The 575,180-nt window shown below is 51.1% G+C and overlaps 5 protein-coding genes across 6 annotated transcripts; 1 reads left to right on the top strand and 4 right to left on the bottom strand.

Annotated features, from left to right (window-relative positions):
- The first annotated feature begins 35,102 nt into the window (after positions 1-35,102).
- On the top strand, positions 35,103-113,431 carry EFR3A (EFR3 homolog A). The gene is made up of 23 exons (XM_075549250.1): positions 35,103-35,295; positions 60,685-60,761; positions 61,891-62,018; positions 62,979-63,129; positions 64,108-64,229; positions 68,978-69,127; positions 70,131-70,268; positions 71,811-71,889; positions 73,908-74,043; positions 76,006-76,173; positions 80,540-80,654; positions 81,762-81,813; positions 82,676-82,848; positions 85,213-85,288; positions 87,101-87,262; positions 88,271-88,402; positions 91,040-91,107; positions 91,962-92,089; positions 100,801-100,892; positions 106,629-106,677; positions 108,022-108,125; positions 108,962-109,011; positions 111,147-113,431. Exons 1-23 carry the CDS (start codon positions 35,286-35,288, stop codon positions 111,250-111,252), a joined length of 2,466 nt encoding a protein of 821 aa, XP_075405365.1. The 5' UTR covers positions 35,103-35,285; the 3' UTR covers positions 111,253-113,431.
- A 1,354-nt stretch (positions 113,432-114,785) lies between these two features.
- OC90 (otoconin 90) lies at positions 114,786-137,718 on the bottom strand. The gene is made up of 14 exons (XM_075550532.1): positions 137,667-137,718; positions 134,492-134,557; positions 132,469-132,525; positions 131,029-131,203; positions 129,845-129,957; positions 125,400-125,528; positions 125,218-125,259; positions 123,611-123,661; positions 123,213-123,260; positions 121,104-121,157; positions 118,628-118,747; positions 117,447-117,618; positions 116,584-116,690; positions 114,786-115,084 (listed from the first exon to the last, which is right to left on the bottom strand). The coding sequence occupies exons 1-14, from the start codon at positions 137,716-137,718 to the stop codon at positions 114,786-114,788; spliced, it is 1,485 nt and encodes a 494-aa protein (XP_075406647.1).
- A 6,603-nt stretch (positions 137,719-144,321) lies between these two features.
- HHLA1 (HHLA1 neighbor of OC90) lies at positions 144,322-167,549 on the bottom strand. The gene is made up of 14 exons (XM_075550531.1): positions 167,447-167,549; positions 167,306-167,362; positions 165,860-165,940; positions 164,045-164,128; positions 163,857-163,940; positions 163,006-163,089; positions 160,373-160,429; positions 160,173-160,265; positions 156,448-156,615; positions 151,686-151,754; positions 151,097-151,171; positions 147,156-147,312; positions 144,763-144,845; positions 144,322-144,365 (listed from the first exon to the last, which is right to left on the bottom strand). Exons 1-14 carry the CDS (start codon positions 167,547-167,549, stop codon positions 144,322-144,324), a joined length of 1,239 nt encoding a protein of 412 aa, XP_075406646.1.
- A 24,899-nt stretch (positions 167,550-192,448) lies between these two features.
- KCNQ3 (potassium voltage-gated channel subfamily Q member 3) lies at positions 192,449-441,962 on the bottom strand. The gene is made up of 15 exons (XM_075550576.1): positions 441,459-441,962; positions 226,257-226,347; positions 225,130-225,256; positions 224,334-224,506; positions 218,004-218,159; positions 216,529-216,639; positions 215,361-215,456; positions 214,010-214,108; positions 209,327-209,349; positions 205,960-206,162; positions 205,009-205,111; positions 201,938-202,069; positions 198,948-199,046; positions 197,027-197,111; positions 192,449-193,165 (listed from the first exon to the last, which is right to left on the bottom strand). Exons 1-15 carry the CDS (start codon positions 441,842-441,844, stop codon positions 192,449-192,451), a joined length of 2,601 nt encoding a protein of 866 aa, XP_075406691.1. The 5' UTR covers positions 441,845-441,962.
- Positions 441,963-505,446: 63,484 nt separating this feature from the next.
- On the bottom strand, positions 505,447-550,733 carry DNAAF11 (dynein axonemal assembly factor 11). Of its 2 annotated transcripts, XM_075550573.1 has the most exons (9): positions 550,596-550,733; positions 546,462-546,688; positions 541,493-541,684; positions 538,064-538,141; positions 535,227-535,292; positions 532,011-532,080; positions 530,961-531,056; positions 508,085-508,170; positions 505,447-506,299 (listed from the first exon to the last, which is right to left on the bottom strand). In XM_075550573.1, the coding sequence occupies exons 1-9, from the start codon at positions 550,662-550,664 to the stop codon at positions 506,116-506,118; spliced, it is 1,068 nt and encodes a 355-aa protein (XP_075406688.1). In that variant the 5' UTR covers positions 550,665-550,733; the 3' UTR covers positions 505,447-506,115. The 2 variants fall into 2 exon arrangements, with proteins under 2 accessions (XP_075406688.1, XP_075406689.1); XM_075550574.1 differs by lacking the exon at positions 535,227-535,292.
- Between the last annotated feature and the right edge of the window lie 24,447 nt (positions 550,734-575,180).

Here is a 575,180-nt window from a genome sequence, read left to right as displayed (position 1 = left end):
AAGTCCCAGCTCCGCAGTACCTCTCGTTCTGACTCCCAGCGGCCCTAAGGGGTGGATCTGGATCGGGCAGAACTGCCCCACAAGGCGCTCCTCGGCTGGGGTCTCTGCAGAAGCAGTTTGCCCAGTCTTCGCTTCCCCAGAGCCCACCTTCCCAGGGCAGCCACCAGGATTCCTCTGGAGAACATGAGACTTATTCTAATTGGAAGATAGCTATTCTCAGAAACATCTGTGCTTTCTGGACTAGTGGGCAATGTGGATTTAAATATTTCTCAGCTCTCCCACTGAAATTTTCAGATTCTCTCTGAGCCCTGAACAACAATCGCAGCAACACTGCAGGTGAAAAGAAATAGCTAACTGCTGTTAACAATTAGAAGGCCTCATTCCCTGCCATAAAGGGGCTGCCTGCCTCGATGCCTCGCCTACACCCCCACCTAGTGTTCGCTGGGAGCTTTGCAATGCAGACGACGTCGTTATTTCTTTGGAACCTTAGGCAATCAATGAAATCGGCAGTCAGGTCTCAAACCCACTGCCATTGAGTCAGTTCCTCCTCATAGGGACCTTATAGGACAGAGCTGCTCTGCGGAAGAAACGCCAGGCTTTCCACTCCCATAAGGAGTGACGGTCTTGGAAACCGGGGACAGTCCTCCTCTGAGTCAGCATTGACTCGATGGCACTGAGGTGGTTTTTACGCAGTCGTTATTCCGCATACTGCTTGCGAGACCACAAAACCCCAGCAGACACCAATCTGATTATGGCCGTGCCATTGTTGCTTAATGCACAGTATTGGTTTTTGTTGTTACCAGCCCCAAGTGGGTCCTGGCTCATACAGACCCTCTGTATCACAGAACACAACACTTCATAGACACACTTAATGACAATTTCATTTCACTCAAGAAACCCCGGGGAAGTAGCAGGCTGCTAACCACAAGGTTGGCGGTTCAGGCTCAACAGCGGTTGTGCAGGAGAAAGGTGAAACTCTGCTCCGGTGAGGATTCACAGCCTGTCAGGGTCACTATGAGTCAGAACAGACTTGATGACAGTGGGGTTTTTGAGGTTTGAGGTCACTGTTGTGTTCATTTGTTCGTGTGTGTGGGGGGGGGGTGCTTTTTCTCCTTCATTTGAAGTTTTTTTCTCTGGAGCTTGCTTATTCCCACTCCCTGATGCCCAAGATAAACCAAATCAGTGGCCTCAGCAGGGTCTCTGTGGCTCACTCTTCTCTAAATCCTGTCATCTTTTATTACCTAAATTGTATGATCATGCTCCAGCTGCAAGACCCCTAAGAGGAGGATAGTTAAGTCGAGTACAGGAAGATCACAGGCCCGTGGGTGGACAGTCTTGCGGATCCAGTAGTGGTGGAAGCATCTCAGCACTGGCAGGGGCTCCATGTGGCTCCTCCAGCTCCAGGGCTCTGCCTGCATCAGCATAGCTCCATGTGGCGTCTCAACAGGAATGTCTCACAGAACGAGTGTATGCCTGTGTCCCGCCTTCAGTGACACCATAGCATCTCCAAATGAGGTCATCAAGCTGCCACCTGATTGACAGGTTAAACTCCACCCCTTCACTCTTAATATTCCCAAATTGACACCAGATGATGTAACTACCACACCAGACAAGGGATTCCGAGAGCCTCCAATATGAACTACCATGCAAGCCAAGAGCAGAAGAGAAATTCAGCTGCTGTTATGTGGTCTTTGAGATGCTGCCCTGTGAGTACATGTGAACTTGGTGAGGGAGGGCGGGGAAGAGGTTCAATGGCTGCTAGAGAGCCAGTCATCGTGGGGAGACCCCTGAAGCTGTTTTGTTCTCCCTGATTCACTCCCTCACCCGCAGTTGCTTTTAGCTCAGTGGTTCTCAACCTTCCTAAAGCCGCGACCCTTTCATACAGTTCCTCATGTTGTGGTGACCACCCCCCCAACCATAGTTATTTTCATTGTTACTTCATCACTGTCATTTTTCTACTGTTGTGAATCAGGTGACCCTGTGAAAAGGTCGTTCAGCCCCCAAAGGGGTCACGACCTGGAGGTTGAGAATGGCTGTTTTAGATGACAGCTGGGCAACTGGGGTTTCCAGTCACCCTCAAAGCAACTTCAAATCAGGATGACCCTAGGCACCCTGGAAGGGTGTGCCCGGGGGATTCTCAGGTAAGGCAACACCTGCACATGCTGCTTCAGCAACCTTGCATGGTCACCCTGACACAGGCCCCTCGATGCCGGGACTCAAAAGAGGAAAGAAAAGGACTTCATGGAGTCGACGCCGACTCATAGCCACCCCATGGAACAGGGCAGGACTGCCCCCTGGGGCTTTCCAAGACTATTGACGGGAGCAGAACGCCTCAACTTCCTCCCTCCTGCACCCCCACCTCAGAGTGGCTGGTTGGGAACTGCTAATCTTGCCAATAGCAGCCCGATGCATAACCCAGGACCCCGCTGCTCTTAGCAACTAAGACAAAGCTAAAACGTAACACCCTCACTGCCACGGAGTCGATGCTGGCCCACAGGGACCCCCTGGGACAGGGCAGAACTGCCCCTGTGAGTTTCTGAGACTGCAACTCTTTAAGAGAGTAGAGTCTTCCTTCAGCGACTTTGAAAATACAGGTCAGCAGAAGGCGTAGCCATCAGTTGGCATTGCTGGTTTGTGAAAATATGGTTTACCCTCGTGGGCATCAGACTAACAGGCACACATTTTTGTGCCCTGACCCATCAGTAAAATCTAAGAAAGAGATCAGCCGTTCCCATTTATCTTCCCTTCAAAGGCTTGAGTTACTGAATCCACCCGACTTCCTTCAGCTCCAGGTGACCCATCTTCAACAGGACAAAGGCCGAGCAAATCAGAGGGAGATCAGACCCAAGAAGTGCTGTGAGATCACACCTGGACTGGGCCAGCTGCGGCTCATCGAGAAAGCAGCTGGTGTCACTTCGCTCCAAGCATTGAATCCTTAACACGAGCACACGTCTGCCCTACCAAGGTGTTCAGTTGCCCAGAACCTCTCACACCACTCGACAGCTGCTGTTACACATCTGCTCACATGAACGCACACACACTAGACACATCCTGTATTTAAGAGATGGGTTTATAAATGTGTCTATAAATCAGTGGGGGGAAGAAACAAACTCCCCCCCCCCAAAGAAACATGTGTAAGTCAAGGCAATGTGCCGTCCGAGGCTGCATGCGGAGATGGGAAGGTGGGGTATACTGATCAGCCTCATAAAGAACCAATAAATGTAAATCAAAAGAACTACCCGTAAGTCTTCTCGGGGCCAACCAAAGCAGCAGAATGAAAGGAAAGGAAATATTGCTGGTGACAATTGGTGTTGTAGGCGTGATTGAGTCAGCTTCAACTCAGAGCAACCCTACCCCTGAACCCCATTCTCACAATTGTTCTGTTTAAGCCCAGCGTTGCAGCCATTGGGTCAGTGCATCCCCTTGATGGTCTTTCTCTTTTTGCTGGGCCTCCACTTGACAAAGCACGATGTCTGGGGAGAAGTACAGCCAGAATCCTCCATAGATGCTAGGATGGTGGGTCTTCATCTCATGCACTTTGCAGATGTTATCAGGAGCAACCAGTCCCTGGGAAAGGACATCATGCTTGATGTGAATTAATGTTGCTGTGTGTTAGTCCAGGTTGACCAGAGAAACAAATTCAGAGATAATCATATATGTGCAAGAGAGAGCTTTATATCAAAGAGCCCAGTCTAACTCAAGTCCATAAGCCTGACACTAGTCTATAAGTCCGATACTAGTCCATAAATCCCTCTTCAGACTCACACAATCACAGGCAATGATGCAGAATGTGGGAAGATCACAGGTCAGTGGATGCGAACTCATGGGGATCCAATGGCAGCGGGTGCATCACAGGGCTCACAGAAATCAGGGTCAGTATCAGGAAGGTGAAGGCGGTGGGGGTGGGGGTGGCGGCAGCTATGAGACGGATGATAGGAGTAGAAAGTCTCGTCTTTCTCCCAAGGAGCAGCTGGAGGCTTCGAACTGTTGACCTTGCATTAAGCCCAGTGTGTAACCACTTACCACCAGGGTTCCTCTGAACATACATGCGCACACACTTTTTGTAACATTGAAATTTCCTTACTTGAGATTGAAGAAAAGCAGGCACAAAGTATAAAACTTGTGCGAGGTAATGTTTATTCATTTGTGTGTGTGTGTGTGTGTGTGTGTGTGTGTGATTGTTTTTCAAGCTACAGATAGCTGAGATTCTGTGATGGAAGCATCAATGGCCACTACCTCAGGAGCACGCATCTTCATCACATGCATCCTCACCCAGAGGGGACTGGAAATCTGGTCCTGCTGGCGCCCCTGTCTGTCCTCACTGGTCACGATCACACGCTGATGGACAGCCCTTCCACTAGTCCCTGTAGGAGCCCCCTGGGGGAGGAAGCAATCCTCTCCATTTGCAGATGAGGCTCCAAGGAGGGAAGCAAATTGCTTGAGGCTGCACAGCTAGTGGTCAGCAGGTTTGGGCCTGGTGGAGTTTGGGAATTATTCATGCATCGGATTAATAACTGCATGATCAGCAGTTCAAAACCACCAGTGGCTCCTCATGAACAAGACAAGCCTTTGTACTTCCATGAAGCATTATGGCCTCTCAGAAACCCACAGGGACCCTGTCCCATTGGGTCTCTATGAGTCGGCATCGACTGGATGGCAGTTAGTGAGGGTGGTAGTTACTTCACTGCATCTCACATATATTTTATAGATAGATAGATAGATATAGATAGATAGATAAAAGTTCAGGGTGGAGTCGAGCCTGTCACTCAGGTCATAGTCCTATGGGAACTTATGGGTGTGGCCTTATCAACAGGAGAGTCCCCTGGGAACCCCCCACCCCCATATTAGTCAGCGTCAACCTGATGCCAGTGAATTGTTGATTGAGCTGTTCTACTCCTGTAAAGAGTCGCCGTCTCGAAAACCCACAAGAGCAGTGCTACCCTGAGCTATAGGGTCGCTATGAGTCGGAATTGACTCGATGGCTAGGAGTTTGCTTTTGCAGTATCTATATTTCTAAAGGAGTTTTGGGGGGGGTAGTGGGCCACACACTGGGCTGCTAACTACAAGGTGTGTCAGTCTGGGTGAACTAGAGAAACAAATTCATAGACACTCATATGTGTATAAGAAAGAGCTTTATATACAAGAGCAATTGAATATTAAGAAAACATCACAGCCCAGTCCAAATCAAGACCATAAGTCCGACCTATCTATAAAGTCCTCTTCAGACTCACAAAACACATTCAATGACACTGAATGCAGGAAGATCACAGGCCAGTGGGTGGGAAGTCTTGTGGATCCAGTGGCATTGTAAGCATCTCAGTGCTGGCAGGACTCTCCACATGGCTTCTCTGCCTCCAGAAGTCTGGCTCCATCAGCCTCTCTCCATTTGTCTTCTTCACAGGGATGTCTCCCAGGGAGTGAGCAGAGAGTGTGTGTGTCTCCCACCTCCAAGGAGGAAATACAGGTGATCCCAGAATCCTCAGGAGAAGGCCATGCCCACACAGAGGCCTCATTGACTATACAATGATTGACACGCTAGACTCCACCCCTACATTCTTAATCCTCAAATGGACACCAGATTATGTAACTACCACACAAGGTCAGCAGTTTGAAACCACCAGCTGCTCCTCCGGATAAAGATGAGGCTGTCTACTCCCATAAAAAGTTACAGCTGAGAAACCCACAACGGCAGTTGCAACGTGTCCTATGGGGTCCCTGTGAGTTGGAAACGACTCCATTGGAGTGAGTTTTTGATTTTGGTTTAGACCATTATTTTAAGATGCTTGCACGCAGTATCCCACTTAACTGAGTAGTGTATACCTGGCTTACACATGAAGGTGTATTACAGAGGAGATTCTTACTTTCCTTCTACAACACATGCCAGTTTCTGCTATTATCTGACTTACTGATCATTGAATTATTTATTATCTTCTTAGGCCATAGCTCTGTGGAGGCAGAGCATATCTATTTCTCTCTACTCTGCCATCCCCAGCACCTAGCACACTCGCTGGCTGGTGCTCAGTACATGTCTGGCAGGAGAGAACATATCAAAGGGGAAAACATTTTTCTGAATGAGATTGACCAGCCTGAGCCAGAAGGAGCCACTCATTAGACAGAGAGAACAGGCTTTCCTGGAAATGTATGCGCTTGGTAGGAATATATTAAAGGCCTAGACACAGGCTTTTTGGATGATTGAGTATCTGTTAACACCCTAACTTATACTGTAAGCACTTGCTACACTCGGGGTGACGTGGGCACCCCTTCTCATCAATCTCCTCTCCATCACCAATTCTTCCACTCCCTTAAAGCCTCAGCACACAACATTGATACCCCAGCAAATGAGCACTGCACCTGCTCTTGATTCTGTGAGGCCGGGTTGACTAGAGAAAAAAATCCAGGGACACTCATATATGGGTAAGAAAGAGCTCTTATATATTTAGAAAACATCGCAGCCCAGCCCAACTCATGCCCATAAGTTCCATACGCGTCCATAAGTCCCTCTTCAGACTCAGGAAGCCACATGCAATGCAGAATATCACAGGTGGGGGGATGTACAGTCCTGTGGATCCAATGGTGGTGGACACATCACCAGAGTCTGGCAGTAACCCGGGCCAGTCATCAGGAAGGTGAGGGCAGAGAGAGAGTGGGCGGTTTCCAGGGCTCTCCTTACGAGAAGGCCGCACCCACACAGAGTTACCAGCAGGCTGTGATCTGATTGACAGGCTGAATACCCGCCCCCCTACCCTTTTATATATCCTCAAGTTAACATGAACTACCACATTCTCTCGCATAATTCTTGGAGGTTTCCAGTTTTACCACGGACACATTTCATCGTGGGTGTCTATAACATGGGAGTAAGATGGATAGACATTTGCTGCCGGTCAGCAGCATGGAGTCAGTTTTAATTTATAGCAGCAGCTTTATGTATAACAGAAAAAAAAAAACACTGCCTGGACCTGTGCCACGCTCAGAGCCATCGTGTTCAGAGCCATTATGTGTCAGTGACTGTGCCAATCCAGCTCCCTGAGGGCCCCCCTCTTTTTCAATAACCTTCTAATTTACCGTGCGCGATGTCCTTTTCCAGAAACTGGTCTCTCCTGGTGACGTGTCCAAGCTAGGTGACATGCCATCCTTGCATCTGAGGAACATTCCTGCTGTCCTTCTTCCAAGATAGGTTTGTTCATTGGTCCAGCAGCCCCCGGTGGCCTTGACAGTCCTTGCCAACACTGTGTTTCAAAAACTTCACTAATTCTCCAGGCTTCCCGGTGCATGGTCCACCTTGCCATTATTCACTGTCTCTAAACTAAAACTCACTGTCATCTAGTTGATTCTAACCCACAGCCACCCTGGAGGGCCGAGTAGAAGAACTGCCCCTGTGGGTGTCTGAGGCCATAAATCTTTAAGAAAGCAGACAACCTCGTCTTTGTCCCGAAGAGCAGCCGGTGGTTTCAAACTGCTGACTTTGTAGCTAGCAGCCCAATGTGTAGCCCACTATACTACCAGAACTCCTTTAGACATATAGATATCTACTCATTGCCATCGAGTCAATTCCAATTCATAGCAACCCTAAAGTACAGAGTAGAACTATAGTTATACAGACTCTTAGTGACCCTATAGTACAGGGTAGAACTATAGTTATTCCGACTCTTAGTGACCCTATAGTACAGGGTAGAACTATAGTTATTCCGACTCTTAGTGACCCTATAGTACAGGGTAGAACTATAGTTATTCCAACTCTTAGTGACCCCATAGTACAGGGCAGAACTATAGTTATTCTGACTCTTAGTGACCCTATAGTACAGGGTAGAACTATAGTTATTCCGACTCTTAGTGACCCTATAGTACAGGGTAGAACTATAGTTATTCCAACTGTTAGTGACCCCATAGTACAGGGTAGAACTATAGCTATACTGACTCTTAGTGACCCTGTAGGAGAGGTTAGAACCATAGCTATTCCGACTCTTAGTGACCCTGTAGTACAGGGTAGAACTATTCCTGTGGGCTTTTGATACGGTGGCTCTTTCTTTGTGAAACTAGAAAGCCTGGATTTTCTCCTGAGGAGCAGCTGGTGGTTTCAAACTGCTGACCTTTGGATAGTAGCCTGTATCCAATACACCACCGAAGCTCCTTGTAGACAGACAGTCTAAAAATATCTGTGCATTACCTGTACTGTGCATCCTTTGAGGTCGCCTTATGAGCAATGCTGCTGGAGGGCTGTGTGTTCAACCTGCAGACTCGCTTCTTCACAGACGTCAGATGAGAAAATATTGATGACCAAGATGCCCTGAGGCTCTGTGCTTCTACCCCCAAAGCGCCCCCCGAGGTCAGCCACTTCCTGGGAAGGAGTAAAAGGCGGTGCTGTTCACATTCCTGCCACACACCAGGGCGGTACACGACTTTCAGCACCTTGTTAACCATTCCAAGCCTTACCCTTTGCATGAGCAAGCCGTCTTTTACGGATTTCAGAAAGCGGGGCAGGAAAGAAGAGCACTCTGTGTACACACACACAAAAATGTTTACGGCGGGGGTCGGGGAGGGGGGGTAGGGAGACCAAAAGCAGGAAGATAAATTTTGCTTTTGCTTAAGGCTTCCTCTCTTGCCTATAAACTTTTAATCAGACTCAATTTTGTGGAGCCTGGAATGGGATGAGAATAATGAGCTGCTATGTTGGCAGCTTATGGTAATCAGAAATTCTGACAATATGGATTTACTGCCAGGCACAGAGAAGATTTGGCTTCTGCTGGCAGGTTGAAGGGCATCCCATCCCAGCCTCTAGGCAAACATGATTACAGGCTGGATGAATGCAGAGACTTTATGCAAGCAAACACTCCTGGAGCCTATGCAGATGACAGAACACAGGGCTCCAGTTTGTTCATAGTCAGTTTTTCACAGTCTTCTTGGGTGTTTCCCCCAAATTCTGCTTATTGATATGTTGGGAAGGAAGCTCGGAGGACAAATAGTCCATTTCCTTCTGGCCACCTTGAGGCACAGAGTAGGCCTCTGTCCAGGTCTAACATAGAAGGTAAGAGTCAAATGGAATGCCCCCCCCTGCCCCCCGATGCCCAGGAGCCTGTATTTATTTGCAGTGGTTAAAACACTTGACTAGCTCAGAGGTCAGTGAACGGTGGTTCCTGTGGCCATGTGTGGCTCTTTCAGGATGCGCATGTGGCTCTGAAATAACATTGACGATGAAAATAAAACCATCATAGTTTCGTTTTTAAGACTTTTAGAAGATATTATTCTGATGATAGTGATTTCACTTGTTTTAAAAATCTATTTATGGCTCTTGAATAATTTTTAAATTAGTTTGAGGGAAGGATTGACTTTTATGTCTCAAAAGTTTGCCAACCCCTGGACTAGATTAGCAAAATATTTTCTTAAATACAAAAGAAAATTCTGGGATTCTAACCAAGTATTTTCAATATTCTCATATGCATGTGAAAGCTGTACATTGAATAAGGAAGACGGAAGAAGAGTCAATGCATTTGAATTATGGTGCCAACAAAGAATATTGAAAGTAACATTAAAAACACCAACAAATATGTCTTGGAAGAAGTACAGCCAGAATGCTCCTTAGAGGCAAAGATGGTGAGACTTTGTCGCACGTACCTTGGACAGGTTCTCATGAGAGACCAGTCCCTGGAGAAGGTCATCATGCTTGCTACAGTAGGGGGGCAGCAGAAAAGAGGAGGACCTTCGAAGGGATGGATTGACACCATGGCTTTAGCAATTGACTCAAGCAAAAGAACAATCATGAAGCTGGCATAGGACCAGGAGGTGTTTCCTGCTCCTGTACGCAGGCTTGTTATGAGTCAGAATCAACTTTATGTAGTTGGTGTTGTCATAATTGTTAGGTGCCATTGAGTCAGCTCCAGCACATAGCAATCCTATGCACAACAGAATGAAACATTACACAATCCTATGCCATCCTTACAATTGTTCCTATTCCTGAACCCCATTGATGCGACTGCTGTGCTGATCCATCTCCTCGAGGACCTTCCTCTTTTTCACGGCCCCTCCACGACACCAAACTTGATGTCCTTCTCCAGGGACTGCTCTCTCCTGATAACATGTCCAAAGTATATAAGACAAAGTCTTTCCTCTAAGGAGATCTAAGGCCCTGCTTCTAATACAGATCAGTTTTGTCCGTTTAGCAGGTCGTGGTCCTCTCAATAGTCTTCTCCAACACCACAATTCAAATGCATCAATTCTTCTACAATCTTCCTTATTCAACGTCCAACTGTCACATGCCTATGAGGCAATGGAGAATACCATGACTTGGGTCAGCTACACCTTAGTCCTCAAAGTAACATTCTTGCTCTTCAATACTCTAAGGGGTCTTGGGCAGCAGATTTACTGACTGCAGCATGTCTTCTCATCTCATGACTGCTGCTTCCATGAGCATTGATTGTGGATCCAAGTAAAACAAAATCCTTGACAACTTCAAACTTTTCTCCATTGCTCATGATGTTACCCATTGGTCTAGTTGTGAGCATGCGGGTCTTCCTGGCATTGAGTTCTAATCCATACCGAAGGCAGCAATCCCTGGTCTTCATCAGCAAGTGCTTCAAGTCCTCCTCACTTGGTAATAAGCCTTCCTCCTATCCTGATGCCACACTCGTCTTCATATAATCCAGTTTCTCCGATGATTTGCTCAGCATATAGATTGAACAAGTACGGTGAGAGGATACAACCCTGACACTCACCCTTCCTGATTTTAAAGTATTTGGTATTCCTTTATTCAGTTCACACAAATGTTTCTTGATCCATGTAAAAATCCTGAATGAGCACAATAAAGTGTTCCGGATTCCCATTCTTCTCAACATTATCCACAGTTTATTGTGGTCCACACAGTTGAATGCCTTTGCACGGTCAATGGAGCTCAGACAAGCATCTTTCTGGTGTTCTCTGCTTTGAGCCAAGAGCCATCTGACATCGTAATGATATCTGTTGTTACACACCTTCTGAATCCAGCCTGAACCTCTGGCCGTTCCCTGTCGATGTGCTGCTGCCACCACTGTTGGATGATCTTAAGCAAAATTTTGCTTGTGTGCGATATCAATGATATTATTCTATAGTTTGAGCATTCTGTTGGGTCCGCTTTCTTTGGAATGGGCACACATGTGGGTCTTTTCCAGTCACCTGGCCAGGTAGCTATCTTCCATATTTCCTGACAGACGAGAGAGTGCTTCCAGTGCTTCCTCAGCTTTCAGAAACATTTCAGTGGGTATTCCTTCAATTCCCGGAGTCTTGTTTTCAACTAATGCACTCAGTGTAGTTGGAACGTCTCCCTTCCTTCCATTGGTTCTTGCTCATATACTCCCTCCTGAAATGGTGGAGTGTCAACTCGCTCTTTTTTGGTACAGTGACTCTGTGTATTCTTTTGAGAACATCTCGGGAACAGATTTGACACACCGAGCACTAATGAGAGAAGACCTGATGAGCTGTGAGGACCTCAAGACCATAATTAATTTAAAAAAGTAAAAAAAATCATTTGAAAGACAGGAAAGAAAGACAAGGTCAAAGTGAATGTCAGCAGAGACCCTGAAGCTTGCTCTTGATCACAGAGTAGCTAAAGCAAATGGAAGAAAGGACGAAGCCAAGGAACGGAATAGAAAATTTCAAAGGTCAGCTCAAGAAGACAAAGCCCAATATGATAATGAAATGTACAAGGACCCAGAATTAGAAAACGAAACAGGAAGAACACGCTTGGCATGTCTGAAATTAAAAGAAGTCAACCAACCCGACAGCCCCCTTCAACAACAATCCAGTAACCAGTGTCATCCATGCAGACATTGAGACCGTGGCCATTGGCCTGAGAAGGACCTATGGCTCTCAGAGACCTTCATTTCTAGGACGAGAAACTTGACTAGGTCAGCAGTGTTAGTGCAGGGACAGAGGACAGAGTTGGAACACTTCCAGCAATCTGACTTGGGCTAGTAGACAAAGACCTTGTGGTTTCTGCCTGCGCATAGAAAAAGCCAGGATCACATTTTCCCAGACTACTTTTTAACCAGGATCCAACTATGTAACCTCTTCTCCACCAACATGATGCACCAGTTCCAGACAGCAGCACTTGGGAGGTGTTTCCCCTGTGACGATGGGAGTGGAGGTGGCTGGCTTTCAAGGGTAGCAGCAGCAGTAGCAGAAGCCTGTGCACACAGCTAGCATCTTGTGTCTATGCCCTTGAGGTGTCTGGTTGGTAACCCTTGCATCATGGTAATGGCACGACTATCCTGGATTGTATCGTCCCCAACTCTGACTCTTTCTGCTTTCCTTGAGTGTTTTTAAGCGACCTGATACTTTAACACATTCCTTTTCTGGCTACAACAGCTACGGTGGCATGGTGGGTCTACAGAGATGGTTTCTCTTCTCCTTTCCTCTCCTCCCCTCCTTCCTTTTCTGTTTTTAGTATGCAACCTAATCTTTGACTGAGTCAAGGCCAGCTGTTCTAAAAGGGATGGAGGGAGGAGGGGCAAATCACCTTGCCTACCAGGCACTGCCTGCCACATCCTGCTTCCAGCATGGAGGTAGGAAGGGAGATAGTCTATATTGGGGCCACCAGGCATCTCCCCAGTTTGCAGAGGTGCTGATTTAGAATCATAAACATCCACAGTATTGTGAAAAAGGAAACTGAGGCATGTTGAACCCTCTGGGCCTCCATGTACTGGCCCACAGTTAAAAATAGCCTTCCTCGTCCTCCTCACTACCAGCAGGATAAGTAATGGGGCCAACACTGGCTCTCCCTGGGTACTGCCCCAGTTAATATCCACCTGTCTCATCCTGCTGAATCCAGGCTGACTCTGTAACTGGCTCACAACAGAATGGGGTGGCATGTGGCTTCCGTGACTAGGTCATAAGATGCCTGCTGTCTCTGCCGGGCCCTCTTGGAACACTTGTTCTTGGGAAGTTCCTTTTTGGAGCCCAGCTGCCATGCTGTGAGATGCCTAAGTCACATGGAGAGGCTCAGCTCCAGCTTGGGAGGTCTGTCAACAGCCAGCACCCACTACAGGCCTCCCAAGGGGGTCACTCTGGATGTCCACCCACCCCCCCACCCCTTCAGGGGACTCGCATCCTCAAGTGAAACTAGTTGCCATTGAGTTGCTCTGACTCCTGGCGACCCCCAAGGGGGTCAGACTTAATCCGCGCGTCATAGCTTTTTAACGGACGGGTTCTCAGAAGTGTGTCACCAGACATTGCTTTGGGGAAGGGGACGAACATTAAAAAAAAAAAAATCTTTCTGTTAACTGTCGAGTGTGTTCACTGTTGGCACCTCCCGGGGACTCCCAGATGAGCACCGGCCAGGCCACTCAGCCTCCTGAGGCAGTCTAAGCCAGAGCCAGCAGCTGAGCCCAGTACATCTGTCAACTCATGAGCCAAGAAACCCACTGCCATTTAGTCAATTCCGACTCACAGCCCCCTACAGGACAGAGCTGAACTGCCCCTGTGGGTTTCCCAGGCTGCAAAGCTTTACAGCAGAAGAGAACCGCATCTCTCCCCCACAGGAGCCCGGCGAGGAGCCCACTATGCCAACAGAGCTCCTTGGAACCAAGACAGAGGACCATACCTGGTCGTCTTCAGCCTGAGGTTTTGGCGTGGCTCATTAAACAGCATCCGATAACCAAGGGACATCGTTTTATGCTTGCAAGTAAAGAATGCTGTTAGCAAACAGATTAGCCTTTTCTCTCCTCTGAGCTGGGGAGGGTCTTGAGAGCTGGTGCTTACAACTGGTGCCGGGGCGGGTTTTTTGGCAGACTAGTTGCCAATACACTTTCCTTCCTAAAGATCTTGTTTGACAGATTGGGGTTAAAACCAAATCAAAACAACAAGTTGGGTGCAATACGTGTCAGTCTAAAGGAATTGAGTATTTTTTTATCTAGCAACTGCTTCTAGATAGCGGTGCTTCTGTTTGTTTACCAACTCCACCGATCATTTGCCTACAGCTTAAAATCAAAACACAGGATGTTATGTTTACGGCATATGTTTTATCCCGAAGCCCCTGGGGTCATGGGCTGGCGTGATTCCATTGGGATCTCTGTGGGGACCCTTTGCTCATATTACTGGTGCCGTGAAAAGCTCTGAGGTGCTTGACCTTAGGAACCTGTTGCATATGCATCTGAGGGGCACTGTGAGGACTGACAGCCAAGGACTGGGCACAGAGACTGCTATCTAGGGGACCCATTGTTCAATGTCTGCAGAGCACCAGTTTGTGTGGGGTGCAATGATCTGATTATGTTTCTGCGAACAGAGCATTACCTCGGAGGCCTGACAGTCCCAGCCCCTCTGGCAGATCACTGACTTGCAGATCTGAAGATAAAGCAATTCCCTCGCTCTCTTCCCGTGTGGCCCGGGATTGGCAAATGCTTTCCAAATTGCAATTTCACTTGAACTTGGAGATCCAAAGCTGCTTGCCGCCCGGGTGGATCTGGCCTCTTCCTGGGGTGATTAATCTTCCACAAGATGCTTTCAGCATCCATTTTCCATCTGTTCGCTCACGCATTCTTTTTACATTTCCTTGTGGTTGTTTGGAGATGCACGCAGACGCCAATTCAGCAGCATCTGTGGTCTCAGTTCACTGACACTGTTGACATTTCCTGTGTCCTTTCCGGATTGTTCCTCCTCCGTTAACATAAATGCACGACCCCCTAAGGTTCCCATCCAATTTTGCCATTTGCTGTTGTCCCCTGATTTCACCGAGATATCCCCAGGTGTGTCCGGAAGTCCCAGGTCACCGCCATCAGCAGACTGCGTGTTCACACAGAGAGAGTTGTTCTCAAGGAGATTGGTTGTGGCTCTCGAGCCTCCCATTGGCTCGTCGTGCAGCCATCCCCCGCCACGTGCAGAGGAGAACGTCACCACCGGGCGTGCCAGGCTGCGACCCTTCACAAGCAGTCTTCTGAGTGACCCTTGGGGGAATTTTAACCACTTACATTTGAGCAAGTAGTTAAGCATGTAACCATTTGTACCTCCCAAAGACTGTAGTACTTTTGTAGGACCGGGCAGTGTTTCACTCTGTTGTACACACAGGGTGACAAGTCTGAACTGACTTGATGGCACCTACTAACAACCACAAAAGACTGTCTAGGGGGCAGATTAGAAACAGTATCTGTTTAGAACACTCATGTAAGGTAACAATGATTTAGTCTGGGTAGACTAGAGAAACACATGCATAGACACTCCTGTGCATAAGGAAAGAGCTTTATATAAAGAGAATGGTACATTAAGAAAACATCCCAGCCCAGTCCAGATCAAGTCCACAAGTCTGATATCAGCCCCTGTGTCCAGTGTCAGTCTATAAATTGCTCTTCAGACTCATGTAACGCATGCAATGATGCCAAATGCAGGAAGATCACAGGCCAGTGGGTGGAAAGTCTTGTGGATCCAGTGATGGTGGATGCATCTCAGCACTGGCATGGGTCTCCACATGGGTCCTCCAGCTCCAGGGCTCTGGCTGCCAACGGCATAACTCCATGTGGCTCGTCAACAGGAATGTTTCACAGGGAGTGAGGGAGTGTCCCATCTCCAACAAGCTATTGATCTCCTTAGCACCTCCAAATAAGGTCATCAAGCTGAGATCTGATTGACAGGCTAAATTCCACCACTTCACTCTGAATAGTCTCAAGTTGACAACAGATTATGTAACTACCACAAATGGGTAGGTGGTGTAATGGTTACACATTGGTCTGTGATCAGTATGGTCACCAGTTCAAAACCATCACCAGCTCCTCAGGACAAAGATTTGGCTTTCTATTCCCATAAACAGAAGGTTGCTATGTGTCAGCATTGACTCCATGGCTGTGAGTTTTGTTTTTTGTTTGTTTGTTTTGTAGGGTAAGGTGTTTGGAAGCCCTTTACTGTTAACCAAGAGATCAGCAGTTGAAACTCCAGGAGAAAAGATGTGGCAATTTGTTTCTATAAAGATTACAGCCTAAGAAGTCTATGGGGCAGTATCATCTACCCTGTGTGTACAATCACTGTGGGGTCGCCTGGAGTCAGATTGAATCGCCAGCAACAGCAGGGCTCTAAGACTCCGTGTTACTTCTGTACCCTACGGCCCTCTGATGCATCCTGGTAAAACAAGCAAGGAATGTTTTAAGACTTCTATGACTTCTGGGACCTTCTCTCCAGAGAAAGAGAGATCGTTGATGGAGTTTGCACTGTGAGGCCACACGGGGAGCTGTGAGAACCGCTGGTGGTGATGGCTACCTCTACTGAGGACAATAATTAAAATATCTGCCAGCCACTTCATGAGATGAATCCTGTGACTTACGAACCAGGAACCGCTGGGCTGGACCGAGTACTCTGCTCAGCTCCGAGGCAGAGCCTGCACAGAGCCACTACATTGGACTGGGGAGGAAATCGGTCACGGACTCTCAGATCTAGACCCAGGAGGAACTGATGTTGAATGTCAGCAGTCAAAATGCTAGATAACTTCCTGTGGCCAGCAAGCAGGTGGGGCAATTAAAAATCAGTGATCAGGCATTTGGTCTCTCCCTGGACCCATTTCAAAGTTGCTTCAGCTTGAGAGGGCAGGGATATGGACCTGCATGTGGTGAATTCCCTCTGACCTAGAGCAGGGGTGTGAGGAGCCTTGCTATTGTGCAGAATGCATGGGCAGGTAGATTATGACCAATGCAGTTAGGTTAAAATGTTTGATCTCCCTTTTGGCCCATTTAAAATTTGTTCCAGTTTTCAATATTTTCTGCTGTCTTTTTGATTGAGGTTTTTCTCTGTTTTACTTTGTTGTTGTTGTTGGGTTTTGGGGGGGGCGGTATGTTTTTCTGTGTATGAAATCCAGGATGGGCAAATCTATAGAGACAGTCACTGAATTAGTGATGTCTTGGGGACAAGGCAGAGAAGGTTGAGGGTAAGTGGGGGAACTAATAACAATATGAACATAAGAGGGAAGAAAATGTCCTGAAATTGTTTATGGCAATGATTGTACAACTCTTCTTAATGTGATTGAAGCATTGTATTGTTTGATGAGTGAATTATATGCCAATAAAACTGTTTTAAAAAATGAATGATTCAAGATGGCATAAAGTATGGAGCTTCAAAAACTAGGAGTTTTCACAGGAAACATGTTTCCAGTTTCACCTGAAAATTGCAAGAGATCTGGCTGCGTTTCTCTCTCTCTCTCTCTTTCTGAGTTTTTTTATGGCAAAATCTGGCTGGAACAGAACAGCAGCTGTCCTGGGAGGGTGATGTTTCTGCCCCTCGGTTGGCCACAGGCCCCAACAACCTGCTGCTCTCGTATTTTTTGCCTGCTTCTCTACTGTTTTGTAACTGCTTTTAAATTCACCACTCTGGGGCTATGGAGTAAAGATTACATTTTTGTTACTTTAGCTTTACCCTCTCTCCACAACTCAGCAATACTGACGAGCTTATAACACCAACATCTCTGTGCTTCTGTGAGGTTTGTTATTGGTTGGTTGGTTGGTTGGTTGGTTGGTTGGTTGGTTGGTTGGTTGGTTGGTTGGTTAGCTGATTGTTGACTGGTTGGTTGGCTGGCTAGCTGGCTGGCTGACTGGTTGGTTGTTTAGTTGGTTAGTTGATCGGTTGATTAGTTTTCCTACTATTCTGTCTGGAGGAAGCAAAATAAATTCACTCCTGCTGAGGTGAATCAGGAAAGACTAGAGATGGGCTTTTCCAGTGGGGAAGGACTTGCCACAGGTACTCATTCAGGTGAGGGAAAGTGGGCTGCTTTTGTTTGATGGGATCTGGGGGCACAGTGGATAAAGTGCTCAGCTGCTAACAGAAAGGCTCCAGAGGCTCAGAGGTCCAAGGCCCTCAGCCTGCTCTCTAGGGATAAAGAGCAGGTAAGAGAGACATCCTGGAGCTCTGCTGTGTGCAGGGACAGCTGGAGAGGCAGCAGCCCCTCCTGCAGTTGCCAGAGGCAGCAGTGGCAAGGTCTGGAGTCACAGAGCAGTGTCTGGGATGGAGGTGGGGGGAGGGGGAAGAAGTAGTGAGTGTTGCACACTGCAGCCAAGGTGATGCTGATGTGATCTGAGACATGGCTCTTAGCTGAAGCCTTTCAGTGGAAACCTCTGAGTCTCATAGCTAGTCTGTGAGTGACCCAGTCACCTTTTCATAAATGTGCTCTCTCAGTAAATCAGCCAGAGTTGGCTTCTGTCGATAGCAACGGAGCCCCCCTGACGGTTATGTATCCTTCATTCAGAGTCTGTCAGTTGAACTTGTACTGTGTACCAGGCCCTGTACAAGGAACTATTAGATAGCACAGATAAAACTGTGGGCAAAGACATCTATGGTTCCTGCCTGTGTGGAGCTTGCAGTCTAGAAAGGGAGGAATTAACCAAAACTAAGGAAAGACAGCAAATGATATTGAGTCCCTTGTCTTTGTCACATTGTCATGAGCTGCAATTGATTCAGTGGCCAAAAAAGAGACAAAAAGAATTGATTTTAGTTTTACCATCCCTTGAAATCCATGGCGTTGATTTCCCCTGAGACTTCAGCGAATGCATCTAGAGTAGAAGGAACTGAGTAAAAGTGAAATGGATTAGGTGTGAGTAGTATTTTCTTCTTGGGATATTTTTGCAATTTCTAGGTCCTCTCTCATCGGCATGCATGCCTTTTACAAAAATATCTTGTCCGTGTGGCAGATTGTACTTTATCCCCCCACCGGCATCCTTGGCACCTGTGAAGATATTTGGTTATTGCAATCAAAAACTCTTTTCCATCACCCTGCGTCGTTATAACAGCAGTTGGGAAATGTAGTGGGTTTATTGGAGATTATACTAACCTTATTAATGTAATAGAGCCTAATCTGATTTGGACGAGGTACTTTATTGTTAGTACTGTTATCAAACAAGGAAAGCCAGTCACATGACAGGAAGAATACTTTTATTGAATGTTAGAATAAAGAGCCACGAAAGAAAAACTATTCTTAACAATTCACAATTAAAATAAGCAACTGTAAAACGAACTTATTAAATCTATATTTGGGCACCTGCTTCCTTCTGGGACAATGTGCTCCTTTGGCCCCGTGGTGGATGAGCAGGCTCATCAACAAAGCAGACGGCAGTTTCCTCTCCCCCGTCCGCCTCCCCTGGCGCATTCTTCATGCTGGGTTTGTTTATCTGAGTCATCCTTGTCCCTCTGTTCAGACGCCTGCATTTGGTGGAGCCATTGAAACGTGTACAAGCTTCACGGTGGGGCAGGGCATTGCGGACACTTACAGTGAAGTACAAAATGGGAAATTCCATTGGCCCAATTTCCTGAATCATTTGGGTAAACTCTGGCCAACCAACCATTTCTTTGGAAGAGTGGGTTCCCATGCATTTTGCTGCGAGCCATAGGTCCCTCTAGCTTCCTTTCCTCTCCACTCGCCCCTTACTTCTTTTACTGGTAAACTGCTCAACTCCAAGCGGACTGCTGTGAGGTGGCCGACTCAACTCGCAGTGACCTGAAGTGTGTCATCACAGTCCTGGGAGGGCTCCCTGGTCTTCGGAATCTTGAAGAACCTGTCTTAGTGCTTGTGTCGACCCATGCTATTGAATGTGCCCATGGTTTCTTATGGGGCCAACCCACAACTGAGTGGGTCCTATGGAGCAATTGTGCAATTGAAAGAAAACCGAGAGACAGACAAAGAGTTTAAGGTGCTCACCTCTTCCATGAAGACACAAACAAGAGGAGAGAGAGAGAGAGAGAGAATTTTTTAACAGGTATATATAGTCTTGGGGGGCCCTCAAGCCTCATCAATCACAGTCATTCAGATGCATAACAAGGTGGGCAGTGCCTTAACCCGAGATGTCCCTGGGCTCATTGGGGGAGATATCTAACACTAGGACTGGGGGCAGACAGAGGGGAGTTCACCACCTCTGGAGCAAGGAGAACAATAGGAACACAACTGCTCCTATAGATAGGGACCTTAGGCCACAGTGACCACCCATAAGCTCGTAAGAAATACCTTTATAGTATCACTATTATGGGGTTGGGGGGGGATATTGTGGGGAATGATTTTTAATCAGGAGAATGTGACTGGGACTCTTCTCCAACTCACAAACGTAAAGAGACCTCCCTTCACCAGATTCCTGGCCTTCTAGGCTTCTTCATGATGAACATAGAGAAACTGCCCACATACATGCTCTTCCAGGTCCTCAGTTTCCCACATTTCTTTTGTCCCTCTATTGTTTCTAACCCCTAATTACCAAACCCATTGCCCTTGAATTACCTCTGCCTCATAGTGATCCAACCGCGTGGAATTTTCCATGGCGTTTCCACGGCTGTCCATCTCGGCAGAAGCAGACTGCCATGTCTTTCTCCGGCAAAGCTGCTGGTGGGTTCACACCATCCCACTGCGCCACCGGGGATCCCACTCTATCGTTCCCAGCAATTATGTAAATGTAGTCATCCAACCCGAGTACCTATGAACCCCAATCCCCTACAAATCAACTACAGCTTACACCTGCAGTGACAATGGTGCAGGCTAATGGAAAACATCGGTTTTGGTTGCACAAACCCAATATTTTTGCAGGTTCCAAGGTGCCAGTGGGAGAATACAGCACAATTTGTCTAAAGGAAATGATGTATTTTCAAAACACATACACACCAATTATAGAGAACCTAGAGAATGCGAAATTAAACCCAGAAGAAAACACCCACTCGTGATCCAACTGTGCGCTGTTTACAGGGACACACATAACACCTAAAAACATGGAAGTGAAAGAATTCCACAATTCTAAGAGAAGAGCAGTCTCCACCTAAATAATCCCAAAAGAGAGATGGAGTGGCGATCTTAATACCTCATCAAAAACACTGTAAGCCAAAATCTGTCTGAAAAGATAGAGATGGACCTTCTATAATGATAAATGAGTCAATTAATGAAGAACGGTTAGCAATCATAAGAATACATGCACCTAGGACATGCAGTCTCACCCCCCTTGCCTCTGAGGAGCGCTCTGGCCACATTTCTTCCAAGACAGATGGGTTTGTCCTTTGAGCGCTCCAGGGCACGTTCAATACTTTTCTGCAGCACCAAAGGCATTGATTCTTTGTGAAACCCTTTTACACTTGACCCTGTCCTTCGCTGCCCACACCACACCAGTTACCCTCGGTTCCTATAACTAGCATTTGGCTTTCTCTTGAATCTCCAGCTCAGCTGGACGGAGAGGTGGACTGGTCTAGCCTGTAGTGTCCAGTGTCTGTCTCAGGACGGAGTTACTGGATGGTATTGAGGAAATATAATTAAACACAAAATCTACCCCAACCCAGAAAACTGCTCCACAAAAATAGAAGAGAAAGGAAACTTTTCTTGTTGCATAAAATAAACCAAAATATGATGCATCACGGACAATCTGCTCAAGAGATTCTAAAAACAAAATGAATTCTTATCCTTTATAAAGCTGAGCCAAGACAGCCCCTTATAGTCATGCATTTAAGGGGCAAAAAAGCTAATTTTCTAGTATCTTTATCACAGGATATCTAATGGCAAGCTCATCTCCTTCCAGGAAATGAATTAACACCATTGATTTACATATTTCTCAAAGAGACAGAAAAGGAATGTGGAATGGACAAATCATGGAAAGTGAATCTGGAAAAATACAATCACACAGAATGGGGGAACAAGGACCTTTTTCCTTATTTTCAACAGAAAGAATGAAAACGTCTTATTTTCAGTGACTAGTTATCTGACCAATGCCTATAAAACAAAGGAAAACAAAAAGCACTGCCATTGAGTTGTCTTCCGAAGTCGAAGAAAAACAATTTTATAGCGATTATAATTCAACTTGCAATCTAAAGTGTGTGTGTGTGTGTGCGTGTGCGTGCGTGTGTGTGTAGGTGGGGCATGTGGAAATCAATACAAAACCTAGTGACATTCTTTGAGGGATTCAAAGCAGATGGAAAACATGGTTCTTCCTCCGGAGGCCTGGGTTTTCTGCTAGCAAAGCGGGAGAAGATGCAGTAATGCCCTCTAATGCTACCTAGCTTTCAGGAGCTCTACCGGCTTAGTGGTTCTGAACTTAACTATGAACCACCAGGTCTTTGGAAGACAGAGGTGGCAGTCTACTCCCATAGTCTGGTGATACAGACTCGGTCCTGGAAGTACAGTGAGACAGAGCTCGGTGGTCAGCCTGCTCCAAGCTCCAGCTGTCCACTCTTCAAACAGCAAATCAGAAAGTAATCGCCTCGGTATTCATAACTTCGCTCAATAGTCAGACTGAAAATCCGACTTGAAGAAAACCTGCCCAGGCTAAGCGGAAGTCACGTGTTGTCTCCGTGTGGACAGACAGGGTGTCGCTTCAGCTAAGCACTGCACCCAACAGTCTGTGGAGCTTGTGTTAGTGCCCTGAGACATTCGTCACTGTCCTTTACCCCCGCGTTATATGTGCAAAATATCCATGAATCCATGTAACCATGGCCCAAAGAAAGTTAGCAATAACAGCAGTAAAAGCAGAGGAAGCCTGGGCGAACCGTGCTTGTCTGATGTGGCGGTGAGTACAACACGGCTGAGTCGACGTCATCAACATTTGGAGGGAACAAATGTAATTAAAGCAGCTCGTGGCGGAGGAAAAGCCGTGAACTCGTTACCCACCCAACAAAGGACCAGCCACCGGCGAGGTTGAGAAGTTACTGTTCATTTAGATTTCGAAATATTTCGATGGTGATAGCGTATCTGAGACAGTGGTGTGCTAGGAGGGCTAAACGCTTCCATAATGATTGAAGGAAAAATGTTGTAGGAACCAATGCTGAGCAGCCCCAAATATTCAAAACCAGACACGACTGGTTTGAACAATTCAGAGGACAGGCATACAGAGTGTGGTGAGCAATGGGCAGGGGGAGTGTAAGGAAAGCCGATTTGCTGGATACTTGGAGGCTGAGGGTTCAATCCCCAACAGGTACCTGTACAAAATGATTTTGCATTTTATTCACTGCACTGTGTACTGCTACTTAATGCACTGTATTTATTATGGCTAGATGTTTTAAGGAATATTTCCACAACCCAGGGCCGTTAACTTTGTGTTAAAATCTTGGGAAAATGAATTTGTAAGTGTAACTTTTGGGCCTCAGAACCAATTATTTGGGTTTTCCATTCTTTCTTATGGGAAAAATATGTTCAATTCTTGAACTTTCCGGTGTTCAAACATGAATTTGGAATGAATTGAGTTCGACAGCCAAGGTATCACTGGATACATCTTTGTAGTCTGAGTAGGAACCTTGGGATGATCTTGTTGGATAAGGTTGGACGGCTAACCGCAAGGCCCGTGGTTCAAAGCCATCAGCCTCTCCACAGGAGAATGATGAGGCTGCATGATCCAGTCAAGATTTATAGCCTCAGAAATGTATATAGAGTTTGCTATGAATGGGAATTAATTCACAGGCCGTGGGTTTTTTACATAATCCACCTTATTCGTCATTTGCTTTCACCCACTAGTAAAGAGCTTGGGTCTGGGCCAGACTGGCCTTAGTTCCAATTCTAGGGTCACTATTTCCCTGTGCACTTTTGGGAATAGATTGACTCTCTCTAAGCATTCATGTCGTCATCTTAAATTAATGAGGACACCTACACAGATCCACTCGAAGGGGTGTTGTGAGGGTTATGTGGCGGCAGAAGCAGGACCAGGCAAATGACTTAGCATTAAGTTTGGCACCAACCAGCATGGTGCTGCATCTTATACGGCCGTCATTGGTCGGTCACAGTCAGAATGGTAACTCGTAAGGATGCTTCCAAGAGGGTGCATGACTACCCACCCTCAAGCTTAGTGGTTAAAAGAACAACACCTAGATAGCTTGCTGTAAGGCAGACTTGGCGATGGAAATAAAGAAGGCAAGGGCCAAAAAGAGCGTCAAAGGTTTATTTCAGAGCTCCCAGGCGAGGCTCACGGGTCCCTAATTGGGGCCAGAGAAGTTGCACAGTTCAGGAGGGAGATGAGTTTTCTCGCCTGGGTCTAGGGAAAGGAGTAGCTGGGGGATTTTCCACTGCAACTTTGTTGTCTGCAGATCTGGGCTAAGCAACAATGTTCAAAGTCATCTGTAACAGTCAGCCTTCTGCATGTGGCTGGAAGGCCACCGAAGGGGAGGGGGAGGCCCGGCCTCATGTAGAGTCTTTGAAGTGTTTTCATCAGCTCAGGGTGTCTTTCCACGTGCCAGCACTGCCAACTCCCGCTTCTGCCTGACACTTGTATTTCTGTGTGCTCACAATTCGGGCCGGTCTCAGCTGGGCAGTTCTTGTGCTATTCTTGACCTGACTCTCTTATTCTTGACTCTTTGCTGAGTTAGCAGGGCAGCTGGGGTTCTGGTTCATGGGGGTGTAGTTTGGGGTGGTTGGGACCAATGTGCCTCTTTATTCCCACAGGTTAGTCCAAATTCCTTCACAAAAGCTTTCCATGTCTCTGGCTGTAAAAAAGTCTGGTACTGTCCCACTGGACAATGCATGTCCCTGGGCCAGCCCATATTATTGTTTTTTAATAAATCATTTTATTGGGAGCTCTTATAGCTCGTATAACAATCCATACATCAATTGTATCAAGCACACTTGTAATATGTTGCCATCATCATTTTTAAAACATTTTCTTTCTACTTGGATCCTTGGTATCAGCTCCTATTTTTTCCTTCCCTCCCCTCCCTCCCACCCTCGCAACACCTTGATAAATTATAAATTATTAGTTGTCATATCTTATACCATCCACTGTCTTCCTTCCTCCACATTTCTGTTGTTCATCCCCTCCAGGGAGGGGGGTTATGTGTCTATCCTTTCGATCGGTTCTCCCTTTCTCCCCCTTCTCCACCTACCTTCCCCCTACCCTCATGGTATCACTGCTCTCATTTCTGCTCCTGCGGGATTTATCTGTCCTGGATTCCATGCGTCAAGAGCTCTTATCTGTACGAGTGTACATGAATGAGGTCATCATAGTGGGGGGAAAGAACCATTAAAGAACTAGAGGAATGTTGTGTTTCATCAATGCTATACTGCACTCTAGCTGACTGGTTCCTTCCTCGTGACCCTTCTGTGAGGGGATTTCCATTTGTCTGCAGATGGGGTTCGGGTCTCCACTCTGACCTCACTCATTCACATCAGTATGATTGTTTGGGTCTCCTGATGCCTGATCCTGTGGACACTTCGTGATAGCATGGTTGGTGTGCTTCTTCCATTGTTGCTTCCCTGCTAGATGGCCACTTGTTTAACTTCAAGCCTTTAAGACCCCAGATGTTGTATCTTTTAATAGCTGGGCACCATCAGCTTTCTTCATCACATTTGCTTATGCACCCATTTTGTCTTCAGCAATTGTGTCGGGAAGATGAGCATCACAGAATGCCAGGTGATTAGGGAAAAAGTGTTCTTACATTGAGCGAAGGCTTGAGCAGAAGCCCAATGTCCATCTGTTTCCTTAACACTTAACATATAAATATATATACATAGGCCTTTATCCCTATCATTATATATTAATATATTTACATATGAACTTGCCTATATTTATACATCTATAAATGTCTTTTGCTTTCTAGTTCTTTCCTCTAGTTAGTTCCTTTTACTTTCCTCCTGTCCCATTATCATGTTCAATCTTCATTGGGTTCTCTGCACTTCCTCTTGGATACACAGCACTTGATCAAACCCCACCAGGCATTCTATGGCCTTCTAACCATCAATTTTAGATCTCTTGTCATTCCCTTGTCCCTGGGTTTGTTGGTTCCTACTTCCCCTCCCCCCTCTCCCCTGTCTCCCCCCAGAACCATTGATCCTGTTGTTTTCTCCTCGGGATTGTTTATTTTTCCTATCTTATATAGAAAGATAAGAAAGAAAGAAAAAATAGAAGAACAAGAAGTGGGGAAAAGGGCCTATAAATAGTTCCAGGTCTGTCTGCTGACCCTTATGTATGTTTTCTGATCAAGTCTGATGAGGTGCCAACCCTGCCCTCTGAGTCTGAAGTCTATTTTTTGATTGCTCAGGGACTCTTGCTTTGCTCCCTTTGCTGCTCTGTTGTGCTGCCTTTGTGTTTCGCCCTGGTGTATGTGTGTGTGTGTGGGGGGGGTCAGACTGCACACAATTCACACTGTGTCTCCAGTGCTGTCCTCTGCAGAGCTGTGGGTCAGTGAGGGAACATCATGTCATGTGGTCCTCTCTTTGCCTTCTTGGTTGCTCTGAGCAGGAGTGTTGTCCTTGAGGCTTGATGCTCCAAGATGCGGTTTTCTCTCTCTCTCTCTCTCTCTCTCTCTCTCTCTCTCTCTCTCTCTCTCTCTCTCTCTCTCTCTCTCTCTCACACACACACACACACACACACACACACACACGGGATATAGAATTTACTTCTTTGGGGAAGACTCGCAAAGTCAAATGAGAGTGTTGCAGTCACCTAGGGGAAGAAACTGAGGACTCCCCCACCCCACCCCCATTCACCCAAAGAGAATCTTTTACTACTTTAATTTATCCACCTTGGCTTCTGAAATGGATGCCCTTTGTGTTTAATTAGCATTTCTCTTCCTCCCTTCACGCCTCAAATACAAGAAGTTCATGAAAAATGTCCTTTCTGTTTTTATTCAATTTCCCCAGGAACTCCTTGAAGCCCCTCACATGTACAAGCATCTAATTCCCCTCTATTACACATTCAGAAGCTAGTGTAAGGAGTAAGACTTGACTCCAGTTTTCATAACGTCTGGTACAGGCTCTCCCTGCCAAAAGTGCACAGGATTTGAACGAGCATCTCCTCCCCTTCCAGCAGTTCACCCACACCCTGTGTTAAATGCCTCTGACAGCTAGCATTTTCACAAATAACCGGAGAGAGTGCTTTCCTCTAATTGTTCAAAATGATAGTGCTTCTAAGGAAGGGTTTCCAGCTGTTTTGTCTGCCTTAATCAAGATCTCTTAACTTCATTATCTCAGTATTTTACTCCCCATCTTTGTCCTTCTCTTTACAAATGAGGCACAAACAATAGTGACTTTGGGCTGGAGGGTGAGAAGGTCCATGTAGCCAGCACTGGGTCCTAGTGGACACGGGCGCGTTGGTGGTTCATCCTTGTCATTTGTTCTCATGAATATTTCCAGCTCCTTTGGCTTCCACATGAAGGTGAAGATGGCTCTAGCAATCTCAGTGCCAAACCATCAAACCAAAGCGTCACTGTGTGTGGATCTCAGCTCCTGGCAAGTGGGACTGCCTCCCGTGACTTTTCCGTGCCTGTGCCCTTTCCTTCAAGGCACCTCTAAGAGAGCTTGAACGACCAACTTTTGGGTTACTAGTGGATTACTTAACCATCCAAGATTCCCATGGACTCCTATGTGGGTGCGATTGGAAAAACCAACCAACCACTCCCATCCATTTAATTCTGACTCATAGCGATGGCAGCACAGAGCCATCCCAAAGGGTTTTTGCTTTATTTTGTGAAATATTTATTTCTAATTACAAATAAATGAAATTTTGCCTTGAAGCATGGTTTAGCATGGGTAACAGTCTTAATATAACAACAGTAAACTACATTGCTACATTTTGGGACAGTATGTGTAAAAAGTCAATATCAGTGAGAAGACTGATATAGCTTCTTTCTCACCAGATCAGAAATTCTCGGGGAAGTCTTTGCAAGAGCACAACGAAGATCATCTTCCACAACAAGCCTGCTTCTGTATTTAGACTAGATAGCAAAAACTGATAAACCCTGTTTCACAAAGAAATGTTGTTGGAAATGGAAGAAGAAGGTGCAACACAGTCTCAGACAGAACAGGATGTGACTTCAAACACCTGATCCAGAATTTTGGAACTGGCACTGTAGAGAAATCAGTTCTTGCTGCATCGCTGTTAATAAGTTCAATGAGCTCCTCTTGTGCTCTCTCAGGAACATATTCCACTTTGACTGTGAATGGGTTTCTGGCAAGTGACAAAAGGGTATCGGGTAGATTTTGAAAGTACGATGAAATTTCACCTGCAAGCACGTGCAAGTGTTCTTTCACAGAAATTTTCTTCGGAATCCTTTGTCTGGTCCAATATCATGCTCCTCAAAGTAAGCAGATAAAGTAGGCAACATGCAAATTTTATTTTCATCCAATTTTTTCCCCAAAGCTGAAGTTTCATTTGAAATGGTCAGATCTTTTCAGACAAATCGAGACATGTTGCATTTGGTCCTTGCAGTGATCAATTTAACTCATTCGAGATGGCAAAGATGGCAGCCAAGTAAGCTATTTTCTGCAGTTCACTTTTACCACTGAAAAGTGCTTTGAACCGCAGTCTTACTTTCTGATTAAAACACATTTTGAGTTCATCACAAAACTCAAAAACGTTTTAAAACTTTTCCTCCCAACAATCATCTCATTCAGTGTGAAATAGCAGAGCATTATTCAGCGCATCCTACTTGTTGCACAGTTGCAAAAACAGTATCCTGTTTAAAGTGCTCGCCTTAACAAAATTTACAGAACTTATGACGCTTTTCATTACTTTTCGTAACTCTGTGGCAGCGTCTTCATTGCTAATATTTGCCAATGAGTCATACAGCGAGTTCCGATGACTTTTGGGGACTCATTCAGTGCCAAACATTGAAATCCTGATCAACATCCTAGCATAGTTGGAGCACCATCTGTACAAACACCACAAATCTTTTCCCAAGAGATCTTATGCTCTTTCAGAAATGAACCAACTGTATCAAATACATCACGTGCAGTAGTTGTCGTTTCAAGAGGTTTGCAAAAAAGAAACTCTTCTTTAAAGTCACCATCATTAATATACCTCATGTAAACTAGTAACTGTGAACAGTTTGCAACGTCTGTAGATTCATCAAGCTGGATGAAATATAGGAAGCAGAGGAGATTTAATTTCCTGGATTACCTGATCAGTAATATCAGCAGACATTTGATCTTATCTTCTGCGGACAGTGTTGTTAAATAAGGAAATTGCACTCAATTTTGTAACAAATTCATCTCTGATCATAACTCAAGCAATGTCTTAGGCTGCTGGCACCAGTAAATCCTCAGCAATGGTGTGAGTTTTCATAGCTCTGGCTATTCTGAGTGCCACCAAATATGAACTCTCAATGGCTGCTACATTTTGTTCGTGGTACTTGACACCTGTGTCAAGTCTAGCTTTCTTGTGTCCATCAACTTTGCTTCTAAAATAATCGCTATCTGCCAGCAAAGCTTGGATGCTTGCTGTCAAAAGGGCATTTTAGTTTATTTGACTTCATAGATTCGGCTGATAGAAATTCACAACAAATAACACATTATGGTTTCTCAATTCCTGTTTAATCAGTTAGGTAAAACCATATTGTAAAAAAAAAACTCCTCACTATATTTTCTTTTCTTAATGTTATTCTCTACACGATCCTTTGCCATGGTCTGGTCTGCTAATGAAAATAATATGACAATAGCTTTAATAATACAAAAGATGATCCATGGCATAGGTCAGTCAATACAGTTCATTAAAGTTTCCAATGACTTACCATTATCTGTGTTGTTTTTTACATACCTGTTGCTATCACAAGGGGACAGTATTCACATCAACCACAGCTGAATATAAAAAGACCGATCAGCATCCAGGTTAAGCTCCCATGGTACAGATATATATCTGTGCCACCCAGGTTCTTTTAGTCTGGGTGCAGTGGTTTCCAAATCGAGGAGTTTAATCATCAACAGAAATGGCCTAGAGAAGTATCTTAGGGTCTACATTAGAGCTGCATTCTGCTTTAACTCTTCCCTGGAGGATTTTTTTCCTCCAATTGCCTTAGAGTCAGCTTTGCCTGATGGTGACTTTGTGTGGTCATGTGTAATACAGTAGAGCTGCTACATAGAGTCTTCTTCGCTGTAATCTTTATGGAAGCAGATCAGCAGACCTTTCTCTCATTGTGCTGTTGAGTGGGTTTGACATCTCAACCTTTTGCATAGTAGCCAAGAGCAAACCATTAGTATGACCAAATACCACTTTCCCTTCCCTAGAGCAGTGAAGGCTAACCTTGGCTGCACAGTAGAATCATGTGGGAGGGGAAGGGGAGAGACAAAACTATGCTGATGCCCAGGTTGTATTGCAGGTCCACTTCATCAGACTCTTAGGAAGTGGGATGCAGGTTTCAGAGTACTTAAAGCCCTGTGGTGATGCCAAAGTCCAGGCAGGGTTGAGAGCTACTCTCCTTGAATACATTCCAACACACGGGAATATCTCTTCATTCTAAAGATGGTCAGAGGCCAGCTACAGCTTGAGGCAAAATCCGAACCAAGGATTCTTATCAAGTGGCTTCCAATCAAGTGGTACCAAGTAAAATCAAAGGGGACTTTTATTGGGAAAATAAAATAGCAATAAACTAAGCAATGTGAGCATCAAATTGCATCTTAATGGTCTTTGGGGAATACGCTTTGGGGAGAAGCAACTATCTTTGCAGTTATTTCCCTGTAAGTGCAAATTTGTTGGTGATTTCCTACGAACTATCAACATGTATGCCAACGATAAGCAAATCATCTCCTTGCTTGATGTAGAAATGGGGACAAATCCTGGAATAAACCAGAAGTGGAGATGGCTTGGGCAGAAGCAGATGATGTGGCCTGAATGTTAATGCTCTAATAGGTTGTCGACGGTGACCTACCTAATGTTGTTTTGATTTGTAATGAATTTCTGGGAAGCAATATAACACTGAGGAACAAAGCGCCTCTATTTTTAATAACTTTCCTTCTCAGAATAGAAGTGCTTTGTTCCTTGGTGTTTTATTGCTCCCCAGAAAATAATGACATGTCAAAATCCTCTATTCACAGAGACCTATAACCTCAAAATTGGACCAATAAGCCACATCATAATACTTGGAGAATAGAGTGAAGTTGTCAGGATTTCATTGGACTTGGATTCACAAGTAATGCTCAGGGAAGTGAAGAAAGCAAACCGTATTTAGCATTGGCCAAATCTGTTGGGAAAGGAACAACAAACAAAAAACCTCTTGATACAGCAAACAAACAAGTAAATACCGATATACTTGAGTAGAAGCTGAGTCTTCCAGCACAGTTTTTAATACACTTTTGTGGTAAAATTAGGTGCCTCGGCAGATATTTGGGTTGGCTTATACTCGAATATATACGGTACATAAATACATAAAAGTGTTAAAAAGCAAAAATGTCACTTTGAGCACTAAGAAGCACCTGACACCAGCCCTGGTATTTTCCATCAGCTCATGTGCATTTGAAAGCATATGGGTAAGACAGGCTGAAGACGACTGATGTATTTGAATTGCGGTGCCGTTGAAAGCTACTGACTGTGTCATAGACTGCAGAAGAAAGGAACACATTTGTGTCGGAAGAGGCTCAGCCAAAATGCCCCTTAGAAGCAAGGACTGGGAGACTTCAGACATGTTATCAGGAGACCAGTCCCTGGAAAGGGGGCATCATGCTTGCTGAAGCAGAGTCTGTAAAATGGAGGAAGGCCCTCCAGGAGATGGATGGCACCAGGGGGGGCTCAAATGACAAGCACTGGCCCAACAGAGGGGAGAGGGAAGGGCCTTGGAAAGAGTGGTTCAAGTAGGGCAGACAGTCTCAGATGAAATCCCAGAGCTGGCGGGGGACCAATCAGTGCTGATCCAAAAGAGACACCTCACTTCCTCAGTTGTTTCGGCAGCTGACTTCATTTCTGGCAAGAATACAAAATCAAAAGATTAAGATTGAAATAACAACAACTATTTCCGGGTCTTCGATAGACATTTCTTTGCGTGTGACGAATGTCAGCAGAGATGTCTGCTGTCGGGTGTGGGATCCTCCCCTGGCTTCAGGGACATGGCGCCCTTTGGGTTTCCTGTATCTCTCCCTGTCCCTCCCCTGGCTCCTCTGCTCTGTTCTGTGTAAATGGTGCTGCCCTGGATGCCATGCTTTGCTTTGCAGCATGATACAGTTCCCTGGAGGTTCCTCCCCGCCTGCCGATTCTGCCTTCACCTATCCTGAGATCTCTCCGCAGGCCACCCCGGGCAGCCTTCCCAACTAGTCACTAGTGCGCCTCTCAGATGCCACCTCAAGCTCCATCCGTCAATGGGAAACTCACATCCTGTCTTCCTACTCTCGCCCTGAAACAGCACCCCTTTTTCACTGGCCTCCTGCTGTCCTCAGTCCCACTGGCTGCCTTGTTCCAACCTCGGCTTTCCATTACCAACAGATGCCTCTAATCCAGCCAGGAGCCAACAAGTCCCAGGGATTTTTTTTTGTTCTGCTGGAAGGTTAATGAAGCTCTTTCCTTTTCCACAGACCCGACCTTGATGAGGGCTTGAACAATCCATAGTCCTCTCAGTGGCTGAGTGTTGAGAAGCAGATCGCCAGGCCTTTCTGCTGAGGCACTGCTGGGTGAACTGGAACACCCAATCTGTTTCTCTTTTTAACAGTTTTATGGACACTTAATCCACAATTCAATAGTTCAGTCATATCAGGAAGAATGGTACAGTCATGACCACAATAAATTTCAGAACAAGTCACCTTTAAAATGAGTTGTGTAATCACCTTCAGTTCTAGTGCTCACTCCCCCTCCCACCTTCATTGTTTGAACGCCTCATCTTTAGTCCAGTCGCTGAGCACTGAGGGAATCCAACTAGCTGCTTTTTGTCTCTGGTTTCTGCACCATGCTCTCCACCCTGCTGATTCTTGCTTTCAATAATATAATGGTGCTGTCCTCGGGAAGACCCAGAGTGGGTTCTGAAGGACAATATCAAGCCTGCAGGCACAGCTGTATGAGGACTAGTTCTATGTCCTTGTTTTGTGCTCGTCCTCGCTGGCTAGAGAGGTCCCTTCACTTACACAGGGGATCAGATGTGGCTGCAGAGCAGGCTAAGTGTTGAGCTGCTACCAGTGATCCAAAGCTAAAACCCTTTGCTCCCCTAAATATTTGTAGTCTCAGAAGGCCAAAAGGGTAGTTCTACTCTGCCTCATAGGATCACTATGAGTCAGAATCGACTTGTGGCAGCTTGGGGTTATTTACATAATTATCATATGCATTCTGTGTGTCCCAACAACACCTAAACCCAATTCATAACACCCTTAGAGGCTCGAGTAGAACTGTCCCCAAGGTTTCCAAGGCTGTAAATCTTTACAGAAACCAACAGCCTTATCTTTCTGCCTCTGAGTGGCGGCCGCTTGGTCTGATGGGCAGTCTTTCAGGTAGCAGTCAAGCACTCACCCACTGTGCCGCCATGCTATGCCTAGCTGGGCCAGACCAAAGAATAAAAAGAAAAAACTAAACTCAGTGTCATAGAGTCATTTCTGACTCATAGATACCTTATAGGACAGAGTGGAACTGCTCCTGGTGGTATACTGGGTTCTGTGCTGGATGACTAACCGCAAGGTTAGTCGTTCTAAACCACCAGCAGCTCCACAGAGAAAGATGAGACGTTCTGGGCCCATCAAGATTATAGCGCCCAGACAAGGGAGATGGGAATGTAAATGGAATGGGGGTGGGGCCATGTTCTTGAAAGCTCATCGCCCAGCAGTGGAAGGAATGCATGCATTTATTACAGTTGATGGAGGCTCCAACCTGGGAAATGGCACAGTAGACACAAGCCAAGGCCCGTGAAAGAGTTGGGGGAGACACTGTGGGTAGAGAAGATTTCGTCGACAAGGACAGTATTCACCAGCTCCTTCAAGAATCAAGTATTGGCTCAGTACCGGGCCGTTTGGCCTTTGCGTTAGAGCAAGGGGCAGTCTCTTACCGCTGAGCTCTCAGTAGCATATGACTCAGTCTGACTCACCCTCCAGTCGCCTCCCAGCCTCCTCACAGGCTCCACAGTCCTTGCTAATTCAAATTCTGCTTCCTTCCAAGTCCACTTAGAGACCAATTTCCCTCAAGCCTTCCTGGCACATTGGCTTTTTAAATCTTCTCTCTTTGGGTCCTCATAAACTTGCAAGGGCAGTCCTACCTTGTCCTCGGTGTTGACTCGATGGTGGTGAGTTTGAGATATATGTGATACAAATATATAGTTTCTTAAGCAGAGCCTTGGCAAGACTCCGGACGGCCTCAGACCAGCCAACCCCACTGTCGTGGCACGGATTCCAACTGATAGTTACCCTATATATAAAAGCCCTGGTGGGGTAGTGAGGATGCCTATGACTGCAATGAAAAAGGTCAGCAGTGGAGACAGGCCAGGATTTCTACTCTCATACAGTTAGTCTCACCTGACACTCGGATGGGCAGTTCTACTCTGTCCTATAGGGTCACTATGAGTTGGCTTCAACTAGGTGGCAGTCAGTTAGAGCAACTCTACACAGGGTTTCTAACTCCCCCAAACTCAAATTCGCTGCCACTCAGCCGACATTGACTCACAGTGTCCCCCAAAAGTTAGGGTAGAACTGCTCCTGTGGATTTCTGAGACTTTACAGGAGTAGAAAGCCTCACTTTCCTTCCTCCGAGCAGGTCGTGGTTTTGAACTGCTAACCTTGCTAATAGCAACCCAACCCGCATCCACGACGCAGCGGAAGAGGCCTTCAACTATGAACAGGATCATGATGTGATTTATTAGGTGCAGCACAGGCCCTAGAATTCAGTGTTTCAAACCCCACCCAACGCTTCCTGCAAGTCAACTAAGGCACAAAAGGAGGCTGATGCACTGGGAGAAGCCCATAGCAAAAGGGCCCAGCAGGGTGTCTGTGACTTGCTGAGAGCCCTGGGGGACCAAGGGGTAGTTCATTATTCATGAAGCCCCAGTGCCAAGGGCAGTCGCTCAGCCAAATAGGCAGCACCGCCCTCTCAGGGGAGGCAAACTCCGGAGGCTTAAGATCTCTCTGAAAGTCGCTAGGAGGACACGAGAAAATGACATTCTCTGTCCTCACGAAAAAGAAGGAAAAGGCGCAGGTGTCATTGCAAATGACCTTAGTGTGGCCTACTGTCCCGCCAGCAAAAAATAGCTACGCCGCCGAGTTAAACGGGTGCAGAAGAAGAGCCGCAGGCACGCAATGCACCGAGAGCAACGAGGCGGGCAGTCACAACCATGCCACCATGATGGCGCTAAAGCGCCCCCGCGAAGGCTACTCCGGCCAGCGGAGTCTTAAAGAACAGCAAAAGCAGGAGAGGCCCCCGGCGGCTGGCCCCATTGCCCCCTTCCGTCCCCAGTGCCCCCTTCCCTCCCCGCCCCGCGGGATCCGCTCCCTGCCCGCTCGCCCCGCCCGCAGTGGGCGGGACCCGGGCAGCGGCGCGATGACGTCACGTGCGTCGGGACGCCCGGCGCGTCGTCCGGCGCGGACCCGGGCCGGCCGAGGCGGCTTGGCTTCGCTACGTGAGGCGCGCTGTCTGTGTTCGCTCTTCGCCCTTCGACCCGTCGGGTGTCCGCGGCCCGCTATGGTGCTGCCGGCCCGCCCCGCGAGGCCCCGCTGAGTGCTGGTGCGGCGGCGATCGCGCCTCGGGGTCACCATGCCCACCCGTGAGTGGCCGCCGAGGCTCGGGCCGGCGGGGGTCGTTGGGAGGCGGCGGCCGGCCGGCTGGGCGCGCCCTCGGAGGGTCGTCCGCGGGAGGGCGGCCGGGGGAGCCGGGGCGGGCGGGGAACCGCCAGGAAGTGGCCGCCGTCTGCCCGGCTGCTTTCGTTTCGGCTTCGCTTTCTCTGGGCGGGCGGCGTGCGCCCCATTTCACGGAAGGGGAAACTGAGGCCCCAGCTCTGGCCGCCTGGCTGTTAAGGGGCAGAGCCGGTGGCTACGTGGCCCCGTGGTCGGACTTTAAAAGGGCAGGCCCTGGCGCAGGGGCTCGCCGCTGCTCAGCTTTCCGGGGCTTCGGGGGAAATGCCTGGCGGCGCGGTGGGTCCCAGTGCCGCCCCCGGGCCCATGTCGAAGAGCGTCCGCTGGAGTCTCAGTGCAGCTCGGGGGGGGGGGGGCGGGGGGAGGGAGGGCGGTGCCGAGTGAGCCAGTGCTCCCCAGTGGGGGCAGTGGTGGTCTCTGTCCCGAGTGCATCCGCAGAGGTCCCAGTGCTGTTCCTGAGGGGGTGCGCCCCCCCACCTCCGTGGTCCTACTGCCGCTGGAGGTGGTTGTGAGCGGTGTCCCAATGTGTCCTCGGGGATCCCAGGGTGATCCCAGAGGGTGGGGTTGGGGAGGTGGGGGACCAGTGAGTCTCCAGAAGTCCCAGTTCTTCCTTCCTCAGGTGGCCCCAGTGCTGCCCTGGGGCGGCTCCCCAAACTCTCCTGTAGGCTTGACCCTCTGGTTCCTGGTGGTTGAAGAATGTGCCCTTTGGGGATCTAATGAGGCACGCTGAGTGGGACTCCAGGGCCACCTGTGTAGATTCACGCGGGCAGGTGGGTTCCTCCCCAGACCTGTGGACTGATTCTCTGGAGCTTGTCTAACAAGCGCTCCAAGGGTTAGAGACGGACCCCAAAGTTTAGAAGGTACTGGGCCAGGGTACCCACTCTTGCTGGATCATGGGCAAAGGAGGTGCAACAGTTCCACTAGTGACCCGTTTTCAGATGACCCAGATAGACAGCAGTGTGACTTTGAACCAGCGTACCAAGTGGATGTGTGCAAGCTAGGCAAACTCCGCGTGACCTGACCCGGAAGCGCCTTGGTGATCCCAGAGCCTCTTCTTGATTTGAAGTGGAATTAGGAGTCCCTTGTGGAAGCTTTCAGCCCTAGTAAGTAGGTTCCCAGTCAGCCTGATTTGTGGTGAACTCCTTTATCTCATTGCCCTTATTTTTGTAGACATACAGCCTTGGACTTATTTGGGGATATTAGGAAGAGTGTGTAATGCTCTGGAGATCAAGATTGCTTTGAACTCCTCCTCCTTGTGTGGGCAGGGTGAACTTGTATCCTCATAGTTACCATCTAGTAAATGGGTCAAGCGTTTCTATTTTCATGTCATTTATCGAAAGTGGAAATTCAGATGTCATCACCATCGTCAAGATGGCTCTAAATTCATGTTTGCATTCTCCATTGCAAAGTTGAGGAGGTCAACAACGGTACAAATTAATCTTTTCCTTTCTGATAAAGCAGAGCAGATGGGGAGTTGAGGTGTCAGATGAAATGTAAGGATACAAAGGCAATCTAAGCATCCTAGAAGACTTTTATTTTTAATGAACTATGTTCCAGGGCCATCTGATTTTACGGAGTGACTATAGGAAGGGAGGTTTCTCTGTAAATGTGTCTTTTCCTCTGCACAGTAGTTGATCTGGTGCCAAATGTGGGTTTCATGCCTGAACTGGACAGGCCAGGTCCCTGTTAGGTTTGTCTGACTGTCGCCATCATTGCTGGTCTCGGTCAGGTACGTGTTCTGTGGCTGAATGACAGTCTGCTTTGGATGGATGCCAGCAGTGTTCATGTTGCCTTTTCCCTCCCGTGGAGGCCGGCGTTGCCAACATGGCTGGGGCAGTGCAGTGGCGAGGCGCTTACCTGTCAGAAATTTGGCACACCAAATGGCACGCCAAATATATTTCCAGTATATCCCAAGAAGCAGGAATTACAGAATTATTACTTACTTCAGGACTGTTTATGGAGAAAGATAGAGCTTTCTACTCCAGTATATAGTTGCTGTCCCAGAAAGTTGGGGGGCACTTCTACCTCATCCTATAGGGCAACGCTTCTCAACCTGTGGGTTGTGACCTCTTTGGGGGTGTCAAATGAACCTTTCACAGGGGTCGCCTTAAGACCATATTTCTGATGGTCTTAGGAACAGAGACACTGCTCCTCTATCTGTCCAGGCGCGTCCTCTCACCTGTAGATATGCCCACATATAGGGTCACCAGAACATGAGGAACTGTATGAAAGATTGAGAACCACTGCTATCACTATGAGTCGGCATTGAGTGAGTTAAGATTATTTTAAAGAAGAAACTGCTCTTTAAGCAGAGGCTTTGCTTTGTTGTGGTGTTTCAAGGTCAGCTGAGGTACTAGTCTCATTTATGAGCTCGGCCAGTTAATCCATCAGGATTTAAGCTATATAGAAGCAGTGCTTTGCTGCAAAGTGAACCACCTGGAAATTATCTCTAGGGTCTTTCAGTATCTAAATTTCAGAAGGCCTGTATCTGACTATTGTGGTTTTGAACATTATTTGCTAATTTACAGTTTGGCTCCTCAGTCCTTGAAACTGTTGGTGTAAGTAGAACCCAGGCAAGTCAAACACTGCCCACCTGCAGAAGCATCCTTCTCCTGCCAGCTTCCTTGGAGTTCACTTGGACATCATGGACTCTTTCTGGGAAAATGACTCCCTAGCAGGAAGCTGGGGCCCAGGTTTGTGACCCTGTCATTCTGTATTTGGTCTGTGGTCTGCAGCTATCTGAAGGCTCTGATTTTAAAGCTGTGGTCGGTCTGGTTTTTCAAACCTAGAATTCACTACCTTGTTCCTCAAAAGGCCTATTTCATCCTCTCTTGAGGTGACCAAAAGAAAGACACCTTTTGATCTGGAAGATTTTCAAGCCCTGTGCCAGAATTCACATTGCACTGACGGTTGAAGCAGTTGTTGTATCAAGATAGTAGAAGGCTGAGACCAGAGGAGTTTCAGTGATCTGACTGAAATCACGCATGGAGCAGCGAGGACTTGAACAGCAAAGCGATCAGGCCCCTGTAGTAAGCAGTAAGCACAGTGAGCATAGGAGATGTATATTTTTCTATAGCACTAAGTTCATAATAGTTTAGCTTCTCTCCCCCTGGAGTTAAACTATGATGAATGTAAGCTTGGCCCAAACTTAATCATACTGTGAGCGTACCAGAAAGAGGAGCATTTTGTTTCTCCTTCTGTACTGTTCTGGATGCTAACTAGCTAACTGGATGTTAAATAGATGCTAACTAGCTAACTGGATGTTAAATAGATGCTAACTAGCTAACTGGATGTTAAATAGATGCTAACTAGCTAACTGGATAACTGGATGTTAAATAGATGCTAACTAGCTAACTGGATGTTAAATAGATGCTAACTAGCTAACTGGATAACTGAATGCTAAATAGATGCTGACTAGCTGACTGGATAACTGGATGTTAAATAGATGCTAACTAGCTAACTGGATAACTGGATGTTAAATAGATGCTAACTAGCTAACTGGATGTTAAATAGATGCTAACTTGCTAACTGGATAACTGGATATTAAATAGATGCTAACAAGCTAACTGGATAACTGGATGTTAAATAGAGACAGGCTAAACTTTGCTGTAGCCTGTGTTTATGCTCTTTAGTTTACAAGCAACTTGCCTCCAAGCAGATCCAGTCAAACGTACTCCCGTTTTGTTATGTGAAAAGTTGCTTCACGACTGTGAGGCCTAGAAACTGAGGCACCACTACTGTGTTTGAAACCAACTTGTACGTGACGGAAGAATTCCGCTCGCCATGTCAGGTTAATTTTCCTGTTTGTAGGTACTCAGACCACCCTTTAGATCTGGAGGTGTTCCCGCTCGCTTTCAGCGTTTCTCTTGGTTTGTATCTGTGGTTCCTACTGTCTTCACATTTAGATGTTGCCATTGCGATCTTGGCCGATTTGTTCTGCTGTGGCAACATGGCCCTTCTGTGTTTGTTTGCTTTGCCTGTGATCAGGAGGGGGTGATGCGGAATTTGTTTTCAGTCCCATCTTTTGAAAGCAAGGCAGAATGTGAATGGATGGTGAAGACGTGCTGGTTGAGATGCGTTCGGTTAGCAATCCATTGTCAGACCATTTAGGAACATGGGCCCTGGGCACTCTGATGGATGAGCTAGAAGCAGACTGTGTTGATGCAGACTTGTGTTTTCTGGGACTCTCTATCCCCCAGCCAGTGCTTGTGTAGCAGGTCAAGTGGCAGCAGAAGAGCCTTCTCTCCACAGTCTCCTTTTGGCTCTGTTGCTGCCCAGGTCTCCCTTTCCGTCGAACCCACGAAGGCTCCTGGGAACGTAACCACCAGTTACAGTTGAATGAATTCCAACCCTGAGAAACCCGTGTGGGTCAGAGTAGAACTGTGCTCCATTGGGTTTTCACTGGCTGATTTTATTTCTGAAGTAGATTACCAGCCCTTTATTCTGAGGGACCTCTGGGTGTATTTGAACCACCAGATTAACCTATTAGGTATTGAATGTATTAATTGTTGGTACCACCAGGGCCTTGTCTAAGGGACTTAGTCCTTAGACTAAGGAAGGGTTTGCTGTGTCATACGACGAAGCATTTAACTTAGCATTCTATTAACCCATAGATCACACGCACACTTGCAGCAGCTTTCTATTTTTAGCCATATTGACAGCTTCCAGTTTACCGAGTATTTTAAACAAATGATAAAGATATATTGTCGTTGTTATATGAATTCACCGAGTATTGGTTTTATGCCAGGCAGTGTGCTTTGTGCATTGCAGGCGGCATCTTATTTAAATCTCCCATTTTGAGGGAGGTACTCTTTGACTTATTTTATCAATTGAGAGAAAACTTCGAGGAAGAAGTTAAGTAACATACCTCAAGACAGGAAGTGGTATTTTCTCCTCTTTTTTTTTTCTCCCCTGATTGTGGGATTTATTAGGGAAGTGAAGAGGTTCCAGGTAAGGATTTGAAATGATAAGGATGCAGTTCTTTTGTAGGCAGAGCCTTTTCTCAGCCATACCAACAGGGTCCTCAGTCGCTCAGCCTTCTGATCCTCTGGTCTCTGCCTTAACTTGAGCAAGTGTTTCATAGTTCCTTTAGAGTTACTAAGTGACTCTGAAAGCCAGTCTCCTACCCAAAGGCACCCAGCCTTCTTGGTTCCATGAGCTGAGAAGCTGTCACCATCTCTTGCTCTCAGTACAGCTACATCTGGTGTTCCTGCTTTTGTTACCACTTCTCTACAAACAGATCTCAGGCGCACTCTGCTTCTGGCTCCTCGTTCTTGGTTCCTCTTTTAAAAAAAAACACTTTTCCTCCTCTTTTTAAGCTTCCAGTTACCCCCTTCCCCCCAAAAAAAAATTAGACAGCAGGAAGTGGGAGTGTGGGATTGGAGCTACACTGGTGGGACTTAGAAGTCCCAGTTCTTTCTTCAGTACTCCAGTTCACAGTCATCAGATCCTGTCAGTTTCCTTTACCACTTGTCACCTGTGATTAGCACTGTGCCCAAGTCATGGCAGGTGCTTGATCAGTGCGGGGCATCTCAACAGCAGGAGGTCATGCATTCCACACTATCAGGAAGGGCAGGGTCTGGGAAGTCATTTGTTGGTCAGCACTCTAGTGATGCTTCTACTTGCTGATTCAGTACTTTCCCTTCTGGGACAACATCCTTTGGACAAAGTTTTTCTGTACAAACATTAACTGCCAGTAATGTTTAGAATCATGAAAACCTAGAAAGGATGGTATCCCAAATGGGGAAGTGGTGGGAGTTCAGCATGGAAGAGCCTTCCAGTGGGGTTTTCAGCAGCCGTTAAGCATGCTCCTTCCAAACGTTTTCCATGGTCGGAGCACATGGACAAGACACGGTAGGTGAAAAGGAAGCTGCCTGACCTCGGGTCAGATGTGGAATCGTGAACTGTCACCATCCAACTCTGTTGGATTATAAATTCTTTTAACACCTTCTCTGTAATTTATGATTTCCAGGTATTCATAATATCATGATCAGTCAGTTTCTGTAGTTATCATATACTAATTATGTAACCATAAAAATGTTTTAAAATATCTTTATAGCTTTTAGCATGACTTTTCCAATTTTTTCAACAACATGAACTAGATTGTACCAAACTGGTTCTTCCTTCAGCCCATAAAAAGAATTTGAGTCATTGGTCAAATAGGGCTGATTGTACTCGTATGCAGTGGTTGCTATGAGTCAGGGCACGTAGTGGTGAAGGAGGCTTGGTGTCACAGTGGTTAGAAGCTCAGCTGCCTGCTGAAATTTCAGTGGTTTGAACCCACCCAGAGCTCCCTGGGAGGATGCTGTGACAGTTGACTTCCAAAGATGGCAGCCTTGGAAACCCTAGGGGGCAGTGGTGCTCTGTACGGTAGGGGTCCGCAGCTGCCCTACAGCAGTGGCTTGAGTTTCAGGTTTGCTTGAGAGCTAGGAGGCAGAACATTAGCTCTCTGATCTGCTAGGAAATGGTAGCACTGTCAGTGACTTGGAGCCAGAGTGGGTGGACTTAGCTGTTCCTTAACAGGAATGCAAATAATACGTACGACATTCTACATATCAATCGTAGGTTTTGTGAGTTTTTTGGGGGGTGGGGTGGGGGTGGGGGAGAATGAAATAATTATGGCATTATTAAGCAGTAGTTTCCATCATGAAAATGCAGGCTAAGATGAATCATCCTGTGTGGGTTTGGTTTATTGAATTTTGTAGGATTTTTTTTAATGAGTGTGCACTGCAGAGTGAGCACAATTCTAAGGGCGTAGGATCACAACATGAGTGTTTTCCTGTGATGAATATGTCAGAGCTGTCACAGAGCTCTCATCCGTTGTGCTTGCCAGATTCGTTCAGTTCTTGAGATGAGCCAGCTCGTGCATATGCTCTAAAGCAAGCAGGAGCTAATATGATTTTCCTCTCTCCGTGTATGCGGCTACATTCCCCCTCTGCTGTCCGTCTGTCTGCAGCTGTTATGAGATAGTGCGGCTCTCATTCTTCTTAAAGAAGGACCCACTGCGCTGGGTGGTGATTTATTTATTTGTTTATTTTAACAATATTCCTCTGAATCCTGAGCTTGTTTTGTTCTAAAGGGAAGCCTTAAGCCTTTTGGTCTGCAGTCTTATGCAGTGCTCTGTCTGCGGAATGCCATTGTTCCTGCTGCCTTCTGTTCCCAGTTGGTAAGTTCTTCAACAGCACCTTTGTCTTCTGTCACTTGAACTTGGTGGGGGGGGGGGGGTGCTGCTACAGTGGTTTTCTGGATGATGTCAAGCATTCTTCACACTAGCGGCTATTTAATTGGCTCCTTTGGTTGGCTGTCTTGGCAGTTTGCTGCAGAGTTTTCTGTGCTATGGCTGCACTTACCTGTAAGTGGTTCTCACCTCCTGCCTGGCAGAGAAAATGAAAGGTGAGGTGTCTACTTTGATATTGTCAATTCCTGAGGCCTTGGAAATATGGCAAAAAACATGGCCATCGGAAGAGTAGTCCCTTTGTGACATCTGACAGTCAAGGGATTTATTTAATGGATGTTAAAAGTATTGTTACTAGTCTAGGGCTGTTTGGGTAAACGCAGTCTGTGATTGTGCTTTAGAGGAGAACATTTCATGAGAATCAGCAAGTTGTCAGGATCAAAATGTTGGAGAAGAGATTAAGAGACACTGGAATTTCTGGTCTCCAACTTTTGGAAACCCTCTTATGCTTGGCTCTTAGGTCATTATTCTACCATTGACCACACTAAGCTGCAGATGGACGTTTGCAGAAGGGCGGGCACTACAGACGAATGCACAACAGCTAGGATTGGGGTTTGTTCGGTTTTTTAAAATCCCAAAATGCTCTGTAATTTACTCTTGCAAGAGATTGATTATTTTCATAGGAGTAAGATGGTTTTCTACTGATCATAATTTTCAAGATTAAATGAAGTCCTTTTTTTTTTTTTTTTTTACTGTTTTTAGCAATAAAATATACTACATGTGTATAGATTCCAGGGTGCCCTCCCTTAGAGTACCGTACCACAGAACGTTTTTTTCATTTTATCACTAATAGGCTTTACCTTTAACTTGAGGAAAATTTAGGAATACATTGAAGTTGTCCGATGTCTTCAGAGTTGGTTTATGAGCCATGTAAGACTACTGATTTCAAAATATCAGTTTGCCTTCTTAGGTAAATGTAGGATTAAATGTAAGGTTAACGATTAATGTAAGATTATAGTATGTATTTATAGCAGATTAAAATAGTACATGAACAATTCAGGTGTCTGGGGTGATTTTACTGTTCCTAAAATCTCATATGCACACTAAGTCCATGCAAACCGTGTAGAATGTTAGGTTTTAGTTGGAAGTTGGGCGAGTGTTATGCTAAGCACTGATGGGTTGCATTAGTAGAGCAGCTTTTTTCTGCTTCCCTGGAGCTTTCACTCAGCTAGACCTCGTAGGCAAGTCCTTTTTTTGGCTCTCTTCAAGATGGATAGCGAGAGACATAAAATAGACTGCCTATTTAGACGTTGTTGCTGTTAGGTACCAGCACATTGGTTCTGACTCACAGGGACTGTGGACAGAGCTAAGCACTGCACGGTCCTGCGCCATCCTCACAGTTGTTTCATGCTTGAGCTCATGGCTGCAGCCGCTGTGTCCATCCATCTCCCGAGGGCCTTCTTTCTCACCGACCACCTTCGTTACCACGCACGGTGCCTGTCTCTGGGGGCTGGTCTCGTCTGACACATATGCAGAGGAAGTGAGAGTTTGTCTAGCTGTCCTTGGCTGAGTGAGTATTCTGCTGTTCCTCTTTCAAGACAGATTGTTTATCCTTCTAGCATTCCATGGAATAGTGGGTATTCTTTGCCAGCACCTTAATTCAAAGGCATCCGTTCTTTTTGTGTCTTCCTTATTCGTGGTCCAGCTTCTACATCCATATGAGGCAATTGAAAATCCCCGTGCTTGAGTTAGGTTCCCCTTTGCTCTCAGGTGAGGTCTTTGCACCTTACCATTTGCAAGAGGTCTCGGCATCCGATTTGCCCAGTGCAGTAGGTCATTTTATCTCAACTGCTGTCTCCGTGTACATGATTGCAGGTTCAAGTCAAACGAAACCCTGACAGCTTTCACTTTTCTGCATTCATCATGATGGTGCTAACTGGTCCACTTGTGAGTAGTTTTGTCTTCTTTGTGTTAAGGAACAACCCATACTGAACAGGGAAGTGTATAATCTTTACTATGTGCCTTGAGCCCTCCTTACTTTCAGCGGTCAAAGTTGTATCACAGGTTGTTACTGAGTCTCCAATCCTGATGCCATATTTTTCTGAGCCTGACTTTCACAGTCACCGCCATCTTCCCTTTTGGTTTTGTAACTTGGTCTTCTCACATTTCATTTAATGTTTTACTTTCTCTTCGGTGCTGCCCTTTGAAATCTTTCCATTTAGCTTTTTTGCTTTATTTTTTCCTTTTGTTTTAGCTCTACTGTACAAAAGTAAGTTTTAGAATCTCGTCTGACATCCTTTGTTGTCCTTTTTTCTTTTCCTTTCTTTTTAAATCCCCTTTTGCTTTCTCCACGTTTGATGTCCGTGATGTCATCCTATAATTTGTCTAGTCTTGGTCATTAGTGCGCAGTGTGACAAATCTCTTCTTGAGATGGTCTCTAAATTCAGATATGGGGTATAATCAAGGTCATACTTTGGCTCTGGTCCCTTGCTTTAATCGTCCTCAGCTTCAACTTAAACTTGCGTATGAGCAATTGATGTTTTCCTCAGTTGGCCCCTGGCTTAGTTTTGATCAGTGATATTGAGCCCCTCAATCTTCGCTTTTCATAGGTACAGTAATCGGACTCCTGTATATTCCATCTGGTGATGTCTGCTTGTATAGTTGCTCTCTGTTGAAGAAAACATTTGCAATAAGCAGGTCATTGGTCTTGTCCATTTTTATCTCTCCTGTCAGTTTTGTCAAGGTCATATTTTTTACTGCTGAACAATCTTTGTTTCCAACTTTCACTTTTCAGTCACTGTACTTACCATTGCAGTGTGACAGTCTTGTTACTGGGTTTGATTGCGGCCTACCTTTTTGGGTGCTATTGAATCAAGAAATGCAGTTGTCTTAATTCAAATTAAAACCTTTAACATATGGCGTAGATGCTGTGGGTGTTGTGAAATCTATAAGAAGAATCAATGCTGTCAGTATATTAAATTTATTCTTAAAATAATTTGCGGTGTTGCAAACACTCCCACAGATTTAACACTTTTGTTACTCTATGAGTAATAAGGACATTTTTTTTTAATTGTTGAAAATTTAGGTACTTTAGAGCTGTTTGGAGCTGTGCCTGAAATAACTCTTACCCTCCTTGTGAATATGAAGAAGATTTGTAATTAAAAGCAACCAAACCATCCTAATTAGTCTTTCATTGTCTGCTGGTCATTATTTATGCTTATGAAGGTATTAGATCAATAAATTGGCAGAAATTATATTTACTACAATTATCTTTTAAACTGAGCTCTCCTCTCGCCAACCCTTTTAATTTCCTACCCAGGTTTTCATTGTGGACTGTACAGTTGCTCAGAATACTCAATTGTAACCTTAGTATTTCCAATAAATATTAAGGTCACAATTGGTATACAGGAGGAAAGTAAGGATCTTTAGGAAGCAACTTCAGGAATATAAGGAGCCCCTGTGGTGGTATGGGTTAAGTATTGGGCTGCTAACCGCAAGGTCAGTATTTCAAGTCTTTATCAGTCAGTTCATGGGAGAACGATGAGGCTGTCTTGCGCCTGTAAAGATTGACAGCTTGGAATGTGTAAGGAACATTCTTTACTGTCCTGTAGGAGTGCTGTGAGTTGGGATCAGTGTGATGGCAGTGTGTTTGTTTTGGGTTTTTGTGGTTATGTTTGTTTTAATTAATACGGAAGGAATTGGTTTGTATGTTCATTGGCCACTCCCAAGAGTTGCCTGGACAAACTCCAAATGTGAGTTCCCAGATGTCCTCTCTTTCCTTCTCCCTGCATAGTATATATGTCCAGAAGTTTACAGTATGAGCATTTGTGATGTGCAGAGGTCAGTAACATTAAGTAAGCACATGTATCATGCGGTGTCCCCACCACCACTGCATTTCTGAAGGTTCTGTATGACTCCAAACAAACCCAGAGTCTCCTGGGAGCTGGCCCTATGTCTGTGCCACTGCACCCCCTGGTAAGCACACACAGTGCCCACTGGTAGGTATTTCATCAAAGTGAGATTGTACAGTATTTGGTCCTTTTGTGTCTTGACTTTTTTTCACTCAGTAGAATGCTTGCAAGGAAGATGCACCCATATTGGAATTTCACTTCTCTTTTTGGCTGGATAATTGTGCATTGTGTGCCTGCACCACAGCTGTGTACCCATCCAACTTTCAGTGCATACCTGGGTGACTCCCCCTGGAGCTGGTGTGAGTGGGGACGGTAGTGTACCCAGGTGCCCTTGTCTGTGTCTCTCAGAGTCCCTGATGCCACGCCTCCTGGCTATCTGCTTCCTAGCGGAATTGATTCCCCCAGATTTTGACTCAGTGGGATTCATACTTTGCTAAATATGAGGAGACTTGCTAAAATTAAAAGTAGTGAGTGCAATGATTCTGCAATTCCGGTTCTTGGTCACCTTGTAATTGTAAAGATATTTTTATCTGGATTTTTAAGCTTAGCCCAGCCCAACTGCCATTGAGTCAACTCTGACTCATAGTCACCCTTAGGACAGCGCGTAGGTGCTTCATGAGTTCCCAAGGCTGCAGACGTTTAACCGCAGTTGGCGGCCATGTTGTTCTCCTGGGTTGGACCCACCCATCTTTCCATTAGCAGTTGAGCACTTTATCTACGTGTTACCTAGACTCCTTGAATTTGGAAATATGCACAATATATTTATAGGTGTAAACATTTGGTAAGTGTCCAGTATCTTCCAAATTCTGATTATGGGCATTTTAATATGTAGCAGGGAAAGTTAACCCAACCGGTCCACTCACTCAAATTGTAATAAAGCAAAAACTTCCCACCTATTGTTACTGAGCAAAAATGGGCCAGGAGTCAAAGCTGACCATTTTCAAAATACATTTTTAAAATACAGGTCTGGGAGCAGCCTTTTCCTTGATCTCCGGGGGAGACTCGCAGACAGAAACCCTAAGTGCACAGTTCTGTGCTGTTGCAAGCTGGTGCCCAGGGCAGCCACCAGTCCTTTTGCTTTTGTGAAGGCACCAAACTCTACCCCCCTATACATGGTGACGCAGCAGGTTGTGTGTTAACCAAAGGGTTGGTGGTTCAAATATAGCTACCCCTAGGAAAAAAGATGAAGCCCGCTGCTTCTCCAAAGATTGACTGCTTTGGAAACTGACGCAGTTCTGCCCTGCCCTGTAGGGTCGCTGTGAGTCGGAATGGATGGATAACACTGGAGTTTGGCGGGGGGTGGGGTGAGGGGGGGGGTTGGAGGTAGCAATACGGAGCCCTGGAGGTGGTGCTGTGGGTTAGACATCAGCCTGAAAACCACAAGGCCAGCAGTTCAAATCCACCAGCAACTCCATGGGATGAAGATGAGGCTACCTGTTGTGCAAAGATTGACAGCCTCAGAAACTTCACGGAGCGGCTCCTCTGTGGCCTGTAGGGTCGAGATGAGTGGGAGCTGGCTCTGATGGTAGCGGAGTTTGGGGTTACCCGAGGCAGCTGCATTGGCGAGCACTATGTGCTAGTGACTTTCTCTAGAGGTTTTTACCAGCCTGGCAGAGGCTCTTCTGTGGCTCTCCAATGCATGCTCTGAATTCTTTGGGCCTTCGTAGTGTCAAGGAGCCAGGGTAGAAAGGAAGAGAATTTCCTGAAGTGGAGCATTTTGTTACGTGACATGTTCTTGAGGAGGGTGTCACTTCTCCCTTCTTCACCATCTGACTTGTACCTCTTTTTCTGTACGTTTAGAGAACTAGAAGTGACCATTGTAGACTTTTGGCAGCTGTGAAATATCTTGATTATGTTGCTTGATTCTCCAATTCAAATTATGTTTTAAAAATTTTTTAAAGGAGACAGATTTAAAAAGGCAGTGTGCGATATAAGCAGGCTCCATCACTTTTGGCTATGCGACCCTTGACCCATGACTTTCACCTATGTGTCTAAGTGTGTTGAATGTAGGTTAAATGCATCAAAATGGCTGGCAACTGACTGGTGGGAGTAGGATTTTTGGAGGGTAGAGCAAGCCCTGTAGCCATTTTATCAAGTCTCTTGATTTTTTATTGTGAGCATGCATACACACACACACACACACGCACATACACATGCTAGGGTAAGTCAAAAGGTGTTGTTACAACATCATCAAAACTTATTAAGTAGACATGGGATGCTATTGCATGTCCACATGCCCTCTGCCTGGGTGTATATCCTTCCAAAGTCGATGCTCCCGTCTCCCGGAGCATTCCCCTGAGCGTTTAGTGCTGTCAAAATGGCAGTGTGGGCATCCTCAGAGGCGCACATCACGCTGCTTTCATATGTTCTCTGAGTCCACGGAGCAGAAAAGAGTTTGCAGGGGCAAGATCAGGACAGCGGGGATGCATGCGGTCAGGTGTCCCAATGAAGTTCTCAGAGGATGGCTTTTCCTACCCTGAGGAGTGAGCTGGCGCGTTGTCACGGGGAAAGTAGGTCCTCAGCAAGACACTCCTAACTTTTTCTCACCAATGCACTTTTCAGTCTTCATAACATGACTCCTAATAAGCCCATGTGACCGCCCCGGGTGCCGTATCTATTTAGAAAATCTAGAGAGCATGCCCTCAGAATCATAACCTCTGAGCTGACGTCTCTGCCTTTTGTTGAACTGGCCCAGCAGTTCCCCTCGGAAACCACTGTTTGGATTGGACCTTTTTCAGGAAGGCGCCCTCAGGAGACCGAGCCATGCGTGACCGAGGGAGCTTGTCTGCAGCCACCCCTTGACCACAGAGACAGCTTTCACCACATTTTGTTTGGAATCAACCAGCGCACGTACTGGAAGCCCAGTAGCAATACTTTTTTACTTAATATATAAATGCATTTCTATCTCATACAAGCACAAATACAGAAATAGCTGCTCAACCTATATTGTTCATTTTGTCTTACGTAAACTTCTCAGGTCTTTCCAAGGCATCTGGGAAAATGTCAAGCTTTTTCCTTTTTCCACTTCTGCAAATTGGAACCACCACGTTCAGGTGTATTCCAAAGACGAATAAAAGGCTATTATTGTCAGCCACGGTTTGAACTTGGAGCATTCATCTGGTGTTAGTATTAAGTGTTTTCTTTTCCAAGAGCTTCAGTAGACTTGCTTGTCACCTGCATGACAAGTTAATTCTTCTGGGGGAGGGACCAGGGGTATCAAAGCCTAGAAATGAGTAAAAACCAAACCCACAAAAATATTGAGGTAACAACCACCTGCTTAGTGTCTTTGCCCCAGTGCAGTGTGGGAAGGACGCTGCTGACAATCACCAGGGCTTCCCGTGGGCTCCGGTTACTAAGCAGGTCCTCTGATTTACAAAGGACTCAGTAGTTAGGTAGACCCCCTGCGGAGAGGCCATTCCCACTCCTGTGACCCCACGACTGCATTCTGCATTGGAGGGTGGCTGAGGCTGGGAATCCTTCTAAAAGCAGACTGCTTCATCGTTCTCCAGTGGAGCAACTGCTGGGTTCCATCAGCCAGTCTTCCTGTTGGCAACCCAGTCACGCTTCACACACGTGCCATGCCACCAGGGCCCTTTCGGTTTAACTGTAGCCAGTGAAAGGGGTTTTTAAAGAGTCAGCGCCGATGGCACGGCAGTGAGCGCGAGGGTGGTGGTTGCTGTTTGAGACTGACTTAGCAAGTCGTCCCTCCACCCCCCGCCCCCGCTTTTATTATTATTTTTAATCTGAGTGACTAACACATTCAGCCGCTAACTGAAAGGTTAGAGACTGGAGTCTATTGCGAGGTGTCTCAGAAGATCTGAAGGCCATCATTGAAGACCCTGTGAGCACAGCCTTCTCTGATACATGTAGGGCCACCATCAGTTGAGCCCACATGAGATGGCATTTGGAGGGTGGGGATCTTTCTCTGAGTAATTAAAAGTTCAAATTCTGCAGAACAGCAATTTCACATTTTTGACATTTAACTTGTTGAAGTCTTTGTTGATCTGCTTTACTGTAATTGGCATATTTTCTAATGCCAGCAGTTACAGTCTCGTCTGCTTTGTAGGCCATTCACATGATTTTTATTTGCGCATTTCACACTCAAGACAATTAAGGACCAGCAATGAGAGGGTTTTGCCAAAATATGATCATTTGCTTTACATGCCACGGAAGCCTTTCTCTGAAGCCCCCTGCACAGTGTTATGCGCTCACAAATAACTGCATAGTTTGGCCCCTCTCTCCTGAGTGCGTCTGCACACCTCGGCCCGGCAGTTCTTGTCGCCCCATTCACATGGTGTCCCATATGGTGCTCTGCGGAATTCATTGATTGTAATGCCCAAGATCATCCTGTGGATTCTCGTTCGGGGCATTGATTCTGCTCTGCCTCTTGTAATCCTCAGGGCCCAGGGTGAAGTTCTGCCCAGTCCGGCACCGCCCTCACAACTGTTATGCCCATTGTGCTTGTGCCCATCTGTCTTATGGCGCGGGGCGGCGGGGGGGGGGGGGGTGCCTCTGCGCTCACTTTTCTCCCTTGCATACGCTCGAGAAAACATCTTCCCAAATACCCAAAGTACACAAATTAAAATATATTCTCTAAGCTCTGTAAGTCCTTACCCTGGAGGGGGGTTCTCCAGAGCTGTGGACCCCCAACCTTGGGTGCCTGCAAGCTGTGATGAGGGACTCAGAATTCCAACCCCAGAACTGGTTCACACGGTTCTGGGGAGCCCAGGGAAGACTCAGTTTTGAAAGTACTCCTGGAGATTCTTCTTCAGATAGCTACAAATACACACTGTCAGTCAACACCACACCTATAGCCTGGAAATCCATCCCGGAAGATCCTGGTCTTGAAAACTATTTGTGGCACACACCCTTGCCAGGCTCCTTTGGAGAGGCTTGTGGCCTGGCAGGACTCAGGGCGGGTCCTGCCTTATGGAGGACAGAGGCGAGCACCTGCCTGAGGCAGCCTTGCCTTCAGGCTCTACCATTGCATCACTGTAGACTGAACAGGGAGAGAGGAGCAGGGAACTCCATTTACTGCTTTTACCATGAATTTTTTTTCCCCAACCAGATGATGATTCCAGAAGCTTTCAAAGAGTCAGTCCAATGCTGTTTTCTAAAAACCAGAATTATGTATTCTGTATTTTATTGCTCTTGTCCTTGTGTAACTCAGCTGTCCTAATTTTTTTATTTCCAGATGAGGTTGAGTCTAAATAGAAATCTGTAAATTAACTACTTGTAAAGAGGGGAAACAGATAGATACAGTGGCTGCAGCCGTGGGCTGACGCAGAACCCGGCAGTGTCTCGGCTGGGTGCGTAGGGCTGCTGAGTCAGAGCATGCTCACCCATATAGCACCTAGCGACAAGTAGGAGAATGGGTGGCAGCCAGCCCCTCCACGGAGGAGGGTATGGTCATTACGCAGCCTCAGAAGCTCTGGGCGCAGCCGCCTCTGTCCTGTAGGGTTGTTGTGAGTCACAATTGATGTGGCAGAATGTAAGAAAAGGGGGAGTAAGTTCTCTTAATACCTTTTTCTCTTAAGCACTGCAGTAATGGAGGTGAGAAGATTGAATGTCAACTATAGGTTAATCAGTAGTTGACTAAGAAGGAAAGCTGTCACTCTGTTTCTAAGCATATCTTACTTAGGTCTCAGACCCCTGCTGTAAAGCGGAGAGGGCTTTAAAGCACGCCCAGAGAATAGTCTGCTTTCTCTGTTCATGTGCAAGTTAGGTTGACACTGTTGGCAGGGTGTCACTGCGTTGTGAAAAACGTTGGAATATTGTGAGACTGGCACAGTAAGCCTGAGCTGTTGGAGAGATGGCTCCGAGAGACAGTCCTTGCGGACTGCCAGCCACCTCCCATTTGTGAACAAAGGCAGCATCTGAGAAGAGCAGGGGGCGGAGATGTGCCCGTAGTGTGGACAGGGTGCTCAGGTGTGGCCGCAGAGGGCACCTTGCCTAGCCAGGGGTGGCACAGAAGAGAGAAGCCCGTCTGCTAAGAGAAATTGGAGCTCGGATCCCGTTTCTTTCCTTTATTGCCCTTTCCTTTTCCATAAGGTGAAGTTGAGAATGGAAGAGGAGAAGGTATAGAATTACACGTGGAAAGAAGTGTGCAATGAAATACTCCTCTAATGGATTAGAATCCTTTTAGGAGGGCTACTTTCCTCAAGATAAAACTCCCCTTCGTTCCTTTTCTTTTGACCTTGTAACTAATTAGTCACCAAACCTACTTGATGCTCCCTTAAGATGCCTGCTCACCCCTCTACCCGTATCCCCCCCTACACTGGCATCTCTCCAGCCCCTTGCAGTAGATGGCTTGGCTTCTCCTGGGCAAGTGCCATCTGAGCACAGCATCCTCCCTCTGGGCCCCATTGCATCCGTCCTGTCTGCCCTCTTGGGTCAGCCTTCACTTCTCGGAGCACACCTCCCCCCCCCCCCCCCACGGGGAGGGCTTCCAGCTCAAGTGCATGCCTTTTAAACAAGTTTTTCATGTGCCCTCTGAGTACTCTTTCTATCCTCCAACTTCTGTCACCCTTACGGCCAAGTGGCCCATTTGACCTCGGATATATCTTGTCCTCAAGTGTTTTCAAGATTAGTAGTTCAAGTGGAATCCCCTTGGAATTGCTAAAACTCTAAGCTCAGTGCTCTGTATCGGTGATGTGCAAGGTCAGCACTCATTACAGGTGCTGTCTACACCTGACAAGGGCGTGTGTGCGACTATAAGAGCTCTCAATTATTTCAGTTGTGTGAAGCTAACTGAATAAACAGCATGACTTGTAATGTTAACCACGAAGGAAACCTGTGTGAGACAGACTCATTGAAAGGAATTTGGATACCACAGAGCTAAGGTTCTAGAAGTGATCAATTTTTTTGAGTAGAAAAATAGCCTGTCTCCTTTCACCTTGGTTATCCGTGGCTTCCTCTAGACCTGAAAATAAAGCAGGAGTTGATTCCGATGCCATCTGTTTGTTAGCAGTGTCGTCCCGTCCTGGCCTCTATTTAGTTTGGGCCATATACAGTGTACTTTCCTCACTGCTCCTGGGCTCCTGGGGTCCCTAACTTTTATAGCGCACATCAGAGCAGGTCTGAATACCACTTTATTTCCTGTACCAGTGAGCTCTGACTCATGAAGGAAACTTTTTGTCCTGCCTGCTCTTGGGCAGCGTGGACCAGAAGGAGTAAGCCCCGCGGGCCCTGTGGATGAGGGTCTCCAACTCTAGCAGGACAGACGGGCCCGCACATGGAGAAGCACAGTGGACTCATGACGGGTGCCAGGATGGAGAGACAGAGGCAGTGAGTTTGGTTAACCTGAGAGGTAAGCTGCAGCTTTTCCCCATTTCAGGACAAGGGTGCAGGGAAGCCGCAGCGAAGGGATTGCTCCCTGAGGCCTGTCTGCCCACTGCCACCATTTGCAGCCTGGAACTGGCCTTGGTCTTATTTCTCTCCCAGTCCCATTTGTTGTGGTCTTTCCTTTCTGGCTTCTGTTTTCTCATGAATTGGTGATCTCCCTGGGACATCCTGTTTTCCTCCTCCTGGTGCCTCACAATCAGTGCTCACTGCAAAGCCATTAGTTCAACCCTCCAGCTGCTGTGCAGGAGAAAAAGGATGCTGTTGTCAGCCCCTGTAAAGATTTATGGTGTGGGAAAGGGTTGCTAAGTTGAATTGACTAGCTGGCAGTGGGTGGTGGTGGTTGGGAGAGAATGAGGGCTTGCATTCTCCTTTGTGTCCTTGAAGTCATTAAGGGGGAAGGAAGAACTCATGTTGCTCAGGCGGGCCAGTTAGTTGAGGGTTTTTGTGATATCTGAGAGTATCAAAATATTTATGGGGAAAATGGAGCTGAAAAGTAATGGAATTTTTCCATGAACTTTCGGAAGCCCTGTTCCTACTTAACCCCTTCCTTTGAAACGAAGAAGATTGGGAAGAGGTCAAAACTAGATGGTACAGAAGCTCAAGGGAGGAATTTGGTGGAAGAGATCAGAAGTTAAGGGTGCAGTGTAATAACAATGAATCATACAGCTTTCCTCTAGTTCTTAAATGCTTCGCCCCCCTCACCCCCACCCTACTATCATGATCCCAATTCTACCTTACAAATACAGCTAGACCAGAGAATGTGTGCACTGGTACAGGTAGGAACTGGAAGCACAGGAAATCCAGGACAGATGATCCCTCCTTCAGGACCAGTGGTGAGAGTGGCGATACTGGGAGGGTGGAGGGAAGGTGGGGTATAAAGGGGGAACCGATTACAAGGATCTACATATAACCTCCTTCTGGGGATGGACAACCGAAAAATGGGTGAAGGGAGACATAGGACAGTGTAAGACATAACAATAATAAATTATAAATTAACAAGGGTTCATGAGGGAGCGGGGTGACGGGGTGGGAGGGGAAAAATGAGCTGATACCAAGGGCTCAAGTGGAAAGCAAATGTTTTGAGAATGATGGCAACAAATGTACAAATGTGCTTGACACATTTGTATGGATATGTGGATTGTGATAAGAGTTGTATGAGCCCCTAATAAAATGATTAAAAAAAAGAAAAAGAAAATAAATAAAAGTCTGGTTAAAAAAACTGATAGATGTATGGATTGTTATAAGAGCTGTAAAAGCCCCCAATAAAATTATTTTATAAATAAATGTAATTTGAAAAAAAGTTGTATGATCCCCCAATAAAATGATTTTTTAAAATAAATAAAAATAAAAAAGATACCAAATGTCCAAAGTCACTGCCACTGAGTCAGTTCTGACTCACAGTGACCTTATAGTTCTACCCCCATGGCGTAGAACTACCTCCTGTGGGTTTCAGAGTCTGTCAGTCTGTCCAAGAGCAGGAAGCTTGATCTCATGGAGTGGCTGGTAGGTTCAGATGTTGGCCTTGCAGTTAAGAGTCCCAGCGCATAACTAACTGTGCCTCCAGGGCTCCTGAGATAATGAAGAATTAAAACAAATGTTCTAAGGGAAAGGGGAGGCCATAGATTTATTTTCTTAAACTATGAAAGTCTGCTTTTCTAAACTCCCAGTCTAGGGACTTCAGTTGTCCCTTATTTAAGTTACTTGGCCTTGCTAGTAGAATTTGATATGGATATTGTCAAGAGCTTGATAGCTTTATATTTGATGTCAGGGACAAGTGAGATAAGCAACAGTACTTTAGAACCCTCTGCTAATTAATTACAAGTAAAGTGAACTAGGTGCTTCCTGAACCAGTAGGTAGACGGACCTAGACACAGGAAGATCGACTGGGAAATAGTCTCAGACAACATGAAAGACTATGTTCAAGTACCTGCTGCTGACCTTGAAAAGCCTTATGAGTTTACTTCACCCAGGGAGTCCACTGCGTTTCTGTGTCTGAGTAAGTCCAATGCTTTTCTGTCACCTGTTCTTGTGCTTGCTTGTTCGTATGCTACTCTCTGACTTACCGTGGTCCACAGTGCCCTTTCCTGATGACTGCCACAGTCATTTCAACTGCACATCGTCTGTAGTTCCTGATGCATGTATTGAAACCAAAGTCATCGAAAAAATGTCAAGCTAGTTTCATTGATCTACTCAAGAGTTGTAACTTCTCATTTTCTAGTAAGCGGCCAAGGAGGCACATTTGGTTTGGTTTGGTCTGGTCTCCCCCCTTCTGAGCAGCTTGCTGTTACTTCCTTTCACAGTAATGTGGGGCCTCTTCTGGTCTTCAGACATATTCTTGCCGCCTTGTCTATGGGTCCTAGTTCATAGAAAGTGGTCCTGTTTTCAAGTATCCTTGGAATTGTCTAGTATTTGAGTGTTGTGTGCCTTTAGCCCGTGCTGTCATCGAGTCTGGGGTGGTCTCCAGCAGTGTGTTGGTGGGCTGGGGTGCCTCTTGCAGCCTCTGCTTCCTCATTGATCCAGCAGAGGGGTGAGAACAAGGTCTCCAGAGTACTCAGTAGAGGAGGGCCACGTACACCAGGCTCAGAAGGTCTCAGTCAACACTCCTGCTATTGTTTCTGATGTAAACAGCCCTAGAACAATGTAGAAAAGGTGCAGCGAGATGCAAATAGTCCACTGTAGAGGCTCTAGCCCCAATGAGAGGGTGATCTCCAGGATTTTTTGCACCTTTTGCTTCTGCATAGTAATACTGAAGCCTTCTGCAGTACTAAGGATAGCTATTCTTTTATAGAAATCTTTACTGAGTGAATACAGTAGACCCTTGGTAAAAATTCTACATACAAGTACTACTGAATTATCACCACCTGTATGAGGGAACATATTACATCTGTTTTTCTGATGAAGAAACAAAGCTGTAGCAAGAGACAGCCCGCTCCTTCCCCAACTGGGCCATGGGAGACCTGGGGACTCGACCCCTCCTGCTCTCGGGCTCCAGAATGCTGACTGGCATCCATCCCTGCCTGGGTGACCCCCAGCCTCCTGGCTTAGCTTCTTTTTTTCCCCTTGTGCTCTCATTCCTTATGAATTTTTAAAAATCATTTTATTGGGGGCTCAAACAACTTATCACAATCCATACATACATCAGTTGTGAAAGCACATTTGAACATCTGTTACCCTCATCATTCTCAAAACATTTGCTCTCCACATAAGCCCCTGGCATCAGCTCCTCATTTCCCCCCCTCCCTGCCTGCTTCCCCCTTCCTCATGAACCCTTGATAATTTATAAATTATTATTATTTTGTCATGTCTTACACTGTCCTACGTCTCCCTTCACCTACTTTTCTGTTGTCTTTCCCCCAGGGAGGAGGTTATATGTAGATCCCTGTAATTGGTTCCCTCTTTCTACCCCACCCTCCCTCCACCCTCCTGGTATCTTTCCACTCTCACCACTGGTCCTGAAGAGATCATCTGTCCTGGATTCCCTGTATTTCCAGTTCCTATCTGTACCAGTGAACATCCTCTGGTCTAGCCAGATTTGTAAGGTAGAATTGGGTTCATGATAGTGGGTGGGGAGGAAGCATTTAGGAACTAGAGGAAAGTTGTTTGTTTCATTGTTGCTACACTGCACCCTGACTGGCTCGTCTCCTGCCTGCGACCCTTCCATAAGGGGATGTCCAATTGCCTACAGATGGGCTTTGGGTCCCCACTCTGCACTCTCCCTCATTCACAATGATAATGATTTTTTGTTCTTTGATGCCTGATACCTCATCTCTTCGATACCTCGTGGTCACACAGGCTGGTGTACTTCTTCCATGTGGGTTTTGTTGCTTCCAAGCTAGATGGCTGCTTGTTTACTTTCAAGCCTCTAAGACCCCAGGCACTGTTATCTTTTGATAGCCTGATAGCCGGCACCATCAACTTTCTTCACCACATTTGCTTATCCTGGCTTAGTTTAGTGAAAGTGGGAGCTGGTGCTATCTGTCTGTGCTAAGGTCACTTTTTCTGAAAAAGCCTTTTAGACACAAAAGCAATGTATCATATCAGAGTCAAGACTGTGAGTCTTCCTAGTGTATTAAGCAAGTTTTGGAAATAGCAGAATTTCCCTTGCCTACTGGATACACTAAGACTTGTTTATCAGCCCATTTGCAGCCTCTTTGTCATGATAGCACTTTTAATGTACAGTGTTGGCTTTGCTTTAATGCTAGTAAAATTCTCCCTGTAATCTCCTTATCAAGTTACAAGCCTCTTTCATCTAGCTCCATGTCCTATCTACATCTATGGTTTTAATTTATCTCATTATAAATTCTAATATGTATGGGAAGTCTTTTTAGGGATAGCCGACACATACAGAAAAACACTTGGCACCCCCCACAGTGGTCAGACCTTTATTTTGTGTTGGTCATTAAAAAGAGTTACCGACTTCTGGTGTGAGTTAATCTGAAAAAAAAAAAACAAACCCAGTGGAATCTTTGGAATCCTTTTCTTTTATCAGGAAGAAAACACCCTGAAAAGTGGGTGGCAGTTTATCAGCTTATGGTTGCCAGCTTTTATAGAGTACTGAATGAGTGACTATTTTTTTAATAGAAGCTCAAAAGCTTAAAGCAGACCTCTCATCTTTTTTTATGTTCCTGTCTCAGTTAGCCACACCTGTGCTGTCACTGGGTTGGCCCCAGCTTGTGGTGGCCCCACGGGGCTGAGCACACCCGCCTCACGGGGTCCAAGCTGTGGTCTTTACCGCAGGGGCTATCTCGTTTCATCCACCAGCCTTCAGTTCACTGAATCCCTTAACCCCCTATGACTAGCGTTCCTGCCGTCGCTGAACATCCTTGCCTTTGAGTCGATTCTGACTCACACTGACTCTCTGGGACGGAGTAGAGCAGCCCCATAGAGCCCTCAAGGCAAAGGCTGGTGGGTTTGCATCTCTGACCTTTTGGTTAGGGGCCAAAAGCTTGAACCAGTGCACCACTGAGAACCTTTCTGATACCTCGATGTGGGAAGAGCAGAGTGTGGGTTGTAGGGATTTAGAAGGTGGTTTCCCCTGTGCAGCCGTTGCAAGTAGAGGAAGCGCTGTGGACCCTGCAGGGAACTGCCCCTTGCTGCGCTCTGTGGGGGCGGGTTTCCAGTGGGGGTCTGCACCAAGCATCACTGCTGCTGCGCACACCCTTTTGCTGTGGCTCTTTGGCCTCTCTGTTTCCGGACCCTTGATGGAAATTGCTAAATGTGAAATGACGGGACATCATAGGACGCTTGGTGAATATTGTAAGCTATCCAGTTAGAGAGCCATTGCAGTGTGCTTTGCTCTTTAAGGCTTCCTAATCAGGCTTGGCATTATTAACTGCACAACGGCCTTTTAACTACTCTTTTCATTAAGTAGGTATTCGCTATGTCTCCTTAATAAATTGTCCTTCCTGGCATTTTTGAAGTGTGCGCTCGCTTTGTTTTCATAAGCGCAAACCGCACTGGTGTCAGGCTGATTCTCAGTGTAAAGCGTGGTCGGTGAGGCGCTGGCTGCTTTGCTCTCTGCTGCAGAGCCTGGCGTTTTGCTCTCACTTTCCTTCTCGTTTAACAGTGATTATTTTATTCTGCGGTGGTTTCTCAGGCTAGAATATGCTCACTTAAAAAGTTAGCTGTTTTCCAGTATTCTAATTTTGTGGAGTATAAGAGAGATGAACACAGAAAAATGGTGGGTTTGAGAGGCTTTGGACATGTATGTAAGTATCAGCGTGTCAGAGGCGCTCCCTGCCATCGAGTCATTCTGAACCACAGCGGCTGCAGGACAGAGTAGAGGTGCCCCTCGGGGTTTCTTTAAGGGAACAGAAAGCTAGGAGGAAGCTGTGGGGAAAATATAGGCACAAGTCCCAAGGACTGAGCGAGACCAGTAAACGTGGGCAGAAGGGGCAGCACGGTAGAACTTGCGATGGAAATGAGATTCTGCTCATGCATTCACTCTGCACATGCTTTGTGCCTGCTCTGAGCTGGGGCAATGCCAGTTGCCTGGGCATGAACAAGAGCCCCGCCTTCATCTGAGCCTTTGTCCGAGTGAGAGGGGACGGCTGATAAACGATAGGCAGGATAGGTCAGTCCTGCAATATGTTGGGTGACGGGTGCTGTGGGTAAAGCAGAAGGCAGTGCAGACGAGGGTGGCCAGAGTCGGAAGGGGAGCGAGCGGTCAGTGGAGTCTTGTTATTCCAGTGGCTGCCCGAGCCTGCTGCAGTGAGGGAACAGCGATCCTACAGCAAGCGGCCTGACGCGTCCGAGGACTCCCACACAGGACCCTGGGGCCGGCTGGAGTGCACTGGCCAGGGCCAGCAAGGAGGTGTAATAGTATGTGTGATGGACAGGTAGTGTGCATATATAGGCGTTGGCATACGATTGGGTATAATGGTTATGGATTGTGATAATACACATATAATAGGATGTAGAGTATGAATTTGGCAGAGGAAGTCCTGGAAGAAGGGCATCCTGCGTGGTAAAGTAGAGGGCTGGGGAAAAGAAGCCCCTTAATGAGAGAGATGGGGACTCGCACAGTGGGATTCGTATGGTGGTGAGGCTGGCACAGGAACTGGTCATGTTCCCATCTGCTGTACCCAGAGTTCCTGTGAGCCGGCTTCAGTGGCGCCCAACAACAGCATAGGCAGAGGATGGGGGCGTGACCATGCGCCAGCACAGGGTGGAACTGTGGGGACGCCATCGATGTATCTGTGGTGAGAGGCGGATATATTGTGTGTTCTCATTTCTCAACGATTGAATTTGCCGTGCTTTTCCCTCTTTAAGCCAGTTTGGGTTTTCCCTTTGCCTGGGGTAGCCCATTAGTGAGAAGCCCGAGCTTACAGGTGCGCTGAGTAATCGCTGTGCTTTTTCTCCTTTTCACACAGGAGTGTGCTGCTGCTGTTCTGCTTTGCGCCCTCGTTACAAGCGCCTGGTGGACAACATATTCCCTGAAGACCCCAAAGTAATTGATCCCCACCTCCTGACCCTTCTCTTTGCTGACCCACCTCCCCTGCCCACCTCCCTAAGCTTGCCCCATTTCATTTCTCTCCACTCACCCAGAGGCCCATCCCAAGCACTACCACTTCTATGTTTCTTTGACAACTTTTCGAGGACCCTTGGTAGCTAGGTGGTTGAGCTTTCAGAGTCTTTGCAGCTGAAGCAGAAATCCGAAATGAATTCCAGTAGCCAGTTGGATCTGGTTCTTTCTTAGTACCTGACTGTAAGTAGTGCTGTGGGTGCAAACATTGAGCCAGCGCAGATTACTCTGCTCTCACACGCACACAGACCAGGAAAGGGCTGGTGCTCGGCCAGGTGAAACTGGGCTCGCAGGAGCTACTGGAGCGCGGTCTGTCTCCCCGGGCTTGGGAGGGGAACTGAAGTCTGAGCTTAGAGCCTGGGAACAGACGTGGACGAGAAGGGAGAAGTAAAGGAAGCAGGTTCCAGGGCAAGGGTGCTCTTTTTATTTAAATGCCTTTTGCAAAAAGTGCCATTTGATTTTCATAATAACCTTGTATTATGAAATGCCACTTGTTTCAAATTTTGAATAATATTATTTAAACTAAACTTTCTGAAGACTTGGAGTCTAATGTTAAATTGATTTAGAAAAAAATGCCGTGTTTTTAGTCAAGTCTGATGAAAACTTTCAGAAACATACAAGAGATGAGTATATCACACGCAATAGGCTGCTAACTGTGTGTGGATAAACCAAGGCACATATTAAGCAACTCTTGAGATGTGGTACATCTGTTGCCTGGCATAAAGCACAAGCATCCTTCACACTATACTGTAATGCACCCACCAGCCAGTCACATGCTAAGAAAAGTAGACACTGAAGCTTTCGCCTTTGCCTGAGGTGCCCTTCAGGTGTGCTGAGCTGCGATGGGTGTGTCCAGTCTGGAGGCAGAGGAAACGAGTCTGTCATCACAAGTGAGGATGGGCTGCAAAAGAAAGGGCCTGGCATGGTTGCCAGTCTGTACACCGAAGGAGAGAGAAAGAGAAGCAACATTTCCAAATGCCCCAAAAGTAATGAACAAGAGAGAGCATGAAAACTTTAGTAACCTGTTTACCTTGTCCTTATAATTATTTTTCAGGATGGCCTCGTTAAAGCTGACATGGAGAAGCTGACATTTTATGCAGTATCAGCCCCAGAGAAACTGGATCGGATTGGTTCTTACTTGGCGGAAAGATTGAGCAGGGATGTTGTGAGGCACCGGTCCGGGTAAGGAAGCAAATCGCTAAGAAAGCGCGTGCAGGAGCGCCGGTCTGCTTTTCCTGTGCTGCTCCCTGTCATTTAAGGACTTCACCTTTGTTTATTTTCAGTGTTGTGTCTTAGACCATGACCAGAGTGGGTCAAAAATGTGAAGTTGTGGGAGCCAGTGTGACCTGCGAACATGCAGTGGGCTAGCCCTACCACCTCTAGAGACGGCTGGTGGGCCTTTTCTTCTGACTACATCAAGTACAATTGCTTTTCACCATTTCATCTTCCTAACAGAGGGATGATTATATTTGGATTCTTCTTTTTACTACTTTTTCTTTTGTTTTTAAGAAATTTTCAAGTACTAACTTTTAAGCTTTAGAATTTAAACTTAATCATGTCTCAACTCTTTGTCCTAAGAAAATCTAATTCTGTGTAGGAGGGTCACTATGACTCAGGAGTGGATTCGGTGTAATGGGGTTTCCGGTGGTTGAGTGTTTTCAGTAGTTAGATAGTCAGAGTTGATCAAGATGCAAATCTGTGAAGGATCAAATCCATTTAAGATCCGCCCATTGTTAACAGTCTAGTTTGTTGTTTCAGTGGGGGCACAGGCACTCAACAGCAGTCGCTTGGTTCATTGGTGGTGCTTTCAGCTTGCAGTGTACCGTGGCACGGTGAAGTCTTCACTTGGAATTCACTCACTGCCATTGAGGCGATTCTGACTCACAGCCATCCATAGGACAGGAGAGCCGGCCCTGTGGGTTTCCAAGTCCATTAGTTCTTTACGGGAACAGACAGCCTTACCTTCCTCCTCAGAGTTACTTGTGTAGCCGCACCATCAGGCTCCTTCATTGTGAAGTCATGCCTGCGGTCCAGCATCCTTCTCGGATTTAACTGCCTTTCTGTGTTCCTGGTGTGTAAGAAACCTTCTGGAGAATTAGGGGGCTAGACATGCTCTGACATGGACTTTTCTTTGGCCCACAGGTATGTCTTGATTGCTATGGAGGCGCTGGACCAGCTGCTCATGGCTTGTCATTCTCAGAGCATCAAGCCATTTGTAGAAAGCTTTCTCCACATGGTGGCAAAACTGCTGGAGTCGGGGGAACCAAAGCTTCAAGTGCTTGGAACGAATTCTGTGAGTAAGACCCCTCTCTTGTGAATTAAAAGTGTAAAAGGATGATTCTCCTCTTAAAATGGCTGGACATTTTCCAGGAAGTTGCCTAAAAGTCTCATGGTCACAGGTAATTCTGTATAATGTTACTTTGTATATATTAGAAAATTGGAAATGTCTTGTGTCTAGGGTGTTTTGGGGTGGTTCAGACAAAATGGGGTCACAGCTGGCACATTCCTTCCTGGCTTGTTGGCATCGGAACTCAGGAGCCACAGCTAGCCCAGAGGGCGGGACCAATTAGGCCAGTGGTTCTCAGCCTTCCGAATGCCGCTACCCTCCCTTTCATGCAGTTCCGCCTGTGGTGGTGACCCCCACGTATAAAATTATCTTTGTTGCTACTGCATCACTGTCATTGTGCCACTGTTAAGAATCAGGCAACCCCTGTGAAAGGGTCGTTTGACCCCCAAAGGGGTCACAGCCCACAGCTTGAGAACCGCTGGACTAGGTAGATTAACAGTTTCGTCTGAGCCAGCGCTGGTGCTTGTGACCCTTTGCTCGATAATCATGAATCACTTTAAACCAGAGCCCCAATAAAGTTTGTTACGTAATTCCTTTAGATGTACACCTTTACAGCCACCAGTCTTCTGTACCCCGGCAGATCCTCATATTTACATATTTCAAATCTGCAAGTAACAGTTTGTAGTTTATGTTAGGCTACTTCATTTATCAAATGAATTAAGAAATGAGACAACTAATGAGAAGCAAAATTGTGCACCAAAGCTTGGAGGGGCCTGCTCTGTAACACACGGAGACTGCTTACAGTTTCCGTCATTGGAAAGGAGACGCTCAATCTGACCATCTCACTGCATTTTTCCTGGGCTGACATCAGGTTTCCTTCACTCGATGTGCCCATTTCGCTTGTGCAGGAACGTACGGAAATGTGTGTGTGCCATGTTTTTGGAAAAGTGATCAAACATGTATGCTCTTATCTTTGCTTTTCAGTTTGTCAAATTTGCAAATATTGAAGAAGACACCCCCTCCTATCACAGGCGCTATGACTTCTTTGTGTCTCGATTCAGTGCCATGTGTCATTCCTGCCACAGCGATCCAGAAATACGAACAGAGTAGGTATCGTCTTACGGCATGAGTGACAGCCCTCTCTCCTCTCCTCTGCTCACCTGGAGCACCCAGGTGCCCCCCTCTTGCCTGCCTCTGACTCCTGTCCTCCACTCCCAACACCTCCAGATGGCCACATGGCTGCCCACCCCACTGGGGTCAGATGTCACCTTTCCAGGAGAGTCCTCCTCTGCTCACACTTTATTTGTCAAATATTATCAAAACTCTACCCACCCAGCCTCCACATACTCCGCCTGTCCCAGCATATCTGTGAGCAGCACAGCCCTGACCCAGGCATGGGGGGTCTGGTTCTGTGCTCTGTGATGAGGGCCTGGCCTTGGCTTCCATGACCGGGCTAAGTGCAGCCGCCTGTTGAGGAGTGCATAGTCCTCAGTAAGTACTTTTAGAATGAGCACACATAGAGTAATTGAATAACTGGAGGTATTATTGACTCACTGTCAGTCTTCGGAGCCCTGGAGCCTCAGGGCATGTAGCATAGACAGGCTAAAAGGGGAGCAGTTCAACCCAGCAGCTTCCCTGGGGGCAGAAAGCATGACTGTCTGCTTCTGTAAAGACTCACAGCCTCAGAAACCCTGTGCAGTAGCTGACTCTGGCCTGTTGAATTGGCTCAGCAGTGCATGAGCCAATTTGAAGGTGTTGGGACAAATGATTTGGGCATTTTAAAACAGTTTTTCTAGACTAGCCGAGTAACAACCATAGCTTCAGATTGAGACCTACTGTAAAAATGAAAAACTTTACCGAAGTACAGCCGAAATGACTGGTAAGTCTAGAAAGTTGTTTGAGACCCCAAACCAAAGCCGGCTGTCTGACTGCGTGCGGACTCATAGCACTCCAGACAGGGTAGATCTTCCTAGGAGCACCCAGCCTGCTTGTTCTTTCCTTTCAGAAAGCTTGAGAGTTCGAACCACACACGCTGAGGTCAGGAGCCTGATGCCTGACCCACTGTGCTACTCGGACTCCTGTGAGTCACTGCCATACAGTCGATGCCGACTCATAGTGACCTGAGAGGAAAGGGCAGAACTTCCTCTGGGTTTCTGACCCTAACTTAACAGTGGACAATTTCAGCTTTCTCGTTTTGGGCAGCTGGTGGATTTGAACCACTGATCATGTGGCTAGTAAGTAGCTCAGTGTGTAGCCTGCTGCGCCACCAGGGCATGGCTGAGATGAGTATATCTGAAGAGGACACACACCTGAGGCACTTTAATAATATGGTCATTTGACAGTCACGATTGAGCATGTGTGTCACTTCAGTTTTCATATCAAATAGGGAATGTGTAGAACTGTTACATGGATTTCAGTGGGAGCACAATTGATTTACACTGGAGCAGAGGTTCTCAACGGCTGGGTCACAACCTTTCACGGGGCCACCCAATTCAAAATGTAGCAAAATTACAGTTATGAAGTAGCAACAAAAATAATTTTATAGATGGGGGAGCAACACAGCATGAGGAACTGTATGAAAGGGTCATGGTATTAGGACGGTTGAGAACCTGCACTAGAGGAAACTAACTTAAAAGAAGTTACTGTACCTGGGAGAAAACAGAGAGAAAATGTCATTTTCAGAACTATACTGAACTTCTGTAACTTGCTGCTAGTGTAGTAGTTTCTGTAGTAGATGGCAGAAGAGCATGGGCTTCCATTAGAAATCAAGGAAGTGTAATTACCCTATTAGTATTGAGGTCCTGTCTCCTAAAGACCATTAGAACTCTTCTTCCAGTCTACCCTAAACCAAACTCACTGCCATTGAGCAATGCAGTCAGAGAGACCCCTCTGGTTTCTGGCACTGTTTCAAACTTGACCTTGAGGAATGCAGCCCAAGGTACAACCCCTAGCCCACCAGGACTCCTTCAAGGACACTTTAGAAATGTTTTATAAAATGTATTTCCGTTCTCAAAGGCTGTTAAGTTGGCACAGAGGCCAGCATGTCGGAATAGAGATTCTCTTAGTGGCATGGCGACCGTCTGGGACAGATCAGCAGCGCCCCTGTGGGTTGCTGAGAGCTCGGATCGGTCCAGGAGCCACAGCCGCATCTTTCTCCCGTGGCGATGGGTGCGTGCGAGCAAGGTGAGGCTAGCAGCCTCACTCGGAGCCCGTACCACCAGAGCGCCTTAAATTAGCGAAAGGAAGTAAGTATATAAAAGATGTTAGCATCTGTGTTCTTCTAGAATTTACAAGCTCATCCAGAATGGTGTATGCTTTGTTTAATAATATAATGGGTAACAGATTAAACAAGAATTTCTCAAGTTCCCATTAAAGTAAATTTCACATATAAACTAAAGTAATTGAAAAGTGTGTATAATATCCATAGGGTCTATGAAAGGGTGCATTTTTTACCTTAATGTTTTGTTTCAGAATTGTAAATTTATTTTTTATTTTAGGTATTTAGCACCCCCTAGTGAAGTACATTGTCATTTGAACATATCTTCACTTAAAATTTTTTATTATTTAAAAACAGAAGAATTTGGAATGGTCCTCACCAAATCAAGGGGTTTTAGTTCCCTTACCTAGATTCAAGACTTTTCCACATTCCCTTTGAAATCTCAAAATGCCAACTTTCCTTAGTCGAAATAATGCAAATCAATTGAGCAAATGAAAATCTTTAGGGTGCTTAGTGGGTTTGAATGGAATCTTTTTTCTGATAACGCGTAAAACAACATATTTATATTCCTTTTAGGTTCTAACTTTGAAACTTACAATCAGCCCCTTTACTTTTAGCAAAACATTACCAAATAGAAATCACAGAGCAGGTGAGGACAAGAAAGATAACTAGAGATTTTTGTAAAATGTCTGTTGTTGGCCTTGCAGAACATGGCCCTCATTTGTAAAATCATACACCTCAGCCTGCAGCTCGCACACTAAGAGCCTTCTGCTGGGGTGGGAATCATGGTCAGCATGGTTTGCAACCAATCACCAGGACCCACTGCCCTCGTGTCCATTCTGACTCGGAGTGACCCTGGAGAACAGGGTACAACTACTCCGTGGGGTTTACGACATAGGAGCAGACAACCTCATTTTTCTCCTCCAGAGGTGCTGGTGGGTTCGAGCTGCCGACCTGGAGATTGGCCTCAACATTTAGCCCGCTAAAGCCCTTCCGCAGCCCAAGGAGCAGCAGCCAGCACTTGGGGAGTGCTTCTGGAGTGCCACTGGCTGTGGAAGCCCTTGGCATGAACTGACTCAGTGAAGTCCTTGCTTATCCGGTACTGTAGATACCGGGGTGATTCTGCCTCCCTGGTGGGGACAGACCACCAGAGATGATGGCCGGAACATGCTGCTTCAGCCAGATGTCACATCAGGATTGGATGCTGGGAGCCGTTTGTAGTCCCCACCTCCAGACTGCTGCGACTTCATTTCCACTCCTGGACCATCATCTGCCCTGTCCTCTTGCTGGCTAATTCTGTACCACCCTGAGCAGACTCCTGGGGGATAACAGAGTCCCAGGTCCATCCTTGCCCCCCCCCCCCCCCGCCAGGGAGTAGCAGCAGGTTCACAGCAGACATCTTTGGTTGCAGTGCTAGATCTGCCTGCGTGTGACAGCTGCACAAGAGCAGGATGTGTACGTAGTTCTGGAACTGGAGAAACATGTCTTTATGGTTCTCACTTGCCTTTTCTACCTTGGCCAGTGTCATTACCACCATATCTTACTCCCTTCCCCATCTCTGCTCCTAAACACTGGCAGTATTTCCCCATGGTTGTGTGAAACAAGCCTTTATATCATCCGTGCCCCTGTATCTTCCAGTCTTTCAACCTGTTTACAGCTTTTGGAAGACAGTGCTTTGGTCAAACATCCACTCAGTTAACATTTCACAGCTACAAAAAGAGAAGTAGGAAACAACCACCATTGGTTAAAGGGCCAACGGCCCACCTGGTCACCTCAGCTGGAAAGATGCTCCGCCGCAGCTTTCATAGGCCGTTTCACCTCTTCCTTCCTGCTCATGAGCCTGTAGCTTATTTATTTTAAACAACGGTGAGAAGTCACTTGAGGACGTTGGGAGCTATGGATTAATGGGATGGACAGATCAGGCAGCGTTCTCTCTGAGACCTGTGCAGTTGCTGCCAGGCTTGCACCTTGGTGGGCTGAGGAAAGACTGGGGGGGTGTTCGTGTGTTCAGTTTCACCGAGCTCCTGGGTGTCTCAGCAAGAAGTGGGGGAGATTCACTGCCCTTAACTGAGTTCTTAACTGGGAAAAGCTAAGGGACGCAAAGGCAGTGTTCATGATTTTACTGACGGTGCACATACCAGATAGTTTGATGTCGCCAGACTTTGCAATCCTTTTAAACTTTAAATGCCGGATTTTCAAAGATGACTTTTAAAGTAGCTTCTTTTAGAACAGTGGTTTCTTTCTTTTTTTTTAATTCATCATTTTATTGGGGACTCTTTAAGCTTTTATAACATTCCATATTTCAGTCCATACAAAATTGAACTCATTTTTACATATGTTGCCGTCATCATTTTCAATGCATTTTCTTTCTACTTGAGCCCTTGGTATTAGCTTTTCTTTTTTCCCCTCCCTCCCCCACTTTCCCACCTTCCTGGACCCCTGATAAATTATAAATTATTATTTTTATATCTTACACGTCTTTATGGTCCTTTGAGTTCTGATCTTAGACTGGCTGTATTCTGTCTTTGTTGTAATCACTCATGCTAACAGTAGTCATTTAGTATCCATCCTTTAACTATCCAGAGGCACTTGTTAAGTAACCTTTCTTTTATGACTAACATTATTTTTCTCTTACAGCATCCGGATTGCTGGAATAAGGGGCATTCAGGGAGTGGTTCGAAAAACAGTTAATGATGAACTTCGGGCTACCATTTGGGAACCCCAGCACATGGATAAAATTGTGCCATCCCTGCTGTTTAACATGCAGAAGATCGAAGAGGTGGACAGGTATGGCATGCAAGCTGGTAGGACTGAGGCTATGTTACTTGTGTGTATACTTCATTATAAAATAAGTAATTTTGTTGAAAGAGTATAAAATTTATTAGTGCTCACATTAGGCTTTATTTTAAAAAACTTGTAGGTTTTATTCATCTGTTTTATAATGTATACTTTATTTGCTGCTTATTATGGAGTATACAGATTGCTATTGAATGACTACGTAAAGTCATTCATCTGAGAACTGCAGATTACAGCTAGACATTTGTTATTCATTAGAGCTCCAGCATGCTTTCTTGTCGGGAGGTGAAAAATCAAAAGCCAAACCGACTGCCATTGAGTCCATTCTGACTCCTAGTAACTCATGGTAACAAGGTAGGACTGCCCTGTGGTATTCTGAGGTGGGACGTTTTTATGGAGCAGCGAGTACCCTTCGTCGGAGCAGCTGCTGTGTTTGAACTAATGACCTTGTGGGTAGCAGCCTGACCTGTACCCCACTGCTCACTTAGGGCACCTAGTGGGGAGGTAAAAGTAACCAAGATAGTAATGATGACGACAGGAACCAACTCCAGACCAGGTTCACTGTCATCAAGTTGGTGCCAGCTCAGCAACAAAAATAACAGCTAGTCAGTATATATTCAGGGTTTTTTTTCTCCTCCCAAATCTTTAGGCTCTTTCTGGATTGTTCTTTTAAGAAAGCTTGGGATGTAGATGGTGGTTCTTACTAAAGTTGTGCTTTTAATACAAAGAAGTTGGGTGAAACTGAGCGAAGGAATGAGCTGCTGCTGAAGCACTGTGCCTACCTAAGGGGCATTCTCGTAGTTACACGTACGTGCCGCAGCGGAGTGGGAGAGATTGAGGACAGGCTGTGATGGTGGGCAACTCTTGAGGGGAGGAGTAAGGTTGAAAGTTGCTTTGGATGTAAAAGCATATCATTTTAATAGTCTGAAAAAAAAGCCTCGTCTTGAACTAGTATTAGAATTTTTACATTTCTTTTGCTTTGCTTTTTCCCTAGTCGACTGGGCCCCCCTTCTTCTCCGTCCACAGCTGACAGGGAAGAGAACCCCTCTGTGCTGGCAGAAAACTGCCTCCGGGAGCTGCTCGGCCGAGCGACCTTTGGCAATATGAACAACGCTGTCCGGCCCGTCTTTGCGTACGTACTTGGGTTTCTCTGGTGGCTCAGGCTTTGCAGTGTGAACGTCTTTCACCTGCCTGGGTGGTCGAGAAGGGTGCTGGGGTGGCGTGGGCAAGCTGCCAGGACTGAGTCGGACATCACGCGTCTGAACACAGGCTCAAGCCCTCACTTCACTTTTTCTCCCTGAGTATGAGATATCGTGATGTGCACATGTCATAGGCGTCATCTAACTCGAGTTCCCGCCTCCTGGCTTTGAATTTCATGAAATATTAACAGCTCAGTGGAATGCAGAGCCTCCAAGGTGGATGCTTCCTCCTGTTGGATGGACTGACTACTGTTTCCTGCCTTCTCTCCCCGGGGCTTCACCGTCTGCTCTTTCCCATGGCCTCTTCCAAGTTAATTCCAGATTATGGCTAGTGACTGATCAGGGCAGGGTTATTAGGGATCTCACTCCTCCATCCTATAGGTAAAATATATCTGTGAGTTATCTGTTTTCTCTACACAGACACAAAATCTCAACTGTCGGGTCAAGCTTGTGGTCTCACTTTGTCCTCAGATGGGCACTCTAAAGTTTGAACAGTCGACCTTCTATTAAACATCCGAGTGTGGTTTCTTCTTGACTGCACAGGGTGCTGACCGTCATCCAAGTGTGACATCTGGAAGTGCTATTTAGGGTAGATGTTTTTACCCTGCAGTTCAAGGTTGAGAGCTTTGAGCCTCTAACCCTTAAAATTGTGTGTGAAACGAGAGAACTCCTTGATTTTCAGCAGGTTCTGTGACTGAAAGAAACCAGTTGAGCTCAATGGCTTACAGATTGGGCTATGGGAATTCTGTAAAAGAAAAAGAAATAGGTCACATCTAACTAAAACAATTTTTACGGTGATGGCCAAACAGACCATCTAATACCAGTTGTTAGTGCAGTGCGATTACTAACTGGAGCAGTCTCTAAAGGTCTTTACAAATCCAGAGAGCCAGACTTCTGGTGGCATTTGACTGATTGGGGGCGGGGGATTTTTCTTCTTGCTCTAGCTCTTACTGGTATGGCAGACCCTACCTCTTTGTGACCCCAAAGCCAGGGCTCGCGGCACTCCATTTCCAGCTGCGGCCACCATGGCAACGCCCCCGGCTCATTTCAGCACGCAGGTCTGTCGAGGGGCAAGCTGTCCGTGCTGTTGGGCCTGCTGGTGATGCCGCTGTTCCAAGGAGGCCCCGTGTGCTTTACAGAGAGAGTACTCTCCGTGTGCTAGCTCGGTGCTGGTCAGCACGAGCCGCAGGGCTGCGGCCACGAGACAGAGCTGCCTCGTAAGCAAGTTCTGGTCACTTGCTAAAAATGTGGCCATGTCCCTGGGGTGATGGGCAGGCAGTGTCAGGACTCACTGATTCAGTATTTGTGAACATGATGACCTCAGACCGCAAAAGCAGCTGCAGGTACCATGTACTTGGAAATAAATAACCTCTTTCTTTTAGTTACTATGCATTACAGATTGTTGAGTGTTCTTGAGGAAAAGCATGTAATAAAAATCGATAACTGTCAAAGTAACTTGTGATTGTTATTTACAGGCACTTAGATCATCACAAGCTGTGGGATCCCAATGAATTTGCGGTTCACTGCTTTAAAGTCATAATGTATTCCATTCAGGTATGACCGTGTTCACTGTTGGCTGCATTCCGAAAAGTCATTTTGGTTCTGTGTGGATGGATGTCAGGTTATCAACTAGATAGAGAACATGGTAGCATATAAAATATGTTTCTGTTTTAAATTACATCTTGTAACCTGCTGCTCATTTTCTCTTATGCCAAGAAGAAAAGATAGCAAATGACCTGCATTCATGGTGCTACTCTGTATGGTGAGCTCGATTTCACTAATAAACCGGTACTGGAGGAATGCGTACGTAGTTACAGAGGCATACAGCGGGAGCCCCTGGCTGCTTCCTGTGCAACCAGAACTAACGCTCTCCACCCTCAAGTCAGTCTCACTCAGAGAGACCTGTTTGTACATCTTCAGGCGAGCAAGCCGCCTCCCAAAGAGGCTGGTGGGTGTGAACTGCCGACCTCTTGGTTAGCAGCCCAGCACTTCCCTGGCCGCTCCGCCGGGGCGTGTCTGCGTTTCAGTAGTACCTGTGGTAAAGATACTTTCATCTACTGCAGGGGACCAACTCGGCTTTTGTCCAAACCGGAGCAAACCCAGTTAGCTTTTATGTGAATGGAATTTAAGGTCTCTTTTTTTATACCAACTATATATCGAATGCCCTGAAACGTCCTCGTTGTTTCAATAGCCAGCTGACGGAGGCAGGAGGAAGCAACACAGCCTTCAATGTGGGTTGTGGCAGAATTTACATCTTGGACGTACTTTGTTCACTCATGTTACATTGAGGTGTTAAAATTTTTGTATTGAAATACCATTGTCTGTAATACTGTGTGTTTATGGACCTTTCTCTCTATAAAACTTACCACTTGTCTGTCAGTTTGTCTGACTGGTGTCTTGCATGTTGCTGTGATGCTGGAATGGAAGCTATGGCCCTAGTATTTTCAGATACCAGCAGTCACCCAGGTGAACGGGTTTCACCTGAGCTGCAGACTGACAGGAAGGGATCGGCCGTCCACGGCTGAAGGGTCAGCCACTGTGAGCCTTCTGAAAAACAGTGGACCAGTCAGGTGTGGGGTCCCCAGGTGGAAGCCGCTCTGTCCTTTCTGAGGGACGCAAGCATCAGAAGACTGTGAGGACAGCCCCGGACTCGATCGTGTGTGTTCTGTTGTGCACAGGTCACTATGAGTCGAACCCACTCGACATCACCTAGCAACAACATACATAAAATGTGTTGTGAGTCTGTACTGTGCAGATATAATAGCACTGTTAAATACTAATTCTAAATTAAAGTGGCATTACACTGCATCCATCAAGAAAGAGCTGTGTCTTCGGGCTGTGCCGTGACAGTATATGCTTTGTTTGTGACTCGTCCTAACGGTGGGAAGTGGAGTCGGTCGTGAGCTCCATCCCCGGCTGGAAAGCGGGCCTGTAGAGAGATGGAGGAGCTTGCTCAAGAGCGCCCTCTCGGAACCAGCCCGGCCACAGGTCGAGGGGCTTTGCATGTCCGGGACACGGGCGCTTTTCGTTGTGAAAGCCGTTCTCTCGTAGATGAGAGTTTTCACTCTTTAGCATTGGTAGGTGTCCACAGTGAAAATTTTTGTTTTATTGGGTAATGAAGACGTTTGTTATGTAAATGTGATAATACTTATTTTTGACATTTTGTCCTATTAAACGACAAGCGTAGCTTGTATCAGTGTTTGTTGTGAAGAATTAGAAATGATAGTACATAAGAGAGAATGGCAGCTACTCATAGATCCCTTCAGAGATAGACAAGATTAGTCTTTAGGTCTATAAAATTCTAGTACTCCATGCTTTTTAAAAAACACTTTGAGTTCTGTTGAACATGATACTTTGCACTCTTCACTTAAGAAATTACAAGTATTTTCTAGTATCCCTGTTTATCTCCCAGCAGTTTTATTGGCTAGACATCATCTCATAGAACCATAATATTGTTAACGATTTCCCTAGGGGACATGTGTCAACTTTTTTTTTTAACTCCAGTGAAAGCCACCAGTTTTTAACTACTGACTACTTGTTCCCACGATTTTGTACCCTTCTTTGGCCTCTAGGCTCAGTATTCTCACCACGTGATCCAGGAGATTCTAGGGCACCTTGATGCTTGTAAAAAAGATCCGCCCCGGGTTCGAGCCGGTATTATCCAGGTTCTGCTAGAAGCTGTCGCCATTGCTGCCAAAGGTTCCATAGGTGAGTGCCTGCCTGTAACAGGCCATTGCAGTGCACAGAGCAGTCGCGTGGCCCTCTGCTCTCAGGCACGTTCCATTTACTTTCCCTTGGAATTCTGCTGACGTGGATTGGTCTGATACGTCTATAATGTGTGACTCCGCAGTTTCCTATAAATCTGCCCCCTTCAAATCAGCTTCCTCTTCGTGCTTCCTTTTCTGTGGATGCAGTTTTTGTGTGCCGGCTGCATTACACTTTGGGGAATGTAGATAGAAGCAACGTAAGCCTTTACTTGGGGTTACATCAACTCCATCTAGTACTAGAATGCAAGGCAGATTGTAATCACCTAAGGAAACCCAGGTTCACAGCGGGTAGGGGAAATGGGTTCATCTGCGCCTATAACTCTCTAGTCCATTTGTATGGGAACGTGGTGGTCGAGTGGAAGGTGGAGCAGGGACTGTAAGTTACATCAGGCAATGACCGTCTTTGGCAGTCTTTGAGGTTTCATTCTTCCTCAAGGGAGCCCGAGTGGTGCAGCGGTTAAGCTTTTGGCTGCTCACCGAAAGGTTGGTGGTTCGAACCCACTGCAGCTCCATGGGGTAAGACCTGATGACCTGCTCCCCGGGAGGCTACAGCCCAGGAAGCCCTGTGCGGGCTCTGTCACATGGGGTCCGCTATGGATGGAAAATGACCTCAGAGGTGCACTACAACAAGGACAAACCTTTGTCAGAGGTAACACAATGGGAAAATCCACCTGGAAGCAAGATGTAGACACATTACAGACAAGAGGCTCATACGACAACCATCTGAGCCTGAGAGAATGAACTTGGTCTCAGCTGGCAGCAGTGGAGCTGGGTCTGGGAACCCAGCAGGAGTTCTGGACTGACCAACCAACCAACCGACGGCTTCACCTCCCTGTCAGTAAGATACAGAAGGGTCTGTTACAGAAGTGTGCATGCAAGGGAGCGAGCTGTCTGTCCTTCAAAGTCAACGTGGAGGAAGACAGCAGCACCAGCATCAGGTGTATCCGTAACTCAGTGTCAAATCCGAGGTGCTCTTTTGTACATGGCTTTTTCATATTCATAACAGAGAGGGAAGGAACTGCATTGTGTAATGGGGGAATAGTTTGAAGTGTGAAAGGAAGTGCAGGTGATCCAGTGCATCCTCACATTCATTCAGCACAGGCTTACATCAGGGGTCTGGCAGGTTCTGTTCCAGCATAAAGCGATTATCACGGTTAAGTGCGTCACACGGATTGGGTTGGCTTCCCAGCGCATAGAAGAGTTAGGTTGGCTCATGGTGTTCATCGTCCCGATGAAAACTCTGAGAGATGGTAGACTTCCCAGCGTGTGACAGAGGTAGAAAGTGAGCACAGGCTGTCGTGACAGTGGCGTTGGTAGGCTGGCCTCAGTTGGTTGGCAGGGTTGCCACAACCTTCATAAAAAATGCAGCATCTTTGAGGTGCAGGTGTGCCTGACTCTGAGTTAGGTTCTCTGCTAACCTGTGCAATTGAAGGGCCATGTGCACTTGGAGACCTGTCCTGGAGGAGCTCACAGTTCAGAGGTGCTACCAAGATAAGAGCCACTCGTGAAAATCCAGTCTGATAGGCCGCTGGGAACATGGGCAGAGCAGTCCGGCGCTCAGAGCATCAAGTATCAAGCAAGCAAGCCCAGTGCACCTGAAAGATAATCGGGAATTGAGGCAAAGTCTCCCTTTTCCAATCTTCGAAGATGCACAATAAGTCTGCCAGATACAGTGAACCTATAATAACTTTATGGATCCCACCTAGCAGTCAGGTTGCACGTGGAACCAGTACACAGTTTTTAGAGTAGGCAAGGTTAGGTAGTTAAAGAGTCTTTGATAATCCTTCTCTGTGTACACGCATGTTGTGTGGCTTCTACCTGGGCTGCAGCAGTGATATGTGATGATTTCTTGAAGACCTAGAAGGTTCCCAAGTCACAGTGTCCCTGCCATGGTTTCTTGTAGGCCCCACAGTCCTGGAAGTCTTCAACACCTTGCTGAAGCACCTGCGTCTCAGTGTGGAGTTTGAAGCCGGTGACTTACAAGGGGGCTCTACGGGCAGTACCACCTTGACCACATGTTCCAAAGACAGCGATGAGAAGATCGTGCAGAACGCTATCATCCAAACCATAGGTGAGTCGATATCCCTTTGGAACCCTGCAGGCAGAACAGTGATTTACAAACCAGTAAGGTTTACAAACCAGAAGATACCTCGCTAAGGAACTTGACCTCCTACAGACCACTTGTCCAAGATGATGAGGGACGGTGTAGACTTTCAAAGAACTTATTATTTGGAAAATAAGCCACATGTCTGTGTACATTGGTATAAAGACTTGAAGGCAAGTGTGTTGTATTTCTACTGTAAACACCTTAGTTAGCACCTGCTCTTTTCTGTAGAAGAGTCCAATTGTAGTTTTGTGGAACTGCATGAGTGCTTTGAGAATTTCCAAATCGGGCTGTGGTCCTGTTATTTCCTGGTTACCCGTGGTTTCTTTGATTGTCAAGTCATGAACAAATGCCCCCTAGAGCTTGGCCTGTGCCTCTTAGGTGGGTAGTTTCCCCCCTAGTGGGTTACTACATTTACCCAGGTGCAGGCCTTGTCCCTGGGGGAGTCTTGGCTGCTCCACTGGATGCAGGGTCTACTGACCCGGCATGGGGTCTTTGTCCCCAGGAGGACAAAGGCCAAGTATCTTGGAAACACTGCCTAGCACACTGTAGGTTGCTCAGAAAGGCTTTGTTTCCATGGATCGCAAACCAGCCAGGGACGTTCTCATTCTTAAAACAATCCGTGTCAGCCTGTAGCGACCCTAACTTCTGTTGGCTGTGGCTCCTGTTAATTGGGTCATAGACAGGCCTACAGCTAATGGGGAAATACAGCCGGCCACATGCAATTGTTTGGTTTCCCAGAGCACAGGAAAGAATTGTTGCACTGTGCTGAAGCCCGTCAAGTGTGCAGTAGCACCAAGAGAAGGCTTTGTATTTGTGGGTTTCCCAGGCTCTTCTCAGATCAGTTAATTTCATTTTCACAGAATTAAGTTGCTTTGGTGGCTTCTGGTTAGTTCACTGCTACTGTTTAATGCATAATTGATTGGGTCTCAAGTATTCTGTTATAAAATGAACCTACCGCAGACTCGGACAGTGTTCCGGTGAGACAGTCCTTCCTGAATAACATGAGTGTGAGAGGAGAAAGGTTCGGGGAGGCTGGTCCGAGGAAGGTTGTTGAGATCAGACTGGATTTTCTTTGAAAAGTCCCTGGTGACCTGGTAGGAGATGGATCGTGTGGGCGTTCCACGGGCTGCCAGCAGGCTGTCGCAACTTTTGCATTTTACCTTAGGAAGCGCTCTGCCAAGCCCTCTTTTCTCTTAAGAACATGTAGGTCCCTGCCTGTTCTTTTGGTTCTAGGTCATTGTGCGTCATTTCAGAAATCCCAAGTGGCCAAAGGTGTAGAGTAAGCTGGACCCTCACTGCAGATCCCGCCCGACACTCTGGTTTTACATGTATACACACACCCCACCTCCCCCGGTGAATGAGTTGCCTTTCTGTTGTTCTACAGTGATTATTTGTGAGATTTTAGCAATCTTAGCATTAATTGGTGTCTGCTACTGAGCTGGCTTCAGCTGACTATATATGTGGGCGAGAGAAAGAACAGTTTCCTTAGCACTGATTGCCAAACTTTGCAGCACATTGAAGTTACCTTACTACCATCCAGTGGATTCCGACTCAGGGAGCTAGTAGGCTAGGGTGGAGTTACCCTGCCTGTAGGTTTTCTGAGACTATAACTTTGTCTGGGAGTAGAAGGCCTCATCTTTTTCCCAGCGGTTCGGCTGGTGCTTTCACACCACTGACCTTGTGGTTAGTAGTCCAGCTCAGTACTCACTATGCCACCAGGGATGAAATGACCCGATACCAAACTCACTGTCATGGAGCGGTTGCTGACTCACAGTGACCTTATAAAACGGTAGAGCTGGCCCTGTGTAGGTTTCTGAGACAGAAACTCTTTACGGGAGTAGGAAACCCATCTTTCTCCCAAGGAGCCGCTGGTGGTTTTGCATCACTGACCGCACAGGTCGCACGCTGCCCCCCATGCAGCCACAGTGCCCCAGGGCTCCTCTGAAATCACTAGGAGTCTAAAATACTGGAGTTTCTGCCTCCGGAAGACTGCTGAATTGGTTTGGAATGAAACCTGAGCCTCCGGAGGGTAACGTCTCCCCAGGTGACTCAATATGCAGTCACCTTTGGAAATCTTTGTCAGCGTTGTTGAATGTAGGTGGTGCCCTGGTTATGCCTGTGATCTGTTCCTGAGTGTGTCTTGAAGTTGATTTGGTAGTTATGTTGGCATGGGGGCTGCTTAGGGGTCTTACTTAGCTGTACGTGAGAGCACGGCATGGCTCCAGTCCTTATCATTGACTTAAAAGTGGATGTGAGGAAGAATTTGCTGAGGAGCATTAGTCATTGCAAAGTGAGGGCAAATTAACACAAAACTCACGGGCAGGTAGAGCCCAAGTCTACGTTCCTATCCCAGGGACTCGCTCTGTAGGGCTGAGTGGTGGTGCTTGTTGATGCTTTAAGCGGCTTCCACTACAGTTGGTCAGTCTGGAATGGAATCTGTGTTCAGCAGAAGTCCATGCTACTCTATGATGTCTTTGTGGTAATGATTGACTTACTTAGAACAGAAAATTGGGGTCTGATTTTTGTGAGTGGTTAAGGACATTCCTAATTGGGTCATTAGAAAGTTCAAAATCCCTTATGGAAGAAGTTAAAAAGGAAAAATAGCAGAGGTTTTGCAAGTATATAGTCCTTACTTCAAACCATAGCGTTCATGTTAGTTGCACGCTCTCTTACTGTCCATAGAGGAACTGGAGGGTCGTGGTCATTCCTAAGCTCACAAGATTGCTGTGAGGAGCCCAGGAGCTAATGCATCAAGTGACTTCCTAGACCCACAGCCAAGGGCACCTTGGGTGTTACTTCAAACTATGCCGCTTGATGAGTGTTGGTAATGCTGTGATGGGGAGGTCTTTGAGTGAAGGGGGAGAAGCATGTGATAACGGGAAGGGAAAGACCCCTGTCCCTAGGCTCAGTCAAAATACCCCGTCGGCCACTTTGGGTTTGTGTAAGTAGATACTTGATACCAGTAATAAAAACTGCCACGTTCGGTTGGAAACCCAACTGGTCGTTCAGAAATAATGCAAATGCAAGGGGTTTCTGAGCTGACTGCGCTGCATCTCAAAGACCTATGTGGATCCAGCCACAACCTGATAGCCTGGTGACCTTTCCATAGAAACGGGCCAGGAGTAAATCGCCACCAGTCCCAGCAGGCGCAGTGTACATCTCTTCCCAACCCACCACGCCTGGGAAATTGGCAAGGGGACCAGGGCCGTCTGGTTTTTACATCATTTCAATTGCGTTTCAACCATGATGCTGAACTCTAGACCTGGCTTGTTATAATGACATTTGAAACCATTTGAGCAGTCTAGAGAAGCCAAGGCGGTGGGCTGATTACCAACTTCTTTAGCAGGCAGAGTTGGCCCAGTTACGGATTTCTTCAGGGCCTGTAGGCTTTCTCTGAACAAACGAGCCCCAGTAGCAGAATGGGTTGTGTGTTGGGACTACTAACTTCAAAGGCCGCAGTTGGAACCTGCCACCTGCTGCTCAGGAGCAAGACTGGGCTGGCCGTCTCCTGTGGAAAGATGGACTGTCTCAGCAACCCTCCTAAGAGTGTGATTCCGGCCTGGGGGGTGCTGAGGAGTGGATTACCAGTTGGCTTGCTAGCCACACGGTTGACAGTTTGAAACCACCAGCAGCTCTGCAGGAGACAGATGAGGGTTCTACGCCCTTAAAGATTGATAGTCTTGAAAACCCCTGGGGCAGTTCTACTCTGTCCATTGGGGTGTCTATGAGTCAGAATAGACATCAGTGAGCTTTGGAGATAAAGCTGCAAGAATTAGAATCGACTCAATAGCGGTGGGTTTGGAATTTTTTTTTCTCCAAGCCATTTTATTAGGAGCTAGTCCAGATGTCATGCCATTCCATAATTCACGCACATCAAGCAATGTTCTACAATTACTATCGAAATCAATTTCAGAACATTTTCTTCCTTCTTGAACTACTTGATATCAGTTCCCCCTTATCCCTCCACCTCCCCCAGAATTTGTTCTTGTAGTTTACATATGAGAGCATCTGTTTTTGTCAGAAGTACTACTGAAAGTCACCTCCTTTTTGATGTTCCGAAAATGCTGATGCATCAAACGGATCCAGGTTGACCACTGTGGACTCCCCAGCAGAAGGCAGTTTCAGGCACTGATTTTCCTCTCCACAAACAAGTCCCCTACCTGCATCTTCTACAGTGTGTGATTCCGTGATTTTAGCTAATGAAAGGATTATGTCTTTAGAATTATAGATAATCTTTCTGTGAACAAACACTGAGCATCTTGATTAAAAAAATATTACATGGATTAGTCCACTCGTCCATGTTTAAAATGTATCTGTATATTTCTTACAGGGTTTTTTGGAAGCAACCTACCGGATTACCAGCGGTCGGAAATCATGATGTTCATTATGGGCAAAGTGCCCGTCTTTGGAACCTCCACGCATACTCTGGACGTCAGCCAGCTCGGGTACGCCGCTTCCTCGGGGCCACTGCTTCCCAGGACAGCCGGCCTACATCTCAGTTGAGCTTCACGTAAAAGAAATACGGAAAGTGGTTATTTTGTCTTTTAACTGGGGCAGAGACGTGTTCTCAGTTACAATGCCTGGTGGCATAGTGGGCTGCTAGCTGCAAGGTCAGCAGTTTGAAACCACCAGCCTCCCGGCGGGAGAAACTAGGCTTTCTACTCCTATGAAGAGTAAAAGTCTCAGGAACCAACAGGGCAATGCCACCCTCTTCTATAGGGGCTATATAAATTGGCATTGGCTCAATGGCAGTGAGTTTGGTTTTTGGTTTGAGGTTACTAAGCAGTTGAGTCTGTGTGTGTGCTTTTAGAACAGTTTCTGGTGCACAAAAGTGCATAGGTTTTCCGGATCTGCTGCCTGACTGTTCTTACTGCCCTGGCGGAAGGCTGGCTTGGCACAGGCATGTCGTGCACGTCTGCACATCTAGGGGAGCTTCCGGTGTACGTGTAAAGTGAGAGGAACGTGGCATTTGAGGCCTGGGGGACCTTACAGATCAACTGTTCCTGACTCTGTTTTACAAAGTTGATTTCCTTTTACATGTTACTAAGGCTTTAATTTGTAGATGTTTCTGAGTGTTTGCTAAGTTAATCAGGAGTTTAATTCTTTGATTTATAGCTGACCCCTAATTAATGAAAAGCCCCTTTCCACTTAATTTTTTAATAGTCTGTCCTTTGTGTGTTTATGTTTTGGCTATATTTTAAATTTGTCAGCTATATTTGCACTAAATATTTTATCCATTTCATATTTTCTTTTAGGTTAGATTGCTTAGATATGCAGCCATATGATTTAAAATCATTAACCAAGGCCTTGGTATTTTTCCTTTGAGAATCTACTGTTTCATTGTTTTGTTTTTAATTTTGGTTTGAATGTGACTTTTTTCTTCCTAGTTTAGTTCCTTAATGAACATGAATTTACTCAGTGCAAAGTGACCCACAGCTTTCCCTGTTCAAATCAAAGTAGCTCATAGGAACAGAGCTGAGTTATCACGTACGTGAATGACGTACCATTTGTGTGAATTAGTGTTGCTGTGGTAACAGTTTTGTGTGTTTCAGGGATATGGGGACCAGGCGGATTCAGATCATGCTGCTGAGATCGCTACTTATGGTAAGGCTTTGAAGGCAAATGACGGACACAGCATTTTAATTTTTTGAAAGACTAAACTATCCTCTAATTGCCAGCTGCATTTTCTTACAGTGTTTATGGTTATTCTGTGGTTTACATTTTGATATGTTGAGATAATCCATTTTGACTCCCGATGCTCTATTTCTGGCAGTTTCGTCCTCACTCCTGCTGTCCCGCTGGGCCTGTGAGAAGAGTAAGGATCAGAGACAGGGTTGGAGGGGATCATCCGGGGCCTGGGACGGGCAGAGTTGCCTCTCAACAAGGTCACAGAGCTAAAATGTAGAACGTGGATTTGAAGGCCAGTGTTTTTCCTACAGGTCACACTGTTTCTATCACATACTCGCCAAATTTGCTTCTCACTTGGAAAATCACCCTGCCCTCCCAAAAGGCAGTCGTGTCGTTCCCAGTGCGGGATGGCGCCGTCAAGAGCTGACAGAGACACGCGCCCGAATGCGGGGCTTGTGTTTGGTGGGACATAACTGCTCCTGCTTGCTTCCACCACACTGAGTAAAAGGCCAAAGGATTTCCCCTCACAATGACACCGCGGCCCACATTCTCTGGACCAGCTGCCCTGTGCCCCACCCCTCACAGAGTGTGCTCTGGGCAGCATTCATTCAGTCCCTAAGACCTCTTGCCAAGTGTATTTTCCTTATGACGGATGCTTTTGTAAATTCAGTAAAATTCTTCTACCCCTTCTCTTTGGTTTTTCCTGCAGGTTTTATATTCATGCCTTCTGATTTCTTATGTGGTACCTACAAAAACTTTTCAGGGTTATCCTAATGAAGCTCTCTTGCCAAAAGAGGTTTTTTAAATTTTTATTTTATTTTTTCCTTTCTGTCACCAGGTAACCTGTGGCTACAAAGCCAAGACCATTGTCACTGCACTGCCTACGTCTTTTCTGGACCCTTTGCTCTCTTCCTCGCTCATGGAAGACTATGAGCTAAGGCAGTTGGTCTTGGAAGTCTTGCACAATCTCATGGACCGCCATGACAACAGGGCGAAGCTTCGAGGGATCAGGTAAGCTGGCCTTCTGAAATGGGTGAATCATTTTGGAAAATTTCTAAATGATTGTACTTAATAGTGTTATTTTTAAAATCTGGGGCTTTCTGCTTCTGGTCATTGAGTGCCTGATTTCTTTGGTGTTGAAATAATAGACTTCATAATCTATTATAAGAAAGCAAGCAAATGGTTGAAAAGTTAGAATTTTTCTCATAAAGAAACTGGGAGTCACCCCCAATTTCTGAAGCATGTAACATAAATTATCCATTGATTTCTATATATTGAAATGTAAATTTCTTTAATCATTTTATTGTTGGCTCATACAAATCTTATCTCACTCCATACATACATCAATTGTGTAAAGCACACTTGTACATTCGTTGCCCTCATCATTCTCAAAACATTTCTTTCCACTTGGCCTCTTGGAATCAGCTCATTTTTCCCCTGCCTTCCCGCTTCCCCCCTCCCTCATGAACCTTTGATAATTTATAAATTATTATTATTTTCTCATATCTTACACTGCCAGATGTCTCCTTTCACCCACTTTTCTGTTGTCCATCCCCCAGGGAAGAGGTTATATGTAGATCCTTGTAATCGGTTTCCCCTTTCTACCTGCCCCCCTTCTCCACCCTCCCGGTATCCCCATTCTCACCACTGGTCCTGAGAGGTTCCTCTGTCCTGGATTCCCTGTGTTTCCAGTTCCTATCTGTGCCACTGTACATCCTCTGGTCTAACCAGGTTTGGAAGGTAGAATTGGTATGATAGTGGGGTGGTGGAAGCATTTAAGAACTAGAGGAAAGTTGTGTGTTTCATCGGTGCTACACCGCACCGAGTGTCTTGTCATCTGCCCAATACGCCTCTGAAAGGGATGTTCAGTTGTCTACAGATGGACATTGGGTCCCTATCTCGTACTTCCCCTCATTCGTGATGATATGATTTTTTTTGTTCTTTGGTGCTTGATACCTGGTTCCTTTGACCCCTAGAGATCACGTAGACTGGTGTGCTTCTTCCATGTGGGCGGCCATCTAGCTGAGAAGCAACAAAGCCTACAGGGAAAAGGCACACAAGCCTGTGTGATCACGAGGTGTTGAAGGGATCGGGTAGCAGACACCAAAGAACAAAAACCATCATTGTGTGCTCACCTTCCCCATATGAACACTGAAGATGAATGTGTGCATAAGTAAGCGTGGTGAAGAAGGCTGATGGTGCCCGGCTATCGAGAGATATAGCGTCTGGGGTCTTAAAGACTTGAAGGTACACAGCGGCCATCTAGCTGAGAAGCAATAATAAAATGTAAATTTTAAAATGTAAATGTGTTCTGAAATATTTCACTGTATAATTTGAAGAGAAATTTTAATCTCCAAAATCAGAAAATTGCTATGGATTCTTACATTCTCCACACTTTAAATTGCTCTCACACCTTCCACATAAGCACTTTTTCAATTCCCCTTTTTCATTTTCCATTCCTCTCAAGCTGTGCTCTAGTTTTGCAGTATCCAGTTTGTGGTCTCTCGGTCTCGACTGCCCAGCTCCCACACCAAAACGGAAACCCTGCTGCTGTCTAATCAGGTCCAACTCAACAATGACTCTCTAGGACAAAGAAACGCTGCCCCTTTGAGTTTCCAAACCTTACATGCTTTATGGGCTACAGAGTTGTGGGTTCGAACCACTGACCTCATGTTATGATTGGCTTCCCTTAGAATTCCCTGAATACTCAATCCTTTTTCAAATAGTTCTTACCTTTTTTGTCTTATCTTGTAGTTTGTGGGCCTGAATTCTTCTCATATTTAAAACTAAAATGATGAGATAATAAAGTAGTATAAGTTAATAGCTGGAAATAGAGTGAAACACCATATCTAAGGAACTACAGCTGATGCAGTCTGTCCAATGCCAGTTTCCAAATCTGCCTCAGCAACACACCCTAAAAACCAAGACACTAGGAAAAGCAGAAAGAAAAAAGATGCTGTTGGGGAATCTGATTTGAGCATTCTGTTGGGTCTCTTCCTTTGGATTGGGTACAAATATGGATCTCTTCCAGTCAGTTGGCCTGTCTTTGAAATTTCCTGGAATAAACGAGTAAATGCTTCTAGTGCTTCATCAGCTTGAAACATTTCAAATAGTATGTCATCAATTGTTGGAGCCTGGTTTTTGGCTAATGCGTTCAGTGCAGCTAGACTCTCTGTCTTGGGTAGCAGTGGTTCTCGCATCTGTGCGACTTGTTGAACTGGGTGAACGTGGCTCAGCCTTTGTGGCACAGCTTCTTCTGATGCTTCCTGTGTCCTTTGGTACTTTGCTCCATGGATCTTCCAGTCGTGCACCTTGATGCTTGAAAATGGTTTCCATGTGGCTACTCGTGAAAAATGATGTTTTTATTGCTTCTAGAATAATACCAGATGTGGCCGACCTGAAGATAAAAAGAGAAAAAATTTGCAGACAAGACACAAGTTTTATGAAAAAGGTAAGCTCGTCTTCCAACAAATAACACATGCTGCAGGTTGTAACCGTGTCAGCCCTGAGGTGCTGGGGTACTGCTCTCTAACCGTGAAACCCACCCATGCTGTTTCGATGGGGCTCAGGACTCCAGTGCCTCCACCTCAGCGTAGCATCCTGCTGGCTGTGCCTGCAGGTCTCAGGTCGCAGCTTTTCTTTGGGTGAAGACGTCCCCTCTAGCCTCTGCACCATTCCCCCCCTCCCCCACCTCCACCCCCCCACCCCACACACCTGTCCCAAGGCATTCTTGTCTATGTGCCACATTCTCTGACACCCATTTGTCTCAGGAAGGACATGCAAGACTGTAGGGTATGGATTCTTCACCTCCAGGCAATGCCGGGCCACTTTCAGAGTGTTCACCTGTTACAATACATGTGAGGTCCCAGTCTTCCCTCTGTGGGCATGTAGTACGTTCTTAAGGTACTTCAAAACAAACAAACACAACACTTGAACGTATTAAGGAAGGAGCACTGTGGTGTACTGGGTCACATGTTGAGCTTTTAACCGCCAAGTCAGCACTGGTAACCCCTAGCCCTCTCGGCGAATGATGAGCTTTCTGCTCGTACACAGCTTTACGTCTCGTCTCAGAAACCCACAGGGTGCTTCCACTCTGTGCTAGGAGACGGAATCAACTCAGCGGCAGTGAGTTTGTTGGTTTCTTTTGTGTCTTAAGGCACTGAAGGAAGGGAACATGAGTATCCTTTGGTGTTTGTTGGGAACATCCGAACAACAGAGGCATCACTGAAACACTCAGGGCTTGGGAGGGCCTGATACCCAAGACCAAGTACAGGGCCTTTTGAGAAGGAGGCATTTAAATTCTGGATTCAGAAAGGTAGAAACCAGCATTCCATCCTCAGAGATACAGGACTTAGGTTCAAGGGCATAGCCTCGTACTTGTAGCAGCAACAGGAAAGTTCTCCGATAGCATCCTGATGGCCCTGTCCTGTCCGCGGCACAGCTGCCTTCGTTCCTTACAGGTGAGGCACAGAGCGGAGGCATCCTTGTCCTCAAGAGTCTGAGCTGCTCCCCGCAGTTCACTGTCCTGGATCAGTCCTTCTGGAGGGGGAGACCCCTTCCTGTGAGAACTATTGCTCCCTTCTTGAGGGTTCTGAACCCGGCTTGCCCCTGACCGAGACTCAGCAGCCTTCCTCACTGCACCAGCTGTGTGTGAAGAGGGGTGGGGTGGGGTTGGGGGGTGGGGGGGAATCTCCGGCAGCAGTGATGGGCAGGGGGGCAGGCAAGACTGGTAGGCATGCCAGTCTTACAACTAAGCTTGAGGACAGGCCAATCCCTGCCTTGTGGTTTGTGTTGGGAAACACCCTGTATCTCTCTTCTTTCTCACCTGACAGTTGATCCCAGACTCCGGAAGCCTTCTGAGGGGAAGGGGCTGACTCCTTAGATCAGCCTGGCTTAGACAAGACATCAAGGCCATTCCTGAGTGTCTCCCTAACTGCTCCCCAAGGAAGGCTCGGGGCTTGCCTGTGGGGGCTCCACAGCAGTGCTCGTAGGCCTGCAGGTGTGCCTTCCCACCTCACAGGAGGCCTTCCCTAGCCGACAGGAGGGCCCAGGCATGTGCTGTAAGCACGCCTGCTAATTCAGTGGTCTCCTCACAGACAGCCCTGTTGAAAAGGCTCCCAGAACAGAAGTTTCCCGTAGCTCTGCCACACGGCCTCACTGTTGCACGAGTCAGTGTGCAGTCCCCTGCCCAAGTTTGCATTGTGACATTCAGACATGTAAAGTGAAAGGCGTGAGTGTTCTCCTTCTGCCACTCCTGTTTCAGAACGGACAGCAGCTGTACCGGCATATATATTTGGGCTGCAAAGAGGAAGACAACGTCCAGAAGAACTATGAGCTACTCTATACATCTCTTGCTCTTATGACTATTGAATTGGCCAATGAAGAAGTGGTTATTGACCTCATTCGATTAGCCATTGCTTTACAGGTATGCTTTTTTAACCTTCCTGTTGAAGAAAACTTTTTTGGAAGTACACACCATTGTTAATATGTTGTTGCCTTTTTGAAAAGACATGACTGCTTTTTAATTTTTGTAACCCTTCATTGTGAATTAGATGAAGGTTTACAGAGACGAGCATCAGTTCTCACTCGGTTCTGCAATTCATGCACGTTCTGATGCACCTCATCCATGGCGATCCTTGATGCACCAGCCATCGTCCCACATCCTGTTTCCATCTGCCTCCTCTCCCAACCCTCCGAACATGTGTCCTGGAGGAAAAACTGTCCTTTTGATCTTAAACGGTTGCTGAGTCAAACACAAGGGTGGGCTCCATTCCTGGTGGGAAGGATGACTGAGGGCTGTCGTCCTGGGTGACCCGCAGTCTCTCTCCAACCTCTCCACTCGACCCAGGACCTTCCCACGTGACCTGGGCAGAGCAGTTGGGAGGGGTAACCAGGCTTTCTCTCGTCCTGGTCTCGGGGGTGTGAAGACTGATGTGTGTGTGGCCAAAGGACATGAATTTTAAAAGGAAGGCATCGAGTTGTCACTCAGATCACATTCATTTATTCTTTGAACAAATACTAAATGATCACTGACTCTGTGCCAAACATTGCTCGTGGCCTTTGAAACACTGATGGGAAAGCCAGGCCTGCTCCCTGCGCCCATGTGACTCTCAGGCTAGGAATGAAGGTGGTCGGTCCTTAGGAATGATGATTTGTCTGCTTGGTTGGCTACAAGGACAGGATGCGGTGGAGTGCGCATATAAGGGAGATCGGACTGGACTTTCCGAAGAAAAAGACACTCACGTGGACGGACTCACTCCCTCTGTCCTACAAATGGCCCTTTAGTCTCCTTTCCATAGACTTCAAAACCATCACTGTTTACAGGTGGCATTTGGTTAGCATTCCAAGCCCCTGCGGTGTCCATCGTAACCCCAGAAAGCACTGATGCCGCGGGAGACCGCGAGCCGTCACGCGTGTTTGTCTTTCCCCCCAGGACAGTGTGATTGTCAATGAGGACAACCTGCCCATGTTCCATCGCTGTGGGACCATGGCTCTGGTGGCGGCATACCTCAACTTCCTCAGCCAGATGATCGCTGTCCCTGCCTTTTGTCAGCATGTTAGCAAGGTAATCTGGTCTATCAAAGCCCTTAACGTGATTTGCACCCCAAAAGGCTGTTTTTCTTGAGCATAATACTTTTAATTGTGATGATAATACATCAAGTGATTAAAATAATTTCTTAATAATAAATCATGACTAAGTCAACTACAGCTAGTATTGTCGTATTCTCCTTCATGTTTTTATTTTTTTAGCGTAGTTGAATAGAATTAATGTTTGGTTTATAAGTATTTGTTGTTATTGAAAGTGCACAGCAGAAGATCCACCTGTGAAACCATTTCACCTGAATTTTCAGATTTGTTCCTTCCCCATTAATATAGCTCCCTGCCCATAAACTTCCCATTTAACCTTTGAGTTGCAGTTGTCAGTATCATTCCATATTGATTTAAAATAAACAACGGAAAAGCCATTGAGTGGGTTCTGACTCCTAGTGACCCTGTGGGAGAAAGTAGAACTCCCAATTCTTCCCTGGATGTGACCCGTCCCGAATTAGACGCTTCTTTTCTTTCCTGCAGCGTGACTTTGGGGCTAGTGGCCCGCGCTGACCCTGTGCACCTCTCTACTCCCCACTCGGTAGTGCTGCGCAGGAGCACAAACAAGCTCAGGTCCACGGCCTCTACTGATGGTACTCAACTGTGCTTTCAATGAAAGATCATCTTTGGGGTTTGTGGGTTATAGGTTATCTGAGCAGTAGTTTTGGGGTTCATCCAGCCTCAGTGACTGAAGAAGTCTGGAGTCCATGAGAATATGAAATTTTATTCTGCATGTTTCCCTTTTGGAATTCTGGATTTTCATAATTTCTAGAATTCCATGTGATTTCCATTTATGTTTTCTTAAGAGCCATTATGAATCCAAATTTTCTTAAATTACATAGGGGAGTTTAAAAAACTGTGGAACAAGAGTTAAAAGATTTTTTTTTTGAATGAGAGTGAGTGAGTGAGAGAGAGTGAGCGAGAGTGAGAGTGAGTGAGGAAGTGAGTGAGTGAGATTGAGGGAGTGAGTGAGGGAGTGAGTGACAATGAGTGAGAGAGAGTGAGTGAGTGAGTGAGAGTGAGTGAGAATGAGGGAGTGAGAGTGAGTGAGAATGAGTGAGAGTGAATGAGAGTGAGGGAGTGAGGGAGAGAGTGAGGGAGTGAGAGTGAGTGAGGGAGTGAGAGTGAGGGAGTGAGTGAGTGAGAGTGAGTGAGAATGAGTGAGAAAGTGAGTAAGAGTGAGTGAGAAAGTGAGAGTGAGTGAGAGAGAGTGAGTGAGGGAGTCAGTGAGAGTCAAAAGATTTTTTTTTTTTGCTTTGCTTTTGAATCCGTTTGCTTGATACAAATATCACAAATATTTTCCTAATAAGTGATGTGCCTGACAGAGAATTGTCTTATGTTCTCTAACCATATTGGGCTTTCTTCCGCAATCGCCCCTTAAATAAGCACCTGTATGACATTGTGTGAGGTAAACGGATGTCTCCACAGCTGGGACAATCAGCTCTATTGTAACAGGGACTGTGGGATTTGTCAGGGATCTTATTTTACTTGGATCCATTATCTGTGCCCATGGGAACGGCAGTCGAGAAATCAAATGACATGTTATTTTGGAAAAGTCTGCTGCACAAGATTTCTTAAAACTGTTAAAAACAAAAGATGTTGCTTCTAAGACTATGGTACACCTGATTTGAACCACACTATCTTCAGTCGCCTCATCTGCATGTGAAAGCTGGACCATTCCTAAGGACGACCGAAGAAGAAGTGGTGGTGTGTTGGTGGGGGTGTTGGCTAAGAATACTGAGTGCACCATGGACCAGAAGGACAACCAGACCTGTCTTGGGAGAAGTACACCCAGAATGCTCCTTAGAAGTGAAGGTGGCCAGACTTCATCTCACGTACGATGGACATGTAATGAGGAGACTGGTCCCTGGAAAGGGCCATCCGTAGTAGGGCAGAAGAGCACCCTTTACACGCTGGCTGGACACGGTGGCTGCAAATATGGGCTCAACTGGGAGGACTGTTGGGAGGGTGGCCCACGAGCAGGCAGTTGTACGTGGAGCTGGAACTGACTCGACGGCACCTAACAACGTCAAGAGTTCATGTGCATGTCAGAGCCCCATACATGTCTGCAAAAGAGTCCACTGAAATGTTTATGCCTTAAAGTCATTTGTCCTGGAGAATCTCATGTTGATTAAGTTGACAGTGCCTGCTTTGAAGTAAGTTTAGTACATTCTGAGAATCCTCATTCGTGAAGTAAACGTTTCAGTGCATCTTTCAGGCCAGCCATTCCGAGATGCAGATCATAGTACAAAAGCAGAGTCCCCGGGCGAGGCCAGACCTGGCCCCCACACTGCTGCCCAAGGGAGGGCCTCACGCTCTGTGGAAGGCCTCCACAGAGGGCGTCTGAGCCAGTTCCCGCCCGTCCCTGCCTCTTCCCGGTCTCATGAGCCACCTATCTGCAGGGTGCTAGGGTCATTCTGTTTATTTAAATAAATAACTATGATTTTGTTGGTGTGAAAGCCATGTAAACCGTGTTCTAACTTAGCCTAAATTCAAGGTAATCCATGTCTTAAAATGCATAGAGGTTTTGTTTTTATTTTGATTTTGTTGTTTTACTTATTTTCTAAACTTTCATCACCAGGTGCTGAGGTAGATTTTTATTTTTGTTTGTCAGGTTATTGAAATTCGAACTATGGAGGCCCCCTACTTCCTCCCGGAGCATATTTTCAGAGATAAGTGCACGTAAGTGACCTCTTTGCATTCCTGTGCCCGGGTGGCAGCTCCCTCTGCATTTTAAGGAAGGTACAGCCACCCGGATCCAGCCAGCGCCAGTCCTCTCAGGGTGCCCTGGGGGTGGTGATGGTGGTGATGGTGGCAGTCATCACCGTCCTGGTCTCAGTCATTTAATAACCCACAGGCTGTTGCTGGTCCTTGATTAAAGCAGCGAGGCCCGGGTGACTTTTTTAAATAATGGAGCCGGGTGGCAATCTTTTAGGACATTACAGGATCCTGCCGAAGATGTTCAATAGTAATTGTAATATGCTTGTAACTTGGAGAAAGAATTTAAAAAAGAAAAACAACTATGGATTTTACTTTATTCAAACTGGGAGGTTCTGCAAGCAGCTTAGCAGTGACAGGATCAGCATGGCATTTGGCGTTCTGTAAGAAATTCTTAGGGACTGGAACGAGTGCCTGCGGCCATGTGGCTGGTCAAGACACTTACAAGTAGCTGCCCGTGAGTCCTCCTTACTCTCTTCTCCCAGTGACCTGTAATTAGACAGAGGCCTAACGGTCGGTGGTGCCCCCCTGCCAGCCATGTGACCCACCGCTGAGGTCACCACTGGCTCAGCACCCTGGGGAGATGAATGAAAGCTGACAGCAGATTCTTCAGTTGTGGGAAAACGTCATGACCTTTTCATTTTCCAATGAACTTCTTGAAGCGCCAAATATACCAAGTATTTTCCTATAAGTTAAATTAGTCACCCCCAAATTAGCTGTCTGCATGGTGTTTACATTTCGAATAGGCGTTTTTCCGCTAGAGTGCTTTGTTTAGTAACAAGTAATACCAACTAGTGATTGTTCTGATGCCCTGACAGGCTCCCGAAATCCTTAGAGAAGCTCGACAAAAGTCTGTACTTTCTGAGCAATCAGATTGCGGAGTCTCTCGGTGGCAGCGGGTACAGTGTTGAGAGGTTGTCGGTCCCATACGTGCCACAAGCTAAAGGTAAGGAAGGGGGGGTCACTGGGGCTGATTCTGCTTTTGTCACATTTTGTCACCGAACGAGCAGTAAAGATGACTTCTGCTATGTGGGTGTGTGAGTCTGGGTACTTTAGAGAAACAAAGCCACAGAAACTCGTGTATAAGAGAGAGTTGTATATAAAGGTTAAGTGCACATCAAGAAAACATCCCAACCCAGTGCTGCCCAAGCCCACAAGTCCAACATTAACCCATATGTCCAACACCAATCCACAAAGTCGTCCTCCATCTCACAAAACACATGCAATGATGCTGACTGCAGGAGGAAAGCCGAATCTGTGAGTGTGTAAGCATTTCATCCCTGGCAGGGGCCTCCACGTAGCTGCTCCAGCACCCAGGGCTGCATCGGGGTAGGTCCTTGTGGCTTCTCCTCAGGAATGTCTTGCAGGAAGTGAGCCCTGCCAGCTGAAACAGGGAACTGGCTAAGGGAGCTGCACTCTGGTCCCAACCATCATAAAGCAAGAGACCCAGGACTAGAAAGGCGAGGCCTGTGGAGACATTTATCTTTCCTCCCTTCAATTAACCCCACCTGTGTTCATCAGCTAGGTTGGCACAATACACTTTCACTCTCTCAGTGGGCTTGATCCATCACCGCCTTTGTCCAGTCAGTGCTTTCAGACTGTGCTCGCTCTGTCTCCAGAATCAGCCCCCTGAGCCAGTCGTACTTGCTAAAGATGTGTGTGACTGACAGCTTGAGTAGTGGAGTGTTCATTACGTTCATTATGCTTAGTAGGTTCTTACACTTAATGAGAGGCCGAGTTGACATAAAGCAGAGAGTGGCTTATTATTGAGCTTCGTCAATCCAGGGAGTTTTGTTATTTGGGAGAATTCATTCTGTCGTGCATAGAACCCTACACACTTAAGCTAGCAGTATCTTTTCCCTCTGTAACGTAGATTCCTTTTTATATAGCTAGTCCCTGATTATACTTCTGTCCCCAAGGCAAAACCATGTGTGTCTTGCATTCAGGTTTTACTTAAAAACCTGAAGTCAAAGAATTTCCATCCTGGCCCTCATTTTATTTGATGAGTATATAAATATTTAGAGAGAATATTATGTTTGTGTATTGTACTTTTTAATACACTTACACGTCATCAGGTGTGGCAATTGCAGAACTTAAAGTGGATGCATTGTCGGTAGGCACCACCAGGTTTGCTCAGACTCGGAGCACCCTGATGTGCAGCAGAAGGAAGCGCTGCTGGCCCGGCACCAGCCTCACGGCGCTTGCTGTGAGGGAGCCCGTCGTGGAGCAGCTGTGCCGGCCTATCCTATTGGGGGTCCTCTGCCCCACTGGCCTTGCGTTTGTTCCAGTCCTGGTCCTGCCCGTGAAAGGCCCAAGGTCCCAGAGACTGAGTCTGTGCTTCTTCCAAGGCAGATGTCTTTGTTTTGGATAGCTCGAGGTATATTCCATATGCGTGGCCAATACCGTAATTCAGAGGGCTTGCATCTTCGTGGGCCTTCCTTAGGCATTGCGCCGGCCTCGAATGCAGGGGAGGCGATTCCAGATACTGTGGCTTGCATCGGGAGTCCTTAGACCTCAAGGGGATAGCTTTGCTTTTTTATTTTTAAGACTTTAGAGAGGTATTATGCAACAGATTCACCCAAAGCCATATGTTAATTGATCTCTTGACTGCTGCTTCCATGAATGTTAATTGTGAATTCCAGTAAAATGAAATCCTTGACAACTTCAGTCTTCACTTCATTTATCCTAATGGTTATTGGTCCAGCTCAGCTGTGAGGAGTTGGTCAGACGCAAGGGGACTGCAAAAGTTCCTCGGAAAATTCTGTTACTTTTTCATTCCATTTTTCCACAAACCTTTTGATGCTGCTTCATACAATCCATACTAACAGCTTCATACAATCCATACTAACAGCTTCATACAATCCATACTAACAGCTTCATACAATCCATACTAACAGCTTCATACAATCCATACTAACAGCTTCTTCATACAATCCATACTAACAGTTATGATCCTCAGTTAGTGCTTAATGTCAACTTACCTTTTAGCAGTCATGGGTATCAGATATAAATTAGATATATGGTCATCAAAGAAAATGGAAGTATAAGAAATTCTATGATCTAACTTCTTTAAGTAAAAACTGAATGCAAACCATCAGGCAGTTTTGCCTTGGGTATAAGAAAATGACATCGGGCAATGACAATATGTAAGTACACAGAAGGAGATAGACAGTACATGGAGAAAACATATTCCTTTCTCGGGGTTGCTTACATCAAAAATAATCTGCCCTATATCAAAGGGCACAGTGGATCAGTGAACAGCTGCTCACTCAAAAGCTGATGGTTCAAATCTGACTAGCTGCTTCCCGGAATAAGAGCAGGAAACTCGGGAGCCACGGGCTCTGTCCCACGGGCTCACTCTCATTGGGAAAGCAGCTCCGTGCCATCCAGCAGCAGCAGAAGGTGCCTGAGGGCAGAGCCAGTGCCCAGGGCCTGCTGTGCACAGAGCTGCCTGTGAGGGCCCTACGCAGATAGGAAGGGCTCGGCCGCGAAATGTTTTGCTTTGCTCTTTGAGAAAGTATTTATTTTTGTTGTAGTCTTTGTACATCTTCAGTTATACAGAAAAATCAATGTCCGATGTGTTGCCTTTGATTTTCCTGAACCTGCTTGGTGTGGCAACACGCTCAGTGCTACCCAGTTCCCGTCTTCACCGCTACTCAGCTTTTTGGCTTTAGTTTCTGCTATAAAGTTTTAAATGTTTTAAAATTTAATGCTCTTTGTAATGTCCCTTACAACGGTTTAGTGACTAGACATTTCAGCTTAGCTAATATTTCCATAAGAGCGCAACTTAGTATATGGTTTCAGTTAGATAATTTTCAGCCTTAATCACTTAAAGTTGGACAATCTTTGTACTTTATATTTTTCACCTTGGGGCTCTAAAATATAGAATGATAGTTACTTGTAATTATCTGAGGTGCTATGAATGTCTTTACATTCTAAGTTAAATTCTATATCAGGAAAAGCTCTGTTTATGAATTTCTTAGCTGAATAAATTGAAGTGCTAAGAACAAAACAGCAGTAGAGAACTTTATAATTTTAAGAGGATCTTTTTAAAACACTTTTTAAAGTATTTCGTTCTCTCCATTTGGATTTAGCATTCTTTCCTTCAGGCACAAAACCTCGGAAGCGCAGGCACAAGCACACAGGTAAATCCAAGGGCGCCGAGCCGCCCTTGGCCTCCCCTCCCTCTAGGAAAGTAGCTCGCAGAGGCCTGTAGGCCCCGCAGAGTCCAGATGTACTTGTGTTTTCATTTCTTCTCCCTCCCCCGCAGCCCTAGTTTCTTTCCTTTTCCTGCTTGTCCCTTTAACCCTTAGCACATTGTAGCACACGTTCTCCTCGTTTGTTTTCATTTTTAAAAAAACCTTAGGTTGTTTGCACTTACTTTTTTGCGCCTGCCCTTGAAAAAGACATATGAGGGAACATCAAAATGCTCATGGGAAAAATTGAGTTTTTATGTATGTGTGAGGGGGAATCCTGCATTGTTTTAAATCTTTGTATTTTGAATTGGGTAAAGGATTACAAAGCAAACCTTGCATTTGCATTCAAAAATTCATACACACTTTATGGATGGCAGGCCTCTCCGTATCCCACCACTTAGCTCACTTCCTTTTCTCCCTGCCTTTTCCTTTCCCGGCTTCCTGGGTGAATGATCTCACTGATCTGTTCACCTTATTTAAGGGGTGTGTCCCTCACTGGTATTACGATTCCCCTTATAGACCTGTCTCGTTTCCTTGGCTGGAAATTTTGCCCCAAGACTTTGAGTTCAGGCCATAGTTTGGGGGTTCCACCAGTCTCTGTCTGACCAGGAAGCCTGGTCTCTTAGGACTGTGAGTTCTGTTCCCCACTTCATTCCGACTCTGTCCAGTACCTTCTAGTGTTACCCCAATTTTTTGGCGCTCCCTCGGTTTTTCTCTTTCATAATCCCTGTCTGTCAGGGGAAGAATTCTGGGCATCTCCACATGAACATTTTTCTCTAGCTTTCCATCTAGAGATCTAGGTCTGATTTGCCATGACCTTGATCATCCAGAGTCACTGCCACTGACTCAGTGGCAGGGGGTGGGCAGTTTAGAAGCCGCCTGGGGCGTGCGTGCCCTGACTCACCTCAGGACCCAGGAGAAGCAGTGATGCTTCATGGGACGACAGTCACTTTTCACGGTGCCTTGTACTGCAAGCATCAGATGCTTACTGTACGAATTCAGGCATTTAAGAGGAGTGTGTCAGGACATCTCTTTGGAAACCCCATAAGCGCTACAAGAAGAGCATGCCACGCTGGAGAAGGACCCGTGCCGGGTAAGGTGGGGTCACGCGAGAGAGGAAGGCCCTGGACCCCGTGGCTGCAGCAGTGGGAACGGCCGCGAGGGCTGTGCAGGACCGGGCCGTGTTTCTTTCTCGGTGCCGCGGGCTGCTGTGTCTCAGAGCCGCCTCGCTGGCACTGACAAGTCAGAGCAAACGCAGCATCTATTCCGTTTTTGTGTATGGCGTGTGCACGCTTCCTTCTAACAGTGCCAGCCTGCCATGGACAGTGCACTAGCTGTGAGCCAGGCACTGCGCAGCATGTCGTGTTCATGTGTTCATTTCATTTTTCTCATACTTGGGTATGGAAAGGGATGCACATGAGGGTAGTAAGGTTGGCTAGGTGACACACCAGGAAGAACTGCTTTTCATGTTTGGTCAAGTGCGTAATGAATGATTTGATCTTGCTATTATTTATCATGGGTTATTTATTTAGACTGAAAAGAGTGTCCATATTCAGATGAATCATGTCCCCCTCATTGATCCCCATGGGAATTCAGAGAACTGGGTAGATCTAGGGACATGTACACGAGGACTGGTGCGGGAGATGGGGGCGGAGAACATCCACAGTCAGTGGGGCTTCGAGCCTGGCTCTGGGCTGCATGGTGCAGCACTAGTGTAAGAGCGGGGTGACAGTGGGACTGTGTGGAAGTCCAGAGCAAAGGGAGTATACATTTCCGGGGTGACTAGTGACAGTTGCTTTCAGCTCTGGACTCGAGCTGTAGAAGGATGGTGCTTTCATTACTAGAAATGAATCCAGAGGGGCTCCTTTTGGGAGCTTGCCTCGTGCTGAGTATCACTGACTGGGCCTCACAAAGCCTTGCTGTAAGAGTTGCATTTTTTGTGAGCGCTTGCAGGTGATCCTGGAAACTCTGATGCTAGCAGCAAAGATAGACTTCATGGAGGACGCCTTCTCAGCGTGAGGCGTTACAGCGGGAATTCCCTTATCCTGTGGAAGGTGGTGCTAGGGCTTGAGCGAGTGGGGGCCATAGATCGCATAGAGGGAAAGCTGAGGCTCAAGGAGGTGGAGAACTGTAGGGTGACAGCTGAGCTCGGAGACAACAGCTTCCATGGAAAGGAATTGTCGCGTTGTAGTGACAGTGCCCTTGAGGGTGAATTGCAGCAGTGACCGTGGCCTGTCTTTGAGAAGATTGCCACCAGGGCACGGCAGGTGTGTACTTTTCCACAGCGGGCAAACCTTGGGAATGGTACAGTGGTTGGCCCCCAGCCATGGAGGTTTGCAGTTCTCCAGAAGACCCGCCATCGCAAGCCGGACCCAGTATGAGGCGCCTCTTTGACTTTCCAGAAGACAGTCACAGGACAATTGTTGATTTCCCCCTGAGCGAGGAAACAAGCTGTGTCTGAGTCCACTTGGGGGCTGGAGTGTGTTATGATCTTGACTCTGCTCGACCTTTGTGACCTTGGGTTGGGTATGGACTATCTCAGGGACTCCCAGCCCCCGATAGAAATAAAACAAGAACCCTCTTCCAAGCCCTTGTGCTCAAGCAGCGCAGATATATACCGTATGTACCCGAGTGTAAGCCGAGGCACCTAATTTTTACCTGGGAAACCAGAAAAACTGATTGACTCAAGTATAAGCCTAGGGTGGAAAATGCAGAAGCCATTGGTGAGTTTCAATAATCAAAACAAATGAAAATAAAATTACTAAAAATTGAGACCAGTGGGGTAATGTATTTAAATATTTATTTTAAATTTAAAAATATAAAAAGGACAAGTCATTTAACATTAGTAAACCAGCACAGTAAGTGGAAAATAGGTTCAACAAAAACAATAAGGTATCAATAATGATACCTTAAGAGTACTATTCCCTGAGCTCAATCAGCAACCAAGCTAAAATGTAAAGAGTTAAAATCCTTCAAAACTGGATTCCTCATCATCATCATCCGTTTCCCAGTGCAGAGCTTCAGCTGGTGTGAGGTCATCACAGACGCTGTCCTCACTGAGATCACCATCACTGCTGTCATTTTCATACAAAGCGCAGTCTTCACTGCCATCCATAGCATGACTAATACTACATTTCTGGAAGGCACGCCGCTCCATGTCTTCTGGAATGTCTTCTCATGCTTCTGGAACCCACTTTGCTATTAACTCTATGTCAGGCTTCATGAGCTTAACTCCTTTTGTTAGTCCGGCTTGACCAGATGACATCCATTCATGCCACTGACCCGAGTATAAACCAAACCCAACTTGGCTTATACACGAGTATATACAGTAGGTAAACATTTTGGCAACACTTGGAAATACCATAGAAAATTAGAGTGGTGCTTCTTAGAATGCCTTGGCTTTCAAGTTGTCTTCTTGAAGTGTGTGGATCTGCCCCAGTGGGTACTCTCACCTGGCTGTACCCTTTCTCTGCTGGGTCGCAGCAGCTGATGTTCCCCGGATGCCTGGTGAGCTCCATCCAGCCCTCCTTTCTTGAAGAGAATGGTTGCAGAAGGTCCTCTGGGTTTAGAACGATGTCTTAAACATGATCCTTCCCAACTTTTTGCTTCAGGCACCAGTGCAAATTTCTGGTTTGTTTTCAATCTGTAATACTCATTCAATCCCAGATAGAATTTTTTTGTTGTTGTTTTTAATAGGACCAAAAAAGTATGCCCGTGTGAGTGGTATAAGGATTAAATGTTGACATTTTGAGTTTTGCATGGAGATAATTTCCCTGTAAAGTTTCACTGAGTCTCAGCTTGTTTACTGTCCAGAACTCATTTACGATTTCTTATATACAGTTGGGCCAGTTCCAATATAATTTCTCTACGCAGTCGCCTGTCATTACGGTGGGAGTCCTCACATTCCGGTTGCTCTCCTCCTTTAGCCATGCGCGCGCGGTGGGCTGTGTACATGCAGTTACGCCAGGGGGCAGCAAGTCTCACTGAAAGTCAAGTTAAAATAGCGCTGTCCCACCAGCTTCTGAAAATTCAAGTCTTCAGGAGTAGTTAAACACAGAGAAGAAATGATCATTACGGTTGGGAAACAGGCACGTGAGCAGCAGAGAGACACGAGGGGTGAGACAAGGAAGGGTGAGATAGACTGGGACTCCCCAGGGAAGGGCACCAGAGGCCTCCCCAGACAGGTTGACACAGTGCTATGGCGGCCTTCAGAGCCTGGCCTCAGCAAGGCCAAACATTCCAGTGGCCTTGGGCCCAGCAGGTCAGGAGCAGAACTGGCCAGCTAGGCTAGGGGCAGTCTGTCTTCGAACTCCCCCGTCCTCACTCCTCTGTAGATACCCAAGACAGACGTCTGTGTGTAGCGGTAGCTGCCCCTCTGTCATCACCTGTAGGCACGCGATTCTGGGGCTCTGAAGAAAGCAAAACCGCCCCACTTGCCAACAGGCTTTATTTTCTCACTGTTCGGAATGCCTAGTTTTTCTTCTTAAATCCCAGCCTTCTTCTCTACCCACTCTGGCTGCTGTCTGTCCTCTCTTGATCCTGCCCCTCAGCAGTCAGTCCTTCCCCACTCCCCCACTCTCTGTCCATCTCAGGCTTCTGCTGGGCTCTGCTCTGCAGCTCTTTGCATATTACCCCAGAAATTCTCTGAGAAGCTGCTTGTAACTTATTCCTCACGTGAGTTCTTATGAATCCTGGAAATTCCCCCAGCCCGGAGGCAAAGAGGTACATTGACTCCCAGTTTGTGCTGGGTAATTCACACCAAAGCATGATTGTGATGGAAAAGCAAAAAGCAGGGTCTACTTTAGCTCACAGGTGGCTGCGGTTAAGCACCTGGCTGCTGACTGAGAGGCAGTGCAAACTCACCAGCCACCTAATGGGGGTTGGGAGGGAAAACCTGCTGGGGGTGGGCTTCTGCCCCGCCCCATAGGGTCACCAGGAGTCAGACTTGACCCCACAGACTTGTGACGCACCCACAACAGAGAAACAGGAGACCGCACCAGACCGTATATGTGGGTGAAGCCTAACGAACAGTTTGGATGAGGGCTCCCTGGACGCTGACTCGGACTGGGTGGAGAGCAAATGAGCCGAGCGCCGTGGAGGACGGAGAAGGGCACGGAGAAGGCCCTGGCGCCAGTGATTGGGGGTTGGGATTAAACGGCAGCTACTGCGGGACTTCTGGTGATCGTTTATGGGTTTGTGAAAGATAAAATAGTTAATGTTGCCATTCTCAGTAATGTCCCCCTTTTTTGTGGGGGTGGGGGTGGTGGGGACTTGGAGAAAGGACTGTCAACCATATCTGGGTCTCGCCATCAGTCTTATTTTGCAGTCTGCATCCTGAAATTTTAATGTCTAAGGACACATTGCTTTATGCATTCAGAGAAAAAGACAAACTGCCTTAATTTTCAGAAAGTTTTTGAAAGCTGAATTGATATTGATAAGAAGTGAAAAACTTTTATTTTAGATGAAGATCGACTTTCTAGAAGAAAAAGTATCGTGGACACGGTCTCCATTCAAGTTGACATTCTGCCCAACAGCAACCATTCTGATGACGTGGTAAGCTGGGGCTGGGGCGGGGCATCACGGAGGAAAGGTTCCGCCCTTCCCCACTGACCCCAGGGAAGGCACTGGCCTGTGAGTCCCACACTAATGAGACTGTCCACTGACTGCCACAAATTTAGCACTCACTGAGTGTTTATTGTTCATTATGCTGAACTCATTTTGGCTAGCAACAAAGATTCATAATGTTGATATTGCATGTAAGAATGGTATTCGACTTGTTTTATAAGCAAAAATGTTACAAAAGGCATGTTAAGTTTGTTCACTTCTACGGATTTATGCAACATAAGTTATGGGAATACGTGGAATTCTAGTTACCTGCACTTGAAGCCCAAAGCTCATTGCTGCTTTGAGGGTGTTGTCCAGACTTCCCCTGTGAGGGGTAATGTAGTGCTGTGGGTAGTAAATATAATGGGACAACGTGGCTTAGGCTGTCGCAGCAAAGCATGTTCGTTGGAAGGACTATGACTTAGTTGAAGCTTCTGAGATTTCTGGCACTCCACCTCTTTCCATGGTGCACTTGACTGCTGTCCTCCTGAGTTTAGGAAGGAAACGCAGCCAGTATTCTCTAAGGCTTATTTCACACTGTAGGCAGGCACAGATGCCCACATGCCTTCTCTGTACTTTCTCCACTGTTTGCCCTCTTCGGCCCCAGCACTTCTCACCAGCACAACAGAAACGACCCCAGTGGCGTGTGAGACAGACAGAAGGACGTTGTCTGAGTCCATGCTTTCTCGGCCTGCCTTCTCCCTCCCATCTGCCATTCACTTGTCTGCAGGAGCCATTCCATCTGGTGGCCATGAGTGGTTTTCGATGGTGACAGCTGCCCCTGATGTGAAGTCAGTCGGTTTGTTGGGTGATTAGCAGCAGGGCAGCGGCAGTGCTTGGGCAGGCAGCGTTCAGTCTGAAGCTCAAGGCTGCCTTTCACGTTACACCTGGTGCGCTATTGCATACCATCTTAAGGGTCGGACAGAGCATCCTCACTACATTCACCACTTTCTTCAAAGCCATTTTAATCCACGCATGCCCCAGTAGTAAGAATGCCTGTCTTTTAATGACTCGGTGTAATATTTGAGGGAAGAGATTCGTCCAAAGCTATGTTTATAGATTGTGATTTGTTTGTTTCATCAAGAGGGCAATATATGTTTTTTTTTTGACTCTGACAACTTCATGTAGGGAGATGACAGACAGACAGAAAGGTGTTAGATGGGGACCAGACTCAGCTTCCGTTTTCTCCAGCTGTACCTTGGACTCCTCGTCGTGTGTGAAGTCCCTGCTGCACTTGAGATTTGTCAGTTCTAACATTTACAGACTCAAACCTTACCCTCCCGTGAATCGTTTAATAAACGTTTTGTAAGCATTGCTATATATGAACGTACATAGACAAAGTTGTCTTACTTAAGTGAAGGTATAAAAGTTAGGTAAAATAACTAAAATAGAATCCTTCTGTTTGCCTCCTGAGTTGAAGTGACCACCGTGACTGACAGTCACGGCATGTTGTGCATGCGTCTGTGATCTCGTATACCAGTAGTCCCCAACTTAGGACGGCAGTTTGTTCTGACGACTCCATCGTAAGTCAGTTCTGACGTAAGTCAAATACCTCTTTTTTGTTGTTCATAGTCAGTAGCTATAAATCCAATCTCTTAATTGTTGTATTAGTATCGTAACAGTGAAGTCAAATCACAGTGGCTGTCGGGCCCCCCCCACAGGTCAGTGGTCTGACAGCACCCAGGACAGGTGAGCATTTCCCAGCTCTCTCTGTTACAACTCCTGACTCCAGTGTAGACCAGCCCTCCCCCGCCCCCACCCCCACCCCCGGCTGCCCTACCACAGTGTTCATCACATTGAGCATCTGCTAGTGAGCGTCTGAGAGTGATGAGACATCAGCCCCTCAGGTGCTGCAACATTATATGTGGTAAGCAGCAGATTGCGTGCTTCAACATGTCTGCAGGACATATTACTGTTTGTGTTAGGCTGGGTTCTTTAGAGAATCAAAACCAGTAATGCTTTTTATGTATATAGAAAGCAATTTCTATCAAGAAGTAACTTAAACAGTTGCAGCAGTCCAGTCTGGTTCAAGTCCACAAGTCAGATGTTAAGCTGGAGGCTTCTGGTTTACGTAGCTCTGGGGGGCTGAGGAAGCAGGGAGATGAAGCAAAAGTACCGCAGGCTGGTGGATGCAGTGTCACTTAGGGCTCCTAGGATCATCAGACAGTATGGCACCAGGTCATCAGTGAATCAGATGCAGGATTCTGATCCAGCAGAAGTGACAAGCTGGCCCACAGAAGCTGCTTCAGAAGGAGTAGGCACCCTTGACGAGTCTGTCTTCCGTTGCATCAAGGGGCTGTATCCCACCACCAGTGCTGGGTGTTCACAGAGTTGATTTATATTCTGTGAGACCCCTGTTGACACAAAACCAAACTATCACTGTCACGATAAAATGTACTCATACAAACAACACGGCTAGGGAGGAGCACCGTTTGTTGGAAGGTAGGGAGACTGGCTGCAAAATGGAAACGATTGGAGCTTTGCTCAGCAATCCTCTCTCAAAGTGCATAGTGTTTGATTATTTAAGGGGAATTAATGGACGATTATAGGTATTACATTTTTAGTACCAAATTATTTTAATATTTATAATTCATTGATGTCTATTAAATTTAAGCTACCAGTTAGCTGAAAAGAATTATTGTTAATTCCAGGACAAATAACAAACCTTTGTGGGAAACATAGTTTTCCTCTTTCCTAAAGAAAATTATACGTGTGCTAACAAAGCAAAGAATTGAACAGCAAATCTGTAGGAGCCGAGCCTGCCATGCTAGATGCTGTCATCCACTAATTTAGCAGGAAAAGGGACAGCTCCCCTGGTTGGAAAAGAGGAGTGGAGGTGTGTTAGGCCTCCTCGACTTGGCTGCATACCGTAGCAACCTTAAGCACGACAGAATGAAACATGGGATGGTCCTGTGTCCTCCTCACAGTTGTTCCTGTGCTTGAGTCCACTGATGGAGCCGCCCCTCCACTTTACCAACATGATGTCCTTCCACAGGGACTGTTCTCTCCTGACGTGTCCAAAGTACGTTACAACCAGATCTTGCCAGGCTTGCCGCTAAGGAGCATCGTGGTCTTACTTCTTCCAATACAGATGGGTTTGCCCTTTCAGCAGTCCATGGTACTTTCAGTATTCTTCGCCAGCACCACAGTCAAATGCATCGATTCTTCTACGGTCTTCTTATTCAGCGCCCAACTGCCCCATCCATATAAGGCATTTGAGAACACCCTGGCTTGGGTCAGCGCACCTTAGTCCTCAAAGTAACATCCTTGCTCTTCTGTACTATAAAGCGGTCTTGTGCTTGCACATTTCACTAAATGTTGGACTTGGTCTTCTCGAGCTGCCCTGTGAAATTTGTGTTCAGCAATTTGAATTCATTCTTTCTTCCATTTCCTTTAAGTACTCTTACCATTTTCCCAGATTCATACTTCGCTCCTTCTAAGTTTCTAGTCATTAGAAGAGTTTGGCAGCTGTTTGTGCCTCATCAACAAATGAAGGCTCCCAAGGTTCACTCCCCCAGGCTTTCCCTGACTGTGTCAACCTGTCGGCTCCCCTCCCCGAACTCCTCTTCAGGCACAGTTGGAGACCCCGAGCCTGAGGGTCCCTCCTCCTGTGAGGTCTCTGACAAGGGGCTGCTTCCTTGCTTTAGGCTCTCAGTCTTTGACAGGACTGCAAAGCTCCACATTAGGTTTCCAACGGCTCCTTCCTCCAAAGTGGGGAGCGGAGGCCTCCTCCATCGTCTGTTGTGAGTCTGGAAGCTCCGCCGAAAACTGCTCACTGTGGGTGACCCTGCCAGTGACGTAGCTTCCAGCATCACACAAGCCACCACAGTGTGACAGAATGACAGACAGGTGGTGGAAAATGATGAGTTATCGGTCATACAAAAGTCCCAAATAATAAAGTGAGCTTTGAAGTTTCTGTAGAAAGCACCTCGTTAGAGACTAGAGCACTGTTTTCCGTTTATCTAGCACATCCGATTTGCTCCTTGGAGTCAGAACCAGTTGCAATGTGGCTGGGCACCAAATGCACATAAGTGGCTTTGTCTTGAGTGTGGGAGAAAGAGTGAGAGTCTCAGAAGCCCACAGCTTCTCTCCTGGCCTATAGGGTTGCTAATCGTCTGGATGGTAGTGCATTTGTCTCTTGGTTTGTATTTAGCAGCTGTGGTGTATGAGAAATACGAACCATTTAACGTTAGTCTAAAAGTTTTGTTTGCCTTAAAAAGATTTACAGAAGGGAAGCAGACAGGCCCAGGTGGCCAGCCAATGGGAACCTAATAAATGGAGAAAGGGGTTGGTCAGGAGATGTACCCAAGAGACTGCACTTGACATGGCAAAGGCCTGATCGAGAGGATCCAGGCTGGAATGGAGGAGGAGAAAATGGGTATTATAGATGCAGAGTGGGTTGAACCGACAAGAAACTCCATGGAGGTAGAGTAAACGGGGGGAGGGGGGTGGAGGCAAACAGAGAACTTGGTGGAAGAATACATCACGGTTAATGAATTGTTGGGATCCGAGAGTAAGGGAGTGTCTGCAGTGACGGCCTTCTGACTTCTTCCATGCTTTTCTCCCACGTTCTAGCTGCCTCCCCAAGGTCTATGGGCCTTACCAGTTCTAAGAACACTGATAGGTTTGCTTGTCTCTGGAATATTAATTTATCCCAGGTATAAGTAGTTGATAGCTAGAACCCAGTCTGGCGTGTCCACTCCAAATATCTAGCACGCAGCAACTCAAGATTGCAACGTGTCATCTGACTGCCCCGAGCTCCTGAGTCCTCCATGCGGAGGTCGCGGAGCTCCTGCTGCTGGGTTCCAGCAATGGCCTTGTGTTGCACGCTGTGCTTTTCGTTCATTGGTCTTGCCGCCTCAGGTTTAGCAAACAGAATCTGTGAGCTAAAATTTGGGGTGACCAGAGCCCCAGGCAAGTACGCATGTATCATTTCTTCACTTATTTCAGAGCTACTGTAGTGAATGGGTAGTTAGTTACTCCTTCTGAAAGGGTGCTGGTGATCCAACATGAATGGCAGGCTTATAACTTGCACACAGTTGATTTCATACCATTTATATACCGACCAGCAAGAGACAGGTTGGCCAAGCCCAGATAAGGGAATAGTTCTAGAAGACTAAAACTTGGTGGTGAGCCTCAGAAGGTCCAAAGTACGCTTATTTTAAGCTGTTGATTACATCACACCTGTTGAACACATCCTAAAGTATTACTTCTTTTAAATTATTTAAAGTCTCAGATTGTGTGTTTGTAAATTGCACGTGGTACCAAAGTGATAGAGACTATGCAATACCTTGTTCTCATTTACCAGAACTGAAAACTGAAACTGATTTCATACGTACTTTCTGCCCTGAAGAACTCACAGCAGTCTTCCCTTAGGACGAGTCATGCCCTCTGGGGCACTTCCGAACCCGGAAGGTGTGGTGTGCCCACGGGGCTGGGGCTGCCCGGCAGTTGTTCACCTAGCCAGCCCACTACCAAGCTGCAGACCAGTCCCCAAAGCCAGTGTCAGAACCAGTGAGTCAGAGGCTGTTTGGGTGCGATACTCAGAGTAAAATCACAAACCAAGATAACACAAAGAAGAAAAGTATGCTTGTGAAATTCTCAGATACTTGTAACTAGCTGAAGGTTTTCTTTTATATTGACCTTTTTAAACTTTGTATTTTACTTAAAACCTCTTCTCTCTAGGTTAGTAACACCGAAGAAATCACCTTTGAAGCACTGAAGAAAGCAATCGGTGAGGAATTCTGTACTTACGAGTTCTCCTCGTGACCCCCTCTCTCCTTTTCTTGTGCGCGCCTGGATCCCAGGCAACAGAGAGGCAGCGAGGCAAACTAAACACGTGCGGTTGGTTTCTCTGTAAACCTGGCATTGACATAACCTCTGTCCCATCTCCCTTGTCCTGTTCCCGGGCGCAGACGGGGTACTCGAGCCAGGAAGCCCCAACTGCAGTTTTCATCTGGTGGCCAGGATTCTGGAATTCTTGAGTGTCTAAGCTGTGTGAATCTGGAAGTAAATTTTTAAAAAAACTGGTGAGGAACTTGGTAGGAGAACTGTTGGGGAACACTGAGAGAAAAGCTCACAAAGGGAAAAGTAGTGTCCGCAGAAAAGCCGTGAGCAATGCAGACGTGACTGGGCTTGTATGGCAGCCATTCACGAGTCCACACTTGTCCCCTCTATCCGTCTGCCACCGTGTCAAAGAAACTCCTCCTCAGCGTCCATTTCCTTTCCCCGCCGTCTGTGTGGTCACAGAACCTTGAACATCAGGCACCTCATTCATCTTGTGAGAGTCACAGCTGAGGGGCGGGGCTTGGTGGGGAGCGTCCCTGTGTGGTTACAGGAGCCACTGCCAGATAAGCCGTGGGTCCGCCTCCTGATGATGCTCCTCGGCAGCCAGGAGCATTCGGTGGTTGTGTCTTTGGGCCATTTGTTATTATATTGTCTCATAGACTGTTGCCAGACCTCACATCGTCTTCATATGGAAGATGGCTTTTCAAATCACAGCCAGTAAGTTGAAAAGACAAAGACACGGAGCCCTGGTGGCTTAGTGCTCATGCATTGGGCTGTTAGACGTAAGGTTAGCAGTTCAAAACCACCAGCTGCTCCTTGGGAAGAAAGATGCAGCTTTCCTCTCCTGGAATGGAGGACGGTCTCAGAAACCCACAGGGGCAGATCTGCTCTGTCCTGCAGGGCTGCTGAGAGTGCAGACAACGGCGGGATTCCAAATGGCCCTGTTGGTATGCCTGTTACTTCGTTACATATCAAAGGGCAGTCTTGCAAATCCTTCATTAGTGCCTGGTGTATAAGGGACCACATTTAATGAGACTCGCCCCTCAGGAAGGAAAGTGAGGTTCGTTAAGCTGTAGGAAGTTAGGTATGCACTTTTGGGATATGAGATACAAGATCTTGCATGATGTCATTTCCAACCCTGTTAGAATGGGGTGTGTGTGTGCGTGCGTGCGTGCGTGCGTGCGTGCGTGTGTGTGTGAGAGAGAGAAGGTGAGAGTGAGTTCATGGTTTGCTCTTAGGGTCTTGGTAGAGTTGTGCTTCTTTCAATGTGTCTTGGTAAACACTTCCACAGATACCAGTGGAATGGAAGAACAGGAAAAGGAAAAGAGGCGTCTTGTAATAGAGAAATTCCAGAAAGCTCCATTTGAAGAAATAGCAGCACAGTGTGAATCCAAAGTAAGTGAGCACCTGGGGGTGGGGGTGGAGGCAGGGCTTGATATCAGTAAATAACTTTTTGGGGGCGGGTAACTGGTTGATAAGTTCTAAGTTTGGCCACTAAGAAATGTGTCAGATGGGGATCGAAATCTCTGGCGGTAGACCCCAGTGTTTTCCCTGTGTAATGTAAGCAGGTACAAATGGCAGGTCACAACCAACAGCATGCTGTGGTCACTTTGGTGTTTTCATTTCCTTTTGTTGTGTCTGGTGAGCGCTGGTCGTTTTGTTCTGTGTGCACAGTGACTCTCAGGGGAGGGAAGGAGAGGCACTGCATGAAGTGGCGCGGAGGAAGCCCAGCAGCCGACCAGTTCCTCTTCTGTAGTCTTGGCGTCTGAGTGTGTGGAACGGGGACAGTTCTTCCCTAGCCCCTGGGCTACTGCCACAGGAAACCACCAGTGGGCGACTTTAACAGGCATCTAAGGCTCCCCTTGCCTTCAAGTCCCGTGGCCTGGAGCCCAGAGTCAACAGGTGTCTGCCCCACACAGTGGCCGGGTAACAGCACGATGCTGACCCTGCCGCGCCAGCGGGCCTGCAAGGCCAGGTTCAGCGTGGCTACTTCAGGGGCAGCTGTTTTCTCTCTGCCCCAGGAAGGAGGCAGGTCCGGGCAGCTCCTAGGGGATCTTCACATGACCTGTGTGTAATCTGCCTCTTAGCTCAAACGAGAGTGACTCCACACAGCCAACGTGAATCCTGTCTCATGAACCTAGGAAAGACAGCCCGTGTCCCGGGGCTTCTAACCACAGACACGGAGGACACCACCGTTCAGTTCATAACGACGTGTGCTTTCTCCTTCGCAGGCACATTTGCTTCATGACAGACTTGCTCAGATCCTGGAACTCACCGTACGGTACGTGGGTTGTTCCTCCCGCAGCACAGGCGAAAGCACTAGGGTCCATGTAGGGAAGGTGATGCGCTGCTTCTCATGGGAGCAACCGGCGGGTCAAACACAAGTCCTAGCAGTGCGTCTGTGTCCCAGTCTGTCTGTCCACTTGATGGATGGCTGCTTCTCTCTGTCCAGCTCCTCGCTCTAGTTCATTCCTTCACCATGGTCCTATAAGGAAATCCAGTTCTCCTGAAGATCTGGATTCTGACATTCTGCCGAACCAGGGAATTGCCCTTAGTTGACTCTTCTCAAACTACAGCTGGCTGTGGCTTGGCCTCCTGACCCTGTCTGCCTCCAATCAGGAGCGAAACAGGCATATACACTGTCACAGTGGGGTTCAGCAGGGTGTATTGGAAACTAACCTGTACAGTTGGGCCAGGGAATGAAGTAGAAAGTAAAGAGGGGGAAGGAGGAAACACAACCGTCACTCGACCATGATATGATGTGTGTGTGTGAGACTCCTAAGGGGCCAACCGTGTTCCCCAAGGAGAGCTACCTCCCCAGCCAAGGGAACTTAGCGAGGTCCCCGGATCAGGGCCAGTACCGAGGAATGAGTTGTTCCTGTGAGCAGCGAAGTATGCTGGAGAATGAAACTTGGAAATAGACAGTATCCATAAATTTAACAGTGTATATTGCCTCTATTAAAAATACAAAACATTACAAAGCGAAAGCTCTAAATAAATATTCCATGTTTATGGATTGAAATATTAAATATTGTTTGCATGCTGTTTCTCCAAAGTGAGATATAGCTTTAATAGCATCTTAATCAAAATCCCTCTGAACTGATTCTGTGGAAAGGGAAGAATCGATCCTATAAGGAACGCGGAAGTGCAGAGGGCCTGACGGACAGAGCGCAGTTTGAAGGAGACTGACCTCTGGCAAAGAGTTTCGGAGCAGTAAGATTCCACCCAGTGTTTCTAAGTGAAAGGCTGAAGACATGAATCGCAAGCCCTCGGGCACTGTGTCCCCACATGATGATGACGCAGAACTGCTGTTTGTAAAACTGTAAACCAAGGAGGCAGCCTGTCAGGACAGAAGTATGCGTGCACAAGGCTAGATTCAGAAACATCGTTGACGGTGATGAAAAATGGGGAGGAACTGGAATTTGTCTACCAGATCATCCATTTCGTCCATCACTAGGGAATCAGTGATGCCCGTCCGTAAGGTCCAATACCATGCTGACATCAAAAAGGTGACATGGAGGGGCTTCAGAACGTTCACGGAAAAATGTCATTATCCTTTTGTGCCTTCTGTCCGTGAACTTTTTGAAGCCTCCTGTCAATATATATTGAAGATATGTGTGTTATACAGGGTTCTCTAGAGAGACAAAAACAGATTGCTAGTAATTTTATATAAATATAGATAGATAACACAAGAAATGAACTTAAATTATATACAGATAGATATAGAATACAAGAAATGAACAGTTAAATTATAAAGCAGTACAAATGGCTCACTGCAACTCACCCCCCTGAGAGAGTTGTGAGACACTGGCAGTCCTTTAAGGCTTGAGGGCCACCAGGTAGACCTCTGTAGAGAGAGAGCTCGGCTATGTCAGCACAGGCAACAAACAGCAAGGCAGGTCACCAACCGTCAGCCCCCAGCTCCAGAGATGTACATTCCAATCGTGTGGTCTTAAAAGGACCTCAACTTACAGTGACACAGTCCACAGGCTAGGCGTCCCACAGGTAGTGTAGCCTGTAAATTGAGGCACAGAACAAGCAAGGTAGCCGCACACTGGTCTGATGATGAAAGAGCGAGAGACAAGAAAGGCGAGGCTCACCGAGCCATTTATCTCTCCGCCCTTCAATTAATCCCACTTGTGTTTATCGGCTAGGCTTGCTCAATAAACTATCTCAATATGTTTTACTGGTGAAACGCAGGGTGTATGAATGGAATTGCACACAATAGAGATGAGCATTTACATCCCTGCACTAGGTGTACCCATGTGTAATGCTGTGCGCCACTGCCTGCTCAGCTTCAGCGTGGTTTGTGGCGGCAGGTAGAGGGCTCGGGGGGGGGGGGGGCGCAGGTGGCAGGCCACGTGCTCGGAGGAGCAGCGCCACTGAACTCTCCCTCTCCGGTGTCTTCTCTTACAGCCCTCCACCAAGTCCATCAGGAACTCTGACCTTGACTTCTGGGCATACCCAGTACCAGTCTGTCCCTGTCTACGAGATGAAGTTCCCAGACCTGTGTGTGTACTGAGGGAGCACAAAGGACCTCAGCGTCAAGTCTGGCAGCCTGACAGGGATGGCCACGCTGAGCTCAGGCTCGACGCACCGCGGACTGACAGCCTCATGGACAACCACGACGGACGCCCCCACCAGTGCTCCGCCACCACCCTGCACGTGTGGGAAGGACAGGTCCCTCGGAGTGCTTCTGAAGACAGGTCTATGCCAGGTTCCAGTCGGTTTTTAAGTGAGCACATATATTACTCTTACCATTATTCCATTGTTAAACAGTATATTTTGTTAAACTTTTCAGAAACGTTTTTTAAAATAAGCCTTCAGAGGATTAAAAATGTATGACGTGACTACTGTATTCCTTCCCTGTCTGCACAACTGCTTAGACATAGCGTTGCTTTGTGGCCCTGTCGGGAAGGAGCTGGGGTACATGTCAAGCACACTCTTGGCGCTGTGCTGCGTTATGGCACGCGGCTTCCGCCCCACACCGAGAGCATTTCTGCTACTGATGATGGGCATTCTTTCTGGACATCTCTGGGCTGCTGTCCCTAACTATACCCCTTAGGAATCGCCCTGCTCGAAGGCCGCAGCTTCTTGTCATCCTGGTTCCTGTCCAGCCTTTTCCTCGTGGCTCGAGAGACTTAGTACTTCCTCTCAGAGCACCGGCCGTGCAATATGTTTACATCCTAAGATGTATTAGTTTACAGGCTGCGCTGTGAAATGATAGTCATGTTTTGCTGTGGCTCCACTAATAAAAGGAGAGATAGATTTAGTATAGAAACTAGGCATTTTAAAGCAGCTACTCGTTCACCTGTGAAGAGCCTGCACATTTCTCTTCAATTAAGCACATTGATTTACATTTTGGCACCGGCAGTTTTAAATCCTTGGTCAGGTTTCCCCAGTAGGCTTTTCATTTGTTGAGATGGGAACGGTGACTAGCCCGAGTCTGACAGGCTTAGTGATGTGGCGTTTGGAACGGCCTGTGGTTTTCCAGACCTTGTCCGCCCTCCCCAGGGAGCATGGCTGCTGTCAGCTGCAGCTTCCAGAGCACGCTCCCCCCATCCCCCCCGCACTGGTCGACCCGGGCATCCTGTACGACCCCGAAAGTTCCCTCGAGGAATTATTATAAAGTCACGAGTTCATCATTCGATCTTGCCCAATAAGATGTCTTTCTGCATCAAATCAATTTAAGCATATAACAAAGTCCAGCTTGGAAAAAAGCAAAACTGAAGTTGCGTTTGGGCTCTGGCGTTTGGGAAACCGCGTTGACAAGATGTTTTAGCTCTGGGTGATGATTCCTTGCCATGTTTCCTGGAAGCAGGAATGGAAGGAAATGCTCACAGAGCATGCCTGCTCTGAGTCTTTTACTTTCACCCAAAGCACCCGACTCCCTAGAAGCATCTTAGAAGGGCGTTTCATCCCCTGAACCTGTGAAGGGATCCGGTGGCGGCCTGCTCGGTAGTTGTCGATGGAGGAGACCCTGTCCTGAGTGGCAGTGCAGTCCCCGCCAGAGGGAGTTACAGCCCAGGGCACTGTCACGTCGGGTCACATCCGGGTCAGGTACAGTGTGTCACCAGCTCACAGGACAAGTTCTGGTTTTGTTTCTCTGTGTCTCTGTGGTGTGTTTAAAGGAGGATATTGATTTTCTTTACTGTTAGTTTTTTAATCTAAGCAGGGGGACATGCAAAACCAATCATCATCCAGTTGGATGTCGTTTTACAGATGAACACTGTGTGCTTTTGTATGACAAATATACCTAACTTAGTAACAAGAAGACCTATACTCATTTGCACTCATGCAAAACCCCAAATTGTCTCTTAGAAAATGCCGTTTCTCTGCGGTTTGACAATGCATGTGCCGCGTGCGCGCCAGGGAACCCATTTGTCCTCGCCGTTGCTCCCACCGCCCGTGATTGGGTGTGAGCTGTGGGCTTCAGCTGTGTGGGCTGTTCCTCGGTGACTTGATTGGTGGGTTGAAGTCACAGTAGACTTCTGTGTGTCCTGGGTTCCCGCCCTGGTCATGTTGGCAGGGGTCCTGAGAAACGAGCGTGAGCACAGGCGAGTCTGCAGGAGATTGCTATGCATACTGTATTGTATCCGGTTTGGGGTTGAAAAGTTTTAGATTTGTTAAAGTTCACTGTACCGCTTTATTTTCATAGCTATGTAAAATCTTAATAAACTGTTCTTCATTCTTACGCCGCATACAGCTGCTTGTAATGTCTATTTATTTCATGGTCTCGTATGAGTGACACCAGGATGTTCTCCTATGTGTGTTGTATGCTCCTGCTTATGTCGTTATCTGAACACACACAGGTATGTGTACAGACACAAACAGACACATACCACACACCCCACGAACCGTATCTTTCAGCCACAGTGCTACTTAGGGGTGAGGACGGCAAGACTCGAGACATGTCAGGGGAGAGCAGACCCTGGGGAAAGGCCATCGTGCTTGGTGAAACAAGGGGTGCTGGAAAAGGAAGGCCTTGGCGAGCCGGGCTGACGGGTGGGTTCTGTGCCCACTGGGTCGCTGTGAGCTGGAGCCCACTCGATGGCACTTAGAATACCCAACCTCTCCGCAAGGGGGCCTGGTGGTGCTGTTGTGACGCACTGGCTGTCAACTCCAGGGTGGGTGCTTCAGACGCACAGAGCCTTTTAAACTCTGGGAGAAACACGTCATGATCCACGCCCCATGGGCGCTCCCTGCCACACGGGTCACTGTGTCCAAGTCAGCTCGGCCGCCTCCCACACCACACCATTCTGAGCCCGTTTCTGTGAACATCAAGTCCTATCCCCAGGACCTGCTGGTGAGTGGCTCTTAGCAGGGGTGGCCGTGGCAGGTGGCCCTGTGCTTAAATCCAAGTGAGGGGACAGGTCTGTCCTTCGGGAGCGTGCTAGACGAGCCGTCATCTTAGTCCTTGGAAGGAGGCTTTTGTCACTGGATAGTTGGTGGCCCTCCGCGAGGGCATTAAAACTCCCTACTACTGAATCAATTCCGGCTCTTAGCAACCCCGCAGGACAGCATAGAGCTGCCCCCGTGGGTTTCTGAGACTTATGCTTTATGGGAGTAGAAAGCCTCGTCTTTCAAGGAGCAGCTGGTGGTTTAGAACTACTGACCTGGCAGTTAGCATCCCAACAAGTAACCACTACGCCACCGGGGCCCTTCCTTAGTGACCTCAAAGCATGAATTAGGCATACTCCACCTTTTTTGTGTAGAAGGAAAACTGTTTCCGGTGATGAAGTTGAGAGTTTTTTTCCCACCATTTCTGTGTCATCTCACCTCAGGGTGTATTCTTGGTTTCAGTGCGTACAATGAAACACCTCTTAAAACAGACAGACATGCATGCAGAATCGACTGGAGTATTTATTAAGTTTCCATGACGCACTACAGGGAAGGGAGAGGTACCCACATCTGCCTGCTCCACACACATTCCAGTGAGTTCCTCTGTTCCCTCCCGAGGGAGTCTAACGGGGGAGGGTGTGTGGAGGTTTGTGGCGGGGGGGGAGGTTGGGGGGGGTGGCGGATCTGCCTGCAGAGGAGATGGGAGAGAAGAGACTACTGGGCACTCCCGTGGCGTGGCCTGGTCCCCAAGGGGTCCAGTGACTTCCACACAGATCTGGCTCTTCTTGGCCGCTTCGTGAGGGGCGTATCCTCAGAGCTGTTCTCCTCGGAGCTGGAGCCTATGGAAGATGCTGAGGGCCCTCCAGGTGAGTCCTCACAGCTCACCTGGTGGCCCTGGCACTCCTGTTGGCCTGGGGACTTGAGGCTCTGGTTAAAGAAGGCAGAGGCCATGCACTCAGCTGCTGTCTGGTCACAGGCGCACCGGAGCTTCTCACAGAGGCGCTGACCCCCACCTGAGGACCAGAGCATGACACGGGCTAGGATGGAAGCCTGGTGGTCCCCCCACCCAGTCCCACGCCCCCTGCCGTCTTGAAACCTCTGGGCAGCCCATAGACACTGATGCGTCCTCTGGGACCAGTCTCAACTTTCCATTAGCTCTGACTTGTCTCTCAAGCCTTGGATTGGTATCCCTCCACAGAAAGCCTTTCATGGGCCCCAGTCAAGTCATCGTGTGTGTGGCTCCCCTTGCAGCCTGGCATCGGGGTGCTTCCTGTCCCCAGGAGTGCTGTACTGTAGCCATCGCTGGGCCTGCACCTTGCCCTAGCCGGGTGGAGAGCCTTGATGCAGAGTCTGTGTGGCGAAGCCCTCGACTTGGCCCTTGGCAAATGCTCCCCCAGCCAGGAGGCCTGGACCCCAGGGGTCCTGTTCCTCTCACGGAAGTATTCCCACCTGTCTGCCTGCACCAGCAGTACCCCCGTCAGCATTGTCTCCTCGGTGCTGACTGGAGTATGGGTACAGCCCTAGCTCAAGGTTAAGCCAGCGGTTCTCAACCTGTGAGCTGTGACCCGTTTGGGGTTGAACGGCCCTTTCACAGGGATCGCCCGATTCATAGCAGTAGCAAAATGACCGTGAGGAAGTAGCAACGAAAATAATGTTATGGTTGGGGAGGTCACCACCACCTGAGGAGCTGTGTTTAAGGGTCGAGGCATGAGGAAGGTTGAGAACCAGTGGGTTACGCTCTGGGACCCCTGTTTAAAACGGAAGGGGCCCCAGTGAAGCAGCCAGTTAGGTGCTGGCCGCTAACGGCAAAGTCAGGTTCCACCACACAGCCTGTCCGAGAGAGAGGAGGCCGTCGGCATCCTCTAAGATCGACAGCCTGGGGACCCCTGCGGGGTGCTTCTCCGTCCTGTAGGGCCACCGTCAGTCAGTCGGGATCCACTCCGTGCCGGCGGGTTCGGAGACATTTTAATTCCGGACAGCGGTGAATGGTTTGGGGTAAACTGTATCCTAAATGTGATAGGAGTCATACAATTCTATTTGTTCTTCAGAAACTGAAATTCCAGTCACCGTGTATTTGTATTTGGGAAATCTGGCAGCTCTACTTCCTGAACACTTAAAAGGTGCAGAGGTAGAATCGGGCGCTGTGCCCATGACTGGAGACGTCAGACAGTCACAGGCGGGTGCCCGCATCCCAGGGGTCTTTCAGAAAGAAGGGAGACCCTTCCTGATGTTACTGCGTGGTTTCCTACCCATCCCACCCGGAGGGCTCCTCAGCTGGGTTCTTCCCACCACCCACCACGCAGCCCCTCCCTCCTCCACCCAGACTCACTGGATGCACCAACGGGGCTCCCTTGAGGGGGACACGCTACAATCGCATGTGCCGCCCAGTTCGGACGCAGATGATACCTCAGGGGAGAGAGGAGTGTGGGGGAAGGTCTACCTAACACGGGCTCCCCTCCCAGCGCTGACCGGACTGAGATGGCCAGCCCCTGGCTTAGCCCCCGGCACTTACACTTGGCTGCCCCATCCACGCAGGCCACGTGTGCTCGAGGAGGCCTCCCGAGCAGACAGCCCAGCTTCTTCGCCTGCTCCAGGCAGCAGTGGTGAGACAAACAGCACCTAAGACCGAAGGACCCTTGACTGCCCAGTGCCCCCAGCTCCCTGGGAGGCCCCTGGAGGCCTGCATCTCCCACTTGCCCTCCCACAGTGGGGAGAGACCCGGCACCCACAGCACCGACTTAGGCATGGTGAGGGCCACTGTGTATGGTGGTACAGGTTGTGCACTGCAGAACGACACCCATCCAACTGGGCATCGACCCCACAGGGCAGGACCGGTTGACTTTGCATAGTCATGACAACAGTTTCCCAACTGAATGGTCCTCCGACCACCTCTAAGGAGACCTCCCACTCCTTCCCCGTCTGGGGGCGGTCCTGCCCCTTCCATCACATCAACCCGTGAGTGTTGGATGTTTTTGTCCGAAGGCACCCCGCAATTTCCCGACGTGAGCGGGCGCCTCCCGGCGGTGAGGTCCGTTTGGGCTGACGTGTCTCATCTTCAGCACTCTCTGGGGGAGCCCTGCTGGTGGCGTGGTGACACGTTGAGCTGCCAACTGCAAGGTCGGCTGTTGGAAACCCGCCAGCCACTCCTCAGGAGAAAGACCAGCTTCCTGCCCTTGTAAGCAGTTGCCTTCTCGGAAACTCACAGGGCAGCCCTAGCCTGTCCTACAGGGTCGCTGGGTGTTGGGATCCAGTAGATGGCAATGAGTCTGGTATTGTAGTTTGGTAACATGGATGAGATCATGGCCCCCTCCCCTCCCAATAAGCTCTCAGAGGCAGAGGAGGCAGCCTGGGAACCCCCTGCCCCTTCCCACCTACCTGTCCAGGGCATCCCTGGGTTCGCCTCTGCCCTCTTGCCCACAGTAGCAACCGTAAGATTCAAACTCCTCCGGGCACCGGGACGTCAGGCAAAAGAGCATCTGTCCCAGCTCGGGCATCTCCTGCATGTGGTGGCCGCTTCCCAGGTGCAGGAAGGTGAGCCTGTCGCAGGCTGAGGAGAAACAAGGACTCTCAGGGGCAGGTGACATGGGCATGGCGTCCTGGGAAGGGGTGGAGCTCCAGATGACAGGGCTGAGCGAGGAAGCCCACACCTGGCACTCTGGGAATCAAAAACTGTGTGACAAGTCCTTTCTCACCAGGCTGTGGCCCCTCTGCCCAGACGCCATGCTAAGCCTCCCAAGGCTGGGGCCGTGGGTCACAGACTGAGTGTCTTCCTGCCCGGGGGTGCTGGCAGGTGGAACTTGGGGGAGTCCTGACTCTCCCAAGGGTTACCCCGAGTTTGGCCTCCTGGCTCAATTCCATCGGGTCAGCACCCAGGGACCGCTGACCCTAGAGTAGATCTTGCCCCTGGTGGCCTAGTGGTTTCACATTGGGCTGCTAACCACAAAGCCTGTGGTTCAAAACCACCAGCCCCTCCATGGAAGAAAGGGCTTTCTACTCCCATAAAGAGTTACAGTCTCAGAAACTCAGAGGGGGCAATTCTACCCCGCCCTATAGTTCATGGTCTTAATTCTTCTCTGCTTGCGTTTCCTCCTCTGCCCACTACAGAGGTGAGTTCACCTGCAGTCTTTAGTGCAAACACGTCACAAAGGACTGTGGGGGTGCTGGCTTGGCCACTGTATGCAACCCTGCTTCCTTGGCTGCTGGGTGCCGAGTGGGTACAATGCTGACCCAGGTGATGACAAAGCCCCCACCTGTCTCCAAACCAGGGGGCTGCCTCAGGGGTGAGGCTCTTGTCTCAGTACCAAGGGGGAGAGATGGCAGGAGGATCCGGAGCACCCCAATGTGTCATATCCACCCCCCAAAAAAGCAAAGTGCTAGTTCTAGGCCAGGATCAAGTCAGACACCTGTCCTTCCCAGGCTCAGCCTCACCACCCTCCATTGGCTACAGGGGAGTCACGTGCTCTCCCAGGAAAGGGGTGGGGCAGCTGATGGCCACACCCCACTCAAGACAGCCGCCCAGAAGACTTTAATCAAGAGCAGCTGACTGCTCTGCCCACCTTGTGCCCGAGTGTCCTCAGGACCACTTTTGAGGGACGATGGCAGCTCCAGCCCCAGAGATTTGACACCAGCAGGAGCCATGGTGACATCTTCCCCGGTGGCAACCACCTCCGCAGAGCCTGCAAACAAGGCAGTGTCCGCAGGCGGTCCGGGTCGGGCTCCCCCTGCACCCGTGGGAGCGGCGGAGCAGGGTCAACAGCAGCGCTCGCGGCCCCGGCCTGAGTCCTACGAGGGCATTTTCAGTGAGGACCTGGACCAGGTGCCTGTCTTAGGCCATGCGGGTGACACTACGTGGACCTGAGCCATCACAACCATTGCGATGTGTTTCCTATCATGAACCTGCCTGGTGAAGGCCAAAGGTGCCGGGTGCTCCGAGCATGTGCTCAGCGGAAAGGAATGGCAGAGAGACCGGGCCAGTGATAACGGCACGCCCTCTCCTCCATCTGTCATCACCCTCGGGTGAGGGACCAAGTCTTCTCCCCACCTGCCTCCCTTGCCAGCCCCATCAGGGACTCTCCCCTCTGATCTTCCACCCTGCCTACCTGCAGGCAGTGGGTCCCAGACAGGCCTGGCTAGTCCAGAAAGCACCTGCAGGCTCCTGCCCCAGCCAGAATGCGGGGTCTTCCTGACCCCTGACTTTAAGCCTATCCCTATCCCCTAACCCCCACTTTCCCCACCACTGCCTTGCCCCAAACAGCTGGGTTTCTTTGTACCGCTGCCTCTCGATCATTGCTCTGGTTCCCATGAGACAACGCCCTGCTGCAGCCCCAGGGGCCTGGGTTAAACTTCTGATTGTGAGCTCTCAGGCCTCACAATGAGAAGCTATCTCTTAGGAGTCCTGGTGCCCTAGTGGGTTATGTGTTGGGCAGCGAACTACAAGGTAAGCAGTTCAAAACCACCTGGTGCTCTCTGTTAGAAATCAAGGCTTTCTGCTACCATAGTTACAGTCTCCGGGACCTGGAGGGGGCAGCTCTATCCTGCCCTGTAGGGTCACTGTGAGTAAGAATTCACTGTGTGGTTTGTAGGTTCTTTCCTGCCTGCCTTGCTCCCAGGTCAGGGCAGCTGAGGAGAAGGAGCCTAGTTTTGGAGTGAATGGCCCTCTGAGCCCCTGAGGGAGCATAGACACACCATGGGTGCTACAGATTATCCCCCCTGGGGCAATCACATAGCTCTCTAAATCACAATGGCCATTTTGCAAAATGCCATTGATGACACTACTTTGGGGGGTGTGGAATGGTCTTTCTAGCTGCCTGCTGAGCACAGGAAGGCTCGCTCAGAAAATAAAAAAACAGCATTCGAAACTGCAGGTGAAGGAGTCTATAGAAATGAAGGTTCCAGAACCTACTGTCTGCTTTCCGCTGAGTCTGAGGCTCCTGCTGGAAGCCCTTGCCCCATGGAAGAAAGTTCTAGATGATTAACGAAACCAAAGTCCCTGCCCCTGTGTCGATGCTGACTCATGTTGACCTTGCAGGACAGGGTAGAACTAGTTTCTGAGTCTAACTCTTGCTGAGAGTTGAAAGCCTTGTCACCCTCCCATGGAGCGGCTGGTGGTTTTGAACTGCTGACCTTGCCGATTGCAGCCCAAAGCGTAACCACTACACCACTAGCAGCTATAGAGATGAGTTTATGGGGGGCTGAGTCGGTTCCATTTCTCTCTGGGGCAATTTACCACATACCAAGAGCCTTAAAAGGATGATACCAATAATTGAACTTCTAGACATTTATCGTGAAAGATTCATCAGACGTAGATGGGCATAAAGAGATTCCCTATCTATTATTCATAATAACAAAATGTTAGAATTCATTGGCTAAATGAATTATGTGGCTCCCAATGAGGAATCCTCCAGCCCCACTGAAAGCTACGCTGGTGCAGGGACACCATGCAGACTGCAGCTGCTGGCCATCGGTGACCCCAAGTCCTGGGCATGTATGTTCACAGAAGCACCCTGAGGGGAAGGAAGGACCACTCGGAAGCGTTTGTGGTTAGTGGCGATTAGAACAGTCTGCTCAGTGCAACTCTCTGGATTTTTCTAAATGGATCTCTGTGTCCATGTGCTTTCGTTCTTTCTCAAGAGGGTCTACCTTTACATTTCATCGATCTTTCGCTCTCTCTTTTTTCCTTTTTTGGTTAAAAGAAACTTATTAGCTCCAGCTATTTTTACCATGTCTGAATGTGGCATATTTCCCCCAACACTACTTTGGAACACACTCAATCTCTCTCCCTTTCTCCTCTTAACTCGTTCTCCCAGAGTGTATTCCGACTCATGGTGACCTCGTGTGGGTCAGAGGAGGACTGGTCTTTCCAGGGGCCTCAGGACGGATTTTCTGGAAGCAGATTGCCAGGCCTTTCTTGCGAGCTGCCTCCAGGTGGATTTGAACCCCCAACCTCCCCATTGACCACGGCCACACTGCAAGGCCTCTCATAAGCGGATGAGAAACGGTATGGAGAGGGCACAACAGCCACTGGACACTCACCCACAGGGGCTGTGGTCCTGGCCGCTTCCGTGACGTCCTGGTCCAGGCCAGGGTCTGCCCAGAAAGAAGAGAAACAGTGAGCAGTGGGTCAGCACTGGCTACCTGATTTTTTCCAGGCAGCTGCCTTGGGTGGCCCAGGCCCCACCTCCCAGGTGAGGTTCCCAGGACAGCTGGTGCTGGCAGGGAGCCATGCTGTGCCCAAGGAAACCCCAGACCCAAGCTGGCCAGCAAGTGCAGCGGCAGCAGGCCAAGCTGGGCCAGGGGTGCCAGCTCACCAGCATGCTTCAGGAAGCTCAGCTTCTGCTCCCCCCAGCTAGCCCCAGAACTGAAAACACCCCATTCTGCAGGACAGCCTCTTAAGTCCTCCGATGGGGGTGGAAACCAGGACTGGCCTCTGCCTGACACCACCTCCTTTCACCGAGGGTCAAGTTGTCAGCAGCTAAAGATGCCCTTGTTGGAGAACAGAGTTACAAGTAAACCAGCTTCTGCAGCCTTTTCATGAGACCCAAAGAGCACTTTCTTTGAAAATATTAGGTATTGAACACAACAGTTCACTTTTATAAGAGATCTATCAACTCAGTGTCTGGCCAGACACGTTGGTAGCGGACGTTCCAGGGTGGGAGTGAGGGTGAAGGGCAGTCCTGTCGCCACTGACGCAGAGCAGACTTGATTCAGCTCCTGCCCTACTTTCACTCACTGGGATGAACTGGCTTGAGACCCCTGAGACAGACAACAGGGGGCCGCGGGGGGATCGGGGCAGGGGGCCGTGCGGATGGGACATGACCCAAGCTGCGCTGCTCTGTTTCTGCGAACACACTGCCCCTCTGTTTCTCTGTGCAGGGAGTGAGCCTTGCTACAGATATTGTTCAACCATTAGGAAGCTGCTACCAGGGGCCAGAAAGGAGCTGCTAATCACAAGGCCCGCGGTTCGAACCCACCAACAACTGTGGAAGAAGGATGCAGCTGTGTGCTCCTGTAACCACGCACAAGCTCCCAAACCCGAAGGGTCCACCCTGCTCTGCCTACCAGGCCGTGATGTGGCAGAATGGATTCAGTGACTGCGAGTTGGGTTTGCTTTTTTTTTAATGTAGCAGAAAGGAGCCCTGCTGACACCGTGGGTTAAACATGGCGCTACTATCGGCAAGATCAACGGTTTGAGCCTCCCAGCCTGCGTCTCTGACAGCTACAGTCTGAGAAACCCTATGGGCTGGCTCTACTGTGAGGTCCCTGTGGGTTGGAATGGCTTCCAGGATAGTGAGCTTTTATGGACCAGAGATGGAGCCCCTGGGGGTGGGGTACAGATGGGCCACACACTCAGATGCTCACCAAAAGGTCTGAGGTTTGAGTCCACCCAGAGGCACTCGGAAGAAAGACCTGGCGGTCTACTTCTGAAAAACCAGCCACTGAAAACCCAGTGGAGCGCAGTTCTACTGGGACACACAGGGGGCGCCGTGAGACGGAGTCCCCTCAGCAGTCACGGATCTGGTTCTTTATTGATACTGACTGATCAATATTTTATGTTATTAATCACCCTAATCCTAGTGCATGATTAGGCTACACCTGATGGAATCCTGACCAAAATAATTCTAGAGAAGAGATCTCTCTCTCAACTCAACAGCCACTGGTTTGGTTCTTTATTGATCCGTATTGATTAAGGATATATGGTTCTTAATCATCCCAGTGCACAGTTAGGTTAAACCTTCTGGAATCCTGCCCTGGGTGTTGTTACAGATTGCTGTCTGCACATTGCTCTTCAGAATGGCAGCCTCGAGGGTGGGGCCAGAGACCCACCCCAGACTGCTCTGCAGTTTGGCTCCCGACTCACACGCACTGCCATCGAGTCAATGCCGCCCCTCAGCAACCCTGTGGGTTTCCAAGCCTGCCAGCCTTCCCACGAGAAGCAACGCTGTCTTTCTCCCAAGGTTTGGCCCGGGTCTCCTCAGTCCCCCAAGCCTCTGATCCTGCGTCCCCTGTAAAGGGGCTCTCGTAGTATTTCTTCTAGGCTCGAACCAAAAGTCACCAGAAACTGAGCACTACGATTTAGGTGGCATTTGTCCTAAGTGCCTGCATGACTGGAGGCCGCCCTGCCCCAGAAGCCCCTCTACTTACTTGTCCTGGCGAGTGTGGTCACTCGGTGGGCTCTGGGCTCCGCCGCCACTGGGGAAAGAAAGCGGCCAGTGTCAATAATGGTGCCAGTGGGGGACCCCACCGGGCAGCGGGCAGCACCAGACGTGGGCATCTCCAGACTCAAGCAAGAGAGCAGAGCAATGACAACAGGGGCAGGTTGGGGCGCAACACAGTCCCACTTGTTGGAAAAGAAGGGGCCCTGGAGACAGCATGGCGCTGCTAGCCCACAGGCCGGCAGCTCGGACCCAGAAGAACGATGTGGCAGTCTGCTTCTGGCAAGGTGACAGCCCAAGCGACCACGGGGCTTTTCTATGTGGCCCGTGGGAGTGGGGATATGGAGTCCAGCGAGTGCAGGTGACTCTGCAGCCCCTGGTGCTCACCTTCTCCTGAGAGCGCTGTCAGGCTGGGGTCCGGGGACTCCTCAGGGACCACTGTAAAGAGAGCGCCCCGCAGCAGTGAGCGAGGCCATGGGTGTCACAGCCCATGGAGGTGCTCCCAGGAGACGGGCGGGGCATGGACAGTGGAGGAAGAGCCCTGGAAACTGCTGGCCTCCTGCCCCCTGGGATCTCAGCAGTGCCCCCGCTGGGGTGGGGGTGAGGGGGCCAGTGCCAGTGTCTCAGGTGTCTCACATGCTGACAGAGAAGGTTGACACCTGGGACAGAGCCCAAGACCCTGAGAGGGCTGCTAACCCCCATCTACAGCCACAAGAGCAGGGGCCCTGGGAGAAGACCTGTCACTTGGGGCAGGGGGAGGGCTCAGGAGGACAGAACACTGGACTCAGGTACATGTGGGCATGCGCATATACCCCCAACATGTGCACCCACTCACACACATGTGCAGACACCATGCATAGGCACACACACATACATGTCCCACATCACACAAATGCATGCCTATGGACACCCCCCACACATGTGTCCAGGCACACATATTCACACACTTGGACATCCACAGGTCAAACTCAGGCACACAGTCATCATGTCCATGCATGCACACACATAGAGCAATGCACTACACACTTACACTTGCTAAAAAACACACGCACATGTTTCACACATGTGTACAGACATACTCAAACACACTCATGCATGTGCATACAAGGCACTGCACACAGAGATGCATGCATGTACATGCTGCACAACCTGCCTATGTGAACATCTCACAAATGTGCAGACATACAATTCACACACAAGTGCACAAAATACATCTCACGTGTACATGCTCGACAATGCTCATGCACACATACACACATACATACCCCACCATGCATAGATACACACCCACAACTGCCCACACACCTAGGAGCATGCTCACACAGGTGTATACATGAACACTGTATACATGCACATTTGGACATACACATATGCACAACATCCATACATGAGCACATACACACACACACACACACACTCACTACCTCAGCCTCCCCTGGCACACGCTCCAGCACACGTTCTGGGAGAGGGAGCCCTGCCCCAGGAGACCCATTGAGCCTTTGGGGAACTTTGGCCACCCTGGTTCTCGCGGGACGCCTGGCTGAGCCTCGGCGCAGTCCCTTGTTGGACCAGTGAGCAGTGTTGGAGTCCCACCCTGTCCACACAGACACATGGAACCCACCGCCCCGTCCCAGAGCTTCCTCCCACCATCGGACCCAAGATGCCCCTTCTCTGTGGGCTCTAGGGGTGCAGGAGGGAAGGCAGCAGGCCTACTCTTGGGAGGACCTCCTGGGAGGGCAGAGTGGGGGGAGCTGGACTTTACAGCTTCTCTTCCCTGGAGCACAGGGCCAGGGTTTGTGCGGAGCCTGTGAGAGGATGGGTGCTGGAGTGGGGTTATCAGAAGCGATCACATCTGGCAGGGGGAATGGGTCCTCTCTGCCAGCTCCCATACCCAGTGCAGCAGGCTGAGTGGAGGGGTGTGCCCACTTCCTCCACCACCAGTCCAGCCTCTAGTGGCTGAGTAAGTGCCAGCTCCCACAGAAGGCCTTACTTACCTCTGGGAGAGAGGGTCGCTGGCTCTTTTGCACTGCTTGTTTCTGGAATATATAAACCCATGAGCAGCATCTGTCAGTGGGGTGGGCCGGGCTGGGCTTCTGACCCCAGTCATGCTTAGCCCCTGCCCCAGCTCCTGGCCCTGCTCCCCACCCACCACGGGCTGCATGCCCGTGCTTCCTACCTGGAGTGACAGTCAGACAGGAGGCGGTGTCCAGGTGGTTCAGGGAGGAATTTACGCTGGAATGAGCCAAGCACTCGATGGCGGCTTTGTCACAGGTGCACAGGAGGTTCTCACAAGGGTCGGGGGACTCTGGGCAGTGAAAGGGGCACAGCTGGTTGGCAGAGTACTCTGCCCAAGGGGTAACGCAGACTCCACACTGAACTCCATGCCCATCTTCCTCATCTCCTGCACGTCGACGCCACCTTTTCCCTTGCGTGGGCCTTTGGGGGACCCACCTACCCACGTCCTTTCTCTAACACTCTCACAGGGATCCATCCATCCATCCATCCATCTACCCACCCACCCATCCATCCATCCATCCATCCATCCACCCACCCATCCATCCATCCACCCACCCATCCATCCATCATCCACCCATCCATCCATCCATCCATCATCCACCCATCCATCCACCCAACCATCCATCCATCCATCCACCCACCCACCCATCCATCCATCCATCCTCTGGTGCTACTTTCAGAACATTTAGCGTCAGTGCTCATTTCCACCAGCGTTGGCCACTCTACCATCATCTCGGCCCGTCTTAGATCAGTGGCCCTGCTGCCTTCTCTCTTGCTGCCCAGTCTAGTCTCAGTGAGCATCAGCGCCATCTTCTCGAAACACACACCCAGCCCTGCCCAGCGCTGCTGTTCCCAAAGCTCCAGTGACCTCCCAATGCAACAATGGAGCCTCTGGTTTAATGCAACCTAGAACACGCCCTGCCTCATTGCCCTTCATCACCTTCATCGCTCCCTTCCAGCACCCTGGACCCCCAATTGCTCAGGCACACCAGCCATCCACGAGCTTCAGGACCAGTTGGCCTGGCTCTTCCCCCAGGTACCTATGTACAGTGCCTCCCACCTGGTCACATCTTTGCCCGACAGTAACTTCTCAGGAGGTTTCCCTTGATATTCTAATCTCAATAGAATCTCCGACCCAGCCCCTTTCCTCAGTTTCCCCCCATAGCTGCTGTGTGATCTAGCACACGACACCCCTGCCCAGTGATGAGGAAATGCCAGGGCAGGAGCCCTCAGACGGATGAGGTCCTCAGGCACTGGGCACCGGTGCTCAGCAAGCATCTGTTGAATAGATGAACCTGTTTCCTGCACCCAGTGGCTTCCGCCTATTCCTCTCCTCGCTGCTTTTCTGGTGGCCCCTGCCCCAACCAGTCTGTGCTACCCGAGCATCAAGCTCACGGCCTTTGAGTCCATGGTCCAACTGCCCCTTTGAGTTTCTGACACTGCAACTCTTTATGCGGATAGAAATTCCTGTCTATGGAGGAGTGACTGGTGGTTTTGAACTGCTGACCGTGTCATTAGGAGGCCAACGCATAACCCACCAGGGCGCCACACCTGAATATGATGTTGTTAGGTGCCTTGACCCTGCTCCAACCCAGAGCGACCCTATCTATGCACAGCAGACTGAACACGGCTTGGTCCTGCGGCATCCTCACAGTGCTTCCTGTGCCGGAGCCCGTCGATGCAGCCACTGTGTCCCTCCATCTCCTTGAGGGCCTTGCTCTTTTTCACTGCTCTTCCACTTTAGCCAGCATGATGTCCTTCGCCAGGGACTGGCCTCTCCTGACAACGTGTCCAAAGGCTGTAAGGTGGCGTCTTGCCATCCTTGCCTCTAGGGAGCATACTGGCTGTCTTCTTCCAAGTCAGATTTGTGCGTCCTTTCGGCAGTCCCGGGGACTCCATATTCTCCAGCACCGCAACTGATTCTTCTACTGTCTTCCTTGTTCAGTTTTCACATGCATGTGAAGAAATGGAGAATTCCATGGCTTGGGGCAGGTGTGCCTCAGCCCTCAAAATAACATCCTTGGCTCCTGACTTCTCTAAGGAGGTCTTGTGAAGCACATTTACCTAATGCAACACGTCTTTGATCTCTTGACTGGTGCTTCCACGTGAGTGTGGATCCACGCAAGACAAATCCTTGACAACGCCAACCTTTGATCTGTTCATCATGAGGTTCCCTACTGGGCCACTTGTGAGGATTCTGCTCGTCCTTACACTGAGTTGCAAACCATGCTGAAGGCTACAATCCTGGATCTCAGTCAGCAAGCCATTCAACGTCTCCTCCCTTTGAGCAAGCAAGGTTCTGTCATCTGTATATCGAAGGTTGTTAAAAAGCCGTCCTCCCATCCTGACGCCACACTCTTCTTCCTGTAATCCAGATGTCCTGATGATTTGCCCAGCATGCAGGTTGAATTCTTACAGTGAGAGGATACTGCCCTGATCCACGCCTTTCCTGATTTGAAGCCACGCAGTCTTCCCTTGGGCTGCTGGTACAACTGTCTCTGAATCTACGTACAAGTTTCGAATGAGCACAATGAAGTGTTCTGGGATTCCTATTCTCAAGGTTGTCCACGGTCTTTATAATAGTCCACACAGTTAAATGCCTTGGCATGGTCAATGAGACTCAAGTAAACCTGAATAGAGGGGTTCAAACCCTGACCTTGCCGCTTAACAGCTAAGTAATTTAATTTCTGTGACCTGTCCTCTCCTTGTCTCAAAATGTGCATTGTGACCCCTATTGAATAGAGCTGTGTAATGAACTAAATTGTGCCCTGCAAAACACACACACACGTTAAGAACCACACTTCTGTACCTACTTTGGGAATGAGGTTTTATTTTGTTAAGGAGCCTTGGTGGTCTAGTGATTACGTGTTGGGTTGCTAACTGCAAGGTCAGCAGTTCAAAACCATCAGCTGCCTCTTGGGAGAAAGACGAGGCTTTCTACTCCTGTAAAGAGCTGCAGTCTTGGAAACTCACAGGGCAGTTCTCTGTCCCAGAGAGCTGCTGTGAGTTGGCATAGACCCAATGGCAGTGGGTTGGGTTGGGCTGGGTTTCGTATACTGATGAGGTCGTGTTGCTAGGTGCCCTCCAGTCTGTTCTGACTCATAGTGACCCCACGTACACGAGTGGAAAGTGCCCGGTCCAGCACCATCCTCATAATTGCTCTTATGTTTGAGCACATCGTTGTAGCCTTTGCGTCCATCCATCTCCTAGAGGGCCCTCCTCTTTTTCACTGCCCCTCTACTTTAGCATGTATGGTTGCTGTGAGTCGGGACTGACTTGATGGCAGTGAGTTTGGTTTTCTACTTTATCAAGCATGATGTCCTTCTCCTCCAGGGACTGATTATACCATCCCACGAACAGCAATAGACACCAAACTCACTGCAGTCTGATTCTGACTCACACTGACTCCATAAGGCAGAGTTGAACTGCCCCCATGGGTTTAGGGGAGCAGAAAGCCTTGATCAGATCTGATGGGTTTGAACTGCTGACCCTGTGGTTAGTAGCCCAGTGCCTAACCCACCAGGACACCAGCGCCCCTTAAGCCACACCACCCAAAAAATACAAAAATCCTCACAGCCATCAAGCAAGTCTGACTCTGTGACCCTTTAGGACAGGGTACCCTTGTGAGCTTCCAGGGCCGTTACAGGAGCAGAAAACTTCATCTTTCTTCCTCAGAGCAGCTGGTGGGTTTGAACCACTGACCTTGTGGTTAGCAGCCAACATGTAACCCACGGAGGCACCAGGGTCCTGAAGCCCATCCCTCTGTGGCATAAAGGAGCAGAATAGAGACAGAGACACGCCGGAGGGCAGACAACAGGGAGAGAGCACAATCTACACAGCACAGAATGCTCAGACTCTGGGGGTCCCTGGGGCTACCGAGAGACACGGAATGGACGTGGCCAAGACCCTGCTGGGAAATCCATTGCTGTCCTTCAAAGGCCCAGGCGTCCCAGGGAGCGACGGTGAGAACCAAGGCCCTGGCACCCAGCCAGTGCTCAGGGAAGGTCAGCTGTCGGCTGAGTCCTCAACAGCCCACCTCTCTCCCCAGTAGCCCTCTGCCTAATCCCCCAGAACCACCCAGTTATTCGGGTAGTGAGATTTCAACCCCAGCTGATGAATAACAACCACCACGACAGCTCCTATCCCCCCACAGCGCCCTCCACTGCCTGCTCTGGGTCACAGAATATGCCACACTGCTGGGGGACCAGGCTCATAGTGAGTCTGCCGCAGGCTTTCCCCGCCCCGTTTGCTTGAAGGTTTAGAGCAGTTAAGTCATCTCCCCCAATGACACACAATGCTTCAGGAGCACACATCTGTCCTTCCCATGTCCTCAGGATGGCCACGAATACCAACTTGCAATTCAGATCCTCTACTGACCGGGCCCACTAGCAGTCCCACCGAGCACTGGCCTGCATGGACCATGCATCTGCCCAGTGAGCATTCCCACATACTCCTTCCTGCAAAGGCAGTCCTAAGCATCAGCAAGGATGCTATCGCCACTGGAAGTGGTGATTGGCAGTGGGGACGCTTTCAGCCTGGTCCAGGACTTCCGCCCCTGGGCTGACGTTTCTCAGCGCAGACCCTGGGCTCCCAGGAGAGACTCACCGCAGGAAATGCTCCTGCTGACACAGTCGACGCCGGTGGAAAGCTTGGACGAGTCCTGGAGGCAGTCCATCTCGGCAGCGTCCTCGTAGCACTTGCGGTGCTGGAAGCAGCAGCTGAGGCGGGGCAGAGGAGGGTGGTGGTTAGGACCCCCATCAGGGTTAGGAAGTGGGTCCTTCAAACATGCTGTGCACATGCATGTGGGCCCATGTGCCTGCACACAGAACCAACAACGGCGCCGCCATTGAGTCGACCCAGACTTAGAGAGACCCTGTGGACACAGTAGAACTACACCTGTGGGTTTCTGAGACTAGAGATCTGTACAGGGGCAGAAAGCCTCATCTTTCTCCCTCAGAGTAATTGGTGGGTTTGAACCACCAGCCTGGCAGTCAGCAACCCAACACATAACCTACAGCACCACCAGGGCTTCTTGAAGCAAGGATGTAAAAAAAAAATTAATGCCATAGAGTCAATTCTGACTCCTAATGACCCTGTAGGACAGGGTTGAATGGACCCTGTGATTGTAACTCTTTATGGGAGTAGAAAGCTTTGTCTTTCTCCTAAGGAGTGGCAAGATCGAACTATTGATCTTGCGGTTAGCAACCTAGTACACTACCCACTACACCGCCCGGGCTCTTCCAGGCAGTGCTGGGGCTCTGCTGATGGAGGAACAATGTCTGTCCATTGTTGGTATGTGGTGCTCCCTTGTTGAAAACCAAGGACAAGCCATCGTGGGAAAGCTGTCCTGCATTCGTCATTCCCGGGACAACGTAGGGACCATTTCCTGCAGGGTGGCTTTGAATAGTCATCCTTAGAGGTCTTGATGCTCACGAGTCACCCAAGGGTCCTGTTTAACATTCACACTTTCTGGTTCTCCTGAAAGTGTCCTGAGCCAAGGGGCTGAGAGAGGGCTTGGGATTCTGCCTTTTAAGCAGCATCTGGTGCTTGGGACACATGGGATCTAAATGAGGAGAAAGCTAAGGTGGGACTTTACATCTCAATAAGACATTGACCTTGACTCTCCAAAGGTGAGCAGATGGCAGATTACCTGGGCAGTACATGGCAGATGGGGGCATCTCCGAGTCCCCAGCTCAGGGTGGGTACATGTCCACTCTGTGCCTCAGACATTAACCAGGCCTCCTGTGAGCTCACCCTCAACCCTGGCTCACCTATTGCTGTCCACTCACCTGTCAGTCTCATCCACAGGTGGCCCTTCCATCTCAAACCTGCAGGCACAGCCATAATCTTCCAAGTCCCGAGGACAGAGTCCAGCCACACACTTCATCCCGTTCACAAACTGGAGAAGTGCAGGAAAGTTGGTGAAGACGGCCTGCAGCCAGGTGAAGTGGGGGCCCAGGCAGTCTGCAGGAGGGAGGGGCAGAGAGCAGTGGCTGGTGGGCCTGGGAACCAGCATGCAGGAGGGAGGCCAGCCTGGGACTCCCTGCAGCTCATCAGGCTTAACAAGTCATATGCCATGAACTTCTGCTGTGGCTAGAATTGAGTCACTCCCCATGAAATGTGTCCATTTGGCTAGGCCATCTTTGTGATCTGACGTAATGACTCTACATGTTGTAAGTTTTCTTCAACAAGGTTTTGAGGGACACAGGAGAGTAGACAATCAAGCAGAGATGCGAAGGACATTCTACCTCAAGAAGGAAATGCTGAGAGCAGAGAGCCTCCTTGGGCTCAGGGTTCTCTGCTGAGAACCTCCTAGACCCTGGAGGAGATGGATGCCAGGACATGTGGAGATCTCCATGGGACACCGGGTCCACAGGTGCTGGAAGCAGACAAGTTCCTTCCTCTACAGCCAATGGAGGAAGGCTTCTCCTTGAGCCAGTGCCTGACTGGGACTTCTAGCCTGCTGACCTGTGAGTTTGTGACTCCCGTTTGTGAAAGCCACCAACAGATGGCATGTCTGCTACAGCAGCAGTCAAGATGAACAACTAAGCACCCACTCTGATCTCGGGACCCCTGTGGACAGCTGAAGGAAGCAGGTTCCCAAGCCGTGGTCTCTGTTGGGGACTTCCTCTCATCCATCTCAGCTTCTCCCCTGACTAATACACACTCAAGGTACGCAGGGAAGCAGGACCTCCTCCCCAGGAGCTTGTCATGGGGGCTCCCTGCTTCCATGCCACTGGTGGTTCTGGGGTTGAGAAGAGGCGCCAGAGCTGGCTAACAAAATGGAGGGGAAGTCTCTTAGGGGCTTTGGGAAAATATTTCTTTTTCTGGCAAGCAAGTAGACCCCTTTTCCTTGAACTTCTTTCTTGACGACGGGTGAGGATGGGCTGTCAGGACCGCAGGTACCTTGGAGCCATGCGGCCCCAAGCCCAAAGTTGGAAGTTGGACACCCTCGGGGAGGCAGTGATGAGAGATGGGAACCCTGTGGGTTCGAGGCCACGGTGGGTCACTGCAATCACTCCGGGGCCTTCGTTCTACGGTCACTTTGGTGACATAACTGTGTGTGTTACTAAAGTCACCATCCATTGGCTGGATGCATATCCCGAAGGTATAGCTCAGAGGACTCTCAGCACGTGCAGGCAGAGAAGAGGGTCAGACGGTCCTGAAGCCTGAGCACCTACTCTGTGCCAGGGGCTTGGGAAGTAAGTGACATTTCAGACTGCACTTACCAAAAATTTGGGCGACGCTGTCCACATTTGTAAACCCTCCGTTGAAGAATGTGATGTCTATGAAGAAGAAAGAAGAAACTAGTCAGCAAGGGTGCCTCCTTTCCTGCTCACCCTGCCCACCCTTTGGGCAAACTCACTGCCATCGAGCCGATGTCGACTCACAGCGACCCTGTAGGACAGGGTAGAACTGCCCTGTGGGTTTCCCACACTGTCACTCTCTGCAGGAGTAGAAAGCCCCGTCTTTCTCTCCTTCAGAACTGCTGACCTTGCTCAGATCTCAGCCCACTTTGGGGTAAACTACAAGCAAAACTCTCCTTCCTTCTGGAACCAAGGTCAAGTCTGGCCTCAGGTCAACTTTCTAACGGGAAACCTGATTGGGGGCTGGGGTATAAATGGTCGCTAGGCAACATTGCTCATTGAGGAGAAGGACCCAGAGTTGGTCAGATGTCTCTAGGCGGAGAGGAATTCTGCAAGGACTTTGAGGCGGGACGTCACCATTGTCTGACTCCCTGAAGATGATGTCTCTGACAACCGGCCACAGAGCTCTCAGAGAATCCTGAAAGTATGCCCATGAATGCCTTCCTCCAGAAACTGACTCCGATGGAGAATGAAGGTTCTCGGTCAAGGATGCCTGTGGACACGTGGCCTCCCGACCTTCATCCTTCTACCTCTGGAATGTGTCAAAGAGCAGCGGTATCACTTCGAGGTCCCAGGTGTGCCTGACCCAAGCCATGACACTGCAGCGCCCTCATCGAGGTGTGTGTAAGGAGCCTGGGGTCGCAGTGGTGATGTGTTGGGCTACCATCCCAGGGTCAGCCGTTGGAGACCACCAGCCGCTCCTTGGGAGAAAGATGGGGCTTTCTGCTCCTGTCAAAATCAGTCTCAGAACTCTGACCTGTGGGATCACTATCAGTTTGCTTGACTCTCTGGCAATGAACTTGGGTTTTTTGTTTGCTTTTGCCGGTGTTGGCAAGGAAGACCGGCTAGGCGCTGGGCTGCCAGAAGAAGCGTTCCCAGACTGTTCCTTAGAAACACGAGTGTCAAGACTTCATCTCCTGTCTTGCACTTGGACATGTTGTCTGGAGAGACAAGTCCCTGGAGAAGGACATCCTGCTTGGCGAAGCAGAGGCCATGGAAACAGAGGAAGGCCCTCAAGGAGATGGCCTGAGCCGATGGCTGCCAACGGTGGACTCACACGCAGAGTCCATGGTGAGGAGGGTGCAGGACAGAACAGTGTCTTGCCTGCGGTCTGCAGAGGTCACTCAGAGTTGTGGAACTGACTCCATGGGACAGCATCAACATCGGTGTCCTTCTGAGTCCCAAGTGTGGCCTGTGAATCTCCACGCCCGCCCAGCGGAGGAAGCCCCCTGTCTGGGAGTGACCTTCCGATAGGGCCACGCCATTTGGAGAGAAGCTGCTGGTTCTTGGAGTCCGGCTGCAGCCTGATGGCTTGTGTTGCGTACTCTCAGGGACACATCGTCTGGTCGACTCAGCTCACCTCTCTGCAATGGGCTTCCATCGCCCCTTGATTCCAGGCTGATATGGACAGCTGGTCCCCCTTCCCTCAGCCCCCCTCCCCCGGTGGTCATTAATGATACCCATGGAAGGCCCATTGGAGCAATCTTTAAAGCCCAACACCAGCAACAACCTTAAGGAACTGACCTAGGCCTTCCTTCCAAACAATAAGCATTCAGTGCATTGCTATCCCTTTTCGTCTGGCCTAGTAGGGAGCTCGGCGCTCGGCCTCACGCTAAAATGTATTCGCATCGTCACCCTCGTGGTCAGCCTGCTCCCTTCCTTCTTCTGGTGTCTGCCTTTGGCCTATCCTTGCCTCTTGCTTGAGTACCGATAGTGGAATGTCAGACACTGTGGGCTCCCTTGTGGGCAACACTTTTGAATCCCACTTGAATCTCTGTGCTCAAGTGGCTCTTGGCTATATTCTGCGTGAGTCATTCTCTTGCCAATATCCTAGCCCATGCTCTGCCCACTTAGGTTGCCTAAGAGAAGTTCCAAGAGGCCTTACTGATGCGTGCTGGGAGGCCAGGAGGCAGATCCTGGGGCAGGTTCGGGGTGTCCAGAGCATGGGCCCCTGGAGGGGAGGAAGAGACAGAAGAAGAACAGGGTTAGTGTTAGGAATGCCACTTCCCACACACAGAGCCAGGGAGTGTATTGGCCAAGGACCTGGATCCTGGGTCTCAAATCAGTCATCGTGTTTACAGGAAGTTGATGTCCCTCGTGGCTGCTCCCAGTCAATGAATGAATCAGCCATTGGAGTGGGGATAGGAAGGTAGACCTGGGTCTCCAGAGACACGGGTCTCCTCTGCTGGGCACCTGTGGCTCCAGGCCTCTCTAAGAGCCTTCTTAATCATTCCTTAGGCTGGACAGTTGTCTAGGACGCATCACAGTGGTCTAGGACAGTCACAGAGGTCTAGGATGCATCACAGTCATCTAGGACAGACAGAGGTCTAGGCCATGTCAGTGGTCTAGGACACAACACAGTGATCTAGGCCATGTCACAGTGGTCTAGGACACAACACAGTAGTCTAGGACATGTCAGTGGTCTAGGATGTGTCACAGTGGTCTAGGGCATATATCACAGAGGTCTAGGCCATGTTACAGTGGTCTAGGACAGTCATAGTGGTCTAGGACATATCACAGTGGTCTAGAACACGTCACAGTGGCTGCCAGATACCTAACCCTCAGGGGTACACCCAAAGCAGTGGCTATAGGTTATCATAATGGAGGATATCATTACCATTTTGTCTAATTAAAAAGAAAAAGTAAACAAGCAAGACAATAAAAATGTGAATGGGTCCAATTTTATAGCGAAAACATTTTTTAAAAGACACAATATAAAGGTGAACAGGAATGGTCAGAAAGATAAGTAAAATGAGTTATAAAAAATTAGGAAAATAGGTATGGTATGTCAGCGCTCATTAAAATAATAGAGAAGAAAGCATAACATAAACAAACAAAATCACATTCCACTGTTAAGGAACCCTGGTTGTGGAGTAGGTGACGCATTTTGCCTCTAACGACAAGGTCACTGGTTTGAACCCACCAGTCACTGTTTGGGAGAAAGCTGAGGCTGTCTGTTTCCCCATGTTGTAGTTATATAATCTGTTGTGAATTTGAGAGGATTATGAGTGAAGGGGTGGAGTCTGGCCTGTCTAACAGGATACAGCCAATGAGGCCTTTGTGTGGGCATGGACTTTTCCTGAGGATTCTGGGAACTCCTGTCTTCCTCCTTGGAGGCTAGAGGTGGGAGTTTCTCTCTCTCGCTCTCTGTTCACTCCTTTGGAGATTCTACTGACAAGGCTCACTCCCTGTGAGACATCCCTGAGGAGAAGCCACATGGACCTACCCTGATGCAGCTCTGGGAGCTGGAGAAGCCACATGGAGACCCCTGCCAGCGCTAAGATGCTTACAACGCCTCTGGATCCACAAGACCTCCCACCCACTGGCCTGTGATCTTCCTGCATTCAGCGTCATTGCATGTGTTTCGTGAGTCTGAAGAGGACTTTATAGATTGGTATAGGACATATAGGCTAATATGGGACTTAAAGACTTGATCTGGACTGGGCTGGGATGTTTTCTCAATATTTAATTGCTCTCATTTATAAAGCTATTTCCTATACGTCTCCCTGGATTTGTTTCTCTAGTCAACCCAGACTGACACAGCCCATAAAGATTTAAGTCTTGGAAACCCAAAGGAGTAGTTTTACACTGTCTTATAGGGTCCCTGAGGAGCCGGGTGGTACAGTGGTTACGAGTAGGGGTGGGATCTGAAACGGTGGCAGTTTGAAACCCCCAGCAGCTCTGAGGGAGAAAGACAGGACTTTCTCTCCCCATAGACAGCTGCATCTCAGAAACTCACAGAGGCAGTTCTAGAGGGTGGCTATGAGCCATTATCCACTAAATGGCAGTGAGTTTTTATTTTTATTTTAATAGGCTACCTGTGAGTTGGAATCCCCCTGACGGCAGTAGGTTTGGGTAGAAGAGCTGACATGTCTGCACTCAGAATGAGGCACAATACAATGAATGATAGTTGAAAGTTGAGCTGAGGTCTTGGAAAAGCTTGAGTGCTTATATCCAAGCCCAGCAGCACCAGTAACAGCATGGTGGCGATGCCTAAGCAAGAAACATGTTCTGGGAAGTCCATAATCGATTGGGGCTCAGCCACAAGTCGATCGGCTCTACCTGGATGACGGAATGTCTGCGATGACCTTGGGAGGGGATTTGGCCATGAAGGGAAGCCTTTCACTCTCAGGTGACAAAGCGAGGCTATAGTTCTCAGGATGGTGAAACCTGCTGCATTGCTTGGGTCCTGGTCAAGATAAGCACTCAACTAAAGAGTGTGGCTGTACTGGGTCTTACCTGACCCCATGCAGGGGCACGAGGGAGGAGAGGGTGAGTGTGTTTGCCGAGACCTTTGCTGATTTGAACCAGGGAAGACTCACTCAACTCTCACTGCCATCGGGTCGATGCCAACTCACAGAGACCCACTGGAACAGGGTAGAGCTGTCTCTGCGAGGGTCTGAGACTGTGACTCTTTACAGGAGGAGAAAGGGCCCTCTTTCCCCCATGGAGCACCTGGTGGTTTGGAACTGCTGATCTTGAGGATTGTAATCCAATGTGTAACCATCATACCACCAGGGCTCCTTCAAGGGAAGGGAGAAAATGCCTGGGTCCTTGAACAGTATTGAAAGGAGAATGTTGGTCTCAGACTCCTAGCCAATATGCCAAGGGCTTTACCTTGAGCTGTCTAGGTCCTTACTCAGGTGTGTGTGAGTCGGCCGTAGCAGGCAGGGGTGGAAATAATGCACCTTGTCCACACTCAAAAGGGGAAGGGATGCTGCTGATGTCAAGAGAACCAACAGGCTCCCCGGAGACCAGCAGAGCCAGGGTTGCACTCAGTCCCTGACCCAAGGGACAGGAGGCGCGATGTCACCTGACGTGGTTCCTCCCTGGTTACCTTGCTCTTTACCCAGACCTCGTCTCCCATCCCATACGTTCATGTATTATGCAGGGCACGCCCCAGTCTCAACTTAATTAAACCTACAGTTTATCACTGGTGTTTCCATTTCCCTCATGGTTAGGCAGGGGGTGGGGAAGAATATCGAAGCAGCTCGGATGACGTTTGGTCGGATGCCCCAGCGTTCATTGCAGATGGTCAGTCCCGGCGCCAGCTTACTTACAGGTGGAGGGGACGGAGAGGGTCAGCACACCAAGCAGGAGAAGCGCAGTCATGGCTGGAGACCACCGACTGGGGCAGGCCCTGGGGGAGAAGTCAGAGGGCTGAAACGAGATGGTCCACTCATTCATGACGTAAGACCCACCCAAGGAGCCCTTTGTCCTTTGGGCAGGGGAGGTCTTCCTGACATGCGTTCCTGCAGAAACAAGAGCCACCTCATGTCCTGGTGGCCCTGCCACATACGCAGTGGTCAGTCAGGAGTGAGGACAGCGTGGGGGGAAGGTGGGCGCTTCTATGAGCTTTAGGACCACGACTCCCGGAGCCCATTTACAGCCTTTGGTGGAAAAGAGTCACGGGTGAGCCCAGGAAATTCTCCCTTGGATTAAGGGAAAAGAGTCATGGGTGAGCCCGGGAAATTCTCCCTTGGATCAAGGGAAAAGAGTCATGGGTGAGCCCGGGGAATTCTCCCTTGGATCAAGGAATCAATCAGGCTACTACCTGGTGCCACCCCCTCCCAGCCCCCCTCCACCACCACTGCCATCACCATCATATTCCTTGGTGCAGAGCACTCCTTTCGGTGTGCTAGGCTCCCTGCTTGCCCTGTGGAGTTTTTGATTCAATGATTCCTCCTGAGACTAGTGACGAAAAAAATCAAACTCACCGCCACCGTGTCCATTCGGCCTCAGAGAGACCCTATCGGGCCAAGCAGAGCTGCCCTCTGGGGTTGCCCAGGCTGTAATCATTATGGGCGCAGACTACCGAGTCTCTCTCCCACAGAGCAGCTGGTGGGTTCGAACACCTGCCTTTTCAGTTAACAACAGGGCATTTTAACCATAGTGACACCAGGTTATGAAGCCAGGCTGGACATGGAGGGGAGCCTTGGAATCCCTCTGAGGGCAGGCACTCCCCACTGGAGAGCAGCGGAGGGTCTGTGCACTGATTAAGGCAGACCCGCAGTGGCCAACTTGACCTTGAGCAATCCCACCTTTCACTGTGGCCTGGTTTCATGTTTATGGCCGCAAGGTGAGAGAACGGCAGGAGGTCTGAACTTGCAAGGGAACTTGGGACTTTCAGCTCAAATTCCATTCTACAGGTGAGACCACTGAGACCCAAAGGCTGACGACCCAGGAAGTCTGCGCCAGGTCTGCTGACTCTCAGTCCAGGGCTATTTATATAAGAACACCTGCCTGTGAGGGGGTTGTGCGGAGCAATGAGTCCATTTTCCCCACAGGGCCTGACCTACAGTCTGCTCAGTACACGAGTGCTTCCAGCCCCAGGCTCTGGCCACAGGGAAGGCTTGAGAAACACGGCCACACCCCCAGTTCAATTCCAGAGCACCTCAAATGTTGCCATGAAGTGGCTCACAGGAATTCTTGTTTCCCAAGCCACACCAAAGTCATGCTCACCCCGCGCTGTAGGCTGCTCAGTGTGCACCCAGAGACACAACGTGAGCACCCGCTGTTGGAAAATGTCCCCTGTGACTTGCTCTGTGCAGGGTGGCCACAACCTTCCATTTGTACAAAGCACAGTCTCTTCGAAACGCAATGGAATCGGGGTGCACTGGTGGTGATTGATGGTAGCAGGGCCTCCCGCTGGAGCAGAAACCCAGCTTGCTGACTGGAGGCACTAAGTCAGCTCAGACCATCGGATCCTAGTTCTTTTTCTCTTGTGACCCTGCTGGCCCGGACTCATTCCCAGCAGTTCCCTAAAGCTCAGATGAGGAAGACTGAGACAGATGATGGGTAACTTCTCCCCACCTCCCACATAGGCCCGTTGGGTAGGAAACTCATGAACATGACCTCATGGCTAACATAGGCCTGACCCTGGCCTCAACTTTGGAGCCCGGGGGTATGGTGGTGAGGAGTTGGCCTGTGATCTGCAAGGTCAGCAGTTTGAAGCCACTAGATGCTCCGTGAGAGAAAGACAGAGATCTCTATTCCTGTAAAGAGTGACAGCCCCAGAAGCCCCTTGGGGCAGGTCTCCCCTGTCCTACAGAGTTGCCAGGAGTCAGAATAGACTCAATGGCAGTGAGTTTGGTTTTGTACAATCCAGTGACTTAATCCTGTCACACAAACATTCAACGGGTTGAGCAAACATCGCCACTATTTCTGAAAGCTCTCTCATGGCCAGGACAGAGACTCCCCTGTGGCCCCAAATCCACGACCCCCACCCCAGTAACCCTTGTTCACCACTAATACGTGCACTTTAATTTCAGGAAGCCAGTTGGATGTTTTAGGGCTCTGTTCTTTGTGACACTGTCTTTCACTGGTTGAGTCATGCTTCAGGTTGGGTGCCCCCCACCCATTCTCCATGTGTGGCCTCTAACCGACTCTCTAAGGCTTTCCCTATTTTAAGCTGCACACCACAGGCCAGGAGCTGAGGCAACGAGAGGTCCAGGGACTTCCTGTGGCCACCTTCTCCCTAAGGGCCACCTGCAGGCAGTCCAGGGGCAACTTCCAACACAGCAAACTGAAGTGCTTCTTCGCCAGGGCCTGGAGGGGGCTAAGTGGGACGGGGCTGGTGAAGGCGGCCATCAGGCTTGGTACAAGTTCCCTGCTCAATTAGCACTTCCCACGAGTCACCATGACTATGGGTAGACCTTGGAGACCAGCCGGTTCCGTCCTGATCATCAAGACAAAGCTAGTATTGTCATGCGGTGAGTCATGGGGACGTTGGCTTTCTGGTCTATAAAAGTTACATTTATCCTATTAACGCGTGCCATCTCGCTGCCTTCAAGTTGATGCCGACTCATGGCAACCCAGCAGGACAGGGTAGACCTGCCCCTGTGGGCTTCTGAGACTGTTTCCTGGAGTAGACAGCCCATCTTCCTCCCTCAGAGCGGCTGGTGGTTTTGAACTGCTGACCTTGAAAATCACCACTATGTCACCAGGGCTCCCGCATGCACCATAGTATGATGGGAAAGTCCAAACAACCGAGAGACTGGCCTACAAGTGACCCAGTGCCACCGAGGGTACATCGGCTGTCAGGAGAGTGGCTCGAGGGACTTGCTCAAGGCAGAGCTGCCGCAAGCCACCTACCACCACTTGCAAAGCACAATGACCCTCTACTTGAGAAGTTCTACCCTGCCCTACAGCGGTCCTAGGATTTGAACAGACTTGGCGGCTGTGAGTGAGTTTTCTGTCCAGGCCTGTCCACAGGTGCAGCAGCCTGGCTTTGCAAGGTCTCTGACAAGAGCTCGGAGCCCACTCAGACCACCGTTGGGATCTCTCTGTCCTGGAGTAGCATGCAGGCGTCTGACCCCCTTGAGAGTTGCTCACCCTGCCTCCTGGCCTCCCTCCCTGGCCCCACCCCATCAGACCAGGGCTCCTACCGTGACGGTCCCACGGGGATGCAGTTGGATGAGCGTGTGGCTCTGAACAAGGTGGAGGCTGGGGCCTTTATACCCCACGAAAAGCCCCTGAGTCACGTGACTCCCTCCCCCTCCTCACAAGGCCTTTTAGCTGGCTGGTGGTGGGGACAGGGGGTGGGGGGCTGCCACCTGGGGAGGGGACCTGGTAATGCTATGGCTTGGCACTGGGCCAGACCATATTCAGGGCCGCTGGATGAGCCTCGGAGGAGAGGCAGCCTCTAATTAGAGAACAATGACCCCTTGTTCTATACCCCTCAACCGAAGGCAGGGCGGGCACCCCAGGATTATATCTCAGGGTCACTGGGGAGATGAAGGATGGAAGAGCCGATGAAACCCTCCCCCTTCCCACCCCCAGACCCCTACAGAAAAAGGACCACTTTGTCTGACTGGTTCGGTCTCAGCAATAGGGGCCTGGAGGCTCTTCCATGTACCTGGCTGCAAGCCTGGGAACCTGATGCCGTGTTCCTTTAGAAAGGAGCCCTGGTGGCGCAGTGGGCTAGGCAGTGGGCTGCTAACTGGAAGGTAGCAGTTCAAACCCAGCAGCCGCCCCACAGGAGGAAGATGAGGCTTTATGCTGCCGTAAAGGTGTGCCAGCTCTGAAGCCCCGGGGGGCTGTGCTTGCCTGACTGGTAGGGTCGCTGTGAGTCAGAACTGACCCAATGAGCTGTGCAGGGTGTCTTTAGGGCCTTGGTGGTAATGTGGGTAAGCACTCGGCTAAGACCCGAAAGGCTGGTGGTTCTAACCTACTAGCAGCTCTGTTGGACAGGGATGGGGCAGTCTGCTTCCCTAGAGGCAGCTCTATTGTTTCCTACAGGGCCCTTGTGAGAGGGAATGGACTTGCAGCAATGGGTTTTGGATGGGACTTTCCTGACCAAGCTGTGGGGCAGGAAGAGATGGGGCCTTGGAAGTAGATATCTTGGTTCAGCTCCAGCCCTGCTGCTTGAGAGCAGGCATCCTTGAGCGCATCCCTGCTCAGCAGAGGCACCCATGTCAGTTCCATGGGATAGTCCTACAGGGGTGGCCGAGAGGGGGGCACCTGTGTGTGCTAGGGCTGTCCCTGGGTGGTGCTGATGGGGGTGTGCTGCCATGGAAACATGGGAGATTATAAGACTCCATGGACTGGAGGCGCCTCTGAAGAAAGGCCTGGAAATCGCCGCACGGAAGATAACCTTATGGAGCACTACGCTGCTCCAGAGTGAAGTGTTGTGTGGAGCCAGGCCACCCCCCCAAGACACTGAATCATGAGAGAATTAGCTGAGCATTTCTCCTCGTGAGGAACTGTCCTTGTGCACGGGAGCTCTGCCATCTGGGTCACACATAGTTGTCCGGTCTTTCCTGAGCGTGGGAGGAAGGAGGGTCCCCAGCCCCTCGCACCAGCAGACAGCACAGCCGGTCTCTAGTCAGTGTTAGAAGTGGAGCTGTAAAAGGCAGTGGTACTCAATCCCTCTGTGAGAGGGCGGTTCTGGGGTTCTCACGGGGCTGAGAGAAGGCTACTTCCCCTCAGGGCCTTTAACAGGGAATCCCAGTCTAGTCTAGGCACCCCTACCATCTGGGGCAAGATCACGCTTTACTGTGCGTTTGAGGAGCGAGGACTGTACTGAGCACTGGAGGGTGGGGGGACAACAGCGAGGGTGGGGCATTGAACATTGTCTTTACCAACTAGATGCCAGAAGCATCCTCTCTAAATTGTAACAATCAAAATGGTCTCTAGACATTTCCAAATGTCCCCTGGGGGCAGAGACGGGGAAGGGGTTAAAATTGCCCTTCATGAGAGAGAATCGCGAGTCTACAAAATTCCCAAAGAAGGGACTCTTTTTCCTATGTTGGTGGGTTGGTATGAGAGTGACATTCTTCTCAAGGATGTAGGCAGAAATGGGGTGGTGAACTGTCCCGGGAGAGTTTAAAATTACAGACTTAGGTCTGACTGATGGCGCCTGGTTCTTCACTCACACTCACATGGCACAGATGCACTTAATCAGAAGAGGTGGGTGTAGATACACACAGAGGCATGCACATACACACACACACATACACACAGAAACACACAGATACACATGGGGCAGAAACACAAGTATAGTCCATGTTGGTGCCCCTCTCCCTTTGCTCCAGCCCCTGGACACAGCAGAATGAGACAGGGCTGGGACGGGCAGTGCATGCTGTTTAATGAGCTGCATGTGGACCTGAAGGCACCCCTTCATCACTTGGTACAGCCACAACCCCTTCCTTTCCTGCCTCAGCACAGGTGACCTCATGCAGACAGGCTATGCCGCTGCAGTGCAGCCAGCCTGTCTACAAGTCCAGGGGACAGTGCCGTCACCAGGCTCTGGTCCATTCGCTCCAGGCTCACTCTGCTCCGGCTCTTTCTGCTGCTGTGACATCTGGCGTGACCACAGAAAACCAGTTCTATCCACTCTGTACACTTGCCCTTGCCTGCTAGGTCGGACCCCAGATGGCACACTCAGTCATGATTCCCAAGCAGGGACTGGCTGGACCCCCACAATGGAGAGTTCAGGTGTTGAAGCCCTTCCTTCCACTGTCCACCCCATCCTTCCACTGATTCGCGAGTGTTGGAGAGAACCTTTGGGGACTCTTTCTGGCCCAAGGTCCTTCAGGAAGAGTTTGGTCCAGTCACACCAAATAAAGAGGGTTGGCGTCTTGATTCCCACTTGGCTCTCTGCCCAAGTCCCTCGCTGCTCATAGGTGGTGCAGGGCCCTCGGGTGTCTTTCAGTGGATGAAAGATGCTTAGACTCCAAGCAGGAAATGACTCTTCTCACCAGCGAGCAGAAGTGCTTGGCCAGACAGAGTGCTCATTCATCCCTGTGCTCTCCTGGACTCTGGCCTGGGCGCCTTCTGCAGTTGCTAGTTTTAACCTCTCTCCTTTTGGAATGCACTGTAGCGGTGACTATAGCCGCTGCTCTGGGGATTGTAGGTCCCTGTGTTAGTGAACCAGTGAACCTTAGGGTGGTCTCGGGGATGTCTCACTATAGGGGGACACACAGAACAATCAAGGCCCCACCTCGACCAGAAAAGCTCCCTCCACTATCTCCGGAGGAAGGAGTTCTTTGTCTTCTCCCCTGGCGGCTTGGAAGACCCGGTAGACCCCGCAGCATGGCGAGCCTAAGTTTTTGCCCATGAGCTGGTTTTGCCCTGAGTTCTACCATCAGCCCCATGGAGAGAGAAAGAGAGGCTACTTTGGGAAAGCGTCACTTTGGGTGAATCTGTGGGCCCACAGCCTGGGAGAGAGGAGGCTGCTTGACGTGGGGCTGCGCGGCTGGGTTCCTCTCGACCTCATATGGACTTGCAGATGTTCACAAGGCACTTCTGCTTTAATGCTGAGGATGAAAGAGATCGCGACGTCAACGTCACCAGAGATGCAGGTTCAGAGGCATCAGCGAACACCTGCCAAGCTCAGGAATGGCCCAGGGGACAAGTATGGGGCAGAGCCTTGTCTGTGAAGCGCTCTGGGTCAAGGTTAGAGAGTGTGATGGACTTTTACAAGACTCCTGGTTAACAGTAAAGTCACATCGAGAGCAGACCCTCATTTCTGCAGTCTCTGCTCGGGGCCTTGCCCCCACCCTTCAAGTCCCCAGCTTGGAAGGAGTATGGTCAAAGTGCTCCTTAGAGGCAGTTTTATTTTCGTCTGCAATTTTATCGAAGAGCCTCCGTTGGCTGGCCCCTGGTCTAGCGCATTCCTTTTCAAGACATGCCATCCTCAAGTCGTGTACTTACTGTGGGAGTGGGCCACCCTTTTCACCCTCCGGCAGACATATGTTGCATTCTTCAGAAACCAGGAATAGTGCTCCAGGCAGTACCTACAGGTATCAATGGGGTTAGAAGCAGCCATTGTCCTGCTGTGGCTGTGAGAACAACATGGAGAGTAACACGTGGCCCCTCCCCACAGCCAGGGACCTTCCTTGGGAAGCTTGCTCGATCTTGAGAGGGAGTGGCAAGAGGAAGAAGGAGGGAAGAGGGTCTGGAGCGAGCAGTAACTCAACTTCCCTCCCTCTCTGACCTGGAGACAAACTGGTTGGACATGATCCCACCTATCCAAGTCCTCTGGCCCAGATACTCCCAGCTAGTAGGGTAAGGCAGAGAAATCGCAACTGTCCACAGTGTGAAGGGGTGATGAGTGGGGTCAAGGGCATGTACATAAGAAGATGGACTTCCACATAGACTGCTTTTGTTGGTGTTAGTTGCCCTTGAGTCGATTCCAACCCTTGGAGACTCTGAGTGTGCAGAGGACCATGGCTCCGTAGGGTTTGCAAGACGGCGGCCCTGGGGCAGCTGGCCACCAACACTTATTCCCCAGTCTTTGAATGGGTTTGAACTTCTACCTTTTGGGTTACTCCAACATGTAACCTTCCATACCACCCAGCAGCTCCCATTGCCTATGAAACTGGGGGCGGGGGGCATTTCTCCTGCAGAAAAGGCTAGCTGGTCTTAGGAGAAAATCTGTTAATGAGGTGTGTGTTGGGTTGTCTTTAGGGCAGGGGTCAGCTGCGATGCCATGGACAGCAAAGACCAGGAGTTGAATGGAAGCAGGTACCATTTCCACTGTCCCTGAACTGCTACACACCTCGGTGGAGTCAGCAGGAGCCAGCAGAGACAAGTAGCCCTTGTTATCTGTCTGGGTCCTGAGGCAACAGATTGTAAGACACCAGGAGGGAAAGGGACAGAGCTCTGTCACCCTGCAAGAAGGGATGGTGTGACCCAAGGATGGCACTGAGAACCCAAACAGGAGAGGACCATTCAAGGGATAGCAGTTGAGGGGAAAGAGAATTTCCGGAGTGGAATCCTGTTGTAGCGAACGCCCTTTAAGGCTCTGCCAGTAAGGAACTGTTTTCCCAAACCTTGGATCTGTCTGGGGTAGAAAGGAGTGAGATGTCTAACAAAACCATCACTCCCATAGCATGACCCTCCCATTCTGCCCTGCTAGGGACACTTCCCAGAAGCCTCCAGTAAAGAGCTGCTTCGTCCCCATAGAGCACACTGGTCTGGGGGAAGATTGGCGCTGATGAGGGACAGGGTAAGCCTGTAGGCCTCTAATCCATGGTGCCGTGTAGGTCTTGGCGCATCCAGTTATGGACCATGAGGTGGAGAGTCACTGCAACCCACACAGGACTGCTCAGACCAAGGAGCGCGCCCCTGGAAAGACTGGAGAGCCTGACTTCAAGGGTTTCATCTGCTTCGCTGTTCCCATGGAAGACAGGAATGGAAAGGGTGGAGGGAAGACTGGTGGCTTATGGGAAGTCAAGGAGGAGAACTGATTTGCAGGAGGTCGCTCCGGTATGAAGTGACCATACAATGTGCAAGCACGGGTCTTTCCCCGCCTGGAGCAAAGAAGAGTGAAAACCGTGAAAGACTCATGGAACCACTAGCCCGATGGAATAATGGGCCACAGGAAACTTTGCTTCCATGCCAAGACCCTAACACCAGGAGAACGCGGTGGTTCTTGGCTACCGGTAACAACCACATGAAAGGGATCATATGAGGTCCTGGTTAGAAGGGGAGAGAAATCTAGAACAAAACTAAAAGTCATAAAAAAGACCAGCCTTACTGGATTGACAGAGACTGGTGGAGACCCTGAGACTGCCCTTTGCCACCCTTCAGGCCTGGATTGGAGCTCACCCCCCACGGTCAGACTCTTCGGTCAGAAAATAGACAGGTTTATAAGGTGAACAATAACCACACACTCCTTTCGACAACCCACCATTCCCGATCCAAAGGGCAGCCTTTGCTGAGGGGTGGAGCTCGGGAGGTCGGAAAGGCTAGGAAAGGAGGGCAGGCAGAACTACCATGAAACACAGAGAAGAAGGGGGATGAGCAATGTGACTTGGCAAAGATCCCAATCAGTGACACGACACAAAAAGCGTACAGATTGTGGAATGGACAATTGATCCCAATGCATAATAAAAATAATGTATAATAAAATACATAATAAAAAGTTGGGGGAAATGTGGTAACCCAAGTGTAGACTTGTCCCAGATAGGGGTGTTGGCTAAAGACAGCGGTCCACCATCTGTACCACAACCTCACTGAACTTCACAAAGGTCCCGACGCGATCCTGGCTGCCTGTCAACAGTGGGTGTACAAACTGTACAAACAGTGAGGGTCCGGGCTACCTCATGGCCTCTGTCCTGGGAGTCCTCCTCTGGCTCACACACAGGCACTGCTGGAAAAACCTACACAGCTCCATCAGGCAGGCGTTGGTCTTCTGCATGGCCAGGGGCTGAGGAGGAGCGGTCAAGGCGCCTTCCTGGAGGAGCGGCTGGGGACACCCTGGAAGATGCAATCCCAGACCCGACAAGGCGAATCAGCAAGAACCTAGCATCTTCTCTTCGTGGGAAGCATGCAGGGTGGATGCAGGCTCGCCCTACTGCCATGTAGCTCTGAGTCAGACGGGGAACCTATTCATGGTTCCCACTGTGAGGGGCCTTTGCTGCGGGGTTCTGAGAAGGAGTGAGTGGGAAGAGGGGAGGCCAAGGCCCTGGAGGCAGTCAGAGACACTCCCCTAGGAAGAGAGATCAGGAAGCTCTAAAACAGTAAGCGGGAACACATCAGTCGGAGTGCATCAGGTGAGAGGGGCAGCGTGCACATGGCTCAGCATCACGTTAGGGGAAGCTTTGCTGATGGAGACAGAGAATCAATTGATGGCACAGATGGTGCCGTGTGCGTGTCTGATAGTGGGTGCATGTATATGTGTGGAGGATATGTATACACATATATGTTCACATGCATGTGTATGCATGCATACATGGATAAACACGTGGGGGTATATGTCTATGAACACATACGTGTATGCTTATGAATGTGGGGGTGCAAGGAGGAGAGACATGTCAAAAGAGGAGGCTGGCAGGAGCTAGGCTCTCCACGTCTGCAGGTTGGGGAGTGCTGATTGCGTATGTTTCAATAAGCCAGGTCTTCCTCACGATTTTGGTCCTTATGTGCAGAAGAAGGCTGCAATAGGGCTTCCTTTAAACTGCTCTCTACTTGGGACGTCCTAAAGGAGCCCTGGTGGCTTAGTAGTTACTCATTGGGCCAGTAACAACAAGCTCAGCTGTTCAAAACCACCAGCCACTCTGAGGGAGAAAGACGAGGTTGTCTATGCCTTTGTGGAGTAGCAGTCTCGGAAACCCGTGGGGGCAGGTCCACCCTGTCCTGTAGTGAGTGGCCCACCGAGTCAGAATAGACTCAATGACAGTGAGTTTGGCTTCGGTGTTTCATTCTTACCCCTAAGGTCACTGGGGGACTTAAGTGATATCAGATATTCTACATATCCAATAATACCTGGATAAACAATGCATGGTAGCTGCCAACATTATTGATTGATTGGTTGATTCTGATTTATTAAATCTGTTGAGTATCTGCTGTAGACCAGGCACTGCCATGAGACACGAAGTAGAACAATGAGTTAGAGAGAAAAGAGCTTACCGCCCACAGAGCTGCCTTTGGAGTGATTTGAAGATTATTATATTCATACATTAATAATGATATTCCACCAAAGAATTACTTATTATGTCAAGAGACCTGATCCCAGACTTGGAGACAAGCACAGAGAATGCGGAGATGCACACTGCAGCAGTGAATGCTGTCTAGCAGACAGCTTGGGAAGTAGCAGCTTCTTGAGGTGTGTACCTTCCCTGGGGGGATCCGGGTGGTAGTGGTTATGCACTGGGCTGATAACCACAAGGTCAGCAGTTCAAAACCACCAGTCACTCCTCAGGGGAAAGATGAGGCTTCCATAAAGAGCGACAGTCTCAGAAACTCACAGGGTCAGTTCTACCCTGTCCTATGGGGTTGCTATGAGTGGACATGGACTCAATGACCCTGAGTGAGTGAGCGAGTGTTTAAGTGTGAATGCTTTACTCACTCACTCGCTTGCTGCTAACAAGTCAATTCTGACCCATAGCAACCACATAAGGCAGAGAACTGCCCCCTTTGGGTTTCTGAGGCTGTACCTCAGGATCAGAGAGTCTTCCATGCCTGGGACAACTGGTGGGTTCGAACTGCTGACCGTGCAGGTACAGCCTGGCCTGTAACTCGCTGCTCCACCAGGGCCCCTCCGTGCGCATGCTGTTGTCAGGTGCTGTTGAGTTGGCTCTGGCTCATCACGATCCCGTGCACAACAGAAGGACACACCATCGGGTCCTGCATCATCCCCACAATCGTTCTTCTGCTTGAGCCCAAGGTTGCAGCCATCGCATCTCTGCATGTTGTCAAGGGTCTTCCTCTTTCATGGCCCCTCTACTTTTCCAAGCAGGATGCTATTTTCCATGGACTGGTCACTCCGGGCAATGTGTCCAAGGTATGTGAGATGAAGTCTCACCATCTTGCTTCGAAGGAGCATTCAGAGTGTCTTTCTTCCAAGACAGATCCATTTGTCCTGATGTCGGTCCCATATTCTTTACCGGCACCGCCATTCAAATGCATTGGTTCTTCTTCAGCCTTCCTCATTCCGTGTCCAATGTGAACATGCATAGGAGGTGACCGAAAAGACCATGGCTCATCGTAGTCCTCAAAGTAGCATCCTTGCTTTTCAACACTTCAAAGAGGTCCTTCTGCAGCAGAGTCACCCAGTGCAGTGCCTCGTTGGCTCTCTCTCTAGTCGGCTTGTAGTGACTAGGTTGCTAGACGACATAACCTACCTTGTATACTACTGCAAAGAGCAGGTCCCAACAGACCTAGCCCGGTGTCCAGCACATAGTAGGAACTTAGCATTTGTTCTTGAAAAGGTAAATGTTGATAAGGGAAGTCGGTGGCATGATTTTGGTGAAAGAGCAGAGGCATTTATTGGAAGGGGCCGGAGAAATTTTTTTCACGATTATATTTCTAAGTCTAGGTAGAATGATACCTAGATGGATAGGTGAGTGGATGGATGGGTGGACAGAGTAGATTGGAAGTTGGTAACCTGATATAGATGAATAGATCTATAGTCACCTTGTGTCCTCCTGCTCAGGCTATCCCCCAACTCCCCCCACCCCGGAGCACCAATGTGTTTCTTGAGCACTCTTGGGGGCTGGGAAGAGAGGGCCTATCGATTCCTTTGGTAGCACAATCCAGTTTTTGTGTCTGAAAGCCCCATTCACCATTGACTGCAGGCTGAGGGCGGGTCTGAGGCCAATCGTAGGTGATATGAAAAAGGAGATTGTGTAGGCCCAGCACTTTAATGATACCCTGTTGACATCTGCCAGAGTGCTCAGGGGCACCTGGGACACAGTACAGAAATCCACCCAGCAGCGGGAGGACCCAGGCAGCTTTGAAGGCCACCCTCCAGGTCAGTTTTTCTCTGTGGAAACTGACAAGTGTGGCAGCTGGGAGCCAGGGAGGCATAGCCCGGAGACCCTGGGTCCATCCCAAGCCCAGGCTCTAAAACTCCCACTCTCTGCCAGCCACCGAGTTTGCAGCGGGCCCTGTAGGACAGCGTGGACCTGCCCCCATGGGTTTCTGAGACTTCACAGGAGAAGAGAGCAGCTGGTGGTTTCGAACTGCCCACCTTGCAGTCAGCCGCTCAACACTTCAGAGCGACACCACCAGGGCTCCTTGTGAGGAAGGCACTGGCCTTTAAAAAGGAACAAAAGGAACTCCCACTTGTGTGTGCGTGTGCATGTGTGTGCGTGCGTGCGTGTGTGTTGGGCGGGGGGATGCAGAGATTCAGAGTGAGCCTCTCCCACTCCTCTCTCTGCTGACAGCCAGGCTCCACTCCAGCAGCCCACCCCTCTCATCGCTCAGCCAACACCCCCTCCGGAAGTGCCCACGGCACTGAGCTATTCACCCCTCTATAGTTACCACCCACCTTCACGCACAGGGTCTTGGTTATTACAAAACCCCGTGGAGTCAGAGGAGAAGAGGACATTTTCCATGCTCTAAGGATTGCCCTCATCCTCCTTTGGAGCTGAGAAAATCAAATCCTGGATTCAGTCCGTACCCGGGGCCACCACCCCAGTACACGCCAGAGGAGCAGCTGGGCACCCAGCAGCGGGAAGCAAAATTAACCCAACAGCCCCTCTGCCGTTCCGCACCACCTCATTCAAAATAGACGCGAGGAAGATGGCTGAGCACTCACTTGAAACCTGCTGGAGCCCCGGGACCAGGCCCGACTCATCCCCAGGGATATACGGCCACATGGCAGGGAGGTCACCTACAAGATACAAAAGAGGCCATTTCAGAGTCCAAATGAACTGGCCCTGGTGATACCCACAGCCCCAGAACCATAACAACTCAAGGATAGGAGGCTCCTCCAGTTTATGAGGCGACGTAATGGGTAGGGACATTGTAGCCAAGAAAACAGTCAGCCGTCGGCCATCCTGTGCATTATGATTTGTGGTGACCTTAGTCATGCATGTTGCAGTACAACTGTCATCCACATGGATGGGTTTATTTATTTATTTGAATGAAGATTACCAGGCCTTTCTGAGGCATCTCTGGATAGACTTGAACCCCTGAGTTTTCTGTTAACAGTTGATGGTGCTAACCATTGGCCCAGACTACCCAATCGCTGGCCATTCAGCATGACATGCACATCAGTTCATGTGGGAACAATGAGCGGGGAACCCCCAGCTTGAGCCGCGTGCTGGCACCCCTTCCCACTATTCACTCTAAGCCACAGTTTCCCCCGGGTGGGATCTGGGCTTCCGGACCAGCCACAGTCTCACCTGTCGGTGGATATCTGGGGGCCGGGGCCTTGGTGGGACTTGGAGTCTGGGTCCCAGGGGTGTGTACTCCTGTGGGGAGATTAGAGGGAGGTAAGTCTGAGTCCCTTCACAGAGCGTCTCATGGGAAGAAGAAGAGCCGGGCCACCTGTTGAGTCCCGGTCACCTAGGACATGGCGCTCGGTGCCCAGGCAGGGGTAAGAAGCAGAAGGCACACTGGAAACTCCCACAGTGTAGGAGAGGAAACACACACGCACACACACAGACACCGACACACATGCACAGACACATGCAGACAGATACACACACAGGTGCACAGACATACGCACAGATAGACAGATACATACCAGTAACACACACAGACACACACATACAGAGAGATACACACACAGAGACACACAGAGACACGCAGACAGATACACACACACACAGATATACACATGCGCAGACTGACAGAGACACACGGAGAGAGAGACATGTAGACAGATACACACATGCATAAACAGATGCACACACAGACACACACACGGACCCTGCCCCCTGATATTGGAGCACAACTTCATCATCTTCCTCCCTGACGACGATGCTGACCCATCCGGAGGAGTGCTGCCTGATGGGCAGTCAGCTGAGGAAAGGAGAAGCCACGGGGAGGGGAGGGGCTTCATTAAGGGAGCTGGGGGAGGCCCCTGAAAAGAAGGGCAGTCGCCCGTTGAAGACGAGAAAGGCTGGGCGCGGAGGAGGAGGAAGGGGAGGCTAGCTTCACGATGAACTGTGCTTTCTAACCTAGCGTATTCTACTTTCAATAATTACCACGGTCTGTCTGGGGAGACGCTAGGTTTAATTGTCAGTGGGGATAGTGTGGAAGCTGCTGACCTCTCACCTGGGGTCAGGCTGGCCTGACACAGATGGTCAGCTAGAGCCACTGCCCTGGCAGAAGGCCCTGGGGCCATGCCCTCCTCAGCCTCCTTGGGTGATGTGGCTGTCACCCAGGCATGCCCTCCAGGTGACCTCGGATGACCTGAGTTGAGGGTAGGAGTCACGTGAGACCCGCCCTGGGCTTCCGGTCACCCACTGGGTCACTGCACATTCAAAGCGACAGTCCCCATGTCTCTGAGGTGCCAGGTCCTATCGACTCAAATGTACAATGGCCAGGACTTGGAGATCACATCAAAGGGATCTATATATAGCTGCTGTGGAGTCAATGCTGGCTCACAGCAACCCCGTGGGTTTCTGAGAACTTAACTGTTGACGGCAGTGGAGAGCCCAGCGTTTTTCCCTCGGAGCTGCCTGTTGTTTCAAACTGAAACCACATGCAGATCACAGCCCAAAGCATAACCACTATGCCACCAGTGCTCCTTCAAAGGGCCACAGCGATGTGACATTGTTTCATGAGAAAAATTGCTTCCTGAGAGTGCTTCTGTCCACGCCTTTGTAAGTCCCAGTGATGACTGGACAGGGCCGTTCAGACATAGGTGGAAAGCACTTATTGGGAGGCATTGTCAGCTTTGCCATTCCTTGGGGATGAATGAAACACCTCAGAAGCAAGAACTGAGAACCCCACACCCTCCAGAGAGAAGGACCACCTGAGTATGTTTGTGGCCGTGGCACTGGGACTTTGGGACAGAGCAAGGGGGCAGCTGTGAAACCTCGAGACGTGGCTCATGGGGACAGAGGCTGAGAGGCTGAGGACCAGAGAGGCATTGCTGCCAGTGTGACTGGGAAGAGGCCTTGGGGGACAAATGAACTCTGCCCCTACCATAGTAAACTGTTGGGGCCTTCCCAACAAACCCTGTCATCATCAGCACAGTCTGTGAATTCTGTGTGGACAAGGGAACAAATGACAGAACCCAGCAGAGAAGCCGAGCGCCCAGGAGGGATGACTGGAGGCAGACAAGATAAAGATGGATGGAGAGCTGAGGCATGGCTGCCCTCTTCCTTGTGGGGATTGGCTTCTGACTGGGTTAGATTTAGATTCTCCCTTTTCCTTTGCATCTGCAGCCCTAGTCTCATGGTGGCTTGTGCGTTGAGCTGCTAACCTCAAGGTCATCAGTTCAAAGCCACTGGCTACTCCACAGGAGAAAGATTTTCTATTTCCTATAAGCAATTAATAGTCTCAGGAGCCCACAAGGGCATTTCTACCATGTCCTATAGCGTCACTAAGAGTTGATGAGTTTCTTTTGTGCAAGCAAAGGAGGTCAGATGCGCACCAGGGCACTTTCCCAAGGCCCACGTAAGTGTGTGTGAGTTCATCCGGCATCTGAAGACTTGAACCTCACCCTGACCTGGCAGAGGGGCCAAACAGAATCTTGTTTGCATAACCATCACCTAAAATTCTGGAAAACCAACAATCGTGAACAAGTTGCCCTCTGGTCAGTTCCAGCACAGGATGCCCTCACACGCTACAGATGGGAAGTGTACTCCGCAGAGTGTTCTTAGCTGCGATCTTTCCCAGAGGCAGCTCGGCAGGCCTTCCTTCTGTGGCACCAATGGGTGGATTTGAACCAGAGATTAGGTCGGCATGACTTTGAGCACCTTCATGGCAACAACACCACTCCTGTGCATGAAGATGGTGGGAAGGGGGCATCCCCTTGCTGCCATGCCAGAAAGGACACCTCTCACGTGAGTGACAGGTCAGTGACATCGTCTTGGTGCAACTTCTCAATGACTGCCAATCAGGCTGACCATGCCTCTGGATGCCGACTTCTCCACTGCATGTGGTTTACAGGAGCCACACTACCCCAGGCGCTCATGCAGCGCAGGAGCTTGTTCTGCAATGGACCATGTGATGTAAGATATTGTCACTTAACAGGGAAGCTGGGGGCAGTTATGGGGACCTCTCTGTACTACTTTTACAACCCCCTGTGGGTCTTAAATAGAGAACCAGGGACATCCTAGTTTTACGTATTGAGCTGCTAACCACAATGTCAGGAGTTCAAACCCACCAGTTGCTCCAGGGGAGAAAAATGAGGCTTTATACTCTCACAGTTACAGTCTCAGCATCCCACCAGGGCAGTCCTACCCTGTCCTATCTGGTTGCTATGAGTTGGCGTTGACTCCGTGGCAGTGAGATTGTGTGTTGGATCTTGAGTTCTTTTGAAAATTTATATTCTAAGATGGATTGTAGAAGTATGTCATGTCCACGACACTTGTTGCTCGGCTTGTTCCTACTGGATCCAGACTGTCGTGAGCAGGTCTCTAGTTTCAGGCAGGCAGAGTGGAAATGGCAGAAGGAAGGGTGAGAATGAGGGGCATGAGGAGAGGACTTCGTGGTTTCTGTAAGACTGCAGGAAGCCGGAGGGAGAAACGGCAGATGGGAGGCAAAGACGAGAAGCCTTCTTATCCAATGTTGGGAGCGTATTCTGTACTGAACTTCACCCTCTGCTTCCCGAATATAAGGAGCCCTGGTTAGCTACCCTGGTGGTATAGTGGGTTACGTGTTGGACTGGGAACTGCAAGGTCATCAGTTCAAAACACGAGCAGCGTCACTGGAAAAATTCTATGCCCATAAAGAGTCACAGTCTCAGAAACCCACAGGGGCAGTTCTACTCTGTCCTGGAGGGTCACTGTGAGTCAGAACCCACTCAATGGCAGGGAGTTGTTTTTTGTTTGTTTGGATGGTGCTATCGAGCAAGCAATGCTAACCAAAAGGGGGACAGTGCCAAGCCACCTAGCCCCAGCTCCCAGGGAGAAAGATGAGGCTCTCTGTTCTTGTAAAGATTCAGAGCCTCAGGCACTCTGTAAAGGGTCACCACAAGTCTGGCAATTCTATTTGGAAATAGAAGGTTTGGGGGGTATGTTCAGCAGACAGCACCTGAGCAGGGTGGGTCCCAAATCTCATCACTTTCCCTGTGACAAGAGCTGCACATACAAAGAGACACATGGAGGGCATGGAGGTGCGATGAACAAGATAGATACAGCTATGTCCAGAAACTAAGGGCGGCTGAACTGGGAAGGTATTCTCTCTACAGGTGAAGGTGGCCTTCCAGGTTCTGGGACAGTGAGAAGGCTTGAAAACTCCCTAGTTGTGGGGTATGTTTGAGCAGATGTAGGTATCTGGAGCAGAGGGTCTGAGTGTAGCCTCTCCAGGTGTGTTAGTCATGGTTCTCTAGAGAAACAAAACCAGGATACCTACAATTATATATATATGGGTAGGTTTATATAGTGAGAAGAAATATAACAGCTAATTAGTCCACACAGCAGTACAGAGGGGTCAGTTCAACTCACTTTCATGGAATAGTTAATATACTGGAAGTCCTTCGACTCACGTGGGCCGCCAGGTCCAAGGTCAAGAAAGCAGACAGCAGTGTCCTTCCTCAGGCAAGGCAGACAGCAAACAGCAGGGGGGGTCAGCAACAGTCAGTAGCTTGGGAGCTTAGTGAAGTAGGCCCGGATGGGATAGCGGACACAAGCAATGCAAGGTAACAGGATCCACCAACCTCAAACTCAAGCGAAGTACACACCAGTAGCGTGGCAAAGCAGGTCTCAAAGGAGCCTCAAGCTCTAGGTACACGGTCCACAGGTTGGCTTGGCCCACAGGTAGTGTAGCACACAGGCCAAAGCAGAGAACTAGCTAAAGCAGCAGCACACTGGTCAGATCACCAGAGAGCAGGAGAGACATGGGTAAGCCTTGAAGCGCCATTTTCCTCTTTGCCCTCCAATCAAACTGTGACTTGATTAACCCCACATGGTCCTATTGGCCAGGTTGGCATAATCAACCCATCACACCAGGGGGCCAGGGTCATGAGAAGCAGCTCTGGAAACCCACCTTGGGTCGTGGTCTCCTGGGTCTCTGAAGAAAAGGCTGTCTCTGTCCAGGGAGGGACCCTCACAGCAGACACTCGGGTGCCCAGGCCCCAGTGTGGGGGGCTGGGACTTGGCAGTCTTGGGTGGCTTATGGTTGGGGGCTTTGACGTCACAGCCATCCCTCCAGAAACTGCAGAGTCAAGGAGACATCCCAGAATAGCTTTAATGGGTGTATCACTTTGGCATCAAAGAACAGTTGCATGGTTGCAAAGGTCAGTGGGCCACAAATGTACAGAACGCAGAGATGCACACCATCCTGGGAAGATATAGCAACAAGTATTGCCAATGCACTTTCTCCCTATCACAAATTAAGCTGGGGGGAAAAAACCCCCACTCCACCCCACTACCTAAAGCAAAGTTGTCACCTCTAAAAATTTAGATATTTGACACATCTTCTGAACAGAACCCACCAGAGATGGGACAGCCTGCCAGAGGGGTGGGAGTTTGAGGGTAGTCTTAGGTGGGGAATTGTGGACAAACTGAGCCGGAGGTGAGCTAGACTGAAGGCAGAGGACCGCACACCCAGGCGGGGGACTCTGGCTCCTCTGCCGCCGATGGAGATGTTCTGAGCAGTGTAGCAGACGTAACCCATGTTGTAATTGAAGATGATCATTCTTATGGCAACGGGGGGACCTTTTTGAGAACAAAGAATGTGGTCAAGGGGAATGGTCCACAGGCTATGGCAGAAGGTGATGGAGACTTACAAACAAAACCAACCAACCAAAGACCTCCCTGCCATCGAGTTGATTCCGACTCATAACAACAATGCTGTGGGACTGGGTAGAACTGTCCCCATGGGATTCTGAGACTGGCTTCTTACGGGAGTAGGGACCCTCACCTTTGTCCCCGGTCACCTCAAACGGCTGAGATTGTGGTTCACAGCCCAGTGTAAGCTCCGGGCCACCAAGAAGGAAAGCAATGGTAACTGCGGAGCATCACAGAAGACCCACCAGGCTCGGCTGAAAGCCATGGGCTGTTGGACAGTGGTTCGGGACAAGAGAGAAACTTGATGATGCCATTGGGTTCTGGTGCCGGTGAAGAATACCGAGGGAGTGCGGGCTGCCAGAAGAACAAATACACCTGTCCGCGAAGAAGGACAACCAGGGTGCTCCTGAGAACCTGAGGGTGTGAGACTTCGTCTCCTGTCCTGTGGACACGTTCTCACGGTCCGTGCAGCACAGAGTTGGTGAAAAAGAGGAAACTTTTCAAGGAGACGCCTGCACCATGGGAACGACCTGGGCGGGTGAGGCAGGAGAGGGCGGGGTTTGTTCTGTTGTTGTCCAATCAGGTCACTGAGTTGGAACTGACTCGATGACACTTCACAACAGCCAATTTCCAGAAACCAGTCAGCTGGAAATGACAGCGAAGCGTTGGGAGCTGGAACTTGAAGTTGGTCATACAATACCACTTGGATGGCATTGAAAATAGTAAAGGCGGGTCAGGGGCTGGGGACGGAGGGCTAGGCAGAGGCTGGTGCGGTAGGCTGGCAACTTCCAAAGCACGTACATAAGGTCTTATACCTACGTGAGCCAGGAAGTCATGGCAGAAACAAATTTTAAAAGAGCGCAAGGCAAGCCGGTGGCGAGGACTACGGTAAGCTAGGAAGAGGCAATAGGAACTCGGCTCTGGATGTTGGTTTTTTCTGCGACCTTCTGCCTTGGGCTGCTGGTTTGTGACTTTAAAGACACCCCGTGTGACCCAGAGGAGTGGCTGCATTGGATTTTACTGGCACTAATATTTAGAGCAGGGGTCCTCAACCTTCCTAATGTTGTGACCCTTTCATACAGTTCCTCATGTGGTGGTGACCCCCCAACCATAACGTTATTTTCGTTGGTACTTCATCACTGTCATGTTGCTACTGTTACAAATCGGGCGACCCCTGTGAAAGGGTCTTTCCACCCCCAAAGGGGTCGTGGCCCACAGGTTGAGAACCACTGCTTTCGAGGCTATATAAGCCAGGCTGTTGCTCTGAGGACTAACGTGAGCCTGACTCCCATGATGGTGTGCTCCATGGCCTCCTATGTATGTGAAGGTTGGACACTGAATCAGAAGAACCAGTGCATTTGGCTTGCACGGCTGGAGAAGAACATTGACAATACCATGGACTGCTCCAAGAACAAACCAAACTGACTTGGAAGAAGTACGGCCAGCGTGCTCCTTAGAGGCAAGGACAGTGAGACTTCATCTCACGTACTTTGGACATGTGGTCAGGAGGGACCGGTCCCTGATGAAGAGGCAGGCCCCCAGGAGATGGGCGGACGCAGCGGCTGCAACAATGGGCTGAGGCACAGGGACAATGGTGAGGAAGCTCAGGACTGGGCAGGGTTTTGTTCTGTTGTGCACAGGGTTGCCATGGTCAGGATCGACGCAATGGCGCCACATAGCAACCCCAATCTGGTTGGAAGATCTGTTTCTTCTGAGGTGCCGGTGGGTGGGTTTGAACACTCAACCATTGGCCACCATCTGTGCCACCCAGGATGGTTCCAATTGCTTATTACCATGGGATCAAGGAAGGGAGGAGTTGACTTTCGCAAGAGACCGAGAAATGTTACTATTATTCTCAAATGGGGAAACCCTCCTGCATGTAACTAGGGTAGTTACATCATCTGGGGTCAATTTGAGGATTCAGAGGGAAGGGGTAGAGTCTAGTCTGTCAATCAGGTAGTGGCTTGACCTCATTTGGAGGTGCTAAGGAGATAAATAGCTCCCTGGAGGTGGGGCATATGCTCACTCCCTGCGAGACATCCCTGTGTAGAAGGCACATGGAGAGCAGCTGATGGAGCCAGAGCTCTGGGCCAGAGGAGACCCCTGCCAGCGCTGAGGTGCTTACAACACCACTGGATCCATAAGACTTCTCACCCACTGGTCTGTGATCACCCTGCATTCAGCATCATTGCATGTGTTTCATGAGTCTGAAGAGGACTTTATAAATTGGTATCAGACATATGGGCTAATATCAGACGGATGGACTTGATCTGGACTGGGCTGGGATGTTCTCTCAATATTCAACTGCTCTTGTATATAAAGCTCTTTCTTATACACATATAAGTATCTTTGGATTTGTTTCTCTAGTCTACCCAGACTAACACAGTAACACAAAACCAAAAAAAAAAAAAAAAAGCAAATTCACTGCCACTGAGTTGATTCTGACTCATAGCTACTCTGTAAGACAAGGGAGAACTGCCGCTGTGGGTTTCTGACACTGTAACTCTATACAGGAGTAGAGAGCTTTGTCTTTCTCCCGAGGAGCGGCTGGTCATTTTAAACTGCCCACCTGGCAGTTAGCAGCCCAATGTCTGAGCCCGATGCCACCAGGTCTCCCTGTTTCTAACGCAGCATCAAACCAACCTCACTGCCGCCCAGACGGTTCTGACTCATAGGGACCCGCTGGGACAGGGTAGAACTGCCCGCTTGGAGTTTCCAAGATGGTAACTCTTCACGAGAATAGAAAGCTTTATCTTTCTCCCGAGGAGCAGCTGGTGGTTTCGAACTGCTGTCCTTGCGTTAGCAGCCCAGCACGCAACCACTACACAGCCGGGCTCTTTGTCTTGAAGGCAGCACAGCTGAGTGCAATGCACCAGGACAGGATTCCCTTCTCAATCGGCCAGGTGGTAGCCTGGGTTGGAGACTTTCCAGGAGGAGTTTAGAAAGTCTGGGGGGTGGAGGGGGGAGAAGCCAAAGCCACACACTCACCTGGCAGGCCCGAGAAGCTGCTGGTGAATGTGTAATTGACAACCGGGAACTTCTCTGCCACGTCCCAGAAGTCGGACAGGTTCCTTCCTGCAGAGAGCACACCGGCAGCATGAGACCGGTGCCTCTTCACTGGAGGGCTGGGCTTGGTTCTCAGCCCACTGGGCTTGTTTAGCAAGGACCAACGGGTGTCTCACCGGACTTCCCTGTCATCACGCAGATGAAGATGCAGTCAGAGTCGTTGGTGTGACTCACTGTAAGAGCAACCAGCATACCCAGGGGTTAGCCAGGGCTTGGGACTCCATGCCTGTGGCGGACACAACCCCCTGGGAGGAGGATACAGAAGAATAAGAATAACTTAGGATTCTTAGGGAGCTCTGACTTCCTGGTTTTGCTTGTCAGGGTAGGGGAGGTGAGGGAAGGGGGCCCTCGTGGCACAGTGAGGGACACCGCAAGGTGTTATGCAGGAAAAAGAGGTAGCCGGCCGTCCTTGCAAAGGTTTTGAGTCTCAGAAACCCTACGGAGCAGATCTGCTATCAGGTCAACATGAGACAGAATCAGCTCTTGAGCCGTGGGTTTGGTTCAGCGGGGTCCATAAGATATAATGGTGTCCAGAGGTCAGCTCTGCCACTTAATAGGTATGCGGACACAAGGGAACTACTTGACCCCAGCAAGACCCAGATCACCCATTGCTACAACAATGGAAACGCAGATCTCTTATTGGCAAGCCCCTAGATCCCCAAACCTCTGCAAGATCCAATATTTTATGTGTTTGGTACCAAAACTCACTGGATGGCAAAGCCTGACTTGAATTCCACTTTCTGTAAATAGTCAAACATTTGATTAAGTTAATATCTGATTCATACATATTCATTATACATTTTCATATGATATTTGTATCTAGGGACCCTGGTGCCATAGTGGTTCATTCACTGATGGACGGCTAACCCCAAGGTCAGTAGTCCGAAAACACCAGCTGCTCTGCAGGAGAAAGATGAGGCTTTCTACTCCTGTAAAGAGTTACAGTCTCAGAAACCCACAGGGGGCACTCCTACCCTGCCCTAGGGGATTGCTGTAAGTCGGAATAGATTCAATGGCAGTGTTTCTTGTTTTTATTTTTTTTAATACTTTTATTGGAGGCTCTTACATCTCTTATCACAATCTATACATTCCTCCAGTGTGTCAAGCACATTCGCACATAAATGCCACCATCATCATTTTCAAAGCATTCTCTTCCCACATGAGCACATGATCTCCGCTCTCCATTTCTTCCTCCTCCCTCCCTCACCCATCTTCTTCACAAACCCCTGATAAGTTATAGATTATTTTTTCCATATCTTACATCATCCTCTGTCGTGTTTCAACCACTTTCTTGATATTCGTCCCCCTGGGAGAGGGTTCTAGATTGATCCTTTCTCCTCCCACCCTTCCCTAATCCTCCTGGTATCTCTACTGTCCTTGTTGGCCCTGAGGGGTTTATCTATCCTGGATTCCCTGTGTTGTGGGATCTTATCTGTAGCAGTGTGCATGTTCTGGTCTAATCCAATTTGGAAGGTAGAATTGAGGTCATGAGAGTGGGGTGAAGGAAGCATCAAAGAGCTAGAGTAAAGTTTGTGAGTTTTATCTGTGCTATACTGCACCCTGACTGGCTCATCTCTTCCCTGTGACCCCACCATGAGGGGATATCCATTCTCTACAGGTGGGCACTGGGTCTCCACTCCATAGCCCCTCCCGCAAATTCACCTTGGGTATGGTTTTAGTCTGGGTCTTAGATGCTTAATACCTTATCCCATTGACACCTCATGATCACACATGCTGGTGTGCTTCTTCTATTTGGGCTTTGTTGCTTATGAGATAGCAGTGTTTTTATATATGAATTTTTGAAGCTCCATCATATATATAAAGCCAAAACCCAAACTCAATACTATCAAGTCAATTATGACTGGTAGCGGCCCTATAGGATACAGTAGAACTGTCCCGGTGGGTTTCCGAGGCTGTAAGTCTTTACAGGAGCAGAAAACCACATCTTCCTCCTTAGGAGCAGCTGGTGGGTTCAAACCACCGACCTTGTGTTTAGCAGCTCGGTGTGTAGCCCAATTCAGCATCATATATGTATACATACACATGCATGTGCATTTCTACAAAGGTCGCGGCACCCTGAGGAGACCCACTGTTGGGTGATTGACCAGGTCTGTGCTTTTCAAAGTGGGACATGAGCAGCGGCTTGAGGCTGCAGGATAAGATGACCACATCTCGGCCAACTCTCCTTGAGACACATGCTTAGGCCCCCCTAGAACCAAATCAGTCTGGGTGCCCCACCAGGCTCAAATCCTGAACAGATTATTCAACCTCTCCACACGTCAGTCTTCCATTCCTTAAAACAGGAGCAGACTGTGCCAACAGAGGCTGGCTTCTTGTGTGCTCTTCAAGTTCCCCAATATTGAGTTCTAGAGTCTTCTTAGAATTGTCTAGGCCCCAGGAGATGCACCCCACCACCCCTGAGCCCAAACCAAAGCCAAATACATGATGGGTCCTGAGGCTATAAATCTTGACAGGAGCAGAAAGCCTCATCTTTTTCCTGAGGAGTGGCTGGTGGGTTTGAACTATAGCCTTTTACAAGGAGCAGACCAGCGGGTACCCCACAGCACCCCAGAAGTAGCTCTAATTAAAATATGGAGGCTTCAGAGACTGCTGTCTGGGTCCGGGCACCACTGATGATCTGAATCAAGCTGACTCCAAGGCTCCTGGCCAGTGGCAGGGGTTGGGGTGGGGATCTCGTAAACTGGGTGTCAGGCCTCACTCTTGCCAAGCATTTTTAGCATAAACCCACCTGAGAGGATGGAGGTTGACTTAAAAATTTCAGTGAGGTAGCTGGTAGAATTTCCAATGATGTCCACCAGGAGGGCTGTGAAATCTGAAAGCCAGACAGAGAAGGTTGACTTTTCTGACTCAGACACTCAAGGGACAAAACACACACACACACACACACACACACACACGCACACGTGCGCGTGCACACACACACACACACACACAATGATTGTGTTTGGAGTTCTCAGGATGGAAACTCCCTGTCACCAAATCAATCCTGACTATGGCAACCCTATAGGACAGGGGAGAACTGTCCCCGTGGGTTTTCTAACTTGTAACTCTCTATGGGACTAGAAAACCTCATCTTTCTCCCCAGGAGCCACTGGTGGTTTTGAACTGCTGACCTTGTGGTGAACAGACCAACGTGTAATCCACTATGCTACCAAGGCTCCTTCTGTCGACGAAGAGCTATGTATCAGGGTTGAGACTTTTCAAAGACAGTGACCCCAACTTGAGGATTGTGCACAAGTTTTGACTGAAGGCACCTGTTGGCTTAAGCGAACAGGCTTTCAGGGAGGTAGTTGGAGGAGAGCTCAATGCCTATCATTCGGTGACCGGTCCAACTTTGTGTTCTGTCATTGTAACGATGCTGTAGGGACAATTTTGCAGGTACCTCATGGTGCTCCAATGCCTTCTCTCTAGTGTAAAAACTCAGAGGGGAGCTTTCCAGGAGAAGGAAGGGACATCTATTGGGTGTAATAGATATTTCCTATTTGTGCTTTGAGGAGAAAATTAATCAAAACCAAACAAGAGACATTTGAACGTTCTCTCACAGAGCAGTAGGAAAATCAAGCAAACAGCTCCACCCACCCGACAGGTCATTGGTCCTGTTGCTCAAGCAGTAGCAGTGTCTGGTGGGGAACGTGCCCGCGTCCACCGTCTTCAGGTGAGAAACTGTGAAGAGAAACAGTCTTCCCGGGAGTCCTGACCCCATGCTGAGCCCTGGCTCACCAGTCACTAACCGCCATGCCCTGCACCACCTGCCAGGCGTCACTTACTGTTATAAATGGCCACGGAGAACTTGTGGAAGGCGAAGGAGCTGTAGGAGGTGACGCTGAGCAAGGAGAAGAATGTGTTGCTACCTGCCGGGAGACAGTGACACCAGCACCCTGATGAGTCCAAGCCTATAGCCATAGCCGCGAGGACCCGCGAAGACAGGTTCAGGATGCTCGTGAAAAGGCACCAACAGAAGGGATACATAACAAACCCAGTGCATGATGGTAAAGAAGCCAAACCAGCAAAACACACGTGTCACTTGGTGCTGTTTCCTGTTCTCTCCCAAAATTCTGGCAGCTGGCGAAGTACGATTCCAAGGCCTATTTCTATCTTGGGGTTGCTAGAAACCAGTTGGGGACTGTCCTCTTGATTCGGACTCATTGTGACCCCCAGGCAGTGGCTTTCTTCCCTGGGTGCCATCTTTATGGAAGCACATGAACCTCTAATCTTCTGGTTAGTGACCAAGTGCTTACCCGTTTTAATGCTGGGGCTCCCCACCCCACTAGAGCGAAAAACAAAAATCACAACCGAGTCGATTATTTCCCATAAGAACCCTATAGGACAGGTTAGAATGGCCCCTGTGAGTTTCAGGGACTGTAACAGTTTGGGAGAGTAGAAAGCCCGTCTTTCCACGACTGGTGGTTTCAATCTACTGACCTCGGAGTTAGCAGTCAAATGGGTGACCACGATGCCAACGGGGCTCCTTCCAACACACACGAGGTGGCTGAAGATGACAGAATCGTCTTCTCTTCCAGCTCTGAGAGCTGGGAGTCCCGATCTGGCCGCCCCCAGGAGGCCCTAGGGCAGTGCTTCTCAACCTTCCTAATGTTGCGACCCACAGGTTGAGAAGCGCTGCGCTGGGGAATAATCTGTTCCGCGCGTCTACTTGGTTCACAGCTAACCTCTGCTCTTTCTTCAGCTCACCTTCTCTGCGTGAGGCTCTCCGTGCCCCTCCTATAAGCCACGTTCGTCATGGTGCTTACGGCTCACCAGGCTAATCTCAGATTCTGTGGCAATTGGATGATTTTATATCAATGTGTACTGTGGAGGGGTGGGGTCCAACCTGTCAGTCAGGTTACAGGCTGATGAAGCCTCCTGGGAAGTGAGACCTTTTTTATGAGGAAGAAACTAGGGACTTATCTCTCTGCCCCTTTGCCTTCCTGCGTGTTGGAGCTATGCTTGTCTCCGGGGGCAGTCCCAGGTGGGCCCCCAACTCTGAGAGCTGTTGGCGCCCTGCCGTTTTCTGGATCCTCAGGATTCTGTACCCCCCGGCCTGGGATCTCCCTGCCTCTGCTTCCTCTCCTGTTGTCATCGGTCTGAAGCGCTGTGAGTCTGGAGAGAAGCCTGGCTAGTATCACACTCATGGACTTGAGTTGGGCTGGGCAGGGGGCCTTCTTGATGCGGACTTCCGTCCATATAGAAAGCTCTTTGCTGTACATAAGAGTGTCTCCGATTTTGCTCTAGACCAGCGGTTCTCAACCTGTGGGTCACAACCCCTTTGGGGGTTGAACAACCCTTTCACAGGGGTCGCTAGATTCATAACAGTAGCAAAAGTACAGTTACGAGGTAGCAATGAAAATAATTTTATGGTTGGGGGGCTCACCACAACATGAGGAGCTGTATGAAAGGGTTGTGGCATGAGGAAGGTTGAGAACCTTCATGGGGGTGGGGGTGGGTATCATGACATTGACACAGTCTCTACTCAGAGCCCAGAGCAGCTGGAGGGGCTGGGTCCTGCCCAGGCTCACAGATAAGCCCAGAGTGAAGTGAGTCCCAGATGAAAACGGGGCCCGATGGGGCTGAGAGAGAGCCGTTACCTTTCAGAGCTCCGCTCAGCATCCTGTTGACCAGCCCCTCCAAGTTGAGGGCGGACAGATCCACCGAATGTGCAGGAATCTCTGAAAGAGGGGTGGAGGTGAGGCCTCCCTCGGGTGTCTCTTGGAGGCCGGTGAAGCTCCTTGTTTCCCAGACATGGACAGACAAGCTTTCCGCAGGACCGAAGTCTACTGAGCCCACCACCACCGGGGCCTGAGAGGCCAGGGGAAGCTCCCGACCTCCAGAACCCAGAGCAGGGGCAAGAGGCAGTAGATGGGAGAGGACAGAATGAAGTTCATGGGCTCTCGCTGGTCAGGAGGGAGCAAGGTCTTGTGAGAAATGTCTCTCACATCATGGGAAAGGCAGGGAGATTGGGGCGTCCTCAATAGCTATGTGTTCTGGAATTAAACCTGATAGGAAACCAGCTGGGACTGAATCCACTCCAATTCAAGGTAGTCCCATGGGAGCCACACGGGAGCCCCTGGGTGCTCCACAGGGATTGAAAGGCTGCTGTTCTAGTGAGTCGATCACCAGACTTTCCAAGGTGTCTCTGGGGGGACTCGAACTTCCAGTCTTTAGTTTAGGGGCCACATACATTAGCCATTTGCACCACTCAGGGACTCCTACACGCGACACTAGATAAACCCTAGCGAGGCCTCGGCATCACCTAGAACTGAGCTTCCCAAAGCGGGCAGCCCACCAACAGCCCTTGGAATGCTGCAAACCCGGACCCAGATCCGTTGCCCTCCAGTCAGTTCTGACTCGCGGTGACCTGCAGGGCAGGGCAGGACTGCCCCTGTGGGTTTCCAAGACAGCAACTCTTTATGGGAGTGGAAAGCCTCCTCCGTCTCACTGGGAGTGGTTGGTGGTTTCAAACTGCTGACCTTGTGGTTAGCAGCCCCACTTGCAAAACATTCTACCACCAGGGCTCCTAAAATAATCCAGAGAGCTGCAAACGCAGGTACCTACATGTTATCCTGGTGATGGGCTACGGGACAAGTGCTGAATTGGCAAGGAGGCACTGAGTTGTTGTTGTTGTGGTTTGTCCCCTGAAAAGGGGCAGTTTGCCAAATCAATGTGGGAACTAATGTTCTAGAGATTTTTCGGTTGTATTTTGTGTTTTAATCCCAGAGGCCAGCTCCGTCCTCTGAGCTTAGATGTTGCGGCTCTGGGACATGGTCAGGCATGTGATGTGAGCAGCCAAATCCAGAGTCCCTGGGCCCCCTCCCCCCACTGTTTGCCGGAGGTTTGGCACCCACAGCTGAGAAGGAGGAAGGAGTCAGGTGAGCCTTTCCGTGGTGTCCCAGACATGAAGTCTTTTCCACCTCACACGTCACATTCAGACAGTGGGTGGGGAAGCAGCAGTGCAGAGACCAGAGGGCTGGCTCCCGGTGTGTGATCAGTGAGGGAGGCAGGATGTGGGAGGACAAGCCAGCCCCCAGACTCACCAGTGCTCTCCAGAAACGCCACCTCCTCCTTCCTGTCTTCTCCTCCGGGGCCAGGCGCTGGGAAGGGAAAAGGATCCCTGAGCCCACAGAGCTGGGGACAGTAGGGAGCAAACCCTGTGAGGAGCCTGGGGATCCATGCACATCCCAGGGCCCCTGCCCCCGAGAGTCCAAGCCCCTGGCTGGACATGGCCGAGGAGCCTCCATCTTCATCAGTGCTCAAGAAGATGCCCTGAGCCAGGGGCATCTAATCCCATTGACCCAACTCCTTAAGACAAACGAAGAAACAAAATGACACTTTTCTCTCAATCGAATTGGACTCAGGCGAACCCCATTGGTGACAGAGAGCTGTCCTCCCTAGATTGTCGGCCTGTGCTCTTTATGGAAGCGGAGGGCCAGGTATTTCTTCTGTGGAGCTGGTGGGTGGATTCAATGGGTTGCTCAGGGTTCGTGCACCCCCCAGACCCAGGCATGCTCCTTTATTGGACTGAGGAACCAACGCTCAGCGAGAAGTCGTTTCCAAAAGGGCACAGCTGGGCAGCTCCAAGGATGGAGCCAGAACCCAGTTCTGACCCTCCCAGACCACTGGTCGCGCTGGACGATCCGGCGCCTGCCGGCTTGGCAAATTTCACACGCTCAGGGAGGAAGCCTCAAAGGGAGCCGACATGCCGATCAGGTGAAGATGGAGTCCAGGACCCTTTTATACCCATTCATCCTGGTTCCACTCAACACCTCTTCACCCAGGACCAGCAAGACACCAGATGTCCAGGACAGGGAGGCTAGCCAAGAGAGCCAGCGCTCTCTGCCAGGTGTAATTTACCTGTGATGAGTGCCAGGAGAGGGGGCCGCAGGATGGTGAGCGTCCTTTCAGGGCACCTCACCTAAGGAGCCTGGTGACATGTTGGACGGCTAACCCCAAGATCGGCAGCTTGACCCCATCAGCTGTTGTGCAGAAGGACTCTCCTAAGGAGTGACCATCTCAGAAATCCAGGAAGGCCATTCTACCCTGTCCGACAGGGTCGCTGTGAGTTGGCATGGACTCGAAGGCAGTGAGTTAGAGTTCACCTAGACACGTCTGCATTTGGCGTCCTGTCACATCAGCAAGTGAAGGTCCCCGAAACATTCTCCTCCCACATCATTCAGACATCACACATAGATGGTTGGATGGATTGTGCTAAGAGCTGTCTGGGCCCCCAATAAAATGATTTTTACAAAATGAGGAGCTGACAGCAGGGGCTCAAGGAGAAAGAAAATATTTGGAAAAAGATAATGACAAGCTATGTACAGATATGCTTGACACAATGGATCGATGTATGGATTGTGATAAGAGCTGTAAGAGCCCCCGATAAAATATAAATAAATAAATATTAATTAAAAATAATAAAAAGACATCATACTTGGTAGAGTGAAGGGTCAGCAAAAGAAGAGGAAGATGCTTGGTGAGAGAGATGGACGTGGTGGCCGGAGCATCGGGCTCAGACCTGACAACACTTGAGAGGGTGGCTCAGTGCCGGATCGTATCTTGTTCTGTGGCACACAGACTGGCCGTGAGTCAGACGTTGTTATGATTCAAAACCCGACAACAAGAGTGACGACAGTCTGGGCATGACGTTTTAGTCCAAAGCAGCAGGCTGAGTCAGACGCCGAATCGCGTGGCATTTAGCATGGGATTGTAATCAGTTACATCGTTGCTGGGGCGCTTCATTGTTCATGCTGTAATCAGATGGGTATGCTCTACTGTGTCCCTTTTAGAGATGGACAAACCAAGGCACAGAGAGCCTGAACCACGTGGCGGGGCTGGTCTCGTTACCTGGTGCGGCAAAGAGAGCTTCCGCCTTTTCCTTCTTCGTTTCACCACTTCCAGACACTGAGATACACGTTTCCGTGAGAGAAACAGCATCCTGGAAACACAGCTGCTGAATATTTACTATCTACCACCTGACATTTCTGGCCTGGGACCCCTTTGGAAGCCTAAGGAGAGTGAGCCCAGAGACACCTTTCCCCAAATAAACCATTAAACAGATAGCATGAAACCGTCGCTCTAGTTTGGGGCGAGCAGGTGACAGGAGGGTTGTCTGTACAGTGGATGATACCTGGTACTTCCCCCATCCTGGTTCAGGCTTGGGAAGCCATCCCCTCGGCGCCCTGGACACAGGGATTTCCCTTCCCATTTGAAGAGGAGACACCGAGAAGCTCAAATGGCAAAAGCGGGCATTTAAAAATACTTCGCGGAAGAATTTGTGGGTCTGGCCAGTGACCTCTGGAAGGGAAAGGGTCGGCTGGGGGTGGTGGGGAGCATTTGAATTGAAGGGACTAGTTTTGACCATTTGCATTTTGAATCCCGCAAAGGTGTGAGACTCCCCACAACCAACAAAGAACAGAGATCGCAATCTACAATGAAGACTCGGAGGGATTTACATGCCTTACATGACAAAAAGTGGATGGCAGCGCCCTCCCAGCCTTACAGCTTCCGAATACCCAGCCATCCCCTACAAGTGTATACACAGGCAGATGAGCGAGAGGAGCAGGCCCAGGGAGGCCAAAGGGAAGACATGGTTATCTCCCCAAAGCTGAAGAAACACACACACACACACACACACACACCCCACACACACACTCGCACAGAGAAAGAATAAAATCCAGGCAAATGCAGTTTAAAGAAGTGTCTTGCTCTTTTCTTTTTTTACCAAAACGTTAAGATCATAAAGCCAGCCCTAACCCCTCAGTGTCCTTTCTGCTCCACCACATTCAGTCTTCCCACACAGCCACTCGCCCGCCATCAACAAAGAACAGGCAACCGCGGGCTTCTAAATCATCAGGAGTGTGACGCGGACCAATAGCAACACCTCTCATGCAGAATCTTCTAGCAGTAAAGCCGAGTCAGTCTTCGTGGATTCAACTAAGCTCAGGTAACTCCCATCAGCCTGTGGCCCATTGAGCAAGTGTCCCACGGTCCATTAGGCAAAGAGAAACCCAGCAGAACCCAGAGGACCTTTAGAGCTGCTGATGTTCTCAGAACGTGGTTCCCATCCCATGGGACAGAGAGTGGCCTGAGGAAGGGCACCTGCCCCTTTACCTGGTGCAGGTAAGAAGTGGAATTCTTTCTTGGTTTCTCCTTTCATGCCGGGCACTAATCATGTGAGGGAAAAAAAAAAGATTCTATGAGACGGACAGCAGCAGAGAGAATTTAGTCAACCTTGCCATGTTATAGGTAAAAAAAGTGATCACCGGGAACGGCAGAGGGACCAGTCTGCAATCCATCTCTGGTCCCTTGGTTCGCTCATCGGGTCATTAAATCACCAGCCCACTAGATTCTCTGGGATACTATGTGTGACAGATAATGTGTTTAGCACCGATATTTGCCAGGTGTCTGTGAGCCAGATCTCAGATTGCTAGGACGACTGATGAGATGCAGACCGGTCCCAATGGCATTGACGGTCTGTTTCCTGTGAAGCAGACATTCATGGGCTCAAACGGAACCACAATGGCAAGGGTGGGGCAGGACTGGCAGGACCTCATTCTCTTGGTCACAGTGTCACTCTGAGTCAGAACCGACCCAGTGCCACCTGCCCACGACAGAAGTAAAGGAAACAGCAAGTAGGACTGGCATGCCTCATTGGAGAGCACTTTTGCCTGACTGCGCTTCATGAATGCTGCAGTTCTACCAACAGAACGTTTGGCGCAACCCTGTGTCGAGCCAATCTATCTGCACTGTGTGCCCACTTCACGTCTCTGTGTCATTCTGACAAGGCTTCGAACGTTGCTTCCGTACCGCAGTGGCGTAGTCAATTGACTACCAAACCAAACTCACTGCCATTGAGTCGATGCAGACTCCTTGCAAGCCAAAAGGACAGGGTAGGACTGCCCCATGGGCTTTCAAAACTGCGACTCTTTACTGGAGTAGAAAGCCTTGTCTTGTTCCCTTGGAGTGGCTGGTAGTTTCCAGCGGCTGTGTGGTCGCATGACTAATACGCCATCAGGGCTCCTACAGCAGAGTGTAATAAAACTTGTGTGTGTGCTAGGAAGGCAAAACCTCAGTGTGCTATTGCCGTGGCCTAGAACATCACCCACAGCACCCCTGAGGACTGTTTGTATAGAATTGCCATCAGTGCCGCCTACTTTGGAAGGAGCTTAGGGAATGTGGAAGAGGGCAGCGGAGTTGGTCTCAGGGCTCTGGAAGCTTTCTCTGGGAAGTGACAGAGAGCTGAAATCTGAAGAAGGAGTACTGTCTGAGTAGGAAGTAACTGAGGAGTACTTGGTACTCAGGAAATAGCGCATACCCTGGATCTGCAGTGCGTGTGTGTCTTGCTTGAAAGAACTCCCAGCAGCCCTCAGGGGTTGTGGGGGTGGTGGGCTGCAGGGACTGGTGATGGAGAAGTAGGGAAGGGCTTGTGGACTACACGGGGGACCGGGGGTGCTATCCAAGGGTCAGGAGGAAGTCTGTGGATCATTTGAAGGGAGACAGGACAGTGGAGGATAAACTTGGAAGGTGAGATGTGGGGCTTCATGACTCAGGTGGATGAGTGGAGAATGGATTGTGGAGAGACATAGGGCATGAGGAGACATAGGAAACTGATTTAGAAAGTTCATAGTGGTCCGGGAAAGCAGAGACAAGGGTTTGGCCAGAAGTGATGGCAGTGGGATGGTGTTGCATAATTTAGTCTCAACCCCCAAATGTGGAGAGACAAAACCAGAGTCGTGGAGAAGACACTGCCATTATTAATTAATTAATTAATTAAACACATTCCAGATTTTTGACTAAAATTTTGGCTGCAGGGAGTAACCCACACTTCCCACTCTGCACAGACCCTTCCCGGACCCCAGCCGGACCCACCTGCATTGCAAAGTGACAGAAGGTACATGAACCCCATCCACAGCCTCACTGGAGGACCACGCAGCAGGAAACTCCGCATGCTGGTGAGACCCTGGCCCACCTGGAGAGAAGCAACAAGACTGGAGGCCTCTGGTCAGCTCACTGCCCGCACAGGTGAAGAAGCGCCTTTGAGGACAGAGCAAGGGCCCAAACTCACTGCCATTGAGTTGATTCCAATGTAGAGGGCGCCTTTAGGACCGAGTTGAACTATTCTTGTGGGTTTCTGAGCCTCATCTTTCTCTCTTGGAGTGGCTGGTGGTTTCTAACTGTTGACCTCATGGAGAGTAGCCCAGCTCATAACCCACTATGCTACCTGGATCCTTGCAGCGCATGGGTGGTCATTAGAATTAGGGTGCGTGCTCTAGGAGCCCCTAGGTTATGGTGATATCAAAAATTGACTTCACTGTGGCTTCAGACAACAGTGGCTGACTTCTTGTTTATAGAACATATGGACTGCCGATGGGGAGGGACTCTGCTCCGCCCAGTCACGCAGGAGCCCTGGTTCAAGAAGGCTCCGCCATCCTGTGGTTCTGCCATCCGGTAGCTGCGGCCTCTTCAGGTGCTGTGGTGGTGGGAGGGCAAGGGCTGGAAGATGACTCTTAAATGCGTCTTCAGGTGATGGTACCCTCCTTTGCACTTCCACCTGGTTGACTAGCATCGCTTACACAGCCGTGGGGGGGCCAACGCTCCAAAGAGACAGAATGGATTCTCCCGAAACATCTTCGCAAGGAGAGGAGTCGAATAGACAGCCACACTCCCGGAAGAAGATTCGAGAAGGGCTATCATCATGTTGTTACCAAGGAGCCTAGGATCTGCCCAAGAGTCTGAGAAGTTAGTTCACAACTTGACGGTGTTTTGTGGGAGGCAGCCTGGGAGCTGGGAATGGCCACGCGGAGAACAATGTGGCTGGTGCCCTAACCCAACCCTGTGTACCTTCCGATGGACCAACCACAGCTGGACCAGGCTGGTGCTCCACCTGACAGGCAAGCCTGCCTTTCTGACTGCACTTGGCCGCTGAAAGTGGCCCTTTTCAGATACAGAAGACTTACAGTGGTCTGTGGGGAGGGGAACCCCCACATAGAAGTTTGCCCCCCTTTGTGCCAGCCTCGGCAAGAACCAGGCCATCTTGGGACGTGGTTACGGCCCATTCATCCAGCCCTTCTCCACGTGTCAACTTCATCTTCCTACTGAGGACCTGGCGGCTCAGGGGCGCTGGAGGGTTTGCTCCTGGTTGTGAAGCTGGTCAATTATGTTCCCTGGGGATGTCGTGGTGATGGGCTGGGCTGGCAACCATCAGCTGGCAGTTGGAAACTGCCAGTCCTTCCTCAGGAGGAAGAGGAAGCCTGCTATTCCCATCAGGCACTAGTCTCAGAAGCTCACAGGGGCAATTCTACCATGCCCCAGCACGTCACTGGACTCAATGGCAGTGAGTGTGAGCTATCTGTAACAGCGACTCCAAAGCCAGTGTTCTGTGTATCCCGAGTCGGTGACACATACCCAAAGGTGGTGCTTAGCCTTTGGAACCTGGGATGAAGAGCCTCGTATTTCCAGGCCATCTGATGCTCCTAGGAGCCCGGGGCGCCGCCTGGGTCACCTGTGGACAGCTAACCTAAAGGTCACTGGTTCCAAAGCTACTCCCTGGCTCGGCAGGAGAAAGATGTGGCCGTCTGTTCCCGTGAAGGTGACGACAGTTCTCGCTCACGCAGGTCTCTGGGCCTCACAATTCACCTCACCCTCACCGAGCCCCAGCACCGCCCATCGGGCATGGTTGGCAGGGGGTGGACCAGGGCATCCTGGCTGTGCAGCAGCCAGAGAATGAGGATGAGGGGACCCCCCACTCCCCCGTGGGGGTCTGTGTAACACAACAGGTGGAGACTTATGCAGACTGTGGAGACCAGGAGGCACCAGACAACATGTCACTTTGTTACACAGGACGGTTGCCATGAGTCAGACCAAGTCAACGGGAACACAACAGTCGCAGTCCATGCTCCTGAGGCAGGTGTGCGTGCACACACTCACACACACTCCCCTTCCTCCCCCTCTCTCACACACACACACTCACACAGTCTGCCCACACTCTCTCTCTCACACACACACTCCCCCACACTCCCCCACACTCATACACACACACTCACACATACTCTCCTCTCTCTCTCTCTCTCTCTCTCTCACACACACACACACACTCATACACACACACTCACACATACGCTCCTCTCTCCCTCTCTCACACACACACACTCCCCCACACTCATACACACACTCACACATAGTCTCCTCTCTCTCTCTCTCACACACACACACACACTCCCCCACACTCATACACACACTCACACATAGTCTCCTCTCTCTCTCTCTCACACACACACACACACTCCCCCACATTCTTAAACACTCACACACACAGAGCACACTGCCTTTGAGCGGGTTCTGACACCTAGCAGCCCCACAGGACAGGGGAGCGCATGCCATTGGGTTTCCAGGCCATCTTTGCAGCAGGGCAGCCGCATTGCCCTCCCGTGCGTGTCTGAGGGTGGGAACCGCCCATCCTTTGGGTGGCAGCTGCATGCTTTAACCACCAGGTCACTGGTGCTCCTTTTCCCTGGAAAAACCCCTGCAGACTGCTGCCGTGACCCTCGTGTCACTGAGAGGGGATGCCGCCTGAAGACTGAGGCCTGGCAGCCTTGTCTCTGTGCATTCAAGGCCACGGACCAGGAAGGCCCAGCTTTGCAGCCGTCTCCATCCAGACCGCCATGCTTGAGAGCACGGCTCCTCACCCCTCACCCCAACGCTTCACGCTGAAGATCACATTTCTTCTTTCCCACCAGGAGTGTCAACCCTCCTCCCAGCCCCTGCCGGCATACACATCACAATCAGTAGCTTTAAGGGAGAAAATGGGGCAAGAAAAAAAGACTTAGATCCAGGGGTGGAGCTTTAACATAAGTCCGACATGCACGGGAGATGCTAGAGGTGCTCTCTCACTCAACTTCCAGGTGTCCAGAACTTGGGAATCACAGCAGAGACACGTCTCAGCTGGCGTGGTGCTCTGGGGAGAGGTGGGTTGGGGGTTGGGGATGCGAAGGAAGTCTAAAAGATCTACAGTATTAGACTTACGGTTTCCTGAGCAGGCTCGACTTCAAAGAGCTTAGAGGACCAGAAAGATTAGCTACTAGGTCAGAGCCCTGGGTTTATATGAATTCTTAGTGAAAGATCCAGGGGGGAAGGCTAAGGGGGGAGAGTGGCTTGATAACTTTCCTTCAAATCCTCAGGGGGGGAAAATAAACCAGGAATGATAATCCTACCCAGAACTCCAGGGGGATGAAACAAGATCAAGTCCATCTGAGAGGAATGCTTGTGGCAGGGGCTGAATAGAATGGGCAAATGACAATGCAGTGATTGACTTTGGGGTGGGGGCCTCCCCTGCCAGTAATTATGGGCATTGACAGAGCACAGCGGGAGTCACCAGGTGATGATAGTCGCCTTCCTGTTGGGAGGGTCTGTGAGGCAAACATCACCAGGTGTGATGTCTGGTCCAGCACCACCCAGGCTGACCATCCTCCCTGCTTTCAAGTCCCTCACAGAGGCCATGGTCCAATGTCTCTCAGCCCAGCTCTCCCTGGTCATCGCCAACGCTTCCTGCACAGAGTCTACAAAACACTCATCAGCTTGAGCAGATGGCTAGGAGCAGTGGGGGGTCGGGGGGAAGGAGGTAAGTCCCACCCAACACCTCTGGTTACACACCCCGTGAACTAGGGATGGTTTTACATTATTAAAAGGTAGACAAAGGGAAAAAAAATAGTTTCATCTGCAATCTGAAGACTATGTTGTTGTTGTTAGGTGCTATCGAGTCAGCTCTGACTCACAGAAAGACTGTGCAACCCAACAACTCTCTGCCCACTCCACTGACATCTTCCCAATCAATGAGCTCATTGTTGAACCCACCGTGAATTCATCTTGCCCAGGATCTTTCACCAATCACGATGTCCTTCTCCGGGGTCTGACCCCTCCTGCTCACATGGCCAAAGAGCACCAGATGAAGTCTCATTAGCCTCGCTTGTAAGGGGCAGCCTGACTGCACTTCTTCCCAGACAGATCCGATTATTCTTCTGGTTGCCCGTGGTTGTCTTCAATATGCTTCGTCAGTACCATAATTGAAATGAATTCATTCCCTCTGGCCTTCCCGGTTCACGGTCAGCTTTCACGTGCATAGGAGTTGATTTCTGCAAAGATAGCCCCCATTGCACACCCTCCTCCGAAGATGGTTCCCATTTCTGGCTGTGCCTTTATCAATCTAATGCTGCGACCATATTGTAATGATCATCAGCAAAGTTTTACTTGTGTCTGAGATTAGATGATGTCTGCAGTACGTGGGTAACCTTCCCTTGAAATGGCACCACAAGGGATCTCCCCCAACTTGTCGGCCATCCTCTTTGTTTCCGACGATCACAGTATGATCCCCGGTAATGATCCATCCCTAGTCATGATCAGTGCATCTGTGATCAATTTCAGTCTACAGTAGTTGGTAAAGATCTTTGTCGTTAGTGGCTGGTGTTTGAATCTGAATAACAGGTATTCTCATGGACCTTTCTTTTGGAAAAACAACAACATCAGCAACCAAGCTCGCCGCTATGAGGCCATGCTGACTCCTAGCCAGCCCCTGTGGGTTCTGAGACTGTGACTGTTTACGGGAGTAGAAAGCCCAGTCTTTCTCCCATGGGGCTGCTGATGGTAGTTTTGAACTTCCGACTAGGTGGATGACAGCCCAGTGGGTAACCACTACCCCACCAGGGCTCCCACCTTCCATTTAGGAGAGTGGCTATTATCCTATCACTGAGATCATTGAACTGCCACACAGACCTTGAAATGCTCTCTGAGATCACAAATGCAACACGATTCATCACGTCAGGCACAGCAGAGCATAAGGTTGGTCTAGTTCAGAATGGCCAATCACGGTCCATTGCAGCTGACCGAAGACTAGGATATTGATTTTTTGGTGCTCCATTTCATATTTGATGACTTCCAATGTTCCAAGCATCATGCATTCCACGTTCCAATGGTTAATGGATGTTTGCGCTGTTTCTTCCCATGTTGGGTCTTGCCGCATGCGCAGTGGAAGATCCCAGAAAGCCTGCTCCATTTGCAGCCTTACGGTTGACTCTTCCGTAGGGAGGCGTTTCTTCCCCAGCTTAGCCGACCAGACGGTGCCCACGGCCATTCATGAGGTCCTCAGCAGCGGAGGACTTCCTTTCTTCCAGGTCACCTTAATCTGGACCCTCCCATAACCCCAGGCAAGTGCTCACCTTCTTCCTATCCTTGCTAACTTTGCCTTTTCTGGTCGTATTGTGCAAATGAAATGGTTAGATTTCTCGGGTGGGAAATACCTCGGTTCTTGGCTTCGCATGAGAAAGAATTCACACAGAAGCCTGGTTTGTGAACCTAGTGGGTTTTTTATAAAGGACGGAAGTTTCAGGTTTTACAATCTCAAAAGAGTACGCGCTATTTCAGGGAAGCGTGCCGAACCGCTCATAAGCCACACTGGGAACCACAACTGAACACGGGCGACCTCGTGGGACTGCGCACCCACACGTGGTGACCTGAGGCCAGAGAGACCGCTGCATGGCTGGGCAGTGCAGGGCAGGGTCCTAGGGGAGAGGGCAGAAGGCCAGAAAGGAGCCCAAGAGTGAAAAAAAGGGGGCGGCTAGCCTGCCGCTAAGGTACTTGAAGCCTCTGGCGGGGGAGGTGTGGTTGAAGGTATTGGTTGACCCCATTGGCTGAATTCAGCCCACCTGGGCCTAGTTTGGGCTACCCAGGTATACCTCCCACCTGGGTGGGATGGGTGTGGGTGTGGGTCTGGATTGGAGCATGTCTAGTTAGTCTTTATGACTGGCCTGACTCGCCTGATTCTCTTCCAACCTCCTCTGTGGGTACCTTCAGACATGGAGAGGGGCAACCTCCGTCCACCCTATTCTGCTACCTCACATAATCATGCAATACGCAGTCAGAGAATTCTATCGTGAGCACGCACTACATCATGCCACTTGTTTCCTTAAAAGCCTCTCCTGATTTGCGCAGGCGGCTAGCATAAAGCTTGATTCTTTGTCCTGCTCCACAAGACTTTCTCCTAAGTTTCCAGCCACCTCTCTAGCTGCATTCTCCTGGAGGAGCGCAGGAGGTAAGGCCTGAGGACAGGAGGACAGTAGTGGCCTGGAGAGCCCGGGAGAGAGACCTGACTCTTCTTCTAGGGGAAGAGAGAGATACGATTTAGTCCCTGCTCTAAAGAAATCTCCCTGGCTGTTAGATGCCCAACTCACGCCTCCTTCCCCACTGCCCACGCTTGCCCAAGCAAACTAACAAGCACACAAGCAAACAAACTCATTGCCAAGGAGTTGACACCGACTCAGAGCAACCCTATGGGTGAGGGTAGAACCGCCCCTGTGGGTTTCTGAGACTAGAACTCTTCATGGGAGCAGAGCGCCTCCTCTTTCTCCCATCCTTGACCGGGTTCAGTCTTTTTCTTCTGCCTCATCTTAAAGAGGTGCTGTGGTCCCAAAGGTCAGTGGTTCAGAACCACCAGCCGCTCCTCCCTGGGTTCCCGTGCCCCTCCTCCTTTTACCCCTTCCTGCTCCGGAGCTTTCTCCCTGGGCAAAGGCTGCACCTGGGAGCTTGTATGGCTGATGGTTCTAGGGTTAATGTAGGTCCCAGGGGTTATTGTGCACCTCACGTTGTTGTGATTGTTAGTGGCCTTCTAGTCGGTTCTGACCCATAGCGACCCTAAAATCCCATCTGGTCCTGCTCCCTCATCACCACTGTCCTTATGCTTGAGCCCATTGTTGCAGCCACTGTCCATCCATGTCATCGAGGGCCTGCCTCTTTTCCACTCATCCTCTCTTACCAAGTGTGCTGTCCTTCTCCAGGGACGGGTCTCTCGTGAGAGCATGTCCAAAGGACCCGAGATTGAAGTCTCGCCATCCTGGCCTCTAAGTAGCATTCTGGCTGTACTTCCTCCGAGACAGATTTGCTTGTCTTTCTGGCAGTTTGCAGTCTTTTCAATCATCTTCTCCAGCACCCCAATTCAACGGAAAACACCGCGGCGTGGGTCAGGTCCACCTTTCTTCTCAAAGGAACATCCTTGCTCTTCATCATTCTAAAGCGGTCCTGCCCAGATTTACCCAGTGCAACAATGTGTCGTTTGATCTCTCTCTCTTTTCCCATTTTCTTTCTTTTATTTTAAAAATCATTTTTTAAATTTTAAAAATCATTTTTCTTTTATTTTAAAAATCATTTTATTGGGGTTTCTTACAACATTACACATATCAATTGTATCAAGCATATTTGTACCTATGTTGCCATCATCATTTCTAAAACATTTTCTATTTGAGCCCTTGGTATCAGCTCTTCTTTTTGCCTTCTCTCCCCACCCTTCCACCCTTATGAATCCTTGATCAATTATATATTGTTATTATTTCATATCTTACATTGTCTATTGTCTCCCTTCACCCACATTTCTGTTATTTGTCTCTTTTGGGGGGTATGCATCCAACCTAGTATTGGATTTCTCCTTCCCCCTCCTCGACCATCCCCTTATCCTCATGCTATCACTACTCCCACTACTGCTCCCGGGGGCTTATCTGTCCTGAATGCCATGTGTCAAGCTTCATTTGAGCTCTTGACTGCTGCTTCTGTGAGCATTGATCGTGGACCCAAGTCACAGGAAATCCCTGACAAGGTCACCCTTTGTTCTGTTGGCCGTGATATTATACTGGTCCAGTTGTGCGGATTTGGGACACTGCCCTCCTCACACTGTGTGGACATTCTCCTTCTTCCTTTTCCCCTGGTTTCACAGTGGTCCCTTAGGGGGCCCGGGGGCTCAGGGTGGGGGATGCTCTGTTGGAGAAAGAGGAGACTGCACCTGCAGAGTCACAGCCTTGGAAACCCTCGGGAGCAGGTCTCCCCTGTCCTACGGGGTCGCTGTGAGTCACAGGAATGCGATAGGCTTGGGGATCTTACAGAAGGAGGCTGCCGCACCGTTCCTCCGAGGCGATTCTGGGTGCAATCAAACGGCCAGCCTTCCAGCTGGGAGGCAAGCACTTGTCCATTCGCACCGCCCAGCCAGGGCTTTGGAACCGGGAACGCACATCATGCTCACAGCCACGGAGTCAGTTCTGACACAGAGAAACGCCGTGGACAGAGACAAACGGCCTCTGTGGGTTTCCAAGGCCATCACACTTCACAGAGCATGGCTGGCGGGTTTGACCTGCTGGCTCTGTGGTTGGCAACTTGGCATAACACACGATGCCAGTAGGGCTTGACCTCGGGAAGACCCGTGCAAATACAAAGCCAGGAGAAGCAGCTCAGTGATGCCCGCTCCCAGTGCCGGCCTCTGATCACATCACAGCCATGCCTTCTGCCTGCAGTGCATGAGCATGGTTCTCCAGGAGAGCCAGGGAGTCCTGGGGGGCACAAGCGGTCAGCCAGCTCGGCTATTAAACCAGAGGTCCGAAGCACTCTAGTCCACCCAGAGGTGCATCAGCAGAAAGGCCTGGCGTCCACTCCCAAAAAGGCAGCTGTGGAAAATTCAGAGTCCAGTTCTACTCTGACACACACACACACACACACACGATAGCCCCAGGAGTGGACTTGATGGCAGATGGATTTTTTTAAATGCCCGGGAGGCCCTTGGTGGTGCCCCCAAACACTCTTTATTTCTGGGGTCCGTGCACTCCGCCGCCCACTTCTCTCCAGGGCTTCTTCCAGCCAGCAGCTCACAGCTCACGGTCTCACGCTGGCTTCTGCGGAAGCACAAATAGAAAGGCTTTCACCACATGCACGCACCACACTGATCCTTCCCGCTGCAACTGGATCCCCTTCCCCTCCCCCCACCCCCCCATCCACCACCACCCAACCCGGCCTCTGGGCCTCTGTCCCCTTCACTAAGGATGCGCCAATGGGGCCCCCAGCGAACACTGAGCCCTCCTCTAAGGTAATCATTTCTTTAAAGGCTCCTTGTCCAAGGGCTTTGCTCAGCTCTCCTTTCTCTCTCACACCACCGATTGTTTCCTAGCTGCCAGCGTCATTCGGATCAGCATGGAATTATGCTATTCTTTCTCCAATCTAAACAAAAAGAAAAGCTTCTCCCTCCTATCCCCCCTGACTCTGACTTCAGGGCGTTCCCTGCGTGATGCATCTCCCTAAAGAGTCGTCTGTGCTTCACACCCCAGCTCCTCTGTGTGACCACCGCACCGCGATCCGGCCCTCCCCGCAGAGGCCCACAAGTGCTCTTGCCAAGGCCAGGCTGCCCCCCGCGTGGCTAACTGCCCTCTAACCTGACTGTCTCAGCAGTCCTGGGCACCATTGGTCAATCACCCTGCTCCCCGTTTCTCGAGGTCCTCTCCCCACTTCATTCTGCCAGCACCACACACACACACACACACACACACACACACACACACACACACACTGTCCTCGTATTCTTCCTCCTGCACCAGCCGTCCTGCTGGTTCCTCTTCCCATCCCCAGAGACTTTGGGATGGAGGACTCTGTCCTTGTTACTCTTTTCTCTCTGCGCCGGTTTGTTGGGGACCTCATCCTGTGTCGTACACAAGGTGTTGATATGTCCCTGCCCTCTAGCCATCGATCTTTGTGACAGGGACAGGACAGGGAACGAGCACTCTGGGTGCTAGGAATGATCGCTCGGTTTGCTAAGGGAGCGGGCGTTCTGTCCGCGGACAGGCCCTGAGAAAACAAGCCTGGTAAACGTCTCAGCCTCCAGGTCTGGCTAGGTGGACGCCTGCCACGAGTTACAGCTTGGGAGAGACATCCTGGGACGGCTTCCCCAGTTTTATTGCCTGAGACAAGACTGAAGACACCCTGACACAGAATTGTAGCCTGAGACAAACTAGTGAGAAGTATGTATGAGACCCAAGGACGAACTTAGTAACCATGGTAATTGGAGCATGGCTTCTGTGGCGGGGCTGCGATCCCCCTCCCCACTGAAGGTGCCCTTTGGAAACAAGGAATGTTCCCTTAGACCGTCCTCCTCTCTAGCTGTCTGTCTGTCTATCTGTCTATCTATCTATCTATCTATCTATCTATCTATCTATCTATCTATCTATCTATCCTTAAAGTGTCCTTCTCACCTCATGGGGGTGGGGCTTTCATCTTTGGTGAAGGGACTATGCTTTAATAATCCTTTCAGCTTCTTGCTGGCTTTGGCTTTATTCTGTCCAGGTGTGCGTGTCAGTGTGTGAGCCGGGCTTATCTCTGGCATCTTACAAGCCACAAGGGAGGAGGAGGTCAATCCACCTGGAGTTACCTGCAGGACCTGGGCAGTTAGTTCCCTGCAGGATCGAAAGGCACACCCCAGTGTCCCCTTTTCATTGCCCCATGCCAAAGAAGTGATGCATCTGAATGATAGTGTTGGGAAAGAGTACTGGGTCGATCATAGACTTCCAGAACGATGAAGAAATCTGTCTCGAAAAAAGAAGGGCAATGGGCATATTCTCTAGAAACAAAGGCCGCAAGACTTGGTCTCTTGTACTTTGGACATGTTTCTAAGGAGGGACAAGTCCCTGGGGAAGGCAGCATACTTGGTAACCTAGTGGGTCCGCAAAAAAGAGGAAGGCACTCAACAAAAGGGATTGACCCCGCGGCTGCGACAATGGGCTCAAACACAGTGGGGATTTCAGGATGACACAGAATCAAGCCTTATATTATAGGCTTCTGTTGTGCACAGGTTTGTTATGAATTGGAACTAATTTGATGGCACCTAACGAAGCTACCCATCCATCTATCCAACTCTGTCTACCTCTATCTATCTATCTATCTATCTATCTATCTATCTATCTATCTATCTATCTATCTATCAATCATCTCAGCCCCTAATAATTCCCTTAACATTAAATTCAACGACCTCCTGGGCAATCCTGCTTGTTGCATCCTATGAATCTCCAATTTAACATTTTGTGAAACAAGTTTGCTACTTTTTTGCAATACTTATCCCTTTCCCCGTTCCCCCACGGCAATTTATGATCCCTCCCTTCACTCTTTCAGGTACTCAACGAACAAACAACACACACCTCACAGCCATTCTGCATTCTTTTCTCCCATCTCAAATGTGCCCCTCTGACCTTAACCTCTGAAAGCTGTCCAGCATTCAAACACTCATCACCTCCATGGAGACAGCTCTGGTCCAAGCCACTTCTGCTCTCAGCAGGATGATGGAAATAGCATCTCATCAGTCCCTAATTTCGCCTGTGCTTTCTCCACTTATTCTCAACAAAGCAGCCAGGGAAACCCTTACACGTGCAAACTAGGTCTTGTCACCCTCCTACTCAAGGCCAGCCGTGGCTTCCCCTTCCAGTCGGAGTAAACGCAGATACCCTTATTGACCCCACGAGGCCCTTCCTGCACGGCCCCTGTTTCTTTTCCAGTCTCATCTCTTACACCTTCCCCCCCTTGCGAATTCCCTTCCCTCTCTACTGGCCCAGCGTTGACCTTCCCAGAAGCAGAAGCGAAATCGCTGGGAATCATTTCATATTTGAAGTGGAGCCAGGATGCAAGGACAATTGTTTTTTCCTCTCCGGGGAGACAACTTACCCTTCTCCAGTGTGCGGAAGCCAGTGGGTCCCAAGCTCATTGTTGGGAGTGAATGCTATTGGGAACAATCACTGGCTCCCAGGAGAATCTGGGATGGCAGGTTATGAATGGGCTTTTATTTGGTGTGTGCAGTTGGAAAGGGATTTTCCCAGGGATATCATTTTTAGGTTCATTCTGTCGGTCATGTAGTTGGATACCCATTGTGGGAGGAGGCCTATGGGACGGTAGTTCCCCCGAGAACTCGTGGCCAGTCCAGTCTTTTCAAAGTCAGCTGATGGCCTTCCCTCAACAGAACTGTGGGTGATACCCTGGTTGCTGGGACCACTTTCCCAATTAACTCCCAGCACTCCCCACCTTCCCTCGGGTTGTATTTTTGTAGAACCCCAAATTAAGAGAGCCTGAATCTGGCATCATAGGTTAGAATCAAGCGCTGTGACTCACTAAACATTTGGGGGCAGTGGTGTGCCATGGGAGAATGCCTTCCTTCCACGTGAAGAAGCTGGTTCTATTTCCTGTTCACGCACCTGTGTGCAGCCAGGCTGTCTGCAGTGGAATCTTGAGCCCTGCCACGCTGCTGAGCGAGTTTTAGCAGAGCTTCCAGACTAAGACAAGGTAGGAAGAAAGCCCAGGTGATCTGCAGCTGATAAATCATCCAACGAGAACCCCATGCCTCACAGATTCTGGCCTGCAACCGACCCTGCGTTCTCTCGGGCTGTGTCGGGGGCCCGGACGATGACATGAAATGACTCTAGGGAAACCTTTGGTGTCCTGATTTTATTCCCCAGGCAACAACTACTCTTGTGTTTGTGAGAGTGGATCTCATCACTCGGTCCTGCGATGGACTCCTAGGTGGTCCATCACAGGGTCCTGCGGTGGGCAGTGTCATGGGTTCACACCTGTTCTTTCCAGCTGGCAATCCGGAAGACTACATTTCCCAGCTGGCCTTGGAATTTGGTTGGTCCCATGCGATTTGGTTTAGCCAATGGGAACTCTCCCTTAGAGTCCAAAGCAGCTAGAAACAGGTGTAGCTTTTCCTTACCCATTTCCTCCTGCCTCTGTGCATGTATTACTGTAGGTAGGGATCTCCAGCCTGGCGGGGCTCCCGGTGGGAGCATCCCAGATGTTTCTATCCTTTACTGGGACTGAGTCAATTCACGCAAAGGCGTGGGTGGAGCGAGGTGTAAGTCTTGGTGGTTTTCGGTCCTTGGTATTTAAGCATGTGCTCCGGTCGTAGTGGCCAGCAAGAATCTGCCTAAGCTGCACCATCCCCTCAGTGTGTTTTTGAGCAAATAACATTCTCCACATGATTGCTGAAACGTCTATTTATTAATAAGTGGTGCAGTCTTTATTGATTTTAAGATAGAACATAAAAAATCAGGTAAGAATTGTTTGCATAATAGATACGGAAATCAACCTGTTAAAGTTGTTCAAACCTTGGACAGAGCCAGAATATAAATGACACATCGAGTTTAAAAATTACAGGAAATCATATTATAAAGAGCACTAAAGGCCACTTGTGGAATAGTAGTGTTCCCGTGTGAGCCAGAAATGTGGAGGAAGCCTACGCGTACGTAGCACAGGGGAGACGAATTCGGGGAGCAAGGCACCAGAATCCTATGCCATAAAGGTGGGAGGGGGTGTTAAAGAGAAGACCACCCCAAGTCAAATGCCATGGACGGTGTCGCTGGAAACCTCAGTGTGCTCCTCAGAGAAGAGGCCTTTTCCATCGCCACGGCACTGGAAAGAGAACGATCCCATCCCAAACCAGGCAGAACTCGTCTTCTCTTTAAACCAGGGACAGACTCAGAATTCAGAGGGAGTCTACCTGTGTTTCTGAGATGACTTTTCTGGAAGGGGTAGATGGAGCTGGCCTTTTTTCTCTAAAAGCAAAATCTCTTGAATGCTTGCCAAAATGGCTGCCCCAAATCTTGGCCGTTGGCTCCGCCACCTGACCAGCAGAGAAACTTCTGGGAGCTGGGGCTCTCCCTCCCTTGGACAAGTAGTCAGAGGCCAACAGGGGTCCAGTTACTGGATCAGGTTGGCTCCCATGGGGAACCTTGCTCTTTTGATATCGGAAAGAGAGACACAACTGCCATAAGCATTGACCTCCCAGAGGATGCTTGTCATGATGAAGGCCCTTTCTGTGGGATTTCAAAGCCCGGAACTAAAGACCCAGTGAGCAGATGAGAGACCAGGGTCAGCAGACCCGGAGACATTCGAGCATGTTTGGGTAAGACCGCCGACAGATGCTCCTCAGGGGAGGGCACAAAGGATGCTGGGGGGGAGGGGGAGATCTACAGACACACCAACCTCTGAGAGCCAATGTGATGGATTCCCACGTGGGCCAGGTGATCGTTCACACACACCATGGACAGACGGTAGGACCCCAGTGGAGTTCTTCTTCTCTCCAGGGACATAATGAATCTGTTCTCGTTCAATAATAAAGCTGACGGGGTTCAGGGTGTCATAACCAGGATGCGCGAGGTGACACAGGACATAATATGGGAATGTCTCCATTGACTTGGAATCCTGAGGGAGAGGGAGGTAGGGGGTGGGGTGGGGCGGTAAGGTGAGAAGGAGGAACGAGGTTTGGATGCACCAAGGGCTTTTATGAACATCTCAGCTCAATCTCTTACGTATGACCTTCCATTTCTCCATCTGTAAAACGGGCTCCAAACTCACAGGATGAGAGTGAGGATTACGGGAAGATAGGAGTGGGGACTGTTAGGTAGCGAGCAGCTCGGAAAGCGTTTGAGATACATCTCTCTCTCTTCCCCGAGCCCTGTCTCACTGGGCAGAGGGTGGAAGGAACATTGGGAGAGCCGGGTCTCACATTTCATCTTTCCTGTTAGCCACCGGACGAGTCGCAGAGGGACCGCAACCATATCCGAAACACTGGACTGAGCTTCCCACGGATCAATGAGAAATTGCTCTCAGCTTCTTTCATATCCGTTCACCACCACTCACTGCCAGCGAATCGATTCCGACTCATGGCATCCTTGTAAGACAGAGTAGAACTGCCCCGTCATGGGACTTCTAAGGGACACAAATGGCCACTTCTTTGCCCAAGGAGTGGCTGCTGGGTTTGACCTGGTGACCTTGTCATTAGCAGCTGAGCACATTGACCATGTTAAGCCCAGAGCCCTCTTTGGATGGTGTTGAAAGCCATTTCTTCAGAATCTTATTTTAATCCAAATGCTTGGAGGCTGTCGGCTCAGTGGTTGATCCCAGAGTTTGACCCCACCACTTGCTCCATTGGAGAAAGATGTGGGAGTCAGCATCTGTAAAGATGTACAGGCTTGGAAATCCTCTAGGGCAGTTCCACTCTGCCATCCAGGGCCACCATGTGTGGAAACTGTGGGCTTGTTTTTTTGGAAGGTGATCTAGGTACAAGGGCAATCTTTAAAAATACGTTGTCAACTATTGCTGCCCAAGACCTTGGCACCCCTTCCATCTGACCATCTCTCGAGGGCATCTGGCTCAACCTTCCTCATGATAAATGAACATCTTGTCACTGGGTTTATCCAGAAATGACCGGAGCCCCACCACAGTGCCAGCCCTGTCCCAAGCCCAGGACATGGGCAAAGCAGCCTCAGAGACCCTCATGTGAGCCAACACAAGTGTGTACTTGCTAAAGCATGTCTCATTACACAATCATTAGATGCCTCAGCTTAAATCCTGCCCACTTCCTTGCAGCCTGGAGACAGACATTACAGCGCAAGGTCATGGTGCTGGCAAGACACTGCTTTCTCTTGGCAAGACACAGGAGGACGCACACTGTAGGCTCACTTGAAGCCCAGAGACCCCCATGCTAGAAGAGACCATTAGTTGACCTGGCAACTTGGGATCAGAGATATTCCAAAAGACAGCCCATGTGTTTTAGGAAAATCCAACCCATGGGGGGTTTGCTTTGGAGAAGGAATTATCTTCAAGTGGCCTCGAGATGAGCAGATGACCCAGAGCAGAACTCCAGCCCTGCGAACCTAGCCCAAGGGGTGGTCAATGGCGCCTAGCTTGTACAGTCATCTACGTGTGACTTAACAGAAATTTCTCCTAAAGCCAACAACACTTGACTCCATTCAGAAAATGGAGAGCCTTCGGGTAACTGAAGTCAGGGGGAAATTCTTGACGGTGCCCTGGGTTAAGAAAGCACAGAAAATCATTGTGGTCCTAGACACTTTAGATGGTTCATACTCCTGGAAAACCAAGGTCATTGTCATGGCATCTTCTGGGGAAGACGGGGGGTTGAGGGGAGGGAAGGGGCATGTCTGGGGGGGCTTGGCAGCTCTGTAAAAAGCGGAGTCCACATCTTAGGACACTGAGATTTTTTGTGGTTCTGCAGGTGGTCATAGGCCACATGACTCTTCTCTTAGACACTGCGACTCCCGGTGAGTCACAGGAGTGGGGAATGATCCAGCACCTTCTCTGGCCTCAGTTTGGTGGGAGTTTGGGGAGAAGGAGAAAGCTAGGCTTTTCTAGGACCTTCTTCAACCACCTCAGAACCTGCTTCTTGACAGCTTTTCTGGAGCTATGCCTACAAAGTCCACGTCATTGAACTCAAACCCAGGACCATCCAGGGGACCCAGCCACCCTTCCCTATGCTGGTGGGGCAGCTGGACTTCCGTCTCGCCCATCTCCAGGGCTGAAATCAGAGCCTCACCAGGCCTGGCAGACACTTTTTCAGGGACCTCGGAAATGAGGGGACTCTAGTCTTCCTCTCCAGGGGAGGGCAGAAACCCTGGTTTTCCTTCCTTATCTGACAGTGCACTGCAGAGTGCCTGGTACCCAGCAGAGCTGAAGGAATCGTATGAAATGAACGCACACACAAACACGTCTTTCTTCACTCGTATGACAGTGGCATTGAATTAGGAAGATGGTCTCAGGCCCCTTTACACACTCACCGACGTACCTTCATTTTTTCCCTGCTGGCGAGTGATTATTTCTGGAAATTCCCAAAGCCTAGGGACTACCTTTCCCCAAAAGGGCAAGGGATGCATGATGCTGGATTAGCTTGTCTGTTTGGATCAAGAGCACGCATATCTGGCTCTCTAGTGATGTCTCCTGCTATCACTATCTTGTCTACTAAGCACAAATCCTCAGTTCCCACCATCAATACAGGTACTTAATAGGATTTTCTTTGATCTCCCACCCCACCCCTTCTCTGTTAAATTTCTTTTTCTCTTTAAACGTCTGGTATCTGCTTGGGTGATAGTATTTGAGCATCGAAACCCACACTGGATCTCGGGCACTTCTCTCCCTAGCCCAGCACCTTTCAATTCGCATTTGGGAAAGGGATTGATTTCATTCGTCTGAACTGGGCAGTGTTTCTGTATACCACACGGTGACCCATGGAGGCCTGCCTATGTACTCCTTAGGCTGTCCAGGGTCCTGAAAACAAAAGCCATCTTCGTGGTCCCAGGTGCTTGGGGCACATGGTCCTGGGCCAGAGCTCCTGCTAAGACATCTGTTCCTCGTTTTCACAATAGGATTACTATGCCGCCAATTTGCTGGGGTTCTGCCAATAGGACTCTCATTTCCTGTGTGGGCTGAAGAAGCCCAGGGGTGTATTAAGTGACAATGTCTTGTTAGGAACCAGTTCTTTTGGGTTATTCCACCCCACTGCTCCTTTGTCTGGCAAAAGGAGTTTCACACACAGGTCCCATTTGTTGCCTTAACCAATGTTTCCCCTCAGACTCCAAGCTTCTCTGCTTCCTCAGAGTCAGCCCTGTGGCCGGTGCTGTCTATGGGCAGAAAACCCAGGAAGGTTTGGTCTTGTTAGGTTCGTTCTCTTGAAAGGTGTTGAGTTTTTAAAAGGATATTTTCCAGAAGAGGACTCTGTTTTCTTTACTGGACAGGGAGAACTGTAAAGGTGCCTTTCACGCATCCATTCGTGAGACGTGTTTTAGTTGGGTCTAGATGGAGCTAGACACTTCGTTAGGTGACAGAGATGTACTGGTAAGCAAAGCAAACCCAGCGCCTACCAAGCAGGGTGACCTATCAAGCAGGGTGGCCACACGGCCTGTTGACAAGTTTAGGAAATAACACTAGTGCTTATAGCAAAGAACCAAAGGTAGCCCCGCCCTGGCTTTGGCTGGACTCCCGGCTCACTTGTTTGGGATCGAGGATGGGAGGGTTTTGGACCAAAAATCCCGAGAGTTCCTACTGGACACCTCTCTCTGTAAGATACACAGGTTGCTGAGTTCTGCAGGAATACCCTTCAGTACAGAAGCAACACCAGGTGCGCAGAGAGAGAGAGAGAGAGTTTGGCTCATTCCCCATCATCTCTCCCCCTTTGGGTTCCAAGAACTCATCTCCATAACGAAAGGTGATAGAGAACTCGACACTTTGTGTTGGAAGCTTCTAGGAAAGGCACAATCAAGATCCAAGTCTCTGGGAAGGGGCCTGGGCTTCTTAGACCACTGTCCTGGATGGCATGCCAAGCTATATGGAAAGGGGTCTCACTCCTTCCGATGGTCAGAAGTTCAAATAGTCAACCACTGAATATGTATGAGCTTCGTGATTGGTGACCGCATTCACGCATGCGGATCTCCCACCTCGGACTTTAAGGTCAACACCCATCCATTTGAGGGACTCCCCTCCCCCAGGTGAGACTCCCTTCCCACTACACAAAATGCTCTCCCTCGCCCAGTGCCCTCCAGGTTTGGCTTTAAGCTCCCGTTCTTCATCATTACTGCACTCACAGGTTCTCGCAGGGTCCCCGAGAACATGTGAGTCGAGGAGCCAGCATCTGAGGATGCAGCCCCTCTCCCCACCTTAAGTAACGACAGAAGTGTCAGCTAGATGTCCATCACAGCTACCATGACTTTTGACAAGACCATGAGGGAGCTCATGGTTCCGTGTCTATGTGGACATCTACTTGGACCAGTTCAATCATCTTGGTAGTTCACGGCAACCACCCATGGCCAGTGCTTCAAACCCTAAACCAAACTCACTGCCACTGAGTCCAGTCTGACCAAGAGCCAGCGTCTTGGAATGGGTAGAACTTCCCCTGCAGGTTTCTGAGACTGTAACTCTTTATGGGAGTAGAAAGCCACCTCTTTCTCCCTCATAACGGTTGATAGGTTTGAACTGCTGACCATTGTAGTTAGCAGCCCAATGGATAATCCACTCTGCAACCAGGGCTCCTTAGGCCTAGTGCTTCGATGTGTGAAGAGAGCAAGACCACAATGCACAGCAGAGTCAATGAACCAAGCTTCAAGGACGCATCCCCACCAAAGTCCTTCACAGGACAGCGCTCAAGAAGCCACCGGTGGGTGTGTGCTCCCTCGCGATCTTTGCATGGCAGGGTAGTGCTCTGCAGGCTGGCTGGTTGTGCGTGAGGTGGTCCGAGGGCTACATCGGCCTTACTGTTTGCATTTAAAAGAAAATAGAAACGTTTCCCATTTGCATATGACGAAAGGTAGCGGGCTCATATTCTTTTATTTTTAGACCCCAAGTACACCTCATTGGGGGGTGTCTTGTGGCTAAGTGTGGACTCCCCTCCTCCTGGGCACACTACGGCGTGGGTGCTTTCCACAGACCCAGGGGACTGGGATCGTGGCACCATTTCTGGGTCTCAATGTGGGAATGGCCAAGCGTGGTGTTGAAAGGTGTGTGTGTGGGGGGGGGGGGGCTGGGAGCCAGCAGCTGAGTCCCAGCTCCCTATGAGATGACAGGTGATCTTGGGACGGTCCCTGGGACTGAGACAAAGACACCTCCTGGACCAGATGGCCTTTCTGCACTCCCATGGCCTGATTTCTCTGGTATGAGCTTTGTCCCTAAGTCACTAATTTGGGAGAGGGACGTGGTTCAGAACCTGATTTTCAACACAACGAGCATACTTCCCGCCCAGAGCCACCCCCACCCATGCTTCCCTTACATTTCATCCTCTTTGGCAACCTAAGATGGGAAGGACCAGTATTTTTAATTGAGTGTGTGAATGTGTCCGCCCCGCCCATCTGAATGCTTCAGGAAAACTACCCTTGGGGTCCCCGCGGTGCTTTACAGAGAGGAAAAGGTTCAGGACGAGGCAGCGGCAGACTGAGAGAGGGCCCTTGGAGAGGTTTCAAATGGTAGTGCCAGTTTTTCTGTAATAAAAATAACTTGAAAATGTATTGGGGTCTAGCAACTTGGTATTGGGGTCTAGCAACTGTCTTGGTCTTTCCCAATGCCAGGTCAATGGGTAACCTATTGATACTCAGGGTGGGTTTTTTTTGGGGGGGGGGTGGTTTCCTTGCTTCATAGAGAAACCGGTGTCATTGCAGTGTTGAACACAAAGAGTCAGTGGTCTTAGAAATAACTTAAAAAGAACCTGTCTCTGCTTACCAAACCCAACCCCAAACCAGACAACAGAGCCGTGTTTGGCAACAATGTTTCCCTGGGCTGGTCCACTCAGGGTTCAGAGTAAGAAGAGCCGGTGAACAGGTCCCTAGAAGAGATTGGCGGTATCATTTATATAGTGTAAAGTCATGCAAACCATGCTGAAAGGAGGCAGCTTCACTTGGATGGTGGGGGGATGGGCAAGGCCGAGGTAAGCCCCTGCCTGGATGGGCCCCCCCACGCGCACGCATGCATCTGAATGCAGTCATTGGTGGCCCCACGGGTAAGCTTTGGGTGTGAGAGCAGTGAGCTATACAAAGTCTGTCTACATTACAACGGGGAGCCAGCCAGTGACTCCCTTAAGTGGGCTTGTTGGAAGGGGTCCAGATCGAATCGGAGATTCCATCCCCTGTGGAAGACAGCGGCATGGAGCCGCTGGGCGTGAAGGGGTCCGTGTCAGTGTCCGTCTCCCCCTCAGCCAGGTACCGCTTTTCCCGCATCCAGCTGGAGCCCCCGCTGGGTCCGAACATGTAATCATCTCGGTCCTGAGAGATGCTGAAGCCACTGGGGGACCGCTCCAGCTCCTCGTGGTTGACAGACATGAGGGACAGTGGGGTGTCGCTGTCCCGCGTGATGCTGCGTCTCTGCCGCGGGGAGCGGCGGTCTGAGAACGGGCCGTGCAGGTCCGTCTGGTAGTCCAGGAGGGTCAAGATGGGCAGGACGGTGGGCCTTTCTGCGAACATCGTGGCTGTGCAGGACAGGGCTGTCTTCCCCTTGCCCGAACCAAGGCCCCCCGGGGCCAGGTTCACTGGGTCGTGTGCAAAAAGCCCATAGGGGCTGACTTGGTCGATGGGCACCTGGTGGAAGCTGTAGTGGGGCTCTTGGGGGCCTGTCTCGGAATAGTTGCAGATGATGGTTTTCAAGTCAGAGTACCTGTTCTCCTCTTTCTGGTCCAGGTCGGCTGGTGAGGAGGGCACCTTGGTGGGGTAGTAATCTGAGAGGTGCACCTGTAGCCGCTCCATCCGCTGCATGTGCATGTCCACCAGGAAATCCAGCTTCTTCCCCATGTCCTGAACCTGAAAAACATGACCGGAAATGACCTCTTGCAAGGAGGGGGCTGGCCTCACTCACAGGTGGGAGGAGCTAGTTGCGTGTACTTTTAGCTAGGCCAGTGGTGCTGTGGGTTAGGCGCTAGGGCTGCTAACTGAAGGATTAGCCATTCAAACCCACGAGCTGCTGCACAGGAGAAAGAGGAGGCTGTCTGTTCCCATAGAAACTCACAGCCTCGGAAACCCTAGGCAGGCTCACTATGAGTTGGAATCCACTCGACGGCAGTGGGTTGGGTTTGGAATTTTGGCTTCCTTTTAGCAGGTCCCCTGTGCTTGACTGCTCACCACAGGGCCATCAGTTCAAAACCACCAAACACTCCATAGGAGAAAAATGAGACTTTCTCGTCCAGTACAGTTATAGTCTTGGAAACTCAAAGAGGCAGTTCTAGCCTGTGCCATAGGGTCTCTATGAGTCAGAATTGACTGTGTGTGTGTGTGTGAGAGAGAGAGAGAGAGAGAGAGAGAGAGAGAGAGAGAGAGAGAGAGAGAGAGAGAGACTTCAGTAAAGACTTAAAGACTCAGAAACCCACACAGGCGGTTCTATGCTGTCCTATAGGGTCATTTGAGTTGGCATTGACTTGAAGTCACTGAGTTTGGTTTTGGTTGCCCAGAGGAGTGCTGGTGCTAGTGGGGTATGGGGTGGGCGGCTCCCCGCAAGGTCAGCCGTCTGAAACCCTCAGCTGCTCCACGGGAGAAAGATGATTCACAGGCTTGGAAATCCACAAGGAGCAGTGTGGGTTGCTATGAGTCCGAATCCATTTGAGGGCAGTGAGTTTTGTATTTTCAGGTGGCACAAATAATCTGAACTCAATAACTCACCTGAAGGTTGGTGGATCGAACCCCGGTGTGATACCACATAAGAAAGGGTCCCCGTTGAGACTGCCCAAAGCCAGACCTACCGCCATTGAGTTCATTCTGACACACAGAAACCCTCTGCAAGGTTTCAGAGGCTGTCAGTCTTTCAAGGAGCAGAAAGTCTCGTCTTTCTCTTAAGGAATGGCTGGTGGGTTTGAACTGCAAACCTTAAATTCACAGCCTGATGCATACCCTAACTCATTAAGAGGGTTGCCAAGAAAGCTCCAGGGAGCAGTCCTGCTCATCCCGAGGGGTGGCCTGAGTCGGGACCAACTCCGTGGCAAAGTGTCTGGCATGCTGGGTGACGCGGTGGACTACGAAGTGAGCTGCTAGCCACAAGGTCAGAGGGTGGAGCCACAGGTGGCTTCCCAGGAGGAAGGCGAGGCTATCTACTCTTGTGAAGATGAGGAGCCTTGAACACCCACAGGGGCGGTTCCACTCTGTCCTACAGGGTCGCTGCGAATTCATCTCCAAGACGGGAAGCGTATGTGTGCACGTGTGTGTGCTCAGAAAGGAAGAGGCACTGCAATGCACCCTGGTGAGAAGGGCAGCCCGTGACTTCTGAGCCTCCTGCTCTCTCAGAGCTAATCTAAGGATGAGACCGTGAGGTTGCCATGAGCTGGAAACAACGTGACCCACGCTGGTGTGGCGTTTGGTTTGGATCAGACACAGCCGAGCCCAGGCTTTCCAGAAAGCTGAGGCTGGAAACTGAGAGTTTGCTTGCATTCGGCCTGACAGACCTGCTTCATGCCTTGAGGATGGGGCCGCTTGGCTGTGCTGTGTGGGCCAGGCAGCGCGAGTTCTGTATTTGCGAGTGTTTTTCCAGATGGAAGGCCACGGCATGTAAGGTATGACATTCACTAAGAGGCAAGCCAAACTACTGCTTGGCTTTCAGGGGGCTTCAAAGTATGGATTTGGTTTAAGGCTTAAAGAGGATCTCAGCCAAAGGGTTTCAGGGATTTTCTCAGTGTCCATGGCTCCAGAAAGTCTGGATTCCAGGAGAGTCTGAAGTACGACTTGTCAGTTCTCCCTCTATTGATCAGGATGATTCATGCCCACCCTGAGTATGGAAGGAGGATCCCAAACCAAGCTCACTGCCATTGAGTCAATGCTGACTCATAGAAACCCCTTTTAGTTTCCAGAACCGTAGTGTTTACAGGAGTAGAAAGTCCAGTCATTCTCTCTGCTGGTGATTTTGAACTGCCAGCCATGCAGATCGCAGCTCAATGTGTTACCACGATCCCACCAGGGCTCCTCCTAGAAGGATGGTAGTTAGCAAGAATTGAGTCTCAAAGACCCAGAGACCCTGCCTGGCAGCCTGGGGACCCCCAGAAGCTACACTTTCCCTGAGGCAAGCCTCCCTGGCTCCTGTCCACACACACGGAGGCCTTGTCTGAAGCTTAACGTGTGAACATCTGCCTGTGTGTCCGTGTGCAGGCCTGGCTGTCCACCTCTGATGGGAACACGGCAGGCAGCCATCATGATACGCTGCTACAGCAGCGGAATTGAGCCGCAGAACGGCAAAGGCAGGCTTGCGCACAGGCCTTCCTAGTGATTCATACGCAGATGGCCGTTCAGCTCAGATCCAGTCCTGCTTTAAGCCTTTGAAAGCCACGAACCATTTATTTTCACGACTCCACGGGGTGCAGAAATACTATCTCTGTTCTACAGGCGAACAGTCAGATGTGAGCTGTCACAGACCAGAGGCCTGGTAAATGGAGACATGGAGACAAAGAGTGAAAATCTAAAACTGAAGAGTGATAGCTACGATATGCAATCGAGAGAGCATTCCCTTACAGAAAACAATGAAAGGATTGGTATAAATGCCAGGGGTGGGAAGGAGGGGGTTGGCGCTGCCATCGGGTTAGTGTAGTCAGGCAGAATGAGCTCAACCATTCAAGCTGCTTGACTCTGGGGCAGGAGGTGAGATGCTGTGGGCGAAAGGCTTTCCTGTCATGTCCTGGACAACCCCATTCCTGTGAGCTCTGCTCCGGCCCTCTTCACAATGACTGCTCACTGGCCTGGACATGGGGGGAAGGAGGACGGAGCCATGATGGAAGAAGGAACGAACATTTCTTTGTATTGTTTAATTTACTCTGTGTCTTTGTTGTTGTGGAAAACATTCCCAGTAATACATACACCAATTTCTATGTCCAACTGGGTGGCCAGGATCTCATCTTGATGCCCCACACCCCACTGTTCCAAATGGGTTCTCCACCAGGAACGTGTCGTAGTCTCTGCCTGCTGTTTCTCCTCTAACACCCTGAGTGCTGTCGACGGATCATACTTTCAATGAGCGTGCAGCCCAAGGCAGACCCTCATTAGTCATCAAGCTAAACCACTGTCTCTTTTTAAGATTCAGGGAACAGTTTGGCTTCAGGTTGAAAGTGTAACTCTTTGGGAGGCTTATCCAGTCACTCAGGCCCCTGAAAGCCTGGATTCCATATGAATTTGAAATTATGTTCAGCATTTCTCCCCCTTTTGATCAGGGTTCTTGTGTGGCCATCAAGAGAGGATGGTCATGATAGCCGGGCACCATCCATCTCTTCTGGTGTCATGACACAAGGCGGCAGTTGCAATGACCATTTCTTAAGAGACTCCCACGAGGCAGTTAATGTTCTACCCATTTGTAGATGCTGCCCCACTGAGTCTGTTTAGAGCCCGGCACAATCATACCAGCCATCATTCGCTGAGCTCTTGCTGTGCTGTCCTTTAACTATCCTAGACGATGTCCACGTGCCCATTCATTTCATCCTCCTCACAGCCATACAGACGGGGAAACGGAACCTCAGCACAGTTCATCAGCTTGCCTCTAGCCATTGACATTGAGTGTGAACTCACAGGACTTGTGTCCTGCGCCCTTGTGAGCCTCGCAGAGGGCCGCGAGAGGCTGTTATCCCCTATGCGGAATGGCTTTTGGAGATGACTGTGCGGCTGTCAGTTGTTTCTCTGGAGGGACGGGAAGAAGCTTACCTGTCTTTCAACTTTCACAAACTTCCCCATCATGCTCTGGTCCTCGGTTTCTGAGGTGGAGGCTCTGGCTACATACGGTTCGTTCCTAGGAGAAAGCCGACAAGGACATCAGTCCACCCTGTCCCATGTCCCTGGGAGGGTGGGAGGCCTAGGGTGGGAAGCCAAGCATCGGGCGGCCAGGAAGGAGTCTGTGGCAGCAGTGGGACACTGTGTGGGTGGTGCAGTGAGGCCTGCTCAGCTGCTCACCGGAAGGGTGGAGGCTCGAGTCCACCAGGAGGCGCCTCAGAAGAAAGACCTGGAGATCTACTTTTTGGGAAAAACCAGCTGGACTCGACTTGATGGCCACCAGCATCGGCTGCTGTCAAAGTTGATGAAGCAGCTGACTGAGTCACGAGTTGGAGCCCCGGTGGGGTAGTGACACGAGTTGGGCTGTCAACCACAAGGCCAGGGGTTTAAAACCACCCACCACTCTTGGGAGAAAGAGGAGAGGCTTTGTACTCTCATACAAAGCCACCGTCTTGGGAACCCACAGGGACAGTTCTTCCCCATCCTGCTTGTCAATCTCAGACTATTGCTTGGGGGTGGGGTGGGGTTGGGTGGTGTGTGTGTGTGTGTAGGTGGGGGAATGAGCCTGATCTCTGGAATTCTATACAGCAGCTACAGGTATTTCATGCAGCCTGTTCTGTTCAGAATGCAAAATAAATGCCAAGACAGCAAAACGACACCCAAGGTAGCTCTGGTGGGTGGTGGGTTCGGGGCTGAGAAGCCAGCGCAGGCCCAGGTCTGCCTGACTCGTGGTGAGTCTAGTGTGTCCAGCTTCCATTTCCCCGAGAACTGTCAGGAAGCCTTCATACTGCTGCTCCGACCTGCTCGGGGCACGGCACAGCTGTAGGACCAGCCAGCACCTGGTTCCTTGTGCAATGGGGTTGCTGTGTGTCAGGGACTGACTCCTAGTCAGCCTCTAACGACAGCAACACAGTACAGAGCTGCTCGCAAGCAGCAGCTGGACACACAGCAGCCGCGGGCCCACCCTGGCCCTCAGGGATCCGCAGGGACTGCATTTGTCACAAGAGCCCAGCAAGTCTACCGGCGCCATTTCTCCAGCATCGTGCACTCACTTCCTGTCTCTGAGCCCCGTGTTGGCCGTTCTCATGACATTTCACACTCTGTCACACTGCTGCTGCACGTGTCATAGGTCACACACAGTGTCAGCATCACCTGGCTGTGCACTGGGAGATCGAAGATGGGTGTGGCTCACTTGACTGAGAGATTCCCCTGATCGCAGCGCTTGGGTGCCAGACCTGCAGCTGCTGGCTCCTGCCAAGTCCCTGAGGCAGTTGGCTTGGGACTCTTGCACTAAAGGGAAGTCTTGAACGGGTGATGTGCATACATCCAACCTCTCACTGCCATGGAGTCAGTCTATGGCTCATAGCAACCCTACAGGAGAGGGTAGAACTGTCTCCGTGGGTTTCCAAGACTGTCATTATTTATAGGAGCAGAAAGCCTCATCTTTCTCCTGCAGAACTGGCGGTTTTGAACAGCTGAACTTGTGGTTAGCAGCTCAACACTTAACCACTATGCCACGAGGCTCCCTCACTGGCTTTTCTTGCCCAGAACAGAATTTCGTAACACATACACTGTCTGGATAGGGGGCCTCAGCAGGGCACGCTGCAGGATGTAGTTTATAGCTAAGGCATGCATGCAATACAGACACACAGAATGAATGCCGTCAGCGGTCAAGGGGATCCGGCTGCCCTGCTGGGGGCGGGGGAGGGTGTGAGCCTGGCTCTGAGTGTGCTGATTGTACACTTTTTTTGCACACCTCTCTGCACACACATTGAGAGGAAAGGAAGGAAATTTTCCTAAGTGGATCTGGTGGCCCCCAAGCCCACTGCTCACCGCTCTGGCCTACAAGCCCCACCTGGGAGACTGCTGGGACGGGTGGGTGAAGGCTGCCCCCCTCTGAGACTTCTTGTGTTTGGGAGTAGACGGCGGTCCTGGGGTGAAGATCATATCTATTCTGAAAGAGAACACACAGAGATGGAGGGGCGTTATACGCCCAGGGAAACCAAGATGGCCAGCCCCTCGAGTCAGGATGGGTTTGGAATATGGAAGAAGAGGAGAGAGCAGGGAGAGAGGGAAGGGAGAGAGGGAGAGGAAGAGAGCAGAGAAGAGAGAGGGTGAAGGGAAGAAGAAAGTCCACACCCTGATCCCACTGCGTGCCCTGTGGATGGAGACCAGCTTTTCAGCCCTGGTGAGAGGGTGGCTGAGTGCCCACTATAACAGGGTCAGAGTACCAACTTGTTACCCTTGTGCCTTCAAGTCTATGCTGGCTTGTGGGTTTCATTCTTCCTGAAAGAATCTACATGGGGACATGTCTTCGCTGAGTCCCGGCTCCCTTGGTGACTCTGAAGAGCCCTGCTGTCCCACCCGCTTCTCTGACCACTCATGGGGCACAGCTGGTACCAGCTCCGGCCTCAGCTTCCATTCCTGACCCCAGACACTGCCTAGCTCGATGGGACAAAGATCCTACTTTACTGTGTCCTCGGGGCTGGGGTGGGGAGGGGACTAAGGGACAGGCGGGAAGGCTCATGGAGGGCCCAGAACCGTTAAGGCCATGCCCTCAGCCCAGCAACAGCCTCCAGTCACTGTCTCTTACCTGAAACCCCAGCTTTTCCCACAGACCCCTCCATCTGCTACACCGACCGCCCTCTCTCCCAGGCCCAGTGCCGGGGTAGTGTGGGGCGAAGACATGCCTCCAGTCTCCCAGGCGGCCACCCTCCTGAAACGCACCAGCTTTGCACCGAGGGAGACCCGTGGCCACACAATGGCCCACCTTTTGGGTGTCCTATCGTCTGGCGGCAGGGACCAGACCTACAGGATGGCACAAGGGGCAGGCCAGGGAGCTACACCTGGTCGACCCGCTCATTCAGCAGACACTGAGCTAAGCACTGACCATGTGGCCGCCAGGATGCTGGGCTGTCAGCGTAGAAGTTCCAGGATGAGGTCAGCTCGCCTCCAGTCACCTGTAGCACCACCAACGTGCCCGCCACCCACACCCTGTCCATGGTCCCTCTGGCCCCGCAGGATATCCGGAGGAGACTGACTCGCACAGGGAGGTGAAGGTCAGATAAGTGGATAAAAAACCTCCCCCAGCTCTGGGGATGAGCCCCCCGACCCCCGAGGACCTGATCATTCTGACCTTCAGCCCGAGCTCTCTGGGCTTCACTTTCAAGGTTTCTTTTAAAAAAAAATTATTTTTATAAGCCATGCAAAATTTGATCTATTTAAAAAGTTGGGGGTGGGGGAAATCACACATAGCCCTTGCCCTCCCTCCTCTTTCAGAGTTTTACTTTTCACCTCGTTCTAAAGGAGTCTCGGTCAGGTTAAGGGCTGCTCACTGCAAGGTCAGCGGTTCGAACCCACCAGCAGGAGCAAGATGAGGCTGCCCTCTCCCATACAGATTGGCAGCCTCAGAAACCCTAGGCAAGGAGGTCACAGTGAGTCAGAGTCAACTTGATGGCAGTGTTTGGTCATCTTCCCCGCTGGAGGCTAAACATCCAAACAAGGGCATGTTAAGTTAATGAGAGCAGGTACCAGGTTCTCATCACCTGTGGCAGTTACAGAATCTCTTGCAACCTGAGTGGCGGGGCGCAGTCCAGCCTGTCAATCAGGTCACAGCTTGACCTCATTTGGAGGCACGATGGAGATAAATAACTCACTGGAGGCCAGGTTCACTCTCTCTGCCTTCCCTTTCCTGCTGTTTATCCACTCAGAGAGCTGGAGGGGACCCGTGCATGTGTTGAGATGCTTCCACTGCCACTGGATCCACAAGACCTTCTACCCACTGGCCTGTGATTGTCCTATCAGCACCATTTCACGTGCTGCGTGAGTCTAAAGAGGAATCTATGGACTAGTATTGGACATATGGGCTAATATCAGACTTATGGACTTGATCTGGACTGGGCTGAGATGTTTTTCCAACATACAATTGTTCTTTTATATAAAGCTCTTTCTTACACACGAGCATCTCTGGATTTATTTCTCTAGTAAACACAGACTAACATCACCCAAGGGTGGTGTGTGGGAGAAAACAGAGACTTGGACACCCCTTGGGTTCGGCATCTCTCCCAGCTCTGCTATCCTCCACTGTGAAGGGCCACTTCCAGCTGACTACCTTATTATAGCTTGGGCTTTAAGGGCTTAGACCAGCGGAAGATTCAGCCCATTCGCACCAGGTCGGAAGAGCTGATATAGAATTTTTTGTTGACTTTGGTGAACGGGTTGTTAAAATGGCCCTTGTCGTCCGGGGTCTCTCTAAGGTGGGCAGCTGGGCAGCTTCCCAGTGTGGAAATCACACCTTTGCATGCCTTCCTCTATTTTAATGTTCCTCAGAGCAACAGCGAATTCTAAGGGCCCCTGGTAGTGTTCGCTCCTTCCCAAGTCTCAAATAATTAGACAGAACTTTGCTTGTAATAAAAGAATATTGCAAGTGAGGTTGTCCATCAGGAAGCCACGTGGACATAGCTTAAATAACAGTTTTACTGTATTTTTGGTCAGGTGTCATTTAATAGTTTCAAATTCATAGCAGAATCTAGTTTTATGCACGTCTCTTTTTCTTGACTTAAAATAGTCATTAGGGCAGCATTACATTATTTGAACCTGACCGCTGGGTTAAACCCGTACAGGGAACACACACTGGCGCTCAAGAACACTCTCTGAATTATCTACGCAGTGAGGCACCTAGGAAGCATCGCCCTCTTCCTTACTGTAAGGCCATTTGGTTCACACCTTTGGTCTAACCAGCCCCCCTCCCCATCATTTCAGGGTGCTTTTGTCCGCCTTTCCCTTAACCCCCAGGGTTCGCTGGGCAGGAGAATACAGCCAGTCCCTCCAGGCCCTGTGCCTCACCTGGTCTGCAGGTACTTGATCCTGGATAGCATGTCAAGGTGGCCGGCTGAGTACTGCTCAATCACATCCTTCACGTCGTACGGCCGCAGAGTCTCCTTGAACTTCTTCTTATAGAGACGGAACTGGAGAATCCTGCAAGGCGGAGCAGGTGCATGGCATCTGTTACGGGCGGGGAGTGAGGGGAAGCCGAACACAGGGCTAGCAAACTTGGAGGCCAGTGAGGAAGACGGGACAGGTGGGGGATCCCTCCTAAGGCCAGGCACTCGTTCTATCCCTGTAACCATTCAGAATGAGGCTGGCACACCACTCACCTTTCTGAACACCAGCCATAAGTCACTTGACAGATAAGAAACACTTGGTAAGGAAGTTCTTGTGGTTGGGTGCTGGCTTATCTCGCCCCTACCTGCAGCAGCGGGAGACACTGCCCCGGTCCACACCAGCCTCCTTGAGGTTGATTTATGAGGTTTGCCTCCATAATTGCAGCCACTAGGGCAGGGTTCTCAACCTTCCTAAGGCCTTGACCCTTCCATACAGTTCCTCATGTGGCTGGTGACCCCCCAACCATCAAATTATTTTCGTTGCTACTTTATCACTGTCATTTTGCTACTGTTATGAATCTGGCAACCCCTGTGAAAGGGTCGTTCGGCCCCCAAAGGGGTCCTGACCCACAGGTTGAGAACCGCTGCACGAGAGCAATAAGACGGAGTACTTAGGACCGCTCCTTACAGGCCAGCATGGAGTCGCCTGCCGGGCAAAGACAGCTGACAGGAGATGGGCGGATAAAGAAGCACCTCAGAGACCCTCCGCATCTCCCCAGGGCCACCCCGCCGCCTTCAAAGACCCCCCAGTGTGTGTCTGCAGGCTTTCCATCATGGCGTCACCGGGCTCTGTCTGTAGGGGGACAGTCAATAGAGTCCCTCCTCATGAGCACCCTACATTCTTCCGCTCTTGAGTGTCTTGCCCCAGATTTTCCCCTGGCTCCTCACAGCGTGGGGCACCCAGAACAGAAACACGGGGCTGCTGTACTAGAGTTTACAGGAGGCTGCGGACGACAGTAAAAAACGCAACATCCAGGTGCACATTCCACGTAGATTAACGCAAACTTTCACTGCGCTTGCATGGATGCTGACTCATAGCAATGACAGGGTAGAACTGCCTTTGTGGGTCCCCGAGACTGTAATTCCTTACGGGAGTAGAAAGCTTAGTCTTTCTCCTGAGGCCTGGCTGGTGGTGTCAGACATTGCCCAATGGGTAATCCAAGCCTCCTTTAAATTCCTTCTGGTCTTTAACCAGGGACATAGATAATCTTGCCCTCAGGCAGAGGGCTTTGGAGAGTAGGTTACGTCTAGCCCTCTCCAGTCAGCCCAGGGAGAGGCAATCTCTCTTAGGGCTTGCTGGGATGTGTCCTAGATGGGGATCAACACCCCAAGAGTCATGCCCTATCGTTCGTGCCCTGACTGCCTAGCTCAGAAGGTCCTGGACCGATTTTGCAAGATCTTCTCGCTAACACTATCGTCGTGGTCCTGCTCCCCCTTCCTTCTGGAGTTCTGCCTGTCACTGTAATGTATTGATCTGACACCGATCATAAATTTGTGATGGCTTCTTACGTTCCAAGGGGCCCCGGTGGCATCGCGGGTTATGCGTTGGGCGGCTAACCACAAGGTAAAGTTTGGACCCACCAGCCACTGCGGAAGAAAGATGAGGCTTTTTACTCCCACGGAGAGTTAGTCTTGAAAACCCACAGGGGCGGCTCTCCTCTGCCCTAGAGTCGCTAGGAGATTCGAGACCCTTTGTGCCGTGCTGTGTTTAACTAGCTTCCTGACCCAATCCTCGGACGCCATTACGACCTCGTGATAATGCCCCCCTGGTCCAGATGATGTGCCTACATCTTTCTGTTCTCTCTGTCCCTTTTCAGAATTAATAAATGTTCTCCTTACATTACATTTGAGGTTGGGGTGTTTTCTGTAGCCTAAAACACCACCCTCACCTCCATCACCTCATCACCCCGATAGCCAGTGCTCTGTGAGGATCTACCAGGAGGTTGACTGAACTGAGCCCCTCAACCAAGGATCAGTGTCATGAAGCCCCACCTGCCGCCATGCCCCCCCCCCCAGTCTAGTACTCGTACCATTAGATCTGATGGTGCCTCCAAATGCATCTTATTCATCTGGAGCGATGGCTTTGAACCCAGGAATAATGGAGAGGATGGTGCAGGCTGGGGCTGGGTTTCGTTCTGCTGAACGAGTCGCCATGAGCCAGAACCGACTTGACTCACCCGACAGCAACCATCAGTCATGAACCCGGGCAGTGTGTCCTCACCCCGCTGCACTACCCTCATCCCGTACAGACGGGGAGGCGAGAAACCGGCTGTGGATTGTAACACCGCGGTAGTCGCCTGAACTGCTGGATGAGGAATCTTTCAGGAAATATCATGACAAGTTCTCGGAAGTTCCAAGGGCCAAGAGCACTCCCTGTCCCCCTCCCTGATGGCCAACTGCCATGTCCTGAGGAAGTGTGGCTGTGGCAGTGACAAAATCTCCTGTCAACTTGAGTGAAGGGGTGGAGTCTAGCCTGTCAATCAGGTCGCAGCCAATGAGGCCTCTGTGTGGGCATGGCCTTCTCCTGAGGATTCTGGGAACGCCTGTCCTCCGTGGAGGTAGGACACACACTCTCCCTGCGAGACATTCCTGTTGACAAGACACATGGAGCTATGCTAGAGCCCTGGAGCTGGAGAAGCCACATGGAGACCCCTGCCAGCGCTGAGATGCTTCCACCACCACTGGATCCACAAGACTCTCCCCCTACTGGTCTGTGATCTTCCTGCATTCAGGGTCATTGCATGTGTTGCGTGAGTCTGAAGAAGAATTTACAGACTGGTATCAGACATAGGGGCTAATGTCAGACTTAAGGACGTGATGTGGACCGGGCTGGGATGTTTCTCAGTATACAATTGCTCTTCATATAAAGCTCTCTCTTATCCACATACGAGCATCTCTGGATTTGTTCCTCTAGTCCACCCGGACTAGCCCAGTGGCCAGGTCCAGTGGGAAGGAAGGAGAGGGGAGCCTTACCTGACTGCTCGGATGGCGGCCTTCAGGGTAGGGATCATGTCTTCAATAAGGAAGTCCCCCCCGTAACCCCTGCCTTCTGCCATAGGATCGCCTGTCCCTGCATCTGGGAGGGAGACATTCTCGTCAACAGCAGGCCACAGAACCAGGAAAGCTCAGGGACCTCTTTCCAGGAAAACCTTCCTGGCAACTGGTTTTGTCACCTCCGGTCTTTGCACCCACTTTGTGAGAATGCATGATCTTCTCCAGGGAGGGGGCCTGTGGCAGGTGCTACCCAAAACCCTGAGCCCAGCCCCTTGGAGGTTAGGGCTTTGGTGGGGGGATGACTAGAAGTATGTGCCATGATTCCAGAGCCCCTGAGGGGTCCCCAAAAAGTCCCCTGTTAGTGTCTGACGGGACAAAGCATGGGTGCTTGCTCTACTAGCCACTTGGCTTGTGACCTCAGGGTGGCCCTTTGGTGATGCTCCCTGGCTGTGGCTATGATCTGGCATAGACTTTTGCTTTGTCAGTGCCATGGGCGGCCATCTGAGAGGGTGCCGGCTGAGCTCTGACTGGGTGACTGTGGACACTGGGCTCACAGGCTTTCTGCTCCTCACGTCCTTCCGCACGTGATGTGAAGGATGCTCACAGGCTTTCATGACTCAGCCCTGGGGGCACCGAGGCCCTTCTCCCTCCCACGCTCTGGCCTCCCTGATCATTCCTGACCCTGGTCCGCCCACAGGAACCATGGCCACAGGGCCCCAGGCTCCCGGACAGGTGTGTGCCCATTCTTGGTGGTGAAAACCTGACTGGCGGGCCCCTCGCATGAGCCCACAGGTACACGCACTCGAGATGTTGGCAGCTCACAGGACGTGGGGAAGATGGGGCCTGGAGTGGGTTGAGGGAGACCGGGCCAGGGTGACCGTGTGGTCCCCAGGAGACGGGGGGAGGAGGGGCTGGGTCCAGGGCCGTTACCTTCGGAGCTCTGCCAGAAGGCGTAGGCTTTCATGCGGAAGGCGGTGCGGAATCGCTCTTTATGGTTTAAGCCCACGGGCTTGGGCTCTTTAGAAGGGCGTTCTTCTATAGCATCTACATTCAGAGGAGTAAATAGCTTTCCTTTAGTATTGCTACCACGAGGATTAGAAAGGCGAACCCGATCCAAGAGACCCAGCTTTTGGCTACAAAATAAGCAAAAGTTAACAATTTTCCTCCCTCAGTGCAGGCTCTCGTAATTTCCATCCCTCCATAAAGCCTCATACATTCTCTTCCAGACCCCACCCCTCCCCAGCCACAGTGCTTGGCTTAAGTCCTAACTGTGCTCCCCGCACCCCCGCCCCTGGGGCCTCGGGATTTCACGTCCCTCCAGTCTCCTCGTTTGCTTAAGCGGACCTCCCAAGAGGTCGAACCAAACCACAAGGACTCACTGATATCAGGTCATTTCTGACCCCTCAGTCACCCTGTGGCAGGGTACACCCATTCCTATAGGCCTCCAGGATTGTGAACTGTGTACAGGAGTAGAAAGCCTCCTATTTCTCCCGTGGAGCAGCTGGTGGTCTTGAACTGCGGATCTTGGGGTTGGCAAGCAGCCCAAGACTCACCGCTGCGCCACCGCGGCTCAGGCTGTGAGGCGGAGGGGGAAGCAAAGTGCACGGACCGTCCCGTTGCCCAGAATGGAACCCCAAATATCCCAAGCATGGGTTCCCTGCAGTATGGTTCGTAGCCTGCTCTTGCTCATTGGTTTCAACCTCAGGGCAGCCTTCGGCCCCCACTCGATCCAGCTGCTGGATCCATTCACAACGAAACGCACGTCCTCCCACTGTGGCCCACACGCGTTTTATTGATATTTTGACAAACACATTCCCATATAATCAGTTCCCTTTGTATGTCAGGAGCATGTTATGTGTGGCCTCAACACTGCTACTTTAAGAAGAGGTCCATCGACTTGACTTGTCCAAAGGGTCCCAGTTCTGACTCATAGGGACCCTAGGAGACAGGGTAGCACTTCCCTTGGGGGGCTCTGAAGCTGTAACTCTTCACGGGTGTAGAAAGCCGATGGGTGCAAACGGCTGACCTTTCGGTAGCAGCCTCACCCATCCATCACCCACTGTGCCACTGGGTGCCCTTGGCCGATAGGAGGCACAGCCAAATATCTGATCAGTGCACACACAGGTGAGTGAGCACTCATCCTGCCTGGTCATTCCTGCTGGGTCCTGGGTGTGCCTGCTCACCCAGCCTGTCCCAGCAGTGCAGGCGGGGATCTCATTCGCAACCTGCCCCGGGAACGTTGAGAAGAAGCCCAGCGGTGAGCCAAGCCACCTTTCTGCAGCCCAGTGTGCCCACAGTCTGCCTGGCTGGGGCTAAATGACGGACTAAGAAATCTGGGGTGGTGGTGGCATCAGGTCGACCCCCAGCTCACAGGCACCCCAGAAGCAGGTCAAAACGTTTCCGGGCTGTCATCGTTACGAAGCAGGCTTGCCAGATCTCTGTGGTGTGGGTTTGAAAGGGAGGTGGCCAAGCCAACAGCACTGCCCCACCAGGACTCTGGGAACCACTAACAGGTCAACCTGTTGGCTGCGCTTGGGGGCTGAATGTCATGGACAAAGAAAGAGGTTCCTACCCACGCACCAGCCAAGTCCAGGGGGCTTCAAGGCAACCATTTCTTAGGTGTTATTCTTTTTTGGCCCCTGCCCACCGCCCTTAGGCACCTCTACACCAAGCTCCCTGAGCTGACCTTCCCCCAAACCCTCCTGCGTGCCGCACACGGGTCCCTTCACTCTCAAACCCTAGGGAGCCTGCCCAGCACGCGAGCTTTAAGACACGGTCACGTGCCTTGGCGATCATGCCCCCTCTGTTGTCTCTAGGTGTCTGTCACAGCTTTTACCACCTAGGGAGGGGGCTGAGCTGGTCACAGCAGCCTGCCTGGCTGGATAATTCATTCAGGCATGCTCAGTCCTGTCTGCTTACCCTCTGATCCCACCCCATGCATACTGAGAGTCCGGGGGCCCAAACACAAGCCAGCCAGGGTGGCCCTGTCCCCATGGGTACGGCTCAACCTCCTCACCCCCCAGCTTCTTCCCTCACAAGGAGATGACAGTCAGCCCACATCCCCCCAGGAGGTCGGAGGATTAAATCAGCTAATGCTTTGGGCGGCTGGAAGCAGTCGATAAACGCTGGCTGTCACCATTATCTGGGTAAATCCTCCTGCTTGCTCAGGGCAGGAGAAGGCTGGGACAGGGCAAAAAGGATGGATAAAGATTTCCTGGGCCCCTCAGAAGCTGGTTATTTTATTATCTATGGTTTTTTTTGGAACACACCAAGACGAGTCCTTGGGATTTATATATTCTCTTATGGTCTGTCTTAATGCTCTCCTGGAGAACCTGGGCTTGGTCCCTGAACTGCACCAGGTTGGGGGAGCAGATTCACAGAAGCTTAGCTCCTGATACGCTAAGCGAGTCAAAAGGAGGACAGCGCTTTGTCCAGGCTCCAGAGCCGGAACTGCTGACTGTGAGAAAGATAAGCCGAGCAGCTCCAAGCTCGCTGGACAGGGACGCAGGGCTGCTGGCTTGGCATTTAAGTGTTTCCCTGAGACGCGCAGGCCAGATTGCTTGGCTCCAGTTCACTGACTGCCCCGCGGGTCACATCAGAACCACTCTTGGCCTAAGGAATCTGAACCACTCTTGGCCTAAGGAGTTCTCCCTCCAGCCTGGGGGTGGGAGGTGGGGGTGGGGGGTGGGGAATCAGCTAGTGTCCCCAAAGACCTCAGAAACGCTCACTGCCAGGGTGCCAATGGAGACTCAGCGCAACTCTGTAGGGCAGGGTGGAACTGCCCGCCTCGGGTGCCCAGCCTGGAACTCTCTAGGGGGTAGAAAGCCTCATCTTCCTCCTGGGCACGCCTGGTGCTGTCCAACTGCTGACCTCATGCTTAAGCCCGAAGTGTAACCCACCACCAAGACCCCAGGGGATCATCAAAGAGGAAGCGAAGTCTCTGGCACCCCTGCCACCTTCCTCCCCACCCCCAAAGCTCAATCTCCATCTCCCCCTTCCCTTCTCCGTATAGTTCATGAACCCAGACACTGCAGGGAGGGGATTTCCAGGAGGGGGTAGCTGCACCCCTTAGGGGCTGCCATGACTATGTAAGTGGCCCCTGAGTAGGCTAACAGGCAAATGGCAGGGGTCTAAGATGCCCAGTGAGCACCAGGGGCTCCAGACCCTAGCTTGAGGCCACAGCAAGGTCACCCGGGGGAGCAGACCACACAGAACTGGAGGCCAGGGTCCCCACACGACAGTGGGGACAGTAGGAATGCATTCTTATTTTGGGTCGGGGGGCAGGGGGTACACTTACCTGGCCACAGCCTCCAGCTGTTCCTTCCTGGAAGGGGGAGAGAGAAGAGTTCAATGAGGTGCGTGGGGGTGCTATTCCCCTCTCCAAGGTTTGGCCCCAAGCTTCCCCTGGAGTAAGGTGGGAAGCCTGGGGTCCTGAGAAAAGAAGGCCCGTGTGGGGGAGCCAGCAAGTGAATGGGGTGGGCTTCCCTAGCCTAACCAATAGCCTCAGGGCCTACTGGCTGTAGTTTGCTCTGACCTCTGAGGTCTTCTCAGCTGATCACTCATTTATTCCTGGTGGGCTGAGCCTCCTAGGGGGAATGGTAGGGGGTGGGGGTGGGGACTGACCAGTCACAGGCTGTCATGGTGTCAGCGCCACATAGCCAGCCCATAGCCCTCAACCACCAGCATCCCCCTCACTGACCTCCTCACCATCACAGCTAGCAGCACTGAGCAAGAAGCCCTGGCCACAGGCCCTTTGAAGGGCGTCATGCAGGCAAACCCATTGGTGCTCACGGCAATCGGGGGAGATGAGGACAATGAGGACACCCCTTTGCCAGATGAGAAGATTGAGGCACAGGGCCATTAAGGGAAGGACTTGTGGCCTTGCCATCAGGAATCATCTGAGCAAGGAGTGTGAACCCAGGCAGGCTGCTTCGTGCTGCGCAAAGAGGGGGTGGGGCTGGGAAAGGCTCAGGAGACCATGCCATGGCCTTTGGGTCCTTTTAGACACCCCCTCACAGCTCAGGCTGGTCCCTCCACCGGGAATTCCCTTCCTGCTCCTCCTCCTCCTGATTCTCCAAGCTTCAGCCTGAGGGCTCCTGGTTTGGGGGTTCTCCTGGCTGTCTTCTGCGTTCCCCTCTTTACCTGTGGGCTCTCACTTTGCTTTTTTTCTTTCCCCACATTTGTCTGAGAATTCAAAAACCAAACTCACTGCCCATCTGGCCCAACCCCGACTCACAGCAACCCTATAGGGGCAGAGCAGAACTGCCCCTGTGGGTTTCCCAGACTGTAAATCTTTACGGGAGCAGAAAGTCTCAGCTTTCTTGCTCGGCATGACCAGTGGGTTTGAACTGCTGACCTTGTAGTTAGCAAGCAGCCTAAGGTGTCACCCACCAGGCTGCCGCCGGGGTTCCTGCTGAGAACAGTTATTGTTAGGTGCTGTCGGATCAGTTCCATCTCATGGTGACCCGACGTACAACGGAAGGAAACATGGTCCGTCCTGCACCATCCTCCCAGTCGTTAGGCCAGAGCCCATTGTCAGCCACGTGTCCATCTCTCTTGCCGAGGGCCTTCCTCTGTTCCATTGCCCCTCTACTTTACGAAGCATGATGTTGCTGTCAAAAGACTTTGTCTTGCGAGGGGAGAGCTGCCTGGATTTCTCAGCTTTAAATTCAGGATGCCTGACCTCCGGCACATGGTCAGAGCTCAGGATATGTCTATCACTGGGGTGCCTGGGTGAGTGGGTGGGGAATCAGGGGCAACACAGGAGAAGAGGAGACACATTGTCATATTTAGGAGGCATATGAAGTCCATGTCGGGAAACCATCGGCAGAAAGGTGAGCACAGTGTCCAGGTGACCCAGCTGGAAGGAACTGAGGGAACTGAGACTCCACGGGACGCCCGCTTCTACTGCTCCCTCGCCCATTACCACCCGAGGGTGTCCTGCCTTCCACAGACTCAGGCTTTCCCAGGTTTGACGTAGATTCCCATGGAATCCCGTGTCCTCCCAGCAGGTGCTCCCGGTCCCCTGCAGCACTCGCCCTCGTCCCAGAGGCCAGAGTGGTGACAGCGCAGGTGCCCGTCCGCTGACAGTGGATTCTCAAAAGGTGGGCACCCACCCTGTGGGGTGTTAGATGGCGCGCTAATAAGGGGTGGAACGCTGGTGCCCTCTGTGACATGGGTGACCTTGAAGCCATTGTGCAGAGGGAAAAGGAAGTCAGGCACGCAAGGTCACACATTGTAGGTGTCTCGAGGTTTCTGTATCCCCTGGATACAGAAATCGCAGTCAAAAGATGACGGTATTTCTGGCAAAATGATGCATACACACACAAAGAATGGGGGGCTGTCCCTGGCCCCAAACAGGTACTGGAGTAAAAATACAGTTTGGGCTGGTAGGGTTTGGGGGAGGGATGATAGTGCGTCGGTGCTGATGGGCCTTGAGTTTCCATTCAGGTGGTGACCGTGTGCAGGGACTGGGTAGCGGTGGTTGATGTACAAACTTGTGAGGATGCTCAAAGGCATGGGTTATCCACTGAAAACAGGTGGACTTCGTTTCCCATGAGTTAGCGCTCCACTATGTTGCTACTTAAAACAAAAAATGTAAGAAGTCCAGTCTCGGGAAGCACATGGCATGTTTTCCGGTACTTTGTCGGCCTCAGGAGTGTGGAGTCGGAGTTGGAATTCAGGGACAGTGTCTTCCCAAGGGACTGCCTCGCTTCAGAGCGGTTGCTAAGAGAACTTCTCTAGGGACTTTATACTTTTGTCCTTGAAAAACAAAAAGAAAAGACAGCCGTGTTCTCTTCTTGTTGCAGAGCCAGCCCTGTATCCCAGCAGCTGTGTGCAGCACAATGTACCACTCCCAGCCCCTGACAGCTAGGACAATGGCTTATTTATTTAGAATGTCAGCCCAAAGGAGTGGGCCCACTGCCAATACCTTCGGGGGCACAGCACACGGAAACCAGCTCGGCCCTTACTCAGCTAGCTGCTGCATCTGCTTGGTGTTCTCAGTGCAAGGTCACTGTGTTCTCTTTCAAGAGAGGCCACCCATCCACACTAAGATCTGCTTTATCCTGCCCCAAACCTATGCAAGTATGGAAATCTTAGCGGTTTGGAACCCAGAGAAACCAGACCAGTCATCTTCTGAGCAAGTGAGTCTGCTTACAGGGGGGAGAAAATTCAAACTGTTTGTTGTTGGACTCGCTGTTGTGAGATTGCCATCGAGTGGGTTCCAGATCCATAGGGACTCCGTGCACAGCAGAGGGACACACAGCCCAGTGCTGCACCGCCTCCCCCTTGTTGCCATGCCCGAGCCCACGGTTGCAACCACGGTGTCCATCCATCTCCTCAAGCATCTTCCTCTTCTTCGCTCGCTCTTCTGCGGAGCATGATGTCCTGCTCCTGGAACTGGTCTCTCTGGGCAACATGTCTGCAACATGAAGTCTCACTATCCACGCCTCTCAGGGGCACTCTGGCCGTCCTCCTTCCAAGGCAGGTCAGTTTGTCCTTTGAGCAGTCCACGGGACGTTCAATTGTCTTCTCCAGCACCACAAGGCACGTGCGTGGATCCTTCTTCGGTCTTCTTTATTCCATGTCCAATTTTCACATGCATACAAGGACCCGTGGTGGCACAGGGGTTATGCATTGAGCTGTGACCCCAAAGGTCGGTGGTTCAAAACAACAAGTCGATGTCAGTGAGGAAGCTAGGGCTTTCTACTCCAGTAAAGAGTCACAGTCCTGGAAACTCATAGGGCAGCTCTACCCTGTCTGATAGAGGGCTGTACGCTGGCATCAACTCCATGCAGATCATATCATTCCGTTCTTGAAGCTTGCCTTCCCAGCTCCCTAACCCTTCCTTAACTCATCCATCCATCCCAAGGTTCTGTTCTCGTGGCTACGCATTTTTTCCTGCTCTACCGCCCACTCTCTTTCTTGTTATCACCTTCATTCCCTCTTGCTGAGAATCCTGCCATCCCTTTCTGGCTCAGCTCCTGCCCTTACGCCACCCATCTTGTACCAGGCCACAGGAGGGTCTACGGAAGCCACCAGCCGGTGGCAGAAGCAAGATTCGAGCAGGTGCCCACACTGAGTGCTCCTCCCCTTTTCCTTCCCACCAAAGGCTCCGATTCTAGCAGTCCACCCGCAATCTTAAAGCCCTGACCTCAGGACCACAGAGATGACCTTCTAAGAAGTGAGGGCTGCCCGTTGAGAAAGGACTGTGGCCTTTGGCTGCCCCTGCATGTGGCTGACATTAGCTAAACTGTCCAGAGTGTCTGAGCCTCAGTTCCATCACCTAAGACCAGGGGGACGGTGGGGGCGGGGGGGTCAGTGACACTGATTCCGGCAGATTTATGAGGGACTCTTGTCTAGGATGGCTTGACCCCACCCCATCCCTCTGGGATTTCAAGGGGGAGGGGGCAGGACCGACATTTTTCCAAGGTCCCCATTGATTTCTCAACACCCCAGGACAACGCGTGAGAACGTTCCTCTCCTAGGGTGCCGGTGAGGAGGAAAGGAAACAGGAACTTGGGTGCCTGGGACACATGGACAGGTCATTTTCTGCTCTCTTTTCCAGGGTGGCCTGGGGGAGACATACCTAGTTGTCTAGGAGACTTCAGTCCCAACTCCCACTTCTGGGACCCCAACCAGACCCCTTCGGCTTCCTTACCCATGGTCCATCACAGGTGGAGGGTAGAGGCCTGGTTTCTGGTGCCCCTGCTTCCTGATCCTGCTCAGACCTCCCCTTTAGGGGCTACTCTGCTCCTCCTGGCCATTCATTACAATCATCTATCAAGCTTTTGGGAACACCGATTCCTGGGTCTTATCCCCAGATGCTCCTATTTAATCAGCCCAGGGGTATGGCCTGGACATCATATTTTGTGGGGGAAACCACTGCCTGAAAGGATGTCCCCCTGGGAACCCAAGAAGACCGCCTGCACCAGCAAAGCCCCAGGGGAGTGGGGACCAGCCATACCCAAGTCTCCACTTGCCTGAAGAACGGAAACGACACGATCGACTCGTAAAACCTCCAGGTCGCCACCAGGTCAATCCTGTTGGGGTTGGTAGCGTAATACCGCCAGGCAGCCTGGGAGAGAAAAGGGAGGCGGAGAGAGACCAGGTGTCACCACACACCTGCCCACGGGGTTCCTCACCACACCAGCAGGCTTAGGCCCCAGTCTCAGGGGGCAGTTCTACCCTGTTGTAGAGGGTCGCTCTGAGTCTGGATCAACTGAGGGCAGTGAGTTTGGTTCGGGGCATTGGCTCCTGGGGTCAAAGCTCGCTGGGTTGACCTCTGGGAAGGCAGAGTGCTGGCTCTCCCTGGGCATCTCTGTCAGAGATAGGAAGCCACGCATGGCCTGCCCATGCCACTTCGGGGTACAAAAGAGCTCCCAGGAGGCGGTAGTCTCAGCGACAGGGTGCGGGAGCGTGGAGATACTCTGAGAGTTTGGGGAAGCAGGGGGCTGAGTCTCAGAGTTTGGGAGTGGCCTAGAAACAACAATGTGGGGGATCACATGATGTCCTGACCCATGCCGGTCACAGGGACTCTCAGAGACACAAGAATGCCCACTCAGCCCACGCAACTGTAGCCACCAGGGGACTGACTCTCCCTTCCTAGTCTCTGTGTTCCCAACAGCCCTCAAGCCCAGGGAATCACTAGGATTCCAACCCAGCCCACGGAGGGAGCGGATGTCCAGTGGAGAGCTGGTGGCCTTTCGACATCCACCGATGGGGCTGTTGGGCAGATGGGTCCAATGCTTGGTGCACACAGAGCATTCCCCTCTCTGCTGGCTTCCTGGCCTGTCTTCCGGCAGATGTGAGGTATGGCCAACATGCTCTAGGAGCAGGTTGACTGGGCACCTGCCGGAGACGTTGATTCTCCTCTTCGGGTCCCAAGGTCAAGAGTGGGGGGTGAGGCAGGAGAAGGACGTCTACAAGGGCCCTGAGTCCAAGCTGAATCCTCAGCCCAACGTCACCGGCCAAGAAGCTGGTGCATTGGCCCTGCCTGTGCCCTGTGTCCGTGCCCTGGTTGGTTGAGGATGTCAGTGGGAGAGTGTGGGATTGTCACCTGGGGTACACAGCAAGGTCATACAGACAGCTACGGCAAAACCCACTGCCGTCTATCATGAAGCAGACGTGGGCCCAGGTCAGGCCCAGGTAGACAGACTCAGGATCAGGAATGGGCACGTTCACCAATGCTGGGCACATGGACATACTGGAGGATCTTAAGGGACACGTTGGCCCCTGCCAGGCACACGCAGACACACACGGGGCCCTGGGTGGCGTCCAGCGCCCGTCCTTGGCGAGCCAGGGCAGACAGACCTGGATGGCAGACAGACCTGGATGAGCTCGGCAGCTGGCTTCCTCCTTTTCTCGAAGTGCTTCTGCCGGTGTTGCTCCTGCACCTTCAGTGCCAGCCCCGACCCCAGGATGCCCTGTGGGAGAAGCCGGCCCACAGTCAGTCACATGACCCGCCAGGCAGCAGGTGCTGGAGGGTTCAGGGTGCTTCAAGGTCAGCCTCCACAGCACTGTGTTGAAGAGGGGACCCTCTCTTCTAGAGGAAGGAAGGGCTTGGTCACTTGGAATCAGCCTCCAAGTCAGGAAGTCCTGACTTCTGATCCTCACTCTGCCTGACCAGCTGGGAGACCCTGGGCACATCTCTTATCCTGCCACATCGGTTTCTTTTCCTTGGGAAGTTGGGCCCGAGTAAGTCTCTCCTAGCTTCAGTGAGAAGGCAGAGGGGTCACTACAGGGATTGCCCGGCAAGGGGTGCGTGGCAGAGCATCGCCATGCCACATGTGAGCTGCAGCTGAGGGACATTTCACCCATGTGACTGTCACTGGAAGTCTTTCCAGTGCTGTGACCTCGTTTGACCCCCAGGCCATACTGGTGGAGAAGGCCCATGGAGGGAGACACCCCTTTCAAGCTGAAAGAGCTGGCGGGGGGGGGGGGGCGGCACAGACCTCCTTGCAGACACGGAAACTGAGGGTAAGAGAAGGCAGATGCCCAAGGCCAAATATCTTATTAGACAGGAGAAAGGCAGGGCCACAGGAGATCAGGAGGTGGGGGGTGGGGGGGATTGCTATTCCAGAAGGTTCATCTCTCATTTGTGTGAGGTTGCAGTGAGGGCTCACAGTGAATGAAATGGAACAAAATGTCCATGAATTGTTGAATGGAACACTGCTCTGGAAACTTGTAACACACACACACACACACACACACACACACACACACACACACACACTTTAAGCTGGTTTTAGAACCAGTTGACTGGGACATGCGCTCCCTTGGTAAAAGAGGATCTTGGAGGAGGAGAAGATGGGGGCCAGGTATTGCTGAAGGAGGGTCCCTTCCTGGTGAGGCTGTCACCCAGGGTTTGAGAAAGGTGACGGTCTGGACAGGCTGGAAGTCAGCGGATGGGGGGATGGGAGATGGGGCTGGGCAGCTGAGGGGGCCACGCTGGGAGGGCTCCTCCACGCCACCACGGAGGGCACTGAAGACACTCACCGCTGGCAGGGCAAAGAAGGAAACGCCAATTAAGGAAAAAGTGGCCGCGATCAGACGGCCCTCCCATGTTTTGGGTGTCTTGTCTCCGTAACCAATGGTGGCCAGTGTGATCTGAGGAAAGAAGGATTCCGATGGGGCGGCCTCCGGGGAGAGGCTCTGTGGAGTCCAGACTAGAGCCCTCTGTCCCCACCTGGGGGCTGCTCCCGATCCAAACCGGGTCCCCTTAGAGGAAGGCACCAGGGGCCCATCATTGACACGGGAGTCTTGGAAGCACAGTGTGTATAAGGAGCTGAAAATGTACTAAGTGCCATCAGTCCATCAAGAACCATGACAACAGCTGCACACGTGTGTCCATGCATGTGCACTTGTGTCCATGCTTATGGGTGTGTATATGCGGTTTTGTGTATGATCATGTTACCAAAGGGGCAGGTAAGACTGTGTGCGTGTGTCTTTGTCTTGTATACGAGGGAGCCTACAGAACCTTGAGCAGAAGTGGAACAGAGAGAGAATGGGGTTCTTCTCCAGGAACTTTCTGAAGCCCCCTTGTATGTGTGTGCCAGCACCCAGCGGGCTAAGGCCTGCACAAGGTACCCGGTGGGCTGTGTAGTCCTGGCATGTGCTCTCAGGATGCCTGTGCTCATGAACGTGTGCCTGTGGCAGAGGCAGGTTGTGGAGGGGGGGGGGGCGGAGGCGTGGCCTGTGAAGTGGCACTGCCTGGGTTCAAATCCCACTCCACCATCGACTCCTTAGCCCCATCATGCCTCAGTGCCCCCATTCGTAAAACGATGGGTAAACTGAACCAAATGTCACTGCCATCGAGTTGATTCGGACTCCCAGGGACCATGGAGAACAGAGTAGAACTGTCCCTTTGGGTTTCCGAGGGTGGGAATCTTCATGGGAGCAGAAAGCCTTGACTTCCTTCCGAGGAGCGGCTGGTAGCTTTGAACCTCAGACCTTGAGGTGAACAGCTCAACCCATTAACCCACTCCGCCACTAGGAGTCCATCATGGGTGTATCTTTGAGTCTGGAATATGTGGGTCATATCAAGTGCTCAGAGGAATGACCCAGCACAAAAACCAATCCAAATTCACTGCCTTGAGTCAAGGCCGACTCCAGCAACACTCTGCGTCCCTGTGGGTCTGGGCTGTGTGTGATCCAGGCGTGTGGGCCCAGGCCGGGCACAGCTGCGGGTCTGTATGTGGATGTGTGTGTGTCGTCACTGCGTGCCTTTGTTCTGGTTCTAAGTTGCTGTTGTGTGGGCACCGACCCACAGTGGCCTGATGTATAGCCCTGCACCATCTCCGAGACAGAGGCAGCCTGAGCCCATTGCCGCAGGGCTCAGACAGTGGTAACATCCAGGTCCCCGAGGGCTGCTGCATGCATCTGCCCTAGTGAGCATGCTCAAGGCACTCCTGCCTATGCCCCGCTCCACCCAGCAGGCACCCCAGGGGCCACCCTCCGGGCGGCTGGCTCACCAGGCCCCACCACAAGGCATCGGCATAGGTCTCAAACTCCTCCTTCATCTCCTCGCCCTGGGCGTCCACCTCGGGCACGTCCTTCTCCACCAGGTAGACGAGAAACGAGGAGAGGATGAGTGTGAGGAACCCGATGTACCAGGCGGTGATGAGCTCCTGCGGGGGAGGACAGGGAGGCCGGGACGGGTCAGGGCTGCCCACGCTTCTCCTCTCCCAGCTCGGGGGTGGGGTGGGGGGAGGAGAAGGTAGTCCTTGACCGAGTGACTCCACCCCCCTGAGCTTCATTCCCCATCCCTGTGCGGTGTGATGCTTTGCTTGCACCAAGAGTGTTTCTGCCTCAGAGTGGCCTCGAGGGGGTGCTGAGAGACTCACTCTCTCAGTGAGTGATACCTGAGTGATACCTGAGAACCACTGGCTGCATGGGGGCCCAAGAACCACAGCTTAGTAGGTGGGTAGGGGCAAGAGAGAGGGATGAACGGAAAGGGGAGCCCAGGAGAAAGTAGGGATTGTGCTGTTACACTAAGGGGACCACAGTCAAGGTCGCAAGACAAACTGGGTATAAATCACAGAAGGGAAAAATAATTGACTCTGTAAACTTTCGCCCAAGCTGCAATAAAAGCTTCATTAATGAGGGAGGGGGATGGGGGAAAGGGGAGGGAGAGGAGAGAGGAAGCAGGAAGACCACAGGCTGGTGGGTGCAGAGTGGAGTGGGTTCAAGGTCGGTGGAGACGTGGCAGGGCAGGGACAGCTCTCAGGGCCAGGTGGCCCCTGGAGGCAGGCAGAGGCCAGGCAAGCAGGAAGGCGGACAGGCAGAGAGGGAAGGACAGGGACCTTCTTATAAAAGACCACACCTCCCTGTCGGACTCCACCCCTACACAAGTTCAAGTTGACATGAAACCTAATTGCTACACCGGACGGGCCCAATTCACGGTGAGCCCAGGTGTCTCAGAGCAAAACTGCTCCTTTGGGCTTCCAGCCTGGTGGTGCAGCAGGGAAGCAAAAGGCTGGAGGTGTAAAGCCACACAGGGGCTGAGCAGGTGACCTGCTCCCGTGAGGACCCCAGCCTGACAGCCCCCACTGGGTCATTCCTGCTCCGTCACAGAGACACCTTAAGAGGTCACGTCTGGCAAACACCAGCATGCAAGTTGTTTGCCACAGAGCCGTGGGGAGGGTGGGGAATGGGATGCAGGCCTTTAGGTTAGCAGGGCCTCGGGACCTGCCGGAGAGCACTGGTAAGTGCCCATGTGAGTGCCTGTGGGTCTCGTTTACAAGGCTGCTCCCTATCACTATGACATGGGGGTTTGTCAGTGGGGCTGTGGCGGAGCCTGCGCTGAGCTCTGGCCCCCGAGGACTTCCCCACCTGCCCAGAGCTCTTTGCCCCATGGGAGGCAGCCTGCTTGGGCCAGAGTCCATGTGGACGGAGAGGCGGAAGAAACTCCCTGGGCCCACCCTGCAGACTGTGTTGGTCCCCTTCCCTGCTTCAGGGGTCCTGCAGGCCAACACACATCAGAGACTGAGTGAGCGAGGCAGGGCTGAGGTCTGTGCTGGCCCAGGGAGAGCCCAGTCCAACTTGCTACCGAAGCATAGCTTGCCCTCCCTGCCCAGGGAAAGCATTCCTTGAAAGGTCACAAAGTCCATCAGCAGGTGAACAGACAAACAAAATGGGGACATACAGCCTAGGACTCCCCCACAATGGGATAGGACCCCTCACATAGCACAGTGGTGCTCTCCATGCAGTGGAACAGTACCTCCCACACAATGTAATGCCACTTCTCACACAGTGGATGGGCACTCTGTGTACAGCAGACTAGGAACCCCCCCAAATGGAACATAACCCCACTGGGCACAAACCCGGAGCCCCAATTGGTGCTGTCACATGGATGAAACCTGAAATCAGCCAGTCATGCAAAGGCACGTCTTCTATGATGTCACATACACGAACTATCTAGGACAGACACACGCATCGGTCCCCGGGTGCCACAGTAGGCCATGCTAATTTGCTTGCCTAAAGGCCAGTGGTTCAAACCCCTCTCTCCACCCTCAGTGGTGCCCAGGCAGAAAGGCCCGGTGATTACAGTCAAGAAAGCCGTTGGTGGATTTGGTAGCCCCAGCCCGCAGTGCCGGGCAGCAGGCGGCCGAGCTGTGAGCCACAGACACTGGGGCATCTTCAGAAGCCATCTATATACCGGAGCCGCATCTGAATATCTCTGGGGCTGCTTGGCAGGCCTTGGGTCAGACCCTCTGGGTTCCTGGCCTGGCTTTGATAGTAGCGGTGTTGGCTCACTGGTGGGTGAGTTCTGGCCTTCCAGGCAAGAGGTCCAGAGTTCAATCCCTGGCCAGTGCACCTGGGGTGCAGCCACCACCAGTCTGTCCTTGGAGGCTTGTGCATGGCTGTGATGAGAGGCAGTTTCAGCAGAGCTGCCAGACTGAGACGCACTAGGAAGAAAGGCCTGGTGATCTACTTCTGAAAATCATCCAATGAAAACAGACAGGTGTCTGATGGGCCACTAACGATGGGAGTGGCATCGGGGCAGGCAGGGGGTTGGGCTGCGATGACTCAGGGAGCTCTTACTGTGGCAGCACCTGGGGCCCGGAGGCATGCAGCAGCACAGACCACACCACAGGCTCAGGGAGTCAGCGCCTGCAATCCGGCAGGTGCCCAGGTGAACGGACCCACACGGGCATCTGAGGAGTTGGTCTAGAGTTTCCCAATGCCTCTCTACTCCCTCCCCCACCCGTCACACTCACACACATTGGGATTTACAGTACACACAGGTACCTCCCACTGCAGTCTGTAGCTCAGCCCTGCATCGGGCAGCGTGTTTTGATCCTTTGAAAGGTCTACTCATTGGCTGGCTCCACGCCTTCTGGGGAATCAGGTGGGCAGGCATCATCTGCTTTGCCCCCCTCCCGTGAGGGGGAAGCTGACTGGTAATGGCCCACGTTCAGGGGGAGTCCTGGGTGGACATACTATGAGGGTGCTGACTCCCTGAAAAGCTAGGGGTTCACGTCCAGTCAGCAGCAGATCAGTATGGCCTCACTGTCCACTTCTAGTCAGGCCCCATGGAGCCAAGTCAGAGAAACCCTAGTGGTGCAGAAGGTTAAGTACCTGGCAGGCGGTTCAAAGGATGCAGCCGGCCACCTGCTTCAGTAAAGACTGACAGCCTCAGAACCCCTCTGGGGGCAGTTCTACTTGGTCCTAGAGGCTCAGGAGATGCCCTTGGAACTCGCCAGCAGGGGGTTCAGTCTGCTGTGGTTCTCCTATGACATACAGCCTAGAGGGGGGCTTTGCCAGAAGTCAGAGCCAACGGGACAGCTACTGGAACCTGCCCACACTCATGAGGCTTGTGGCCCAGGCCCCGTGCCAGCCACCTGGCATGCATGCGGCATCCACAACACCACAACAGCTGTGTCACGTAGACCTGACGCTGTTAGACTGGGGAAGGGGAGGCTCAGAGTACCCCCACCCTGTCGTCTCCGCCCTCACCCTAAGTGGGCTGCTACACCAATGCTGGACTCCCAAGAGAGAGGGGCCCAGAGGAGGGGGTCTTCGGGGGACCCGGGACCAGAGTTTGTAAGCATGCTTTCTCTGCCTCTGTCTCCGTTCATACCCAGTCTTCTTACAGACATGGGACTTTGTCTCAGAATTTGCCTGCTTGCCTCCAGCTGTGGGAGGGGGGTTTCTATTTGTGGGGTGAAGGCACCTCTTTTTAGGGAGTTCAAAGCACACTCGCAATTGCCCCTGTTAATTACAGGCTGATACTCAGCAGACACCAGGATCTATTCTAAGCCTAGGGAACACTGCAGAGGGACCCAAAGCAGGCAGTTACGGCTTCACTGCCTCAGTTTCCACAGCAGCTGTGAATCAGCTCTGCCGCATGGGTACAAGGTGACGGTTGGGCCTGGGCTGTTGTCACAGCAACGTCCTCTGGTGGAGAAGACTGACAGCCGGGAGCAGGAGAGAATTCTGGAAGGCAGCTCCATCATTCATCGTTCACAGCTCTGTAGCCACAATCAGTGTTTACGGCCAGAAATTAGAGTCTAAGGTGAGAGACTTCTTGGTGGTTTAAATAGTTGTTTCATCTTAGAGACCAGGGTATAGTTTAGCAGTATTACTCTAAAATTGTAGAGACCTTTATTAAACAAAAATACCAAACGGTGAAGCTCTGGTTTCCCAATATGTCCATTCAGGACCCCGCACTTTGAAGGACTCGTTTCCATTGCTCCAACTTCTCCCGGGAGAGTGCCCGGCTCTCCGGCTGTATGCCGTGGGAACAGGGGCGACCAGGCATCCCTGAGAGACTCCAGTCCTGTTCCCTGGGCATCTCTGACTTTGAGGAACCAAAGGAAGTCTGAAGGGGGCAAGATTAGGGCCACTGGTGAGCGGGGATCAAATTCCCAAGCGGAATTCTCACAGGACAGCTTTGGCTCCCAGCCAAGGAGGAGCAGGTGCTGTGTCAGGGTGGGAACCAAACTTCCTCAGCACAATTTCCCTGATGCTTCTTTCCCTCAGCAACACAATTTTTCCCCCATGGTCTTAAAACATCTTCGTAACAAACCCTGTGGTTGCCCTGTGTCCAGCTACCAAGATGACCTCTTTGGAATTCTCAGAACACAGTCGCCATCACCTTCTGAGCTGACCTGTCTGCCGTGCATGTCATCGGCCCAACGGTTCCCTGGGAAGCCGCTGTTTGGACTGGCCTCTTCTTTCTCTTGCTCTGACAAGACCAAGCTAAGGGCGCCTCTGGCCCAGCTTGTCTGCGGCCTCCCACGGGCTGCAGGGGCGGGCGAGTGGAAGCAGTCTGGGTTGGACTCAACCCATGCATGTGGGCCCTGAAGCCCGCGTCGCAACAGTGTTAGACTTTCTCTTCGATATTCTCCTAGGGGAGGGTCGGAGGAACATACCTGGAAGGAAGAGCCCGCTGTTGGGAAGCAATGTGCCTGCTGACCGGACACCGGCAGCCAGGAGGGTTCACCTGCTACCCCCCGCCCCCCGAAAGCTCCTGAGACTACAACGACCTCTGGATGACCGGACAGCGGGCAGAGAGTAGGGATGAATTTGCACTAAGGTGCTGCTTGACTCCCAAGTTCATCTTTAATCTCTGGGAGGTGCAATCAAGAAACCACCCCCTGCCACCCCCAAGCCAGGCCCCCGGACCAGAGAGTCCTGCAGTTGTTGGTAGTGGTGGTGGTCTGGGGCTGTTCAGCTGGCGGTGACGTGGGTGATGGTTGGCATACTTGAGGGCAACTGTGAGCTCCCTCCTGGTGCATTGCCCCACCTCCCCCAGCTTTGTTCAGTGCCCTAGAAGCAGAGCTGGAAAGATCCCCTGGCACGGTGTCAACGCCAACTCACTGTGATGCTACCGGGCAGAGCAGAAGGCCCCATAAGACCCCCAAGCTGGTCAGTCTTTACAGGAGCAGAGTACCAGATCTTTCTCCTGACGAGCGGCTCGTGGGCTCGAACCGCCATCCTTTTGGGTTCAAAGGTGAGGACTTAGTCAGCCACCAGGGCCGCCGTAGAAAAAGGCTCCGTACATGAGACTACAGAGGGTGCGACCTCATCTTGGCCCCAGCACAGAGCGGGAGGGAGCAAGGCCCCGTGGAGCTGGTGGGCCCCAAGGGAAGAGAGGGACCTTGTGAGCCATTGTGGGGGGAGGACAGAGAGGCCACATAAGTTCCCCACGCTGGGTCCCACGAGCCTCTGGGAGGGGAGGGGGCCGGGGAGTCCAGCCTCTCCTACTGCACCTACCTTAACCTGTGGAGAGAGACCTCAGAGCATGGGCCTTGCAGCCGGGCTGTTGGGACTGGGTCCCACCTGGGCAGGGGCTGTCTTTTCCCAGTGTGTGACCCACTAACCACCAAGCCCGCCTCTGGGGATGGGCTGGACCCTGACAAACACTGTAGATCTTCTGCATTATGTGATCACGATAATAGGTTAGTTGTCACTTGTTAATTATTTCACCCTCACACCAGTCCCAGGAAGCTTATGTTTTATAAACGAGGAAAATGAGACCCTGATGGGTTAAAAAGCCAACCCCTCTAAGTCCCGTGGGTAAACGTTGGAGTCTGACCAGGGTGCCACTGCCCCATCCACCCGGCCATGCAAGTCCAAGTCCTCCTCTCGGCCATCCTATCCGAGGCAGATGAACCAGGAGGGGGTGTGGGGAAATGGAATGAAAAACAATGGGATTTCCCCACCAACCCTGCGAGCCCCCCTGGGGCTATCTCCATTTTAGAGATGATGGTCCGAGAGGCTGGCGGTACTGGTGGGGCCCTGACACCCGGTCCACCCTCACCAGTGACGGCGGACGCTCCTTGGGGCGGACTTACTTTGCTGTGGGCACAGATGGCAGAGCCCAGGAGCTTCCAGGTGCCGCCGCGCCGGTCCACCCGCAGCATGCGCAGGATCTGCAGGAAGCGCAGGCTCCGCAGCGACGTGGCCAGGACATTGCCCTGGTTCCCCACGGCAACCACGGGCACGGATGCGATCAGCACGAAGATGTCTGGGGAGTGGACGGCCGGGGTCAGCGCTGTCCGGTCCTGGCGCTGCCCGCGACCCCGCCTGGCTGCTCTGAGTCACTGCACCGACATGCCAGGGGGACGGGGGCTGCCCCGCGACGGGGGAGCGAGACCACGACCTGCCAAGGCCACAGAGCCCCAGGCACTGGGGGTAGGGGGTAGGGGCGAGGGCAGTCCACGCGGTGGATTGGAGACCCGAAGCTCCAAGGCTGGTTTCACGCGGGCTTCCCTGGGGGCGCACTGGTTAAGTGCGGGGCTGCTAAGCGCAAGGTCAGCTGCTCGGACCCACCAGCCTCTAGGAGGGACCAAGAGGTGGCTGCGTGTTTCCGTAGAGAGTTACAGCCAGGGGACCTCCCAGGGCAGTTCTGCTCTGTCCTACAGGAGTTAGGAGTCAGAAATGACTTGAGGGCAGCCCGGGGATCTCAGGAAGCACACATTGGGGGTGGGAGCAGGGAAGAAAAAGGTCCTCTGAGCTGCCAGGAGATGCCCCCTCCCCCCACAAAAGAGTGCAGGGAGAACCTTCCTTCAGAGAATCTGCATGTGCTTGTATGACAGAGACACAGAGAGTGAGGCAGGGGTGGCCTGGGCGCTCCAGGACCCGGCTTACCCAGCATGCACAGGGGCTTCCTGGCGAACTTGAGCCTGCCCCGCCAGCCTTTGTATCGGCAGCAGCATCCCGCGGCCCAGATCCGCAAAGCAAACTCGGCTCCAAAGATGAATATCGCAAACGTCTCCTGCGTTGAGGGGCACACGGAGATTGCATTAGCTAGCGGGGTCCCTGGTTCATCCATTGGGTGAGGCGGTGGCCAGGTGGGGGACAGAGGACCTGGGCAATCTGCATAAACACTTGCTAACTACTCTAACTGGCTAAGTCGCATGAGGACTTGCTTCTGTTTTTTAACATAATGCCCATCGAATGCATAAGAATCCTGGTGGCTCGTGGATACGCCACATTGGACTACTAACTGCAAGGTCAGCAGTTTGAAGCCACCAGCCACTGCATGGGAGAGGATGGGGCTTTCTCCTCCGGTCAACAATTACAGTCCCAGGAACCCACAGGGGCAGTTCTACCCTGTCCTGTAGGATCGTTAGACGCTGGAATGGACTCAATGGCAATGACTTTGCTCTGAACGCACTCAGAGGCCCTAAGAATTCTACTGTTGAAAGGAGAAGGGTCCAAGGAGCGCAGTCTATGACTCCCACCCCACGTCTAACCCCTGGTGTGGCCAATGGTGGCAGCTGGGCACCAAGCAACCCGCTGGGCCCACCACCACCCTAAGGGTCCTTATCAGATGACCCTTGTTGTATACCCCTCCCCCACTTGCCAGAATCCCAGCCGGCTTGGACCCATTTTCATTAGGAATGGGTTTCCATTGACCGAATGTTTGGAAGCAGATCTCCAGGCCTTGCTTCCAAGTCCCTATTCATCTGGAAGCTCCACTGACACTTGTCCAACAGCACAGCAACAGGAAAGCCTCCTCTGACAGAAAGGTGGCGTCTATGCTGGTGGGTCATTGGCCGGGAATTGAACACGGGTCTCCCATGGGGAGGCAAAATGTCTACCCCTTAACCACCACTGTGCCAGACCCAAGAGTTGACTAAGCAGGGCTTTCTCCTAGCCTCTGACTGACCACAACCAGTTAACTGAGTTGGTCCCCAGGCCAGCTTCTTGCTATGGCTGTGTCAACCCAACCGCAGGTTCCACTCGGGACATAGCAGGGCCCCCAGGCTCACCAGTAGCAACAGCCAGTCTCCTGAGACAGTCTCGTACTCCTTGAAGGTGGTCAGGACGGCCAGAATCAAGCAACCCAGAACGATCAGGAACCTGCAGAGGAGGGAGAAGGAGACGACCCTTAGCTCTTGAACTGTGGTCCCTAGTCAGCACCTCCAGGCTGAGGTTAGCATCCCATTTGGGACTGGGATGTCTCCGTAAGCTAACGGGGCAGGACTATTGTATGGTGGGCGCATCCTAAACTGGCCTCCTTTGAGATTAAAGAAGCAAGCCAGGGGAGCAGAGGGGTGTCACATTAATGCCAAGACCCCTGGCGGCCTCCAAGGAGCCCAGAAGTAGGAGCTGAAGATAAGGGCCTTTTTTCTCCAGAGCACAGACAGAACACCTTCTAGAGACCACAGACTTTGAGCCCCCTGAACTATGGTGGCGGAGTGGCTTACATGTTGAGCTTCAACCACAAGGTCAGCAGTTTGAAACCAGCAGACACTTCAGGGAGGAAGATGAGGCTCTCTGTTCCCATCAGGCTTTATAGCCTCAGCAGCCCACAGGGGCAGTTCTACCCTGTCCTCGAGTCGAAACTGACTGGATGACCATGAGACACTGTGAGAAAATACATGTCTGTTTATCAAAGCCACTCTCCTGTGATACTTGATATTTCTGTGACCCTACTTGGAGGAGGCAGCCATCCCCCAGCTGTGTGTGGGGGTGTGTGTGCATCCTGGCTTTGTCCTTCTCCCTGTCCCCTTATCTTCTTTGGAGGAATAGCACATCATTGTCCCCCACGCCAGTGCGCCTGAGTGCCTTCCAACCTGAGCGGCCCAGCTTCAGACACCACATCTGGCAACGCTCCCATTGGGAAGCTCTACTGCAGCCCATCCACATGGGTGACCTGCTGGCATTTGCTGGCATGCCGCCCCAGTCCAACAGAGAGGTGAATGTCTCACTGTTGGATACCTAACGCCGAGGCGCAGGGAGCTTCTGATCTGGCTTTCTCTGCAGAGAGGTGGTCAGTGTGGAGGAGGCGCTGGCTCCCTGGGTTCTCTGTCATCTCAGTCATCATGGGGGGCCTGCAGGTGAGGTATTAACCTTCCAGCTAGCCCAGGCTGGAAAGCAATGCGCAATCTGCTCACATTCCCAGCGAGTGAGTGCTTTGAAGAGCTGGCTTCTAATCCAGACCAATCTGACCTCAACCTAATGGTCCTGCAAGCTTTAGTGGGCCTGCCAGGCCACATGCACACTGTGTGGCCTGCATTGATGGGATGGTGGTTTTCAAAGACAGGGGGATGTTCTCGATGGAAAGAGTGCATGCTCCATCGCAAAGATTGTTCTTAGGACACGAATATGAGGAGAGCCTGGCTCTCGTGTCCGATGGTAGCAGGAGGGTGTGGTTGGGGTGTGGGCTAGGGAGTGCCCCGCAGGCTTCGGGGCCCCTGGGTGGGATGTAGTAGCCAAGGAGTCGGAAGGCTATGCTTGGCTTGGCCGCCAGTTGTCGTCAAGTTGACCCCAACTCATGGAAACACCACGTGGGTCAGACTAAGCCTGTTCCACGGGGTTTTCAATGAAAACAAGCACTCTTTCATGGAAGCAGATAGCCAGGCCTTTCCTCAGAGGCACCTTCAGGCTTTTAGTGAGTGGCCTGCCCAGTGTGTCTGCACCACTCAGTATCTACAATGGTCACCACTAAGGTGTATCCTCTTGGAGTCTGGTGGCCCCACCAAGGTGAACATGTGCCCGGAGAGAGCCTAGCAGCCTTTCACTGGGCATGCATGGGCAGTGGGGCTGCCCCAGGGGCCCGAGATCTGCCCTCAGCGGTGCCCATCACCTTCTGTTACTGTTATACAATTGCCGACTCAGGTTGTGCAGTGCATTAAAATGCACATCTCTCTCACTTTTTGTGGGTGGGGGGCACATACTAAGGATGCCTTCTCACTGGGCCACCCCCTCCCCCGAGTGTTGGCTGCACCTGTGATGCGCTCTTGACCACGGAATGTGGCTGCCACTCCCTTGATGGCTGAGTCTCTATGGATAAGTCATGGATGGGTCTGGCATGTGAAGTGAGCGCGTGAGCAGGAGCCAGAGGCGCCCCTGCTGGCCTCAAGGAGCGAGCCTCAGAGTTGAAGCCTGGTGATGTGTGTGGGGGTGGGGGCGGGGCAGGTTGCATGGAACTGCAGGCAGCCACCAGCTTGAAAGGGCATGGGGAGGGGGTGTGGTACCAACCACCAAGTGGTCTTGGAAAAAGAGGGCTCTAAGCTCCCGCAGGGACCCCTGCCCAGGCAACACTGGGATTGCAGCCCAGGCAGACCTGTGGCCAACAGCTGACCTCTGAGAGGGTCCTTTAACATGCCTGTGTAGTTTGGAACTGCTCAAGCACGTGGGATTGGGTGACAACACCAGCGGGAAGCTGGAGAAGACCCAAGTGGGACTCTCCAGCAGGCTGGGCGAAAGGGACGCCTGGGGCTTCAGGAAGAAGAGGTTGGAGGTAGCCAACGAAGTTCCTTTCAGCTCTCGAAGTCTCGTTTATTTTGAGCCAATTCAGTCCTTTCAACCCACTACCGCTGAGTCTGCTCTCAGTCACAAAACACAGATCCTTAACTGCAGGGAGAAGGAGACATGGTGTCTAGTGCGTTATATGGGGGCCTGCTCCATGCCCCGACAGCAGTTTGAGACCATTAGCTTGCTCCAGGGGAGAAAGATGAGGCTTTCTATTCCTGTAAAGAGTTACAGGCTCGGAACCCCACCGGGGCTGTTCTACCCTGTCCTGTCAGGTCGCCGTGAATCAGATTGGGCAGGATGAGCTGTCCTGTTTTTCTTACTGCAGGGAGCCTGGCATGACCAGCATTAGTCAGTAGAGGGCAGCAGACGCTCGGCAGAGCCCTGGCACATTCTTGCCCTCTAGCTGGAGAGGCAGCTCCCCCAGGGGTCACTTCCTCAGATCTGAAGAACAGCCCTTCGTTTCTAAGGCTGGACATGTGGAGGATGCCCCCCCAACCCCCTAATCAGAGGTGGAAGAACTCTCCTTGGACACCTTTCCATGCACTGTTGAAATGGAAGTGTGATGAGGGACAGATAGGCCACTGACTGGGTTCCCCCGACCCCCCATTTCCTTTCCTCTCGCTCGCCACTTCCAGAGTTACCCCTCTTTTTCCTTCCTTGCTGTTGCCTTCACCACTCCCCCATTGTCCTGTCCCCACTTCTTTCCTCTCATCTGCTCCTCCCCTCCTCTGCCTCCTCCTAAACCACCTAGCCAGCCCACCTGCCCACTTCTCCTTTTGTCCACCTCCTGCAGGCCGCGCTGCACAGTGCCGGGGATCCTGGCTGGGGATCGGTGGGGAAGCCAACAGCTGGCAGAAAGGGTCAAAGGTCTGGGACATGCCCCGCAAGTCTTCCCACGGTCAAGGAGCAGTTCTGCTCTGTGACAGCGAGGTCACCGCCAGTCAGACTGGTCCCTCCCCATGGTTCTGCTCTGTGACAGCGAGGTCACCGCCAGTCTGAAGCGGTCCTTCCTAAGGGGCAGCTCCGTCTTACTCTCGTGGCAGCCATCAGCGTCGACTTGACAGCGATGCCTGGTTTGGGTTTTCCTAAAAGGCTGTAGTTCACCACAGGCCCTGGCGGGAGGGAGGAAGGTGGGGGCTGCCCCTGCACAATCGCGTGCTGAATTCCTGGCCCTTGTACCTGTGAATGGGATCTTGTGTGGAAACATGGGCTCCTTGTCATGTGGAGGAGGCCACGCCAGTGCAGGGTGGGTCCTAAGGCTCATCATGATGGCTTTAGAAACCACGAGAGCATGAAGAAGGGCTGGCCAGGGCTGTGGCAGCTTCTAGAACGATGAGAAGATGCCTTTCAGTTTCAGACCATCTGCTGGGGTGTTTCTAAGATTCTCCACTATCTATTATTAACTGGGTGTATGTGTGTGTGTGTGATATTTCCCCTAGCCTGCAGGGGGCAGAACCGAGTCATTCTGTTTCCTGTGGAACAGCAGACTCATCCTAGCAGCCAGCAACTGCTCTCTGAACACAGCAGGATCCCTCTGGTACAGCCCAATGCTCTGCTGAGAAAATGCGTGCCAGACATGTCACATCTCCACCCAAGAAGAGGGGGTTTCACTGTTCCCCACTTAGAGCTGGAAGTGCGCTGACAAACCCGCTGGGATGGACGGGTCCAGGCTACTGGGTAGGCTGTGTTGAAGGACTTCTCATTGCTGCCAGTGCTGCCATTATTGATTAGTGATGTCTGCCAGGTCACAAGAGGGCCCCAAATTTACATCCTCTGGAAACCCAGACAGGAGGATGTGAGTCAGAGCTAAAGGGTTTGTTGTTGTTGTTTTGACGCTTCCTTTCCTTGACTTCTGCTTATGCCAAGCTTTCCTCCAAATCCTACTAACTGGAAAGGTCCTGGCACCCTAAAAAATGACATTTTCTTCTTTGGCTTTACATTGCTGAGGGGGCATTTGTAAACCCGAGAGCTGGGTAACATCCCTGCGGCCACACAGGTTCCTGGATGGGGTACAGCCAGGACCCTGGTCTCCGGGCCCCAGCTGGTTCATCTCTAGCTTTGTTTCTCTCAGCTTTGCTCCTGGTAAATTGGAGTGACCTTTTAGGGACATTCCTGTTATTCCTGTAGCTGCCTATAATACGTTCCCTGTTACTGGATCTCAGGGCGAAAGGTGCATCACCACACACCGGACTCATTCGGGGAAGTTAGTTGAAACTTAAGATCTTCCCTTTTGAGGTGTGACCTCAGCATTGCCTCCTTTAATGTTGGTCTATTTACTCTCCCCAGTCAGGCCCTGCATCTATTTATCTGTGAGGCGGATAACGGCCGCAAAGCAGGCCTGTGGATAATCAAGAGCTAACAAGATGCCAGACTTAGTTTCAAAATCCTTCAAAATCAATCTATCTCTTAATATGATCTTAGACGCACCAACTCATGACGCAAAGGATGTGGGAGTCAAGTAAACACAGTGCCCCTCGAAGCTCTTGTCGGGGCAGCAGAGTGCTGTGTGGCTGAGCCAGCTACTGTCCCCAGGGAGTGCCTTCAGCGTCTCTTCCTGCTCAGCGCTGGGGGGTGAGACAGGCCCCAGGAACATCAGGGGCAGAAGGGAGAGCGCCTTTTGCGGCTTCCTCTCCCATCGCCATCCCGCCCTCTCCATACCATCTTGGACCATTTTTTCCCTAAGCAATCTGAATATGTCAAGTTCCTGTGTCCACACAACTGGGGGCGCCTCATTCCTCAAAGGGCAATGGCCCAGGTCTTTTGGCAAGTTTCATCGGGTTCCCCGAAATTGGTCACATCAGTATGGAAGAGACAGAAAAGCAAGGTTCAACTCTGTGCCCTCAACCATCAGCAGTTCAAAACCACCAGCTGGCTCCACAGGGAAGAAGGTAAGGCTTTCTACTCCCTTAAAGAGTTACAATTTCAGAAACTCACCAGGGCAGCTCTCCCCTGTCCTACAGGGTCACTATGAGTTGAGGTCAACTTGACGGCAGTGAGTTTTGCTGTTTGAGCTCATGTGTATGTGAAAGCTGGACAATAAATGAGACCAAAGAAGAGTTGATCCCTCTGAATTGCACGGTTGGCAAAGAACGTTGAATATGCCATGGTCTCCCAGAAGAGCGAGGAGCGGTGGTGGCATAGTGGTTATGCATTCTCAAGGTCCACAGTCCAAAACCACCGGCCCATCTGTGAGTGAAAACCATGACTTTCTACTCCTGTTCACAGTTGCAGTCTCAGAAACACCCAGGACAGTTCTACCCTGTCCTAGAGAATCGCTAGGAGCTGGCATCGGCTCGAGGGCAGTGAATTTGGCTTGTTTTTGACCAGAAGAATGAACAAATCAATTTTGAAAGAAGTACAGTTGCTCACACCACTGATCCTGAACGGGTCATCTGCCCTGGATTCCCTGTGTTTCCAGTTCCTATCTGTACCAATGTGCATCCTCTGGTCTAGTCAGATTTGTAAGGTAGAATTGGGATATGATAGTGGGGAGGAGGAAGCATTTAGGAACCAGAAGAAAGTTGTATGTTTCATCGTTGCTACATCGCACCCTGACTGGCTTGTCTCCTCCCTGAGACCCTTCTGTAAGGGGATGTCCAGTGGCCTACAAATGGGCTTGGAGGGTGGGTGGGTTGGAAAGGGGGAACCGATTATAAGGATTTATATGTAACCTCCTCCCTGAGGGACGGACAACAGAAAAGTGGGTGAAGGGAGACATCGGACAGGGCAAAATATGACAAAATAATAATTTATAAATTATCAAGGGTTCATGAGGGAGGGGGGAGGAGGGAGGGAAGGGAAAAATGAGGAGCTGATGCCAGGGGTGTAGGTGGAGAACAAATGTTTTGAGAATGATGAGGGCAATGAATGTACAAATGTGCTTTACACCATTGATGTATGTATGGATTGTGATAAGAGTTGTATGAGCCCCAATAAAATGATTAAATTAAAAAAAATTTAGAAAAGGAAAGAAGTACATCAGATGCATCTTAGAAGGGAGGATGTCAAGACTTCCATCTCACGTACTTTGGACATGTCATCAGAGACCAGTCCCTGGGGAATGACATCGTGCTTGGTAAAGCAGAGGAGCAGGGGAAAGAGGAAGAGCCGCAATGAGATGGGCTGGTACAGTGGTCGCAACAATAGGCTCAAACTGTGACGATGGGGTGGGATTGGACAGTGCTTCCTTCTGTTGTACACAGAGTAACTGACGAGTTAAGAGTCAAGTCAGCTGCACCTAACAACAGTGGCCACGTGCAGACAGGAACCCAAAGAGGGCTAGCATGGCTGCATTAATATACTTAAATAGACTTCTCAACAGTATCTGTTATAAGAGACAAAGAAAGATGGTGTATTGATAAATTCTTCAAGAAGATATAATAAGTATAAACATATATGCACCCAAAACATAGCCCCTAAATATACAAAGCTTCTTTTTTAGGTTCACCATTCTTCCTCTAGTCATACCAAATGTGTCATTTAACCAAACATTCCAAGTCCCTCGTTCTAATGCCTCATATGCCTTTGAGAGCTGAACAATGAAGAAAGGAAGACTGAAGAAGAATCGATGCACTTGAATTTGGGTATTGGCAAAGAATATTGAAAGTACTGTGGACTGCCCAAAGAGCAAGCAAATTTGTCTTAGAAGAAATACAACCAGAATGCTCCTAAGAAGCAAGGATGGAGAGACCTTGTCTGACGTACTTTCTACATGTTACCAGAGGAGACCTGACCCTGGAAAAGGGCATCATGCTTGGAAAAGTGGAAGGCTGGCAAAAGCAAAAAAGGAAGATCGTCAAGCAGATGGATTAACCGTGGCGGCAATCCTCTCAAATACAACAACGGTGAGGCTTGCTCAGAAGCAGGGAGTACTTTTTACTAAAATTGATTAATTATAATTGTTTCATCAGCATAAGATTCACATATCATACATTTTCATACTTTAAACATACGCATAATAATTGTACACCATCGTCACAATCAATTCCAAGACATTTCTTCTTTCTTGTTCTCACTGTGGTTAGCGCCCTGTTTCCCGCCGATATCTCCCTGTGAAACTAGGAATCAAGTTGCTCTTTCTATCGGTTTACTGCAGTGGATTTCATATACAGAAAAACAAACAAGTTCAAAACAAATGACAACAGCCCAACAAAACCGACAGATTGAAATAGAGAAAAACCTCAATCAAACACAAAACATATAATATTTTAAAACTGGAGCAGTTATTTATTAGACCAAGCAGGAGATCAAATACCCAGGTGTTGCCATTTTGACAGATTTAACTACAACTTCAGTAATCCTCCCCACTGATTCAAGGCCTTTCCCATCCCCCGCCCATTCCCAGTCGGGTCAGAGGGATTCATTAGAGGCTAAGTTTGCACGGGAGACCCTTGAGTGAGGTTGGGGTTCTAACTGACTTCCATAGCCTTCTGTGAACCGAGTGGTCAGAATTTAAGCTCTAATACCATTCCCTCCTCTGGGTTCAGATTTTATTCCTTACAATTCTTGGGCCACATGAGCTGATGTGCTTCTTTCATGTGGTCTTGGCCTCACTTAAGTAGCTGCTTGTTTTATTTAATACAATCCTTTAAGACCCTACACACAATTTTTTCTGATAGGTGGGCACCCTATGTTTTCTTCACCACACTTTCCTATAGCACCCGTCTTGTCAATGATCACTTCACAAGGGCAGGTAGCAAACAGTGCCACGTCATAAGAACTAGTTATTTTTAGATGAGGACAACAATTAAGTATGAGCTCAAAATCTACTCATATATCTATGATTCATACATGTCCTCGGTTCACCTTAAAGACATTGCTATTCGTGGAATGACATAAATGATCTCTATAGGGTCTATGGTGGTTCTATTGACATTACCACTAATTGAACTACTGGTTGCAAAATTTAAAATGCAGTTGAGAAAAAGAAAGGATACGTGCATAGGACATTTTTTAAGGCCAAAAATAGATGGAATGCTGATTTGTACAGATTCATAATTCAGGTGACTGGACACTATTTACACAAACAATGAGGGTTAGAGATAGTGTAAACCTTTCCATAATACTCATTCACAAAAGCAGAACTGGACTAAACATGGCATAAAAAGGCAAAGAGAGTATGAAAATAGCACATATATGGTGATTCTGAGTTGCCATTTATTGAGCATCCTCAAGGCAAGTCCAAGGTTGTCCACATCCACAGCTTTGCGACAGTAGTCAGCTGTTGGCCTCGTACAAGGGAATTTCAGTTTTAGGTCCATGAGAGTGGTTCATTGCCTTGAATCGGCTACAGGTGTGTTTAAGGTAAAGTCAAGTCCTCTTAGTGGGGGTTCCAAATCAGATCCTTCTGGTGTGGCCTTTGAAGGCGGTTGTGCACCTCAAAAGACAAGAGTCCAAATTCCCGGTTGTCTACAGTACACAACCTAGGTCATCCAGAGCTGAATGAAAACTAGGTCCAAAGTGCCCAATGAGGGACATGATACAGAGCTGATTCTCTCATTGGCGGTCTGTATTCTTAATGCTGAGCATTCATCCCAGTGGAAGGTTTTCCCACCAGGTTTATCCACGGACTGGAGCATAGTAGGCCTCTCTTGAGAGGCACACACCCTCCTCTTCATGACTTCCGTTTCCAGAAAGGTTCTTGAGCCACTCTGTGGATGTGGGCTGACCGTAGAACCATGTCATACCAGACAGTGCTTTGCTCTGCGGCACACAATGAGTTGAGTGATGTGGTGGCCCTGGCCAGCAGCCGCCGCAGCAGCAATAGTATATCTGAACCCTGGAAAATCCATCCCCTCCACCGCACGCTCTTCTTTGCCCACTCTTTGTGCCTCAGCTCAAGTGCCATCGCCTCTAGTAAGTCTTCATTAATTCACTCATCCAATCACATATCTGCTAATCACCTATTACATGGCAGGGATCAAAGGCTCTCTGTCCTCTCAGAACTAGCACGTCAGACTCACTTGCTTCCCCAAGCAGCGTTAGGCACAGTTTGCCGCGAACTCCCACGGGATCTTGTTGCCATCTCCACGTAGTATTTGCCCAGTCCTTAATATATGCTCACTCTCTGCGGGGCAGAGCTGAGGCACTGGACGTCAGCAGCAGACAGCACTCATCCGGTTCCAGCGCACATCCCATATCCCATGCCCTTCAACCGGTAGGCATTCCACGTTGCCCAGTCCAAGGGATTTGCTGAAATGACTATGTACGAATCTGGGTTCCGGTCCTTGCTCTGCCATGGACTCACGTCCAACCTCTGCTGCTAACTCCCTGTGGGTGCTTGGGAAGTCCTTTATGACTTTGCGAAATGAGGAGGTGAACCCATGGTCCCAAAGACCCCATGTGCTGTGATGGGGTGGGGGGGTTCTAGCCATATACTTTGGGTTGGGAATGCTTTCACAGGTGAACACATTTGCCTTCAGGTCGCAGCTCTGCCACCTTCCACAGAGCAGGGCCTCAGCTCATCTGGAAATGGGGAGAAGAGTGGCTCCGCGTACCGCTGCTGAGCGGCAAGGGAAACAATGCTCACAGATTATATGGTGCCGCTGGAGACACAGCACAGATGTCTAATGGAGCCAGCTATTGTTGGGGTGCCCTCGCCCAGATGGGCTGGGCCCATCAGCAAGTCCCACGAGGCTGGTGGAACTTTTTGTCATTTCATCAGACCCGGGCTCCCTTATTTAGATCAGGGAAGCCAACCAAACCTTGGAAGAAGTCTTGGCGGGATGAGTCACTTCCTTCTGGGTGTGCTGCTGGATGAGCCTCTAGGGACACCACAGCTCCACTGGCATCAGGTGAAGTCACCGAGGGGCGGCTCCTGTAGACTCCTGACTAATGGTCTGTCAGTAAAAGGTGCTATGATTTGGTATGGACTTGATGGCTATGGATTGGTTTAGCTTGGTCAATATTCTCAGACCCATTCAATCTTTTAAGACCACCCTATTATTTTTTTAGGGGGGTGGTTGGTTCTGACTGGAGACAGGGTAGCACCGTTTTCTAGACCAGGCAGCTCTGGTCCATGCCTCTGTTCTCCTCCCTGGTAACTGTCATCAGCTGAACTATGTAACTGTCCCATTAACGCTTCCATGAAGACGCCGCTCCATTTGAAACCAAACCTCCATCTCTGTTTTCATTCGACACTTCCAGATTCAGGCAGTGCTATTGAAACCACAGAAAGGTTACCTTCTCTCCTATTTGGAGGCGCGAGGTAGGGACATTCTCTCTCTACTTCTCCCCACAGCAGGACAGCTGGGCCAGGCTGCAGGGCAGACACAGTGGGAATCTGGGCTAAACGAGTTCAGAGGAAGAGGCTAACTCTGAACGGGTTCTACTGCTTCCCCCAAAGCCAAGTCATGTGTCTGACACAGCTGGGGATGTTGGGGCCAATGTAAAGGAACAAACAATCCTCACTGCCATGGCGTTGATCCGGGTTCATGGTGACCCTGTAAGACAGAGCAGAACTTCCCCTTTGGGTTTCAGTGACTGTATACCTTTACCGGGCAGGAGCAGAAAGCCTCCCGTGGAGCAGCTGGTGGGTTCGAACTGCTGGCCTTGTGGTTAGCAGCCCAATGTGTAACTTACTATGCCACCTGAGCTCCTTGAGGTGCCTATAGATGCGTTGAGATTAGCCGATGCTCTGCGTGTGTCATGGCTTTGTGGGTCGACCCACCCCTCACCGTCCTCAGCTCCCCATGACGGGAAGTACTTCACTAGAGGAGGGAAAGACCAAAGCTCCAGGAAGATGCAGGGTCTCAGGAAGGTGATGATGGACAACAGCTCTGTGTACAACAAAGCCATTAACAAGTGAAGACCTTGTGGGATCCGAGGGAGACCAAGCAATACCTACTTCAAAAGATCAGACCTCACACAAACCCTCTTGCCAAGCTGCTGAGGACACCAGATGAGAAGTCATATTTATAATTCAGACCATTTTGGCACAAAAATGATAGCCCAACACCCCAAATGCACACACGGTCACTCTCAGCTCATCCTGAAATTAGCACAGAGTTGGAATTATGGACCTAAGATAAAAATAATGACATTAACATTTTTAATTGTATATGTTTTACATTACATTTCATTGCACGAATTGTGATTCCCCACCCGCACCCCCGCCACTGTATGGGATGAAGTCCTGATTCCTGTTTGTAGCTGATTCCTTTGCGTTTGCAGCAGATTTTCATTGATCTCTGTCACCCATGGACCAAACGACGACCCTCCCTCTCTGTAAAGACCACCCCATAGGGCAGCTGAACTTCACGGAAGAGTGTTGAAGATCTAAGTGTCCCTCAAAGGACTAGTGTGTGCCTGGCTGAAGCCACGATATTTTCCATCGCTCCGTCTGCAGGTGAAAGTTGGACACTGACTAAGGTAGACCAGAGAAAATCGATACATGGAAATGACGGTGCTGGCAAAGACTATTGAACATACGGCGGACGGCCAGAAGACCAAACAAGTCGGTCTTGGAAGAAGTACAGCCGGATGCTTCTTAGACGTGAGGGTGCTACGACTTCACCTCACCTGCTCTGACCTGTTTCCAGGAGGGACCAGTCCCTAGAGAAGGACCTCGTGCTTGGTACACTGAAGGGGTATCAACCGAGGGGAAGGTCCTTAATGAGACGGATTGACACAGCGGTGCAACAATGAGCTTCAACATGACCACCGTTGTGAAGATGGCCTGGCACTCTGGGCAGCATTGGGTTTTGTCGCAAACAGGGGTGCTAGGAGCCAGAACTGATTTGACAGTACCTAACAACCACAATCTCAGTCGGAACAGATTGGACTACACACAACCATAACCACAAGCCTACCTTACTGATGGCCATGTGGATGAGAAGGGAATGATATATGGAGTGTATAGTGTTCTAGAAAGCAGTGGACATTCATCAGGTGCTGGTACTGTGGTCAGCAACCCAACAAGCACTGCTCCCCAACACCAGGGCTCTGTCAGAATGAGGCTGATATGCCTCTCAAAATTGGTGGCATGAATCGGTCAAGGTGCAGGATAGCCAAGAGGTTCAGGACGGAAGCTCTGGACAGAATAGGCGCCTCTGAGGCCAGGAGGGAGGCTCCGTGTCCCCAGCACAGTCAGCTCGTATGCATCAAAGCAGGGGACCATGGTTTTCAAGACTCCAACCCCTCTCTTTTTACCCGAGGTCTAACCTCTAGTTTTTGTTAGCATCTCCACACATTCACAGCTTTCATTTTGTGGAAACCCAGGTTTGATTCCCAGCCAGTGCACCTTATGTGCAGCGACAACCAGTCTGTTGGGAAGACGTCTGTGTCTGTGGTGCTGACAAGGTTTCAACAGAGCTTTCAGACTCAGGTGGACCAGCAAGAAACACCTGGAGATCTGCTTCCAAAAATGAGCCAGCCATTTCATGATGCTCGCCTTCCCAACATGATTGCTGAAGACAAAGCAGGTGCATAAGCAAATGTCATGAAGAAAGCTGATGGTGCCTGGCTATCAAAAGATATAGCATCTGGGGTCTTAAAGGCTTGAAGATAAGCATGCAGCTATCTAGCTGAGAAGCAACAAAGCCCACAAGGAAGAAGCACACCAGCCTGTGTGATCACGAGGTGTCGATAGGATTGGGCATCAAAGAACAAAAAAGTCATATCATTGTGAATGAGGGAGACTGTGGAGTAGAGACCCAAAGCCTGTCTGTAGGCAACTGGACATCCCCTTATAGAAGGGTCGCAGGGAAGAGATGAGCCAGTCATGGTGCAGTATAGCACTGATGAACATACAACTCTCCTCTACTTCTTTAATGCCCCCCTCCCCACACACACACACTATCATGATCACAATGCTACCTTACAAATCTGGCTAGACCAGAGGATATACACTGGTATAGATCAGAGCTGTAAACACAGATAGACCCCTCAGGACCAATAATGAGAGTAGAGATACCAAGAGTAGAAGGTAAAGGTGGGGGAGAAGGGGGTAACCGATCTCAATTATCTACCTATAACCCTCTTCCTGGGGGATGGACAACAGAAATGTGGATGAAAGGAGACATCGGACAGTGTAAGACATGAAAAAAAAAATTATCAAGGGTTTGTGAGGGAGGGAGGGGATAAAATGAGGTGCTGATACCAAGGGCTCAAGTAGAAAGAAAATGTTTTGAGAATGATGATGGCAACAAATGTACTTGACACAATGGATGGATGCATGGATTGTGATAAGAGTTGCACAAGCCCCCAATAAAATGATTTATTTAAAAAAAAGTAAAAAGAAAAACCCTAACACTTCTTTCCTACATGTAAGGATTTTTTTAAATATATATTTTTTCTTTTTTAAGTTGGTTATCCTGGAGATTTAATAAGGCAATTGTGTTTAATCATAAAAAAATGAGTCAGGGTAAAAAATGAGCCAGGACAACAGGCAAATCCAACGCCCATCCGGGGGCTGGGGCTGGACTGGGCAGTGGTTTGCGCCATTACGAGCTAGTGGGGACCAACTCAGTGGGAGTGCCTCACAGCAGGACCGCTGACCCCGAACAGTGAATGGAATGCAGAGATGTCTGAGCTTCATCTCCACCATCTTTCCGATCATCTCCTGCCTCGCAGTTTCTTCCAGACCTTAGACCAGGCGGCTGGGTGGAGAGGGGTAGAGTGGGGTCCACCATTTAAAAAGATAACAGAGGCGCCCTGGAAACACCAGAAGAGAGATGCAGAAGGTGCTTCCTTCTCCCTGCGGAGTCTGCCAGACGTTCCAGGTGGGACCAACGCCCAGAAGCCTTAGCTAGGAGGCCAGTCAACTCTGCGAGCCTCGTCTTGGGTTTGTTCGAAGGGTGGTCTTTGCTGAGGCCTGAGGTTACCCTTCTGCTGGCCTCGCTCTGTTCAAGAAGGGTGCATACTGACTCAGACAAGCAGGGTGGGAATAGTTACTCCACTCAAAGAAAGCAATCAACGGCACTGAGCTGTTCACGGGGCAGCCGTTACATCGATCTATTTTTCTGCTGTGTATATTCTTGACAACAGCAAAGAAAATAAAGGTTAAAAATAGATCAATGAGAGGAACGCTTAAAAGAAAAATGAAGCAGGATCTCCAGAGAGCCTGTTCGTTCACAAGCACTTGCAGAGCACCTACGATGGGCACTCAGGGCACACCCACAGTGCACAAGGCACAAAACTAACGGCAGACTGCGGGGACAGACACTGCATCAGATCCCCAACGCCTCCTCTTCATGTGTTTGGGCCCGAGGACAAGCTACTCAGCTTCTTTCCCCTACGCCTCCTTCCTCATACATGCTAATACGAATGTACACCTTGTGGGGGGTAGCAGTGCTTCAGACAGCCGTCAGGATGGCAGGTGGGAGGGGCTCTGCAGTGGGGCTCCATGTTACTGCCGCTATGACTCAGCTATTGGGCATCGCATCTTGTCTCCAGGAAAGCCAGCAGGCACCTTCCAGAGCAGCTCGAGCTGCAGGTGGCCCAGTGTGGAGGGTCACCCAGAGGGTGACAATGTCTAGCAGATGATCCTCCTCTACTCTTCCCTGGGTCTGGGTGGAGAGCACTGTTGGGACATGGGTGGGGATGAGGACATGGCTCCTCATTACTCTCACATATCCCAGCAGGAGCGACGCATGTGGAAAGCAGGTGGGCAGTCAGTGCCAACACTGGTCTCCAGTGCTCTCTACATCTCTCCCCTAGCCATTAGGACCTCCCAAGAAGGCCGGGGCTCGATGCCAGCGAAGCCAGCCTGTACTAGGGCATCCTTGTCCATGCCCTGTCCACATCGCCCATTCCCATTCCCTCCCAGCCCTCCAGTTCTGCTCCTGCCTTTCTCACCACTGGCCCGGATCACACTGACTTCTGATTGGTTCTTGCTCTGTTTCTATGTCTATAGTCAAAGTCCTTGAGCTGAAGCATGTCTAGTCCTCTTAATTTTAAAGACCCCGTTGTTCAAAAATGTTCTCAAGGCCACAGGGAACGTCACACTAAGGAGCATCAGCCATATTGCTAACCCGAATAAATCAACTCTTTGCATTTTCCTGTCCCTTTTTTTAGTCCAAGGATGCCAAATATGCAGTTTTTTCCCCAAAATGTCGTATCTTACATTTGATATTATTAAAGCAGAAATAGCCTCCACTTAGAAATAGCATCTTCAAAATGATCATGTTGTATGAAAGAACACGATTCCACGGTATCGGTGCTGACTTAATGGTCAGCAATGCTTTCCCAACAGTGCCGTCAGGGACGCTGAACAGATAACTATATCTTACTGCTAATATTGAGATCATTTCTAACTCAGTTTTATTATAAACAATGATTTGGTCAATACCTTGGTAGGAGTCCCTCTGTAGTGCAGAGTTAACATGCTCACCTGATAACCCAAAGGCTGGGGGTTTGTGTTAGTCTGGGTTGACTAGAAAAAATTCATAGACATTCATAAGTGTATAAGAAAGAGTTTTACATAAAAGAGCCATTGTATATTGAGAAACATCCCAGCCCAGCCCAGATCAAGTCCATAAGTCCTGTATTAGCCCATATGTCAAATACCAATCTATAAATTCCTCTTCAGATTCACACACACATGCAATGATGCCAAATGCAGGAAGATCACAGACCAGTGGGTGGAAAGTCTTCTGCATCCAGTGGCAGTGGAGACATCTCAGTGCTGGCAGGGGTCTCCATGTGGCTCCTCCAGCTCCAGGGCTCTGGCTCCATCACTGTAGCTCCATGTGTCTTGTCAACAGGATGTCTCACAAGGTCCTCCAAATGAGATCATCAAGCTGTGACCTGATTGACAGGCTAAACTCCAACCCTTCACTCTTAAGAGTCTCAAGTTGACAACAGATTGTGAACTACCACAGGGTTCAAGCCCAGCCTAAGATGTCTCAGAAGAGATTAGCTTCCCATCACGCAGTCACTGATAATCCTACATAATGCAATGCTGCTCTGATACACAGAGGCTCACTGTGTTGTTGTTATTGTTAGGTACTATGGAGTTGGCTCCAACCCACAGTGAACCTATGCTCAACTGAACAAAACACTACAGGCTTCTGCACTATCCTCAACATGGCTCCTATGGCTAAGCCCATTGATGCAGCCACGGTGTCGACCCATCTCATAGAGGGACTTCCTCCTTTCCACCACTTTCCACTTTACCAAACATGGTGTCCTTCTCCAGGGATGGTTTCTCCTGACAACATGTCCAAAGCGTGTGCGATGAGGCCTTGCTATCCTTGCGTCTACGGCGCACACTGACCGTACTTCTTCCCATGCAGACCTGCTTGTCCTTCTAGCAGTCCGTGGTACTTTCAATCCTCTTCTCCAGCACGCACCACAGTTGAGATGCATCGATCCTTTGACAGGCTTCCTGATTCAATGTCCAACTGTCACATGCATGTGATGCAATGGAGAATACCATGGCGTGGGTCAGGAGCACCTGAGAAGCATCTTTGCTCTTCAGTACTTTACAGAGGCAACAGACCCAGTGCAGTGTGTCTTTTGACTCTTGAATGCTGCTTACACGAAGAATGATTGTGGATCTAAGAAAATATCCTTCACAACTTCAACCTTTTCTCCATTTATCTCGGTGGCCCACTTGTGAGGATTTTGGTCATCCTTACAATGAGTTGTAATCCATACTTAGGCTACAGTCCATGATCTTCATCAGCAAGTTCTTCCATTCTTCCTCGCTTTCAGCCAGCAAGACTGTGTCATCTACATGTCGCAGGTTGTTAATAAGCCTTTCTCCAATCCTGATGTCATACTCTATCATATGATCCAGCTTCTCCGATGATATGCCGGGCATAGAGATTGAACAAGCAGGGTGAGAGGATACAACCCTGACACACGCCTTTCCTTATTTTAAACCAGGCAGTTTTCCCATGTTCTGTTCGCACAACTGCCTCTTGATGCATGTTCAATTTCCGAATGAGCACAATGAATTGTTCTGAAATTGCCATTCTTCTGAAGGTGATTTATAATATATTATGAATCTTGGCTCAAAGCAGAGAACACCAGAAAGATGTTGACTTGGATTTCATTGACTCTGCAAAGGCATTTAACTGTGAGGTCACTCCAGTCACGGTTGGCTCAGTGAAAACTGCTTTAAATATCTGCGTGTGTGCGTGATACATTTCCATAATGAGAATGAATTCCTTTTTATGACTTTCCGGAATTTATGAACTTTGAGACTCTGTATAGATTCTTAATTCCTGTTGCTCTTCTGCAGAATGACACCCTGTGTCAGGCCGGGTTGACTAGAGAAACAAATCCAGAGACACTCATATAGGTGTGAGAGAACTTTATATCAAGACGCAATCATTCATTAATAAAACAGCCCAGCTCAGCCCAGCTGAAGTCAAGGTGAAGTTCAATATTAGCCAATAAGTGTGGTATTAGCCCATGAATTCCTCTTCAGACTTCCGCAGCACATGCAATGATGCTGAATACAGGAAGATCACAGGCTGGTCGGTGGAAAGTCCTGTGGATCCAATCACAGTGGGTGTATCTCCAGGGCTCTGGCTACCATCAGTGTGGTTCCATGTGGCTTGTCAACAGGAATGTGAAAGAGAGAGAGAGATAGAGAGAGAGAGATGAGAGAGAGAAAGAGAGAGAGAGAGAGAGAGACCCTTCTTCTAATGGTAGAATCATGAGAGGGAAGTTTCCAGAATCCTCAAGAGAAGGCCATGCCTGCAGAGAATCATTAGGCTGTGACCTAATGATTGACACACTAGAATCCACCCCTTCATTCCTTTATCAAGTTGACATGAAACTGTGTAACTGCCACACACCCCCATGGGGCCTCATGAGTCAGAATCCAGAGGACACCAAACAGCATTGCTTCACACCGTGTCCTCCCCTCCGGAGACCAGAGGGAGAGATCTCACCTGTTCTCACTAGCTTCAGCACCTACCACTCTCCAACTGTCCTGCTAGTTTCATAGATGGCAAAAGAAAAAAAAAAAAGGCCCTGGAATTTGCACCTTATAAGGAAGATCAGGTAGGCCGCAGGACTAAGGCACTTCTTGAGACTCTCCAGTGAGGGTGGAAAGACTAGGAACAGAGCAGCCCTCTCACTTCCCAAAGTTAGCCTTTGCCGTCTCCACTTACAGACAGCGGAGCAGAGTTCAGCCTTTCGCCTGCGCTCAGGCTGAAGACAGAAGGAAGCATGCCAAGGATAATTGGCATATTACTTACTGTTCTTACCATGCCCTGGAGACTTGCCCATTCAGATGTAAAAATCAGTTCTCTCACACTCAGATCCAAAGGCGTGAACATCCTATACACACAGTTCCCGGGGTTACAGACATTCCAACCAATGCCCGACGAGACAACAGTCCACAGTTAGGAATTAAGGCTGATTAAAAAGTTCTAGGCACATACCATGGTTTGTTAAATCAAATGGGTGCTGCTTTGAGACAGGCATGAGAATCATCTTACCATGGCTATCATTATGCTAAAGATGCACCAAGAAGTGTTTCTATGAGGTTTCCATGTGTGCTTTTCTGGAGACTCTCTAGCAAGACAAGCATTTGACTAGGAGCAGATACAGACTGTTCCTAGCTGTTCCGAAGTTCACACACATCTGGCTGAAAAGCACATTTAGCAATGGACTAGTTCACAATCCAGGGTTACTCATATGTTCCTATCCCATTAGCATCTCTTGACTAACGGCTCTGCCGTGCTTTTCCGAAAGTCAAACACACACCGGAGTACGTGAACAACACCACCCCATTCTCAGCACGGGATGAGCATTGTATACGGGTGCGCTTTATTTACGAGGGTGCATTACGGTGAAAAATGATGCGCTGCCTTGGGTCAATCTGCTGTACAAGACCCTCCCTCTCACAGTGTTGAAAAGCCGGCAGGTTACTTGGAGGACTAAGGTGTGCCTGACCCAAGCCACGGTGCTCAATGAGGAAGACTGAAGAAACATTGCAGCATTGAAATTATGGTGCTGGGGAAGCATATTGAAATAACTTCCAAAAAAACAAAAAGATGCCTTAGAAGTCAAGCCAGAATGCTCCTGAGAGGCAAGGATGGCGAGACTTTGTCTCGCATACTTTGGACATGTCATCAGGAGAGACCGGTGCCTGGGGAGGGACATGTGCTTGGTAAAGCGCAGGGGCAGCAAAGAGGAGGAAGGCCCTTCCTGAGATGGACGGACACTGAGATGGACGGACACCGTGGCCGCACAGTGAGCTCAAACGTACAAACCATTGTGAGGATGGCGCAGGGCTGGGCGCGGCTTTGCTCGGTTGGACAGAAGGGTGCTGTGACTTGGAACCGACTGGACAGCACCTAGTAACACCAACAACACTACATGCGAACAACCCCAGTGAGCGTGCGCAAAGTGGGCGCCGGGTACTGCGCTGTTTCTCCCCAGCATCACACAAGCCCAGGATAGTCTAGCATTTTCTATCCTTTCTTTTGGAAATCTCATTAGGATGGAGAAGTTCAGTAGCTTCATGTTTCCCAAATGAGAGAGGGAGGAAGGAAGGGAGGGAGAGAGAGAGAGAGAGAGAGAGAGAGAGAGAGAGAGAGAGAGAGCGCCAGAGCCCCATGCCACATGGTGGAGGTCTCATCTGCTTGTCCAGCCACACTTCTAGAAACAATAGCCCTCGTGGCCAATGGGCCCCTCTTTAAATGATGCTGGGTGGTTATGTCTACTCACTCTTCAATGTGTCTATTCAAGATACATTTCCTGAGCAACTGCCACACCCCACACTCTGTGCCAAGGTACTGAGGAGACCTAAGAAGCAGTTCTGGCTTCAAAGAGCCAGCTACGGAAGCCAGCGATTCTCATGGGGAATGCCGTCCTAGGGTGGACGTAAGTGAGTAAGCTTTACTTGTGAGTAAGCACAAGTAAACCCGATCTTGCCATCTAAGTAGGTAATCCACTCCTGAGTTTGGTCTTAGCCGCCAAAAGAGCCACAAGACACAGGCATTTGGCAATTTTTACTTGGAAAGTACCATTTGAAATCCTTGCCACTGGATCACCATTCCCGGTCTCAGCCCATCTTGCATCCCCGCTGTTAGCTGGGCCTCTGTGCCGGGCACGTTCTCCTCTGTGCTTCGGTTACTGCTCTTCCCTGGATCATGGAAGTCCGTTTAGAGGGTAGCTTTTGCTCTGAGAGAAAGCTCCAGGGCAGGCAGGGATATGAACAAAGGCCCAATGGGACCGACATACCCAGAAGGCAGTGGGCTGACATCCAGTGTCAAGAAACACGGCGGCCATAAACTCTTCACTAGACAACCAGGGTGCTTCGCAAACTCTCACCCCAACCACGATGTCAGGCTTTGTGTTGGTTTTCTGCTTTTTAAAATAAGCAATGCTCTCAGCAAGCTTTCTTACGGACCGAGCTGAGATGATGTGGCAGATGAGCTTTCAATGGAACCAAAAAGCCAAGCCCACTGCCACCCGCTTCCTGGGGCCTCATCGTGACCCTGCAGGACAGAGGAGAAGTGCCTGGGGCGTCTCCGAGGGTGTAACCACTGCATCTTTCTCTTGGCAGGTGAGAGCCCTGCCCTTAGTTCACAGTACCTGCTGAGCTCTTTTCACAAAGGTCACCTATATTTCCCAGCTGAAAAGAGGAAAGGCTTCGGCAAGATGGAGTTGGTACAGTGGCTACAGTGATGGACTGAAACATGGCAATCATTGTTCGATGGTGCAGGACTGGGCAGTGTTTTGTTCTCTTGTGTGGAGGGTCACTTTGGATTGGGATGGACTTTACCCCTAACGACAATAGCAGTCAATCACTACCTATGCCATGTGGCAGCGATAGGGAGCACCAGCATCCCCTTTGGGGCATGTTCTACAATGTAACAAAATGTGTAACAAAATATGTAACAAAAGATGCTTAGAGCTACGCCCAAGGCTTGCCTGAGCCACGTAGCATCAACCCCCTCCCTCTTTTTTGTGTCCTCAGGCAAGGTCATTTTAAGAAGGAGCATCTTTTCAGGGAAAGCCTCCTTTGCTGGATCTTTGGAGTCTGTCCTATGGCTGCAGGCCCTGTGGATGCTCCTTCTGGCCTCCCTCTGCTTGGCTCCACCCACCTTGGCCATGGTTGTGGCATTTCTCACGTGGACATGAATCGCGTGGCCTGACTAGGTCCTTCACTCAAAGCCCTAGAGGCAGCTGTCACTGGATAGGGGACATGTGTCCACCATGGGCACAGCACAAGTCACTCGGCAACTGCTGAGCTCATTGGGACTCTTGGGCACTGTTAGTCCGGGTTGACTAGAGAAACAAATTCATAGACACTCATACGTGTATACGAAAGAGTTTATATAAATGGGTTACTGTATGTTAAGAAAACATCCCAGTCCATCAGTCCGAGGGTCCTCGATGTGGTACTGTGGACTTCTAAAAGGACAAACAGGTCTGTCTTGGGAGAAGTAAGGCCACAGGGTTCCTTAGAAGCAAGCATGGTGAGACTTTGTCTTACCTATTTGGAACATGTTGTTGGGGGATGTCGGTCCCTGGAGAAGGACATCGTGCTTGGCAAAGCAGAGGGGCAGCGAGAAAGAGGAAGGCCCTGGATGAGATGGCCTGTTCCCAGAGTCCTCAAGGGAAGGCTACGCCCACAAGGAGGGATCATCAAGCGAGACTCCACCCCTTCATTCTTTCATCAAGTTGACATGAAATTGTGTACCACCACACTCCCCAAAGAGGCAGATTCTGGCTTAGGATTCTCCCTCTCCTCTGCCTCTCAGAACAAGTTTCCTGGGTGGGCTTCTCCAGTCCAGTACGATCTGGTCATTCCATTCATCTTTCTACACCAGAAAGGCTGCTGCATGTGGGATCAAGCCCAAAGACCCAAACCCAGACCCGTTACTCCCAGCCCCTACCAGGCAAGCACCATCCCCTTCCCTGCTGGGCAGTGGCTCACTTGTCCTTGGTCTGCCCCTTTCTGACTCATCGCCTTGGACTCAGACGTGGAGGTCTTCGAGAACTTTCTAAGGAGCTGCTCTGCAACCCAGCCACGCTGTGCAGGCAGTCACAAGCTCTGGTTTGCAACCGTCTCGGCCACTGGACCAAAGACCTCAGATCCATTTATCAAGGTCCCCATGACCTCCTGGGGCTCTAATGGGGACTGAGTCATCAGTGTTTGCTGAGACGGACTTACAGGGCTGCATGAGTACGTGTCAGGAGGGCAGCATTTCAAATGGGCTCGCTCCCTCTCCTTCCCTCCTTAGAGATGAGGACAGTATGCTTTCTCCTTGAAATGAGGACGTGGGGAAGAAACAAAACAAAGCATACACAAAAGGAAAATATACAGAATGACTCAGAATGAACACCTCTAGTTGATGCATTGTGTGTGCTTCCACTTGGCTTTTTATAAAGTTAGAGCAAGCCAAGGAGGGGGCGGGGAGATCTAGGGCCAACTATCTGAGGGCTAAATGATGGCAAGTCTGAGCTCCATTGTCCTTGTGGAAGCCCACGTCTTCCCTGAACCCTACTCCCCCTCACCTCCCGCAGCTGAAATCTGTTTCAAAGAAACCCCAAACCAAATCAGCTGTTGTTGGGGAGACCCCCAACTCCTGACCCCCACATGTCAGATTAGACTCTGTGCTCCACGGGTTTCCCCATGAACTGAATTGATTTCTAGACTTTTCTCCCAGCACTCCAGGTGGATGGGTATAGCCTTCGAATCCCCAGCTGGATGCATTTGACTGCTGTACCACCCAGGAGCTTTGTCCCCAAAGGACCAGGCCACTATGATGCCTTCCCTCCTCCCTCTCCCATTTTGCGCCCCCCCCCCCTTCTTTCCTCATGTAGGGGCAGGAAAGTTTTTCCAAAGACAAATTGAATGCAGCCATTCATGGACTATCCCAGAACACCTTATGAGGAGTGGTGAGGGGGCACTGTGGCAGTCACATAATCTGTTGTCAATTTGAGAGGATTAAGAGGGAAGGGGTGGAGGTTAGCCTGTCAATCAGGTTGCAGCTTGATGACCTTATTTGGAGGCGTCATGGAGATAGGTAGCTCGCTCAAGGCGGAACACTCGCTTGCTCCCCAGGAGACATGCTATTGACAAGACACATGGAGAAAGGCTGATGCAACCAGAGCCCGGAGCTGGAGGAGCCACATGGAGACTGAGATGCTTCCACTGCCACTGGATCCACAAGTCTTCCAACCCACTGGCCTGTGATCTTACTGCATTCGGTGTCATTGCATGCATTTCTTGAGTCTGAAGAGGACTTTACAGACTGGTAGCAGACATATGGGCTAATATCGGATTTATGGATTTGATCTGGACCGGGCTGGGATGTTTTCTCAACATTCAGTTGCTCTTGTATATAAGGCTCTTTCTTATACACATATAAATGTCTATGAATTTGTTTCTCTAGTCTACCTGGACTAACACAGGCACCCAGCCTGTGTGTCCATCTTTAGCATGGGCTCCCCCTGGCATACCGCTAAGGAGCCCTGGTGGTGGAGTAGGTGATGGGTTGGGCTGCTAAGGTCAAGGCCAGCAGTTTGAAACCAGCAGCTGCTAGCTGCCCCATGGAAGAAAGATGAGGCTTTCTTTCCTGTAAAGAGTTACAGTCTCAGAACCTCACATGAGTTCTAATCTGTCCTGCAGGGTTGCTGAGTCAGAAAGGACTTGGTGGCAGTGAGTTTCCTGGTTTTGCACACCCCTGACACCCCACCCCCAATCCTCACCATTTGCAAAGCCCTAGATCCGGAGTGTTCTTGACCTGCAGGAGTCCTTGTTTGAAGATGTAAGGGCAGAGCCCCACAGGTGGAGGCCCACAGCAGGTCCCCATCCTTGCTGCATGGCCCTTCTCTGGAAATCCACAAGGCTAGGTAGCATGCACCCTACGCATGGCTGAGGGGACTCAGGCTCCAGCAGGTTAGAGCTAGGCCCTGTCAGCTTGGACCATTGAGTACCCTCAGCAGTGGGGAGCGCTTGGGGGACTGGAGGGGCCCCCAGGGCTCATCCTTAGATTGCTGAGGATGGGGGACCTGCTGACCCTGTGCGCCAGCCCTGGAATTGGGTGGGGGTCTCTAAGGCTCCTGGCTTCTGCTCTCTCAGGGACTCTGTTTGATAGTGGGGAGGGCGTAGTATCCTCTTCAACCCCCACTCTGTGACTCTGGGCGGCTGTTCTGCCTTCTATGGGATGAAGCCCACCTGCCCAGCCCCAGAAGGGCCAGAAAAGCTCCTGTCCCCAGCCATCCAGAGCCTGGCCACCCAGATCTGTGTCCCAATCCGGCTCATCAGTGGCTGTGGGCATGCCACTCCACCTCCCTTCCCTTCATTGCATCACCTGCGCCCCAGGCAGGCATCATGTGAATATGTGCCTCACGGAGTCTCTCTGTGGCACGGAGTTCATGCCAAGCCTATGCAAGCACAGCGTTTACTGAACACGCACATCAGCGCGAACTAGCCGACAAATCCCTTGAGGAGGAATGCCAGCCAGAATGTTCCTTAGATGTGAGAATGGCGAGACGTGGCCTTGCTTACTTTGGACAGCAGGGAAGGCCCATCGCTCAAGAAGGACATGTTGTCTGGGAAAGCAGGGAGGGCCAGTGACAGTGAGGACAGCCCTCAGGGAGGCGGGCTGGCAAAAGAGCACCAACTGTGGGCTCAGCCATCTTCACCGCCATGGCCCTGGCAAGGCTGTCCGGGGACCGGCCACATGCCTCTGCTGTACACAGGGTCTGCACAAGGACGCTGTCTTGCTGGAAAAAGCAACCTCAGCATTAATGAAAAACAAAGCCATGCAAACGAGTGTTTTAAAAACCAGGGTAAGAGATGCTCAACACTCACCAGGCCCTAATTATCTCAACATTTCCCTCTCGTCTATGACCACATCTGCCGGCTGGCGATGCCACAGAGGGTGATCCGGCCCTGCCCACTGTGTGCAAGGAGGCCAGATAGGTAGCATGAAGCCAGGTAGGTAGGGTGACCATGTTGACACCCCAGAAATCAGCCCACGTGGTCCTGGCCCAGAGTCAAAAGTTAACAACATGGAACAGCATACCACTGGGTAGGGGTCCCCAAAGAGTACACACATGGTGGCAGATGGGGGAGGGGGTGCAGATGAAAGGAGTCAACTGCCTTCCTTTGGTTCACTTATTCCTCCCTTCACCCAACAAACATTCATCCATCGCCTCCTGCGCACCATTTGCAATCTGTCACAATTTCTGTATCCCTGGCCGGTGATGCCGGTAGGGCTGATTCAGGCTCCGGCGAGCCTTCCTTAGATGACTTCCCAGCTTGGGCACAACTAATGGCTAACAAAGAGGGGCCAAGGAAGGGCCTGGCCACACCCGCCTGCTTCGAGAAATAGATAAGGATCATTTAAGTGGTTGTGTGTAAAAGAACTTTCCACGAGCTTGTGCTCCTAAGGTTAAATATTTCCTGTCTTGTTTATGTTCATGATTTCCTCGGCCAAGTGTGCGGCTGCGGATGTCATTTTAATGAGGATGCAGATCGATCCTTATTCCGCGCACCCTAACTGACGAGGGCCCAGGAATCCAGTCGAGATGACTGCAGACCTAGCTGGCACTGCAGGGACAGCAGGGCTCACCCGCCGCCCAGGACGGCACAAGAAATGGGAAAAGGCATTCCCCCCCACCCCTGCCTCTGGGAACACTGGTGGTTCCTTTGTAGCAATCTCACCTTGCCTGCAACAGACCCCATCAAATTATGACCAGGGCACCCGGCTGTCCGTGGAGGCTACGATGCTGAGCAGGTTCCGGCAGGACTTCCAGACTAAGACAGACTAGGCACGAATGCCCAGAGTCTTACTTCTAGACACCAGGCAATGAGGACTCTGGACCACCAGGAACTGAGTCACAGTCTGCGGTGGGGATAGGTCCCAGCAGGCTTCCCAGGGCAGCGAGCAGTGCTGGCTGCCTCCTCAGCACCTGGGACAGAGCCTGGCCCTCTGTGGGCACCTACCTCGTCGGGGTTTGTGGAGTGAACGAATGAAGGCTTCTAGACCAGACTTTTAGCCAGTTTGTGCAATAATAATAATAATAAATGAATTAGGGGTCTTCCACGAATGCTAGGAAGAAAATAATCACAAACCAGTAGGAGGGGGAGAGGAGAGGGGATGCCAAGGGACTCCTGTGTCAGCCCATTGCATAGGCGAGGAAGAGCAAAGACCAGCAGTCTGCGCTGGATCACACGGTGGCTGTGCATGGGAGACATTTCTGCAGGGGTACCCTCGGCCCTTCCTGTGTCCATGGGCCCCGGTCCAGGAAGAGAAGGGGGCAGATGTAAGGAAAGCAAATCAAAATGTGTGACGAAATCTCTCTGCCTTCAGAAAGAACCTAGGAGCTGCAGAGCAAGATAGGCAACTCTTCCGCTCTGCCAAGAAGCCGCTGGTTCCACAACATGGCCCAGGCGCCCAGCTCCTGCCCACCCAACCAGCCGAGTCTGGGTGATGCTGTGGCTGGAGTTCGTGGTTGTGCTGGGATGGGGGATCCATGAGTGATGCCTGCGTTGGCACGGGAAGGGGAATGGGCTTCAGTCCTAATAGTTTTTGATGTGGGAACCAACTCTAAGGACAACTTCTGCCCATGGCTCTGAAGTCGGCGATGGCTCTGTGTGGGACTCAAGTGAAAAGAGAGAAAACTCAGGCCAGATGCCGGAGACAGAGTCACTGACAGAGACACGGCTGACCGTGGGTTGGCAATGTCCACCAGGAACATAAAGTGGGTCCAACACCCCTTTCTCACTCCCTTCCTCCCTCTGACCACCTGCAATGGGGTTGCCCTGCGGTGATGATTGGTGGGTACCAGTGTGTGTGGGGGGAGGTGTTTCTGACGCATAGCAACCGCATGTGACAGAGCAGGGCTGGCCCCTGGGATTTCTGGGATGTCGTCATCACAGAAGCAGACGAGCAGGACTTTCTCATGCAGCCACCTTTCATGGACCCTGATGGCACCAGGGCTCCGGAGGAAATGAAGGGAGTCTGCCGCTATCGTTTCGCTTCTTCCCTTGAGCACCGACGTCTGGTCAGACTGGTGCCACCTTCTAGTGACAACCTCACTCTCCTGCAACGCTCCTGCATGGTGGGCATCGGCCTCCCTGGGAGGATGGGAGCCTTCAGAAAGGACGGTGACTTGGCCATGGATACCCAGCCCCTCCCCCTGTTGTCTTTGATGCTCATGCTCTCTCCTGGGTACCAGACTCCTCTTGGTCAACCACTTCCCTTCCACCCTGCTCCCACCCACCCCCCTGCAGATATTTCTTTCTCTAGATGCACTAGGTCAGAGGTTCTCAAGCTGGGGGTCGAATGACCCTTTCACAGGGGTCGCCCGATTAATCACTGTAGCAAAATGACAGTGATGTAGTAGCAATGAAAATAATTTTAGGTTTGAGGGTCATCACCACATGAGGAAGTGTATTAAAGGGTCGCGGCATTAGGAAGGTTGAGAACCCCAGCACTAGGTGAATCCTCTATTGGCTGAGAGTGAAAGGCTCATGCCCACAAGCCCTCTCCATGCGTGTCCTCAGCGATTCCAAGCACGAACAGAAACCACGAACAGAAACAGAGGTTACAGCATCGGGTCCTGCTCTCCGCAGCAGCCCTCTTAGACCAGACCGACAGCAGGGCCCTGCAGCCCTAAGCATGGGGTTAGCTAGGAACAAGTAACCAAACTGACCCCGTCCCCTGCCCTCTTGAAAATGGAGGGGATATCTCTAAGGTTTTGGGAGGCACTGTAACCAAGAGAAGCTGATTCTCAGGATCGACAAAGCAAATTCTGAAGCTGACCCACACGAGTGTATCAGGGCTATAGCAGATAGATCTTTTTTCCCCTTAAGGCATTTAAAAAACGCATATCAAGTATGTAGAACTCATCTCTATAGTATGAGGAGGGATGTTGTTGTCTTCATTACAAACTCAATCAAAGCAAGGCCTCTGCTTACCAAGTCCCATTAGCCAAGGAGGACCTCAAAACTTGGTGGATTCTCTCACTGGCCTGGAAGGAAGGATGGGAGGGGGGATGGAAAGGCCTACTGGGAGCCAGCATAGCAGGGGCCTGGCTGGCATGGTGTTTTGTGATTGGCTGCTAACCGAAAGATTGGCTACTAGAGCCCCCTAGCTGCTCCTGGGAAGGAAAGGCTTGGCAAACTCATCCACAAAGGCCCTGCGATAGTTAGGATGAACGTGACAACTAGGCCAATAGGAACGCGTGGGCAGACTTTAGTTAGAACGCAGCATGATTGGAGGACAACGAGATAAATGGCTCTATAAAGCCACTCTCTTGTTCCCTGGTGACCCCACTAGTGTGCTGCTGCATTAGCTAGTTCTCTGCCTCAACTTTTTGGGCTAAACCAACCCATGACTCCTGTCTCTTGACCTTGAGGCTCCTTTGAGCCTCGCCATACTGCTGGTGCCACAGCGCTTGAGCTTGAGGCTGGTGGATCCTGTCGCTGGCATCGCTTGTGCCCCAGATCCCACCAGTGCCTGCTTTGCTAAGCTCCTGTGCTACTGACTATTGCTGACCCACCCCACTGTCCGCTGCCTGTGGGCACACTCTGCCTGTCTTGCCTGAGGGAGGACTCCTCTGTCTGCTTCCTTGACCTTGAACTGAAGCCCTTTTGAGTTGAAGGGCCTTCAATATATTGACTGTTCCATGAAAATGAGCTCAACCGGGCCCTCTGTCCTGCTGGGTGGATGAATTAGCTATTTTATTCCTACTCACTGTATAAATGTATCCATACAGATATAGGCATAGGTATAGATACGGATAGATATAAAATCGTAAGTGTCCTGGCTTTGTTTCTCTAGAGAACCCTGTCCTACACAGACAACAACCAAGCAACCCCCACGGGCAGTTCTGCTCGGCAGCACAGGGGTCGGCGCAGTCAGGGGGGGGGGGGCTCCGTGGCAGAGAACACCGACAACATCCACGAGAAGCAGCTCCGAGTGGAGGGAGGAGACACCTCGGAGCTCTGAGTCGGGACACATCGTCAGCAAAGACCGATCGCTGGGAAGGGACACCATTTGGTAAGATGAGAAGGAGGAACTCAACAAAGAGCTCAGGGACTGTAGAGAGGGCTCAGCCTGGTGACATTTCCTTGTGGTATGCAGATACAAATGGTGTCCATGACCAGGAACTGATGTGACAGCAACTGACCGCGATAGACCAGATACTGTCCAACTCCTAAAAACCCAAACGCTATCAGCTTCGGTTCTGAGATAGTTAGTTTATTGTGCCAACCTGGCTGATAAACACATGTGGGGTTAATTGAAGGGCGGAGGGATAAATGGCTCAGCGAGACTCACCTTTCTAGTTCTCGTGTCTCTTGCTTTCTGATGGTCAGACCAAGGTGCAGCTGCCTTAGCAGTTCCCTGCTTCCACTGGCAAGGCTCACTTCCTGCAAGACATCCCCGAGGAGAAGCCACATGGACCTACCCCGATGCAGCCCTAGGTGCTGGAGCAGCCGTGTGGAGACCCCTGCCAGCACTGAGATGCTTACACACTCACTGATTTGGCTTTCCTCCTGCAGTCGGGATCAGAGTGTGTGTTTTGTGAGATGGAGGAGGGCTTTGTGGATTGGTGTCAGACATCTGGGTTAATGTTGGACTTGTGGGCTTGGGCAGCACTGGGTTGGGATGTTTTCTCAATGTGCACTTAACCTTTATATAAAGCTCTCTCTTATACATGAGTTGCTGTGGATTTGTTTCTCTAAAGTACCCAGACTAACACACGTTCTGACTCATAGGTTTCTGCACACTGTAACACGATTGAGACACAGTCTCCCTGTTCAAGGGGCTTGCGGAGACTTAACTAACTGAGAAGCTGTTCTAGAAATGGGAGCAGGAGCCGGGCCCGTCGCACGGCATGGGGTGGGTTTTACAAGAGTATGGCCTACCAGAAGCAGACAGCCAGACTTCTCTTCCGAGGGTTCCGTGGGTGGATTTACAGTGTCTACTTTAGCCTGAAAGTCCAGTCCTTTTGCACCCTTACTCAAAAACAAAACTCCCTGCCATTGAGTCAATGTTGACTCAAAGCGACCCTTAGGCACCTGTTAATTTGGGCTCAGGAGTTAGGAGTAGGGACACTTCCCAGAGATGGTGGTATTTGAGTTTAGGACAAATGCACTTGGCTGGGCAGAGCTCTCATTTAAAGCTATAATGAAGACCTGTAAGGAGTCCTATTGCTTGGATCCCAAGACACAGCCATTGTTGAACATGTACCAATGCGAGCGGCGATGTAGCCTGAAAACAATACCCGTGGACTTAGGTGTGCATGCATGGCAGTGACCCGCAGAACTGATCTGAAAACGCCTATTTGGGGACTCTTCCACCTCGGCTCTTTCATGGCATGCCTGGGGTAGGGTTGGCTTCCCCTGAAGGCTTGGATAGTCTGTGGGGGGCCTAGCACAGGCTCTGAGGGACACACGCCCCAGAGGCAGGGAGTCTGACTTCCTCTGACCCGCAGTCTGGAGCTTATTGCAGATGTGAAACAAATGTTGGGCAGTCTTTAAAAAAAAAAAAAAGAATGATTTCAACCCAATAACTGATCTAGGCCCTAGAATAATATTGTGTGGTCCAAAGGCTTTAGCATCTTGACTTAAAACTCAGACCTGCATCCTTCCAGAAAAAGAAGGGAAAGAGTCCCCAGTTCAAAGACACGATTAGCAGTTGCCTGGTGGAATTTAATTTGAATGACTGGTGGAGCCAGGCGCAGGCAGATGGGTGGCACTTCCTTCTGGTTCTGGAGAGCTGAGCATCTCTACGCCCCATGGAAATGAACGCGCAACTGTTCGCCTGAAGAACATTCTGCCTTGCTCCTCCCTAATGCTGAGGGAGCTCTACTAATTGGTCTCAATTAGCGGGGTCTGACGCACCAGCTTGTCAATCAGCAGGAACATATTGTACCCTCCAGACCCAAACCCAGAGCCTGCTTCCTCACCACGCCTTGCTCTGATTGCCGGAAAGTGTTAAAATTAGATTCATTATGGCTAATTGAGTCCACGGGAACAGGACAATCCTTTATCTAAGTGGATGGAAAACAGGCAAGTCCTCAAGCCAGGCTCAACTCCTGTAATTCTTGATGTGAATACTCTTTTTTTTTTTTTCAGCTCTGCCCTAACTTTCCATTGAGTGGGCCTAGCACTGCCTTACCTCTATAAAGTGCTACCATACAGTGCCAGTTAGCTGGAAGAATGACAGACTTGGATGAATACTAGAGGGATGGATGGATAATGGTCAAGTCACATGATTTTGTGTTTGCTGGATTCAAATCGACTTGCTAGGCACTAGTATGATGATGAGGATGATGATGACGTCATTGTTGCTAGGTGCCAGCTCATGGCAACCCTGCGTTCGATAGAACGAAACTGCCCAGTTGTGTACCATGTGCATGATTATTGTAACGTTTGAGCCCGTTGTTGTGGCCACTCCAAGCATGACGTCTCCAAGGACCAGTCTCTGTCTTGATAACATGTCCCAAAGCACTGAGACAAAGTCTCACCAATCTTGCTTCTAAGGGACATTCTGGCTGTACTTCTTCAAAGACAGATTGGTTTCTTCTCTTGGTAGTCCATGTTACTTTCAATATTCTTCGCCGCTTCATATTCAAATGCATTGATTCTTTTTCGGTCTTCCTTAGTCAAGGATGATGGAGAAACAAAACAAAACTCACTACTGTGGAGTTGGTACCAATTCATAGTCACCCTGTAAGACAACTGCTCCTTGGGCTTCTGTGGCTTTAGAGTTTCGCGGAAGCGGCAGCCTCCTCCTTTTCCAGCAGAGTGGCTGGCGGTTTAGAACAGATGACCTCGTGATGAGCAACCCAACTCAAAATCCACTATGCCATCAGGGCTCCTAGGTGGTATGAATGGTCATGTGCTTGACTTGTGAGGTTGCTGTGTAAACACATTGAGAAAGGTCCCAGAAGAAAGGTCAGTGATCTGTTCTGAAAGGTCACAGCCCTCACAACATCTATATCCTCATGGAGTGAGCTGTCCTCCCGCACATGGGTTGACTGGTAAGGCAACCATTGTCCATCTCCTCTGTGGGGCACAGGAGCAGGCTGATGATGAACCAAGTAGTTGCAGAGAAGGCTGAGAAAAAAAGATGACTCAATCCATCAATTTCAAGTCCAGTTGGCAATTCAGGCTCTCTTGGGAACTAGCTCCCAGCAGACCTTGTTCTGCGTGGTTGCCAAGAGGATCGACTGGCCTTGATTGGTAGAAGCAACAGTGAGAAACATTGGTCCACAATGCAAAGCATGTTTAACAGTCCTCCGCAGTTCTCATCAGGAGGGATGAGAGGAGGCTGGCAGCAGCTGGTGCTGAGCTCCTCCACTGAGGCAGGCAGTGGTGAAGGCTTGTAAGGAGTGGCCAGATTGCCAGGCAGTCCATGGAGAAGATGCGAGGATTAAGGGTTCCAGCATCGAGTGGTAGACGCTGGCTGGGCAGACAGAGCAGAGCTCTCGGTTCTGCTAGAAACTCATCTCAGGCAACTAGGACCAGGCGCAACTTAGAAGGCTGAAGCCGGGGTGAGTGAGGAGCATGCAGAGTTTAGAACCAAGATCTGGAATGACATGAAGGTGGTCGTCCCATTTCTGGCTGACCCTGATGGCAACTGGGTGACAGGGATGCTCCGAGTCTGGCTCTCTGAGCTCCTCTCCCCAACTCCACTTTCCGTGGCTCCATGTAGGTAGCTTGGAATAAGACTCGGCGAGAACATTACACCACAGGAAGGGGCGCATGCTACAAATCAGGACTTTTCTTGAGAGAAGTGATGAAATATTTATCAGCACCCCACTGGGTATGGGGTCTAGGAAATCAGTCCAAAGAAGCCACATGGATTGAACGGGGTCGCCCCTGAAAGAAAGGCATCCCAACTCGTGTTCCTATAAACATGATCCTGCTTAGACACAGCCGTTTTCTTCTGTTACAATGTCTTTCTCCAGGGACTGGTCTCTCCTGACGACATGTGCAAAGTAGGTGAGACCACGTCTTGCCATCCTTGCCTCGAAGGAGCACTCTGGACTTACTCTTTTCCCAAGACAGATCGGCGTGCCCTGTTAGCAGTCCCTGTTACTTTCCAGATTCTTCTCCAGCACCATAATTCAAAAGCATCGATTCTTGGCACACATTGGGGCTCAATAAATATCGATTGGGTTCCTTTTGACAATAGTGACTGATCGTGAACCGCTGGCCTTCTGTGATTTTAGAAGGAGGCTCCTCACATCACCAACCCACTGGCGGTTTGTGGGAGACTCGAGTACCCCGTGCATCGGCTGCCATATCATCGCTCTTCTCCGTCCATTTCTCCATAGGAAGGCCAGAGCCATTGCCACCCCCACGCTCTAGGTCTTACAGGCCCTTCTTGGCCCCTTGAACTTTGTACTTCTCCATGTGACTTGTTTTCCCCCAACACAAAGTTGTTTATTTATACAACAATTTTTTGTTGTAAAGTAGGGGAGGGTTTACATTTCGGATCATGGAAATCTTTAAATAGTTGTATTGAGCTATAATTCACACGTCAAGCAATTTGACAGTTCAATCCCATTAAGGAGGGTTGGTCAATCATCACCCCAATCAAGCTTGGCACATTTTATTTCTTCTTGTACCCCTGGCTGTTGACTCTCCGATTCTCCTCCACCTCGTCTTCCATGCCCTCCGGTGTTATTCATCCAATTAATGTCTCCCTTGATCTGACCATCGTCACTTCTCTAGCTCGCAGAACATACCAAGCAAAGACAAAAACCAAAACAAAAGAGACCCAGCAACAATGACCAAACAAAACAGAAAAACCTCAACCAAAAGAAAGCAGAATATACATATAAATAGAATAATTTCAAATTGAGTCAAAGAGAGATCTAATGACAAGAGTTAGCAGCCTAACTCCAGCTGCTAAACCCCACATGATTTGCTGAATCCCTGCAACGAGAGTGGACTCAGGTGGAAGTCGTTGACTCTGTGTTTCTGCAGTGAGATGACATATTATTCTTGGGTCCTGGCAGGAGAACCCCCATGGAACCCACCGCTGCTGGCCCGCATGTGAAAGCAATCATGTTTTGTGTCAGAGGCCATGGAGAGGCCACAGTGGCTTGCTGTGGCAGCACCAAACTCACTGCCATCCAATCAATTCTTAGCGATGGGGAGTAGAACTGCCCCATCGGGTTCCCCAGGCTGGAAATATTGATGGAAGGAGACTGCCTCCGCCTGCTCCGGTTGAACAACGGATGGGTTCTAATGGCCAGCTTTCTGGGTAGCAGCCAACCACTTAACCACCGGGCCGCCAGGGGCTCTTTCCTTAAGAAGAGTCTTAAAAGGCTCTGAGAAGAAGGTTTGGGTCTTGGACAAGTAAAAGGTAACAGACACAAGTAAATATGCAAAGCTCTTCCCACTGAGCACCGCTGTGTCCTGGAGCATCTGCACACCTCAATCCATCTCAGGGCCCCACCGGCTGACAGCTGAGTGCTACGGCGAAACCCTGAGATCAGGAGCTCCGTGGGTCTCGCAAATTTTCTGCCTTTGACCTTGGCTCACTCTTTGGCAGCTGTTCATGGAAAATATCTGGGTTTTCTTTCTCGGGCAGGTCGCCGCCTCCCACACATTCTGACTTTCCTAGGTTTGACAGTAGTTTACCAGTTTTGGAGATCGTGATCCGGAGGCCCGGAAGAGTAACCAAATTCGCCTCAAGTTCACCCATGAGCTATAAATGATGAGACTGGTAACAATATGACTGCGTTCAGTTCCCACAACAGTGAGTAACCGGCTGCTGAGCGAAATTCCTCGGCTTCAGCAAATGCAGGTTGGCGACAATCACAACGGCTGCAATTAGTCGGAGGGTGGTCAGATTAACTTGTCACACATTTAGTGAAAACCCAAACAGTTTTACTTCTGCTAAAACTTTTTTTTTAATTTCTAAAAACCAAGTCCACACATTTTCCCAACAGGTGGGCTCTTTATTTTCAAGAAATCCAAATATCCAAGCTTCAAAGTGAACAGTGGTAGACACAGGTACACCATACTGCCCTGGATGAACCATCCAGCCATCCATTCATTATCCATCCATCCATCCATCATCCATCCATCTATCCATGCATGCATCCATCCATGTGTTCACTCATTCACTAGGGCAGGATATTTATTGAGCATCTACTACTAGTCTGGATTGGAGGATACATCACTGTGAAGGAAGCAGTGCTTACTTCCAGGTAGCTCACAATCTAATTCTCCGAGGACATTTGTGAGTTTTACATGAATTGTTTTTGTTCACTGCCATTGAGTCAGTTCATGCACATTGCGACCATACATCACAGGAGACACTGCTCGGTCCACCACCATCTCCATGTCCCCTGGTTGTGGCCCCCGTGCATTCTGAGTGCCTTCTAACCTGGGTGCAGGGGCCGCTGGGCTCATTCTCCAGCACTGTGTCAGATACACTTTTATTGTGACTCACAGGGTATTTGTTGGCAGATTTGGGGAAAGTCGATTGCCTGGCCTTTCTTCCTAGTCTGTCAAATCTGTCCACTCCACGAACGCCGGCTGGTAAAACAGCTTCCAGCAATGTAGCAACATGAAAACCACTGCAGTACAACACAACTGCCCAACGGGGGTGGCTTACGTGAACTGCTACTCAGGGCACTTAGAGAAGAGCCCACAACTCAGGTAGCACCCAAAGAGCAGAGGCTCTTTTTTGTGTCTTAATTTGATTGAGAGGAAGACCTGGAGCCTGGCGAAGGGACTTCAAAGAGTCAGTGGGGTGGGGGGGTTTGGAACCCTATAATCTTTTGATTCCATTTTTCCATAAATGTTTCAAAGCCTCCTATATTTTCCAGTCTATGGTAGTAAAAGTTTTGGAGAAGAGTCATCTTGGGGATGCAGAAGGAGGAGTGCAGCTAACTCCACCCGGAGGTTCTTGAAGGTGCCCTGTCCAAGTCTTCCTCCAGAGGGCTCCTCTTGAGTAGGACTCCGGGTGGACTTGCGTGAGGCACCCTCTTTGGAGCCGGAATTCAGAGGCGTGGGAAGCACAGATTCCCCAGGTGGATCTTAGGGAGTGGTGCTAATACTGAGCCAGGGCGCACCTGCCTCCATTTCTGGTTGAGTCTTGGAGAAGAGGGGGAAGGAGCGGTGCCAGGGGAAGCCAGGGAGACAGGGGCCCGGGCCTGTGCTGAGCACGGATCCTGGAGCTACCAGAGTGATCCTGAAGGACTTGGATGGCGCACAGAGAGGTACACACATGGACAGCTGTGTTTCACTAAGCCCTTTCTGGATGTAGGAATAACATAACAGGGGTTTTCCCTGGAAGCTTTTAGGTGAGGGATTCCAGGCAGCTGGTGTTGATGGCCAGCAGGAGAAAGAGGCAGATTGGGATGAAGGGAAGGGCTTACTTAGATTTGGCTTCAGGATCTCAGTAGAGAGGAGGGAGGGTGGGTGACCACTCAGGGCTGGGTGGCAGTGTGACTGGGAAGTAACTTTGATGAGTGGAGAATGTGGCAGGTTTGGGAAGCTGGGGCGCTTGGCTGTGATGGCACAAGGCTATTTGGTGGCCTTTTACTCACGCGTGTGTCTGATTCGGAGCCGGGAAGTTGGGAGCCTGAGCCAAGAGGATGCCCATCAGACCATGGGAATGGGCAGGCTCTAGCAGAGGGCAGCGGTGGTCGACCCTTCCTAGACCTCACACGAGGGATGCTCTTGTTACCAAATCTAGCATCTTCCAGGGCAAAACATGCCAGGGTAGCCAGAAGCTTGGGGTCAGATGCACGAAGACCCTCACTGGTCACAATCTCCTGCAAGGTGACTGGGGGGAGGGGAAAGAGCTGGCTTAACTGACACCTTCCAGTACAGAAGGACAGGGCGGTGACAGGTCACTCACCTCCTCAAAGCCACCTAAACACCTTCCTTGTGGAAATCGGCTCTGTTAAAATACCATGGTTATTTCTCCACCTCACGGCTGCACTGAAAACCAGCTCACCTGCGTACAGGTAACAGGGCCAAGTCCCTCCCCAAGGCTACCTCCCACGGGGGGTGGGGGCTCAAGCAGCACCCTGCAGGGGGACTCAGCAGGAAGTGCTCCCCAGACTGCAGAGCTCTGGTTTGCAAACTGGCAGTCCCTGCTTCTGTTTCCTAGGTCAGGATAAAAACGGATGCCCATCTTCCGAGCTGGGGCAGAGAGAAATCACACCTACGCCCGGCGGAGCGCCTTCTTCTGTTTTCTCAGCCTGTCACGGCTGAGAAAGACGCTGCCACCCTGCCACTGCGGCAGAGGGAGGGGGAGGGGGCAGCCCCTAACTGCTCACCAAATTACCTCGCAGAGTTTTTCTTAGGCGGCCTTGTCTCCCTGCCACTCACCGCGGGAGGTCCCCAGCATCATTTTGAAAGGTGCCTCGGAGAGCAAGCAGGGAAGGAGACTGTTTCCCCAAAGCAGCCAACCAACCAGGAGAAGGCAGAATTCCTGAAGGGCCCAGGCAGACGCTTGTTTGGGGGAGAAAAACACTCTATTTCCCTGCTTGTTTCCAGATTCATTCATTCATTCTCTCTCTCTGTCTCCCCCCCCCCCACCCCCCCTCTCTCTCACCCTCACCATAAGCAATTGGCTAACATGCTTCACCCCTCGGCCCATCCCAGAAGTACATCTGCTTCTCACAAGAGAACCCTCTCTTCGAAGTTGCCTTTCTTACTTTCCCTAATGCTGGTGGTGGACCTGGGTGATGGAAAGAGGTGCAGGCTCAGCTGCTAATGAAAAGGTGGGCGGTTCGAATCCACCCAGAGGCACGTTGGAAGAAAGGTCTAGCCCTCTGTGCCTGAAAGACTGGCCATTGCAGCTGGACAGAACGACAGTTCTACTGGGACTCACCCGGGGTCCCCTGAGTCCAAAACCAACCCAAAGGCACCTGGAACCCGGCATGGTTTTAGTACTATGGCCAGATGGTGGTAAAACGACAGCCAAATGCACTGCCGTCCAGTCAATTCTGACTCACAGCAACCTGAGAGGGCAGGGTAGAACTGCCCCTGCATGTTTCCGAGACTGTCACTCTTTACAGGAGTAGAAAGCCCCATCTCTCTCCCATGGAGTGGTTTGAACTGCTGACCTTGCAGTTGGTCACTCAATGTATAACCAGTGCTCCTCTGTCAGCCAATACAGAAACAAAAATAATTCAGGGCTTTGTTTTGAATTTGTTAAGGGCACTGGATGCAATTTCACATCTTTTCTATTTGGGGGTATTATTTTGGAACCCAACCATGATTGGAACAGATTGGTGCTTGGTCAACAAATGTTTACTATTGAAACTTCAAGAAGCAAAATCAATGGTGAAAGGTGGCCTCGAGGCAGACTGGTGGGTTTCACGCTGCTCTTTCTTAGCAACGCAGCCCTTTCCAATCAGGATGGTTCCAGGGACTCGCTCTCCCAGCTTCCCTTGTGAGTTAGGCAGGTCATGTGACACGGTTCTAGCCAATGAAATGAGACAGGAAAGCTCGACATTTTCTTATAAAAAGCATCCTGCCTCTTCCCTCTTCTTTCTATCCTGGGCATAGACTGAGTGCCCGCAGCTGCCACGGTTGGGGACGTGAGAGTCAAGAGAATCGCTGATTCATGGCCCCCGGCACGGGCGCTGCTGAGCAGGTGTCAGCACCGCCCGGCTCAGACATCCTGGGGTGTGAAGAAGGCAAACCTACCCCTTGAAGCCCGTTTCTGTCCCTTCAGCCCTAAGCATCCCTAACTACTGCCGCCCTCCTACAGAAGGGCAATTCAGCCCGTGCCCAGCTGCAGAGAGCCGTCTCCTCTGAGGAGGACACTCCGCTGGACATGAAGTGCTTACACTTTCACCATCCAATGGGCACACTGTCATGACATGGCTTGGCTTCACAGCCAACTCAGAGTCTGGTTCTCCTCCAGCCGTGTGGCAGTGATGGAGGAAGAGTAGCTCTTTCCCGCCGAGCCAGGCTCCTGCCCACCCTGACAGGCCCAGGGAGCCGGAGGAGGGCTGAATAGGCTGCTTCTTATGATTGGTTATTAGAGAACACCACAGCGTGAGTGAGTGAGTGAGTGAGTGAGTGAGTGAGTGAGTGAGTGAGTGAGTGAGTGAGTGTCTCTATAAAACCCACTGCCATCAAGTCAATTCTGCACCGCTATGCTGAGACGGTAAATCAGCGGTTCTCAACATGTGGGTCTCAACCCCTTTGGGGGTCAAACGACCCTTTCACAGGGGTTGCCCGATTCATAACAGTAGCAAAATGACAGTTATGAAGTAGCAATGAAAATAATTCTACTTGGATGACTGGGCAGTGTCCTAACGGGTCCCTGCTTCTTCTCTGCTGCAGGCAGCCCCCTTTCCACTGAAAGTATAAATCTTTGGTGAAGGCCCAACCCCCTCAACACAGAAGAATCAGCCCCTCCAGGAAGCAGGTACGATGCTGTGTTCTGAACAAGCTGCTCACTGGGTCTGACGCTCAGACTCGCTTCTGAAAAGTGGGGCTCTTGGTCGGCCAAGGAGGATGAGACGGTAGCCGACATTCTGATCAGCACTATTGACATGAAATCTTTGTATATTATTTCCAGCATCTTGGAACAACTTGGGCATGGATATATGTACACCTCCTTTTAATTGTAAGATGTATAAGCCGTAAAGATGGATCTCCACGTTCTGATAGAAATGGAAGGCCCACACTCAAGACGCACTCTTAGCAAAATCTGCACACTAGATTCCCAAGACTCGGGATTATGAAAATCTAAACTCTCTCATTAGGCACGTTTCCCCCCCATGGTTTTGTTTGAGGAGGGAGTCAGATTTAGCGGGGACGGTTGTGCGGTCTTGGGTGTTCTAGAACCCACTGATTCAGACACATCTGCATGGCGATGCTGTACATGGGAACTACATTTCACACACACACACAGTGAAAATCAAAAGGTTAGAGTAAGATAGGCCCACCCTCCGACACCTCCCCGCCCTGAATATTTGGTATCACACAGCCTTCTGGATGTCCAATGAGCCAGAAAACCAAGGTCACAGCTGGTATGACAGAGCAGAGCTGCCCCTGGGGTTTCTGAGACTAAATCTTACTCAGGAACAGGAAGCCTCAACTTTCTCCCACAGAGCCGCTGATGACTTTGAACCATTAACCCTGCAGTCAGCAGTCCAACACCTAACCCAATACCCTACTGGTGCTCACCTGGATGTCCAAGGAGGCCGAGTAAATGCTCCCAGCCCAGTCATCCATCACCCTGACTAGGCCCCACTGCACGTACTGTGCCCATCACCCCGTGGACACCCCAAATCAGCTCCCTGCTCCGGGTATCCACATGCATCCCGCCCTTCCATACTGCCGGCTCTTTGAATCCTTCTGATCTCAGCCCAAAGGGCCACTGCCTTTGTGAGACCTTCCTCGCCAACCAAGAGGAGTCCGCACCTCCCCAGGCCCCTTCATTCGCCTCACCTGGCTCATGATAGCAATTTACCTTCCTCTGAAAGCAGCGGACACACTGACTTCGATGTTAGAGATTGATTTGTGTCTCCTGAAAGCTATGCTGAAGTTCTCATCCCTGTCCTGTGACGATACCCTGTTTGGAAGGACACCACTCCTCACTTACCAGCCGACCACCTCTTTATGGGACTTTCGAATTTCCAACCATAGTAGAAATCTACGATTATGCCGTGTTAGATATTGACGACACACACCTGGCAAGAGTAAGGAGGGCCGTCATGGTTAAGTTCACGTGCCAGTTTGGCAGAGCACGTTGAGGACCACAGGGCACCTGCCCCGAGCTGTGGTGCTATCAGTCGCCTCCTCTGCATGTGAAAGTTGGACGATGGGCAAGGACGACTGCAGCAGAATTGACGCATTTGAATGACCGTGCTGATGGAGAAGACTGACAGGCCTGTGGACTGCTGGAAGCACAAACAAACCTGGCCGGGAAGAAGGACAACCATCACGCTCCTCAGAAGGGAGGATGGCGAGACTTCTCTCGGGTACTTTGGACTTGTCATCCGCAAAGAGCAGACATTGGAAAAGGACATCATGCTTGTGAAAGCGTGGGTCAGCCAAATAGAGGAAGGCCTTCAGAGCTGGATGGACACGGTGGCTGCTACAAGGGGCTCTAAGTCGCAGCATTTGGGAGGAGAGTGCAGGTCGGGCCAATGTTTCGTTCAGTTGTGTGGCAGGTCGGTATGAGTAGGGCCGGCCCTGCTGACACCTACCAGCAACAGGACCCATCGGGCTGGGCAGTGAGGTGCTGAGGTCGTCAGTCTCCACTCTGTGATTGGATGCGGTCATCCTCCATTTCCACATAATCCTAATTTTTGTAGAACTGCTTGGTCTTTGGAACATTAACTAGGTGTGGAAGTGAGGGATGGGGTAGGAGTTTTCTTTCTTTATGTTTTTAGAAACGTATTGGATTAAATCCTAAAGCTTATTCCATCTGAGCAGTGTCTGGTAGAGGGAGCAGAATAAATACAGAGACACACTAGGGGGAGAGACCGTGGAAGAGGTTGTCCACACGCCAAGGACCACAAGTTACTGCCAAGGATAAGCCCTCCCTTAGAGCGGAGGTCCTGATGTGAACTTCTAGTGTCTAGAGCTGTGAGACAATACATTTTTATTCTTGAAAGCTCGTCACTCCTGGTCTTTCCTTGGTGCAGCAGCACTAGGGAATGAAGATGGATGCCCCTGTCAGGCTACTCCGTTCAGCCAGCCGGGCATGAGCGGGCGCCATGCTGATTTCCTTCGCAGCAAGATCTCCGTGACCCAGGTCAAGGCCTGGCAAGCAACAGCAGTGGAATAGAATTGTTCTTGGAACAAAGCCCCAAGAAAGACCCAATTTCTTCCTTCCAACTGTCACCTACACTGCCTTGGGTGTGGAACTGGGCAAAACTCCTTTAAAGGGTGCGGACCTGGCTGCTCAGCTCATCTGAACTCCGTCAGGACAGAAAAAAAAAAATGTTCTCTGAGCCCAGTGACAGAAGCCCAATGGCAAAGGGCAACCCACTTTCATTTGGAAAATACTGGATTCTGCTGGAAAGTAAACATTTGGAGCATCCTCTCCTAAGGGACAAATGCTTCCCAAACAGTTGCAGCTTAACCATGAGCTCATCAGGCTGTTCTGTCCAAATATCAATTCAGCCACCGAGTCTCTAGAGCCTGGGAGGATTCAAGTGTCTTTTCTTTCTATGTTGAAAGAAAAAGAAGCAGACCAAGAAAGCAGCGTTGACATTGAGAACGCAGAAGACGGGGACCTGGGAGTGACGTGCATCATTCAAATGACAAAACGACTAAAGCTGTGTTCAGTTAGCACCTGCAGGGGACTACTTAGACCACATCCTTTTGTGGCTGGGAGAAGGAGGCCTGGGGACAAAGCAGTTAGAGGCTTGACTGATAACCCTAAGTCTGGTGGTTCAAACCCATCAGTAACTTGGCGGACTGATAGTGTGGCCTCTGCTTCTGTAAAGGTTTTCAGCTTTGCGAAGTCCATGGGGTCATTCTACTCTGTCCTACAGGGTTGGTCTGTGTCAGGGTTGACTGGAAGAGAGTGGAGGTGGGGGTGGCTGGTTGAATTCTGAGATGGTACCAAGATTCCCCAGACCTTAGCGATGCCCTGGTTAGGTCCTCAGGAGTGTAACAAGAGTGGATTTCACTGCTGTGGTTGGGTTATCTTACTTGGCACAACGGGCTTTAAGAAAGGGAGAGATTACTCAAATGGAGTTGACCTTGTCACCTGGGCCCTTCAACCTTGGTCTAGCGATCAGAGAGGGAGAAGTGAGAGACTTGGAGGCGGAGAAGGGTTTGACACAGGGCGATGCTTTGTGATGGCTTTGAAGGTGAAAAAGAGTGTGAGTGACCTCTCATAACTGAGAATGACCCCTGACTGACCACCAGCAACCAAACAAGGACCTCCATGCTACAGGCATTGGTACTGGGTTCTGTCCACAATATGAAGGCATTTGGGCCCAGATCCTGAGGTCCAGGTGAGGGGAGTGGCTAACTCTTTGGTTTTAGCTCTCAGCAGAGAACTCAGCCATGCCATGCCACGCCAAGCTGACCTGTAATAGAACTGTTTGTGGGCTTGATAAACGAGTGTGGTAACATCTTTTATGGCAGTGGTCATTTGCGAGAGGAAACAAACATAAGCACAATTGGCGTAAAGAAGAAATTTAGCCTGGGTACACAGTTGTGGTCGTTGGGTGCCATTGAATCAGGTGTGATTCCTAGACACTCTGTGGACAACAGAATGGAATGCTGCCCACTCCTACGCCATCCTCACAATTGTTGCAATGTTCGAACCCATTGTTGTCGCCACCGTTTCAACCCATCTCCTCGAAGGTCTTCCTCTTTTTCATTGCCAAGTGTGATGTCCTTTTCCAGAGACTGGTCTCTCCTGTTAACTAGACGCACTTGCCGACAAATATCAAACCCTGCAGCCTTCCGCCTCGATGACAACTCAATGTAAAGAAAACCCAAATCCTCACAACTGGACCAGTAGGTAGCATCATGACAAACGGAGACGAAATTGAGGTTGTCAAGGATTCCTCCACCACCAGTGCTCATGGGAAGCAGCAGTCAAGAAACCAAGCAACACACTGCTTTGGGGACAGCTGCCGCACACGACCTCTTTCAGTGTTGAAGGAACAAGGAGGTCCCTTGGAGGGCTCAGGGGCACCTGACTGGAGCTGCGGTATTTACAGTAGGCTCACGTGTACATGGAAGGTGGACATTAAGTGAGGAAAGCAGAAGAAGAGTCGGTGCATCCGGAACGATGGTGGTGACGAAGAGTATTGAAAGGACCACAGACGGCCAGAAGGACAAACAGGTCCGTCTTAGATAAACGAGGGTGGTGAGACTGCGTCTCGCAGGCTTTGGGCACACCACAGGAAGCCGGTAACAGCGACAAGCGCTGTGGTCGGGGGGGTAATGACAAAACAGTGGGGTTCCCTGAATCCTGGATGGGCCAAGCCTTGTGCTAAGTGTTGCTCAGACATCACCACAGCGGATCCGCACAACACCCACCATCACGCCTTGAGACAAGAACCAGAGTTCTCATCTTGGCTTCTCGGCCTCTCTCCTTCCTGACTCTCTGGGCAACATCCTTATGCTCGGCCCCTTCCCTTTATTTCTCATTCTCCCCTTATTCCCCTTGCCCTCTGACTTCTTTGGGCAACATGATTGCCAACAGCTTCCCTTCGAGAAGGAAAACGACAACAATATTCAGGTCCCAAACTAAATTCCCAGGGAAGTTCTTAACCGTTACAGATTGACATGAAGGCCCAGCCCCAGTCCATCTGCTGAGTCTACAGGGCCATCGGTGCTTAACCTGGGGTCTTCTCTCTGACTCTAAGGCGGAAGGACGAATTGTAATGAGGAACGCCGGGAAGTCTATCCCACAGGCGCACCAGGCAAGTCAAGCCCCTGGAGGGGAAGAGAGGAACCAGACCACGAACCGTTTATGAGCCATGCTGATGAGCTTCCCCAAGGACTGCTTAATGGAAGGACCAGTGGGTCGGGGAGAAAGACATTATACCAGGGAAACGCTGGGCTCCCTAAGTAACTCTTTTATTTTTTTCCTAAGCAACTCTTTTTGGAGCCCTGTCTAGTCTTTGAAATAGCAAAGAACAACCCGGGACCAGAAAGAGGCGTGGGCACTGTGAGGAGAAAGAGGCTGGCTATTGGCCCCAGCCAGCTCTCACTCCAGTGCACTTTCTTGTCATGCCCCGACAGCAACTGCAGACACATCCTGTCCATCTGCTTGGGAAGGTGTGAAGTCCAAAAGACCCCGTCCACCAGACCTAACACAGAGTCAGTCAATTTCGTAGGCGAGATGGAGGGAATTTAGCACCTGTGTAAGCACCGCTAAGGGCACCGTGTGGAGAAAGAAAGTACATGTCCCGAGCAGCCGCTGATGGAGGGGGCGCCAAAGCAGCCTCATGGTGGGTTGAGAAAGGCGGAGGCTGGAGGGAGATGGCAGTCCCCCAGGGAGGCTTGGGCTTTAACACTGAGACTGACGGACGGACGGCGAAAACCCAGGCCCACAGCTGAAGGTGCAACTGCAGGGTGCCGACGGGCTGGGCGAGCCTGGCGATGGTTTCCAGTGAAATGTGGCAGTTCAGACTGATGGAACCAGGCCCATGGAGGTCTAGCTATGAAACAAATGTCGAACAGCCCCCACGTAAAGATAAAGCGAAGGTTTCAGAGTTGGCATGTCGGTTCTAGCGTGTAATAGTGGAGTGATGTTAGAGAAACACTGGGTAAAAGAAAGAAAGGGAGCCCCCTCATTGTCAGAGCAGGTGATGAAGGGGGATCTGGTGCAGCTTGCTCTGGATCACAGGGTGTGTCATGAGAGGGGCCTAAAAACACTTGGGCAAATGGAATGAAAAGATAATGGGGTTTTCCCATGAACATGTTGAAACTCCCTCATATAGTTAAAAGTCAACCCCCACACCCTTCCCAAGTGGCAAACACTCAAACTGCCTTCAGGCTGATGTCTTCTCCTGGTAATTCCGGGGACAGGGTGGAACTGACCCATGAGTTTGTGGAAAGCCCTGAGAGGATAGACATATTTTTATTTGCCTAGGATCTTCATCTCTACACACCCACTTAACAAAAAATAAAATACAGGAAACTTCAAAAAGGAAGTAAGCTCAGACACACACTTATTGCTGGGTGCCATTGAGTATATTTTAACTCATAAAGACCCACGTGGCTGTCTCTCTATGGGCTCAGAAGGGGAGATTTTTCTGGAGAGTGGGTGAGTTCTCTCTCCCATGGAGCTGAAAGTGGGTGAGATCAGACTACCAACCGTTTGGCCACCCATTGAGAGCTTCCTGAAGAAGTGAAGACTGGACATGCTCACGGAGGTACCAGACCACTGGGAGTGATTGTGGACCTGTGGGGAAGGTGTGTGCAATGCAGACTGATGGACAAAGAGAGACCAGAACTCATCTTCGGAGAACACCTGACTCAATGGATGAGGAGAGACGGATGATGTATATAAATAAATACCAGGGCAAGTCAAGGATTGGAGTCTTCTGTATGGATGGCAGCTCAATGTAAAGAAAACCCAAATTCTCACAACTGGACCAATAGGTAGCATCGTGACAAAGGGAAAGAAGATGGAAATTGTCAAGGATTTCATCTTGCTCGGATCCACCATCAATGCTCCTAAAGCAGCAGTCAAGAGCTCAAGCGACTCATTGCACTGGGTAACTCTGCCGCACAAGACCTCTCGAAAGTGCTGGGAAACCAGCATGTTACTTGGAGGACTAAGGTGCTGCTGATCCAAACCATGTCTCCTTATCTGATTCTGGGGTCTCTCTGGGCCAGACCCCATTGTCCGTGTCACAAGCAGGACCCATGGCTTTGGAGAAGGACTGTGTTGGACAGGGTTCTCTAGAGAGACAAACAAGATTGCTAGTAATTATATATATAAATATATTTATAGAGATAGATATATAATACAAGAAATGAACCGTTAAATTATATACAGATAGATAATACAAGAAATTAACAGTTAAATTATAAAGCAGTGAGACACCAGCAGTCCTTTAAGGCTTGAGAGCCGCCAGTTGCCAGTCCCCTTCTGTAGAGAGAGCTGGGCTATATATATCCAGGCAGCAAACAGCAAGGCAGGTCCCTAACTGTCATCAACTGTCGGTCCCCAGGTCCAGAGATGAACATTCCAATCGTGTGGGCTTAAAGGGACCTCAACTTACAGCAACACAGGCCACAGGATAGGCATCCCACAGGTAGTGTACCCCTTTAAACTGAGGCACAGAACAAGCAAGGCGAGGCTCACCGAGCCATTTATCCCTCTGCCCCTCAGTTAATCCTACTTGTGTTTATCGGCCAGGCTGGCACAATAAACTATCACAAGGACCAACAAAAGTCAAGGCCCCATGGTGATACAGTGCTTAAGAATTTGCTAGAGAGAGAGAGAGAGAGAGAGAGAGAGAGAGAGAGAGAGAGAGAGAGAGAGAGAAGGAGAGGAAGAGAGGAAGAGAAGAGAAGAGGAGGGGGATAAGGGCAACTGCTAGAAGATAAATGTTAAAAATCCACCCCCCCCCGGGCAGTGTGAATGATGAACACCCTTGGCTGCTAACTGGAAGGTTGGAGGTTCAAGCCCACGCAGAGGTTCTTCAGAACAAAGGTCTTGAAACTCAACTTCTGAAGAATTAGCAGCAAACACTTGAGGGGGCACAGTTCTATGCTGACACACATTGGGTCACCTTGAGGGGGACTGATTCTCCCCACTGAAATAAGATGACGTTCTTTCAACCAGAGGATGGAAAGAATGCGGTGCAAAAGTCCCTCATGTTCTGGGACTTGGTGCTATGCAGTGTCCTCTCTCACGGGCTTTTAAAAAGCTCCCATGGGTGAAAACACATCCTGGGGGGAAGACTGGCCCAGTCGCTCATCTTGCACACAGAAGCCTGGGGTCAGGTCTTCAGAGCCTGGATTCGATTCCCACTGACCACAACCAGCACCATCAGCATCCTTCTGTCCCCTTCCAAACCTGCAGCCAAACACGGAACGCCACCCCACTCGCCTCGCTGAGGGCGTCAGCGGTGCGTGTTTCGGGGCAACACTGGAGCTCGAGGCGAGAGTCTCCCCATTATTTACAGAAGTTATAAAGAGAACCTAAGCACAGCGTGGACTGAACCAATGGAAAGACAAAGCAGCCCAGGCCCCCTTCCCCCAGTCACACGAAGATCCCTCCTTTCAGGATCCTCTCCTGCACGATTCCCCGGCTGCCACACAATAGGGACTCGGCTTTAGTCCCTTGAGTGACATCGACGGGTCTTCTGGGGGGAGCAACGGGGTTGTCGCAAAACGTCTGGGTGCACGTGCACAGCAAAGCTTTTGGAATGAATCCAGTCTCCACGGCAGTTATTATGGTGTCCGTGCCTCAATTTCCTCAAATGTAAAGTAGGAGTGATATAAGAAGACGTACTCACAGAACAATTGTAAAGATTCAAAAACACACACACACACACACACACACACACGCCGTCAAGTCTGACTTGTCGGGACCTGTAGGGCAGGGTAGAACTCCCCCTGTGAGTTGCTGAGACGGTAGTTCTTTAGGGGAGTAGAAAGCCCTATCTTTCTCCTGGGAGCAGCTGGTGGTTCGAACGGCTGACTTTATGGGTAGCAGTCCAAAAAGGACCACTAAGCCACCAGGACTCCTCGGATCAGTGATTCTCAACCTTCCTAATGCCATGACCCTTTCATACAGTTCCTCGTGTTGTGGTGACCCCCAACCATAAAATGATTTTCATTGCCACATCATCACTGTAATTTTTCTACTGTGATGAATCGGGAAACCCCTGTGAAAGGGTCCTTCGACCCCCCCCCCTCCAAAGGGGTCGCGACCCCCAGGTTGAGAATCGCTGCCTTAGATTCAGGAAGAGTTGAGCTTAACTGCTAAGGAATGCCCACCTTGAGCGCCGTGCTTACTGAGAAACTATGACAATGGGATCAAAGTGACAACAGAAACTGGAAAGGCTCAATGAGCTTAGGGGCCTGTGAGTCGATGCTGATGGGGAGGACCCATTTGGAGAAGGTGGCTAAGATGGGTCCACGATTTGGAGATGATCCTCAATGTCACTGAGTTATGCATGCAGAAATTACTGAACTCATGTGTGTTTCCCTCTGTCCATGGTTAAAAGAATAATTAGAATAAAATAAATGATTTTAAATCCAAGAATTAAAAAAAATGAAATAGAGAGATGATATGAGAGGCTTCCAACAGTGTTTTTGGGGAAAGATCATTATCTTTTCATTCTATTTTGCCACGAACATTCTCAAGCCCCTTGCTGTGTGTAAAATCCTGGGCACAGGGACTTTCCTGTAGGGAGGCGTATATGATATGGTCTCTGGTTATTATTCTTACTCAGTGTAAACATCACCCTTCACCACCTTGAGATGAGAATAACTAGATGTTGTCCAACAACCACTACCACCTGCTTTGAGAAGAATCACATTAGAAGGCCCTGGGCAGAGAGGGGGAGACGTAGAGAACAAGGCTCAAAAGCATGGAGGAGACCAGGCTCACAGGTCAGAGAGACTGGTGTGACTGCGCCCCCAAGACCATGGCCCTTAGTTACCCTTCAGGTCTGGGATTGAACTTTCTCCCCCGGGACTCAATTTCCAGGCAAACACTGTACACGCCTTTATGGGTGCACAGTACTAACAGGGTAGTGACCATATCTTAGAAGCTCTATCAACTGTTTGGGATCAAAGGGGCAGCGTTTCCGCAAGGACACCGCTCAGAATGAAAACAAGGGACGCAGGGTGGAAGAGGACTCAGGATGGTGCGCTGGAGGGATGGTGATGTATGAGCTGAAGCAAAACATGTCTGAACTGTTGAACGGAAGATTGATGACTTGCGCTGTAAACATTCTCCCCAATTCACAAACCCAAAACAGAGCAAAGTCTGTGACTTCAAAGCTGAAACCAGTAGGTCTCAGGAGCACTCTAGAGGGGCTTAGACGTGACCCTGAAAGTTAGAGGCTGTTCAGCCTGCCCCAAGCCCTTTAGAGTCTCCTTCTGCCACGTCCCAGGGAGCCCTGGTGGTATAGTGGTTACATGTTAGGCTGTTAACCCCAAGGTCAGCAGTTCGAAACCACCAGCCACTCCAAGGAAGAAAGGTGGGGGCTTTCTTTCCCGTAAAGATTTAGAGACTGGGAAACCCACAGGGGCAGCTGTACCCTGCCCTGTAAGGCAGGTCACTATGAACCAGCACCAACTCCATGGCACTGAGTTGATTTCTGCCATGCCTCTGGCTCTCCGGCCTCTAATTGGTGCTCAGATTCTCACACCAAGTCCTGCAGTTTATCCCCATTCATCAGCAAGCCATTTAAAATTATTGTCCTGGAAAACTCCTATCCACTCATCAAAACCCAAATCAAATAAATTCTCCTAAAGAAAAACACACTTTCTCCGGCAACTCTCTCCAATTCTATGATGTCTGGTATACTGGCTATGCATTGGGTTGCTAACCATGAGGTCAGCAGCTCGAAACCACCAGCCTCTCCTCAGGAAAAAGAGGAGGCTTTCTATTCAGGAAAGACTCTCCAGACAATGGTGACATATCAGATTAGACACTCCGACACATGAGCTCACGGTCTCCCCGAATGGACACTTGCTGTTCATAGCCATCAAGTGAGGCCTCCACACATGGCCAGCTAGTGCCTGAGGGAAGGCACCTTGGCAGTGCCTGCTCCTTCTCCACAGATGGTTACAGATCGGCTGGTTCTGATCCTGCTCTGTGAGGCCCTGGGGCAGCAGTAGAATCCACACCTTCTCTGTAGGAGACCAGAGTGTGGGTATCCATCACATTTTCCCAATGAGTGGTTGGTGGGTGGGTGGGTGGGTGGGTAGATGGGTAAATGGATGGATGGATGGATAGATGGGTGGGTGGATGGGTGGATGGATGAGTGGGTGTGTGGATGGGTGGGTGGGTGGATGGATGGATGGTTGGGTGGGTAGATGGATGGTTGGATGGATGGGTGGGTGAATGGATAGTTGGATGGATGGGTGGGTGTATGAATGAGTAGGTGTGTGGATGGGTGGGTGTGTGGATGGATGGGTGGGTAGGTGAATGGATGGGTTGATGGATGGATGGGTGTATGGATGACTGGGTGTGTGGATGGGTGGGTGGGTGGATGTGTGGGTGGATGGGTGGGTGGGTGAATGGATTGTTGGATGGATGGGTGGGTGGGTGTATGAATGAGTGAGTGAGTGGATGGATGAGTTGGTATGTGGATGGATGGGTGTGTGAATGAGTGGATGTGTGGACGAGTGGGTGTGTGGATGGGTGCATGGGTGGGTGAGTGGGTGGGTGGATGGATGGGTGGGTGGATGGTTGGATGGATGAGTGAATGGAGAGAAACTGGAAGCTCCTTCTAAGACAGACAGAAACAAGGCGGCTTTTTGGACCTTTCCTCTCAATCCACTGGCCTGTGGACTCCACTGTCACACAGGGCATGGCCAGGGGCCTTCTGGAATCTTACGGGAGAGGTTCCTAAACTTATTTGGCCAACCAATCCATTTTCAGAAAATAAATTACTCAGCGTCCCCCTGGCAATGAAAAGCATTGTACCACTGTGCATAATCCAGGATAAAGTTGTAGGTATCTGTTTTTCAGCACCCCCTGGATTATTCCAGTGTCCCCCTAGGAGGCGAGGGATGACCCCTGTTTGGTAAACACTGTCGTAGGGGCAGCCAGCTGTTTACAGTAAACAGACTATCTGTCCCACTTTCTGATTCTTGTGCAAATGCCCAGAGTCCTTTGGGCACATGCAAAGAGAATTTAACTCAAGCTTGGAAATAAACAAACAATTGCTTCCATAGAACCAAACGGGATATTTCCAATCAGCCACAGCTTTCAGGAGAGAAGAAACGTGAAGGCAAACAGTACCCGAAGCAGCCCATTTATGACAAGGCTGTAAGGTTGATGGAGATGGAGGCTCACAGAGAAAGGTGCTGCCTACACAGCCCATCTGCAGCGTGTCCCAGGGAGTGCGATTCTCTTAGGAGCTGGCCATGGAGCTGGGGCAGGAAGGATGCTTTCAATAATCAGTCAGCGAGCGAGCGAGGGGACAGGGTTTCTCTGCTTAGGAGAGTCTGGGCTCAAGGGTAACAATACCCCCTGGTAGTTTGCTCTCTCTGAAAGCCTGGGATTGTCAGACTTGCAGATGGCACCTCCAGGGTACACACGCAAAGACATCAGACTATGTATGGAATGTCCACTTCGGGAAGGAGTGGCGCCTTGCTATTTCTGATGGCCGGCTCTGCTCACACTGTTCCTTCCACCTGGACTGCCTTCCTCCAACTCAGTCCTTCCTCGGGAACCCCACTGACCTCTCAGCCCAAGCATTCCCTCCTTCGGAAAGCAGGAAGCGCCAGGGAGTTGGAGAGCTGACTGCATCAGGTCTCCGTGGGAGAGACCCTCCACTTGTGTGACTCTGGGAGAGTTCCAGACAGACCAGCTGAGTCTCCATTTCGTAATTTACAAAACGGGGGAACTATCGTCGCACATTTCCTAAAGTCTGTGCCGATGCCCACCACCCGTCTGTCAGTTTGCTGTATCAGGGTGACCGGCCTGCTCCAGGAAGCTGTGCGACGATGTTCCACATGCCGATGGTGGAAGGGTTTCAGTCAAGCTTCCAGAATGAGACAGACGGGGGGACAAAGGTCCGGCTATCTACTTTGGAACGCGAGCCGATGGGAACCACATGGATCACGACAATGGAGTTCTGGCAAGGAGACGCCGTGGTGCTGGAGGTGTGGTGTTTACCTTGCCACCACTAGGGCAGCAGTTCAAACCCACCCAGCCTTTTTGGTGGGGGAAATGATGAGCCTGTCTGCTCCCATCAAGATTGGCAATCTCAGAAATGCTAAGGAGCAGGTCTACCCTGCCCTACAGGGGCGCTTTGAGCTGGGACCAACTTGTTGGTGGAGGGGATGATGCTGGGAGGGGCCCCTTCGACCTCCTGGCTAGCACAATGCACACTAGCCACACAATGACGGATCCCGGCAAACCAAGGACTGTGAAGATGGCACAGGACCGGGCACCTTTTCCTTCTGTTGCCCGTGGGGCCACCGGAGTCAGTCACCTTGACAGTCGCTAGCAACAGCCAAGATAATGAGATGCTCACCAAGAGGCCATTGGCTGAGAAATTCTAATCCCAGCAGCAATCATGACAATGATGTCTGTTTTTACCTCCAGGCATGGCCTTGGTCAGAGCCATGTTGGGGCCCTCCACTCTGCCCCCACACCAGCCTCTGGACTCGTATGCCCTCCCCTAACCTCCTGTCTTGTCCACTCATGGAGGAACTTCTGAGGGCCCGGCATCTTCAGGAACCCCACCAGACTGCTCCCCTTTGCTAGTACACCGGCAAGCTCTCTCCCCTGTCTTCTCTGCACAAGAGGCCGAGAGATTGGTGGAAGGCAAGAAAAGAAGGCTCCAGGAGCTGAGCGGTCAACGGTTCAAAGACGGTTTGAGTATTTTCTTCCCATCATCACGCAGCCTGGCCAACTCAGTCACTCCACGGGCCATCTTAAGATCTTGGTGGCAAAAGGGAGGAAGGAAAATCCCAGGAAAAGACTGAAACTGTTCAATGTTACTCCACAGCTTTGAACACGGAGGGAGCCAGTCTCCTGTGCAAAGCCCCTCAGGCAGTAACGCAGTAAGTGCTGACCACAGTTCTGAAAGGAGGCGAGATTCACACCCCCTAGCATACACGCGGGCCACTCGGTTACACAGTCAGGGGTTAGGTGCTATGGAAACATTCTAGGTGGATTCAAACTGCCAACCTTTGAGCCAACTAGGGGGGTCCTGCACCACCAGCTCCTGCCTGTGCTGGATCTGAGCCCTGTCTTTGTCGCTCCCAGCTTGGGGAAGGTAGGAGGGCTCTGTGGTGGGTGGATAAGGGTCAAGTCACGCTTGTCAATCAAGTGGTAGGTTGATGACACCTCCTTGGGGATGTGGTCTTTTGTATCAGAATGAGGGAACTGCTTCGGTGTTAGTCTGGGTAGGCTAGAGAAACAAATTCATAGACCCGCATGTGTATAAGAAAGCGCTTTATATAAAAGAGCAATTGAATATTGAGAAAACATCCCAGCCCAGTCCAGATCAAGTCCGATATTAGCCCACATGTCTGAAAACCAGTCTATAAATTCCCCTTCAGACTCATGCAGCCCATGCAAAGACACCGAATGCAGGAAAATCACAGGCAGTGGGTGGAAAGTTTTGTGGATCCAGTGGTGGTAGAAGCATCTCAGCTCTGGCAGGGGTCTCCACATGGCTCCTCCAGCTCCAGGAAAGCTCCATCGTAGCTCCATGCATCTTGTCAATAGGAATGTTTTGCAGGGAGAGAGTATGTCCCACTTCCAGGGAGGAAGACAGGCATTCCCAGAATCCTCAGGAGAAGGCCATGCCCACACAGAGGCTTCATTGACTAAAACCGGATTGACAGGCTAGACTCCACCCCTTCCTCAGGGTGACAGGAGATGATGTCACTGCCACAGCTTCTCTCTGCCACTTCGCCTTCTTCTTCACTGAGACTCTGTATCTGCCACGTGTGGACCTAACCCTGGCAGCTGTCAGCACCCTGCTACGTTGCCACCAACCTTGGATCCACGCGACTCTGCGCCCACTGGACTATGAGCTCCCTGCTTCCGGCTTTCCCTTTGGCATCAGCTCCGTGAGTCTGAAGACAGCCCCAGCTGGCATTGAATGGATGGCACAACTGTCACTTTCTCCAAGCCAGGGCCAGACAAAGACCCTCCCCAAACCTCAGCCTAAGGCAGCACCCCCACCCGGCCCCCAATTGTCCTTTCTCTTCCTCTGTAGCCTGCTAGGAGGGGAGGAATGGCAGTGGACAAGTCCTGACCTCCAAAGCCTAGGCTAGAGGCCACCTTGCTCATGGTGGAAGGGTGTCCTTCCCTCCCCGAGGCCCACACAGACAGCCATCTGCCTTCCCAGCTTCACCTTCTATCCTGAAGTTGACCCCAGCCTGGCCATCTGGGAATGACTAGTGGGGGCAGTGGGAAGAGCCTCCCGACCTTCCAGATCCCATCCCACATAGGCTTTTCCAGGTGAGGCCCAGGGACCCCCAGTCCCCTGCCCCCTGACACTCAAAGGCCTCCTGCCTGCCCTCTCAGCTCCCCCAGGAGCCCCGTCCAGACCTAGAACGTGATTCATTTGCAAACCATCATGGCTTTCTGAAGTCAGATGGCCATTGCTGGAAACAGAGTGAGAAGAGCAGCCTAAGTTGAAACTCTATCTTGGGTCACTTTGAGTCAGAATCAACTTGATGGACGTGGGTTTTTTAGGGGTGATTGTATGTGTACTTACGTATGCGAATCCGTTCATATACATTCATCTACACACATTTATTCAGGAGCTGATGTAAAGACAACTGCACACTCAGCCCTCCCCAAATGCAGTGGCTAGGTGGAGAATTTCTTCATGTTATCCTCTAGGGGGCACTCGCGACCCTCCCTGCCTGGTTCAGAATTCCACTCCCAGCCCTATGGGAAAAGCGAAGAGATCGCAAGCATTCCAAGATTTGGGGGTGGCCCCCACCAAGAAGGAACACAATCTTATTGTCTGGTGAGAACGGCTTCCCTTCCCACACGCCACTGATGCTCTGGGGTTTCTTCTCAGAGGACTGGTTTGGGAATTCTGAGACCATAAGGGATGTTCCACCGTCAGGCTGGTTGAGACAATGTGCACTTTTCCTCGGCCATCCATGGATTTTCTCTACTGTATCTGTGTATGCTGGAAACTATGCCATAGGTATGTCAAAAATGCCGGCAGGGGCATGCCAGGTGAGCCGGTTTCAGCAGAGCTTCCAGAGGAACAACAGACTATGAAGAAGGAACAGACTGTCCGTGTCAGCGTCATTGGCCACTGAAAACTTAGAGACAGCAGTGGAGCACTGTCGACATACTACCGGAAGAGGCGTCCCTGGGGCAAAACACAACCGAAGGGAGTGAAGCTTCAGGGCCCTGCATCTGCTGACGGGCATAAATCGAAATGAGAAGAAACAGCTGCAGACACCCAGTGATGATCAGAACGTGGGGCGTGGGAAGTGTGAATGTAGGAAAAATGACAGTCATAAAAAATGGAACGGAATGCATCAAGATCTATATCCCGGGCGTTTGTGAGCTGAAATGGATTGGAATCTGCCATTCTGAATCAATCACTTGGTTTACTCTGCCAGGAAGGGCAGATTGGAGGCATGGCACTGCGTTTGCTGTCCAAAAGAACAGTTCAGGATCTGTCACGAAGTACAATGCTGTCGGTGATAGGGTCGGTGATAGGGTCATGTCCACAGGCACACGTGACAACCAGTTAGTACAGCCATGATTCCAATGTACATACCAGGCACTGAAAGTAGTGAAGAAATTGAAGAATTCTAGCAACTTCTTGAGTTGGAAGTGGATCAGACAGGCCATCAAGATGCAGTGATAATTACTGGGAGGGAACAGTTGGAAACAGTGACATCTTGAGGCAGCAGCCTGTGTAGACACATGTGTTCTTGTATATGTGTGTTGTGTATATTATACATATATACATATATGTATAAATACACTCTTGCCCCAAATGGGTTCTCTAGAGAAGCAAAAACCGTGAAATGTATATATGTATATACACACATGCACATGTATATATATAGTAAAAACATATACACATAGCTGCATATATGTATATACATATATGTGTGTATGTATGTATGTATGTCAGTTTTTGCTCTCTTGGGAACCCATCTTTGGCAAAAATACATTTTCATAACAGGGTTACAAAAACACCAACCCAACCCAACCCTTGACACCTCGCCAATTCAAAGTCATGGCGGCACGAATCATCCAGGGAGAGTGGGCTCCGTAGGCCTTTCTTGGCTGGAATCATCACAGGCACACATCGCTAGGCCTCTCTCGTGTGGTACCACTGCCCTTCAGTTAGTCGTCAAGGGCAAACCACGTGGGCTACGTAGGACCCTATTGGCTATTAGGGTTAAGCCATTGACCTGATAAAGCGACAGAGAACTAGGTGTATATAGGGTAGGGCTTTGGGGCAAAATGGCCTCCTGGCCCAGGAACGGAGATGATTAGAAAGGCCATCTGTCAGTTGACTTTTGTCCATCTGTGGCCATCCCAGTGTCCCCAAGAATTGCATGACCTCACTCAGGCGGGCTCCCCACCCCATGGGGACACTTGGTATCTCACAGAAAACTCTGCAAGCAAATGCTGGGCATGGGCAGAGCCGGGGAGCCAGAACACTGTCTTAAAAAGACTTCTCTCTCCCGGGGCCTTCCCACGTGCCAACCAAGATAGGGAGCACAGGAGCCCAAACTGACCGATTGTCCCCTTTCCGGAAAAAATAAGACCCAACGTGATTCAGCACCCCTACGGCAATGGAATTTTCTGTGCTGTAGCCCACCATATAGGATAAAGTGCAGGGATCTGTTTCTACAGCACCCTCTCCTCCAATGGTTCCAGTGGACCCCCACCCCCACCCCGGGGTGGTACTACCCACCGTGGGAATACTGCTATGGAGGCTGTCATGGCCGAGCGCTGCAGTGCCATAAGGGGGAGGATTGAGGAACAGACGTTTATTTTCTTGTAGTTCTGAAGGCTGAAAGATCGATGCTCGATGTCTCAGCTACCAGCTTGTCCTAGTTCCTGGGGTCTGCCCATGAGCTGTGGTGCACCTTGGCATTTATCCTTCCCCCTTTACCCCCTCCTGCTCATCCATGCATGAATCTCTGTGTCTATTCTGGTCTTTTTACCACTCTGAAGTGATTAGGTTTATCACCCAGCCTACACTGGCATGACCTCATTGACACGAGAAAAGAAAAACTTAGGTGCAACTGAGACCACACCCACAGGAACAAGGGTCATGGATTCAATACAGGTATGTATATACATGGATGTATATATGCATATGTATGTATGCAGATGTGCACATGCATATTTATATGTGTGTATAGGCATGTGAAAGTTGGACACTAAAGAAGACTGGATGCGTTTTACTTGTGGTGCTGGCAAAGAATACTGAGAGTTCATCTCATGTACTTTGGACATGTCTGGAAAGATCAGTTCCTGAGAGGACTGGACATCAGTCCCAGGGAGGAAACGGGCATCCTGCTTAGTAAACGGGAGGGTCATCTAAAGAGAAGACCCCCACCAAGATGGATTGACACAGTGGCTGCAACAATGGGTTCGAACATGAGGACAATTGTGGGGACGGAACAGGACTGGGCCATGTTTCATACTGCTGAACATTGGGTTGCTAGGGTTGGGATTCATTTGATGGCCCCTAACAACCACATCTGTACCAGAGGCTTGTCATCGCTGTGCCTAATCACAGCAAGAAGCACTGATGAAATGTCTCTTCTTTCCAGAGGCCCATCTGCCCCTCCCAGTCTTCTGACTCTGTCTTCAAAGAGTCCTGGCCCTCAGTGATGTGAGGCCTTGGCACATTCAGTCCTTGCTTTCTCCCCCGGCGACCCCGGCATCACAGTGGCTCCGTCTGCTGGCCGTTTCCAGGACCCTAGGCATGCCCTAGCATCCCAGGATCTGGTGGTCCTGAATGCTCTCCTTTCACCAAGCTTGTAGCCCTGAGGGCCAGACACTGCTCCTGGGAAATCAGGACTTCAGTCACCAGCTTCTCCGAGGCCAGCCGGACCCCGAAGGCAAGCTCATCAGTAAGGGACTCACACCTCAGGAAAAGCTAGTTCTGAGAGGCGCTTCCCAACAGCTCCTCTGCCTCCCTTTCTGGAATTCACCCACCCACCCACTGACTCACGCACACACCCACATTTAGAGGTGATGCTCTGTGGTCCTGGCCCTGCGTGGGGGGATAAAACTTACACACATCCCCAGACGTTTGCATTTTAAAAATCATGAAGCCGAACAGCCCTGGCAGTCCATTGGCAGGGCCACTGCTGGCTCAGACCCCCACTTGTTTCCTGACCAGCTAGGGACATCACACGGCATGGCGGGTGACAAAAGCCTAGCAGAGTACCTGGTGACAAGAACAAGAACTAACAACTACAAAGCCCTTACCAGGTGACATCTCTGGGGCCCTGGTGGTGCAGTGGTTCCACGTGGGGCTGCTGCGATTCACGTGCTTGGGGGTTCAAAACCAGCAGCAGCTCCAAGGGAAAAAGACTGGCTTGCTATTCCTGTAATCAGTGAGTTTCAGGAACCCACTGGGGGCTGCCACGAGTCAGCATGGAGTCACGGGTGGTGATTCAGTGAGTGAGTTTGAGGAAAAAGAGGAGGCTGTCTGTTTTCCTGAAGACCCCCCGCCTTGGAAACCCTCTCCTGTGAGTGGAAATGGACTCAGTGGCAGTGGGTTTGGGGCGAAGGAGCCCTTGGTGCAGACAGTTCGTGTGTTTGGCCGCCGACCTGAAGGCTGGAGGTGTGAGTCGCCCTGGGACCCTGGGAAGAAAGGCCTGGGAGCCTGGTTCCAAAGCGCCAGTCACTGAAAACCCTTCACAGCTCAATTCTACTAGGATGCACCAGGGGGTGCAGCAAACTGGGTCACCTGGCTCTATGTGGAAGGTCCTTGTATGGGGATCATGCTGTTTTACCGACGAGGACACTGAGGTACTAAGGAAGTCACGTGGTGCATCTGCGTGAGCTCCCAGGGGTAGGGTGGTGGTGGAAGTGGACCATTTGTCCTCTCACAGCTCCTGACCCACAGCATCCCTCAGCGCAGGAGCTTGCACATCCCCCTTGCCTCCCCTCCTCTCTGGTCGCTGGCTCCCAGCCACGCTCCTTATCTCACCTCTCTGCCTTCAGGAGTCCCCAGGCCTCAGATCCCACCTGGAAATGTTCCTCCATCAGTCTCCTCCTGGCCCCTGGGCAGAAAGAACCTCACCAACACCCCCGGAGTAGGATGATGGTCTGCTCCCCGCCAAGTCCTCAGGAGAACCTGCCCCCCAACCCCCCCAGCATTTCTGCACACTGCACATCCCAGGTCCCAGGGCAGCAAGAGCCCAGGTGGAGGAAGCAGACGGACTTGCTTTCTAGCAAGGATCTCGGGGGGCATTTGGCGAGACCAAAGGCCCTGAGCCTTTAAGTCTCAACAAATTTGGAAGGATTACAAAAGCATGAACGTCTGTTCTGAGCCACTGTGGGAAGATGACGAGACATCAGCGGTCAGAAGGAAAGTTAGGAAGTTCACCGGTGTGTGGAAAGATGGGTCAGAGAAGCATCCCCAAGGGAAATTAGAAAATGCGTCAAGAAGATTGAAAGCAAACACACAAGATACCCAAACACACAGAGGCAGCTGAAGTGAAGCTCGCAGAGAAATGGACGGCTGCCATGGCCTATCTTCACAAAGACCCCAAATCAATGCCCTGAGATCCCATGTTAGGAAACAAGAAGCAACCACGAGGAAGGGCACTTTCTGGGGGACACACACGTCTGGAAGCTGATGCCCACGGTGGCTATAAACTGCCGGGAGTCGACTACAAACCTCCAAACTGTCCATGGCTTTGATCTCCATTGAAAAACCTGTGTCGAGGAGAAGCCTGGTGAACAGCCAGATGGACAGGTGGGTGACCAGATGGACGGTGGGCTGCGGAAGGATGGGTGCATAGTTCATGGATGGAGAGTCAGATGAATGGAAGAAGAGGTGGACAGGTAGGTAAAGGGAGAGAATGAGGGACAGTGGCTGGCTGGCGGGATACACGGATACGTGGAAGTGTGGATGGGTGGTAGGCTGGCAGGCTGTGAGTTGGATGACCTGCTGCCAAAGAAACAGGTGAAGGAAGACATGGACTGGGAGGCCCCCAGCAGCTAATGTTTCTTTCTAGTCTTGGCCGTCCACTTGCAGAGATGAGCCGGAGTGGCCTCAAGGGCAGTGCCTCCGTCTTTGTTTCACTGTTGCCACCCACAGGAGGGCACTTCCAGTGACTCTGCTGGGCAGACGGTGCCTAGTGGACGGTCCAATGTTTTGGGGCAGCCCCACACCATGAGATCCTTCCCTCCCCCCCCCCCCCCCCCCCGTTCCCACAGCAGGAGCTCATTTCCTGTCTCTGAGGCACGTCTGGTAACCCTCGCGGTTCCAGCTCTTTTGAGACACAACAGCACACCCAATAGACAACCAAATCCAACCCCAATCGCTGTCATGGTGGTGCTGCTGAAGCGCAGTGCCCCCTGTGGGATTCTGAGATGGGAACAGAAAGCCCAGTCTCTCCTGTGGGAGCTGCTGGTGGTTTCGAACTGCCAACCATGAAGATCGCAGCCCAAGGCACAACTACTACACTCCCCTTTAAAAATTTATTTTGAATATGCTCTTTTTTTAAAATCCTTTTATTGGAGGGTGGGGGGCTCTTACAAATCTTATAACAATCCTTCGTTCAATTGTATTAAGCACAGTGGTACATATGTTTCCATCAACATTTCCAAAACATTTTCCCTACTTTCCTGGGCTCCTGTGAACAGACTGCAGTCGAGGGTCGCTGTAACTTTTCACACACACTGGGAAGCCCACAGACCCGTGTGGCTCGCTTTATTGGGATCACTGCTTGGCTGCAGGGGTCTGCGTATCTCTGAGTCGGTCTGTGGGCTGGGAGTGCTACGTGGTGAGAACCAGGAAATGCCACAGGTTCTTCGTCTTCCTCATCAGGAGGGCCAGTTCTCCAGACGGCTTCTTTTCCAGCCACCGGCTCCCAGACCGGCTGCCTGGCCGCCCCGTCAGCAAGCATGCACCCTGTGCCAGGACACTCCCCTCTGACATCACATGAGTCATTGCTCATTGTCTCACTGCCGCACGCCCCCCACGCCCACGGGAACATCAGAGGCCCTGCTCTGCTCCCCACCATGTCCCCGCAACTGATAAATGGATGAGCACAGGTCTCAGTTTCCTCATGGGGAAGAATGGCATAGTTCCTCTCACTCTGTGTACCTCTTATCTGTCCGTGTGTCCTGCTGTGGTGGCTGGCGTGTTGCTGGGATGCTGGAAGCGATGCCACCAGTACTTCAAGCTATTTCAATGTCAACGGGGTCACCCAAAGGGGGGAGGTTTCAGCATTGCTCCCGGACTCAGAACAAACAAGGAAGGACTTGGGTCCCCCCCGTTGGAGGAAGTAGCTGCTGGGAACCTTCAGGACACTGAGCAATGGTGAGGTGGTCAGGACCAGGCTGTGTTTCCTTCTGCCATGCCCAGGGTCGCTATGGGTCGGCACCACTCGATGGGAACACAGCACCATCGCAGCCCACAGTTCAGAGGGAAGTCTCAAGGCAGACGGCCTTAGCAAGTATCTCGTGCAGCCCCCTCACTGCATTTGAAACCTGGCTGAGTAACTGAGGCAGAGACCTGGGAATACGGTAAAAGTCGAAACTGTAGACCCCCATCCCAGGGGACCTCCCCCCCCTCCATCACCATGCAGTGGTGGTCCTGGCGGAGAGACCCTGAGGCTCTGGCAGTGAGAAAATCACGTGTAGAGCTGTACAGCAGAAGGTTGGAGCTTTGAGTCCACCCCGGGGTGCCTTGGGGTTCTCCCTCTGATAAAACCAGTGCTTAAAGCTCCCCTGGAGCCCAGCTCTGCCACCAAGCAGCAGAATAGGCTCAGGGGGAGATGTTTATTAAGGAGGTCAGAGACAAAGGGGCTCGGAAGCCAGGGATTCAGGAGGGATGCAGCCTGCACTGGCAGCAGGGTAACGTGTGGAGGGGCTATCTGCTGCATGGTCCACAGCCATGTGCCAGGTTCCTCCTGCAGGCAGAGCTCCCGCCTCCCCTTTTAACCATGCTCAGAGGGGCCTGTCGACCACGACCACCCACCCCCAGCCAAGACCACTCCCCCATGCCTCTTTGAGCTCTCCTTACTTGAGCTGCCACGTCCCAGGGGAACTGTGCAAACCCGCTCCCCATCCTCTGGTCCCTGTCTGCTCTCCTCCTACCCCCAGTGCTCTAGCAGGGTCCCCCATGGTAAGCCTAAGGGTGCTGTGCAGAGAAAGGGATCTTGCCTGCTTCCCTCTGCTCCCTCAGGAGGTGGGTGGCAGGATGTGTGGGTGGTAAGCACTGTGGGGACCGAGCTGGCAGCGCAGATGTGACTGGGGGGACCAAGCTGAGCAGCAGTGGAGACAGCCTGCGGGAGGGTATGTTGGCTGGCTTGCTGCCCCCACCATGCCACGCCGCGTCCGGCATTCTGTCCCCAGCTCTTGGGTGCTGTGAACACCCAGCTGAGACATAAGGCTGTCCTGCTGGTTCCTCTTGGTTAGACTAAAAAAAAAACACCCCAAAACAGACTAACTGCAATTGAGTCCATTCCGATTAATAATGATCCTATAGAACAGGCCAGGAGCCCTAGTTATGTGCAGGGCTGTTAACTTCAGCAGTTCAAAACTAGCAGCCGGTCCTCGGGAGAAAGACGAGGCTTTCTACCTCTGTAAAGAGTTACAGTCTCCAAAACCCACAGGGGGCAGTTCTGCCTTGCCCTGTAGGGTCACTATGAATCAGGATTGGCTGGAGGAGAGTGAGTTCTTATTTGTCTGTCGTTAGCGGCCAATGAGTGGATCTGAACTCACGGTGATGCTCTGTGTGCAGAGTAGAACTATTCCACAGAGGCTTCAAGGCTGAGAAGCAGATTCTCAGACCCGCCTTTGAAGGCTTCTCTGAGTGTGCTTGAACTGTCAACCTTCGGCCAAATGGTCAAGTGACTAACTGCCTGTGCCCCTCAGGTACTCCACGCCACCCTGTGGGCACCGTGGTGTAATGGTTCAGCATTGGGCTGCTAACCGCAAGGCCAGCAGTTTAAAACCAGTCGTTGCTCTGCCGGAGAAAGATGAGGCTTCCTACTCAGGTAAAGAGTTCTACTCCAGGGCACCCACAGGAGAAATTCTACCCTGTCCTGTAGGGCCACTCTGGGTTGGCATCGATGCGGTGGCAGTGCGGCCTGCCAGGTAGACCCTCGACAAGACGGGTGGATTCACTGGCTGCATGGATGGGTTCAAACTTCAGAACAGTTGCGAGGATGGCCCTGGGCCAGGCTATGTTTTGTTCTGCTGTGACAGAAGGTCACTGAGCGTCAGAACCACTGGACGACACCTAACCATGACCACCACCGCCACCGCCACCACCACCATGACCACCACGACCACTGCCACCACCATGACCACCACCAAGACCACCACTGCCACCGCCATGACCACCACCAAGACCACCACTGCCATGACCACCACGTCCACCACTGCCACCAGGACCACTGCGACCACCACCACCATGACACCACAGGCACCTGCCAGGTGCTTTGCCCCACACGGAGGGGCTGGAGAGATGCTCTGGGAGTGACCCCCCGGCTCAGCATGGTGCTCAGTGGGGACGGCTCATCAAAGCACGGGCACCAAGGGGCACTACATGGCTACCACACGGATGAGCCCCCAACAGTACGCGGAGTCAGAGAGACCAGTCACGGAAGAGCACACATGCAAGATCATGTACACCAAATGCCCCAGAGCGGGGAATCTCACGATAGGAAGTGGCTGAGTGACTGCTTGGGGCTGAGGGGTGGGCAGAGGAGGAGGAGGGTTACAGGGCAGCGGATGGGCTGGGAGGGGATGCGCATGCTCTCAATGGACGGTGGTGGCTGCTGTGCAATGCAGGATTTCCTAAAGACCACGGAGGCGTCCTCGCTGGATGGCTGCACAGGGCGGCAGCAAACTCCATCTCCACAATGCTGCCGCAGGACGGGGCGAGTGGGGTCAGGCCGCCAGCTCGTCGGCACCGCCGCTGGGCCTCTCCCTTTGGACACCCAGAGAGGCCACAGCCCCGGTCTTCCTTGCAGCGGGCATGGACCATGGGAAAGGGACTCGTGCCTCTCCTGAATTCAGCCCTCCCTTCAGGCAGGAAGCAGGAGGCTCTGGGGCCTGCCGCTGTGCTCCTCAACACTAGGCCGCCCCCAGTCCATCCCTGATCTCCTTGCCCCCATCCCCAAACTCCACACCGCCCTAGAGTTTGGGAGGCGACCTGAGACTGTCTGTCCCCAGGTGGTGTAGCTGCACTGGCCCAGGTAATATGCTGAACACGAGTTTGAGGCCCTGAAGGACTGGAGAGCTGAGGTGAAAGGGGCCTGGATCCTGGGGTCCCGCAGGGAGACAAGCTTCTGGTGTGTTATGTATTGGAGAATTCGTGTCTAGGATCTCCATGTGGGGGGCTTATTTATGACAGCTGTTGAGTAGGACATGGGGAAGGTGTGTGTGTGTGTGTGTGTGTGTGTGTGTGTGTACCAGAAGTCAAGGGGGGGGGGGTGAGGAGTTTCAGCTTCGTGTCCAGCATGTGGGGGGCTTATTTATGACAGCTGTGAGTAGGACATGGGGAAGGTAGATGTGTGTGTGTGTGTGTGTGTGTGTGTGTGTGTGTGTGTACCAGAAGTCAAGGGGGGGGGGGTGAGGAGTTTCAGCTTCGTGTCCAGCATGTGGGGGGCTTATTTATGACAGCTGTGAGTAGGACATGGGGAAGGTAGATGTGTGTGTGTGTGTGTGTGTGTGTGTGTCTAAACCAGAAGTCCGGGGGGGGGGGCGGGGGTAGTGAGGAGGTGAGGAGTCTCAGCTCCGTGTCCAGCCTGTAGCACCCAAGTCCTTTTAGAAAACTCCAGTCAGGTTTCTGGGTAGGCGATGACCACCGTCAGGATCCCAAGTCAAACCCACCACCGCCAGTCAGTCCATTCCATCTCAGTGACCCTGCAGGGCGGAGCAGACCCCGCCCCCCCCCTTGGCTTCTGGGACTGTAAATCTTTACGGGCGCAGAAAACCTCATCTTTCTCCTTCAGCTCAGTTCATGGGTTTGAACTGCTGACCTGATGGTTAGCAGCCCCGTGGGGAGCTCATCGCACCACCAGGGCGCCTTAGTGGCAGGGAGAAAGGACCCATCTCTGCTCTCTGAAGTGAACCTTCTACCATATGATGCATCTGAGAAACGGAGTGGTTGGGTGGAAGTAGAGGGTGTGGGGGTGGTGACCCAAGGAGTTCAGACCATTGGCCACATCCCATTTATCCCAACCCAGCCCTTCCTGCAGGATTCCCATGTCGGAAGTGGACAGGGGGCAAGTGCCCAATGCAGTCTGAAAGGTCTGCAGTTTGAATCCACCCGACTGCTCTGCGGAAGAAAGACCTGGAGATCCGCAACTGAGAACGAAGAGAAACGACCCTATGGGGCAGTCCTCCCTGTCACCCTGTCTGTCAACACCAAGGACAGCAGTACGCCCCCCGCCCCCCCCCCGGGAAGATAGCCATTTCCTCTCACCAACCTACACTCTCACCAGCCACTGCAGTCCCCCCACCCCCACCCCCAGGGCTGCCAAGCTTGATGGCGTCTCAAAAACAAAAAAATTGTTTCCGCAGATTTTATTTTTCAGCCTCGCCAAAGTAATCTGAGGAAATTTCAACTTGGAGTCTCAATTAAAACTCTGGCAAAGCATGCCGACAGCGCCAGATTGAAAGCCGGGGGTGGGGAAAAGGCCGTTTCTCTAAAAATACCAAGTCAAGAATTCTCCCGTTTCCAGCCCCGTGAGAGAGATCCCCCATCTGCGGGGAGCCCTGCACGCGCACTTCACCGCAGAAACGGGAGAAGCATGGGGGTTGCCAGCCTGGTGGCTGCGAGGCTGTTCTGCCCGCAGCCACGGGCAGCAGATGGCACACCTGTGCCACCTCCCTCCAGCAGGACTCAGAGCCTCTCCGAACCTCCGTTTCCTCCTCTACAGACTAGATCCATGGGTTGGCAACGAGGCCCCATAGACCAAACTTGGCCTGGTTTTGTAAATACAGTTTTATGGCAGTGGTCCTCAACCTGGGGGACTCGCGACGCCTTTGGGGATCCAATGACCCTTTCACAGGGGTCGCCCGATTCCTAACAGTAGCAAAATGGCAGTGATGAGGTAGCAATGAAAATAATTTGATGGTTGGGGGTCACCACCACATGAGGAACTGTATGAAAGGGCCACTCGCAGCATGAGGAAGGTTGAGGACCACTGCTTTACAGAAAAGGTTAACTGAGACCTGGACTAGAAGGACCAGCACCTGTCTGATTCTAAAACGTCTATGAACAGGTGCATGCATTCGTTCTTTGTTGATAAACCCAGAAAACCAAACTCACTGCCGTTACGTCTATTCAGACTCATCGTGACCCTGTAGGCCCCTGCAGGTTTTGAACCTGTAAATCTGGATGGTGGGGTGGTGGTGGTGCAGAAAGCACCTTTCTGCCACGGAGCAGCTGGTGGCTTTGAACTGCTGACCTTGTAGTTAGCAGGCCAGTGTGTAACCTCTATACCACTCGGGCTCCCTCTTCATGGATAGTGACTGTAAATACCGGGATATGGAGTGGTGGTGCTGGGGTGGGGGTGTGGGGGAGTGCTCAGGGCTATTACTTTGCAGGTGCTCCCCAGGAGATGAGTCTTCTGCACATAAATGTGTGAGCCGCGCTGGTTCAGGCAGCTGTGCTGCAGTGGTTGCTAACCGCAAGGTCGGCAGTTTGAAACCATGAGCTGCTCGGTGGGAGGAAGACAGGGCTTTCAACTCCCCATTAAGACTTGCCGTCTGGGAAACTCACAGGGGCAGTTCCACCCTGTCCCATAGGGTCACTGAGTCGGAATGACTAAGTGGGATCGGTGCTGAGAGAGTGCTGCGGCAAGCTGTCCCCACTCCTCAGACACTGGGTGTCCAGGTAAAGGTAAAGAAGAGTGGCTTGACCGTACCGTCCAGCAGACATGAGCGGCACCCTGGTTTTTTGTATGGCTGACTGATCCTGCTAGCAGGAGCCCTGGGGTCGCAATGGTTACCTGCATGGCTGTTAACCGAAAGGTCAGCAGTTGGAACTCAGTGCTGCACCTAGGAGCAAAGGGCTGGCCACAGGGTCCTATGTTGATGGCCGCTGAGGAAGCAGGGTTGGCAGTTCTGCTCTCTCCTTTGGGTCACTGGGAGTTGGGATTGACTCAATGGCACCTAACACCGCCAGACTGCTGCTAAACGTGGGGACAGAGAAATGACATGCTGGGCCGCCCCTCCGTTCCCACCAAGCTCACCCTGCAGCCATGAACCCTGCAGGTATCCATACACCCCAAGAAAGACCACAGCTCCAGGACCTGGCATGCAGGGAGCATGGACAGGGAGTTCCCGAAGGAAGCCCAGGCAAAGACCAGACTCTGTCACTGACTTTGTCACCAACCACAGAGTGAGGCTGACATCATTGGGAGGTGGTTGACCGAAGGACGAGAAGTCACCAGTCGCACTTTGGGGAAGACTTGGTGATCCGCTTCTGGAAAGATCTCAGCCTGGGAAATCCTAAAGTGACCACCTTCACACATTGTGGTTCCCTTCTATGCAGGGCCCTGCCTCTCTCCTTCTTCAACATCAGGTCACCTCTCCACGGTCAGCATCACCAACCCCAGACCTCGCCCACAGTGAGGAGTCTGTGTCCCCGAGAGCAGCAGTGACCCGAGCTGAGTGACCACGGGGAATCACGCGCCTCCTCCAGGTCTGTGTCCTCATCAGTCCCCTGGGGAAAGTGACACTGACCAGAGGGGCCCTCTCCCGCAGCAGGAGAGGCCAAGCTGCTTGGCACAGAGTAAGAGCTTAGTCAATGACCCTTCAGGCTTCTCCCCCTCTTCTTGGCACAGAATGACCGATACTGAGCTTGCCCCATCCATGGGGGCACTAGGATGCCTGTAAAAGTTGCACATGGAATGACTATCTCTGTGTTAGATGCCATCAAGTTGGCTCCAACTCATATCGCCCCTGTGCCCAACGGAACAAAGCCTTGCCCGGCCCTTCACCAGCCTCACAATTGCGACTGTGTTTGAGCCCACTGTTGCAGCCACTGTAGTAATCCAGCTCTCTCAGCGTCTTCCTTTTCTCTGACTGGCTCCTTTACCAGCATGAGGTCTTTCTCCAGGGACTGGAGACATATCCTGAGAACAGGCCCAAAGTACATGAGACAAAATCTCGCCCTCCTCGCTTGTGACAAACACCCTGGCTGTGATCCTCCAAGACAGATCCGTCTGTCCTCCTGGCAGTTGATGGTCATGTCAATATTCTTTACCCAAACCGTAAGTGAAAGCCATCCCTTCTCATTCATGCTTCCTTATTCATTGTCCAGCTTTCTCATGTGTCTCAGGGGATTGAAAACACGATGGCTTGTGACAGGTGAGCCTTAATCCTCAAAACGACATCTCTGCTCTCGAGCACCACTCTCCAGAGGCTGTCTGCGGCAGACGTGTTCAATGCAATTGCTGTAGCCATTGATCTCTTGACAGCTGCTTCCATGAACATGGATTGTGGATCTGAGTAAAATGAAAACCTCGACAACTTCCATCTTTCTCCGTTTGTCAGGATGTTGCCTCTTGGCTCAGTTGTGAGGATGACAGTTTCTTTACATTGAGTTGTGATTCATCCATCCATCGATTACACGCCTAAGTACAGAGCCCACAGAATTGAAAACAGGCAGCCCACCAAAGCCTAGTTATTCAGAGTGACATTGTTCACAGAGTCTGAAAGATGGACATGACTTACATGTCCATCCACAGTTGCATAAATAAGCAAAATGTGGTCCAGTGATACATAATATACTTCCTTCATATAAACGAAGGATGTTCTGATACATGCTCCCACATGATTGAGCTGTGATGTCATTGTACCAATAACCATGGGTGAACAATGACATCAGAATGCTAACAGAACCCAAGCCCTCTGCTGTTGGGTGGATGCTGACTGATAGGAACCCGACAGGAGAGAGGAGAACTGACCCACAGGTCCCATTCTGAAATCATAACAAGCAGAAGGCCTCATCCTTCTCCCATGGCGCAGCTGATGGGTTTGAACCACCAACCGTTTGGTGAGTCATCACGTCCGCCAATCACAACACCACCAGGGCTCTTTCTACCTAGAAAAGAGAGACAGCCAAGATAGCATATCTTGTATGATTTAATTGCTGTCAGAGGTCCAGGGTAGGCACGATATTCCAAGGTTAGGTTCCCTCCTTTAGAGAGAGAGAGTGAGTGGGCTAGTGGTCATGGGGCGGAGGAGATAGGGTTTCCTTGGGTGTGGATGGACATATCTGAGAGTCAGATAGTGGCGATGGCTGTACATAAAGCCCCCAAACTGTCCACCTACAAAAACAGAGCAGCGTTGTCCCTGAAGATGGCATAGAAAGAATCAAAACACCCATCATTCTTTTAAGGAAAGGAAGAGAGACTTGACTAAAACACATTACGATTTCCACATTCGTTTGTGTCTTCTGGGTAATTGGGGAGGTGCCCACGTCTTCATTCCACAGACTGGCGCCACCGAGGCTCAGGAATGGGGATCAACTCCCCCTGTCACCTCTTAAGCAGCACATTCTAACTCTGGGCTGTGGAGTGCCTAGCCATCCCCTCTCTCCACCTTCAACGTGCAGGCGAGCAGGCGAGCAGGCGAGCAGCTCCAGGCACGTTTGCTCAGCCCTGGAATCAGTGGGGCTCACAGCAAGACCCAAATTTGCCAAGTAAATCCCCACGAGTCTTCAGGAAGCCCACCAGCAGGTTTCTGAAGGAGGACTCAGGCAAGAAGGAGGGGGAGGTATGTGGGGGGAACTGGCTGGGGCGACAGATTTTTGAGCGTCTTTTCACGAAAGCTAAAAATTACTAACCTTCTACATGTCAAACAATATTTTTTGTCAACACATGCAAGAACACCCTGCTGAGAGGGAGCCCGCACGAGCAGATGGGTGAGTTCGCAGACTCACAGACGCTGGAAAAGTCCCTGCTGGTGGCCAGTTGTCAGTAGACAGGTCTCCTGATGAGGAGCCATGGAAGCACCTCGGTCTCTGGCTTTGGAAACCAGGGCAGTTGGTCTAATTGGGTAGAAGTCATGGAATCTTTGCACGAGTTTTGCAAAGGGAAACAAAGCAGAGGTCACCCGTCTGAAGGAACCGACTACGTTAAGGTCAGTACCAGCTTTGGTAGGCCTCTGCAGGGTCTTTAGCCCTTTGTAATATGCTCATAAACACGGGGCCTCTGGACTTGGTCCACCAAGTGCCTCAAATTCCTTTGCTTGTGAAATGATGTTGCTTGGTCAACAGTCTCCAAACCCCAAGCTTCCATCATGTCGATGCTGACTCACAGGACAGAGTAAAACTGCCTCTGAGTTTCTGCGACTGTAACTCCTACGGGAGTAGAAAGCACCATTGTTCTCTCGCAGAGGTGCGTAGTTTCGAACTGCTGGCCTGGTGGTTGGCTGCCCAACACGTAACCCACTGTTCCACCAGGGCTTATGTCAGCCCCTTGGTCTTCTTAAATGGGAGCCCGCAGGAGCAAGGAGAGAATCCAGAGAGGCGGTTCCTAAACCGCTGGAGGAGAAAGAATTACTCCCCCCTGAACAAGGAGCCCTGCTGGCGTTGGGGTCATGCATTGGGCTGCTGACCGGGAGGTCCGCACTTCAAAACCACCAGGCGCTCCTCGGGAGAGGAGGGGTTCTACTTCTGTGAAGAAATGCAGTCTGGGAAAGCCTCAGGAGCTGGTCTACCCTGCCCTACAGGGTTCGACCTGTCGGAATTGATTCAATGGCAGTGAAGTTAACCTCTCCTTAGACACAAGTTACACAGCCCTGCCACCAGCGTGTGCCTGTTTGTACAGGAACTCAGGCACACTCGTTTGTTTGTACTCTGCGCGTAGCCACTGGGGCAAGACAGTGGTTGTCAAGACCAAGGGTGTGTGGTCTACACATTGGAAATGTCAAGGTGATTACTCCCTATGTACAGAAAGGGGCATCCACTTGACATTTCCTTCCATGACAGACCTCTGCAGACCACCGCCATCTAAGGAGCCTGTCACACCAGAAATCCCACCTGTCTGAATAGCACATTAGAATCAGTGTGGGTAGCTGGAGATGCCATGCCTACTTGTCAATACTTTCAAGTGACAGGAGTTTTCAGGCCCGTAGGTAGACCTGGTTCTGTGCTTAATGTGCTCCTATCTCTCTACGTACATTATGATTCCACCATCTTTATTGTAAACTGATAACATCCACAATCACTGGGGTCTGTTGACATCTGTACATTTTCTGTTATGACCTGAACATGTTTTCGGGGGAATTCCCTAGTGGTCCAGACACACTAGCCAACACTGAGGGAGAACTAGGAGGTAGTCTGCTTTCATAGGGATTTATAGCTTTGGGCATCCTATGGGGCAGTTGTACTCTGTCCTGTAGGGCTGGTCTCTGCTGTCCTAAGGATTTATGGTTTTGGAAACCTAGGGGGCTCTTCTGTCCTGTCCTGGAGCACTTGAACTGTGGTGCTGGAGAAGAATATTGAAAGTGCCACAGACTGCTGAAAGGACAAAGTGACCTGTGTTGGCAGAATTAAGGTCAGCGAGCTCCTTAGAGGCAAGGATGGCAGATTTCATCTCACATACTTTGAACATGTTGTCAGGGAGACCAGTCCCTAGAGAAGGACATCATGCTTGGTAAAGTGGAGGGCAGAGGAAAAGAGGGATGACATGGGTTGACACGGCGCCGGCACCAATGGGCTCAGGCGTAGGAGCCACGGTGAGGATGGCGCAGAGATGGGCAGTGTTTCATGCCGTTGTGCACAGGGTTGCTATGGGTTGGAGTCCACTGGACGGCACCTAACCACAACAGCAGCCAAGCACCACCACCACCTAGCCTTACTCTGAGACAGAATTGATTCAGTGGTTAGGGCTGGGGTTTTGCTGTCAAGAGAAGGTGCATTGGAGGTGTAAGGGGTTTTCCCTCAACAGCTGACCTCAACGTGGTAGGTTCAAACCCACCCAGAGGTACGGCGGAAGAGAGCCCTGGTCTTTCCTTCCTGTCAACAATTACAGCCAAGAAAACCCTTTGGAGCAGTCAACTTGGGGATGCCTGGGTCTCCATGTGTCAGAACTGACTGCGTGGAAGGAACGAACAAGGGTCAAAGTTAAGAAGACTGGCTCGCTAAGCTGCCACTGTGGAAAAGAAGCTCTTCTTGGGTTCGCACTTCTCCCCTTCCTCGAGGCCCAGGGGGTGGGTGAGCGAGAAACAGAGCTTGAAACAGGACTCATACAGACAACTCCACGTGGGGTGTGAGGACCTGGGTCCTCTCCTCCACTCCAGGCCATGAATACTCCCTCTGTGCGCTTGTCAGGGATCTGGTTTTACAGAAGAGGACAGGGGCCCCCACCCCAGGCCGCTCTTGACCCATGGTCATCTCCAATTCCCAGGGATTCAGCTGCAGAAACAGCGTGGAGACTGGTACTGAGGTTGAGCTTCTGCCTTAAGAGACAGCAAGGCTGGGCCCTTTGATGATGACCGGTCTCTGCTTCATGTCAGTAAGGAGACATGCCCACAGGCCCTGGCACACTGCTGCTTGCAGTCTGGTTCCTGCCCCACACTCACCTACTCAGGCCTCCAGTTCACGTCTGTGAAGTGAACATGCTACAGCTGGTTTTATATAGATATAAAATGGTTATATATAATGATTTTATATATACATATAATGGTTTTATATATATATAATAGATATAAATGTATGTGTGTATATAATGCTGAAATGACCATATTTCCCCCTTCACCCCTTCCTACTTCTTTTTCTCTCCCCTGGCCTCCATGTTTCCCCCAATACCCATTTTCCATGGTGCAAAAACCATTTTTCTTACTGTTTTCCTAATAGTGCGCTCATGTTGTCTTTGTTTTTGTGAGGTTAACTAAGTCAGCTGGACATGATGTCTTCCAAATGGGTCCATGCCATGAGGTGTTTGACAGCTCCATACTGGTTTTTCAGAGAGGTAAAATACTCCATTGTATGTATACTAGTTTACTGTATAAATAAGCTGGAGTGTATTCATCCATTCCTCCACAGAAGTGCGCTGTGGCTGTTTAGGAACGGACCGTGATTGTCGTTGGCTTGCCTCAGTCGGTCTTGCCTCCCAGTGACCCCCTGCACAAACAAATGCAGTGCTCCCTAAGCCTGTGTCCTCCCTCTGACCAGGTGCGGCGGCGGTCCACAGGGCTTCCACTGGTTGATTTATTTTGGGAATAAATCCCCTCAAATCAGAGTCTTTGGAGTTTCCCCACCAACCAATGAGGAGCGGCTGGACAGGGCAAGCACCGGCTAGGAATTGAATCTGAATCTCCTGCATGGAAGGAGGCTTCTCACCCTGAACCACCACTGACCCCAGTGAACAGTCAGGATGAGGGTATTGCTAGACATTTATTTGTTTGATCAACATGGTTCACCGAGCACCTAGGCTACAGCAGACCCAGTTCTAGGTGCTGGGGGCCCGGTACTCAATAAGGAGAGCCAAGTCTCCAGTCTTTGGGAGCACACACTTCAGTGGGGGGAATAAGCAGGCACATCAGATTACTCAGAGAAAGCAACGTTCTGTCACGATGCCCTAGGCTGCCAGAGCTGAAGAGAGTGGCTAACTGATGGACAAAGGCCATCCTCTGTGGAGGTGACATGTAAGCTGAGTCCAAGAGTCAGGGAACTGCCATGAGAAGATGTCCAGGAAGCGTCTTACAGGCAGAAGGGACAACTGGCACAAAGACATAGAGGTGACAAGTGGTACCAAGGTGTAGACGTGGAAATGAGAAGGTCATGCTCAAAGAGGAAAGGGCTGTCCTGTTTGAAGTGGAGTTGGCCAGGGGAACACAGGCCGGGTGTGAGAATGGTCAGGCGCTGGACTGGAAGCCAGGATTGGTGTGATTCATATAAATCATACGAATTTGGACAAGGGCGAAGACGATGCCTCCCACAGCCTACAGGGGAGAGTTTGTGCTCCTTCCAAGCCCCAGGAGCTCAAGAACGTCCATGACCACGTCTCTCCTCACTTCGCCCATCTCTTGATGGCGCTTCAGCTCTGGGAACATCAACCTGATTTCCCTCCGCATGGTTCTTCCCTCGGACCCAATCATCTTTCTCAAGCTCTGCATCTGACACTTGCCAACTTAAGTCATAGCCCCAAGGAACCTTCATCGCAAAACCTTTTCTGGTCATTGCTGTTGCCCCTGAACTACCCTACAGAGACGGTCCCTCTACAGACCCCTAGGGTTCCCCCCTACAACAGGAGTTCGGACTGCTTCTCCCTCCTCAGCCTGCGGTGGAATTCACGGAAGGTCGTTGTGTTGTCAGGTGCTGTTGAGGCAGTTACAGCTCCTAGTCCTGTGCACATCAGCACAAACCACTGCCCGGTCTTTCAACTTCCTCACAACGGTCATCAATTTTGACCTCATTGTTGCAGCCACTGTATCAATCCATCCACCCGAGAGCCTTCCCGTTTTCCCCTGGCCAACAATGATGTCCTTCTCCAAGGGCTGGTCTCTCCTGACAACACGTCTAAAGTACATCCGAGGAACTCTCACCATCCTTGCCTCTACGGAGCTTTCCGGCTGGACTTCTTCCAAGACAGAACTGTTTGGTTTTCCTGTCGGTCTACAGTAATTTTAATATCCTCTTCCAGTGCCATAGTTCAGACGCATCCCTTTCCCCCCGTCCTTCTTATTCAATGTCCAGCGTTTCATGTGCCTGTGAGGTGATTACAAACACCATGGCCTGGATAAGGCATACCTTATTCCTGAAAGTAGGACCCTTGCTTTTCAGTGCAATGTGCCCTTGGATTTCTTGACCGCTGTTGCCATGAGCATGGATTGTGGATCCAAGCAAGACGGAATCCTTGACCATTTCAACTTTTGCTCCGTTGACCAAGGAAGGGGGTTCTGACTCATGACCGACCTTCTGCGTACCAGGATGAAGATGTTCCAGGATGGGGGGCCACTTTGGGCTCTCCCTCCAGGATTATCTTGGGTCCTATTGGAATCTACCTGGCTCACGTTGGCCAATTTCCAGAAGCAGATTCGCAGGCCTTGCTTCCAGGTGGGCCTTAGTCTGGAAGGCCTTCGAGCATTGGCAATGCTAGTGACATCACAGCGGCACACCAACTGGCATGGCCTGACAGTCACACGCTCACGACTTCCGAACCAGCGGGGCCTGCGAGCACACACTCTCCGAGGGTGAGTGCTCGGACTCTGTGCTGCTCTCACGTTGCGGAGGGCCACCACCTTCTGCATTTTAGGCAAGTGGGGACTATCCAGCCCGGCTTCCGGTCGCTCAGGAAAGGAAGCCCCCAGGAGAGTGGCCCCATCCCGTCTGTCCTCCTCGGCAAGCGTGGAGGGACAGAGCCCAGGTTTGTTCTTGGCACACACCTCACCATCTCCCAGAGCAGTCGCTGGGTGTATGTCTCTCTTTCCTTGCACCCTGCTTCTTCCCCCTTACACCCCATCTTTGGTTGCTAGCATTTGCCTCCTGTTCCCCTCTGTGAGAAAGACTCCATTGCTAAGGCTCGGGCTTTGCCAGGCTTTCTTGGCACAGACCTGGCCTCTCCTGAGATGCCTGCCAGACCCTCTCGACAGCGAGGCAGGCACCATCAGCCCTCCTTCCCTCAGCAACGGATGTCGAGCTCTCCGTTGGCCTGGAGCTTCCAAAGTAGAATTGTGCTGTGACCTCCACTTAGCAGGTTACCCTCCTGATGGGCAAGCCTGCCAGTTACATGCCAGCAAGGCTGGCCAGGCGACCGCACAGCCCTCAGAGGCCATAGGGACCCAGTTGAGAGCATGGTGTGCACAGGGCTGGCAGGAAGGAGGCAGAGTTGGCAGGAGAGAGGCTGGGCACACGGGAGAAAGGAGCTCATTGAGGAAGCCAACCGGCGCCTGGAAAGAGAGAGCGGAAAGGCTCGGGCTCAGAGGAGACCCTGAGGGGAATGAGGAGAGAAAGGAGGCTCACTGGAATTGATTTTCTGGGGGTAGAAGACAGTCTCCCGACATACTCAGGGAGCATCGCCTCAATTTCCCGCATGCTCAGGGCGTTTCTTGCACTGGGCACGACTGTTAGGGAGCCTCTGGGTGGCACAAAGGAATCCTGGTGGCGCTGCGGTGGAGCGTTCAGCTGCTAACTGGGAGGATGTCAGTTCACACCCAGCAGTCATTCCATGGGAGAAAGATTTAGCAGTCTGCTTCCAAGAACAGGAGACGCTAGGGGGCAGTTGTACTCTGTCCTCAAGGTCACCATGAGACAGAATCCACTTGGCTTTTCACCAGACGGTTGGTGGAATGAACCCAGCCTGAGGGACCTCGGAAGACAGGCCTGGTGATCTGCTTTGGGGAGGTTCCAGCCTGGGGACCCCCAGGCTGCAGTTCAGCTCTGCACACAGGGGGTCCCCATGAGAAGGACGAGACTCCACACCAACTCATGACCCCCCCTGAGCCTGAAGATCCACTTCTGTGGTCCAGAGGAAGACGCAGAGGCCCGAAGGCAGGGAGGTGAAGTGTTTCTACTGTGCCTCCAGCACGCAGCCCATGCCGGCTGGGGTTCAGGCTGGCAGTGGGTATGCTGTATACAGAGCAGCAGTGAGTGAATGAAGGCTGTCCGTACGTCTGCCTCCCAGCACGACGCCCTTACCACTATCACCCAAACCAACCCTACTGCCTTCGAGCAGATTCTGACTCACAGCGACCCTGTAGGACAGTGTAGAACTGCCCCTGTGGGTTTCACTGTCCATCTCAACGGCCACAAAAATAGGTTTCTCCCTCAGAGAGCCAGTGGTTTCTAACGGCTGACCTCGTGGTTCACAGCGCAATGCATAACCCGTGCGCCCCCAGGGATCCTCTAACCACGACAGCCCCCCTGCAGCTCTTCTCCCCCCCAAGGTCACGCACCCACATCGGAGAGTCAAGACAAGCGGAGTGACAAATGCTCTGCAGGCATTTCTGTACGTGTCCCCTGCGGGGACCACGGCACTGGGCGAAGAGCTGCTTCCTGGTCTCCTCGAGTCAGGAACCTCCTCAGAGATGCCGCAACAATCGCACCATGTGTCACCCGAGAGTGGGACAAAGCTGCCACGTGGAACCCATGAGGCACTGGCACCAAGGGCTCAGCTAGAAAGAAAATGTTCTGAAAAGGATGACAGCAACAAATGCCCAAATGTGCTTGACACAACGGATGGATGGATGGAATGTGATAAGAGTTGTACGAGCCCCCAACAAAATGATTTAAAAACAAACAAGCAAAAAAAAAGGAAAAATATCCACACTGGGCTGGGAGTCATGGCAGCTACTCCCACATATCCTCTATCTCATAAGATAGGAGCTGAGCCATCTCTGGCACCAGCCCTGTTGCTTTCACTATTAATAATGCATGACACCAGAGGGGCATTTCCACGGGTAGTAGGATTGGGACTGAAACCATAGTCCTTAAAAAAATTATGTTAAAACATACATAGAGAAGCAAAAATATATACCTACAAAATCATAGAAACCTTTATACAACCAAACTCATGGCCATTGAGTTGATTCAGAGAGGGCCTGAACTTCCTCTGTGGGTTTCTGAGACTGCGAATACATTATGGCAGCAGACAGCCTCTTCATTCTCCCTCGGAATGGCTGCTGGTTTCAAACTGCTTACCTTGTGGTTAGCAGCCCAACGCGTAACCCGCAACAGATATATGGAAATGTGAAGCTGTTGTACCTTGACATATCTTCCAGCAAGGTCTACACACTTCCAAAGGCAATCTTCCCACCTCTCTAACCTTCCCCTTAAGAATTCTGCCCTCAGCAATTTTTGTGACATCAAAACGACAGTTTGGGCATCCTTGAAGGACTCAACTCGTGTTCCTTAAATTTGAGGGACAAAAAGAAGCCTGAAGGGTCAAGAACAGGGCTGTTGGGTGGATGCGGTAAGGTTTCCAATGAGGTTCCCATAGTACAGCCCTTTCTACCATCCCCAAAGGAGCAGCTACAGTGCAGTGTGGGAAACAGTTTCCTCAGCGCACCTTTCCTGGTCTTGTTCTTACCAGGGCCATTTCCAATTTTTCTTAATTTTTTCCCCAGGAATAAGCCCCTGGAGTCATCCTGTGTCCTATCAAGACAACTCCTTTGAAATCCCCTGCCCGCCTCCTTAAAAAGCAGACACTAATAATAACTGGCCCAGTAGACTCCCCAGAGAAGCCATATTTGGACTGGATCTTCCTTATTGAAGCCCGAGAGGGAGATTAAGATGAGTGTGTGTTACAATACAGTTTGTTTGGAATCACCCCACGTGTGCATGAACTGGGACCCAAGCAGCAACACGTTTTGACATACCTTTATATGGACCACACACGTTGCTATCTTAACCAGCTGTAATGTCTAATCCGGTAGCAATGGTTATGTTCACGGTGGTACACAGTCATTGTCACTATTTCCCAAACGTTCTAAACAGAACTTTGCCCACTGAGTGTATTAATACAGGTGATCAACAACTCCCCCTGCTGCCACCCCCATCCCCGAGTAACCAGAACCCTGCTCTCTCTGCGTACTAACATAGTGGGACCCTACGATGCCGGTCCTTTTGTGTGTGACTTACTTCTCTCAGTCTCATGTGCTCCAGGCTCAGCTAGAGATCAGGGTTTCCTTGCTCTTTATAGCTGAATGGCCCATGTTGTGTTTGTCCAAAACATGTTCCAACTCCCTGAAGCACTCCTCTGGGGTTAAGGCTGAAATAACCCTAGTGTGAGAAGAAGCAGGTAACTCTTCTCTCAAAGCTATTTGGATGGACGTCATTAGACTTTGGTTCCAACTTATTGCTTTGAGAGGCCCTAAAAATGGCAACTCAAGGCTCCTAAACACTTGCTATGTGCATACTCTGGGACTTGTTAGGACGTATTTTAATCCAGCAGGCAGAGTTCGGCAATAGTGAATAAGCATTATCAAAAAATTTTGCTCTATCTCCAACTCTCATTGTTGGTGTAAAAAGTATCCAAGTACTGAAGATCATAATCTATACAAATCAACCCTCCATATATTTTTATCTAAAACACTGTCTCACACACCTATACTTTCCTCTTGTTGGCATGTTTTAAATTCTATACCATTGGCTAATTTAATACTGTTATCAATAAAACTACCACATGCCCCACGGGAATGATTCACAATGTTTATCCATCAGATAGTTATGATATCTCTAAAGTAAACCGGGGACACATATAAACCTTGTAGATATATGAATGGACTTTGAGTTCACACCTAATCATAGCCCCAACCTAAGAACTATTAGTCCTTGTGACAGGGCCCTGCTCACTGAAGATATGGGAACTATCGCAAAGTGTAAGGAAGAAGGCAGGTGGTGCCCGGCTATCAGAAAGAATAGTGTCTGAGATCTTAAAGGCTTGACTTCAGCTAAATCCACACAGATGAAGCACACCATCCTGTGTGATCCCATGATTTTAATAATAAAATCCAAACCAGAGGGTGGAACAGTATTAGAACTTAAATTCTGAACACCTGAGTTCCAGAAAGCTATAGATAAGAGTAAAAGCCCCACACCCCTTTGCCGGCTCTCCCAGGCCGAGTAAGCCTCCGGTGAATCCATTTTGACTGTGGACCAGGAACGGGCATGGCTTTGTTATCGGACCGAGTGCACTGCAGGGTGGATGACGGCAGTGCAAGTTACGTTACAATGTGACACTTTATCTCCCTTGGGATCCAAGGCGTATTTGTTCCAGTTTTGATATATTCTACTTTATTTTCAATTGAGGTGTTTCTCATTTCACCCTGCCATTGTTGTTGGGTTGTTTTTGTTTGGGATGTTTTCGTATATGCAGTCCAGGCCAGGTCAATCTACAGCTTCGGCAACTGGATGAATGGTTCTCTAGGAGCATGGCAGGGGAGGTTGGTGGGTAATGCGGCAGCTAGCAAGTACAAGGAGGAAGAACTTGTCCTCAACTTGACTGCAGGGGTGGTGACACAAATCTTTCTAATACGACTCGAAAACTGAAATGTGCGATATGCGAATTCGACGTCAATAAAACTGTTTTTAAAAACTCAGGACACATAAAGACACTCTAACTCAACTTTGAAGACTGACAAAATAGGCACGTTTCTGGTTCTGTCCTTCGTGTCTGCCTTGGGAGCTCTGAACCTGTGATCAGTTAGTCACTTCCTTCTGAGCCACAAGTTACTTCCTGCCGCTCACTGTCATAAATGCTGCTGCAAGAGCATCCTTCCACACGATGAACGGAAAACACTCCAGCCCACTGCTGTCCGGGCCCTCGGGCTCATAGTGACCCTGCAGCGCTGGGCAGCGCTGGGCAGCGCTGTCCCCATAGGGTCCCCAACACTGGACGTCTTCATGGCAGCGGACCGTCTCATCCTTTTCCTGCAGGGCAGCAGGTGGGCGAGAACTGCTGACCTTGTGGTGAGCAACCTGTTGCTCTAACCTCTGCACCACCAGGGTTGGCTACGCATGATGCCTTTCCATGGTGTGTATTACTCCTCCGGAACTCGTTCTTGGAGGCAGCCTTCTCTGGGGAAAAGCGATGGGCATTGTGGGGCTTTCTAGCCAAGCTGCAATGTCATTCTCTGAAAGAGTTGGATTCACTGAGCCTCCCTCAAGGACTAGGTGAGAGCCTTACCCTCATCCTCACCAGCCGGGCTCTGGAGAGTCCTATTCTTTTTAAAAACTTGCTTGCATGGTACATGGATGTGAGTGTCTCACACCTCTTCCCTTTCCCCTCAGGGAAATCGTTTCTCAGCACCAGCATCCTCCAAAAGGGTCTCCCCACAAGCGACAGCCTCTGCTCAGCTTGGGGACCACACTTTCTTCCCCACATTCACCGATGGTCCCCTCGCTTCTGGCCCTGCTGTTCCCATTGCTTAAAATGCCCTTCCTCCTCGCCCTCTCCCCGGTGAGTACGGGCACATCCACCAGGCCCCGGCTCACCTTCACTTCTTTACAGATCGCTGACTCTGGGCTGGAAGTGGATGGTTTCCAGCTCCCTGGTTACATCACCTCCCTCGCTCCTGCCTCTCTCATCGGCAGCCTGTTGCAGGAGAGCTCTTCTGCTCCACATCGGCTTTGCCCTCTGGGTTTCCACGCCTTTCCGCGCAAAACGAACATTTCTGCATCCTGGGGTTGAAAGGAACCCACTCTTGCATCCTAGTCCGCGAGCGTATCTGTCTGCGGATGGACTCGGGACACCTCCCTGGCAGGGAGACACACTGGGCACAGGGAAGTTGACCAGAGAATCGCAATGAAACGGGGGCGCGTCATCATTGATACTGCTGTGTGGTAATGCCTGGTGGCTGGGTTGTGACTATATTACTCATCAAGCACAGCGGAAGCTCAGAGTGGCAGGACCGTCCCTCAGGCTCAGGCCAGGGAAGTGGCTTTCAAAGTGATGTGGAGAGATCATGCTGGCAGGACTAGAAAGACATTGGATCGAAGAGCTGGGTTAGAAGAGAAATCACTTGTGGTGTGTTCTCAATTCAAGCTCCCTGGAGACGGCGTGGCTGAGCGTTGTTTAGCAAGAACAGCCATTGAAAGGCTAGAGGGAGAGCAGAAACGTGAGCAGCATTTTACTGGATTTCAGTACAGAGATTGCTAGGACACCTGCCACACACGGCCACACGAGGGGCCTGAAACATAAGGCATCACGTGACATCAGCCATGATTCTGTAACAGATCCGGAGGGCCAGAAGTCCGGAATCGGTATCATTGACCGGAACGCTGTGTCATTTCATGAATAAATTCCTGGGTAAAGGATCAGCACACAGCCATTCTCCAGAACATGGAGACGGAGCCAGTCCCCTCACCTCCCTGTGTCTCAAGGCGCATGCTCTCCATGACCCTCGTCATCCCATGTCCTGGGCTAGTTTGCTTCCTCCTCGCAGGTCTGGCCAGCTCTCAGGCAGGAACACAGATCCTCAGGTGAGGCCTGGAAGTCCCAGACCAAGGCACCCCCATCATGCCAACGGTTATTTCAGGACACAAAGACAAAGGCCACCTCCTCTACCCCCCACCTCCCCCCGCCCTATCAGGTAACATTTAATCCGGGATTAAAATGGGGGTATCTTTTGGGACCATTATGTAGCCTGCTGCAAATATAGGCTTCCTTCGCCATGAACCCTTAAATGGAATGCATTTATATTATCCCTACTGTCTCCCCTGTCTTATTACAAGCTTCCTGGAGGCAAGAGTGGGGCTCTCTGAGTCTCTAACTCAATCTGTGGCTGCCTCTCCGGTAGCGGGCAGAACAAGCCCATGTGTCTAAGTCAGGCTAATGGCACGACCTTGCTCGCTGCCCCGTTTGCAGAATGCTCCATGCTTCTTTGAGCGCAGCCTCCGTTTCCACAGCTAGGGTGCCAGTTTACTTGGAAGCAGGCTGTACGGCCTTCAGGGGAGAAGGCAGTCCCCAAAGCCACCCATGAAGGCGAGCCCTTCCTCTCCTATGATGTTAAGTGTAACCAAGCCGGTTCTGACCCATAGTGACCCCATGCACAACTGAAGGAAACACTGCCCGGTCCAGCACCATCCTCACAATGGTTCCTGAGCCTGGGCCCATTGATACAGTCACGGGGTCCATCCATCTTATTGAGGGCCTTCCTCTTTTTCATGGCCCCTCCACTTTACCACGCGTGATGTGCTTCTCCAGGGACTGGTCTCTCCTGACAACATGTCCAAAGTCTGTAAGACAAAGTCTCACCATCCTTGCCTCTAAGAAGCACTTGGTCCGTACTTCTTCCAAGCCAGTGTGAAGTCCCGAGGAGAAGGGGGACCACTGTGTGTCTGCCTGACACAGAGAGCCTCCGCCATGCGTCGCTGAGTCGCTCAGTGAAAGGAAACAGGGCTCTTTTTGGCACCTCAGAGGCTGACCCTGGGCTGAGCCAGGGCGGAACCAGGTAGTTCCTGGGCTGGGGCTCAGAAGCGAGGCTGGGGCTGCAGACATGACAGTGTGAGCAGACAGCCCAGATGGAACTGGCAGAGACGGAAAGGCTTGCCCTGAGGTACTCCCACACCGTTCGCAGACACCCCTGAGGTCTGAGGTCATCAGGTAGCTAAATAGCAAACTGCCTGAGAAACCCATGGCTATCACCTGCACTCACGGTACCGCTTTAAAAGCAAAGCACCTCTCTGAGACCACATGGTCAACCAGGACTTCAACACACAGCGGAGAAGGTCAGTGGGCAGGGAAACGAGATGAAGGGACACAGACCCACCAGAAAGCAACGGATGAGAATGTGGGCATCATGACACCCAGCGAAGACTACAACCACCGTCCTTGAACAGCTGTTGAGTGGGAACCCAACTGACGGCTCAGCCTGCACGGAGAGCATAGTAACCTACTACCTGGGGGGGGGGGGGGGCGTGAATGACCTGCTCCAGAAGAGGAGTCGAGTCCTGCGTTTGGATGCGATTGCGGCTTAGGGACGACATCTAGCCAGGAAAAGAGGGCAGAGACCCGAGAGAGAGAGAGAGAGAGAGAGAGAGAGAAACACCCAGAGACACAATGCCAGGGACATGAAGAAGGAAGGATTCCAGGAAATCCCAAATGCCATTGAGATCTCAAATACAGTGCAGATTGAAGCGTGCCATGCCCACTGGATTGAAGACCATGCATGGGGGGCCTTGGGAACTCTGCCAGGTCTATCTGCTTATAAAGGCCGATAAAGAGATGCTGGACTTGGGTGGGTGGAGAGACAGCCCATTCAGATCACAGGCATGAATGTTCACGGAGGGGGTGAGGGGCAAGTAGATACAGCAGCCCTCGGTGCTTGTGGACGTCTAGGAGGCACACAATCAATTTTTGTTTCTTCTCTTCCTTCATCGCTAACCCCCACTGGATTTCCCTTCAGGACACGGAGTGAAATGAACACAACCGTTTCTTCCACAGCTTGAGGAAAGTACTGATATAAATAAATGATCGTTGCTGAAATAGAGCCTGCTGATGTGAGATGCATGCGGAGGAGAGCCACTGAGTCTCATGGTGGAGGTTTTCAGGATGTCCTCATTGTCTGTATAATCATAAAGGGAAGAGGCTAATTGTCCCCTCTGAAGGGGGCGGGCTCGGGAGCTTCTGGAGGGCGTTTTGGACAGGCATCTGGGTCACCAATCATGCCACTTCCTTTGGAAGAGGCTGGCTCCAGAGTAGACCTTTGGCTACTCGCAAGATCCACGTTTCTATCTTACTTGCTAAAAGGCGATCTAAGACTTCCTTTGGGACACAGACAACCTCCCTCTGTCTCAACAAAAGGTGCGAACAACATGTAGTGGGATGCAGATAAGTAACTGGGACCCAGCCCAGGAAAGGATCCCAGAGCTGGGACCGTTTAGCTGTGGGGAGTGATCCATTCATGCCCATGCCATCGGTGAGTGAGGAGATATTGGAGGCCAGATGAAAGCCCGAAGGGGAAAAGGTAATAAGACAATGCTGAGCTCCCTTGGAGGATAAAATTAAAGATGAGGACTAAGCCGTCTGAGTTTCAGACAACAGAGAGAGAGCAAGCAAAGGGAATATTCTGAACGACAGACAGTCCAGGCTAGTCTGAGACAGACACGGTGAAGTGGCTGTGTCCATAGGGAGGGTTTAAGACCTATTATCCTCACCCAGTCCCGGTCCACGCTAAACCCCACTGCCCTTGGGCCAGTTCTGACTCATATTCGCTTTAAACTACAGGTTACTTAAACGGTAAATCTTCCCAGGAGCAAACCGCTCCACCTTTTACCAAAGCATGGCTTGTGGGTTTGAACCACTGACCTTGTGGTTAGCAGCCCAACACTTAACCCACCAGGACAGAAACTTACCACTGCTCGTGAGGTGAATTCTTACCTCTCCTTGTCACCCACTGCATGCAGTTCTCTGGGGTCATATGGGCCTGACCTGTTGCTACTTCAAGTGGGTCTCAGTGGGACAGAGCGTTCCTTGAGGGGACCACACTGATGGCACTGAGTTGGCTCACTGTGTGTGGTGTGTGATGAGCAAGGATACTGAATGTGGGCCAGGTGTTTAATCGCATGTCAGGAAGCGTCAGGAATTTATCCACATCATGCATCCTGTCATGGGATTTCCACACAACCTCAGGAGCATGAAGTAGCTGTGATTCACCTGCACTGTGCAGAGGAGAAGAAGGGCAGTCATGAGACCAAGCCACATTGGGATAATCCATGGAGCGGGAAAACCAAATCCATGCAATCAGATCCAGAGATTGAGCCAGTATCACTCGGTTACCTATGTCTGCAGGTAGGTGAGTTGGTATTATGGGGAAAAAAAATCAATGATGGAAGAGAGGAAGGGTAGAAGGAAGAAAGGGATGGAGGAAAATTGAACAAATGGATAGATGAATGGACGGGTGTTTGGATAGACACACCAATCAATCAACTAACTGGACAACTTTAAATGAATGCTGAAACCACCCCGAGTTCTCCCAATTCCCCAAGCACTTAATCTAAAATGAGGAGCGAGCGCTCAGGGCCTCTTGTCAATGAAACCCAGCTCTCCAGTCGGACGCCCCGGGTCTTGCACCAGGCTTCCCGTGGCTTGTGCTCCTGTAGCAGTCAGAAGGTGTTGCAGACGTTGAGTGTGTACCACCGCTGCCCCCCCGCCCCACGCCAGCACACACCCCCACAGAGGGTCGAGTGACACTTGCAGGAGGGCTAGACATGCCTTGCCTTCTGTGGGTTGTGGGTGACAGCAGAAAAGCAGCAAGAGGAGCAAGTTGGAGCTGCCTAGAGCCAGACACGGCGTTCAGGATGTGGGTAGCACCAACACATGGGTTTGGGAACACTACCCGGGCCCAGATTTGGGCTCACTTTCCGTCTCTAAGGACTGTTTCAGGGGTCAAATGGAATCAAAGATGAAGAACCCCTTGGTCAACACACTCAAAGTGTAAGGAGAGAGGAGGGAAACCCTGGGTGTGTGCTGTGCTGCTGGCCCATGTGGGTCAGCTCCTGCCCTGCTAGTCGAAGAGTGTTTGCTCAGGTCCCAATTCACAAAGAGTGTTGTTGTTGTTATTTTTCCAAAGTGGGTGTGGCAGTTACATAATCTGTCAACTGTGAAGGGGTGGAGTCTAGCCTGTCAAGGAGGTCACAACTTGACAGCCTCATTTGGAGGTGCAAAGGACAGAAATAGCTCACTGGAGGTCAGACACACACTCCTCTCTCTGCAAGACATTCCTGTTGACAAGACACATGGTGCTACACTGATGGAGCCAGAGCCCTGGAGCTGGAGGAGCCACGTGGAGACCCACGCCAGCGCTGAGATGCTTCCATCACCACTGGATCCATAAGACTTTCCACCCACTGGCCTGCAATCTTCCTGCATTCAGCATCATTGCATGCTGCATGAGTCTAGAGAGGAATTTATGGGCTATTATTGACATATGGGATAATATCAGATTTATGGACCTCATCTGTACCGGGCTGGGAGGTTTTCTTAATATACAATTACTCTTTGATATAAAGTTATTTCTTCACATATTAGTGTCTATGAATTTGTTTCTCTAGTGAACTCAGACTAACACAGTGGGTGATACCACTCACTCTGAGGGCTATGTCATGATTCAGAGAGGCTGTAAAAGCAGATACCTACATTTTATCCTGGATCATGGACCATAATACCATAGTGTTTCATTGCCAGGTGTTCACTCAGTAATTTTTTTTTTCCTGAAAGGGGGACTGAAAAGTAGGCCAAATATATGTGACAACCTATGAAATAGAGGAAAAGAAAGCGGGCAAAGGGAGGTGGGGAGAGAGAGGGAAGGAGGGCTGAATGGATGGTTGAATAAATCAATAGTGATGTAGACCAAAGATGCTGGCAGCCTGGCTGGTTGGAGAGCTGGATGGCTGGATGATCATGTGTCTTAGACTCAGTAAAAAGTCAACTTCTCGGAGGATGCATAATGATGGTGTCATGCTAACTCTCGCGTCATTTCAATGCAGGCACGTGAGATGGCATGATTCACCACTTACTTCACTGTTGTGCATCTTACTACAAGGGCGTTGTGTTGCTGCACTGCATGAACCTCTGGTTCTGCAGCTGGGCTCCAGAGTTGGTCTGGCCCAAAGAGGGTGGTCTCTCTGGTTTCAGTCAGCAAAGAGGCAGGTCTTCAGATTGAGATGATGAGATGGGAGAGAAGACCCTGTGTGGGGAGCGGGCTTCCAAATCTCTGAACCTCGATTATCAAAGAGCCATGCTGTGTAGGGGAGATAAAATTGCTATCTGGTAAGTGCTAGCAAGCCAATTGCTCAGGCAAAGGATCTCTGGCCCTTCCGGTCTCCTGTGATTGGTGCAGAGCCAGTGGGCCTGAAGAAGGACCTTCTGTAGTTTGCTGTTTGCTGCCATCCAGGTGGCCCTGACTCATGTCAACCCCATGCACACGTGACCAGACAAACCATTGCGATCTACACGAGTTTTGGTGGTGGTGGTGGTTTCTTTGTTCTGGCCATAATTATTTATATTTATATATTTTTAACTTGTTACTTTATATTGGGTGAGGGTTTATAGAGCCGATCGCCAGTGTTCCATCTGATAATTCAGACACAGGTTTGATCCATCTCATGGACCACAATCCCCTGCATCACCCATCGCGTTTCCTCCTTGTTTCCGTTCCCTTCCCTCCTCCTGCAGGAAAGGCTGCCCTTTCGATGGCTAATGGTTCACTCTCCTAACATCTGTGTACTCTACTAGCGTTGCTGCCCCCTTGCAGGCCTGCTAATTGTTTGAGTGAAAATTAAGCCACTGAAGTGAGAGGAGGTCCTTTCCAGACCTGAAGGAAGACTAGTCTCCCAAGTTCTACCCGTCTCCATCTGACCAGTGAGCCTGGCCTTCATTTCGCAGTTTGAGATTTATTCTACATTTCTCTCCCACTCCCACAGCCTAGCACCTTCGATTGTGGTGTCTTTCGGAGCACTTAGTCATGGTGCTGGGCACCATCTAGTACTTCTAGTTGCAGGGGCTGACCCACAAGTTTACACTGGCTGATGTTTGGAAGTAGATCGTGCTTTTACTTTGGCGGCTTCACTGAAACCTGTTCAGCATCTGGGCGACACTGAAGCCTTCGCCGACAGACTGTGAAGGTGGCTATGTTTAAGAAGCATTGGCTGGGAATGGAACCCACGTTTCCCTCGTGGGAGCTGAGAATTCTACCACTGAGCCACTAGCCTCTTGGAAGTTAAGAGTCCCTCACAGGCCCGTCATTTATTTGGGCCAAACAGTGTGCACCTGGCCTTATGACTACCCTACTACTGTCTGCTGTCCATATCCACACTGGTGGCTGCCTACCACCCATGCACCCCTGGAGTAAGGTTACTGTTTGTCCTTTGTCTATAGGAGTGTGGACCAAATAATCAGGCAGTGAAAACAATCTCTCATGTGCTTGGAAGCTATTCTAGAGCATATATTTTACATACACACATGCGTTCTCTCTATGTCCTGGTGACATCGTGTTTATGTGGTAGGCTGACCACATCAACAGTTCAAAACTACCAGCCACTCCACGGGAGAAAGGTGAGGCTTTCTGCTCCCATTAGAATTGCCCTCTTGGAAACCCACAGGGGCAGCTCTACCCTGCCTTACAGGGTCACTGTGAGTCAGAATCAACTCAGTGGCAGGGACTTCTACCAAGACGTGCTGAGAGCAGCTTTGCTAGGCCGCCCTGTAAACCTGGCCTTGCCAGTGCATGAAACGAAGGCTCCCAGGCTCCCTGCCCTGCACCCAACAGCACAAAACAGGCAAGTCCACCAGCCAGGAATTGAACTTTGGTCCTTGTGGTCCCCAAGGCCCTTCCTGTTGATGACCCTGTCCTACCAGCCGCTCTGATGTGATGGACAATGTATTGATCCACAACTGTCCTTGACCCAGAAAACTCCATTGTCGCTTTTCCTAGAGCCCCTCATTCAAAAGTACAATTGCAAATCCATACCATATTGTCTGTATACCGGCATTGTCACGTAACACAGCAATCTCTGTGGGTCGGCGAAAATGCAGAAAACTCCACGCGTTTACTTAGCCCTGACATTTCATATGAGTGAACTCACTATGGGTCCTTTTGTGGCCAACTCTCTCCCTTCAACATAATGTCTTCAAGGACACGCATGCTCCACAGACGCATCAGGACGGGCAACACTTCTCCCCCTAGTTGCAGAGCACTCCGCTGTACAGAGCAAGCCTTTGCGCCTCTCCGTTCATCTGTTGATCGCCCGAGGCTGTGTCCACATCGGGGCTGCCGTGCACTGGATGGCCAGGAACATGACAATACCCTGGTCTGTCAAAGTCTTGGATTTCAGATCTCTCGGGTGTAAACCTAGGAGAGGAACTGCCAGGTCCTGTAAGCATTCTGGGCTCCTGGTGGGGCGGAGGGTTAAACACTGGGGTTGCCAACAGCTCTGAGGGTCAAAGATGAGGCGGCCAGCTGCCGTAAGATTTACAGCCTTGGCAATCCGACGGAGCAGTTCCAGCCTGTCCTCTAAGCTCACTATGGGTCAGAATCGATTTGACAGCAGTGGGTCGGACTTGCTGTTTGGAATTGTTTTTACATGAGGATTCGATGTGGACCTTTTGGAGGTGCTGCCAAACTGTCTCTCACAGCAACCCCATCATTGTGCACTTCTTCTAGCAATGGAAGAAGGTTCCGCTGGCTAGCGTCCTCACCCACGGCTGGTATTTCTATACTGTATCCTTCAGTTCAACTTATTTTGAAGGGCAACGCATGATCGGCCACCGAGTTCAACAGGTATCAAATAAAGCCCCTCTTACTCCCATTAGAAATCATTCTCGTTCCTATAGGTACCCCAATGCTCCTTATTTCTGGCTTTTTCTGTGGGACAAATTAATTCTGCACGGATATGCAGATATCCCTTCACACACACACACCCAACACCCACAGTGCACACAAGTGCACATTTGTTTGAATGACAGAAAAGTCAAACCCGGGGGTGATTCCAGAGCATCTTCCTGCAGAAGCGAGGCCCGGAGGGACCCCAGCAGGCCCAGCCCAGCCCCCCAGGGGAAGTGTGTGCCCTGAGGCTGGCAGCATTCAGGGCAGGTTCTGATGGGGTGGATCAAGGGAATGGAGAATAAACGAACGAGGCGAGAGATGGGAAAGTGGCATAGCTGGCAAAGAGGATTAATTAAATCCGCAGGGGCCCGTGGCTCCAGGACCGAGAAGTAACATGTCCCCAGTTTGGAAATCGGAATATAACTAGAGAGGTGCCTGCAGACTCCGGCCTGCAGGCTCCACCACCGCTGCTTCGGGGAATCTGACAAGCGACTTTTCTCCAGCCTGCCAAGCCCTACTCCCCTGCCTCTCTGAGAAAGGAGACCTGTACGCACTGGGTGGAAGGACTGGCTCACAGGATTGAGCCCAAGGATGCCTGTCCCAGTGGCTGAGTGCCCCTCTTTCTGGGCAGCTCCATGGACCCTGGTGCCAACATCTATTCCTACCAGGAGAAAGAAGCTCTCTGAGAGCAGGCGCTGGGCCTCCTGTCTCCAACTGAGGAGTGTCGAAGGCCACCACATGCAGTGGCTAACTGCAAGCTTGGAGGTTTACGTTTACCTAGAAATGCCTTGGAAGAAAGGTCTGGCGATCCACTTCCCCAAAGCCAAGGCCCAAACCAAGCTCACTACCACTGTGTTGACGCCAACTCCTGGCGACCCAGCAGGACAGGGTAGAACTGAGGCTGTCACTGTGAGCGGGAATAGAAAGCCCCCTCTTTCTCATGAGGAGTGGCTGGTGGTTCCGAACTGCTGGATCTACGGCTCATAGACCAACTTGTAACCACTAAGCCACCAGCCACTGAGAACCCTATGGGGCATAGTCCCGACCTGGCACACTGGGTGAGGATCTACATCAGGGCACCTGGTCTGGCTTGGTTTTGAATAGGGTTCAGAAATGAAGCACTGAGCAGGGCAGGAAGAAGGCGGGAAGGAGTGGGAGAGGGATGGTGGAGATGGGGAAAATAGACTGCAGATTGTTCCATGAGACACGGAGGGTTTGCATCCTCCCGTCCCCACGGGGAAAGCCCTTGGCTGCCATGTCACCCTGCGGGACGCTGGAGGGACAGGAGTGCCCCGCACAGAGACAGGAATACACGGGTTTGTCTCCACACTTCTATTTCTGTTCCGTGGGGAGGGCTATTTCTGTCTCAACTTGAGGGGCTGCTGAAGGCAGCTGGCTGCAGCTCTCGCGAGCTGTCAGAAGTGACATGTTCTAAAGTCAGAAGCTGGCTGAGCCATCCTCAGAGGCCTTTCAGGGACTCGAGGTGGTGGTGGCAGCAGTGGGCAGGCCAGAGCATGGGCACTGGGCACCGTAACCCCATGAACAGTATGCCAGAGCCCCTGGATGGGGGATGCCCAGGCAGGTGGGGATGAGCTGGGGCAGTTAGCCCCTCCCAAAATGCACAGAAACATCCTTCCTGGGGGACCCCACCTACATACCACCCCCAGCTTACCCTACCTCCTCCATCATCCCATCATCGCTTGTGGCCTTGTCTGCAAGAGAATTCATGCCACCAACCTCAGAGGGCCTCTGTGAGGGCCTGACCAGGGTGTGACAGTCACTCTGTTTTCCTATTGCTTTCAGTGGGGAGTCGCTGGCTGTTGCCAACAGATAAACACTCAACCACTAGACCAAAGATGCCACGGAAGAGAGGCCTGGCTTCTGCTTTGAAAGGTCTCAATTACAAGGATCTACATATAACCTCCTCCCTGGGGGACAGACAGCAGAGAGATGGGTGAAGGGAGATGTCAGACAGTGAAAGATATGAGAAAATAATAATTTAAAAATTATCAAGGGTTCATGAGGGAGGGGAGAGCAGGGAGGGAGGGAAAAATGAGGAGCTGATGCCAGGGGCGTAGGTGGAGAGCAAATGTTTTGAGAATGAGGGCAATGAATGTACAAATGTGCTTTACACAATTGATGTATGTATGTATGGATTGTGATAAGAGTTCTATGAGCCCCTAATAAAACGATTTTTTAAAAAAGAAAGAAAATGCAGCCTCTTTATTTTGTTTATGAGTAGCCTTAAAACAAACAAACAAACAAAACACCTCAAACTCATTGCTATCGGGTCAATTCCCTGTCAACGTGACTCTACAGGACACAGTAGAACTGCCCAGTGGGTTTCTGAGGCTGTAAATCTTTCTGGGAGCAGACAGCCTCCTTCTTCTCCCTCGGACTGGCTGGTGGATTTTAACTGAAGACCTTGAGGTCAGTAGCCCAACTCGCAACCCACTGTGCCAAGAGGGTGCCTCATTTTACCACTAGGTATTCTGTGTCTGGTCTACACGTAGTCTCAGGACTAGAGCTTCCTCACCAAGGCTGGCTCTGTCTTCTAGTGAAAGGAAAAGTAGGGGTGGTGGTGGGAGGGTGATGCTCATGCTCTCCCGTGACAGTACTGACATCGAGCAGGCAAGGGCATTGAATTTGGAGAACTGCCCTGAACTGCAGCTTGATCCCTTATTTCATCCACCTAGCCCCCATCCGTATTTGAAATAACAACCTCCTGGAGATCACAAAACAGTGCTAGGGAGTCTGGGATACTTTCTGAGCACCACACAGACTGCTGAGGCTGGATGGTGGAAGACCCATGCAGTCCGTTAAGTGTTCACCCAAATCATAATAAAATATTAAGAAAAGATAAGGAAGGAACAAGAAAAGGTCCAAGGACACTCGGGGCCACTGCCAAGAGAATTGCCAGTGCCAACATCATGACCTGCACTTTCAAATTACTGATATTTAAGAGAAAGTAAAAGGTAGGGAATTCAGTCCCCCAAATCTCTGAAGAAAGGCACTAATCAATCAAAAGATGTGAATCAAAACAACAATGAGCCGTCCCCTTGCCCCAGAATTTACAAGAAAATTAAAATAATAAAAGCCTAGGAAAGAGTAAACCCTGCAGGTGGTGCGGCGAGATTGGGATCCTCACACTGCCGGTGGGACTGTCAAGCAGGAAACCCACTGTGGAAAGCAGTAAGGTGCCTCCTCAAGCCACTGGAACTAGAAGTACCACGTGACACAGCAATCTCGAGACTCGAGAGACACACAACAGGGAGAAGCAGCACAGCGTGACCAGAGAGCTGCGCACCGAGTTCCTCACAGCAGTATTCACAATAGCAAGGAGGCAGCCTAAATGCCCCTTTGGTACCCACCCGCAAAGGAATAATATGCACCAGTGACGATGCATGACGACTGCGAGCACCTCACGATGTGGACTGTGGTCATTACATCATCTGGTGTCAAGTGGAGACTGAAGGGTGAAGAGGTGGAGTTGAGCCTGTCCTTCAGGTAGCAGCTTAATGACCTCATTTGGAGGCACTAAGGAGATAAATAGCTCGCTGGAGCCGGGACACAGGCTCACACCCTGTGAGACATCCCTGTTGACATGACACATGGAGCTACACAAGAGCCCTGGAGCTGAAGAGGCCAGGTGGAGAACCCTGCCAGTGCTGAGATGCTTCCACCGCCACTGGATCCACAAGACTTTTCACCCTGTGATCATCCTGCATTCAGCATCAATGCATGTGTTTCGCGAGTCTGAAGAGGAATATGTATCTCGCACATGTGGACTAATATTGGACTTGGACTTATGGACTTGATCTGGACTGGGATGGGTGTTTTCTTAATATTTCAATTGCTCTTATATATAAAGCTCTTTCTTATACACATATGAGTGTCTATGAAGTTGTTTCTCTAGTCTATATGGACTAACACATGGATAGATTTGGAGGGCATTATGCTGGATGTTAGTCCATCATGAAAGAAAAAATATTGTCTGAGACCACTGTTAGGGGGAAAAAAATCAAGAAAAGGTTTTTATACCAGAAGAAACAGACTTTAATGGTTATCAGGGGTGGGAGGGAAATCAATAGGCTAGAGGGTAGAGTGGTTGTAACATGGATGGAGGGGAGATAAGATCCTACAAGAGAGATGGGGTATGGGGATAAATTGGGTAGGGGTAATAGGGTAAGCCGTGGGAGGTGTGATAAGTTGTTAGAGGTAAAAACAATGACCTAGTAACCACGCACCAATTTACCACTTTTTTAAAGGAATAAAAGGTCCGTGTGGGTACAGCCATGGAGACACAGGGACAAGTTCAATCTCTGAAAGAGTTGGCCCACACTGGTCCTGAATGGACACCTGTGGGGTGTTCTTTGGTTTTTCAAGTCTGTACCCCAGAATCTAACTCTCTCTCTCTCTCTCTCTCTCTCTCTCTCTCTCTCCCTCCCTCCCTCCCTCCCCCTGTCACTCCTTTCTCTCATTCTCATATCTATTTGTAACAATGCTGTGTCCCAGGGAGTAAGCCAGAATGCACAATTCAAACTTTCCTAAGGAATCTGCCCACAACTTTACTCTACAGGGTGGTCCTTTGGCCCACTGAGAATGTCTCGAGCATCCAGAAATGGGTGTGGCTGTCCAGGAAACAGCTGGTCACATTTGCAGGGTGCTCAAGAAGACCTTCAATAATGAATGACGCTTGGAGTGTCAGGTACTGCTGATTTACCACTTTCTAGCGAGGCCTACTGAGAGAGGCACATCTGCAATGGAAAGAAAGATTCCGATCAAAATACTCCCAGTCAGAGCTGTCGATCGCCCAAGAATCTAATGGGAGCAGGAGGTCAGGAAGGGGAGAGGGAAGGTCCATTTCTTAGCAGAGAATGTGTTGACCTTCAGAACTTAAACCTGTGCAGAACCCAGGTGAGAGGAGTACCCATGTGCTCAAGCTGACTCCACCGCTTCAGTGCCTGTGGGAGCCACGAAGACCATGGGAAATAAAGCACCCTTAGCTAACCCTTAGCTTCAATTCTACGCTGGGCATCCCACCGTGGTCGCACTTCCTGGCCTGGAGGACCTCACAGTCTGGTAAGGATCTTACACAGCTACACAAGTAACGGGAACATTTGAATGATCTGTTATGATAGTAACAAGGTATCCTAGTGACCTGTGTTCCAAACCTTGCGTGAGGGCTAGAGCAGCTTCACTGAGATGGTTGAGCTGGGTTTTTGTAAAATGGGGAAGAGTTGGTCAAGAGGCTGAGATGATGGGGTTCCAGGCAGAGGGAACAGCTGTCGTATTAGGTTGAGTATCTTGGAGTCAGTGGGAAGCCGGTTCCAATCTTGGCTCCACCATTCCCCAGCCAGACAACTGTGTACATCTTCTTTAATTTCCCCCATGACTGTGTCCTCTGTGGGCACGTAGACCAACTCACAGGGCAAGAGATGTGTTGGCCAATAGAATAGCCACTAGCCATCTGTGGTTGTTTGCTTTTAATTAACATGAAATAGGAAATAAAACATCCTGCTTCTTGTTCACCCTCCTCATACGATAAAGTCTCAACAACCACATGTTCAGGGGCTTCCATATTGGAAATTGAAGACTATAGAGAATTTCAATCACTAGAGAAAGTTCTATTGTTTTCAGATGCCATTGACTTGGCTCTGACCCATAGTGACCCTGTGCTCAATAGAACAAAACACTGCAGGGTTCTGGTCAATCCTCACAATTGTTCCTATGCCGAGCCCATTGTTGCAGCCACTGTGTCCACCCATCACCCTGAGGGCCTTCCTCTTTTCTCCATCCTTCCACTTTAGCAAACATGATGTCCTTCTCCAGGGATTGGTCTCTCCTGACAACATGCTCAAAATATTTACGATGAAGTCTTGCCACCTTGGCCTCTAAGGATCATTCTTCTGGCCCCAACTTCTTCCAATACAGCTCTGTTTGTCTTTTTGGCAGTCCTTGGTACTTTCCATTTTCTTCTCTAATACCATAATTCAAATGCATCTGTTCTTCTACGCCTTCTCCTTATTCAATGTTCAGCTTTCACATGCATATGATGCAATGGAGAATAGCATGGCTTGGGTCAGGCTCACCTTGGTCCTCAAGTTAACATCCTTGCTCTTCAATATTCTAAGTAGCTCTTATGCAGCAGATTTACCTAATGCAACATGTGTTTGATCTCTTGACTGCTGCATAGACTGTGGCGCCAAGGAAAACAAAATCCTTGACAACTTCAACTCTTTCTCCACTTATCATAATGTTACCTATTGGTCCAGTGGTGATCATTTTGGGTCTTCTTTACATGGAGTTGTAATCCACACTGAAGGCTAAAATCCTTGATCTTCATCAGCAAGTACTCCAATTTCTCCTCACTTTCAGTAAGCAAGGTGGTATCATCTACACATTGCAGGTTGTGCATAAGCCTTCTTCCAATCCTGATGCCAAACTCTTCTTCATATAATTCATCTTCTCTGATAATTTGCTTGCAGAGAGAAATTGGAACAGCATCCATCTGGAGGATACGAATGCTGGTCTAAGAGGCGCTTTACATGGATCATGTCAGGCCCCTCAGAGATGCTCAATAATTACAGCTGGGGTTCCAATGGACAAAGTCCGAGAGTGGTGACTCTCCCAGAGGGACATTGATGGAGGAATGAGTGAGGCTGACATAATGGAGGAAGACTTATTGTCAGTTGGGAAATGAAAAGATGAGGTAGGGGTGAAGGGAAGAGAGGAGGAAAGCAGAAAGAAAAGGGGGCAGACAGGAGGGTAGGTTCATCTGCATTTGTTCTCTCAATACATTCTCTCCTTTTCTGCCTGGCTTGGTGCGGATAGGTGCAGGCTGCCTCACCTGGACACTGCTGCTGGCAGGTCTCTGCTGGAGTTTGGCCAAGGACAGAAAGGAAGCAGAAAACCAATGTACAAAATGAACTGTGCCCCACAAAAGAGACATGGCAGGCCAACTGTGACAGGCAACACAAACTGAAGTTCAACATCGTTTCTACAGCAGCTCATCCAGTCCCGTGTCTACCTCACTAAGGCACAGGCCGATGGAGTAGACACTCAGGAAGCACTCAGAGCGCAAGCAAGACGGAGAGGACAAGGTCTGAGAAATCCCTGACCAGACCACACCTCCTTACTTCTGCTCTCCAGTGCTGCTGGGACCAGTACCAGCCTCTGAGCCTTATGGGGACCCCCCAGCCCCAGGTCCCCTCTTTGGAGACAGTATGGAGATCTATTTCAGGGCTACTTCTTGTTCTTGCTTAGTTCCTTCTGATTAACCCAGTTTTCAAAGTGCCCCCTTTTCTCTGGGGGTGGAGGCTTCAACTGGAGGCAAGAAGGTGGGAAGAGAGTCAGGGTGCTACTGTACTTTGATGCGACACCATCGTCCCGCAAACCTCGCAAGCTCCCTCAGACGTTAGTTTATGTTCACTAAGCACATGAGATGCATGCGTGCACGTGGGTGCATTCTGTGAAGTAAAATACGGTACTTCCTATTACGCAGCAACTCCATTGGAGAAAAGACCTCACCGTCCGTAAAGAGGACAGGCTTTGGAAACCCCATGGGGCAGCTCCGCTTGGTCACAAGCGGTGCCTGTGAGATAGAGGTGACTCGACAGCACACCATGGCAGCTGCCCTGGCCCACCTGGTGCAGCACCGACTCTGGCAGAAGCTGTGCCCCTCCACCTGCTGATGGCCCCTCCTTTCCACTTCCTCTCCCACCTGGGGGTGGGGAAGGCTTTTGGAGCTGCTAGACTCTGAGGAAGTAAAGGGAGCCAGGAGGCCTAATGGCTCGTGCCCGGCTGCTGACTTAGGTCAGCAGTTTGAGCCCACCAGCTGCTCTGTGGAGAAAAGTCCAACAGTGTGCACCTAGGAAACCTTACAGGACAGCTCAAACCTACCCCCTGGGGCCACTGGGACACAACAATAGGAGCTTCTGGGTGCCTTACTGCTCGCTGGCTCCCCTGAGCCCTTTCACTTAAAGAGACTCCCTCTTCCACTTAGATAAATACTATTGTAAAACACAAAAATAGAAACAATTGGGAGTCAATTCATTTTCTTTCCATTAAATAATTTATTTCCCCCCGCCCCCCATTCTGTTGCTGTTGAAAGTACGTATACACACTCCACATGGCCGTCCGCTTTAAGAAGACTTTGGGTTTGGTGCTAAGTCAGAAGATGATCTCAGAGCAATAGATTCAGGATTTACCTAGTGTCCGTGGCCGCACAAAGTCTGAACGGAGTCCCTCAGATGCACGCAGTCACTCTCCTTGGGAAGGTGGCACAGGATTGGGGGACGTTTCCTTCTGGCATATGTGGGTTGAGTCCAAAGTCAGAAGGCAGGAAAGGTTACAAGGGGAATCTTGACCAGTGACCTCAGTTTAACATCTCGGACACAGAATGTGTGGGTGAAAACTGGTTCTAGAATCACATGCAGCTCATGGTGTAGAGGGTTATAGGTTGCGTTGCTAACCCAAGGTTGGCGGTTCAAACCTATCAGCTGCATCTCAGGAGAAAGATGAGGCTTTCTGCTCCCTTGAAGAGTTTCAGCCTCAGAAGCTGACAGGGGCAGTTCTACTTTGCCCTGTTGGGTATCTATGAGTCAGCTTTCTTCGAATGGCAGGGAGTTGGGGTTTTCTCTGTTTGTTTGTGGCTGACTCAGCCACCTTGCCATGGGATCGGTCTACACTGGCCAACAGCTGGGAAAACTAGCATGAGCCTGAAGAGTGACTCTTGGAGATGGATCACTGGTGTCTGGGAAACCAGAACAAGGATCCAGGGCAGCTGTGGTGTCTGGAAAAGGTTACTTAGCAGCTGCAAGGCTGTGCAGGGTGTGTGTTCGATGGTGACCCCCTGTGGCCGGAGACAATATAGCACTTGTGGACTGATGTGTTCCACGTGATGCTAGAACACATTAGAAGTGGGAGTTGCCACTTTGTAAGCCCCTTGACTGTGGTCTTCTTGCTACAAAGTAACACATTAGAAAGGCGGATGTGGAGCCGGCTGTAGCCATTGCCTTAGAGTGCCTTGGGGCTTCGTTCTTTCAAGGGGGATCACATGTGTTACTCTGGGTACTTTAGAGAAACAAATCCACAGAAACTCATATGCATAAGAGAGCGTTTTATATAAAGAGTAAGTGCGCATCAAGAAAACATCCCAAGCCAGTGCTGCCCAAGCCCACAAGTCCAACATTAACCCATATGTCCAACACCAATCCAAAAAGTCCTCCATCTCACAAAACACACACAGTGATGGCAGCTGCAGGAGGAAAGCTGAATCAGTGAACATGTTAGCATCTCAACGCTGGCAAGGGTCTCCACCCGGCTGCTCCAGCACCCAGGGCTGCATCAGGGTAGGTGCATGTGGCTTCTCCTTGGGGATGTCTTGCAGGAAGTGAGCCTTACCAGCTGAAGCAAGGAACTGGCTAAGGCAGCTGCACCCTGGTCTGACCATCACAAAGCAAGGAACCTGAGAACTCGAAAAGCGAGGCTCACCAAGCCATATATCTTTCTGCCCTTCAATTAATCCCACATGTGTTTAGCGGCCAGATTGGCACAACAAACTTTAATTATATCACATGTTGTGTATAACCAGGGTCAAATCCCCTCACTTCTTGGGGGGCTTACACACATCCAAGATTTCCCAGAGGGCTGTAAACTCCCCAGCAACAGGGTCAATCTTCTGCTCACGGTAGAGCCCCCGGAGTTGGGTGGATGGCGGGGGGCACTCGCTCAAGAAGCACTTGTTAAATTGAATTGAAATAATGATCTCAAGCATGGGCACTGCAGCCAATGTGGGAGGAGACCCAGCTTGGGGCCGGGATAGTGGGCACTTTACAAAGGGTGCACAGCGTGCTGGAAGCTTGCAAGGTCTTCGAGTGTCTCCCCACCATCGTGCCCTCCTCCTGCCTGACTCTGTCACCTCTGGTATTCTCCTCTCAGGGTCTCACTCGGAGGACTTCTCGGGGGTCTAACGGCAAAGGACCCTGTCTTGAACAGGCACAGCAGAGAGGAGAGTCCGGCTGATGAAATGCTCCGGGCAGAGCTGCCCTGATGTGGACGTATCATCAGACAAAGACACATCTCGAGAGAAGGGCACCCTGTCCGGTAGCGTAGCAGAAAGTAAGGGGTGCCTTCCGTGTGGTGGACGGATTCAAGAGCCTCAGTGATGGCCTGAAAAGTACCACTGATGACGTGGGGGGAGCTGATTGGTCATAGGGACCATTCCTTCTGCTTTCCACGAGGTGACCCCTGAGTCAGCGCTGACATGAGGGCAGTAGCCCCAACAACACTCTGATGAGGGGCAGGAGGAGGGACCTCTCAGCAGGGGCTCGCCATTCTTCCCCCACCTGAGAATGCTTTGAACGTTCTTGCTGAGAACATGAGCTCTATTAAGGTCTCCAGCCCTGAGAAATAGGATCAGAGAGGCTGAGAAACTTGGGGAGTCCCGCAGCCTTGTTCTGTGGGCTCCCTGGTGTGATAGCATCTTCCTCCCTGGGCCATCTGCTTCCTCCTCTCACAGGCTGCTGGGATCCTCTCCAGGTCCCCTGGGGTGGCCCAGAAACAGGCACAAAGGCTTCCTGAGGTCTCCTCAGCAGGCCAGACACCAGGGGGTGGGCACCACCCAGAGGAGCAAGAACAAAGAAAGGTGGCCACATCTCAGAGATTCACAGACAACCAGCATCCCAAATTTGGGGCTTTGGGCCTGCACCCAGTCTTCGCCCCAGGGGCCCCTTCCCACCCGTCTCTGGGTGAGCCTTCCCATTAGCAGCCCCAATTGCCAATCTGTCCTTAGCGGTCAGTGCCTAGGGGAGGTGACTCAGAACTGGAGTGCCAAGTACAATTAGGGAAAGAAGGGACCAGGGCCAGGGGGCATGGGGGACACAGTGAGTGCAGCCTGCCAGGATAGGACCCAGCTCTGGAAGGGGAAGACAGATCATAGGAGGCGGGAGATAGTCATAGTCAGAGACACAGGGCCAGGGGTAGGAGTGGGTGGGTATCTGAGAGAAAAGGGGATTCCTGAGTTGTCCATGAAGGGTGCACATGATGGGCGGGTTGACGTGAGGCAGAGGCTGTGCTGTGCAGGAGGGCTGTGAGCTTGTGCTTTTTCAGATTAGGAAGCCGCTGGGTGAGAGCAGCCGCCCCACGCTGAGTGCTTGGGAGAAGGGACAGCACTGTGAATGCTCAGCTTCCTGGCCCTGGGCGCGCCAGCCTGGGACCTCAGAATGCTCTTCCTTCCACTCTACCCAGAGAGAAACAGAGGCCTAGGGAGCTCAAGTGAATGATCCAGGATCCCACAGCCAGAAAGGGCAGAGGCAGGACTCAGGCCAGGCCCTTCTGAGGCCAAAGTCTGATGGTTAGCTGTTCTCATCTCCTGTTGCTTACCCATTCATCCCTCTGATGGGCTCGAACCATCCACTTTGCCTTAGCAGCCCTTGGCTTGTAGCAGTGTGCAGCCAGGCCCGCATATGAACAAAACACACTCACAGCCATCGAGTCGATGCTGGCTCATAGCGGTCCTACAGGACAGGGTAGAGCTGCCCCTGTGCGTTTCCCAGACTGCAACTGCTTGCGGGCGTAGAAAGGCCCATTTTTCTCCTGGAGAGTGGCTGGTGGTTTCAAACTGGGGACCTTGAGGATCCCAGCCCCATGTATAACTAGGACACGGCCTGCTGCTTAATAAATACTTGAGGGATGAATGGACGAGCAGTAGGGGATGATGATGCTTAAGAATCCGGAAGACTGCAGTGAGACGGGCCTGGCCTGGAATTGCTGAGGAACTGGGGTTGGTCCTGTGGGAAAGCATTGGACAGCTAAAATCATCAGTGCCCCCCTGGCAATTAAAAACATTTGTATTACAGCCCACAATCAATGCTCAAGGAAGAAAGCAGTCACGAGATCGAACAATGCATTGTCTTAGGTACATCTGCTGCAGAAGACCTCTTTAAAAAGTTGAAAACCAAGGAGGTTACTTTGAAGACTAAAGTGTGCCTGACTCCAGGCATGGTGTTTTCCATCACCCCATATGCATGCAAAATTTGGACACTGCGTGAGACCAAAGAAATGGAATGCTTTGAATGACAGTGTTACTAAAGAGCAGAAAGATGTCTTGAAGAAGTGGAGCCAGAATGCTCCTGAGAGGCAAGGATGGCGGGACTTTGTCTCACATACTTTGGACATGTTATCAAGAGAGACCAGTGCCCGGGGAGGGACACCGTGCTTGGTAAAGCGCAGGGGCAGCAAAGAGGAGGAAGGCCCTTCCTGAGATGGACGGACACCGTGGCCGCACAGTGAGCTCAAACGTCGGAACCACTGTGAGGATGGCGCAGGCCTGGGCTCCGCTTTGCTTGGTTGGACAGAAGGACGCAATGACTTGGAACCGACTGGACAGCACCTGACAACAATGTAGCCCATGCAACACCCAGTGCAGGTCTCTGCTTTTCCAGCCCTGGATTCCCAGCACCCAGCGCCCCACGCGGTGATATTGCTCCCTTTGGGAAATACTGTGCTCAGGCCAGGGAAGGGCAGTGAGCCCACAGTGGGGAAAGGGGGGATTTGATGCCTGGCTGCCCCACCCTTGCAGGCTTGGATGAGCACTGCCCTTCCTCCTTCCACCAGCTCCTCCTCTGAGAAACTCCCCATCCTCAGGTCCAAGGAGCTGAAGACTCCCCCCAGCTTTGGTCTCCACTGCCGGTGTCTCCCACTGGGAGCAGGGTCTCTTAGATTTATTATTTGCTCATCACCCCCACCCCTCACCCAGGAGCAGGGGTGAGGGCTGATGTCTTGCTTGGGGTCACCAAGAGGTTTGTGCAGGGCAGGCTTGTCGAGGTTCCTGGGGTGAGCTCCACCCCTCGGCCTCCCAGTGTGCGCAAGGGAGCACTTCTCTAAATGGGCTCGGCTTCACCAGTGCGACGGGCGAAGACTGAGGCTCCTGAAAAGCTGTCAGGACGTTTCCCGTGGCTTCCCGGGCCTGGTGGGTCAGCCAGAGGGACAGGGGAGAGTCCAGAGAGTGATGCTACCTCTGAACCCGGAGCCGACTCCAGAGCCTGGTGATAAAAGGCAAAGGCACAGGAGCACAGGCTCCCCTTGTCTGAAACTCAACTCCATGCGTTTGTGTCAGAGCTGATGGAGCAGTGGGTTACGAACTGGACCGAGAACCACAAGGTCAGCAGTGTGAAACCACACAAGCTTCAAGAGAGAACAATGAGGCTTTCTATTGGATTCACAGTCTCAGAAATCCACCAGGGCAGTTCGACTCTGTCCTGTCCGGTCACTAGGAGTGGAAATGGGCCGGATGGCTGTGGGTGAGTGAGATGTCAGAGGCTGGAAAGCAGGGGGTGCTAGTCCAGTGACCTCTGCTTTTAAAACGAGTGAAAACCCCACCCCAATCCATCTTCGCCGTGACCCCTGGAAACCGGGGCCGTCGCTCAGAGGGACTACAGGGGGAATACAAAATGAACCCAGGGAGCGAGCGAGCAAGCTCTGTCTGGGGGACTTGAGTTTCTTAGGGTTTTTTGTTTATTCGTCAAATGTTAGCTGAATCGGCACGCCGTGGGGGTGGGGCTGTAGGCTAGGAGCCCCGTGTTTGCCACTGTATGTCTCGTCCACACGCACCGCGTGATAACAAAGATAACATGCCACCAAAGCAGCCGGAAATTGGAAAAGAAGATTGGCCTCTGGTTAGGGATTTATTGTCCAAGAAATGACACCCACCAGCAGGGAGGACGGTTATGTAAATTCTCCCTAAAGAGGCAGACAGCTCCAGGCTCCTCCCACTCCTCCTGGAAGAATTCGTTTCCATTAAAATGCCGGCGAGGAAAGGCACAAAGTAAAATACAATAAATAGCAGGCTAGTCCTGCTCACTCCCTACCACCACCCACACATCATAGGGGCTCGGAAGCGGCTGTCATGAACCGAGTCCGATGAGCTCAGAGCACAGCGCCTGGAGCACAGAAACAGGAGCCTCCTGTGAACCGCTTGCTGGTGCGGCTGTGCATTGGGCGTTGGGCTGTTCGCTGCAGAGGTTGGTGGTTTGAGCCCAGCAGCCTCTCCACCAGACAGCGATGGAGCCATCTGCTCCCGGGAAGCTTCAAGGCTCAGAAACCTGGCGTGGGGTCATCATGCATCAGAATTGACCCCGGGGCAGAAGGCCTATCACTCATTTACGTGTAAGAGATTTGGCTTAACAGGACAGTGTTCTTGATTTCATTTCTTGGGCTGTGTCATACGTGTATTATTTTTAATTTCCACCAGATTCCTTATTTTTTTAAAAAAAGCACTTAAAGGCAATCAACCAATCATCAATCCCCTACAAACAAACAAATAAATTAGAAATAATGGGGTTGAGAAGAACTTGTGGGATCTGATAAAGACAGTGACTTAGGAATAAGACAGACCCACCCAGGCTGAGGTGGGGGGTGGGGTGTAGATGAAGCTTCCAGGCCAACCTCTTCGCCGCTCCTGCAGCTTTAAGAACCAATCTGTCCACCCTGGTTCCCTTCACTGTCTTCCCCCATCTTCTCCTCTCCTGTGTAAGGCAGACAATCTCAGGCCCCATCACCAGTGGCATGTGCATTCTGGGGAATGGCCTCCCCATCAGCGTGCTAATCCCCAGGGTGGGGACAAACAGCACTTGAGATCTCCTGTGCCTAGAGTTGGGGTCACTCACGGGTTGCACCGTTGCCAGTGTCTGGGAATGTCCACGCCCCGACTTCAGCCCCTCAGAGCTGCTCCAAGGAGAGGCCCAGGAGCCCCGCTGGCCTTCCAGCTGGGCCTCTGAGAAAAGGTGGTCTTGACCATGATGAAGGTGCAGGGAGCAAGGGCAAAGGTAGCGCCCACAGACCCACCTGTTGGCGAGCTCCAGCGTGGGAGAACAAGCCGGAGCCAGCAAAGGCAGCCCCGGGTGGGAGCGTGGCAGGTGGGAGGGAGCAGTGTCCTGGGATTTCAGAAGAAGAAGGTGCTCTGAAAAGGATTCCTACAGAAGGAGCCTGTGGAATACTTCAGATAAAAGAATGGGGCCGCTCTTGTAACAGGATAAGAGAACCTGGCTCCTACAAAGCTGGAATTAGAAAACAAACAACAGAAACCAACACTTCTATCAAGTCAATTCCAACTCAGAGCGGCCCTGTCTGGGGCATCTGAGGCTGTCAGTAATTTGGGCAGGAGATGGTCTCAACGTTCTCCTGTGGAGCCACTGGGGGAGTTTGAAGTGCCGACCTTGTAGTAAGCAGTCCAAAGCTTCCTGAGAGCGCATTGGTTTATGGAAAAGGCAGTCTAACAGAGGAATGCGAGAAAAATGAGCAATACAGTTTGTCATTTCCAAAGTCACTGGCAAAATTAGGTAGCTCCCCTCATTCCAAACACCGAAATAACACTGGGTGTCCTGCCAGAGGTACGATGGTGGAGAGAACCCTTAAAATAGGAGCAGAGCCATGCCCGCAGAACGGGCAAGACAAGCGCATGGCAGGCAGAGAACATAAATGCTAGTTGCAGGCTAGGGGGCACAAAGAACGGAGACCGTGAAGGGAGAGTGGGTTTATCCCTGAATTCAGACTCTATCAAACAAGCGATGGGAAACCAATCACAGGATCCTTCAGGGCAGTGGTCCTCAACCTTCCTAATGCTGTGACCCTGTCTTACAGCTCCTCATGTTGTGGTGACCCCACCCCCAACCATGAAATGATTTTCGTTGCTACTTCATCACTGTCATTTTGCTACTGTGATCAGGCGACCTGCTGCTTTACTTGCAGCTAAGTGTCTTGGGCGGTTAGGGTTTTAGGGAGATCCTGTAGGAAACCAGAGGTAATTAGGAGGCCGCTGCTGCCGTGTCCTGTTAGAACACTTTGGAAGCTCAGGATGGGACAAGGGTGGAAGAGCGGTTACACCTTGAACTGCTAGCTACAGCATCAGCAGTTCGAATCCACCAGCGACGCCAGAGGAGAAACATGAGGATTTCTGCTCCCATAACGATTTCCAGCCTTGGGACCCATAGGGGCAGTTCTGCCTGGTCCTCTGGGGTCATTGTGAGTCCGAATCCATTCGATGGCAGTGAGGACTACCAGGAGGCCAAACAGAGTGGAGAGCAGCGGAGTTGAGAGGGGCTTCGCTAGGGGCCAAACCAATGGTTTCCTGCAGGGGTGGGGTATCAGCACAAGGACAGGGGTCATCTGAGGGCAGGGAGGTGTGAGAAAGAAGGGGAAGGTACGGCATGAGAAGGGGACGGGAGAGAGGAGGTCTCGTCTCCGCTGGGTGGCAGCAGGGTCCTTAAGGATGATGGCTTCAGTTGGAAACCTTTGGAGGTGCAAACAGCAGACACCAGGCTGTTAACCAACAGGCTGGCAGTTCAAGTCTGCCAGATACTCCCTGGAGGGAAGGCCTGATGCTCTACTTCTGAAAAGTCTGATCACCTGGGGCACCAGGGGTCAAACTCAATGGGACATAGGCTGAGAGAACCGTGCTAAGATGCGGTAGAAGTTAAAAAGCAACTCAAGCTTCCACTCCCAGAGTCTGACTGGACCCCATCTTGGACCAGAAGGCCAGGTCTTTGAATCCACTCTCTGCATCTCAGGGCAAAGAGGAGGCAGTCTGGACAGACTCGCCACTTGGGACACCCCAGGGGACAGCTCCAGTCTGTCCTGCAGGGTGTGCTGCGAGTCAGGAGGGACTTGACGGGCAGCGGTGGCGGGGAGGCAGGGTTTAAAAGAGAGCTGGGTGTTTATCTTTTCTTCTCCCGGGTGCTTGGGTTGGAGGACGAGGTCTCCTCTGCCCACAGCCTCTCCAAGTGGCCTCAGGTTCTAGAAGTTGGGTCCTGACTTCTTTGCTCAGACAGCCGATTCTTTCTTCTGGGGGTCAATTCATGTCCTACAGCTTCCAGATTCCCTTTATCTGAACTATTTCTATTCAATTAGCTAATTCCTCCCTGCAGCCATATCCGTCACTGTAATGAGAGGAAAATGAGGCCGCGCTCAGTATTATTAAACTTCATTTCAAGCTGAAATTGAATTGGAAGCTAGCGGCAGCTCTTTCCTGAAGCTCGAGTTATTGGCAGATGATTCATGCTTGCGGTGTTTCTCCATCTTTCAGAGGCTGTGTTTGGGGGAGGGGGAAGGGGAGGGGATGACTCAAAATAGCCCCAATGTCACACAAATGAATATTTGTGAGGCATCTATCATTTTGGAACCTTTTATAGAAACATTTTTATTAACCGTGACCCTGGGATAGGGAAACGGCCTCGGATATCGTGGAAGATGGGAGTTACTGTGGGCTTGCTTCGCTTAGTTGTCTTCCCGCCCCCGGAGTGTGGCGGCCTGTGAAACGAGACCACATCCATCCTGGGTGAATGATGGCAATGCACGGGCCCTTGGGTCCCAGCCGCACGGCTTCCGTGCTTCTGTCCAGCCCCCCAGGCCAGCAGTGCCATCCTGTCCCAGAGCTTGCAGTTAACCTCTAAGGCTGTCTTCTCTCCCCCGAGAGCAGATGAGAACTAGGGGCTAGGAACCCAGCTGCTATGGCCGGGCAGACCCTGTTGAGCCCTGACAGCAGTGCAGCTCTGGGCATCCCTGAAACTCTGGCTCTTCATGTGTAAAGTGGACCGAGGAAAGGGTCAGCCCCCCATGCCCACCCCAGGCGATGCAGAGGCTCCAAGGGGCTGCCCGAGAAGCACTCAGGTGGCACGCAGTCCCTGCGATGGCGCGGTCCTGAACACGGGCGTGCGGGCTACCTTGGAGAAGTCAACCATCCTCTCAGTGCGCAGCTGCTGTTTCTAAACGCCAAAGGGGAACGGGGTGGCTTGGACGCACTCAGCCACTCAGCAAATCCGCTGAAGGCCCACCGTGGACGAGACAAATACAGGAGCCTCCATTAGCCCTGAGTCCCAGGCTCCAGGAAGTGTGAGCCCCACCTTGAGGGGTACCCAGACCCCGGGGCTACGGAGACAGAGCAGGGATGGGCAGGATGCAGGTTACAGGAAGCCTGCCGGGTGGGAGACTCAGAAAGTGATGTATGTTGAAGATTAGGGCGGAGGGTCCAGGAAGGAGACATGATGACAGGACCCTGTCCCCACCCCCCCACCCAGTGGCGCCCAGAAGGAAAGCTTGGTTGGTTGTTGCCCTTGTCCCTAGGAGCTGACTTTGAGGCATAACATCCCATGTGATGGAGTCCAAATGCCCTTCGGGTTTTCCAGGCTGTAACCCTTACTGGTCTTTCTCCCTCGGAGCTTCTGGGTGGGTCTGAACCACTGATGTTTAGTTAGCAGCTGAGTGTTTAACTATTGACAGTTCAGGATGGAAGGACAATGGGAGCCCAGGTATGTGCAGGGAGAGGGAGGCATGCTATCTTTCCCCACTGAGCCGTGGTAGGTAGGGACTGTTACAGGGTACACGCATTGCCACTCGTGTCAGACTGGGGTGGGGGTGGGGGAACAGACTCAGAGTGGTTCTGGTCACTCAGAGTTACCCAGCCTGCATGCCCCGGTGACCATCTGAGCCCGGAGCCGTCTGATTATCCCTGAGACCCTCTTTGTGGGCATCTTCCAGCACAAGCCCAGGAGGCTGAAAACAATGAAAGCAACAGAATCAGAGCGTGCGGGTCTGCACCAATCTGCCTTTGCAGAACGACACCCGGAGTGCTCCTTGGATGGGCAAGGCCGGAAAGACATTGTTTCGGCTTCCCCAACTGGAGAGACCAGCTGGGAGGAGGAGAAGCCATGTTTGGGGCAGCAGAGAGGCTGGGCGACCAGCAAAACAGGCCACGGGAAGACGCAAAGCCCACCGTGAACTCAGAGCACCCCAAGGACCGTGAAGACGGTACAAGACTGGCCGGGACAGTCTGTGAGGTCGCCGTCCCCTGGAGCTGGCTGGATGGCACCGAGCAGCAGCAGTAGGGGGACTACTGGGCATTCCAGAACTCAGCCACGGGGGAGGCATCCTTCTTAATGTCATGCCAACCAGGAAGCCATCATGGACACAGCCCTGCCCATCTGTTGGAGGATCTGTCTCCACCCTGTACTGCAGGCTCTCCCGGGCGCTGCTTCCAACCCTCTCTGCTCCCTGGAAGGCTCCCTGCTTCTTTGTTGAGGGAGCTGAAAGAGTGGATCCCTATACAAGCACCTTAGCAACTCCTGCCTGGGTGGAGGACAGATTTCCCCTGCTCTGAGGCAGACTGCCTGGGATCCTGCAGACCCTGAGGCCGCTCTGACCCTGGGCTGATGGCCCGTGAATAAAAGAGCTCCCACTGAGAAGCAGTGCAGAGCTCCAAGGTGATGGATGCAGCTACAAGTCCCCAAAGGCTCCTGCATCCTCTCAGGCTCATGTGTCATCCTCGGCCCATTGGTGCCGCGGGATGAAATGACCTCTTCTATTGCTCTAATCGTCTGGCTTATCCATGAGGATCTAGGGTTCTTTTATAACGTTACAGATGGGGGGCTTGGGGTCTGGAAGCCGCTCGAGGTTCTGCAGTAGAAGTGCTGGAGCAAAGGGGGAAGTTTACATAGGAAGCTTCCACTTCCATCTCCCGTGTCTATTACTGCTGTGGCAGGCATGTCACCGTGAAGCTGGAAGCTACACGACAGATATTTCAAATCACCAAATCGCGGCAGGGTCACCCAGGATGCACAGGTCTCGGCAGAGCTTTCTGGAGAGTCCAACGAGAACAGTCTGGAGAGCTGCTTCAGATCACTGTTTCTGTGGGTTGGAAGCCTTGCGTTGTCTCAGCTCACAGCGACTCCCCATACAACACAACAATGCAACACCCCCCAGCCTGGCGCCACCTCACAACTGCTCTCAACGTCAAGCCCATTGTTGCAGCCACTGGGCCAACGCATCTCGTCCAGGGCCCCGCTCTTCCTTGCTGCCCCTCTACCTTACCCAGCACCAGGTCTCCGTCTCTTCTGATGGCATGTCCAAAGGACGTGAGACCAAGCCTCACCATCCTTGCCTCAAAGAGCACTCAGGCTGCACTTCTCCCAACGTAGACTGGCTTGTTCTGGCCGAACAGGGTCATTTCAATCTTCTTTGCCAAGGCACTCCTTCAAATCTATCAACTAGCCAGTGGAAACCCTCTCAACTGCCACGGAGTACTGTCCGGTGGGGTGCTGGAAGAGAAGCGCCCTACGTCAGAAGCACTCAACGTTCCCAGCTGCTGGGACAGTGGACTCAACCAATGTGAAGGAGGCACAGGGCCAGGTAGCGTCCCCATCTAATGTGTGTGAGGATCCAAGAGCCAGAACTGGGTCAATGGCAACTAACAAGAGCCACTCCTACCTGACCTTGGCAATGAGACTCCCCAGGGAGTGGGTACGAGGACTCCTAGTGGGTGTGATCCTGAGTGGGTGTGACTCTGACTGGGTGTGACTCCCAGTGGGTGTGACCCCTAGTCACACCAGGCATGGACCTGCTCTCAGGTAGCAATAGGACTCATGATAACTAACAAACAGAATCTCCCTTTTCATGAAGTAGCTACGTTACCGAGTACCTATGTGCCAAGGATTGCTGTTGCCGCTGGCCTCCCCATGGGCTCCCACACAGGTTGGCCCTCAGTGTAATGGGACAGGCAGTTACTCAGTCCTGCACTGTCTTCAGGGCCATCGGGAATCCAACAATGTTCTGTGTGACCACCCCGTCTCTCTTCCCGGTCTTAGGCTTCAGCCTCCTGAAGCCTGTCCACCTCGGAGACCCTGCTGGTCTTTGAAATCCCGGTGGCTTGGCTTCCAGCATCCCAGCAGCACAGTAGCCACCAGAGACCAACAACTGACCACCGGGTGATGGAGCCTTTCCAAGTGCCCTGGCAGACAGGGGAGGAAATGGCACACCAGCCCATCTGATAGGAAGAAAACCAGTGCCCAAGAGGCCTCTGGTGGTGAGAGGCGGTGTGTGTGTGTGATGTGGGGCGAGGGGGGCAGTGCCTGCTGGCATCAGAGCTGGGCAGTTGCCAGGACAAGGTATTGCCCTCCTGCATCGTCCGGTGAGGGAGTCCACTGCCATCTCACTGCTTCGTGCAGCCAAATGAGAGGTTCCCCAACTTCCCAAAGCCCAGAATAATTTCATATTCACTGTCCTAGTTAATTTTTTTTAAAGAAAAACAACGAAATCAGGGCAACGTGTCCCCTGGCCTCCTTCCCGCTGTTTCTAGGGCCCACAGAGCTGTGCACGGCACGGGCGCACACCTGGCCGACACCCATGCAGGCACAGGCTGGCTTTCTGGGGTCTTCTCCTGAAGACCTCGGTGGTACCCCAGGGGGAGGACAAAGAAAGGGGCCGTGGGGAAAGGAGAGGCCCCACGGTGAGAGTGACAGTTGGGTCAGAGGTTGCACAGGAGATGGCGGAGGAGGAGCCTCAGGCTGTGGGGAGGGGCTCAGGGCTCCTGCTTGGCTCCAACACAGACAGACATGTGTCTTTGCTGAAGACCCTTCCCGACTCTGAGCCTCCGTTTCCACACCTGAGAGAAGAGCCAGCCGGCCTCGGTTTCCATTGAAATGGCTCCCAGTGGGGTGAGCCCAATCCTCATCCCATCAAGAAGAAGACCGAGCCAGGCCAGGGAAGGAGGCCGTTTAGGAACTGGGGCCAAGGAGAGGGGACACAGGGACGCGTGCCCCTGGTCTTCCTGAGTCCCATGTGAAAGGGATTTGTTCGACTTGTGGGGTCTCCAGGGAGGGGATCAGGCCCTTGGGGTGGAAGCCACAGGGAGGGGAAGCTGCCTTCAGATCGTGTGTGGGAAGGAGTGCCACAGAGACTGAGGATGGAACAACTGAACAAAATCCCTGCAGGGAGCCTGCCCCACAGGGGGGAGGGCTGCCCGAGAAAAGTCTGTTGCCATTGTTAGGGGTCTGGGGTCAGCTCTGACTTACAGACCCCCCACGCAGGACAGAACGGAACCCTGCCTGGCCCTGTGCCAGAATCACCGCTGTTACGCCTGAGCCCATTGTGACAGCCAGTCCATCTCACTAAGGGTCTCCCTCTTTTTCGGTGATTCTCTACCCAGCGCAGTGTCCTCCGAGAACCGGACAATCCTGGTGGCGTGTGCACAGTCTGTGAGACACAATCAACCATCTTTACTGGACAGGAGGGTGTATATTCCGGCTATACTTCTCCCAAGGTGGAGTCCTTCCGTCTGTTCTCTGGGCAGTCCACGGATTGGCTAACACGCTTCACCAGCCCCGGGATCCAAAGGCATCCCCTCATGGGCCATCTTCCCTATTGGGTATCCAGCGTTCACATGCAAATGAGATGACGCAAAAGTCCACGGCTTGAGTCCCATGTGCCTCAGTCGCCAAAGTGACATCTTTGCTCTTTGATGTTTTAAGGAGGTGCTTTTTGCAGTGGGTTGGACCGAGTTGATAGGTTGGTGGTCTATGTACTTCTTGACGACTGCTTTTGTGGTCCTGCTGATTGGTCCAGCTGTGGGCATCTTTGTATTTATGTGGAAGCATAGGCATCCTAGGGGCAGAGCGGCTTATCGGTGGGCAAGGTCCACAGACTGAGACCACCAGCCCCTCGTCAGGAGAAAGAGAAGGCTTTCTACTCTCGTAAGGAGTGGCCATCTCAGAAACCCCCTGGGGTAGCTCTGTCCTGTCCATTAGGGTCCCTGTGAATCCGAATCAACTTGATGGCAGTGCATTTTGACATCGCAGTTTAATTCATACTGCAGGCTTCCATCTGATCTTCATCAGTAATGGATGCTGGTCCTTTCTGCTCTTTCCCTGAAACTCTGGTCACCATGTAGGATGATGGCCCTCAGCCTAGCCCACCCACAGCTGGCGCAGCCTCCCAAGATGGCTGTCCATCAGAGACAGGCTGACACCCAGGCCCTTCTTGGTCTCTTCCCATGATGTGTCCACACTTGACAAACCATCCCCCAAACTCACAAGGCCAACCCCCACAGCCTGGTCATCGGGGCCTGACAGCACGCATGGCTGGTTTCATCTGGAGGCGCAGTTGCTCAGGCTGTGCCCCCATGCAACTCACAAATCAGGGCCGCTGGAGTTTCTCAGTGTACAACCTCAGCAGCTGTATGTGGTGGGATGGCCTCCTATCTCCATACCAATGCCGTTTCCTCAAGGAAGTACCCTGGGGATCCACTCATCTCCCTGGCTGTTGGGTCCTCCTCTTGATGGCTCCCAGGCACACTGTCTTCCTCCCCACTACTCAGATCGTTTGACCAGCTGTTTGCCATCCATGATTACTAGTTGACTGTCCCATCTCTGAGCTCGTCTGAAGAGTGATAGCCGTGTGAGTAAGACCTATGTCCTCTGGACATAGGAAACATTTGGAAATCTTGAGACTGAGCTGGCAGAACAGTAAGAGCCGGGGAGTAAGTGAGAGCCACTTAGTCCCTGCTTTGTTTGCAGCCCGAGACCTGCGTGTCCACACTTTGTGGAGCCTTATGTAAGAGGAGGAGGGCAGATGGCCACTGCTGGAGATGTGATCGAGTAGAAGCTGCAGGCCATGCTGGGTAATCACTCAGATGCTGACTAGAGCAGCACTGCAGGCCCAGGGACCTGGGGCGGCTGGACATGCTGAGGACCACCTCCCTCTTGCCCTGCACGTGCTCAGCAGTCACATGCGCAGTGAGGCTGGCCTTGTCCACTGCAGAGTGCTGATGTGCCTCTCCAAGCAGGCGACAGACTCGAGAACCCACCATGTCCCAGGGTCCCTGGTTTGCTGTCCCACACTATGGCCAGGGGCTCTCCTCATTGGGACAGAAATGGGAGTGGCTGCTCATGTGCACAGAGCACCACCTGGGCCCTGCTCTGTCCCTTTAAAGGTAGAGCTCATCTGCTCTCAAAATAACACGCATGGGGCCTTAGTACAGTTGGCTGTAAACTTGGTGATGTAATCCTCGATGAGGTCCTTAATCTTGTCATCTGTAAATCCAGTGAGGTCATTAATGTAATCATCGATAATGCCACTGAGGTCATGTAGATTGTCATCTGGGTCCCAGTGAGCAAGCCGACAGTCAGGGAGCCAGCAGGAGAAGGCGCCCAGGCTACCCACTCCCCCCGAGGCAAAGCTCAGGCTCTCCACTTCAGTCACCACTTAGACTGGGGAGGGGGGTGTCTCAGAACAGCCCACCCTCGAGGGCTGACTCAGTGTGATCCCCAGATACCCCACCTCCTTTGTTTGTTCCACAAAGGAGCCCTGGTGGCTTAGTGACCTGGGCTGGCCATTGCAAGGCCAGCGTCACTGTTTCAAACCAACCTGCCATCGTGAGACAGAGAGACGAGGCTGTCGACTTCTGTAAAGCGTGGCGGTCTCAGACTTGCTAAGGAACAGTTCTAGTCTGTCCTGTAAGTTTCCTGAGAGTACAAACCAGCTCTGTGGCGATGAAATTGGCTTGTTTGCCATACCAAAGAACCTCAGTAAAGTCCTGGGCATACAATATTGGGGAGAAGGCACAGCGAGGATGGGGCTAGCTGCCATGTAAGAGATGGTCAGCAGTTCAGATCCACCAATTGCTCTTCACCATAAAAGATGAGGGTGCCACTCCCACAATGACTTGAAGTCTTGGAAACTCAAAGAGGGCAGCTCAACTCTGTCCCGTGGGGTCACTGAGTCAGAGTGGCCTCCGTGGCAGTTGAGTTTGGGTGTTTTTGTTTGTTTGCTTTGGATATAAGACACAGGTGATACATGTCCACTGATGGAGCCTTTGATCACTCCTGGTGATCACATCGGGCACTCTCAAGATGGGGTGCAGATGGGAGCATTGCGAGCCTGAGAGTTTGGCTGGTTTCAGGCAGTAAATCACCAGGCCTCCCTTGTCAGCAGCACACACGCCTCCACTGACAGATGGAGGACGGCTGAACACCAGGCCCACTGGCCAGGATTCCAGGCCTGGTCTCTCCACGGAAGACAAGGCATTCTGACCACTGACCACAATACCACCACTGCCCCAGCCCATTGTGGGGTGGACAGTGCAGAAGTGCTCCTGTGGCTACTGGGGAAGCCCGGAGGAAGAGTGGTCTTGGGTGGGTTGCTATGTGCATCCCACTGGGTGGGCTCATGATAGAGAACTGTGCATGTCAGACAACCCGACCCACCGAGAGAACCTCACAATGGACTCCTACCCTCCCTGTGATGCCTTCTGTTGGCAAGGGTTCTTTCTCATGGACCTGCATCTTTTTCCAAGCACATCATTCAGCCCCTCTCCCTTCTTCCTGCCCTCCCTGGTGTCTGTACCCTTTACCACTGCCTTGCCGCCCTTCAGAAAACCCAGAGTATCAACAGGTGTGCTAGAGGACATGGCTACATATGTATCTACCTTTGCTGCACCTATGTTCATGGACATGGAGGACTACACAGGGGGCGAGTCAGGGAGATGTCTCTTGAGAGAATGAATTGCTGGGTGTTGGGGCTGGAAATCATCGTCTTGGGGGACACCAAGGTCAACTGGCATAATGAGGTTAACCAAGACAAGGTTCTAGAGCATTCTCCTTGGGTATCGACTGGGGCCTTGACAGCTTATGAGCAGGCATCTGAGGTTCAACTCCTAGAGTCTCTGAGTCATTAGGAAAGAGGAGGGATGCAAATCAAGGGCGCATGTGAAGACTTAGTCCAGGGCCCAGGACAACCCAAACAATTGTCTCCACAACCCTGAGACCACAACTAGATGGTGCCCAGCTGCCATGACCAACTGCTCTGAGAAGGATCACGTTAGAAGGCCATGGATGGAGCGGGTGAAAAATGTGGACCTGAACTTAAAACCATCCAAGACATCAGACTTCCTGGTCCAACAGAGAGGGGTGGACCTCCAAGATGATGGCTCCTAGACGCCCATCAGGTTTAGAAGCAAACTCACCACCATGTTAGAATAATCAACCATCTAAAATCAAAAGGGCAGTGTTTACCCAAGACAATGTTCAGATGATTGGGGGATGGTGGGGGAGGAGGAGAAATGGAAGCAGGAAACCCAGGGCGGGAGTGGGATACCCGAGTGAGGGTACATTGAGGGCGTGGCAAAGGAAATATTATTAAAACAAAATGTGTCTGAATTGTTGAATGGAAAACATATTCCTCTCTGGAAACCTCCATCGAAATCAAAATAGAAAGTTTTCTAAAAAACAAATAAATAAAGAGGTGGGGGGTAGGGCACGGATCCATTTTGCTATATTTCTGCGCCATCTCTTGAACAGAACTTTTTAACCCACGCTTTAACATCTGATGGTTGTCAAACATAGCTAAATTGCTGAATGAGCACACAAGACCGTCCACGGGAGCCCCAGGAGAAACTACCTGGAGTAGGGGAGGCACTGGGCGGGGTGTGGGGGGCTATCAGCTCTCCGTCAGCTCGCTCCGCTCCGCATAGAGGCTTTCTCGGTGTTTTGTAAACTCAAAAGTCCTAACGACGACTTTTCCCCCAACCACTGTAGAAGGAATGAAGCCACAAGGCTTTCCGTGCACTCAGCACTTTACGTCTTTGTCCTTATGGAAAAATCTCGATCAATTAAACAGCTCATTTCTTCAGCATGGGCCATTGGCCAAGATCCATGGCTGAGTAGAAAGAATAGAGGCCCGGCGTAGGCTCGGTAGGCATCGGGGAATCGGAATGTTCAATCCCTTACGTGGAAACAAGTCTAATTTCAAGACCATCTAAAATAAGAAGAGTCGGGCAAAAGGCAGATAAGAGCGAGAAAGGACTCCCAGGAAGTTAGCCGGGAGTCAGCAAGGAGTCAGGGCCCAGCAGGGGCTCAGCTCTCGGATGCTAACCTCCAGGTTGGAGAGTTCAAACTCATTTAGTGAAGCTCCCTCAAACAACTACAAATACGTACGACCTCACCATCTCTCTGCTTGGTATACACCCTACCTAAAGGAACCAAGAACAAAGCTCAGACAGACACAGACACAGCCATACTGACCGCAGCCATGGCGACAGTAGCAAAAAGATGAAAGAACAAAGAGCAAAAATCCCATCTGTGGAGGTATGGAGAAACCTACTGGTGCACTGCACAACAGAGTGTGTACCCATAGCAAGCAATGGCACACCCGTCACCCCCTCATGCCACGGACAACATGTGAGGACAGGATGCTCAGCCCAGCTACCAATCATTTCATGACATCATTCCTGTAAACGGGGGGAAATGGGTTTTTCACATCAAAGGACAAGACTGTGAAGACTATGATGGGGAAGACGGGTCAGGAAGTTAAGGAAGGTGGAACAGAAAACGGGCAGAAGAAAGACCCACATACACAGGGGTGTACTGGGATCCTGTCGGCGTCTTAACGAGATGGGCTGTACACCTGCACAGGGCATGCTTCTATTTGCATGCGTTAGATTTCACACATGCAAAGGGGGGAGATAATAAAAAGTGATTGAACGGCCTTAGAAGGCCTCCCTCCTTGCCCATCAGGCCCACCACTGGTCGGCGGGGTCATAAAGGGAGGATGAGTGAAGCTGACTCGGAGACAGACTTAAATTCCCTGTGACACTCGAGCTCATCTCCAACATACACACCAGCAAACTATCGTGCAGGGGTGTCCCAATAGTCCGTACGACCTATGAAAGCCAAGATGAGCAGGGGCCGATGCACATGAGGATCCAGAAGGGAGGAACGTAGCCAATGTCGCTGCACAGCTTGTGAGACACTGGTTACAGGAGACCCTGTCCCACCTTGGAAACAACCCTTCCCCCAAACCAGTCACACTGTATTTTTTTTTTAAAGACAAAAATGGAGCTCAGCGTTGCTGGGGCAGCGGGATGCCTATGCTATGTTTGGTCCACGGCTCATGGACCCAGCACTGCAAGCCAGCTCTCTGTATCCATGCCAACCTCTTCCTGAGTGACCATCTCCTCCTCTACCCACATCGTCTGGAAATTCCAGTGCAGCATCTCCCAAAGGCCCAGAGGGTCCCTGCCTCCTGGCAGCCACGCCCATTCTAAGCCCTGTGGCCTGGAATGTGGGCTCCATCAGAGACCTGTCCCTAATGAACAGAAGAAGGCTGGCCGGCCAAGATCCCACTTCTGAGATGGGGTTCTCAAAGGACTGCAGGGCCCTTCGTCCAGGCCTGCTGTCTCGAGATCCTTGGGGGCAGCCCACAGGCAGGTGGACTGCAGGCCCTGTGGACTGCAGTTGTCCTCAGACACACACTGGGGCGCCAGCAGCCAGGCCAGAGTTCACCGCAGTCACCTTTTAGTGCTTTGGAGAGTGCAGGCATGTGGCATAAAGGAGCGGTTGCCAGGGTGATGGGATGGTCTGCAATACCACCTTTCTCCCATGCTGGACTCCTGGGTGGTGCACTTGGCAAGAAGGCTCCCTGGCTTCCCTGGGCTGGTCCCAGGCAGTTGCCTAGGCTCCGGAGCAGAATGAGTTTTGCAAACCTCACTGGGGTCTGCAGGTGGGGGTGGGGTAGCCAGCTGCTCTCTGGTCATTTCCTATTCCTGGCTCCTGCTCCCTACGTCTTCCAAGGTGGACCTTCTGGAAGCAGACCCCAGGCCGAGTGAGCTCCAACCATCAACCTATCAGGGAGGTAAGTGTGAGGCCCTTCGCCAAACCCTGGAGGTACCACCGCTTTCTTGGGTTAAAAAAAAAGTGCAGAACAAGGCAGTGAGAGTGAAGGAGTTTGGGAGAAAGCCTTTCCATGCGTCCCGCCGTATAAATATTTCATGGGCAAGAGGCTGCCCTGCATAAAAGCAAACTCAGGAGAAAGGGTCTCAGGATTGCTCAGAGTCAGCTTTTTAAAAGAAGCCGTTTCCCTTTATAAATGCAGCCCCTAGTCCCTATAAATAATGTGGAAAATAGAGTTACATCAAAAAAAATCAATCCCACCAACCCAAACCAAGCAAGCACTTTCAGTCCCTGATGAATATTCTATCTACAGCTGTGTGTGTGTGTGTTAAGGAGCTTCAGATGTTTGTGGGGAAACTGTATTATCTTTGCAAACTTGTTGAAGCCCCTCAGAGTGGGCAGGGCTGAGTGGCAGCATCCACTGGGCATCCTACTTTTCTTTCTTCTTCTTCTTTTTTTTTTTTGCAAACATGGTCACGTCAGCATTTTCCTACATCATTATGAGCTTTTGATGAATGAAACACAACATTCATGCCCGCCTACTACTCCATCTAGAGGCCAAGGGGTGAGGCGAACGATTGGCATTGGACCGCGAGCGTCAAGGTAGGGCTTTTTAACCTCCATCAGTCCTCTGGAAAAAAGGCCTGGCTACCTACTTCCAAGATGTCAGCTAAGAAACCTTACAGTTGGACATGGGAGAAAGCAGACCGAAGAAGACCAAAGCATGTGCATGGTGGTGCTGGAGCAGAATACGGCGAGTGCCGTGGCTGCCCAGAGAACTGCCTGATCTGGCTGGGAAGAAGTGTGGCCAGAGCGCTCCTTGGGGGCAAGGATGTGGGGCTCTGCCTCACGTACCTTGGACATGTTGTCAGGAGCGACCAATTCCCGGAAAAGGACACCACGCTTGGCAAAGCAGAGGGGCAGAGGAAAGAGGAAGGCCCTCAATACGATGGACAGGCACAGAGGTCACAGTCATGGGTTCCAACCTAAGGACAACTGTGTGGATGGTGTGGGCGGTGTTGGGTTCTGCTTTATCCAGGGTTGTACGTAAGGTTACTTTGTGTCGGAATGGACACAACAGTATCTAACTAATACAAGAACAAAGGGAGCTATGCAGAGGGACAATGGTCCCCTGGCTCTCCTCTGGCTCCTCTTCCCAGTCCTTGACCCTCATTCTGGTCTCTTGGGCAGGGTCACTTCCCCTTCTCAGAGCTGGGCTGCTGGCCACACCTAGACCTCTAGAATGGGGCAGGCTCCTCCTGGTGGACAACACGTAAACCCAAGCCCATTGGGCGCTCCCCAGTGTCACAGCATCAGCACCTCCCCTCTAAAGGGATTCACTCTTCCATGCAGCAGCCTGCTGACCGTGGGGGTATAGAGGGTTAACATGATCGGCCACCAACAGAAGGGTTGGTGGCTCAGGTCTACCCAGAGTGGCCAAAGAAGATTGGAAATCTACATCCCTAAACCTCATCCTTGTAAACTTTGGGGAGCACACAATTTTACTGTGCCACTCAAGGGGCCATGCGGGAGGCCAAGCTGACTCACCAGTAACTGTGTTGAAGGCAGGGGCAGCCTAGAATTTTAAAGCAAGGACAAAATAATTCCCTTCATGGTACCTCCATTGAGCACCTACCAAGTGCTGGGAGCTGAGCTGAGGGCTGTAAGGTCACAGTGAGCCCCCGATCTCCTTAGTTCATAGCCCTGCGATGCCCACTATGAGAGCCAACCGCCACGTGCGATGATCTCAGTGCAAAGGGGTGACAATTCACCACTGCTGCACACCCAGACCCACTGTTACACTGGTCATGTTTCAAGTGCTCAGTAGCTACATGGGGCCCCCCTACTGGACAGCAGAGGTAGAAAGTGTTTCCATCCCGGCAGGCAGTTCCACTGGACTGGGCTGGTCTGGAAGGGACAAAGGGAGGAAGATGGAAGCCCTGACAACCAGAAGGGACAGCGCTGCAAGCCCAACAAAGTGGCCTCCTTCTGAGCTCAGCCTCCACGCTAACCACCCAGCAGCTAGGAGCCATTGAGAAATGGCCATGGTCGGGGAGGGAGACTAGACACTCGGGTTCTTTTGAAGGAGGAGCAGCTCCGTCTCTGGAGCTGACAGCGAGCGCTCTCCTTCCCTGCAAGGTTCATTGCAAAGGCGGCCCGTTCGCAGATGCCTTCCCCTCTAACTCCTCATCTTCCTCGCTATGGATCTCCCCAGCCCCATACATGCCCCATACTGGCATGTGCCTCTGTAAGACTCCTCCTCCCTGGGCCCCTGGGAAGTGCGAAGGGGCAGAAGTCAACCGCTCACCTCTAGACGGGCAGCATCACTGCTGCCCAGGAAGACCTCCCAGGCAACCCACCTGCCTCCAGGAGGATCCCAGCCAAGAGAAGACTTTGGGGAAACTGTAGGCCGTCACACAGGGAGGCAGACCGGTCAGTGCCAAGCCGGCCGCAGTGAGATGTGATCGCCCCTTCCAGCTGTGAGAGAGAGGGAGCCTGGTCTGCCCTCTGACCTAGAGTGGCAACGTGATACGCAAGTGCATGGGTAAGTGCCCACGGGGTGAATAAACACGCTAAAGGAACAACGAAGGATCGAACCGGCACACAAGGGCTCCGTCCACCCTGAGCTTGCCCAGAGCTGGTTCCTTGCTGATCCACTAGCTCTGGGCCCCAGAGAGTCCACGGTTATGTGCCCGCCGCCGCCTGCACCCCATCTTCATGATCCTCATATAAAGAGGGAGAAAATGGCACCAGGCTTTACCCACCTCTAATCTCCCAGGGAAATGCCAGCGCACACCGCACACCACTCACCGTTCACCCACCCGCCCAGCTTTCACTCGGCAAAAATAACTCTCCTGACTCACAGCTCTCTCTGATAAGTGGGGCAGCGCTGACTGCACAGAGACGTCCCTGCTTCCCGACTCAGCTCCTCTCTCCCCATCCCTGATCCTCCCTCCCTGACTCAGAGGAGGCCGGCCCTCTCTGCTGGGTGAAGCCAAGCTCTCCCAGGTGTCCTGGATGCAGTCAACAGCCACCTGCTACCCCTGGACATTGGCCCATCAATGGAGCCCCCTGCCCTCCCTCCACCTCTCATCTGTTGCTGGGACTTCCCAAGTTCTAGGCTACTGATGGCAGGAATTCATTCACGTGCTCACATCTCCTGAACACGGGACCGTGCCTGCACCGCTCCACGCCTGTCCCCATGATCCGGAAGTCTCTCTGGAAGAGCCAGGGGTCAAACCAGTTAATTTCCCAGATCAGCTCCTTCTCAAGTGCTTCTGGGAGCAAAGGATGGTAAGAGGAACACAGGAGGCTAACGGGCAGCGTGCGGGAAGGGGTTGCTGGAACATGAACAGAAAAGTCCAGATTGCTTGCCTCTTGGGGCAATTAAGAGCCGGTACCTGAGTCCTGCAGGTGGTTCTCCGCAGTGAAGGCTGTCCGGCCCATTCCCCCACAGGCCCCACCCCTCCCTACTGCCACACAGAGGCTGGGCCTTTCATCTCAGTCCCTGCTGGGTCCCCAAAGGCATGTGGCTGGGGGAGGGGCAACTAGAAGCTTCAAACTCATCATAGACTTGTTGCTTTTGCTTGTGGTCACTTCAGCAAGGACAGAGCTCCAAGTGTCTCGAAGGTCTAAATGACGACACTCGAGCATGCCCGAACCCCCTGAGCATGGGCTGGAAGCAGCCCTCGCTCCTGAGCTATGCCTTTGCTTATCCACTCACACAGCCCGGTGGCCACATTTTCCCAAGCTTCAGGGGGCTCAACGGACTTCTTCAAGGCGGTCATAAACATGGGTTGGGCTTTCCATAAGGCGGAGATGCTGCCCGAGCACATGAAGACCCGTGTTTGAGCTTACACTTTCAAGCACTAAGTTTGGGGAGGACTACATCTCACTGGGGAAGCCCTAAATCCATGTGTGCGTCTCCACAGGAATGCAGCCTCTGCAGCATCAGGGTGCCTTCTGACCCTTTAGCAGAGGGGGTTAGAAACTGGATCACCCCCACTCCCCAAGCCAGACCAGAGGTGGAGGCCATCTCTCCTAAAGGACATTCCTGGGAGTCCTCTGGTGGAACACTGGGGCCCTAAGGTAGCATGGTCATGCATCACACTTGATTGCTGGGTCAGAGGGCCATGGACCAGTCTTACAAGCCATGTCCTAGTCATGGTCCCGTCCCAGCTCCCATGGGAAGCATCTGCTGCCAAAGATGCTGTTTGACCTTGTCCTCTGTCCTCTATTTCAGTCTGCTTCTCTGGAGACCCTCAGACACCATTACGAACAGATGTCGATGGTCTCCCTCATCCGGATCATGTGCCTTTATCTCTGTCTAGTCTTTTACTGTTTAAGATGTGATTCGTGTCCTCCTTACATTCTGTTGGAGATTTGGGGTCTCCTTTGTATCCTAAAACACATCGCAGCTATGGGGCACTGGACTTTGACCAGAGCCTGCGCCAAGACGTAGGATGGCTCGGACCAACTCCCTCTTCCTTCGCAAATCACTGTCTCAGTCGCAGGTTGGGTTTCCAGTGGACTTGCCATTCCAATTCTCCCCATTGCTCAGGCACTCATTCACCTTCATGGCCCATTACCATCTTGTCGAGAATGCGCAGTGTTGCAGAGATTTTGCTGGGCGCTGACGAGACATTTTTGCCTACCTTCCTTATGGCACAGGTGCTCCTTGGGCTGGGTCGTATTTGTCTGTGTGGAGACCTTGGCACCGGAGTGTGGTAGCAGAGCCGGGGTCTAATCGTCTCTCTGTGTCCCTAGCAGCAAGCTGGGAAAGCACACCAGGAAGGCATCACCCACACATGTGAAATGGGCTCGGGCCCGAGGATACCACACTGGTGGAGGGTGGGGAACACGGGAGCTCGCTGACCTCATGGGATCTAACCCCAAGACTCTAGCCAACCTCATGAAGGGCCATCGGGGCTGGAAGCAGATGAGCTAGAAGGTAAGTCAGCCAAGTTAAGAGGTCCACCCCCAAGGTTCTAGAACCAAAGTAAATCTGCCGGTAGCTTTCTCAGGGACCTTCCAACATGAGGTGGGATTTCCAGCCGCATGGACTTATCTGCTCCCTGCACCTATGAGAGACGCCCTCCCTCTACCTTTCCAAGCCAGGCTGCTATGCCTGAGGGGCCCAGGGTGCTGCCCTGGGCAACTGCTCTGTCTCTCCCCTCTCTACTGGGGCAGCGTCCTCAGTGGCACATTTTCTCTTCCACCTGGGAATGAAAGGCGCAGCAGCACCAGTCTGCTCAATGGAGAGGACAGGAAATGAACACACGCTCCACAAAGATGGGGAGCTTCCTGTGGTCCCTTCAAGCTGTGGCTGAGCATGCAGATGCTCTCAGAGAGCGGTCTAGACCTCTTTGGAGGATGCTGTGAGTAAGGGTACAACCAGAATCGCAGAAAACCCCTCAGACTCACTGCCATCAAGCAGATGCCAACTCATAGCAACCCTATAGGGCAGGGTAACACAGCCCCTGTGAGTTCCTGAGACTGTAACTCTTTATGGGAGTAGAAAACCTCATCTGTCTTCCACAGAACGACTGGTGGTTTCGAACTCTTGACCCTGCAGTTAGCACCCCCAACGTGTAACCACTACACCCCCAGGGCTCCTTATGGACACATGTCTATTATGTGAAACTCCCAGAGGAGGAAGAGATTCTCCCACAAGGCACTATGATCCCATCCAATGATGTCCAGCAGAAGAAACATGTTCACTAGTTAGAGACTATAATCGGATCTTCTCACTCACTGCCATCAAGTTGATTTTGACTCAAAACGAATCTAAAAGCCAGAGTTGACTTGTCCCTGTGAGTCTCCTATGGAGGGGCTGGTGGTTTTGAACTACTGACCTGATGGTTATCCTCCCAATGTGTAACTCACATGCCCGCAGGCTCACATTCTCTAATAAAGATGCCTTGCATTTACTAAAAGTAGTTCCCAGTGATTTCATAAAGGGACTGTTTTAGTTTCTCAACCGTCGTAAAAACAACCACCAAATGGGTGACTTCTAACGACAAAAACATACTGTCTCAGGGTCTGTGATGAGACGTCCGAATCAGTGGGTCAACCTTCCCGTGCTCTCTCCACAGCCTCGAGTGGGAGAGCCGGGTTTCTGTTTTGTTTTTTTCTCTCTCTCAGCTTTGGGTAGCCCTAGGAGGTCCTGGACTTGTTAGTGCGTCTTCCCATGACCACTCTTGAGGGAGCCCTGATGGCAATGGTTATGCTAACCGCAAGGTCAGCAATTCAAAACCATCAGCCACTCGAGAAGAAAGATGGATGAAGCCTTTTCTACTTCCACAAAGTGTCAGCCTTGGCATCTCACGGGGCAGTTCTATCCTGCCCTCCAAGGTCACTATGAGTGGGAAATTGGCAAAGTGGCAGTGAGTGGGGTCTTTACGGAGTCTCTGCACCACGCCCTGAGATGAAGCAGGACAAGGTGGTCCTTGCCCATGAGGTCCCCACCAGGCCAGAAAGCCAGCCGCTGCAATACATTCGTGATGAGCACTGTTACTGGGATTGGGCTTCTTGCCTTACCGAGTGAACGATTTACTTGTGGAAAACGTGGGGCATGGCAAGAGAATTTCATTTAGAGTCTCTTAGGAATAAGAAAAAGAGCCCTGTGGTGGAGTGGTTGTGCACTAGGCTGCTCCCCTCAAGGTCAGCAACGGAAACCACCAGTTGCTCTGAGGGAGAAAGACGGGCTTTCTATTCTCATCAAGAGTTACAGTCTGGAGAACTCAAAGAGGCAGTTCTACCCTGTCCTATAGGATGCCTATGAGTTTGTTTGGGTTTGGGGAAGGAAGGTAATCTTACCAGAGAGCAAGGCTGGCCTCAGTGTTTCTTCCTCCCTCATGCATACCAACCGAGCACACTTTATGTATCCCGCACACACAGGGGATCCTCCCAGGCGCTTCCATTGAGACAGCAAGGCATTCCAGGAAATGCAGTCCCAGGATGTTTTAATGGATGCCACATATGTTCTGTCCAAATCTCCACCTTGGCTGACTTGCCCTGTCTCAAGCACTGGGAAGGATAAATCCCTGTGAATGAGAGCCTAGCCTACCATCTGGGTTGGATCCTCTCTTGACATTCACCACCTTTGGTCTTTATTGGCCCATTACTTAAGACACATTACATAAAACTTCCTTGGAATGTAAAATCCTTGAAGGGTAGTGAGAGAATTAGATGATTACTCCATATTTGGTACACTCTAAAAGGTCCACACGTAGTTATGCTTATTATTCATTAGAGCTACAAAAAGGTTGACAATATCATGGAGATGGTGGTCATGGTGGAGATGGTCATGGTGGTAATGAAGCTGGTGGTGATAATGGTCATGATGGAGATGGTGGTCATGGTGGTGATGGGGATGGTGGTCACAGGGGTGATGGAGATGGTCATGTGGTGATGGTTATGATGGAGATGGTTGTGGTGTAGATGGTGGTCATGGTGGTGATAAAGATGGTGGTCATGGTGGAGATGGAGATGGTGATGATGGTGATCATGGTGGTGAGGGCAATAGTGATAATGGTCGGGATGGTGCTGACAGTGGTTAGTGATAATGGTGGTGGTGATAATAGGGGTGATGGTGGTGGAGATGATGCTCATGATAATGATCACGGTGCTAATGATATCGATATTCTTGCTGGTGCTGCTGAGGGTGATCATGACAGTGGTATGGGCCTTACGCTTGGGGCATGGCCACCGCTGGTCCCCCTGTGCCCATCACAGTGAGTCCGTAGGCTAGTGTGCCGTGAGTCAGAGTGGGAAGCCACAGAGCTAGCCTTCCTGCTCAGGTTGCCAGGCTCCAGAAAGAGCAGGTTGGCATTTCCATGCAGATTTTCTCCATCTCCATCTCTTCTTTTGGCCTCTGCTCATGCAAGCGTCACCTCTCTCTGAGAAAATGCCAGCTTCCCGGAGCAGAGCTGGAGCCTGGGGAGGCGGGTGCGGGAGCGTCACCAAAGGTCAGGATGACTCAGCGTCCCCTGAGAAGCCTCCATTGGGGAGGGGGAGGGCGTCGGCAGTAGGGAAGACTTGGGCCTCCCCTCCACTCTCCATCCTGCCAAGAAGCTGAGCTCACTCTTTCTTTCAAATACAAGTCTAAGGTGGGATTCCTGAATTTCATCTGCTAGGAATGTCTCCGCTCTCAATCAAGGAGTGAACTCTTGCATGATTGTCTGAGAAAGCTTTCCCAAAGGCCAGGGCTGGAAGGTAAACTGGTGTCAAAGACGCTACAGGGCCCTACCAGCCGGCCTTGAGTCATCTGCTGGCCAGAGCTGGGGGGTGTGGGCAGGAAATGCTCCTGGAGGCAGCTCATTCAGTCTGGTCCACTCTGGGGCACAGTCAGCAAGACCCCTACAGATCAGTAAATATGCACGAGTAACCCTGTGTAGCCCTTACAGCCGGCTTCTTCCGTCAGCACTGGTGATTTTAAAAAGAGACTTTGGATAGGATTTAGAGGCAGGTAGACCTTGCTGATCATGTGACCTCCTTAATGTCTCTGAATCTCACTATTCTCAGGAACAATATGGGGGTAGAAGGATAAAAAAGTACAAATAAAAAATAAAAATAAAAAGAGACTTTGATTCTATAGGAAGGGGTCATGGGGTTGGGAGAGAGACAGGTGCCAGCCAGATCTAGAAGTAGAATCTTCGACATGATGAGAACATGTAAAATTATTCAGTACAGGTTCCTAACTGAGCACAAGCAAGGCCCTGCTCACCTTATTGGGTGCTTCGACTCTGGGGAGTGGTCTCAAATGCAATGACGAAGCTGCTATTCAAAAGTTTGGAAGGTCAGGTTCACCAGAGGGTCCTGCTACCTAACTCAATAACTCAGTCATAGAGCACAGGCCTACTCTGGCACCCCACTCGGACTGGCCAGGTGCTGGAACTGACTAGACAGCAGTGGGTTTGGGTGGCAAACAGCAGCCTCGGACACTGGCCTCCTTTCTCCAGGAGATGCAGGCAGCTCTGTTGTTGCCTTGTGCTGCCTTATGCTAGCTGGTTCACATCCAGACAGTACCTGCTGGGCCCTGCAGCATTTGAATTTGAATGTGGAATCCTTAAGCAATGTGACTTGGGGCAATCCTGCTTGCCCCAAGAGGAGCCCTGGTGGTGTAGGGGTTATGCATTGGTCTGCTAACTCCAAGGTAAAAGGTTTGAAGCCCTCAGCCATTCTGTGGGAGAAAGATGAGTCTTTCTACTTCCATCGAGAGTCACAGTCTGGGCAGTTCTATCCTGTTCTATAGGGTCTCTGTGAGTCAGAATCCACGAGAAGGTAGTGAGCTTTTGGGGGGACTTGCACCAAGAGTCCTGGGTTCTCAGAAACAAGATGTGTGAAGGAAAAAAAGAAAACACGCAATAATGAAAAGGCATACCATCTAATCCCAACGTGATGCGCCCCACCAAGTCCCTGACCGCTCCCTCATTCACCAGCTGCTTCAGGAGCCTGGGAAATAGCAGGTGTGAGTGGGGTGCTGGGGATACCTTGTTTACACACAGTTAGGGTCTGCCGTGGACAGTGAAAAACAGAAATGGGCATCTGAACAGATGCACTGTGGGAATTGGGCGTACAGCCTCTCAGGGGAAACACAGGCCCTGTGAGAACTAAGGCCATCGGGGAGCAAGTCTCTGATAAAGAAATGATATCCGGATGGAGACACCAATAGTTGTCCCGGAAAATAAAAGAAAGGAAACACTCTGGGAAATATACTAGAAATGTCAGGGGCCAAGGGGGTACTCTAAGGAGGCAAAGGCCTTGCCCTGCTCGGGACCCCTGGGACCGTGCCCATATTGTACTTCACTTCAAAGGACAAGGGAGCTTAAAACAGTTCAGGCAGAAATGGAACGCGCAGACCAGGGAATGTCCCCATGCACTATGGTGGCGTGATCCCACAAGGTCCCTCTACTTCACACCCCACACACTGCTTCCTGCTGAGTCAGCTCAACTCGGGACGAGCCCTGGGGTGCCAGAGTGCACTGCTCTGTGGGATCGCCAGAGGCTGATTTCTCAGAAGTCGGGGGCCAACCTTTTTTTCTACCGTGCCTCTGGGGAGACTGGCCAGCCCAGTGCTGACCGTTCGCATCCCCCGGGGACTCTGTTCCTGAGAACAAGGAGGGCCACCCCTCCCTGTGTCAAGCGTGGGCCGCAGGGGAAGGGCCCTCAACTGTCCGGTAGGTGGCTCTGTAGCTAGCCTGATCCACTGGAGGAGGGGCTCATAGGGGTTCAACATCTGACTGGTCACCCCGCGGTCTAGGTTTATTTTAGGCAGAATTCGTGTCCCCCTCATAAAGCCCCTGAGCACTGTACCTTGCCCAAAGGTCCAGAGCAGAGAGGAGATAGTGGGCTGAGAGGCCAGAAATGCTGCTACCACCCCGGATATGCACAGGGTGATCCCAAGCCACCCCGCTGCTAACTCCAAGGTCAGCGGTTACAAACCACCAGCTGCTCTGCAGAAGGATTGGGCTTTGGACTGCCAGAAAGAGTTAACAGTCTCGGACACCCACAGGGGCAGCTCTACCCTGTCCCATCAGGACTGGTGAGTGTTAGTGAGAATTCTGTGCTTAGGGACCCAGGGGGAGACTTCCAGAGGAAAGCCATGTGCAGGGCTGTGAGGTTGGGGGACTGGGCGCCTGTGATGATCATGACTTCCGGGTGGGGGTGGGGTGCTGCTGGGGACTGGACACCGCCAGCGACAGGTCTGACCACAAGGTGGCACCGGCAAGTGACAGCAGCAGCTGATGGAGCCAGAGTCCCCATCTCTTTGCAGGGATGCCACATTTCGTTTTGGTGGGGATGATGCTATTTTAACATTTCTTGGGGTAAAAAAAAAACACCTCTCTGTGAGTGAGTCATGGCTCCTGATTTGCATCGCTGATTTTGTGCACCTTGACAGTTTGATTTTGGTTCCCTCAGTTAGGGTACGCCTCTCTTTCGGAGGCGTTGGGGGGTCTGTGCCCTGCCCCCATGGTCAGCCCTGATCCTGGCAGCACACGGGACATGCTGACCAAAACTGCCGGACAGTGCTTGGCAGAAGCCACAAGGAGTAGGGTTTTTTCTGGGAGATTTGGGAGGATGCAGAGCGGGGAGAGATGAGAACAGGTAGAAAGAAAGGGAAGGGGTCGGGACAGGGAGAGGGAAACGCTGGTAGACAGGGGACAAGGTCCCAAAGGGAGAGTCACCTCAGATGTCGTCCTCTGTGGTGTGGTTTGGCACCTGCATGGCCAAAGTCCAGGCACAGGCAGCAACAGCCTGAAACTGTGGAAGTTAGGTTTCACTGTAAGTACTGCTACCTGTGGTCGTGCCTGGCTGTTTTCTGTCGGTCTCTCTGCTAATCCACAACCATGTCCTCCGCAGGAGCTAGCTAGTGCAAGGCCTGGGACTACGGGGGGGCTTCCAGTGCCATGCCAGTGCAGGGGGAGGCAGGACCTGGCGTGGTTGTCCACCTAGCTCTCCATAAGCACCTGCTGTACAAGGGGAGCAACCAGGAAGGTCATCCAGAGAGAGGCAGCTGTGTGCCCTTACAGCCAGGAATTCACCCTTGTAAGCAGCCACCTTTTTTAATGCAGATCACATGAGCCAAGTTCAAAGAGACTGAGGTACCACACAGAGAGAACCACTGTCCAGCATAGCAGGCGCAATGGCCTTAGAAAGCAGTGTGTGCCTGTCAGCCAGCTGTGACCAGACGCTGTCTTTGGTGAGCAAAGAATCAAAGCAAGAGGAGCCCAAACGCAAGCCAAGCTCAATGCCATCGAGTGGATGCCGACTTGCTGCGACCCTGTGGCGCAGGGTAGAATTGACCCTGTGGGTTCCCCAGACTGCAGCTCTCTAGGAGAGTAGAACTTCTCTCATCGTTCACCTGTGGTGCAGCTGGCGTTTCAAACTGCCAACCTTGTGGGGCACAACCCAACTCATAACCGTTATGCCACCGGGGTTCCGAACAGGTACTAGTCATAGCATCTAACTGTCTCCTGGTAGGGAGTCCCTCTCACCACATGGGTACAGAGCCACTAAAAGCAGATTGGTCAGGTTCTTGGGCGAGAACCGGGCCCTCTTTCCTGGACCATGCTCACCTCTGCAAGTCTGTCTCTGAGCCCCTCTCTTTTCCAGGATGGCGAGCCAGCTCCACATCTGAGAAGCAAACCGTGCCTTTGGAGAGGCTCAATTGTCACTGACATGCAGGCTGGCCTTGCTTGGGACCCAGGACTGTTCTGCCCTGTGGATCCCTGACAAGACCCTCTGGGAGCTGAAGTCCCAGCTCACCTCCTCTGGGGGATGGGGTACATCTGTCCTGTTCTCCCCAAGGGTCTACCTTTTCCTTCAGCCAGCTTTCTGGCCTCACTGTGAGCCCCGCGAGGGGGGGGGAGGGGGCAGCCTATCTAGAATTATCCTGTGGAGGCTCCGCTTCTGACCCACGGATACAGCTTTGGTGGACAACAGGGAGTTCCCAGGCTCTAAAACCATTCCCCGGGGTGCAGAGAACTCTAAGGGAGAGAGACATGTGTCCCTGGATCATCGGTGTGCTACTTAATCCCAATGGGCCTAGTTAGTGGTGGGATTCAGATCACTGGACCACCAGTTCATTACCCAAATGATCATTTCAAAAGATACACTGAAAAGTAGCATATTATTTCATACAGTTAACATTTTAAATAAGAGCAACAAAAGAGGCACACAAAATGAGCGTATGTGACCAGAAAGAGTTGGACAGATGAAAGTCCAAAAAGAATAAGGAAAATAAATGTGTAATTTCCACTCTGGGCGGCTGGCCAGCCACCCATCCACCTTAGAAGTCTGACTACAAGTGCCACTTGAACAACCGGTTCACCAGACCCAACAAAAAATTAGGTATCGGTTCCGCCTAACAGGTGTGAACCAGCTGAATCCTACCACAGGACCTGTTTATGGAAATGGTACAGCGCCTCCCCCCAGAAACCCCAGTGAAGCACCTTCACGCCTCCATTGAGGACAGTCCCCAGGCAAACCAGCGCCACTCTGGTGGCACTGAGGGGGCTTCGAGAAGCCCCAGCCTCATTCCATCCTCCCCATGACCACCCAAGGAGTGGAGCTCTGTGCCACAACTGGGGAGCCTGAGAAGACAGAGACTCCTTGGCTCCTGTGGGGCAGACTGGGCAGAAAGAAGGCCCCAGAGCCAGGAGGCCCATGTCGTCTGCCTCCGGGGCCTGCGTCTTCACTGGAGCTAACAGCATCCCCATGCAAACGTAGAAGCGCACGCAGGTGGGCATGCGCAGCATGAGCGGCAGGCTCGTCTGGTTGCACACCGGCACTCACTCACACGTGGATGTACTCATGCACAGGCCGGTATGTGCGGTGACACAGAGTCACCACGTGTGTGCACACGTACACACGTGCTCACATACACGCGCCTGCAGACGCACCTGGGCGCACACAGGCACGCTCCCCCTTTGTGCTTAGTGTGCCAGTGCATGGAGAGATCACACTGCTACCTTCCCTAAGTTTCCAGTGGGACAAGGGGCTGCCTCAGCACCCCCCTCACCTCCACACCCCAGCCTGTATTGCCCGAGGAGGCACCTCTCGGGGCATGCACCTCTCCTGCCTGAACTGTCAGCCTGTGGCGCCCACTCACACCACACAGCCAATCTGGTCGCCTCAACCAACAGATGCCTTGCCAGGTGGTCTCCTTGGCTTCCTGGGCCTGTCTGCCCACCTCTGTCCCCAGCAGACATGTCTGCAGGATGTACTCAGGTGACGTGGAGGCAGGGCCGGGGTTCTGGCTCCATTGCACCCCTAGCTCGCTCGGCAGCCTCAAGCTGTTGCTTCCATGCCCAGAGCCTCAGTTTCCACACCTGTACAACGGGGTCGGGAGGCCGGGCTGATCAGCCTCCGTCCGGTGAGTCTTTGCTGCCGGGACCCTGTGGGTGTTGCTGTGTGTTTGCCTTGTGCCTGCTCTTTACCCATTAGCTGCCATACCACAGCCCTCCCTCAAGTGTGACATTAACAATGTCCCCAGACACTGGCCTGATCCTTTGGGCACTAAAGCACCCCCTTGGGGAGGGCTGAGGGGTTTGATGGCCCCATGCCCACTGGCCTGATCGCATCTACTATTACAAGAAATGTCACTGGGCCATGAAGAGAAGGCCTGGCCCCTCGCAGGCCCTCTCCAAGGCCTCTAACGGTGACTGCCCCCCAATGGGCTCTGCACATGACTCTAAGGGCAGCAGGGTCATTACACTGTTTCCTGCAGCTCCATGCTGGGCAGGCATTCCCACCTGTGCCCCACGGGCAGCCAGCACTGAGCACATGATCTTGTGCCTCACTCCACCCTCCCCACCATGGACTGCTCCCCCGCACGTGGAGAGGGTGATCGAGCAAGTGAGTAGACGGCAGCCTGGCGGTTCTCGGTGGCTCGATCTAAGGATCACACACCCTTTGGGCCAGCGGGGCCCCTAGACATGAGAGCCGTCAGTTCAGTCCCACTTTGATACAGAGTATGCCGGTCGGTGTCCACTCTACAGGGCCCCCTTTCCCCAAGAAAGTGTCCACCAGTCTGGGTTTGCAAAGGGAAGCAGTGGGGAGCTAGGTGACCCCAAAGCCAAGGCCAAGTCCCTAACGCATTATCGGCGGCATAGTAGATGCAGGTCCCTGTCTGATTATGGGGCCGTTTCTCAACTGTCTTACAACCTAAAGGAGCAAAGACCGAGTAAAGTGTCCTCTCAGAAACCCCAACAGCTCTGCAAGTGGAGCGGGTGATGTGCTGGAATGCTAACTGCAAGGCCAGCAGTTCAAACCCACTAGCCACTCCCTGGGAGACAGATGAGGCTGTCTGCTCCTTTAACGACTGACAGCCTAGGAAGCCCATAGAAGCCATCCTACCCTGCCCTATAGGGTCGTTAAGGTCAGGGTCAACTCCATGGCAGTGAGCTGTTTGTTTTTCCTCAGAAACCCGGCACCTGGCACTTGATGACACCAGCTGCTGTCAAGTGGGTCCCTGGCTCCTGATGACTATAGAACACACAACAGAACAAAGCATCCTGGGCCCAGGCCGTGCCCCTGAGCATTGTGGGTTGACCCACAGGATCTGAAAGTAGCTCACTAGGCCTTTCCTCCCAGTCCACCTGAGTCTGGAATCTCTGCTGAACCCAAGTCTGCATTTTAACAAGACCCCCCGGGGGGTTCTTACAGATGCCCAGGGCGAAGCTTGGTATGTATGTGATTAAAATGTTGGTTCTCAGCAGTGGGCGGGGAGGGAGGGACTGGGGAGGGGGGCTCCATGTAAAGGGTTTGAACGGTGCCTGCCGAAGAAGAGGAGCTGTTTATCTCCCTGTGATGTCTCTGCGATGAGAACCCTCCCTGTTATACAAGCAAGTCAGACGACCTGCACTTGCCTCTCAAAGAAAGGCAAGGCGAGGGGTGAACCAAGGAAGATAGTCCAAAATAGTTGACAGAAGAACACCCAGAGAAATGACCATGAAATAACATTTCTTTCCCAGCTATAAGATTCGCCAAGTTCAGAGGGCTGACTCATGGCCCCTTCAGGGACAGTGAATTATTTAATGTGAACTCTCTGAAGCCTCTGATTCCAAATCTTTCCCAGCATGGAACTAGTAAGTAGGTAGGGGAAGATACTGAGAGGATTCACCTGTGAGTCATTGTAAATAGCACTCACTGGAATGCCACCCTGCTGTGTAGAAACTGAGCCCTCTGAGAAGCAGGAGGAGGGATCATTACCAGCAAGAGCCAGGAGCAGAGCCCGTCCTCTGGACCCAAGAGATCCCTCACAGGGAACCTCCTGCGTCCACAGACACCTGCACCATCAGAGGAGCAGCAGCAGAACCAGCAGCCAGAGCATGGAGCTCTGGTGAGCTTCCCAACCAGAGAGCAAGCGACGCTGAGTGCTCTTGTCCAGGAGGCTGGCTTGCGGAGCGGGGTGCCTCTGAGCACTTAATTGGGGACGTTGAACTTGCTGACCCACGGAAGTGGAGCTGAGTGCCTTCGGACTGAGGCTTACTGGCGTGGGGTCCCTCTGGTCACTTAATTCCGGGAGCTGGGTTTGCTGACCCATGGAGCCTGCGTTGAGGCTTATAGCAGAGTGGGAGGCTGCTCTGGGCATTTATCAGCAGACCTAAAACTTTTGTAGCGTGTCCTGGACAATGTGTTACCTTCCTTAATAAACCCTTTCAACATGGCTTTTGTCTGTGAGTCCTGTGTAGCCGGTTGCAATGGATCTAAGAGCACAGAGATACATTGTAGAATATTAATGGTGTAAGAAGACAGGTCCAAGTCCTAACAAGTCATAGGCATAGTCCCTGTGAATGTGACCTTGTTTGCTGAAGATGTTATCCGTTGATATGGGGCCATCCTGAATGAAAAAGGGTCCTAGGAAATCTGTACGATGTCCATATAAAGGGGAAGAGAGAAAGACAGACAGACAGGAGATGGTCCTATGTAGATGTATTTACAAGCCAAAGCACATCTGGAGCTAGTAGAAGCATCCAGAGGCAAGAAGGATCTTCCCCCCTGAGGTCTTGACTCTGTTGACATGATTCTGACCTTCAACTACAGAACGATGAGACAGGGGATTTCTAGGCTTTGAGGGCATTCCTTCTTGGCACTTTGTTAGGGCACGCCTGGGAAATGAGCGCGCGCAGTGAAATCGGATTCTCAATCAGGGAGAGTGTAATCACATTGTGTAAATTAGTCCAGGCGGCGTACGTGCAGATTTTTAAACTGTCTATTCATCTGTCTCAAGCCAAGTCGGAGGTACGGCTCCTTCGGCGTCATTTGTAATCCTGTCGCCGTGGCGGCGAGACAGTGATGTCCTCGCGCTACATCTGGGGAAGGAGGATGTGCAGTCGTTAAAGTCCCATTAGCACAGTGATGAGAGCACGTATTAGACAGCAGCTTGGTCAAACTTACGTCTGATGGAAATGGAATGAGCAGGATTCTGAATTGGAGATTGAAAAACATGAACAAAGGGGCAAATTGGGCAAGAAACCCTCTCGTTAACTTATGCCCCATGGGGATGGTTTATAAAATACTGCAGTAAAATGATAATGCTGCTTCTAAAGTGGACCCGGGACAAATGCATGCCACAGATAGGAGTGGATTTTGAGCTCCGCCTAACAGTCGTCCTAATAGAAGAAAAATTAGAGTGGCTAATTGAGAGTGACTGGGGACTCACACCCACTGATAGCACAGGTACAATCAAAGTGTGGTGAAGGAACCAGATGGTGCCCTGAGATCAGAAAGAACAGTGTCTGAGTTCTTAACAAGCAGCTATCTCAGTGAGGCATCAGCTAAGTCCACGCAAAAGACGGGTAGTACGCCAACCTGTGTGATCCAAGGATCATACATTTTAAAACTCCCAACCTGGAGGAGGGAAAGGTAGTTGAGCTTAAATTCTAAACACCTGGTTTGTGGAGTGCTATGGATGACAGTAGAAGCCTAGAATCCATTTGCAGGGTCCCTATGTGGATTATGTCTCCAGTCCAGGGACGCAAATAGCCTCAATATCAAACAGAGAGCATTGAAAGTAGATTTTGTCAGCTTTGATTAAGCTAAAATCTAACACCTTATCATTTGATCTCCCTTTGACCTATTTTTGATTTCTTCTAATTTTTCAAATATTTTCTGATATCTTTTCAGTTGGGGTTTTTCTCTATTTTATTTGGTTGGTCATTACTGCTGGGTCCTTTTTGGTTTTTGTCTTGGTTTTTGTATGTCTCTCTGCACAAGGAATATAGGCTATGTAAATCTATAGAGAGAGGAACTGGATGAATAATTTCCTAGGGACATGGCAGGGAAAGTTGGAGGGGAATAGAGAGCCAACAACAGGAAAGATGAAAATGTTCTAAAATTGATTTTGGTGATGATTGCACAATCTTTAACATGATTGAACAATTAAACTGTATGATATGTAAATTATATCTCAATAAAAGTTTTTGTTGTTGTTTTTAAAATAAGAAACCCTCTCAAACAGGAGCAGTCCTTCATCTGGAGGATTTTCTGAATCCATCTTTCTTCCTATCACCTCTTTTTTAAGGGCCCACTATTCATTTCATTTATTTTTATGTAAAAACAAACATCGTCCAAAGCAAGACAGAAAATGTGGTGAGACACGATTGAATAAGCTCTGGCCTACTCATCATAGTTCAAATTTATCAATGTGTGATCTCCCAAGGAAGTAATTTTATTTGTTTGTTTGTTTATTTATGTATTTAAGCCTTCGAAAGCCTTTCTTAAAATTATCCAAATTCAGGTCACGCCTTAAGGACCTGCCAAAGACCCACTCTAGAGTCCTCTGCAAACCTCCACCCAGCATCTCCCAGTTGCTGTGGATACAGGAAGGAGCCTGCAAGTGTTGCCCTGGAGAAGCTCAGGTCCATTGTGGAGAAAGCCGTGCTTACAGAAGCAAACAGAGCTGACAGTCATGGGCGAAGGCTGTAGCAGGGATGTGGACCTGGAGCTGATGCTGGAGCAAGACTTGAGAGGACAGTGGCGGAGAAGACTCACCAGGCTCGAAAGTGGGGACTTGAGTTAGTTAGGATATGGAGAGGAAATGGGATAGGCAGGCAAAGAGGTAAAATCTGAGAAGCAAGATAGTCAGTGTATAAAGAGCGTGCATCCTGGAAGGGACAGAGTTGCTAATGGAAATAAGAATGGGAGCCAGTAGGAGCGCAGGTGTATTAAAAAAAAACAAAAAGCAGTGCCACCCAGTTGCCTCTAACTCATATTGACTTCCTGTTCCAGGGTTCTCAGCCTTCCTCACGCCACGGCCCTTTCACAGAGTGCCTCGTGTTGTGGTGACCCCCCCCCCCATACAATTACTTTCATTACTGCCTCATAACTGTCCTTTTGCTACTGTTATGAATCATAATGTAAATCATAATATGTTTTCCGATGGTCTTAGGCGACCCCTGTGAAAGCGTTGTTTGACCCCCAAAAGGGTCGCGACCCACAGGTGGAGAACCGCTGTCCTATCCAGTTTTGAAGCCTGTAACTCTTTCTAGTTTATTTTGCTTAGTTTAATTTTCCTTTATGCAAATAGCATGCTGTAAAATTACTCTGGAATCTGTTATTATTAGCTTCTGAATGATTTATCTAGTTGCTGTCTCTATACATTTACCTATCCTGAGTTTCATATAAAGAAAACCATGCAAGTAAAAACAAACAGACCCAAGGCATCACCAACAAAACCAGGGACTATAACAGGATAAAACACAGAAGAACTTCAGTCCAAAAGATAGCAGGATGTGATAAAAGTAGAACAAGTTGAAAATTCGTTAAAAGGAACGATCAATGATAAGATGTTAAATTTTACCCTCACGGTTTCTGCAGTAATCCACTTCCTGGTACACTCTGGGAGCAAGACTATTGCAGACTTGGTCATAGGACAGAGGGAACTCAATAGAGACTTAATCCATACAGGGGCTCTGTAAAGGGATCTGGACTTGCACTGTCATCCACACCAAAGCTGCACGTCTTTACAGCAGCAGACAGCCTCATCCTTCTCCCAAGGAGTGATTGGTGGGTTTGAACCACTGGACTTTTGGATAGCAGCCCAGTGGTTGGCCAATAGCACCACCAGAGCACCTCAAGCCAAACAAACAAGCTAACAAGCTAGCTAACTAAGTAGCTAACTACCTACCTACCTACCATTGAGTCCATTCTAACTCAAGGCTACCCTATCGGACAGGGTAGAACTGTCCTGTGAGTCTCTAGGACTAACTTTTATGGGGTAGAAAGCCCTGTCTTTCTCCTGAGCAGGCACAATGTACAAAAGAAGCAGAAGAGATGGACAGGAGCCTTATGAGGAGCTTGGCAACTCAGTGGTGCTGCGTGGCTGCTAACTGAACGATGGGTTGTGCAGACCCACCAGTGACTTCCCGGCTCTGCAGGAGAGATGACCTGGGGATCTATTTCCATAGAGATGGTCATCTAGGACCCACGAGGAGGGAGAGCAATGAGGACACAGGGGGCAGTTGTATTGCATGGCCAAAGCAGTCACTGCCCTCAAATTGGTGAACTGGTGAATACTATGACACCCATACAAGGGGGGGGGGAGTTCAACAAGTGTGGGGGGGTACGTGTGTGTGTGTGTGTGTGTGTGTGTGTGTGTGCACTCTTCAAAAATGGTATGGAAAACTTCCCTTACCTTTCAATTCCATTTTCCATGGGCGTTTTGAAACCTCCTCATATAGATTTTATCAAAACTAATAGAATGAAAACCCAAACCCAAGACCACATCGAAGACAACACGCCAATGAGGACTCATCAATATAGGCAGCCCAAGCACCATAGTGGTTACGAGTTGGGCTGCAATTCGCAAAGTCGGCAGTTCCAAACCACCAGCAGTTCTTTGAGAGAAAGATGAGGCTCTCTGCTTCTATACACAGTCAGAGCCTCAGAAACCCGCCTTGGACTCACTGTGAGTCCACAATGACTCCACAACAGTGAGATTAGTTGAGTCTATATTTACAATGGGAACGTCACAAATCATCGAAATTCAAATGCAATTCTCACTCTTTCTTAAAAATCCCCCTTGTATCACTTTAGCCTGTCTACTGCTCTTGGCCAGCAAGGGCATAATTTGCCTCTTCATTTGTGACCTAATATTAGTGGGTCTGGGGGAGGGAGGTGGGAAATTGTCCCCAAACGCCATTAGTTTCAACTCCTCCATCAGTCCTCCCTGACACTTAGTCACTGGCTCTCTGGCTCTCATTCATCATGTCAGACATAATGCAGAAATTGAATTACAACATTTCAAGGCAGGTACAGAGGGATTCAGACACAGGATGTGGTCAGCACCGTGAAAGGCAGCACTGGAGCAGGTCTTGGGAAACAGTTAGGGAGGAAATTGCTTTAGGAGAAGGGGAACGGGAAGAGCCACGCTCCAGGCCAGGTCTCCGAGTGCTGGTAGCACTGGGCGACAGCAGCTTCACTGCTTGGCACGATTCATATCACGCCACGGCCCCGGGCGTCCCTCAAGGGTTTTCCTGTGGAAAGTCCGCCATCATGCCAGGGGGAAGCCAGCCCCAGTTATCATCCCAGGAGAGCTCAAGAAAGGAAAGAGTGATGGCCCAACCATGAGAAGTGCCACACAGATTCGCAAAGGGCAGAGAACAGCCATGGCTCATCCCAGCGTGTCAGGGCTGGACACAGCCGCTGAAGCATACAGACAAACCCATTGCCATCAAGAACGCCACGTTTCTTCCATAAACCAAAACACTAACTCGCGGCCATCTCAACTGATTCCAACTCATAGCCACCCTACAGGACGGACTCGAACTGCTGCTGCTGTGGATTTCTGAGGCTACATCTCTATGGAAGAAGAAAGTCTCATCTTTCCCCCACAGGACAGCTGGTGGTTTCAAACTACTGGCCTTGTGGTTAGTAGCCCAACATGTAACCCACTACACCGCCAGGGCTCCTTAACCCCACAAACTTAACAGTCATCAAGTCAACTCTGACTCACTGTGACCCCCACAGAGCAGGGCAGAAGGGCTCCTTTGAGTTTCCGAGACTGTAACTCTTTAAGGGAATGGGAAAGCCTCATCACTCTCCTGCAAAGCAGCTGGTGGCTTTGAACTGCTGACGTTGTGGTTAGCAGCCCAGTGCATAACCAGTACGCCACCAGGCCCTGAAGGACAGGGAAATGGCACCAGATGGCTTGCAAGGCTGTAATCTTTGCCGGAGCAGACTGCTATCTCTTTCTCCCACAGAGCAGCTGGTAGGTTGAACTGCTGGTCTTTAGGTGAACAGTTAAGTACTTTACCACAGTGCCACCCCCACCCCCTTCAAATAACCCAAGTCCAGCATGAGCTCATGGCAATACAAATAATCATACGACAGTGAGAAGAGATAAATGGCAACACTTCCCCATCCCCACAACACTGAGAGGTCCTATTACTATCTTTCTCATTCTACAGACAAGGCTTAAAGTGGTAACTTGGTCCAGACCAGAGAGCGAAGACATCATCTCCTCTTCCCCACCTTTACCTGGTGGCACAAACTATCAGTGGCAAGGTGATGAAGGTCCCCTGGCAGTCCTCCCTCTGCTCCTGCCCATTGTTGGCTTGTGTGATTTTCATCCATTTTTTACCTGGCGTCAGGTACCAGCACACAGGACGAGCACAATAAACCACACTAAACAAACATGCAGGTGGATCTTACACCATCTCACTGCTGAGCTCCACCCTAAGCTCCAATCCTGGGGCCCCTTTTTCTCACTACCTGCTGCCAATCACTTTAGGCAGGGCACTGATTGGAGGAAATCAGGGGGGGTTGGTTCTGAAAGCCCACTCCGCTGCCATTTCTCAGTGGATGTGACCAGGGACACTCCTCAACCTCTCTGCCTCAGCTGTTAAACAGAAGTCATGGTGACTGTGACACAAGCCTCGTGGTTGACCGACACACTGAATCTCAACGGATGCTGGTCAGTTAGGCAAATGGCATCCTCATAAATCCACGTGTCTGCTTACAACAGAGTGTCAATGGGCATGTTTAAATTGGGATTAAATCCACTTTGTAGATGAATGAAGACAGACATGCTATCCTTATGATACTGGAGTTTCTTCATTCAAGAGCATGACACACTCTTCCCTTTGTTCGGAACTTTCACTGTCTGCCTTCCGGCTATTCTAAAGTTCCCTTCAGGTAACCAACCCTTGCACGTGTCCTATTACATTGATCCTACGCATTTTCTTATTTGTTACTATGTTAATTAGGTTGGTTCTGTCATTAGAATTTGTATATGTATTTTTCTGTATTATTATTATTATTTTTTATTCAGGCACCTTACTGAGTCCCTTCGTAGTATGGAAAGGGGGTTTTGAAATTGTTGTGGAAGAATTCCACTTTCATTTAATTCCAGCTTCCCACAAAAATTTGTACGGTCCCTCAGATTTGACTTAACTTTCCAGATTGTCTAATTACAAATCGTGTTATCTGAGAATAGCAGTAACATTGCTCTCTCTCTTTTCTAATCTCACACCTCTAATTCCCTGCTCTTGTGTTATCCTACAGGCTAGTATCTCTAGTACCTTAACATTGGGGCTGACGGTGAATGTCCTTGACTTTGCCCTTTCTTCACTCTGAAGGCTTCCAGTCTTTTCTCAGTAAGCAACCTTTTGAACTACAGTCCATTTGTTTGCTTAATCAAGTAAGGGAGTACTTATTGTACAAAACAGAATGACAGGAAATGCATGTTGATTTTTACCAAACGCCTTTTCAGTCTCCATAAATGATAACATGCTTCCCCCCCCCCCCCATCAATTATACCATGAAACATGCTACAGATGTCCTGATGTGACATCCCAGAACCAATAGGTCATGGGGTATTTTTTAATGCACTGCTGGCCTCCTTTTCCTAATCTTTCTTTTTTTTTCTTTGTAGGGGGTTTCCCTTGGGATTTCTAAGTGAAAATGGGCTCTTCTTTTCCTTGTGCAGTTTTCTTTAAGTTCTGGCCTCATGGTAATGATGCTCTTATTAAAAGAATCTGGGAGCTTTTTGTCGATCTGAACAAGGCATCTGAAGGAGGAGGAGGAATCAGCCAGAGGGAAGAAGTTGGGAATCGGATCTGGAAGCATTATAGAGAGGACAGATGTGCGGTGGAGCACTCCTGAGCCTGGCGTCGTGTCGCTCAAAGCCTGATGCCCTTCCCTCCTGCTCAACTCCTAAAGACTGTGTCCAGTCTGCAGAATAGAATCCATCTCTCGAGGATATGGTTCCAGGCTGGTTTCCTGTATCCATTTTCAGCAAGATTATGAGACCCTCTGTTGGACCCTGGAGAGATTCTTGGGTTAAATTTCAGCAGCATGCTCCTTTATCTGTGGAGTGGATCGTGGCATTCTACTAATTAATTAAATCATTAATTAAATAAACGCACTCATTTGTCCCTTTGTCCAACATTTGCTGAGTGCGTTGGCAAGCAAGATCTAGAAAAACAAGTCTAGTGGCAGCCTCAGGGACCTAAACTCAACCCAACCCACTGCAGCTGAGCTGAATCTGACTCATGGTGACGCTGTAGGACGGAGGAGAAGCGCCTCATAGCAATCCCCAGACTGCAACTGTTAGGAAGCAGACTGTCAAATATTCGTTCCACAGAGCAGCGGTGGGTTCGAACCACCAACCCTTCTCTCAGTCAGCAGCCAAGCACCCAGCCACTGCAGCATCAAGAACATGGAGTCTAGACTACTAAAGTCATAGTCCAGCCCAGGGGTTCGGCAAACTATTGAGACGGGCGAGTCAGTGCTGTCCGACAACTTAAAAATTATTTGAGAGCCATACATCTGTTTGTTTCCAAACAAATGAAATCGCCATGAACGGAAAAAATATCCTCTGAATTTTTTCAAATTCACTTCAGAGCCAACAGGTACGTACGTACTTACCCAGATTGCCGCACAGAGCCGGAGAGCCGCAGTTTGCCGACCTGGTCGAGGCCTTTATTTAACCATCCGTTACCTAAGTTGATCTACACGAAAAATTAAACCACGGAATGGATTCGTTTTCAGTCTTAAAAAGAGTTTCATCACAGGATTTTTGGAAACCTCGAATAGGAAACCTCTAATAGCCACCAGACAAAACTCCGAGAAGTCGCTAAAGACAGGAACAGAGCGGCACTGCGCACGCGCTGGGTCCCAACTCCCCATGTGGACCCAGAGCCAAGGGCTCCTCTGTCCTTCCTGCGAACACTCTCTCCCCTGATGGCATGCAAAGGCAGGCTCCCAGCGCCCCAGACGAATATGATGGGGCTTCAACACTTGTGAAAAATGTAACATAATGAAAAGTTCCCACCAACTCTGCAGCGCACCTGCTGGGAGCACAGTGGGAGCATTACAAGGTGGCCGGCAGCCTCAGGTTTGGACCTTGTGGTCCTTACATCATCTCCTGTCAACTTGATCACAAGAGTGGAGGGGTGGAGTCTAGCCTGCCAAACAGGACACAGCCTGATGATGCTTCCTGGTGGGCGTGGCCTTCTCAAGAGGATTCTGGGAACTTCCTCTCCTCCTCCCTGGCGGGGGGGATGTGCTCTCTTTCTCTGCTTTACATACCTGTTGGCAAGCCACCTGGAGCCACCCTGGTGGCAGCCAGAGCCCTGGAGATGCATCCACTGCCATTGGATCCACAGGACTTTCCACCCACCGGCCTGTGTACTTCCTGCATTCGGCATCATTGTGAGTGGCTATGTGAGTCTGAAGAGGACTTTATGGGTTAGTATCAGACATATGGGCTAATATCAGACTTAGGGACTTGATCTGAACTGGACTGGGATGTTTTCTTAATACATAATTATATGAGTGTTCTTTGATTTGTTTCTCTAGTCCGCCCAGCCTAACACAGACCTGCATCCAGATCTGGAGTTCTAAGACTGGTCTCCACTAAAGGGTCTTGGGATCCCTGGACAAAAGGCAAAGCCAGAGCCAGGTGAGAGAATGTGCAAGGTGAGCCCAGAGAGTGCTGTAGGGCAAGAATGCTCATGCACACACAGCACACAGGCACACATCACAGATACGTACACACACACGCACACACACCACAAAACACACATTATGTATATACCACACACACTACACCACTCACACACACCACACACACTATACCACTCACACACACCACACACACTACACCACTCACATGACACACACAGACACACAGATGCACACACCACAGATACACACACACACCACAAAACACACATTATGTATAGACTACACCACACACACACTATACACCACACGACACCACACACACTACACCACTCACATGACACACACAGACACACATACCACACAGATACACATGCACACACCACAAAATACACATACACACACTCTACACCAATCACATGACACACACACCACACAGCTCCACATGCAACGCAGACCACAAAACACACATTATGTATATACCACACCGCACACACACCACACACAGACTACACCACTCACATGACACATACACCCCAACACACACTGTACATACACCACACACATCACTCTACACATTACACAACAACAAATACAGACTACAGTACTCACATGACACACCACACATACACATACCACACATACCAGACCACACTACAATGTTATACCACACACATTATACATATACCACACCACACAAGTATCACACATACAAACACCATGTATACCCCACGCTGCGTCACACACACGACAGGAAAATATCCCATCACACATAAACTTCACGGCACACGCAAGCACACAGATCGGGGTATGGCCAAGGGACACTGAGCCAACAGAATGGACTTCAGAGGCCAAAGCGGGGTCCATTTGAGCAGTAAAGCAAACAACGTAGTATTTAATTATAACCCAAAGTATGCAATTAACATCATAGTCCACACCGACATACATAAATGATTGTTCATTGTGTTAAGGATGAGGAAACCGTGGCCTAGCGATGTTCAGTAACTTGTCACAGTCACACAGCACGTGGAGGCAGAGCCCGGGCTTACTCCAAGGCCATGACCCTGAGGCAGGTTCCTACCCTGCTACACTGCACACACAGAGCATAGACCTCTGGGCTTCTTACAGTCCCTCGGACTAGGCGTTAGTGGGGGCGCCAGCCAAGCAGACTCTTAGCCAAGGTCTGCTGTTATACTCATCACTACAGTGGTCCCCACCACACCCCACATGGCTGCTCAGATGCCCCATCCCGACTCTGCCTCGCGGCCATGCCTGTATCCCACTCATCTTCCAAGACTCACCTTGAAAGCCACCTCGACCCTGAAGCCTGGGAAAACCCTGTCTCAGCACTTCGTGAGGGCTGGAGACCTATTGATGGTCCCCCAGGACTCGTAACCCATTTGCCAAGCTCCAAGAGGGAGGGACAGTGAAACACACTAAGCATGTAATGAACATCTACTAGAAGGAGTTCTGGTGGCAGAGTAGGTTATGCATTGGCCTAATAACCACAAGTTCAGCAGTTCAAAACCACTAGCCACTCCATGGGAGAAAGATGAGGCTTTCTGCACCCATAAACACTTATTGTCCTGGAAGTCCACAAGGTTCTACTCTAATCTATGAGTCAGGGCTGACTTGATGGCAGTGAGTTTGGGTTTGCTTTGGGATGGATGGATGGATGGATGGATGGATGGATGGATGGATGGATGGATGGATGGATGGGTGGACGGATGCATGGAAGGATGGATGGACAGATGGATGGACGGGTGGATGGATGGATGGGTGAGTGGGTGGATGGATGGAAGGAAAGATAATTAGGTGGGTGGGTGATAGATGGGGAGATGGTGGATAGATGGCAAGTAGGCAGGAAGTCGGTGGGTGGGAGGGTGATGGATGAGTCCACGTATGAATGAATGGGAGGCTGGGTGGGTAGGTGAGTGGGTGGATGATGGATAAAAGGTTAGATTTGCACCTGCATCTCCCAAGGTGCCCAGCACAATGTGTGAGTCACGTTACTGTTTTAGTTGCCACTGTGTCGGCGCTGACTCATGCTGAGCTGCGGCACAGCGGAACACAGTCTTGCCCAGGCCTGTGCCTACTCTATGATGGCCGGTGTGTGCAAGTGTGTTGCTAGGACCACCTTGTATTGTGAGTGCCCTCCAAGCCAGGAGGCCCCTTCCCAGCACCACATCAGACAACCCTGTGCGGATCCAGGGGCTGTCCGCTGGAAGTAGATCACCAAGCCTTGTTCCTAGACTGCCTTATTCTGGAAGTCCCAGGTGAACTCTGTCCATCTGAAATACCAGTGGCATAGCTTCCAAAATCCTAACAGCATGCAAGCCACTAAGATTTGGGGCATTGAGCCACGGTTCTCAAGTTGATTCTGACTTGCAGAGAACTGCTCCTTCGCATTTCTGGGACCCTCAGTCTTGACCAGAGCAGAGCTCTGAGCTTCTCCTGCTGACTCAGACACCGACCTTGACCCTGCCCTGCCACATTCTTTGATTAGAGGGTGCTCAAGGCATCTTGCTAATGAAGACAGACCCGTAAGGACGGGCGCCATGAGAGATGTCTGCAATGCTCTCCCGGTGCCGCCTGCCCGGGGCAGGGAGTGCCCAGTGGCCTGGCCGGCTAAGTCATTAGCCCATTCCCCCCAGCACGCTCCACTGGGACCATTAGAGACGGGAGCTTTCTCTGGGCCTCAAAGAGCCCCGATCAATTGGGAAGAGGGCAGCAAGGGTGCATAGTGACCTCAGCCTGCAGGTTCAGGGAAGTGGGGATCCAGTTACAGGGCTGGCACGACCGGGAGGCATCCACTCGGAACTGGCCCAGCACTCAGGAGCAGAGTCCACTGCCAGGAACGGCCTCGGACGGGTCCTACTGGAAATCACAGTCCCGCTCACAAGCAGAAGGACAGGGACTGTGCTGGGAGCCGAGCCACGAGCTCCCTGCATATGGCAGGTCCTCTCCTCACCCCAAGGGGCGCACACCCCGTTTCCACCTTGCAGGCCAGGGGACACCAGAAACCACTGCCATCAAGCCCCCTGCAGAACGAGCCCACAGCACAGAGCAAAGTTTCCCCAGGGGGTTCCCAAGGCCACCATCTTGTTTTCTTTTTAATTAAAAGATCATTTTACTGGGGCTCTTACAACTCTTATAACATTCCGTGCATCATTTGTATCAGGCATATTTGTACGTAGGTAGCCATCACTCTTTCCTAGACATTTACTTTCAATTGAGCCCTTGGTAGTAGCTCCTCTCTGTTCCCTCCCTCCCACCCCTCACCCTCATGATCCTTGATAAATTATAAATTATTATTAGTTTCCTTTCCTATACCAACCACTATGTCCCTTCACCCACAGTTCCTGTTGTCCATCCCCCAGGAGGGGGGGGTGGGGTGGTTGTGTGTAGAGCGTCATCTTTATGAGAGCGGACCTCCACACTTTTCTCCCCACTGGGTTGGAACAGCTGACCCTTTGGTCAGCAGAACAACACTCAACCCACTGAGCCACCAGGACTCCTTCGATCAGGAAGAGAAATCCTGTATGAAGTGCCTGAGATCGCAGAGGCAGCAGAATGATCACCGGCTCCCCACGTCCCAGCCCTGATGCCCCTACTTGAGATTTTTAACTCAAGCTGCTAACAGAAAGGTTAGTGTCCTGTTAGCCTACCCTGTGGCCTGGTGAGGGAAGGACGTCGTGACCTGCAGCTGTCAAAACCCTGCAGGGCCGCTCTCCTTCCTCACGTGGCCCGCTAAGGTCACTCACTACTCTGTCAGCAGGGCACCTAGCAATGACAAGGAGTTTTCTCTGTCCTTCCCTGTGCTGGACATCATCCTCCGGCCCCTTGTTTCCCAGAGGCCCTTGCCCATCACGACTTCTGGTCACAGGGAGAGCCGTGCTGAGAGGTAAGCTGACCAAAAAACCAAACTCACTGCCATAGAGTTGATGCCGACTCATAGCGACCCTATAGCACAGGGTAGAACTGCCCCTGTGAGTTTCTGAGACTGCATTTCTTTAGGGGAGTAGAAAATCTGTCCCTGTGAACAGGGCTGGTGGTCTAGAACTCCAGACTCTGTGGATCGCATGCAACCCAATGTAAGACCACGATGCTACCAGGGCTCCTTAGGTGAGCTGACAGCCGGTCTTATTTATCCACCTAGCCACCCTTCTCCTGAAAATCATAGGCAGGTTTCCAGGTCCCCTAACCCCTGTGTGCAGCAAAGCTCTCAGAAGGCCCTGGCTGCCAACATAGGGTTTCCAAGGCTTCAATCTTCATGCGAGCAGACTTCCTGGGAGCAGAGAGTGGGTCTGAACCACCCACCTTCCTGTTAGCAGACCAAGGCTTAACCCACGGCACCACCAGGCTCCCCTGAGAACAGCCGAGTCTTATTCTTCCCAATGACCCCACCAGCCCGGGGCCAACACGGGTAGACCCTTATGGACAGCCATGCCAAGGAGCTCTCTTCTCCTTGAATGATGCCAGTCTGCCAAGTGCAGTTCTGTCCCCACCTCGCTCTGCCCAGACCCCCTTCCTTCAGGCATTCCCCTGAGCCTTTAATTCTGGAGGCGTGCTGCTTCCCCTCCACATTATGAGCTTTCTGAAACGAGGCTGTCTGAATATGAGGACCCGGCATGATGAGTCTGCATTTTCTTGGCTCCAGACAGTGTAGTTAGAAGGAGTTCTGCTTCGGGCAGATCTGCCACACAAGAGCCCTTTGAAATGGTCGAGGGCAAAGATGTCCCATTTAGGATTAAGGTGCGCCTGCGCCAGTCACCTCATAGGTAATGGGAGAGCTAGACACTATATAAGGAAGACCAAAGAAGAGTGGATACATTTGAACTAAAGTGCTGGTGAAGAACACTGCAAGAGCTGTGGACTTGCAGAAGAACGATCTGTCTCGGAGAACGTACCGTCAGATGTTCCTTAGAGGCAAGGGTGGGGAGACTTCATCGCACGTACTTGGGACCTATTATCAGAAGACACACTGCTTGGAAAAGGACATGATGGTACAAGGTCTGAGAAAAAGAGGAAGGAAGATCCCCAGTGAGCTGGGTTAGCACAGAGGCTGCGACAGTAGGCTAAATATTACTGAGGATGGCACAGGACTAGGTAGTGTTTACCAGGTGGGGTAGTGACATCATCTCCTGTCAACTTGCGAAGAGGTGGAGTCTAGCCTGTCAACCAGGTCGCAGCTTGGTGACCTCATTTGGAGGTGCCACAGAGATAAATAGCTCACTGGAAGTCAGATACATACAGACTCTCTGCTTCATCTTCCTGCTGACAAGACACATGGAGCTATGTTACACCCCTGGAGCTGGAGGAGCCAAGTGGAGACCCCTAACCAGCGCGGAGATGAGATGCTTCCACTGCCACTGGATCCAAAAGACTTTCCACCCACTGGCCTATGATCTTTCTGCATTCAGCATCATTGCACGTGTTGCATGAGTCTGAAGAGGGATTTATAGATTGGTATCGGACACAAGGGCTAATATTGGACTGATGGACTTGATCTGGACTGGGCTGGGATGTTTTCTCAATATATAATTGCTCTTTTATATAAAGCTCTTTCTTATACACATATGAGTGTCTCTGAACTTGTTTCTCTCATCAACCCGGACTAACACATCAGGCAGTGAGTGTTTCATTGTGTTACACTGGGTCACTATGAGTCAGCACCGGCTCCAGGGCACCTGACAATGAACAGTGTTCAGATGGAAGATAAACCAGGACTTGGAAGGGCTAAGCAGCACCGCAGCAAGGAGAAAGTCTAGAATGCAATCCCTGAGGATCCCCCCTGGAGAGTCTACTGTTCTTCTCCACAACCATAGCCCCAGATTCCTCCCATAGCTTCCCTCTCATTGTAGTCCAATGGCAGTCACCTATCCCTTCATCTTGCATCAAGCACCCTTCTCCCCGCACCCCCAGGATGGCCCAGGTCCAGTAAGGTGGGGCCTTTCCCCTCCTCCGCTCCATGAGCCCTATCTAGCTGGTCCCCTCTGTTTGGCATCGTCTAATTACCCTGATTCCTAAATATACGAAACAGTAACCTTCCCCCCTCGCCGCCTCCTATAATTTCATGTAGCAGGTCTCCTCAAATAGAAAAGTCCTTAATTTTAATTGCACATTATGCTCCCTCTCCGAGGGCAGACACAGCTATTTATTCATCCAGCTAATTGTTCATGAGACAAAGACACGGAATAGAGCCCACCGAATTAAGCTGCTATCACCGCTGGGGCTACGTTCCAGTCCCCTGATCTCCCTTCTAGGAGCTCCTGAGGAAATCTTGGCATTGCTAAAAAGTTTCATGTTTTGGGCTTTGCCAATCTATGATTACACAGAGGCCAACAAACCTTGGAGACGTGCAATTCCCGGCAGTGATCACAGCAATTAAGACAATGTATAGATGCAAAGGCCAGCCTTAACCTCGACAAAGGGAACCGAGAGTGAAGTGTGTGTTTATTGAACACCTACTGTCTGGCCAGTGCCTGAGGGCCGTAAACAGAGCAGGTGCTTGGTTGCTTTGAGTGGAGGTGGGAGTCCGCACCTGGCCATCTTCTAAAGGCCCTAGGGGGCCCACGTGTCACCAGGAATCAGAACCAACTCCACAGCAGCTCATTCGGGTTTTGGTACTGTTTTGGTTGTTTTAGGGAGACAGGAGGCAAAGGTCCAGAGGAGAGAGTTGTTTTTCCCCTGGGGAAAGTGTGTAGGCTTGAGATCTATGTTTCCCTGGGGTTGAGACAGAGACAGGACGTGGTGGCAGGGTCATGCCATGTTTGGTCCAGGGATGGTATGGAAGAGCTAGGGCTAGGGGTCAGGTCTGCCAAGTCTCGGCACCATTCCTATGGTAAGTTACTTCTCTGAACCTCGTTGGTGCCATCTGTAGAATGGACCTACCTCCACGAAGGCTATTGGAAGGATCCAATGAGTGAGTCCCTGTAGAGCTAAGCCTGGCATCATGCTCAGAGCATCTCTGTGGTAAGTTCTGCCCCATAGAATCTCATTCAGAATAGGACATCGGCCCAACCCTTGTCTTCCCAGGACCCACGGTGGAAAGCATCCCGCTTTTCAACCAATCCTTGTCCTCTGCCCCCAGGAATCCTGCACACTCAGGGGGAAAGCCCAGACATTCCCTAATGATAATAAATGGCTGAACATGCAGTCTATTAGCAAGAGTCAATTGTCATGGTGATGAGCTGGGATGAAGGAGACGGGGACACTGCAGACAGCCAGTATTAGAGCCTTGGTTTCAACCAACTCTCAGAACTCTGGGGAGGGGAACATGCTTTGTGGGGCTCTCCAGCCCCGAGCATCTATAGTGGCCATGGAGGAGGGTACAGAGGCCCAGAAAGCACCTCCTGATGGACAAAGGACCAATGTTCAGCTCTTTCTTGTTTCCCAGTGGGGCCTTCTGACCTCTGAGCCTCTAACAAGGTGGGCAGGGGTGAACATGGTGCTGCTGTCATTCCTGGCTCTGTGACCTTGGACAAACCTTCAAACCGCTCTCTTCCTTGGTGTCTCTTCTGCAGCATAGGATTAAATGGATGAACACAGGAAAAGCCTCTAGAATTTTCTGAGTGACAGACATTGTCAGGACTACTCTTGCTGGAAGCAAAAGCCCGGCTGGGGAAATTGAAGTCAATGCAATTGCTTGGCCAACTCCTATGCATCCCTCAACTCCCTAACCAGGGCTCACCATCTACAAGAGGTTTCCCCTCCCTAAGTCATGCTCTCTGGGCTCAGTGAGTCCAACCAATTCTGCTTCCTTTGACATTGCACTTTTTCCCTTTTCTGAATCATTTTATTGGAGACTTATACAACTGGTATCACAATCCATGCATCTACCCATGTGTCAAGCACATTTGCACATTTGTTACCATTGTCATTGTCAAAACATTTTCTTTTTACTTGAGCCCCTTGACCTTCTTGCCGGTCACTTTTTCCCACGACTGGCCTATCGCCACACACCCCTGCAGAGCACTGTGAGGACTGAACACCAACACATGTCAAAAGATGAGTAAGTGGGGGATGAAGGAATGATTCCCCCGGGAGGAGCAGAGGTAAGAGGGAACAGCTTGTTGTCGTGTGTCTGTTGTTGTGGGCAGGTGCCGTAGAGCTAGTTCTTACTCATAGCAGGCCTGTGCACCATAAGACAAGACAGTCCTGTGCCATGCTCACAACTGTTTCTGTTTGAGTTCATTGCTGCGGCCATTGTGTCAATCCATCCCCTGGCCATTCTTCCTTTGATTGTGCTACCTCTCTACTTTACCAAGCACGGTGGCCTTCTCTAGGGATTGTTCGCTCCTGCTAACACGTTCAAAGCATGTGAGATGACATCTCACTACCCTTGGCCCTAAGGAGAATTCTGGATGTACTTCCAAGACAGACTTTTTGTTGTTCTTTTGGCAGGTCTTGGTACTTTCAATATCCTTCTCCAGCACCACACTTCAAATGCATCGATTCTCCTGTCTGCCAAAGTCAATGTCCAACTTTCGCATGCATACGAGGCAAGTGAAAAATGCCAAGGCTTGGGTCAGATGCGCCTTAGTCTTCACGGTAGCATCCTTGCTTTTCAACACTTTAAAGACGTCTCGTGCAGGAAGATTTGTCCTATGCACCGATGAGTCCTTCGATCTCTTGACTGAGCTCTTTCCTGGAGCATTGATTGTGTATCCAAGCAAGGTAACATCTTTGACGATGTCGATCATTTCTTCACTTATCATGACGTGACCTCTTGGGCCAGTTGTGAGGATTCTGGTTTCAGGTGGAAGCATTTTTAAATTTCCAAGATGAGGCCGAGTCTGACAAACAGATGCAGACAGGGAAGGTCATGTAAACAAAAGATGAAATAAGAGGGGTCTGATGGCATCTGCTCAGCACAGGGCGACATCCACACTGAGGCTTCATGGGAAATGGCTGCGATCCAAGAATTCCGTACCTGTGAGCTGGTCATTCGTGTGTAACAGCAACACAGAGACATAACCAAAAAATCATTTAAGATAAGAAGGGAGAAGGGCTTTCCAAAGTTATTACTTACAAGCAACACTCAAAAAACTAAACTTACTGCCATCGAATTGATCTCAACTCACGGTGAGCCTGTAGGACAGGGTAGAACTCTCCCTGTGCATTTCTGAGAGTACAACTCTTTATGAAGGTAGAAAGCAGCATCTTTTCCCCGTAAAAGAGCCTCGTAGATTTGAACTGCTGACTTTGCGGGTAACAGCCCAATGAGTAACCATTACACCACCAGAACTCCGAAGTGTGAGGGAGATTCAGAGTAGGGTTTATTCTGTCTCAATCAATGCCATTGTTGCTGCTGCCCATTCCATCTGACTCATAGCACCCCTCCGTGACAGGGCAGAATAGTCCCACAGGGTGTGCTGGGTTGGACAACTGAATTCAGAGTGCTGGCTCGAGGAGAAGCTTCCTCTGTCCGTAGGCTATGGAGAAAGGGCTATCTCTTTTCAATGTAGGGAAGTAACATTCCTTCGAGATCTACATATATCTTGGTGTGTTAGTCGGGTAGCCTAGAGAAGCAAATCCACAAACACTCATGTGTAAAAGAAAGAGCTTTATAAACAAGAGCAATTTAATACTGATAAAACATCCCACCCCAGTCCAGATCAAGTCCATAAGTCTGATATTAGCCCATATGTCTGATACCAATCAATAAATTCCTCTTCAGACTCATGCAAATGCAGGAAGATCACAGGTCAGTGGGAAGCATCTCAGCACTGGCAGGGGTCTCCATGTGGCTCCTCCAGCTCCAGGGCTGTAGCAAAGATCCTTGTGTCTTATCAACAGGAATGTCTTCCATGGAGTGAGTATGTGTCCTCCCTCCAGTGAGCTATTTATCTCCTCAGTGCCTCTAAATTAGGGCATCAAGCTGCAACCTGATTGGCAGGCTAAACTCCACCCCTTCATTCTTAAGTCTCAAATTGACAACAGATTATGTAGCTACCACATTTGGTATCCAGCTTCCACTGGGTATAGGAGGTTCTCATCTCAGGGCCCCTGGACCCAATGGATGTGCTCCAGCTCTTATTCTTGATGGTAATCAGGTCCGTCTTTCTAGTCTGGCACCTCTGTCCTTGGTCTCTTGTTAGATAAAAGGTGATGCAGGCCACACCCCAGGGAATTACCTAAGATATGGGATCAGGGCTGTGACTTAATAAGATTGTGATAGCCCATCTTAATCCCCTTACAGCTGATTGGTGGATCACAGCGGCTCACATCACAGAGGATGATGACATCATTAAATCACTACCAGCTCACATCACTACAATAACTGCCAAACACCAAGAAACCTGGACCAGCCAAGCTGAAATGTTATTTGTGTTTTTGTTTGGGGGGGGGGGGGGGTGACCACAATTTAATCCATGTATAGTCAGTGCTATGCTATTGTCTTGTCTTGTTGAGATCAAGGATCTTAAAGGAAAATATGAGTGATCAAAAGGAACTGAAGTAAAGGGACAAGAATTAAAAAAAAACACCGGAAATATCAGAATTCAATGATTTTGTTCACTTGACTGTTTTAAACATTAAGTAATTAATCATTCCTCTGCCTCTCAGGAAAACCAGAAATTCTTCCTTATCCCCCATATTCATCAATAGACAAGAATAAGACAAAATAAAAACAGAAAGGGTATTTTCTCACATGCTTACTGGGGCGAAAATCCTCGGGGAATTACTGCCAGGTGAACCCAATAGTTTATTAAAGAAATAAAATTCTTAATGCCTAATGAGAACATCATGTCGAATAAGCCCCAAAATAGAGCTTCTGCCAGTCACATGAAAAATAGTGCCACATTAAAAAATGTGATTTATTAAGACAAGAGAAAAAAATCAATCACCTTGATAGATGAACAAATGGTAATGAATCATGTTTGCTATCTGTTCCCGATGACTTTTAAAGCAGCAGCAGAGAAAGCCACTTCCTTAACGTGGTAAGAACTATGGGAAACGTAGGGCTCACACCTGAGTGACTGGTGAAAAACTAGAGCCACCCCTTCCAGGAAGTGGACGGAAGGCTTTACAAAGCATCGGACATGCAAAGATGAAACCGTGGAAGGTAAGAAGAATGGGCTGGGTTTGTACATTAAAATGTAAAACTTTGGAAGAAAAAAATAAACAATAAGCTTGAACCCCAAAGTAACAGTTCTCTCACTACCCTGAAAATCAAGATACGAATTAATATCTTTCCTAAATAAGGAACTCCTTCAAAAAGCATCGCAAGTTCAAAGAGAAGAAACACAAAGAGTCGGGACACAGAAAACACTTTCGAACTCACGCGATAATTTTTCCAAGGGAAAATTAGCATACACCTGGGAGAGGGCTTTTCACCCATCCAAGGAGCTTTTGACCCGTTAAAACATACAAATGTTGGTACGACGCGTCTTCAAAGATCCTGCAGAGGCGGCACTGCCACCATCGGCGAGTCCATCAACAGACATTTCGATGGGCTAGAACTTTTCCAAAAGGCAACTGGATAATAAGTTTGAAGCGACTGGTGAAGAGTTATAACTTGATCTTCTGACGCTTACTGCTAGGACTGCCATGTGCGGGGAAAGCCGACGGGCCGACTGAAGCATCAGGGCAGGCGCCGGTATTAAACTAATTAGAAACTGGAATGATGCTCAGAAGCGACAAGAGGGCCCTGGTTCAAAACATTACACACATACAGGATGAAACACCAGACAGCCGCAAAGAATTTAATTAGGAAAAATCACATTTAGTGATACAGAAATTAAAGCAAGAGTTACAGCTACGGGAATAAACCACGCTACCCACAGCACAGATACAGCTTACAGCAATTTGTAACAATGAAAATACATCCTGCATATCAGATATTTACATGATGATTCATAGCAGTAGCAAAATGACAGTTATGAAGTAGCGTCAAAAATAATTTTACAGTTGGGGTCACCACAACATGAGGACTGCATTCAAGGACCGTGGCGGCATTAGGAAGGTTGAGAGCCGCGGACCTAAAGGAACCCCAAATCCTCACAACTGGACACAAACGTACGTGCAACAGCATGATCAATGGAGAAAAGGCTAAAGTCGCCAAGGATTTCAGGTGGCTGGGATTTCTAATCAATGTGAGTAAAAGCAGTCGTCAAGAAAGGAGACAGCGCCTTGTCCTGGGAAAACCTGCTGTGGAAACCCCTCTGAAAGTGTGAAAAGGAAACAAAGACGTCAAGGGGAGCACTGAGGTGCACCTGACCCAAGCCAGGGCACTTTCAGTCCCTGCACCGTCACGGGACGGCTGGACAATGGAAACAGAAGACAGGTGCCTCTGGATTCTGCATCACGGTGTTGGCAATGACTATTGAAAGGATGAGGACCGGCCAGAAGACAAATACGTGTGTCTTGGAAGGAGTGTAACCGGGATGTTCCTTGGAAGCAAGGCTGGAGAGATTTGCGTTCTTGGACAAGTTCTCAGGAGGGACCAGTTCCTGGAAAGGGGCCTCCTGCTTGAGAAAGTAGAGACGACGGGGAGAGGACAGCTTCCATGAAGTGGACAGATGCTGTTGCTACAGCCACAGTGCAAAGGGTACCAGGATGGTCAGGGCTTCCTTCCGTTGCTCATAAGATCCTGGTGAGTCTGAGACGTCAACACTCACCAGCAGGCTGAGTTCAGAGGCTGTCCCACAGTCTTCACTAAAGCAGGCAGGGCCCCGCTCGCCACAAAATACAGCCACGTGGCTGTATCCGGACGGTAGGATTCATAGTGGTTTTTCGGTGCTTCTTTGAGATCTTGTATTGCCTTGCTTCCAAATGCCTTCCCAAAAGGATGATTAAGAACAAAGTGTTTTCAGTCCAGTCAACAATTTGAAGTCTACTGGAATCTTTAAAAATACCTATACCTAAGATTTAAAAAAAATCCTGGGGAAATTTGGTATTAATTGTAAAAAACAAATAAATACGATGAAACTTGGCCTCTGGTTCCCAGCCCTTATCATATCCCTCAAATCACTTCCAGGTGAAGGGTAGTTGTCGGTATGAAAGAGAATACAATCGATCCACATCCAAGAGTAGAGCAATGTTCATCTTTTGCCCACGAAGGAAATGACTGAGCAATTTAACAGCATTAAATCCAAGAGCCTTCGATCATGAAACAAGACAACAAGCACAAGAACATTGCAAGGGGGACGAGGGAGGAAGGGCATGTGCTGAACATCCAAGTCCTAAAGGGCTCGGAGCCGGAACTTCGGGAGTCGTGGTCGCACTGAGCGGGGTGAAGGACTGGGCTGCGGGTCAGAAGGCCAACAGTGGGAGAGGTAAGAGTCTCCTAGCATGAAACTCACAGCCTTGGATACCCTAAGGGCTGTTCTACTATATCCAACTGGGTCTCTTCCCTGGAATTGGCCCAAGGCCACCAGAAGGAGTTTGGAGAGGGGCCGTGGTGTTGTGAGGAATAAACACTTGGCTGCTCGCTCACAGGTGGGAAGTTTAAACGCACCAGCCACTCTGTGGGAGAAAGGACTTGGAAAACTGCCTGGGCAGCCTGGAAAACCCTCCAGGGCATGTCTACTCTGCCCTATGGATTCGGAACTGACGAGGCAGCGCTTGGTTTGGTTCCGAGGTTTAGTAACTGGGACCCATAAGGAAAAGACAGGCAAGTTCAAAGAAAAGGGATCTTCATAGTGGGACATGAGGAAATTAGTAAAAGGAAATAAAGGAAAGAGCTAGGAGGCAAAGGGCATTTGTAGAGGTCAAAATAAAAAGCATGTACATATGTAAATATATTTATATATGAGGATGGGGAAATAGATCTAGGTGCATATATTTATAGATTTAGTATTAAGGGAGCAGATGGACATTGGGCCTCCACTCAAGTACTCACTCAATACAAGAACAATTTGTCTTATTAAACTGGCATTCCACGATGCTCACTTCTCTCGACACGATCACTGAGGACAACGCAGGTGCATAAGCAAATGTGGTGAGAAAAGCTGATGGTGCCCGACTATCAAAAGATATAGCCTCTGAGTCTTAAAGGCTTGAAGGTAAACAAGCGGCAATCTAGCTTGGAAGTAACAAAGCCCACATGGAAGAAGCACACCAGCCAGTGCGATCACGAGGTGTCGAAGGGATCAAGTATCAGGCATCAAAGAACAAAATATCAAATCTTGTATTGCCTTGCTCCTAAAGGCCTTCCAAAAAGGATGTGAATGAGGGGGAGTACAGATTGGGGACCCAAGATCCATCTGTAGGTAACTGGACACCCCCGTACAGAAGGGTTGTGGGGCAGAGACGAGCCAGTCAGGGTGCAGTGTAGCAACGATGAAACATACAACTTTCCTCTCATTCCTAAATGCTTCATACTCCCCCCACTATCATGACCCCAATTCTACCTTACAAGTCTGGCTAGACCAGAGGATGTACACTGGTACAGATAGGAACTGGGAACACAGGGAATCCTGAACAGATGATCCCTTCAGTACCAATGCCAAGAGTGGCGATACTGGGAAGATGGAGGGAAGGTGGGGTGGAAAGGGGGAACTGATTGCAAGGATCTACATATAACCTCCTCCCTGGGGGGTGGACAACAGAAAAGTGGGTGAAGGGAGATGTCGGAGAGTGCAAGATATGACAAAATATTAATTTATAAATTATCAAGGATTCATGAGGGAGGGGAAAGCGGGGAGGGAGGGGAAAAATAAGGAGCTGATGCCAGGGGCTTAAATGAAGAGCAAATGTTTTGAGAGTGTTGAGGGCAGCGAATGTATAAATGTGTTTTATACAATTGTGTATTATGGATTATGATAAGAGTTGTATGAGCCCCCAATAAAAGCAGTTATTAAAATTTTTAAAAGAAAGAAAAGGGATTTTCAGGCCCCTCCCATAGAGGATCTCTGAATGGCGAAGGACCAATGAGAATTGAGCTACCTCATTAGTCATCGTCAAGTGCATATTAAAGGTCACTGAGATGTATTGCGGGGAGAGCCCTCATGGACTGGTGTTGCTATGTGGACCACATGGCAGAATTTCCTGAGTTGGAAAACCCTTAGACAATGAATAATGGGGTTGGAGAAGAATATTGAAAGGACCATGGACTGCCAAAAGAACAAACCCAGCTGTCTTGGACGAAGTACAGCCAGAGTGCTCCTTAGAGGGAAGGATGGGGAGCCTTCCTCTCACCTCCTTTGGACATGCTGCCAGGAGAAGCCAGTCCCTGGAGAAAGACATTCTGTTTGGTAAAATAGAGGGGCACCTAAAAAGAGGAAGACCTTGGACAAGATGGACTGACACACTGGCTGCACTGAGGGGCTCCGACATCGGAACAATCGTGAGGATGGTACAAGACAGGGCAGTGTTTTGTTCTGTAGAATGTGCGGTACAGCAACATTTAAATACTGGTATGTTTAAGTAATGTATTTAAAGGTAAACAACATACTCTCAACACAGCTATTCTGTCTCTTGGCACCAACCATGCAAAGATGTGTGCACACAGACAACAAAAATATACACCAGCAAGTTCCTAAGCTTGTGGTTTGTAATTATCCAATGCAAGATCCAAATCAAATGTCCACCTACAGGGACTGAAGGCATCTTCATGCAATGGAATTCTACAGAGCAATGTCATGAATGAGCGACCTGAACAAGGAAAGGGAATGGATACCTTTGAAGTATGGGTTTAGTGAAGAATATTGAAAATTCCCGGATGAGCAGAAGAACATACATTTTGGGGGAGAAGTACAGCCAGAATCCTCCTTAGAAGCAAAGGTGGCAAGATGTCACCTCATGTACTTTGGACTTGATGTCAGGAGCGACCAGTCCCTGGAGAAGGACATCGTGCTTGGTAAAGTGGAGGGGCAGCGAGAGAGAGGAAGGCCCCAGGAAGAGGAAGACCCTAAAGGAGGTGGATTGACACAGTGGCTGCAACAATGGGCTCAGATATAGGGTGGGCCCGGAACGGACAGTGTTGTGTTTTTGTTGTGCAGAGAGGCACTGGGTCCTGGAACAACTTGGCAGTGCCTAACAACAGAGCTGCCTGCAGTCAGGCGGATAATTCCCGTGAGGCAGAATGAGACTAGACACAGAATACTGCCTTCTAGATGGTTCCACGGGGGTGGTATGATTAATATGCTTGGCTGTGAGCCTCAAGCTTAGAGGTTCTCGTCCTCTTAAAGTTGTCTCAAAAGAGAGGCCGTGCCATCTACTTCTGAAATCCTACAGGTCACAACGTCCTGGTGATTTGTGGTGGCACAGGGCAAGCAGCATGTCATCGCACTGAGCTTGGGTTGGCCGCCATGTGTCAGGACGACCCCAGATACTCCGGGTTTTGAAGGGTGTACATGTCTTGGAGACAAAGCCCAGATCCTTCCAGTCTTGTTCTCCCAGCAATGACTAGAACACCCCTGGTAGGAAGAGATGGAAGAAATATTTGTCTGGGCTGCAGCTGTTCTGTAGCTCTGAAACTTGCCCCAAAGACGCTTAGACCAAGAGGTCAGAACCCAAACTCACGGCCATCACATGGATTCCGACCCATTGGGAGTCCACGGACAGGGAAGAACTGCCCCTTGGGGTTTCAGAGACTGTCAATCTTTAAGAGAGCGCACAGCCTCCTCTTTCCCTCTTTCTCCCTCAAAGCAACTGGTGGGTTGATCTTCCAACCTCGAGGCTAGTACATCCAATGAGAAATCCCCCAAACACAGTATGTATTCAGCTAAAAACAGGACTAGAAAAAGAAGGCTTTCTGCCCCCCCCATCACCCCCCCATCAGCCCTCCGCCCAGCAAGCAGCTGGGGCAGGAGCCTGAGAAGCCAATTCTTCCAGCTTCTGACTTTAGGAGCCCGCTGAGCTAAAGCGAACACCGCCAGACTATTTCCTGAGGCTGCGCTTGGGCACACAGCGCTCATCATGGAAACACGGCTTCGGAAAACTCCTTCCCCCTGGGGGTGCAACAATCAGAGGAGAAAAAGCATCTCCCTGCTCCTCGCGGCAGGAGACTTCGAGCCTGACACCCCACTTCCCTGCTCCCCGCACCCCTGGAGGCTCATTCTCATCCGAACACCAGGCGGCCAGCAGCGTCTCTTCCGAGTGGGGAACAGCTTCCAGTGGCAAGAGATGCTGCTGATGCAGATGCTCTGGGAGCCTGGTCCTCTGCTGTCGTGGCAACCATCTCCCAGGGGCTGGCAGAGGGTGGGTGTGCCCTCATGCATGCTTTCTTGAGCCAGAAAGAGGGGAAAGAAAACCATCTTCAAGCCTCCACCAGAGATGGACCCTGGTCCTGACCTGCACACAGTCAGATACACGTCTCCTCGCTCTCCCCCATCCTGCTGGGCCTGAGCCTCTCAAGATTCAGCATCCTCCCCAACGAAGCAGAGTGACAGCGCGAGTCCTCCTAGCCTCCCGAAGGAGAGCTGTGACTCCACACCCCCTGGGCCGGCGGGATCCACTTCTCTCCAGAAGCTCCCTCTACTCATCCTGTGGTCCTGCCTCCGGGTGAGGCTTTCCTCTCTGATTGGTCCGCAAAACAGACACACCCCACCCCTGCCTCATGGCCCAGCTGACCTCAACTGCGACCACACACCCCCTTCCTGCCCCTGCTCCAGGGACTCCTGGCTTTCCTGCTGCACCTCAAAGAATGCCTGGCAGGACCTCTGCAATGCCTGTTCTTGGTCTCTCCAGGTTCTTACCCCTCAGACCTGCAAGTGACCACTCCCTCATCTCCCTCCACAGTCTACTCCCAGGTCTCCTCCTCAGCGGTGCCGCCACTGGCCGCCCCCCCTTCTAAGACGCAACGCCCTAACGCCCTCCCTGCACTGCTGTTTTATTCCATAGCATCATCACTGTATCACCTAAGGGGGATGTTACTTCTTAACTTGATTCCTTGGACGTTCTTGGTTGCCAGTGATGTCATGCCCTCTAGGATGCAAATCCCACAACCCTATCCCCTCCCCCCCCACCCACACACACACACGTGCTTGCTCGGCTGTCCCCAGCAGGAATCACATGTGGCGGTGGTGTCGATAGGTGTCATCCTGTGGGCGCCGACCCACAGCATGAGGCCCACATGCACCACAGCATGAGACACTGCCCCTAGACTGCTGCTTCCGCGGGGTCTGACTGTGGAGCCCAGTAAAATAAAACCCTTGACCCCTCCCCCCTCCCCTCGGTGCATCATGATATATGGTCTGTCGGTCATAACTAGACACGCATTCAAGCCCATATGCATTAAAGGCCTGTAGCCTTCCCCTTCTACCACTCTATTGGTACAGCAGCACCCCAGAATATTGGAGCTTTTCCATTTTGTCTTTGAATTTGAGACATTTAAAAAAATGCATTAGGAGGTGGAAGAACAAGGGGGAAATCCCAATTTATCAGGGCCTTTATTTTACAAATGGCAGTCTGTACATGACTTGCCTATTGTTCAAGCCGAAGTCCCTATCTATTTGCTTTTATGTCTCTCCAAGTGGGGAAAAGTGAATCTCATTTGGGGTGCCCCAAGACCTCGGCACTTTATTAAAGGGTACTCGCACAGCCTGTAACCTATTACAAGGTTACGTGAATGCTGCTAGGCACACAGACCTTTTTGGGGGTGCCTTCACTGCTGGCTGATGAGGCAAAACAGAGAGACAGGTGCCAGGTGGTACTGAGAGTGCGGGAGGAGAGGAGGCAGGTGAGCAGGGCAGAGGGGTGAGGGGAGAAGGCAGCCAGTGATGACCCAGAGACAATGGAGGAAAGGAAGCCTGTCTGATGGGCAGAATGGGCTCTCCCAGGACCCTGGGGGTGTTGGCTGATGCCCCAGAGCAGCAGTTCTCAACTTGTGGGTCACAACCCATTTGGGGATCAAACAACCCTTTCACATGGGGTTATCTAAGACCATCAGAAAGCACATATTTCTGATGGTCTTAGGAACCGAGACACCGCTCCTCTATCCATCTCCAGGAGGGTCCGCCCACATGCAGATACATTGATCTGGTGAGAAAGAAGCCATCTCGACCTTCACACTGAAGTTGGCTTTTTATTCATATCATCACAAAATGCAGCAATGTACTTTACTGTTATATTAAGACTGTTACGCTGCTATATACACTATGCTTCAAGACAAAGTTTCATGTATTTATAATTAGAAATAAATATTTCACAATATATAATTACATATTGTTTAGTGATTAATCACTGTGCTTTAATTATGCACTACGCTTTAATTATGTTCAATTTGTAACAATGAAAATATGTACATCCTGCATATAAGATATTTACCTTACGATTCATAACAGTAGCAAAGTGACAGTTAAGAAGTAGCAACAAAAATAATTTTATGGTTAGGGGTCACTTGGAAGGTTGAGAACCACTGCACCAGAGGGAAGGAAAGTGAATTTCAGGCTGCCTGTGTTTCTATAGCAAGACCCCTTTCCTCCATCAGCTGCCAGGAGGCTGGTGGTCCCAGCTAAAGGAAGCTAGCCTTCCCAAGGCCACAGTCCTTCCCAAGGGTGGCCTGCCACCAAGGAGGACTTGGCAAGGATCAGGGTGTGGGAAGGTGGCCCCTTGGCCCACTGCTGGTTGATTCTGGCTGGCCAGGGGCTGCCCATTCAAACTAGTTAACCAGACGAACAAAGGAATCTGTCTCCGAAGAAGTAAGACTGGAATGGTCCTTAACGACAAGGATGGCGAGACTTCATCTCATGTACTTTGAACACCTTGTCAGGAAAAGGAAGCCATGCTTGCTGAAGGCAGGCAGTGAAAAAGAGGAAGACTCTCATGGAGAAGGACTGACACGGGGGCTACCGTAGGCTCACACATGACAACGATGGGGTGGGTGGCACAGGACGGAACAGGGTCTCATCCTGGTGTGTATGGGATTGCTGCGAGTGACAGGACAGCATCGCCTAGATGCTGATTAAGGAAGACAGATGGTGGCTTCACTGGGGGTAGGGATTTATGAACTCTTTCTTTGCTGGATCAAGCTGAGCCTAGTGGGAGGGGATTGAGCATTTGGGAGTTTAGGACAGCAACTTTTTCCAAACCTACGGTGAATGATTTTAATAGCGTAACCATTGGGGGTGTCCAACAAAGGATGGCCTACCTCCAAAGCCCTCCCCATGCTACAGGCAAATGAATACACCATGCATGCCTTGTACATGGCGGCCCCCGAGACCTGCCCTGCCTGCTGTGTAGACTTCATCTCCTCCTCAGTGCCAGTCCTGAGCCCACACTACACACACTCACACACAAAACAAACACACACAAAAGCACACTCACAGCCACACACAAACACACGCACAAAAACACTCATACAGAAACACACACATACACGGGCTCAACCTGCTGCCTAGGCTTCATCTCCTCCTTAATTCCAGCCCTGAGCCTGCTCTATACACACACACACATACACACACTCACACACACACACTCACAGTCACACACACAAAAACACATACACTCACACACACAAGAACACAAAAAAACACAAGCACAAACACAAAAACACACATTCTCATTCACACACAAAATAACCGCACACACGAAAACACACTCCTATGCACACAAAACACATACACACTAACACGCAGTCACACACACATTCACACAAAAACTCATATATTCACACACACACATCCACAGCCACACACAGTCACACAGACACTGACATACACACCCCACAGTTCTAAGGTGCCATCCAATGTAAGAAATACCAGCTGGTTAAAAAACCAGCAAGAAACACCAGCTGGCTCACACCAGGTCAGAGCAGGGGCAGGATTAGGATGGACACTAGATTGCACAAACAGGGAGGTTTCCAATGCTGAGGGGAAAGCCCTTGGGGGCACTGTAGGGCCAAGAAGGAAGAAAGGTTGGGTAGGAGAAGCTCTTGGGAAGCTGGGGGGACCCACCAAGAGAGGCAGGTTGTGACCCTAGTAACAAACCATTACTTCAGACCCAAAAGCCCTGGTGGCTGTGTTTGGAGCCCCCAACTGTTCACCAAATAGTCGGTGGTTCAAATCCACCGGCCGCTCCCTTTATGGGAGGTAAGAGCTGGCGATCTATTCCTATCAAGATTCAAAAAACCAAACTCACTGCCATTGAGCGGATTCCAAGGCCTAGCCCTAGAGGGTGGGGTCACCCTGTCCCTGTGGGTTTCCCAGATTGTGATTCCTTAGGGAGTAGAAATCCTCCTCTCTCTTTCTGGGAGCAGTGGGTGCTTCCAACTGCTGACCTCGCCGCTCGCTGCCCAGCGAGTGACCCACCACGACACCAGGGCTGCACACCCGAGGAGATCCGATAGGACAGTGCATATCCATCTGACAGACACACTATGTGTCAGAGCCCATGCCACCACCCAGGGCGCCACACTGCTGCCCACCTCCCTGCCTGCAGGAACCAGGGCAGCCCTGCAGGATGACCAGAGAGGTGGTTCCTGAGACTACACGCGGCTGTGGGATTTCAATTCCCCCAAGGACACAGACCAGTATGGGCTGGCCAGGCCACACCACAGAGGGAGGAAGCCCAGTTCCCAGGATGGGCAGCTGGAGAGTGAGGACAACTACTCCCTCCCTCTGCCTTTGCCCTGGACCTTGGAGCTGGGAGATTGGGGCCAGTGTTCGCAGACACATTTACAAGTGTTTGAGCCTGGCTCTGCCCCTTGCCAATCCTGCAGGACAGAAGGCTCACCATGCCCTCCCAGGACTGGCAGAAGCACACCAGCCATGATGTGACCCCAACACCACACCAGCCACCGTGTGACCCCAACACCCCGCCTGGCGCCCAGCCAACACTCCGTGCTGTGCTCTAAAAGGGTACTTCTCAAACATACAATGGCCTCGGGATCAGGGGCGGGCTAACCGGAAACAGGGCACGGCACCTGGCTTGCCCGGAGCCAGGCAGGCTGGGCTCAACTGTGTTTCCTTTTACTGTGTGGTGATCAATTTCCCAGGGGTTCACCCCATCTGTGACAGGCTGGAGGCAGGGAAAACAGCACTGCAGATTGCTGGGAAGCGTTACTATACCGGTGTTGGATCATGTGGCCCTGCAATTGTTGGGGGAGGTGGGGGGAAGGGGACAGGCCTCCACACCCAATCCTTACAGGAAGTGCTAATCCAGGAAGCCACTGGGAAGCTGCCTTTTAGCGCATGCCCTAGGTGGTTCCAGCCCAGGAAACTGCAGAGCCTTCCCTGGCCGAGTGAAGGTCGCTCAGGAGAGGAGGGACACAGAGTGGACATTCCACCAGGGCACAGAGCCCTCCTGGCATCCTGGTACAGTGCTGGGCTGTTGACCACAAGGTTACCCCACCAAGCCCACAGGGGCCATTCTACTCTGTCCCATGGGTGGCTATGAGTCGATGGAGTCAGAGGAGGCCTAGTGTGGCTGTCTAGTAAACCCTGGACTACACACCACAGGTCGGTAGTTCAAACCCACCACCGGCCTGAGGAAGCAAGATGAGGCTGTCCGCTCCGTGAAAAGCGAGCAGTCTCAGGCACTTCTGCTCTGTCCTGTGGGGTCTTGCTGAGTCAGAATCAATAGCGGTCTTCCGATTAGGTTCGGTTTCCATGGCTACAACCCTCTCACGTTTAGGTTTCTCGAACATTCCAAAGAGATTCACTCCCTCATCCCTGCTCCTAAAACCAAAACGGGGCCTGGGACCCCGCCAAAAGGACACAGATCAGGGTGGGATTACAGTGAGACACGTCCACCCTTTCGTCACCCGGAGTCGGGTGTGCACGCGACAGGAACAGACATGGCCAGGATCGTTCCGGGGGCAGCAGGATGTAGACTACCTGCTTCAGCCCTCCTGGCGCAGAACAAACCTTCTGCGCATATGCGTCCCCCACCCACCCACTGCAGCCCATCCCCCGCACCCCTTCTCGGAGACTCCTGCTGGGCTCCTCAGGCAATCCAGCAAGCAGGGCTTCCTAGGCGCTTCTGTGTCACGCTGTCTGCAGGAGCACGTGACTGGGGAATCCCATCTGTTCTCGCGCACCGCCCACCCGTGACAAATGAATTCAACCGCAGCGGGTGCCAGGCGCAGCTCCCAAGCGAGCACAGACCGGTGATGAATTATTCATCCCGGAGCTCGCCCCGCCTCCCCGAGTGGTGCAGCCCCAGGGAGGCAGCAGCACCCCAGCGCTGCGGGCTTGGGCTCACTGCACATCATCATCATCATCATCCATCAGAGCAGGGCCACCAGCAGGGAGCAGGGAGCAGCAGCTCCCTCCTGCCTGGATGGGGAGCTCCAGCTGCCTGGTTCCATGAGAGGTTCACAGCAGTGTCCCCCCCTTCCCCCATCCCCCCTGAGAGTGGGACCGGGCAAGGCTGGGCAGGTGACACAGCCCCCCTGCAGGCAGGCAGGGCAGACTAGCACCAGGTGAGGGCCCAGGAAAGTCCCGGGAAGCCCAGCGAGGATCCAGGCTGAAGCTGGAAATGCCCGCTGCTCTCCCCTCACCCCACTGTGTTCAGCCTTCAGAGCAGGATGACGTAACTGGGACTCAGAGCCCCCTGACCGGCAAGGGAGGCTGCTATTTCCGGCAGCTCCTCTGTTTTTGGTAAGGCACAGTCTGTGATTTGGAGGGACATGCAGTTAGATGCCCACAAGGAGCCACAGAGAATGGTCACAAGGAAAGGGGGGTGGGCCCTCCGAGGGTGCGTCTGCCACCCTGCAGCATGAATGGAGAGTCAGAGGGGTGGGGGTGGGGGGTTGGGCAAGGTAGGGGGGGTAGCTGTCGTGGCCTTCGTAAGAGGAGGATAAAGACTAGGGGCAAGGAGCCAATGACACCTCACTGCTGATGATGTATAAAGGGGGACCACTGCCATCCAATCGAGTTGGCTCAACTCCTAGCAACTCTGCACTGGGTTTCCAGGGCTGTCCATCTTTACTAGGGGGGTGGGGTACCTCATCCTCCAACCCTGCAGTGGGCAATAAGGTCAGCAGCCCAACTGGGAACCCACGATGCCCCCCAGGCCTAGCAGGAGCCCCATAGATGATGTGCACGAGGATGAACTCACCACCTGAAAACAGGAAGCTCCTGAGCACACAGTGAACAGCGTGTCCCCAGGCCGCCCAGGGGACCCGTCCCTGAGGAGGGCAGCCTGCTCAGTAAAGCGGAAAGTTTGAGTGAGAAATCAGAAGAGGAGGACCCTCTGGGTGATGGGGGAACACGGTGGCCGCAGCAGTGGGCTCAAAGGTTCGTGATTGTGAGGCTGCCACAAGGCCGGAGTCTTCTGTTCTGATGCCGGTGGAATCGGGGAGAGTCAGAATGGACTGGATGGGCCCTCAGGGCTCAGGGTTTTAATTTGTTCCGAAGGTGATGTTTCATTGAGTTGGAATCGAGTTATTGGCAGAGGTTTAATGTTTTCCTAAATGAAAGAATGTTCCTGTTAAGAAAACATTAAAGTATCTAAATATTAAGAAAAGACCAAACCAGATTCGATTCCAATTCCTGGGGACCTCGCTGGATCTGGGTAGAACCATTCTGAGCCCCAACTTTTGGTGAGCAGCCAAGTGTACCATCTTACTTTTTTTTCACTCCCAAATGGAGGCCAAAGGGCATGTCCATGAAGAGAAGGGCAGACCCCTTGCCCACAGGCTCTCAAACCGGGCAGCACATTCATTCTGCATTCCTGCACCCCAGCAGGACAGCAAGAAAGACTGACAGCTCTGAGAACAGGTGGACTCACTTCTAGTGGAGCCAGACAAATGAGTCCCCCAGCCAGGCAGATACTCGGCTCAGAAGCTTTGTGGGCCATGGGAAGCCGGTGCTGTCTTGGAGGTGCGTGGATGACAGTCAGGGGGCCTTGGCCTTGCCTGGGAAGTGCCGCTGGCCAGGACAGTGACCTGCCCATAGCACAGCAGGCACACAGGGCATCTGAGGGAAGGCCTCGCAACAAAGTATGATAAGTGCCGGGAAGGACGTTGCTTCCTCTCCCCGCCTTCCTGAGTCTAATGCTTCTCTGAAGGAACAGCATCCGTCGAGAATTTCCTGCCATTGTAAGATGCCCTCAAGTCTGCTCCAATTCACAGTGGCCCTGCCCGGTCCTGGGCCACCCCCACAATTACCGCTACGTGTGGCCCACGGTGCAGCCTCTGTGCTGCTGTGTGGATTCGATGGTCTTCCCCTGTCTTTGCTCTCCCTCTCCTTCACCAAGCATGATGTCCTTCTCCAGGGATCAGCCTCCTTGATCACATATCCAGACATGCTCCCTCCTGGATTCTAAGGAGCATTCTGGCTGTACTTCTCCCACTACTGTTAGGTAGGCACTTGCCAGGTAAGCATTGAGCTGCTAAACGCAGGGCCAACAGTTCAATCCTACCAGCCACTTCTCTGATGAAAGATGAGGCTGGCTGCTTCCGGCAAGAGTCACAGCCTGGGAAACCCGACATAGGGTTGGTTCACGGGTGCTGGAATTAGCTCGAGGGTAACAGCTTTGGATTTTTCAGAGGTTTCCTCATGAGATCTAGTGGGTCTGAAGCTCTGGAACTGGGGCCCAACAATCCTGTGTTTTCACAAGCCCTTCAGGCCAAGCTGACATGCTCTGAACTTGGAGAGCCACCATTTGACCTCATTCAAATGTGCACTCAATGTCAGCTGAATAAGGACCCCAGAAAACCCAGGGGGGCTTCAAAAAGTTCACAGGAAAAAAATGAACAGCGGTACTCTTTGAATCTCAAGGAAATAACCTTTGAAAGGGTTGGGGGCCACGACAAGGCCACTCAGTGAACCTGAGGCCTGTAGTCAGGGTGCCATGCCTCCATCTGTAGTGGGAGGGAACTGGCAGTCCTGCTTCTCAGCATGGGGCCTGCAGCCCCACACTCAAGCACAGCCCGGCTGTGAACATGCCATGGATGGGCAGCCCTGCCTCCAGTGTGCAGCTGTAGGGTCGCCGTGAGTGGAACCCAGAGGCATAGTGGTTACCAGTTGGGCTGCTAACCGCCAGATCAACAGTTCAAAACCATCCATCAGCCAGCTCCTCAGGAGAGAGATGAAGCTTTCTACTCCCGCAGAGTTACGATCTCAGAAACTCACAGAGGCTGTCCTACCCTGTCCTCTAGGGTGACTCTGAGTCAGAATCGACTCGATAGAAGTGTGTTAAGGTCCTCGTGATTCAACAGCAGCCAACTACCACCACAATCTCTCAGGCCTGTGGCGAGGACCCCCAAAAAGAGTCCTCCCACAACCCTGAGAGGAAGGAACATGCGTGTCCCTGTCTGCGGCTGAGCCTCTGGGGTTCAGAGGGGTATCCACAGCTCGCCTGACGTCACAGAGCTGCTCAGTAGCAGAGCCACAGACTGGCCCCAGAGCCCGCGCTCCTGGCCTTGGCATCCCCGGGACCTGGCCAGGCTCTGACCACCTCGCCCAGGAAGCACTAGACACGAGCCCACAGGCAGCTTGGGGTGACGCAAGGACAATGAGCACTATACTCCGAGCACCACCCAAACTAGGTCAGAAGAATTATTTCTGGGATTGAAGAAAGAAAAATATATTTTTTAACCTGCAGGAGTTTCCTCCATGCGTCTCCAGCATTGGCAGGCAAAGGCCCTCGGATGGAGGACTTCGTACCAACTCCTCTTCATTCCTGTCATATCCACCTGCCGCAGCTGACAGCAACTCGTGTCCTGCTGCTGCTGAGCAACCTGTCCACCCGGCCCAGCAGCCACCTCCAGGCAGAGACGTGGGCGGCGAGCTTAGCGGTTGCATGGTTCTGCCTCAGCAGAGGTGTGTGAAAGAGAGTGGGCAGACCCTTCTCCGAGGCCTTCGTCCCTGCTGCCCATCTGCCCTCCCTCCTTGACCGATGCTGCAGCTCCCGAAGACCCAGGCTCCCTTCTGAGGATTCTAAGCATTCCTCCCGACTCCATCATGCCCTCCCTCCCCCCTTGATGTACAGGTGAGGAAACAGCAACTCAGGAGAAAGTGGCTTTGCCCATTCCTCCTGCCCATGGGTGCTGAGAGGGCACTAGCCCAGGCTTCTGGGGCTCGGAATAGACCTCTTTCTGGCTCGCCAGTTAACGGGGCTCTTGAGACACGGTGCGTTGATTGCCTATAGCTGTCACAACAAATAACCACAGACTGGGTGGCTTACAACGTTAGACGTGGGAGCCGCCACAGCTTCGCTGGCCAGGTATCCAAAAGCAGGGCCCTGCTCCCCTCCAGAGACTCCGGGAAGGTCCTTCCTGGCCTCCTCTGGTTTCGGGTGGCTCCGGGCAGTGACATCACTGAGGGCGGGCAGCAGGTGGGCATGATGCCAGGACCATCGTCAGAGGAGGGACATTAAAACAGCTGTCTATAAACTCTGTGTTTCGGGGTAAGCTATGAAAATGATAATAATTTACAATTCACCAAGGGTTCCCGAGGGCGGGGGTGGGAGGGAGGGAGTTGGGGGGGGAAAAGGAGCTGACACCAAGGGCTCAATAGATAATAAATGTCTAGAAAATGACGATGGCAACATATGCACAGGTGTGCTTGATGCAGTTGATGTATGGATTGTTACAAGAGCTGGAAGAGCTCTCAATAAAATGCTTAAACATAATTAATTAAATGTTAAGAATGAACTGTTTCAGCAGAAATGTACTTTTTAAAGAAAAATATCCCAGGTGTTACTTATAACCGCAGAAACGTGTTGCATGAGCCGAGCTTACCTGGATCAATAGATCTACAAGGCTAAACCCCCATGCTCATTTCCTCTGCGAATTTCATCAAGTGCTCCGGTCACGGCCATCATCATTAGCCAATGACAACCATGTTCCAGAGCACGGGGTTCTGTCCACACGCACTACAAGCACAAGCTATTGTTTTCATTGCTGCAGGTAGTTTTTATGTTCCAGCTAATGCTACAGATGAGGAGCCCCGGTGGCGTAGTGGGGACATGTTGGGCTGCGATCCACACAGTGGGCAGTTGGAAACCACCAGCAGCTCCTCTGGAGAAAGACTGGGCTTTGTAATCTCCTAAACAGTGAGTCTCGGGAACTGTGTTAGTCCGGGTAGACTAGAGAAACAAGTTCATTGGCACTCATACACGTGTGAGAGAGAACTTTGTATCAAGAAGAAATTATGCATCAATAAAATATCCCAGCCCAATCCGGATCAAGTCCATAAGTTCTATCTTAGCCCATAAGTCCAATGTTAGCCCATGAATTCCTCATTAGACTCAGGCAGCCCATGCAATGATGCACAATTCAGGAAGACCACAGGCCCCTGGATGGGAAGTCCTGTGGGTCCAATGGCAGTGGACACTTCTCCAGGGCTCTGGCTGCCATCAGCATGGCTCCATGGGGCTTGTCAACAGGAAGGTGAAGCAGAGACAAAGAGAGTGTATGTGTGTCCCACCTCCAGGGAGGAAGAGAGGAAGTTCCCAGAATCCAGTGACAAGTTCACACCCATCAGGAGGCACAATTAGTGACCTGATTGACAGACAAAAATCCACCCCTTCACTCTATGTATCAAGTTGATATGAAATTGTGTAACTACCACAGAAACCCACAGGGGGTCGCTATGAGTCAGTATTGACTGTATGATACATACCTATCTTTGTAACGAGAACATTTATTGAGTCTGAAGAGGACAAGGACAAGACAACAACAGGGACATAGGATTCGGATGAGGGAGCCTGTTAGCACCAGGGCATAACTCTGTCAAGGGGAGGCTGGTATTCCTCCCTCTATGAAGGGTATGGGAGGTCAGAGGAGACTGTCCCTTAAGACCAACAGAACATGGTGACGGTGGGCCTCCCGGAGCAGGGTCAGGGCTAAGATGGGGACCTATGCATGATGTGAGGCAGGCATTTACAGTGTTGGTTCAGGGGTTTCCCTAGGGAGTCAAGCAATGCTGTCCAAGAAGGAGACACACCTTGGTAAGCCCCTGAGGGAGACTGCCCTTCCCTGGCTGGCCAACAGGGGGACGGGGTTCCCTCTGCCTGCAGTTGTCCCTGTTACAGCATCTGCGGAGTCTGCCAAACTGCCGGGGGTTTCAATTACAATATTGCATTACGTGGTATTTGTGGGCCTGTATCAGTCCGTTTGCTGAGAAGGGAGTAGTAATTAAAGGAGGACAGGTTAATTTTTTTTTAAAAGGCTTCCGCTCAGTGACTGATACTATTCTAATAATGATATCCAGCAAGGTAGATGTGTTTTACAAAACCATCATGTTGTTTGTATTTCTAGAATCTGGGAATTTTTACATGTAAGCAATTTATAATGATGTGTATCTCTGATTAGCCTATGATTACCTCACTCACTGCCATCGAGTCAATGCTGACTCAGAGCGACCTGTCTCCCTCTGGGTTTCTGAGACTATAACTGTTTACATGAGTAGAAAGCTCAGTCTTTCTCTAGAGAAGCTACTGGTGGTTCCGAACTGCAGACCATGGGGTCGCAGCCTAATCCATAACCATTACACCACCAGGGCTTCTCAATCTGAGAGTAAAGTTCATAGAAATCAGAAAACTCAGATTCTGAACAACCTGATTCTGGGGGAGAACCCAGGGGGACATGAGACCACGAGTTAGCCCCCTGGGGGACGCCAATCACAGTGATACCACCAGAGGTCCTTTAGTTTGGTGACATCACCCTGAGCTTGACCTCTATGGCCACAGGGCCTTCTCCACCAGGGCATGGTCATTGAGTCTGGGACCCAGTAGGTAACCGAGGATAACCTCGCCTCAAGATTCTTTACTGAATAATCACTGATAATTTACTGATAATTCTTTACTGAATTATTGCTGCAATCCCCTTTCCAACTATGGTCAAATCCAGGGTCAGGAGGTGCATATTTAACCTATTACAATAGGATTCTATTAAGACAGTGGTTCTTAATCTTCCTAAGGCTGCAATCCTTTAATACAGTAATAAAATAAAATTATTTTAATTGTCACTTCATCATTGTAATTTTGCTACTGTGATTAATCAGGTGACCCCTGTGAAGGGTCATTCGACCCCAAAAGGGTCATGACCCACAGGTTGAGAACCGTTGTATTAAGGGTTTCCAACCACCTTTAAGAACCAGGAATCTACTAGCACCACTGTGGGAAGGACCCTCAATTCCCACTTAACCTGTCCATGTGGATGGACAACGCCTGACTCCACACACAAGACCTGCCTTAAACTGGACACACCACCCACGTGTCGGAAAGTCAACCAGACAGACATTCTCCTGGGTGACGTCAGGACGCGGACAGCAGCTGCAGTTCACAGGAGGCTTTGCACGGGAGGCACGGTCCTCGGTCACTGTACAGGGTTGCGTTCATCCTTACGGCAACGCTACGAGGCAAGGTATGGTAAGTCCGCTCCAACCCAGCTAGATCTGACCACTCTGGACAAAGCACTCCCTCCCCTGGGCTTCACTGTCATCATCTCAAAATGATCATCCTCACCATCGATGTTTTCAGCAGTTTGCATGAAGATGAAGGGAGGAAACGTACCGGAAGGCTCCAGGACACTGTCACACACAGATGCTTCCATCACCAGCGGACCACCCTCCATCCCTCCCCTAACCTCTGCAAGTCACTGGGCTCTATAGCTCAATGATCAACCCCTGGAGATCCAAGAGGTGGCGCCCATGGAAAGACCAAAGAGCAGCTTTCACCGGGTTAGGAAAGGCGGCGGGATGGGTGAGGGTGCACTGAGGGCTCGAAGGCATGCAGGGTGCACCCCCAGCGCGTATGAGGTGTGGCAGACAAGGCTGATAATCTGTTCGGGAAAGCTACGTGATTCACCGTGAAATATTCAAAGCAAAAGCCACAGCCATGACGGCAACACCTATTTTCAGCATGGCGCGGACAACGGCCTCCACGGCTGCAGGCAGCGCTGACACACTTGGAATGCCACTTGGAAGGCATGCAAGAAGTGTGTTGGTGACGGAACCCCGGGGGAGTTTTTCTGGAAGGCATCGCATCCTAAGCTGTCTGAATATTAATCCAGAAGGTGTCCGCTCCACACACGGGCAGGCGCAGTCACGTCCCCATGATTTAAGGGGGCGCACGTCTCTCCAGCTCCTAGAGCTAGCTCCTGTCTTCCAGCTCCGGCTGGGGGCAGCCCCAGCGCCTGCTCACCGCATTCTGGGAGTCTCAGACAATGCCTGAATCAGTCTCCTTGTCCTGCTTCTCCCATCCGCCACAATGTGACAAATACAAAGAGGAAGCAAGGAGGAAACGTGTTCTATCCTTAAACAACCGCCAGGTGCTTGGAATACAAACGCCCGCCCCTGGGAGTGACAGACAAGAGGGCTGGCTGGAAGAACCAGGGAGTCTTCAGGGTGGCATGGGAAAGAGCAGCCATTGGTCCGAATCCCACCCCTGCCCACCCCAGATATGTGACCTGAGCTAGACTCTCTTCACCTCCCAAATAGGAGTCATGATGCCTCCTGCCCGGTGCTTTCACAGGCACTGATCTGGTCAGATTTTCTAGCATTTTAGCTACAATGTTGTGGCACGGGGTGTTAGTAAGCCCATCAATCACTTTGTTTTTTCAGAATGAAGTGGTCCTTAAAGGAACAGGAGGGAGCGGGGTCACGGTAAAGGTTTCCATTCAGTTACTAGTGAGATTGTAAATAAACGATCTTGCAATTCATTGTGGCGAGATTGTACAGCACAATGATCTAAGAAGTGTTACAGCTAAGCAGTTTACAACCACATCATCACCTAGGGTCACGTGATGACGGAGCCCTGGCGTAGTGATTACACACTGGGTTGTTAACCACAGAGTCAGCGTTCAAAACCACTAGCCCTTCCGACCAGAGGGAGAAAGATGAGCTTTCTACTCCCGTTTAAGGAGTGATCATCTCAGACCTGTGCTACAGGGTCCTCATGCGCCAGAATCAACTGGAATCCAGTGAGTCGGCTTTGGGGTTCTATCCCATGATGGACAGCGATGACCACACTTTTCTGTACCGGGTGGTGCAGGAGGAGGTCCGTGGGGCTGTGGCTGGGGGAGTGGCCTCGGGTTACTGCTCTGCGTGACATCTTGGGTGCCCTCCCGGGCTTGGAACCCAAGGCTTTGGGGCTTGTGCTAGTCACTCTCTCAGAGCAATCATTGGCGAGGACAGCACAGAGCAACTTCTGGAACCAATCGATTCTCCCGTTCCTGCTTCGGTCCCTGTTCAGTGTTACTTCCTGGTAAGGGGCTAGCATGGGCCATTGATCTCAGAGAAGGGGGGCTTTGGGGGGTGGGAGGACACCATCCAATCACTTCTTGGCTAATTTTCTCTCTTTCCAGATTAATCTTTCAAGTCCATCCTTCAAAGGAAGCCCCAGAGGCAAAAAAAAGCAGTCCAGGTGCGCTCCTCTGTGAAACTCTTCAGAATGGAAAACTCACACTGGGCTTTAGCAAGGCTGGGGTGGGAGTGGGGAGTGTCTGGACAGCAAGCCAGAGAAACCCTGCCCCCCCCCCTCCCCACGGGCTGGCTGGGCTCTGTGCATGCTCCCTCCTGGTCCAGCAGCCCTCACCTAGGAACTGTGGAAGGGGCCCCAGCTCAGATGCTGGCAGAGGGAGAGAGGCAGCAAACCTACCCACCTGCAGGAGGTACTGAAAGCAAACTGCTGCTGAGCAGAGGGGGCAGGGGAGTGAGATGGGGGGAAAGAGGGATGGCCTAGGTTGGTCTTCTGGGGATGCCCAGATCTCTTTTCAATAAAACGGCCTTTAATGGCTTTAAAGATTTTATGATACCCCCCTGTGGACCAATTAGAGGCAAGGCTTCCTAGCTACACTCTATCTCGCAATCAGACCCTAGTCTTCCCGTGCCTGGGTCTCCAGATGCTGGCTGGGCCTGTGTGGCTGGCTTCAGTCTTCCATAACTCTCTGCCTTCTTGAGTCTCAGATCGCATCTCTGTCCCTCCCGCTCTGGGCTTCTCCCTCCCTACTTGTCTGGGCCTTTGGCTCCTCTTGCTCTCTGGGCCGCTCATCCTCCTTTTCTCCCCCCAACCTTCCTGTGTCTCTGGCTCCCGACATTGTTCTTCAAACCAGAAACCTGCTGTTACACAGGCTCCCCCCATCCTTCCTGCCTTCAGTCAGGTCTTGCCTACTTGGAATGACTACCAGAGTTAATTAAAAAATCTTGGGAAACCCACCCTTAAACTACGTCTGCATCAGGCAGCCTATTTACAAAGCATGATTACAACAATTAACACCAAACCGTTTCCAGCAGCAACCACAGGCAGGCTCTGGTCCCTAGAAACCAGCAAGGATTAGTCAGCACTCTCTCCCAGCACGTGCCCCAAGCCTCCCCTCCACCCAGCATTCAGTGGTTCTGGGAGATTCTGATGTGCCCTTCAGGGGCTTCCCGAACAACTGGAAAGGGCAGCAAAACAAAGTCTGCGTCCCCATTGCATATGTAAAGTTACATTGTATGAAAATACCCAGCAGCTGGAAGAGACCTATTCCTCCAGGCAAGCGTGCAGTAAGCGCACCCACTGTGTTTGGGGGGCTGACGCGACAGGTGACTAAGAGACAGAAAGGGCCCTAAGAGCACTGCTAGTCAGAGGTTGGGGAGCAGGTATCCAAGGAGACGGGAGTGGAGACTGGAGTCCAGGGTGGAAGCAGACAATAACGAGAAGGGCAGTGGAGGACACCCGAGCTTAGTTCAAGGGCAGCATTCCACTTACGTGGTGACCTTTATCTTTTACAAAACCCTTGAAATGCACCCCCTCCCCCATGTTTAGCCTCAGTGAGGAAGCCAGGCACATCTCCGGCCCTTGGTGCATGCCTGCCAGAAAGGAGGAGGGAGGGGCTGCTGGGGACCCCTAATGGGAGCAGGCATCTTGTCTTACACATTTGCAGCCTCAAGCACCAAGCCCAGCACACGTCCGGTGCTTTCGTGTTGCATGCATATGCGGCTGAGACAGGATGTGGAGGCATCAGCATCTCTGGGAAAGACAATCTCATGGCCAAGGTCAAAAGCTCATGAGGAGAGCTGCTGACCGCAGAGGTGCAGTCACCTGCTAGATGCCACCCCCTCACCTATAACAAAGAACAAATTCTAGATCCAACGGCAAAATTGTTTGCTCACTGTCAAGTCACAGGACAGATAAAATAAGATTCCGAAGAATGGGAGTTTTGTAAAATCTCCTCTCCTCACTGCCTCCCAAGATGGCAGAGTCACGTGTTACAACTCATCTATCTACCCAGCCATATCCATCCACCCATCCACCCACGCATCCATCCACCCATCCATCCATCTGCCCACCCATCCGCACACACATTCACCCACGCATCCATTCATCCGCCCACCCATCCACCCACCCACCCATCCACCCACCCACTCATCCATCCATCCATCCATCCACCCACCCATCTGCCCACCCACCCATCCATCCATCTACCCACCCACCTGTCTACTCATGCACCCATGAACCCATCCACACCCATGCACCCATCCACCGTGAAAACATGGACCCCTTCCTACGCCTCAACCTCAGGAGAAAAGCACAAAGTGTCCAGAACAGACAAGACTGGTGGGAACATCAACCATGGCCTCAATCTCTGAGCACCAGAGAGCCTTTGCTCATTTCGAGCTCTCTCTCCCTGCAGGACAGAAGCAGGTGTGCTTTCCTGTTGAAACGCTCTAGGCTACTAACGGAATCCATCCAGCTGGTGGTTCATTTTGCCCTCCCCGCTTCATCCCTTGCCATCTCAAAGGACCTCCAACTTAGAAGGAGATCCAAGATGGCAGAGCACGTGTGTCCTTCCTCCTTTCTGCTTCCACACAGGCATGTGCCCTGCCCTTTCCGTCAGTCTCACCCAGACCAGGATTCACATCCCTTCATTACTTCCTCTTAACGAGGCAAGCTTGGACGCATTAGTTCATATGGTTGGGCATCAGACTCATGTATGCTATAAAGAATTTAATATCATCTACATCATGGGGCCATGGGAAAGACACTGAGAACTACAGGTAAGATGTGTATTTGGTTTCATTGAACAACTGAATTCATCTCCAAGGTTTTCCTGTTAATCCTCTACTGAGTCCAAACAAAATGTCCCATTCCTACGGGACCTTATCACCTCGGGCTTTATAGCCTAACACCCACGACTGTACCAGCCACTTGGCAGGCCCAGCAAGCATGTTTGCACAGCGAACTAGAAGTGGATTCATCAGTGTGGAGATGAGAAACCATGGCAACCCATCCAGGCTGTGGTGCAGATGTGACCAGCTCAGACAGAGAGGGCCTCAGGCAGGAAACGGATATGGCAAGTGCCTGAGACACAATGAAATGACATTCTGTCAGTGTTGGATGCTGTTTGCACACCCAGCGTTTCAATCAATCGAGCACCCTGGGAACGAACGCATAAAAGCAGGAAAGCTCCAGCCAGGTTGAATGGCATGTACAGCTTCTTACATCCCAGTGTTATTCCAACAATGTCTTCAGCCAGGCCCCTAGTTGGTCTTCTAACCTGACACCTGCCCCTCCATTCCACAGCTCAGAAGGCCCTTCGAAATCCTATTATCTCCTTGCCAGCTTAAACATCTGCTGGGCTGTCTGCACAGCTCACAGATCCATCCCCGAGCTCATGGCAGTCTGCCTCTCCCATCTCACGTCTTCTTCTTTGTCCTGTGTCAGACTTTCTATGTGGGGGAAATGATGAGGCTTTTTGCTTCTGTAAAGATTTACAGCCTCTGACACCCACCGAGGCAAGCAGTTAATTCTACCCTGTGCTATAAGGTTGTGGGGTTGGAGTTGACTCAGTGGCACTAGGTTTGGGTTTGTTTGTTTGTGGGGGTGTGCTATGGTGAAAGAAGGTCACACAGTTCAGGCTACTGGATCCCTGGAGCCTTCCCAAAGCCCTAAGCAAATAGGATTCGAGGGGCCTGTGCTGTTGGAAGAGCATCCGAGCAGGCATCCTGAATTCTCCGGAGATCTTCTCCCAGCATTGAAGATGCCCTAGGAATCCACCCTTCCTCTGCACCGAGCTGCTGAGCTGAAGGCTGGGGTTTGGACCCTGCTGGCAGAACCACGGAAGCAAAGGCCAGGAGGTGACAGTCAAGGAAACGCTACAGAGCAGTTCTACTCTGTGAAACACGTGGGGTGCCATGCATCAGAATCCTTGCCATGGCAACCAGCCATCACCGTCATCCCCCAATTGAATGGAAAACCCAGCACCAGCCACGCCGCTTGTAAAAATCAAGCCTCCCTTCCTTCCCTGACCTGGGAGCTTGTTCTGACCCAGGAGGGAACGATGTGGCAGAGCCTGATGCTGGTCCCGGGCCCTTGGGGTCCGTTTTCACTTCAAGCCAATAAGTGTGGGTTCATCTGTGGCCTCAGACATGCACCCCAATTCTCAGAAAATCCCCGTGGAGAACTCAAGACTGATGCATGTGGGGAAGAGGATAAAGCCATCACCGTGGTTAGGAGGGGCCACAGTGGAAGCCGATGGAAGCTGGAAGCCAGTGGGAGAATTTCTTTACTCATTTATTCCACAGTTCCCTGGGCTGCTATCCGCAAGGTCAGCAGTTCAAAACCACCAGTCACTCCACGGGAGTTGGCTGCCTGCTGTGGCCTAATGGGTGTAGCATTGGGAAGGTAAGTAAAGATTAGTCATTTGAACCCACCAGCAGGCCTTCTGTGGGAGAAAGGTGTGGCAGTCCACTTCTGTAAAGAGTACACCCTTTGGGGGCGGTTCTGCTCTATCCTATAAGGCCGCTGCCATATAGGAATCGAGGGTTTCCAAACCCAAACGTTGGTGGTTTGAACCTACCCAGAAGTACCTTGCTATAAAGGCAAGTGGTCCTTCTCTGAGGGCAGCAAGGGCTGCCGTACAGGGATTTTGTTAGAAAGCCTTATCCCACCCACTCTACAACCCTCATCACGCCCTTTCGGATTTGTTTTTGTTCTCAATCTCAAAGGACCTTTCAAGGAGGCATGATTCCAGTCCCCCAAGGACACCCAAACTGCCACTTTGACACGGTGGCCCTCAGATCACGCAATTCCTCAGGGAAGGGCTAGAGATGGGATCGTTGCCTTCAGGTGTGTGTGCACCTGGATGGAGGCTGTGTCCAGAAATAACCGCTTCACAGTTTGATGCTTCTGCTTGATAAAGGGTTTTATGCTATTGTAGCAACAGATTTAACATTCCCCTCCTATGCTACAAAGAACAGTGAGATGGAAACACCAGTCACGCTTGCTCACGTGACACTTCGAAGTGAGACAACCTTGATTTATGACGAACAAAAAGAAAGCCCGCCTCTGAAACTAGCCTGGGCACTGGAGAGTTACTGCGCATGGATCTTCTTCGAGCCAGGCAAGGATAGTTTGAGCTCCAGGGTGCAGGTCTTTGATGTTCTTGGATGTCACGTCTGTTGCAGACTGCACATTTCACCTGCAGTTCCATTTTTGTTTCTCTCGACCTTTCAAGATATTTTTAAACTCACTTTTTAAAAAAGGAAAGAGCGAAGTGTAGCCTTTTTCCCCCCTTCATCAAGCTTTTGTTCCGATCGATATCAATTGAGAGGTTGTCATAAATCATTGTGGGTAGCACCAATTTGAGATTGATTTAATGTTCGCGTTCATGCGGCTTTTGAAAACGTCACTATGCCAAGGTACTACGGGTGGGACGGAAAGACTGCAAGGTGCGTGTGAGTGGACAGGGCAATCCCATCATGCTCACAGCTGGGGCTGGCTCCATCTGCTGCTGCTGTGCTTGGAAGCCATTGAGTCAATTCCATCCCACACAGCCCATGTGACTGTAGAGAGTGGGCATGGGGCTTTACTGACTGGGATCTTTACAAAGAGGGTCACCAGGTGTTTCTCCTTTAAGCCACTCCTATGGGAATGTTCACACCCCCAGCCTTTCGATTAGCAGCCGAGGACAGACCACAGGTAGATTCAGGGACTGGAAAGAGAGTAGCCAGGTGTTCTCTGAGGATGGGAGAGAAGTGCTGAGATCACCATCTTCAGGCGGAAACAACAGCAGAAGGCTTATTCTGGATGTCAGTGGAGTGCTCGCTGCAACAGACAGACCGGGAGGCCCCCTCAAGAGTCCCCACGCCTCCAGGTCCCGGGTCTCGGGCAACACAGTGCTTACACGTTGCACTGCAATCTGCATGGTCGGCAGTTCGAAACCACCAGCAGCTCCTCAGGAGAAAACCTGTGCTTTCTACCCCAGAACAGTGAGTCTCAGAAACCCTCAGGGGGTCACTATGAGCCATCACTGACCGGATGGCAGTGCATTTGGTTTGGTATTATCTTTTGGTATTGTCTACACACTGAAAGGTTGGGGGGGTCAAGTCCACCCAGAAACCCGTGGGATGAGAGGCTGGGTGATCTACTTCTGAAAAATCACCCACAGCAAACCCTGTGATTCCCAGTTCTGCTCTGATGCACGTGGGGTCACCGGGATGCAGGTGGACTCCAGTGGCCTGAGCTAGTCTCCCATCCTTGGCATCCTTCAAGCTAGCTCTCCGGGGGCTGTCAAGACCTTCGTTTGGTCAGTTTGCTTCTCCTAAGGACCGGCATTTTAGGGAGAACGCAGGAGGCTTCCCCTCTACCCCCACCCCCCTCCTGCCCACAGATTGATTCCAGTGTCCCCCATAGCCTGGTTTCTGCACCTCTGCTCGCCTCCCACAGAACAGAACGGTGTGTATCCCGCCCCTCCTGCCTCTCTGATGGGCAAGCCCCAAAGAGTGGTCTCAGGGTCTTTCAAAAGCTGAGTGTCTGTTTCTGACACCTGATTTAGTCATGCAGTATTTTTAGACAGTGAGTCATTTCTGCACTTAATATTACACATGTATTGATTTGGAAACGACTGTACCTCCTACTCGGGCTTCATGGAACCATCTGACTCTCTGACAGACATCGCCTCTGACCTCCCAGAGGCACGTTTCCTCTCTCCAGGGCAGCGTGCAGGGCACCACCATCCCAGGAGCCTAGGAAGCTTCAGACAGCTTCATCCCAAGCGTCCCTAGATGCTGCTCCCACTGGGGACCATCCCAGGTCCCGAACACCCACGCAGCATCCCTGTAACTACCTGGGCCTTTCGGACCGCGTTAGGATGATAAGGTGCTGGCACCACCTTAACTTGCCTCTGTGAGCACGGAGCCCCAGGAAAGAAGGATGCAACACATCCCAAGCTTTGTGTGTGTGGACCCACTCACCTGAGTCCACGCAGTGGCTTTCCTGCGAGTCTGCATCTCGCAGGGATAGGGGTTGCTGCAGCTGCACGGCACCCCATAATATGGGGCTTGTGTTGAGGGCTCCATCTAAAGGCGCTTCTCTTTTTGAGAAGTTTGGGGGACCCTTGCCTTCGGTCTGCATTTACAGTAAATGGGGAGCATTCCTGCTCTGATCCCCAGCCTCTCACTGGTCCCCAGATACAAGGAAGTATGCGCATCTCTTGCTCTCTATGTCCCGGGAGCTCCCTGTGCCCCAGCAGGGGCAGGAGAAAATGGTCAGATCAGGCCTCTGCCTCTGATGGCATTCTCCTGTGCCTTCCATCCACCGTGCCCCAAAGATGGGTCCTGATCCATTTCTCGGTTGCCTGGGGTCACCACCACAGAGAGTTTCAAAAGCCAGCCTCCTGGCCACACGTTTTACTGAAGGGAGTGCCCGCCCCCCAGTAACTGGCAGACCATTTTGCTCCCTCTCTGTATTGGTGAAATCGAAGTGTTCACCAGAATGTGTTCCCAGCAGAGCCACCTCCGACTCCAGGGCCTCTGGGTCCTAAACAAAGGGGGAAGAGAAGACCCCCCGCCCTGGCCCAGAGAGGCTGCCCCCCACCCCTTGTCAGCACCACCCCCTAGTCAGCACCACCCTCCTGCGTCTGAGACTTCAGCGGGCACCTTGCTCTGCCCTTCTGGATTCAAGAGGACCTGCGTGTTGTTGTTTGCATTTAGTGTTTCAGTATCTTGCCCTGAGAACAGACAGGCCTCCCTGTCCCAATACCCTCCCGCACCCCCTGCCCACTCGAAGCTGTCTATGGAGGCCCAGGCAGCCCCAGCTCGGCCATAAATCCTTTCAGGAGGAATGACAGATGTTCTATTAGCCCTATTTCCAGAGAAATTAGAATTACAAATTGGAGCTATCACTAAGGCCCACTGGAGCGTAACCTTTGGAAATCAAGGGGAGGGGGCAGGGGGGGCTGGTCCAATGTCAGGCTAGCTTGTCTGCAACCCCAGAAAACCCACTCCCACAGGGAACCGTCCCCTCCCTTCCCCAGCACCATCCCTAGGGAAAGAGTCCTGAAGTCTTCCTCCAGCATCCCACCCCCCCACCCCCACCCACACCCCCCTACCCCCATTGAGTGGATTCAGCACTCGTCTTTCTCCATCAGAGCGGCTGATGGTCTCCAATCACTGACCTGAGGCTTAACAGCCGTGGTACTGAGATTTCATCTCGACCTGCACTTGCGTGGGGTGGCGTCCAGCCTGTCAATCAGGTCACAGCCTGATGATGCCTCCTGGGGGGTGAGGTCCTTTTATGAGAACGACCCACTGGGGATCCCTCCCCTCTCTCTGCCACTTCACTTTCCTGCTTTGGCCCCATGTGGACTGCCCGACCCTCAGAGCTGTTGGTGCCCCCACCCCCCGCTGGGATCTCCCTGCTTCACCTTCCTGCCTCATCGGCCTGTGGCCACGTGAGTCTGAAGGGGGCTGGCTACCATCAGACCCAAGGACTTCAGCTGGACTGGTCTGCGATGTCTTCTGGACATAGCGTCCTTTCTTACAAACACATGGTGCCAGTGTGGGTGTTTCTGTAGACAGCCCGGTCTCACACTGCGGCTAATGCCTACCCCACTGTGCCCCAGGGGCAGCGAGGAGACAGTAAGGAAGCTCTCAAGCCGTCCACCCCTGCTTCCCGTGGGCCCTGGCGCTGAGTGAATGCAGGAAATCAGCAGTTCCACTTAGTTGAACTCATGCCTCCTGAGGTGTTTTCGTGCCTTCTGGGATTTCCGTCCACAGCCCCCCGCCCCCCCCCCACCCCCCCCCCCGAGCATTCAGCATGGTCTTCACATGTTACATTGATGGGAATGTTTCCGTCCACAGCCAGGCTCGCTTCCCCATGGTGGGATCCTCTCTAGGGTCTGTCACTTCCTATGATCCCGAGTCACCGAGCACAGACTCGGAACACCAAGACGGCATCGGGCCATACATATGAAACAAAGACCCTGTGTTAGTCAGGGTAGACTAGAGAAGCAAATCCGTAGGCACTTATATGTGTATAAGAATGAGCTTTCCATAAGAGTAATTGTATATTAAGAAAACATACCAGCCCAGTCCAGATCAAGTCCATATGTCCGATACCAGTCTGTAAATTCTGTTTCAGACACACGCAGGATATGCAATGACACCGAATGCAGGAAGATCACTGGCCAGTGGGTAAAAAGTCTTGTGGACGCAGTGGCATCATAAGCATCTCAGTGCTGGCGTGGGTCTCCACTTGGATCCTCTAGCTTCAGGGCTCTGGTTCCACCAGCTTAGCTCCATGTGGCTTGTCAAAAGGAATGTCTCACAGGAAGAGAAAGCAGAGAGTGTGTGTGTCTGTCTGGCCTCCACTGAGCTATTTATCTCTCTCACGCTTCCAAATGAGGTCATCAAGCTACAACCTGATTGACAGGCCTAGACTCCACCCCTTCCCAAGTTGACAGTAGATTATGTAACTGCCACAGACCCTGAAGCCCAACAGCCTGGTTTTGCACTTGGCAAGACATGTTACCTTTCCACGCCCCGACTTCTGCTCTTTGTCAATGTGAGGCAATAAAATAACATAACTTGCTTCCAGGGGCTGTGGGCATGGGTGTGTCTGGGAAGGGCTGATGGGTGACAGGCTGGCTGCCATCTGGCAGGTTGGAGGTTGGCATCACCCCGCGGCAGTGTGGAAGGAAGGCCTGGCTGTCTGTTCCCAGGGCTGAATGAAGGAATGGAGAGAGTAAGCCTTACTTTGCAGGGTTGTAGCAGTGCTGGGACCAGGAGTGTGGTGAATAGGAATGTGCCCTGAACTAACCTTGCTCTTACATGGGGCCAGTTAGCGTTTGGCTGATAACCGGAAGGTCAGCGGTCCAAACCCACACAGAAACTCCGCAGCAGAAAGACTTGGCTACTGATTTGGCTACTGCTCCCCTACAGAGTATAGCCTTGAAAACCCTCCGGGGAGTGGCCTCCGTCCTGTGGGGCTATGACCCATCGACACAGGTCAAGGGTGCCCAACACCGTCTGTACCATCGCAGAGATGGCGACGGGTATGAGATACGGTGGCATCGTCAAACCTGGATGAGGACATCGCCTTCCTGCGGATCGCCCATCCAGGCTTTCCCACCCAGTTTCTTTTAGACGGGAGAACACGCCAAAGGCAGGACCAGTGTAAGGGGGACACCTGTTGGAGCAGGAAACCCCACTAGTTCACACTCAAATGAGCAATCAGAAAGTGCGAAGATGGTAACCCTGTCCCCAGCGGCGGCGGGGATTGGCCAGATCTAGAAAAACACAGTGGCTTCGGCTCTCATGGGCTCTCGTGGGACAGACTGGGGAGAACCATGGTCCCTGCCCTTTCCATGGGGGGGTGGGGGGTCTTTCACAGGAAGTGAGCATGCACTGGGAGTGATGAAGTTGTCTGGAAACACTGGGGTTTACGCTTCCAGCCAAGTTCACCCATGTGGAGTCCATTCCAAATCCCTGCGGCCCTACAGCACAGCGGGGCTGCGCCTGGGGGTTGACAGGAGTAGAAAGCCCCATGTCTCTCCTGCAGCTCAGCTGACGTTGCCGTTAACAGCCCATTATATAACCACTACTCCACCAGGGCTCCTTTTGAGTTTTGGTCTTAGGTCAATTGGTGAGAAAGCACAAGGGGGTCTTCCAATTGAGAGCAGGCCTACTGACTAGACCCTTCAAACTTTGGGAATACTGCCTGCCAGCGGAGCTTTAAACCAGATGAGCCCTCTAATGAGAACTTGCACTTCCAGCCCAGATGGACTGACTGAACTAGAAGCTAGATGTTAAAGGTTCACAGGTGATTCTGAATATACACATTCCCTCACTACCATGGGTCCATGCCGACTCAGAGAGGCCCTGTAGGGCAGGGTAGGACTGCCCCGTGAATTCCCGAGGTGCTGTATCTCTTTTCCAGAATAGAAAGCCTCGTCTTTCTCCCTCAGAGCAGGTGGTGGTTTTGAACTGCTGAACTTGCACTTAGCAGCCCAACAAGTAACCACTCCACCACCAGGGCTGCTCGATAAATACCTAAGATCTTGTTAAAACGTGCATTCGGACTCCATCTGTCTGAGGTGGAAATAAGGTGACCAGAGGCCCAGTGGGCTACACGTTCACCTGCTCACCATGGGGTCAGCCATTCCGACCATCAGTCACTCCGAGGGAGACCGAGGAGGTGGCAGTCTGTCCCTATAAGGGTTTACCGTTTCAGAATCCCATCGGGGCACTTCTCCCTTGGCCTATCCAGTGTCTAAGAGTCAGAATCGACTCCGTGGCAGAGTTGGGTTTGGTGGGAGAGTGAGTGGATTGCTCTGTTGTTTGGTGGTACTGTGAGTTTGAACCCACCATCTGCTCTGAGGTAGAAAAATGCGGCAGCCTCCTCGGTAAACATCACAGCCTCTTCAACCCAAGGGGGCAGTTCGACTCTGTCCTGCAGGGAGCTCTTCGTCAGAAGGTGGCAATGGGAATTCTCAGGAGGCATAACTAGAACGAACCAGTTCAAGGCCACGTTGGCCACGTTGGCCACGCAGCATGCTGAGTGCTCGGTGAACACCCCCTTGTAATTCACCCAAGTCCGTGGTCAGGAATCACGTCCATTTGTACAGACAGAGAAACTGCGGCTCAGAAGTGCTGGCAGATGTCACAGCAAATCCACGAAACTCAAAGCGACCCTAAAGGGTAGAGCACAACTGCCCCTGTGGGTTTCTGGGACGGTAACTCTTGACAGGAGTAGAAAGTTTCGTCTTTCTCCTGAGGAGTGGCTGGTGGTTTGCAAACTGTTGACCCTGAGGTTAGCAGCCTAATGAGTAACCACGCGCCACCACCTAGACCAAAGCCAAAGGCTCTCACCGCTCTTCATTAGGGTGTCCTGGTGGCATAGCGGTTATGCCTTGTGCTGCTAACTGCAAGGTGAGTAGTTCAAAACCACCAGCCGCTCCACAGGAGAAGACAAAGCTTTCTACTCCCACTAACAGTTACAGTCTCGGAAACTCCAGGGGCCACAGGAGGAGGGAGGACAACACCCAGGGAAAGGCACAGCATCGGTTAAAAAGGGGTGGGGAAGACAGGCAATGTGGCCCCTCCCACTCAGGTCCCCTTTGAAGAGCACACCCCTGGATTCAGCTGGCAGCCCACCGCAACACAGCTCCCAGACTGACCTGCCCTCCAGATGTCAGCTGGCGGAATGAAATGACTCTCTCTCATTTCCGTCGCCCAGGCTCCACGCCCAGCCAAACCACACTCCCAGCCCACTGGCTCCGAGTCCTTTCCCACTCACGGCAGCCCTGTGGGACACCGTCAGCCCACTGTGTGGGTTCCTGAGATTGTGAATCTGTGTGAGAGTGGACAGCCTCCTCGTTCTCCCTCGGGTGGCTGGCAGGCTTGAACTGCCCATCTTGCAGTTAAACAGCCCAGCACCTAATGATAGATGCCACCAAGGCTCCTTAGATGCCCAACCCAGTGCCCAACAAATATTTTTGAATGGAATGAATGAATAATATTGCTTAACTGGGGCTACGCGATCATACTATGGATAGAAACAAACAAACAAACATCAGTCAACAAGGCTACAAAGACATCTTCCCCAGGACCTAGCACCCTGAGAATGGCATCATTGTTTGCAAAATAACAAAATGTTCGCTATTAACATCACCAGTGAGCGCTTGCTAGATAGCAGGCATGTCACAGAGAGAAACCCTTTGGTGAACAAATTCTACAGATGAGACCACCAAGAAGCACAGAGGTCACCCAACTGGCCCAAGGTCGCACCACTGCTTTAACCCCTGGTCAGCGTGAGGCTGGGACTCGGCTATTGTGCTTCACACTCTCTCTGTCTGCCTGCACCACCTTTCAGGGGTCAAGGTAAGAAGAGGGCTCTGTCCCGGGTGCTTCCCTCAATGCTGGTACAGCCACACAACCCTGTTTAATCACCTTCATCTAAGCAGGTGCCAAGGTCAACCACAGACGAGATGCTAAGGCCCGGAAGCAGGAAAGGTACCAGTTAACCACTAGTCCTTTTTTATTCCTAGCGTAGGTGCCCAGGACCCATCCCCATCTGTTTCCGCATGGATCCACACCTGAAGCTCGTTATGACCATGCCCTAAGAGTCACCAGGATTAGCGCCCAACTAATAACTAATTTGGGAGGTACAGTGAGAAACGACATGGCATAGAGCACCTCCTCACAGTGGACACAGGTCCCCCTTGAGTGGAGGGCTGGGAAGATGGGTGCTCAGGAGAAGGAGGCCTGGGGCCACTTTGCCACAGACAAGTGGTGATAGTGCAAACCTGGCCAATAGGAGCATGTGGGATTAATCGGGTTGCAGTTTGATTGGAGGGCAGAGATAACTAGTTCTGCAAGGCCCGCCCCTTTCTCTCTTGCTCTCTGTTGATTGGAGCATGCTGGAGCGTGCTGCGGCTTTAGCTAGTTCTCTGCCTCAACCTGTGAGTTACACCACCTGTGGGCCAAACCAACCCATGGATCATGTTGCTAGAGCTGGAGGCTTCTTTGAGACCTGCTTCACCGTGCTGCTGGTGCGTACATTGCTTGAGCTTGATGCTGGTGAATCCTGTCACCTTACATTGCTTGTGTTCAAGATCCCATCCGGACCTGCTTTGCTAAGCTCCCAAGCTACTGACTGTTGGTGACCCACCCTGCTGCTTGCAGCCTGTGGGCAGACTCTGCCTGCCTTGCCCAAGGGAGGACTCTGCTGTCTTCTTCCTTGACCTTGGACCCAGCGGCCCACGTGAGTTGAAAGACTTCCGTTATATTAACTGTACCACAGAAGTGAATTGACCAGAGCCATCTGTACTGTGTGTGGACTAATTAGCTGCTATATTCCTTCTTGCTGTGTACACCTATACACCCACACGCGTGCGTGTGCGCGCGTGTGTGTGTGTGTTGGTTTTGTTTCTCTGGGGAACCCTGCCTAAGTGATGTGACCTCAAGCCAGTCTCTTCCCCTCTCTAGACTTGGGCTCTTCACCCCCATAAAGTGAGAGATGGGACAAAGGCTCCTGGCAATCCCCCAAAGTCCCTGGCTGTGGCCAGCACTGAGGTGAAGTCCAGGTATGGACAGACTTTCTCCACCCAAACCTCAGGGCCCTCGAGCCCATGCGGACTCACAGACCCTGTGGCACAGGGTGGAACTGCCTCCGAGGGTTTCCCAGACTGTCGCTCTTGACAGGAGTAGAAATCCCTGTCTTTTCCCACGGAGCCGTGGGTAATTACTGGCACGTAACCAATCCACAGTTAAGGCCAGGTAATTTCCCAAGGATTTACGGTGACTCGGAAAGCTGTTTTACCAGGGGAGCGATGTGTACTGTGCATCGACAGTTCAGGGAACACGTTCTCTATCTCCAGGCTGTAAATTTCCTTAGGTGTCAAGAGAATAAAAGTCCCCACAGCTGGGGATGAGCGAGCTGCTGCCCTGCCCCAAGTCAGGATTGAGAGCCGGTCAGATGAATTTAAAGCTGGGGGGTGAGAGATACAGGAGAGGGAGGGTGTAGGTGTGTATGGGTATCCAGCTCTGTGTGTGTGTGTGTGTGTGTGTGTGTTCACATTTATACCATCCACTGTCTCACCATTTCTGTTGTTCATTCTCTTCAGGGGGTGGGGGTAGAGGTTATATGTCAATCATTGTGATTGGTTCCTCCTTTCTCCCCCCACCTTTCCCCTACCCTCATGGTATAGCTGCTCCCATTATTGGTCCTGAGGTGTTTTTTTTTTTAATAATTTTACTGGGAGCCCGTACAGTTCTTATAATCCATACATCCATCCATTGTGTCAAGCACATTTGTACATTTGTGGCCATCATTCTCAAAACATTTGCTTTCTACTTGAGGCCCTGGTATCAGCTCATTTCCCCCCCCCTCTCTGTTCCCACCTCCCTCATGAACCCTTGATAATTTATAAATTATATTGTCATATCTTACACTGTCCAATGTCTCTCTTCACCCACTTTACTGCTGCCCATCCCCCAAGGAAGAGGTTATATGTAGATCCTTGCAATCCGTTCCCCCTTTCTACCCTACCCTCCCAGCATCGCCACTCTCAGCACTGGTCCTGAAGGGATCTGTACCAGTGTACATCCTCTGGTCTAGCCAGCTTTGTAAGGTATGGGGTTTTATCTGTCCTGGATTCCGTGTGTCCAGAGCCCTTATCTGTATCAGTGTACATGCTCCGGTGTAGCAGGGTTTGTAAGGTGGAAGTGGGGTCATGACGGTCAGGGCGGGGGAAGCATTACAGAACCAGAGGGATGCTGAATGTTTCATCGGTGCTGTGCTGCACCCTGGCTGGCTCGTCCCTTCCTTGTGACCCTTCTGTGAGGGGATGTCCAATTGTCTATATATGGGCTTTGGGTCTCTATTCAGACCACCCTCATTCACATCAAAGTGGGTGTTGTTTTGCGCCTTCTAATGCCTGATATGTGATCCTGTAAACACCTCATGATCACGTGGGTTGGGGTGCTTCTTCCCTGTGGACTTTGTAGCAGCAATAGCCCTGATAGACGATGTGGTGGTCATTCTCTGACATACAGGATGGGGTGCTGTGAGGGTCTCAGAGGGCATTTTTAACAAGGAGAATGAACATGACTTCCATTGGTATTCTGTCCATTCCTGGAGCCTTGTTTTCGGCCAAAGCCTTCAATGCAGCCTGGACTTGCTCCTTCATCACCATGGGTTCTTGATCCTACGTGACCCCAGCATATGGTCAAATGCCAACCAGTTCTCTGTGGTTCAGGGGAAATGAAGGAGACCCTGGACGAGATGGACCAGCACAGTGGCTGCAACAATGGGCCCAAGCACGGGAACGATGCCGGCGATGTTTCACTCTGCTGTGCATGCGGCCGCTACATGTTGGAGCCGACTGGACAGCACCTAACAACAGCAGGGACCGTGACCACAAATAACTCCAGCGCCAGCAGAAAAGCAAGGGCAGTGGGACCAGGGACAGGACCAGGTCACATGCAATCAGTCCTGACTCTGGTGGCTCTGTGTGCCTGGCGGAGCTATGCTCCATCAGGTTCTCTGCTTAAATCTTCACAGCGAGGTGGCCAGTCCTTTCCTCCAAGGCTCTCACAGGTGGACTCACACTGCCAATCTTCCACTGAGCACCATTAGCCATCAGGACTATGCGGAGATGCCTAAATGCCATAGTATTACAACTAATATTCATGGCCATCGAGTTCATTCTGACTCACAGCGACCTTAAAGGGCAAGGCAGTACTGCCCCTGAGGGTTTCCAAAACTGTAACTCTTAGCTGGAATAGAAAGCCTCATATTTCTCCCGTGGAGCAGCTGGTGGTTTTGAACAGCTAACCTTGAGGTTAGCAACCCCATGGGTAAAAACCACTGCGTCACCAGGGTCATGATAAAGGTAGTGAAAACAAGGATGCTAAAAGTTCCCAGATTGGGGGTGGGGTGGCACAGAGGGAAGGAGACAGTGGAGAGGGCATGGGGAGTGGGGAGCTGCAGGAGGGGGGAGCTGAAGGAGAGGTGGAAAGGCCCGAGGCTGGGGAACAGGAGTGGGGAGGGTGATAGTGAGCACACACAGCAAAGAGGGGGGCGCACGCCTTGCAGGGCCATGATGAGCCTGCCCACCTTGCATGCACTGTGAGACAGCCCCCACATTCCCATGCTGGAGGGGCCTGAGGAGAGCCCCGGAGAGCTCTGAGAACACAGAGAACCAGAAGAGGTGGTCGCTGGGGAGCACGGAGTCCCAGGGTGGCACAAACGAGTAAGAGCTTGATTACTAACCAAGAGATCAGCGGTGGAAGCCCACCCAGAGATTGTTCTTCGGAAGAGCAGTCTGGCAATCTGCTTCCCAAAGGCTGCAGCCTTGAAAACCCTGATGAGGGGGTGGGCCCGGGGGAGGGAGTGGGGAGGGATCAGTGGCTGCAGGGGGAGGGAGCATCAGCGCCGATGGTGAGGCTGTACACTCAACTCCTTTTAGAGCGTGGGGCATGTGGCTATCGGATCGAGAAAAGGAAAAGCTAACCTGACCTGTGGTCACCATGGGGGAAGGAGGAAGTTTTGCTGAGGGACACTGAGTTCACGCTCATGGTGGTGGAGCAATTTGGAAAGGGGTAACAATCATGCCTGGACAACCCGAGGCGTACAATCGATGGCACTGAGTTACACATGCAGAAGTTCTCCAACTGGTGGCTGTTTCGTTGTGTCCACTTTGCAAGCACAGAGGGAAAAGTTACATGAGAATGGACAAAAAGCACATGTTCAATAACGGACTGTGGTGAAGAGCGTGCAGCTCTTCTTGATGTGACTCAACCACCGAGTCGTGTGCTCTGCGGGCAGAGCGCCGATAGAACGGTTTGAGAAAAGTAAAACGAAGGGGAGGACGGAGAGGAAAGCCTATGGCGCACAGCTCTCCTCGAGGCAGCCAGGGGTCTGGAGAGGCTGCCGGCTTCTGGCTGGGTAGATCGGGGAGTGTGCTCTTGGAGGAAGAAGAGAGATGGGCCAGCGCTGGGGCTCTACTTCTGAACCGGCCTGCACAGCATGGGCTTCAAATTACGCACATGTGGTACTTGAATGGAGGCCCGGTGGCGCTGTCGGGTAAGTACTGGGCAGCTCACCACAAGGTCTGCGGTTCAAACCCACCAGCCACTCTGTGAGAGAAAGGAGAGGCTGCCTGCTCCCACAAAGACAGACCCTTCGTAGGGGAAACGGGTATTGGTATCGACACAGCAACCGGAGGCACCACCAGCACACCCACAATGCAGGGGAACAGGGCTCAACCACGGACCCCGATCCAAGAGACTCCCAGACTCAGAGAGGGGCTGTAATGCTCAGACGCTGGGGGAGACCCCGTTCACCACCCAGGGGAACCGGCTGCAGAGGCCACTCGAGTCTGGGCAGCATCCAATCTTGGAGCTTGACTCACCCCCCACCTCCCGGGAAAGTCTGTGGCTAGTTCCATTTGTCACAGATTTCTTTTGGGGTCCGTGTCAGCAAGCATCCTGTCACTGGCCCCCAGAGGTGTCAAAAGGGTTCAAAAGCCACCCCAGGCGGGCTCTCAGGCTTTCAGGAACTGGACACTGAGCAGGGGAGAGACACGAGCAGGCGGAAGCCAGGTGAACACCTGGAGCCTGCGGTTGGGGTGCCTGGCCGGGGGCGGGCTGCGCTGCAGCTCTGGGGAAGCTCGGCCCGTTCTGGCCACAGCTCGGAAGCTATTCTTTGCATTTCCATTTTTCCAACCCACGGAGCTGTGCCATTTGGATTCCAGGGTCTAAAAATACCGTGCCATCTTCAAGGATGTTGGCATGGGCTGGGGAACATAAATTTTTAATCTACTTGCAAGTGTTTTTACGTAGTTCATTTAAAAAAATTTATACCCCTTTCCTCAAATTCTATTTCTTGCTCCGTCACACCCATCACTCAGTTTGGAGCACTCAGTTTCCCACAGGGGAAAAAGCGTCAGGAGCCTAAAGGACAGCTGTGGCCTGGCAGGACCCCGGGGCCCCAGACGGGCCAGTGAGGCTCACGACTCTGGCATCGGCTGTTCTAGTTGGCACTGGCTGTGTGGTCCCAGCTTGGCATGGCTTCCCTGACCAGATTACTCTAGCCCAGCAGAAGGCGGCTGAGGTGGGGCGGTATAGAGGACCAAGCACAGATCCTGGAGCAGCGGGGGATTCATGAGTGACCCCCCCCATTTGGATTTCAGCCACCTTCATAAATAGGCTGAAGGCCACAACTCTACCGCTTCTCCACCGGGGCAGCCGTCCCTACAAAACACACATCTCCTCAGGCCTCCCTGACCTCACACCTGCCTCCCTGCCCTCCCCTCACCCCTGCCTCCTCAGAAGTGCCTCTCACTCAGCCTCCGGTTTCAGACATCGCAGAGCAGCCCATCCTGCTATCTCCCGACCGCTCCTCCACCTTCCCATGCCCCATCTGGGGAGCAGAATGGCTTCCAGCCACTGGGACAGCATACCCTTATCCTGCCACCCCAAGAGGGTCCCTGCTCAGCTCTTCTCTTCCAACATCCCAGAGTCACCCTCTGCCCTTGGCTCTGAGGAGGTCACATGTTCCCCAGTGCACCAATCCCTGCGGCCAGGTGAAGCACCCACCACTGTGGCCGAAACCAGGAAGGATGATGTTCCCAAAGGAAAACAAGGGGCCACGGGGGAGGAAATGGTGACTAGATGTGGAAGGCCAACCATCAACGGTCACCCCTGTTCCCAAGATGACGGGAGGGACAGCCGTCACCTCCACCTGGGAGGCTGCCTCGACCCACCTATCTGTGTGTTCCAGGACCAGAGACACATTGTGTTCTGCTGCTGTGGTCCCCAATGCAAGGATCCTCAGGACAGGGATTTAGTGGGCACTCAATAAATGTCTCATGACCCCAGGAATGAAAGCCGTGGCCATGGCCTTGCCCCTTGCAAGGGGTGGGGGAGGGTGTGTCAGAAGAAAGCTGAGACCCAGGCGAAGATGGACAGACAGGGAGCGGCAGGCACTCGGATTCTGCTGAGTCAGATCTGAGCCAAGATGTCATTGCAAGCATTTAACGGGAGCCGCTTTCTCCTAGGAACTGAGGAGATGGTGGGGTCCCATGCCAAGGGCAGCAGGCAGGCAGTCCAAGGAGCTAAATCTTGAACTAAAGTACAGCCCTGTACTGGGGTCCAAGAGGCTCAACTGGGGTCCAAGAGGCTCAACTGCAGCCGGAGAACTGAGCAGAGAAACGTTTTGAAAAATGAACTTCATTCACAGAAACCAACCACCCTGGAGATGGAAGGGGCCTCCAGGGTCACATGGTCCCAATGCCCTGCTCGCCCCATGTTTCTCACACTAAAGCCTGGCACCGGCTTCAGGGCTTCTCTGGAACCGTCTAGCCAAGAAGCACTCACTGCCTTCCAATACAACCATCCTGCTGCATAAAGGTCTGTGTTAGACAGGCTAGCTGCCCTTTATGCCCAGTGACCCTGGCCCAGGCCCTCGGAACCACAGCATAGCTGTCCACGCTCACAGGGCCGACGTGGAGATGGCTGAAGGCAGGCTCATGACCAGCTGTCACACTCAGCCCTCCTGCTTGCTCCGTGTCAGTCCCCTGCCTGAGTCATTTTGCCCATCGTCAGCACACCTGGGTTCAGGCTGAGAGCTAGGGACAGACCCCACCGTGGCTGTGCCCTGGTCTTGGCCCACACACAACTTGCACAATCGGCACACAACTTGGCGGTCACTCGTGAAAGGTTTTGTGGATGGAGAGTGGCAATGTGTCCACTGATTTGGGGTGGTGATGGGTCAGGAAGAGTACCCCTGAAGCCTGAGGAACCCGTGTTATCAGGGTTGAGAGAAATCAGTTAGGACCCAAAACCCCAGGGAAGGGCAGAGGGAGCCGGAGAACGAGGCAATCTGGAAAAAAACGGTCCAGCTGGGGTCAGAGAGAAACGTGGGCCTGATGGCAGAGCTTCCTGACCTCGGTGACCGGCAGCCACAGAAGGACTTAGAGCCGTGTGGCACACATTCTGATGCCCATCAGAAGAACAGTCCTGGCCACTGGGTGAGGTGACCAGAGGAAGCTGAAAGGGCGCGAGGCTGGAAGGTGCTGGAGCTGCTCTGAACCATTAGATGGCGCTGTTTGAGGCCAGGGGCCACGAGGCGGACTCCATTGTCGCCTCTGAGGCTGACTCCCCATTCCAGGTCTGTACTCCCCAGAGAGTCTCCTTAAGGCTGAGCCCTGGGCAACCTGCTCCTCCTGGGTCCCCTCCAAGTCCTCTATCTCATTCCCCTGAGACTGGCCAAGCCTGGCCCACCCGGATCGACCTGTTTACCATCACAGAGCACAGCACAGGCCAGCTACGTCCTGCTAATTAGCCAGGATGACTGGGGCGGAACAGCAAGCAGCTGACCTGGCTCAAGGCGAGAAGAGAGCCTCCCCCGCAGGCTGCCAGGCCCCGGCCAGGAGCCAGGCCGTGGAGTCCCCACGGAGGCCGGCCACATTCAACGTGATGTGGCTTGTTCTGCTCTGAGGTTTTGCTTGGAACTCGGCTCAGACGCTGCTTCTAGAATGTTTCTCATCATCCTCGGGCCTGGTGGAAGAAATCATGTCATGCAGGCCTTCGGCGGTGGTCTCTTGAGCAGGATCTGACTGGGGTTGTGATGGCCAAGCTGCTGGGGCCCGAATCTATAGCAGGATGGGCCCAAGGTGAGGCCCCCAGCAGCGACCTTCCGGGACAGACTGGGAATGGAGGCAGAGAGTCGCATCCTGTGCTCAGGGTCCCCCACCCCAACTGCACAGCCCACTTGCTGTGTGGATACATCATCTAGCCTCTCTGAGTCTCCATCCCCTCATGCCCTCCTTGAGTCACGGTTGCCAAGGAGACCAGTCCAACCCAGAGCAGCCTGGCAGAGCAGCATCCAGCTGGGAGCCGTAGGGTTTTCCGCAGCTGGTCTTGTAGTTAGGTTACCAGGCCTTTCTTCCCAGACTCAACCCTTTACCCATGACCCATGGAGCGTTTTCATGGGCAGCGCCCAGGGGTCCTGCTATTGTTGAGGCCACCGAGTCTGTTACAACCCCTGGCAACCCCATGGCACCGAGTAGAACATCTTCAGGGTTCCCTAGGCTGTGAGCGGGGGATGCCGATCCCCAGGTCTTCCTCTCAGGAAGCTATGGTGGCTGGACTTGAACAGCCACCCTTAATCAGTCAAGGGCTTAACCTCTGGGCCATCAGGGCTCTATCACTGGCTCCTAGTGAAGCAGAGAGTCACACGTGTGCAACGTGCCGGAGTCTCCCACCAAGAACAGCAGCCTCGCTCAGGTGAAGTTTGCCCAATGCCAGCACCACTCCACGCCCTCAGCACAAACATTCCTCTTACTCTCGGCATTCTGGAAGGAGGAGTCACGCGGGTCCCTTGTGCAGGTGACCTAACGTGGACCCAGAGAGATGAGGAAGCAGCTCAAAGCTGGCCAGGAGGAAAGTGACCACCTTGGTGTCTGGAAGGGGAAGCGGCTGACAGGGAGGGGGTGAGCCACGGTGAAGGCAGTCCGTGCTCTGTGCTTCTCTCAATAGCACAGCCAACTGGGACACACCTGTGTTCTTCCTGGAACCCCGACATTTCTTCAGTGCGTGTTGAAGGGGCCCTGGTGGCAGTGGGCTTATGGACCAGGGCTGCTAACAACAACAGTTCAAAGTCACCGGCCATGGTATGGGAGAAAGCTGGGTTTCCCACTACCTGGAAAGAGTTACTGTCTTCGAAACCTCCAGGGGCCATTCTCCTCTGTTCTGCAGGGCCGCTACGAGTTGGAATCGACCAGAGGGCAATGAGTTTGGTTTACTGTGCTCCTGAGCAAATCTGTTTAGGAAGAAGTACAGCCAGAAGGGGGGATGGCGGGACTTGTCTTGCGTACTTTGGACATGTTCTCAGGAAGGACCAGTCCCTGGAGAAGGACCCCCTGCTGGACAGAATGGAGGGCCAGAGAAATAGAGGAAGAGCCTTGAGATGGATGGACACAGTGGCTCAAACAAAGGCATGACGGAGAAGATGGTGCAGGACCAGGCAGCATTCAATCTGCTGCGCATGGGCCGCTGTGAGTCGGAGCCAACTAGGTGGGACCTGGCAGCACCTGTGCTAACAACGTGAGCTGGTTGATCACCAGGTGTCAGGCACTTCCAGGTCCCTGTTCGTAGCCCATGCCGTTTGCCTGCTTCACTCTATTAGCTCATGCAATCCCCGATCCCTGCAGGGGGCTTTCTTACTGTCCTCATTTTGCACCGGAGGTAATGGAAGCCGGGAGAAGTGAAGGAATCCACCCAAGGCCACGACCAGGAGGCCAACACACCCTGCCCAGCTCAAGTTCCGGCTCTAACGGATCTTTCTCATCAGAAGCGTGAGCCCCATTGTCACCCGGCCCCTGCATCACACCCAAACACCGGAGTGCCGGGGACAGAGGATACTGCCCTGCAGCGAGGGTCTGGGTCGGAGTGACCTCCCACTGACAAGAACTCCACTGCCTCCGATTCCAGCCAGAGCACGTCTCACAGCTGGATTCTTCTAGAAGGAAGCAACAAGGTCCCTAGCTTAATTTGTTTCATGCAGTGGTACTAATTAATGTTCCAAACACTGGGGCGTAGGGATTGAGGGGGGTGTGTAGAGGGTGGGCATGGAGGTGAGTTGTGTCTGGATTGCCCAATAAGCAAAGGAAGCTGGTACTGACTCATCTGTAATAAGCAGTTCCACCACTGATCCCTTTACTGACTTTCTTGCCTCACGTGGCCTGTGCTGGTGCACACTTGGATGCAAACAGGCTTATTTTGCTGCTTGTTGGTGGTGCCAATGAGACAGTTCCACCTCGCAGCCACCCGCTGTCCTGTACAGCAGAGTGAGCCTGTCTAGTGTGTGCCATCCTCACGATTGGTATGTTTGCGGGCATTTTTGCAGCACGATGTCAATCCATCTCCTCGAAGGTCTTCCTCTTCAGGGTTCAACCTCTACTTTACCAGGCCTGTGGCCCTTTTCCAGGGACTGGTCTCTCCTGATGACATGCCCCAAGTACCCAAGATGCATCCTCACCACCCTTGCTCCTGAGGTACATCCTGGCTGTCCTTTCTTCTAAGACACATTCATTTAAGGCACGTGCATGCCTTTTGGTGGCTTGATACTTATTTCTTCTTATTGTCAAGTTAATATTCCATTGTATGGATATACAACAGTGTGCTTATTCCTTTGGAAGGACATCTGTGGCCGTGACATGATCTCCTACAAAGGGGTGGAGTCCAGCCTGTCAATCTGGCCGCAGCTGTATAACCTCATTTGAAGGCGCGAAGGGGATAAATAGCTCACTGGAGGCCAGACAGATATACTCTACTGCACATTCCGGATGACAAGCCACATGGAACTACACTGATGCAGCCAGAGTCCTGGAGCTGGAGGAGCCATGTGGAGACCCACACCAGCACTGATGCTTCCACCACCACTGGATCCACAAGACTTTCCACCCACTGACCAATGATATTCCTGCACTTGGCATCATTGCATGAGTCTTAAGAGGAATTTATGGACTAGTATCGGACATATGGGCTAACATTGGACTTATGGACTTGATCTGGACTGGGTTGGGATGTTTCTCAATATACAATTGCTCTTGTCTATAAAGCTCTTTCTTATACACATATGCGTGTCTATGGATTTGCTTCTCTAGTCTACCCAGACTAACACATCTTAGTGCCTTCCAGTTTGCATGATTATCAATGATTATAAAAAGCAACCATACTAGTCCCACTCATCGTAACTACACCACCAGGGTTCATCAATCGCTCATAAAAACCCTCTGTGGATAAGCACGTGCAGTATTTTACGTGGAAAGAAGTTCTTAACACATTAAACACCGGATATTTTTTTACCAATTTACCCAAGTGGCAGGGTATGTTTTCGGCTGTTAGGGTTTTTTTGTATTAAACCATAAATGGGTTTACATCTCATCAACTTTTTATCATATTTATTTATAACTTTGTTTTTGAATATAAAATGGCTCACATTATGAAACAATATTTTGCAATGTACGTGGAACATTATTACTTTTATGAACTATAATCTTCATTAAATGATAAACTTCTTGTAAAAATAATCAACATAATCCATATTATTTTGAAAAACAGTCAAAATAAATACAGTATACCAAACAAAAATACATTCTTTGTTCCCCAGTGTTCATTTGTTGGTATGTTCCTTTGTTATACAATGTACTATTGTTACTGTACCCTACAACTAAACTACACTGAGTGTGCTAATATTATCCCTGAAGCCCTGTGCAAAAATGATCTCCTAGCCCTTTGGTGTGATTAGTTGTGGAGACCTTATCCTAAACAGTTACAAGTGTTTCATATATTGTAGTGAGCATAGGACCTATATATAAACAAAGGTGCCTAGTCTTTTTTTAATGTATGGTACTTTGTATAACATTGTTCTCTGTGAAGCGGTACCTTACAAAATTTGCAAATATACATAGCTTCACTTCTTTTTCCATGGGCAGCGCAAACTCTACAGGCTCTGGTAGGAAATTTCTTTTTTCCATTGCTTGAAATGAACACAGGTTCATGCTGCTTCACGAGTTATCTCGTGATCCGTCCAAACAGATGACGCGCCACACACGAGTGAACTCGGGATCCGTCCGCAACGTGTTAAGTGAGTTTGGGATTACCGAGGAGCAGGATGGCTGCACTGGATGCTAAGACTGTGTGTGACAGTCAGCTTTTGTGTCCACTCGGGTGGGCCAGGATTCTCACTGGTTTGGCAGTTCAGGCCTCCCTGACCTGGCCCCACCCATGATGTGTTTACTTAACTCCAGGATGGGTTCTGCTGTGGGCATCAAAGCAGCTACAATAGGATTAAGGAGGTCATCAGCCTCTTTATTCAGGTCACAGCCCAAATATAATTGAAAGGAAACTTTCTTGGGGGTGTGGCCTACTCTTATTGAAGTAGACACTGTGGGAAGACTTGGGTCTCTATGCTGACCTGGATCCTGCCTCTGTCTCACCCACCTCTGGCTCTCTGGACTTGAATCCACAGTTCGCCACATTGCCTGCGGACACTGGGAGCTATCAGTGACCTGCCATATTGCGTGCCAACCTTGGAGTCATTTATCTCCTCGGCCAGGAACCTTAAGTTATTGACCTTAGCTTCTTCCGCCCGTCTCCACCAGTCTGGGGTCTTCCTGCTCCCAGGCTCATCTTCCTGCTTCATTATTCGTGGCAGACATTCGAGTCAGGAAAAGCTCCAGCTTAACATCTGACCCGCTGACTGACACTGAACTTGACGTGCTTGCTCCTACAGCTGGGTGAGCCACTCTTCGGGGACACATTTCCTTCTTTATATAAACATGCAAGCCACACTGACTTTGCTTCTCTGGAGAATCCAGCCAGCCGAACACACTGCTCTGTAAAAAACCTGCCAAACCGTCTCCCAAATTGGCTAGGTAACCAGCAACAAATGAATGTTCCCACAGCTCGGCACCTTTACCAGGCTTTGACAGTGTCAACCGCAGGGACGATGACCATACAATCTCAGCAACCCAAAGCGGCACTTCTGTCCTATAAGGTTGCTATGAGTCAGAAGAGACCCCATGGCAGTGGGTAAGCTGGTAACAGGTATGCAGTCGTGTCTCATTGCTGTTTTCGTTTACGGTTCCCCAAGGACAAATCACATGAGGAACTTTGTCATATATTTATTGGTGACGTGGCTTTTCAGATATTTTGATCATTTTTTTAATCGGGTCATTCATTTTCTCTTTAATTATAAGAGTTCTTTCTATATTTTGCCATAAGCTCTTGATCAGACCATGTGTTTTACAAATTATTTCCCCTAGGTTATGACCTAGGTTATGTCTTCTTATGTCTTCTTTTACGCTTAACATTAAATTTCAAAACTACTCCTTGGAGAGTGAGAAAATGGAAGATCCAAAAGACAGTTAGGAATAGCGTCCTTTTTGTTTGACTCACACTCATATGTGTAGCCTGTAAAACTCAACCAGCTTTCGCACCACCTTGCGAAACCCTAGACACCACGGAATCATCCGCTGGAAAATGATAGATGTCCAGGCCTGTGATGGCAGCTCGTGTGTGGCGGTGTTAGAAAGGGAACTCGTTAATTTGACTACCTCACAGCTGTGTCACCTTCCACTTCTGGGGGTAGATCGCAGCACTGGCCCTGAAAAACTCCAAGAAAGTCAGGTTATCTTTCTGCGCCTCAGTTTCCCTATTGACACAATAGGAGCCAATTATACACATGCTGTAGTGTTGTCACGGGTTCAAAAGCAACAGCGATGTCTTTCACGGTTAGCACAGCCCACGGACAAAGTCCGTGCATCAAACATGGTGTCGTCATGTGGTATCCTTGAGTAAGTTCCCACTCTCAGTGACCGTAGGGATCATGGAATAAGACAGGGCTTCGTCCTCGCAAGCACTGCTATGCTTGGCGGCATGGTTGCTGCCACGGTGTCCATGTCTCACCGAGGGTCAGCTTCCTTTGGCTGACCCTCTACTCTGCCAAGCAGGATGCTTTCCTCCAAGGACTGACCTCCCTGATCACACGTCCAAGTGTGTGAGATAAAGTCCACTCTCCTGACATCTAAGAAGCACTCAGTTGTCCTTCATCCAAGGCTGGTTTGGACGTTTTCTCGACAGTCCGAGGTAAATTTAATACTCGTCACCAGCATCGTCATTCGGTGCGTTTTAATTATGTTGGCCAACATAAAATAATTGCCAGGATTGTTATTGGCGTCTTAAAATTGAACCCGTTCACTCTCCCCCTCAGTAGAACATGTGGTCTCTGAAACTGGTTTTCTGCTTCGTTTCTAACGAATCTCGGGTGACGTAGCAAAACTCTGCGCTTGACTCAGCTGTCTGCCTCATTCATTCAACATGACCTTGCTCCTCTTCCCTCATGACAGAGCAGAGTCGGCATGGTGCTAGGGTAGAGGTTCTTGTGTTGACTTGGAGAGTAATTTTATCCACTGATATCATCCGTCTCTTAGTAGCACTGGGAAAGAATAAGGAAGGGCCAGCTGACGATCAGATACCCACCGGGAGCCCAATCAGACTCTGGACTTTACAGCCATCTCATTCTATCCTGGCAGTACACCCTGGGATAAGCACATTGCACATTGCTAAAATAACAAGCAGCCATAGTATTCCAAAACTGGGTCTTGCCTAGGTCCTCACCTGCTCCGGCTGCTCGATCTGCCCAGTCTTTGGGTGCTGGTGCTGTGTCTCCCTGCAGCTCATAAGACAGGCCCATGCTCAGGGTGCCATTTCAGGCTCTGGGCATGCTTAGAATGGTTGCTTAACCTCATGAAATTCGCAGCTAGAAACCAATTCCCCCATGCCTTTAGAACAGCTCAATCCATGGTTCACCCAACACTAGGTTTTATGAGCCTGCTGTCTCTAAGGACAATTTACAGGCCTTCCCTCTGGTGTGCGAATAAATCAAACCTTTGTGTTCTGGATGTACAATGCAGCCACGGTCATGGTAATTCCTCACGGGTGATGGAAGAAATGGTCTAGAGGAATGGTGAAATCCACTCCTAATGGCTGGAAACCTACTTCCCTGAACAACATGGACAACTTTCCTAGAGACCAAGCAGATGCAGTAGACACATATAAGAGAGGGGGTTCCGCACTGCTCTGCGGTGCCCCTACCCACCCACCTCACTACCCCAGGAGCTCCTCCGGCAACTGGCTGAGTCCTGCCTGTATCTTCTATGCCTGGTCCACAGCCAGGAGGCTTCTAGCCCTGTGATCACTGTCCCCTGCACAATGACAGAGCAAAACCGGAGTTTGACCAGTAGATACTTGGTAGCATAAAGGGCCCTTGTTGAGATTCATTTCAGGATTCCTGGTAGTGTAGCGGTTATGCATTGGGCTGCTAAACACCAGGTCTACAGTTCTAAACCACCAGCCACTCCATGGCAGAAAACAGGCTTTCCACTCCCGTAAAGAGCTACCATCTCAGAAACCTGCCCTACAGGGTCTCTGTGAGTCAGAATGTGCTCGATGGCAGGGAGTGTGAAGTTTCTGAGTTGAAAGCAAACTGGAGGCCCGAATGGCCACAGTTAACACACTCAATTGCTACCCAGACGGTTGAAGGTTTGAGTCCACCTAGAGGGACAACCTGGAGGGGTTGTCATTTGAGAAGCTGGATTATATGAAGAAGAATACAGCAGCAGGATTGGATGAAGGCTTATTAACAGCCTGCGGTATACAGATGACACAACCTTGCTTACTGGAGTGAGGCGGGATTGGAGCATTTGCTGATAAAAATCAAGGACTGTGCCTTCAGAATGGATTACAACTTAATGTCAAGAAAATCAAAATATCGTGATAAATGGAGAAAAGGCTGAAGTTGTCAAAGATTTAGTCCCGCTTGGGCCACAATCAGTGCTCGTGGAAGCAGCCGTCAAGAGATCAAGTGACACATTGCCTTGGTACAAATCTGCGGCACAAGTCCCCTGTGGAGCATTGAAAAGCAAAGATGTTACTTTGAGGACTAAGGTGTACCTGCCTGACCCGAGTCACGGTATTCTCAGCGGTCTCATGTGCATGTGAAAGTTGGACTTTGACCAAAGAAGAACCGATACATTTAAATGAAGATGCTAGAGAAGAGTCTTGAAGGGACTGTGGACTGCCAGAAGGACAGACAGATCTGTCTTGGGAGAAGCGCGACCAGAATGCTCCTTAGGGGAAAGGATGGAGAGACTTCATCCCACATATTTCAGACACGCCGTCGGGAGAGACAAGTCCCTAGAGGAGGACGACCCGGTGCTCGGTCAAGTAGTGAGTGGGGCAGCAAAAGAGAGGAAGGCCTTTGATGAGACAGACTGCCACCGTGGCTGCCCTGACGGGCTCAAGCTTGGGAACAGCTGTGTCTGTGTGCAGGGCCCGGGGACGGTTTCTTATGTTGTACTTAGGGCCGTTATGAGCTGGAACCACTTGACTGCACCTAACCACACAAAAGGACCCACAGAGCACAGTGCCACTCGAGTGTGCATGGAGTCACCAAGACTCAGAAGCTACTACACAGCCTCTGGTGTGCCAAGGGAAGCGGGAAGGGTTTGCCCGCAAACTTCTTCCCAGGCAAACCAGGGGGTGAAATCATCACTCACACACACACACTCACTTGAAAACTTGCAACTGCCTTCAGTGAGTCACCAAACCAAACTAAACTCACGGACAGGGTAGCGCTGGCCATGGGTTTCCCAGACAGTAGATCTGATGGGAGTAGAAAGCCTCATCTTTCTCCCGAGTCGCAAAGGTGAATGCTAATTGCTTCCACAGGAAACCAGATGAGGTGCCTAGGGCAGAAGGCTCAAACCAAGTTCACGCGGAGCTCTTGCTGTTCCCTCAGGGAAAGATGGCAGCAAGTGGGACGTGTGCACAGGGCCTCCGTTTGAATCTTGTCTCGGGAATGCTAATGTTTCTCTTGTTAGAAATTCGTTAGACGCTCCATTCTTTGAAGGTATCACGCAAGCCACACAAAACAGTGGCATCAGCAGGTCTGCACCGTTTCTAATGCTGACGTAAAACAGCCCCTGGGTGGGTCTGTTGGGCGAGCGGTGTGAACATAGGTACTCGCCCACCTTCCAGCCGGGAGCCACTTCCTGATCCCCAGGGATAACACAGACCCCAGCCTTCCCGGTGCTTCTGAGACTTGGAGGAAGAGTACAGACAGTGGCTCTCAGAGATGCCAGGGAACGGCTCCATAGATCTGTGAGGATCCTTCATGAAGATGGAGGCCTGGGGGCATAGTGGCCGTGCATTGGGCTGCTAACCTCAAGGTCAGCAGTACAAAACCATCTGCCCCAGTAAAGAGTTGGCGGCTCTGACCCCCGCAGGGCAGTTCTACCCTGTCGTACAGGGCCGCTGGGAATCAGAATTGACTCGATGGCAGCAAATTTGGTTTGGGTCACACAGAACGGGTCTCTCCCTCAGCCAGAAGACAGCCTTGAGTTCAAAGCCGAGGAGAAAACACACACCCGGAGACCCTTCAGTGTCATCTTTACCTTTCTTTCTCCTGTGGAACCACTTGAAACCACACCAAAGTCACTGCCGCCACATCCAGGCCGACTCAGAGGGACCCTACAGGGCAGGAGGAACCGCGCTGAACTTCTCTGCCCTGACGCTCCGTCTCTCGGGATCATCAGACCTGGGGAATCGAGCCCTGTGACATCACACATTCCACGAATTAGTTCATTGATTCCTTTTTACAATCTTGAGGCTGGGAATGGTACATCCATCTCTCCTGAAAGGCCACCTGGACGGGGCATACAGCGAATGGAACACGTGATTACAACAGAAAGGTCTCCTGAGTCCATCCTGGGGCACCTTGGAAGGAAAGCCAGGCAACCTACGTACTTCCGAAAGGTCACATCCGCTCGAAGCCCCATGTGGACAGCTGTCCTGGGTGACCCACGAGGCCCCCATGAGTCGACGGCACACTCAATGACAACTGTGTGTGGTCTTACTCGGAGGCTGGGTGGGGTGGTTCTTAGATGAGGAAACTAGGGCTCGTCTATGCGGAGTGCTCTGAGGGCGGGAGGGCTGGGTCGGTGTCCCGAGGTTCTCAGCCACACTTCAGGGAACCATCTCACGGACTCAACCCAAGAAGGACGGAGAAACAGCCCTACAGTGAGTCACAGATATTAGTGACGAGAAACCACCAGGTCACCGTGAGTCAACAGGTGCTGGGGTTACTGAAGAGGCTGCTAATAAGCCCCCAAGTGGATGAAACCATATCGTTATGGTTCTGAATGACTCTTAGTCAAGGTTGAACTAGGAGGAACTCAACCCAAAAACACTGCCCCTGAGTCGGTCCTGACTCAGCACGGCCCTGTACAATGGACCAGAACTGCACCCTTTGGATTTCTGCAGCTATCCATGTTTAGGGGAGCAAAAAGCCTCATCTCCTGCTGAGGGACCGGTGGAGTCCAGCTACTGACCTGGCGGGATGCCCCGCCCATCATTCCCCATCTGTTCCCATCTTTCTTTGTCCGTTCACTGTTCACCTACAACATTCAGGAAGAAAATGTTTTCTTGAGCAACCAACCATCCGCCTCGACTGGCAAAGGCATATTTCAAGCAGGCTTTGCTCATTGCCCACGGAGAGTGTAAGATCCCTACCAGCAAACTACACTTTGTGTGATGGCAAAGTCCTAGGAGGCAGCTGCTCAGGTTGACTTTTCTCCGGATGCACCGCTGATGGGCCTCCAATGGGGGGAGCATCTACACTGAGTGGAGCCACAGCCCTTGGGAGATGGTGACTGGATCCAAGCCTCTCCCAGCCAGAAGTGGGCCCTGAGGCCAGTGAACCTCACTGTGCTGGGCCTCGGTTTCCTCTTCTTGACAAGGAGAATGGACTCTCTGCTGCCTAAGGATGCCTGCCAGCTCTCATTCTCTGCCAAGTGCCTTCCTCACAACAACTAACCCCATCCCCACTGCCATCTAGTCATTTCCAACTCACGGTGACCCTAGAAAACAGTAGAACGGCCCCGTGGGTTTCTGACACTGTGACTCTTTGTGGGCATAGAAAGCCTCCTCTCTCTCCTGCAGAGCGGGTGGTGATTTTGAACTGTTGGCCTTGTGGCCCCACATAAAACCCATAAGCTGTAAACCCGAGGATTTGTTCTACCAGATTGACCAATGATTAAGCTCCGCTGGCATCACGTGGGAGCTTGAGGAGGAAGAAGCATCCCATGACTGATTTGCGTCAATGACAGCTGCAGAACCAGAGGTGGTCAGAAGACCCAGTGTTGATGTCAATCCTATCTCCAATCCAGTTTTCCTCCATCCCCCAATCCCACCCCTGAGAGGTGATGGCCCAAGGAAGCTGACCACCCACAGAGGTGTGGGTGGGTTCCCAGTAAATGTACAGAGACGGTCAGGTGAAAGGATACCCCACAGGAATGGTAGCACATATGCATGAGAATGAATCAACCCTGTTACCTGCTGCTGCCCATTGAATGGTATCCCCACACCCCCAAAAAAATCAAGGTTGTATTCCCTAACCCCCTACGCCCATGGTTGTAATCCTCTCTAGGAATAGGCTGTGTGTTACATTCACCAGGCAGTGTTGGTACAGAGCTGGTCCTGAGCCAGTCTTCCGTGAGATACAAAGGGGTGTTAAGCTCAAGGAAGTCAGGGGGAGATGCCAAGACACACAGGATCTCCACAGAACAAGGACCTTCCTACAGAGCTGACCAAGGCCGGGCGTCTTCTCCAGCTCAGAATCTGGACTGTGAGCTTGCAAAACTGTGAGAGAGCCAGTTCCTGTTTGTTAAGCCGCCCACGTGTGATATTTCTGTCCCAGCAGCACTGGCCGATTATGAGGAGCCCAAGAGACCACTTCGTCGTTGCACCTAGTGGGTCTTCTACAGACAAAGGAACGAACATGCTGCCTGGGAAGGTCAAGCTCCCCCACACACACACACTGCTCTCTCTGCAGGGATCCCTACCCCCACCTATGCAGAGGGCACTCACCGGGCTCCACATTCTACAAATGGGAGACTGTGGGTCTCCAGATCAGCTCCCTGGCTGGGCCATCCAGGCTGCCTCTGACCTTGGCAGAGAGAGCTTGCGCCACCCCAAACCATAAGCACATAGCTAAACCACCTCCCCCTCTTCTTGATACTTCCCTGGCTGTGAGAAGACATCCCGCTTCTCATTTTCATTCTCTCAAAACTTCAACACCCAGACCCAATCCAGCAGGGATTGGGGCGGCGGGGGAGGGGAGGGTGTCAGGAGGAAGGAGAGGGGGAGCAGGAGAGGGAGAGAGAAATCAAGTGGAAACTTGATCCTCTGGAAAACACCAGATCATGTTTAATGTCCAAAATAAAAGTTAAGGATTTTTTTAATGAATGCAAACTTGTCAGGGAAAGCATCCAAGTAATGCAATAATAACTGTATGCTACACTTGACTGAACTGAACACAGGAGCCTTGGTGGCTTAGTGGTTTCTTGCACTGGGCTGCTAACCAGAGGTCAGCAGTTCAAAACCACCAGCCACACTGAGGGTGAGCCCTGCACCAGTGGGCATCGGTAATGAGATGGGCAGCCTTGGCACAGCCCTGGGGCAGCTCTACTAGGCCCTGAGGAGCCCTCTGAGTTGGAAACCAATTCAAAGGCAGTGGGTGTGGGGTTTTTGAAGTCAGAGTTGCTGGATTCAAATCTGCATCTTAACAAGATCCTCTGTGAATCAGATGCACATCAAACTTGGAGAAACACTTATTATTCAAGAAGCAGCCCCCAGGCCTGGGCAGGAACCCATCAGAAAAGCAGGGACAGGCATCTCCCCGCTGCCCCCTGGACTGTCTTCTGAGGACAACCGGGATATAAAGAAGGACCCACCCCACTCGGGACAGCAGACCCCACGTGTGAACGCAGCTCTACCACCCAGCAGACTGCGAGAGGAGACGCTGGGCATATCCCAGAACCTCGCCGGCACCATGATTCATCTGCAGAGGAGCGATGTTGGTCACCCTCCCCCAGCACTGCTGGCAGCCTGGGAGGAGGTCTGTTCCCAGAAGGCGAAACTGGCAGTGTGGTCACAGGCCCTCCCAGCAGCCAGCCTCACTACCACCCCAAGCCAGGCTTCGTCCTGAGAACCAGAAGGAGGCAGGGCTGATGTCATCAGGAGGGCAAGAGGTGGGGGACATCCACTGCCAAGGAATGGATTCTGACTTGTGGGGATCCTCTCTAGGGTTTCTGATGGGACAGACAGCCTCCTCTGTCTCCCATGGAGTCACTAGTGGGTCTGATCCACCAACGTGGCGGTTAGCAGTCCGACACCCAAACCACAGGAGGTCACCAGGTATGCGCCCCGTCTAGGCGTCTCATCAATAAATCTCCCCTCCACCCTCGGAGCAGGCATGAGACGCCTCAGAGAGAGCCTACGGTGCTGAGTCCGGACAGGTGAGCGGCTTGCTCCAGCTCACACAGCCCATAAGAGGCAGACCCGCCCAACTGCAGAGACCCTGCCCCACCACGCCACCACACCATGCAGGGCAGTCTCTCACCCGCCCCGAAGGCTGGCAATGAGAAGGGAGGCGATGCTAAAGGGAAGTGAGTGCCCTGCAAAGACATGGGTGCATGGAGAGCAGTCAGAAAACAAACACAAAGGAGGGGATGAGGAAGACGCTCTGGGAAGTAGAGGTGAGTAAACAAGTAAGAGGCAGGGAAATGGGGGTGGGGATGGGGGAGAGAGAATATACACTAGAAAAGAAAAATGACATGGTTGATGCCATCAACGCCATTGACGGTGGACCAGATGACCGAATTCTGAGGTTCTTTGGTCTGTGTGAAATATAGCATGTAAGTTTTCATTGTATTGGTTCATTTACTGCTAGATCCCTAATGTTTAGGCGATTGCCTGATACAGAGACCCCCCCCCCACACACACACACACACAAAAACACCAAGCCCACTGCCCTTGAGTCCTGATGCAGGTGACTCTATACAATGTTTCTGAGGCTGTGAAATCATTCTGGGACCAGACAGCCTCATCTTTCCCCAACGGAGTGCTGGGTGGTTTGGAACTGTCATCCTTGTGGTTAACAGTCCAGTGTGAAGCGACAGCACCACAGGGGCTCCTTTTGATACAGAGGAGGCAATCAGGACACCACTGTGGAGCAGGTATCAGGAACAAAAGCACAGACAATGACCCTTCACGGGGAGTTCCCCGTGCACAGTGCCCTGCTCATCCTTCACAGCTCCCATGTGTTGGAGGCAAAGTGGAAGCTTGGATCTAGCCACTAGTCTGAGGTCACACAAGGGTCTGAGTACAGTACAGCCAAGAAGACTGCATGTACCCTGGAATGGAAACGGGTTGCATAAATAAATCATTCTTAGAAGAAATCTCACTCGAATGTGGCATCGAGGTGAGGATGGCCGAGGATGGGCAAAAACCGGGAACCCTCTGTGCGACGGGCTAACCCAGCAGCTGCCAGGGCCTCCCACGCACTGTCAGCCACGAAGGTGGCACAAGACTGGGCGAGCCTGAGTCCCAGCCAACTCAATGCCTGATTGAGATTCAGATTCCACGAACAGGCAGCAGAGGTCCAGGTGCTCGGCTGAGTGCTTGATTTTAACATTCGATTTGTCCACACTATTTCCTTTAAGCCTCGAAGCTGCCCCTTTACAGAGCCATGCTGTGATCCCCAATGTGCAGGCCCTGGTGGCTCACTCCTAGTCCCACACCCTGGAGGCTGTTCTGGCTTTAGCTGGGGTGGCAGTGATTGTGCTGTCGCAATGTCCTGGTTAACCAGAATCCTAAGAGAATCCTTTTCACTCAAGCAAATCCCACCTGAGTTCTCTCCATGATCCACATAGCCTGTGGGCATGGAGAATCCCATAGTCACAGCTGCCGCCCTGAAGGTGTTCCCAGATGGCCGGGAGGAGACAAGCTAACAGCTCAGCCCAGTGCCAGGTGCCAACCCCAATGGTGGAAGAAGCTTCAGGGTGGGCAACCCCACCTCACCAAGAAGACCCTTGGCTGGTTCTGGATGAAGGTGGGGGAAGTATGGGACAGGTTTGTGTGCCCAGTGGAGTAAGGTGAGTGCGAGGGGAGGCATTTGATGCCCACGGATAATGAATTCTACATTCCACAGGCCAGAGAAAAACAGCCTCTCAGCTCATGAGTCTGATTCCTTTAAAAGAAAAAAAAATGTACTAAGCTTACTGTGGTCAGCCCAATTTCCTGGTCCCCCTCTTGCCACTGACCACATCCCAGAAGAGGGGAATGGATGCTTCGGACCACACATTTCAATGTCTTGCAAAATCCTGAATCATCAATGAACCGTTCAATCGTGCTCCTTTGACGGGACTTTCTGGGAAGACCGGAGGAGGGACGCAAACCGAATACGCTGTCTAAACCTGCCTGAACATCCGCAGCTCAAAACAGCCCTGTGAAACGCCCACCCTAGCGGCAGCCCCAGCCCCACCACCTCTCCCAGCCCGCGCATGGCTCACCACCTGGGCAACTCCACTTCTAGCCATTTCCAGCGCAGGTTAGCAAAGGGGAGGCAGAGCCCTGTGTGGCCAGTGGGGGCAGGGACAGCTAGGGAAATGCCCGAGGTTGGCAGAAGGCTGGAACTAGAATCTGGACTCAGAAACAGAGCTGACCCATGGTCACTTGTGAACCCCAGAACACGTTCGCTGCGATGTCTGCACCCTCCACAAGTCTGCATGTCCTCACTTATGCATCAGAGGTGAGAGTTCACACCTCACAGGAACAAGCTGAGGGGGTGATCGAGGAGAGATGTGTACGTGGATGAAGATGCCTTAACCGGGACATTTAACTAAGCCCACCTTCTTCCTAAGGTTCGTTTTCCTGCATCTTCATGGAACCTGGGGCTATGCATCTTGGCAGTCACATCTGTGTCCTTCTAGGGAAGAACTATGACATCCATCAGTAGATGGTTGGCAACCTCCTCCCAGTCTGGGCACGACAGGCCCAGAGGTGCTGACTGTGGGAGGGGAGGGGCAGACCACACACTGAGATGGGCCCTGAAGCCAGTGCAGGGTTCTATAGACCGTTGCATGTGAGAAACACATGTGGCTGAGTATACACGCATGTGTGCACTCAGGATCTGCTGGGACCTTTTTCATTGGCACATACTCTAGCATTAATGTCCCTTACATTATGCCTTGGACCACCTGAAGAGGACAAACCAAAGAGGACCTGCTGTTCATTAGCCAGGTCCCCTGCAGGTCACACGCACATACACACGACTAACACCCATCCCCCAACGCCAATTACAGCTGACTGCCTCGCACCCCTGCTAGCCCCAGGAGAAGTCCTCTCCTCTCCTCTCCTTTCCTCAGGATCTAATTCTCCAGAAAGATACCTGTTGCTAAGTCGGAGGTCCTGTGCTGAGGCCCCCACCTGGTGGTCACATTAGGAAAAGCGCTCCCAGCCAGCCAGGAGAGACTGGCGGTTGAAGTGGCGCCTGGGCTTCTAAAGTCCCTACTGTCACATATGTCAGGGGTCACCCTGTAGCAGGAGAAGAGAGGCATCCACAGGCCCAGGCAACTGGGCCAAGTCTTGGCCCAACCTCTAGCAGACATCCATGGAAGCAGCCAGCAGAAGTGCTCAACCCGGGCCAGGAGGCCATGGGACACTGGCAGAGCCTGTGGCCTGAGATGTGCCAACCGCCTGGATGCACCATCCGGGCATGCAACCACCTCACCCCCTTTTCTCCCCCTCCCCACATACAGGGGGGCAGGTTCCATCTGGAGTGTCAGGTACTGCAGGGAGTTGGAGCTGCCTTCCAGCCAGGCACCCGAAAAGCTAAAGAGGATCTTCCTCAAGGCTTAGGGACCTTCAGGCTAGCCCAGGTCCTTCCCACCCATCCCCAGCACCCACACCGAGGCAGAGCAAGAGCAGAGACAGCAGTAGGAACCAATGGGCTATCTGAACCCAAATCAGAGATGGAAGCAACCCAGCCCGCGGCTACCAGTCCATTCTGACTGGAGGCCAACCTCACCAGGGTTTCCAGACTGAACCTTGAAGCCAGCAGACAGCCCCAGCTTCCCCCCAGTGCCAGGGGTGGGAGTGTTTAAACCATCTACCTTGAACTTAGCAGCTCAATACCTAAGCTACACGGCCACCAGGGCTCCTTAATCAGGCAGTTCAGCCAGAATAACACTACCCAGCCCTCAACTCCTGGCTCAGTTCGGCTTCATCCCTTCAGTCTAGGCATAAAGCCACACACACACTCCCATTCACTTCCCTGAAAGGAACCCAAAGATGGACATTTTGGCCAGTCCTAGCCATCAATTAGAACCACATCAGATCCTTTCTAAACCAAGATTGGGGTGCGGTGGGGCTGGAGGGGCTGAGAAAAAGCACAGTAAGGCAGCCACGCGCACAGACACAAACACCCCTCCCACCCCTCCCCAGCCACGGTGGGCTGTGTGCACCGCCCCACCCCCTGCCGCCTCAACTCCAGGCAGTCTCTCCCAGACTCTGCTTGCCTGAAAAAAGGGTCCCAGGCCAGGCAGAAACACAGGGCGCCTGGGGAAATGGGTGGCGGCTACTTAATCCAGCCCAACCCTCAAATTGATTAAGCCTCATACCGACACCCTGAGATGGTGTCTTCAACGCACAATCTCCAAATGAATGGGGGTGTCACGCTCCCAGGTTTTAAGCCCGGACCCCCTGTCCGCGGAGCAGGTCACAGGCTCACCAACACACAGCAGAGGGGCACGCACTGGGCAAGATGCTCAGTCCCGCGCCCTGCGCCCCACCCCGCGCCGCCGCCGAGGGGCGCCCGGAGGCCGGGTACTCACACGAGCGCGTGGTAGAGCAGCGCCCAGCCCCGCGGTCTCTCGAGGGCGTCGTAGATCAAAGTTTGGATGCGCCGGTACTTGGCGTTGTTCCTCTTGGCCGGGCGGCTCAGGGGGGTCTTGGCCAGGAGCCCGATGCCCTGCGGGGTCCTCCGCTGGCCCTCGTCGCGGCCGCTGCCCTCCAGGAGCAGGGTCCCGTCTTTGTCAGCGCCGGCCCCGAGCGCCAAGGTGACTTGTTCAACGTCGCCGGGCGCCAGCCCCACTTTCCGCTCCTCGTCGCTGGCCGCCGCCGCGTCCCCCCCGGCCGGGTTAGCGGCCCCGCCGCCTCCGCCGCCCCCGTCTTCGCCGCCGCCAGCCGCCCCCGCCGCCCTGCGCGCCTTGAGCCCCATCTGCCTCGCCCCCGCCGGCCGCGTCGCCTTCTCCGCCGCTGCTCAGGGAAGAAGGGGCGCTCGGGGTGCGTGGACCAGGCGGCGGCGGCGGCTGCAAGCCCGGGAACTCCAATGCCATGATCCGTGCGCCCCTCCCCACCCAGCCCCCCAAAAGCAGGCAAGCGCGGGAGCCCCGGGGGGCACGGGCTTCCGGGCTGGGGGCCGGGGGTCACATTCCGCGCACCTCCGCCGCAGGACCCCGAGGGGCGCGGGCCGGGGCCGCGGGGGGCCGGCGAGGGCGCGCGAGGCGCCGCGGAGGCGCTAGGGCGCGCGGCGGCGAGAGCCTGGCACCGGCGCTCGGGGGCGGCGGCGGCGGCACCCGGGCCGGCGAGCCCGAGGCTGCATCGCAGTTTATTTACAAGCCGGGTGCCAGCCGCCCGCCCTCCGCCCGCTGCACGCGCCGCCGCCTCCTCCCTCCTCCGCGCGCCCCGCGCCCCGCCCGCTCCACCCGCGCGGCAGCAGGGAGCGCGCCGCGAGCCGGGCACACGCCGCCGCCGCCGCCGCTGCCGCCGCCCTCGCCAGGGTGGGGCCCCATTGTCCCGCCCCGTCGCGGCGGCTGGCCCGCTGGCGCCCGGCCCGCCCCACTGCCCCCCACCCCTGTGGGCCCCGCGGGCCGGGGATCGCCAGGCCCCGCGGGCTGCCGCGGCCACGCGAGGTTCCCGTGGGCCCTGGGATTCCCCCGGGGCGGGGCCTGGAAGGGAGAGAGGTCTGGGAGGTGGGTCTGCGGGAAGGCTTCGCTCCCTCTGAGTGGCCTCAGCTGTGTCTCACCCCCCTGCCCTACCCTCCTTTGCTTAGGAGTCAAATCCAAGTTGTCTAAATGGAAGAGGCAGTGCGCGCGCCCCGAAACCGGCCTGCTCAGAGCAGCCAACTCCAGGGACTGCCTAATGCTCTTGGGCCCTGATTCAAGGTGGAAAGGAGTTCAGATGGCACAGGGTGAAGTGTCCAGCTGTGAACCTTAAGGTCCCCAGTGAGAACCTGGGGGAGGAGGTGGCACTCAGCTTCCGGAAAGCTGGGAACCCTCCGGGGAAGTTCTGTCTTGTCCTACAGGGTGGCTATGAGCCTGTCCACTCATGCCAGTGGCTTTCGGTTTGGCAGTCAAGGTGCATACAGCTGTCCTTGCCTCCCCCAACTGCTGGCTCCAGTGGGCAGAGCGCTGACAAATAGAAAGAACGCAGGGAACCAAACTAAAGGGATCCCCTCTACTCCTGGGCTTCGGGCCAGTCATTTCCTCTCCATGAGCTAAGGTTTCCGTCATTCAGACCCTAAACCCACAGATGCCTTATCCTGAGAGAGGCAGTGTCCAGCGGCTTGAAGGCACAAGGGCCCTAAGAGAACATTCCATAAGTTGGTGTTATTATGGAGTCAGTGCCAACCCATAGCGACCCAGTGCACAGCGGAAGGATACACTGCCTGGTCCTGTGCCATCCTCACAATGGTCCCTATGCCTGAGCCCATTGTTGCAGCCACCTAAAACCCTAAGCATAGAATGGAAACACTGTTCTGTAAGAGAAGAGGACAAGACCAGGAGACCGAGCATCATTTCTGAGCCCAGTGCGTGCACCTGGAAAACAAGTCAGGGTGTGTGGGGAAGAGAGGGGGTCGCACCTCTGAGGAGGCTGGTCCTGGTAGGCCTCATGGTGGAGGTGGCATTTTGAAGCTCAATCTCAGTGACATATTAGGGAAGCTAAGTAAATATCCAGAAGGGCCTTCTTTCTATCAGGTGCCCAGGTCAAGAGGCCGGTGTGCTTGAGAACCCCGAATACTGGGCAGAGTAGAGGAGGGAGAGGCTGATAAGGAAAGGTGGGTTCAGTAAGAGAATCCTCACCTTCTGCGTGTGGGAGACAGCCAACCAGGCACCTCAAACACAGCCACAACCCCCTGCCAGTGGAGGCGTGGGGTTTGCTATGATTTAAAGCAAGATGGAGCAGAGCTTCCAGACTAAGACAGGCTTGGATGGCCTGTTGACCTGGAAATCAACCAGGAACACGTATGGATCACAATGCCCTGATCTTGTTGTGAGGGAGGTGTTCTTGATGAAGGCCAACATCACAACCGCTGACAACAGACCAGCCTGGTAAACCCTGACCAAGGTCAGGGAGGGTCTCACCCCCACCCCCAGGGATCCCTGCTGCCTGTGGCTCCTACTGATTCCCAGGCTCTGGCTGAGATGGAGGTCAGGGCTGTGAGCAAGACCACATGAGGAATCTACCCAAGTGTTAGCAGGACTTGGAGCCCTGGAATGGAATCCAGCTCTGGATTTGCCTGGGGCAGCTAGGACTAACAAGAAAGGGTGGGGGTGGGGGAGTACAGATTTTTTTTTGGTGTGGGGGGGGAGTGGGAGGACCTGCAGAGGACTGGCAGAGGTATCAGAACCAAGTGTTTTATGAAGAGAGTTAAAGTATACTGCATGGTTACAATAATCAAAACAGTGTGGCGTTGGCACCAAAATGTACTGCTTGGTACAGCAGATCAGTTTGCCCAGAAATGAACTCCCATATGAGAACCTGTTATAAAATAGTAAGAATACACAACCCAGGGCGGAGGATGTTCGTCTGTCATTGGCTGTGCGGTGGGTTTTGAGAGGTTTGTACAGCTTATGGAAATGTATTGGGAAAAGCCACTGGGCAGAGTGGGACCCCTGTCAGTACTGATGTCGCAGAGCACTGATGGCACACTTATTCTGTGCTCGGCTGCTAATTAAAAGGTCACCAGTTTGAACCTGCCAGTCACTCGGGTAGAGAAAGATGGGGCAGTGTGCTTCTATACATTGGAAACCCAATGAGACCGTTCTATTCTGGCCTATAGGGAGCCAGACCAGTCTAAATGGATACCAGGGCAAGGGAACTGATTGTTTTGTGTTGTTATGGCAACGCTCAGTGATGAACTGGTGTATAATCCACTCCAAGTGAAGATTCAGTTAATGGAAATTAAAGGAAATTTCCCAGATTAAAAAGCTTCCCAATGGGAACTGTGCACCTAAAGCATGCTCGTGTCCACTTGTAACCCCACCCCTCTCAGTGCAACACACACACACACACACACACACACACACACACACACACACACTTTCTCTCCGGTCTCAATCCCTACCTCCTAGGGAACCATTCTCTCTTCCCATCCAACTACCTACCTAAAGTTGACCCTGTCCTCAATCCCCGTCTATCCCATTCCTTGTTCTATTTCTTTATAACGTGGAAGGTGGCGTGCTCATCCATTAACTGAGAGGTTGGGGTTCAAACCCACTCCGAGAGGTCTTAGAACCCTGCTTCTGAAAGATCAACCGTTGACCACCCTCTGGGGCTCAGGTCTGCTCTGCACCTCCATGGGGTCCTGCCAGGTGGGGTCCACGGTGGCAGCTATTGTTAGTAATCCATTTCTGGGGCGGGAGGGTGGGCTCCATCTGCTGATCCTTCACCAAGCACCAGGTCTTTTTCTAGTGCTTGCTCTTTCCGGATGACATGCCCAAAGGAAGTGAGCACCAGCCTCCCTTCTAAGGAGGATTCTGGTCGTACGTCTCCTGAGGTTGGTTTATGGTTTTTCTGGTCATCCAGACTCTGTGCCGTTCCTCACCAAGCGCTGTCCGTGGAATGCATGCATTCTTGGGCGGTCTTCCTGCCTCATGCCTACGAGGTGATTGAGGAGACCCAGGCGTGGGCCCCCCACACCTTGCTCATCCAAGTGGCATTGTTGTTGTCGAGTTGACGCCAATGCGCAGCACCCCTAGAGGACAGAGTGCAGCTGCCCCTAAGGCGTCCTCGAAAGTAATGTTTAGGAAAAGAGATGGCTGGTCTTTTCTCCGGTGGAGCAGCTGGTGAGTACCAGCCACCAGCCTCGGGAGTTGCCATCAGGCTCTTTAGCTTCCAGGAAACAGGAATCCCTCTGCGTGGTACTCACCGCCAAACCAAACAGTAAAACAAGACGTCCCTTGCGGTGGAGTCTGGTTCCTCTCATCATGACCCCTGCAGGACTAAGTAGAACAGTCCCATTGATGGCCAAGGCTTTAACCTTTAGAGAATGGCCGACTGCCGCGTCTTCCTCTCAGGGAGCAGCTGGTGGGTTTGAATCACCCCCCTTGGGGTTGGCAGCTGAGCGCTTCACCACTGTGCCCCCACCTCCTCCATCACGTCGATGAGGTTGCAGGGGTTGCTGTTGGGTGCCATCAAGTCAATTCTGCCCGTAGCAAGCCCATGCGCCACAGAGGCTAACACTGCCCGGTCCTGCGCCATCCTCACAAGTTCCTGTGTGTGAGCCCGCGGTCACAGCCACCGTGTCGGTCCATCTCATCGAGGGTCTTCCTCGTTTTCTTTGCCCCTCCACTGCACCCAGCACGATGTCCTTCTCCAGGGACTGCTCTCTCCTGGCAACCGGTCCCAAGTGTGTGAGACAAAGTCTCAGCATCCCTGCCTCTAAGGACTACTCTGGCCGTACTTCTTCCAGGACATGACATTGAGGGCAGGTGAATTCTTTAACCTTCGCAGGAAAGGCTCCTTCTTAGACACTCGTCAGAAAGGGGCAGAGGACTTTCTGAGCCCCACTTCCTGCTTCTGCGAGACTGGTTTCCTGTGACTGCTCACACCAAGACCTAAGAGGACTAGCAGCATGCTCTGCAGGAAGATGACAGAGACTTCAGTGACAGCTGTGACTACTGCACTCAAGTGACAGAGTAGACTCTGAGGTCCACACGACTATGCTAGAGGCTGCCTGTCCTGTCCTCTTACTCTGCTCCCCAAATCACTGAATGACTCTCGTAGTACTTTTTTAATTGACTTTTTGTTAACTGGTGCTCAAGAAATACTGAGTGGATGTTTTTAAAAGTATGAAATATAAATCAGCGGGGGGGGGGGGAGCAGAAGCAATCATCTGTCACCTCATGAACCTAGAAATATGCTCAGTCCATATTCTGGTGGAGAAGCCCTGTGGCTCATGCGTTGGGCAGCTAACTGCAAGGTCAGCAGGTCGAATCCACCAGCCGCACCTTGGGGGAAAGATGAGGCTTTCGACCCCCATAAAATGCTATCATCTCAGACAACCACAGGGCGCAGTTGTACCCTGTTCTATAGGGTTGCTATGAGTCAGAATCAACTGGAAGGCAGTGAGGGAGTGTCTTCTGTCAGAGACGACAGACAGCACCACTACATGCCTAGCCTGCAAAGTGTGGGGGGCCTGTGCTGAGTCCCTTCCCCCAGAACCTGCCAACCACCAGTGGCAGGTGGGTTCCGATGGACCCTGCCATTATGAGTGGGGGTGAAGGTGTGTCCTCACACAGACACACATCCTGGATAGAGAAAGCCTTTCCTGCCCTAGTGCTCCTGCGAGCACCACCATCCAGGTCTAGAGAAAACTAGTCACCATTAGAAATTCTACAGGAAACTCTGACCAGATCCATTCCCAAATGCTTGTCTGCGCCTGGCTGCACACCCACCTCCAGGGGATGTCAGTGAGACACTTCTGTGCAGAAGGGAGACACCCTGGGCATTTTCAGCCTGATAACAAGCCAGGCCAAAAGGAAGCCTATTGGGAAAGCAGGGATCCCAAGACTCCGTTTGTGCATTTCTTTTTTAACCCTTGAAACCCAACTACCTCACATTTCCCACAAGCGTCCCCTGCTCTGCGTCTTTCCCATCATTGGCCCTTTCCTGTCTCCACCCCACTCCATGTGGATGGGGCAGGGGTGGGGCGTCCCTGGAAATGAGCTGGGAGGAAGTGGCCAGAGGACCTTCTGCTCATGATACCTGGGCCCTGAGGCATGGGCTTTAGACCCCCCCCCCCCCAAGAGCTGCTCCTGGCTCTGAGACCTGGACACGCCCCCAGCCTCAAGTTTCTCATCTGTGAAATGGGAGCATGTCCCTTCCTCTCCCACATCAGCCTGGGGCCATGAGCGGCCCAGAGCTCCAGGCTCTGTGCTGTGTACGAGCCCTGACTGTTCGTCAAAGGCGTCAGGATCTCCTGGTGTAAGAGGAGGCTGCGCAAGCCAGCTGTGAAATGGGGCGGACCGAGCCCAGGGCCCTGTGGTAGCCCCTGCCCTCCAGATGGCAGCCAGTACAGGGCTCGCCTTCGATGGTCCTCCATCTGAGAAGGTATTTCTTCTTCCTGCCTCCTCTTTGCAAGCCTTACACTCATGATTCTGCGTGTTTCTGAATGTCATGTTTGTCTTTTCCTTGCCAATCATGAGGCTGAGTAAAATATTCCCTATATCCCTTTTGTCCATCCATTCTCCCTTCCCTCCCCGGGAGCACTTCCCCATAGCTGATTTCATGCACAGCCTGCCTTCGATGGGGATCAGTCCTGGGGACCCTGCAGCATAAACACTGGGCTGTTAACCACAAGGTCGGTGGTTCAAACCCACCTGCTGATGGGCAGGAGACAGATGAGATTGTCTGCTCCTATAAAGATGTACAGGCCCAGAGACCCTACACAGGGTGGATCTGAGTTGGCATGGACTCAGTGGCAGTGGGTTTGGGTTTTGGATGGGAAACGGAAAGGGGAAAAAAAGCAACTCCCTGTCCCGTTGAGGAGATGAGACAAACAGATGCAAAGCACTTTACTCCTCTCTGTGACGTCATTGCTAGGGAGTGAGCTGACTCGTGACAGATGCTCATCCATAGCAACACCGTGTGGTTGAGTATCATCGAGCTAGCTCGACTCACAGCAACCGAATGTATAACAAAACAAAGCACTGCCTAGTCCTCACAATCATTGCTACATTTGAGGCCATGATTGCAGCCACCCTGTCACCCAATCCCATTGAGGGTCTTCCTCTCTTCCATTGACCCTCTACCAACCATGATGTCTTATGTAGGTGATCTCTTTGACCCTTGACCCCAAAGTCACAAGAGAGGCATAGCTGGTGTTTCACTCTGTTCCCAAACCAAAACCAAACTCACTGCCATTGAGTCCATTCCAACTCAGAGCCACCCTCTGGGACCAGTGAGAACTGTCCCTGTGGGTCTCCCAGTCTGTGGCCGTGCTGCAATGGCGCTCAGACAAGGACCCAGCTCAAGGCAGCACGACTGTGAAAGGACAACCCCAGGACCTCAGCTCAGATAATCACACTGCAGAGTTGGGACTGTGCTCAGCGGTTTTTCATGTTTGCTGAGCATGCTGGTCCTGGTGGGAGCTTCAGCACCTGCAGAAGTGGGGAAGGAATCCGCATGATGGAAGCAGGGACGACGTAGGCAGGTTTGGGTACCACCTCGTGACCTTGGAGACCAGGAGGTGCTTAAAGCATAGACTGACACCATCCCTGGAGCCTGGGGTGGGATACACTCCACCCACGAGGCAGTTCCAGGGATGTGGGTAGAGATTAGCTGAGAGTCTAGGAGGCAGCCACGGCCAAGCTTGCAGACAAGGGAATGGAGGAAGAATTGTTGCCGGGGGCCCTGGGATCAGTCCCCATGAGAGGCCCCCTGTTGAGCACAGTGCCCTTCCTCCAGCTCACATAGCTGGCTCCCTGGACAGCCTGTTCCTTTCTCTCCACCAAATTAAGCTTCTTCTCTTCTGGCCTTGATTAAAATGCCCTGTTTGCCCAGGCCACTTACATATTCCAATTAACCATGGCCGTTTCCCCCGCTAATGAGCCCTTGTACCTGTGATCAGGAGATGCTGGCCCTGAGCCTGCTTATGCCAAGAGGGCTGGACCAAGCAGCCAAAGCAGCCAGTACCCGCCGCAGTGTCTTCAGACCAGCAGGGCCAGGGCCATTTTTCTCTGACCTTCTGTATGTGCCAGGCTGGTTTCCTCGAGAGCAGGGCTGGGCCCTCAGCTCCCAGCCCCCCACGGCACTTGGGGACAAGAAGATGCTCAGGAAAGCGCCATGCCAACGGGAGAAGCGCTCCGTGTTCTTCCCGGATCGAAAAGGACCCATTGTCCCCTTAGTCACATGCCCAGGTGCTATGAAAGCCAAGGTCTTCCTAATTACCACCCAGAATGCTTTGCCAGGGAGAAGCAGGTGCTTGGGTGCTAAGTGGCTGACCAGAGGATTATGGGTAGCTGCATAGTGATGCTGAAAAGGGCAAACTCAGGTGTCAGAAACAGCCTGGGTGGGGAAGGATCTTGTCCTTAAAGGTTGTTTGACTCCGGATGGGTTTCATAACCTCCCTCGGTCACCTTGTCAAAGCAGTGATGCTCATAATGAACACAAAGGACCCTGTCAGCAACAAGGGAACCAACACCTGCAAAACACTGGCCTTCTGAGGCACTTACTACTTATTAGGGATCCCAGGGAGGAGCGCCAGTGGTGTAGTGGGTTACACATCTGAGCTGTTAACCTTCAGGTCAGCAGTTCAAAGCCACCAGCAGCTCCTTGGGAGAAAGACAAGCCTTTCAGACTTACAGCCTCAGAAACCCACGGGGCAGAGGGGGATGTTCTATTCTGTCCTCTAGGGTCAATATGGGTCAAAATCAACTCAGTGGCAGTGAGTTGGTTTGGGTGGTGTGGCAGTTACATAATCTGTCAAATTGCAAAGGGGTGGAGTCTAGCCTGTCAATCAGGTCGCAGCTTGATAACTTCATTTGGAGGTGCGATGGAGATAGGTAGATCACTGGAGGCCAGATGTACTCACGTGGAGCTACAGCTACGCTGATAGAGCCAGAGATCTGAAGCTGGAGGAGCCACATGGATACCCACGCCAGCACTGAGATGCTTCTACCGCCACTGGATCCACAGGACTTTCTATCCGCTGGTCTGTGACCTTCCTGCATTCGGTGTCATTGCATGTGTTTGTGAGTCTGCAGAGGAAGTTGTAGACTGGCATCAGACATATGGGTTAATATCAGACTTATGGACTTCAGCTGGACAGGGCAGGGATGTTTTCATAATATAAAATTACTTTTTATATAAATCTCTTTCTTATACACACATGAATGTCTGTGGATTTGTTTCTCTAGTCGACCCAGACTAACACAGGTGATGCAAACAGTATTGCTGCTAGCTCAGACTGTGGCAGTTCAAGTCCACCCAGAGGTGCCTTAAAAGGAAAACCTGACCAGAAACACCATCCACTGGAAACCCCCTGGAACTGAGTTCTAGCCCACGTGGGGACTCTGTGGGTGGAATCAACATGGCAAAAAAATCACCATCGAATACATGTTACCCTGTGAAATATGACAAGTATATGATTACATATACATTAACTTGAAAAATATAAATGGCAACCTATTAATTATTCTCTATAAATTAGAAATTCATGTTTGGGTATTGTGGAGGTTAGATTTTATGTCAACTTGAACCTGTGTGAAAGTAGGGGTGGAGTCCAACCTATCCATCAGGTCACAGCCTGATGACGCCCCCTTGGGGGTGTGGCCTCTTTATAAGAGAGAAACTGGGAGCCTCTCTCTTTCTCTCTGGACCTTCTTCTTCTTCCTTGCTTGAACTCAGTGCCTGCTTCCAGGGGTGGCCCCACAAGGGCCATGGACCCTGTGAGCTATCAGCACCCTGCCACGCCCCCATAGACCTTGGATCCACGTGATTTTGCACCCACCGGCCTGCAGCCTCCCTGCTTCACCTGTCTGCATTGCCAGCCTGCAGCTACGTGAGTCTGAAGAGGACCCTGGCTAACATCTGACCCGTGGGCTGGAGTTGCACTGGGCTGGGCTTTCTTCTCGATACCAAATGACTGCTTGATATAAAATTCTTATGCCTAGCTGAGAGTCTCTGATTTTATTTCTCTGGACGACCCAGCAGAACACAGGTCCTCTTTACTGCCACATTGGTGACAGTGGCAGCGGCATCGTTGATGTCCCAACCCATTCCACAGAGACCGTCTGAAGCCAGAGGTCCGTGAAGCAGTGCTGTCCTCACTGTGCACCCTGCTGTTGTGTCTGCTGTCTGCTGACCAGTCCCGGTGGCCCCACGCACACAGGAAGCCAACGCCGTCCACCCTGCACTGTGGTCGGACGTGCCACTGCGTCTCACTGGCTGGTTTTCAGAAGCGGATCACTCAGCCTCTATTCCTACTCCATTTCAGTATGGAAGCTCCGCTGAGACCTGCTGAGCCCCAGCAACCCCCACCGCCCACTGACAGGTGGATGGTGGTCTCACTTTATGTAGCTTCTCCCCTCTCACTTGTTTGACTCCATATTTGCAGCACAAGGGTGTCATGAGCTTCTGCAGACTGGTGACCCCCTCACTCACTGCCACCCAGTCGATGCCCTCTCATCGTGACCCTGGAGGCTAGAACTGCCCCAGTGAGATTCTGAGACTGCAACTGTTAACAGGAAGCAGAAGAGCCTCATTTTTCTCCCGAGGAGCGGAAGGTGGTTTCAAACTGTTTACCTTGCAGATTGCAGTCCAACTCATAACCTCTCTGCCACCAGCCCCCTCCCCCGACAGGGCTGATCCAGTTCAACGTGCGGCCTTGTCGGTTGGGTTCTGCTTGGCCCTCTCCAGAGATGGGGAGCTGCCTCTGACGGAGCAAGGTGTGCTCACTGCTGACTGAAAGCCGGGCCCTTCCAGGCCCTGTGCCCAGAGGCAAAGTCCCAGAGCAATGCCCAGGGAGTGAAGCTGCGATTGTGCTTCAAAGCTCCGAAGATGGTGTCCTCTTACCTGGAGAGGACTTCCTGTGGGCATCGGGGATGTGGTGGAGCAAAGGTGACGGCACTTCACACCCACCCTGCCACCTGCCTGCTGGAGAGATAAGAGGCGAGGGTATCCAATGGGGCTGCACCCCTGGGGTGTCTGTCCCATGGAATCTCTATGAGTTGAATGCACTCAACGACCCCTAAACACACAACCAGTGCAGATATTAGAACAGATGCGGACATTCAAGTGTTTTGCAGATGGGCCGGGTCCTCCCTGGGGCGCATGCATTCTTTGAGCTGGATGATTAGCCTGACGGCTGAACACTGAGCTCCCCAGGGGCGCTGGGATGAGGACAACCTGCTGTGGGCCACTCAGAGGGCAGTGACAGCACCTACTGCCCCAGGTGAAGACGAGGTTTCAAGCCCACCCTGGCATTTCTGGACCACAGCCCTGCGGCTCTCTTACAATCAGGTTCTGCTTTGGGGACCATCAGGGCTAAGTGACTTTGCCCCCAAGTGACTGTGGTGACACCCAACATGCTCACTGCAGCATCCTGGCTGGCTGGTGCCTCGGGCCACGTGACCTTACTGTCTGACCCAGGGAGAATGGCTCAGCCCCTCACCCCACCCCGTTCTCTGTTGTCATCATTTCCCCATTCAGTACCAAGAGAACAGGAGGACAGGATGGCTCCTGTGTGGGAGTGTGCATGCCCCAGGGTTTAACTGGGCTGGGACCTTGTCTGTGTGTGATGTAGAGAGACAGAGAGAGGAGAGAGGGAGAAGGATTCCTTTTCTTTTTGAAGGTAATAGTGATCATTAGGCTTTATGTCAATTTGGGTGGACCAGGAGTCTCCCAGGATGTGAGGTCAACTCCATGATGGGATGTTCTGTGAAGCAGCCAAGCAGTTGTGGGAACAATGGGGTAGAATGCCACTTCCTTTATCTGGTCATACTCACACTTTAACTCACTTGCTGCCATCAAGTGGATGCTGGCTCATAGCCACCCCCCACCCCCATGGGTTTCCAAGGCTACAATTGTTGACAGGAGTAGAAAGCCCAGTCTTTCTCCTACGGAGCTGCTGGTGGTTTTGAACTGCCAACCATGGGGGTCACAGCCCAATGTGTAACCTGAATCAATTGAGGGAGGTCTCGTTCAGGATGTGGCCCACTCTTAGGATAGATTTACCGTGTGCTTCAACTGACGGATTTGGACCCTGCATCTGTTCCGGCGCCTGCAAATCCCAGGAGCCTTCTGAGGACTGCCGACATTGGAGTCATTCAGTCTGGCATTCGCCAGCCTCTTGTCTTCCTGCTTCATCTCCCTGCTTCCTGTCCATCAGCCCCTGCAGTTCCTGGAGCCAAGAGAAGCCTCCAGCTGATATCCAACCCATGGACCTTGAACCTGACCAGCACACAAAGGTGTGAGCCCTTTCTTGGTAGAAATCTCTTATGGTAGACACACACGTTCAAACATCCCTGCCTCGGCTTCTTTACAAAACCCAGCCTAACACAATGGCAACAATCAACAACAACAATCCTGCCACCCTCATGACCACCCAGGGCCACTCTGATTGACTCGGGGTGATGCTCCAGGACAGAGTCGAACTGTGGGTTTCAGAGTCTGTGAATCTTGGAAGTAGGAAGCGGGAGTAGAAAGCCTCATCTTTCTCCTGCAGAGTGACTGCTGACCTTGTGGGTCATGGCCAAGCAGGCCTCCTGGGAAAGGGGGAGTCAGGTCGTTTTTGGCCCTGAGTGGAAAGTCCCTCCAAAGAAAGCTTAGGTTCAACGTTGCTGAGACCACCTCAAAAAGGTCTGAGCAAAAACTGGGTCAGCGTTCACAAAATCTAGTGCTTCCTCTCAGGTAGCTACGAGTCCCAGTCAATGGGACAGCAAGGTGCGTTTTTGCCTTTCTATTGTCGTTTTTTCATCATCTCTAAGAGCCAGGCAGGCAACATAAAGCGATTGGAGCTTCATACAGTGCTATGTACAGCACCTGCCACAAGAGGGGGCAGCGTAGGACTAACTGGTAGCTGCAAGGATGCACGAGATGATCTGGAAGGGGATAAAGAGGTAGAACAAAACCTTGTTGGAAAGGAGGCGCTCTGGCCCGCAGTTTTCAGGCGCCAAAGCTCCTAGCTGGACCCTCGTGTCTATCAGACCACCATGCCCTGACCCAGCCCTGTGCTAGAAGGAGCACTGCTGTGGAGGACTCTGTCCTCCCCCCTTGGAAGTCAGCTGAGTCAAAATTGGCTGGTGGTGGCATTGGGCTTTGGGTAGTTGTTACCCTTGATTCAGGGTAACAGACCAACCTTCTGTGTGTGGCAGTGATAGTCCGGTGCTGTGGACAGAAACTGGAAGCCCTTGTTTGTCAGCCTGGGCAAAACATGCTTTCTCATTCATTATTTGTGGCAAGCCGAGCACTAAATCATCGAGTTGAAAGACGAGCCCACTGCCATTGAGTTGATCCAGACACATAGCAACCCTGCAGGACAGAATAAGAACTGCCTTGGGTATATATATACCATAGTGAATGAACGGGGAAGTGCAGAGTGGAGACCCAAGGCCCATTTGTCGGCCACTGGAGATCCCCTCACAGAGGGGTTTAGGAGAGGAGATGGGTCAGTCAGGGTGCGATGTAGTACCGATGAAGAACACAGCTTTCCCCCAGATCCTGGATGCTTCCTCCCCCCAACTGCCATGATCAGAATTCTACCTTGCAGGACTGGATAGGGCAGAGGTTGCACACTGGTGCATATGGGAGCTGGAGGCACAGAGAATCCAGGGTAGATGATACCTTCAGGACCAGGGGTGTGAGGGGCGATGCTGGGAGAGTGGAGGGTGATTGGGTTGGAAAGGGGGAACCGATTACAAGGATCTACATGTGACCTCCTCCCTGGGAGATGGACAGCAGAGAAGGCGGGGAAGGGAGACTCCGGATAGGGCAAGATATGACAAAAAACAATTTATAAATTATCAAGGGCTCCTGAGGGAGGGGGGAGCAGGGAGGGAGGGGAAAAAAAAGAGGACCTGATGCAAAGGGCTTAAGTGGAGAGCAAATGCTTTGAAAATGATTAGGGCAAAGAATGTACGGATGTGCTTTATACAACTGATGTATGTATATGAATTGTGATAAGAGTTGTATGAGCCCCTAATAAAATGTAAAAAAAAGTATTAAAAGAAAATAGAAGGGAAAAAAAGAGCAAACTTCAGAATCTCTTCTGGCATCCATTTGGAAAAAAAAAAAAAAAAAGAACTGCCTTGGGGGTCCCAAGGATGTAAACCTTTCCGGGAGCAGACTGCCTGCCTCATCTTTCTGCTGCAGAACTGCTGTGGACTCCCCTTTGCCACCAGGAGTCCCGCAAGTGAAAACAGCCCATTGACAATGTCACATACAATTTCTTGACTGTGTGCCCCACACAGAGAAGAGTCAGAGAGGCCCATTGGTTGAGCACTCCGCTGCTAAACAAAGGTAGGTGGCTCAAACCCACCCAAGGGAGAAAGCCCTGGGAATTGACTCCCATAAAGCTAACCATGTAGGAAATCATGGACACAGTTTTTCTCTGTCACACGATGGTACCTAACATTGCAATAACACACATTTTCAGTTAACTGTTAGTTGATAACAAAGGCAATGATTAGTGATTAATATCAATTAGCAATATTTTCTCAAAACCCTTCCAGTAAGATCACTTGAGAAACCTGTTCCATCGCCAGCACCCATCAACCAACAAGATGAGAAAGAAATGTTGACCACATGTCAGCAGTTTGAACCCTCCCTCTGCTCTGTAGGAGAAGATGAAACCCTCTACTCCAGTATCAATTTACAGGCTTGGAGACCCACAGGGGCTACTGTACCCTGTCCCAGAGGGGTCTGTAAGTCGGAAAGACCCAATAGCAGTGAGTTCGGTTGGAAGATAGGAAGATGAGGTCGTGAAATCAAGTCTCCGCACAAACGGATCTCCGGGCATTTTTCTTTCCCTTTTGGAAAAGAGGCCACTGTGTGCAGCAAGACATCCAGGAGCAAAACTCTTGGCCCTGAACCTCGTCCCCAGGGTGCCTTTCTGCCCATCACACACATATGGTGAGAAGACAGAGTCCAAACCCAGGGTTGTGAGGTCATGAGGTTGATTCCAACTCCTGGAGGCCTGGCGTGTTCCAGAGCTGAGCTGCTCCCTCGGCCGGGTCCCTGGGCTGTGATCTTCACAGCAGATCAGCAGTCAGCTGAGTTTGAACCACTAACCTTTAGGTCAGCAGAAAAAGCTATTGGTACCTAGTCAAGGCCAACACACAAGGACTGTCTCTGAGAGTAGAATTGCCTACACTTATTTGACCTCCGAGTTTCAGTTTCCTACGACATGAAATGTGGGTAAAAACATCACTTTACAATATGGCTTTTGTGACTACACACACACACTCCACACACATATACACATACATATGCATACATACATGCACACACATACATGCACGCACACTCATACATATCCACGTGCATATACATATATACATGTACATATGCATATACATACACACATGCATATACACATACCTATGTATGCACACCTAGATATGCACACATGCATATACACATGCATGCACATGCACACACAGATATACACATGCATGCATAAACAATATACACACATGGCACATACACATGTATACACATGCATAAGCACATATACTCACACACACATTTACACACTCTTCACACATACATATGCACATACACACAAATACATATATGATGCCCCATAGAGTAACTAGTAGGCGCTCAGTAAATGTCAATTTCCCTGCCTTCAGCAAATGTGGAAGAATACCTATTTCAGAATCAAACGGGCTCCAAGTTCAAATGCTGGCTCTGCCACTGATGACCTGTGACCTTGCACACATTGCTCATTTCCCAGGGGCTTTGTTCTCTCAAGGAAAGATGGGGGTGCTAGTGGTGTGTGTGTGTGCTTTTCTTCCCTCGTCGTCGTCGTCATGTTAGGTGCTATGGGGTCGATTCTAAGTTTCCCAGTCACAGTGGCCCTATGTCCAACAGAATGAACCCCACCCGCTCCAGCATTATCTCATGATTATTTTCACGTCGGGGCACATCGTTGCAGCCACGCTGTCCCTCCATCTGGTAGAGGCTCTTCCTCTCTCCCGCTGCCCCGCTACTTCACCAAGCACGATGTCCTTCTACAGGGACTGGTTTCTCCTGACAACGTGTCCCAAGCACGTGAGACGAAGTCCCACCATCCTTGCCTCTAAGGAGCTCTCTGGAGGTACTTCTTCCCAGACAGGGTTGTTAAGGGTTTTAGCAACCCATGGTACTTTGAATTTTCCTCTCCAGAACCGTACTTCAAGTGCACGGATTCTTCTTCAGCCTTCCTCCTGAGGAGGTACGTGAAAACACCCTGAATGGCCAGGAGCACCTACTCCTCAGGGTACCATCTTTGCTTGTCACCTTTAACTAAATGTGTCCACGGACAAAGGAGCTGATGGCATTACTATAGACACACGTCCCTTGCACTGGCTCTATCGCGCTTTGCAGATTGGATTTTTTAAAATGCAGACTTGTGGCAGCCCTACATGGAGCCGCTGGGGGCGCTGTTGAGTGAGCGTTGGTCTGCTAAGTGAAAGGTCAGTGGTTCAACCCCACCTGCCGCTCTGCTGGAGAAAGATGAGGGTGTTTGCTCTGGTAAAGATTGACGCCCTCAGAGACCCCGTGTGGGGCCGCTGTGCGTCTGAACTGAGTCAATGGCAGTGGGTGTGATTTGGGTTGGCGCCATTTAGCTGGCGATGGCTTCCTGTCTGTGTCACAATATGGTGACTCTCACGATATTTCCAACTTCGTCACGTGGTTGTGCATTTCATAGACCAGGGTCCAGGGTAAATGTCACTGTCTATGCCCTGGGAAAACAGAAAATGGGTCTGACTCGATTTGTCAGTCTGGAACAAACTAAAAAAAACCCCTCACTGCCACCAAGTCGGTTTTAAACCTGCAATATCTCTGAGTTATGCCTGTATTTCTAAATCTAAAATTTGATGATGTCAATTCCATTCATGAGGTCGTACACCCACCACTACCATCCATTCTCAAAAGTTTTTCATCCCCCGATGAGCTAAGCAAAGATACTTGGTCTATGTTGGACTGCTAACCACAAGGTCCGCCGTTCAACCCCACCAGCCACTCTGAGGGAGAAAGATGAGGTTTTCTGGTCCCATAAAGATTTACAGTCCGAGAAACCCACAGTGGCAATTTAACCCTGTCCTATTATCCTATTGCTATGAATTGGAGTCAACTTGGTGGAAGTGAGCTTGGTTGGGGTCTGAAGCACTAAGCATCAAGGAGCCCTGAGAGCACTGTTGACTATGTGTTGGGCTGCTAACAAAAAGTCGGTGGTTCAAACCCACCAGCCGCTCTGTGGGAGAAAGATGAGGCTGTCTGCTTCCCTAAAGACTTAGAGCCTCAGAAAGCTTACCCAGGGCCGCCAAGAGTCAGAATTGACTTCATGGCAGTGGATGAGCTAAGCATTTGACTGCTAACCATAGGCTGGCAGTTCAAACCCACCAGCTGATCCCCAGGAGAAAGAGGAGGCTGTCTGCTCGTGAAAAGATGTACAGTCACAGAGATCCTAACAAGCATTTCTACCCCGTCTAACGCAGGGTCACTATGAGTTGCCATTGACTCGATGGCACTGGGATTTTTTGTTGTTGTTTAGCTTTTTATTTACTTTAAGCAGAAACTAAAGGATCCTGGTGGCACAGCGGCTAAGCGTTGCTAACCAAAAGGCCCGTGGTTGGAACTCCCCAGCTGCTCCTCAGGAGGAAGACAAGGCTTCTATGAAGATGTGAGTTTGGGAAACTCTGGGGCAGCTCTGCCCTGTCCTAGAGAGGCCTGTCCGTATGACTCAAGGTCATATTGAAGGCAAAGGATTCTGGGTTAAACAGAAACTCAGTCCCTCAGGAGTAATTAATCCTCATTTCTACTTCCTTCCGCCCCTGGGAACCACCAATGAAATGCATTTCTGGGCATTTTCCTGGGGTCATTCCACATTGGAATTGACTAGCAAGCATATAAAGCAATAACAACATGCACTTTCCTGGTCTAAGGATGCCCCGCCGTGCTGAAACTGCTGAGGGTGGGGGGTGGGGGTGCTGCATCCCTGAGTCCTGGGTGCAGAGCCCATCATTCCTATCGCCAATGGGTGATGGAGACACTTGGCAAGGTCAGAGCAAAGATCACCAAGGTCGTTTGCTTGTTCTTGGAACAGCTGCTGCCTTAAAAGCAGGGACACAGGGACTCAACCCCCAAAACTACGGTCTTGGGGAACCCGGTTAAGAGCCGAATGAACTTAATCAAGAAATGACCTGAACTCTGATTTCAAAACACGTTTGTGGGTGGTGGTGTGCCTGTCTGCAGTCCTAAAGATAGATGCTGGTCTTGGAGGCTGGAAATGCCCTTCAAAGTTTCCATCTGCCCTGAACTAGGTCTAATGTGATAACACCCAGGAAATGGGCAGGCTGCAGGGACAGGCCGTTCTGTTTTGTACCGTGAGCGACGCGAGGCTGCTGGTGTTGAATATTAATTAGCTGGTCCTTACTTTTCCAAATGACGAGCTGGCGCCGATGCAGGACTCAGGACAGTGGTGATGGATGTGAAGAGAGTGCATTCGGTAACTATTTTTGGAACTCCCCATCATTTTCTGGATCTTCCGGGCTTGGTGGAGAGTGGGGTGAGGCAGACCACCACCTAAGTCATCGGGAAGGCCTCATTGACTAGGAAGATGGCCAGGAGGACCAGGCGAGACCCGATATCAGTGCTGGGAATCCTTCCAGAAACATCCAGGCCTTTCCTGAGTACCAAGCTCCCCAGTCCTGAAAGATTTTAGGAGTCTCCCAGCCTTCTCTTCGCTCTCCCTAGACAGAGGCCTGGCGCCAACTTCCCTGGCTTCTCTGTGTCTGTGTGACTCTAGTCTTACGCGTTCCTTTCCTACTACTTACTGAGCTCGATGCCAGGCACTGACACCGGCACCAGAAATGGCACTGAGCGAAACGTGCACAAAGGCCTGCCCTCTAGAGGCTCAACAATAAATGGGATGTGTCAGGAACTGAATATGGTAAGCAATGTGGCTTAGATCTATTGCTACATAGCCAGCCACCCCGAACTTAACTAGCTCCCTGCCATCTAGTCAGGTCTAACTCACAGCCACCCTCAAGGGCTGCGTAGAACGGTGCCAGGTCATTTCACAGCCTGTGACTCTTGATGGGAGGTGGAGGCCTTGCCGCTCTCCAGCAGAGTGGCTGGTGGCTTCGAGCTGCTGACTCGATCCATCAAGCACTGGACGCTAGCAGGATGCCCAGAATTATGAGACGGGTAGCAGCAGTCTCTGCATGGGGCACGAGGCCACCTGCAAAGTCCGCACTGAGTTAAGGATGACTTCCTGCGTGAACATTTTCCGCATGGCATGCACTTGAGAAACTGCCCCTGGGTACTCTCCTGTCAAATCTCTCTAATCATGGACATTTGAGACTGGGGGGACCACTTGCTGTCGATGTGGGGAGCCCTCGAGTCTACTGTCAACTCCTGTGGACCCAGTGTGACAGGGGAGAGCATGGCGATTTGGTTTCCAGACTGGAAGCATTTCATAACATGTGCTCTAGATGAGAAGAGGAGGTGCCCTGGTGGTTACACAATGTCATGTCCACTTGATAAAAGAAGGAAGGGGTGGAGTTTAGCCCATTAATCCGGTCACAGCCTGATGATGCCTCCTTGTGGGCATGGCTTAATCATGAGGATTCTGGGAACTTCCTCTCTTTTTCTCCTGGGAGGCAGGCCACACTCTTTCTCTGCTTCACCTTCCTGTGGACAAGACACATGGAGCCACGCTGATGGCAGTCAGAGCCCTGGAGATGCATCCACTGCCATTGGATCCACAGGACTTTCCACCCACCAGCCTGTGATCTTTCTGCATTCAGCATCATTGCGAGTGCATGAGTCTGAAGAATTTATGGACTTTATGGACTAATATCAGACATATGGGACAATATCAGACTTATGGACTTGATCTGGACTGGGCTGGGACGTTTTCTTTACATACAATTACTCTTTGATATAAAGCTCTTTCTTATACATATATGAGTGTCTCTGGATTTGTTTCTAGTCAACTTGAACTAACGCAGGCTGTGATCAGAAAGGCCAGCAGTTCAAAGCCACCAGCTGCTCCATAGGAGAAAGACAGAACTTTCTACTCCTGTAAAGAATCACTGTCACAGAAACCCACAGGAGTGGATTTGCCCATCCTGCATGGTCACTGTGAGTCAACATCGACTCCATGACAGTGGGAGAGTGGATTGAGAGAAAGGAAAGCATTAGTGAGGGGGAGAGGGACTGTACAGGCCTTAGTGAGGCTGTGAGATTGATCTTTCTGTGGGAAAAGACTTCAAGCCAGAACAAGTCATGTCCTAACCTCCAATTCTATCGCTTCTCAGCTGGGGGACCCTGGGGACACTAAGAACTGTTTCTGAGTGTCTGTTCATCAAAGGTTAAACGTGACCTTTAGTGGCTCTCGCCTTTTCAGGGTCGCCTCGGGCCAGGTGCAGCAGCGGCTGCCTTATAGCTGGGAGGGTCTCTGCTGGCAGGAGGCTTGGTCTTCTTCTTACAGCCCACAGGAATTTGGCCACTGTCCCTTAAGCAGACCTTCGCATGGGCACAGAGCATTCCTCTCAGCATCAGTGTGCAAACAGAGGCGGACGCAAACGGGAGACATGGCAACTATTGGCTGCTAGACAGACAGACAGAAAGAAAGAAGAAAACAACGATGACAGCAACTGAAACAAAACAAAAAATCCCGTCCAGCTAGGTCTGAAGCCTTCAACTTTCATGGACTTCGCCTAAGACTAGTTCGAGCTCATTTACAAGGTAGATGAAGGTCGTGTCTGCATCATGCGTCAGGGCTGACGGAGGAGAACTCGATGTCGTGAACATGTTTGTTCTCCAGCCCTGCCCTCCGTGCTGCTTCGTGCTCTACAGAGTGCAGGCAGGGCCGGTTTTCAGAAATGCAACTGTAGTTCACACACACACACACACACACACACACACACACACATATATACACACGCGCACACACTCCTGTCTCTCTAAGGATTGGTGCTTAAAATCGGTCAAAGAGCCACCATTTCTCCTGTGGAGTAAAGACCAAGCCCACGACTTCCGCCGCCTCTTTCCTCTCATGCTGTCCCCTCCCCACTCTCCCTGTCCTTAGGCCAGGCTGTGTTGAATGCCTCCTCTCTGCCTCGGCTCATCTTTCATCCTTAACTCACCCGGCAAACATCTCCTCCATCTTTCCTGACTCAGCTGCGCCTCACCTCCTCTCTGGGGTCTTCTCTGATCTCCCCACCCTGCTGACCTGGCCACTTTGCTCCTGCATGACTGATGGATGCATCTTCCTGTGCCCATCTACACGGCTTTCTGTCCAACCTGATACTCAATTGCATTTATTGGCTTACTCATCTACCTTTATGTAAACCAGAGGCCCCCTAAAAATAGCAAGGGTGTCATTTATTTCATCCTTAAAACCTACCAGCAGACTGCCAGTCACTCATTTGATTGTCTTTTTTTAAGGCTAATTAAAATGTATTTTGTATTAATCCAAGTCTTGGGTACCCCTTTCCACCACTTGTCTGTCAGTTTGATGCAGCATGTGCGTGGCTGGGGCGCTGGAAGCTACATCGCTGGCATTTTCAAATGCGAGGAGGATTCCCCCACAGGGAAAGTTTCGGCAGAGCTTCGAAACGAAAAACACACAGTGAAGAAGGGACAGCCTGTCCACTGCAGGGAATCTGCCCTCAAAATCATATGGCTAGCTGTGGGAATGTTGCCAGACACTGAAAACTTCGTGACTAGCAGCAGAACACGGTCAGAGATGGTGCCAGGAGATGAGCCCCTCGGGTCAGAAGGCTCTCGGACTACGACGGAGGAAGAGCTGCCTTCTCAATGCGGAGACGACCCTACGGACATAGGAGGGGCAAAGCCTGCAGGACCTTCACGTGCTGGTGGAACAGAACTCGGGGTGAGGAGAAACAGCCATGCACATTTGTTAATAGTGGAACTTGGGATGGACAAAGTGTGAATGTAGGAAAAGCGGAAGGTGCTGAAATAAATGGAGCCCATGCAGACCGAGATCCTAGACCTTCGTGAGCTGAAATGGAGCATCACTGGCCATTCTGAGCTAGAAAATCTCACCGTTCGCTCTGCCAGGAAGGTCAGATTCAAGAGGCATGGCATCTCAGTTATCATCAGAAAGGGCTTCCCAAGATCTCTCTTGAAGTACCATGCTCTCTGTGATAGGACAGCATCTAGAAGACCCTTGGCCATGTGGATTGGCACCATGGCTGCCACAGTGAGCTCACATTTAGGAACAGTTGTGAGGATGGCTGAGGACCGGGCTGTGTTTGGCTTGATTTGGTTTGGTTGTACACAAGGTCGCTCTGTGTTGGAAGAGACTGTCCAGTTCCAAAGAACAAGTCTCCCTCTAGGAAGAAAGACCTGCGATCTACTTTTGAAAAATCAGCCAAGGCAAGCCCTGTGGAGCAGCCAAGAGGGATGGCATGGGACTGGGCAGTTTCGTTCTTGGGTGGGCATGAGCAGGGGTCACATTCAACGGTAGCTTCCAAGTGCCTTTTTGGTTTCCTGCTCTGCCTCCAGCAGCGGAGCAGCAGAGACGGTGCTCGTTTGCCCAGGTAGCTGACATTGTATCCGGGCCAATGGGACTCAACTCAGGAGGGTGCTTCTCACTGGCCCTTGCAATTCCAGAGTGCTGTGAACCCGGTGGGACATGACTAGAGTAGGGGTGCACCTTCCGGTTCGTGTTCTGAGTGAGAAAGGGGATGCCCTCCCCTTCCTTCCCTTCTTGCTGGTGTAGACGGTGTGTTGTGCGGGGTAGACAAGAGAAACAACTTCATAAACAGGCATCTGTGTATAAGAAGGAGCTTTATATAAAGAGTAATTGTACATGAAGAAAACATCCCAGCCCAATCCGTATCAAGTCATAAGTTCGATATTAGTCCACATGTCCCATACCTATCTATAAAGTCCTCTTCAGACTCATAAAACACATGCAATAATGCCAAATTCAGGAAGATCACAGGCCAGTGGGTGGGAAGTCTTGTGGATCCAGTGGCATTGTAAGCATCTCAGCACTGGCAGGGGTCTCTACGTGACTTCTCCAGCTCCAGGCACTAGGTAGTTCCATGTGTCTTGTCAGCAGCAATGTCTCCCAGGGATGAGCCTACATCCTGCCTCCAGTGAGCTATGTATCTCCTTAGCGCTTCCAAATGAGGTCATCAAGTTGCCGGCTGATTGACAGGCTAAACTCCACCCCTGCACTCTTAATCCTCAAATTGACACTAGATGATATAACTTCCACAGAGGGAGACACGATGGCAGGAGATGGAGCAGCCCTTTGGAAACATGAGATAAAGCAAGACCCCTAGGGCGTGAGAACACATTAGAAGCAGGTTGGTGTTCCATTCACCATCAAGACTCCCTGCCATGCTTGAGTTGCCTCTGCCCTTACCCAAGAAAGACCATTGAACGAGCTTCTTGTTTAAGCCAGTGTGCTTGGGGGTCTCTTTGCTACAGCGGTCAACCCCATTCCTTGCTGATAGAAAGGGTGGTTGAAAGCCAACATATAATCTTCTCGGGAATTGCACTTGCTTAGCATGAAGAACAACATGGCACACAGAATGTGTGAGGCAGGTGACAGTGCCGTTCACGGTCTAACAAGAACAGCTGGAGGAAATAATGCAGTGGTTTTCACGATAGGCAGCTAGGCTGAGAGGTTCATGCTCCCCAGAAGCCTGTGCCTCAGATGGTGGGTGTAGGCATCTCTTCTTCATCCCTCCGGCTAGCTTTCTCCCAAACACAGAGACCCTAGGATCCTTCCACTCTCCTTCCATTCATCATCCTCACTCTCCTCCCTCCTCATCTCTCCCTAAGCTGAAGTGCTTACTGGGATCCTCCAGAGCTCATCCCCCAGCCACAGTACTAGTTAGTGCTCTGGCCTCCCCACCTTCCCATCTTTCCCCAGAGCTGTTGCCATGGCAACCCTCCCCTGGCACCGCGCAGATGACAACCTTCCGTGGGTCCCCATTGCCATCAGGTAAAATGTCGAGCTCCTTAAATTAGCCCCATGCTCTGATCCATCCCACCTCCCCACCTCCCCTGCCCCTGGCCTTTCTCACCTGCAGCTTCTCACCATTCGGAGACACGGGTCACAGCCACTTTCTGTCTCCACGCCTCCTCTGGAGCGCAGCCCTCCACTCAGAATGTCCTCTTCATCCCCAGTCACCACCTAGTAAAATCCCCCCTTCTTTCAAAGTGCACCAAAACACGCCTTCTTTTTGATCACGCGCACGTGCACGCACGGGTTCATGGGAAATCCCATTCTCTTTCCATCCCATTGCCCCACCGACTTCTTGAAGACCGCCTCATATACCGGGCTCGTGTTCTGCATGAGATGGGGTTGTCCTTCCTTTCTTTCCCTTCTTCCTGCTGGTTCGGATGGAGCCACGATGGCAGGAGCTGGAGCAGCCATTTGGACCACCAGCGTGTCAGAACCCATTTGTAGCAGGCTAGTCTCCATTCACATGCAAGCAGAGTAGGGCTGCCAATGAAAGGTCAGCAGTTTACACACCAGCCAGCTCCATAGGAGAAATGACAGCGATCCCTTAGAGAATAGAGTCTGGTAAACCTACAGGGGCAGTCGATGCTGTCCTATGGGGTCGCTCTGAGTCAGAATGAGTCCATTCAACGGCAGTGAGTCTGGTTTTGAGTTATCTGTGTGTACACACACTGTCCACAAACGACAAGGAAAGCCAGACAGGCGCAGAGGTTGGCTGGATATGGTGAGAGTCAAAGCACCTTGAGGATGGCCAGAAGTCGAAGAGGCAGGGCGAGTCTACCAGCAAAGCCTCCAGCAAGAGGGTGGTCCTCTCATGACCTGCGGTTCAGGCTCGTGGCCTCACACATAGAGACAATACATTTCTGTGGCTTAAAGCCCCCCATGGCGTGATGCTTTCAGGTAGCTCTAGGATACTAATCTAGAGTACATGGGATGGGGGACACGGTCACATAGCATAGTGACCAAGGCAGAGAACACCAACCACCACTAATCCACCCTTCTTGACTCTGGCTGTGACACCCTGGCGGTGGTGTGCCAATGCCGACCGACAGCCATTCTGCGGGACAGCGTGGAGCGGGCAGATCGGGGTTTTTAGGCTGAAATATCTACGGAAGCTGACCCCAAAGCCTTTCCTCCTGCAGGGTGGCTGGCGGGTTCAAACCGCTGACCTTTCGGTGAGCAGCCGAGAGCTCAGCACTGGGCTAGCGGGGTCTCATACTGTTCGGTTAACATCCAAGGTACTCAGTGAGCCTTCAGCTGGCTTCTGCGGAGCCAGTTCTGACTCACAGAACCCAATGGAACAAAGTGGAACCACCTCTCTCGGTTCCCAAGGCCATACATCTTCACAGGAGCAGTGAGCTTCATTCCCTGGGGCATCCAAGGCATGTCATTTTCGTTCAAAAGGAGGAGACTTACACATAGCCCCCTTGCAGCTGGTTTGACCACGAAACTACACGGTGGAAACAGAGCAGAGGAGATAGGGACAAGGGGCTTCTCCTTGTCCCCCTCCTGCCCCTGGAATGAGGTCCCACCGACCTTGCAGATGGGACAGCACCCTAGCGAGTGGAGTATGATAAGAGGAGGAGCCTTGTTCTGGGCCTTGACACATGAGACAAAGTGACTTATTTACACTGTTGCTTGGGAACGCACCTCTGTTACATCTTTCTAACGCCATCGTGAGCTTGGTCCACGTGAGTCAGGGAGGCACAGCTGCCCTCTTTGCTAGCCGAGTCACCTGGAGGAGCTGGTTCTCTCCAGAGCATCAGTTCCATCTGTCGGAGTCCCGAGGTGGGACGGATGGTGAAGTACTTGACGACTAGCCTAAGTTGGTGGTTCAAAGCCACCCACCTGCAGTCTGTTTCCCCAAGCCTGGAAACCCCGCGTCGAGACTGAGGCGACCTTGAGTTAGAATTCATCCACTGGACAACAACCAACAAGATGAGAGATGAGGTGGCAATGCACCTCCGTGATAAGGCTGTTGTGGGGAGAAAGGGGCAGCACCGGGCACACCCAGGGAGCTGCACACTGGCCATCGCTGTCCTAACAAGCCAGCTTAGGTTGCCTTTTGGTGATACCCGTGCTTGGATCTCCCCAGCCTGCTGCAGCAGCTGTTCCTGAAATAGCTTCCAGGATGAGCTCATCCGCCCAGGGTTAGGGAACTGACTGCACACATAGTTCTCTGCCTCTCCCCCTTCCCCCCCCACCATGTGCTGGGTGCAAATGGCTGGGCTCATCTGGGCACCAGCTGGCTAGCAGAGGGGGATGTCACCCTACTGTCATCAGGAGTTCCAGGAAGGAATCCGATGGTCTTTGAGCATCCCTCCTTGACCTGGAAGGCTGGCGGGACACCAGGCATGGCGTGGGACGCAGTCTCTGATTTGTGGTCAGAGCTTGTTGTGCACAAGCTAAAAATCAGGGCTTCCTATGGATTCACACTGCCGCAGGGATGGTCGAGGGAGGGCCATGGTGTCTCGTGGCTTGCAAGCCCTAGTCTACAGCCAGGGGAGGGGCTTGGGTGGCATCAGGGTGAAAAGAGGAGGATTGTGAGGCTCAGAGAGGTCACGCAGACCACGAGTTGGCAACCTGCCTTTGCTGACACCCGGTTTCTGGTTGTCATGTCCTGCCTTTGCCTTAAGCAGAAGGAGCGTTTGCCCAGGCCTGTAGCGGGATAGCCCCATTGGCATTGGTAGGTTTGGATCCATTGCTCCGGCCCTTGTGGCGCGCCCTCCACTCATGGTCTAGCTCTCGGTCACACAGTGGTCTTTTGTGATTCATAAGGTTTCCACTGGCTGATTTTTACACCCCCCCAAAAAAAATTTTTTTCCCAGCAGGCCTTTCTAGTCTCTCTTCGTCTGGAGCTCATCTGGAACCTGTCCACCGGCTGACCCTCTGATATTTGAAATACAGATGACGTAGCTTCCACTGTCACCACAACACCCAAGCCACCACCCATCGCAGCAAACAGGCGCTGGACTTCCACTCTGGGACACGAAGGAGGAGTGTTTCATATGCCGTGCTCTTATTCAAGGTGTCAGGTGGGAGGGCAAAGGCCTTCATTGTTAAGTCAATCCAATAAAGAAATGTCAAGGCCATGGGCGTGTTGAAACCCCTCCGTGGTGGTGTAGGAGGTCAGACAGTTCCTGCTTCCCCTTTGTGAGTTCTTCACCTCTCGGAACCTCCCTTCCTCCACCTGCCAAAGGGAAGAGGTGCCTCTCAACTCAGAGGGTGGTTTTGAAAAGTGGAACTGATAGGTGGTTGCCATCATCATTCCAGGAGACGCGGTGATACTGCGGTTGGGTGCTCAGCTACCAACGGCACGGTTAGGCAGTTCAAACCAACTGGGGAGACGAGGCCGTGCGCTCCCATAGAGATGCGCAGCGTGGAAGCCGTGTAGGGCCCTGTCCTGGAGAAGGGCCCGCATAGCAAAGGGCGTGGCTTCAGTCCCACCCTTCCTCCTCTGGAGATCTGTGAGTGGGCCTGCGCTCTCACCCTCCCCACCCCCTGGCAGGATGTATTGTGAAGAAACCAAACCAAACCAAACAGATTGCACCGTGAAAGACGAACCAAAGCAGGACTTCTCAGAATAACTCTTTAATGATGAAGTGTCTGCCAGTGTGTCACCCCCATCCCAGAGCTACTGAATCCCATTTCTGGAAATGGGGCTGGGGTCTCTGAATCTACTACATTGAAAGACGTGAACAATGAAATAGGACAACTCCTGACCTAACCAGTAAAGTCTGACGATACCTGCATAATCCACCAGAGTGACGAATTTCAAAGACCAACACCACTAAGTGTTGATAAGGATGAGGAGAAACTGGAATTATCATTTACATTTGGTGGGAGTTTAAAGTGATGAAACGTTTACAGCCGCTTCAGTCATAAGGGCCCCACACAGCAAACAGTTCAAAGCTCATTAACAAGCTAACGGATAAAGAAACGGGGGCGTGTTTGTAGTCAAGAGATACACTCTAAGTCTTGTAAAGGAGCAAAAGGGATCCCGGGTGCCCTTTAGTGTTGGGTACAGTGCCGAGGACCCTCTAAAGACAGGCTGAGTGTCGGGGTGGGCGGGCATCATTGTTTCTTCTGTTGATGGGGCTCTTTTACAGCCCAACAGGGTTAAATTCTGAAATCTTTCCTGTCCATATCAAGCACAATGATGCTTGTCCATAGTAAAGCAAATGAAGTCTGTTTGCTGAAGAATATAAATCTCAGTCAATCAAGTTCTTATTGGAGCTTGCTTTGTTTTATTTAAGCCAAAATGGTGATTTTGACAATCTCTCATGGGTTCTGGGGATCTGAGCTTCAGACAGGATACAGTGGGTGTAGTTCGCTTCTGCTCCATGGTGTCTGGAGCTCCAGTGGGAAGTCTTGAAGGATGGAAACTAGGATCATCTATGTCTCATTTCCCCATGGGTCTGGAGGCTGATGCTGACTAGTGACTGGGTCCTTACCCCTTGGAGGCTGGGTCCACATTGGGGGTGGACGGAGAGAAGCCAGGGAGGAGGCGTGCTCTGACCTCCCCATGGATGTTCTGCAGCAGGTTCTGGTGGTCTGGTTCTGTTGCAGCAGGAACCGTTGTTCCCAGTTCCCTGGACCCTGCTTTGTACATTTTTAACGATTCCCTCATTGACTTAGGGGTTGAATAAAATCTTAGAGACATGGTCCGTTTGGTTGGGTGATAGAGTCATGGTTTTGACTGTGATAACGTGCGGGTGTGTGATTAAGGACTCCACGGCCGTCTGAAAGAATGGGTCGTTGATGCATGTGAAAACATGGACAAGTCTCACAGGTTTGATGCTGATAAAAAGAAGCAGAACACAAAAGAGCATCTACTGTGTGATTTCATTAATACAAAACCAACCGACCAAATGAAACCCTCTGCCAGAGGATCAATTCTAAATCATAGCAACCCTATAGGACAGAAGAGAGCGGCTGCTCTGGACTCCGCGTTGTATAAATCACTGTGAGAGCAAAACACCTCATCCTCCTCTCGCGGTAGATTCTAACTGCTGACTGTGGCGGGGACATAAAGGACCTCAAAGTTAAACGTCACTTACAGAGGCATACTTACCGAGTCTCAAACAGGACGAAACAAGACACGGACACTTGATCCAGAGGAGGGAAACCAGTGCCACGAGACCCTCACGGTACACAAGGATGTACAGAGAACCATCCGCTTAATTAGGATGTGGGCGGGCAAAGGAGATCGTCATGAAAGCATGATGGGTGGCAAATCACAGTCACCAGTGGGGTCACAGAAATAGGAATGGGGCCGTGATTAGGACATGTACATTAGGCTAGACAGAGAGTTTACAAGATTGATTCAGTTGCCCCCAACCACGGCAGTAGGTATGGCTCCTGACCCTGTCGTCCTAGTAGCCCAAAGTGCCACCAAAGGCTTGTCCAGGCAGGTCCCTAAGAGAGAGACTGCCTGTGTGGAGCAGGACATTGGCCATAAAATCAAACTGCCTAAAAGTAAAATGTGATGTTTAACAGGGACACATGCTACTGAGCTTCAGATGGACACAGAACCGTGTAGTGCCACAGACAAGAAGCATCTGGCTGAACCGATTTGAGTGAAATTCGATGGCACCCAGATGGCACCAGTATGTGGCAAGGAGAGCAACCGGCAGCTCGTGTGGGCTCACCGCTGATCTACCTTCTCCAGAAACACTGACGTCAGCTTCTGAGTCGATTCCTATGGTCAGTGACCCAGCAGCCATCACCACACATCACACGGAGCCTCAACTTTCAGCTACTAGAGGCACTGCTCACCCTACATGCCTTTACCTGTTGAGTGAGTTTGATCTATTTGTTCGTAGTAGTGTTTGGGCCTTGTACTCAGGATGGGAGCAAAACTCTCGGTTTGTTGAGATGAGTGAAAATTATAATCGACTTAGTGTGTTCCCCCGCCCCCACCACCACCCCTATAAACCTGACACTGTGGAAAGACGCAATCAAGGGTGCTTGAAGCTTCGGGATGAAATGATCCCTGTGGTGCTCTTGACCAGTGAGCTGGCCAGGGCCAGTGGTAGTACTCCCCGTTCAAACGCAGTCCGCCCGAGGACAAAGCTATTTGAATTGCAAGTTAATTTTCAGAAAGAATGCAATGCATACGAAAGCTAGTGCAGACTGGATCGTGCTTTTTGACCTTCCACTCTAACCTTCGCCTTGCGTAAACTTCGTGCTCAGAATTTTAAACTCCAACACACGACTGCAGTTAGCAGCCCAGCCCCTGGTCAATACGCCACCACACCTCCTGGACAAACACCAGGAGCGGGTACAGTAAAGCTGGAATCACAGAAGACCAGCAACTGGGTGCCTTTCAAGCACAGGAATATGACGGCAATGAAAGGATAATGGGCTATGCCCAGGGACTTACATCCCTCCTAAGTCTCTAGGGGGCACGCCTTCCTTAGTTCGCCCAGGCTCTGGTAGCCGCAGGCATTCCTTGACTGTAAGAGCCTCTTCCCTGGCCTGCCCTCCTCTGCCTCCTGTCCCTCTGTGTCTCTTCTCTTGAATAGGGGCACCACTCAGATTGGATTAGGACCCATCCTATTCCACCATCACCTCAAGCTCACGGAGAACCTCTTCACAGGCCCCCTTTCCAAGCCAGGCTACACTCACCATTATCAGGGGCTCAGACTTGACACGTCTTTGACGGCAACAATCCAATCCTTAGCAATCACTATTTGCCTAGGTCAGGAGTGGAGAGACGTGTTGGCTGGGAAAGAGGGGTTGAGAATGTCTTATATCCTGATCTTGGTGGTGGTTACATGGGGCGGGGGAGGGGGAATCACAGCCATCAAGTCGAGTCTGGAGACCTGGCCCTGCAGGTCTCTGAGACTAAATCTTTAGGGGAGCAGAAAGCCTCGTCGTTTTCCTGTGCAGTGATGGTGGCTTCCAACTGCTGACCTTGCAGTTCGCTAGCCAGGCCCCCTCTGTGCTGACATGGAATATACCAAAACCCAAACCCACTGCCATCGAGTGAACTCCAACGCAGAGTGACCCTAAATGACTGTCCGGGGAGGCTGGCGATGTTACAGGAGTGGCCTTTTCTGCCTCCCTCAAGTGTGGGCTTGAACGGAAGGTCTTGCAGTTGGCTGTCCAATGCGTCCCTGACAGGACCGCCGAGCTCCATATGTGTAAGCTGATACGGCCCCTTTGGCTTAAAACTCACAGCCATGAAGTCCCTTCGGACTCATGGTGATCCCACAGGACAGGATAAAGCCCACTGCTCCACCAGGGCTGCCCATTTCCTAAGGACCTTTCGGGGCATAGTGGGTAACAGTAGGGCTGCTAAGAAGCAAACGACAAGGTCAGCAGCTCAAAACCACCAGCCACTCCATAGGAGAAAGATGAGGCTTTCAATCCCCTTGACATATCTGGCCTTGGAAACTCAAAGGGTGGTTCCACCCTGTCCTATAGGGTCGCTCTAGGTATGAATTGGCTCGATGGCAGTGGTTTGGGTTTGGTGTTTGGTCCGTCCTCTACATGGTCATCTTTCTGAGGAAATTACACTTCCGTTTAAAAAAAATGCCAGGAGTTAAAAATAGATGATATTTGATCATGTCAAGAATGGCGTCAGCCTAAAGCCCGACTGTAATTAAACTTCCCTCTGCCCTCTAACCCTCCAGAGCTGGGTCTGGGGACACAGTGGCTGATCTCTCCAGCCCAAGGCTGCTGTTGGCACGTCTCCCTGGCCCACGCCTCCTCCAGCGGGTGGCCAGCACCCCATTCTGTCACTCTAACAGCTTCATTAAAGTGGTTGAAGGGCAGAAGTCACCCGAGGTCCAAGCCACTGGAAGCAGACGGATGCGCCTCATTTTCAAGCTCAGCACAGCACTTTCTAGAGATGCCCTCACCATCTCTGCCCGAGAGGCTGTCAGAGATTATCACATGCATCCATCTCCGAAATGGCCCTTCCTGAGACATCGAGGACACCACATCAAATCAAATGGTGTTGTGGCCGGGGAAGACAATTCCCAGACCGTCTCAAGGGTCCTTCTTATTGGGAAGCATCTGTCTTTGGCTCTCTCGAAAACCTCTGTACGAAGGAATTGTCCAGCCTGGATGACTGATGAGGGAGTCCCTTGCCTCTCAATTGATGTGTTTATATATTTGTTTTCTATGTCTTTCTTGTTGAAATTACAAGAGTCCTTCAAAACATTTATGGGGAAATGGAATTAAAAGATAACAGATATTATTCCTTCTACTCCAAGATGTTCCCTTTAAAAAAATACTAACTTTTTATTAGCAAGTAGGTGGGTGTCTACATTATCAGAGTATCATTTTTTGCAGTCAACAACTTAGACAACTTATCAGCACTCCCCATGGCTTGCCCTAGTCCCACCCTGATGGTCCCCATCGCTCTCTTAGGATGTTATCTTCCCCTCCACCCAAGATAACACCTATCTACCCTCTGCTGCTCTGCGTGAGCAAGACAGGGCTTCCTACTCTCATAAAGAGTTACCATCTGGGAAATTCACAATCCATCCATCCATCCATTGTGCCCAGCACATTTGTACATTTGTTGCCATCATCATTTTCAAAACATTTTCTTTCAACTTGAGCCCTTGGTATCAACGTCTCACTTTTTCCCTTCCCTCTCCCACCCTCCTTCCCTCATGAACCCTTGATAATTTATAAATTATTATTATTTTTCCTTGTCTTACAATAACCAATGTCTCTCTTCACCCACTTTTCTATTGTCCATTCCCCTGGGAGAGGGTTCTATATAGATAATTGTGATGGGTTCCCACTTTCTCCCCCCACCTTCCCCTTCTCCTCCTGGTATGGCTACTTTCAATATGGGTCCTGAGGGATTTCTCTGTCCTGGATTCCCTGTGTTTCTAGCTCTCACCTGCACCCGATTTACACAGATTTCTTGAAGCACCTTGGGTACACAATAGAACATACACTCATTCAACAGCTTCTGTGTGTTTGATTCAGGGACACTGATAGTGTGCTTTGAGTGGTACAACCGTCCTCACCCTCCTTTGGCACATGGTTCCCCCACTGTTGACAGGAACTTGCTGTCGCTGTGCTTGGGTTCTGACCTTTGGAGGTGTTGTTGCCAACAGAAAGACAGCCCTTCAAGAGAAGGCAATGTACCTAGGCAGACTTTCTTGATGAGTTCAACTATCGTTTGGGTCAAAGAAGGCCTCAAGGGATAGTTTGGGTCCAAAGGTGTTGTAGTAGTTGCATAATCTCCTGTCAACTTGAGGGTATTAAGAGTGCAGGGGTGGAGTCTAGCCTGCCAATCAGGTCACAGCCTGACGATGCCTCTGTGGATGTGGCCTTCTCATGAGGATTCTGGGAGCTTCCTCTCTTTCTCCCTGGAGGTGGGCCACACTCTCTCTCTGCTCCATCTTCCTGTGGAGGAGACACGCTCAGAGAGCTGGAGGATCCACGTGGAGACGTGCCAACACTACGATGCTTGCACTGACACTGGATCCACAAGACTTTCCACCCACCGACCTGTGATCTTCCCGCATTCGGCATCACTGCATGTGCTGTGTGAGTCTGAAGAGGAATTTAAGGACTAGTATTGGACATATGGGCTGATATCGGGCTTAAGGACTTGATCTGGACTGGGCTGGGATGTTTTCTCAATATACAATTGCTCTTTGACATAAAGCTCTCTCTTACACACATATGAGTGTCTTCGGATTTGTTACTCTAGTCAACTAGGATGAACACAGGTGGTCTCGGGGCAACAGTTTCAGGAGTTCCAGAATCCCAGGACATTTGGTTTCCATGGGAATTTGAAATGCTGCTCTGTACTGCCTCCTTTGGATCAGGATTCTTCGTAGAATCTTTGGTCAAAAAAAATTCAGTGATGACAGCAGTGTTTCTGGTCTCATGTTCACCTCTCAGTGTTTATAACTAGCACTTACTGAGGACCTCACTGAGTCCCCACAGCCACCCAGGGAAGCATGTACGAGCTCCAACTTTTCACAGACGAGGAAACGGTGGCCTAGAGAGAGTAAGCTGGTAAGTAGCAGAGACCGGATCCAAATTCAGCACAACCTGCCCAGAGCTGAACCACAGAACCATTTGGCTGAGCCCCTTTCCAAGGCCAGCCAATTCCACCCTCCAGACAACTCTGGCACTCAGGAAAACGTTTCCTTAGATCAATCTGTCCTTTAATGCTCCTAATTCCCAGCGGCAGCTCAGCTCATCTGCTCCTATTCCTCAGAGGCACACAGAACAATCTGTTTTCCGTCATGTAAGAGACCTTCAGATATTGGATAACAGCCTCCCATGTCCCCTCTTTTGGGGGGACAGCACCTCACATTAAGGGCCCACCCACAGAGCTGGCCTGCGACGGGGGAGAGTCCCAGGATGTAGAACATCGCAGCACACCAGGGACTCGGACGCCCTACCCTACATGCCTCCTTCAACACTCAACTTCACGTCAGAACCATGTGTCAAGTGCAGAAGCCGCGGCTCACCACGGGCTCACAGGTTCTCAGAGCGAAACGTCCAGGAGTTCCAGGGGCAGCAGGGCCCAGGGGCTCCAGCAGCGCCACCCAGCTCTGACCTCCCTAGCTCTCTGCGTAGTTTCCACCCCTCTTACTTTGAGTCTCCGCGCACTCTGCCCAGGAAGCGACTGCACGCAGCTCCACCCAGGCTCTGGACCTCAGCAGAGTGGCCTCTTCCTGAGAGTTCCAATAAAGCTGGATGAACGAATCCCACTGGATTGACTCAGCTTCTGTGACTGGGCCACCTAACACTATACCACCCCGGGGTGAAGGAGTGGGATGGGGGTGGCGGGGCTTTCCAGGACAGATTGATTGTCTCAGAGCTCTGAGGACAGGTCTGAAATATCAAGTTATTGGCAGGGTCCTGCACTTTTGCTCTCTGTGAGCGCTCTAGAGAAAGATTCCTCTTGTCTCTTTTAACTCCGTAGATCCTGGTGCTTCCTGTCATTCCTTGGCCTATCAACAGATCCTCACCCCATCTCCTTCCTCCTGTGTGGGGTTGTGTCTGCCTTCCTTCCCATGCTGCCTTTCTCTTCTCATCAATGCCAGCCTTCTGGAGCAAGCACGCATACCCCTTTGGTGTGACATGACGCCACTCCCTGACAATAACTGCGAAGAAAGGCCACCTGATCCTCCCTGTCCAAGCAAGATCATGTCTGACAGGTCATGGGGTTAGGACTTCAACATACCTGGGGGGCAGACGCGGCCCAATCCACATCACCGGGAGAAGGGGACAGAGTCACAGGTTTGCAGGAGTAGGACGTGGACATCTTCGGGGGGCTGTTCAAGGATACATTCAGCTCAGCATCCACCAGCCTCTGGTCTTTGTGCTTCCTCTTCCTGCTTCCTGTTCATCAGGCCCTGCAGCTACATGAGCCAGGAGAAGCCTCCAGCTGACTTCTAACCCACAGACTTAAACCGGACTGGACAGGACCCCTCCTATAACAGTCTGAGTCATTGCTTGATCAAAATCCCTTAACTACAGAAATACACATGTAAGCATCATTGGATTGGCTTCTCTCGAGAACCCAGCTTAACAGAGTATCTTGAACAGATGCGCTACCCAAGACCTGAGAACCCATCGGTGGGACTTGACAATGTCCCCTGAGAAGGCTTTCTCACAAAGACAAGAGTAGTCTCTGGGGGAAGGGGGGTTGTGCCACCTGTGTAAGCCCAACAGTGACAGGACAAGGTGAAGGATGTTGTCATGGACCTGGGTCAGCTAACATCGGTGGGGACAACGGGATTCCTGAAGCAGCGACCAGGTAGGACACTGACATTCCTTCCAGAGGAAGAGAGGACTTCATTCTTCAAGTGACCCCCTGTGGCAATTAGAGTGCTCCCACTCACAGGGACTCTTGACCCGTCCTAATAGGTCCTGGTGGTCTTGGAGACAAGTCAGATGCCCAGCACAGTGACATGTTGCTTAATATTCATAAGGATATGAAAGCTGAGAACTGGCCTGTGGAAGCCTGGCGCCAGCACCTCGGGGAACCCTCCAGAACATTGGCAGACCTTAGTCAGGCACATGTAACCTGACGAGGGAAGGGGAAGCCAGGCTCCACGCTGCCCTCTTAAGGACGCGCTCACCCATTGCTGCGGCGAGTGACCAGGGAAAGGGGGATCTGCAGATGTGCTGGAGGCGGTTGCCTACAGAGGGGTCACTTTGTCACCGGGTGTCCTCTCTGTCAGGGGGAGCACACACAGGCCAGGGGTCATGGAGGCCTGGCGCAGCTCCTCCTCCCGTGTCCGGAGGCGCACACCGCGGCTGTTCCCTGGTCCCAGAGACCCTTTCACGGCTGTGCCTTCTTCTTCTTTTTGTTTTAAATTCAATTTTATTCCTTTTTTGCATTTTTAAAACATTTTATTAGGGGCTCATACAACTTATCACAATCCATACATCAATTGTATAAAGCACATCCATACATTCTTTGCCCTAATCATTTTCAAAGCATTTGCTCTCCACTTAAGCCCTTGGCATCAGATCCTCTTTCCCGCCCCCCCCCCCTCCCGCCGCCCCCGGCTGTACCTTCTTAGTGGTTAACTGGACCGTCCCCTGGTTCCTTCATCCACGGAATGAAAGTCTTCCAGTGGGAAGGTCAGGATCGTCTGGCTGGTTCCTTCCCATGTCACCACCCAGCCAACCCAGACGCTCGTTCTTGTTTGTGTCAGCTTTTATAAGCCTTAAGGAGCCTTGGTGGAGCTGTGGCTAGGTGTTTGTTTGCTAAGGGAAAGATGGGCACTCCCAGCCCTCCAGCCGCTCCATGTGGCCGGTCGGGAAATCTCAGTTCCCCGGGGTCCCTATGAGTCATACAGAATCGATTCGGTGGCTGTGCATTTGGTTTGGGATACAAGTCTCTGTTTTCGGTGTGCATTGTAGCAATTGCTTATGCGTGTTCACCCTGGTGGACAGGACTGACTGATGTCAAATCCTACAAAGTAGAGCTGCCCAGTTGGGTTTCCAAGGCTGTAATTTCCAGGGAAGCACATTGCCACGTCTTTCTGCCTCGGTGGTTCTGAGCCTGCTTGTTCTGAGCGGGAGCTGGCTCAGATGAGGTGAATCCTCCCAGCCTCCATCAGATTTGGGAAGCATCGAGTCTGCCGTTGGGAATGAGGTGCCTGCGGTCCCAAGCTTTGGAGGGGTTGACTCAGAAGTGAGTTGCAAGGGAAGGTAGAGCCGGTGGAGAGGGAGCTCTCCTGTGAGGCTCAGGTGCTGGGTGGCCTCCAGAAAATTCTTCCCTCTCTGAACCACCGAACTGACCCAGCAAGCTTCAGATAGCTTCGGTGCTGAGATCTGGGGCTGCCGGGAGTGCACCTGAGGACCTACCCCGGAAGAGAAGCCAGTGGGAAGATAATCCCCTTGGGTCTTCATTCTAAGAACCTTCTGCTTTTCAGCCACATTAGTGAGCATATTTGGTTTCTAAGACTGTCACTTAGCACCGCACACTGAGTGGTTAAGAACAATGGAAATGTATTTTTTCGCATTCCCAGAAACTGAAGTCCCAAGCCTGGGTGTGGTGTGTGCCCTGCTCCCTCGATCGCTCTCCCTCTCTCTCAGCTCCGCCCAAGCCTCTCCTAGTGTGCAGAGGTTTGGTGTTCCTGGAGGTTCCATCTTTGAGAGTCCTTGCATTCTAGAAGCATCCTATGCCATCCTCTGCCTCTATCTTCCCATGGAAACTTCCTCAGGATGCCATGGAGCCCGGAGTGACCCTGACAGTTAATGCACACGGCTGAAAACCCAAAGGTGGGAGGATGCAGTCCACCCAGAGGTTCCCCGGAAGAAAGGCCTGGCAATCTGTTTCTGAGGAGCGAGACCCTGAAAGGCCTTCAGAGCACTGTTCTTGCTGATGCGCACGGGGCCGCCATGATTTGGGATCTGCTGGAGGCCAAGGGTTTTCTTCTTCCTCTTCGTTTTCAATGACAGAGAGTAGGGCCCACCCCACTCCAGGGTGGCCTCCTAGGAACTGTTTGCCGTTCTTATTAGGTGTCCCTCAGTCAGTTCCCACTCGTGGCGACCCATGGACAACGGAGGGAAACTGCCTAGTCCTGCACCAGGCTGACAATGGCTACATTTGAGCCCATGGTTGCAGCCACTGGGTCGATCCACTTCATGGAGGCTCTTCCTCTGTCAGCTGACCCTCTACGTTACTCAGCATGACACCCATTGCAGAGACTGAGTCTCTCCTGACAATGGGTCCAAAGCACATCAGATCAAATCTTGCCATTCTCTCTTCTTTTTTTTTAATTGTGTTTTTAGGGGCTCATACAACTCTGATCACAATCCATACAGACATCAATTGTGTAAAGCACATTGTACATTCATTGCCCTCATCATTCTCACCATCCTCCTTTCTAAGGAGTCTTCTGACTGTACTTCTAAGAAAAGTGGATTTGTTCTTCTGGAAGTTCATAGCGCTTTCACTATTCTTCACCAGCATCATAGTTCAAAGGGATCCATTCTTCTGTGCTCTTCCTTATTCATTATCCAATTTTCACATGCATCTGAGATGGCCAAAAATACCCAGGCTTGGGTCAGATGCAGCTGGGTCCTCACAGTTACATCCTGGCTCTTAAACACTTGAGAGATGTCTTGTGCACAGATGCACCACACCAGTGGATCCATAGTCAATGCTCCTGGAAGCAGTGATCAAGAGATCAAACAAGATGAAATTCCTGATCGTTTCTATCTTTCTCCATTTTATCTTGATGTTGCTATTGGTCTAGTATTAGAATTTTAGTTTTCCTTACATTGAGACATAATCCATGTGGAAGACTGTAGTTTTTGGTTTTCACCGGCATGTTCTTCAAAGTGTCCTTGCTCTCAATTAGCAAGGTGTGTTCTCTGCCCTTCCCAGGTTGTTAACGAGTCTCCCGCCCATCCTAATGCCACATTCTTTTTCATATAGCCTTGCTTCTCAAAGATGACTTACTCAACATAGAGATTGAATAAGTATGGGGAAAAGAGACAGCCTGAGACACACCTTTCCTGGTTCTAACCCACTCATTTCCCCCCTGTTTGGTCCTGTTCAACTACCTTTTGGTCCATGTGTATGTTCCGCACGAACGCAACGACGTCTTCCGGAATTCCCATTCTTCTCAAGTGTACCCATAGTTGGTGATGATTCACGTAGTCCAGTACCTTGGCATAGTGGATAAAAAACAAGTACATCCCTTCTGGCATCCTCTGCTCTCAGCCCAGCTCCATGGCTGCCGTCAGCAGTGATGGCCTCCATGCCACATCCCCTTCTGAGCATGACTCGGATTCCCGGCCGCTCCCTGTGGATACTGCTGCAACCACTGGTGAGTCCTCGCCAGCACAGTTTTCTTCAAAAGAAAACAGTCAAACGATAGAATCTTCCAAGACCCTATATCCAAGCAAGACCACATCCACAAGGACCAGGAGGTAGGATCCAATATAACATTTGGGGGAACAAACGTGATTGATAACTGGGGGAAACAGAAAGATTTCTCCCAAGCGTCTCCCCCAAATGTATGTCAGACTTAGGACACTGCTTGCAGCTAATGGTAAACGACTGTCAGGTTACCTCCCTGAAGGCAGTCAGTTGCCAAATACTATCTGGTCCCCCACAAGTAAGGGCCCACTCCCTGCTGATAAGGACAATGGGGTACTTTTCCCTAAAGGTTTGCAGTCATCCCTTTGGTCCCTGTAAGGTGGGTTTACACCCTACTGATAATGGTTTTTTATAGTGGGCCAGAGAACAGGTCAAACAGACTCAGTGACATCCAAAGTTAGGCCACCATTGTGAATCGGGGGTCTGCCCATCTTGTCACATGTATCCCCTTATTCCCTCCTCTTCCAATACCATATGAACCCCTATGTCACCCCCTCCCATTACTGTATTACCTATAGCGCAACCCTTTCCTGTGACGTATGCCTTCACCTATAATTAGGGGGCTTGCATGTCCTCAGAGAATATAAAGCCTTGGTTAGCAATAAATATCTCTCTCTCCCTCACCAAGTGAGGCTGCGGTGAGCATGCTACCATGAAATGTGTGACTCCATTATTTCAATCTCTCTTCTAGCTCTCATGCTGTCTATGACTTTACTATAATCTTTACTTATTATCGCTGTACAATTGCGCCTACCGGACCCGTGATAATGTGGCTGAGATAGTAGGACTCCACAGATGGGGGAACTTCCCCCCACCCCACGCCCTGGCAGTCACAGATACTTGGGATGGCTTTCCCACCCTAGCTGGAGAAACGGAGTTCCAAGTTGTGGGGAGCAGATGTGGGAGTGGCCTCTCTAGGTGGCATAAGGGGGCTCCTCAGATGGAGAGGGTCTCCTACCCCCCAGCTGGGACAGGGGGCCCCAAGGACATAGGTAGGTTCCCCTCCTAACCAGGGCCCATAGATGTGAGGGGCTCACCCCAGGACCTCAAGAAGGAGCCTCTTTGGGAGTCTGCTGAGAGCACACTAGGCTGTTTTCTGAGCAGCCACCCCCCCCCTCCTAGATGCTGGCTGAGCAGAGTGGTCATGGATGAAGTCAGAAACATGGGGTGCCTTGAGGTGAGGCGTGCTACCTTCAGACAGCACTCAGTTGCCCTCTGGAATCCTGGTCCAGGCTTCCATGGCTCCCCACACTTGCCTGGCAGCCCACCGGGGGGAGGATGTCTATTGTACCTCTTTCCACTGCTGCCCAGGCAACACAAAGCCTCACACCCCTCCTGGCCCTGGCCCCCGCCCCCAGGATGCAGAAGACAGCAGAACGGGATTCTCTCCCATGCATAATTCAGCCCGTGCTTCCCTTTCTATTTTTAATGTTCTGCTTGTCGCGCCTGCGGTTCCCCAACCAGCTATTTTTAGCCTCGCTGCTTCCAGCTGACCGACAAACAAAGGCAGCGAGGCACCTTGACAGTGACAAGTGGCCATTCCAATGATGAAAATAGAAAGGCTATTTTTCTTCCTGCGATAAAGAAAAAACAACCAAAAGTGTCTACAGTTGCACAATGGCCGGGACTTGAATGGAATGGATAATTTGGACCCGCAGACAGGGTATACACACACACACACACACACACACACACACACACACACACACACCCTCTCTCTCCCCCTTGCACTCAGATTGATCCTGGCTCGGCTTGGTTGCATGGAGTTTCTAAAGCAGTCACTGATAGGGAAGCAGTTTGCCAGGCATTTCTGCAGTGGTAATCCCGAGGGGGTCTACACCAGGGTTTCATCCTCGTTCACACCCCTGCTGAGAGTTTGTGTTTTCTACCAAAGAGAGACTGAGTCAGCAACATGTGGCTTCAGACCCAGTCTGTCTGGGATGGAGATGGAAATGCTCAGACGGGGACAAGCAGAACCGATGCAAAGCCCAGGTCCAAACCATCACCCTTTCCCCAGTCGCACCAGAAGACCAGGCCCACTGCAGGGTAGTCACTGCTGGCTCACCTGGAGCCTGGAGGACAAAGTAGCTCTGGGGGTTTCCAAAGCTTCTGCGCATTGACAGAGCAAAGGAGACTGCCTCATCTTTCTCCCCTGGGGCGGCTGCTGGGTTTGAACTACTGACTTTTGGGGTTAGTGGCAGGTAACAACTGAGCAGCCAAGTGCAGGCCATTTGCATCCTGCAGCGACCCTTTTCTCTCTATCAGCACCCCCAGAACCCCAGGCTTCCCAGGCATGGCCAAGGTGTGTGGTGCTCCACGCTGGGTGCTCTGGAGAGCAGGGTCTGAATGTGTGAGCTCTCCATAGCTCGTGAGGCGATGCAGGCCCTGAGCCGGCCTCAGGGCAGGCTCTCACAGGTGGGCCTACTGGCTCCTCCACTATAAGCCGACCTCAGCCCAGGCCACTCCAATGTCAGAAAACCCAGTAAGGAAGGGTTGACTTGTGCTTCCTTACTAATCTTTGTGAACGATGGCATGTGTGTTTCACATCAAAGACTCTGCATCGGGGTCTGGCTGGTGCCTCTCTCCCTCCCAACCCCCAGAACCTTTCCTGCAGAATCAAAGTCTCTTTTTAAAGTGAACACCCTTGACAGAGACAGCGGTGGCACGGTGGGCTAATCGTTGGGCTGCGAAACCACAAGGACAGGGGTTCAAACCCACCAGCCACACCCCGGGGAACAGGTGAGCATGCGTCAAGAGTCGCAATCTTGGAAGCCCTGATTTGCTCTTCTCCCCTGTCCTATGAGGCACTATGAGTTGGTGTCAGTTGTTTGGACAGGGACAGATCGCCTCGTAAGCATGAGCTTCTCTGTGCTTACTTCCATATGTTTAGCTACGGGCATTTGCTCCTCTGTACTGCACCTCTGGACAAATACTAACGGCCTGGAGAGACGATGCAAGAATGAAGTCTCAGCGTGCTGTCTGCTTAGCAGGGTGCCTGCTAAGACTCAGGGTCTTCCACCTGGTAAGTAGTTGATGCTCAATGCAGCTGGGAATTATTGTTCTTTCTGAAATCTCCTTCAACTACCTGAGTCCTAGTCTCCTGGTGTGCAGGCCCTCCCATGCCACGGCTAACAACCTGGGCCCAGGGAAGCAGAGCACTGGGTAGGACTGATCAAGAGAGCTGGCTTGTTGGAGAAACAGGCGATCTAGTCAATGTCGTGGGTCAAACCGAAAGATGCTTAGCCAGTGAGACCCAGTCCCTATGAAGTGGTTGCTAAGATACCCTGGGAGGATGTGAAGGAGGATGGGGTCTTCTTGTGGCCACCCTGGTGAAGGCACAGGTGAGTTCTGTTTGGTTTGTGGAGTGGTTGACCTCCATTCTTGCTGAACATCATTGGAAGAGTCCACGCAGCAGAAGCACTTTTGTATAAATCCAAGTAAGTGACTTTGATGGGGAAAGGAAAGTTTCAGGTATGAACAGTCTCAAAAAGTACACCCTACTTCTGGAAAGCATAAAAGGCCGTGAGGGGACCACACAGAAGCTTGAGACTGAAGATGGCCACTTCAGGAGAGTGGGGAGAAAAAACACGTGAAAAGGTAGGGTAGAAGGGGGAACCGATTACAAGGATCTATATCTAATCCCCTCCCTGGGGGCCGGACAACAGAAAAGTGGGTGAAGGGAGATGTCGGACAGTGTGAGACATGACAAAATAATAGTCATTTATAAATTATCAAGGGTTCATGAGGGAGGAGGCGGGGAGGGAGGGGAAAATGAGGAGCTGATGCCATGGCTCAAGTAAAAGCAAATGTTTTAAGAGGGATGAGGGCAACAAATGTACAAATGTGCTTGACACAATGGATGGATGCATGGATTGTGATAAAAGTTGTACAAGCCCCCAGTAAAATGATTTTTTTTAAAAAGCCCCCAGTAAAATGATTTTTTTTAAAAAGCCCCCAGTAAAATGATTTTTTTAAAAAAAATGATTTTTTGGAAAAGGAGCACAAAAACCACAGGTGCAGAACCAAGAGCAGGAAATCCTCAAAGACCAAGAGCGAGTGGGGTCTTGGAGTGGGCCCTGCCTTTATTCCCCTCCTGCATTACTGGAGGGGGCGTGGTTGGGGTATTGGCGATCTTATTGGCTGTGTTCAGGTGCACCAGTGTGATGTCATGTCGCTGGTGCTTAGGCTGTGCCTCAAGGTGGACCTCCCACCTGGGCATAGGTGACTTGGGTCTGAGCATGCTCAGTTCTGGATTTTCCCATGCATGTCTAATTAGTGTGCCTGAGTTCTCTGCAACCCCATTATTGTGGCCCTGCCAGCTGATTTCCTCTAGGGCAGGCATTCAAGAAGACAACCAATCCCCCTTTATGCCTAATCCAGTGACCTGTCAGTTCTCTGACCCTGGAGTAGACTTGGGGTTTGCCCAAATGAAGTGGGTGGTGGCCCTGAAACTGCCTGCATGTTCTCCCCATGACCAAGCCTACTGCCCATTAATGCTGTTTCAGGGTACACAAGAGACCCTGATCTCAACTACAGTTGAAGGAGAACAGTGACGGCATCTTTAGTGGGGCAAAGACAAACACCCATCGTTTTGATGAGGGAGACCCTTAATTAGCATGAGGCCAAACTAACCTCTGAATAGTCACAGCCACTCGGCTATTAAAACAAGGCACAGAGTTCAAAGGAACATGTCATAAATTCATGATTGGTGGCAGATCAGTACATCCCAGTTACACGTGGAGCTACGTGATAGAAAAGCTCACTAGATTGGCCTAGGGTCTTCCAACCATGGCAGTCAGTGCACAGCAGATAGGGCATGACTCATGACTACCAGACCACCCCCACCCAACACACCCCAGGCCTACAATCTCCATGAAGCGTGCTCCCACCCAGACTGCCTCTCTGCTGGCGAGTGTGGAGGCCGTCCGCTTTTCAAGGCTTTCTGCCTGAGAGCAAGGCTGCGCTTATCCCTGGTTAATGGTCTGAGGGGATTCAGCGGAGGCTTAATGTGGGAGGCTAACACTGAGGGAAATATAACTAGGACTATATTCCCTAACTTATAACAGAGGGAATCTGGAAACTAATATTCCACAGTAGGAAAGACACCACTTTGGTAAGGTAGAGATAAAGTCCAAGTACAATATCCTGCTTTAAATATCATTCCCACAGATTCCCCCCTCACAGCTATGCTGCCTTAAAGTGAGCGCATGATTGATTCTATGTCCCTATAGAAGCAGACAATCTTCGATGATCTCCTCCCACCTCAGTGCCCATCCCCCCTCATGCCTTCCCCCAGTGCAGGTATTAGGTTTCCTTACCTGTTATTACCACCCACCATGTGACATATGAAACTACTGACTATGCTTGTCTTATGGTTACCTATAAATATCCCAAGATAGACAAGAGTGAGACACTGTCTCTCCTGTTCTCTCTTCTCCCACCTCCATGTGGAACACCAAGAGAGGCTGAGGTCAGCATGCTACCATGAAATGTGTCGCACTCCTTTATTTTACTGTCACCCATCTCTCCTATCTCCTATGACTTTACTGTGATCTTTGCATCACATCGCCGTACAGTCGCACCTACGAACCCCTCGGTTGTGAGAGGCTGGTTTCCTCTGACAGCTTAATCCACATGGGGACTCTCCAACTGCACTTTGGGATTTCACTGTCTCCCAAGCCTTCTGCAAATGGGGTGCTCAGAATGTAAGCTCTCTCGAGCAATGCCACTGAGACAAACTGCACAAAGGGGATACCCAGGCACCAGGGGTAGAGAAACTTGAGGTTTGGTGGGAGAGGCTGGGAAAGCTGCTGAGATGTTCTTTTGCAGCAGAGAGAGGATCAAGGTGGCCCCTAAGTGGTAGCTGGGCTGAGATGGCGTGATGACAAATTCTAGCTGTTGCTGTAGGTTTGCTTCCTTCCCCTTGGGGTTTTCACGGTGCAGTTTTAGCAGATGAGTGCCCCAGATCCATCTACTTAGCACCCTGAGCTTTACACACCCACTGCTTCTGGGCCTGGAACTTCCCTTCACTGAGGAAACATGGCAAAGATTTCCACCTGAGTACTACACCCCCACAGTCACCTCCCTCCCTCCTCCGCACCCCTCTTGCTTCCCAGGCTCGCTGGGATCCAACCTCCTGGCCTTGGGTGTGAAGCCGACATAGACTGCTCCCTACTGACAGCCCGACTGAACTGCTGTAGCCTTCTCCTTTCTACCTCTCCACATTCTCATCTCCATTGTAATGGCTACACAGAACTCAAGACAAAACTCACGACGAAGGGTTTATTCAGGAAGTTAGCAAGTTGTGAGGCCAGTGAGAAAGGCTCAGGGTTGAGCTGTCCATCAAGACATGTTGCCAAGTTCTTTCCGGTCTGCCAAGAAATGGCTAAGGGGGCATGCCACTCTCCTGTAAGCCTTAACGCAGAAGCATTCAGCTCCAGCTCCGGAGGCCAGCTCCCTGAATTTAGTGTCCAGGGGCAGCCCGCTCCAGGACGCTTCAGCTCAAAGGCTCTTCAAAGACCAGGCCTTTCACTCTTGTGGAGCTCCAGTCTTGGGCTGGTCAAAACAGTCATCTGCTAACCAAAGGTTGGTGGGTTGAGCCTGCCCACGCCCTCCACAGTAGCAAAGACCTGGCAATCTGCTCTTGTAAAGAGGTTGCCCTGGGAAGCCCTACGGAGCAGTTCTGCTCTGAGTCAGAAGACACGCCATGACAACGGCTCAACACTTTCTATTCCATTCATCCTGGTGAATGCATTTTCCACCGGACAGAATCAACTTCCAATGGTTTCTTCAGACGCTTCATCTCTAGTGAGCCAAACACCCAGACCCAGGCTGGTCTCTGATGCCTGTTCTCAGTGGCTGTGGAGAGCTTTGGCCCTTCCCAGAGACCTAGCTTACGGCAGTGAGTGCAGGGAATTGCACCTAGCTAAGCAAGGGCCGAATTCCTCGGATGGAAACAGGCAGGTGCCCGATCCAGGTGCGGGGGAAATGAACGTGTCTGCCACCCCTCCCTGTCCCCATTCTCTGCAGGGAGTCAGACACGTGGTGGGAGGCAGCCAGGCAGAGGATCCCTGGAGAGATACCTGTTCCTGGTGTGTTGGGCATGGCTGTGGGCAGGGCTGTGTGTGCATGTGGTTTGTGTCTGGAGGGAGGGGGGTGCAGTTTATGCTTGTGTCTGTACATATACTCCTGCAAGCAATCCATTCATTCCCCAGAAATCAAGGGTTTCCTTGTTGTGTCCCTGACTAGATTGCCAGCTGTGTGATGGCAAAGGCCCTGGTTAGACACATATTTAACTTCTTATTGCGAAAGTGCACAAAACAAATTGGCTTCCCCTTCAACAATTCATCTACATTTTCTTCCGTGCAATCCCCATAAGATAAGATCACTCACCCCACTTGTTCCCTGTGGCTCCTATTTCGATTCCTCCTCCTGTCCTAGCCCTCTGGAACTCTGTTCTTGGGTAAAGGATGTGCTTTCGATCTCAAATGGCTGAGCATGGCCTTTGTGTTATTTGCACCTCAAAGAACCCCTTGTGAGCTTTGAAACCCAGCCACTAATCAACAAAATCGAGTGTTGAAAATGGTCTTCATGGACCATGCCAATTGACCTTGGGGTCCCCAAAGCCAGGCCATATATCATTGTAGTATTTACTCCCTTGGAAGCTTGACCGGTTGTTGGGTTTGTTTTGGGGATTTTTTTTGGTGTGGGGGGGAGTAATATGGCAACTGAAAAAAATGTCTGATAAATCAGTGTTGTTAATTCTTAAAATATGTCTAAGACTTGATATAGAGTTGATTAAGATGTAGAAATGTCACGCTGAGGGAACTGGTAAGAGCCAGGGCCAGAGAAGTAGCTTGGAAATTCCTTTTAAGAATGGGAGTGGGGTTGAGAGGGCTCTTGTGTTAGTCCGGGTTTACTAGAGAAACAAATCCAGAGACACTCAAATGTGTATAAGAGAGAGCTTTATATAATGAGTAATTGTATCTTATATATCAATTCCATGAGTCTGATATTAGCCCACATGTCTGATACTGGTCCATAAACTCCTCTTCTGACTCACGCAATACATGCAATGATGCCGAATGCAGGAAGATCACAAGCCAGTGGGTGGAAAGTCTTGTGGACCCAGTGGCAGTGGAAGCATCTGCGTGCTGGAATGGGTCTCTACATGGCTCCTCCAGCTCCAGGGCTTTGGCTGACATCAGCGTGGCTCCATCTGGCTTGTCAACAGGAATGTGTAGCAGAGAGAGCATGTCCTACCTCCAAGAAGGAAGAGAGGAAAAATTCCCAGAATCCTCCGGAGAAAGCCACACCCAAAACAGAGGCATCATTGGGTATGACCTGATTAACAGGCTGGACTCCACCCCTTGGCTCAAGTTGACAAGAGATTATGTAACTGCCACAGCTCTCCATAGGCTGGGGCCTACAGGCTGCCCAGGAGGCACGTGGCCTGAACACATTCACGTCCACAAGTTCCAGGCGGCCTTGGATGCAGTCTCTACTCCACTCAGCTGGAGAACAGTTGTGGGACAGACAGTCCATCAGAAAATTCATCAACAGCCCTCCCCTGCTCTTGCAACCCAGCTCCTGTTGGCAGCCAGCACAGGTGGGTGAACTCTGTAGCCTCATCCCTCCGTCATGCCCTCTCTCTACTGGCTCCAGACCTTAGGCCATTCCCCAGCCGGGTGCTGAGCCTGCATCCCGGAGGGCGGTGCCCTTTGCAGAGACGGCCCCTCCAAGCAGTCAAGGCTTTCTATTTATCTTCAAGTTCCTTGAACTCCGGGGCTTGAGTGCCTCGCTTGTAAAATAGGGGCTAGTGACTAGCCAGTCCCATCAGGCCTTGTGTAGTCTGACATGGACCATAGGTCTAAGGATGCGTTCCATGCTCTGGTTTGCCTCTAACAGGAGCTACGGGGTAGATCCTGCCTGAGAACCCACTTGCATCACACACAGCAGCCAAGGGCATCATTGTAAAGTCTCAAGTATTCACAGGCCTGGGCACTTCATCTCACCTTTGAAATGAGCTGAGAGGTGTGAGTGAAGCTAGCTGCCTGGCTCAGGTTTTTCAGCATGAGCTCTGAAATGCTGCCTTATTATGCCAATCAACAGATAATTTTAGTACACACATTAACAGCATTTAAATAGAAATTTGGGGTAATTAATGAATAAATGAGAACTAGCAGGTGGGAGAAAAGTTTCCATTTTCTAGCCTTCCTTTTCTGAAACACCTTGAGAAATCCTTGGGCATCCGTGATTCCCCTTAGCATTCAACACGCGTAGTCCCTCTCCACCCTGCATCTACGTACGCTGATGTCACTTGTGTCGTTCAGGAAGTCTGTTTCACAGAAGGCCTGTCGTGGAAGGCAGCACCCTCGATCTCACCCGTCCATCCACCCATCCTTCAAGCAAATACTTATTGACTAACTCGTAAGGACTGCGAGGGCCCAAGAGTCACGCAGGGGTGAAGAAAAGATTCGACTTGCTTTCCTAAAGTTTACAATTGAGGAAGAGTTGAGGTTACGCCCTACATACCAAAGCTACCCATCTAGCATGGAAACTGCCCCAGTGGGGTTCAGGCGAGGGAAAGGAAGGTTCTGAAGAGGAAGCAAGTGCTGCCAGGAGAGTCCTCCTTCCCGTCGCACTTGCCGCCCGGGCAGGATTGACCCACTCGGTGCCAGCACTGTGCTAGGCTCTAGGGAACACGAAGCAAGAACATGCGAGGTTAGCAAACAGGAAGATCTTTTTTCTTTGGAAGAACATGGTGCCATTGCAAGGAATCCTGCCACCAGGCATGACGACGATCCGTCACACCACCACCGCACCAGGCCAGCGGGGTCAGCATGTAGCCCACAGTGACCACCTCACTTAAGATCAGCGGTCCCCAACCTGTGGGGTGCACCCTTTCACAGGGGTCGCCCGATTCATCACAGTAGCAAAACGATAGTGATGAAGCAGCAATGAAAATAATTTGATGGTTGGTGGGGGGGGTCACCACCACATGAGGAGCTGTATTAGAGGGTCACAGCATCCGGAAGGCTGAGAACCTCTGATCAAGATCATCCCTTTCCTGGGACAGCTGGCCCTTGAGTTGGTAACAAGCCCACCACCAGTCACCGGAGCTCGCGCTGTCCACGGGGAGCCCACTGTAACTTCATCACCTACTTCACAGTCCTTTCCAAGCCCTCCTGGCGTTGTCCGAATCTAGGGGGACTGTCTCCCCTCACGACAGGGATCGATCTTGTCAGGGACCAGCAAGACGACGACACCACGGAGACACCCATAAACACTCGACTTTGGGAAGGAACACCCGAGGATCCGGCTTGCTTTAGCAGGTCAGGACAAATGCCAATAAGACCAAGGTTACGCACACAGACGCGAGCCAGGTGGACGCCGAGTCACCTGGAAGGTTTTGGCAAGTGTTCGCATCAGCCTACAGACGACGGCTCGCTCTCCCACCAAGCTGCCGAGCGCCTGTCTCAGACGTCACCCACCGAACCTGGCACCGACCGGCCACCATCAATCACCTTCCAGCGGGTCGCATGTCAGCGCTGCACATCCTGCCACGCTCAGCAAAGCATTTGTTCTCTGGGGGCTTCCAAAAATATTGACAGTTCTTGGAAGAGATTCAACCCTCATCCTGTGGACTTATTCTTTTCCATGGTGACAGCTTTCCTGACAGCATGAGTCCAAATGTCTACTGTTTAAATGGTGTTTTTTGTTGTTGTTGTTGTTTTTAATTTTTATTGTTTTTTTTTAAGACACTGAAGAGCTCATCACAGTCGTTCTGTTTGGGGAGGGATAATGAGCAGCTCTCATGCCAGGCTGTGTAACGGGTTCTCCAGAGGACGATGAGCTCATCAAAGCACTAGCAAGACCGTGGTCTTGGGGCCGGCTGTCTTCTTTGTCGTGTGGCATCTGGGCCCTGCCCAGAGGTCAGCTCTCGTGTCTGGAAAGGGCAGAGTGGGCGCTGCCTTCTGCAGAGAGCCGTGGGACTTCCCTGTGGACAGAGCTGCAGCATGCGTCTTCTCTGACGAGAGCCGACCCGAAAACGTCCCGCTCTTCCTGACCTTCACTGCTCTGGCCACTGGCGTGCCTGCTCTCCTCTGTCCACGCGCCCAAATGTAGGGAGCTCACCAAAGCCACCGTGTCCACGGGGCCTGGCCTCATCATGAGAGTAGGTCTCTCTCTCTCATCAAAACACACATCTCACGACACTTCTATGATTATTGAGAGAGAATACGTGTGCGGTGTGTAGTTTTCAAAAACACTTTTCTAGAGCCGCATGCAAACAGCGTGCACATTCCAGTGTTTTGGGCCAACTGTACGGTCCCATCCACGAGGTAGTTTTATAACTATGGTATGCTAATTTTACAGGTTGCTGTAAAAAATTAGCATAGCACTTTTTTTAAAAAGCACCTGATGGTAGAAAGTCACAGTTGACCCCCCCCCCAAAAAAAAGCCAAACTCATAGTGTGTGCTACATGTACAAAAACATACTAGACACACATCCTATTCAATGCTTCCAATGCTTGACATCGACCCTCTGGGTTAGGGAAAGGTTTCTTCCCTGTGGTGTCACTGGTAAGATCGTCTCAGCATCCCAATGGCCCTGTTGGCCCTTGCCTGCCTGTCTCAAGTTAGGTGTGGTCCTCTGACTCAGAGGTGAACAGCCTGAATGCCTCACCTCCCTGCAGGGTATCTGGTTACTCACTGAGCTGCTAACAGCAAGGTCAGCAGTTCAAAACCACCAGCAGTTAGGTGAGCCAAGAAGGCGGCTGCCTGTCCCAGTAGAGAGTTACAGCCTCAGAAACTCACAGGGGCAACTCTACCCTGTCCTTTGAGGGTCTCCATGAGTCAACGCCTACTCGGCGGCAGTGAGTTTGTTTGTTTGTTTGTTTTGGGTTTCTATAACATAGCATTCTGTGAAATTTAAGCATTTTAGGAGCCCTGGTAAAGTAGTGGTTACATGTTAGGCCGCTAACCTCAAGGTCAGTACTTTGAACATATCGGCCGCTCTGTGGAAGAAAGATGCGGCTTTCTACTCCTGTGTAGCCTCAAAAATCTCGTGGTGGCAGATCTACTCTGCCCCATAGGGTCACTGTGAGTCAGTGTGGGTCAACTTGATGGGAGTGGGCTTGGAGTTTGGGACTTTTATTTCCTTACTCATCATCTGATTTTCAGAAATGGCTGAAGTGGAGATTAGGACCTTATCCACACGTGAGTTGCATCCAGCCCTTTGAACATAGCATCTTAACAGAACCATCTTAATCATGTCCCATGGAAATATCAAATTTTGCTTAAAAGTAATTATTGATGCCTGTGATACCCACTTCACCGTTTTCCCACTGTGCTTGGGTTTACAACTTTGCACCCGACAAACCCCTCTGAGTCCTAATCTGCACATCATCCCCGCTGTTTTCCCGTGGGGGAAGGATCCCAGTTAGACTTTGAGCTCAGGCGACATTTCCCATCCATCTTGCAAACGTTCCTTCCCCAACTTTGCATCTGTCTCCACTGTGCTCAGCAGCGGGTGGGAGGAGCCTGCTGGGATGGATGTCGGAGGGAAAGCAAAGGCACGTGGGGCTTTCCTGTCCTCCTCTCCTCGGGAATGACATCATCTCCTGGCAGCTCACCCAGACCAACTCTCCCTGGGGCGGCCTGTGAAGCATGACTGCTGCAGAAGCCAAGGGAAGGCTGTCTGGCTGCAGGATTCCACTCGCTTTCTCTGTGAGCGAGTGGGAGGCCAGCTGGCTGTGTGTCTCGGCGCAGAGCGAGGCGCAAACAGAGTTGCTGAGATGTCGAAAAGATTGAGGCTTCGCAGGAGTGTTTTCCTTAGCATGTCAGACCTTCTGCAGTAGAGCGGGAAGGAGCCAGCGTGCCGGGATGCTCTGTAAAGATTTCCTCGAACGAAATAAAGGAGACTTATGAAAAAAATAAATCCAAGCCCACTGCCGGTGACCCCACGCTGACTCGTAGCAGCCCTCGAGGACAGAGCAGAGCTATCCCAAAAGATGTCCCAGACGGCTAGTGTGGAAGGAAGCCGACTGCCCCATCTTCCTCCCGAGGGGTGGCTGGTGCGGCCCTGCTGCTGTTTTTCTCTGTTCTCCAAAACCTGAGTAACTTAACGAGGTTGCCACCAAGTTGCTTTAAGGGCATGTAATGCCTGCTTAAGAAACGTTAATCTTGTCATTTTTATGTTGTTGTTGCTGTCAGGTGCTGCTGGAACTGCCCCATCAGGCCTGGTGGTGTAATGGGTTATACGTTGGACTGCTAAGCCCAAGGTCAGCAGTTTGAAACCACCAGGTGCTCCTTGGGAGAAAGAGGAGGCTTGCTATTACTGTGAAAAGTTGCAGTCTCAGAAACCCACAGGGGCTCTTCCGGGAGGAGGGATGGACTCCACAGGAGTGAGAGAGAGAATCTCTGCGGAGCAGATGGCCAGCTTTCTCCTGCCCCAGCCCCACTCCCACTGGATGGGTCTGAGCTAACAAGATTAGCTAAGGATGGTCGGAAAATGACATGTGGGGCTGGCGAGCTGGATTTTCTGGTTAAATTGTGAGTCGTGCCTTTTTAGAAGAATGGTATTTTTAGAAGAAAATGCTTCCGGTGAAGAACGGATGGTAGGCACTCTCGTGCGCTGGCTTGACACCCAAAGTTCCTGAAGCAGCCTCACTCGGGTCTAACGAAAGGACCCCAGTAACTCACGCGCCCTGGATGCCAAGCCCACCTCTGCCCCGCTGCCTCTCTCTAGCTTCCTGCTGGAGAGCAATGTGCTGGGGTGGGGCAGACAGGTGCTGGGGCAGACAGGTGGCTGATCTTGGCAGTGGCAGTGCAATGTCAGGCTCAGGGCTGGGGGAGCCCCTGTGCCCTGTGGCTTTCTGCTTGGGCCTCCTGTCTGGTTCAGACTCTCCATTGAGTCTGGGTCTTGGGGCAGAAAGACCCCAGGTCCGTGTGTGCTCTAGTGTGCACACATTTCATCTCAAAGGAGACTTTTAATGCTGGTGAAACAGAAAGGGAGCTTGGAAGCTCAGTGGTTAAGTGATGAGTCATTTTACTGAACCATGGGAGCAGAGGCCGAGTGTGGGGGCAGGGAGACGTGGTGATCTGAACCAGGCTGCCTGAAGTGCTTGTTTGAGGGACCAAGAAATCCTTCAAAACTCACTGCCATCGAGGTGGGTGTCGAGTCAGAGCAACCTACGGGATAGAGCAGACTGCCCCCGGGAGAAAGCCGTCTCTCTGTCCTGCTGAGTGGCTGGTGGTTGCTAACTGCAGACCACAGAAGGCCCCCCCTTAGCTTCCTGCTCTTCTCCCATCCGTGTAGGGGTTCCTGGCAGGGAGCCCTGGCTAGGTCGCTGGCTGTGGTGGAGGCTGCGGGGCCAGGGGAGGTGAGCTCCGAAGGAGGAGAGGGGTTGAATGGACACTGATGGGATGGAGGAAGTCACCTTTCTGGACCCCAGGATTCTACCAGGGACCATGGCAGATCTACTGCCCCTTACCTCCGCACTCCCTTCCTCTCTGGCGAAAGCAGCTGAGCGGTGCTAACTGCATTCAGGTAACACTTCCGAGGGTAATTTCACACCCCGCATCAGTGCTGATGAGGCACTATTAATTTGGGGACACTTTAACACCACTTCACAGTGCCAGCTTAGCAGCCCGGCTAATTAGCAGGGCGCAAGAAAAAGAGGAAGGGGTTGACTTAAAGAGACACTGCAATAGGAGAGTTAAAAAAATAATACTGGCGTCCTTGTAAATGTTTTGATACCAGGAGGGATTCTGGGATTCTTTATCTGTCAACGTCTATAAGGCTCTGTGCGAGCTTGTTCACAGGGGTATGTGTGTTTTCCTCGGAAATCACTGCTGACGCTGGGCGGCGCTGTGGAGTTGCTTCTCTTGGAGACCCTGCGCACAGCGGAATGGGACGCTGCGTGGTCCTGCGCCAGCCTCACCGCGGTTCTCAAGGTTAAGCCCATTGCTGCAGCCCCCGTGTCCGTCTGTCCTGCCGAGGGCCATCCTCTTTTTGGCTGCCCTTCTCCTTCTCGGAGCGCGATGTCCTTCTTCAGGAACTGGTCCCTTCTGATAACCTGTCCAGAGCACGTAAGACAAAGTCCCGCCATCCTCGCTTCTAAGGAGCATCCTGGCTGTCCCCTGCCCAACACGGAGGGGTTCGCTGCTGTGGCAGCCAGTGGTGCCTTCCGTATTCTTGGCCAGTCCCGACCTTGAAACGAAGCAGTTCCTCTTTGGCCTTCTTCATTCCCCCTCTAACCTTCGCGTGCCTGCGAGGTGCCAGTGAACACCATGACTTAGGCCAGGCGCATCCTTGGCTTCAAAGCAACGTCTTTGTTAACGCTTGATGGACTACGTTGGCTTACCATAGCATAGTGACAAACAGTATAGGTAGCAGGAAGAACACGTGAGGTTTGAAGATGAGCTAAGCTTTTACCGACGCTGTGTTTTCTGGAAATAGCAGGAAGAGGACATTCGACCTCAATGTTCTCCTCTGTGAAATGGGACCCCACTCCCCACATGGCAGTCGTTCTTTCTTCCGAGGACGGTGACAGACAGATGCTTGTGTGAGCATGACAGAGGCGTGAGGTGCTTTCCTGGGTTGGCCCATAGTTGGTCTTTGATAAGCGGCTAGTGGTCAGCAGTTTGAAACCACCAGCTGCTCCCTGGGAGAAAGATGAGGCCTTTTGCTCTGGTGAAGAGCGACAGTCTGGGAAACCCACAGGGCAGTTGTACCCCTGCGACCTCATGGGAAGTGAGAGTGGTCTTATCATTTAACAGATAGTCATGCACGAGAACTTTCCAGACAAGAGAAGCCTCCATGAAGAGTGCCCTTGGAGTCAAGTGGGTGGGTGGTAAGTGTCTCCTCCTGGGAGTTCTGCAAGGCACTGGCTGAATTGGTGACAAGGGTCTCCTGCTGGGTGGGCATGAAAGTCCTGCGGGGCACCCTTTGCATGGTCCCCTGGGCATTCTGGACCCAGCAACCAGACAGACAGACCCAAACTCACTGCCATTGAGTAGACTCTGACTCCTTGTGGCACTATGGGATTTCGAGACTATATGTATCTCTGTGGGCACAGGCCGCCAGCCTCGTCTTCCTCCTGGGGAGCCCCAGAGGGGGGTGCTCCCTGCAGCAAAGCCTCGAAGTCCAACCCAGTCAGATTCCAGAAGGTTCTGGGGAGGGCAGTGATGCAAAAGCACGATGACCTGAGGTTGGTATGGCAGAGGCCATCAGGTTGCCAGGCTCCTGGGAAGCATTCCTATCGGATCTCCCAGGCGGCTCAAGCAGCACAGTCTGAGACGATGGGACAGGGCTTGGTGTGTGGTGAGCAGGCTCCCATCAAAGGCCACCTGCCTGAAGACCTGGGTTCAAGTGCAGAAAGCCTCGCCCTGCCTTTCTAGGTCTGTATTATTTGTGTCCATGTTCTCATCTGAGCCTAATGTCCGTCTTCTGGATAAATGTGTCCTGCTCTTACCTTGGCTTATCAAGAAGCCGTGCAAAGGAATGAAGCTTAGCTTCCGGTGACATGGCAGATGCACCAGAGAAAGGGCTAAGTGAAGGAAGGAAGCCCAGAAGGCTAGGTGCTGCGTGTGGCTGCCCAGGGGACGCATGGGTCGGGTGCTCCCCCAGAGACAGAAACTGGGTGACACTGGCTGCTCTGGGCTAGGGGAGGTGGTGAGGTGATGAGGTAGGGCTGCCCGTGGGTTTCCAAGGTTGTAAACTCTTCAGACACAGACTACCTGCTCTTTCTCCTTGGAAGTGGTTTGTGGGTTTGAGCTGCAGACTTTTGGGAGAGCAGCTAAATGCTTAACCGCTGCATCATCTGTATCCCTTAGAGTCACACTACCCCCACCCCCCACTCAAACCAAACCCACTGCCATGGAGTCACTCTGATGCCCAGGGACCCTGTAGGACCGACTGGAGCTACTCCTTAAGGTTGCTAAGGCTGTGAATCCTTAGGGGAGCCGACAGCCTCACCTATCTCCCTTGGAGCGGCTGGTGGGCTCGAACCACTGACCTCTTGGTTAGCAGCCCCAGTTTAACCACTACCCAGCTGAGGCAACTTGGAGTCCTGCAATTCCTCCAGCAGTGGGTGGTGACACTTGTGAAATGTCCCCCTGGGGAGATCATTGGTGATTCTGGCTCCAGGTGTCCATCAGGGGCTGGTCACCTCAAAAGTCTCCTGGGTGATGCGAGCAATGTAGGTCCTGGGCTCCTCATGGAAAGCTGGCAGTTTGAGCCTGCCCAGAGGCACTGGGAAGGACGGTCAGGTGATCTGCTGTCACAAGGTCACAGCCTGGACAACCCCCTAGAACACTTCTACTCTGTACACATGCAGTCACCATGGGTCAGAACCGGCAGCTGCATAGGAGCCCCGGTGTGACGATGTCTCCCATGGGCAGACTGCCTGGGGAAGAGAGTGGGTGCTTCTATCCACTCATCACCTGTGGCCTGCTTTCCTGAGCTCTGGGCATGCTGGGGGCCGAGGCCAGTCCAGGGCCAATACTGTAAGCTGGGAGGGGCTGTCTCTACCAGCTCCCATAGGCAAAATAGTAGCCACCTGAGGAGGGTTGTGCAGAGTGCAGCCTGGCAGCCCCTGCCCACCCTCTACTCCCAGCACCCATGGACATGAACTGAGTACTCAGGGGAGGCCGGGTGGCCAGCACCATGACCTACTTCCCCAACCCTGGGGGACAATCCTTGGAACTCGGGAGGAAGTGATTTGGGTGCACAGTGCCTCGTTGTCGTCAGTTGAAGTGGGAGTACGTGAACACCAGAAAACTGAACAAGATCTGGGTTTCCCACAGGAAGTGGCAGAGTATTGATGCTTCCAGAAGGAGCCTGGCCATCACAGGCAGCCCGAGTGAGGGATTGGGGGAAGCATTCCGGATACCAATCCGGTTAGTTTGGGATCTCGGAGTGAATGTCCCCTGCTTTGCTCAAAGAGGTGGCCCTTCCTCTTGGGATCACCCAAGCCCAGCCTGGCGGGGTCAGCTAACAATGAAGGGGGCTCTGGGCTGTCCCCTGTGCAGCCCGCAGGTTGACAGGGCAGACGGATCTCATTAGCTACTACTGCAGGCTCGGGGTTGGGTCCTTTCTTCCAAGAGATTTGGTATCCCCATTCGGGGTCACTTGAGGGGACAGCTTAATGGAAGAGGATTCAGAGGGGCAGAAAAGAAAGTGACAGAAGGAGGGGACACTTCTCAGGCCCTAGGACAAGATGCCTAGCCCCCTGAATGGAAGACGCGTGGGCAGACAAGGGGCAGGTTTGAGGGAATAGAGTCACCCGGCTGGAAGAGGATGAGTGTCCACTCTCTGGACACTGAGAGAGGAGCAGGCTCCAACTCCGTTCTCTCCCCAGACGTGCTGGGTAGAGCAGCCCCGGGCCTGGGTCAGCGGAAGCTTCTCTCTAGGAGAGGATGACTCTGGACACACGATAGAGACCATGATTCAGGGGTTAGAGACTTACAAAAGAACAGCTCGCTGTCACCAATCTCTGCTCACACTGACCTAACATCCGCTGACAGCAGACGGGGTGGCGCTTTCCCCCGAATGTGCCAGGCAAGCTGTGACAGACTGCCGATGGTGACAGACACGCACCTCGTGTGGTCGCCCCTGCTGTCGAGGGGAGGGCGCCTCCTGGTACACAGGGAACCTTAGCCAGGCTGTGCAGTCTCGAGTCCCACTCACAAACCCCACACCACCCCCAACAGCCCCCCCGCTGACATTCACAGGCCACCCACGTGTGCGGGGGTCCCGCGGCCAGCTCCCGAGGGGAGCCTGGGACAGGAGGCTGTGCCGTGTGGATGGTGTTCGGGACGGCAGGGCTTGATGAGCAGTATCAGCAGCCCCTTCAAGGTGCTAAAGGAAAGGGCGAGGGGCAGGAGAGACACGCAGAACAGACAGTGCCTAGACACGGCGGGGCCCAGGGTGGGCCGGCTCTTTCTCCTGGGGGCAAGGTGGATGCTCTGGGGATTACGTTCCCCTGAATGACATGCCCAAGCCCTATCTCTGGCCTCCTGTGACTGCGCCTCTCTTTGACCACAGCCAATGAAGGTGTCATCAAATTAGCATGTGTTACAGGGCTCCTTCATCTCCCGCGACAAACTCAAACGCCACCCATTTCCCCCAATCTCACCGCCTTCAAGTCAATACTGACTCAAAGCGGAGCAGTTCAACTCTGTCCTATAGTGGCTCTATGAGAAGACGGGTGTAGACACATAGAAAGGGGAGCAGGTGTGTGGAAGCTAGGGCAGAGACTGGAGCGATGGTGCCCACAGGCAAGCAGCACCGGGGCCGCCAGGAGCTGGACAAGGTCTGGAAGGCTCCTCACCTCAAGGGTCGGAGGAAGCTTGGCCCGGTGGACACCTTGATGCTAGACTTCCTGGTAGTTGTGGTCCTTCCAGGGTAGAATGTTCACCTTCCATGTGGGGGACTCGCCAGTGCACCTCTTGTGTAGCCTCGACTCTTCTGTCGGTGGGTGCCTACGTGCTATTAGGATGCTGTAGAGCTGTCAGAGCAGCTTCTAGATAAAAGATAGACCAGGGAGAAAGGTCTGGCTATCTCCTGCTGAAAGTATCAGCCGGTGCAAAGCCTGTGGATCATGGAGGTCCAATCACTTTGGGCGTGGGGGTCACTGTGAGCTGGGGGGCAGGTGCTGACTCCACGGCTGCTGACTGCAAAACCACCTCCAGAGACAGGAGGTAATGTTTCTGCTGCTTTAAGTCAGCCACGGGAAGCAAAGGTAAGGACTAGAGGCCCTTGCTGCCCCTGCTGGTGCTAAGGTGAGAGACACAAGACCATGGGACAGTGGCCTTCCCAGAGCAGGAGACCAGCAAGGCAGAGAGGGATGAGGGTTGCCCAGGGAGTGTGTGGGAAGCGCAGGCAGGGCACCAGGTTCCCGAATCCTGGGCTGCTCTCTGTGTCATCCCAACACTGAAGCCTCATCTGGTGGGTTGCCATCCAGACTCCAGGCATTGTGGTCCCAAGCTAGGTCACCTCTCTCCCTAGCACCCATGGTCTTTGGCTGGGCCCCTGGGGAGTTAAGCAGGTCCTCTGGCACGTCCTTTTGTGCTTGGGTACCAGATGGCCCTTCCACCACAGAATCACAAATTCAGTCCCTCATTCAGCAATGAGGGCCTTGGTGGTGTGGTGGTTACATGTTGGGCAATCCCCAAGGTCAGCAGTTCGAAACCACTAGCAGCTCTGAGGGAGAAAGACTGGGCTTTCTACTCCTATAAGCAGGTACAGGGGTCGTCCTGAGACCTCAGCGTTGACTCAATGGCAGCAAGGTTGTTTCTGGAAGCTGACTCCTAGAACAGTCAAAATCCTGGCACCAAGCACCAAGTCTTCTGACTCCAGCTCCCACCCAGGCCCCCTGTGATGGGGACCTGCGATGGGAAGGCAGGAGGACAAGGGGGCCTTCTCAGCTTCCATCCTCCAGTTCACCCAGGGTCCTCTGCGGCCATCCTGAGAGCTCAGGGAGGGGGGTCCGGAGCAGGACAGGAGAAGAACATGAAGAATGGCTCCCTCCACTGACTGAAGACCACTCTGCACCCCTTCACCGTGCTGTGTATCCCAGGAGCTTGGCTGCTCAGGACCACCAATGGGCTCCTTGGCCCCTGGGTTCCAGTTGGGTTGGGCCCCAGGAAGTTCTAGCAGGAGATAGAAGAGAGGGGGACTGAGGCTGAGACATTCATGTCTTGGGTGGGGGCAGGGACAGAGAGCTGGAGCCCTGGAGGAAGCACCTAGGTACTGTCTGTCAGAAACCACAGGTGTCTCTCTCGGTCCTGGTTCCACTTCCCTCCTTGGCATCTTCAAGTGCAAAGACTAGGAACTGCCAGGACCTTGGCTGGGTCAGATGGCCACAGGTCCTTTTTTGTTTGATAAAATGTGTTTGAAGTGAACTTGTCCTTCATTAAAGAATCCCTCTTTACTTCCCGTGTACCTCCCCTCCATTTGTTACCACGGAGACCAATGCTGCAGTGCTAAGAGGTGAGGAACCCAGAAGGTTGCAAGGCTGTGAGACTTCTCTCTCACACTTGAACTTGGTTTGTTTCGGTTTTGAAAGAAAAACATCTTTGGTGTGGTTGCACAGCCCGTCTTATCAAATTGGCAACAGCCTCCCCCTCCCCGTTCATCTCCCCGCCCATCCCCCCAGAATAAATGTGAGTATTGTTTTGTTTTCTCTCTCCCCCCTATCCTTCCCTCCCTCCATGACTGTGGCCCCCTCCCCCCTCCCCAGCCTCCTCAGAGTCTGCAGAGTCTTCTTCTCCTTAGGTGCGAAAACCACGTGTCTTTTTCTTTGTTTTCCCTTGTACGGATGGTGTCACCAATACTTATAATTTTAATATTGAATACTAATACTTGTAAGATTGACTACCTTGGCTAAGCATACTGCTCTCTCGTTTTGCCTGTGGCCGGCAGTGTTTAGGAGAGTCGTTGTTGTTTATTGGTGCATGACTGGACTGGAGTCTGTTGACCCATCCCCGGGTCATGGTCATCGGAGTCTGTTGCTCAGTTGTTTCCATGCATTCGCTGTGATGGCAATGGCTGGAATAAACACAGGTGTGCATATGTGTGTCCGTATGTGTTTGTGATTTCTCTAGGGGACAGACCCGGTAGAGGGAGTGCAGGATCATAAGATGATACTTGTATTGGCATTGGTTCAAGGACGTGTTACACTGATGCCCACAGGGGCTGTACAGTCCCACCAGGTGCATAGGACAGCTCGTCCAGGCAGGGGCAGGGCGCCCCATAAACAAGGATGGACAGACTTACTGCCCATGCATGCTGACTCATTCCTAGTGAGCTATTTCACACTGTTCACCATGTCAGGGATTCTGCTGCCCGGTCTAACTGGTGTCTGTCTCCCTTCCAAATTCACAGCCCCTTCCTACGGAGTCTAAGCCTCTTTTCTGATTGACAATCCCTGCCAGGGATGGAATACTCATTAAGTGAGATAAGCATGGACTTACTTGTGCTTACCTCCTAGTCTGCAGTGAACAGTGTCACATGCTTCTCACTGGTCAAAGACGGAGAAACACAGGTGAAATTGGTCATGCAGATTAGTAAACTTGGGTAATCTGCCCCAGATGAATGGTTTACCCTTTGTTGAGCTTGGGCTACAAAGCAAGAACCCCCAAATGGAGATGGGGCTTCTAAAAGATAACCACTCTCTCCAAAGACATTTCATCAATCCTTAGGCCCCCGAATCCTTTGCTGTGATCAGTAGTTTGGCTGCGATCAGTAGTTTAACTGGGCGTCCTGCTGATGGCCTGGTGGCTGATGCTGACATCCCCCTTCTTGAGGCCCTTGCAGGGACTCTTCAGAGGTTTCTTGCTGGCCCCCTCTCCAGCATCCCCTGGGCCGGACCCAGCCTCTCAGTCGCCACCCTTGGCCAGGAGCACCCAGCAGCACACCTTCAGGTGACCCACCAGGCTAGCACGCAGAGCGGTCTTTCTTGTGTGCTGGTCCACCTCTACCTCCATCCAGCTTGGGAAGGCTAGCCTCTCCCACTCAAAGAGCGCCCTTCTCAGCTCCTCTGGTCCCGCTGGGCCGCGTTAGACCTCTGCCCAACCCTTGGTTTCAGAATTCACAGGAAAGAGTCAGGTCTACCACTGGGGTCTCCCAACTTCAGGGAACCTTCTTCAAAGTTCCCCAAAGGGACCCTCTGCTGAGCTTGGACTACAAAGCAAGAACCCCCAAATGGAGATGGAGTTTCTAGAAAGATAATTGCTCTCTCTAATCCTTAGCCCCCACCCCCAATCCTTTGTGAGCCTGGCTGGGGCTTCTGCCTGGAATGGCTATAGGGAGCCTTCCCGGTGTGGGCCTCTGGGTAGTAGGACTGCTGACATGGGGACGAGATCCTTCCGCAAGAGGTTCAGAGGAACCAGGCAGCAGACGTGTGACCTTCTCTGATCCAACCTTGACAGCCACCAAGCATTGCTTCATCTTTATTCCATGGGCGCAAAGCCAATCACTGAGGTGAGCCGAGATTCGTAAGAGGAGGGGTCGAGATCCCGCATCAAAATGATGGGCAAGTCGTCCAGCCACGTTGTTAAGACGCTGACTAGTGTGTTGCTACCAGAAAGTAGAACGGAGGCCCTTCTTTGCATGGTCCCTAGGGGACCAGCCAGCCGCCGGTGGCAGGTTGATGACATTGGCACACTTCCATCACGGAGGGGGCGGTGCTTTGTTCTCAGGGACAGATGCACGCCCGGTGCATGTGCATCAGGCTGCCTTCCCTGCCGCACTGCCGCCAACGACACCATCTGTGGGCTTTTAGAATGCCATCGTCTTTCACTCGGTGCCCCCTCTGACTTGCCAACTCATTTTATCACAAATAGAGTTTGTCCACGCAATGATGTGCACGGAGTTCACTCGCCATACCACATCACCCTGGGCCAGCGGGCCTGATGAAGCAGCAGGATGGCCCCTGCAAGTCCCAACCAAAGTGCCAGCGGGGTGCCAGCAGCTTGCACGGGTGGGGGCCTGTTCTCTCGCATATGTCCTGTGACTTCGCCCAAGAACGATGCCCTTCCTCCTGCAGCCAGGATCCATCGCTCTGCCAGGAAGAGGGTCAAAAAGGGAGCGGCTACCCTCACCGTCACCCAGAGTGCTGGACTCACCAAAGTTGGGTTCCCAAGGCAAGGGTGCTTCCATCAGGGAGCGAGACAAGGTTGCCTTCTAACTGGAAGTCATGACCGAGCTTGTGCCGTGACCCAGAGGGCAGAAAAGGCTGTTACTGGGCGGGCTGGGGCAATGCGGCCATCGCAGGGAAACTAGATAGCAAGGTGCGCAGGGTGTCGAGGGAGGGCCAGGAGCGGGGAGTTGAGTGGAAACGCAGGAGATTCTAGGCGTAGCTCCTAGTCCTTCCAGGTCCTTGAGACTTTTAGTGGAGAGCTAAATGACTCGATACCCGCAGGACTTCAAATGTCACAGAACCTCTGGGAAGAAGGTTGGGGCCCCACCAGGCAAGAACCCATGACTGGCAGCTATGAGCGCCTGTGACCAGCTTCAAGAACACGGGCTGTGCTAGTGGCATTTCTTCATGGCTGGAGAGGAATATTTTTATGTACAAATCTCTTTATATATACATGTGTTCATATATATATATATGCCCCCCAACCTGATGGCAATGAGTTGCAGTTGTGCCTGAACTCGAGTTGCTCAGTGAGTAACAGCTGAATGAATATTTAGGGAACCTTTATTCAAAAGCTTGCATCACACAGAGTAATAATACTTTTTCTTCAATATATGTAAAATATGTACTTAATGATTATGTACATAAAGAAGAGGCACAATGTTATAGAGTGCATAGTGTCCCCTAATCAATCATATGTGTTACAAATCCTAACTCCTACAACCATGAACATAAGTAACCCTTTAGGGGACTAAGGTTTTCTTTGTTTTCCATGAGGTCATATCATATGCAATCACTTGAGATGTGTAAGAGATGCTCATGTACTAGGCACTTTACAGAGTTTATCTTTATACACACCTAGGACCAAAAAAGAAAAACAGACAAACAAACCAAACCCACTGTCCGTTATGTGTACCCCATGCTGTCACCTCCCCTAGAGGACCGGAGAGACTACAGGACGTGCCAAAACCTTTACACTGTGATGGAGCTGGAGTTCAATTCCGGGGCGCTTGATGTCAACACTGCGGTTAATGCCATTACACGCCACCAGAGAAGAAAATGGAAACTCTGCTTGAAATGACCTTAAAGCAGCACAAGCTGATCTCAAACTCAGGTTGATTTTGAAGCTTGACCAATTTGCCAAGATCCCACTTTCAAAATTACTGTGTTTCTCTGTCACCCAATCCGGGAGCACGGAGAGCACTGTGGTTCATAATAAGTGTTTTGTGTAAGAGCCCTACGACTGGGTGAGCGTTAGGGGTAAGGGTTAGTGTTAGGGGTTAGTGTTAGGGATAAAACAAAAAGAGCCCTCTGACTTTCTGAACATTTACCTCATCCACAACGTCGGACCCACAAATGAACAATGATCAGATGTTTAAGGCACGCACTTCAGCGCGTCGACGAGGTGAAGGGCGGTATTACACGAGGTGGGGGTATCACAACACTGGAATCTTGGTCATAACATGGAAAAGTACCTCTGGGTTCACCCCATAAAGGGTGTCGGTACGGTCTGTCCTGAGATGCACTGGGCCCGGCAGTCGCAGTCCGTTGTTTCAGATCAACGGAGGAATGTCAGGGTTATCGTCAAAGTCTGGGTCTGGCTCCTCGTCCCTCGGGACGCTTTGTGGCCCGGCTCTGCCTCTCCCAGGCCTGTGCCCTTTCTCCTGCACAATGTTCGCCACATCCGGAAATGACCTCTTGCCGGGGTCTACTTCGAGCCTCTCCATGTGCTGGCCTCTGAAACAAGGACGAGCCGGCAAAGGGCAAGGTATAATACGCATTAGGCTCCAAATAGACGCCGCGCATCGTTCGCTGCTCCGTCTACATTGCCAAGGGTGCTGCGAGGAGCACAGAGGTAACCGACTGTGAGACACTGACCTTCTCGGGCAATTCCCAGCTTTGCAGGAGAGCAAGATTCTGACACCTGAGGCAATGGAGTGCTACGAAGTATTGCGGGCTCTGCTGACCCCAGGCAGGTGGAGGAGAGGCCACCTGGGGCTCTGCTCACAAAGGGATGTGTTTCCACAGTAAGGGTTTTTTGCTCTCAGTAGTCCGTTCTCCCTTCTCCCAAGGCAGCTAACCCGTCTCCAGGGAGCTGCCCCTTCTGACAGCTCGACTGGCCTTGGTCTGGCAGCGCTACTTCTTCTCCAAGAGCAGGGCACCACATAACCGATGCCCCCAGCTTCCCTCCCAGGAGAACGGCTTCCACTGCCCTCACCCAGTTCTCTCGGTGACCAAGCGCAGAGGAGAACGAAGAACTCTGGTTGGCCAAGGATTCCCATTAGGATCGCCACGTGGAGATCCCCGCAGCTAATCCAGCCTACTGAGCCACTGCGCTGGCAATGTGAATTCAACGGGCCTGCAGCAGGGAGCCTAACCAATCACCGCTCCACGTGGGAAGGATAGAAAGGGAAAGACGGTTGACTGAGAAGCTAGCCGGCGGAGGACCCTTCTAGCAACTAAGACTGTTTAATGGTAGTTTGGATCAACTGATGCTTATGCTGGTTTCTTCTCCAAGTATTCATCGTGTACGATATGCAGCTGGGCTAGAATTCCTCAGACACAGGACAGGCCACCCAAAGCCATAAAGCTGAGTGAGTGCCTGACATGTTGGTGAGTCCCTAACGTAAGAATTCTAGTGCCCAGTGGCGCTGTGGTCACACACTCAGCTGTTAACTGCGGGCAAGAGGTGGGAAGGAGGCTCCTTCTGGGGCAGCTTGCAGAATGCCAGAGCCTTGTCCCAAACTCATCCATTCAGGAATGTGGACGCTTAAGGGGATGGGCCTTGTTCTGAGGGCCTCCAAGGGCCTGAGCCAGCCTCCTGAGGAAGAACCCAGACAGGGCTAGCTAGAACGGGGTAGGGATGCTGAAACTGAGCTAGCAGTTGTGTTGAGAGGGTGAGGGTCCTTATGGGAAAGCCGTTTCGACAGAAGCTTGAAGACAGACCTCAAGCTGATCTTAAGTTGACTGATGGTCTGGGTTGGCCAGTAGGGGCCTCTTGAATCCCATTGCCTTGGGTGTCATTCAGGGAGGGGAGGGTGGTCACAGAGGGAGAGGGTGGCTCCCCAGAGCTTCCTGCAACACCTCCAGGTTGCATGGCCTTGGGCACATTCTAAACTGCTCCCTGCCTCAGTCTCTCCAGCTGAAAACGGAGGATCAACACTGAGGGCTGAATATGCGGACTCGGGAAACGTATGCAAAATATCTAGCGAGCGTTCAGCCATGGCTGGCAGCCACGATATGGCCCTTCTTCTCATCATGATCATGAGGTAGGGGCCCCGGATGTGTACAGATGGGTTTATCACGTTGGGGTAGAGGGGAGGGGTGGGGGACATTGAAAATCAAACGTTACAGGTTTGGGGCCCAAGTCTTATCATCTGTAACACAATCACATTTGAGACTTCGAATAGCTATGGAGTTTCGAATGCTCCCTTCTCCCCAACCAATGTCAGAGAAGAGAATAAAATAGGGCCATCCCCCCCACCCCACCCCCAGGCCAATGACAGAACCCGGAGCTATTACCTTGGGCTTGTTTGCTCTGGGGGGCTCTGGGGGGCTGTTTTTACAGACTTGGATGCTCTCCTGCTACCTGCAAGGACGCCTCCTGCCTGAAACAGAAACACAGCGCACGCTGAGAGGTACACTCATCCCTGCGGTGCCTCTGAAAACACTCTCTCCTCTCTTTACACACACACACACACACACACACACACACACACACACACACGCATGCGCACGCTCACCAGGACCTCAAACATCGCAATGATTGTGAGGATGGAGCAGGACCAGAGAGTGCTGCTCCTGGAGTCCCTGTGGGGGGCGGGAGGGGGGCCTGACTTGGCAGCGCCTCACAACTGCGTCCACACATTTCAGTAGACGTAGATGGCTGTGTTGTTGGATAGGGATTGTGATTAGGTGCCACAGAGTCGTTCCGAGCCACAGTGACCCCGTGCACCACAGAAGGCCACACGGCCCGGTCCTGCGGCATCCTCACAGTGGTCTCCATGCCTGAGCCCATTGTTACAGCCGCTGTGTCCGGCCATCTCCAGAGGGCCTTCCTCCTCTTTGATGTGCCTCCAACCACGATGTCCTTCTCCAGGGACAGGTCTCTCCTGATGACATGTCCAAAGTATGTGAAATGAAGTAAGATAAGATAGAGGTATGCGTCTGTATCCATTGAAGGAGGAGTGTTGGAATGGTTCCTGAGTATTCCATGGGAGGCTCTGACTTCGGGCTGCCTTAGGCTGCCCTGGAAGGTCTGATCGCACGTCACATCTGTCTGTTCACATCAGTCTGGTCCAGCCACGCACGATGCTTCAGACTGCTAGAGCTCAGGTGGTGGGTGGGGGCAGGGGACTCGGCTAGACACGTATTTCCTGAGAGTGTATGGGGTGCCAGACCTTGGGGTCTGAGGAGCTCCCTGGGGAAACCCTCGCCTCCCCGGGGACCCCTCCTGCAACATAGAGGGAAATGGAGGCTGATCTCAGAAAAGCCACCTGGTAAGGCTGCTGGCCCAGGGCCGAGAGGGGTCCAGGGAGCTGCGGACACAGACCTAGTCCTTGGTTTTGGCAAAATGGAAGTCCTGGAGACCCTGATGAGAGCCGTCTCAGTCGGGCAGTAGAAATGGAGCCTCGTGAGAGAAAGCAGATGTTTCAAACAATTCTCTGGGACATTTTGCTGAGAAAGGGTGCAGAGGCAGGGGGTATTAATAGCTCGAGGGAGGAGAGGGGCCGAGGGGCTGAGGGGAGGTTTCTGAGGCAGAAGGTGAGAGGATATGTAGACGAGACACTGAGGAAGAAGATGACTGAGACTCGTGGAACAGAGTGAGAAGGGAGCAGCAAAGCTGTCGGCTGCCCTCTCACCAGGCAAGGGTGCGTTTGATGCCTGTGGGGGAATGACTGGTCTGGGGGTGTCTCTCTGGACCCCAGACTCCCTCCCTGTCATCTCTGAGATGAAGCGCGGAGGCAGAAGTCCATCTGGAGTCCCCACATGGGCAGATGCCCACCATGAAAGAACTTAATAAAATCAAGGTTGGAAACAAACAAAAACAGCCCTCTGAAATGATCTGGGATCTTTCACTTAGCGTCTCTGAGTTATGATGTGTTCTGCTGCCTGCAGCAGAAAGCCCAACGCAAATGGGATTAAGCTGGAAGGATTACATCATGTCTCCTAAGGAGATCTGCAAAGTGCGGCAGGGCCCCACAGCAGACGAAGGGGGGAGCTGAAGGGGGCGTGGAGGTGGGGCTTGGCATGGGTCCCACAGAACTTCCCCCTCCACCGCAGACGGTCTCAAGTCCTGGGACCTAAAAGGTTTCAGGTCTCCCTGGCTACTTGCTCTCTTGGGTGGGTGAATGGAGAAGCTTCTCTTACTCTGGGAACTTTCGAGTTCCACTGGATACAAGTTATCCAGTGCCTGCTGCTATAGCCACAACATGAAACGTGTTTTCCCAAAATCCCAGGGAGACCTCCCGAGCACCGTTCATCTTTCTTGGCTGTAAGTGACACAAAGTAGAACAACGTGGTACTCTTTTAGGGGCTCTCCCCCAGGTACCTAATGCCACCAGGCCCCCCAGACATGACTTTGGGGTGGTTTGTCCCCGCATTTCTGGGGCACTTCTGCATCTTTGGTTTATGGTTTATGCATCTTTGGCACGACTACGTTTTAAGGTGTGACTTTTTGCTCATTAGATCCTAAAGACTTGTCACCAGCTTTATTGTATCGATGAACTGTCCCCACTCCCTGGTGACCCCTGAGACAGCTACGGCCGGGAGCAGGCCACGGTAGGAGCATGTTCGGAAGGCAAACCGGTGTGTGCAGTCATTGGTAGGGCCGCCAAGCCAGCTCTGACCCTCTGGACATAGTGACCCCACATAACAGAGGGGAAACATACCCTGACGGGTCTTGCATCCCCTCACAATGGCTGCTTTGCTTGAGTCCATGGCTGAAGCCGCAAGGTCACTCCATCTCACCGAGGATCCTTCCTCTGACATGTAGAAAAGCAAGATGTCCTGCTCCGGGGCCTCATCTCTCCCCACAACGTGCCCAAAGTACACGAGACCAAGTCCTGCCTTCTTGATGTCTAAAGAACATTCTGGCTGTACTCCTGCCAAGACAGGTGTGCTCGTTCTCCAAGTTCCATCTTCTCTGCTAGCACCATCATTCCCAGAGGTCTTCCCTACTCACCATCCAGCTGTCACGTGCACGTGAGGGGACTGGAAATAACCATCGCTTGGGTCAGTTGCACCGAAACCTCCCAGAGACAGCTTTGTTCTTCAACACTTTCAAGGCTGCCCTGGAGCAAGCAGAGCCAGAAGTCTCCTTCCAGGTGAGGATGATAAGACTTCCTCTCACACACTTTGGACAGGTTGCCAGGAGACTGGTCCCTGGAAAGGGACGTCGTGCTCCCTAAGGTGCAGGGGCAGCGACAAAGAGGAAGACCTGCAAGGAGATGGTTTGACACGGGGCGGCAACAGTGGGCTCGGGCACAGCAAGAGCTGTCGAGGCAGGCATAGGGCCACGTCGCGTTTCCTGTGTCGTCACAGGGCCGCTGTAAGTCGGAACTGACTGGATAGCTCTAACCACCACCGCCACTGCAGAATGCCCCTCTTGATGCCACTGCGCGCACCAGGGGCTCGTCGTCCATCACGTCTGATGCGATCTTCTCCCTGGCTGCTCGAGTTTTCCTTGACAATTCTGACATGAGATACACAGAGAAGGAAGTGTCGTGTCTCTTTGGGAGGGCAGTAGGGAGGGTGAGGGTCGAGAGTGTGTTTGAATGTCTGCCCTCTCCGCCCATCATTTTTCAATTGCACCTGCTCACCTGACTTTCCAATCCACCCTGTGATTTTCTATGCTCACCTGACTTTCCAATAGACCCGTGATTTTCTATACTACCTTCTTCACATCCTCCCAGAGCAATGGCAGCTTTGTGAATTTTCAGAGCCCTTTCCCAAACTGCTAAAGGACTTCCCTCGGGCCACTGCGGCTGCAGAAGGCAGGGGGCCGGCGGGGGCTCGGGGTGTGAGACTTCAGTGGAACTGGAGAGCGAGCACTCGACTACAGGTCAGGAAGGGACCCCGCAGGCGCACTGCTAAAGCTGCCAGGAGATCCCAGGGAAACGCATTCAGCGGGAGCCCCTTTGTCCCAGAACCCAGCCCAGGGCCTGGCACGTAGTAGGTGCTCATAAAAATGTTTGCCATCTCTGAATGAACAACTGGCGCAGACTGGATGTCAGAGATACCCCCTCCTGCCTCCTCTTACAAGGGGTGGGGGTGGGGGCTCTGCGGGCAGAAGCTCCCCGCAGGCTGAGCCCTGCTGGTTCTCAGACCTAACTGGAAGACAGGGACATGAGGAACGGGAGAGGAGCCCCAGCTGTGTCACTGGTCTGTGACTCAAGGGCTGTGGCATACTCCCGGAGGTGGCGGCATAATTTCGAGTCTCAGCAGATGGCACCGGAGCCCGTTGGAAGGTGTGGCTCTGAAATTGGGGTGGGGCAGCTCTGGGTCTGCAGGGGTAACAGTCAGTGGGCTCGTGGAGGAAGTGGGGAGAAAAACAGTCCAGTTGGAGTCCCTGGTGGCAGCGTGGGTTACTCATTGGGCTGTTAACCACAAGGTCAGCAGTTTGAAACCACCTGCAGCTTGGCTCGAGAAAGATGAGGCTGGCTGCTCCCACAAAGATGTAGTCTCCTAGACTTACAGAGGCAGTTCCACTCTGCTCTGTGTGGCCTCTCTGAGTCGGAATCGCCTCGATGGCAGGGAGGACCAGCCCCGGGGAGATGTGAATGGCTAACATATTCCTGGCAAGTAGCCGCCAACAGGAAGGTGGGCAGTCTACCCAGAGGTACCTAATAAGAAATGCCTGGCATCCTACTTCCAAAGGAACCCAGTGGAGCCCAGCTGCCCTTGGGCACACAGGGACCCAACGCCAACTGGCTTCAGAGACCCTGGGCACTTCCCGTCCACAGTCCGCTGCAGGCAGCACTGTCCGTCTTGCCTTGTTAATAACCTTCGTTGGAATCGAGTGCATCTTTTCGTTGACTCATTAATCATTCATTCGTTGTCAAAAGTTTTTCAAGATTCTGCAGAAAAGGCTTCTCTTTCTGATTTCTGGCCCCTCCTTCCTGTGTCTCAGCAACCCAAACACGCTAAATAATTCCCTCCTCTGGTATTAATAACTTGCAAATAATTTATTTATGACAGCTGCAGCTCTTTTCTTGCCCCACCATCATTCTGCTTGGGTTTACACACTTAAAACTCTTTCCCCACGCCTCATAAATAATTTCTTCAAATGGCTCCATATTTTCCTTTCTTTATAAATCCTACAAATTGACTCAGTCCTTTAGGTACTGAGCTATCTGGACGTCAGCCGAGAGTTTTAGCGGGGCTGCCTCATCTCCTTGGTCTTGCAGTAAAGGAAGTGCCTCAAGACCGTGGAACTTGGCAGCAGAAATGTGTTTTCTCCTCCAGTTCCGTGGGCTAGCAGTCGCGCTCAGGCAGGCTCTGTTTGTGCAGGGCTCTGGAGCAGGTTCTGGGGTCCTGAGCTTTGGTCCCTCTCTTCAGGTGGCCCAGCTTCTACCTCCTCCTGGGTTTGTTTGCTAGGCCTTGCCTAATCTCCTTTTAGATCTCAAAAGTCATTGGCTTACAAGGTGACCTAGAGCCCCGACATGGCCTAAGTAGCATCATGGTTGGCTAACCAAGGACCACCATTGTCATGCTTCAGCATAACCAAACACCCCCCCCCATAGTCTAGGACACACCATAGATATTTGGGGGTGGCATGTTTTAACACTCAACAGCCTGAGGGAGGGAGCTGAATCAGAGACTGTGCTCAGGGTGCTGAGCCATGAGGGCCAGCCAGACAATTATAAAAACTCAAACCAGGCTCTTTGCCATCCAGTGGATTCTGACTCACGGCGACCCTACAGGACAGAGCAGCACTGCTCCCATGGGCTCCCAAGGCTGCAGCTATCTAATAGAAAGCTTCATCTTTCACCACTAGGGATCCTATGATTATGAGACTTTTTTAAAAATGGAAATCCTGATATCAATTTCAGAATAACTGACTTACTTATAAATTGCTCATCTTCTTAGATATTTCTGTTGTATCTACTCTCTAATGATCTACTTTTATAATTGCCATTATAAACACTGATGGTGAACATTATATAGGCAAGGTTCTGATTCCAGAAAGGGATATTAATAATAGCAAACCTCCAGACTCAATGAGCGGATTTGATCATTATTATTATCCCGGGCCTTAGAGGATTTTCCACATACCCAAATTCACTTGCTGTCCTAAGAGCAAGTAAATGATTCATGTGATCTTAACTGTAGAATGACTGGGTTTATTCAGAAAGAACTCATTTTTTCCATTTCTAGAAGGATCATCAGTCCACAGTATGAGAAAATGGTCACTGACCTAGCTTTACATCTTTCAACAGACTGAGCACGCCTGTGCAAAACCACCCGTTTCGGATGTGGAGTCTCTCTCTGGTGGGCAGTGGGGGGGAGGGGGTAAGGGCCATCAGCAGGGTGGTAGAGAGGGGGGTAGGCAGGTGGCAGCGTCAGGGGATGAGGGGAGAGGGAGGGGGAGGGGAGTAGGGTAGGGTAGAAGACATGCTCATGGGACGCTCTGGGATCAGAGTCACCTGTTGAACAGGAAGTGCTGGCCAGAAGGTACTGATGGCGTGGAGATAAGGCCAAAGGCTAAGCCAGCAAGCTCCTGCCATAGAGTCAGTCCTGACACACAGACCTGTCAGGATGATGTCCTCTTTTTGTGAGCGGGAAGGCCCACCTCTCCTTGGGGCCCTGTGGGTTAGCAGCTGAGCACTTGCCTGCTCCGCTACCAGAGCTTTGACCTGGTTACAGCAAACCAACCAACCTTTGCCATCATTTCTGCAGCTGGTGAGCGCCAACTGCTGACCTGGCCGTCGGCAGCCCAACTCTAACCCGCTCTGCCACCAGGGGTCCTTCCCTGCCTTCTGGAGGAGAAATGACATGAGAAGAAACTGGGGGAAAGGGGACATGAGGGGGCCTTGGCAGGAGAGAGAAAGAGTAGGAGGGGGAGGAGGAGGGAAAATAAAAGAGGGAAGCAAGTAGTAGAGGTGAAGGTGATGGTGGTGGTGGACGTGATGGTGGTGGTGGAGGTGGTGATGGTGGAGGTGGTGGTGGTAGTGTTGGAGGTGATGGTGGAGGTGATGGTGGTAGTGGAGGTGGTGGCGGTGGCAGAGAGGCGCCATCAAGTCAGTTCCGACTCTGTACAGCAGGAAGAAGCACCCCAGGTCCTCAGCCATCCTCACAACTGTTAAGGTGCAGCCCAGCGTGGCAGTCACTGTGACAGTCCACCTCGTTAAGGGTCATCCCCTTTTAGGACGCCCCTCCACGTTACCAAGCACGAGGTCCTTTTTCAGGACTGGCTCTCCTGATAACATGTCCCCAGTACATGAGATGAAGGGACATTCTGGCTGTACTTCTTACAAGACAGTTCTGTTTGTATTTGTGTTAGACCATGTTTTTATGAGAGAAACAAATCCAGCGACACTCCTATGTGTGCAAGACAGAACTTTATAACAAAGAACAACTGTATATTGAGAAAACATCATAGCCCAGTCCAGATCAAGGCCATAAGTCTGGCAATAGCCCAAATGTCTGATACTAGTCCATAAATCCCTCTTTAGACTCACCCAGCACATGCAATGATGCCACAGGCAGGAACCACAAGCCAGTGGTGGATCCAGGGGCAGTGGAAGCATCTCAGCCCTGGTGTGGGTCTCCACGTAGCTCCTCCAGCTCCAGGGCTCTGGCTGCCATCAGCATGGCTCCATGTGGCTTGCCAAGGGAAATGTGTCACGGAGAGAGTGTGCGTCCCACCTCCAGGGAGGAAGACAGGAGTTCCCAAAATCCCCAAGAGAAGGCCACGCCCACACAGGGGGCATCATTGGCTATAACCTGATTGACTGGCTAGACTCCACCTCTTCGCTCAAGTTGACAGGAGACTGCGTAACCACCACAGTAGTTTTGGCAGTCCGTGGTGCTGCCAAGATTCTTCACCATCACCATTATGCAAATGCATCTATTATATGGTCTCCCTTATTTAACATCCAGCGTTCACATGCATATGAGGCCACTGGAAATGTCAGGTCTTGGGGAAGTGCGCCTTAGTTCTCCCAGTGACCCCCTTGCCTTTCAGTACTTTAAAGAGGTCTTGTGCAGCAGGTTTGCCCAGCACAATGCGCCGTTCGATCTACTGACTGTTGCTGTCATGAGCATTGACTGTGGATCTGAGCAAGATGAACTTCTTGGAAACCTCCACCTTTGCTCCATGTATCATGATGTTGGCCCAGTTATGAGGATTTTATTCTTCTTTATATTGATTTATAATCCACACTGAAGGCTGCAGGTCTTGATCTTCATCAGCAAGTGCTTCCCGGCCTCCTCACAGTCAGTCAAGCAAGGTTGTCTCAGCTGCATACTGCAGATTGCTAATAAGTCTTCCTCCAATCCTGATGCTGTATTCATTTGCATATAATTATTCTCTGGCTATTGCTCAGCATACAGAGAATAAGCACGGCGAGAGATACCGCCCCGATGTACACCTCTCCTTACTTTAGGCCATGTGGTACGCCCTAGTTCTGTTCACATACCTGCCTCTTGATCCAGCTACAAGTTTTACTTCAGTCCATAGTGTTTATGCACCACACGGTCAATGCCTTGGCACAGTCAAGAAAACACAAATATTTTTCTCTGCTTTGAATCAAGAGCCGTCTGACAAGACATCGGCAATGATACTCCTTGTTCTACCCCCTCATCTGGTCTGGCCTGGACGCTGACAGCTTCCTATCAAAGTACTGCTATTTCTATTGTGGATGGTACCAAGAACATCACACATGAAGAAAGCAAAAGTTCATTCAAAAGAAAAGATCAAAGTGGAGGTCAGAAGGGACTCTGAAATGTGCTCTGCACTATAGACTAGCTAAAGCAAATGGAAGAAAGGATGAAGTCAAAGAACTGCACCAAAAACCTCACAGGACGGCTCAAGAAGACAAGGTAAATTATTATGATGACATGTGCAAAGCCCTAGAATTCGAAAACCAAAGAGACGGAGCATGTATGTCTTAAAAAAAAATCAAGCTTCAAGTTGCAATATTGAAAGATTAAGTGGTGCAGCAGAAAACACCAAAAGAAGATGGGGGAAAATGCAGAGTCACTCTAACTAAAAGAACTAATCTACATGCAACCACTTGAAGAGATAGCACACGAGCAAGAGCCAACAGCACTGCAGGGGGAAAATCAAGCTGCGATGAACGAGTATAAGCCCAAATCAAGGGTCTGGGAATTGATGGAATGTCCTTGGAATGTTTGCCCGAGCTCATGAAGCGCTGGAAGTGCTCACTCACCCATGCCAGGGCACTTGGAGACAGCTGCTTGGCTGACTAACTGGACGAGATTCATACTGGTACCCATTCAAGAAAGGTGACCCCACAGGAGACTTCTTGTTCGTTGGTGTCCCATGGGCTCTGCTGTCTGGCGATCGCACATGTGCAGAGCAGAGCTGCCCCAGAGGCTCTGCAAGGCTGTGTGGCTTTTCAGAATCAGGTCACCAGATCTGGCTTGCAAAGCACTTCTGGGTGGATAAAAACCACCAGCCTTTCAGCTGGTAGCGCAGTGCTTCCCCCTTTGCTTTGCCCAGGACCTCAGCTCACCTTCCTGTTTATTTTCTTACGAAGATATTACTCAAGCTCAAGAAGGGAATTAAACAGAAGACCAGGGGCAGATGATGGATCTATCTCAAGACATGGCTGTCCTCCAGGTCCCACCAAGCCTTGCCCACTCTTAAGCAGTCCCTCCAAGGCACCCCCTGCTTGGTTTGTAAGGGCTCCGCCCTCCCTGTCCCCCCCCTCCCACCCCCCAGGAGTGCTGCTGACCAGACAAGACTGGGAATTCCCAGAGCCTGCCACAGCTTATTCCTTTCTCGGATCCAGGTCAGCGTGAAGGTTGTTCCCTGGTGGGACTTGAATGACAAATGACAGCTGAGCCTCGACCTTCATCTGGCATCCATTACATGTCTATTTTGATGGGCATTCATCTAGTTGAAAGTAATCAATCCTTATTTAACTGCCATCTGTTTATTTAGCTTTATGGAAATTCCTAAGAGGGAACAGTCAACCCACCCGGGAAGAAGAGGGCTGGAATTTTGAACCAAAAAACCAAAGCCAAACTCCCAGCCATCGAGTGGACACTGACTCATACCGACCATATAGGACAGGGTAGAACTGCTCCTGTGAGTTTCCAAGACTGTAAGTCTTTATGGGGCTAGAAAGCCCTGTCTGTCTCCTGAGAAGAGGCAGGTGGTTTCGAACTGCTGACCCGAGCACTTAGCAGCCCAACGTGCAACCAGGACATCACCGGGGCTCCTTGTGATTTCGAACAGATCTCTTTATCATCTTCAAGGCGGCCACTGGCAAATAATGAGCTTGCCTGTCCCACTGAGAGCTTCTCAGCCGGGACCAGCACAGGTATCTTTGAATCAAGTGGAACCAAACACCTTTGCAAGACACCAGGCATTTTATTTTTTTATCTCGTTTCCATCCTCAACAACTTGGAGAATAGGGAAAAGAAGCTCAATGAGGAACCAAGGCCGAAAGGGCCCTTGTCCGTGTGAGATCTCGGGAACCTCTCCTGGCTTTAGAGAAGAAATACTAGGAGCATTTCAGATGTGGACCATGCACTATGTTAAACGGCGAATCATCTTCAAGTAATTTAGCCATCATGACGGTAGCCGGCCTCAGGCCTGCTCATGTGGGTCCGTACCTTCCGGCTGGACCGCCACAGCACCTTTGCAGTCCCCTCCCTGTAACGTGGGGATGATCATCGCACTTGTCCCATAAGATGTTTAAAGCATTCTGCACAGCATGTGGCTCCCGGTACATGTCCAATAAACGGCCGCTATTTTTATATTCGGAATTCTCGCCTGCTATGACGAGCGAGAAGATGGGGAGCCTGGAGTGGTTCTGCCAGCAGAGAAGCCATGGCCCCCAGCAATAGTGCTTTTGTAAAACGACCTAACATCATCCCTTCACTAGCTTATGACCTTGGAAAAATGAGACAAGGGCACGTCAAAAAGTATTGCTAGCAAGGTTCCTGTTCCCACATACATGGGCTGATTCCCAAGGAAGCATGTTTGAACATTTCTCGGTGGCCCGTAGATGGCTAGAGACAAGCTCTCTAGGTGATACCATTGTCTCGGCCTCCTTCCCCTGAACAAACTCGCTGCTATTAAAGATTCCTTACAGGACCTCGTAGAACTGCCCCTTTGGGTTTCTGAGACTTGAAATCTTTATGGAGTGCATAGCCTTCTCTGTCTCCTGCGGGGTAGCCGGTGGGTTTGAACCTGGGACCTTGTGGTTAGAAACTCAGTGCATAGCCCACTACATCACCAGGACCCTTTGTCTTCACCCTCTTCCAAAAGACTCACTGCCATTGAGTCCGCTCGGACCCACAGCGACCCTATCAGACAGGATAGAACTAACTTCCTCTGTGGGTTTCAGAGACTGCAGGAGTAGAAAGCCCCCATCTTTCTTGCAAGGAGTAGCCGGTGGTTTCAAACTACTGACCTTGCAGTTAGCAGCCAAACACATAACCACTGCACGACTAGCCTCCTTGGGGTGCTTAAAAAAAAGGATTCACATGAACCAGTTAAATTGGGCCACTTAGAGGTCATGGCCACTATTGTTTTATTCCAAAAAGGTCATCTTGGTTTACTCACAGGACGCGGGATGACATGAAGACTTATTAGAAAGTTTTTGGAAGCGTTAAGACTGCAATGGTAAGAACAAACCCAGGAGAGGTGCCCTGAGGATTATTTTTCTCTGTAACAACACTGCACCTGGTCCTACAACAATGTCCTTGGGAAGCCTTCCTCCATCTGCCCTGCAGCCCTGATCCCACCCACTTCAGATTTCTCTTTGGCCCCCAAATGCAAGGAAAATTGAAAAAGGACCACAATTGCAGTCCCCAAAGTGCCAATTTTGATGTGGTGCAAATTGAAGAGTGTAGGGTTGTTGTTTTTTTTTTGGGGGGGGGGGGGAGCACCACTCTCAGAATGTACAGGCTTGGGTGAAGGAGCTACTGACAAGCTATAGCCACATATTTCCATATTCTTATTCAATAAAGGTTTCTATGATTTTATAGCAACACCTTCTGACTTACACTGGTGTAATCTCACCAATTTTTCCTCCTTAAAAAACTCCAGATAACAAACACCCTATAACATTGGGTATATTGTAAGAACTGAGTTATATAAAAAATACTGCGTTAAAAGCTTTCGCTATATGAATAATTGGTATTATGGATGTGTTATCTCTCTCAATAGGTGACACACTTCTTCAGGAAAGGGGCAAAGCCTAATTCGTTTTTCTATTCCTTCAGCAGCACACAGAATAGTGTCTGGCATGTAACAGGCGCATCGTACCTTTCGGTCCGTGTCATGGATGCTTATACACAAATTCAAAACACAAGTCTATTGCCTCTTTCAATATTGCCTCTGCCCGTGTTGCTTTTGTGGGCACGTTCCATATGTTAAACCTTCTCACTATGTTTTTCAAACTGTTGATTTTTGTTTCTCTGTCAGGTCACTGGCTACGAGTCGACATGGGCTCTAGGGCAGGGGGGTTTGGTTTGGGATTTCCATCTGGTCACTGACTCCGAACGTACTTTACACCTTTCCGGTGTTCTCTTCAGCTAGGTCTAATTTGATGTCAAGCCATTTATAAAGTCAAGCATTTCATTGATTTTCTTTGTCATGTCTAGAATTGTTTACTTGGTCCCTTCTCAAGAATGTTATGTCCCCTTATAGTTTCTGGTTTCTTACGAGATGTTTTCAAGCTTGGGCTTTGTCTCCTAAAACAGTAAACATCAACCTTTGGAGCAAACATGACCGGTGCCTGACCAAGCCCTCTGGTCTTTCAACAGGACCTAGCGGACTACAGACTGCCAGTACCGGCATCTCTGTGGGTACAGATTCTGTTTGTCCATCAAGTGAAAACAGGCTGCAAGGCTTGCTGAAGATTCATTTAACCCTGGTTCACACGAGTCCTACGGGACACCCTTTGGAGTCACATGCAAAGGCCGGGTGGTTTACAAGAGCCGTCATATTTGGAAGGCCCCGGACTTCATTTTGCCCCCTCCCATTCTGCGTGGCCACTGAACACAGGATTCACGTGCTCACTCAGTCCTTCTGGGTCGGGGGGTGGGTGGGTGGGAAGGTCTGGGAGCATGAAAGGGACTCTACCTACGGATTCACTAATCTAGCTGGACCTTTGTCCTCTCTTAGATATCGGGGCAGACATTTCTCACTCTCTATGAGGTATTGATGTGATTAAGATGTTTATTCAGTTGCAGTTTGGCTCTCTCCGGTTATACTGGGTGTCACCGTTGTCCCTAGACACTCAGTTGACAATGAGCAGAAGATGGAGCTCTAGTACTGGTATCAAAGTTGCGAGCTAAGATGAGACTATCTAGGGATCCAATATAAATAGGGAAGACAAAAGGCATTCCAGAATGGCATGATCAGACACGCCGATGTTCGAAGGCATAGAAATAAGCAGCAAAGAAGTGTCCTGTGACACTGGAAGAGAACCAAGCCGTGTCCTACAGCCAAGCAACAAGTGTGAACTGGCAGGAGTGAGTCCCGGGGTGAAGAAATACTGAAAGGTCACATCAGAAGACGATGAAAGCTGATCGATAGATTCCATGGACTGGAGATCGCGGGACCCTCACAAGAGATATTTTAGCAGGGTGGACCTGGGAGGAGACGAGTGCTCGGCTGAGTTCCAGCCTAGCAGTTAGGAGGGACATGGAGGGGGCTTTGCTATAAAAGGGACCACGGCAATAAATGAAAGGAGATGGTTCTGTTCTGTGTTTTAAGAGGGGAAATGTTTCAGCATGTTTTCTAGTATCAGATCCAGGAAAGGGAAATTCAACAAAGGAGTAAAGGGCGGGGGGGCGGGGGGGGCGGAAATGGTGCGGGGAATGGTTTTGCAAAGGCCAGTTAAATAGGGCCCAGTGCATGATGGGAGAGTTTGGCCCCATCACTGGATCCCGTCAAGGAGTCCGGAGGGAAGGGTAGGTAAGTGAATAGAAATGCAGTGGGGGGTGAGGAGTGGAAGGGGGGTAGATATGGTGGCTGGAGTGTGGGGAAGTTACTCTCCGATGTGTCCACATTTCCAGTGTTGGAAGTTTTTAGGAAAGACCCCAGGCTGTGAAATAATGTTCCTAAAGACTGGACTGGACGAATGCATAAGAGAAACCTAGCAATCTGACCTGTAAACCGACTTAACATTACTCCGGGACAGGTGAGCTGACACTGGGACTCTCACAGGTAGAGGTGAGCAGAGTGAGAGTACACGGAAACATACACGCCGACCGCCACGGAGATGAGAAGACGCCGAGACTGATTCTCAGAACCATGGTCTGCTTCAGTGACCTTCATAGATGCCCTTCGCCTCGTGCCATCCTTCTGCCTGGGCTCAGAAGTAGCAGAATTAAATAAGATGTTCACCAACTCAAGTTGTAACTGGATTTTGCCATTCAGTTCAGATGGCAACTTCCTTAATCTCGGTTAATTATTCTGCAAGAACACCCAGAGGAAATGAGGAGGCACATTCTTGGAGTGCTCCTGTAACTTGTCAATGGAGACTCGAGATGAGAGTTTAATTTAATGACTCGATGCAAACGAGCAAGCCTCGCAGCTGGTGAATGCAAATTCTCAGTGAAATCTTATTAGTTTGGACTGTGGTGAGCTCATAGGCCAAAGTCCCAGGCTACACTGATAAGATTGCCTACGTTCAAATGGACCGGCTCCAAAAGCCCTGGGAGAAATGGAACAAAGCGATCATGGAATTTTCCATACACTTTTTGAAACCCTCCCCGGAGCCCCGTCTGCAGGCCAAGCTTAACGCCATAGTGAAGGTGGTGTGAAATAATCCCGTTCCACAGAAGACCTAGATTCACACCTGAGACCTGTCACAAGCCTTGCCAGAACTCTGGGGAGAAAATGACCAAATCACTGGGGAGGGACAGGGAACCAGGGTGGGAGGAGGAGAGACAGACATGACTGGCCAGCGCTCTGATAAAGCACAGGTATCACCGCGTCCCCACAGCAATCTGTAGATCGATGCACTAGCAATAGGACAGCCACCCACTTGACATGAACTAGCTGTGACATAAGGACCCAGTGAGGTCAAACTGCTCCGAGGTCAGCAGTGAGAGAGAGCTACTCTGAGAGAGAAGGACCAGGCTTTCTACTCCTGTCAGCAGCTACAGTCTTGGAAACCCACAGCCACAGTTCTGCCCTGGCCTACAGGGTCGCAATGAGTCGGCAGTGACTCAGTGGCATTGAGTTTGCTTTTTTGATTAATAATAACATTGTCAAATGTTTACACAAATAACACATCTGTTATGTTTATTTGCCAACTGTGTAGCAGTCACCCATCCCCACTCCCCACACGTTTTCTAAAGTCTCGGTGCCTTGTTATATGTGCAGGCACTTTATTTGGGGGTGCATTATTTTCCGAAAAATAGGGTACTTGAACATGGACATGCATGCAATGTGGTGCACAGCCTGCCCCGAGTGCAGTGCTAGGTGTGTGAGTCGCATAATCCTCAAACAATCTTCGAGGGCTGGGCTGTTTACTAATGACAGTTTCTAAGCCAGGAGTCAGTGATGCACTCTTACCTGAGAGGACAGGATGCTCCATGGAAAGACTGGAGCCCTTTCTTGGTGATCCCCCCACCACAGCCTCAGGATCAATGTTAGGGGCTTCGTCCCAGTTGGGGTGGGGGGGCAGTGTGCTGGAATGCATGAGGGCTGTAGGAGTCCACAATGAGGCTGGAGAGGTCAAGGGGGGTTGGGGGGGGCAGGTTATCAGTGAACATTTGCCTTACTTCTGAATGCAACAGGGAGGTAGCTGGGTCTGGTTCACTGACAGTCTTAAATGCTCCTATGTTCATTCCGGCTGCTGCATGGAAATCAGGAGCGGGAGATGGCCCCCAGGGAGGAGGAAAGCACTTGCGGACTGATGGATGACACCCATTGGTCCACGCTTCCGTGGGGGGGGGGATGCTTGTCAGGCAGGAAAAGGCCACAGGTACCAGAGACTGAGGCTCTTCACACCCACGCCCCAAAGCAGGGGTTAAAGAGGGATGGAGGAAGGAACAGCACTACGGATGGAGACGGCCCTCTTGAAACGCTTCCCTACTCTGTTGCTGGGACAGTTGGGCCTCAGCTGGCTGAGGTCGTCTTTGTGAAACAAGGAAAATCCTAGGGATCTAGTCCAATTACAGAAATGAGCAGAGGACGTGAACAGAGAATTCACCAAAGGAGACATCCAGGAGGCCACCCTCCAGGCTTGAGATCTTAGCCTTCCGAGAGATGCCAATCTAAACAACAGTGAGCTCTCCCCTTCCACAGACAATGACTGCCAAGTCCAAGTGTGCTGGAGAGGGCGTGGAGAGCTGGGACCTCGCGTGCTGGTGGTGCCGCAGTAAACGGCACAGCCACCACCGTGGACAGCGGGTCGGCACTTCCTCAGTTGGGATTTGGAGAAAAACGCAGTCCAGCCAGCCCTCTCCTCCATCTCTGCTCTCAAGAGTCAGAGCCCGAGCAGAGGCAGACATATGCACGCCCATGCGCACACCGCAAGAAGAAAGAGCTGACCTAAATACCTGCGGGGGAAGAATGGACCGAGAGAACTGGGTACCTGCACACAATGGAATACTGGGCAGCACCACCAGGCGGTGATGTGAAGCCCTTCCTGGCATGGATGGGCTTGGAGGGCCTTGTGCTGAGTGACATGTCCGTCACAAAAGGACAGAGGCTGTATGAGGCCACTGTTCAGAAGGAAAACTGAGGCAGAGGCTTCAAAACAAAAGAAACACGCTTTGATGGGTTCGGGGCTGGGGAAGGGAGGCCATTGAAGCAACAGCCTAGAGAGCAGACAGGTGTGAACTTGGCGGCAGGGGGGCAGGGCCAGCCCTGGGGAGGTTTGATAATCAGCTCCAGTTGTAGAATACAAAGTTGATGATCTGAAATGTAACTCCCACCGAAGTCACAATTGAAAGTTAAAAAGTAATCACAACAGAATATAGTGTCCAGTAATGAATGAACGGTTGAATGGAAAATCAATTTGCTCTGTAAACTTTCGCCTAAATCACAATAAAAAGTCGTTTTTTAAAAAGCATCTCCAGGAAAGGTCAATCTATAGAGGCAGCCACTGGATTAATGGTTTCATGGGAGGTGGGGGGACAGGGGGAGCTAATAACAATGGGTACAAGAAAGAAGAGAATGTTCGAACACTGATTGGAGTAATAGTAGTACAACTTTTCTTGATATGATTGAACTATTGAATTTTACGATATGCAAATTATATGTCAGTTCAGCATGTTGAAGCTCTGGTTAAAAGGCAGCATGGCCTCCTGCTGTGCACGGGTCTCCCTGAGTCCAGTGGGCTGAAAGAAAAATACAGGCTGCCACCCCCGCCCCCCAAACTCACCGCCAGTCAACTGACTCCTCCTGACACGACAGGAGCGGGGTACGGCCCTGTGGGGCTGAGACTGCAGCTCTCCAGGGGAGTAGAAAGCCTCACCTTTCCCCTGCATAGCAGCTGGTGGTTTCACACTGCTGACCTTGCGGTTAGCAGCCCTGTGAGTAACCGGCGATGCCACCAGGGCTCCTCCTTATGCAGCTAGACTCCCACAGTTCCACAGTAAGGCAAGCGGTTTAGACCCAGAGAGGAGCTCCGGGATGAAGCTTCGGCCCTTCAGATATTTCAACAGATAGGAATGATGAGGATGTTAATTTTCTCACACGCCTTTTTGAACGAGAGAAGTTGCCTTCATGGTTTCAAGGCCACATTTTAAAACGTGGACATTGAGACCTGCTTATAAATAATCACTCATGGATGACAATAACTGATTTCGGGGAGCAAACTATGTTCCCGAAGGTCAGGCTCGCTTACTTCTGACAAAGGCCCGCCCTGAGGGTCTACCGTCTGCGGTGCTGTGGCTGCCAGAGCGCTCCGAGCCCTGAAAGCACGTAGCACATGCCAGGGAGCCGGGCTCCTCACAGGCTGTCACACATTCCTCTACGGAAACGAACTCCTCTTCAACCAGTCTTCACCCATGCTTTTTTTCTCCAGCATGACATCACACACACACACACACACTCTCTCTCTCTCTCTCTCTCTCTCTCTCTCTCTCTCTCTCTCTCTCATGTGTTTTATAGCATGAAAGATTTCTACTTCCTTCAGGAAGCGCCTGGCTGGCCCTTAGATCCCTGGCTTGTCAGTGGTGGTGGAAGTTTCCAGAGCCGTGGGCTGATCTGAGTGTCACACCCGACATCTGGATCACAGTGTAGAGCTAATTAAGTCATCTCTGCCATTCCCCTGGAAGATATGCGAATGAGCCCGGACGAGCTCCTTCATCTGTTGCATTGGCCAAGGGCAGGGCAGTCCTGGGGGCTGTGTGTGCCATGTTCCTGCCTGTCGACAAACGCGACTTGCTGCTGAATTGCCTCGGAGTAGCTACACGTGGGTGCGCCTTGCAAGAAAGAATTGCTGGTGTGAAACTGACTGTGGGCAAATGGAGCGGGATGAAATCATTAGGAACCAGGCCTGGTTATCAAGTCCCCACCCTCTGCGGCAGACATGCCCGCCCTCACTCTTCTCCTCCCCGCCATCAGCACCTCCTTTCCGGACGGCTGGAACTCCTCTTCCCCTCGGGGGCCGGAGTGACTTGCTCCAGGCTTAAGGCCCCGTCCCCAGCTCAAGGAATGGGATCCGACCAATCAAACCAGCCAAAGTAACACCATCCCCACTGGCCAGCAATTGGTTTAGTCGCCAAGGTTCAGCTAATCTGGACACGATGTGCTCCTGAGTTAAACTCACTCTTGAGTTGGCTCTTGAGTTAAACAGTCCAATTGGCCTCATCAGTCCAAACAGGAGCCCTGGTGGGGTAGTGGTTACATGTTGGGCTGTTGCTTACAAGGTCAGCTGTTCAAAACCACCAGCCACCACTCAAAAAGATGATCCATTCTAGGCCCATCAAGAATTACAGTGGCCTGTCACTGATGAATCCACTTACTGCATATTGACAGGTTGGTTTTAAGTGTAATTTCCTTTAGGTTTGCAGAGTTGGCTTCGACCTGCGTGGGTCAGTCAACTAAGGCTTCTGTAAGTCTGGGTTGACTAGAGAAACAAATCCAGAGTCACTCATAGAGAGAACTTTATATCAAGTAATTATACATTAATAAAACATCCCAGGCCAGTCCAGATCAAGTCCCTAAGTTTGATATTAGCCCATAAATCCATTATCAGCCATGAATTCCTCATTAGACTCAGGCAGCACATGCAATGATGCAGAATGCAGGAAGATCATAGGCCAGTGGATGGGAAATCCTGTGGGTCCAATGGCAGTGGACATTTCTCCAAGGCTCTGGCTGCCATCAACGTGACTCCACGTGGCTTGTCAACAGGAAGATGAAGCAGAGAGAGAGTGTGTGTGTCCTACCTCCAGGGAGGAAGAGATGAAGTTTCCAGAATCCACATGAGAAGGTCACACCCACCAGGAGGTATAATCAGGCTGTGACCTGATGGACAGGCTAGACTCCACCCCTTCACTTTAGTTATCAAGTCGACATGAAATTGTGTAACTACCACCACGTCTTCAGCTCAGAGTGAAAATTCCAAGTTCAAAAAGCTGTCTGAGGCAGCGCTACCGGACTTCCTTTGGAAGTCATTCTGACTGCAGTCGGGCCGATTCCCACGCAGACTGACTCTACAGGGCGGCACAGAACTGGCTCCCCAAGGGTTTCAGTGGCTATTAATCTTTATGGATGCAGACTGCCACATCTTTGTGTGTGTGTGTGTGTGTGTGTGTGTGTGTGTGTGTTTGAACTGCCCACCTTTCAGGAAACAACCGCGTCCTTTGCCCACTGTGCCCCAGAGCTCCTTTATAAGTCAAACCAATTCAAATTTGCAGCCTGTACTTTCAGCTGCCTTCTCTCACTCAACCTCCACGGAGTCTCCCGTCTCCTTCCTTCATGCGGCTTTACGTTTGAGCATCACCTCCTTCTTCAAAAACCCTCCTCTGGCCCCTTGGCACCTCCACCTTCCAGTTCCTCGTCCCCATCCAAAGAACAGGTCCTCAAAGGAGGTATCTGAAATCCTGATCTCCCCTCCGTATCGCTGCTTCCTGCAGTCAATCTTTCCTTGAAGTGATCAGCAGCCTCCATTCCGCCAGCTCCCATGGACGAGTCTGTGCTCTCGGCACATCCTTCTCAAAGGTGTTTGTTCTCCGGGTTTCCCTGGTAACACACACCTACTTCTTCCCTCATCTGCTCCACGGACTCCTTCCGTTCTCGACCTAATGAGTGCACCTTAGAGCCCTGCCTCCCCTACAGAACGGAGAGCTTGTAGGAGATGGGAAGCTCCTTGCTCCTCTGTCTGTCTGTCAACTGGCACTTCGAGCTCAAAGCGAGTGCTTGATGAACTGAACTGGGTCTAATTGATCTCAAGCCCTTTCAAAGGCACACACACACACACACACACACACACACACACACACACACACACACACACCAGCCCCTCACTGTCAAGTCAACTCAGACTCCTAGTGACCCTATAGGACAGGGTGGAACCACCCCAAAGGGCTTCCAAGAATGCAAGTCTTGACGGAAGCAGACTGGTGAGTTTAAACGTACACTTAACCACTGCCTGTGTACCAGATTAAAAAAACAAGGAAGAAAGCAACAAGATAGGAACAAAGAAGATTTTGTTTTGTTTTGAGTAACTAATATCTAGTCTGCATAATGAAATTTGCATTAAACGGAATGCTAGCGGATACTCACTGAGTGCTTATGAGTCTATGACTTTCATGTGCTGTGTGTCTCTTAAGAGCGATATTAGGAAATAAAAGCTTAGCGAGGCTACCTAATCTCCAAAGTCACGAAACTAGTAAACTGAGCCCTTGTAATTCGGGTGCTGTTTCATCTTTATGGATCCTGAAACTCACAGGCGCCGAGTCCATTCTGGCTCACAGCGACCCTGTAGGCCAGGGGAGAACTGCCCCTGTGGTTCCCGAGACTTTGGGGATCCCAGGCCCGTGACAGCTCCTCACAAAGGTTTCAGGAATCAAAGTGCTGATCGCCACAAAACAGACACACTGGCAGTCCCCGGGTCACCAACAGGCTCCATTACGCTGAGTGGGTGTGTTCACAACAGCCAACGACCATCTGTGTGTGTCACAAGAAGAACACACAGGTATCAATGGCAACATCTGGGTCTCTGGGCTCTTTCTGGAGTCTCCCAAAATGTAGCCCCCTTGTAAGGCATGCCACGCCCTCGTGCAGCACACACAGGGTAAGTGGTAATGTTGCGGAGCCCTGGTGGCACGTGGTCAGAGTGCTGATGACTCGAGGCTGCTGCCCGGAAACTGAGGTCTGAACTCAGAGGCTAGCCGGTGTGTTGGAGAATGAGGGGCAGTTGGTTTCTGTAAAGAGGGGAGCCTTGGAGACCCTCGGGGGTCACGCTGCTCTGTCCCGTGGGGTCACTTGGAGGCAGAATCGACCGATGACCATGGGTTTGGTGGGGTCAGTGGAGCAGTGGGCTGCATTCTCACCGTCAGATTCCGCATATCTTGCTGCTTCTCACTCTGCTCTGTGTCCAGCGAGAGCTGTGAGGACCAGTCGTCCGAGGGGAGAGTCAGGCGCACGTGCGGCCCTGGGCTGGGGCGAGGGAAGGAGACCACCCTCCGGGGGGCAAGCCCGTGGCTTCCGACTGGCTGGAGATCCAATTAACTGGGAATAGTCCAGCTCCAGCCCCAGCGCTCATCAGCCAGTCCCCAATGCAGTTAAGGGCCTGCCTTTGGGCAGAAAGTTTTATTTTGCTCTGAAGCTGACATTTTAATACGGTGCTTTACTCTGTAACCAGGAGGTCCGCTGATCCGTCATCTTGATGCTCCCGTGGGTGGCAGCTGTAGAATGCCCCCTGCTTTCCCTGCTGAAGCTGTTTGTTGTAAAGATCCCGGGAGCCCTGGTGGTGTCGTGGTTACCGGTTGGGCTGTTAACTGCTAGGTCAGCAGTTCAAATCCCCAGCCACCCACGTGAGACAAACAAGATGCCCATAAAGAGTTGCAGTCTCGGAAACCTCCAGGGCAGCTCTGCCCTGTCCTACGGGGTCACCAGGAGTCAGCATGGACTCGAGGACAGTGAGTTGGTTTGGGGGTTGGTTACGAAGGCCCGGTAGGTGAGGTGTGACGATAGGTCTACACTGTAGGCCCTTTGCACGCATTGAGCGTCTACTCTGGACTGGAAGACCAGAGCAGCCTTGGCTGGCCGGCCTGTGTGCCAGCTCCTGCGGGCCCTGACCATCTGACTCGGCTGAGGGCTCCAGGGAGATGCTCACGTGACCTGCTGCAAAGACGTCCACGAAGGAGAGGTTTCTGCCACAGGTAAAGGGCAGGGAGGGAAACACGTGTTTATCAAGGTCCCCAGCGGCTGTCAACAACAAAAACAGACCTGCTTTCGGACCCATTGTTTGTAGAGAAAAATCCGAAGCGTTTAAGATTACGTAAAACAATCACCACCACCATTGGGAATTAGGCACATGCGTGTACACACACACACACGAATGCTTAAGTGGTGAGGCAAAAAGTAAATGATCTTACCTTCACATAATCAGGAAACAAATAATCCTGGCGTTTTGAGTTTTCTGGGTAGGCCCTGGATGTTGGTGGAGTTCCACCCTGAGTCTGTCTAAGTTGACTCAGCAGGTACATGGGAACAGTTAGGGACAGTTCAAATCTAACGACAGGCAGAGGTCTGTCTTAGAATACCGTGTGTAAAAACCAAGAAAGAAAGAGTTCCAGATATACTCCAACATCCGCATCATAAGAAGAAAGTAACCACAAAAGGGCAGCACCGCTTGCTATTTCAGAACCACTGTGTGGCTTGTTATCAGCTTATTATTAAATTGGCTTCCTGGGTGGTTGGTTTACAGCCTGGGCTGTGTGTCAGCTGGAGTCAGAGGCTTGTAACCCGGGAACCGTGTGTCCTTGAGGCCACCCGCCCTCCTAGGGAGAGACCCTGGGATTCACTTCTGGTCTGCAGAGACTCGGGAGGTCGGGTAGGGAAGGGGTTGGCAAAGAGCCAGACCCACTGGTGAGATGGACGGCGAAACCGACTGGCCCCCACCTGCTTCCCAGCCTTACGGCGGTGTCCTCCTGCCTGAATCACTATGAGCACAGTCCCTGGCTCTCCCAGCCAGAGTGGACATCAGCCCCAACTGCTCCAGTTCTCCCAGGAAGGGACCGAGCAGGCCCAGTGGCTGCAGGTGCCCTTGCCTACCTTGGGCATGCAGATGACCAGGTGGCCCGTGGTCTGAGATCTCCGTGCAGAACTGCTATCGGGCCTCACCTCGGCAGGAAGGACGAGTTGAAATGGCTGGAGAAAAAGGCGAAGAGGGATCTGGGGGGAGCCCATAGCCCTGGAGAGAGCTAGGTCTAGAGGGGCTTGCGTTAGAAGTTCCGGCTCTGCCATTCCGTGGGGGAAACGTGTTTGGGCGTCTTAGGGGAGATTCGGACGTGGCTCTGTTCTACACGCCTGAATGATTTCACTGAAGGGCCCAGGGAGAGCTTTCATTAACCACCAAGAGAGAGAAACGGCTGGGGCACAATTTACAGACGAAACTTCTAGTCAACATGTTTCCGTTTGAGAAGCCTTCAAACGAACTTGAATTTAAAGGCTCAGTGGCCCAACTCAACCAGGCTCACTGCCATCAAGCTGATTCCAATTCACAGCCACCGACAGAGGGCAGCGGAGGACTAGGGTTTGGGGTTTCTGAGACTGTAACCCTTCGAGGCAGTACAAAGTCTCATCTTCCTACTTGCGGAGCTGCTGGTGGGTTCAAACTGCTGACCTTGCTGTTACCGGCAATGCCCTGATTAACCCATTATGCCACTAGGGCTCCTGCAGCAGCAGCAACAACAACAACAAAATGTTTAAAGGCTATTTCAAAAAAGCTAGCTCTGAAATGAGAGTGGTGATCAATGAAATCATTGGTCATTGAGAAGGATACGCTAGCTTTGGGCAGAAGCTACGACCTACATAGTCATTTTTATCATCCTGGGCGGGCGGGAGTGGGGGGGATGTACTAACCAGAGGGACAGAAGCATTGAACAGATGGATTATATCAAGCTGAAAATGATCTGCAGCCAGCTGCAGGGTTTGGTAGACCTGAGGGTGAAAGTTAGAGCTAACAAGTAGCTCCTTGATTGGAGACTTTTTTTCTTTTTCTATTTCAATAATACTTAAAAAAAAAAAAAAAAGATGGAGACAGTCTAGTAGAGGCCCAGCCTGAGCTTCTGAGATTGCACGGGGCGCCAGAGGCGTACCTACCTTCCCTTTCACCGTCACGCGTACGTAGGTTGGTTGCACATCCACGTCGATTAAGGAGGTGTCCATGTACCTTCAGGAGAAAACACAGTGGAAGCTTGGCACGCTCACCAACAGCATTCACACGCCTGGGCCACTCACTCTAAGCCTCGCGGGGTTAAAATCGCTATGCTAGATGGCTCTTATGACACTTAGTCTTCCGTTAATCCCCAGCCCAAAGGCAAAGCCACAGATCAGCAATTTCCTCTCTAGACCCCAGAGCGCATTTGGCATTGACTGCCCCTCATCCAGAAATAGCTAGCACCCGAAACACCAGAGGTTTGCAGAAAACAGCTCTCTGTGAGCTCGCCTCTCGTGAATATTTATTTTAAACCCCAGGACTCGAGGGCCCTGGCAAGCTGAGTCTACTGTGTGTGCTTGGCCCGCCACCACCAGCCCTGCTTCCTGAGGGTCTCGGGCAAGGCAGCTAGTCTGCAGCTGGTCTGCACCTTCTCGCCTGGAGGCCGGCCCCTCCTGCGGACAAGCAGAGCCCAAGGTCACTTAGGGCAGAGTCTAGGCGTCGGGTCAGGGGGCAACAGCTCTCTGGGACTCGTGGGCCTACAGAAAGCCTGACGGCACCATTGTTGAGAGTGAGGCTGCTAGCCCCGGTGGGTGGTAGAACCCCCAGGGGTCTGCACAGAGAGAAGTGGGGACCTGTTCTCCTTAGGGGACCTCTTAGAGACCCGGTGGGAGGGGAGGGGGCAGCTTGACTCCGTGGCCCGGGGCCTCTGGGATCAGAATCACCTGGGCAGCATGGGTGCTTCTGCTCTTGTCTATGGGAGCCAGCTGCAACCCCTCGGGAAAGGAAATGCAGCCCCAGAGGTATCACACATGTTTCAATACCCATCGTCCCCGTGGGAAAAGGCAGGCGGGATTCCAGGGTCACCGAGAGCAACTTGTCCAGAGTGGAGGGACGACAGACCCAGGCTCGGTCCCCGTGGACCAGGTCCCTCTCTACGTATGCCACGGTAGTAATGCCCGTCCCCAATGGAGATGGTCCCTGCAGAGTTCAGGTGAGTCAAATGGTTAGTGCCCTCAGCGAAGGCACCCCAGAGGTGGCTTGAAAGAAGGGCCTGGTAGTCTCGGTCTACAACACCAGCTCTGGGAACCCTGTGGGGGGGAGGGGCACAGCTCTCCTCTGACACAGAGGGCCCACCAGGGATCCCAGTGGACTCAACTGCCTCTGGCCACTCTATTTCACTTCATGAAACGCGTTCCAGGGTTCCTGGCATTCCAGGTTTGAGACCTCCTCTTTCCGTGAGCTACGGATTCTCTCCCGCGGTTAACCAAACTCACTGCCATTGAGTCTAGTCTGACTCCCAGCGACCCGACAGCCCAGGGGGGCCTGGCCCCTGTGGGTTTCAGAGACGGTCGCTCTATGGGAGTGGAAAGCCCCATCCTCTCTCTCCCTGATCACAGCTGAGAGGTCCCAAACTGCTGACCTTGCAGATCACAGTGTGATGCACCATAACCATGAAGCCACCAGGGCTCCTCTTCCAGGTTGCCAGCCTCCAGCGGTGTCCACCCAGCCCTCTCCATGAGACCTTCATGGGTCCCGTTTGCCTGCTTGAAACCCTCTCCCACCAGGCCTTCAGGAGGCTTGCTGCTTCCCACCCCTCACATTTTCCTGTCCCCCTCCTCCACCCCAGGCCACATTCACCAAGCTCTCCCTCCTGTGCCCTGCCCACCAGCCCCAGCCCCCATCTGCAGCCTGCAGCACAGTTCTCACTGTGCCCACACGTGAGTGGGCACTGGCTGCCTGGCTGTTCCCTGCCCGGCTCCCCACTGGGTCCCAGCTCTGTGAGGGTAGAGGCAGGATGCAGAGCCAGCCAGTCAGGGGCGTCAGCAAGTCAAGGCGGTAGGGACGCAGAGTCAATGAATCCTTGTGTGAATATAGACAGCCAGGGGCGTTAGCATGGAGGTTTAGGATCAGGCACTGGGAGCACCTTACTACACCAACAGCAAGGGTGTGGCAGTCCTTAAGACTCTGGCAGAAGGTGGCCAGCAGACTGGAAGGGAAAGGGGCTCTGCCTCCCTTCAGTGAGACCTCGGGTGGGAGGTATGAATGCAGAGGAGGACTTGGAGAGTGCTTACGTGGACCCAACAGCAAGGTCAGCCCGGGGGCCCGAGAGACCCGGGGTCTGCACAGGCGGGTGAAATTACAGGAGTCCGAGAGGAAGGGACAAGACATGGAATGAGGGCTCAGGGTTCAGCCCTGGCTGCTCCGCTTTCTACATTCACCCTCTGAAAAGGCACCTGCTCTTGGGTCATTCTGAGACAACATGGCCCCAGCTCCCCACCCTCCCAGGGATGCTGAGACCTCCAGAGAAGAAGCTGCGGACAGGTGGCCCTGCCTCCTGGTGATCTGCACAGGGGAACATGCAAAACGCTTCCAGGCCCTGAACGACTGGTCACACAAGGGACCATGGTAATCCACAGGGTGCTCACCGGCTGATTTGGGGATTGAAGCTGCCAGGCCTTTCTTGCTAGTCTACATCTGGAAGCTCTGCTGAAACCTGCTTGGCATGGTAGCAAGACACAGACTTCTACTGACCGGGCTGTGCTTGGGTGCGTTGACTGGAAATTGAACTTGGGTGCCCCACTTGGTAGGATCCCTGGGGGCTTGGTGAGTTATGAATTGGGCTTCCAACAGCAACGTCCGCAGTTCAAACCCACCATCCACTTCCCAGGACAAAGATGAGGCTTTCTGCTTCCAAAAAGGGTTACAGTCTTGGAAAACCACGGACAGTCCTACTCTGCGATGAAGCAACTTCATGGCAGTGAGTTTGGGTTTTGTGCCCCCACCCCCAAGAATGTGAGCATTCTCCCAGTGAACCACCATGCTCCCTGGCCCTCACCGAGGGGAGACCTCAAAAAACTCACTGCCATAGAGCTGGTCCTGACTCCTAGTAACCCTACAGGACAGGGTAGAACTGCCCCTGTGAGTTTCTGAGACTGCCACCCTTTACAGGAGGAATAAAAGGCTTCATCTTTCTTCCAGAGAGCCACCGGCGGTTTCGAACTGCTGGCCTTGCGATCAACTGCCCAGTGTAAAACCTGCTATGCCACCAGGGCTTCAGGGAATGCCAAACTCCATTTCAAAACGTCTCTGACTCAAGAGCTTGCTACTGCGACAACAACAGGCCGTGGCAGGGAACCCAGCACAGGAAGCAGCTTTACCTGTAGACGGCCAGGTCCAAGGTGATCTGGTTACGCTTCTCGTCGTCTTTCAAAGAGAAGTCAAGTCTAGGACACAACACATTGGGGGTCGGGGTGATAGAATTAAGTCCCTTAGCAATACTGTAGCGATAACCCCCACACATCACAGCGCCAGGGGGAGAGCTGATGGTAATTCTGTGATGACCCCAGCAGCGGTGTGTTTGGGCCAATGGGGGCTAAGATGCCCGAGCCGTCCATCCTGTAATCCCAGTGGAAGCCTTCCACATAGGGATGCACACGTTGCAGCCACAGCCCCCTTGAAATGGGCCGATTGAGGGCACGTTGCACAGCCAGCTGTGAGCATGGGAGCCATCTCAACGGAGCTGGAGCCATCTGCTGGCAGAAGTTTTCCTTTCTGAGTGTGCAACCCGACACCCTGAAATGCCTCAGGGAAACTGCTAGAAGGCGCCTGCTCCTGCTTGCCCAGCTTTCTCTTCCTGAGTGTGAGGGGCCCACATCCGTCCCCCTCCTCTCTCCCTGCCAGAGTCGGTGACTCATAGGGCCCCTCCTAGACAGGGAAGGTAGAATTGCCCCTCCCCTCCATGAGTTTCCAAGACTGTCACACTTTATAGGAACAAAGCCTCGTCTTTCTCCCCAGGAGCCATTGGTGGTTTCGAACTGTGACCTTTCAGTTCGCAGCCCAACATGTAACCTGCTCCGCCACCAGCCCCCACCCCTTCATCTTCCGCGACCTGGAAAAGCCTGAAACTCGGCCTGTTACCTGTGACCTCTGGCTTCCATATGTAGACCCCCAGGCTCAGAGGGGCTGGCGAGGCTGGCAAGGCTGCCATCTGAGCTCCAGCAAGATGCCAAAGGCCTAAGGCTTCTGCTAGCCGGGAGACCGAGCCTGAGCCCAGCTCCCACACTGGGCACTCAGGAGGACTGACTTGGTCTCTTTGTAAGCATAGTCGGGGACTGGGCTGTCTTGTAGCCAGAGAACCTGAGAGCATTAACAAGTGCCACTAACATCTGGGGACTTGGGAAGCCCGCTCTTCCCTCCCTGCATCTCTGGAGGCTACCTACCAACCTAGGGGTAGTCTGTGCAGGTGACGATGGAATCCATCCCAAGTGCTTGGACCCCGGTGATACTGAAGGAAGAGCTGACTGGATGAATCCAGGAGTTTGGATCTTACCAACTAGGTGGGTGCTCATGGCTGAGATGGGAATTCCAAGGGGATACACAAGGAATGGTGCAGACTGGCCTTGGGGGTGACAAGGGGAGTAGGGGCTCAGGCGTGGGCAGTTTCAGAGAGCCATCTGCTCCCCACATCTTGATGCCGGACTGCTGGCTCTCAGGGAAGAGGCTGGGTCTTTAGCAATGAAAGCAGTGGAAAGAGAGGGCTCAGAGGTGCAGGGTCGGTCCAGCTCCACAGAGGAAGCTGCAGGAAGATGAGAGCGCAGGGGCGTGTTCCCACTGCATGGTGGGAGACGATGGCAACAACAAGCAGACAAGGACCCTGTGCTGCAGCAGCCAGGCCAGCTCGTGAGGCCAGGACATGGTCAGAACCGAAGGCACCAAGAAGCAGAGGGATGCTTTGTTCCATCCACACCTGCTAAGAGGGTGCCTGGAACAGGGACGGGGATTGGAACATGGAACGCAGAAACGCTAGGATGAGAGAAGTGCCAGGATGATGGGGTCCACGGTAGTGGGGAGGCAGAGAATGAGCAGAGCAAACGGTTAAAGACACTGAGTATTAGCGGGCAGGGAGGTGGGCCCGGATGTAGCAATGCATGAAGGAGGCCCCCTGGTGGCTGGGTGGGTCACATGTTGGGTTCCTCAACACAAAAGCCGGCAAATGAAACCCAGCAGCTCATCCTCGGGAGGAAGAGGAGGCTTCCTACTTCCATAAAAAGCCCTGGTGGGGTAGTGGGTTGTGCTGCTAAACTCCAGGTCCGCTGTTCGAAACCACCAGCGGGTTCAATGGAGGAAGATGAGACTTTCTAGACCCAGAAGGATGTTCAGCCTCAGAAACTCGCGGGGCGGGTCTGGCCTGTGCTCTAGGGCTGCAAGCAGATACGATGGCGTGAGATGGCATGAGATGGCATGAGCGTGAGGGAGTAAGAAAGACGACCATTAAGCTGCGTTTGCGTGCTGATGGAAGGATGCAGAAGGGAGAAGGGGTCTTATAGAAGTCAAGTCCTTGCACAGACGCCATGAGGGGTCAGCCGCAGGGCACGTGGGTAGCCTGGCATGAGAGAAGGAGCCCTCTTCTGAGGCTGCTACTTCTCAGCCAAAGAAGCGGAGCCTGGCTTCCAGCAGGGCAGTCGGGAACGGTGCCACTGGATGCGGACAGGAGGGAGTGGAGGCAGAGAGGACACAGGGAGAGGGGGAGACACGGAATTACATGGGACAAGACAGGGAGGGGGCCGAAGTCCTTCTGAGATGTGTGGTCACCGCGATGAGCCAGACCAGTGGGCGGGGGTGCCCCGGGGTGGCTGAGTATTGGCTTCCAACAGGGCTGGGGTTTTGTGACATGAGAAGGAGGGAAGGAGAAGAGGGCCACAGAGCTGAAGACGTGTGTCAACCGAGCACTGGTTTCCCAGAAGGGCCCTAAAGCCGGCCCACAGTGGTCATCGCAAGCCGGACGCCGGACGCCAGGAACATGGAGGACAAGGTGCAGCGCTTGGAAGACAGCCTCTTGGATGTGCCTGGACTGTAAATGGGTGGACATGAAGCGACAGGGCTGGCGGGCCCATCCGCGTGGTGGGGAGCGGTCAGGCGCCTTCTCTGCAGGGCAAGCCTGCCCTGGAAGCCGTCACCCACCACGGCCAACACGAACCCCACGTGACTCACGTACTTGGGCTCGTTGACATTCAGGGCTCTCCCGTCTTGAGTGATCAATGTCCTGGGTGGCTTCACTTCCTTCTCCTTTTCACTTAAGGTTGGGGGTGGGCGGTGGCATGGGGGGAGCAAGAGAGCATAGAAATGATTAGTATTTTTGTGAAGCAGTGTGTACGGCAGCTTCATCAGGGGGTTCCTGCTTAGGCTGAAGATGCTGATGGGTGCCAGCCAAGCACTGATTTCTGGGATGAGTCATAAAACCAAGACTGGCTGACAATCATTTTCTGAGTGCCCAGAGCATAAAATCCAAGAGGCTGTCTGCTCCCCCAACGCTCTGCAGCCTCTGCAGCCCAAAGGGGGCAGCTCTCTTCTGGCTTGTAGTGTCACCAGGAGTCAAAACCAACTGGGTGACCCGCAGTTGGATTCTTTCTGGCCGTCTGTACAACAAAGATGTGACCCAGAAAATATACCTGATGGTTCGAGTGGATTACCCAGGAAAATGAGTCTACTGTGTGTGTGGTTTACCCAGACCCCTTCAATTCTCCGTCAAAGTATCTGTGGAAGCCTTGCAGCCTCTGTCCCCAGTCATGCCTGTCACTGCTCAGTGGGCTCATGAGCCCAGAGGCCATCAAGGTAGGGACGAAAGCTATCTGCAGGCTCTGCTCCATGGCCTCCCACTCGCCAAGGCCAACCTGGCTTCAGGATTCTAAGTGAGACGTAGCTGCCTCTCTGCTCCTCACGTGGACAAGGGTGCTCCCACCTGGTTCTCCCCAGCCAGTGAACGCAGGCTGCAATCACGACGCCACCATCCGAGGAGCTCCTGGAGTGGGAGACTCATTGGACAGGAAGCCTCACACCTCCATCCCATTCAGCCTTACTTGGGTAGGCTTCCAAAGAGGAGGAGGAAAATTATCCCCCTTTGAGGCCCAACTTCATAAGTTGTATCTATGTGCATATGTCTCTGTATACCGTGTGCGTGTGTGTGTGTGTGTGTGTGTGTGTGTGTGTGTGTGTAGACGGGTCCCTGAGGTGGAGCAGGGGTGGGGGAACAAACGGTGAAGCATTCCACTGCTAACAGCAAGTCTGGTAGTCTGAGCCTCCCAGAGGCACTGCACAAGAAAGGCCTGGTGATCCATGGCCCAAGCCCCGCAGATCCTCTGCACTGTACTTCTGTTCCACATACAGGGGTGGCCATGAGTTGAAATTAACTCATCGACCAAAAAAAACTAGTGTAGGGTTTTATTATTTATTTTTGGTGTGTGGATGAGGTTAAGTTATAAAGCATTGCTACCTGAGCCCCGGTTCTTACAGGGTTATTACACACACACACACACACACAAACACACACACACACACAACATGTTTATACACATCTCTGTGAGCAGGGCAGGGCTCTATCCGACTTCTTTCAATCATTCATCGGTCTTCGTCTCCCTAGAGTGCTTTCAACTGAAAGACTGCAAGCAAAACAGTGGTTTCCCAGAGGATCTGCTGAGCCCCTGAAGTTCAAGGCAGAGAGGTCAGCTCAGAAGGTCATGGCATCGCTCAGGGGCCATCTCGATAGAGTTTTTAAAAGATCACAGGTCACCACGGGAACTTATTCGCAAGAAGTTTTCAGACAAATGAAAACTGGCGAGAAGAAGGTCAGGGCCTCGGGCACTCAGAGGTTTCCACGGAACCTGACTTGAGTCCCTGGGGGATGCCCAAACTGCCATTCTGACATGGTCTAAATCCCAAGGTCGACTTACTTGGGGGAAGGGTTCTCAAGATGGAAAGTCTGCCCTCAGAAGTGTGTAGACTATCAGGATGATATACCTAGGCCCAGCAGTGTCCTGTGTGATATCTCTATTTAGTAATGGTCGCTATGGTTTTGTAGCTGGACATGTTGACTTACCTTTGCACAGGTGGGTAACCTCAATCTCAGTGGCATCTAATGGATTCCAACTCACAGTGACACAAAGGACACTTTTAGAAGACTGTAAATCTTCATGGGAGTAGAAAGTCTCATCTTTCTCCCCTGGAGTGGCTGGTGGCTTCCAACCGCTGACCTTGCCATGAGTAGCCGGATGGTAACCCGCTATGCCATCAGAGGTCTTTGTGCACATGTGTGTACGTAGTATGTATGTATGTTAGAAAGTATAAAACATAACACGTACACACGCAATTTCCATTTCAAAGGGGCTCTTTAGCTTAAAACGTACTCTAAGAGATGCTGGCTTCTCTAATTCTCTCATTACCATAGGTAAAACAGGGATGAAAACCCCAAGGAGGAAGCGGATGGAGATAAGTGACATCCAGAACTGCAAACTCCCTGTCATCGGCTCTGATTCCAACTATTGGCCAATAAACAGCGCCAAGACAAGCACCCAGAGCTCCTGCAGGCTCTCCACTGCACTTCCTGAGGTCACAGGTGACAGTTTTCCAAACTCATTCTTTAGGGCATGTCTGCTTCCTGGCTGCTGCGCCTCGCTGTCCAGTTAAGGGAGGAGGTTTGATGTAAATGGCTAGGCTTTCCCGACGCCCCCCTACTTGTTTAGGTCTGGTCTCCAGCTGCCTGTCATAGGGTAAGGGATGGGGACTCACTCAGGCCATTGCCACGTCCTGAGTGTATTTCAGAGCCAAGGGACCACGTTCCTGAGTTCAGGAACGGGAGGTAAATCGCCCCACAAGTGATGCATTTTCTGTGCTAGATTTATGCTAGGATGTGAAAGGGCTCATGGTGACCTTGTAGGACAGGGTAGAACTGATCCCGAGGGCTTCCCAGACAGTAACTTTACAGGAGTAGAAAGCCCTGTCCTCCCAAAGAGCATGCTAGTGGTTTTGAACCCCTGACCTTGCAGCTTGCAGCTCAACTCGTAGGGTTGCTAGGAGTTGGCATTGACTCAGTTACACAGGGTTTGGTTTTTTGTTTTTTGGTGACATGGTGGACCCAACCATGGGAAATGAATCTGGGAATGACAGCGTTCAGGAGGGGAGCTTCAAACAAGCCAGCAGACAGAGCTGGCAGCATCTGAGAGTGTGAGCTCCTATAAATGTCCGGGGAAGCTGCAGTGAGGGGAACAGGATGTCGAGTGAAGCTTATTCCCAATGACTCATTTCCTAAACAAAGGGAGAAGCAGCCAAGGAGCCCAATCTGCCCACCCGTTGTCCCATTCTGAGTGTCACGGTAATGAGGGGCTCTGATCAGATCATACTATTATCACTAGCTCTGCGTGACCTGGAAAGTGCACCCACAAAACCCAGGATGACACCACTCCCACAGTCCTCAAGAGGGTGGACTGCTACTAATGAAGGTTAGCGGACGCAAGTCCATAAAATCCTGTGCGTTGCCCTGAGAGCCCAAGGGCTCTAGCATAGACCCGGGGAAAACAAGGTGTGTGTTGGGGGGGGGGGACCCCTTCCACCAGAGGACGGTCAGCTCAAGAGCAGGGAACAGATGAAATACCTCCTTCGTTCCTGGCTCCTCCGCTGCTTCTCCATGTGTCTCAGAGTTTCCAGTCTAGCCTCGGGAGTGAACACCGAGGGCTTGTTCCAGAACGCCAGGTCGTCTTCCATCTCATCCGATTTCTTTTTCCCGCCCTCCTCCTCTTGGGTGCCCGGTGCGGGGGCAGGTCCGGCGCCCTCTAAAGAAAAGGGGCTAGGGAGGAACACCCAGAAAGGGCATCAGTTCAAGGCTGGACGGAGGAGCTGGAAGACATCGCGACTCCACTAAAGCAATCTTGATTGAAAATAAAACGTGGTTGCAAAAGGATGTGGGGTCACGGCAGGGCTTATCCTGACAAGGCAAGGGTGGCTTGATGTGAGCTGACACGTCATCAGAAAACCACCATCATTCCCAGAGGTGCGCTAGGAAGTGAAAATCCAGTGTCTGCTGTGAGCAAAGCTGTGTGTCAACTGGGCGCAGAAAGAAGTGTGCTAGTCCGTGCCCAAACCCCGCAGGAGGGATTGTCCGTAGACATGAGACATCTGCTTTGGAAGGCATTCCTTTTGAACTTGGAAGCAAGACCCAGATGCCCCTTCTTGCGGCTGTTTGTCCACCCCACTCCGGAGGTCTTAGCACGTACCATATGGGAAATGAAGTGGGGCATTGTGGTTGGAAAAAAATAGAGGCAGTGGTTTACAAAGCGTTTTTCAACATAGAAAACACGGGGACTCTGCAGACTCCCAACTGCATAGTGTTTAAATGGTCAGCAAGATGGTTTCCTACTACATCATCACGTCTGCAATTCATCGGCCTCTTTATACATCAGCTCGGGGAAATTCTAAGGCTATTTTTAAAATTCCACTCAACATGATAGTTTGGGACAAATCTAGTAAAAAGCTGGTGTGAGGCCTTTGTTGAGAAAATGGCAGCATCTCACTGAAGGACTCCAAAGAGAGTCCAAGTAAGCAGAGTTCTTCCAAAATTCAGCAAGAAGAAAAACACATATGGCACAAATATGTCGATTTCCCCCCAGCTGACATGTAGCTTAGGCGCCATTTCCATCGAAATTCCACTAGGAATGTTTAGGGGACTGATTAGGGGGTTCTAAAATTCTAACAGCAAAGTAAAGCCCCAAGAAGAGCCATCGCGATTTTGTAACTGAGACGATCCCCTGTCAAGGTTCACTACAGATCTGCAAGGCTTCAGACTCCCTGGGAGGCGGTGAAGCTGGTGTACAAACACACCAGTGGAGGGTCGATGGTGGGAGTGGCTATTAGGTCACTGTGACTCCATTCCCACTGCTTGGGGGATGAGTTCCACGTCATAGCAACCTCACAGGACAACGCCGAATGTCTTTCTCCAGAGGAGCAGCTGGTAGGTTTGAACTGCTGACCTGCTCGGTAGCTGTGCAATGCTTAGCCCACAGTGCCACCAGGACTCCTTGGGAGAAGGATGACACCCTAATAGGGTGTGTAGCTAATGAGCTGCCTATCCTACACCTAGCAGGAGAAAGACGAGGCTTTCTACACTGGTAAAGAGTTGCCGTCTCAGGAACTCACAGGGGCAGTTCGACCCTGTCCTGTGAGGGCGCGATGAGCCAGCAACAACTCCATGGGAGTGAGCCTGCATTCTTTTTATCCCGCACCACACATAAAGGTCAATTCCAGAGACACGGAGACCTGAAAATATGGAACTATTCAATGCTTAGACTAAAACAGGCGTATGACACCCAGGCGATGAAGAATTTCATAAATGAGATTTCTAAAATACGAAACTAAGTTTGAACTATATGAACAGTTGACATTTTTATGAAAGAGAACCACTTGCTCAAATGAAAGCGAAATCACAGGCTTGGGGAAGATATGAACAAGGCGGACCGTGACCAAGGTGTTTGAGCGCAGACCAGAATGTACAAGAGCTAGCAATCCATGAGAAACAAGTGCATAGCTGACTGGACGCAGGCAGAGAATGTGAGCAGAGAAAATCTGAACCACCAGCAAACATAAGGATTCAAACTCACCAGTAATACTCAAGAGGAGCCTTGGTGGTGGTGGGGGCTGCCTGTCAAGCTGCTAACTGCAAGGTGAGAAGTTCAAAACCATAAGCTGTAACAAGGAAGAAGAACGAGGCTTTGTGCTCCCATAAAGATGTACAGTCTCAGAAACCCACTCTTTCCTGCAGGGCTCGCTAAGCGTTGGCACCCACTTGACTCTGTGGCTGAGGGGGAGTAACGTTCAAACTCACTAGTAGGGACAGAAATGCAAGTCAAACCACAATCAGCGGTCCACGCAGCACTCAACTAAACTGGTCAGTCTGCGTCAGGGTTGCAGTTCCCACTGCCGCCCAAGATGCGGAGCCCTCGGGTACCGTTGCTGAGTGAGTCCAAATCCATGTAGGCCCTTTAGAAGAGAGTTTGACGGTGCACATAAAGGCGGAAAGGTGTGGATGGGCTGTGATGGGCAAGGTCGCTCTGGACTTGCACCCTGGAGAAATGGGCACGAGGAGCATGAGCAAGACCGTGAGGGGCTGAAGATGGGAAGACAGCAGGAAGGTCATCCACAGAGGAGGGCCAGCCAGGGCACAGCCGGCTAGCACCACGGACAGAGCCACGGCAGCTGCGGCAGTCAGGGCCAAAGAACTGCCAGCTGAGAAACACTGGGCCCTGGGGAGGTCCTGCGGGTTACCCATCCAATGGAATGCCAGGCCACAGTCCCAGGGAATGAGCATCAACATCACCCAGAAATCCACTCCTCTCAGGACGGTGAGGGGTGGCATGGGAGGGAGGGAGGAGGGTGGGGGGTGAGGACAATACTGAGGGGGGTTACCCAAGGGATGATAGCTTACACTTGGTCTAAGAAAAGATCCCAAAGCTATGGATGTTCTGCCTGTGCAGCTTAGCATTCAGCCTGGGTATTAGGTGACAATGACTTATTGACTAGCCCAGTTCCTCCCCTCCCCTCAACCGTTGTATCGGCATATAAGTCACATATCCTACAATTCAGTAGTTCAATCACATCAAGAAGAGTTGTACAATCCTCACCACAATCAGTCTTAGAACGTTTTCTTCATTCTTGTCCTCATTAAATTATTAGCTCCCCATTTCCCTGGAACTTCCGCTGCCCCACCCACCCACCAGCCCACAGCCCCAGGAACCATTAATCCAGTTACTGTCGCTATAGAATTCCCTATCCTGCATTTCACCTGCAGGAAAAAGAAAAGAAAAACTAAAATAAGAACTCATACGCATAAGCAAGTAGAACAGATAAAGACCTCAACTGGTCAGAGAACAGAAAATATTAAAGAGTAGAACTGATTTAAATGGATCATAAGGGAGAGCAAATGACTGAATATCTATCTATCTATCTATATATCTTTTTGTCACCAGCATCAATCAATTAAAACACACTTATCGAGCAAATATGATGTGCCTTGTGCCCGAGTGGGTGCTGTGATGGGTCAGAAGCAGCAGATGGCCGTCCGTGTGGTCCACAAGGAGTGAGAAGCTTCTTGGGTCGAGGAGTCAGTACTGGTGACCAGGAGAGCATTACAGAGAGGAGCGTGGAACATCGTTGTTAGTGCCCGAGTTGGTTGCAACCCTCAGTGACCCGTATACAACAAAACCAAGCACTTCCTGGGCCTGGGCCGTCCTCACCATGGCTCTCATGTGTGAGCCCTTTGCTGCAGCCACTGGGTCTGTCCATGACATTGCGGGCCGTCCTCTTTTAGCTGCCCCTCTACTTTACCAAGCTTGGGCTCCTTCTCCAGGGACCAGTCTCCCTGACAACATGTCCGGAGTGTGTGGGATGGAGCCGTGCCACCCCGGCCTCTGAGGAGCACTCTGGCCGTACTTCCAAGACCGAGCCGTTTGTCCTTTTACTGCTGAATACTGACATAAATAATCCAGTGTGAGACTGGAAGAGAACATCAAGAACAGCAGATTCTACAGTGCTGTGTGACTACACAGGGAGTCCGAAACGACACGCAGAAAGGATGGGCGTTCATTCTGTGAACACATGCTTAAAGTTAAAGTAACTGAACTGAAACAATGAAATCCTAAAAAAAAAAAACAAAGAGAACATGCAAACTGCTGCCATCCACTGACTGGGCGGTGGGCGGTGGGCGATCGCTGCCTCCGTAGTGATTATTGGAACGTTTATGGGCCCATGGATTTTATAATTATCCTCCCCATTCGAAGCGAGCCCCTTGTCAAGATTACTTGAAGTGCTCACTGTGAAAACAATCAAAGCAACTGACAACAGTGGCAATTCGCATCACAGAAGCTGGCATCCAAAATGTAGACTTATAAAAAGGCCAATTAGAGGGTGGCTAATTGCATAAAAATATGTCATTGTCTAATTCGCAAAACAGAACCTTGCTACGACACATCCAGAACTGTCCCATGCACAATACCCTGATTTGCATTTGACTTTGCGGAGATGTTTCCCTTTTTCTAAATCAGGGCACACCTGTTCGCTCACCTGCCCAGTAGGCCTTTTATAGCTACTGGTCTGAGGATCACTTCAGGTCGGCTGGACTTTCAGGCACTATGCACATCTCACGCTCTCTGGACATGCTGCCAGGAGAGGCCGGTCCTGGGGACAGGGCATCGTGCTTGGTAAAGAAGAGGGGCAGTGAAAAGAGGAAGGCTCTCGACCAGATGGATTGACACAGTGGCTCAGAGGTAAGAAGCGCTGTGGGGAGGATGCAGGACCGGACGGTGCTCCTTAGGGTCCCTGGCAGGTGGATGAGACCCAACGGCACCTAGCAACAACACCTCCAGCCAGCTACATTGCAAAGGCTTGTTTTATTTTGTTTAAAGGAAGAAAGTCTCTGAATTTCCCTGCAAACAAGGGGCTATTCTTATTCTTCACCCTCAAATTGCATCATTGTTTTGTCTAAAACAAACCTCCTAAAGGATGGATGGAGTCTCAGCAATCTTGGGAAAGAAGGCAGCTGGCTACCTAAGGGGTAAATATCACGACCCACCTACCAGAGAGCGTGGGTGTCTGTGGAGGGGCGTCCATCGCCTGGTGGGGCACGTCTTGGCTCCTCTTGGGCTCCCTGCTCTCCCTCCAGCTTCCTCTGGGCCTCTTCTTTGTCTTTGGTCCTCTGGAGGCGGTGAGCTGTTTCCTGCTCTCGGATTTGTCGCTCAATCTCTGGGTAGTCCTGCAGTGCCTGGATTCTCTCGGATCGCTCGATCTCTTTACCATCCAACCACTGAGAGGAAAAACGACCAGAACAGCAGTTTGTCCCAAGGCACAACTCGATCGGCTCCCAGTTCACTTCGCTAGGAATGTCTGAGACTGAGACCGTGGGGTGAACCGTGCTTGCTGGGAGGGCCCATGGAGTGGACGGCGGCTCACAGCAGCCTCGTCTACCAAAGTTACAAGGACGGGAACTCAAAATAATGAGTGGGGACTATCAGAAACCAAGCTAGCAGAGTAAGGATGGCCTCTTGCTTTGCCCTATCACAGCCACCCTATAGGACAGCGTAGAACTGCCCCTGTGAGTCCCCCAGGCTGGAATGCTTTACAGAAACAGAAAGCCCCCTCCTTCTCCCACGGAGCAGGTGGTGGCTGTGCGCTGCCAATCTTGGGGTGAGCAGCCTACTGTGCAGCCACTCTGCCACCGGGGTCGCTGCGAATCACCACTGACTTGATGGCAGTGAGTTGATTTCTTTACCAGTTTCGTTTTACAGAAAGGCCAATGTCCTCTCACCTAGGCCCTGAATGTGACCCCTTCTACAGCAAAAGCGACTGTGGAGATGTGATTGAATTAAGGAGCATGAGGGGGAAGGCTGTCCTGGCTTGTAAGGGTGACCCCATGTCATCAAAAGGCCCTGAGGGAGGCCGAGAGCAGCAGGGAGTGTCTGGGTCAGAGTCAGGTAAGGTTTGCCACTAACAGGCTGCTGGCACCAACCTCTGAGAGCTCGCCTGGCTGCTAACCATACGGGGGGCAGTTCAGACCCACCTGTCACTCTGAAGGAGGTGGCAATGGCTGGGAACCACAGGCACATTCTCCCTCCCTGTCATTGACTTGCTGCTGACTCGCTGTGACCCTATAGGACAGGGTGAGTTTCCAGGACTGGAACTCTTTACGGGAGTGGAAAACCCACTCTTTCTCCCACGGAGCGGTTGGTGAACAGTCCACCCAACGTGTAACCACTGGGCCACCAGAGCCAGATAACGAAGGCGAGCTTTCTACGCCACGGCTTCTGTGATCATTTGCCAGGGCAGTGCGGTAGTTACATCATCGGTTGTCAATTTGCGACTCTTAAGAGTGAAGGGGTGGAGTTTAGCTTGTCAATCAGCTTGATGACCACTTGATGACCGCATTTGGAGGTATTAAGGAGATCAATAGCTCACTGGAGTCCTGGCACTTCCTCACTCCCTGCAAGACATTCCTGTTGACAAGCCATATGGAGTTACGCTAGAGCTCTGGAGCCGAGGAGCCACGTGGAGACCCCTGCCAGTGCCGCGATGCTTACACCACCACTGGACCCACAAGACCTTCCACCCACTGGCCTGTGATCTTCCTGCATTTGGCGTCATTGCATGTGTTTCGTGAGTCTGAAGAGGTCTTTATAGATTGGTATTGGACATATAGGCTAATATCAGACATGGACTTGATCTGGACTGGGCGGGGATGTTTTCTCAATATATAGTTCCTCTTGTACACAAAGCTCTTTCTTATACGCATGAGTGTCTCTGGATTTGTTTCTCCAATCAACCCAGACTGACACAGGCAGCAACAGGAAACTAACCCAATGACCTGAGAACTGAAGGCCGAATTTAAGGTCCTTTCAATCCACAGCCCAGAGGCAGTGTCCACGCTGGCTGGAGACAATCCATGGGTACCATGCAGCCCCGCCAGGGGCTCCGGGTAACAGGGACTGGCATCTACTCCCAGCCAAGGAGAATGAGGTGCGCCACGCAGATGGGCTGGAAAGCAGTGGGAGCCTTGGTCTGTCTGCTGATGCTGGGGTCACACGCAGGGGCCAGTTTAATCCGGGGCTGTCTCAGACAGGCAGAGCTGGGCAAAGGATGCATGGCAGTCAGACAGCAGACAGGCCCACAGAGGGGACAATACCACCAGCCCAGGATGAACATGTCCCTCAACCACCGGCACAGGAGACCACGGGGGCAGGTGCCCACAAACACAGCTCAGCGGACAGGAGGGGCAGTGGAGCTGGACAGTGGAAATGGGGAGCCCAGGCAGGGTGTCTGAGGAGGGCTGTGCCAGTGGGGTGTGGGGGGACAGACAGGGCCCTGAAACAGTGTGTGGATCATCAAATGGCTGGACGTGTGCTGGAACTTTTGCCCAAACCCAAATGAATGCCCAAGGTTGTGATATCTCGAACTCGCGTTCTCTCAGCCTGCGACGTTTGACGTGGGAGCAGCTAGCTCTGCTGTTGGGCAGTCAGTGGACGCAACTATGGGGGGCACGGCTACTCCGGGACAGCTGGCCTCTGAGAAGCGAGCCCACGCCCAGGTCAGGGAGGGGAGGCCAGTTCGCTCAGCTGGAGGGGTTCTCCTGGAAACTGCATGTCTTTCCGGATCCCCAACACACCGGGTCTGGGAGGCACTCTGGTCTAAGAAAGGGTCCTAGTGGCGCAGCAGTTAAGCAGTTGGCTGTGGAGGGAAGGCTGGCAGTTGGCAGAGACCCGCCGCTCTGGGGAGAAGGACGTGGCAGTCGTAAGTTCACAGCCTTGGAAGGCCCGTGGGCAGTTCAACCCTGTCCTGCAAGGTCAGGGAAGATGGCATCGAGGTGACAGCCATGGGCTTTTGGTGTTTGGTGTGAGTGCAGAAGGAGTCCAAGACATGGACTCACTGTTCTCCCAGGAAATCCCCAGCCCCAGCATTGACGACAGCTGGTCACACCTGTACACTCCAGACACTGGGCCAGCCCGCAGGGATTACAGGTCCAGGGGGCCCTGCCAGTCTCTGAGGCCTGCGGACAGAGAAGTGAGCTCCAGAGAAAACTCGCTGCCATCGAGTCGATGCCGACTCACGGTGACCCTGTGGGACAGGGTAGAGCTGCCCCTGCAGGTTTCTGAGAGTCACTCTTGATCCGAGTTAGAAGGCTCCAGGCTCCCGGTGCTGCCGAGCCGAGCCTGACTCAGAGGGACTGGTTCTGAGGAGAGCAGACCGACCCCCTGCTGAAGCCCCGCCGAGTGGCTACGTGCTTCAGTACTGTGCCGCCTGGACTCCTTACCCACCGTGCTGCGGTCATCTCCACAACCCAAACCGCTTGGCTTGTTCGTGATGCTGAATGAGCCCAGGTGGCGGAGTGGCTACTTGTTGGGCTGCTAGCTGCTCTGATCATCAGTTCAAACCCACCAGCTGCTCCTTGAGAGAAAAGCGAGAAACTTTTCTGCTTCTTCAGAAGAGTGGCAGCCTCGGAAACCCGCAGGGACAGTGCCCCCTGTCCTGTAGCGCTGCTATGCGCCGGAATTGCCCGAGGGCAGCGAGAGAGAACAGAAAACATAAACGTCGGGGTGTCCACTGCTAGGCAGCAGGGTGACGGGACTTGCGGGGACACACTAACCGTGCTCCGAGATCAGAATTCAGAGGGGAACAAGACCTTGCCGGCTGTTAGGAAGATTTGTCAAAACCATTTCAAGGGCCCGGTAAGAGCTGGCAGAGGATTGGAATGTCAAGCCTCTGGAATAGTCCCTTATCTGAAACAGCCCCGCCCTGAGGACACCCACAATTCCTTCCGTGGTTCCCGTTCGCTCCCTGCCTTTCTGCTGCCTCTGGAGACGTGGCCGAGGGCTGTGTCAGCTGGACACTCCCAGGACTTCTCCTTGGCCACGAGCCTTCTTGGGTAAGGCTGAGAGTCACTGGAACTCTCTGCCCCGTGTCCCGCCCACCTGCCTGCTTCCTGGGACTCTGCCTGCGTCCAGGGGTGTCCCCATGTGGACCACCTGGCTGTGAGAGCTGTCAATGCCCTGCTGTGTTCGCACCGATCTCGGACCCAGGAGACTGTGCCAGGGTCTTCCTGCTCCCTGCTTCAGCTTTCTGTGTCACCCGAACCCGAACCCTAACTGATGGACTAGCATTGGACTGGGCTGGGCTGATGCCTCGGTATCGTGTGCGCAGACAACCCCGTCAGACCTACGCACCTTCAGCTGCCCGAGCGTCGCCACCACGAAGGGCCTGTACCCCTCAAAGTCCGCGCAGGGGTTGCCCATGAGGAAGAGCTCCCTCAGGTGCACATTGTGCTGCAGGCTGCGGACGCTGCTCAGCTCGCCGATGAAATTCACCGTCAGGTCGAGTTTCGTCAGCTCTTCACAGCCTGTCGGCCAGAGGGAAATCAACAGGGCAAAACAGCACGGGCGATCGCCCAGCGGGGGTCACAGCCTTGTTGGTATGTCACCGGGGCAACTGTCACAGTCTCCTCAGTTTGTCACTGCCCTGCTGACGAGCCCCAGGAGTTACTCATCGGGTCAGTGGTTCAAACCCATCAGCCTCTCAGCATGAGAAAGAGGCGGCTTTCTAACCTGGAAAGATGGACAGTCTTGGTAGCCCACGGGGGTAAGCTTACTCTATCCTGCAGGGCGGATATGAGTCAAATGGACTCTGTGGGTTCAGTTTGGTCCCCTGAAAGTGGTTGCTTCAGAATTATTGACCCGAGGCTCCATTTCCACTCCTCTTTCTCTCTGCATCTGCCCTGGTCTCAGCCCCACCGGCCCGCAGGCCAGGAGAGGCCACTTCCCTGAGAGGATGATGTCCACGGGGGCTATGGATTGAGGCACAGAGAAGCCAGTGCAGGAGTGGTGGCTACAGCAGAAGGGACAGAGGTGCCCGCGCTGGGAGGGCACTGAAGTCTCTCCTCCTGAGAGCACAGCCAGCCAGGCTCAGGGCCCCTCTTGCTGTGAGGGCGCTGGTGGGGGGGGGGTGTCCCCAAAGGAAAGGCATTGAACAAACCAATGCACAGCCACCAGCATTCGCAGAGGCCCCTTCTGGAGAAAGGCTGCTCCAAGCCCCCCCCTCCCCCCCGAGGACCAAATCCAAGATAGGAGGCGAAACAACAGGCAGCCTCGGCTCCTCAGAAAAACGAAGGGAAAGGGGGGGGATCGCCGAAGCAGAGGTACGTGTGAGTCAGCCCCATCCGCAGATAACCAAGTGCCATAGAAATATGGACTCCATTCCAATTCTTTGCTCTCTTGTTCCATGGGAAATTAGTAGCTGGGCGTGTGACTGCACACACACACACTGTCCCGACAACAAGGAGCATAGCCAGAGCCCAGGTCTTGGCTTCTAATGACCACTCCCTGAGGAGGGTCTGGGAAGAATGGCTGGCTTTAGAGCTGGCCTCTGGAAAGACAAGGTCGGCTGGGACCCTGGGATGTGTCTCCACGCATGGAAATGCTGAAAGGATGGAGGATGCGGCTGAAACCCAGGAGCCACCTTGAGAGGGCCCGATTGACCAACCCTGGGACACCATGAGCATCCAGTTCTTAGCGGTAGCAACACTGCAATCTATCGACTAAAACAGAGCCCCGGAATCCAAACGGATGCACCAATAAACCATCCATCGATTGTTCAACACAGAAGGTCAAGTTCTTCTTCAAAGGAGACGGCCGTCTGAATAAAAATGCAAAGGATGGTGGCATTTCGAAATTCCCGCTGGATAGGAAAAGCAGGTCATGAAAAGATGATCGGGCAGGACACGTATGTAATTCCCAGGAAGCTCTCCACGGATTACTGACTATCACCAAGCCCATCAGCCTGGCGAGGTCGGAACCCGCCGCCTTGTGCAAGCAGACAAAGAAGGAGCTTTGTTCTACCAAGTTTGCTGAACATTGGTTGAGTCTATAAATTGAACAAATAAAGAATCCTGAGCTATTTTTCCCACTTTTGTGAAAAACACAAAGAAGGGGAGCAGACACTTATGTTGACAATTAGAATCCGCATCCCCACATCCCTCCTCTCTCACCTCACCCCCTTGAAACCAACGGAAGGTGCCATATCCCGGTGATAAGATGCCTCCTGGCTCCCTCCCTGGTCCAGAGGCTGCCTGGCTGGAGCTGGACCCGGACTACAGACAGAGACGCCTCAGACAGACAACGTGGCAATGCTGCCCTCGCGTGGTGTATTTGCAAACCACACCACCCCCAAGGAGCACCCACCTCCCAGAAGCACTTTCCTAACCAGAATGAAGAGTGACCCAGAGGTGTTTGAATGACTCCCCCACCACTGCAGCCTCACTTTACACCCCAACATGCTGATCCAGGGCTGGGCTGTTCCGCTGGGCTGACAGCAGTCCCCGCCTGATGACTCATTGCTGAGAGTGGGCGAGGCCCGCACTTCCTCTGCAGAAAGACGCCAGAGGGCAAGATCCACTCTGATTCACGAGCAGGTGCGGGACGTAGGGGTGGAGATGGCACTGAAGGTGACAGTGGAAAACTTTGGATGCATGTGCACATGGTTGTTGGCACGTGGCCTTGGTGGTCTCTGAAATACTGGTGTCTGCACAGGAGGCCGGAGGGGGAAACCCACCCCGCCGTGAGCTGAGCGAAGGCCCTCTGTCTTTAGCGACTGGCAGATGGGAGAGGGGTGGGGAGCAGGTGTCTACTTGGCCCTGTGGCCCTAGCTCTGACAGGATGCTTGTCAGCCTGCCTCGTGCCCACTCCCCTGGAGTGCACAGTACCCCACCCCACCCCCACAATCTTTCACACACACACACACACACACACACACGATTTCACCTACTTAGAGAGAACAACTCAGCACATAAAAGAGAGCATGGACGGTGACCAGGGACGGCCTGGTCTTGGAAGCAGAAGAAACTGGGGACGGACAATGGTGTCCTAACAAGAGAGGTGGCTGCGCTCTCTGGCCGCGGAATCAGAGCAGGTTGCCACAGAAACACCGTGGTGGGGGCACCGGAGTGAGTTCTCCCGAACAAATGGGGTGGCTGCAGCAAAGGGTGAATCACACACGGACTGCATTGTGGAGTGAGCCCAGGCGGACAGGACGTCCACCATCAGGCTGAAAGTAAAAATGACAGAAGTCACCCAGGAGACAAACAGATCGAGCTAACTGCGTCCAGGGGTTCCTAGGGCACCTGTGGGGGAGACCAGCACGGCCCTCGAGGGTGTCCAGGCTAGACTCTTGGCCGGAGCAGATGGCCACAGCTCTCTCCCGCGGAGTGGCTGGAGGGTGTGGGTTTGAACTGCAGATCCAGCAGCTCACCGGCCGCATGGCCGGGGCTCCTGAGGATCAGGGCAGTCAGCCAAAATCCATCTATGAGCATCTCTCAGGAGATCAGAGAGCATGCAGACAAGAAAACGAACCATCCAAAGACAGATCAACCAACCAACACAAATTTCCAGCCGGCCAGACCTTGTGTTTCCCAAGGCGGGCAGCCACCAAAGCAGGCCTCTCCACTTTGGGGGAGAATGGAAAGACTTTGTCCCAGTGCTGTGGACATGTTATCTATCAGGAGAGACTGGGAGTGGGACAGCTTGCTGGGTACGGAAGAGGGCAGTGGGAAAGGGGAAGGTCCTCAAGGAGGTGGACTGGCACAGTGGCTGCATCAGGGTACTCCAACACAAGAACAACTTTGAGGACGGCGCGGGGCCGGCCAACGTTCCGATCGGGCTCCAGGCCACCCGACAATATCACAGCCCATCCAGGATGATGGAGAACAAGCATGTTGAATTGCTAAGGAGGCGCGAGTCATTCTGTTTGTTCGTTCGTTTCTTTGGCTTGGAGTTTTATTTCTTGAAAGGGGGTGGGGGTGGCCAAGGAAGTTTGGGAACGTGTGCTCAGGTTCCCAGGGAGCAAGAGGTTTATTTCCAGCTCCAGAGGCAGAACAGGATGGGCCTCTGGTCGTGAGACGGAGCTCCAGAGAACAGCATCTTCAAACCTATGGTGTAAGCTTGTAACCGGAGATCTAAGCTGGGACAACAGACAAACACAAAGAACAAAGGGTGGCCCTGGGTTCCTTCAAATGGCAACCTTCTGTGGGTCAGTGTGAAAGTGGGCCATGCCTTTCTTTGAGGTGCCTCGGAGGGACCCTGAACCCCCAAAATGCTGGTGAGCAGCCATGTGCTTCACCACGTGTTCCACTCCTGGACTCCAGTGGGGAAAGAGACTGCGGAGAGCGTGCAGTTGGGAAGGCTGGGTCGCAACCGGCGGAATCAATTCCAAGGCAGGGGAGTAAATATCTCCTGATTGCATCGTTACGGGCAGCATTCATAGATATAAGACTTAGGTAAAATTATGTTAGTTTGAACACTGTACCTATTGCTTAATTTATTTGGCTATCGTCCCCTTTGAAGAAATGAAAAATTACTCGGCACCTCCCTGGCAAGTTCCAATTGCCACCATCGGGACAAAGTGAACATACTGGCTTTTGCAGGCCCTCCCCAACCCGCGATCATCCCAGTGATCCCACCTGGGGGTGGTGTCGCCCACTTTGGGAGACACTGGTCCAAGAGCTACTATTTAAACCTAACAGTAAATCCCCATTGTAACGCATGATATGGAATACAAGAAGACAATTCTTACCTTCTAAATTCTCAATTTTTTCAATGTTGTTTAAAGCTAAGTTCAAGTATTCAAGTTTCTTGAGTTTGCTCACATTTTCTGGAACAGACAAAAAAAATAATGCATGTTTCCATCGACTCTGTTGTGCACGGGAGATGGAGATGGTCCTTTCTACAAAGGATGTTGCTATTTCTCAAGTGAAACCACTATCGACCGCGACAGTGGTTAGCAAAGCCAGGCTCTTAGGCAAGCCGGCCTGGGGGTGCTTTGGAGTAGCTACGAGGTCAGATGCAAATCTACCAGCTGCTTCAGGGGCGAAAGGCAAGGCCGTCTGCTCCCCTCGAGATGTGCAGCCTCAGAAGCCCTCTACAGAGGGTTCACCTGGACAGCAGACGCCATCAGTGGCTGAGCAGCACCATCTCTCCTCTATGCCCGCCCACGAGGCCACGTTATGCTCACCTCTCCCACCAGCCCCAGCCCCGGAGCCCTGCTTAGGGGTTAGGCTCGAGCCGGCTGGGGCAGGGATAGCTCAAACACCTGGCTGAAGGCAGCAACTTCCTGGCCACTGTGCGGTGCACGGACACCAGCGTGCCTCATCCTGGTGGCCCTGTGTGTCAGAGGGTCTCTGGTGGCTGATCTTTCGGACACAGATCACCAGCTCTTGTTTCTGAACGTCTCCAGGTACACTTGAACTTCCAACCTGTTAGCAGCTGAGTGAACCAGACATCTACAGCCCCAGGTATGCCATTTGCTCCTTTCGATGGGCAAGCAACCATGGACACCACTGCCAGCCTTGGGTTGCCTGTTTACCAGATAAGGATTTGGGAATCGAGTACTGGCTTTTCTGCGGACTCGCCATTTCTCCTGCGTGACAGTGAAGTGCCCACAGGTTCTCTTGGCAGCATTCCAGCATTTGAGAGCCAACGGATTGGGTGACCCCTCAATGCCCTGAAGGATGGTTGCCTTTCCAGCCTGTTTCTCCACTAAATACGCCAGCCTGCAGTTACACTAATACCTCCTTCTGGTCTTTTCAGATGACGGCTCTCTGCATGCTCAGCTGGGAGAAACTGATAAGACCAGTTTGGGGAAGATTTCCTCCATTTCCTCCTCCCTCAAGCACAAGGACTAGATTGGTTGGGGGAGGGGTGGGAGCAGAAATCTATGAGTAAAAGTACCCATGTGCAAGGTATGTTGTACCCGTGTGTAGGGCATGTTGTACACATGGTTAGGGCAAGTTGAACCCATGTGTAGGGTATGTTGAACCTATGTGCAGGGCATGTTGTACCGGTGTGCAGGACACACTGTACCATGTGTAGGGCATGTACCCATGTGTAGGGTACATTGTACCCATGTATAGGGCATGTTGTACCCATGTGTAGGGCATGCTGCACCCTTGTGTAGGGCATGTTGTACCCATGTGTAGGGCATGCTATACCTGTGTGTAGGGCATGTACCCATGTGTAGGGGACTTTGTACCCATATGTAGGGCATGTTGTACCCATGCATAGGGCATGTTGTACCTATGTATAGGGCATATTGTACCTATGTATAGGGCATGTTGTACCCATGTGCAGGACACATTGTACTCATGTATAGGGCATGTATCCATGTATAGGGAATGCTGTATCTATATATAGGGCATGTTGTGCTTGTGTGGATGGCACGTTGTACCCATGTGTAGGGAAAGTTGTACCTGTGTATAGGGCACATTATACCCATGTGTAGGACATGTATGACAACAGGCAGAGAGGATGGATGCTCTAGTCCAAACCGTACCAGAAGTCGTTCTTACCAACTGTCTTTAGCCAGTCTGGAGCATGCAGCCGGTCAAACCCCTTCCCGGGATACAGAAGCGCTGCCTCTTCCCTTGGCTCGATGCTCACTGGGACACTGGACAGCGGGGCTTCCCGGCCCACCCCAGAGGGCCTCACTCAGGAGGTCTGCGGTGGAGCCTGGGTGGCGCCTTCACAAGCCCAGATGGTCTGTGTCGAGCACGTGGCCGGCCCTCCCTCACAGCCCATCTGTCGCTCAGGGGAGGAAGGCAGCTTCGGGAAAGGCGACCATCTCCAAGCTTTTGCCTCAATGGCCAAGGGTCGGTGTGAACCCCAGAGAAATCCTTGGACTTGCTAAGTCAGCTGCTCAGTGCTGCTGGGTGATGGACGGGCGGGGCACTGAGAACTCTGTGATGGGGACTTAGAAGGGGGTTAATTTAAGAAGGCTTTGGGAGCAGAATTCTAAGCTTCCTCCCCTCTCTGAAAAGGACCAAAATGCTTTGCTGCTAATTAGTGATTGTGATGGACCCAGCTGTAGGGAATGAAAATTTGGGGGGCTCATTTAGATCCCTACAATTAAGAGTGCTCGTCAAGCGCCCCCCCCCCCCCGGCATAAAAGCGGGTGGGTTTCCGTAGCAGCCTCTCTAACTGAATGGCGTGCCCAGTGAGTTTCTCGTGTCTGATCAAAGAAAAGATGCTGAAAATAGCTCTCTGAAGGAAGGGAGGGGGTTTTCAGCGAGTCTTCCCAAATGCAGATTGCAATTCTTTTACCATCCAAGGGCCCGGTTTCCATGATCCATGAAGTCAGGGCCACCACCATCACCAGCCCTTGTGACCATCAGGCCGGACAACTCCTTCTTGTGGGGTCTTCCCTGTGCATGGCAGGCCATTCACCTCACCTCGGTCTCTCCCCACAAGATGTCAGAAGCAACCTCCCCACCCCCACCCCCAGACTTCAGGCAGCCCCTCCCATCTGCAGACCACTGCCCATCTCCAGGGGGTGAAGGGTCATCTCTGAAGCTGACTTCAGGGCTCCTGGCAGGACCCCACTTCTATCTCATCAAGCCTCAGCCCCGCTCTCCACAGAGCCCTGTCAGTCCCAGCTGGCACTGCCCTCCTCCCCCGCCTCTCTCCTGAGCGCCCCTCGCATTTCTCTCCCGATGCAGCAGAAACCAAAGGCACACAAACAGAGCCCTGTGAGTGTGACAGCCTCCCAGCCAACGTGGCCGCCAGGGCTGATGTAAGGGGGTGTTCACTACCTGACCCTGTCTGTCCGCAGAGGGATATGAAAAGGGGGACACACCCATTGCCATCCATTCCCATACAGGGTGAGCCCAGGGTTACAGCACAGGCCACCAGACCTTTCTTCCCTGAGGCCACTGCATGAGCGGAAGCCCCAGCCTTTGGCTTAGTAACTGCGTGCCAACAGCTCGCCCCACGGAGGAGGTAGAACTGCCACACCTGCCTGCTCCCTATTAAACACCCAAGATCCAAACTCACTACCATGAAGGCCACGCTGACTCATTACGGTCCGAAAGGCCTGCCTTGTCACTCTTCCCCAAAAATTCACTAATCTTGAGTCAACTCTGACTCACAGTCACCTTGTGGGTCAGGGTAGAACCGCCCCTGTGGGATTCTGAAACCCGAACTCTTTACAGGAGTACACAGCCCCCATCTTTCTCCCGAGGAGTGGCTGGTAGTTTTGAACTTCTGACCTTATGGTTAGCAGCCCAATGCATAACCACTATGTCATGAGGGCCCCCACCACAAGAAGATCTTTAACAACGCTGACTATGAAGGAGCATGCCAGCACACGGGTCCCCACAGTGAACTGCTCCCAGCCCATGCACACATCCAGGGAGCCGGTCCAGAGACCACAGAACTGGGAGGGGCCTGTGTTGCCCGTCCCATCCACCTCCTCTCGGGCTACCATCACACCTGGGGCAAAGCGTTCCCAAAAATGCCAGGTCGGGGAGGCTGCGTGCTCACCAATTTTCGCGATGAGGTTGTTCTGCAGGTAGAGGATTTTCAGCTCCCGGCACCACCTGTCCAGGTGCTCCAGCCTCTCAATCTCCTGCTGGTGCAGGGACAGCTCCTCCAGGGAGAAGAGGATGCAGTCGTTGTGTTCTGCATTGCGCCGGATCATGTCCTCGGAGACTGCAAGACAGCAGGCAGGCAGGGCATTTATAGAGGTCTAAATACAGGCATGTACATATCTATCTACAAATATTTATAGGTTTAGTATTAAGGTAGCAGATGGACATTGTCTCCACTCAAGTACTCCCTCAATGCAAGAACACTATGTCCTATTACACTGGCATTCCATGATGCTCACTTTCCCGACACAATCGCTGAACCCAAATGTGTGCATAAGCAAATGTGGTGAAGAAAGCTGATGGAGCCTGGCTATAAAAAGATATAGTGTCTAAGGTCTTAAAGACTTGAAGATAAATAAGCGGCCATCTAGTTCAGAAGCAACAAAGCCCACATGGAAGAAGCACACCAACCTGTGTGATCATGAGGTGTCGAAGGGATCAGCTATCAGGTATCAAAAAACAAAAAATTATATCATTGTGAATGAGGGGGAGTGCAAATTGGGGACCCAAAGCCTATCTGTAGGCAACTGGACATCCCCTTACAGAAGGGTCACCAGGAGGAGACGAGCCAGTCAGGGTGCAATGTAGCAATGAAGAAACATATAACTTTCCTCTAGTTCTTAAATGTTTCATCCCCCCTCCCCTCCCACTATCATGATCCCAATTCTACCTTACAAATCTGGCTAGACCAGAGGATGTACACTGGTACAGATAGGAAGTGAAAACACAGGGAATCCAGGGCAGATGAACCTTCAGGACCAGTGGTAAGAATGGCGATACCAGGAGGGTAGAGGGAAGGTAGGTTGGAAAGGGGGAACTGATTACAAGGATCTACATGTAACCTCCTCCCTGGGGGACAGACAGCAGAAAAGTGCGTGAAGGGAGACATGTGTGCACTGGCCCTGCTTTAGGGCTAAATGGCGCGTCTGGAAGTGGCTTAGGGTGAGGAGGGCGCAGCGGTGGTTTGACGGCCCACCTCTTGCTGTGGTTACAGGTGGGGTTTGGGGAGCTGTTACTCACCAAAAGCCAAATCCAATGTCATTGGGGTCGATGCCGACTCACAACGACCGTACAGGGTAGAACTGCTCCTGTGGGTCTCCAAGACTGTGGCTCTTTAGGGGCGTCGATGGTCTCTTCTATCCCCCGCCCCCCATGCCACCCCTGAGGAGTAGTTGGTGGTTTCGAACGGCTGACCTTGCAGATCGCAGCCCAATTTGCAACCACAGTAACTCTATGAGCCTCAAAAGGATAAATGTGAGATCAGTGCTGCCTCCTGCCACCCCCCTGATGTAAGGCAGAGAGAAGAGTCCACAGATCTTAAGCCAACTCAGCAAGTTTCTGAAACTCATCAACACTCACGAGAGCAGACAGCCTCGTCTTTCTCTCCGGAAGCAGCTGATGGGTTTGAATTGCCAACTCTGGTTAGCAGCCCGCCGCCTGCTGCACAATGGGCCCACGGGCAGCCTCGTGATGAACAGAGAAAGAATGGAAATCCTTGCCCACATGGTCATTTTACTTGGGCCCACAGTCAATTCCCATGGAGCTGCAGCCGCCACATGAGATGACCAGATGCACTGGGTACCTCAGCCACACAAGACCACTGTCACGTGGTGAGAAGCAAGTTTGTCACTGGGAACACTGAGTCGCACCTGCCCCAGGCCAGGGTGTCGTCTGTGTCCTCAGGTGCGTGTGAGCCAGACACAGAGTAAGGAAAACTGCCAGGAGTGGCATGTTTGAATTGGGGTGTCGTAGATGAATACTGAAGGGACCTTGGGCCGGCAGAAGAACACACAAACCTCTCATGGAAGAAGTATAGCCAGAGTGCTCCTTACATTAGAAGCGAAGATGACAAGACTTTTCGTCTCCTACACGTTGGGCATGTTGTCAGGAGAGACCAGCCCCTGCAAAGAGGCGCTGCGCTCGGTAAAGGGGAGGTTCAGTGCACCGAAGGAAGACCTTCAGTTCGACACAGCAGCTGCAACAGGGGGCTCAGACAGCAACGGTGGTGAGCACGGCCCAGGACCTGGCAGCTTGGGTCAGTCTACATGGGGGTCACTAAGTCAGGGCAGACTCAATGGCACCTCACCATGAGGACATGTGGTTGGTCCACGTCCCCTAACTGTGACCATTCAGATGATAAGGTCATTGGTGAGTTGACAGAGGGGGGTGAGGGGAGGAACTCCCTTAGCATGAACAACACACACACTCACACACACACACACACACACACACACACTTTGCTAACCGCAAAGTCAGCAGTTGCCAGAAAAAGATGAGGCTTTCTACTCCTGATAGAGTTACAGTCTCAGAAACCCACAGGCACAGTTCCACCCTGTCATCCAGGATCCCAATGAATTAGAATTGACTCAAGGGCTGCCAGTTTGGTTTTTTGAGTTTCACACATGCGTGTGTGATCATGTCTGGGCTGGGACGTTTTCTCAATATCCAACTGCTCTTGTATATAAAGCTCTTTCTTATACATGAGCGTCTGAATTTGTTTCTCTAGTCTACCCAGACTAACACAGGGTGCTAAAACCAGAGTCCCCTGAGGAACACGTGCAGACACCTATGGGGTTTACCAACTGACTCTGTAGGGGTCAGCCCTCCCTCCACTCCTCAGAGCCCAGAGTGCCACTGCTCTGGCCACGCACCCCGACACTCACTGACCACCAGCCCAGAAGGGGGGCGCGGTGCTCGGAGGTGAGGTGGAAACATTAGTATGACATGCTGAACTGCAAAATTGGGAGACAAAGAGAGGATGCGGATACATCGTCTACTATGTATCACAGACGAGCAACCCAGGGATTGGATGAAACGATGCCAGGGGCCTTCAGAGAGTTCACGGAAAATTCCATTATCTTCTCCTTCGGTGTTTCCACAAGCTTTAGGAAGCCCCCTGTAGACTGCTTTCTCATCTTTGTTTGGGGAAATATCCATTTACACAGTCCAGGATGGATTCTGAGCCAAGTCCACGGATGGCAGGTGCTGGCCAGCCTCTGCAGGACAGTTGGGAAGGAGTGGTTGATGGAGGATAGAGACCATTTTAACCATAAACCAGATCAAACCCACTGCTGCCTGAGGGGACTCTGACTCTCTGCGACGCCGGAGAACTGCGCCTTAAGGTTTCTGAGACTATCGCTCTTCATGGGAGCAGGCGGGCTCATGGTTCTCTCAGCCGTCGATGCTTAACCCACTGCGCCATTCCTTGCCTTAGCCAGAAATAGGTACTTTTCTCATTAGCAGCACCCTGGTTACTGATAGAGCTGCTAACTTAAAAGTGAGCAGTTTGAATTTACCAGCCGCTCTGTGTGAGAACGGTGAAGTTTTCTACTCCCGTAGACAGTTATGGTACCGGTCCCGGAAACCCAGAGGCAATTCTACCTTGTCCTGTAGGGCTGCTATGGGTCGGCATGGACTTGGCGACAGCCAGCCTATATGAGCACATCTCATTAGACTGATGCTCACTGCAAACTAGAGGGTTGCAATAGTTACACCATCTGCTGTCGATTTGAGACTGAAGAGTGAAGGGGTGGAATTTAGCCTGTCAATCAGGTCGCACCTTGATGACCTCATTAGGAGGTGCCAAGGCTATAAATAGCTCACTGGAGGTGGGACACACACTTACTCCCTGGGAGACATTCCTGTTGACAAGACATATGGAGCTACACTGGAGCTCTGGAGCTGGAGGAGTCACATGGAGACCCCTTCCGGCACTGAGATGCTTCCAACATCACTGGACCCACAAGACCTCCCACCCACTAGCCTGTGATCTTCCTGCATTCAGCATCATTGCATGTGTTTCCTGAGTCTGAAGGGGAATTTATAAATTGGTATTGGACCTAGGGGCTAATATTGGACTTATGGACTTGATCTGAACTGGGCTGGGCTGTTTTCTCAGTATTCAATTGTTCTTGTATGGAAAGCTCTTTCTTATACGCATATGAGTCTCCCAGCATTTGTTTCTCTCGTCCACCCAGACTAACACAAGGGTCAAACAAACTGCTCAACCAGGAGGTCCTGGTGGTTCAGACGCTTAAGCTAAAGGACAGGTTGGGGGTTCCAGTACATGAAGAAGCACATCTGGAAAAGGTCTAGTGATCTGCTTGTGGAAAAACCTGTTGAACAGCCTCGGGTGACAGGGACAATGTCTGCTGTGAGTAGGTCTCTGTAGGACTCAGATGATTTCTCAGATGTCATGGATGGGAGAAGACACAAAAGTTCCTGGGAGACAGGAGGCTGTCCGGGTGTGTCTTCCCATGTGTTGTGCCAGCCCCAACAGTCTCAAGGTTACAGAGAGGTGAAGGTTACCTTTTGAAGCATCTCAGCTGCCTTTTTAGTAAACATTCCCAGTGGGAACCCGCAGACACTGACTGGAAGACTTTGATCCTGATGTTTCTCGATGACTCACGGCCATCATGACGAGCATCTGGAGGCCCAACTGGGTTCTGGTCCAGTAGGACCTTTAGGGACCGCAGATGTAGAGGGGGATGGGCAGTAGCAGAAGGTACGAGGCGTCCAGAGGCCGGTAAGAGCCTAGAGGGCTATTGAGTGTAAGGAGGAGCCCGGAGCAGGCTTCCCGAATGAGATGTTGGGACGCCTGAGCCGACTCTTGAAATCGACGTGTGCATCAGATCAATGGCCAGGAAAGAGCACTCCGGCGACAGGGACGCTGTGAAGGACCGCTGGTTCCCCCTATGAGTCTAATGGGTCAGCTCCCCCCACCCCCACCCCTCCAGCCCAGGAGCCCTTCCCAGGACTGGTGGCAGAGGTGGGGCCGCTCACCTTGTCTTTGGAAAAATCAGGTCTGTTCCCAGAGAAGAGTACCTGGGGCTGGCTAGTGGAGGCCTCTGTGAGGCTGCCCTAAGTGATTGTGGGCTCAGCTGCTGACTGAAGGGCTAAAGGTTCAAGCCCACCCTGAGGTGCCGTGGAAGAAAGGCCTGGTGGTCTCCTTCAGAAAAATCAGCTGTTGGAAACTGTGTGGAGCCTGGCTCTTCTCTGAGGCGCGCAGAAGGTCTCTGTGAGTCAGACTCACCCCAATGGGAGCTGGTTATTAAAGTGCAGCTCGGTCCAGTTCCTCTTTGTGTCCATGTAGCTTCCTTCCCCTACCCCCAAACACCCTAATAAAACCTCAGGCTACAGGGCTGCTTCTGCGGGACCCCGGCATGTAAGAGCTGGTGCCAGAGCCTATAATTCTACACAGCCACGTGGATGGACTGTGACATGATTGTATGGAAGTGGAAGGGAGAAAAAAGGAGGGGGGAAGAATACATGCTGTGAGGTTTTGTTTATAGTCAGTTAACTACAAATCCACCCTGCCAGGAAGCTGATCAGGTGTGGTGGGGGGGGGGGGAGGCTATGGTGGGAGAGCTGGGGGAAACTTCTGGGAGTGACCCATCTTCTCACCTTCATTGGCCCACAGCTGGTGACTCTTCTGGGTCTTCCCATAAGCTCTTGAGACATGCACAGCCCAGCCCTGTCTAAAGCTGAGTCATCTCTATCCCTGCCCAGTGCCCCTCATTCCCTGCAGGTCGGCCCCTCTTCTCCAAGTCTCTGTACTCTGCCCTGTCAATTACAGCAACCTCTGTAGCTCAGAGAGCGGTTCCTGGGCGTCCACTCTGTGAGACAGCTCCGCTGGAGCCCCACCAGGGCCCCGAGGCAGAGAGGCGCACAGTCACAGTTCCTGAAAAGCTGCCTCTGTGGTTTGTCCACCTTCCTAGTTTGTGGTGGAAGGGGGAGACCAGGGCGGTAAACCAAACCCACTGCTAGGAGCCCTCCCGACGCCTGGCAACCCTGTGTCCACTGTCCCAGACTGTGAATCTTTATGGGGGCAGGCAGCTTCATCTATCCCCCTTGGAGTGCCTGGTGGTTCTGAAGCGCCTGCCCTACAGTTAGTAGCGCAACGCAGAGCCCACAGAACCACCAGGGCAAGCCTTAACAGGGATCGTTTTTATGGTTCGCTGTTGTATCCAAGGTTTCCCAAGGACTTGTCTCAGGGCATCTCTGCTGCATGTAGACACCTGTAATGAGGAGGGCACGTCCTGAGTATCTCGGTGGGATGAACGCACGTGCTCGGGGAGCGCCTGGGTACGTGAACAGGCATCTCTGGTGACGTGCGCTAATGGATACGCTGCAAAACGGGCAACATCTGGGTGATTTTGCTGTGCCTCCTCATTAAAGGATCTCTGGTGGCGTAGTGGGTTCCACATTGGGCTGCTAACCACAAGGTCTGCAGTTCAAAGCCAGAAGCCAATCCAAGGGAGAAAGAGAAGGCTTTCTACTCCCTTAAAGATCCACCACCTCCGAAATCCAGAGAGCCAGTGCTACTCTGTCCTATAGGATAAGGATGAATTGGAATCAACCAGGAGGCAGCGAGGAAGTGTGTTCAAGTGACTGATTCAGGTAAAATTAAATGAATGCAGTAATCCAATAGTTTGGTGTGCCTAAAGTTCTGAGATTTGCTCAAGCACCCCTCTTACAGTTTCTACATAGAGAAACTACCAAAGGATCTAACTTTCCATCTTAACTTCATTGACTAAATGAAAACCCTTTTCAGTGTGATTAAAGCAAGGCAATGAACAAATGGGTGATATGCAGTAAGCAGTCCATACCCAACCAAATCCAAGCCCTCTCTCCCAAAGCAAGCTTTTCACTGGCTTCTAAAGCGTCACGCATGTGCTTGCTGTGTCAAGCAGCACAACTTCTTGAGGCTATTTTCTTTGAAGTTCTTTTTTAAAATTTATAGCAAACATTGTCCTTATAAAGCTAAAACCCAAACCAAACCACACCTATTATCCTTGAGTCCACTCAAACACAGAGTAGCCCTTTAGGACTGAGCAGAACTGGCCCATGGAGTTTCCAAGGCTGTCAACTGTATGGCTGGACAGATTTCAAAGGGTGGCCAAGAAGGTGAAGGAAAGTGTTATGTGAAATGTGCAAAGACCTGGAGCTGGAAGAATAGGCTTGGAATCCTCAAGGTGGGGAGCGGGAATCAAGCCCTGAATTGCTGTATTTAAGGAATCTATGGACAGAACATCAGACTGTCCAGAAAGCATCAAAAGATGGAAGGAATACACAGACTCACTGTACCATAAACATTTGGTTGACATTCATTCGACTATTGCAGTAGGGAGCGTGGGCTCGAGACCGATGGCACTGAAGGACGAAGTCCAAGATGCACTTTAAGGTGCTGGCAAACAAAAGAAAAAGACTCTCCTGGTTAATGGAAAACAATCGAGACGCTTCAACAAATGGATGCAATGCTACAAGTCCTCGCTAGTCTGTGCCAAAAAATTTGGAAGACAGGTACCTGGCCAATCACCTGAGAGAGACCCATAGGGGTGACTAAAGAAAGGTGATCCAGCAGTACATGGAAATTATTGAGCAACACCATTAACATCAAGAACAAATAATTTTTCTGGAGCTAATTCAAAGCCAGTTGCAGCAGTCCCTCGAGAGGAAAGAAGAGGAAGTGGAATGAGGGAATGTCATGGACAACTGCCAGATGGATCTTGGCTGAAAGCAGAGAATACCAGAAAGATGTGTACTTCTGTTTAATTGACTATGCAAAGGCATTTGACAGTGTGGATCAGAACAAATTCTGGATACTGCTGTGACGAATGGGAATTCCAAAACACTTCATTGTGCTCAGGCAGAACCTGTTCACAAATCAAATAGGCAGTAGTTTGAACAGAACAAGGGCATCCTGCGTGGTTTAAAACCAGGAAAGGTGTCCATCAGGGCTGCCGTCTTTCACTTCTCCAATCTGTATGCTGAGCGGACAACCGGAGAAGCTGGACTACAGGAAGAAGAACGAGGACTTGGGGGAAGGCTCGGTAACAACCTGCAGTGCACAGACACAATGCTGACTGCTAAAAGCGAGAGCTTGAAGCACTTACCAATGAGAACCAGACTCCAGCCTTCAGTATGGATTGCGTCTCAGCAAAAATCCTCATAACTGGGTCAATGACTAACATGATCATACGCAGAGAAAGGAGTCAAGTCCTTATCAAGAATTTCATTTCAAATGATTGGACATTATTTACATAAACAGCAGGGGGGGTTGGTGATAGAGCAAATCTTTGTGTCACCAGTCACTGAAGAGTTTAATCTGTACAAGTCAACAATTCATGAGTTGCAGTTCATAGCTGGCCTATACTCATATAATTTCCTTGTCTTAACAATGTTTTAAATTCTATACCATTGGCTACACGAATGACACTCTCCATGCATGGTGGTTGGACATTGGGCTGCTAATATCAAGGTCAGCAGTTCGAAACCACTAGCCAGCTCCACAGGGGAAGGTTGAGGAGACTCAGAGGGGCAGTTCTGTTCTGCCCTACCGAGTCTCTATGAGTCAGCATTGATGGCAGTGGAAGTGATGCCCCAGGGGGGTGATTGATAATGTTCTCTAACAAAAAATGATGGTCTCTCGGGTGAACCAGATGCCTATCTAAACCATAGACACAGGAATGGATCTGGGACTTCCACTTAATTCTAGCTCCAATCTAAGAGCAATTCGTTCTTATGACAGAGCCCTGCTGGATGCTCTCACTCTATGAAGTTGCTGAAGATATGTGTGCTGGAGCAAAGTGTCACAGAAACTAGATAGTGCCTGCAGCCCGGGGTCTTAAAGGCTTGGTTTCATACAAGCAGTCGTCTAAGTGAAGTGGCAACTAAATCCACTTGTAAGGAGGACACCAGCCCCTGTGATTCAAGGACTGTAAACAATATAACCCAAATCTAAAAGGGGCGTGGCACCAGAGCTTCAATTCTGGATGCCTTGCTTGCAGAGGCGGCTATGAAGGGCCGTGGAAGCCCCAAATCCATTTGCAGGTCCGCACATGGATTAGCTTCTGCTGACTCCCCCTGACTGCAGTCAAGGGGTATGAATAGCCCTGTTATCAGACAGAAACATTATAAAGCAGATTGTGGCAGATGCAGGTAGGTTAAAATGCGATACCATTTGTTCTTTCTTGCTACCCATTTTAAAGCTGTTTCTGTGAATAAGAACAAATAAATAAGTAAAGAAAAATTAAAGAGCAAAGATGGAGGACTACAGGGCCCAGGGCTTGGCTTTTTCAATCACCTAGGTGAAAGTTGGGCAATGAATAAGAAAGGCCAGAGAAGGTCCGATGCCTTTCACTTAAGATGCTGGTGAGGAATATTGAAAGTATCAGACTGCCTACAGAGCAAACCAACACATCTTTGGAAGAAGGTCGGCCAGAATGCTCCTTAGAAGCGAGAGAGTGTTGAAACGTGTCTCCTGAACACGCTCGCAGGGAAAACCAGTCTCAGGAAGGTGGAGGGGCCTGAGAGAGAGGAAGGCCCTCAACAAGAGGGACTGGCAGGGTGGCACAACAATGGGCTCTAGTAGGGCTACCACTGGAAGGGCCGCTCGCACAGGGATGGTGGTGGGTGCTTCATGGGGTACATGGGGTCACTGTGAGCAGGAACGGACTTCACACCACCTCTCAAAGTCGAGTCGATGCCCACTCATAATGACCCTGTAGGACAGGGTGGAACTGTCCCTGAGAGTTTCTGAGACTGTAATCCTTTATGGGAGAAGAAAGCCTTGTCTGTCTCCCGAGGAGCAGCTGTTGGTTTCGAACTGCTGACCATGAGTGAGGTTAGCAGCCCAATGCATAACCCACTAGGCCGCCAGGGCTCCTTCCATGGCACCTGGCAACGACAGTCGTCAAGGAAATCGGCCATCTGCATTTTCTCTCATGGAGCAGCTAGTGGGTTCTAACTGCAGAGATTTGGATGCATGGTTGAGCACTTTACCCGTGGCAGCACAGCTCCTTGTAAAGCAAACATGTTCATAAAACACACTCAGCAAGTGTGGGCAGAAGAACACAGCACCTGATAACTAGCACATGACCCATCTCAAAGAGCTAAAGGCTGAAGGCACACAACACAACTCAGCAATCGAATGCAACTTAGCAAAAACAAGAAACACAGGGCTCGGTGTGAGCAGCTGTCTACAATCTAAGGGCTGTGCGGGAGGGGGGATGGGGCCCAATGGCAGTTTCATATTTCAGATAAGCAGAAAAGCATAATGATTAAGAATTGGGCAGCCTTCCTAAAGGTGAGAGTTCAAAACCACCATTCATTCCACAGGAGAAAAAGGACGCTTTCTACTCCTATAAAGAGTTACAGCCTCAGAAACCCACAGGGCAGTTCTGCCCTGTTCCATAGGGTCACTGCAGGTTACAATTGACTTGAAGGCAATGAGTTTGTATGTTTGTTTGAAGGAAGCAAATTTAATATGAAACAAAGTTTCCCCTGATGCGATTTGAAGTAACGTTGTATAGGCTGCAGGGTCAGCATCTCAGCTTCGATTCTGATCTGTCACATCACAGGGGCAAGGGACTGAACAGGACGCTTCTCCTTTCGGGTAGTTTTGGAGGGGGTGCATGAGAGCCCTCCGACAGTCGCACCTGGGACTCGGGTGAGCTCACCCGCACAGGCGGCACAGCTGCTGACTTGTCAGGAACAGACCACAGCCAAGAGGGGCTGCGGCTCGCGCTGGGGCCGTTCAGGCCACCCCACGGGGCTTTCTAAGCTGGGAATCACGGCAGGAGACTTGGTTTGGGCTTTCAATCTTGAAGGGAGGAGATGGCAGACTTTTCTGCCCTTGCATCAGGATGCAAACGCCGGGGATAGCAGCCGAGTGCTTAGCCATCATGCTAGGAGCATCCTGCCCGGAGAGTAATCATCCTGTTTTAGGACCACAGACGTACGACATGAATCCAGTGGCAAGAATAAACCACAATGGGCATTGCATGGGCTGTGCAAGGAGGCTTTCTGTTCGTGGGGGGCGGGGCTTCTTCTTTTCTTCTCCCCAGCCCCCCACCCCCTCAGGCTGGGCAGTACTCCTAATGCACAGACACTGCCTAGGAGAATCTGCTTGGGCCCTTCCCTCACATGTGTCCTCACACATGGGCGTCACCCTGCTCACGTACCGTGTGATGCTTAGAAGAGCTGGATTCTAATTCCTCCTCCGCAAGCCAAAACCCCTGCCGTCGAGGCCATGCCCTCTCATAGGGCCCAATAGGACAGTACAGAGCTGCCCCTTTGCGATTCTGAGACTGTAACTCTTTACAGGAGTCGAAAGCCTCACTTTTTTCCTGCAGAACAGCTAGTGGTTTCGACTGGTAACCTGACAGCTAGCAATGGTGGGCAGGTGGAAGTAGCACACAGAAAGTGGTAAGAGGTTGACCAATGTCGTCACCCTGTCTCTGAAGCACAAGTCCTGGGTCCACCTACAAGTCGTTTGCCAGGAGACAGGGGCTCCAGAGACCCCATGAGCGTCAGAGTAGACCTGTGCTCCGTGGCATTTTCAGTGGCTGAGTTTTTGGAAATGGACTGCCAGGCCTTTCCTCTGAAGCACCCCAAGGCAGCCTTTTAGTTAATGACCGCCTAGACACTCCTCCTTATGACATGTACTAAGTCTTTAACCAAAACGACTGTTGGCTTGAATTTGGAGATAGGAACACTGAGACCCATTCTGGGTGAAGTTCCCCTTTCAAAGTCACAGGGCGAGGAGGCAAGAGAATTACGACTTAAAAGCTGGCTGGGACACCGGTACACTTAACTACTAGGCTACCCTGCCCTACTGAGTGACCCTTAAGGCTGAGCTCCAAGAGCGAGCTAGTAAGACTTGCCAGGGACCACGCTGCGTGCAAGGTGACCCCGACGGGGCCCAGCATCTGAGATGTCTCCCGCCCCCACTCCCAGCCCGCCCCACCGCACCGCCCTCTGCACCCCACCTCACCCCTCCACCGCCCACTGCACCCCGCTCACCCAACCCTAGTGGCCATTTTACAGACGAGGAGCTGAGCGCTCAAAGGGCCAGGTTACTGGCCAGCGGAGGCGCCTGCACGGGCCGACTGATCCACGCCAGCGCCTGGTTCACGGCCGGGGCTAGGCTGACCAGAGAGGCGGGGCTCCAGGCCAAGGTCACGGGCCAGTGTGGTCCAGGATGGCGCCGGAGTGGACACAAGGAAGGCGGCAGGGAAGGTGTGCTTACTTCGGCCCATGGTGCCCTTCCGATCTGCTTCAGCCTGTGCGCGACCCCCAGGATTTCTCTTGCCCTTCACGGTCCCAGCTTTGTGGACCCGCGTCGCACCCTGGGAGTCATGGCAACGGGAGACTCTACGGCGGCCGCGCGGGGTCAGGGCGCGCCGCGATTGCCTTTCAGAGAGGGGAACAAGGGAAACCGCGGGGAAGGAATTCCTAGCAGGAACCTGCCCCTCTTCCCTGTCCCTCTTGACCTCGACCTGCCATGAACCGCTTCTTCTTCCATCCAGCAGTTCACCAGATGAATACGCCAGCACCCCCACCCACCCACCCACCCACCACCTGCTGTGCAGGTGCCTCCAACCCTTGGTACAGTTGCCCTGAAAGCTTCCCAGGCTGCACTCTTTAGGAAGCAGATCACCAGGCCTTTCTCCCGCCGTGCAGCTGGTGGGTTCTAACACCAGTGCCCTTAAGCCACTGCCTGCGGCACCAGAGTCCCTCTGATGATGAACTCTCCCTGCTAGACTCTGGGTCTGTGTCTTGTTTCCTCTGTAGTTGAGCGATTGCCCACTGGGGCCAGCAGGCCTGGATTTGACCATCGCTCCCTGTCCTAGTTCCAGGCCTTCAAACCGAAACACACCCACTGCCACTATCGGTCAATTCCCCGGTGGGTTTGAACTGCTGACCAGTGTGGTTCCAAGCTGAGTGCCTAAGCCACTGTGCCCCACCAGGACTCCTTAGCAAATACTCTTTTCCTTTGGACTTGGGCATTTTGACAGTGAGCTGACATGGAAACTTAAAAAGGACCTAGCTTGTGGCAGAATCCTGGAACTGGGGAGAATTCCAACCAAAAGAGTTCGCTGCTCAACTACTGACAGCGGTTGGTTCCTGTATCTAGGCATGGACCTCCGAGTCAGGAAAACCCAGCGGCGTGGACAGCCCAGAACTCCGGAGCAATCACAAGCCTCCAGAGCAATTGCAAGCCAGGCACCTGACATCTTGGCTCCGAGCTTCTCCCTGGAGCTCTCCATTCTCTCCTCAGCTCTCTAGTTGTCCAAGAAGCCGGGGGTCTTTCCCGTGGAGCAGGGGCCTTCCGACTCTCCAAACAACAGTGGAGCTGTCACATGGAAACCTCCGCGCTGTTTCAAGCATTGCGTGCTCACCATTGCCGAGTGCTCTGAAGGTCTTAACGAAGCCTGGCAGCACCCCTAGACGCGGATGATTTCTCAACTCTAGCTTGATGAGGTTAGGTGCCGTCCACAGCAACCCTATGCACAACCGCCTGAAACACCACCCGGTCCTGTGCCCGCCGCACAAGTGCTATGTCGGAGCCACTGCTGCAGCCACGGTGTCAAACCATCTTTTTTCATGTCCTTTTCCAGGCATCCGAAAGGTCAGCAGTTCCATGCCACTCCACAGGGAAAAGATGGGTCTTTCTACTAAGAGTTACACTCTTGGAAACCCAGGGGGCAGTTCTACTCTATCTAGTAGGGTCACAACGAGTCAGCATCGCCTCAAGGGCAGCGCAGTTTTATGTTGTTGCTGTTGAGTCTCTTCTGACAACATGTCCAAAGTGCATGAGAGGATGTCTCACCATCCTCACCTCTCATGAGCATGCTGGCTATACTTCTTCCAAGATAGTTTATGTATGGCCCCTCTATACAGATTTAATTATGTAAAACCTACACACTAAGACCAGAATCGAAAGCTCGGTGAGATGCCTTTCCTAGGGAGTGGATGAGCCGCACCCCGTGTCGAAGCCTGCAGCCTCTGGGATGTACTTGTCTAAGTAGTGGAGGGGGTGTTTTCATCTTTGAACTCTCGACCTCAGCACAATTCCCAACACTCATCGGCCCTGATGAGTCTGTCTTGAATGAATGAATGAACAGCCAGCTAGACTCTCTTCGGCCGTGGCCATCCAGGACGCCAGGACTACATCTTGTGACTTGAGGAGGATCCCCGCAGAGCTGTCCACATTCAAGGAGGTGGCGCACACAGTTCCCTTCAACCTCACCCAGTGGTGCGGCAGAAGAAAGGTCTGGCCACCTGTTTCCTTTGTGATGACAGTGACTGCAACCCTACTTCATTTCCATGCCCTGAAACACAGGCAGTCACCAGGAGTCAGGAGGGACTCGGCTTGTTTGGGTTTAGGGGACTGCTCAGCGAGGCCCATCCTTCGAGCCAAAGGAAAATTCCTAGTCTTGGGATGAGAGCTTTTCTCCAGTGGCAGGGTATTGACAGGATGGACCTCCACTTCGGTGGAAGGACCTTGGATGAGAAGGCAGAGGGGCCATCATTTGTCATGGGCCAGGCTGGGCCAGCTGCGCAGTGTCCTTCCTCAACTGAACACTGCAGCCACCGTGCCTCTCAGCCCCAGGGGACCAGCGGGGCCTGAAGGACAGGTGTACAGGTACTGTGCTGATTACACTCCATTGGCAGGAAAGGGGATTGAGACATAAATCACAAGGTGACACCTCCCAATGGAGCAAAGCTCATTTCCAATGGAATGTGAGCATTTAAGAGTCATGGCATGTATCTGTTTATGCAAATCATTCCTCCAAACAGACGCAGGCTGGGGAGGGGGGCGGGTTGTTGAACCATTAGGCAACGTTTTCTCTTTGTCAGTGAAAGCAACTCTTGAAGTGGGTCTTTAAAAACACCAGCAACTGGAAACCGTCCTCCAGCGTGGTGCTGCAGAAATACCAGGGACATGGACCCAGAGAACAGCTGCCCCCTTCCCATCTCCATTCTCATATATTAGTTACCATTTTCAGGATGTATAACCGGACATCTTTAAAACCCACTGTAGCGTGTCTTCCTGTTCCACGAGGATAGTTTCTTTTCTGTCACTTCCAGACCAGTAAGCCAAGCTTTCAGGTTTGTTGCCAGGCCCTTCATAGTTGTATTCCTTCCTCCCCCGCTTCTTCCTCCATGCCCTTTTCTTACTTCTTCCCTCCCTTCTATTTCCCCTCTTTCCTTCTTCCTCCCACCAGCAAATAGTTCCAGCCAGACTTCCCCCAGCTGGCCACTGTGCAGAGGAACCGTGACAATACCTGTCAACTTAGAAGAGGCTCTGGCAGACAGGGAGCGCTCACTAACGGTGAACGATTTGTATTTTGAAGACCTAGCACCCAATCACCCCCATAGACTCTAAAAAGCAAGTAGCACGGTTTCCCCCGTTGTACTGATCAGGTCCCAACTTGGAGGCACATTGGCGCTCAAAGATGCCCGCTGCACTAGAGGAGAGATGGGCAAGAGCCCCAGGATGAAGGCTACGGAGTGCTCCCTCTCGCCCCGTTGTCTGCGTCAAATCTTAGCACACGGTCCCACTGAGGGCAGATGGTGCAGTTGGAAAGAGTGGGTTCCACGGCGTCCCAGATCCGTCATCTGCTCAGAAGCCAGGAGGTCTCGCAAAACCCTACACTTCCTGGTAGACAAGCAGGTGCGGAAGGCTTAACATAACTTATTTACACTCAAAAGTTTCATCTGCTCATTTTAATGTTTCCGGAGAAGTGGGCCTACGGCAACTGGGGTTTTTTTTTTTTTTGCAACTGGGGTTTTAGCATGAAAACACCAAGGTTCAGCTGCTGGGAATCCTGGGATCTCTGGTTGTCCTGGGAAACGAGGCTCACCAAGGTCGACTCATCTATGAGAAACCCCACCCCCACCCACTCCCACCCTCCCCCTGACCCAAAATGCAAACTGCAGCTCCCAAAACTCATATCCTCCTCCAGGGCAACATTGAAATGAGCCCCCCGGGGAACTTTCAAGGAACTGCCAATTTTGCTAATGATAATAAGTTTATTTTAATTGCTAATATATTCCTAATTACTGCAGCTCTAACATGTTTACTCCAGTGTCAGTCATCCTCTGTGATTGATGCTCTCTGTGGAGAGCCTTGTCATAGCCGTCAATCCTTTCCTCGGCTGTCAGCAGCTGCTCAGCTCCATCTGACCTTCCCTCGGCTGCCCACCGCAGAGAGAGGCCTCGCCCACAGAATCCACAGTCCAATCCAAATGTGTCCCTTCTGTTTAGAGAGTAGTCAGAATTGTAAGTCATCCTTGGTGCGAAAGGGCTCTGTTGCCCTTGTGCATTATTCATTGGGCTGTAACCCAGAAGATGGGTGGTTCTGAGGCTCCAGCAACTCTGCAAGAGAAAGATGAGGCTGCCTGTCTCCTGCTGGAAAGATTCAAAGTCTCAGAAACCCCACAGCGACAGTTCTACTCTGCTAGACAAGGTTTCTATGGGTTGGACTCCTCTGCCCTCACCCACAAGCCCAGGTCACCTCTCACCTACCTCCTGCCTCTATCAGTTTGATATT

The sequence above is a fragment of the Tenrec ecaudatus genome, chromosome 5 (genome assembly GCF_050624435.1).
Source record: "Tenrec ecaudatus isolate mTenEca1 chromosome 5, mTenEca1.hap1, whole genome shotgun sequence".
Classification (NCBI taxonomy): Eukaryota; Metazoa; Chordata; class Mammalia; order Afrosoricida; family Tenrecidae; genus Tenrec; species Tenrec ecaudatus.
This window is presented reverse-complemented; position numbering and strand designations above follow the sequence as displayed.

Excerpts from the sequence above, each read along its gene's own strand:
- KCNQ3 (XM_075550576.1), bottom strand. The coding sequence starts at position 441,844 with ATGGGGCTCAAGGCGCGCAGGGCGGCGGGGGCGGCTGGCGGCGGCGAA. Across the intron at positions 226,348-441,458 it reads CTGCTCTACCACGCGCTCGT|GTTCCTGATCGTTCTGGGTT; the intron begins GTGAGTACCCGG and ends CCTCCTCTGCAG. Across the intron at positions 205,112-205,959 it reads CTTCTGGCAGAGCTCCGAAG|ATGCAGGGACAGGCGATCCT; the intron begins GTAACGGCCCTG and ends TCTCCCTCCCAG.
- EFR3A (XM_075549250.1), top strand. Across the intron at positions 76,174-80,539 it reads CGCTATCATCCAAACCATAG|GGTTTTTTGGAAGCAACCTA; the intron begins GTGAGTCGATAT and ends TATTTCTTACAG. Across the intron at positions 100,893-106,628 it reads GCAACCATTCTGATGACGTG|GTTAGTAACACCGAAGAAAT; the intron begins GTAAGCTGGGGC and ends TCTTCTCTCTAG.
- OC90 (XM_075550532.1), bottom strand. The coding sequence starts at position 137,718 with ATGACTGCGCTTCTCCTGCTTGGTGTGCTGACCCTCTCCGTCCCCTCC. Across the intron at positions 123,261-123,610 it reads GACAGCGCTCTCAGGAGAAG|TGGCGGCGGAGCCCAGAGCC; the intron begins GTGAGCACCAGG and ends TTCTTTCCCCAG. Across the intron at positions 118,748-121,103 it reads CAGGACCACAGCCCCTGTGG|GCTCTGCGGAGGTGGTTGCC; the intron begins GTGAGTGTCCAG and ends CCTTGTTTGCAG.
- DNAAF11 (XM_075550573.1), bottom strand. The coding sequence starts at position 550,664 with ATGGGCAACCCCTGCGCGGACTTTGAGGGGTACAGGCCCTTCGTGGTG. Across the intron at positions 538,142-541,492 it reads AGGAGCCAGGAACGAAGGAG|TGAAAAGGAGAAGGAAGTGA; the intron begins GTATTTCATCTG and ends CCCAACCTTAAG. Across the intron at positions 508,171-530,960 it reads TGGTCATCTGCATGCCCAAG|GCAGGAGGCGTCCTTGCAGG; the intron begins GTAGGCAAGGGC and ends TTTCTGTTTCAG.
- HHLA1 (XM_075550531.1), bottom strand. The coding sequence starts at position 167,549 with ATGCCCCTGGCTCAGGGCATCTTCTTGAGCACTGATGAAGATGGAGGC. Across the intron at positions 160,266-160,372 it reads CGTGATGACAGGGAAGTCCG|GAAGGAACCTGTCCGACTTC; the intron begins GTGAGACACCCG and ends TGCTCTCTGCAG. Across the intron at positions 144,366-144,762 it reads AAGGGTGGCCCACTCCCACA|CATTAAAGCAGAAGTGCCTT; the intron begins GTAAGTACACGA and ends TTTCATCCTCAG.